Genomic DNA, 425,270 nt, shown 5'->3' with positions numbered 1-425,270 from the left:
AATCACCATCAACCTGTCCTGGTTCCCCCCCCCACCCCAACACCGATACTATAATTAAGAAAACCCACCAACGCCTCTATTTCTCAGAAGTCTAAGGAAAATTTGGCACGTCAGCTACGACTCTCACCAACTTTTACAGATGCACCATAGAAAGCATTCTTTCTGGTTGTATCACAACTTGGTATGGGTTCCTGCTCTGCCCAAGACCGCAAGGAACTACAAAAGATCATGAATGTAGCCCAATCCATCATGCAAACCAGCCTCCCATCCATTGACTCTGTCTGCACTTTCCGCTGCCTCAGCAAAGCAGCCAGCATAATTAAGGACCTCACGCACCCCGGACATTCTCTCTTCCATCTTCTTCTTTCAGGAAAAAGACACAAAAGTCTGAGATCCCATACTAACCGACTCAAGAACAGCTTCTTCCCTGTTGCTGCCAGATCTTTGAATGGACTTACCTTGCACTAAGTTGATCTTTCCCTACATTCTAGTTATGACTATAAAAGTACATTCTGCACTCTCTTGTTTCCTTCTCTATGAATGGTATGTTTCATTTGTATAGCGTGCAGGAAACAATACTTTTCACTGTATGTTTATACATGACAATAATAAATCAGATCAAAAAGAGAGCAGAATGAGAGTGGTTTTCAAGTTTTTACTTTCTGCTAAAGCATTTGCTGCACAATAGCTAACAACAAGCCCACCAATCTTTCTTACCATCACTTTTTCTCACTCATGTCGGAGTGTGGCTTCTTGGAAAACATTTTATTTTACAGATGTTGCAACTATTTATTAAAATTCTAATATCAAGTCTGACAATTACGCATTGAAGTAGTTATTTCTTTAAAAAATAGTTTACAGTATTTCAGCAGGATACACAAAGTGGGGAAGGGAGGGGGGGGAAGTTCAAATTGCATTTCCCTGTAAATAGCATCCTGATTTATTTTCACACACCTGTGGATTCTCTTCTGTTCCCCAAGTGAAATTAAAATTGGCCTGGTAAAGGTTTTAAAAATGTACACAGCATACATTCAGTACAATCACGGACATCAGTGTACAATCGTTCAATACCCCAACCGGACCGGGTTTCTAATGATACAAACTGTTAGTCAGCAAAAGCAGATTTAGATTATGTAAACAATCAAGTAGTAGAATAATTTCGATCCTGATTTAACACCATTTAGATCCCACCCACCTGCCCAAGATGAGCTCAAGGTCTTATTGGCTGATAAACACTTGTCAATGTACAAACAACAAGTACAGACATGCAGGGAGTTCACACAAAGAAAGGATGGCGGCGGAACCACGAGACGAACTGTCCTGGCCGTTTTTAACACCCAATCAGTCTTGTACAAATATATAATCGGCAGAAAGAAGTCGCCAGTTACGACCTGCAGCAGCCCGTGCCTTTCATCTCCGAGTTCACGTAATCGTGGAGCTTGAACTTGGGGTCGTTTGGCGATTTCATCGACCTGTGCTTCAGTTCTCTGTAACAAACAGTTGCAGATGACTGTCACGTGCCTGTTCGGAATGTGGGTTCTGCTGATCCCGCAGCCAGGGCTGGGGGCCAGTACAGTGAATGGGCGCCCACTGTGCCTCCTGCTATCTAGAGTTTTGAATGAGCTCATCGTATATTAAGCCGATCTTTCTCTTCGCCCCACCTGTAGCTGCAACACAGCATTCTGCATCCTGTCCTTTCCTTCTCCCCTATGTACTCTACAAAAGGAATGTTTTGTCTATATAATTTCATTGACTCCCTACAATGCAGAAGGAGACCATTGGCCCATTGAGTCTGTACCAACCACAATCCCACCCAGGCCCTATTCCCATAAACCCATTCATTTACCCTGCTAAAAGCAAATTACTGCCGATGCTGGAATCGTTCATTCCCTCCCCCTGCAGTATAATTATCTCCCACTTTCTATGCCTTTTAGCTTTGACAAATGGTCACCTGGACTCGAAATGTCAGCTCTTTTCTCTCCTTACAGATGCTGCCAGACCTGCTGAGATTTTCCAGCATTGTCTCTTTTGGTTTCACTTACCCTGCTAGTCCCCTTGACACTAAGGGGCAACTTAGCATGGCCAATTAACCTAACCCTCACATCTTTGTAGTGTGGGAGGAAGCAGGAGCACTCGAAGGAAACCCAAGCAGACGTGGAGAGAAAGTACAAACTCTATACAGGCAGTGACCTGAGGCCAGAATTGAACCCAGGACCCTGGTGCTGTGAGGCAGCAAGAACTGACTGGAGGAAGAATTGCCGGAATTCTACCGTCCCACCCACCCCCACCACGGAATTGCAGCGGGCGAGGGGCGAAAAAATGGAAATGTCTGTTGACCTCGGGTGGGATCTTCCCATCTCGCTCAAGCGAAACTGTAAAATCCTGCCCAATATTTTTCAACGTATCCCAGTATCTGTGACAATAATAAATCAAATCAATTCAAAAGAAACACTTGGCAGGTCAGGCAGTATCTATGGAGAGAGCAACGGTCAAATGTTTCAGCCTGGTGACTTTTCATCAGAACTGGAAAATAGTTCCCGTGACTCCGTTTATTTACCCTGCTATTCCCTCTGACGCTAAGGGGCAATTCAGCATGGCCAATCAACCTAACCTGCACATCTTTGGAGTGTGGGAGGAAACCGGATCACCTGAAGGGAATTCCACGCAGACAATGGGGACAATGTGCAAGCTCCACACAGACAGTGACCTGAGGCTGGAATCGAACCCAGGTCCCTGATGCTGTGAGGCAGCAGTGCTAACCATGCCACCATGCTGTGCCATATTATTCTGCCTGGGAGGATGGTAGTGCCGGGTTGTCTCACATCCTTTAAAAAGTATGTCATAACATTTAGGGATGTGGGCCAGGTGCTGGCAGTTGGGATTAGGTGGGAGTTCAGGTGTTTCTAATATGTCAGTGTAGACTCGATGGGCTGAAGGGCCTCTTCTGCACTGTATGATTCTATAATTCTATTATCTCAGGAGTCATTCGACTCAGGTTTGCTTGCCTTTTCAGGTTCCTTATTAAATTTACCACAGGGACAATAAGATTGGTTATTTACTTTGATTAAGAATTGTTTGTCACAATAATCCTCACTGACATTTGCCCAGTGCAGGTAATATCAAAGGATCATTCTCGCATCACTTACTTTGCAATAGCCATAAATGCCAGCTCAACATTTAGACCAGTTTTGGCACTTGTTTCCATAAATGGCACTCCGTATTCCTAGAAGGAGATAATGGCCAATTAGATATATCCACAGCAAACTCATTGCAGAGGGATTTTCACCCTCACTACCGAGTGAATTGCACCTCCACCATTAGCAGTCACCAAGTTCCATTCCTCTGATGTCCACCAGCCAACTGATCACCAGCCTCATCATCAAATTACCCCATGATCACCTTGATGAATGTTTTTCCCAGTATTGGAAAATAGTTCTGAATTATTAAATCCATAAGGGAGGATTTTCCCGTCCCACAGGAATCATAGCGGGCGGGGGGGTGGGGGGAGAAGGAGGGGGAGGAGGGGGCGGGCACCATGCTAAGGTCCGTTGACCTTGGATGGATTTTCCGGAGTAAGCGGGGCCGGAAACTCCCGCCCATAGTCTTGCATTAACCGATGCTTTCAGTCACACCCCTTCATTAAAAAAAAGGAACTGGCGGAATAAGATCTATTTAGTGAAACCCTAAATCTGTCCTTAAATCATCCCAATTTTTGTTCCCCTTCCACATTGTCATTTTTGGCCCAGCGAGGCAACTGCCACTGGAATCATCTGAAGGGCAAAAACAGCAAAAGTAACAAATAGAAGAGTTGATCTGTTAATTGGGCTCTGAATCTCTCCATCCTGAATTCTCACTGACTGTTGGTTCACGTCACTGTATCACCATACCCGCCAGTTAATGCCTAATCGTACTGCCCACAGAATCTCTCACCTTAACCTCCCATTCTGACGGAGTCAGGCTTGACCTGAAACTGGCAAAGGACGGTCCGGGTGTCTTAGCACAAAGTCCTTTCACCTGCGTCTTGCTTTCAACCCATGCTCGGTGGTGGAATGGAGATCTTTCTCCCTATTCCCGTTTTCCTGGTTTCCTCGCCACCAGCAGCACTCTATTCCGGGAACTTCATTTTGCAAAATTTTCCCAGCCGCGCAGTTTAAAAAGAAGACAAAGGGTGTGACCTTTCCCCCTGCTGTGCCAGTCGACCAGCACAGTGTGCCAGTAAGATAGCGCACGAGGCTTTCTCGCCAGGAGCGAACCGGCCTCGCACCGAAAGCCATCTTCCCGGTTCTGTTTTGCAATCGGCTTTGCACCCTTTTTGTGTGTTTCCTGAAACACAGAACTTTTCGGGGAAGATCACTTCCAAAGTGTGGTTTAAAAAGGAACATACCTTGGCTAATTTTTCTCCTGCTTCTTTCTTCACTGCTCTCTCTTGAGCCACATCAGCCTTTAAAAGACAAAAATGGTAATGAATATGTTTCAGGGTCACAACTTCATGTGTGAGTGAGTCTGCGCACTTCCTAAACAGTGTGGCCTATCCCCATACTAAATGGTGCAGTTCCCAATTGCTAAATACAAGCTGTACAGATTGAAATTTCCAATGATCACAGTTCCAATGCTTTACTCTTTGCCTTTGCTTGGTGCTCTTCTGAAATGGCCAAGTGATGTTATTTAAGGAATAAAAGAAAAATACTGTAGATGCTGGAATCTGAAACCAAAAGAGAAAAGGCTGGAAAATCTCAGCAGGTCTTGACAGCACCCGTGGGGAGAGAATAGAGCCATTGTTTTGAGTCAGAGCTCTGACCAAGGACTCGAAATGTTGTCTCTATTCTCCCTCCAAAGATGCTGTCAAGACCTGCTGAGATTTTCCAGCATTTTCTGCCTTTGATGTGAGGGAATTTTCTGTCGCGATTTACCATTCTACCAAAGGGTGGCAGCAGCTGGTCACACTGCAAAAAGATCGGCTGAGTAAAGTTAAGCCTCAGAATTACACTCATCTGGGGAAAATCAACTTAACAAGTGAAAGGGAGGTCAATTTAACAAAAGGTCAAATCAACAAATCAAAGGGGCAACTCCTAAGCTTAGAAATGATGGAGTGATAAGTGGGCACTGAAGGGGGTACATGCCCATTTGGACTGCGCCAGGCACTTCATTGGTCAATGTGCCAACCTGGAACAGCATTCTGCCCTTGACAAATTGGGGCCAAATGCCCCTTTCTACCTTCTTTCCCATACTTTTACCATATTTTTACTTTGCTCTGGAGCATTGTTTCAATTTTTAAGGCGATGGCCTCATAGTGTTATCACTAGACAATTAATCCAGAAATGTTAATCAGCTAATGTTCTGGGGACCCGGGTTCAAATCCCGTCACAGCAGTTGGTGGAATATGAATTCAATTTTAAAAAGTCTGGAATTAAGAGTCTACTGAATACCATGAAACCACTGTTGATTGTCGGAGAAACCAATCTGGTTCACTGATGTCCTTTAGGGAAGGAGATCTGCCGTCCTTATCTGGTCTGGCCTACATGTGACTGCAGATCCACAGCAATGTGGTTGACTCCCAACTGCCCTCTGAACAAGGGAAACTAAGGATGGGGAATAAATGCTGGCCAGCCTTATGGGCGGCATGGTGGCATAGTGGTTAGCACTGCTGCCTCAGGGACCAGGGACCCGGGTTCGATTCCTGGCTTGGATCACTGTCTGCATGGAGTCTGCACATTCTCCCTGTGTCTGTGTGGGTTTCCTCCGGATGCTTCAGTTTCCTTCCACAGTCTGGTTAGGTGCATTGACCATGCTAAGTTCTCCCTCTGTGTAGCCGAACAAGCACCGCAGTGTGGCAACTAGAGGATTTTCACAGTAACTTCATTGCAGTGTTAATGTAAGCCTATTTGTGACACCAGTAACTGATGAAACTACTGTCACTGACATATGGTTGAGAGAGGGGCAGGATTGACAGCTCAATATTCCAGGATATAGGACCTTCAGGGAAGGAGGTAAAAGAGGAGGGGGGGAGTTGCAATTTTGATCAGGGAATCAATTACATGAGTAGGGAGGGATGACATTTTGGAAGGCTCTTCAAATAAATTTGGGTAGAACTTAAAAACCAAAAAAGGAATAATTACATTGTTGGGAGTGTTCAACAGGCCCCCGAACAGTCTGAGGGAAATAGAAGAGTGGATATGCAGGAAAACTTTAGAGAAGAGTTAAAATAGTAGGCTGGTTGAGGATTTGAACTTTGCCAACATTAACTGGTAATAATGGTTTAGAGAAAGCAGAATTCTTAAAATGCATCCAGGAGAACTTTTTAAGACAGTGCGTCGAAGGTTCTACAAGAGAAGGGGCAATCCTGGACTTAAATTTAGGTAATAAAGCCAGGCAAGTGATTGAAGTATCAATGGGGGAGCATTTTGCAGACAGCAATCTTAATTCGGTTAGATACAAGACTTTTTTGAAAAAGGACAAGGATGGGCCAGAAATCAACGTTCCAGAAATCAATGCAATCAATGTTACGTATAAGATAATGAAGGGGATGGATAGGGTAGAGGTAGAGAGATTCTTCCCGCTCAGAAAGGACAGCAGGACTAGAGGGCACAGCCTCAAGATAAGGGGAGGGCAGTTTAGAACAGAGTTGAGGAGGAACTTCTTCACCCAAAGGGTGGTGAATCTCTGGAATTCTCTGCCCGTTGAAGTGGTGGAGGCTACCTCGCTAAATATATTTAAGACACGGGTAGATAGGTTTTTGATAGGCAAGGGAATTAAGGGTTATGGGGAGAAAGCAGGAAAGTGGAGCTGAGCCACTTCAGATCAGCCATGATTTTATTGAATGGTGGGGCAGGCTTGAAGGGCTAGATGGCCTATTCCTGCTCCTATTTCTTATGTTCTTATGTTCTAAACTGAGGGAAGGCTGGCTTCAATAAGATCAGATCTGATTTGGACTGGGACCAGACAATTTTAGGTAAAACTGTGATGGGACAGTGGGAGGCATTTAAGAAGGAAATAGGGAGAGTATAGGGCCAAAATGTTCCAAATAAAAAAAATTGGGACCAACAAATCCAGTGAACCCTGGATATTGGAGGATATACAACATTGGATAGAGAGAAAAAGGGAGGCTTATGGCAGACACCGAGGGCTCAAAGTCCTAGAGGAGTATTGAATGTGCAAGAGGGAACTTCAACAGGAAGTTAAGGGAACAAAAGGAGTGGTTGGCAAGTAGAATAAAGAAAAATCCAAACTTGTTTTACAAATACATTAAGGGCAAAAGGATAACGAGTGAGAGTAGGGCCTGTTAAAGACCACAGTGTGTGCGGCCAGAGGACATAGGTAGGGTTCTAAATGAATACATCGTGTCAGAGTGAGGGGTACAATGTGAGTGTAGAGATCAGGGAGAAGGACTGTGATACAATTAAAAAAAACATAGGGGAGAAGGGGGTCTCAGTGGTCTACACAGAACAAAAAAGATTCCAGCACAGGAAGGGGCCCTTCAGCTACCCCTCCCCCCCCCCGACCCCCCACACCCCCCAAGCCTACACCAAACATGCTGCCCGACTGAACTAAAACCCCCTACCCTTCTGGGGACCATATCCCTCCATTCCCATCCTGTTCATGTATTTGTTAAAATGCTCTTTAAAAATCACTATCATATCCTCTTCCACTACCTCCCCCGGCAGCAAGTTCAAGGCACCCTCCATCCTCTGTGTAAAAAAAAAATGCATTGTACATCTCCTTTAAACCTTGCCCCTTGTACCTTAAACCTGTGCCCCCTAGTAATTGATTCTTCCACCCTGGGAAAAAGCTTCTGACTATCCAAGTCAGAAGCTAAGTCTGGCAGGCTTAAAAGTAGATAAATCTCCAGGCCTGGATGAAATGTATCCCAGGCTGTTGAGTGAGGCAAGGGAGGAAATAGCAGGGATTCTGGCAATAATTTTCAATTCTTCTCTGGCCACAGGAGAGATGCTGGGGGAATGGAGGACAGCCAATGTGGTACCATTATTCAAGAATGGAGGAAGGAATAAAGCAGGAAACTACAGGCCAGTAAGTCTAACCTCAGTTGGAGGGAAACCATTGGAAGGAATTCTGAGAAACAGAATTAATCTGCATTTGGAGAGGTAGGAGTTAATGAAGACTAGTCAACGTGGTTTTGTTAAAGGGAGGTCATATCCCAGCAATTTGATTGAATTTTTCAAAGAGGTGACCAAGTGATTAGATGAAGGCAAAGCATTTGAGATAGTCTACTTGGAAGTCAGCAAGGCTTTTGACAAAGTGAGACTGATAGCGAAGGTAAGTGTCAATGGGATCCAAGGAAATTTGGCAAATTGGATCTAGAATTGGCTGAGTGGCAGGAAGCAGAGGGTTTTGGTTAAAGGGTGATTTTTGACTGGAAGACTGCATCTAGTGGGGTCCTGCAGGGATCAGGGTTGGGGCCCTTGCTGCTTGTGATAAATGGTCTTGATTTGAATGTAAGAGGGCTGATCAGTAAGTTTGTGGATGATACAAAAATTGCTAGGGTGGTAAATAGTGAGGAGCCTTAGACTACAGGAGGATATAGACTGCAAGGCCAGATGGGCTGCTCTGTGGCAAATGGAGCTCAATCCAGATAAGTGTGAGGTGATGCTCCAGAGCAGGACAAATAAGATAAGGGAATACATGGTGAATACCCTGGGAAGCACCGAGGATCAGAGGAAGTTTGGTGTGTGCAGGTACACTGTCCCTTAAAGAAACAGGGCGGGTGGATAAAGTGGAATTTTTGACTTTATTAGTCGAGACATGGGCCGGAATTCTACTGCCCCGCTCGCCATGGGAATTGGAGTGGGTGAGGAGCAGAGCATAGAAACATCCAATGATCTTGGTGGGATTTTACAGTTTTGGGACGAACGAGGTTGTAAAATCCTACCCACAGAGTTTTAGAGCAAGGAGGTTGTGCTGGAACTATATAAAACACTGGTTAGGCCACAGCTAGAATATTGGGTGCGGTTCTGGAATCCACATTACAGGAGGTATGTGGCGGTATTGGAAAGGGTAGAGAGGAGATTTATCAGGATGTTGCCAGGGCTGGAGAGTTTTAGTTATGAAGACAGACGAGATAGACTGGGATTGAGTTCCTTGAAGCAGAGGAGACTGAGGAGGGACATGATTGAGATGTAAATGAGATTAAACCCAAGCAGGCATGGGGAGAATGAGCAAACTCCACACAGACAGTCATCCTCGGCCGAAATTGAACCCAGGTCCCTGGCACTGTGAGGCAGCAGCGCTAACACTGCTGCCTCACCATGCCATCAAGATATCCTGATGACACAAGAGGACCAATTCCATGTGCTCCTCTCACTCACACGACCAAAAGGAGGATGTGGAGGTTTTGGAGAGGGTACAGGAAACCTTTACCAGGATGTTGCCTGGTATGGAGGGCATTGGCTATGAGATGTTGGAGAAACTTGGTTTGCTCTCACTGGAATGATGGACATTGAGGGGCCACCTGATAGAAGTCTACAAGATTATGAGGGGCATGGACAGAGTGGATAGTCAGAAGCTTTTTCCCAAGGTGAGAGAGTCAATTATGAGGGGGCATAGGTTTAAGATGTGATATCTGAGGCAAGATATTTACACAGAGGGCAGTAGGTGCTGGAACTCACTGCTAGGGAGGTAGTGGAAGCAGATACAATAGTGACCCTTAACTTGACAAATAGATGAATAGGATGGGAATAGAGGGATATGGTCCCCCGGAGGGCAGGGGGTTTTAGTTCAGTCGGGCAGCATGGTTGGTGCAGGCTTGGAGGGCCAAAGGGCCTGTTCCTGTGCTGTAATTTTCTTTGTTCTTCATCAATCCCTTCCTGGCCGCTCCTGCTCATCTCCAAGCCTGCATTTGAGTTGTGTGCGGTCAAAATCGTAGGCCTTTGATTGTGATAGTGCTTTCAAAGACTGGCACCTGAATGGATACAAAGGTGTGGCACGCCAGCACTCACCTTGTTACCCAATAGCATGATTACCACGTCTTGCGTTGCATATTCATGGATCTCCGTCAGCCAGGCCTAAAAAGAACAAGAGAAATGGTGTTAAAATCTCTTGAACCACAAAAACCACAAAGTCGGTGTGAACGATCTAATTCGGTTCCCCCTCCACTGACAACGACCAAGGTTCAAAAACCGATGGGAAAGTTTCTGTAGCGACACTGGATAAAAATTATATAAAGAGACAGGTGAACGATGATGGGGAAAGCTTGCAATCTGAATTTAGTGGTCAGTAAAATGGGAAAGATCGAGGCATCTCAAAGCAAAACATTCAATCACTGGATCACTGTCGGTTGCTTGGATACATGCGATCCCAAGGTAGCTCACTCCCAGCTTAGTTCCTGCTCAGAGTTAATCCCTTCAGCAAGTGGCTAGCTTTAAGATCATTGTTACTGTTACATTTCAAACAGAAAATGCTGGAAAATCTCAGCAGGTCTGACACATATGTGGAGAGAGAATAGAGCCAACGTTTCGAGTTTAAGTTTATTAGTGTCACAAGTAGGATTACTTTAACACTGCAATGATGTTACTGTGAAAATCCCCCAGTCGCCACACTCTGCATCTGTTCGGGTACACTGATCGAGAATTTAGCATGGCCAATGCATCTGACCAGCACACCTTTTGGACTGGGGGAGGAAACTGGAGCACTCGGAGGAAGCCTCCTACATTCACAGGGGGAAGGTGCAAACTCTACACAGAGAACCCGATTTTACCATCGAGTTGCACCTGTTTTTGGGCACGAAGATTTGATAAAGCTGGGCATGAGGCAAGTAGTGCGATCCGCGCCGGTTCCCCCTTTACCAAGGCCTGAAAATGGCCACAATCAGGACTGCGCCCGAAACGGGTGCAATGCAAATGCATTTGCATGCATTTAAATTGACTTAATGGGCTGCACACCCAACCTCAGCAGCACTTCCCCTTTCACCACCGCGTTCGCCCACCCAGAATCGGCACAAACAGACATACTCCGTAGAAGTCCGATCCAGGCATTCCAGTTAGTGAGCATCCAGCGGCTCTGCTCAAGATCGGTAGTGGGGGAAGGGGGGGTCCGCTGCCACTCTACCTGAGATCAGTGGAGGGGAAGGGGGGGTCCGCTGCCACTCTACCTGAGATCAGTGGAGGGGAAGGGGTGGGGTCCGCTGCCACTCTGCCTGAGATCAGTGGAGGGGAAGGGGGGGTCCGCTGCCACTCTGCCTGAGATCAGTGGAGGGGAAGGGGGGGTCCGCTGCCACTCTACCTGAGATCAGTGGAGGGGAAGGGGGGGTCCGCTGCCACTCTGCCTGAGATCAGTGGAGGGGAAGTGGGGGGGGTCCGCTGCCACTCTGCCTGAGATCAGTGGAGGGGAAGGGGAGGGTCCGCTGCCACTCTGCCTGAGATCAGTGGAGGGGAAGGGGAGGGTCCGCTGCCACTCTGCCTGAGATCAGTGGAGGGGAAGGGGTGGGGTCCGCTGCCACTCTGCCTGAGATCAGTGGAGGGGAAGGGGTGGGGTCCGCTGCCACTCTGCCTGAGATCAGTGGAGGGGAAGGGGAGGGTCCGCTGCCACTCTGCCTGAGATCAGTGGAGGAGAAGGGGGGGGGGTCCGCTGCCACTCTGCCTGAGATCAGTGGAGGGGAAGGGGAGGGGGGGTCCGCTGCCACTCTGCCTGAGATCAGTGGAGGGGAAGGGGGGGGTGCGCTGCCACTCTGCCTGAGATCAGTGGAGGGGAAGGGGGGGTCCGCTGCCACTCTGCCTGAGATCAGTGGAGGGGAAGGGGGGGTCCCCTGCCACTCTGCCTGAGATCAGTGGAGGGGAAGGGGGGGGTCCGCTGCCACTCTGCCTGAGATCAGTGGAGGAGAAGGGGGGGTCCCCTGCCACTCTGCCTGAGATCAGTGGGGTGGAAGATGGGGGAGGGGCCTGCGATCAGTCTGGGTGGCAGAGGGTTTGGGGAGGATAAGGGGTCAGTACTGTTGTGGGGTGGGACACTGTCTGTGGGAACCAGAGGGAGGCATTATCAGGCCTGGGAGGGATGTGGCAGGGGAGCCGCAATCTATCTTTTTTACTGCACATGTGCAGTTGGAGGCACTGATCGGAGCTACAGGGTTTCAGGCACGTTAAGCCCTGCACACAGGCTTCTGGGCACGTTCAGCCCTGCACACAGGCTTCTGGGCACGTTCAGCCCTGCACACAGGCTTCTGCAATGCAATTCAGAATCACTGATATTTTTTCAGGCAAAATGCATATGGGGGTGCCTAAAAACAGGTCTAAAAGTTGGATCTGAAACACTCACCCAATTTCAAGTCTGCCCAACACTTCGAATCAAAATGGTAAAATAGGGCACAAAGAGTCACCCAAGGCCGGAATCGAACCTGGGTCTCTGGCGCTGTGAGGCAGCAGTGCTAACCATTGTGTTGTCCCCTTATGGCAATGCAGTCTCACCACCTTCTTGAATATCTGTGCTCATCTAATTCAGTTTTTAAGGTTCTTTTATTGTCACAAGAAGGCGTACATTAACACTGCAATGAAGTTACTGAGAAACTTCCCTTGACACCATACTCCGACGCCTGTTTGGCTACACTGAGGGAGAATTTAGCATGGCCAATGCACCTAACCTGCACATCTTTTGGACTGTGGGAGGAAACCCAAGCAGACACAGGGGGGATATGCTGACTTTGCATAGACAGAGACCCAAGCGGGAATCGAACCCGGGTCCCTGACGCTATGAGGCAGCAGTGCTAACCACTGTGCCACCGCGAGATACTGTGAGAACTGCTGAGATTTTGCAGCACTTCCTGTTTGAGTTATAAGATCAAGGTTGCTGGTACATTTCTTGATGAAGCCTTGCATCCTGCAGTGGTGTTCCAGTGAATAAGTTTTGTCAAGTTGTCACTCGGAAGCAAAGTAGGTTAGCTTGCAAATCGTCCTGCTTCTGCACGGAGCTGAAATACAACTACAGTCATCAATCATTTCTTACTGTCCTGCTACCTTAATTTCTAGCTGGCAGATGATGGAATAAAGCATCCCAGTGAGTCTCCTATTAAACAGCAAAGTAATACTTCACACATTTTTGGCTGTGGTCAGCAATGAAATCTCGACAAGTTGACTGCTGCATTGATTAGATAACACACTGGTTCCATCGTTCTGAGGTGTGGCACTCATTTAAAGTCTGAATAGGCTTATCACTTCATCCCTAAGGGAGCTGAAGGGAGCGTTGTATAAATACACCTAAAATACCAGGTTGACACGTCACTTGGACTGAGCTTCTGATTTAGTAAAGCTCGCACTCGCTGCTCTGTCCACCATACCCAATGAATCAGGTCCTGGCTATCGAGGAGATGGCAAATGAGTAATGAAGTACCTACGTGATAACTGATTGTGCTGACACTTCTCCACGCACAGCTTTTCCCTGCCCTGTAATCTTTTCTAGTCATGTCTCGCTAGTTTGCTTTATCTTTCTGTGAAGGGTGCAATCAACCCGTCTCTCTTCGCTCAACTCAGTTAACAGCTCCAGCCACCTTTGACCGACCGTTGTGACTTTTCTAAGCAGCCCACACACATTCAGAAATAATTGGCTTTCTTTCACATAACTAAACGAATCATGGACTAGCTCGGGTGAATGCATGGTGTTATGGGGATATGGCCTGGATGGGATTATGGTTGGTGTAGACTCAATGGGCCGAATGGCCTCCTTCTGCACTGTAGGATTCTATAGTTCCTATGTAGTTGCACAAAGTTATATAGTATTAACAGGCCATTCAGCCCATCTGCTCCACCCTGGTGTTCATGCTCCACCTAAACCTTCTTCCCGTCCTTTCCCGTCTAACCCTTTCAAACATACAATACTTCTTTCTCCCTCAAGCACTAAACCCATGTCTAACTTCCCCTTAAATCAAAATGCTGCAGATGCTGGAAATCTGAAATAAAAACAGAAAATGCTGGATCAACTCAACAAGTCTGGCAGCATCAGAAGAGGAAGAAATAATGTTAATGTTTCGGATCTAAGGATCATTTAGGCGCTGCCCGCTGAGCTTATCCATTATTTCTAACGCTCCCTTAACATGTGCATACATCTTGTGAAATTTGGTACCTCTCTCAAGTCTGTAACCTTGGAAACAAACCTTTTCTTTAAGGAGTTCCATAGAAGCTGTAGAATCCCTACAGTGTGGAACAAGGCCATTTAGACCATTGAGTGTGCACCAACACTCTAAAAGAACATCTCAACTGAGGACCCCCTTCTGCTCTATGCCCATAACTCCACACATTTACGATGGCTAATCCACCTCATCTAAATGGGTGGCATGGTGGCACAGTGGTTAGCACTGCTACCTCACAGTGCTAGGGACCTGGGTGGAATTTGCACATTCTCTCCATGCCTGCATGGGTTTCCTTCAGATGCTCCGGCTTCCTTCCAAAGGAAGGAATGATGTGCAGGTTACGTGGATTGGCCATGATAAATTGCCCCTTTGTGTTAGGGGATTAGCAGGGTAAACATGAGGATAGGCCTGGGTTGGACTGTGGTTGGTGCAGGCTTGATGAGCCGAATGGCCTCCTTCTGCACTGTAGGGATTCTACACATTTTTGGACTTGGGAGGAAATGGAACACCTGGAGGAAACCTACGCAATCTTGGGGAGAACATGCAAACTCCACACAGTCACCCAGGGCTGGAATCGAACCCGGGTCCCTGGCGTTGTGAGGCAGCCGTATTAACCATTGCACCACCACTCTGCCCATCCTGTCTATTTGTCCCCTCACTCCCCTTAAAGTGCAGCATGTCAGTTCTTGCCAGTGTCCTTCAATACTTATCCCTCAACCAGTATCACAAAAACAGAAAATCTAGCCATTATCTCATTGAGAGAGCTTTCTGTACGTCTTGTAAGTGTGTAGCCACTGTGTATCTTATATTACAACAGAGAAGGTGTACACATTTTGGCTGCCAAATGCTTGGAACATTCTAATGCTGTGGAAGGTGCTATAGAAATGGAAGCACTTTCTTCCTTAAGTGCCAGATTGATAAGATGTGTTGGCTGCAAGATTGTTAATATTCACAGTTGGGCTGACGTTCTTTCAGCTTGGGCTGAATTTGCAACAGATCCCAGAGGTGATGATCTCACGTCCAATATTTGCACTGCCTTTCCTAGCAAATGTTCCAAAAATTTAATCTGTTCCGGGAGACTGGATGAAATGAGTTGAGCTGCAGCTTGTTACAGGCTAGTTCATTGGAATTCATATGAAAATAAATTCCAAGTTAAATTAACAGAATCATTTCCAAAGGCTATAAAATGATCAGTTATCTAACAGAAGATCGATTATAAATGATGAGCCTTCAAATGAGCACATTATAAACGTCCATATTGAAGCAGTTAGGAATATATTAAAATGATTATTACGCTAGGAATGTAATCAATTATTTCTGGGGTTGGCAATAACTGAGGCCGAGCAGAATGTAGTGGCATGGTCACTGGACTAGTAATCTAGAGGTTCATGCTAATGCTATCACAGTATGGGTGGCATGGTGACAGAGTGGTTAGCACTGATCACCTCATAGTGCCAGAGTCCCTGGTTCAATTCTAGCCTTGGGTCACTGTCTGTGCTGAGTTTGCACATTCTCTCTCTATTTATGTTATAAGGAGAGGCTGGATAGACTGGGATTTTTTTTTCCCTGGAGCGTAGAGACTTAGGGGTGATCTTATGGAGATCTTTAAATAATGAGAGGCAACATCTTTTCCCAAAGATAGGGGAGTCTAAAATTAGAGGCATAGGTTTAAGGTGAGAGGGGAGAGATACAAAAGGATCCAGGAGGGCATTTTTTCACACAGAGGGTAGTGAGTGTCTGAAACAAGCTGCCAGAGGTAGTAATAGAAGCTGGTACAATTTTGTCTTTTAAAAAACATTTAGACAGTTACATGAATAAGATGGGTATAGAGGGGTATGGGCCAAATGTGGGCAATTGGGACTGGCTTAAAGAAAAAGCAGCATGGACAAGTTGGACAGAGGGCCTATTTCCGTGTTGTAAACTCCTATGACTCTATGACTCCATTCTCCCCGTGTCTGTGTGGGTTTCCTCCAAGTGCTCTGGTTTCCTCCCATTGTCCAAAGATGTGCAGGTTAGGTGGATTGGCCATGCTAAATTGACCCCAGGGGAACTGGGAAGGTAAATATTTGGAGTTATGGGCCTGGATGGGATTGTTATCAGTGCAGGCCCAATGGCCTTCTTCTGAATTATAGGGATTCTATGATTCTATGGCAGGGGTTCGAATCCCACGGGTAGAGGGTGAAATTTGTATTCAATAATGACCAGGAATTAAAAGTCTAATCGTGACCATTGTTAAAAACCCAGATAGTTCAGTGATGCACTTTAAGGAAGGAAATCTGTCATCCTAATCTGGTCTGGCCTACATATGACTCCTGACAGACTCAAAGCAATGCGCTTGACTCTAAACTGCCATCTAAAACAGTCTGGCAATCCATTCAGTTCAAGAGCAGTTAGAGATGGGTATCAAATGCTGGCACTTCCCAGTGATGCCCACCTCCCATGAAAAAAATCTTAATTTCTTCATGCATGGCTATATTCCAACTGAACAATCATGAAAATTTGGCTTGAAGTGAATGTAAGGTGTTAGGGACCAGATCAGAAACTCCGAGATATATTATGAAGTTAGCCTAGACCCCAACACTTTTTTTGGTTTTGGCATTGGTGCGAGCATAAGGTGTTTTGCTCCAGGTGTGATTCTATTGACCCACTGGTTCAGTTTTATTAAAGCAAACTTTATTTAACAACACAATTAAGACATAACAAAAAGAATTAACATAACTTTTACCAACTGAAATATATAAACATGACAAGATATAATCGTTAACAGCTAGCTATCTCTATAGCTCCAATTTAAGCAATATCCCCACAGTCATACATCCTTCTTCAGAATCACTGAGCATAAAAAGGTCATGTAGATGCTAGATTTGCAGCCCTTTAACCCTTCTGGTCAGACATACAGAAAGATGTCAGTTTTCTGATTCCCATATAACAGCCTTCAGAGAAAGATCTATCTTCAAACAGCAAACTTAAGAGAAAGCGATCTATTTGCTTGCAGGTCCCAGTCTCCAATCTTCAGAGAAATAAAAGGAGAAACACTACTTCTCCCTAATTATCCCAAGCTGAAATTGTTTCTCTCTGTCAGTCAAGCCTAATCAGATGATTTTTCTTGTCAATCAACCTAATCAAACACCACTGTGAAAATCCCCAGGGGAAAACACTAAAATAACATAACTGCATTAGTCCAGATTAAAACAAATATTCCAACAATTAGGAATTAATTATACTTTTGCAGCATTAACTGGTAGGCTGCCAGTTATGGACAAAATAACAAGTCAAGTCTGTTCCTTCCAGAAACCTGAGCTGAAGCAGCTTGGAAATAGACATTGATGTACATTTCACATGTTCTTCCGAGAATAAGATGGACTCCAATATCTGGATGCAAGATCCTCCTCTCGTTTTTTGAATTCTGATGTGGATCAGTATCTAAGGGAAGGCAATGGCCTAGTGGAGTTATCATTGGACAATTAATATAAAAGCTCAGCTAAGGTTCTGGGACTCTGGGTTCGAATCCCTCAACAGAAGACGGTGGGATCTGAATTCAATAATAAATATCTGGAATTAAGATCTACTACATTCTTAATTGTTGGAAAAAACCATCTGGTTCACTAATGTCCTTCAGGGAAGGAAATCTGCCGTTCCTACCTGGTCTGACCTATATGTGACTCCAGAGCCACAACAATGTACTTGACTCTCAACTGCCCTCTGAAGAAGGGCAATTAGGGATGGGCAATAAATGCTGGTCAGCTAATGACACTCATATGCCACGAATGACTACAAAAAGATTCTTCACACTAAAAAGATGGAGTCTGTAGCTTCATGATTCAGCATTGCTATGTTGTTTCCAATGAGATACGTGCACACAGCAAAGCATATAGGTCCCATGAGCACACCTTGACTAATATACATGTTGCAGACTTGGCATTCATACAAAGTTTTCCCACAAGATGTGCAGCACAGAGTAAGGATCAGGAGCATAATGGAATACTCTCCATTTTTTGCATAGCAGCAACTCAATAACACTCAAGCAACTCAACCAAAATGGGATAAATCACTGAACTTTGATTTGATTAGTATACAGTGAAATGTGTTGTTTCTTGCGTGTGATACAGACAAATCATACTGTTCATAGAGAAGGAAAGGAGAGGGTGCAGAGGGTGTAGAGAAAGATCAACTTAATGCGAAGCAGGTCCATTCAAACGTCTGACAGCAGCAGGGAAGAAACTGTTTGTGAGTCAGTTGGTACGTGACCTCAGACTTTGTACTCTTTTCCCCACGGGAGAAGGTGAAAGAGAGAATGTCTGGAGTGCGTGGGGTCCTTAATTATGCTGGCTGCTTTGCTGAGGCAGCGGGAAGTGTAGAGAGAGTCAATGGATGGGAGGCTGGTTTGTGTAATGGATTGTGCCACATTTTCAATCTTTTGTAGTTTCTAGCGGTCTTGGACAGAACAGGAGCCATAACAAGCTGTGAGACAACCAGAAATAATGCTTTCTACGGTGCATCTGTAAAGGTTGGTGAGACCGGTAGCGGGCATGCCAAATTTCCACTTGCTTATCACCAGCTTAAACATCCATTTGCTCCACCACCACACACTGTTTTTGCAGCATGTGCAATCTACAAGATCTACTGCAGCAAGTTGCCAAGGTTTTTTTGGCAGGACCACCCAAACAGTAAGCCGCACCACTTTGAGGGGCAAGGACAGTACATGAATGAGAATGCCATTCCCTGCAACATGCCATCTCAATTCGGGACATGTACTACCTGTTGTTTCATTGTCTGCTGGGTCTATATCCTGGAATAACTTCCTCACCAGCACTACTGCAGTGCCTGCACCACAGCCAAATGTAGTGTGTCAAGAAGGCAGCACATCACCAAGTTCTTGTTGTAATTCAGTTTTGGGATGTGGGCATTTATTGCCCATCCCTAACTGCCCTCCATTTCATAGGGAATCATTGCTGTGGGTCTGGAGTCACACGTAAGCCAGATCTGGTAATCTTGGCATAATTGCAGATTTTTAAAAATTGAATTTAAATTCTATGGTGGGACTCGAACAGGGGTCCCCAGTGCATTACATTGGCTCACTAGTCCAGTGGCAATACCATTGTACTACCACCATCCCTAAAGGGCAGTTAAGGATAGATAATAAATGTCAGCCTTTCCAGCAATGACCACATTCTAACACATTATTTTAAAAATAAAAGTCAACTGAGTTCCCTGATAAATTCAAGAATGGTCACGTGCCGATGGAACTGTACCCAGCACAAGCTAATTCTTACAGTAGATGAGGCAACTCGTCAATCTTAAGAGAAACTTTCAGTGATATTTTGTTTGTGAAACCCACCAATCTAGCCAGTGGCTGAGCTTTGATTGAATTTAGGAGTCGCAGCGTCATGTTGCAACTGTACACAACTCTGGTGCGGCCGCACTTGGAGTACTGTGTGCAGTTCTGGTCCCCACATTACAGGAAGGATGTGGAGGCTTTGGAGAGGGTGCAGAGGAGGTTTACCAGGATGTTGCCTGGTATGCAGGGGAGGTCCTATGAGGAGAGACTGAGGGATTTGGGGTTGTTTTCACTGGAAAGAAGGCGGCTAAGAGGGGATCTTATAGAAACATATAAGATGATTAGAGGTTTAGATAGGGTGGATGGTGATAGCCTGTTTCCTCGGATGGAGAAATCTAGCACGAGGGGGCATGGCTTTAAATTAAGGGGGGGTAGTTATAGGACGGATGTCAGGGGCAGGTTCTTTACCCAGAGGGTGGTGAGGGACTGGAATGCCCTGCCTGCTGCAGTTGTAAATGCGCCTAGTTTGGGGGCGTTTAAGAGATTGGTGGATAGGTTTATGGACGAAAAGGGAGTGGTTTAGATTAGTGGGTCAATGTTTTTTTTTTAAAAATAAGACTGGTCGGCGCAACATTGTGGGCCGAAGGGCCTGTTCCGCGCTGTAATGTTCTATGTTCTATGTTCTATGTTCTATGATCTATTCTCTTTTTAACAACCAATCTCACACACTCCCGAGCATTTTTAACTGAGATGAGCCCTCGCTGACTTTGGGTAAGCGCCAAAGGTTGTAGTGAAAGCTTCTTAGGATCACAGTCATGTGGGTTTTTGCCTTCAGAAATTCAAAGCTTATTTATCAGCGTCACAAGTAGGCTTACATTACAATGAAGTTACTGTGAAAATCCCCCAGTTGCCACAGTCCTGCGCCTGTTCGGGTACACTGAGGGAGAAATTAGCATGGCCAATTCACCTAACCAGCAGTTTTTCAGACTGTAGGAGGAAATTAGAGCATCCGGAGGAAACCCACACAGGCACAGGGAAAACCAGCAGACTCCGCACCGGCAGTGACCCAAGCCGGGAATTGAACCCTGGTCGCTGGCGCTGTGAGGCAGCAGCACTAACCACTGTGCCACCCCCTTCCCAAAAAGGATTGGTTAGTGTGAACTCTGAAATACAGGGCAGGTGGAAGCACAGAGTGGATATTCAATGGGTAACTGTGTGCTGTGGGTAGAAGAAGCTCCCTGTGTTACAAATAATAATACTCTCAGTACACTGAAAAGCTCCTCTTCCTGACTAAGGGCAGGAAGGTGCAGTCTGAAGCTTCGTTACATCGATGCTGGAGAAATTTGGCAGGGTGATCTGCTCCCAGTATTTGCCAAAGCTGCTCAGTGGCCATCTGTTGGGAATTGTATCAGAAACGTGCAAGTTAACTCGCTTTTTCACTTCTCCGCCCTCCCGCAGAGGAGCAGCTGGCTTTCCATTCTATGACCTTTCTCGTTGGGAAACTTGAAAGCTAGACTTCATCCTCCGGTGAACTGTGAGCAGAAGCCCATTTCGAACCATTTAGTGTGTCCTCTTTTTTCTTGTTTTGATCTTTAATGCAGCACGAGAAATGAGCAAAGCGTATTAATCACATAAAGGTTACTGCTTCTCACTACAAGTACCCTCAGGCTACAGGGGAAGGGTCTGTTCCTAAAGTGCTCCCAGTGTTCAAGTTATCAAGCCTAACTCGTGAATCTTCAAGCACCCTTAATCCATTGGGGCAAACATAATAGAAAGCCACAATCATACCTCTGTTACCTATAGATGTTAATATTTCAATGCTCCCCCGCTGGTCTCCCATCTTCCACAATCCTTAAACTTCAACTCACCCAGAACTCCATTTCACTAAATCACTACTGTGCTCTCCAACTTCTATTGGGTCTGAGCTGGCAATGCCTCAAAGTAGAAATTCTCATTAAGGGCGTCCACCATCCCTTTCTCTGTAACCTCTTCTAGCAGCTCCTCCTCCCACTCAACCCACCAGATCTCTTTGTTCCTCCAATTCTAGCCTTTTGAGCACCCCCTGTTTTTCTTGACTCTGTCACAAAGTTAATTTGTGAGTCACAAGCAGACTAATACTAACACTGCAATGAAGGTATTGTGAAAATCTCCTCGTCGCTGCACTGTTTGGGGTACACTGAGGGAGAATTTAGCACGGCCAATGCATCTAACCAGCGTGTCTTTCGGACTGTGGGAGGAAACCAGAGCACCCGGAGGAAACCCACACAGATAGGGGGAGAAAATGCAGACTCCGCACCGACAGTGACCCAAGCTAGGAATTGAACCCGGGTCCCTGGCGCTGTGAGGCTGATAGTAGTGACGTGGACATGCTGGTGTTGGACTGGGGTAAACACAGTAAGAAGTCTCACAATACCAGGTTAAAATCCAACAGGTTTATTTGGTAGTAAACACCACTAGCTTTCGGAGTTTGTCCCTTCATCAGGTGCGTGGGAGTTCCCTGACAAAGGGGCAAACCCCGAAAGCTACAGGCATTTACTACCAAATAAACCTGTTGGACTTTAACCTGGTGTTGTGAGACTTCTTGCTGTGAGGCAGCAGTGAGCTTCCGCTTATAAACTGCCTTGGGACATTTTCCTGTATGAAAGGCTTTATAAAAATGCAAGTTGTTGTTATGTCCTACCAACCACATTTCCCTGTTCCAACAGCATTCCTTTTCCAATTTGCTCTTCCCCTCCTCGGGATAGTGATATCAGCTGAGGGGTAATTTCACAACAAACACCCCTACGCAACAAGTGACTGCCATTTGCTGCAACTAAATACTTACAAGTTACTCAAACTCATTGTTATCCTCACCTAACACTCACACAAGTCTTAGCGAAAGTCCCAATTTTTTGTTTAGTCCATTCATGTGACATGGGCATCGCCGGCTGGCCAGCATTTATTGCCCATCCCTAGTTGCCCTTTAGGAGATGGTGGTGAGCTGCCTTCTTGAAATATTGCAGCCCACGTGCTGTGGGTTGACCCACAATGCCATTAAGGAATTCCAGGATTTTGACCCAGTGACAGTGAAGGAATGGCGATATATTTCCAAATCAGGATGGTGAGTGGCTTTGTGTGGAACTTGCAGGTGGTGGTGTTCACATGTATCTGCTGCCCTTGTCCTTTTAATGGAAGTGGTCATGGGTTTGGAAGATCTGTCTAAGGATCTTTGGTGAATTGCTGCAGTGCATCTTGTAGAAAGTACACACTGCTGCTACTGAGCATCATTGCTGGAGGGAGTGGATTATGTAGATGTGGTGCTAATCAAGTGGGCTGCTTTGTTCTGGACGGTATTGAACTTCTTGAGTGTTACATAAGAACATAAGAAATAGGAGCAGGAGTAGGCCATCTAGCCCTTCAAGCCTGCCCCGCCATTCAACAAGATCATGGCTGATCTGACGTGGCTCAGTTCCACTTTCCCGCTTTCTCCCCATAACCCTTAATCCCCTTGCCTACCAAAAACCTACCTACCCGCGTCTTAAATATATTTAGCGAGGTAGCCTCAACCACTTCAATGGGCAGAGAATTCCAGAGATTCACCACCCTTTGAGTGAAGAAGTTCCTCCTCAACTCTGTTCTAAACTGCCACCCCCTTACCTTGAGGCTGTGCCCCCTAGTCCTGCTGTCCTTTCTGAGCGGGAAGAATCTCTCCACCTCTATCCTATCCATCCCTTTCATCATCTTATACGTCTCAATGAGATCCCCCCTCATCCTTCTAAACTCTAACGAGTACAAGCCCAGTCTATTCAGCCTCTCCTCATAGCTCAACCCCCTCAACTCCAGTATCAGCCTAGTGAACCTCCTCTGCACTCCCTCCAAGGCCAAAATATCCTTGAGTAAGTGCGGCAACCAAAACTGCACACAGTACTCCAGCTGCGGCCTCACCAGTGCCCTATACAGTTGCAGCAAGACCTCCCTGCTTTTATATTCAATCCTCCTCACTATCAGGATGGTGAGTGGCTTTGTGGGGAACTTGCAAGTGGCGGTGTTCACATGTATCTGCTGCCCTTGTCCTTTTAATGGAAGTGGTCATGGTGTCATTATACATCCATAATTTGCAGCCCCCAAGGCCAATTATGGCAGCTCTACAACCGAAGAGGCTGAGGAAGTGGCTGCCTCGCTCAATATTTTTAAGACGCGGGTTGATAGGTTTTTGATAGGCAAGGGGATTAAGGGTTATGGGGAGAGGGCGGGAATGTGGAACTGAGCCACTTCAGATCAGGCATGATCTTATTGAATGGCGGGGCAGGCTCGAGGGGCTAGATGGCCTACTCCTGCTCCTATTTCCTGTGTTCTTATGAAGGAGCCTCAGTCCTTTGTAATCTTAATGATTCAATCCCTCATCAAACTTTGCATTTACCCAATGGCACAGTGGAGAGATCTTCTCCAAAAGGCTTTGACCAGAATTCCCCGGTCGTTCACACTGGCGGGATTCTCCAGTCCCTCTGGCTGTGCACCCTTGTTTGTGGTTTTCCTGCTTGGGTGGGGCGATGTCAGTGGGAATTCCCATTGACAGCCGATAGACTGGAGGATCCCGCTGCTAGCAAATCCTGCCGGCGGGAAGCACGCAACTGGGAGGCCGGTGAATCTTGCCCTTGTTCTTTTATTCCTCTGCTTTGCCTGATGATCTTCAATCTCTTTCTAAAGGCTGAGTACCCTTAGCCAACTATGATAAGCTTCGTTATTCATGAGTCTGTACCTCTCGGAGATATAAAGCTATTTTTAAAGAATGCATAATTCATATCAATCAATGCCTTTCAGCCTTTCAAAGATGCTGGACAATTTGCTGTCTCTATCTCCTTCTTTCCCAAAGAAACAAGTCATTTAACAGTGTGAACCCCTTCTTCATTGCATTACAGCAGCGACTACTGAGAACATTGTACATGCTGAAAAGCACTGTGGGATGTTCTGAGGTCATGAAAGGCTCAACATCAATGCAAGCCTCCCTTTTGTTTTACTGCTTTTTTTAGAAATAGGACAACTTCTCTTTACAATCAGCCTCGCTGCTCTTTTCGCCAGCCTCTCGAATGAATCAATGTGCTTTCAAAGGTAAAGTGCCCAGAACTTTAGCTGAATTGTATTCCCGGTAACGCTATGCAGTGCTATTAATAATCTGCTTCAACTTGTAACAAAAGCCCTTGAGATTCATTCCACGGATTGATTTGTTGTGTGAACAACAGCCTCACGTTGTCTTCTGTTGGCGAATCACCCAAAACAACACCCCTTTTCCTCTTTCTGTCCATTATGTCCTCCTGGGAGCTCCCCCCACCCCGACCCCCGTCAGCACCTTGAGACAAGTACAGAACGTTCACAAGAATGATCCCTGGAATGAAGAGCTTGTCGTATGAGGAACCATTGAGGGCTCTGGGTCTGTACTCGTTGAAGTTTAGAAGGATGAGGGGAGATCTTATTGAAACTTACAGGATACAGGATACTTTATCTGAATGCACGAAGCATTCGGAATAAAGTGGATGAGCTGGTGGCGCAGATCGACACAAATGGATACGATCTGGTGGCCATTACAGAGACGTGGCTGCAAGGTGACAGGGACTGGGTGATGAATGTACAGGGCTATCAAGTGTTTAGGAAGGATAGGCAGGAGGAAAGAGGGGGTGGCGTAGCTCTGCTGATTAAGGATAGTATCAAGGTGGTAGCAAGGGATGATATCGGAGCCAAAGAGCAGAACGTGGAATCGTTGTGGGTGGAGATTAGGAACAGCAAAGGGAGGAAGACGCTGGTGGGTGTCGTCTATAGGCCCCCGAATAATGATCTGGAGGTGGGGCGGGCTGTTAACACACAAATAAGTGCGGCGTGCAGGAATGGGACGGCAGTAGTTATGGGAGATTTCAATCTGCATATTGATTGGTCGACCCATGTTGGACGAGGTGGGCTCGAGGAGGAGTTCTTGGAATGCTGCCGGGATAATTTCCTTGAACAGTGTGTGTTGGAGCCGACGAGGGAGCGAGCTATCTTGGATCTGGTGCTATGTAATGAGGCGGGTAGAATTAGGGACCTTGCGGTGAAGGATCCTCTTGGAGAGAGTGATCATTGTATGGTGGAGTTTCTGGTGCAGATGGAGGAGGAGAAAGTGGGTTCCCGGACACGCGTCCTTTGTTTGAATAGAGGGGAGTATGGTAGGATGAGAGAAGAATTGGCGAATGTGGACTGGGGGAGTGTGTTGGAAGGTAGGTCTGCTGAGGAGCAGTGGAGGATCTTTAAGGAGATCTTTCTTGGTGCTCAGCAGAAATTTATTCCGATGGTCAAAAAGGACAGTAGGAAGAGAGGTAATAAGCCGTGGATAACGAAGGAGGTGAAGGAAAGTGTTAAATTAAAAGCGGAGGAATTTAGAGTAGCTAAGAGTAGTGGGCGAGAAGAGGATTGGGAAAGGTTTAAATGTCAACAAAGATTGACAAAGAAGTTGATAAAGGAGGGTAGGAGAAGCTATGAGGCTGGGCTAGCACTTAATATAAAAAAGGATAGCAAGAGTTTTTATAAATATATAAAAAGGAAGAGGCTGGCTAGGGTGAACGTTGGTTCTTTAGAGGATGAGAAAGGGGAGCTAGTGGTAGGGGATGGGGATATGGCTAAGGTCTTGAATAACTTTTTTGTTTCTGTCTTCACGGAGGAGGACGTGAATAATTTGCCGGGTGTTAGCGATGGAAAGGTGGTAGGAATGGAGGGTCTTAATGACATTACTGTTACTAGAGAGGTGGTGCTCGACAGACTGGAGGGGCTGATTGTGGACAAGTCCCCAGGACCGGATGGAATGCATCCGAGGGTTCTGAAAGAAATGGCGGAGGTGATAGTGGATGCCTTGGTGGTTATTTTCCAGACGTCGCTGGATTCCGGGGAAGTGCCGGAAGATTGGAAAACGGCTAATGTTACGCCGTTGTTTAAGAAGGGTGCCAGGCAAAAGGCGGGGAATTATAGGCCGGTTAGTTTAACGTCTGTGGTAGGTAAAATGTTAGAATCCGTCATTAAGGAGGAAATTGCGAGGCATCTTGAAGGGAATTGCTTGATAGGGCGGACGCAACACGGTTTCATTAAAGGGAAGTCGTGTCTGACAAATTTACTGGAGTTCTATGAGGATGTGTCTAGGGCAGTGGATAGAGGAGAGCCGGTGGATGTGGTCTTTCTGGATTTTCAGAAGGCGTTTGACAAGGTACCTCACAAGAGGTTATTGCAGAAGGTCAGGGGACATGGAGTTGGGGGTAGGGTGTTAGCGTGGATAGAGGATTGGTTGTCAAATAGGAGGCAGAGAGTGGGGGTCAATGGGTGCTATTCGGATTGGCGGTTGGTGACTAGTGGGGTACCCCAGGGGTTGGTGCTGGGGCCTCAGCTATTTACCATTTATATAGATGATCTGGAGGAGGGAACCGAGTGCAGGGTGTCGAAATTTGCTGATGACACCAAGATTGGGGGAAAGGCAAATTGTGCGGAGGGTGTGGAGAGTCTGCAGAAGGATCTAGATAGGCTGGGCGAATGGGCCAGGAAATGGCAAATGGAATTTAATGTTGGCAAGTGTGAGGTGGTCCACTTTGGTAGGAAGAATGGTAGGAAGGACTATTACTTACGTGGCGAAAAACTGCAGCAGGCGACGGTGCAGAGGGACCTCGGGGTCCTTGTGCATGAGTCGCAAAAACCCAGCTTGCAGGTGCAGCAGGTGGTCAGGAAGGCAAATGGGATGCTGGCCTTCATAGCGAGGGGGATTGAATATAAAAGTAGGGAGGTCTTGCTGCAGCTGTATAGGGCATTGGTGAGGCCGCAGCTGGAGTACTGTGTGCAGTTTTGGGCGCCGCACCTGCGCAAGGATATTTTGGCCCTGGAGGGAGTGCAGAGGAGGTTTACTAGGCTGATACCGGAGTTGAGGGGATTGAGCTATGAGGAGAGGCTGAATAAACTAGGCTTGTACTCGTTAGAGTTTAGAAGAATGAGGGGAGATCTCATTGAGACGTATAAGATGATGAATGGGATGGATAGGATAGAGGTGGAGAGACTCTTCCCGCTCAAAAAAGACAGTAGGACTAGGGGGCACAGCCTCAAGATAAAGGGGAGGCGGTTTAGAACGGAGTTGAGGAGGAACTTCTTCACTCAAAGGGTGGTGAATCTCTGGAATTCTCTGCCCGTTGAAGTGGTGGAGGCTGCCTCGCTAAATATTTTTAAGAAGCGGGTTGATGGGTTCCTGATAAGAGAGGGGATTAAGGGTTATGGGGAGAGGGCGGGAAAGTGGAACTGAGCCACAACAGATCAGCCATGATCTTATTGAATGGCGGGGCAGGCTCGAAGGGCTAGATGGCCTACTCCTGCTCCTATTTCTTATGTTCTTATGTTCTTATGATACTGCGAGGCCTGGATAGAGTAGACATGGAGAGGACGTTGCTTCATTTTTCTTTCCTCAGAGTGTGGTCAGATTGGATTTTTGACTCGGCTAAAAGTGGGTGCAATTCCTGTTCATACGTTCATTCGGCACTTGGAATTTTTTCGATAAGATTGCCCCCAGTGTTTTTTATGAGTTCAGGATGGCCCAGGGTACCTTGGAGCTGCTGGAGTCATTCTGAAGTGCAGTAATTGTGGAGGAAGCATGACTGCCAGTCTGCACACAGCAAGATCCCACAAACAGCAAAGAGATACATGATCAGATAATCTGTTTTAGTGATGTTGGTTGGGGGATAAATATTAGGGTGGTACACTGGATTGAATTCCCCTGCTCTTCTTTGAAAAGGTGCCATGGCCTATCCCTCCGAAAGGGGAGAGAACACCTCATCTAAACCACTCAAGGAAATCTGGTATGTCCACTACGATTCTCACAGATTTTACAGATACACCATAGACAGCCTTTTTTCTGGTTGTTTCACAGCTTGGTATGGCTCTTACTCTGCCCAAGAATGCAAGAAACTACAAAAGGTCGTGAACGTAGCCCAGTCTATCACTCAAACCAGCCACTCACCCATTAACACTGTCTACACTTCTCACTGCCTCAGAAAAGCAACCAGCATAACTAAGAGCCCCACACACCCCGGACATACTCTCTTCTATCTTTTTCCATTGGGAAAAAGATATAAAAGTCTGAGGACAAGTACCAACCGATTCAAGAACAGCTTCTTCCCCACTGCCATCAGACTTTTGAATGGTCCTACCTCACATTAAGTTGATCTTTCTCTATGCCCTAGCCATGAACACTACATTCTGCACTCTCTCCTTTCCTTCTCTATGAATGGTATGTTTTGTCTGTGTAGGGTGCAAAAAACAATACTTTCCACTGTATACCAATACATGTGACAATAATAAATCAAATCAAATCTGAAAGATGGCCCCTCTGATAGTGCAGTTCTCCCTCAGTTCTGCCCTGGAAACACAGCCCAGACTAAGCATTCTATTCTTTAGTGTGGGATTTAAACTCACTGCCTACTGACTCACAGGTGCAAGTGCTACCCACTGCTAATGAATGTTAATCTGCTGCAGTCAACGGAAGTACTTATCATTTGTTCAACCCCGTTACCACTGACAAGCTCGCATGGCAACATCAGTTGTCACTGTTCACAGTTCAAATAACTGGGGGAATAAAACAGACAAGGAAAATGTCCTTGAAAAGGCCCAAATGCCAAGGAAAAAAATATAATTTGAATAAACGCAAAATGGAATCCAGTTACGACCAGTTCAGCAATCTCAATGTATGGGGCGCTGAGTCAGAAGGCTTTAACTTCCACTCCAGTAATTGGAGTACATCATAAAGGCTCACACTCCAGTGCTGTGGGGAGTAGTACTAAGGGAGTGTTAAATTAACAGAAGAGGCATCTGTTGGGCACTTTAAGCTGATGCCCGTTCATATGGATATAAAAAAATCCCAAGACACCTTTTCAAAGAAGAGTTAGCCCAAGGAACATTTATCCCTCACTCAACACCTCATAGTAGATATTCCAACCATTGGCATGTTACTGTTGTGGGAGTCTGCTGTAGGCAAACTGACTGCCATGTTTCCCCGTTCTGCCAGTAACCCTACTTCAACACTTGGCTGGCTGCGAAGAACTTCTGGAGCATCGTCAGGCCATAACGGGCGCTGTATGATTGTAAGGGGAAGCGACGGCCTAGTGGTGTAATCGCAAGACAGTTAATCCAGAAACTCAGCTAATGTTCTGGGGACTTGGGTTCAAATATCGCCACAGCAGATGGTGGAATTTGCATTCAATAAAAAAAATCTGGAATTAAGAATTTGCCGATGACCATGAAACAATTGTCAGAAAAACCCATCTGGTTCACTAATGTCCTTTAGGGAAGGAAATCTGCCTTCCTTACCCAGTCTGGCCTACATGTGACTCCACAGCTACAGCAATGTGGTTGATTCTCAACTGCCCCCGGGTAGCTAGGGATAGGTAATAAGTGCTGACCAGCCATTGACATCCATGCCCTATGAATGAATAACAAAATGTACTTTATTGCGATTTGAAAGACCTGGCTTTGTTTATGATTGGAACTTCTGAATTTAACATGAAGGCCAAGATCTTCTGTCCTCATTTGCGGCTGGGATTCTCCGGTGCCACTGAACGCGAACGGAATTTTGGCTGGAACGCCACGTTTTCCATTCTACGAGAGCCTGGAGAATCCCAACCAAGGGGCGAATGGATAATTTGTTGAAGAGACAAGTGGATCTTTTATCCTTTCCAAAAACATCAAAAAGCTTATGTAAAATTGGCTACAGGTGCTTGAACAATGGTTGAATTTACAGCAAAAAATGTCACATGCAGCAAATCCCAGGTTTAACATTCTTTGAAACTGCATTGTTGAATGAAGTGATAACATTTGTGGCAGAAAGTGCAGGCTTCATTGTAATAATTGCGTAATGATATGTGCACTGATGAAGCTGATTGAACAGCTAATGAAAGTTGAATCTCCCAATTAACTAGCTATTCTCAATAAGAGGCTTGTGTCTGATGTGCATATAAAGAAACCCCCAGGGTTATACTAATGTGCATGAATAAGGTAGCTGACAGCAGCCAACTCATTAGAATATCAGGTGAATCATTCTCCCTTGTCTTTACAAGTGTCTGAGAGGACCCACTAAGATTGTGTGCTGTCTTAGATTATAACTTATGCCACATTTCTGTCCGTGAGCCAGCTACGCAGAATTGGCTCAATATTTATCCCTCACTCAACATCTCAGAGCAGATATTTCGTCCATTATCATGTTGCTGTTGTGGGAACTGGCTGTATGTAAGAAGTCTCACAACACCAGGTTGAAGTCCAACAGGTTTATTTGGTAGCAAACGCCACTAGCTTTTGGGGCTCTGCCCCTTCGTCAGGTGAGTGGGGAGTTCTGATCACAAACAGGGCATATAAAGACACACACTCAGTTTACAGAATACTGATTAGAATGTGAGTCTTTACAGCTAATCAAATCTTAAAGGTACAGACAATGTGAGTGGAGATAGCATTAAGTATAGGTTAAAGAGATATGTATTGTCAGTAAGTGAGATGTTGCAAGCCCAGGCAAGTCATGGGGGTTACAAAGAGTGTGACAGGAACCCAAGATCCCAGTTGAGGCCATGCTCACGTGTGCGGAACTTGGCTATCAATCTCTGTGCAGCGACTGTGCTGTCGCGTGTCATGAAGGCTGCCTTCGACAACAGAGGAGTGAACACCACTTGATGATCGCCAGGCAAGACTGTTCTCTTCCTGTTGGCGAACACTTCAGCAGTCACGGGCATTCGGCCTCTGATCTTTGGATAAGCATTCTCCAAGGCAGCCTTCATGACACACAACAGCGCAGAGTCGCTGAGCAGAGACTGATAGCCAAGTTCTGCACACATGAGGATGGCTTCAACTGGGATCTTGGGTTCACGTCACATTATTTGTAACACCGATGACTTGCCTGGGCTTGCAACATCTCACTTACTGTCCTGTCTGGAGACAATACACATCTCTTTAACCTATACTTAATGCTATCTCCACTCACATTGTCTGTATCTTTAAAACTTGATTAGTTGTAAAGACTCTCATTCTAATCACTATTCTGTAAACTGAGTGTGTGTCTTTATATGCCCTGTTTGTGATCAGAACTCCCCACTAATCTGACAAAGGGGCAGAGCCCTGAAAGCTAGTGGCTTTTGCTACCAAATAAACCTGTTGGACTTTAACCTGCTGTTGTGAGACTTCTTACTGTGTTTACCCCAGTCCAACGCCAGCATTTTCATATCACGCAAATTGACTGCCATATTTCCCCATTCTGCCAGTAACTTACTTCAATACTTGGCTGGCTGCAAAGCACTTTGGAACAATAATTATCAGGGGAGGCGATGGCCTAGTAGTACCCCCCACCATAGCTCCTGAAATCCTCCATAATGGCCTATTTCCCCTCTACGAAGGTCCTTTGTTGCCCCATGCCAACTTAGTGCCAACTCATCATCCTGCCCACAACCCCTTTCCCTTACACCTACCAGGCCAGTTCACCCAGTATCCATCATGGGCACACCTCAAGTCCAGTGCAGAGATGGGACATAATAATATTCTGTAAAATGAAGTTCTAAGTGTGCATTGTAGAGTTTGCTGTATTGAAAAGAAAAACACAAATTCCTAACAATCCATTTACCAAACTTACATTCTTCAAACATACACAAAACCTTACAACAACAAACATTTTATTCAAGTGCACAATTCCTGCTGACAACATGCATTGGAATTCATAGTCCCACTTCAAAGAGTCTATAACCACACATAGCTGTCAGTCAAATTGTGAAATAGTTGGTATCTTGCCTAATATGATATGGATGGTTGTGAAATCAGTTACTCATCACTAATCCAATAATGGAAACCCCTGGGCTTAGGCAAACAGACAGAGTGAAACAGTTCTGACAGCTGTTTTTGGCAGTTCCACTTGACACTTTTGATAGGTCCCCTTGAGAGGTAGTTTTGACAGTTGATTTTGATAGGCCTGTTAAAAGTTCCAATCAGCTTGACGGTAATGGGTTCATACACTCTTTACACAGATTTATGCCTACAGAAACAATACCAGAGGGCACCTGACCCCTCCTAATGGTAACCCGGGGTTGAATCCGAAGGCGTGCGTACCCTGGTTATCCAAACAAATCTAGCAATGTCTGACCTGCTCTTACCTGCATGTTTCACAATCCAGGGCTACCAAAATCTGACTCTGCATGGAGGCAGGTGACGATTGAATGGCCAGCTGCCTCTGTAAACCACACCACATGTGCCAAAGGCAAAAAAGTCCCCGTTCCCAGCCCTGCAAAAGTGAAGAGTGCCGAGGGCAGTGGATGCTGTTCAGATTATTCCATTGTTGGCACCACGTTGGAGGTGCTCCTCTTGACCTTTGGTGGCTGTGGCTGAGCCATCTGATCACCAGGTACAAAGATAGAGCACTGAACAAAGGGGTTCCTTACCAACACTGACCAAGGCAGCTGTTTCACAGAGTGTGGTAGCTGGTGGGTAGATCTGGATAGAATTCCGTGAGTCTGTTTACTTCTCAACAATCGAACAAGGTTACTTTCTTAAACAGAAACTGACTGAGCAGTGACTGACAGGGAAGCGATTTTGCTATGGATGGTACACGCCGTGCCTAAGTAACGGTTGGAGGACCTGACAGAGTGGCAATTTGACCTGGTTTGAAGTTTATTTATTAGTGTCACAAGTAACCTTACATTAACACTGCACTGAAGTTATGGCGAAAATCCCCTAGTCGCCACACTCCAGCACCTGTTCGGGTACACTGAGGGAGAATTCAGCACGGCCAATGCACCTAACCAGCACGTCTTTCGTACTGTGGGAGGAAACCAGAACACCCGGAGGGAACACACACAGACATGGGGAGAACTTGCAGACTCCGCACAGTCACCCAAGGCCGGAACTGAACCCAGGTCCCTGGTGCTGTGTGGCAGCAATGCTAACCACTGTGTAGACTCCACACAGACAGTCACCCAAGGCTGGAATTGAACGCGTGTCCCTGGCGCTGTGTGGCAGCAGTGGTAACCACTGTGCAGACTCTGCACAGTCAGCCATACCAGGTACCCGGCGCTGTGATCCAGCAGTGCTAACCATTGAGCCACCGTGGCGTGGGATCGGAGATGAATAGAGATGACTGGATGAGATGTACGCAATTGCTGTGTTCCATTGTAGAATAAGGACACTGGCATAGTGGTTAGTACACAGTGCCAGGGACCCAGGTTCGATTCTGGCCTTGGATGACTGCCTGGAGTTTGCATGTTCTCCGTGTCTGCATGGGTTTCCTCCGGATGTTCCGGTTTCCTCTCTAAAGATGTGTGGGTTAGATGGGTTGGCCATGCTAAATTGTCTCTTAGCATCAGGGGGGTTAGCAGGGTAAATACGTGGAGTTTTGAGATCGAGACTGGATAGGATTGTTGTCAGTGCAGCCTTGATGGGCTGAACGGCCTTCTTCTGCACTGCAGTGATCTATGATTTTATTCTATTCTGTGAAAACGCTCTGGCTCGATGCCATGGATGCTCCCACTATTCCAGTAACCACAGCCTTTGAAATCTTTCAACCATTGCAAGCAGATTGATTGAGCATTCGTCTCGTTGCTGTATGGGTGATCTTACTGTGTGTAAATTGGTTGCTGTGTTTAGCTGCAAAACAGAAGTGGCCAGATTTCTTTCTGTCAGTGAGGGGTCAGCAGGCATGACTGCAGACACAGCAAGAGAAGCACTGTCACAAGAGGGTCCACAACAGGCCCACTCCACAGCATACTTTGGCACTGACATTTTTATATGCAGGGTTTGAATAGATTAGTGTACATTGCAGGATTTTAATGTTATCTTCTGTTATCCACATTAGGACTCATCCCCTTAGATATCATAATTTTAGGATTTCAGGCACAGGGGTGATAAAATGGAAATGTTTCAATTAAGGCCATAATTACAGGAGAAAAAGACAAACAGTTTCCTTGCTCCGAGCTAGCTCAGATAATTGGTCTTTTGCTCGGCAATTTATTACAGGAATACATTATTTTTTTCAGATCATCCTCTCTGATGTGCTTTGAGTGCTCAGATATAAGCTACAACCCAGCAAGGGAAGAAACACAATCATGTAAGAAGTAATTGATAAATAATAAGAAGTTTGATTTCCTCTCAGGTTTGAACGCTGATGTGACTACAACAACTTGTATTGTGGTACTGTCATCACTTGTTATAATGGCCAAAATTTTCCAGCCGTTCCCACTGGTGGCATCTTCCGGTCCTGCCATCAGCCCCCCCCCACCCACCCACCCCTTAAGGGTTCCCTGGCAGATACGAACAGCGAGAAAATTTCCCTGGCAGCAGCAGATACGAACAGCAGGAAAATCCATTGACAGCGGTAAGACTAGAGGGTCGCACCACTGGCCAAGGGCTGGCCATCTCCATTGCCGCAAGACACTCTGCAGAAATCCTGTCCAAACTGTATTAGATCTTATACACCTAAATTCCTCTCCAACTCGAATTTCAAGTTTGCTGACGACACCACCGTAGTGGACTGGACTTCAAACAATGATGAGATGGAGTACAGGGATGAGATAGAGAATCTGGTGAAATGATGCGGCAACAATAATCTCTCCCTCAATGTCGACAAAACGAAAGACATAGTCAGGAAGCATAGTGGAGGACTTGGCCCTGTTTACATCACTGGGAATGGAGTGGAAATGGTCGGGAGCTTCAAGTTTCTAGGTGCCCAAACCACAAACTACCTGACCTGGTCCCTCCAATCCAACGCCAAGAAAGCCCACCAACACCTTTCTAAGGAGGCTAAGGGAAATTGGCGTGTCCACTATGACTCTCACCAACTTTTACAGATGCAGCATAGAAAGCACCCTTTCTGGTTGTATCACAGCTCGGTATGGCTCCTGCTCTGTTCAAGACCGCAAAAAAACTACAAAGAGTTGTGAATGAAGCCCAGTCCATCACACAAACCAGCCTCCCATCCATTGACTCCATCTATACTTCCCTTTGCTGCAGAAAAGCAAACAGCATGGTCAAGGACCCCACTCTTTTCCACCTTCTTCCGTCAGGAAAAAGATACAAAAGTCTGAGGTCATGTACCAACTGACTCAAGTACAGCCCTCCTGCTGTCAGACTTTTGAATGGATTTACTTTATATTAAGTTGATCTTTCTCTACACCCTAGCTATGACTGTAATACTACATTCTACACCTTCTTCTTTCCTTGTCCATGTATGGTATGCTTTGTCTGTATAACACACAAGAAACAATACTTTGCACTGTATACTAATACATATGACAATAATAAGTCAAATCAATGGCGAAAACTGCAGCAGGCGACGGTGCAGAGGGACCTCGGGGTCCTTGTGCATGAGTCGCAAAAACCCAGCCTGCAGGTGCAGCAGGTGGTCAGGAAGGCGAATGGGATGCTGGCCTTCATAGCGAGGGGGATTGAATATAAAAGTAGGGACGTCTTGCTGCAGCTGTATAGGGCATTGGTGACGCCGCAGCTGGAGTACTGTGTGCAGTTTTGGTCGCCGCACTTACGCAAGGATATTTTGGCCTTGGAGGGAGTGCAGAGGAGGTTTACTAGGCTGATGCCGGAGTTGAGGGGGTTGAGCTATGAGGAGAGGCTGAATAAACTGCGCTTGTACTCGTTAGAGTTTAGAAGAATGAGGGGAGATCTCATTGAGACGTATAAGATGATGAATGGGATGGATAGGATAGAGGTGGAGAGGCTCTTCCTGCTCAGAAAGGACAGTAGGACTAGGGGGCACAGCCTCAAGATAAAGGGGGGGCGGTTTAGAACGGAGTTGAGGAAGAACTTCTTCACTCAAAGGGTGGTGAATCTCTGGAATTCTCTGCCCGTTGAAGTGGTGGAGGCTGCCTCGCTAAATATTTTTAAGAAGCGGGTTGATGGGTTCTTGATAAGAGAGGGGATTAAGGGTTATGGGGAGAGGGCGGGAATGTGGAACTGAGACACGACAGATCAGCCATGATCTTATTGAATGGCGGGGCAGGCTCGAAGGGCTAGATGGCCTACTCCTGCTCCTATTTCTTATGTTCTTATGTAAATCAAAGATCAAATGTTGATTTGATATATTTTTGTTTTCAAACAATGGCAGCCATGCAGCAAATTCCAAATATGCCAGATACTGTCTGGGATCTTAGCCTTCTCTGATTTAAAAAGAAACCCTCTTTTAATACCACACAGAGAGCTTTTCTTCACATTTGGTCGTTCCTGAACTGGCACCTCAGTCTATAATCCTGTCCTTGATTAAACAAAACCCTGACTCGTCGCCAGTTTTCTTTCTGTGTAATGTCCTAACCATGTTAGGGGGTTTTAAGTAAAATGAAATGCTGCGGTTTGCACAGGTAGATTCAAACTAACAACAACAGATTTATTCTACGAGGTCTTGCCTGCACAGAATACAGACTGAATGTGAAACAGCAGCACATGGCAACACCCTAATGACATCACATGATCACCTCTTAAACTTGCAACCCTTTTAAATGTTGAACACAGTCTGACACCCCCACAATCTCTCCCACACCCACCAAGCTGAAGAGACAACGTGACTCTCCACTCTGACCTTTGGCCCCGGACCCCCCCACCCCACCATCTCAATTTTCAAACCCTACATCTGACCTCCCAAACCACTCCCTCCCATCCCCCTGATTCCCCCCTCCAACCCACTCCACCACCCCAGACCCCTTTACCTGAACAGCTTTAATATCTGGCATGATCGGCAGAATTTTCGACGCAAAAGCATTGGCTAGCAGCAGGATTTTCCACTCCCGCCTTTGTCAACAGGATTTCCTGTTGAATGCTCCCCCCTCTTGCCGGGAAGCTCTTGGCAGGGGTGTGCTCTCGGTGGGACTGGAAGATTCTGCCAGCATGAACGACCACAACAGTCCGGCCAATACTTGCATCCTTTCAATACATTTCAGGGACAATGTAGCCTGAATGCTGGCATCGCTGTGGAAACATCCTCTTGTTGAGATAGTAGGAAATTAATCTACAGTCTGAAGCACTGCTCATCTTTCTCACCTGTTTGTCAAGTGCACTCAAAGACAACTTGTGGAAAAATGAGCAATGCAGGAGGAACACTAAGGGACAGATTGCCAATCGAGCAATTTGACCTGAGACAGCATTACTTCAAATAACAAGTCAGGATGGATTGATAGTTTCTTACTTAGCAAAATTGTACTTAAGCAAACTCTAAAGTAAGGACAAGAGTGACAATTAGAAAGGCCTCTGTATCAACTTCAATGTCCAGTATGCGAAGTACAGGAACAGTCCATGCTAGTGTTTATACAAATCTCCAGGGTGTTGGCTCTGAGGAGAGGTTGAATAAACTAAGATTGTTTTCATTGGAAAGACGGAGGCTGAGGGGAGACCTGATAGAGGTCTACAAAATGATGAGAGATATAGACAGGGTGGATAGTCAGAGGTTTTTTCCCCAGGATGTTAGTGTCAATTACAAGGTTCAAGGTGAGAGGGGGAAAGTTTAAGGGAGATGCACAGGAGATGTTTTTCACGCAGAGGATGGTGGGTGCCTGGAATGTGCTGCCAGAGGAGGTGGTGGAAGCAGGCACATTAGCAACATTTAAGAGGCATCTGAATGGGGGCATGAATATGGAGGGGATAGAGGGATTCGGACTGAGTAAGGGCAGAAGGGATTTTTTTAGTTTAGTCAGGGCTTCATGATCAGCACAGGCTTTAAGTGCTGAAGGGTGTGTCCTGTGCTGTATTCTTCTTTGTTCTCCGCACAGGTCTCCTCCAAACCTTCTTCATCTCAGCCCATCGAGATAACCTGACACTCCTTTCTTCCTCATGTTTTTAATCTCATTTCCCATTAAATGCGTCTCTGAGCTTTATAAAACTCACTGTGTCCTTCAGACGTGCGCAACTGTCCCTGAAAAATGAGTCTTGAGCAGATATTAGAGGCTCCAAGCACGAAATCAGGGAAGTTAGGCTGAACCATTGTAGAGTTCTGGTTAGGCCACAGCTGGAGTATTGTGTCCTGTTTTGGTCAGCACGCTTTCAGGAAGGTCGCAAGGGTCCTTGAGAGGGCGCAGGGGAGATTTTCCAGCCCAAAAGGTAAAAAGACATATTCTTATTTCCCCCTTAATACTGGATTTTGTTTCCTTCTGGGACAGTAGTTCAGAGGATGAGGGGATTTTAGCTACAGGGTTAGGTTGGAGAATCTGGGGCTGTTCTCCCCGGAGCAAAGGCGATAGAGAGGAGATGTGATAGAGGTGTACTAGATTATAACAGATTTGGATAAGGTAGGCAAAGAAAGCTGCTTCCATTAGCTGATGGTACGAGGACTGGGGGGAGGCGCAGGAGGTGAGAGATTTAATGTTTGGGGGATGTGAGGAGGGACATCCTTTCCACAGTAAGGGGGAGGAGCTGGAACTTGCTGCCTTTGAGGGTGGTGGAATCAGAGATGAGGGCCAGAAATTTCCCACCCCTCCCGCTGGCAAGACCATCTAGTCCCTCCAGAGTTAGTGAACTCTTGAGTGGCTCGCCGCGTTTTCTGGACCGGTCCCTACCATTGACTGGTTTCAAAGGGAAATTGGATGGGCGCTTGTGGGAAATACACCAGCACGGCTAGAACTTTTACAGGTGCACCATAGAAAGCATTCTTTCTGGATATGTCACAGCTTGGTATGGCTCCTGCTCTGCCCAAGACCGCAAGAAACTACAAAGGGTTGTGAATGAAGTCCATTCCACCACTCAAACCAGCCTCTCATCCATTGACTCCATCTACACTTTCCACTGCCTCGAAAAAGCAGCCAGCATAATCAAGGACCCCACATACCCCAGACATACTCTCTTCCATCAGGAAAAAGATACCAACGTACCAATCGACTCAAGAACAGCTTTGTCCCTGCTGCCATCAGAGTTTAGAATGGACCTATCTCACGTTAAGTTTATCTTTCTCTAGCTATGACTGTAACACTACATTCTGCACCATCCCCTTTCCTTCTCTATGAACAGTATGCTTTGTCTATATATAGAGCGCAAGAAACAATACTTTTCACTGCATACTAATATATGTGACAATAATAAATCAAATCAAATCAAAATGTTGGGGGGTGAGGGGAGGTGAATGGGTCCTACTGGAGGCCAGCCATTGAGTGTATTTAAGATAGAGATGGATAGGTTCTTGATTGGTAACAGGATCAAAGGGTATGGGGAAAAGCGGGAGAATGGGGTTGAGAAACTTATGATCGAATGGCAGAGCAGACTTGACAGGGTGAATGGCCTAATTCTGCTCCTATATCTTATGCTCTGATTTTCTTGTGCTCTAAGAGACCTGGCATGGATCTGATGGGCTTAATGTTATGAATCTGTGGACCTATATTCCTCTCAATTACTCAGAGTGGGTTCCATATTCGAATCATTCTCCGGGCAAAAGAATTTCTCCTGAATTCCTTATTAGAGTTATCGGTGATATATTTATGGCCCCTTAGACCTGGCTTCCCTGAAAGTTGGAAGCAATCTCTCCCAACCAGTGTCACCTCTGTACAAAGACATTCACTGTGTGGGGGGAAGGTTCCAGTTTAATCTCATGGTGCTGCTGATACTGTCTGGGATTCGCTGCTGCAATATTCAGAACCTTGCACCTCACCGATCCATTATCCTCTGCTCTCACCATTCCAACAAAACCAAGCTCTGATATTGAAAAGAACAAAATATATCACCTGCCCCCCTCAACGCCTTTATTGTCCTCGGTAGCTCACTGGTGGATTTGAAGTACGGGCTTCAACAATTCAATGGTAAAAACAGAAAATGCTGCAAATACTCAGGGAGCAACTGTGGAGAGAGAAACAAAGTTAAGGATTCAGGTCAATGGCCGGTGAAGTTGGGGATGAGGCAGGTTTCAAGGGCACCTGCTCAAGGCACATCTTTTGCTTCTTTACTTGCCCTATCACCATTCCCTTTACTCTTGCAAGTCCAGGGGCAAGTATTGGCCGGTGACATATTTTCCAGTGGCGGGGCTGGTTTGCCATTGGCGGGATCTTCCGTTCCTGCTGTTTAGCATGGCTCGCCCATCCCAGTGCCGGGATAGTGTTGGGGGTGGGTGCCTCCCAGAAAACACCGGTGGGATGAGCTGGATAATTCTGCCCTCAATCTTCCGGCATCCAATCTCTCCAGTCTTCATTTTGTCCTTTTCCTGTTCACCCCTTGCTGAAAACCTGTGACGTCGCCATCACTTCCCAATTGCCATGAAAGGTCACTCCACAGAAAAGTTTGTCAGAGGGCCATCAACTGAACTGTGTCATATACCACAGAATAAAATGTTACAAACCCCACTGATGTTATATGTGAAAGTCTCTCAACTTGAAAGGGAGTGCAGTGAAGGTTTACCAGGCTGTATCCAGGAATGGCAGGACTGATGTACGAAGCGAGATTGACTAGGTTAGGTTGCTTTCGCTGGAGTTCAGACAAATGGGGGGGGCTTTCATAGAGACTTATAAAATCTTGATTTGATTTGATTGATTATTGTCTCATGTATTAGCAAACAGTGAAAAGTATTGTTTCTTATGCGCTATACAGGCAAAACATACCATTCATCGAGAAAGAAACAAGAGAGTGCAGAATGTAGTGTTACAGTCATAGCTAGGGTGTAGAGAAAGATCAACTTAACACAAGGTAAGTCAAGTCAAAAGTCTGATGGTAGCAGGGAAGAAGCTGTTCTTGAGTCAGTTAGTACGTGACCTCAGCCTTTTGTATCCTTTTTTCCCAATGGAAGAAGGTGGAAGGGAGAATGTCCAGAGTGCGTGGGGCCCTTAATTATGCTGGCTGCTTTGCCAAGGCAGCGGGAAGTGTAGACAGAGTCAATGGATGGGAGGCTGGTTGCGTGATGGATTGGACTACATTCACAATCTTTTGTAGTTGGAAAGGATTGAGTACGTGAATATTAAGGAGGAGGATGTGTTGGAACTTTTGAATTCTATCAAGGTAGATAAGTCGCCGGGACCAGATGGGATGGACCCCAGGATACTGTGGGAGGCGAGGGAAGAGATTGCAGAGCCCCTGGCGATGATCTTTGCGTCGTCAATGGAGACGGGAGAGGTTCCAGAGGATTGGAGGATTGCGGATGTAGTTCCTATTTTTAAGAAAGGGAACAGAGATAGCCCGGGAAATTACCGACCGGTGAGTCTGACCTCAGTGGTTGGTAAGCTGATGGAGAGGCTTCTGAGGGACAAGATTTACGAACATTTGGAGAGGTTTGACATGATCAGGAATAGTCAGCATGGATTTGTCAAGGGCAGGTCGTGCCTTACAAGCCTAGTTGAGTTCTTCGATAATGTGACTGAACACATTGACGAAGGAAGTGCCGTGGACGTAGTGTACATGGACTTCAGCAAGGCGTTTGATAAGGTCCCCCATGCAAGACTTCTTGAGAAGGTGAGAGGGCATGGGATCCAAGGGCCTTTGGCCTTGTGGATCCAGAACTGGCTTGCCTGCAGAAGGCAGAGAGTGGTTGTGGATGGGGCTTTTTCTGAATGGAGGTCAGTCACCAGCGGAGTGCCTCAAGGATCTGTTCTGGGACCCTTGTTGTTTGTCATTTTCATAAATGACCTGGATGAGGAAGTGGAGGGATGGGTAAGTAAGTTCGCTGATGACACGAAGGTCGGTGGTGTTGTGGATGATCTGGAAGGATGGCAAAAGTTGCAGCAGGACATAGATAGGATGCAGGACTGGGCGGAGAAGTGACAGATGGACTTCAACGCGGATAAATGTGTAGTCGTCCATTTTGGCAGAACCAACGGGATGAACGAGTACACTATCAAGGGCAGAAGTCTGAGTAGTGTTGAGGAGCAGAAGGATCTTGGGGTCCGGGTCCACAGGACTCTTAAATCGGCCTCGCAGGTGGAGGAGGTGGTCAAGAAGGCGTATGGTGTACTGGCCTTCATTAATCGAGGGATTGAGTTTAGGAGTCGGGAGGTAATGCTGGAACTTTATAAGACCCTTGTCAGGCCTCATTTGGAGTATTGTGCGCAGTTCTGGTCGCCTCACTATAGGAAGGATGTAGAAGCTATTGAAAGGGTGCAGAGGAGATTTACAAGGATGTTGCCTGGACTGGGAGGCATGCCTTATGAAGTTAGGTTGAGGGAGCTGGGACTCTTTTCCCTGGAGAGACGAAGGTTGAGAGGCGACCTGATAGAAGTTTACAAAATGTTGAGAGGAATAGATAGGGTGGACTCTCAGAGGCTATTTCCCCGGTTTGAAATGGTCGCTACGAGAGGACACAGATTTAAGGTGCGGGGAGGGAGGTTCAGAAGTGATGTTAGGGGTAAGTTTTTCACTCAGAGGGTGGTGAGTGAATGGAATCGGCTGCCGTCAGTGGTGGTGGAGGCGAACTCGCTGGGGTGTTTTAAAAGACTTCTGGATGAGTATATGGGGTTTAATGAGATTGAGGGTTATAGATAGGTCTGTAGGTTGGTAGGTGATGATGTGATCGGCGCAACTTGTGGGCCGAAGGGCCTGTTTGTGCTGTAGTGTTCTATGTTCTATGTTCTATGTTCTTTGCGGTCTTGGGTAGAGCAGGAGCCGTACCAAGCTGTGATACAACCAGGAAGAATGCTTTCTATGATACATCTGTAAAAGCTGGTGAGAGTCGTGGCTGACATGCCAAATTCCCCTAGTTTTCTGAGAAAATAGAGGTGTTGGTGGGCTTTCTTAACTATACAGTCATCATGGGAGGACCAGGACAGGTGGTTGGGCATCTGGACACCTAAAGACTTGAAGCTCTCGACCCTTTTTCCTTTGTTCCTGATGATGTAGACAGGGGCATGTTCTCCTTTACATTTCCTGAAATCAGTGACAATCTCCCTCATTTTGTTGACATTGAGGGAGAGATTATTGTTGCTGCACCAGTTCACCCGATTCTCCATCACACTCCTGAACAAAGAACAAAGAACAACACAGCACGGGAAACAGGCCCTTCGGCCCAACGAGCCCACGCCGCCATCTTAACAATGTGTTTTTCCTCCTCCACCCTTGACCCATGTCTATGCTTATGGTACCCCCATTGGAAACCAGATTAAGGGGAGAATAATTTAGGGACAATTTGTTACACCAATCAGCCTAAGAGCACATCTTTGGAGTGTGGAAGGAAACCGGAGCGCCCAGAGGAAACCCACGCAACCAATGGGAGAATGCGCAAACTCCCACAGACACTGGCCCAAATCCATGTATCTGCACAGCTAACAGTGATAGTCACTGAGCTGTTGTGTTCCGTCTTGTTATTGTTTGAGATCCGACCCACTATGGTGGGGTCATCAGTAAACTTGAAAATCGAATTGGCGGGGAATTTGACCACACAGTCATAGGTGTAAATTCTAACAGGACTAGACAGGGTAGATGCAGGAAAGATTTCTTGATGGGGGGGAGTTTAGAACCACAGGTCATAGTCTGAGGATACAGTGTAGACCATTTAAGACAGAGATGAGGAGACATTTCTTCATCCAATGAGTGGCGAGCCTGTGGGATTCATTACCACAGGAAGTAGTTGATGCTAAAACATTGAATGTATTCAAGAGGTGGCTGGATATAGCACTTGGGGTGAATGGAATCAAAGGTTATGGGGAGAAAACAGGATTAGGCTTTTGAGTTGGACGATCAGCCATGATCATAATGAATGGCAGGGCAAGCTCGAAGGACTGAATGGCCTCCTTCTGCTCCTATCTTCTATGTTTCTATATTGCTGTGAAACAGTGGTACATTGTGGTATATATTGGTGTGAATTAATGTGAGGAGCAATGTACAACCCAGTGAGAAACTTTTATGTAAAAAAAAGAGTATTTGTTAAATAAAAGAGAAATACCTGACAAGAAAAAATAATACGCATTATGGTACTTAAGTATATTAATAACCAAACTCATCTCTTCCTCTGAAATTATGTCTTGTTCCCAAAATGTACTGACGTTCCCTGAACTCGCTAAGAAACCCCTTTTCCCAAACAACCTCCAGTTTCGTAACTCTATGGGAGTGGGGGGTGGGGGGCTAGTTTTTCCATCCCACCTGCTACAGTTCCTACAGGGGGGGCAGAACATGGAAAAGTCCATTGTCCTCAAGTGGGATTTTCCAGTTTCGGGGCGAGCCCACCTGGAAAATCCCACCCTACAAGTCAAATTCAGCTCTTTGTTACCATACGATACCGCTCAGGTGGCCACATCTGGGAAAGCATCCTGGTTCAGTGAAGGTATGAAACAGTGTTTTGTACAGGAGGATATCTGCATTGTGCTGTGGATCTAAATGGTACAGATCTCCACGCCTCAGCTCAGACATGGAAACAGTCTCTCTGAAGATTTTGGCTTGTCTCGCTATTAGATGAGAAAACAATCTTTCAAGCTGTTGCATGTAATACTAGTCTGCCTCGCCCAAGAGGGTGCTAGCAATTATACTCTTTAACTGCGCTGATGTGCCACTCTGTGGATTTGGTTCTCTATCTCTCAAATCGTCTGCCTTTGGAAGCTGGCAATTTGTACAGTTCCACTGACCTGTGGTAAACAACTTTTATGGATATGACAATTCGCATCTCAAGTTCTCTAGACGCTTGCTCATCTTGTTACTGCGTAAATTGCACCTCATTATTCCTCCAGACGCCTGCTAGTTTTGCTACTTGTCTGTTATACTGTTTTCATCTCAAGTTCAATTTTAACGTTGTGAACTTCCCCAAATTCTTAACAAAACCATGAAGTACCTTGCAAGAAAAAGTACACGGCACATAACCTCTAGTGACCTCTCTAGTCAGTAAGAAGTCTCACAAAGCCAAGTCCAACAGGTTCATTTGGAATCACGAGCATCAGGTGAGCACTGAGAGGAAACCCACTCAGACACGGGGAGAACGTGCAGACTCCATGCAGACAGTGACCCAAGCTGGGAATCGAATCTTGGTCCCTGGCACTGTGAGGCAGCAGTGCTAACCGTTGTGGCACCATGCCACCCAAATACTACCATTCTGGAATTCCCTCCCTCAACCCTGCCACCTCCTTATTCTTTTCTCAATCCTTTTTTGAAGCCTCCTGAGGCAGCTCTGGCTCATCCCTTCTAACATTTCCTTCTTTGACAGAATGGCCATTTCTTCCTTCAAATGTTCGAGAAGCCCCTCAGGAACCTTTTCTATATTAATGGTGCTATATCAGTGCAAGTTCACAATGAGAGTTGGACTGGCAATTTGGAAGGCTGTTTGGTGATTTGCTTTGATATAACTTAGTCAGGATATTGTGGTGACATATTTCCAACAATTTTAGTGATATTAACATTAGGGATTTTAATAGTGTACAGCACCAGTTCCATTAAGCATGGAGTTAAGACCCTGCAATCAGAAAAACAATTTTAATAGCCCACCAAGTAACCAATGTGTCTTCAGTAAATGCTGCCTGCGCTATCTAATAAAAATTTCTACATTAATGTTTAATTATAAATTGGAATCTGCTTCTCATTTTATGTCCCAGTCATAAAAGGTTTGGCTTGCATGTATGAAAATAAGCAACAGTAAATATTACAAAATGCAGTGCTAATCGCTCTTTAATGCTTTAAGTTTTAAGTTCATTTATTAGTATCACAGGTAGGCTTATGTTAACACTGCAATGAAGTTACTGTGAAAATTGCCTAGCCACCACACCCCAGCGCCTGTTCGGGTACAAAAGAGGGAGAATTTAGCATGGCCAATACACCTAACCGGTACATTTTTCGGACTGTGGGAGGAAACCAGAGCACCCGGAGGAAGCTAAAAGTGAACCATTTTGGAAACTTGGATAAAAGCAAATTACTGCCGCTGCTGGAATCTGAAACCAAAAGAGAAAATGCTAGAAAATCTCAGCAGGTCTGACAGCGTCTGTAAGGAGAGAAAATAGATAACTCTTTGTCAAAGCCTTTTGAAGATTTGTTGCCCGTGGTATCGCCATTTTATAAAATGGAGAACAACAACATTTCAAACATCTGGTACGTTATCCAGTCACAATTTCTTTATCAGGTTATCTTGTCTAATCTTTTGAACTTTCCCTGCAGAATAGACCATGGGTTCTTCACCTTGGCTTCTGAATATTTCTTCCCAGGATACAAGGAATGTAGCCTAGACATTGGGCCTACATTTCAGGCACCAAAATGGTCAACTAAATCCCCAATATGGCGAGCAGGGAGTATGTACACATTACCCAGCGGAAAGTGAACTGGCCTCTGGAGTGATACGGAGGTTGCCTGCATGAGATCCAGCTGCACTTAATGTGTTGGAGAAGTAGGCAGCAGCAGGAGGCAGAGTGGGAGTGGCATAACTTTCCTCTACGGATACCCTAACTGTCCACCAGAAAAGCAGAAGGTTGGCATAAAGCTGTGAATGTTTAAATGGTTGTCAAAGATGCTACATATGAGAGCTGTGTTCCAGAAAGGGTTAGTATAACCACACCATGAGGTTTATCAGTGGTTCACATAGAATTACAAAGAATTTACAGCACAGAAACAGATGATTAGGCCCAACTATGCTCCACACAAACTTCCTTCCTCCCTACTTCAATTGATCCCAACACATATCCTTCTGTTGAGGGATCTCTATGTATGCAAAGACTTCATTTTAAGACACTTCTGCCTATGCAATTACATTTAGATGCTATGCTTAAAAAATGAACTAATGCTTCACTACATTTTAAAACCCAGAAGGAATGCTGGGTTAGCTAGAAATTGACTGCATTTTTGAAGGGAACAATTCAAGCAAAACAGGCTTTTCATAAGCCAAACAAGTTTATCATAAACAACATCTGCAAGGCCTGTTTCTCCAAGTTGTACAAAGCAGTTTCGATAACAAGATAACGGATGACATCTATCATAGTTTCAGCTCTATATTGGCAGTTCGGCTTCGTTTTTGAGTTAATGTGATCAGTACAGAGGTCTAGCAGAACAAAACAGTCTCGCTCCAGCTTTTCTCTTTCTTTTTGCTTTTGTAATAATTTAATTTTAAGTTCAGTTCAATAAAAGAAATTCATTTCAACATCAGACCAGTGCTGTCTCTGTCTATTCTAAGGAATGAATGCACCCTATACCTTCTACTCCTTTCTCCCCACTGAGATTATTCAGCTCCCTCAGATCGATGCAATTCACCACAACAGCTCCTTCTAGTAGCAGGCTAAATATGGAAGCAAAAATAACCAGTTTACTGTTTAGCTCACTCAAGTAATACTTGATAATTAGTGTGAACAATCTGTCACAGGGCCATATACTGTGAGAAATCTGACAACATCCTACACTTACCAAATGTAGCACAATTTGCTACCCAAGTCCTGTCTTTTTAGAATCATAGAATCCCTACTGGGTAGAAAGAGGCCATTCAACTCATCCAGCCTTCACTGACTCTCAGATAGAGCATCCCACCAGGGCCTGTCCCTGTAACTCTGCTAATCTCCTTACCTACACATATTGGGATACTAAGGGGCAAGTTAGTATTGTCAATCCACCTAACTTTCATATCTTTGGACATTTTGTTAAAAAATTCAATTCTGGGACCAGTTTCTTTATAATTAACACTATCAGGGCTGAATAGGCTAACTTATGAGGACAGGTTGGATAGACTAAGCTTGTTTTCCCATGAGTCCAGAAGATCAAGGGGTGAGCTTATTGGGATGTTAAAGGCGATTAAAGAAGTCGACAGGGTTAATAGAAACTGTTTCCTCTAGTGCGGGGTAGTGGGGGCAGGGTGAGAATTGACAGCAAGGGAGCATGTTCTTAAAAGTAGAGTGGAGACATTCAAGGTGGGGAGCGGGGTTGGGGAGAGAAACATTCCTTCACACAAAATCTTGAACCCCTTCCCCAAAGCGTTGCTGATGTTGCGTGATGGCAACTGAACTAAGATTGATAGATTGTTGTAAGGTGAGGGTCTAAAGGGTTACAGAACCACAGCAAATTGATGGATTAAGATCCACATCAGCTACAATCTAATGACAGAACAGGCTTGAAGGGCCGAATATCCTCCTTCCTGCAGGGAGAATAAGATTTACATGGCCTGCTAAGTATTGAAATCCTCATCCATGCCTTGTTACCTCAAGATGTGACAATACCCAAAATGGCCAACTTCTCACTCTCTATCCAAAATGATGCCTCCAGTATCCAAACTTACACCAAGGCCTATCTATCTGTCATCCATATACTCACTGCCTCAGTCTGGCTTCCAGTCCAGCAAAGCTTCTATTTTAAAAAATAATAGCCTTATATTGAAATTCACCTATAACTTTGCTCCCTCCCCATCTCTGTCACCTCTTATAGCCCCACCACTCTCTAACTCTAGCCTCTCATGCACCCCCTGACTTTATTTGATCCATAACTGACATTTATAAACAAAACTGCTTAATCCCTAAGCTCTGGAATCCACCCCTCCCCCAACAAACCTTTCAACCAATCCTTCCTTTCCAACACTCCTTAAAACCCATCCTTTTTGGCTAAGCTTTTAGTCACATCCCCTTAGTGTCTCCTCATGTGGGTCAGTGTCAAATATAGCTTTTAATATTTATTTATTTATTAGCTACAGGGTGACTTACATTCACACTGCAATGAAGTTACAGTGAAAATTCCCTAGTCACCACACTCCAGCCCCTGTTCGGGTACACTGAGGGAGAATCTAGCACGGCCACTGCACCGAGTCTGAGTGTCTTTGGGCTGTGGGAGGAAACCCACGCAGACATGGGGAGAATATGCAAACTCCGCACAGTGACCCAAGCCGGGAATTGAACCTGGGTTGCTGGTGCTGTGAGGCAGCAGCGCTAATCACTGTGCCACCGTGCCCGCCCCGTTGAAGCACTGCGCAATTTTTACTATGAAACAGGCATCAAGTAAATGCAAACTGCCGTTGTTAAATACAGTGTCTGACTGTGCAGTTTAAGGAATGATAATAGCAGTGGCTTCCTCAGGTTAGTTAGTGCTTGGGCTCTTCATTTGGTCACATGGGAAAGGTGGGTGATTTATTTTTTAATTTGGCAGTCGCTAAAACAGAAAGCGAGGAACGGAAATGTGCAAGACTGTCACCCCCAGACAGCAGCTCATTTGAACAGTGCGCTGAAATTGATTGAGTGTTTTTCATATTAGGGCTGAATGTGGAAGCAAATCTCCTGAGAAATCAGATAAAATGTGCTGAGTGCAACTCCTCTTCATTAGAAGCCCTGTTCACATCGAACAACATTCAGATCATGTGGTGACGGTGGTACAGTGGTTAACACTGCTGCCTTACAACACCAGGGACTGGGGTTTGATTCCAGGCTCGGGTCACTATCTGTGTGGAGTCTGCACATTCTCCACACGTCTGTGTGGGTTTCCTTTGGGTGCTCCGGTTTCCTCCCACAGTGCAAAGATATGCGGGTTAGGTTGATTGGCCACACTAAATTGCCCCTTTGTGTCAGCGGGACTAGCAGTGTAAATGGGGTTACGTGGCGTGGACCTGGATGGGATTGTGGTCGGTGTAAACTTGATGGGCCAAGTGGAAGGATTCTACAATTCATTCAATTTGAGTGACACTCGCTTCCTATAGTAGTGACCTGTAACATGTTTTAACGAGAAAACAACAATCTTGGAAGCTTTGCTTGGATCTTGCCTCCGCCACTGAATGCGGACAGAGGTAATTGCTGGAACTTTCTGGGCTGTCCACACTGGTTGGACCTTCTGGTCCCGCAGCTGGGGCATGCCCGCTGTGGGTTTCCTGTTGGTATGGGGTAGAATTGTATACATCAGACTTCAACAGGGAGGTTTGGCAGCTCTATCTCAGAGCTACCCTGACCCTTTGATAGTCTCCTGGCCGCTGCTGGTTTAAATAAAATTACATCCTTATACAAAGATACCTGTCTCGTGAGTCTTGTATTGTCCAAACTTCAGGCAGTGCCGGCCACCGCGGTTACCCCACCAACAGAAACTTAGACAGGGTAGATTCAGAAAGAATGTTCCTGATGGTGGGGGAGTGCAGAACTAGGGGTCAGAGTTTGAGGATAAGGGGGAAACCTTCTAGAACGGAGGTGAGGAGAGATTTCTTCATCCAGAGAGTGGTGAATATGTGGAATTTATTACCATTGAAAGTATTTGAGGCCAAAACATTGTCTGATTTCAAGAAGAAGTTAGATCAAGAAGAAATTAGATGTCACTCTTGGTGCTAAAGGGATTAAGAGATATGGGGGGAAGGTGGGATTAGGATATTCAATTTGATGATCAGCCATGATTGTGATGAATTGCAGAGCAGGCTTGAAGGGCTGAATGGTCTCCTCCTGCTCCTAGTTTCAATGCTTTTATGATACATGTAGCACACTCAAGACACACAGACACGTGGTAGTACAGAACCTGAATATTGCAAAAAAGAGGAGCATAGGTCAGGACTTTACAAACCTGAGCAATGTGAACTGACGTTTACTTCAATGGGACTGTAATATCGCACCAAGCGGGAGAGGTCCGTAACATCTTGGCCATGTTGTTGAAGCTTTTCCTCTTGCACTGATCAGGACAAATGCAAGAATGCCAAATTTCAAACAATCACAAAGCCAAATTGCAACAAGTTACAGTGCAGGATTAGAAGGCGCTGATTGGTTGTCAGTGTCAGCTTGCCAACCAATCAGCACCATTTTCTTCTGCACTACAGATTGTTTGAAATTTGGTATTCTTGCATTTATCCTGATGAATACAAGATGAAAAGCTTCGACAAAATGTTTCTCTTTTCAGCAACACTCAAAAACACATCAATGCACAGGGTTAACATCAGACATATTAATCTCTCTCTCTGCCTGACATTGCCTGGGTGGGTCCAACAGTTTCTGTCTTTTTTGGGTCATTTAACCATGCCTTTTTAAAAAACACTCAGGAAATTGAGGGATGTAGAACATAGAACATAGAACATAGAACATTACAGCGCAGAACAGGCCCTTCGGCCCACGATGTTGCGCCGACCAGTTACAGAAACAATGGCCCACTAGCCTATACCAATCCCTTTTCGTCCATAAACCTATCCAGAGATCTCTTAAACGCCCCCAAACTAGACGCATTTACAACTGCAGCAGGCAGGGCATTCCAATCCCTCACCACCTGCTGGGTAAAGAACCTACCCCTGACATCCGTCCTGTAGCTACCCCCCCTTAATTTAAAGCCATGCCCCCTCGTGCTAGCTTTCTCCATCCGAGGAAAAAGGCTATCACTATCCACCCTATCTAAACCTCTAATCATCTTATATGTTTCAATAAGATCCCCTCTTAGCCGCCTTCTTTCCAACGAAAACAACCCTAAATCCCTCAGTCTCTCCTCATAGGACCTCCCCACCATACCAGGCAACATCCTAGTAAACCTCCTCTGCACCCTCTCCAACGCCTCCACATCCTTCTTGTAATGCGGGGACCAGAACTGCACACAGTACTCCAAGTGCGGCCGCACTAGAGTAGTGTACAGTTGGGGGTACAGGATATGGGGGTAGTATGGAAGATTGGAGCTGAACAGCAGTGGTACAGTGGCTAACACTGCTGCCTCACAGCGCTAGGGACCCAGGTTCGATTTCCGGCTTGGGTGACTGTCTGTGTGGAGTTTGCACATTCTCCTCATGTCTGCACGGGTTTCCTCCAGGTGCTCCAGTTTCCTCCCACACTCCAAAGATGTGCAGGTTATGTGGATTGGCCATGATAAATGGTCTCTTTGTGTCAGGGGGAACCAGCAGGGTAAATATATGGAGTTGCAGGGAAAGGGCCTAGGTGGGACTGTTATCAGTGCAGGCTCAGAGGGTCAAATGGCCTCCGTCTGCACTGTAGGGATTGTGGCAGAGCAGGATGGAGGAAGGAGCCGTGTGGCCTACTTCTGTTCCTTATGCCCTTACATTTACCCTAGGGTTGAGATTCCTATTGCGTGCAACACTGATATCTCCTTTTATTGGTAAACACTCAGCAAACACCACAACATGAATCTTTCTATAGAGTCACATCAATGTGGTTTTGGTTGTTGAACATACTGCATTGCCACTAGGTGGAGTGCTAGTCAACCCTTGGTGTCAGGGGGATAGGTGTGCTGATCAAACCCATGTTTCTGGCTCCAATTCTTCACTGCAGGCGCATAACAACCTGTACAATCCCTCTGTCCCTTTCTCAGGGAAAGTTTGTCACTGCAGGAATTCTGAGCACACAGCTGCCTAACGATCGTTTGCCCATTCTTTGCTTTGTCATCCTTTTCCAGATGAACATAGAATCCCTACAGTGCAAAAGGAGGCCATTTGGCCCATTGACCCTGCAATAACAACAATCCCACCTAGGCCCCATCCCCATGTATCCACCCTGCTAATCCCCCTCACACCAAGAAGCAACTGAGCATGGTCAATTCATTTAGCCTGCACATCTTTGGACTGTGGAAGGAAACAGGGGTACCCGAAGGAATCCCAAGCAGACGGGGGCAAACCCCATATAGACAGCGACCTGAAGCTGGATTTGAACCCGGGTCCCTGGTGCTGTGAGGCAGCGGTGCTAACCATTATGCCACCAGGCCACCCAGAATCATAATTATCAAAAACTACAACGACTGCAAGACTTGCTGCTTAAATAAAGGCTCACATTGAACTATATGATTATCCCCATTGCAGGCCTTAAAAGAACAGAGGATTACTTAGGATTTCTTCGAATTTACAGCACAGAAGGTGGCCATTCAGCCCAACTGACCCTTGCTGGTCTTTATGCTCGACTCAAGATTTCTCCCACCATGCAGCATCTCATCCTATCAGAATCACCTTTCCCTTTCCATGTTCCTCTAATTTTCTCTGCTCAACAACCTCCCCGAGTAGTGACTTCTATATTCTAACCACTCTCTGCACCAAGAGATTTGTCCTAAATTCCTTCTTGGATTTATTCATAGGGGATGCGATGGCCAAATGCAATTATCACTAGACTATTAATCCAAAAACTCAGCTAATGTTCTGGGGACCCGGCAGATGGTGGAATTTGAATTCAATAAAAAAGTCTGGAATTGAGAATCTACTGATGACCATGAAACCATTGCCAATTGTCAGAAAAACCCATCTGGTTCACTCATGTCCTTACCTGGTCTGGCCTATATGTGACTCCATGTGGAGAGCTTGTCCTCTGAAATGGCCAAGCAAGCCACGTGGCTGTATCAGAGTTTTAAGAAGGCAGCTCACCACCACCTTCTCAAGGGCAACGAGGGATGGGCAAGAAATGCTGGCCAGCCAGCAACCTCCATGTCCCACGAATGAAAGAATTAAAAAAAAATTGAGACTTATGGGTCAACGAGGCTCGCAGAATGGAATTCTCTGTTAGCCTTGGGCGGGATTTTACAAGCTTTGCCCAAACAAGGTTGTAAAATCCCGCACATAATCCCTAGATTTGGCTGCCCTGCAAAATGGAAACACCTTCTCTGCATCCATTGACAGTAGTAGCTGGTAACAGGGGCTCAAAAATAAGGAGCAATACTCTTGTAATCAGGGTCTCTATTTTGGATTGACAGGTGTCCCCTCAATAAAACCACAATGTAAATGGCCACTCCACGCTGAAAAAAGTAAACAACATAGGCCAATGATTGAGCACATGTTTAAGTTTATTTTTTAAAAGTGTATATATTTATTAGTCACAAATAAGGCTTGCATTAACACTGCAACTAAGTTACTGTAACAATCCCCTAGTCGCCACACTCTGACGCCTATTTGGGTACACCGAGGGAGAATTTAGCATAGCCAATGCACCTAACCAGCACGTCTTTCAGACTGGGAGGAAACCGGAGCACCCAGAGGAAACCCATGTGGACAGAATGCAGAGAATGAGCAAACTCCACACAGACAGTGACCCAAGCCAGGAATTGAACCAGGGTCCCTGGTGCTGTGAGGCATCAGTGCTAATCACTGTGCATTGAATATATTTAAAAACCAGCACATCTTTCGGACTGTGAGAGTAAACCGGAGCACCCGGAGGAAACCCATGCAGACATGGGGAGAATGTGCAGACTCCGCACAGACAATAACCAAAGCCAGGAATCGAACCCAGGTCCCCAGTGCTGTGAGACAGCAGTGCTAACCACTGTGCCACCGTGCCATCCATGTGTGAAGAAATCTGGAATTTCTGCATCCAAAATGAACTGTGAATCCGAATCCTGTGTGAAAAGATGGAAGTCCCCTCTTGAAGTCATAAAGGGGTCCGGTGTACATTTTATGGGCCATGAAAGTGCGCAGGATAACTTTTCCCAAGGCCAGTTGAGAACTTGCCCGCAGTCAGCATTGCTGTCTTGACAAACGCTGCAGCCATTTTTGCAGACGGAAGAACAGTAAATAAAACTCAGGAAGATTTCCTACTCTTCTTCACAAGTGCCAACAGTGGCACAGTGGTTAGCACTGCTGCCTCATAGCGCCAGGGATCCAGGTTCAATTCCAACCTTGGGTCACTGTAAGTGTGGAATTTGCACGTTCTCCCTGTGTCTGTGTGGCTTTCTTCCGGGTGCTCCAGTTTCCTCCCATAGTCTGAAGGTGTGTGGGTTAGGTGGATTGGCCATGCTAAATTAAGCCTTGTGTCAGGGGGATTAGCAAGGTAAATATGAGGGATTTAGGGAATAGAGCTTGGGTAGGACTGTGCTCGGTACAGACTCAATGGGCCAAATGGCCTCCTTCTGCACTGTAGGGATTCTATGATCCTGAATCGATGTTCTTCTCTGGTAGTTTGGTCCATGTATTCTTCCATCCACTGGAAATAAATAGGTCTTATTTCCCCATTCTCTAACTTTTTAAATATATCCATTAGTGGGACATGGGCGTCGCTGACTGCCCAGCATTTATTGCCCATTCCTAGTTGCCCTTGAGAAGGTGGTGGTGAGCTGCCTTCTTGAATCACTGCAGTCCATGTGCTGTGGGTTGACCCACAATGCCATAAGGGAAGGAATTCCAGGATTTTGATCCAGAGACTGCAAAGGAATGGCGATATATTTCCAAGTCAGGATGGTGAGTGGCTTGGAGGGGAAGTTGCAGGTGATGCTGCTCCCATGTACCTTCTCCTGTGTCCTTCTAGATGGAAGTGGCCATAGGTTTGGAAGGTGCTGTCTGAACTAATCTTTAGTGAATTGCAGTGCATCTTGTCAATAGTACACACTGCTATCGGTAGTGGATGCAGTGCTAATCAAGCGGGCTGCTTTGTCCTGGATGGTGTCAAGGTTTTTAGATGTTGGAGCTGCACCCATTCAGGAAAGTGAGAAGCATCCCATCGTACTCCTGAACTTTTGCCTTGTAAAATGATAGCATCCCTACAGAGCAGAAGGAGGCCATTCGGTTCGTCAAGTCTGCACCGACAACAATCCCACCCAGCCCCTATCCCCATAACCCCATACGTTTACTCCAGGTAGTCCTCCTGACAATAAGGGGCAGTTTAGCACGGCCAATTCACCCAACCTGCACATCTTTGAATTATGGAAGAAAACTGGAGTACCCGGAGGAAACTCTTGGACAAGCTTTGGGGAGTCAGGAGGTGCATACTTACTGCAGTATGCCTAGCCTCTGACCTGTTCTTGTAGCCACTATGTTTATGTGATGAGCCCAGTTGAGTTTCTGGTCAATGATAACCCCAAGGATGTTGACAGTGGGGGATTCAGTGATGGTAACGCCATTGAATGTCAAGGGGCGGCGGTTAGAGTGTCTCTTGTTGGTGATGGTCATTGCCTGGCATTTGTGTGATGCGAATGTTACCTTGCTCATGGTTGGGGATATGGACTGAATTAGCTACAGTGACACCATAATCAATGAACTTGAAGCTAGACACGAGATGTCTCGACGCCTGTGTAAGCAGCTGTTTGATTTGGTACTCGCAGCTGCTAGACAATGGCCCATGAAGCGTTACCATGGTTATAGCTCCAGATACTAAAATCAGTCTCATAAAGACGAAGAATTATTCATCTCACCTACACTGTAGGGTGCTTGCTAAAAATAAATCACTCCTAACTTCACCCCAGCAAAACTGGAGGGCAGAGTGTATTTGCTGAATTCAATTTCTAAAAATATACTCACTTGGTTGCTCTTCTGCAGTTGAGTAAGAAGATCCAAAGTCAGAATTCATTGTGTGGGAAGTTGATTTTGGAGATTTGATTTGGTGCTGGATTTCCCACCTCGAAATCAAAACCAGGCCCCGTTGCCTAACCAGTGAGTTAGACAGAGTCACAGGATCGGACAGCAGGCCGCTTGCTCCCTCATCCCAGTGAAAGAACTCTCCAATTGTTCCTTATCCCTTTCTATTTCCCCGGAGCCCTGCTATTTTTTTCCTTTTAAGCAGGTATTAAAATCTCTTCAGAAAGATAATATTGAATCCGGGTGGCACGGTGGCACCACTGGTTAGCGCTGCTGCCTCACAGTGCTAGGGAACCGGGTTCAATTCCAGCCTCGGGTGGCCGTGTGGAGTTTGCACGTTCTCCCCACGTCTGTGTGCGTTTGCTCCAGGTGCTCTGGTTTCCTCCCACAGTCCAAAGATGTGGATTGGCCATGCTAAATTGCTCCTTTGTGTCAGGGGAATTAGTTAGGGTTAGTTCATGAGGTAATGGGGACAGGTGGATTGTGGTCAGTGCAGACTTGATGGGCTGAATGGCCTCCTTCTGCATTGTAGGATTCTGGGATTCTATGAAAACCCCTCAGAACCTTGAACATAAAACGATCCTGCTCTCATTCACTGCTCAATCAAAAAAAGCAGGGACATATTTTGGCAGAAAAAACTTCACCACTTTGGCACAGATTCTTCTATATAAACTGAGAAGAGCTTTCGATTCAGAGAGATCCAATTCTGGAACGTGTGTATGTGTGTGTTGAATGCTCCCAGATCAGGTGAAGCAGAGATTAATTCAAATTATAACTCCCTTTACGACAAACATTTAACCTAAAATCAAAGATTACACTCCAATGTACCAACATTGTATTCTTATTCTGTAAGCTATGCCTTGGCCAAATGGACTGAGGAGCCATTAAGGATTTGAACTCTGGACCTCCTGTTTACAAGACAGACACTTTAACCATCTAAGCATTTTAACCATCTAAGCCATAGGCAAGAAGGGTCTTACCCTACACAGGATAAGGCTGTGCTGAGGTATGAAACCAAGATCTCCTGTTTACTAAGCAGGCTTTTTAACCAACTATACCACAGAGTTAACTGATTGTTAGAAGGATAGGCAATGTTGAACAATAATTAATCAATTGTCAGTTAATTCCTACGAAAATAAGTCAATTAGTTTAAGATTTAGTGTCACAAGTGGGCTTACACTAACACTGCAATGAAGTTACTGTGAAAATCCCCTAGTCGCCACATTCCGGTGCCTGTTCGGATACACTCAGGGAGAATTTAGCACGGCCGATCCACCTAATCAGCACAACTTTTGGACTGTAGGAGGAAACTGGAGCATCCGGAGGGAACCCAGGCAGACATGTTCTTCTTTGAACAGCAGGAATCTTTTTTCTATGTCCACCCAAGAAAGTAGAGAGGATGTCACGTTAATGTATAATTCAAGGGTTGGCACCTCTGACTCATTACTGCGCTGGAGAATCAGATGATGTGCTATGAGGTGGCTGGAAAAGGGAATTGAATCAATATGTTTCTGACTGAAAGATGAGTGTACTATGGGTGAATGAGTGGTTAGCACTATTGCCTCACAGCACCAAGGACCCGAGTTCTATTCCAGCCTTGGGTGACTGTATGGAGTTTGCACGTTCTCCCTGTATCTGCGTGGGTTTCCTCCAGTTTCGTCCGAGATGTGCAGATTAGGAGGATTGGCCAAGATAAGTTGTCCCTTAGTGTCCCAAATTGGGTAGGTTAGGTGGATTAACCATGGTAAATGGCCTGGGTTACATGGATAGGGTGCAGAGGAAAGCCTGGGTGGGATGCTGTTTAGGAGAGTCGGTGCAGGCTGGATGGGCCAAATGGCCTCCTTCTGCACTGTAGGGTTCTGTGGATAGTAATAGATCGGACATACCAATTACGAGTTACAGTGAAACAGCTGCGGCCTATTTAATGGTCACTTTACAAATCCTGCTAAACCAAGGTTAATTGCGGGATTTAATTCTTGAACACAGAATTGTTTGTTCAGCTTTCCATTTTTAACCAAATCTATAAATTGATTTTTGTTTTACAAGTAGTGCTGCTGAATGGTTATAAAGTGGTTTCTGGAAGGCATGGAAATTGTTGTCTGGATTCAGGGCTTTATACAATTAGAGAAAATGTAAGTGTGTACACAAAAACTGTAGCTATAACCTTTAAAAAGGTGAAGTAGAGATTAACAATGGAAAGATCATTGCTGATTATTCATAAAATGTGGGCTATCGTCGCCAAGAGAACAGGTGTGTAGCATTTGTTAATAACCAATGAAGAACCCTTGGGATCCTATTAAAACTGTGAGACTCTTATAAGTTGGCACAGTGTCTTACTTCTAACGGTATTAAAAGCAGAAAGAGCAGCTGTAGAGCAGGAAAAATGCAAAATGTTAATTATGTGTTTTTAACTATTGATTTCAACTTCAAAGCACCAAAACTTCTAAGAAGCTTCGTGATAAGATAAAGGAGGAAGTGTCAGGCCCCCCTTGGGCGATCTAAACCCCAGTCAGACCCAGAACAAATAAGGGACTCTTAACAATGGCGCATCTCTTCTGTCTCACCATGATTCTCTTTCTGTTGTATCTGTATGAACCATAGAATAAGAAGGAGGCCATTTGGCCCATCAAGTCTGCACCGACCACAATCCCACCCAGGCTCTATCCCTATAAACCCATACATTTACCCCAGCTAGTCCCCCTGACACTAAGGAGCAAGTTAGCATGGCCAATCCACCTATGATAGAATCATAGAATGGGTACAGTAGGGAATGAGGCCTTTTGGCCTGCGTGCATACACCAGCTCCTTGCAAGAGCCACTCAGTCCAACACCCATACCTTTTCCCCTTGGCCTTCAGACGTGACAGCTTACAACTGAGGTGAGGTTTCTGTCACAAAATGGGGGTGTCTATTTTGTACCGTCTTGCTATCTTTGTGCTTGCAAATATGTGAGAAATTATTCTGAAAATGGATAACTCTACACTGTCATAGTTGAAGTAAACATTAGATGGTAAGGAGGAAGGATTGGTTTGTCTTTGTCACATGGGCTGTAATCCAACAAAGGTCAACCTGGTAAAGAATCTGCCCAATTCCTGGCTGCTCTCCTTCGCTTAGACACCATTTCATCTCTTCCTTTCCTCCTCTCCCTCTTTTTCCGCTGTACCTGCCTCAGTGCCCTTGTCACCTCTATCCCCCTACATCATCACTGGTCCCTTTCTTATTCCCCACCTCCTTCTCTTCTCTCCTTCCTTTACATCTTACATCTCCCTAAGTGTTAGCTGTGTCTCAGCTGGTGAAACTCTTACCTCGAGTTCAAGTCTCTCACTCTAGGGCCAGAATCTTATACACCATCCCCATCCCCTGCTGGCTCTTCCCATTCTAATTCTCCTGTTCTCCTTATTTAGAGGGAGTGCAGGGGCTGCCTCAGGTAAGGTTACCCTGGTGGGCGCCTGACAATAAGGCTCGGGGCCCACATATGATCTCAACGTCTGGCTCCTGACATTTGTGGCCAAATTCAGCCCAACATTCATTTCCACTTGTGGAAGGACAGCAAAGCCAGAGGCCATAACCATAACATAGTCACCAATACGCCAAATAGAAAAATGAGGAGAAACATCTTTGGTCACATAGTGGTTAGAAAGCGGAACTTGCCACCACATAAAATAGTGGGAGCAAATAGCACTGATATATTTAGGGAGAAGTTAGATAAACACAGGAGGGAGAATGTGGAGGTAGGGCAGCACAGTGGCACAGTGATTAACACTGTCTCACAGCTCCAAGGACATGGGTTCAATTCCTGACTTGGATCACTGTCTGTGTGAAGTTTGCACATTCTCCCCATGTCTGCGTGGGTTTCCTCTGGGTGTTCTGGTTTCCTCCCACAGTCCAACAATGTGCAGGTTAGGTTGATTGGGCATGCTAAATTAACCTTTAGTGTCCTGGGGTGTGATAGGTTACAGGGATTAGCAGGGTAACTATGCGGGGATAGGGCCTGGGTGGGATTGTTGTTGGCGCAGGTTAAATGGGACAAGTGGCCTACTTCTGCAGTGTAGGGTTTCTATGAATGGAATAGAAAGTTATGCTGATGTAGGGAGGAGGTGAATTGAATTGATTTATTGTTGTCACATGCATTGGGAAAAGTATTGCTTCTTGCACGCTATACAGATAAAGCACACTGTTCATAGAGTTTATAGGGGAGAAGGAAAGCATAGGGTCCAGAATATAGTGTTACAGTCACCAATAGCGTGAAGAGAAATATCAACTTAATCTGTGATAGGACCATTCAAAATTCTGATGGCAGCAGGGAAGAAGCTGTTCTTGAGTTGACTGGTACGTGACTTCAGACTTCTGCATCTTTTTCCCATCGGAAGAAGGTGGAAAACAGAATGTCCGGGGTGCGTGGGGTCCATGATTATGCCCGCTGCTTTGCCGAGTCAGCAGGAAGTGTAGACGGATGGGAGGCTAGTTTGCGTGATGGATTGGGCTACATTCACAACCCTTGGTAGTTTCTGCACTCTTGGTCAGAGCAGGAGTTATACTAAGCTGTGATACATCCGGAAAGGATGCTTTCTCTGGTTCATCCGTAAAAATTGCTGAGTCGTAGCAGACATGCCAAATTTCCTTAGCCTTGTGGTGTGGAGCACAACCAGCAACAAGGGCTTTTCCGTCTGTTTATGTGTTAGAAATTCAGTGTCAACTGATGTAAGGTGACTTCAGGTTATCAGCATGTCAGGAGTTTAGAAGAACGAGAGGTGACCTTACTGAGGCACATAGAATTCTCCGGGGGGGGTGGGGGGGTTGACAAGGTAGATGCTATGGAGTTCCCTGCTTTTCTTCAAAGGTCTTTCGCATCCATCTTAGGGAACAAAACTGGTTTTAGTTTAATGTCTCATCCAGGCAACAGCACCTCAGACATGTAGCACCCCCTCAGTAGTGCACTGGGAGTCAGGCTAGACTTTGTGCTGGATATGGGAGACTGGATATGAACCCTTGACCCAAAGGGAGAGTGTTATTGACTGAGCAAAGGTATTACCTTAAATTAATCACTGAGCTTGGGATATTTCATTAGTGTTGGACCAATGGATAGAGGCCACATCAATAAATCACTGTAAACAATATCGAACCATACATTCCCAACAAGTTGTACTAACAGCTTACAATAGAGGGAAAATAGATGCAAATTCTCAGGCTGCAGTCTGCTGACTAAATCATGGCACTGACTGAAGCCAGCTGTAGAGCTGGACAGAGTATGAGGTGGGTTGAACTAATGTGTCAGTCAAAACAGGCCGAAGCTCCCATCAAAACACAATGATGCTAATGCTGGAAGGTTCCATCAACGAGACACCAGCAAGATATATTGTGGTTCGCCAATTAATTCATGCTCAAAGCCAAAATGTCTTTGCAATCTCAGTCAGAGCCACATAACATCAGGAAAATTAGGTTTACACTCCCAAAGAAAAAGGCCAAACTGACTGCTGACTGCTCCACCAGCTCCTTGTTTACTTACAAAGAACAAAGAAACCTACAGCACAGGAACAGGCCCTGCGGCCCTCCAGGCTTGCACTGATCATGCTGCCCAACTTAAAAATGGCTTCGTCGGAAAGTTTACTTTCTCAACGATAATTCACATAAAAATTTAAGAGTTTTGATGGAGGCTTAGGTAAGTGAAATTGAGAAGAATGTGAGGTGATCTCATTGAAAGATATTGGATTCTTAAGGGGCTTGACAGGGTAAATGCTCAGAGGATGTACCCCCCATGGGAGAGGCTAGGACCAGAGGGCATTGTCTCAGAATAAATGGCGCCAATTTAAGACTGGGATGAAGAGGAATTTATTCTCTCAGAGGGTTGAGAGTCTTTGGAACTCCTTGCCTCAGAGAGCTGTGAGAGCAGTGTCCTTGGGGACGATCCAATAAGACAATGCGAGAGGCAGAAATTGAGTTTGCGCCTGACTTCTCGTCTCTCACGATCTCACTGGGCCCAGATTTCTGGGGGGGGGGTGATGGTTATGATCAGCCGTGCTGGGGTGGTGGGGGTTATGCAATTGGCGGGTGAGTGGGGGCTATGGTTATATCCAGGGACGGGGGTGGCGGTGGGAAACTGATCAGTCAATGATCACAGGGGATGGGGGAGAGGATATCTGGGGGTGGAGGGTTGGATGTGACTAACATCTCACTGGTCTGTTGGACGGGCCAGATGTATGATTGATTGCACCCTCTGCTGAGAGTAGCTGGCTTTCTGGTGAGCTTAGGCCCTTCCCCCTCCTGGCGGGAATCAGATAGTTTATTTGTTTTGTACAAAGTGCCATAAGATTGCATCTTCAAACTCACCCAAAATCTGGATCTCTCCCGTTTTCATGCTCATTCAGCGCTTATAATGTTTTTGGTAAGATCACGGTTTGCTGTGTACACATTTACAGCCATGTTTCTGACATTCAAACAGTGAATACACTTCAAAAGAACACTTTACTTTGAAATGTCAGGAGTTTGTGAACAGAGCTATACAATTGCAAGTCTTTCTTTTTTTTCTATTCTGTCACTATTTTACTAGGCAGAGGTTTGCTCTTTGGCATCAAAACACTGGAGAAATTTTTACTGTTTGTTAACTAGTCAGTTTAAAGGCTAAAGCAAACTCCTTTAAGTGTTGAAGTCAACAAACACAGGAACAGCAGGAGACGATCCAGACTCTCGAACCTGTTGCTTCCGTCATTCAATAAAATGATGGCCCCTGTGTAACCCCACTCAAGTGTCTTGGCTCCATATCCCTTGGCTGGTTAAAAAAAATCAATTTCAAAATTAAAATTATGAATTGAGCACCGTTGCTTTGATTAACCTTCATGAGAGGAAGTGTTTGACTGAAGTATATAACATGGCCTAGAAAAGTTAGATGCGGAAAGGATGTTTCCTCTTGTGGGCAAGTCCGGAGTTAGGGGTACAATTTTAAAACCAGAGATCACCATTTCAGGTCAGAGATGAGGAGAATTTTTCTCTCTCATGTTAAGCCTCTCAGTTGCAGTCCAGTAATAAAAGATGATGCAAGTCCAGCTTCTTCGCAAACTCACTTTATTCTCTTTTGGTACGTTTCCTCACTTCTCTCCTGAATAGCCTATGTGTTTACGGTTGTCCTACAAACAGATAAATGTTATTTTGTATAGGTTCTTCTTATCAATTCCCTTCAACTGGTATTACCTTATGACTCAGAATCACAGAATCCCTACAGTGCACAAGGAGGCCATTCAGCCCATCAAGCCTGCACTGACAACAATCCCATCCAGGCCCTAACCCCACATATACACCCTGTTAGTCCCCCTGACACTAAGGGAAGTTTAGCATGGCCAATCAACCTAACCCGCACATCTTTGTGCATGACTCGATCGGGGGAATGCAGTTATATAGAGTTAGAATCTATACACAAAGACTGAAACTCTGATAACAAATAATATAAACAGATGATTAATGATTTCAAAAGGAAAGCGGAAAGGTCAAGGCTGGGAAATAAATTTACCAGGGTCCGGACACAGAGCAAGGAAATAGGACAGATTAGATTGCTCTACAGAGAGCTGGCACAGTTTTGATCTGCCAAGTGATCTCCTTCTGTGTCATAACGACTCCATGAATTTATCAAAAGTCCTGAAATACAAGGATTTTAAGCATTCCATCTTCGAAGTTTTAAAAATGCTGGTGTTTTGTGGGTGGCACGATGGAACAGTGGTTACCGCAGCGCAAGGGACCCAGGTTCAATTCCTGGTTTGGGTCACTGTCTGTGTGGAGTTTGCATGTTCTCCCCTGGCCTGCGTGGTTTTCCTCCAGGCGCTCCAGTTTCCTCCCACAGTGCAAAGATATGCAGGTTAGGTGGACTGGCAAAGCTAAATTGCCCCTTAATGTCCAAGGATGTGTAGGTTAGGTGGATTGGCCATTCTGAATTTCCCCTTAGTGTCCAAGGATGTGTAGGCTAGATGGATTGGCCAACTTAAATTGCCCCTTATTGTCCAAAGATGTGTAGGTTCAATGGATTGGCCAAGCTAAATTTCCCTTTAGTGTCCAAAGATGTATAGGTTAGGTGGATTGGTCATGCTAAATTGCCCCTTAGTGTCCAAAGATGTGTAGATTAAGTGAATTGGCCATGCTAAATTTCCCCTAGTGTCCAAAAATACGCAGGTTAGGTGGATTGACCATGCTAAATTTCCCCTTAGTGTCCAAAGATATGTAGGTTAGGTGGATGTCATGTCGAAGTGCCCCTTTATGTCCAGGGATTTGTAGATTAGATGGATTGGCCAAGCTAAATTACCCCTTACTGAACAGGGATTTGTAGGATAGGTAGCTTGGCCATGCTAAATTGCCCATTAGTATCCAGGGATGTTTAGGTTAGTTGGATTAGCTGTGCTAAATTGCCCCTTTGTCTCCGGGCATGTGTGGGTTATGTGGATTGGCTATGCTAGATTTCCCATTAGTGTCCAGGGATTTGTAGGTTAAGTGGATTGGCCATGCTAGATTGTCCCTTAGTATCCAAAGATTTGCATGAAAAGTGGATTGGCCATGCTTAATTTCCCATTAGTGTCCAAAGATGTGTAGGTTAGCCATGGAAAAATGCCCATGGTCACGGGGATAAGGCAAGGGAGGTGAGCCTGAGTTAGATGCTCTTTTGGAGAGTTCATGCAGATTTGATGGGCTGAATGGCTTCCTTCTGTACGGGAGAGATTCTAAAGCACCACACAGGATTTAATTGTGTTTACCTAGTCTAGCAATGACTATCTATCTTGCTGATTTTGCTTCTGTCACTTGTGTTTTCTTTCCTTTTTTCCACTTGAAGTTAGTTGTCATTGAGATGCCCAGGCGGTTTCTGACTATATTTCTTGGTCTCTGCCCTCGGTTATGTTCGACATGCCTCTTGCGGGTGGGCAAGATCTTGATATTCCACAAGAGAAGTCTCAGCTATCGCTCCTCTCTAATCTTGACAAGACGCAACTGCATCGTTCTGCACTTTAACCCACGATTTATTGCCTCATCCTTCACTGAATTTTGCCACAGAAGACTAGGGAGGCCATAAATAAGTATGATTAATATCTGAAGACACTTCAAATGAATCCTCCAGGGTAAGGTCCAAAAAGCACGATCATTGTGCTAATGCTGTCCTTTGGTGGTTTAAACTCTCTGGTTATTAACGGAGGCACGGAGAAAGGAATTGCTTTGATAGTGAAGCACCACTTGAGGAATTGCTGCCAGAGCTGCTTTCTGCATATTTACCGGACTAAACCTTACTTATTCTGGTCTGTCCCTAAAGACAGAAGAGTCCAATACAAGGTTGAATCACTTAACTGGCTGTGAGTTTGCATACTCGCTTCATTATGTCTTATTTGTATCTGAAGAGCAGAAGATATAGGAGCAGGAGTAGGCCATTTGGCCCCTCGAGCCTGTTCTGTCGGTCAGTAAGGTAATAATGAGGCCTCAACTCCACTTTCCTGCCTTACCAGCCCATAACCTTTAGCAAATATTTATCTGTAGCTCTACATACCTATATCTCATGGTGGAACAGTGGTTAGCACAGCTGCCTTAGAGCACAGGGGACCTGAGTTCACCTAACCTGCACATCTTTGGACTGTGGGAGGAAACCCACGCAGACATGGGGAGAATGCGCAAACTCCATCCAGTCACCCGAGGGCGGAATTGAACCCAGGTCCCTGAGAGGCAAAGGTGCTAACCACTGCGCCACCGTGCTGCCCCATGGTGGCACAGTGGCAAAGTGGTTTTGTAGTTAAACTTGGTATTCATTTCATACCAGGAACACTCTTCAAAATGAACTTCCAGTTCCTGGTGCAAGAATTGTCGGCTTTTTTCCAGGCAGTGATATGCATGCTCCATATCTCTTCTACAGAACACCACCTCCAATGAAGCGACTTTCCTCTAGTGCTGCAGTGGGATAGCACCTGGGTTTTGGGCTGAAATCCTGGTGTGGGCCACATACCAGCCTGCAACCTCTGCCCAGATGTTACAGTGTCACCAACTTAGACAATCTGACACACAAAGAGTCCATCAATCTTTGCTGTTACTTTATAAATTTCAGAATGATTTGGGCATCTTTCCATGCATAAAGCAAAGAGGCGATATACTCCTCAGTGAATTTGATTACCGATCCTGTCTTGCCCATTGAGGAGCCTCGGACTGACTCACAGGGTCAACTCAAGGTCATTGTGTTTATGGGACTTAACATGTCTCGGACTGAAGCAACTTTATTATTGAGCTGTAATTAGAGACAAGAGCAAGCTATGAGATTTAGTTTGATTACTGAGTTTGCGGGGTGAGTTTACGCCAGCCCCACCACCTTCTTCCCCCACTCATTTCCACTGGGGGCACTTTCTGCCTCCCCACCAGTGTCTGAAACCCAATTCCCAGTCCCCTTGCTGGGGTCTTCAATTATTATCCCACAAAAATGCTTGGACTTACAAGACACATCGACCAGAATTTTCCAGCTGTTTCCAGCTGATCCCGCTGCAGTGAATGGAGATTTGGCTGAGCACCAAATTTTCTGACCTCACTGGCAGTGGCGGTGTGCCATGACCAGCTGGAAAATTCTGGCCATTTTCTTTCCTCCCTGGGGAATGCCTGGAAACACATCGGGTGACCACTGCTGTCTTCTGACACTTTTTTATTCCTTCATTCACAGAGTGTGGGTGTTGCTGGCTAGGTCAGCATTTATTGCCCATCCCTAATTGCCCTTGAGAAGGTGGTGATGAGCTGCCATCTTGAGCCGCTACAGTCCACGTGGTGTAAGTGCGCCTACAGTGCTGTTAGGGAGCTCCAGATTTTGACCCAGTGCCAGTGACAGAATGGCGATACATTTCCATGTCAGGATGAACATAAGAACAGAAGATCTAGGAGCAGGAATAGGCCATCTGGCCCCTCGAGCCTGCTCCGCCATTCAATAAGATCATGGCTGATCTTTTCATGGACTCAGCTCCACTCACCCGCCCGCTCACTATAACCGTTAACTCCTTTATTGTTCAAAAACTTATCTATCCTTGCCTTGAAAACATTCAGTGAGGTAGCCTCAACTGCTTCACTGGGCAGGGAATTCCACAGATTCACAACCCTTTGTGTGAAGAAGTTCCTCCTCAGCTCAGTCCTAAATCTACTCCCCCTTATTTTGAGGCCATGCCCCCTAGTTCTAGTTTCACCCACCAGTGGGAACAACCTCCCTGCTTCTATCTTATCCATTCCCTTCAGAATCTTGTATGTTTCTATAAGATCTCCCCTCATTCTTCTGAATTCCAATGAGTATAGCTTCAATCTACTCAGTCTCTCCTCATAAGCCAACCCTCTCAACTTCAGAATCAACCTAGTGAATCTCCTCCGCATCCCCTCCAGTGCCTTTCTCAGATAAGGAGACCAAAACTGCACACAGTACTCCAGCTGTGGCCTCACCAGCACCTTATACAGCTGCAACATAACCTCGCTGTTTTTAAACTCCATCCCTCTAGCAATGCGTTCTTGATTATCTGCTGCACTGCAAACCAATTCCTTGTGATTCTTGCCCAAGGATGCCCAGGTCTTTCTGCACAGCAGCATTTCTTTGGTGAGTGTCTTGGACTGGAACTTGCAGTGGTGGTGGTGTTCCCATGTGTCTGCCGCCCTTACCCTTCTAGATGGTCAAGAATTTGGAAAGTACTGTCAAAGGAGCTTCGGTGAGTTGCTACAATGCAACATATAGGTGGTACACCATGTTTCAGTGGAGGGAGCGAATGTTTAAGGGGGTGGATGGGGTGCCAGTTAAGCAGGCATGCTTTATCCTGGGTAGTGTCGAGCTTCTTGAGTGTTGTTGGAGCTGCACTCATCAAGGCAAAGGGAGACTATTCCATCACGCTCTAAACTTGAGCCTTGCAGATGGTGGACAGGCTTTGTGGAATCAGGAAGTGAGTTGCTCACCTCAGAATTCCCAGGGTCTGACCTGCTCTCGTAGCCACTGCTGAGGAATCAGATTGGCTGGCAGTTTTCTAGGGCGTGACTTCCTCCCAGGTGGAAAAATTGGGCACAAATCCCACTCTCAAGTAATTAAGGCTGCTCCCAATTTATTGTCACCTCGTGGGAGCCAGAATGCTGGTTGGCACGTGCCGATGGGCTGTTAGACCTGGGGACGGGTGTGAAGAATCTGCACCCCTCAGAAAGTTCACCCCTTAGACATCAGGCTCTGCTCTCCAATCGGATCAGGCCTGCATCCAGCAACTCTTAGAGTGGATTTTTGTGAACATTATTTGCTACGTATAAATGAGACACCAACTCAGTTACTTCTTGCTGAGATATCCTGACTGTGACCTGACAGACAAAATCTCTTCCTACGCAACGTTACACACAGCTCCTGAAAAGGGAATATCTGAAATAGGGTCCGGTTCGAATATGAGGGCTCCTCTTCTACAAATCCCCCCTCCCCCGTTATCTCACACACTTCATTTCTCCCCTCCCTCATTTTCCCCTCATCTCACCCTCTAATTTCTCCCTTCCTCTGTTTCTCTGCCCTTGTCTCATCTCCACAATCAGTTTGCCCATTCCCCTCCCTCAACTCCCCCTTTCCTCTCCTTTGATTTTCCCCCTTTTCTCTTTTTATTTCCCCCTCTTCCTCCCCGATTTCCCCTCTTTCAATTTCCCTCTCACGATTTCCTCCTTTTCTCCCTTGGTTTTCCCTCATCCCCTCCTTCAATTCCCCCTCTTCTCCTCCACCAACTTCCTTCATCCCCCCTCAATTTTCCCATTTCCCTTCCCCCAATTTACCATCCTGTGCCTTTCCCTCACTCAATTTCCCTTCTTCCCATCCTCCAGTTTCCCCATTTCCCTCACTGATTTCCCCTCTTCTCCTCTCTTGATATACCCTCTAGCTACCTGCACATTCCCTCCTACGATTTCCTGTTTCCCTCTCTCAATTTCACCTCCACCCTGCCTCGATTTCCCCCTTTCCCTCCCTCAGTTTCCCCTCTTCCCCTCCCTCATTTTCCCCTCTTTCCCTCCCTCAGTTTCCCCACTTCCCCACCCTCATTTTCTCCTCTTCCCCTCCCTCAGTTTCCCTTCTTCCCCTCCCTCAGTTTCCCCTCTTCCCCTCCCTCAGTTTTCCCTCTTCCCCTCCCTCAGGTTTCCCTTTTCCCTTCCCTCCCTTTCCTCTCTTCCCCTCCTTCAGTTTTCCCTCTTCCTCATCCCTCAGTTACCCTTCTTCCCCTCCTTCAGTTTTCCCTCTTCCTCATCCCTCAGTTTCCCCTCTTCCCCCTCTCAGTTTCCCTTCTTCCCCTCCCTCAGTTTCCCCTCTCTCCTCCCTCAGTTTCCCCTCTTCCCCTCCCTCAGTTTTCCCTCTTCCCCTCCCTCAATTTTCCCTCCTCCCTGCCTCAGTTTCCCCTCTCCTCTTCCCTCAATTTTCCATCTTTGGTTCCCTCAATTTCCCCTCTTCCCCATCAATTTCCTCGCTCTTCCCCTCCCTTGATTCCACCCTCTTCACCCACTGCTTCCTGCTTCCTGTTGCCTCCTGCTTTCCGGAACTTCTCATACAATAGCATCATGTCACACAAAGCTACAGAATGAGCCACTGCCCAACCTTTCTAAATGTAAATGCAGTAACATTAGTAGAGGTCATGTGATCGGATATCATGTGACCCAGCAACACATGCTCAAATGTCACATGGACAAAATGACACAAGATCAAATTGTCAAGAACCCTTCCAACCTGACTATATATGGGGTGGCACACTTGTTAGCACCGCTGCCTCACAGGACCAGGGGCCTGGGTTTAATTCCAGCCTGGGGTGACTGTGTAGAGTTTGCATGATCTTCCTGTGTCAAGGTTTGGGATCAAAGGTTATAGGGAAAAATCAGGATTAGGCTATTGAGCTGGATGTTCAGCCATGATCGTAATGAATGGCGGAGCAGGCTCGAAGGGCCAAATGGCCTCATCCTGCTCCTATCTTCTATGTTCCGATGTATCTGCATAGATTTCCTCTGGGTGCTCTGGTTTTCTCCCACACTCCAAAAATGTGCAGTTTAGGTTGATTGGCCATGTGAAATTGACTGTCAATGTCAGTGGGGGGGGGCGGGCGGGAGGTAGCAGAGTGAATATGAGAGGTTCCAGGGATAAGGCCTGGGTGGGATTGTTGTCGGTGCAGGCTCGATGGGCCAAATGGTCTCCTTCTGCACTGTAGGGATTCTGTGATACATATAATTGAAAGGGAATGATGAGCAGGGCTGTGAGGAAGGCATGGGACTAATTGGAAAACAAGAGCCAACATAGATATGTCAGGCCGAATGGCTGCCTTCTGCGCTGTATGATTCTGGATAACAAAGCATAAAGTTGAACTGAAACTGAGACCAGGGCTTGGCAGAGGGTGAGTGAGAATTCTCAGTGTGTTACCGTGGGGACACATGCTCCCTCCTGGTCAAATGGCGTCCGTATGTCATCATAACTCAGCATCAGATCCAAACCGATCATCATTCGGATTTTTAATGGTGCTTAGGGGACAGTTCCTGAACATATTTGTTAAAATTGGAGCAATTAGGGCTGGGCGATTAATGCTGGCCTTATCCCTAACACTCACAGCAGTGATAGAATTAAAGAAAAAACTGCAACTACCTGATGTAAAGCAGGCCATTAATCTATCCATGCAGGACACCCCCAGCTCTCGAGTCTAATTAAAACTCATGATGATCTGACTTGTGGCACTTGACCTCAAACCTCAGCTGCACCTTTCCTGTTACCCATGACTATTATCTCTATAACAGCTCAAAAATAACCATGTTTGTGTTTGTTTAAGCGAGCAATGATGTCAGGAGAAAGATGGCAGCTTTAGAGGGGATTCAAGGAGTATGTGGGGATCTGGAACTTTCTCTCTGGAATCTAGAACTAGGGGGCATGGCTTCAAAATAAGGGGGGGGTGGATTTAGGATGAGTTGAGGAGAAACTTCTTCACCCAAAGGGGTGTGAATCTGAGGAACTGCCTGCCCGGCAAAGCAATTGAGGCTACTTCGTTGCATGTTTTTAAGGCAAATTTCCTTGAAAGGCCAAAACCTCTCACAGCATTTAAAAAGTACTCGGACAAGTTTTTGAAGTGTCATCGCCTACACACGGATGGCACAGTGGTTAGTGCTGCTGCCTCACAGTGTCAGAGACCCGAGTTTGATTCCTGGTTTGGGTCTCCGTCTTTGCAGAGTCTGCATGTTCTCCCCATTTCTGTGTGGGGGGTGCTCCGGTTTCCTCCCACAGTCCGAAAGATGTGCTGGTTCGGTGCATTGGCCGTGCTAAATTAAAAGTTTATTTATGTATCCGTCACAAGTAGGCTTACATTAACGCTACCACAAAGTTACTGTGAAAATCCCTTAGCTGATACACTCTGACTGAGGGCATCACGGTGGCACAATGATTAGCACTGCTGCCTCACAGCACCAGGGACCCAGGTTCGATTCCCCGCTTGGATCACTGTCTGTGCGGAATCTGCACGTTCATTCCATGCCTGTGTGAGTTTCCTCTGAGTGCTCTGGTTTCCACCCACAGTCCTACATGCTGGTTTGGTGCATTGGCCGCGCTAAATTCTCCCTCAGTGTATCCGAACAGGTGCCGGAGTGTGGTGACTGGGGGATTTTCACAGTAACTTCACTGCAGTGTTAATGTAAGCCTACTTGTGACATGAAGACATGAATAAATAAAGTTTAAAAACTTTAAACATAGCTATGGGCCAGGAGCTGGAAATTGGGATTAAGCTGGATGGCTCTTGGTTGGTTAGAACATATGAACTAGGAGCAGGAGTAGGACATCAGGCCCCTCGAGCCTGCTCCACTATTCAACAAGATTCTGGCTAATCTTTTCATGGACTCAGCTCCACTTACCTACTTGCTCACCTTAATTCCTTTGCTGCCCAAAACTCTATCTAAATTTGCCTTAAAAACATTCAATGAGGTAGCCTCCACTGCTTCACTGGGCAGGGAATTCCACAGATTCACAAACCTTTGAGTGAAGAAGTTCCTCCTCAACTCAGTCCTAAATCTGCTCCCCCTTATTTTGAGGCCATGCCCCCTAGTTCTAGATTCATCTGCCAGTGGAAACAATTGCTCATATTTATTTATTAAAAAGAATCATGTCCCATTCAAGTTCATTCGTAATAAAATATTTTTTGACAATCCCAGCTGCAAGTTATTATTCAAATAACTTTTGATATAATGGGCAGTGTAATGATTTCAGTCAGGCCATTGAGGTTGACCTATTGGAAGGTGAACTCCCCAATTAAGGATCCAATAGATGGGTAAATCAGGGATTCTTTGCCTTGTACTTAACTGGGAGTGTCAGTTCCTCTGACACCCCCGAAGGTAGACTGCTGACTGATACCACTCTTTGTACTGCTGTTAGAGTTTGTAAAGATAGGGATTATGGTGAGGGGACTTCTGAAGACTTATTACAGGTAGTATCTTGTGCAAACCCCCATAGTAAATTTGATGGCAGGGGTTGGGGGTTGGGAGGGGTGGGCAGGGGACGGGAGGGGCATTTAATTGGGCTGGAGAATGGTAGGTAGGAGCTTCACCAGCTTACTGCCTCCACAAAGATGGCCATTCTGCCTGCTACCAATACAGGTCCCTGTGGGTAATTAATGCAGTACTGGCAGCAGCCACTACCTCCCTAGTGGAGCTGCCGAGTACAGAGGAATGACCGGCCTCCAGGGACCTCCAGCTCCAGGGCCTTGATTCCGCGGGAAAGGCCTGTGAAGCACCTGGAGCAGCACAAGATATGATGGGCCTCCTCACAAAGGGCTTTTTCCCAGCTCTCCAGCCAGAGGCCGAGATCTCCGTTAGCTTCACAGGATTCCACCCGAGGGAACCAGCCTTAAATTTAATTTTTTGACTAATTACAATGAGAGACGACAGGGAGGAAGGAAGAAATTTGAGACTCAAGTTCTGAGGTTGCTTGTCAAAATTGAATGAAGGTCTTTGTGATTCATTGGCAATGTTTTATATGGTACGTTTTTGCTGTTGGCAAATAATATGAGAGGCAGGTTCAGCCACAAGTGAGGTGGTTATCATGGAATCCCTTCTGTGCAGAAGGAGGCCTTTTGGCTCATTGAACCTGCACCCACAACAATCACACCCAGGCCTATCTCCATAACCCCACATATCTACCCTGCCAGTCTCCCTGACACTAAGGGGCAATTTAGCATGGCCAATCCACCTAACCCGCACAGTTTGGGGCTGTGGAAGGAAACTGGAGCATACAAACTCTACACAGACAGTCACCCAAGGCTGGAATCAAACCTGGGTCGCTGGCACTGTGAGGCAGCAGTGCTAACCACTGTGCCACCGTGTCACCCTATTAGGTAAATAGATGGAAATGGCACTTTAACTCCTTAGAGTTACATTGTACAAAGTGATTTGACAACTAATTAAAGCAATCAGTTAGACAATAAGGAGGCTTGGGGATGATCTTATCAAGGTCAATAAAATAATGAAGGGCACAGATCAGCTAGATAATCAATATCTTTTCCCAAAGGTAGAGGAATCTAACATTAGAGGGTATAGGTTTAAGGTGAGAGGGAAGAGATACAAAAGGGTCCAGAGGGACATTTTTTTCACAAAGAGGGTGGTGAGTGTCTGGAACAAGCTGACAGGGGTAGTAATAGAGGCGGGTACAATTTTGTCTTTTAAAAAGCATTTAGGCAGTTACATGAGTAAGATGGGTATGGAGCCATATGGGCCAAACGCGGGCATTTGGGACTAGTGGTTTATAAAAGAGGTGACATGGACAAGTTAGGCTGAAGCACCTGTTTCTATGCTGTAAATCTTTAATAAGTTGACCATGAAGCAATTGGCCTTTGTGGCTCCGTGCTAGCACCCTCATCTCTGAGCCACGAGGTTGCACCGATCAGTTCACCATCCATCTTTCAGAATGGAAATAGGGGATCGTAAAGCTTTTGCCAGTGTCTAAACCTGTAAGAGGCAAGAAGCTCTAGAAATATACCTTGTAGGTCTAGTGTCACACAACTTCCGGAAGTCAAGGATTAGAATTCTTTTGGTCGTTAAGCCGTGCAGTGGGAGATTTTACCAAGAGCTTAACTCCAGCAAACACCAATTGAGAAAAAGGAACAAATCACTTACAGTGCAAGTGAAGCAGAACAAAATTAAATTAGTGGCGACTTGGCAAGGAGCGGTAGATTACAGGAAACTGAAAATCTTCAAGTGAGAGTCAAGAGATGGTTTACTGCGTTTGATATTCAAGATGCAGCCATTATTGAAGTGGAAGGGATCCAGAGATTAGACAGCATTCATGGAATCTCGGAATCCTCATGATGCAGAAGGAGGCTATTCAGCCCATCGAGCCTGCACTGACAACTCAGACCCGATCCCTGTAACCCCAGTATTTCCCCTGCTAATTCCCCTGACACTGAGGGGCAATTTATCATGGCCAATCCACCTAGCCCGCACATCTCTGGAGTGTGGGAGGAAACCCATGCAGGCAAGGGGAGAATGTGCAGACTCCGCACAGACAGTGACCCAAGGCCGTAATTGAACCCGGGTCCCTAGCGCTGTGAGGCAGCAATGAACCAACGCAGATGTGGCAACCTCATTTCCCTTACACTGGGCGCACCACGTGACAAAGCATCTCACAAGGTCAATACTCTCAATACTTGGCTGTCAACAGAAGTCCTGAAGCAGGTTTTATTATTTATTCTTGGGATGGATGTAAGCAAGGCCAGCATTTATTGCACATCCCTAATTGCCCTTGGGAAGGTACTGGGAGCTGCTTTTTGGAACTGTCACAGTCCATGGAAGTTTTGACCCTGATACATTTAGAAGATGGGTGCTTGATCAGAGCAGTAGGTTTCAGCTAGCATATTAAAGGAGGGAAGAGACGTTGCAAGGTTTAAGGAATGGCGCACGATGGTTAGCGCTGCTGCCTCACAGCTCCAGGGGACCTGGGTTCGATTCCCAGCTTGGATCACTGTCTGTGTGGCGTTCTCCCTGTGTCTGCGTGGGTTTCCTTCAGGTGCTCCGCTTTCCTCCCACACTCCAAAGATGTGCAGGCTAGGTGGATTGACCATGCTAAACTGGCCCTTAATGTTCTCCCAGCATGCATAGGTTAGAGAGATTAGTGGGGTAGATATGTGAGGTTAAGGGAATCGGGCCTAGGTGGGATTGTGGTCAGTGCAGGCTCAATGGACCAAATGGCCTCCTTTTGCACTGTAGGGATTCTACGTTTCTACGAGTGGACTCCAGAGCTCCTCCATCTTCAAAAACGTCCAATAATAAAAAAAAACCCTCCTCATTAACCATACTTTCAATGCCACCCTCACCCAACTCTTGATAACAAGAACGTGCACCTGGCCTGAAAATTATCCAGCACAACGGAAATGTGAACAGTTGCTGTTCTCTTGAGCGGGAAGCAGCAGCAGCCTGTCCGAAGGAGGAGGGAATCAATTCAGATTAAGCGCACTGAGAAGATTGATTAGAAGTAGAATTGTAATTGGTGCGACAGTCAAGTGCAAAAGCCCAAAATCAGACTGAAGCTTCTGAAAACACCTGTTTACTCAAAGAGATTCTGCAGCACAGGAATGAATGATCCAATCTGCTGCTATGTCTATTTTCAATTGGGCTGTACTATTGCCTGCCATGCGTGGCTGGCACATGGGCAAACATGTGCTTTGATAAATACCTGGCAGCTACTGAGGAACAACAGAGCTGCGTAGCGTGTAAAGCCTTGTCCTCTGCCATATTTATAGGAAGCTAACACAAGCTTTCTGCCTACTTTGTTTTCCTCCTGTGGCCATGAGCCGATATGTAAAGCAGCTATCTTTTTATTCAGTGTCTTATGCCTCCATTTCATTCTTAGAATCATAGATTCATAGAATCCCAACAGTGCAGAAGGAAGACGTTTGACCCAACAATCCCACCCCACCCCTGTAATCCCACAAATTTACCCTGCTAATACCCCTGAAACTAGGGTCAATTTAGCATGGCCAGTCAACCTAACCCGCACATCTTGTGGGAGGAAACCTACATGGGGAGAACATGCAAATGCCACACAGTGACCCACACTGGGAATCGAACCTGGGTCCCTGGCGCTGTGAGGCAGCAATGTTAACCACTGTGCCACCGTGCCACCCCTTAGCTAGCAAAGAGCTGCATTTTATTGGTTGGCAGCTCAGCAACTAAATAATTGGAATGGATTTATAGGATCACACGGAATTATACAGGGCAGAAGAGGCCCTTCAGCCCATCGAGTCTGCACGATACGTGGGAAACACCTGAACTCCCACCTAATCCCACCCATCAGCACATGGGCCCATTTAGAGATGCTCTTCACCAGAACTTCCAAGAAAGTCTAACCATTTTCAAAATGACATTGAGGTGGTTAACACTGCTGCCTCACTTTGCCTGGGATCCAGGTTCGGTTCCCGGCTTGGGTCGCAGTTTGTGTGGAGTCCGCACGTTCTCCCCGTGTGTGCATGGGTTCCCTCCAGTGCTCCAGTTTCCTCTCACAGACTGAAAGACATGCTGGTTAGGTGCATTGGCCAAGCTAAATTCTCCCTCAGCGTACCCGAACAGGCGCTGGAGTGTGGCAACCAGGAGATTTTCACAGTAGTGCAGTGTTGCTGTGAGCCTACTTGTGACATGAATAAGTAAACTTTAAACTTAACTTTATTATCTGTTTTTTGTTTCGCTCTGTTGCTGTTTGCACATCGTTATTCACGATCAGTGCCCAATTCAGCCTTTTGTCTTACTAATTCATGGGAGGTGGGCGCCGCTGGCAAGACCAACATTTATTGCCCATATATAATTGCCCTGGTGAAGGTGGAAGTGAGTTGCCTTCTTGAGCCACTGCAGTCGCTGTATTGTAGGTGTGTCCACAACCGTTAAGAAAGGAGTTTCAGGTTTGTGCCCAGCGACAAGGAGGAACAGTGAGACAGGGCGGTGTCTAATGCATGTGACGTGCCTGGCATCACCCCCTACGGGATAGGCCCACCAGAATTAAGTACCCCATCAGTGGGCTTCCCTGGCATTAAGTCCACCAGTGGTGGGAATCCCACCTGTTCCCCCAGAAAGCAGCCTTTCAATCCAGGTGGGGGGGCGGGGAGAATGGTGAGGGGTTGCCAGGGTTGCCGGAATGGTGGGGTAGCTGGCTGTTGCTGGTAATGCATTCAGGGATAGGTCAAGGATTGATGAGGGACGCAGGGCCACAGGTGAGTGAGGGCAGAATGGGGGTCATGGGGGTGGGGGCATAGGGTTGGGGAGGGAAGGAGGATCGACAGCAAGGGCAGGCAGGTGAATCTCAATGGGGCTCTCCACTCGCTCCCCAATGCCCCCCCCCCCCCGCCTCTCCCCTCCCTGCTTCCAAACACTGCCATCTCCCTATGGACTTTCTGAAGCCAGGTCCCTCAATCAGGAACTGAATGTCTTTTGATGAAGGATTTCCCAACCTCTCATCTACCCCCCCGCACCATCTCACCTCACCCCCTACCCCACTCCAACTCCCAGCTCTCAAACATACCAGCGTTTGCATTTTACTCTCTCTGTGTGGCGACTATCTTGCCCATCGTTGGCTGAATAACAGTAGCAGTGGGATGGGACCCTTACGTTGGCAAAAGTTGTCCATATAAGGGTCTCACTTGGCAGCAGGGTGGAGAATCTGTCCACAAGCCTTCCTGCTCCTGACTAAATCAGGGTAGAGGCAGGAAGGCAGCAGGGTCCTCACCTGCTGAGCTACTACCTACCCAGCTCCTATCCACTCTGGTGTCCCTCCCGCCCGGTGCCCTCCTCCCATGCCCCCACCCAGCCGAATCCCCACCCGCCTGGGTCCCCATCCACTCGGGTCCCCACCCACCAGATTAAATGCCCTCCTGTTTCCAAGCCTGCCTTAGGGAAGGGCACTGAATTCTGCCCATGGTTCCAAGTCAGAATGATGTGTGGCTTGGAGGAGGCCTTGTATGTGATGAACTTTCCATTCATCTATTGCCCAGGTTGCAGGTTTGGAAAATGCTGTCTAAGGAGTTCTTGATGAGTTCGTGCAGACAATCTTATATATGATACACACGGTTGCCACTGTGCATTGGTGGTGAAGGGAGTGAATGTTTAAAGTGGGTTGGTTGTTGCCAATCAAATGGGCTGCTTTGTCCTGGATGGTGTTAACCTTCTTGACTATTATTGGAGCTGCACTCACCCAGGCAAATGGGGAAATATTCCATCACACTCCTGACTTGTGCCTTGTGGACGGTGGACAGCCTTCAGAGAGGCAGGAAGTCAGTTACTTGCTGCAGAATTCCCAACCTCTGGCCTCCCTTCTTGCCAAAGGACTTATATATGGCTGATCCAATTCAGTTTCTACTCAGTGGATTTGGTTGGGATTGGGAGGTCACGTGATTGAGGGACAGATCAAATTAAAATTGGACATCCTGGTTCAGATGCCAACTGATGACACAATATCGAGCCTGGGCCTGAGGAGACCAAATCCAACAATGCCAAACATGACCCAGTGACAAAGAAATGCGAGGTCTTTCCATTTCCAACAAGCAACAGAATTTAATTGGCTTCCGTTTTATGAATCATTGATGCCTTTTGTCATTTCAATGACAATGATACAACAAAAAGGCTCGAATCTTGACTGAAAATTAGCTCTGTGCTTTCAATTGTGTAAGATTCTATACCATTCATACATAACAAGGTGCTGCTTTTACAGCAGGAATTACTTCTGATGGATTTTTCTATTGTGTGGCATTCACCATTTTGGTGCACAAGTGTTCTCTGGCTGGTGATTAGATTTCCAAGGAAATGATGAATGGGCCACAGTTTGAAAGTGGCTGACTCAGTGCTTTCCTTGGCTGACTCTATCCCAAGTAAATCGAGTCAGCAGAATGTTGTGGTTTACTGAAACCTTTCCTTTTATTCATTTGTGGGACATGGGCATCGCTGGCTGGCCAGCATTTATTGCCCGTCCCTAGTTGCCTGAAGGCATCCTGAGAGTCAACCACATTGCTGTGGCTCTGGAGTCAAATCGAAATCATAGAAATCCCTGCAGTGCAGAAGGAGACCATTTGGCCCGTCAAGTCCGCACTGACCACAATTCCATTCAGACCCCATCCCGGCACCCCATGTATTTACCCTGCTGGTCTCCCTGACACTCAGGGGCAATTAACCATGGCCAATCTATCTAACCACTGTGCCACCCAAATGTAGGCCAGGCCAGGTAAGGACAGCAAATTCCCTTCCCTAAAGGACATTTGCAAACCAAATGGGCTTTTTCAATTGTCAACAACGATTTAATGGTCTTCAGTAGATTCTTAATTCCAGATTTTTTAATTAAATTCAAATTCCACCAGCTGCCATGGTGGGATTCGAATCCGCATCCCCAGAATATTAGCTGAGTTTCTGAATTAATAGTCTCATGATAATACCATGAGGCCATCACCTCTCCTAAACATGTAATCAAAGCTACAAAATGATCAGTGTCATCCCCATGCTGCATCTTTCCGGCAAACCATCAAATCCCACTGTAAGTGTGGCTTATACCATTTCTTTTAGGTAAGCAATGTACATTAATTACAATGCTAGGATACTTTACTGCTTGGTAAAGAATTTGCATTTGTTTAATGCCTTTGACAAACCCTCAAGACATCCCAATGGCATATTCCTTGAACTCTTGCACAGTAGAAAGTACAGTCACTAATTTATTCACAGCCTAGATCCCACAAATGAGATAATGTTGTGATAATCTATTTTTGTGCTTTTGGTTGAAGGATAAACATAGGCCAGGATCCCAGGGGAACTCTCCTGTTCTTGTTTGAAAAGGCACACAGAAATCTTTACAAGAGAGACCTTGACTGATCCAAAGACAGAACTACTCCCAGTGTCGCGCCCCCTAAGTGTCAGCCTGGAAGTTTGTATCCAATTTCTTGAGGGGAATTTGAATTCAATTATCTGACTGAGGGATGCCAGTGCTACTCACTGGCTGTCAGTCCTGACTGTTATGCACTCTCCAACAGCACATCATACAGCTGCAACATTCTATCATGGGCAGTGAGTCACTACTTGTCTCTGTTGCCATGGTACCGAGGGATTAACAAAACAACATGCATTTTTGTGACACCTATATAGTGTGGAAAAATGCCCTGGTTCGATGTAATCGGACAAAATAGAAGCACTTGAGAGGCAAAGGGTGGATTTTAAGACAGCCTCATAGGAGAAGGGTGACAAGTGTTGATGTTCAGGGAGGTGCAGCCTAATTGCTAAATGGGACTATATTTATATTTAACACACCCACCCCACTAAGGCCAACTACCTCAGGTTGTCCTTTGACACTCTGCACCTTTGTTCTGCCATTTACACATTCTGATCTCTGGCGCTATTAGCACCATTCCTACCCTTTATCATCACCACTTACATTCCCTTTGTCTTTCTGTCAATGCCATTCCTATCAATTGCAGCCTCCCCAACAACTCCCCTCACCCTCCTACTTTAAATCTTGTCCATTTTCCCTTGTCCTCAACTCTGATGAAGGGCCACCCAGACTTGAAATGATGGCTCTATTCTCTCTCCACAGACACTGTCTGACCTGCTGAGATTGTCCAGCATTTTCTGTTTTTGTTGTATATTCCTGTGCTTTGACATTGACTTCATAAGGAGCGAAAGGCTTTTGCTATGAAAGGAAGTGATGGCCTAGTGGTATTATTGCTTCACTATTAATCCAGAAACCCAGATAACATTCTGGGGACCCGGGTTCGAATCCCACCACGACAGATGACGGAAGTTAAAATCAATAAAAAATATCTGGAATTAAGAGTCTACTGATGACCATGAAAACATTGCTGGTTGCCAGGGAAAATCCCATCTGGTTCACAAATGTCCTTAAGGGAAGGAAATCTGCTGTCTTTACCTGGTCTGGCCTACATGTGACTCCAGAGCCATAGCAATGTGGTTGACTTTTAACTCCATCTGAAATGGCCTCGCAAGCCACTCAGTTGTAACAATTGCTACAAAGTCTCAACAAAGAAATGAAACCAGACGGAGCACCTGGTGTCAACTGGAAAAGACAACGGCAAAACAACAAACAGCCCTGTTGACGCTGCAAAGTCCTTACTAACCCAGACCCAGCAGAGGTGCCAGGTATACAGTCGGGACAGATTGGGAGTCATTAACATCAACTCTGGACCCCATGAAGTCTCATGGCTTCAGGTTAAACATGAGCAAGGAAACCTCTTACTGGTTACCAAGTACCGTCCTCCTCTGGCTGATGAATCAGTGTTTCTCCATGTTGAACAACACTTGGAGGAAACACTGACAGTGGCAATACGTACTCTGGATGGGGGATTTCAATGTCCACCACCAAGAGTGCCTCGGCAGCAACGTTACTGATCAAATTGGTTGGGTCCTAAAGGATATAACTGCTGGACTGGATCTACCACAATCTTTAACTCCCACAGATTCCAAGGCAATACTGGGATGGTCAGGGGTGGGGGGGACTATTTACAAGACACACTGCAGCAATTCACCAAAGACCTTTAGACAGCACCTTCCAAACCCACGGCCACTTCCATCTAGAAGGACGAGGGCAACAGATACATGGAAACACCACCACCTGCAAGATCCCCTCCAAGGCACTCATCATCCTGACTTGGAAATATATCACCATTCCTTTGCAGTCGCTGCATCAAAATCCTGGAATTCCCTCCCTAATGACATTGTGGGTCAACCCACAGCACATGGACTGCAGTGATTCGAGAAGGCAGCTCACCACCACCTTCTCAAGGGCAACTAGGGATGGGTAATAAATGCTGGCCAGCCAGCGACACCCATATACCACGAATGAATAACAAAAAATGTGAGAAATGCACAGTGATGACACAGTGACACAATTATGAGCAATGCTGTTTCTCAGTGTCAGGGACCCAGGTTCGATTCCTGGCTTGGGTCACTATCTGTGCGGAATCTGCATGTTCTCCCCATGTGTGCGTGAGTTTCCTCCCACAGTCTGAAAGATGTGCTGGTTCACTGCATTGACCATGCTAAATTCTCCCTCAATGTACCCGAACCGGCGCCAGAGTGTGGCTACTAGGGGATTTTCACAGTAACTTCGTTGCAGTGTTAATGTAAGCTGACGTGTGACACTAAGAGAACACATGGCCCAGGACTGGGGTGGTCAGAGTGTGTGATAAACCATTGGCAACAAGTCTGCATGTTGAGGATATTTTCTTTAATCCATTCTGATTGTGTGTGTGTGTATGTATGTGTGTGTGTGTATGTGTGTATGTGTGTGTGTATGTATGTGTATGTGTGTGTGTGTTTTTAGCTATTTCAATTAGTGTAAGTTTTATAACAAAAGAAATACACCAGCTGGGACAGGAATGCAAATTAACTCACTTACAGTAGCAATTAAATAAAGATTCAAAAAACAAGGTGCAAAGGAAAAAGAATACAGTTGCTTTACTGCATTGAATTAAGTCAAGTAAAAAGATTTATCAGATGCTGTCTGGATGAGAGGGCATGAGCTATTAAGGAGAGGCTAGACAAAGTAGGGTTGTTTTCTCTGGAGTGGCAGAGGCTGAGGGGAGACCTGATTGAAGTCTATAAAATTATGAGAGGCACAGAAAAGGTGGACAGTCAGAGTTGAAATGTGTAATACTAGAGGGCGTGAACTTAAAGTGAGAGGAGGAAAAGTTCAAAGGAGATGTGAGGGCCAGGTTTATTACAGAGAGAGTATTAGGTGTCTGAAACACACTGCCAGGGGTGGTGGTTCAGACAGATACGATAGGGGCATTTAAAGGGCTTTTAGATAAGCACATGAATATGCAAGGAATAGAGGGATATGGACCAAAGGGCAGATAGGAGGGATTGGTTTAATTTGGCGTCATGTTCAGCACAGCATTGTGGGCTGGAGGGCCTGTTCCTGTGCTGCACTATTCCATGTTCTACGTTGGATAGTCAAAAGCTTTTTCCCAGGGTGGAAGTGTCAGTTACTAGGGGACGTAGGTTTAAGGTGCGAGGGGCAAGGTTTAAAGGAGATGTACGAGGCAGATTTTTTACACAGAGATAGTGGGTGCCTGGAACTCGTTGCTGGGGGAGGTAGTGGAAGCGGATACAGTAGTGACTTTTAAGGGGCAAATTGACAAGTATATGAATGAGATGGGAATATAGGGATATGGTCCTCGGAAGGTTAGGGGGGTTTTAGTTCAGGCAGCATGGTCGGTGCAGGCTTGCAGGGCTGAAAGGCCGGTTCCTGTGCTGTAATTTTCTTTACTCTTTGTTCTAAGGCTGTTCTGACAGGAACACAGTGTGAAGATTTAGGTAGAAGAAAGCAAGATAGAAACAAAAGAGAAAAGAATAATGGAACAATAAGACCATAAGACACAGGTGCAGAAATGGCCCATTCGGCCCATCAAGTCTGCTCCGCCATTCGATGAAACCACGATTGAAATCTGAAGATTTTCCAGTGATGATGTACCATGTGCTCCATAAGGAAAGGTTTTGATAACATTTGTTCCTGATAGTACATTGCTTTTCACTGGTGATCCCAGTAACACAGAGCCCAGTATTTTCTCAGTTTTACTTGCCTACGCCCACTCTTACCCCAGTATCCTTCAAACTCATTCCTAAACAATCCTGCAATTCTTTCCTCTGGCCAGACTTTCCGTAGGACATGAAGACAGTGGAGAGGGTTCAGCAGTGATTCCTCAGAATGGTCCCTCGGTAGATGTTGGCATTGACACTGTACAGGATCTCCTGTACTCAGCCCAGGCTAAAGTTCTGGGGTTGCAGGTGAAATAACCTCTCAGAGGCTGGCATCCCTTCACCAGAATCCATTTATTTACAAACTCAATTCCATTCCTAAGAGTGCATTCAGATACAAAGTCAGAATCCAGAGTGCCAGTAGGCCTGACACTCCTCATTATAGACTCCCTGATTGGGCAGGCAATCACTACCTCAATCAGGGAGCTCATACTCCAAGAGACCTACCTCATGAGCGTCATTGACGTCATTACACTGGGTTCAAATCCCACCATGGCAACTGCTGATATTATACTCAATTAATAAATATACTGGAATTGAAAGCTAGTCCAAGTAATGGTGACCATGAAACAATCATCGATTGTCATAAAACCCACCTGGTTCACTAATGTCCTTTAGGGAAGGAAATCTGCTGTCCTCACCCGATCTGGCCTACCTGTGACTCAGACCCACGGCACTGTGGTTGACTTTGAAACGCCCTAACAAGCCTCTCAGTTCAAGGACCATTAGGGATGGGCAACAAATGCCAGCCTTGCCATATCCCATGAAAGAATAAAAACAAAATGAGGGGTCACACTTACATGGATAGTCTGGAGAAGCTAGGGTTGCTCTCAGTACAGCAGAGAAGATGTACGGCAAAAGAATCCAAGGCAATGGGAGTCAAAACTTCTTTTCTGCGACTCGTAATTGGGATTTGGGATGTAATGCCTAAGCTGATGGTGGCAACAGATTCAACGGTGATATCCAAAAGGGAATTGGAAAAAATATTTGAAGGGGAAGAAGAATTTGCATGGTCATGGGGAAAGAACAGATCTGTGGGACTAGATTGTATCAAATGTTGGAGCAGGCTCAATGGGCCATGTGGTCTACTCCTGCTCCGGTTTCTTATGTAACTTCAAAAGATCTGATGCAAATTCGATAGGCTGAAAGGTCTCCAGTGTTGCTCTTATTATTGGGTTCAATGAACATGCACAATTGACTGCAGCAACTTTGTAAGCTTTCCAGGCCTGTCGTACCCTTCCATTCTCTAACCTGGGCTCTCTATGCACCCTCCCATCTCACTGCCCCATCTTTGATGGTCACGCCAGACCTTTAATTAGCCCAAACATTCTGCGTGCCTGACAGGACTCGCTCCCTACACAAGAGCAAGAATCTCCACTGGCAACTGTTGCATTTATTCCAATGGTGTGAGAGCCACCCATTGGTACAGTTTGTGCCAACAGTGCAAATAAATCTCATTTTGAATTGATCCCCCTTACCATTGTACTCAACAAAACGCATCCAATTAAGCGAGGAATTTGTGTTCCACTTTAGAACATTACGCTTCGAACACAGAATGGAGAGAAAGGGAAGAATCAATTCTAGAAGAAGTTATGATTTTCTGGACCCCTCGAACGCAAAGCAAAATGTTCAACACCTTGACATTCCTCTAGCTCTGAGTAATTGACTTCTTCTAATACATAAATGATTCTAAAACAATCTTTCATTCACATCAATGGGAGCTTGCAAACCGATACTATCTCCCAAGGATCGTATCATTTAATGATAAAAGGCATTCACCTTAATAGTGCACAGCCGAATACTAATTCATTGCCGTGAGGCTCCTAAATTTCTTTATATGAGGGCCAAGGAAATGGGTGTTATTATCAAAATATTGGTGATCTATTTTGGGAAGGAACATGCTTGGTCCATTGTATTGATTGCTGAAAGCCAACTTACTGCAAAGAACTGCACAAATGCCTGAATTAGATTAATCTGTGAGGCACCATTACTCTGGCTGTGTTTAGTTACATTGGGGGATTCAAGTTGACATCTATAATTCATTTAGTACAAGTTAATACTTTATCTTTAGTAAGTTAACTCACTCTTGCTTAATTCCAGACGGAGGTAATTTTTCCAGTGGGTCAGTGACCTTATTGACTGACCATGGAAAGCATGCGGAACCATTCTAACACTAACAGTCACTCAGAAAGTGATCTCATCACCCACATCAACTCTTGGTCCACTGACAGAACAGGTGGTGCGTTGGCGCCATGGTTAGCACTGCTACCTCACAACACCAGGGATCCGGGTTCAATTCCGGCCTTGTAGAAAGCAAGCTCCCACAAACAACAATGTCTTAACAGCCAAATTTTGATTGAGGGGTTAGCCTAGAACACAAGGGAGAACTCCTTTGCTCTTCTTCGCAATAGTGGAATCTTCTATGTCTCTTGAAGAGGGCAGGGCCTCAGTTCAAAGTCGATCCGAAAGCTAACAGTGCAGCGTTCCCTCAGCCCTGCATTGGAGTGTCAACCAACCTAGATTTTTCTGCTCAGGTCTTTGAGTGGCACTTGAATCCATGACCTGCTGATTTAGAGTCACAGAAGTTTACAGCATGGAAACAGGCCTTTTGATCCAACTTGTCCATGCAGCCCAATTTTTACCATTAATATAGTCCCATTTCCCGCATTTGGCTCATATCCCTTTATACCCATCTTACCATCTATCTATAAGAACATAAGAAATAGGAGCAGGAGTAGGCCATCTAGCCCTTTGAGCCTGCCCCGCCATTCAATAAGATCACGGTTGATCTGAAGTGGATCAGTTCCACTTTCCCGCTTTCTCCCCATAACCCTTAATTCCCTTGTCTATCAGAAACCTATCTACCGATGACTTAAATATATTTAGCGAGGTAGCCTCCACCACTTCAACGGGCAGAGAATTCCAGAGATTCACCTTTGAGTGAAGAAGTTCCTCCTCAACTCCAATCTAAACTCCCCCCCTTATCTTGAGGCTGTGCCCCCTAGTCCTGCTATCCTTTCTAAGCGGGAAGAATCTCTCTACCTCTACCCTATCCATCCCCTTCATTATCTCATACGTCTCTATAAGATCCCCCCCTCAGCCTTCTAAACTCCAACGAGTACAGGCCCAGTCTATTTAGTCTCTCTTCATAGGCTACATCCCTCATCTCCGGTATCTGCCTAGTGAACCATCTAGTGAACTTTCTAAATGCTTTTTAAAAGACAAAATTGTACCTGCCTCTGCTACTACCTGTGGCAGCTCATTCCAAACACTCACCATCCTCTGTGTGAAAAAATCTCTGGACCCTTTTGTATCTCTTCCCTCTCACCTTAAACCTATGTCCTCTAGTTTTAGACTCCCCCACCTTTGAGAGAAGATATTGACTGGCTACCTTGTCTATGCCCTTCATTATTTTATAGACCTCTATAAGGTCACCCCTCAACCTCCTACGTTCCAGAGAAAAAAGTCCCAGTCTATTCAGCATCTCCTTATAACTCAATCCATCAAGTCCCGGTAGCATCCTAGTAAATCTTTTCTGCACTCTTTCTAGTTTAATAGTATCCTTTCTATAATAGGGTGACCAGGATTGTACACCGTATTCCAAGTGTGGCCTTACCAATGTCTTGTACAACTTCAACAAGACATCCCAACTCCTGTATTCAACGTTCTGATAGATGAAACCAGACATGCCGAATGCATTCTTCACCACTCTGTCCACCTGTGACTCCACTTTCAAGCAACTATGAACCTGTATCTCTAGATCTCTTTGTTCTGTAACTTGCCCCAATGCCCTACCGTTAACTGAGTAAGTCCTGTTCTGATTCAATCTACCAAAATGCATCACCTCATATTTGTCTAAATTAAACTCCATCTGCCATTCGTCAGCACATTGGACCAATTGATCAAGATCCCGTTGCAATTGGAGATAACTTTCTTCACTGTCCTCTGTGCCACCAATCTTGGTGTCATCTGCAAACTTACTAACCATGCCCCCAAGTGGTGGAAGCAGGCACATTAGCAATATTTAAGAGGCATCTGGATGGGTACATGAATAGAGAGGGAATCGAGGGATACAGACCGAGTAAGGGCAGAAGGTTATTTTTTAGTTTAGTTGTGTCATCATGATTGGCACTGGCTTGGAGGCCAAAGGGCCTGTTCCTGTGCTATACTCTTCTTTATTCTTTGTCCGAGTTGTGTGAGTTGTCCCAAATATTCCACATCTCAAAGGCCTACATCTCTGTTGTGTTTAGTTTATCTTCCGTTGTCTTGCTTATAGTCCAATTTTCACATCTATATAATGACGGTGACCAGCGGCAGCATGCTTCTGTTTATTACTGCCCATGCCAAGAAAGGTGGTGTCAGATTGCAGTTGGTTGGAAGAATATGATTTACACTTCAATGGCAGTCAGATGGAATTCAATGGTTGCCATCCAATACCATCCTCGTATTTTAAATGTCAGCATCAATAATGTATGGTTGGATTGTCGGAGAGCTCTTTGTTATCTATAATTACTTTAGTCTCTGTATTTCAGTCTTTCCTTTTCAGTGATTGTGACTGGGTTTAGAGTAGAATCCATTTATCAATTGTGTGTGGGCGACACTCGATAGTCAGACAGCTCAGAAAATCAGTGGCTTTTGTTCTGGGTATTAGCGCAGAGTATCAAAGATATACACTGCACCGACATGACTATGGGCAGAGAGATGTTTGTCATACTCTGCGTGGTTTAGCTCAGTTGGTTGGATGGCTGGTTAATGATGCAGAGCGGTGCAAACAACATGGTTCAATTTTCATACCAGTTGAGGTTATTCATGAAAGGCCTGCCTTTTCACCCTCGCTTCAGGCGTTTTTAAGTTTATTTATTAGTGGCAAAGTATCATAAAATCATAGAATCTCTACAGTGCAGAGGGAGGCCATTTGGCCCATTGAGTCGGCACCGACTACTTCAAGAAGACGGCCATCGTCCAGGTACCTAAGAGAAAACAAGCAGGGTGCCTTAATGACTATCAGCCAGTAGCTCTGACATCCATCATTACAAAGTGCTTCAAAAGGCTAGTCATGGCACGAATCAATTCCAGCCTCCCGGACTACCAGGATCCACCACAGTTTGCCTATCGCCGCAACAGGTCCACAGCAGACGCTATCTCCTTGACCCTGCACTCAACCCTGGATCATCCAGGTACACTACCATCAGACTATTATTTATAAACTACAGCTCAGCCTTCAATACCATTATTCCCACTAAACTCATCTCCAAACTCTGTGGCCTAGGCTTTGGCACATCCCACTGTGACTGGATCCTAAACTCCCTAATTCACAGACCACAATCAGTAAGGATTGGTAACAACACCTCCTCCACAATCATCCTCAACACCGGTGCCCCAGAAGGCTTTGTTCTCAGCCCCCTACTATACTCCTTATACACCTATGACTGTACGGCCAAATTCCCCTCCAATTTGATTTTAAAGTTTGCTGACACCACCACCATAGTGGGTTGGATCTCAAAGACTGAGTATAGGAATGAAATAGAGAATCTGGTGCGGCAACAATAATCTCTCCCTCAATATCAACAAAACAAAGGAAATTGTCATCGACTTCGGGAAGTGTAAAGGAGAACATGCCCCTATCTACATCAACAAGAATGAAGTAGAATGGATTGAGAGCTTCAAGTTTTAGGTATCCAGGTCATCAAAAACCTCTCCTGGCTTTCCTCCCTGCCCCCCACCGCCCCCCAATCCCACCCCACTACAGTTAAGAAAAGTCACAACACTTCTATGTTCTCAGAAGACTAAGGAAATTTGGCAACTATGGCCCTCACCAACTTTTACAGATGCACCATAGAAAGCATTCTTTCTGGTTGAATCACAGCTTGGTATGGCCCCTGCTCGGCTCAAGACCGCAACAAAAGGTCGTGAATGTAACCCAATCCATCACGCAAACCAGCCTCCCATCCATTGACTCTGTCTACACTTTACTATTAAGTCTGAGGTCACGTACCAACCGACTCAAGAATAGCTTCTTCCCTGCTGCTGTTGGACTTTTGAATAGACTTACCTTGCACATGGCCAATCAATCTAACCCACACATCTTTGGACTGTGGCAAGAAACCGGAGCAACCGGAGGAAACCCTTGCGGACACGGGGAGAACATGCAAGCTCCACACTGAGTGACCCAAGGCTGGATTTAAACCGGGGTTCCTGGCGCTGTGAGGCACCAAGTGCTAACCACTGTGCCACCCTGTGGTGTGGTGATCCTCAGATTAAATCACCACCAGTCAGCTCTCCCCCCCCAAAGGGGACAGCAAACTAGGGTCATCTGGGACTTTGCTTTTACTATTTGTCCAAGAGGTGTGCCAATTTTTTTCTTTTCAAATAAATCACACCCTGAATATTCCCATTTGCCTCATGAACCTTTATGCTGATTAAAACACTGAAGTTACATAATGAGGCCTTGTCCATGGCCAACTTTCTTCAGGCCACCATAAACAGCCACGCCTTCAGCTGTTTAGGGCCTACTCTTCGGAATCTGGCCAGAATCATCTCCACTTCCCTCTTATGGTTCTGGACGCTTCTTAAAGCTCACCTCTGTCACCCAGCTGTTGGCAGTCTGTCTAAATATCTTATTGTTTTGGTGTCTAACAAGGCAACTGGGCTTGGTAATGCATTCCACCTGAGCAATCCCATAAGACCATAAGACATAGGAGCAGAATTAGGCCACTCGGCCCTTTGCGTCTGCTCCACCATTCAATCATATTTTTCTCATCCCAATTCTCCTACCTTTTCCGCATAATCCCTGATCCCCTTATTACTTAAGAACCTATCTATCTCTGTCTTGAAGACACTCAATGACTTGGCTTCCACAGCCTTCTGCGGCAACGATTTCCACAGATTCACCACTCTCTGGCTGAAGACATTCTTCCTTATCTCTGTTTTGAAGGATCGTCTCTTTAGCCTGAGGTTGTGCCCTTTGGTTCTAGCTTTTCCTATTAGTGGAAATATCCTCTCCATATCCAGTCTATCCAGGCCTCACAGTATCCTGTAAGTTTCAATAAGATCCCGCCCACCCCCATTCTTCTAAACTCCAATGAGTACAGACCCAGAATCTTCAACTGTTCCTTATACGACAAGCTCTTCATTCCAGGGATCATTCTTGTGAAGCTCCTCTGGACCCTTTCCAAGGCCAGCACATCCTTCCTTAGACATGGGCTAACTGCTCACAATACTCCAAATGAGGTTGGACCACAGCCTCATACAGCCTCAGAAGTACATCCCTGCTTTTGTATTCTAGCCCTCTCGACATGATTGCCAATGTTGCATTTGCCTTCCTAGCTGCCGACTGAACCTGCATGTTGACCTTAAGAGAATCTTGAACAATGACTCCCAAGTCCCTTTGTGTTTCTGATTTCCTAAGCATTTTCCAATTTAGAAAGTAGCCCATGTCTCCATTCCTCCTTCCAAAGTGTATAACCTCACACTTTTCCACATTGTGTTCCATCTGCCACCTCTTTGCCCAATCCCCTAACCTGCCCATGTCCTTCTGCACCCTCCCGTTTCCTCATTACTGTCTGTCCCTCTGTCCTAGTGTAAGAAAGCACAGTTGGACATCAAGAGGAAACCCTGAGATGTCTTACTGCATTAGAGGTGCTACATAAATGCAAGTTATTGTTGTTGGACCTACTCATTCGTTTCCTGGAGGCTGGAGACAGAAATGGGAAAGTTGATTGCTAATTATTGGTTATGGTGCAAACCGCTGACTGGTTTTTAAGCACTTGAGGGGCAATCACAAATGTTTAAAAGCCTTTGCGCAGGGGGAAAATTTTTAAGATTTATGGCAATGCTGAAACAGCAAAGAGGTGAGAAGATGTAGCGAATCCCCTATGCCAGAGGTGATGAGGTTTTGTTGATGGTGCGACAATGATTATAGACCGGAAATGCTGATTGGTATCTACCAACAGCTGTCTCATTCTGCCGACTAAAGCGGAGAGAGGGTCACTACATTTACATCTACCTTGTAAATTGTATTTGCCTATCTAAACTTGTCTATGTTGAGTAAGTTAGTTTGGAAGCTTTGAGAAAGCAGTTATGTATCTGAACAAGGAGCTGAGGCATACACAGGCCTATGAAGGAAAGGTGGTGGGTCATATTGCCAGCTGGCTAATAAAAGGAGCTCTGTATAATTTACCTCAGAGGATCGCTGGAACACTGATGGGGAGTTAAAGTGAATTTCAGGGAGCTGTGGCATACATTCTAGATTGGTCTCTAAAGAAGTGAGAGAATTTTCAAGATTGGTGTAACATTAAGGGAATTCTTGCTGGAAGATAAAAATAGAACTATAAATAATTATTGTTATAGTATAATTATCAGCATAAATAATCATAAACGATCACATTAACTTAAAGGTGCTTGCTTTGTTTAATCCTGTTATGCATTAAAGTTTGTTTTTATTTACAAACCTGGAATCATCTGATATAATTCTGTTGGTTGAGTGCTAGGTTTTTAGACTTCACTTCATCATTGCAGTCCCAGACAGGATTTTGACATTGCCCATACTGATGCTAGTTCTCTTTTTCCCCCAAGATATCCAAGAATGTTTCCAAAGATGAGGACCTGCAGTCATGAAGGTAAATGGAAAAGGGTGAAATTGTTCTCCTAAGAGAAGTTTGAGAGGAGATTTGATAGAGGCATCCAGACAGAGTAGTTATGAGAACTGTGCCCATGGACAGAAGGGTCAAATCCACAAGACATTGTTTAAAGTGATTGGCAAAATAACCAAAAGGCATCGGGAGAATAACTCTTTTGATGCAATCAGTGGATACAATTTGGAATTCATAGAAACCCTACAGTGCAGAAAGAGGCCATTCAGCCCATCAAATTGGCACCGACAACAATCCCATCCAGGCTCTACCCCACTTATTTACCCTGCTCATCTCCCTGACACTAAACATCAATTTCACATGGCCAATCCACCTAACTCACACACCTTTGGACTGTGGGAGGAAACCAGAGCACCCGGAAGAAACCCACGCAGACATGGGGAGAACATGTGGACATTTGCACGGACAGTCACCCGGGGACGAAATTGAACCTGGGTCCCTGGCACTGTGAGGCAGCAGTGCTAACCACTGTGTCACCATGTCTGAAAGAGTGGTGGACGCAGATTCAATCATAGCTCACAAAAGGGAATTAAGTATCTGATGAGAAAAAAAAGTGTACAGCTGCATAGAAAAGCTGAATTTCTTTAGAAGTGAGCCAGCACAGGCTCATGGGGCAGAACAGCCTCATGTCCTGTGTCCATTCCCAGACTCCATAATTCTCTCGAGGGAGTCGGCCATTCTAATCCCATTCCCTCTTGCTTTCCGGGAGCTCCTCTGACTGTCTGTTCTTCTGAAGCCATAAAAATCGCACTCTTCATCTTTAACAAACTGAGTGATCGAAGCACTTAAATCTGTAGTCCAAAAAACACTTCTCAAAGTCACGAGTTCCTGTCACCTTCGACTGCCTGTCAGATGTTTAATGTTTCCCAACAGAATGAGATATTGATTGAGTGAGACTCGAAAAGTGGATTCGAGAGCTGGGGGATAACAGCTGGAAAGGATAATTAACTCTAATATATGTGCAGCTCAGAGGTGTTTATACTTCCAATCTGAGTAATTGGAACAGTATTACATTTAATTGGATCCGATTTGTTGGACTCAGTAAGAGCAGTAATTTGTGTCATATATGCTTCTCAGATAATGGGAATTAATTACCTGAGTACATAAAAGTCTAGACTAATCCAGACTAATTTCATAACTTGTGGGTTTTGCATATAGTAATTCTGCTGTGACTGGTGATAAATATTCTTATTGGCATATCTTCACCACTTGTAGATTAGACTGAATCAGATTGGAAGTGGGGGAATCTATAAGAAATTATTGTGCAGTCAGTCCCTCGATCAACATTGTAGCTGAGTTCCTGAAAAGTGGAATTTTAAATGCAACCATTGTAAGCGAATCTGATTTTTCCACTAAAACCAATGCAAAAGCTTTCAAAATGAAATAAATTTAAACATACCAAATTTGCTAATTCTTTCTCCTTGTCTCTCACTCTCCCGCCGACTGATACTCCCAATCGTCTCACAAGTGCTCTACACTGGCTGACGTCCCTCACTCGACACCACCCCCGCTCCCCACCCCACACCTGAATCTTCCATTCCCAACGCACCCGCTTTCAACCTTCCCATTCCCAACCCTGACATTCCCACTCCTGACCCTCCCACTCCCAACTCTCCCACTCATGACATTCACATTCCCCACTCACCCGCTCTCAACCTTCCCATTCCCAACCTCGACATTCCCAACCCCGACATGACCACTTCTGAGCCTCCCACTCCCAACTCTCCCACTCATGACATTCACATTCCCCACTCACCCGCTCTCAACCTTCCCATTCCCAACCTTGACATTCCCACTTCTGACCCTCCCACTCCCGACCTTCACACTCCCCACTCATCTGCTCTCGACCTTCCCACTGACAAATCTCCCATTGCTGAATAATCCCACACTCATCAAATCTCAACATTCCATCTCCCATCTTTCCCACTCCCGTCCCTACCACTCCTGTCCCTCCCACTCCGGTGAGGTGCATTCCCAACCATCCCATTCTGGACTCCCGACCCTCCCATTCCTGACTCTCCAACTCCTGACCAGTGTCACCAACAGGCAGCGTAACATCAATGTCACCAGTGACAGAGATGGTGGCAGCATCAAGCTAAACTTCTACAATACCAGGAGCAACATACACCACAGTGTGTGTGCAATATCACAGCTGACCATTGAGTGATGAATGACAAATCTACAAGATGGAGTCACAATCTGACCACCTGAACAATCCTGTAAATAATCTTTTGGGGGAAAAGAAAGCTATAAGTTGTAACACACTCTAAAGGTGTTCAGTTCACTTACAAATATCGATTGTCAGTCTTCTTTGGTTAGTTGGCATATATAAAGAAAGTTAATGTTTGAAACAGTTATGTTGATACAGAAGCACCAGGGGTCAAATTTTCCCCACAATCAGAAGGATTCTGTTCCTTAGCCAAAGTGATGCTGGAGCATCAAACCCAGAATTCAGACCTCGAAACCCAGCACCTAATAGTTTTGCCCCCAGGGCAAGTTATAGTTTACACTTAGAAAAGTGCAACTACCTTCGATCAGTTCCATCTGTAAGATATCCAAAACACAACTTGTGGGCTAGATATTTAAACCAAAGCTTTAAGGTTGAAAAAATTATTTGGGGCGGTCCAGAGATCCCTTTTGGGTTGGGTAAATATAGGAGAGGTCAGATGCTCCTTTCAATTGTTAAAAGTACACATGAATATTCGTGAATGCAGTCTCAGTGGAAATATCAAGCTGCAAGACATTTAAAGCCCCAAGCTCTTTAAATGTTTGAAAGGAAACACTGCAATATAATATAAAAAATAGTACTTTCAATTACACTCGCTGTCTGTAGACTTAGGTCTGTCTACAACAGTCTGAGGAACTCTTCTCTCGGGGTGGGTTTGCAGAGTCAGAAATTTTCCCGAGTTTTTAATGAATGTGATGATACTGTGCTATTTTAAAATATTTTATGTTTAAGGTATGGTTGCTTTAAGAGAAAGTGTTTTGTTACAGGAGTCAATTTATCTGATAAACATGCAGCAGATGCTAAGAATGCAGACTAATGATTGACTTGAGCCAGGAATGTATTATTTTGTAGAGTTAATGGTCCTTTTGTTTATTTAGGTTTTATGGCGTCTCAGAGTAGAGTTTTGATAAGGTTAATTGACAGGGACAGAGTCGCGTGCTTAATGGGAGGAGCTAAGCTTGCAGCAAAGAAATACTGTTTAAGTTTCATTTTAAAAGCAAAGGGAATTGCTGGCTAGACTGCCAGAAGAAAGCAGTGACTCTCTCTCTCTCAGAACAGGCCTCTCTGAGAGCTCCAAGGCTGCTAACCTAAGACATGCAAGTATGTTTGTTTTGCTAACTAATTTTAAAAAGGGGGCTTAAGTCTATGAGAGGAATATTGCTTGAATTGGAACTTATAGTGATAGGTTAGCAGTTACGACTTGTATCTTGTCATGATTAAGTATTGTTCAAATGTTAAAGGTTAAGATAATTCATTTGTTACTGTTAAATAGTGTTGTTAAGTAGAATTTGTTTTGGTATAAGCTTCCCAGTTTGCCAATAGAATCATGCTTGGATTGAAGCATTCTACCTTCACACTAGTTCCAAAATGGAAGATTTTCTAAGGTCTAGTCTGGCTTCATAATATACCTTAGGGTTTCTGATCTGGTACCTTAACATGAAAAAGGAATGTTATATTGTCATATTATTTGTAAAGAGCTATGAACTAACTGTTATGTGGATGTTTACTATCAAATAAACCTGTTGGACTTTAACTTGGTGTTGTGAGACTTCTTACTGTGTTTACCCTAGTCCAACGCTGGCATCTCCACATCATGTGGATGGATATCCAGGGTACTACATTTAACAGCCATAATGTAACCAGGTGACAGGCAACAATGTATTGTTAGACCCTCTTGGTTGTAGTTCAGTAAAGGAGACACAAGTTTTGCTTCTTTATAAGCTACCTTTATTTCTTTGATCCAACTCCACATACAATTCTCCACTAACACTCAGTGCCACTTATGGTCCCTTTATATATCAATGATTTCTATTGAATAATTGGCATCAAATTAGGACTTAATTGGAGGGTCTGTTAACCCATTCCTAACATGTGTCAGTTCACAAGTCGCGTGGAGAGCAGCAGAAAATTTACTCGCTGTAACTCCAACATGTTGAGTCTAAAAGTGTCATCATTTCAAATCTTTGGGAACCGGAAGACACAAAGAAACATAAAAACTAGAAGCAAGAGTAGGCCATTTGGCCCTTCACGCCTGTTCCACCATTCATTTTGATCATGGCTGATCATCAAATTCAATATCTCAATTCCACCTAACCCCCCATATCCCTTGATCCCTTTAGCCTCAAGAGCGATATCTCATGTTCAGTTCTTTAAGCAGCATAGCTGGTAAGGATGTTTGATGTGGAGATGACGGCATTGGACTGGGTTAAACACAGAAAGAAGTCTCACAACACCAGGTTAAAGTCCAACAGGTTTACCTAGTAGCAAATGCCACTAGTTTTTGGAGTGCTGCTCCTTTGTTAGGTAAGTGGGAGTTCTGTTCACAAACAAGGCATATAAAGATACAAACTCAATTTACAAAATAATAGTTGGAATGTGAGTCTTTACAGGTAATCAAGTCTTAAAGGTACAGACAATGTGAGTGGAGAGAGGGTTAAACACAGGTTAAAGAATGTGTATTATCTCCAGCCAGGACAGTTAGTGAGATTTTGCAAATCCAAGCAAGTCGTGGGGGTCACAGATAGTGTGACATGAACTCAAGATCCCGGTTGAGGCCGTCCTCATGTGTGCGGAACTTGGCTGTCAGTTTCTGCTCAGTGACATGCGTTGGAGATCGCTTATCCGAAGATCAAATGCCCATGACCACTGACGTGTTCCCAACAGGAAGAGAACACCGTTGCCTGGTGATCATTGAGCGGAGTTCATTCATCCGTTGTCGTAGCGTCTGCATGGTCTCCCCAATGTACCATGCTTTGGGACATCCTTTCCTGCAGCGTATCAGACAGACAATGTTGGCCGAGTTGCAATAGTATGTAGTGTGTACCTGGTGGATTGTGATGACGACTCGACAATCACCAGGCAAGACTGTTCTCTTCCTGTTGGGGAACATTTCAGCCGTCACGGACATTCGGCCTCTGATCTTCTGGTACGCATTCTCCAAGGCAACCTTCACAACACACGACAGCGCAGTCGCTGAGCAGAGACTGAAAGCCAAGTTCCGCACACATGAGGACGGTCTCAACTGGGATCTTGGGTTCATGTCACACTATCTGTAACCCCACAATTCGCCTGGGCTTGCAAAATCTCTCTAACTTCCTGGCTGGAGAGAATACACATCTCTTTAACCTGTGTTTAACCCTCTCTCCACTCACATTGTCTGTACTTTCAAAATTTGATTACTTGTAAAGACTCACATTCCAACCATTATTTTGTAAATTGAGTTTGTGTTTTTATATGCCCTGTTTGTGAACAGAACTCCCACTCACCTGATGAAGGAGCAGCACTGTTGTCACCTTATCACTGTCCTTTGATTGGAATGGGGCGGCATGGTGGCACAGTGGTTAGCATTGCTGCCTCACAGCGACCCAGGTTCGATTCCTGGCTTGGGTCACTGTCTGTGCGGAGTTCACACGATCTCCCCACGTCTGTGTGGGTTTCGTCCAGACGCTCCAGTTTCCTCCCACAATCCTAAAGACATGCTGGTTAGACGCATTGGTCATGTTAACTACTTCCTCAGTGTACCCGAATAGGCGCCGGAGTGTGTCGACTAGGGGATTTTCACAGTAACTTCATTGCAGCGTTACATAGAAGATAGGAGCAGGAGGAGACAACTTGGCCCTTTGAGCCTGCTGGCTGCCAGCCTGGTCCCTAGCACTTCCCAAGGGGCACCTTGGCACTGTCCACCTGGCATCAGTGCAGAATTTTGGCCTATAACGGGCATCGTTCTATGGGATTTGCTATTCTGCCAGCCATAATGGTTGACAGCTTCAACATAACCAGAGTTTTGTGTCATCCAAGTTGACCTCATCGCTATTTCACTGTAATTGGAATGCTCTATCTGAACGCTGACGCCAGCACAACGGACTGAATAGTTATCTTTGTGCTCGATGGGTTTATATTTCTCAATGTGACACACAGGAGCTAGTCAATAAAAGAGTTGCAGCATCCAAACACACATAAATCGACTGGAAGATGATGGCTTAATGTTTGCGGTGCTAAAACTCAAGGAACTCATGAACCGCATAGTACATATTCATCTCTTCATTCCTCTACATTCTGGGGATGGATCCAGGCTCCACTGGAAGAGACCCCTGACCAAGTTTTACAACTGGCCTCGAAGAAAGAACTTAATGAAGCAACAATACAAAAAGAAAAGCTGTAAATGCTTAACAGGAGAGGCAGTGGCTAAGGAGAAGCTAAAAGCCAAGTCAGCCACCCTTTCACGTCTTACGATCTTCCTCCAGTCATGGGGAAGGGCCTCATGAGTTGAACAATCAATCAACTGTTTTGCCAAAGATCAGAGAGAGAGTCATCAAATCCCTACAGTGCAGAAAGAGGCCATTCGGCCCATCCAGCCTGTCCTAACAACAATCCCACCCAAGCTCTATCCCCACATCTTTACCTCCTAAGCCCTGTGACACTATGGAGCAGCTTAGCATGGCCAATCCATCTAATCTACACATCTGTGGCGTGTGGGAGGAAACCAGAGCACGCAGTGGAAACACACACAAACATGGAGAGAATATGCAGTGACCCGAAGCCAGAATTGAACCCATGTCTCAGGCACTGTGAGGCAACAGTGCCAGCCACTGTGTCGCCCTTATATCGTTGTTCAATGCTCCCAGCTTTTGTTTCTGCGTATCCAGCATCCAGTGGTATTTTGTTAAATTAAATATTTGTCCTATGTAACTTTAATCAGAAGATGGAGAAGTCAACAAAAAAAAAGGACTACCCATGTCTCCAGAATCATTGGAAGGTCAATGCAAATGGAGGATTCACATAATGTACAAGTAAGGGAGGGTGGTATTATCGCTAAGCTATTAATCCAGAAACTCAGCTGAAGTTCCGGGGACCCGCGTTCAAATCCTGCCACGGCAGATGGTGGAATGTGAATCCAACAAAAAATATCTGGAATTAAGAATTGTCGGGAAAACTATTTGGTTCACTAATGTCATTTAGGGAAGGAAAAAGTTTTGTTCTCCTTACTTGAGAAAGGATATACTGGCACTGGGGTGGTCTGCAGAGGAGATTCATGAGATTGATTGCGGAGTTGGCTTATGAGGAGAGACTGAGTAGACTGGGGCTATACTCATTGGAATTTGGAAGAATGAGGAAGGATCTTATAGAAACATATAAGATTATGAAGGGAATAGATAAGAGAGAAGCAGGGAGGTTGTTCCCACTGGAGGGTGAAACTAGAATTAGAGGGCGTAGCCTCAAAATGAGGGGGAACAGATTTAGGATTGAGGGGGAACTTCTTCACCCAAAGGGTTATGAATCTGTGTGGAATTCTCTGCCCAGTGAAGCAGCTGAGGCTACCTCATTGAATGTTTTTAAGGCAAAGAAAGATTTTTGAACAGTGAAGGAAACCGGAGCACCTGGAGAAAACCCACACGCAGATATAGGAAGAATGTGCAGATTCCACACAGACAATAACCCAAGCTGAGAATCGAACCTGGGTCCCTGACACTATGAGGCAGCAGTGCTAATCACTGTGCCACCATGCCCCCCGCCATCACTTTGTAAGATAGAAAATGGGGCACAATTTATACACAGCAAGTTTGCACAAACAGCAATGTGATGATAGTCAGACTATGTTGATAAGCCTGCAGATTTGTTTTGAAAGCAATTTTTAAGCAGTTCAAATGCCTGACCTTTAAGCAATGCAGAGTGCTGCAGTAAAGACTAATGGTGATTTAATTTCTGGTCACCCAGACAAATTTGAAATGATGAAAGTTTAATTCCCTGAGACACAAGGTGTAACCACTGCAAATTTAAATCTTCCTTTCTGCAATCCTATAAATGGGATCATTGTCTGCAGTTCAAGAAAAGATTGCAGGGTGGATGTGCAGGGAGAGAAAGTGGCAGTTTTTGGCTGGGGTATGCTGTGCTGTATGGAATATAAATGAGGCTGCAGTGGAATCAGTACTGACAGGTTCAATGTTTCTTTTTGTTTTATTTATTATTCTGTAGAACACTCCCTCCTGACATTGGGTGTAAGGCCTATTGTCAGAACAGAATGGAGGGAACATCTTACCTGTGTTAACCCTGACCTGATGTGGAGATGCCGGCGTTGGACTGGGGTAAACACAGTGAGAAGTCTGACAACACCAGGTTTAAGTACAACCGATTTATTTGATAGTAAACTCACAAGCTTTTGGGGTTTGCCCCTTCGTCAGGTGAATGGAGAGTTCTAGCCTCAGACAGAGCATATAAAGCACAGACAGTTTACAGATTACTGATTAGAATGTGAATCTTTTCACCTAACCTGCTGTTCAAGTCTTAAAGTACCCGACAATGTGAGTGGAAGGAGCACTGATCACAAGTTAAAGAGATGTGTACTGTCTCCAGACAGTACAGTAAGTGAGGTTTTGCAAACCCAGGCAAGTCACGGGGGTTACAGATAGTGCAGCATGAACCCAACATCCCTGTTGAGCAGAGACTGATAGCCAAGTTCCGCACACACGAGGGCGATCTCAACAGGGATGTTGGGTTCATGTCGCACTATCTGTAACCCCCGTGACTTGCCTGGGTTTGCAAAACCTCACTTACTGTACTGTCTGGAGACAATACACATCTCTTTAACCTGTGATCAGTGCTCCTTCCACTCACATTCTCGACTACTTTAAGACTTGAACAGCAGGTTAGGTATAAAGTTCGCATTCTAATCAGTAATCTGTAAACTGTCTGTGCTTTATATGCTCTGTCTGAGGCCAGAGCTCTCCATTCACCTGAAGAAGAGGTTAACCTCAAAAGCTTGTGAGTTTACTATCAAATAAATCGGTTGGACTTAAACCTTGTGTTGTCAGACTTCTTACTGTGTTAACCCTGACCTGACAGTGTCCCACACTGACTCGGAGTAACAGTAAAAAACAGAAAGATTTCCCATTCATCCAGTTGAAATCTTGTGCCCTGCTAAGCTACAATTAAGAAAGGCCACCAACGCCTCTACTTCCTTAGGAGGCTAAGGAAATCCAGCATGTTGGCTACGACTCTCACTAATTTTGCACCCTAGAAAGTGTCCTAATCAGATGTATCACAGCTTGGTATGGCTCCAGCTCTGCCCAAGACTGCAAGAACCTATAAAGGGTTATGAACGTAGCCCAATTCATCAGGCAAACCAGCTTTCCGTCCATTGGCTCCTTCTACACTTCCTGCTGTCTTGGAAAAGCAGCCAGCATAATCAAGGACCCCACACACCCCGGACATACTCTCTTCCACCTTCTTCGGTCGGGAAAAAGATACAAAAGTCTGAAGTGACGTATCAACCGACTCAAGAACAGTTTCTTCCCTGCTGCCATCAAATGTTTGAATGGTTCTACCATATATTAAGCTAATCTTTCTTTTCCCCCTACCTGTAGCTGGATCCAATTCTGTTCCTTTTCCCCTACATACTTCATAACAATATGTTTTTGTCTGTACAGCGCGCAAGAAACAATATTTGTCACTGTACCCCAATACATGTAACAATAACAAATCAAATCAAAACTGAGTGACTTGCTAAATCATTTCAGCAGGCAGTTAAGAGTCAATAACATTGGTCAAGGCCTGAAGCGGCATGGTGGCACAGTGGTTAGCACAGCTCCCTCACAGTGCCAAGGACTCAGGTTCAATTCCGGCTTTGGGTCAGTGTGTGTGTAGAGTTTGCACATTCTCCACATGTCTGTGTGGGGTTCCACCGGTCGCTTCAGTTTCCTGCCACAGTCCAAAGATGTGCAGTTTAGCTGGATTGGCCACGGTTAACGCATGGGGTTACGGGGGCAGGGGGATAGAATTGGCCTCAGGTAGAAGGCTCTCTCGAAGACTTGATGGGCCAAGTGGCCTCTTTTGGCTCTGTAGGGATTCTATGGAGTCAGACCTTTAGGGCAAAGTGAACCAAAAAGCTTTTACAACAGTTAGTTTCATGGTTGCCATTACTGATTTTGGTTAAAGGAAAGATGCATTGCCTGAGCTGAAGTTTCATTCCCCAGCTATTATGGTGAGATTTGAGCTCAAGTCTCTGGATGTTGAGGCCAGCTACTGGATTACTGACAATATTACCACTTTAACTACCATACCCAAAGCAGGAAGCAAGGAGATTTTACTGCCAAATCCCAATTTTCATCTCAGTTGACCCCCATTATATGTGACTTCCAGCAGGAATCCTCGGGCAGAAACTCGTCCTCTTTGTACAAAACATTGGTTTGGGACACTGTGTGCTATCCTAGGTCATCACAGAAGGACGTGGTGGCTTTGGAGGGAGTACAGAAAAGGTTTCCCAGGATGTTGTCTGGTATGGAAGGTATTAGCTATGGGTAGTGATTGAATAAACTGGGATTGTTCTCCCTGGAAAGACGGAAACTAAGGAGTGACCTGATAGAAGTTTATAAAATTATGAAAGGCATTGGTAGGGTGAACAGTTGGAAGCTTTTTCCCAGGGGAAAAAGATAATCACAAGGGGGGCACAAGTTCAATGTAAGGGGGGAAAGGTTCAGTGAAGATGTGTGGGGGAAGTTTTTTTTACAGAGAGGGTGGTGTGGGCCTGCAATACACTGCCAAGTGAGGTGGTTGAGGTAGATATGTTGTGACATTGAAGACTTATCTGGATAGACACATTATCAGGCGGGGATAGAGGAATACAAGCAGTTGGTCTAGGTAGGACAACAAGTTTGGTGCAGGCTTGGTGGGCCGAAGGGCCTCTTCCTGTGCTGTTCTTTGAAAATAATCGCGAGCTGGGACAATTTTGTGATGCCGACCCCACACTTGACACAGCGGCGATACTTTGGAAGGCAGCCTCCTAATTGGCTGCTTCAATGGTTTGGAGTCCAATTCGGAATGGTGAGTGCCTGGGGTCGCAGGTTCAATCCCAGGATCTACTGCTGGCAGTCCCAGTGAGCAAGGCAGGTGCTGCTACTACAGGAAGGGGATTGTGAGGGTGCCCCCCCCCCCCCGCCAGTCCTGAGCTACCAGGGGTGTGAACTGTATAAAGGTAAGCACAGTTAACAGCTGCCAGACCAACACTCCACTGGATGGCCTCCGGCCTCAGCAGCAGCCCTCTCTGATCACTGCAGCTCGGGCGGGCGGGGGGTGTGGGGTGGTGGTGGTGTGGGTGGGTGGGTGGTAGGTAGGAGGTGGGTGGGTGGTAGGTAGGAGGTGGGTGGGTGGAGATGGTGGGAGGCCTTGCAACCACTCACCAACCAACTACTGACAAGCTCTCTCCGTGATGTGGAGATGCTGGCGTTGGACTGGGGTAAATAGTAAGAAGTCTCACAACACCAGGTTAAAGTCCAACAGGTTTATTCGGTAGCAAATGCCACTAGCTTTCGGAGCGCTGCTCACTCACCTGCTCACCTCCCACGCTATATTTACATCCATATAAGTTCATAAGATATCGGAGCAGAATTAGGCCATTTGACCCATCGAGTCTGCTCCGCCATTCGATCATGGTTGATATGCCCCTCATCCCCATTTTCCAATCTTCCCCCATAACCCTTCAACCCATTACCAATTAAAAGTCTGTCTAATTCCTCCTTAAACTTATTCACTGTCCCAGCATCCACTGCACTTTGGGGTAGCGAATTTCACAGATTCACAACACGCTGGGAGAAATAGTTTCTCCTCAACTCTGTTTGAAATTTGCTTCCCCTTATCCTAAGACTATGACCTCTCGTCCTAGAATGCCCCACAAAAGGAAGCATCTGTTTCACGTCTACTTAATCCATACCTTTTATCATCTTGTATATCTCAATTTGATCTCCCCTCATTCTTCTAAATTCCAGAGAGGATCGGCCTAAACTGTTCAATCTCTTTTCATCTGACAAATCCCTCATCTCTGGATGCAATCTGGTGAACCTCCTTTGAACTGCCTCCAATATCACTACATCTGTCCTCAAATACAGGGACCAAAACTGCACACAATACTCCGGGTGTGGCCTCACCAATGCCTTGTATAGTTGCAAACAAGGCTTCCTTACCTTTGTATTCTATTCCTTTCGCTATAAAAGCCAACATTCCATTTATTGTCTTTATTATCTGCTCTAACTGCATGCTAGTTTTCTGTGACTCATGAACAAGGACCCCCAGATCCCTCTGCACAGGAGCACCCAAAAGTCTTTCCTCATTTAGATAATAAGTCATCTTCCCATTTTTATGACAAAAATGCATGACCTCACACGTTAAACTCCACCTGCCACATTTAGGCCCACTCTCCTAACCTACCTACATCCATTTATAAGGTTCTTATTTCCTCGTTGTAACTCACTGCCCCATCTATTTTTGTGTCATCTGCAAATTTGGCTACAGAGCCTTCTATCCCTGGGAAAGGGCAGGCAGGGTTTTGGTTTAATATCTCCTCCTCCACAGTCCTGAAGTGCCAGCTGAGCCTCTGCACTTCAATCTCCGGAGTGGAACTTGAACCTCTGGCTTTCTAATTTTAAGATGAGAGCATTGCATATCCAGCCCCTGCTCTCAGTGGGAAGAGAACATTGCTGAAATGATTACAAACCCTACTTGAACATCGTTCGTGATAAACATCAGCCAGCCCTCATCAACTAGTCTGCTGCATTCTGCAAATGAAGTAGAACCTCTTGAGATCCTTGGTGGGCTGAGCTAAAACGCATGCACGTTTTTGGCTTAATCTCAAAGAATGTCATCAGAGCTGTGTAATAGAGTAGTGTATCTTCATCAATATTCCTCCTCCCCGTGAAATGTGTACATCAAAATGCCAACGGCACAGTGGTTAGCACTACTGCCTCACAGCGCCAGGGACCCAGGTTCTAAGATGCATGGGTTGGGTGGATTGGCCATGCTAAATTGCCCCTTAGTGTCAGGGAGACTAGTCAGGGTAAATGCATAGGGTTATGGGAATAGGGCCTGGGTGGGATTGTGATTGGGGCAGGTGCAAGGGGCTGAATGGCCTGCTTCTGCACTATCGGGTTCTGTGATTCTGACAAAACAGAGGCAAAAATCACCCTGTCAATCATTTGTTAGAAGATGGTATGTCAGGGAGGTTCTCCCTTTACCCTCAGTGCGAAACTCAGCATTTTGTACCTATTATTGCTCCTGGCCAATACCATGATGAATCTCAATTAGGTTCACTTCCTGGAACTCACAAGGCAATGTGAATAAGGCAGAGTAACAAGTCTGTTTATCCATCCACTGCTCATCCTGTTTTCACCCATTTTGGACATCCCATTAAAATACAGTCAGATGAAGTTGTGCGAATCCCAAAATAATAAAACACACCTGTATTAACACATGTCCTCCTGGTTTATAAAAGCCACCAATGCCACCTTTTCTGGAGGCCGTATTACTAATATAGATACTTTCATCATAGCCAGATTATTGAATTGAATTGATTTATTATTGTCACATGTGTTTGGATACGGTGAAAAGTATTGTTTCAAAGAACATTGAACAAAGAAAATTATAGCACAGGAACAAGCCCTTCAGCCCTCCAAGCATGCTGCCCAAATGAACTAAAACCTCCTAGCCTTCCAGGGACCATATCCCTCTATTCCTATCCTATTCATGTATTTGTTAAGATGCCCCTTAAAAGTCACTATCGTATCTGCTTCCACTACCTCCCCCAGCAGCGAATTCCAGGCACTCACCATCCTCTGTGTAAAAAAAAACTTGCTTCATACATCTCTTTTAAACCTTGCCCCTTGCATGTTAAACCTATGCCCTCTACTAACTGACTCTTCCACCCTGGGAAAAAGCTGTCCATGCACCTCATGATCTTGTATACTTCTATCAGGTCGTCTGTATAGATAAAATATTCATAGAGTACATAGGGCACAAGGAAGGGAGAGAGTGCAGAATGTACATAGTTAGGGTGTAGAGAAAGATCAACTTAATATATGATAGGTCCATTCAAAAGTCTGATGGCAGCAGGGAAGAAGCAGTTCTTGAGTTGGTTGGTACATGTCCTCAGACTTTTATATTGGGAAGAGGGTGGACAAGAGTATGTCTGGTGTTTGTGGGATCCTTGATTCTGCTGGCTGTTTTTCTGAGGCAGCAACAAGTGTAGACAGAGTTCACTCAAAAATCTGAGATCACGTACCAACCAACTCAAAAACAACTTCTTCCCTATTGCCATCAGACTTTTGAATGGACCTACCTCACATTAAGTTGATCTTTCTCTACACCCTAGCCATGGCTTTAACACTACATTCTGCACTCTCTCCTTTCCTTCTCTATGTACAATATGTTTTGTTCATATAGCACGCAAGAAACAATACTTTTCAATGTATACTAATACATGTGACAGTAATAAATCAAATCAAATCAAAAGGTTGGATTGAGTAATGGACTGGGCGATAGCATTTAGTTAATGAGTTCTCCACTCTGCCTGAACACTTTGTTTCATCTCATCCTCAGCCTCAATAGTGTTCCCAGTACTCTGCCAGTGTGACTCCATTCCCACACCAGCTGTACTTTCAAAGTTTATTTATTAGTGTCACAAGTAGGCTTACATTAAAATTGCAAAGAAGTTACTGTGAAAATTCCCTAGTCGCCACACTCAGGTACCTCTTTGGGTACACTGAGGAAGAATTTAGCATGGCCCAATGCACCTAACCTGTGGTGGCCTTGTGAAAGGCTGGCATTTTGGAATCAGTTTTGGACCGTTATGTGGCGTGAATGCATGTTGACTTTGGGACTAGCCAAGCTCTGGCGAAAGGTTCCTCTGGACAATGTGGGCTGAATTGAAACCCAAGATTCTTAGAGATAAGAGGATGTATCAGTTTATAGTTCACCAAATGGGTGGCACTATGAAGTGCTTCAGAGACAGCAACATAGGACTAGGGGGCACAGCCTCAAGATAAAGGGGGGGGGCGGTTTAGAACGGAGTTGAGGAGGAACTTCTTCACTCAAAGGGTGGTGAATCTCTGGAATTCTCTGCCCGTTGAAGTGGTGGAGGCTACCTCGCTAAATATTTTTAAGACACGGGTTGATGGGTTTTTGATAAGCAAGGGGATTAAGGGTTATGGGGAGAGGGCGGGAAAGTGGAACTGAGCCACGACAGATCAGCCATGATCTTATTGAATGGCGGAGCAGGCTTGAAGGGCTAGATGGCCTACTCCTGCTCCTATTTCTTATGTTCTTATGAAAGAACTGCAACCATTATGCCGAGAAACTGACAATGCTGCAGATTGGAAGCAATTTAGTTTCTCATGTTTTGTCTGAGGCACAAGCATATTACTTTGTAGAAAGTCAAAAACAAAAAGATTCCATGGGACTGATATGTAAACATGCATACATGCACATTTAAGGGTTAGAACATAAGAACATAAGAAATAGGAGCAGGAGTAGGCCATCTAGCCCTTCGAGCCTGCCCCGCCATTCAATAAGATCATGGCTGATCTGTTGTGGCTCAGTTCCACTTTCCCGCCCTCTCCCCATAACCCTTAATCCCCTCTCTTATCAAGAACCCATCAACCTGCTTCTTAAAAATATTTAGCGAGGCAGCCTCCACCACTTCAACGGGCAGAGAATTCCAGAGATTCACCACCCTTTGAGTGAAGAAGTTCCTCCTCAACTCCGTTCTAAACCGCCTCCCCTTTATCTTGAGGCTGTGCCCCCTAGTCCTACTGTCTTTTTTGAGCGGGAAGAGTCTCTCCACCTCTATCCTATCCATCCCATTCATCATCTTATACGTCTCAATGAGATCTCCCCTCATTCTTCTAAACTCTAACGAGTACAAGCCTAGAAAGTTGAATATTTTGCTTATAAACTATTAAGAATGTTTGAAGTTTTTTTTATTCATTCGTGTGACATAGACATCACTGACTGGCCAGCATTTATTGCCCATCCCTTGTTGTCCTTGAACTGAATGTCTTGCTAGGCCATTTCAGAGGATTGTTGAGAGTCAACCACATTGCTGTGGCTCTGGAGTCACATGTAGGCCAGACCTGGTAAGGACGGCAGATTTCCTTCCCTAAAGGACATTAGTGAAACAGATGGGCTTTCCCGGCAATTGACCATGGTTTCACAGTTAGCAGTAGAGTCTTAATTACCGATTGTGAAAAAAATATAATTTAATTTCCACCATCTGCTGTGGCAGGATTCAAACTGAGTCCCCAGAACATTCGCTGAGTTTCTGGATTAATACGCTTGTGATAATACCATTGCCATTGCCTCCCTTTCTAAGAAAATCTAAGGCCAAGCCTGCTGCTCCCACAAAGACTCCATAGAATCCGGACAGCCATTCGCCTCAAGTCTACATCAGCTTTTCAAGAGAGGGTCTTACCCAACACCATCCTCATTGCCCTATCCCCGTAGCCCTCTGCATTTCTCATGGCTAATCACCTAACCTGCACATTTTTGAACTGTGGGAGGAAATCTGAGCAACTGAAGAAAACCCATGCACACATGGGGAGAATGTGCAAAACCCATGCACACATGTGGAGAATGTGCAGACTCCGTGCAGACAGTGACACAAGTTAGGAATGGAACCCAGTCCCTGGTGCTGTGAGGCAGCAGTGCTAACCACAATGCCAGCATAGAACCATAGAAATCACAGAAAACCTACAGTGCAGAAAGAGGCCACTGGGCCCATTGAGTCAGCACCGACTACAATCCCACCCAGGCCCTACTCCCATATCTCTAAATATTTACCTGCTAATCCCTCTAACCTACGCATCTCAGGACACTAAAGGGCAAATTTAGCACGGCCAATCAACCTAACCCGCACATCTTTGGACTGTGGGAGGAAACCGGAGCATCCAGAGGAAACCCACCAGGCACAAAGAGAACGTGCAAACTCCACACAGACAAAGATTCAAGCTGGGAATCGAACACAGATCCCTGGAGCTGTGAAGCAACAGGGCCAACCACTGTGCTACCATGCCTTCAGCTTCTCTGTAAATCTGCTACTTATAGTAGTTACTGATTGGGCAGCATGGTGGCACTGTGGTTAGCACTTCTACTTCACAACACCAGGGACCCAGGTTCGAGTCTGGTCTTGGGTCACTATCTTGTGGAGTTTGCACATTCTCCCCGTGCCTGCGTAGGATTCCTCCGGGTACTCTGGTTTCTTCCCACAGTCCAAACATGTGCAGGTTAGGTGGATTGGCTAAGCTAAATAGCCTCTTAGTGCCAGGGGGATTAGTAGGGTAAGTACACAGTGTTGCGGGAATAGGGTGTGGGTGAGAAATGGGATATGCTGTGGGTGGCACAGTGGTTAGCACTGCTGCCTCACAGTGCCAGGGACCCAGGTTTGTTTCCTGGCTTGGGTCACTGTCTGTGTGAGCTTTGCACATTCTCCCCGTATCTGCGTGGGTTTTCTCCCACAGTCCAAGGATGTGTGGGTTCGGTGGATTGGCCATGCTAAATTGCCCCTTAGTGTCAGGGGAACTAACTAGGGTAAATACATGGGGTTATGGGGATATGGCCTTCATGGGATTATGTTCGGTGCAGACTCAATGGGCCAAATGGCCTCCTTCTGCATTGTAGGATCCTGTGAGATTGTTGTTGGTACAGCAACTATACCAACTATAGGGTATAGTTGGTATAGTAGCTATAGGGATTATAGCAGCTATAGGGATTCTATGATCAGGTACATTTAAAAATAGATTACAGAGCTGAAAAGCAGTGCTCAGTCTCCGTAACACAAACTTCATGCCTTGTCTAGCAATCACACTCACGAGACACTTAGTAGGACTATTCTTCCGTAGAAAGATTAAGCACACTTCTTATGTGTTGCAGCAACTCTGAAAGGGTGCTTATGTCATTGTGAAATTATTAATTGCTCTATATCATCCGAGTAAAAATTATTCAAATTAACATTAATCAAGATGGAATAAATGTTCTCCCTCAAATTCATTTTAATTTTTCATTTCCTTAGACCAACAAGAATGATCTGCACCTTCATTAAATATTCACAAAGTTACTTTGTACAAATATACACAGTTGTAAATTCGCCCTAGCATTTTGGGATTAGACACCACACAACTTAACTAAGGGAAGCTCAGGCCATAGCTCCAATTTTAACTTGTTCAACGATACTACAATTTAAAAGCCTGCATGCTTTGTGAGAATTTACTAAAGACAACATTATTTTCAACTTCCCATGACCTGGGCACAACAGATTCATGGGCGGCATGGTGGCACAGTGGTTCACATTGCTGCCTCACAGCACCAGGGATCCGGATTCTATTCCCGGCTTGGGTCACTGTCTGTGTGGAGTCTGCACATTCTCCCCATGTCTGTGTGGGTTTTCTCTGGGTGCTCCAGTTTCCTCCCATAGTTCGGAAGACGTTCTGGTAAGGTGCATCGGCCCTGCTAAATTCTCCCTCAGCATACCCAAACAGGTGCCGGAGTGTGGTGACTAGGGGATTTTCATATTCATTGCGGTGTTAATGTAAGCCTACTTGTGACACCAATAATTAAACTTCAATTATCCTTCAAAAGTGTAAACGTGAAATGATTTCTCTTTAAAAAAATTCCAAGTGTGGAATTCATGTGAAAACTGGAGTAATTTGCGTTGGTTTTTTTCAGTGGGAGCTCAGACAAGAATCTCCCACACTCTGTGAACTGCTGAGTGCACTATCGTAAATTACGTAAAAAATCAGGGAGCTGAGCTTATTCCCGCACGAGAGGTCAGCAGCATAGCGCTGAGCGAGCCACTGCGCATTCCCTGGTCTGTCAGTGCCGAGACTGGCACATGCGCAGTGGTCCCTGTCTGCTGGCTTCCCAATCGCTGGCCTGCCCCACTACCCCCACGTCGCCAATCCTTCCATCCAGCTGATCGCTGGGCCTCCAAGCATGCCCAGTCCCAACCTCCACCCCCTCTCAGCCTGCCCCGATCTCCAGCAGCCCATACCCCTCCCCGCTGGCGACCCCGACTTCCCCAGTAGACTGACCCCCCTCCTGCCCAGTTCGATGGCCCACCCCGATCCCTGGTCTCCTTCCCCCTCCCTCACTGATCCTGACTGCAGAATGGCAGCGGCCCTCCTGCCCGACCCATCAGGCCCTGTCCTCATCAGGCTTGACCCCCTTGGCAATGTCCGATGGGCTGTGCCAAAATGCCCCTGGGCATTGGCACTTTGCCCCTTAGGCACTGCCAGGAGGCCAAACAGGTTGATATTCAATCTTTATTCCTTCCAATATGCCTGTGGCCGGTGGTCGGTGTGGGAGAGTCTCCTAGCCAGTTAGAACCTGCAGAAGATAAAGACAAACCACTTGCCAAGCTCATCATAGGCCAACACATGGAGTCCATGGTTACCAATGCCCTCTTAGGGCATGGTATCTGAAGTCAGGAGGGGGGAGAGAGAGAGAGAGAGTGAGAGTGAGACACATTGGACCTTATTTTAACTCTGTGTAAGTGGGAGGCTTTCAATGAATTCAAATTCTGCCCACAGTGAACTCAATATCTTGCATCAGACTGTTTGGAACAGATTAGGGCACCTTCATTTAATTGAATTTGGACTGCTGCTCACAAAAGTCCCTTTGACATTGTGAGAACATTTTAAAATGTGAAGATAATTTCTAACGTCAGAAAGCCAAACTTGTGGCAAAAGCGACACAGTGAGCGGGCATCCTGATCTTTCACATGTGGGGCCTGGGTTCGAAATCAGTTTGATGATGGAATGAAAACCTCCTTCACTTTGCCGGTTCGATAGATTTGGGCAGCCTGGTTTTTGTGGATATGAGTTCAGTTCAATTATTGGCACCAATGTATCAGTCGCGGGCACTGAAATTCTGTGGATTTTCAGGTAACAGGTTGTGTGCAAACAGTGGTGTTCCTTTTATTTAGGAATGGATGCATTAAGGCGGTGACATAATGGTACTGTCACTGGACCAGCAATCCAGAGGAATGTTCTGAGGGCCCAGGTTCAAATCCGACTCTTGCAGGTGCTGACATTTTAACACAATAAAAATTTGGAATTAAATGTCTATGGCCAAGATATCATTGTCAACTGAGGTAAAAAGCCCTCTGGTTCACTAATTTCCTTTCCTCACCTGATGAAGGAGCAGCGCTCTGAAAGCTCGTGATTCCAAATAAACCTGTTGTACTTTAACCCGGTGTTGTGAGACTTCTTACTGTGCCCACCCCAGTCCAACGCCGGCATCTCCACATCATTCCTTTCCTTTCGAGAAGGAAATCTGCCGTCCTTACCTGGTCTGACAGATATGTGACTCCAGATCCACAGCAATGTGGCCTAGGAAGGGGCAATAAACGCTGGCCCAACCAACGACGCCCACATCCCATGAAAGAATTTTAAAAATGCTGGAATTGCTGAAAGAAAGCTGAAACGCTCGAGTGAGACCGGAAATTCCCGTGCGAGGTCAAGTGTCGGACCCTCGCCCATTCCGATTCCGTGGCGGACGAGGTGGTAGAATTCCGGCCCTGATCTTTCTTTCACAAAAAAGTAATACAGATAGTTGGACAATTTTACTCTTGCGTCTGGCAAGGTGGTTGCCATGGGATACGAACATCGTGCTCCTTGCTACCCATATGTGATGATAGTGTTGGAGCAATTATAGAGACTTCTTTATTTTAGTCAGTGTTTCACTGTGTGTGTGTGTGTGTGTGTGTGTGTGTGTGTGTGTGTGTGTGTGTGTGTGTGTGTATGTGTGTGTGTGTGTGTGTGTGTGTGTGCACATTTAGTGACAGTCCCTTAACAGGTATCCATATTGGATAATGTTTCAGTTAGACACAGTCCCTTAACCATCACTGTCAGGTAACTGTTCCAACCCAGACAATTGACTAGATCTGGGCTGAAGAAGGCTGTCTGTGAGGAGATTGTCAGTGAACAGGAGTTGCTGATATACATAAGTATACTTTTACACTTAATTAATGTTGTCCCTTTTCAATTTGGTATTTTAATGAAATGAAAGCAATTCATCACAAGAATAAGGCACAATGTAATGTGTAAAGCACACAATACAAATATTTAACATTGTGCGCACATGTTAATTAATCTGTCTACAATGAACATTTATAAAAATTATGTGTTCTATGGAATGTTACTATGGCGATGCCAGTCCTATATGACAAAAGGATTTTTCATTTACCATAATTAAATTAATTCCCAGCTAACAATTAAACTCCTTTAATTTGCTGCCATTTGCATGGTAATTCCTTTTTCACCAATTGCTTTGTTTTGGTACAGCAAGGCTTAAAGCTCATAACTGAGTCATGTCACACTTTATCTGGTAAAGTATAGTCTGCATAAATTACAGCACAAAGCACCTGCTACTCCACTCAAAAAATTGGGTTCAAATCAGGCACTGTAATATTGGCTATGATGCCATTCATGTATTCCAAATAAAATTTCTCAACCCTAATGATTTCATGCAGGTATTGAACTATTTAAATCTCTTTGTTCAAATAGCAACATTTCTGGATTTATTATTGATGGGTCGCATATCACAATCTCAATCCAAATATGCTCTCATTACATCATAGGAGTCCAATTCATTAGTGTGCTTGTTATTGGCCAGTATGGTTTAGCTCAGTTGGCTGGACAGCTGGTTTGTGATACAGAGTCTTGGCAATAGCGTGGGTTCAATTCCTGTATCGGCTGAGGTTACTTGTGAAGGTCCACCTTCTTAACTTAGCCCCTGGCCTGAGTTTTTTTGAGCACAGTCTGTCTTTGTCGAGAGACACTCGTTATAAGCTGGTGGCTGCTTTGCTGCCCTGGGAGATGGCACGCTTGGCCAGCTCACCAGAGGAGGATGGTGGTCTGGGATATCCTGGGAGGAGATGGACTGCCGCTTGCTGTAGCGGATGAGGTGTAAAGCCTCACGGGCGATGCACTTGAAGATGTCGTTGATGAACGAGTTGATGACAGTCATGGCCAAGGAGCAAATGCCAGTGTCTGGTTGAACTTGCTTCAGCACCTTGTAGATGGTGATGCTGTAGTCTCCTTACAGCTCTTCATAGAAATCATAGATCCCTACAGTGCAGGAGGAGGCCATTCGGCCCATCGAGTCTGCATCGACCGTAATCCCACCGAGGCCCTGCCCCCATATCCCTACATATTTACCCATTAATCCCTCTAACCTACGCATCTCAGGACACTAAGGGCAATTTTAGCATGGCCAATCAACCTAATCCGCACACCTTTGGACTGTGGGAGGAAACCGGAGCACCCAGGGGAAAACCCACGCAGACACAGGGAGAATGTGCAAACTCCACACAGACAGTGACCCGAGCCTGGAATCGAACCCAGGTCCCTGGAGCTGTGAAGCAGCAGTGCTAACCATTGTGCTATCATGCCGCCCTTCTTGCACATCTTCCCATCATTGACATGCTTCTTGGTGGCTGCTTTCTTCGGCCTCTTTTTTGGCCGCCATGTCCTTGGCCGCCACTTCAGGCATCACTGATGGAGCTGAAGAACAAGCCATGGTGCTGCCCCTCACCTGAGGCGTGCTAATCCTCATGATAAATTATCACCTCCCCTCAAAGGGAAGAATAGCCTCTGGAACTCTGGCGACTTTAGCTTTACATTTACAAGTCAGCATTCCATTCGATACAAGGCTGAATCTACGCTTGTCATGACAGCTCCCATCTTACACCCCAACACATCGCCTCCTCCATTGACAGCCAGCCAGACACCAACAAACAAAAATTACTCTTTGCGTTGAAGGAAGTTCCAGTTTATCCACATCGGCTTTATTTACATCCCAGGGTCTGAGCTTCCAATTAGCTCCCAATTAGCCATTAATCCGCTACCTGTCCACAGTTATTTACATTTTCTTCCATTCATCCCAGATAATGGGTCAACCTAGTTTAGTTCATGAGCAAACGACTGTTAAACCCCATGCCAGAAATTCCAAGGTGTTTTATAAAGATAGCCCAGAGCCTAAGTTTTATATTTGATTTTGGTATTACGGCGAGCATAAGGTGTTTCACTCCAGGTATGATTCGAGTGAGCCACTAGGGAGCTTTTATCAAACAAAGTTCAGTTAAGAACATGGTAAGGACAGAATAAAAATAATTAAAGGCCTTTTGGCTAAGGTGAAGCTCAGATCAAGCACTGAAGAGGGTGCAATGCCTGTTCCTATCAGCTTGGATCCTGTTGATCGAGCCCAAGACAGGAAGAATGGGCTCTGTCTTGTCGACTCAGATCTGTAACTTTGATTGGACCAATTTGGACCAAGTACGCTCACGTGGTGGTGGATTTCAGCTTTCAACACCAATCTGAATTAATCCTTTGAAGGTTGGATACATTTCTGAGGTTACCCAGCATAGGAACTTTCAGGAAGCCTCTCGAGAGAGACACAATGCTTCTGCCACCAGCTGTAGGCAGCAACAGAAACGAAACTAAAACAAGAGTTTTCTGTGAAGCATAGCTGTCCCCAAGCACATGGCATGCCCTGTCAATCACCTCCAATCAAGCTCTGCTCAACAATCCCAGCGGACACATTAAAATCACAGGACGCTTCAGTGTTCCAAATTAAAATCAATATGTTAATTGTACTGCCTCGGGAGCATTAAAGGACACTGGTACAGACAACACGGTGCCAACAAATTGCCAAGGACTGCAGAAACATCCTACAGGGAAACCAAACTAAAAGGCAATTCTTAAAGGCACAGTATCATCACACTACTTAGTTGTGGAAAAGGTCTAAATGTTAAGCTGGGGTAATGGAGGCAGTGACACTGAAATCAATCAGGAACAGTTTAACACTTCAATGTGAGATCTTTCAGGATAGATGGATTTCACGCATCTCTACCTTACAAATATGAAGCACATTCATTGTATCCTTCACCCCTGTATCTTGCGGGCTTGCACTGGTCTTTATTGCCTTCTGAGCCCCTCATTGTTCACATGGATGATATGGGAGGCTGTGACTGAGCTCAGCTCTTCAGTGGTTTGTCAATGATTCACACACAAAGGTTTAAATCGTGCTGTGCCAAGGCAGAGGAACTGCTGATGAAGAAAGGGATTAGCATGTGAATCACTGTAACTAAGCAGAGTTTTACTTGTTAATTGAGAACTAATGTCGCCACTCCAAATGGGTAATCCTTCTGTTACATGGGGCGGGGGGGGGGACCATTGCCAAAAACAATCAGGTTGTATGGAATGTGGAAAAGTTCATTGATGGCAGCAAAATGTATTGCTTTGCTTGATGGTGTAAGAGTGTAGCCCCCTCATTCCTGATAGTTACATGTCTCATTGCTGAAAACAAAATAAAGGCACGGTCTGCTGTTAACTCCAAATTCCCGCCTGTCCTCTCAGGAACATGGAGAAGATCCCATTTTGAGGAAGTGGGGGTGGGGGGAGAGTGGTTTTCCCTGGTGTTCTGGCCAATGTTTAACCCTCAGTCAACAATACTTCTTACCAACTTTTACAGATGCACCACAGGAAGCATTCTTTGTGGTTGTATCACAGCTCGGTATGGCTCCTGTTCAGACCAAGACCGCAAGCAACTACAAAAAGTTGTGAATGTAGCCCAATCTATCACGCAAAGCAGCCTCCCATCCATTGACTCTGTCTATATTTCCCCCTGCCTCGGAAAAGCAGCCAGCATAACTAAGGACCCCAATGCACCCTGGACATTCTCTCTTTCACCATCTTCCGAAGGGGAAAAGATACAAAAGTATGAGGGCACGTACCAATTGATTCAAGAACAGTTTCTTCCCTACTGCCCTCAGATTTTTCAACAGACCTATCTTGCATTAAGTTGATCTTTCTCTACACCCTAGCTATGACTGTAACACTACATTCTGCACTCTCTCCTTCCCTTCTCGATAAATGCTGTGCTTTGTCTGTATAGCGCACAAGAAATAATGCTTTTCACTGTATGTTAATACATGTGAATAACAAATCAAATCAAATCAAATCAGTTCTTTGTTAGACCTTGCTGAGTGCAAATTGGCTGCTGGGTTACAACAACAACTCTACTTCAAGAATGGGATGCCCTGACATGGAGGGCACTATATAAATGCAAGTACTTTATTTTCTTTCACCGCCAGTCGAAAAAAACCCAGAAATCAAAACCTCCTTCAAATCAAATGGTTCAAGTTCCATAGTTATCAAGAGGGCACAGTCATTAGCATTGCTGCTTTACAGCACCAGGGACATGGGTTCGATTCCCGGCTTGTGTCACTGTCTGTGGGACGTCTGCATGTTCTCCCCAAGTCTGTGTGGGTTTCCTCTGGGTGCTTTGGTTTCCTCCCACAGTCTGAAAGACATGCTGCTTAAGTTTAAGTTGATCTTTTAGTGTCACAAGTAGGCTTACATTAACACTGCAATGAAGTTATTGTGAAAGTCCCCTAGTCGCCACACTCCAGCGCCTGTTCGGGTACACCGAGGGAGAATTTAGCATGGCCAATGTACCGAACCAGCACATCTTTCAAACTGTGGGAGGAAACCGGAACACCCAGAGAAAACCATGCAGATATGGGGAGAACATGCAAATTCTGCACAGACAGTGACCCAAGCCGGGAATTGGAACTCAGGTCCCTGGTGGTGTGAGGCAACAGTGCAAACCACTGTGCCACCATATCACCCGGTGCCATCCCATGCTAACCGTGCTGGTTAGATGCATTGGCTGTGCTAAATCCTCCCTCAGTGTACCCAAGAGATGCTAGAGTGTGGTGACTGGGGGATTTTCACAGTAACTTCATTGCAGTGTTGATGTACACCAACTTACGCCATTAATAAATAAACTTAAAACTATTTGTCACATACTTATTGGGATTGAACAGTGGATATGCTGATATGAAGGGTGACAAGACACAGAAAGAGTCCCCCTGGTCATCGAATCATAGAATCCTACAGTACAGAAGGAGGCCTTTCGGCCCATCGAGTCTGCGCTGACCACAATCCCACTCAGGCCTGATCCCCATAATCCCATGCATTTACCCTGGCTAATCCCCCTTGACACTAAGGAGCAATGAAGCATGGCCAATCCACCTAACCTGCACATCTTTGGACTGTGGGGGGAAACCCACACTGACACAGGAAGAACACGCAAACTCCACACAGATGGTGATGCGAGCCGGTCCATCCAGCAATGGTGATATGATGTGTACGAAACGTCCTCTCCACCCCATCTGTAAGCCAGGGGGTTTTCAACCGCTGCTCTCACAACTCCCATAACCGGCTAGGCAGAATTTCAGCTTCAAGTGAAATATCGGTAACAATGCCACAAGCTAGATCAGTCTCCTTTGCAATCATGACCCATTGTCTCACTCCAAATGTCCTCCGTGCAATGTTAGCTGAAAGGAATTCAACTTTCAGCCGTTAAATTGCATCAGAGCCTGGACCGCTGCCACTGACAATTCTATTGTGCTCCATGACGAGACAATTCTCAGCCTTTCCATTAAGTCCTCAACACACGCGGCTTAGAGCTATTTTCAAAAACACTTTCTCCACCAGAAAATTGCATCGTTATATGTCAAATTATATTGCCTGCATGAATTAATCCATATAACTACACGCGCCACCTTAATAGGATCAGTCTGAAAAAAAGGCTCCTCACCGTCCATCAATGATGGTTCATGTTATTTGCCTCAGAGTTGAAGCAGTTTGATTCATTTCTGGTACTTTCTGATGTCGTAAAGCTGCCTGGCGACACTGCTGATGTGGTGTCTTACAAATAAATTGCCTGCTCCGTTATGAATTTGACACCAATGTCACACCTCAGGAATTTTCTTTCCACAAAAGGGATTGAAAAGATCTTACTTGTAAGTGCATTCACCCAATATGATTGGCGGTTAAAACAATAATGAGACACGCTTTCATTTACCTTCCAGAAATTCTGTAGCAATCAGAAGAACAGAAAAGAAAAATCAGGGCAAAAGAGTGGGCCTGATTATATTGGATTATATTGGAAATCTAGCAAAGAGGCCATTCAACCCAACTAAACCACGCCGGCATTCATAGAATCACAGAATCCTGACAGTGCAGAAAGAGGCCATTTGGCCCATTGAGTCTGCATCGCCAACAATCCCACACAGGCCCTCTCTAATTTCACACCCTCCATTTTTTAAAGAGAGAGAATGAATTATTTTCTTTCTTTACAAAATAGAAGGTGCGAAATTAGACAGGGCCGCATCCAATATTAAGTGTCTTTCATTGACTTCCCTTCATTTGCCATCCCTTTTTGAGCAGACATAATACACTGTTGATGATTTTTATGTACCAAAAACTAGTCACACAACTTTCATCCCCTTTTCAGTGGCCTGTAACTCCACATATCTACCCCAAAACCTTCTGACCTACCCATCCCAGAACACTAAAAGGCAATTCAGCATGGCCAATCAACCTAACTCGCACATCTTTGGATTGTGGGAGGAAACCACAGCACCCGAAGGAAAGGCACGCACACATGGGGAGAATGTGCAAACTCCGCACAGACAGTGACCCAAACCAGGAATCGAATCCGGGTCCCTGGAGCTGTGAGGCAGTGATGTTAACCACTGTGCCGTCGTGCCACCCATTCATCCTCTCCCTCTGGGTATTCCCCGCATACAAATCCTGTCCTGGGACTGACACCTTGATCCTCTCGATAAGATTATGACTGATCTTCAACCTTGGGAGAAGAGCAAAAGGAGCAATTTGTTTGCCTCACTTGGTAATCAATGAACATTGCACATCCATTATGTTGGCAAGTGTTTGGACCCAAGCCCATGGCTGAGATTATCCAACAGGCCTTTATTCCAATCTGGCTGCCAACATCTGACAGACACTCCAGAAAACAGACAAAAGCCAGCCAGTCTTTTTTGAGAACTGAACTGGATCGGGGACGATGGTAGCTTAGCGGTCATGTCACTGGGCCAGTAACCCAGAGGCTCTCACCAATTCGGTGGGGATGTGGGTTCAAATCTGAATATGACAGTCGATGGATTTTTATGCTCAATTAATAAAAATGTGGTATCAAAAACTAGTCTCACTAATGGTGACCAAGAAACTGCCATAGAATCATCAAATCCCTAGGGTGCAGCAGGAGGCCGATGAGCCTGATGTCAGTGATGGGGGAGATTTTGGAAAGGATACTGAGGGACAGGAGATATGCACATTTGGAAGAAAATGGACCAGTTAGTGATAGGCAGCAAGGTCTCACAGGTCTCAAGGTCTCACCAGCTTGATTGAGTTTTTTGAAGAGGTGACAAAGATGATTGATGAGGGAAGGGCCATGGATGTAGTTTATATGGACTTTAGTAAGGTGATTGACAAGATCCCATATGGCAGACTGGTACAGAAAATAAAATCACACAGGTATTGGGATGGGTTGGCTCGATGGATACAGAAATGACTTGGTTATAGAAGACAGAGAGTAGCAGTGGAAAAGTGTTTCTCATTATGGACATTTGTAGCAGTGATGTTTGTCAGGAATCAATGCTGGGACCTCTCTTCTTTGTAGTAAATATAAATGATCTGGAGGAAAAGTAGGGGGCTTTGATTAATAAGTTTCCGGATGACATAAAGAATGGTGGAGTTGCTGATAGCGCTGAGGATACCACAGAATATAGATAGATTGGAGACTTGGGCACAGAAATGGCAGGTGGAATTTAATCTGGACAAATGTGAAGTGGTGCGTTTTAGAGGATCAAATTTAGGTGTGAATTAAACTGTAAATGGCTGTACCCTTAGGAATATTAACATACAGGTTCACAGTTCCCTAAAAGTGGCAACACATGTGGCCAGGGTGATTAAGAAAGCAAATGGCATGTTTGCCTGCATCAGCTGGGGCATTGATTACAAGAGTTGGAAAATTGTGTTGCAGCTACATAAAACCTTAGTTAGGCTGCATTTGGAGTACTGAGTGCAGTTCTGGTCGTCACACTACCAGAAGACATGGAAGCTTTGGAGAGAGTAGAAAGAAGGATCACCAGGATGTTGCCTGTTTTTGAGGGTGTTGGCTATGAGGAGAGGTTAAATAAATTAGGACTGCTTTCACTAGAAAGATGGAGGCAGAGGGGAGACCTGATAGAGGTCTACAAAATTATGAGAGGCATAGATAGGGTGGATAGTCAAAGGCTTTTTCCAAGGGTGGAGGTGTTAATTAGAAGAGGGCACAGGTTCAAGGTGAGGTGGGGAAGTTTAAGGGAGATATGCGAGGGGAATTTTACACAGAGAGTGGTGAGTGTCTGGAATGCGCTGCCAGAGGAGGTGATGGAAGCAGACACATTAGCAACATTTAAGAGGCATCTGGATGGATATGTGAATAGGGAGGGAATAGAGGGATACGGACCAAGTAAGGACAGAAGGTTTTTTTGTTAGTTTAGTTAGGGCATCAATGTCGGCACAGGCTTGGAGGGCCAAAGGGCCTGATCCTGTGTTGTACTTGTCTTTGTTCCTTGAGGCCATTCGGCCCACTGACAGCAATCCCACCCAGGCCCTATCCCTGTATCCCCATGCATTTACCTTGCTGGTTCTTCTGACACTAAGGGGCAGTTTAGCACGGCCAATCAACCTAACCCGCACATCTTTGGATTGTGGAGAACACCTGGATGAAACAGATGCAGGCACACAGGGAAACCCTATACAGACAGTCACCCAAGGCTGAACTTGATCCCAGGTCCTGACGCTAACCACTATGCCACACAGCAGTTGTTGTAAAAACCCATCTGGTTCACTCATGCCCTTTAGAGAAGGGAATCTGTCATCCTTACCCAGCCTGGCCTACATGTGACTCCAGGCCCATAACAACGTGACTGACTTTTAACTACCCCTCTGAAATGGCTGAACAAGACATTCAGTTCAAGGGCAATTAGGGATGGGCAACAAATGCTGTTGCCCACATCCCCTTTGAGCAGGTATAGAAAGAGAATGCAGGAAGGTCTACAAAATTTAAACAGACTAGCAGACACCAGGAACTGGTGATAGGGAACAGGCAAGTCACAAAGCATTGGTGGGAAATAAGATAAGACATAAAGGAACTTAACCTGTTCCTAGGGCAGAGGATATCTCCATTTCTAAAGAGTACACTGTTCGTTAATTGACCATACATTTTCCTGGAGTTCCCTCAGGGAAGACAGGCAGAAGGAATTAAGGAACTTCCCAAAGATTTCCTTCATTTGGCTTTCCCAAGAGATTACATAGCTGACTGATGCACATAATTTCACAGCTGTCTGTGTGGACTGGCCCTGGGGCTTTCTCTTGGTCTGATTTTTAATGTGATATGTTCAGATGTGTGCTCGATGAAGCTCTACCCTGCTGCAAGCCACTTCAATCTAATTCCAAAAAGGTTCCAATCTGACTGTGATATCTCCTGTCACACTGCTAATGACAACTGACACAGGCTTTTTCTGAAAACTGACATTCAATTTCCTTCCCCCAACACGCATTCTCTTCAATCTCCGGGATTTTATAGAGTCGTAGAGGTTTACAGCACGGAAACAGGCCCTTCAACCCAACTTGTCCATGCCAACCTTTCTTTTATAAAACCGCTAGGCTAATCCCAATTGGCCCATATCCCTCTACACCCATTGTACCCATGTCACTATTTAAATGCTTGTTAAAAGACAAAATTGTACCCGCCTCTACGACTACCACTGGCAGCTTGTTCCAGACGCTCACCACCCCATTTTGCTGGGATACAATGCTTTCCCTAACTCACTGACTGATTTTGGGTTTTTTTAAAATTCCTTCATGGGATGTGGATGTCACTGGCCAGCATTTACAGCCCATCCATAACTGCCCTCCATTTCAGAGGGCATTTAAGATTCAATCACATTGCCGTGAATCTTGTAGGCCAGACGGGGTTAGGACAGCAGATTTCCTTCCCTAAAGGACAGTAGTGAGCCAGATGGGTTTTTACCACAATGGTTTCATGGTCATCAATAGATTGTTTCAATTCTGGATTTTTATTAGATTCAAATTTCACCATCTGCCGTGGTGGGATTTGAACCTGCATCCCCAGAACTTTGCACTGGGTCTCTGGATTACTAGTCCAGTGACAATACCACTAGGCCACTGTCTCCCATAGCTGGAGTACTGGATTAGCAATTTACAGGCTGTCAGTTCAGACCTCTCCACAGAAAGTTGGGAAACGTAACTCAGTTGATTCAATAATTTGTGGATGGGCATTTGGACAATGGATCTGGGAATCTCCCAGTCTCTTTGGGCAGCACAGCAGACTTGATGGGCTAAATGGCCTGTTCCTGTGTCTTATGGTCTGTTTGTGGTGGACTGAGAGATATAGTGAATTAAATACTAACTTGTCACTGGCCGTTTAAGAAGGGTGCCAGGCAAAAGGCAGGGAATTATAGGCCGGTTAGTTTAACGTCTGTTGTAGGTAAAATGTTAGAATCCGTCATCAAGGAGGAAATAGCGAGTCATCTTGAGGGGAATTGCTTGATAGAGCAGACGCAGCACGGTTTTGTTAAGGGGAAGTCGTATCTGATGAATTTATTGGAGTTCTATGAGGATGTGTCTAGGGCGGTGGATAGAGGAGAGCTGGTGGATGTGGTCTTTCTTGATTTTCAGAAGGCGTTTGACAAGGTACCTCACAAAAGGTTATTGCAGAAGGTCAGGGGACATGGAGTTGGGGGTAGGGTGTTAGCGTGGATAGAGGATTGGCTGTCAAATAGGAGGCAGAGAGTGGGTGTCAATGGGTGCTATTCGGATTGGCGGTTGGTGACTAGTGGAGTGCCCCAGGGGTCGGTGCTGGGGCCTCGGCTATTTACCATTTATACAGATGATCTGGAGGAGGAAACCGAGTGTATGGTGTCGAAATTTGCTGATGACACCAAGATTGGTGGAACGGCAAATTGCGCGGAGGGTGTGGAGAGTCTGCAGAAGGATCTAGATAGGCTGGGCGAATGGGCCAGGAACTGGCAAATGGAATTTAATGTTGGCAAGTGTGAGGTGGTCCACTTTGGTAGGAATAATGGTAGGAAGGATTATTACTTACGTGGAGAAAAACTGCAGCAGGCAACGGTGCAGAGGGACCTCGGGGTCCTTGTGCATGAGTCGCAAAAACCCAGCCTGCAGGTGCAGCAGGTGGTCAGGAAGGCGAATGGGATGCTGGCCTTCATAGCGAGGGGGATTGAATATAAAAGCAGGGAGGTCTTACTGCGGCTATATAGGGCATTGGTGAGGCCGCAGCTGGAGTACTGTGTGCAGTTTTGGGCGCCGTACTTACGCAAGGATATTTTGGCCTTGGAGGGAGTGCAGAGGAGGTTTACTAGGCTGATGCTGGAGTCTGAGGGGGTTGAGCTATGAGGAGAGGCTGAATAAACTACGCTTGTACTCATTAGAGTTTAGAAGAATGAGGGGAGATCTCATTGAGACATATAAGATGATGAATGGGATGGATAGGATAGAGGTGGAGAGACTCTTCCCGCTCAGAAAGGACAGTAGGACTAGGGGGCACAGCCTCAAGATAAAGGGGGGGAGCGGTTTAGAACGGAGTTGAGGAAGAACTTCTTCACTCAAAGGGTGGTGAATCTCTGGAATTCTCTGCCCGTTGAAGTGGTGGAGGCTACCTCGCTAAATATTTTTAAGAAGCGGGTTGATGGGTTTTTGATAAGAGAGGGGATTAAGGGTTATGGGGAGAGGGCGGGAAAGTGGAACTGAGCCACGACAGATCAGCCATGATCTTATTGAATGGCGGGGCAGGCTTGAAGGGCTAGATGGCCTACTCCTGCTCCTATTTCTTATGTTCTTATGTTCTTATGTCATTTGAATACAACGAGAGCACTGTGTCCTTAAACACTGGCCATGACAATAGCTAATGTGCTTTGGCATTGGGGGGTGCGCAGTGGGGCGGTGGGGAGAGGGGGTGTGTGTAGAGGTATGGGGGTTGGTTTCAATACAGCTCTTGCTCAGCATCCGGTCGCAGCACAAAGCTACACTCATCTTACACTCAAAGGGAAGACAGGATGGCTGATGTGAGTGTAGGAATATTCTCTTGAAGTTGAGATAATGTTTAGGGGAAGCTGGGGAGGGGAGGGTTTGAGTACTGTGTACGTGAGATTTAACCGTGCTACAGCTGAACTGAGAGTGCTGAAATAGTTCCTCCTCTCTGGCCCTCAAGAACACAAAGTTCACAAAAATAGTTTCAGAAAAGAGACAACGTGGTTCAGGAATGGCACATGATTTTCCACCAACGCTTAATGCACGCACCCAAGACATAATCTCTTCCACCATTTTCCATCGGGAAAACGATACAACAGTGCCAACCGATTCAAGAATGGCTTCTTCCCTGCTGCCACCAGCCTTTTGTATGGTCCTATCATATACTAAGCTGATTTTTCTCCAACCCTATCTGTAACTGCAGTACTATATTCTATCCCCTGTCCTTTTCTTCTCTCCTATGTACTCTGTGCGTTGTCAGTACAGAGGGCAAGGGACAATACTTTTCAGTGTATTCCAATACATGTGACAATAATAAATCAAATCAGGTCACATCAAACCCACTGCAGCTCAACATCGACACACGGGTGAAGCTCTGGCTACACAATCCACTCGCTAACAGATGATCCATTCCAAACAGCCTTAACTCTGAGACTTCCTGACAAATCCTCAGTGTATATGGTTACAATTTATTCCTGTTCAACAGACGGTTCATTTATTATGCAACATGAAGGGCAATTTCTAAAGGGCATTTCCTGCTACATACAAGTAGGACTGCACGAGAGTTCAAGCAAACAAGAGAAAAAGAGAAAGATAGAAAGAAAGAGAGAAAGAAAAATAAGAGAAATAAAGAGGGGAAGAAAGAAAGATGGAAAGAAAGATAGAAAGAGAGATAGAAAGAAAAAAAGAGAAATAGAGAAAGAAATAAAGAAAGAAAGAGAGAAAGAAAAAAGGGAAATAGAGAAAGAAATAGAGAAAGAGAGAAAGAAAGGTAGAAAGAGAGAAAGAAAAGAAAGAGAGAGAAAGCTGTTTGTAAAAGATCTAATGTCTTTATTCAAATAAGAGTAGGGCATTCAACCTATTTCTTGATCAATGTTTTTCCTTCAATCCATGCCACTAAAGCTGATGAATATTTGTCAAATTTACTGTCCACCGGGTCATGCCAAGCGACAAACAGCTGTTGCTTGTGTCTGGCTGACAGCAGTGCCTGTAATCATAAATTGGTTATGAGGCACTTTGTGATGTGAGGATGAGATGTCGCAAATGCAAATTCTGTCTTCGCGGTTTACTGCTTCAAAGGGCGGAAGTGCTTCCCATCGGCTTTGAGCTGCAAATTGCAGAGATTCAACAGCAATGTGTCAAAACATTATTTTGTACTCAGCCCAAAGGAAGTTTACAGCAAAACTCCAGCTATTTTCACATTCCGCGTGCTGGGAAAGATTTTGCCCACGGGTTTAATTGCCACCACATGGTGACAACCCTGGTGCAATTTGAACACTTACCCATCCCCTCTCCTGCCACTATCTCCCCCACAGCCCTGGATTATCTGTCTAACCTCTGGATTACTAACACAGCCGATACAGAAACAAGTCTGAGAATTGTACGTGGCAGTATATCAGTTGCAGTGTAAATATCGATCGATGATTTCTCTCCGTTATATTCTGACTGCAGTTACATTGTGCCAAGGTATTGAAGAATTGTGCAAATCCATCGCTTTTTGGGGTGAATCGAGATTATGCAGACACAGCCAACATCAAGGTGGCACTGAGACCCGGGGCAACCTATTTGGTGCCAGCTTAATGAAAATATCATTAGCATCCTAGCAAGGACATTGGTCGCACTCCTTGTCTTGCTAGCCAGCTAGGGATGGGTAGAAGGGAGGCGACCACAAGGTGATTCTTACGTTTGTGTTCACACAAGTCGAACATAATCTAATAGAAATGCTTTATCTGCTTGTCAGAGCCTGGCAGTAGATTGAATTGAAGATGCCCTTGAATTGAAACCAACAGACGACAGTTACTGGAGACTGAGTGTGATTGAATGCAGAAGTCATTCCGTGGCATTTGAAGGAATGCTTGAGCTCTTGCACAGAGCTCCACATTTTTCTACAGCTGGGCTTTTCACAGTCACACATTTCTGTTTATCTCAGGTAACAGGGCAGGATGCACAGTGCTGACCCAGTGCTGTAAAAATAGGAAAGGAAGGCAGACTTTGGCCCCTTTCATAATTTCAGGATACCCTAAACGCTTGAAGGCCTATAAAGTACATTTGAAGTGCTTCTTATTTATTCATTTGTGGATGTGGGCACCGCTGACTGGGCCAGCATTTATTGCCCATCTCTAACTGCCGTCCAGTTCAGAGGGTATCTGACAGTCAACCACATTGCTGTGGATCTACGGTCATATGTAGGCCAGACCAGGTAAGGACGGCAGATTTCCTTCCCTAAAGGACATTGGTGAACCAGATGGGTTTTTACCACAATCGACAATGGTTTCAATGGTCATCATTAGACTTTTAATTCCAGATTTTTATTGAATTCAAATTTCACCATCTGCCATGGTGAGATCTGACCTCAGATCCCCAGGTCTCGCCCTGGGTCTTTATATGACTAGTCCAGTGACAACATCACTATACTACAGTCTCCCCCATCATCACTATTCTAACATGAGAAATCTGACAGCCAATTTACACACAGCAAGCTCCCACAGGCGGCACGGTGATACAGTGTTAGCACTTCCGCCTCACGGCATCAGGGACCTGGGTTTGATTCCCGGCTTGAGTCACTGACTGTGCGGAGTCTACACGTTCTCCCAGTATCTGTGTGGGTTTCCTCCGGGTGTTCCAGTTTCCTCCCAGAGTCCAAAAGACGTGCCGGTTAGATGCATTGGCTAAATTCTCCCTCAGTGTACCTGAGTGTGGCGATTTTTCACAGTAACTTTATTGCAGTGTTAATGTAAGCCAACTTGTGACACTAATAAATAAAGAAACAAGTAAAAATCTGATAATCTTTTAAAGTGGTGTTGGGTGCAGGTTGAATATTGGTCAGCGGACACGACAGAATTCCCTTCTTCAACCAGGGCAATGGAATCATTTATCTCTGACTGAGGGATGGATGGGACCTCAGATTAGCCGGACCTTTGGCAGAGCAGTACTCCCTCTGTATTGAGCTGATGTTTCAGCCAATATGATACATCCATGGGGCCTCGCACCTTCGGATTCAGAGACAAGAGCATGACCACTGAGCCAGGACTGACACCAAGCTGAGCAACACCAGCCAAAGCAGCAGATACAAGCCAGGAGAAGGTGTGATCAGGTTTACAGGCTCCTGGTCGGAGTGCACCTTGAGTTTTGCTTCCGGACTGCTGGCTAAGAAAGACAACACAATACAGAAAAGAGCCACAAGTCTAATGTTAAGTGTGGGGAGGCAAGGGCTGCTAGGATCAGAAACATAGGCTGGCATGTTGACACAATGGTTAGCAGTGCTGCCTCACAGCACCAGGGACCCAGGTTCGATTCCAGCCTTGAGTCACTGTCTGTGTGGAGTTTGTACATTCTCCCCGTGTCTGCGTGGGTTTCCTCCGGGTGCTCTGGTTTCCTCCCACAGTCCAAAGATATATGGGGTAGATGGGTTGGTCATGGTGAATTGCCACTTAGTGTCCAAAGATGTGTAGGTTAAAGTGATTAGCCATGATAAATGCCTGGGGTTACGGAGATAGGGCGCAGGTGAGCCTGGATAAGATACTCTGCCGGATAGTTGGTGCAGGCAAGATGGACTAAATGGCCTCCTTCTGCATGCAGGGATGTGATGATACAAGGTATCTCTGTGGCGATCTTATAGAGGGTAGATGAAAGGATGAAGGAAATGGCTGAGGTAGATCTGGAAAATGCCCACAAAATAGAAATGTCACAACTAAACTAGGTTATCCCAGCGTCAGTTAGCCAGAAGGCAAGCAGAAGATACTGACCAGAATCCAAGCTAATCAAACGCCCCAATATCACTATTGTCATCATTGATTGATAATTCTGCCTGACTATATAAAATGCCTCACAACACCAGACTGAAGTCCAGCAGGTTCATAAGGAATCACAAGCTTTCGGAGTGCTGCTCCTTCACCTGACGAAGGAGCAGTGCTCTGAAAGCTCGTGATTCCAAATAAACCTGTTGTACTTTAACCTGGTGTTGTGAGACCGGGTCCAACACCAGCATCTCTACATCATATGTAAAGTGCATTCAGACGCCGATTATTTATAAAAAGAATGTTGAAAGGACAATATTCTCTTAACCTTTCTGGTAATTTTCCAATCCGAAAAAATAGTTTTTAAAAACAACGTTATTGCAAAAAAAAGTGTGTGGCTGCCCTGTTCTCCGAGAATCCAGTCCGTACTTTACATCAGATGGTTTAGTTTGAGTTTTGATGTGTTTTGTACTATGTGTTCACTTTTACGGATGTGGCCAATGATGAAGCAGTTAGTCAGTCAGTCAGGCTGCGGAGGATAGCTGCAGAATCTAACATGTCAGCCTGCACTTCCCAGCAATTTTTAAGCCCTTGAAGTGTTTCATCAAAGGCAGAGAGGGGTTGACTGTCACATAAATTGCTAGTTACTTCGGGAAATGTGAATAAAATTAACCCTCGGATTGCACCGAAGCGCACCAATTTTCCTCCCTCGCTGCTATGCTTTTGCCTGTTGCTTTCCTCAGATCTCTGGCTGTAAAACACATGCGGCATGTGTAATATTCAAAGGGAAAGGGAAGAAAAAGAGACACTGCAGGAACCAAAGAGCCGTGCGTGCAGAAGTGATGTCTAAAGACAGCTGACAAGCCAACAGAATTGTCTTTAACACAAATGGTAATGTCCAGATATTCTGGCGGCACAATGGTTAGCACTGCTGCCTCACGGTGCCAGGGACCTGGGTTCGATTCCGGCCTCGGGTCACTGTCTGTGTGGAGTCTGCACATTCTCCCCGTCTGCTCCAGTTTCCTCCCACAATCTAAAGATGTGTGGGTTGGCCATGCTGAATTATCCCTTAGTGTCAGGAGGACTGAGCAGGGTGAATAAGTGGGGTTACGGGGATAGGGCCTGGGTGGGATTGTTGGTGCAGGATCGATGGGGTCGATCTTCTACACTGGAGAGATTCTACGGGCTGGACCTTCTGGCCACACTCGCCCCATAACCCGGAAAATCCTGTCCAGGGTTAATGGACCTCCGCGTGGTCCATCCCCCTGTAATAAGTCCTTGGAAACAGAAGTCTCTTCACCAACATCTCTTTATTTTCAAGTCTGATAACAGCACAAAGAGTGCTTCCAGTCAGCACTCTGGACTCTCGGAGTCCCAGAGGAACTGACACGCCTTGTTAAGTACAAAGCAAGAGGCCCATCAATTTGGCCCTTAATCAGGGAGTCGATATGCTCACAGGCCCACCTCAATTGCCTGATTAAAGTCATTACTCCAACCCCCCGCCCGCTCAGATTCCCGTGGCAGGCAGAATGGGATAAACCCCCGTCATGATTCTAGAATAATGTTGGTTGGGAGATTAAATATTTAAGGGTGCGGGCATCCCTGGCTAAGCCAGTATTTACTGCCTATCCCTTGTGAAGATGGTGGTGAGCTGCCTTCTTGTACCTCCAGCTCATTATGAAAAGTAATGCCATGGGATCATTTACACAGTTGAGAGAGGAGACAGTGCCCCAGTTTAAGGTCATATCTAATAACTTGCCGGAATAATCACCCTTCCTCCGTCTTGGCTATCCCACTCGGCCTTCTGTGCTCCCAACAAAAGCGACCCCTCCTCCAGCCTCAAGAGTAAGCTGGACCTGAAGTGTCTGAAAGACCACGCACTTAGTTATCAATATGAGACATCAGTACTTTGCTACCTTGGTCCGTGATACTTGACCCAGGTTGAGTGTTTAATTAGCCTTGTACGCCAGCAATGCGCAGAGGTGGTGATGATGAGTTATGAGTACGTGGGGTTTATAACTCCCATACATCGCAGAGAGTCTCAAACTGTGCTGTTACTGCCCCACAGAAGAGGGAAGCGTCAACAATCAGAGCAAAGCAATGAATCGGTGTCCCCGTTACAACTGCCAACTGAATTCATCCAGATTTCTTGCGTTATAAGTTTATTTATTCATTAGTCACAAGCAGGTTTACATTAACACTGCAATGAAGTCGCTGTGAAAATCCCCTAGATGCCACATTCTGGCACCTGTTCTGGTTCACTGAGAGAGAATTTAACATGGCCAATGCATCTGACCAGCACGTCTTTTGGACTGTGGGAGGAAATCAGAGCACCTGGAGGAAACCCACACAGACACGGGGAGAATGTGCAGACTCTGCACAGACAGAGACCCAAGTGGGGAATCAAAGCCGGGTCCCTGGCGCTGTGAGGCAGCAATGCTAAGCACTGTGCCACCGTGCCGCCCCCGCAATCTAAAATGTGACAATGGGAGACATCGGCACATTGTCAGATCTCTCATATTCCCAGCTGTTCTGCTATGAAGCTGTACCACTTCGCAATCAATGATGTGAGACTTTCGCTTCAGACATGTCACAGCTGAAGAATGAGATCGCTGTCTCATTACTAAATCCCTATCCTTTACTAATGACACTGAATTCATTCTCAGTTGTGTACTGTGATTATACTTGGCACTTGATCCATTAAACAGCACCTGCACGGTCCCACATACTTATAAACCCTCCTCACACATGGGGCAAGCAGCCATATTAGAGGCAGAGAGGCAACATTCTACAGGCCCTGCATGTTGTGGAACAGACTCGATGGGCCGAATGGCCTAATTCTCCTGCTATAGCTTATCATTTGCCCACGTTGGCCAGGCGAGGTGAGCCCCCGTGTTTGGCCTCACAGCACAGCAGCACTGTGGGGCTCCTTCCTCCTTACACTTACTCTACTTTTGTGCAATCGCACTCAACAGGTCAGGAGAGGTCACAGAATCAGGTGATCCTGCCCCCGCCTCCGACCCTCCCCAACAACTGTGAAACGAAAGAATAGCTCAGTGTCGGCGCAGCAGAGAATGTGTATAAAGACCGAAGAATGTATCTGAGCGACAGAATTGGAAGCGAGTATCTGTGTGAAAGGGGAGGCGGGAAATTGAGTAGGGTGGGTGGCAATGTTACACAATACTGTTGAGGTACCTAAGCAAACTCAACTCTGGCTCTGAGACACAGCGGAGAAGATGCAAGACAAAGGGGAGAGCTGGAGAAGCAGAGCAGGTTCAGGAGCAAATTCAAGCACTTAGGATAAAGACAGTAGAAAGCACAGCCATCACTGTGGTTGAAGAAGGGGGAGATGGACAAGAGGCCAGAGCTGGAGGAGCCTGGAGTGACTGGATAATTATAGGTTTGTAGGATTATAGAGGAGATGATATCGTGAACTTACAGCTACACTTTCACTTTATGCAATCAGAAGGTGGTTACAAAATTCCTGATGAAAGAACATGAGGTTGGCATTACACACAGTGGTTAGCACTGCTGCCTCACAGCGCCAGGGACCTGGGTTCAATTCCGGGTCACTGTCTGTGTTTCCTCCAGGTGGATTGGCCACGCTAAATTGACCCTCACGTCAGGGAGATCAGCAGGGTAAATATGTGGAGTTATGGGAATAGGGCCTACTTGGAGGTTGCTATGGGTGCAGACTCGATGGGCTGAATGGTCTCCTCCTGTACTGTAGGGATTCTATGATTCTAATATTTGGCAGTGACAGACTGAATCACTTTAAGATTGCAAGGCGTTGAAGGTAACTCAGCCAGCTGTCAATAAATTCTTCCACTATTAACATTTCTAACACTACGTTCACAGAAGGTCCATTTGAATCACCGAGTCCTCCTTGACTGAGAACTCCCCTCACCTCCCCCCCCATATCTACTGTTTACCAGCACCAACATCACTGGTCCCATTGCCAAGAGAGGCCTGGGGTGGTGGGCAGGGGAACATGAGCTGATCTGCAGCAAAATAACCCCCCCAAAATAATCTGTGCATACAATTCAACGCAAATTGTGGTATTCCTGCCTAACTCACTGAATCTTAAGGAAAAAGAGTACCTGAGAGAAACGACAGAAACACCTCATGCAAAAAAGATAACTAACTAGTTCCTTTCTCACAAGAGACACAATGTTAACTTAACACCACCAGAGCAGTTTCATTACACTGCATTCATTGATCCAGACAAATTGCTGAGCTGATCTCTTACAAGGTTGTCCAGTGCTGGATAAATAGCCATTAAGGGCTCAGTCACACATATGTGCACCATCACCTCTCTTTCCCCATGTGATGACATCTCATTTCATCAGACACTGAAATTCTCTTTCACCAACACAGGTCAACTGACAATATTAAACAGGAGCCTAGGAAACCACCCACCCTTGCACTGGGAGGCGGCACAGTGGTTAGTTTGGGTCACTGTCTGTGTGGAGAATGCACGTTCTCCCCATCTCTGCATGGCTTTCACCTGGGCGGACATAGAATCATAGAATCCTACAGCACAGAAGGAGGCCATTCGTCCCATCGAGCCTGCATCAACCGCAATCCCACCCAGGCCCTATCCCCATAACCACATGCACGTACCCTAGCTAGTTACCCTGACAGTAAAGGGACATTTAGCATAGCCAATCCACCTAATTCGCACATCTTTGGGCTGTGGGAGAAAACTGGAGCGCGTGGAGGAAGGCCACCAGATAATAACATCATGGTGGGGCGAGCTATAAACAAAGAAATAACTAATGCATGTAAACATGGTACAGCAATCATCATAGGGGACTTTAATCTACATATCAATTGGTCAAACCAGGTTGGTCAAGGCAGCCTTGAGGAGGAGTTCATAGAATGTATCCGCGATAGCTTCCCTGAAGAGCATGTAATGGAACCTACGAGGGAGCAAGCTATCCTAGATCTGGTCCTGTGTAATGAGACAGGAATAATTAATGATCTTACAGTTAGGAATCCTCTTGGAATCACAGTATGGTTGAATTTAAAACACAGTTGGAGCGTGAGAAGGTAAAATCCAATACCAGTGTCTTATGCTTAAACAAAAGAGACTACAATGGGATGAGGGAGGAGTTGGCTAAGATAGACTGGGAGCAAAAACTTTACGGTGGGACAATTGAGGAACAGTGGAAGACTTTCAAAGCCATCTTTCACAGTGCTCAGTGAAAGTATATAATAGTGATAAGGAAGGATTGTAGAAAAAGAGATAATCAGCCATGGATATCTAAGGAAATAAAGAAGGGTATCAAACTGAAAGAAAATGCATACAAAGTGGCAAAGATTAGTGGGAAACTAGAGGATTGGGAAATCTTTAAAGGTCAGCAGAAAGCCACAAGAAAATCTATGAAGAAAAGTAAGATGGATTACGAGAGTAAACTAGCTCAGAATATAAAAACAGATAGCAAAAGTTTCTACAAATATGTAAAACAAAAAAAGAGTGGCGAAAGTAAACATTAGTCTTTTAGAGGATGAGAAGGGGGATGTAATAACTGGAAATGAGGAAATAGCTGAGGCATTGAACAGGTATTTTGCGTCGGTCTTCACAGTGGGAGACACAAATAACATGTCAAAAATTGCTGACAGGAAGGCTATGGCAGGTGAAGACCTAGAAACTATCATTATCACGAAAGAGGTAGTGTTGGGCAAGCTAATGGGGCTAAAGGTAGACAAGTCTCCTGGCCCTGATGGAATGCATCCCAGGGTATTAAAAGAGATGGCGGGGAAATAATAAATGTACAAGTGGTAATTTAACAAATTTCGCTGGACTCTGGGGAGTTCCACAGATTATAAAACAGCAAATGTGACGCCACTGTTTAAAAAAAAGGTAGACAAAAGGTAGGTAACTATAGGCTGGTTAGCTTAACTTCTATAGTAGGGAAATGCTTGAATCTATCATCAAGGAAGAAATAGCGAGTCATCTGCATGTAAATTGTCCCATTGGTAAGACGCAGCATGGGTTCATGAAGGGCAGGTCATGTTTGACTAATTTGGTGAAATTCTTTGAGAACATTACATGCGCTGTGGACAATGGGGAATCTGAGAATGTGGTGTATCTGGATTTCCAGAAGGCATTTGACAAGGTGCCGCCTGCACCAAAGGCTGCTGCATAAGATAAAGGTGCATGGTGTTACTGGTAATGTATTAGCATGGATAGAGGATTGGTTAACTAACAGAAAGCAAAGAGCAGGGGTAAGTGGGTGTTTTTCTGGTTGGCAATCAGTTACTGGTGGTGTGTCACAGGGATCAGTGTTGGGACTATAATTGTTTATGATTTACAGAGACGATTTGGAGTTGGGGACCAAGCGTAGTGTGTCAAAATTCACAGGTGATACAAAGATGAGTGGCAGAGCAAAGTGTGCAGAGGATGCTGAAAGTCTGCGAAGGGATATAGATAATCTAAGTGAGTGGGCGATGGTCTGGCAGATGGAGTACAATGTTGGTAAATGTGAGGTCACCCATTTTGGTAGGAATAATGGACTGTTATTTAAATGGTAAATCATTGCAGTATGCTGCTGTGCAGAGGGACCTGGGTGTCCTTGTGCAAGAATCACAAGGAGTTGGTTTGCTGGTGCAGCAGATAATTAAGAAAGCAAATGGAATTTTGTCCTTTATTGCTAGAGGGATGAAGTTTAAAAACAGCGAGGTTACGTTGCAGCTGTATAAGGTGCTGGTGAGGCCACACCTGGAGTATTTGCACAGTCTTGGTCTCCTTACTGGAGAAAAGATATACTGACACTGGAGGGGTGCAGAGGAGATGCACTAGGTTGACTCCGGAGTTGAGGGGGTTGGCTTATGAGAGATTGAATAGACTGGGGCTATACTCATTGAAATTCAGAAGAATGAGGGGAAATCTTATAGAAACATGTAAGATTATGAAAGGAATAGATAAGATAGAAGCGGGGGAATCGTTTCCACTGACAGATGAAACGAGAACTAGGGGGTATGGCCTCAAAATAAGGGGAAGCAGATTTAGGACTGAGTTGAGGAGGGACTTCTTCACACAAAGGGTTGTGAATCTGTGGAATTCCCTGCTCAGTGAATTAGTTGAGGTTACCTCACTGAATGTTTTTAAGGCAAGGATAGATAAATTTTTGAACAGTAAAGGAATTAAGGGTTATGGTGAGCAGGTGGGTAAGTGGAGCTGAATCCATGAAAAGATCAGCCATGATCTTATTCAATGGCGCAGCAGGCTCGAGGGGTTAGATGGCCTACTCCTGCTCCTAATTCTTATGAAACCCACACAGGCACAGGGAGAATGTGCAAACTCCACACAGACAGTGACCCAAGTCAAGATTCGAACCTAGGTCCCTGGGTGCATGAGGCAGCTGTGCTAACCACTGTGCCATCATGCTCCAGTTTCCGGCCACTGTCTGATTAGATGCATTGGTCATGCTAAATTCTCCCTCAGTGTACCCGAATAGGTGCCAAAGTATGGCGACTAGGGAATTTTCACAGTAACTTCATTGCAGTGTTAATGTAAGCCTACTTGTGACACTAATAAATAAATGAAACTCTGCTCAGAAGATTCTGAGTGAAAGATAATTCTTAATCAACAACCTTCAGTTCACTTTTTCTTGCCTTGACAGGAAAGGTGATGTGCCAAAGGATGCCAAGTGCCCAATAATTCACAGCTTCTTCATGTCACAAATGTTGTATCACAGCTTGGTGTGGCTCCTATTCTGACCAAGACCACAAAAACTATAAGGGGTTGTGAATGTAGCCCAGTCCATCACGCAAACCAGCCTCCCATCTATTGACCCCCTCCACACTTCCTGCTGCCTCAGAAAAGCAGCCCAAACAATTAAGGACCCCATGCACCCCAGACATTCGCTCTTCCACCTCCTTCTGTCGGGAAAAAGATACAAAAGTGTGAGATCACGGACCAACCGACTCAAGAACAGTTTCTTCCCTGCTGCCATCGAACTCTTGAGTAGACCTACCTTACAAAAAAGTTGATCTTTCTCTACACCCTAGCTATGACTGTAATACGACATTCTGTATCCTCTCCTTTCCTTCTCCCATATGTACTCTATGAATGGTATGCTTTGTCTGTATAGCGTACAAGAAACAATACTTTTCACTGTATCCCAATATGTGTGACAATAATAAATCAAATCAAAGAGACAACATCCTTGACACTTTCAATAGCCATGCATAAGAAATCAAAAGAGTAACACTGCTTTATTATAACACTGAATAAAATGAATAGCACCATACAAACTGAGCAAGCAGCCTCCCAGCTTACACCTCCAGACAGTAAGGCAGGATTCTCATATCCATTAAAGTGGGAACGATCTATCTGACAATAGAATAACGTGTTACCCTTTGAAGTTCAAGCCAAGGCTGTACGCCATCTATCGCTGCAGTTAATCTACTCATTCCGAATGGATTTAAACTTCTGTTAAATTAGGAAGCGAATTTGGCCGTCGGGTGATGCACAATAAAACGTTTTTCATCATAACTTCTGTGATTTTTTTCAGGCTTAAAATGCCGAGTGTGTGCTTTCAATTTAGCAAACTGAGCATTTACCTTGGCATTGTGTCTTCTGCTGCTTTACCAAGATAGATATTAGTTACATTCTGAGCACTGAACTGACTTTGTACACTGCCAACCCTCAAAACCTATTTCTATGGAGACAAACCTTATCAAATAGTGCCACCCATTCGCTCCAAACTTCACTTTTAACTGGAGTTTCCTGTAATATCATACAACAGTTACTGTAGATATCTTACCCTGTAACCATGAGTCTCTGCACTAATCTGTTTGCTTCTTTCGGAGGTATGGAGGATGACTTACCTGAATGTTGTCAAATGATGTTTTGTTAGTGACGTCATACAGCAGCAGCAGAGCTGTGGAGAGAAGCAAAACAGTTCATAAGATGAAGCTTTCGCATCCGAATCTTAGCCCATCGAGTCTGCACTGACCACAATCCAACCCAGGTCCTATCCCCATAACACCCTGCACTTCCCTAGCTAGTCCCCCGACACTAAGGAGCAATTTTGCGTAGCCAATCCACCTAACCCACACATCTTTGGGAGGAATCCGGAGTACATGGAGGAAACCCATGCAGACACGGGGAGAACATGCAAACTTCACATGGACGGTGACCCATCTGTGGGAATCGAACCCAGGTCCCTGGCACTGTGAGGCAGCAGTGCTAACCACTTTGCCACCATGCCGCTCATCAGTTGGGGTTTTACCTCTAAGCCATGCAAAACCACATTTTGTCAAATTGACTTGTTGGACTAAAGCAAGAAGCCAACAGAAACAAATTTGAGGTTTAATGGCTTGGAAATCGAGGTCATCGGCTTGCCATTGACCTCCAACAAAGCTGCCCAGAAGGATCTGGTGATCTCTATGTTGAAGATTCCCCTTTTCTGATTCAGTTTAAATCTACTGCTCAGTCAAAGGAATCTCATAGAAGAATCAACTTTGAATCCCTACATTATGGAAGGAGACTATTCAGCCTATCAAGCCTGCGCTGATAACTATCCTATCCATATCCTATCCCCATAACTCTATGTATTTACCCTGTTAATCTCCTTGGCACGAAGGGGCAATTTAACATTGCCAATTAAAGAACAAAGAGAAAAGAACAAAGGAAATTACAGCACAGGAACAGGTCCTTTGCCCCTCCAAGCCTGCACCAACCATGCTACGCAACTTAACTAAATCCCCCTATCCTTCCGGGGACCATACCCCTCTATTCCCATCCTATTCATATATTTTTCAAGATGCCCCTTAGAAGTCATTATCATATCTGTTTCCATTACCTTCCCCGCAGCGAGTTCTGGGCACCCACCACCCTCTCTGTAAAAAACCTGCCTCGTACATCTCCTTTAAGCCTTATCCCTCGCACCTTAAACTTGCGCCCACGTGTAATTGACTCTTCCACCCTGGGAAGAAGCTTCTGACTATTCACTCTGTTCATGACCGTTATAATCTTGTCGACTTCTATCAGGTCACCCCCTCAACCTCCGTCGTTCCAATCAGCACAACCCAATCGGCATAATCTAAACATTCTTGGAGCGTGAGAGGAAACCAGAGCACCTGGAGGAAACCCACGCAGACATGGGGAGAATGTGCAGATTCCACACAGTCAGGTGAAACCAGAATTGAACCTGGGTCCCTGGTGCTGTGAGGCAGCGGTACTAACCACTATGCCACCATGCTGCAGCAGTGATGTCAGCAAGCAGGTGTAGAATTATTGCAGATAAAGGCAAAATACTGTGGATGCCGGAATCTGAAACAAAAACAGAAAAATGCCGGAAAGTCTTGGCAGGTCTGACAGCATCTGTGTAAAGGGAATAGAGCCAATGTTTCAAGTCTAGATGAAGGGTCATCCAGACTCAAAACATTGGCTCTATTCTCTCTCCACAGATGCTGTCAGGCCTCTGAGATTTTCCAGCACTTTTCTGTTTTTGCATAGAAATATTGTGATGATAATGATGCTGAATCTATCACCCAGTCCCAGTTGAATTGATGAGAACATACATTTTATGTTGTTAATATCACTGTAAAAACTGTGGATAAACTATACCCTGCTGGATAAGGTACAGCTGGATTTTTAACAAGACCTAGAATTACTTATGAACACCCTCACTGGCCCTGAAAAACAAATTTTATACTTGTGGAATTTCAAATTTCTTCATAAGGATAAAAACAAATCAACACCATTCAAATAAATGAAATTTTTTTAAAAAAGGTTTACCTTTATTCTAACTTCTCTCTTACCCCAATGATAATCATTTATTTCACTATCTGAAATTTTAATTTGAAAGGGAAGGGCTTTAAAAGGAAGGGAAGGGAAAGGCAAGTTCAGTGCTTTCAATTTCCCGATTTGCTGCCTATATGAATACTTTGATATGATTCGCTGCTTACGTGCTTGCTGACATCATTGCTGCTAGATGCCTAGAGATCCCCTTTACTGGATATTGAACTGGGAAAATGGAAACTCACAACACAGAGATCACTAGATCCCTCTAAATCGGAATTCTATACCCGTAGAAGGAGGCCATTCAGCCCATCATGTCTGCACAGACCACAACCCCAACCAGGCCCTATCCCCATACCAAATGTACCTACCCTAAGTAGTCCCCCTCACACTAAGGGGCAATTTAGCATGGCCAATCCCACTAATTAATGCAGCCATTTAAACAGCTACGATCCACAGGGCATTCTTGCATCACATTTAAAGAAACAATTCAGAATTATTAAAACCCTGACGACTAAGTAAAGTTGCAACTGGGCAACTTTGTTCAAGGCCATTGGCGAGAGATCCTTGCTTTGTCACAGATACCAAATTCCAAGCCAAAAAATATTGAATAAGTAAACATTTGGTAACAGTAAAACTTCTACAACTTTTTATTTTACTCATTCACAGGACGAGAGCTTCCAAAGGTGTGCCGGTTACGTGGATTGACCATGGTAAATTTGTGGGATTACGGGGGTAGGATGGAGGAAAGGGCCTGGGTAAGGGACTCTGTCAGAGAGAGTTGGTGCAGACTCAATGGCCGAGATTGTATGACGTTGCCTGGGCAAAGCTCATAAAATCCCGCCTGAGGCCAATGGAGAATTCCGTTCTGCGAGCCACAGCTGCTCCGATTCCAGGGCAGACATGATGGTAAAATTCTGGCCCAATGGGCCAAATGGCCTCCTTCTGCACCATTGGATTATATGATTCTATGAGAGTGTTGCTGGCTAGGCCAGCATTTATCGTCCATCCCTAATCACCCTTTACAAGGTAGTGTTGAGCAGTGGTGTAGTGGTATTGTCACTGGACTAGTAATCCAGAGACCCAGGGAATCAAACGCAGGTCCCCAGAGACTGAGGAAGCTGAGGGGACCTGGGTTCGATTCCCACCTGTAAAATACCCTCTGGTTCACTAATGCCCATTAGGGAAGGAAATCTGCCATCCTTACCCGGTCTGGCCTACACATGACACCAGAATGTTAAGTCCCCTCTGACATAGCCTCACAAGCCATTCAGTCATATCAAACAGCTAAACAAAAACCAAACAGGGGAGTGGGAGGAACTGGATAGCTCTTTCAGACAATGATGCTATAAAATTCTGTAATCCTAACTGTGACCTATATGACATGGTACCATTCAGATGTTTAAAGCTTTCTGTCTACTACTTAATTGTGGTTTGAACCAATTTTCTTTCAATAGATTGAAGTATCAGTTAGACGAACATAGAAACAATGACAGACAACACTAGACTCTTTGTTCAGACAGTCTTTCCACACTTATGTATTCATTTCCTTAAAATAATCATCAGTTTATTCAATTTGCTTTTTAAATTAGGTTGGTTGAACAAGGTGCAGCTGGAGCTGACCGTATCAAGAATATTTTCTGAAATAATTCCTCAGAGGCTGGTGTCCCTTCACCAGATTCTCCTTAATTAGAAACTCTATTCAACTAAAGTAAAAGTAAAGTTTATTTATTAGTCACAGGTAAGGCTTACATTAACACTGCAATGAAGTTATTGTGAAATTCCCCTAGTTGCCACACTCAGGTGCCTATTTGAGTCAATGCACCAAACTTGCATGTCTTTCAGAATGTAGGAGGAAACCAGAGCACCCAGAGGAAACCCATGCAGATATGCGGAGAACATACAAACTCCACACAGGCAGCGAATCAAGCCAGGAATCGAACCCGGGTCCCTGGCGCTGTGAGGCAGCAGTGCTAACCATCATGTCACCATGAATGCTTCAGGTACAGAGTCAGAACCTGGAATGCCAGTGTAGCTGACACCCCCATATTTATATTCATGTCAGGCTCCCTGATTGGGCAGGCAATTATGACCGCAATCAGGGAGCTCATACTCTAAGAGGCCAACCTCATGGGCCTCGTTGAAGTCATTGCCCTTTCTGACCCAGAATTTGACAGATTTCAGGACGATCTATTGAAAACATGAGGAACTGTCCTGGGTATCAGACTAAGAGTCAGATTTTATAAGGCGTCATTGTCCCATTCCACGCTGGCCAAAAGGTCGGGTGGCAGGAGGGAGCCTGCCCGTGATCCCAATAGATCTCCTGCTCCCCCCTCCACCTTCTCCCCCTACCCCAGCAACTTAACATTGGGAGCATCATTAATTGATTTAACTCATCATTTCCTTTGGAGGAATCTCCAACTCAGAGATTTGCTAGTCGGTGTAATTGCTCTGTTGCCACAATAGCGCAGACTCTGCACAGGCAGTGACCCAAGCCTGGAACTGAACCCAGGTCCCTGGCACTGTGAGGCAACAGTGCTACTTACCTTCCCACTCTCTATGACCGTTGACTCCCTAAACGACCTTGAAGTTAGTTCTGACGGAAGGTCAATGACCTGGAATGATAACTCTTTCTCTCTCCACAGCTGCTGCCCATCCTGCTGTGCTTTTTGTCCTGACATATTAGTTTTGCCCTTGACATTGACCTGAAGTTCAATTCTAATTATTGCAGGTGCACATAATGCATTTGTGTGAAATTTACTGTAAGGTCTTTGAACCGACATTGAGTTTATTTTAAGCCATCAAGGATTATGATTTCATATATTCACAGTTAAATAATCTAATTATCCAGCAGAAATGTGATAATGATTGCACAAAACCCAAATCTGCATAATGCCTGCAATGGCACAGTTCAGACTTGGGACAAAATGTAAGTCAAATCCAGAGTAGTTTGACTTTAGTATTTCAATTATAGGTCCTAGATTAATATATCTTGACAGAGTTGATGAAGGGAAACTGTCTTCAACGACAGAAGGGTCAGGAGCCAGAAGACACAAATTCAAAGTGGTAGATTAAAGAACTTAAGGCGCCATGGGGGAATGAATTCTTCTTACACAGGGAGTGTTAATATAGAAACTAGAAGCAGGAGTAGGCCATTCAGCCCTTTGAGCCTGCTCTGCCATTCATTGCTGATCATCAAATTCAATATCCCGATTCTCCCTTCTCGCCCATATCCCTTAATCCCTTCAGCCCCAGGAGCTATATCTAATTTCTTCTTGAAATGAGACAATGTTTTGGCCTCAACTACTTTCTGTGGTACTGAATTCCACACATTCACCACTCTCTGGGTGAAGACATTTCTCCTCAGCTCAGTTCTAAAAGGTTTACCCCTTATCTTCAAACTATAATCCCTAGTTCTGAACTCCCCCCACCATTGGGAAAATTCTTTCTGAATGTACCCTGTCTAACCCTATTAAAATTTTATAAGTTTTTGTGAGATCCCGCCCCCACCTCACTCTTCTAGACTCCAATGAATATAATCCTCAGCAACTTAATCTCTCCTCATATGACATACCTGCCATCCCAAGAATCAGCCTGGTAAACCTTCACTGTACTCCCTCAATAGCAAGGACATCCTTCCTCAGATAAGGATACCAAAACTGCATACTCCAGGTGTGGCCTCACCAACAGTCTCGAATGCACTGCTTAAGGGGCTGGTGGAGACAGAAACAATGAGCAGGATTGTTCAGGCCAGCCTGTCCCGAGATCAGAAATCCCCACCCGAGTCCAATGGGCCTTTTGATGGTCCGTTAAATTTTCCATCCCATCCGCGATGGTCGGGACAGGAACATTTACCCCAGGGTTTTCAGATGGGGATTAGAAAAGCACCTGAACGGACAACATTTGCACAGCAAAAGGGAACAGGCAGAGGAATGGGATGGGTGAAACTGTTCTTGCAGAATGCCAGCAGGGGTTCAGTGGGCCAAATGGCCTCCTACTGTCCTGTAAACCATTCCATGACTCTGACATCGACTAAACATAATCGTTGATTCTGAATGCAAGGGGAGGTGACAGCCTGGTGGTATTATCGCTAGACTATTAATCCAGAAACTCAGCTAATCTTCTGGGGACCGGGGTTCGAATCCCAACACGGCAGATGGCGGTATTTGAATTCAATAAAAAATATCTGAAATTAAGAATCTATTGGTGACCATGAAATCATTGCCAATTGTCAGAAAAAACCCACCTGGTTCACTGATGCCCTTTAGGGAAGGGAATCTGCCATCCTTACCAGGTTTGGTCTACATACAATGCCAGAGCCACATCAATGTGGTTGACTCTCAACTGCCCTCTGAAATGGTTGAGTTAGCCAATTATTTCAAGGGCCACTGGGGATGGCCAATAAATGCTGGCCAGCCAGTGACACCCACATCCCAAAAAGAATTTAAAAAAAGCTAAATGTTAAAACTTATTTATCACTGTCATAAGTAGGCTTATATTAACACTGCAATGAAATTACTGTGAAAATCCCCTAGTTGCCATACTGTGACGCCAGTTCGGGTACACTGAGGGAGAATTTAGCACGGCCAATGCACCGAACCAGCACGCCTTTCGGGCTGTGGGAGGAAACTGGAGCATCCGGGGGAAACCCACGCAGACACAGGGAGAATGTGCAGACTCCACACAGACAGTGACCCAAGTCGGGAATCGAACCTGCGTCCCTGGTGCTGTGAGGCAGCAGTGCTAACCGCTGTGCCGCCCAAAACTTTGAAGTTTGTCAAGAAAGAGAACCACTTGCTGACAGTCTAATCTGGCATTGATCTTCCGTGGAGAATCTTTTAAAACTTCCAAGAAGCACGACTGCTGGACACAGCGATCAGCCTGACTAGAATCCGACCCCTGCATCTTGATGCTCACCATTAACATTCAGTGAATCTGTCTTTGCTCAAATTGAACCTCATCACGGCAGCGATCTGCCATAATGAGATCTGAAGGGAAAGCGCCTTAGCTTTTATTTAAAACTAATATCAGGTCTTGGCCCAGTGGGCAGCCAAATAGCTATTAACTATCTTTGCGATCACAGTGGTTTTGGAGAACAGAAACACAACCTGCAATCCCACTTAATCAATCTCCAACTCTCCCGCTCATTCAGAATGTCACAATGCTGTGCATCATCGGAAAGCACTGACTGTGCCCTTGCAGGATACTGCATTGTTTGCGGATGATTTCCTTGCTGATTGATCCTCTGTTATTTCAATGCGGGGAATTTCCGACAAGGGTTGGAACCGCAGGGTGCCCACACGTAAGAACAGTGCGTCTACCAGGACAGACATCGAGCTCAGTGACGGGACATTTCCTGTGGAACGGGTGAAATTTACAAAAAAGAGGCCTGCGTTTCTGTAGCACCCTTCACACCCGGCAGACACCTCGAAGGGCCTCAAGGGCAATTAAGTCGGTTTGAATTGTGGTCAGCCTTGTGACGCGACGGCCTTTTTGTGCACAGCAAGATCCCACAAACAGCAACGTGGTAATGCCATGTGTGATTTACTTGAGAAAGGATGTACTGGCACTGGAGGGGGTGCAAAGGAGATGCACGAGGCTGATTCCAGAGTTGAGGGGATTGGCTTATGAGGAGATACTGAGTAGACTGGGGCTACACTCATTGGAATTCAGAAGAATAAGGGGAGATCTTATAGAAAGATATAAGATTATGAAGAGAATTGATAAGATAGAAGCAAGGAGGTCACTTTCACTAGTGGGTGAGACTAGAACTAGGGGGCATAGCCTCAAAATAAGGAGGAGCAGATTTAGGATTGAGTTGAGGAGGAATTTCTTCACACAAAGGGTTGTGAATCAGTGGAATTCCCTGCCCAGTGAAACAGTTGAAACCTTATTGAATGTTTTTAAGGCAAGGATAGATAAGTTTTTGAACAGTAAAAGAATTAAGGGTTATGGTGAGCCCACGAAAAGATCAGCCATGATCTTATCGTATGGTGGAGCAGGCTCGAGGGGCCAGTTGGCCTACTCCAGCTCCTAGTTCTTATGTTCTTATGTAATGCAGACTGAGGGATAAATAATAGCCAGGATGCCAGAGATTTATCAGTGTCACAAGTAGGCTTACATTAACACTGCAATGAAATCACTGGGTGAATTGGTAACACAGTGGTTAGCATTGTTGCCTCACAGCACCAGGGACCCAGGTTCGATTCCCAGCTTCAGGTCACAGTCTGTGCGGAATCTACACGTTCTCCCCATGTCTGCGTGGGTTTTCTCCAGATGCTCCAGTTTCCTCCCACAGCCTGAAAGATGTGCTGGTTAGGTGTGTTGGCCATGCTAAATTTTCCCTCGGTATACCTGAACATGCATCACAGTGTGGCGACTAGGGGATTTTCATAGTAGCTTCATTGCGGTATTAATATAAGCCTACTTGTGACACTAATAAATAGATAAATAAATAAATAAAATTGAGGGAGAATTAAGCATGGTCAATGCATCAAACTAGCACGTTTTTTGGACTGTGGGAGGAAACCGGAGCACCCGGAGGAAACCCATGCTGATACGGGGAAAACGACCAGACTCTGCACAGACAGTCACCCAAGCTGAGTATCGAAGGCCAGGTCCCTGGCACTGTGAGGCAGCAATGCTTGCCACTGTGCCAACGTGCCTGTACATGGAAGCCATAATATGGAAGCAGGCCATTCAGCCCAACCTGTCCATTTTAGTCTTTATCCTCAGTGCGAGTACTCAGTCCCTTGCATTTGCCCAAGCTTTTCTGGTTTCTCTTCTATCAATCTTCCAGTCATATGTTAAATGTTGACTCTTAGAAACTTGAAGTTATCAACCATTTCCACTTCATTCCCTTTGATGTAGACAGGGGACATGCAGACAGGTGAGTAGCACAAAGTAGCTTCCCAATGAATCTATTTCACCATCTCCACTTTCAACAGGAAAGAGGATAGAAATAGGTCTGTGATATCCTATGAACCCTGCTGGTGAAGACCAACTCCGTACTCAATCTGCTTCAGACTTTATTTTCCAAGTATAATAAATTACATGAATGTAATTTACCAATCAACCCATTGCCCTTACATGCAGTTTTCTCATTTTATCAGCAATGTGTCAGTAAGATTGATACAGTTAATAGTGCACTTAAACTGCCTTGGACACACTCGTAGAGCACTTTGCAGTTGAGGGGCCATATCCAACTCTGAATCTGCCTTTCCCTATATGGGTAACGTAAAGTCATCATTGCCCCAGATGACCATAGGCTGCTCTCCCCATTGAGGGTGTTGAGTGGCTTGGAGGGGAACTTGCAGTTGGTGGTGTTCCTATGTATCTGCTGCCTCTGTGCTTCTAGATGGAATTGGTCATGAATTTTTGGGAGGTGCTATCTAAGGATCTTTGGTGAATTGCTGCAGTGCACCTTGTAGATAGTACACACTGCTGCTACTGAGCGTCAGTGTTGAGGAAGTGGATGGTTGCGGATGTGGTGACAGTCAAGCGGGCTACTTTGCCTTGGATGGTGTTAAGCAGTTGCAATTTGAGTGTTGGAGCTACACCCATCCAGGCAAATGGAGAGTTTTCCATCATACCCCTGACTCGTGCCTTGTAGATGGTGGACAGGCTTTGGGGAGTCAGGAGGTGAGTTACTCGCCATTGTATTCCGAGCCTCTGATCTGCTGTTGTAGCCTTGTGATAATGTGGTGAGTCCAGTTGAGTTTCTGGTCAATGGTTTATCCACTATCACTCACAGTCAGAATTACAAACAATTTCTCCATCATATTATATTGGACATTATTTCATGCGCTCAGCTAAACTAACATAGTAACTTATTAAAATATGAAACAAAACAATCTCAGCTCTGCACATAAATCTCCTAATTTTTGAAAACTAGTGAGTTTAATTCAAGACAGTGATTTTAACTGTTAAATGTTTACCAGGACAAGTCAGTGTCATAAGTGCCGTTTATCCTGGTTTAGCCAGAGGCTAAACTGTGGCATCTTCAGTCACCTTTAAGGAGTGCAAAAGCACCAGGATCTTGAGAATGCATTAGGATGTTAGTCTCGTTATATCTGCATGTGGCAAATCAACCATCTGCACACTTTATGGGGGATTGTTAACAAGGCAGACAGCAAAATAAATGACAAAATGATCGAAGATGAAGATAGTTCCCAGTGACCTCAGGCACTAAACGTCACTGGGTTCCACAAATAGCTGCTAAATAATGAAGGCCGAATCTCAGTGGAAGCAGTAAATTCACCCTACAACCATTCCAATCCCCCGCGACAATCAGAGAGCCAATGTAAATTTAGGTAGTTGGAAACCAAAATGAGGTGAAAATCTTCATGCTGTGTGGGACTTGTAATTCCAGCTGTTTCTGCTCAAGACTGCAAAACACATCTGGCAAACGAACCCAAGCTGCCTTTGCTTTAGAGAATCAGTAAAAGAAGCAAGAGTGATACTATCTCAGGAGGTTAAGCGAATTCAGTATGTCCTTTACAACTCTTATCAATGAGGCAGCAGCGCTAACCACTGTTTCACCACACTGCCCCAGGTTGTGAACTTAGCCTAGTCCATCATGCAAACCAGCCTCCTATCCATTGACTCTGTCTACACTTCCTGCTGCCTCAGAAAAGCAGCCAGCATAATCACACATCCCGGACAGACTCTCTTCCACCTTTTTCCATTGGGAAAGTCTGAAAACTGACCAACTGACTCAAGAACAGCTTCTTCCTTGCTGCTGTCAGACTTTTAAATGGTCCTGTCAGATAGTAAGGTGATATTTCTCTACACCCTAGCTATGACTGTAACACTACATTCTGCACCCTCTCCTCTCCTTCTCCCGTATGTACTCTATGAATGATATGCTTTGTCTGTATGACGTGCAAGAAACAATACCTTTCATTGTATCCCAGTACATGTGACAATAATAAACCAAATCAAATCAAATCTAGTGGAGAAATGTTTTTATGCAGTGGGTGCTTAAGGTTTGGAATGCACTGCCTGAGGCTGTCACTTCAACTGAAGCATTCAAAACGGAATTGGACTGTTAGCTGAAAAGGAAGAATGTGAAGGGTTACGGGGATGAGGCGGGGGATTGGTACTCAGTGAGTTGCTCGTTTGGGGAGCTGATGCAGACATAATAGGCCAAATGGCCTCCTTGCGTGCCGTTATAATTCTGGGATTCTGTTTAGTGCATCCGTCATCCCGGGAGGGTCATCAACCCAGATTGGAAGATTCCACAGAAGCCTCATCATCACATGAGACCTCGGCATTCGTACCATCCCCCCTGTGCCCCGCCTTCATATGCCACCTGGGCAATGAACACTCTCCAGTTGGATGACAGTCGGCTGTAAACCCAATCCCTCACCAATCAAATAAAACAATGAAAAGAACACCAGTTGCTTTTGTTAATTCCCCTATATATTTTTGCCAAGTTGCTGATAAGAGGTGATTAATCTTGAATTCGCGATTACTCCTGGGCAATCCTGGAGTGTTGGCAACAATAAACCAGCGCCAGGTATAATCCACTATTGGAGCTATGATGCCAGGTTTCCTCACTCTGAGCATCTTGTACATTGTTCTGTGCTGTTCAATCTAACCTTCAGTAGCCTCTACAGGGACAGTGCACTCACCAATGTATATAGATTACTGGGCACATAGAATCGCACAGGAGGCCATTCGGCCCATTGTGTTTGACCTTGAAAGAACCACCCAATTGATCCCACAGTCTATTTCCTTCCCCAAAAGACACTGGCGTGATATTTTACACAGTCAGAGATGGCTAGGATTTTATAGAGTCGTCTCACCCATCAATGGGCGGAGCAGGCCAATAAAATCGCACAAGAGCCGAGAAATTAGGATCACACCTGATTTCTCACCTCTCGCGATTTTCCGAGAGCTGGATTTCCACCGTGGTCAGCCTCTCGCTGGAAATGGGCAAAAGGCTGAATAAATTATTTAAATTTATTATAATCGTAATTTGCATCTGTTCAGTGAGCTGATATGTAGAATCAGAGGTCTGCGCATGCGCAATAACTCCCTCTGCAGGCTGCCTGGTGAATAAAGCCCAGCCCACTGCCTGCAGCAGCTAGAAACAGTCTAGACCATTTTCTCAGTGGCTAAGTACACAAGATTGGGCATGAAATGGATCAGGAACTCTTCTATTTTCACACTAGCTGGACACTTTAAATCATTCTCATAAAATTCAACCCACTGGGTGAGATTTTCCGGCTGTGTTCACCCCAAAAGTGTAAAATCCAAGGTCAACCAAACTTTCCATGCTCTGTCCCTTGGCCAGTTTGATTCCCGTGGCGGGTGGGGTGGTAAAATTCTGGCCATTGTCTTTCACTGAGATTTTAAACCAAGGTACCTATCTGTCTTGACAAGAAGATTGTAAAATATACCACTGCAGTATTTCAAAGATGGGCACAGAATCATAGAATCCCTATAGTGCAGAAGGAGGCCATATGGAATAGCAGGAGACCCAAAGCAGGCCAGGGCTATCTAATCTCGGCCCTCGGAGGACACCCGCCAAAGTCATCACAGACCACAGGGTATAGCAGTCAGCAGGTTGCCTACACCTCCGCTGTTGATGCACCACGTTGCAGTATTAGGGTTAGGAAGAGAATGAAATATTAGCAGCACAACAGTGGCAGGGGTAGCAGCAGATGTAGATCATTTCCAACAACACAAATAGAATTCCACATCTCCTGCACCCATCTGGAATCTCTGTTACCACAAGAAGAGGAATGAGGCACAGTGTTATGGTGTTTCTGTCTGTTTAGCTGTGCTGTGCTCAACTTGACGCCATACGATGCTCTTCCTCACACTTTTATCACAGATTTTGCATCCTGCATCTCTAGCTGATGTTATCATACAATCCCTACAGTGCAGAAGGAGGCTTTTCGGCCCATCCCATCCAGGCTCTATCCCCATTATCCCATGCATTTACTCCAGCTAGTCCCCCTGACGCTAAGGGTCAATTTAGCATGGCCAATCTACCCAACATGCACATCTTTGGACTATGTGAGGAAAGCGGAGCACTGAGAGGAAACCCACACAGACACGGGGAGAATGTGCAAATTGTACACAGATAGCGACCCAAGGTGGGAATCGAACCTGGGTTCCTGGCGCTGCCATTTCATCACAACGTGTGTTCCTTCTCAATTCATTCCTGACATCAGTGTAAACTGTGACAGGCATCTCATCGATATGCACTGCAGCTTCAAGTGGTATTCATTCCTGGCTGTGTAAGATGGAGGCTCACATAATTCCCCGGGTGATTTGCATTGTGGAATGGTGAAGGTGCAGTGTAGAAGGAGAGATGCAGAGGCACAAGGAGAAGATAATCTTTCCTCAAACTCGCTGCTCTCTGTCATCTGTGCGGGTTTGCAATGCATAAGCCCATACTCAGAGTGTGCACATTGTTGACTGTACGAATATACATCTGACCAATCCGTGTATACACTTTTCCACCATGACACTGTGTCTCATTCCTCCTCATGTGGTAACAGAGATTCCAGGTGGGTTCACCTTTAATTGGTTCCCTGGTGTTGTGATCCATTCCTCCAGAAGGTCGAGCAGCCCTCCCCAGGACTGCTTCTTCTGAGTTTCACGTTCTGCCTCGCCATTGGTTGAAATTCCAAGATGGTGGTCCTCACATTTTATCAGCTTTGATCCTCCCTGTGTGACTGTGGAAATCCCTCCCATTGCCCTGGAGTAGTGTAAAGTTCAGGTTTCCCCCTTCTCCTCTGACTCTCGGTCCTGCCCCTGCAATCCTTGATCCCATTGATATCCCTCTGTTACCCACCGAGTTGTCCGAGGTGGATGTGCCCCTCCCCATCTTTGGCCCACTGTACTGTCACAGGTCGGGAACAGGAAACCATTGAGTACCTGTCCCTAGACTTTGTGATCCCAACCCACCGGCTGTGACCATCTGCAGCCAAGTGCCATGCCAGAAGCACCACCCACCCCCCCCCCAGAGCAAGGTAAGTGAGGTAATGACCACACCCTGCGCACACTGCAGTGGGCACGAGTGGCAGTAGACAGACATTCCCTCCTCTTCCTTGTCCAAAGTGATGTGAGCCCTGCAGGTTGTGAGGTAGGTGATCAAATCTCAAAGTCACGAGTGAAGAGCAGATGCAGTTGTGAATCACACTGGTCTAATTAGATGCTGGTATGGCCTTTTGATCCTGAGTGTGTGTGCACGCGCGCATGTGTATATATGGTGCATGTGTCTGCATGTGTGTGTGTGCACGTGTGTATATGTGCATGCATGTGTGTGTGTGTGTATGTATGTGTGTGTGTGTATGTGCGTGTGCATGTGTGCGTGTGTGTGTGTGTATGTGTGTGTCTATGTGTGTGTGTGTGTATATGTGTATGTGTGTGTGTATATGTGCGTGCGTGTGTGTATATGTGTGTGCATGCGTGTGTGTGTGCATGTGTGTGTGTGTATATGTGCGTGCGTGCGTGTCTGTGTGTATGTGTGTGTGTGTGTGCGTATATGTGCGTGTCTGTGTGTGTATGTGTGTGTGTGTGTATATGTGCGTGCGTGTGTGTATATGTGCGTGTGTGTGTGTGTGTGTGTGTGTGTGTGTGTATACGTGTGCAGTGTCTGATGATGGTGATAGTGATGATTCCGGGTTTGACAGTGAGTGTTCATGACATTCTAACATCCTCACAAGGTGTGCCTGACACGGCGCTGTGGGAAAAGGCTGCCACCACTGTTGGCGGAAGCTGACAATAGCAACCTGTCTTTATGCTGATGGCAAACTGACTTTTTCACCACGTTTCCCCTCCCGGCCACCATTACACCAGAAAACCCTGGCCAGAGCCTTTCACTTCTTCCCATCCGTGCGGACAGTGTCAAAGGTCAGCATTTATTGCCCATCCCTCCCACACGGTGGCACAGTGGTGAGCACTGCTGCCTCACAGCGTCAGGGACCCGGGTTCAATTCCAGCCTCGAGTAACTGTCTGTCTGGGACATAGAACATTACAGCGCAGTACAGGCCCTTCAGCCCTCAATATTGCGCCGACCTGTGAAACCAATCTAAAGCCCATCTAACCGACACTATTCCAATATCATCCATATGTTTATCCAATAGCCATTTAAATGCCCTTAATGTTGGCGAGTCCACTACTGTTGCAGGCAGGGCATTCCACGCCCTTACTACCCTCTGAGTAAAGAACCTACCTCTGACATCCGTCCTATACCTATCACCCCTTAATTTAAAGCTATGTCCCCTCGTGCTAGCCATTTCCATCCGAGGAAAAAGGCTCTCACTGTCCACCCTATCTAATCCTCTGATCACCTTGTATGCCTCCATTAAGTCACCTCTTAACCTTCTTCTCTCTAACAAAAACAGCCTCAAGTCCCTCAGCCTTTCCCCATGAGACCTTCCCACCATACCAGGCAACATCCTGGTAAATCTCCTCTGCACCCTTTCCAATGCCTCCACATCCTTCCTGTAATGCGGCGATCAGAACTGTATGCAATACTCCAAGTGCGGCTGCACCAGAGTTTTGTACAGCTGCAACATGACCTCATGGCTCTGAAACTCAATCCCTCTACCAATAAAAGCTAACACACCGCATGCCTTCTTAACAACCGGATCAACCTGGGTACCAACTTTCAGGGATCAGGGATCTGGAGTCTGCACATTCTCCCCATGTCTGTGTGGGTTTCCTTGGGTGCTCCGGTTTCCTCCCACAGTCCAAAGATGTGCAGGTTAGCTTGATTGGCCATGCTAAATTGGCCTTTACAGTGAGATTTTGTGGCCATGCTCGCCCCAAAACCAGAAAGTCCTGCCCGAGGTCAACGGACCTTGACACAGTCTGTCCTCTCTCCCATGACAGGCAGGACAGGAAAACTCTGCCTTTAGTATCAGGGAGATTAGCAGGGTAAATACATGGGGTTACGGGGATTGGACCTGGGTGGGACTGTTGTCAGCGCAGGCTCAATGGGCCGAATGGCCTCCTTCTTCACCACAGGGATCTAATTGCCCTCCAGAAGGTGGGTAGCATGCAAAAATGTTGCCATCACTTCCGTGCATGTGTTTACAAACTCCGTCAATGACAATGCAGCTGCCACTTCTGTTGTTGAGACCTTCTTCTGGGTATTCGGAGACATGCAGCTTAAACCTTTTCACATCTGCGCTGGCAAAGTGCTTCCACTGTCTGTCACTCCGATCGCGTGTGCTCCCACGGAGCGACGCGCACCGAGGGAATTCGATGGAAAGGCTACAAATTGGTGTTGTACAATCATACTTGAACTGTTTTATATAATCACGTAAATATGACATGAAGTATACTTCAAAGCTCTCCGAGAAAGCGTGAAAAGAAAAGGCGTGTAGCCACAGTCAGTTAATAAGGTGTTGTGCGTCAACCAGGGATACTAATGAGATTTTTAATTGAGTGTGACACATACATCACTCCTGTGATTCATAACTGCTACACTTCCACACGCAACAGGTTATTTATTAATGAAATGTCTCGGGGAAAGATTATTTTTAAAGGAATATTTCCTCGTTGCTTTTATTGAATAAAGTGTGCTACAAAGGCATCATGGGGAGGCACAGTGGTTAGCACTGCTGCCTCCCAACTCCAGGGACCCGGGTTCGATTCCCGGCTTGGGTCACTGCTTGTGTGGAGATTGCACATTCTCCCCGTGTCTGCGTGGGTTTGCTCCAGATGCTCCGGTTTCCTCCCACAGTCCAAAGATGTGCGGGTTAGGTGGATCGGCCATGCTAAATTGCCCCTTAGTGTCACGGGGGACAAGCTAGGGTAAATGCGTGGGGTTACGGGGATTCCCTGGGTGGGATTGTGGTCGGTGCAGACTCGATGGGCCGAACAGCCTCCTCCTTCACTGTAGGGATTCTATGATTCAAATAATATTCATTTTATTCTGAATATGAGTTACACCGCACCCTATATTTGATGATATCTAACTCTGTAGATGTTTGCTTTAGGTGTGCATCCTGTGTAACTGCAGCAAGTAGTCACCTGGCTGATTGGCAGTCCCCTAATGTGTTTGGGGGAGAAAAAAAGTTGCCAATGCAAATTAACACTGGCGTTGTTGAACAATGATGAAAGAGCCTGTCGCTCGGAACAGAATGGATGTGCCAGCCTGCGACTCCTTAACTGCTTAAAGCTGGGATTGTTAGTAACAACCTCACTACAAAACAGAAAGTGAGAGAAACTGCAGAGAGAGAGAGGCAAGAAATGATACTCCCAGATTTGAAATAGCCACATGTACTTTCACTTTATAGAGTCCTACAGTGCAGAAGGAGGCCATTCAGCCCATCAAGTCTGCACCTACTGCAATCCCACCCAGGCCCTATCCCCATAACCCCAAGCATTTAACCTAGCTAGCCCCCTGACACTAAAGGGCAACTTAGGATGTCCAATCCATCTAACCCGCACATCCTTCGGACTATGGAAGGAAACCGGAGCACCAGGAGGGAACTCACGCAGACACGGGGAAAATGTGCAAGCTCTGCACAGCCCCAAGCCGGGAATCGAACCCGTGTCCCTTGGTCTGTGAGACAGCAGTGCTGACCACATTGCCACCGCGCTGTGTCTGCAACACCCATGAGTTAACGTTAGCCTGCATACAAGGGTGAGCCAGCCTCTAACTGTGAGGCAGCATCACATCCTCCAACAATGAGCAATGCCTCTTAGAAAGCTCCCTTTGCAACCTTAGGACTGCGCTCCAGTTTAAGTCTCTGGAGTAGGTCTTGATCCCACTCTGAAGAGAGACTGGTTAGGCTGGGTTTGTTTTCCTTGGAGTAAGGAAGGCTGGGTGGGTGGGCAGATTGTGGTGTACAGAATTGAGGGACATAGATAGGCTAGATCGGAAGAAATATTAAAGTAGAGGGGTCAATAAGCAGGAGACATTTAAGTTTAAGTTTATTTATTAGGGGTGGCACAGTGGTTAGCACTGCTGCCTCACAGCGCCAGGGACCTGAGTTCAATTCCCGCCACGGGTGTGTGGAGTTTGCATGTTCTCCTTGTCTCTGCGTGGGTTTCCTCCCGCACTCCAAAGATGTGCAGGTTAGGTGAATTGGCCATGCTTAGTGTCAGGGGGATTACCAGGGTTAACACACTGGGTTATGGGAATAGGGCCTGGGTGGAATTGTGGTCGGTGCAGATTCAGATAGTCTTTTTCTGCGCTGTAGGGATTCTATGATTCTAAATCGGCTTACATTAAGGGGGGACATTTAATTTACATTTAGGGGAAGGAGATTTACAGGGGATTTGAGGAAAAACAATTTCACGCAGAGGATTCAAAGTTTATTTCTTAGTGTCACAAGTAGGCTTAAGTTAACACTGCGTTGAAGATGCTTTGAGCATTCCCTAGTCTCCACACTCCGTTGTACTTTTCGGGTACACTGAGGGAGAACTTAGCACGGCCAATGCACCTCACCAGTACGTCTGTTGGGTTTTGGGAGGAAACAGGAGCACCCGGAGGAAACTCGCACTGACACGGGGAGAACAAGCAGACTGCACACAGACAGCGAACCAAGCAGATATCAAACCTGGGTACATGGCACTGTGAGGCAGCGGTGCTAATCCCTGTGCCAACGTATCACCCATGGCAATCTGGAGCTCACTGTCTGAAAGGTTGGTAGAGGCATTGAAGAAGCATTGAGATGAGCACTTGAAATGCCACAGCATACAAGGCTACAGACCAAGTGCTGGAAAATGGGACAGGAGCAGATGGGTGGGTGCTTGATGGCTGGCATTAACACAATGGGCCAAAGGGCCTCTTTCTGTGCTGTGAAGCTCTATGACTCTAATCTACTGATGCAGGTGTGCAACCCACCAAGCCATGGCTGAGATTCTAGATACGTAAACTGGATCTTTCGCATTTCCATCGTATCGCATGGATTTTCCTAGAATCCTTACAGTGCAGAAGGAGGCCATTCAGCCCATCGAGTCTCAACGGACCACGATCCAACCCAGGCACTATTCCCGTCGCCCCACATATTTACCCTACTAATCCTCCTGATACTAGAGTTAATTTAGCATGGCCATCAACCTAACCTGCACATCTCTGGACTGTGGGAGGAAACTGGAGCACTTGGAGGAAACCCACACAGACACGGGGAGAATGTGCAGACTCTGCACAGACAGTGACCCCAGCCGGGAATCGAACCTAGGTCTCTGGCACTGTGAGGCAGCAGTGCTAACTGCTGTGCCACCATGCCGCACAATGGATTTTCAGTTCAAGTATTCGGTTTGATTTTTGTGTATGTGGTGAATACTTCTCATGTATATGACATGCTGAAGGCACACCAGTGCAGCAGTGGCACAGTCTGCAGTTCATCTATACAAGCATTTGGCCAAATGCTAAATTAGTTGGTTCCATATTTATTGTCTAAAATAACTGTATAAAACAGTGCTACGTCATTTATAAAGAGTCCTTAATACAGCAAAACATCCTGAAACAATCCACAGTTATACTATTACACTAAATATTAAACACGTGAGGAGATATCAGGGGAGGTCTCCAAAAGCTTAGGTCAACGAGTCTTGAATTAGTTCAATTCCAGTCTTGGGTCACTGTCTGCCTGTTCTCCCAGTATCTGCGTGGGTTTCCTTCTGGTGCTCTGGTTCCCTTCCACAGCCCAAAAAAAGTGCAAGTTACGTGGACTGGCCATGATAAATTTCCCCCTGTTGTCCAAAGGTGTGCAGGTCAGGTTGATTGGCCATGCTAAATTTCCCCTGAGTGTCCAAAGATTTGCAGGTTAGGTTGATTGGCTATGCTAATTTGCCCCTTAGTGTCCAAAGATGCACAGTTTATGTTGATTGGCCATGGTAAATTTCCCCTGCGTGTCCAAAGATGTGCAGGTTAGATGGATTGGTCGTTCTAAATTGACCCTCAGAATCCAAAGATGTGCAGGTTAGGTTGATTGGCCATGCTAAATTGCCTTCTATTGTCCAAAGATGTGCTGGTTGGGAGGGTTAGCGGGGTAAATAAGTGGGGTTACAGGGATCGAGTTTGGGTGGGATGCTCTGTTGCAGAGTCAGTGCAGACCCTGTAGGCCAAATGCCCTGCTTCTGCCCTGTATGGATTCTATGATTCTGAGAAAACGGTGATCTTCTCCAGCTGTCACAAGGTCTCTGCACCCTCTCCAATTCTGAGCTTTAATTTTAATCGCTCTATCATTGGTGGCTGAGCCCACAAGTTCTTAGGCTCTAGAATTCCCCCCAGAATCTCTCAGCCTCTCTCCAAAAACCTACCACAGGTGATGTCGTATATACAGCCCAGCATTTAAGGCACCAAAATTCAGGTTTAGACCAATACTGGTGTATAAGCTACCCGCCACCCCAACCCCCTTTTCCATTAAGAAATGCTTCACTTGCTGTAATAAGTCCTCAGAGGCAGAAGTCCCTTCACCAAAATCCCTTTATTTACAAGTCTGACAACAGCATACAGAGTGCTTTCACTTAGCAGACTACACTAGGTGTCCCAGAGGAACTGGCACTCCTTTTTTCGTACAAAGCAAGAGGCTCCCTGATTGGCCCATCAATTTGGCCCCGAACCAGGGAGTTCATATTCTCACAGGCCCACCTCAATTACCTGATTAAAGTCATTACACTTGTATTTGAAGACGGCCTCAATTTTACACCTCAGAAACATGTTTTATAACACAGCGTATGGATCAATCAGACGATACAGGCCTTTTAACAATATTTTAGGTACAACTTATGGCCAGGAAGATGTACGAGAATTTAAGACACGCCTGCGCAGAACACCATACCTGGGGACCGACAACTAAAATGGGTTCTCCAGCGAAAAGATTTGAAGCTTAAACCATGACATTTGCCGACTCGTCAAATAACTGCTGTGGCAGGGGAATTAGATGTTCGTGAGAAATGGTGCGAGAATGGAAGGAGAAACAATCTGCCCTGAATAAGCTGCTCAAAGCTCAATACATCCTGAGAACGAGAGACCAGTCACTCAGCTGACCTTCAGAAACCTGTATCGGGATGACTCCTTGAAAATCCACAGAATGGTCACCACCGTCTCTGGAAATGCAATATGTATACATGCTTCAAAACCAAGCAATGAGTCCAGGAGAGATTTAACTGCAACAGGCAGTTGGTGAATGAAAATCACAGAATTGTTGCAATGCAGAAAGAGGCCATTCCAAACCTGATCCAGAGTGGGATCCTTACGATGACTCAAAGAGACACAGAATGAATTTGATGACCACTTTGAGTGAGTTGAGAGGGTTGGCTTATAAGGAGAGACTGAGTAGACTGGGGCTATACTCATTAGAATTCAGAAGAATGAGGGGAGATCTTATCAAAACATGTAAGATAATGAAGGCAATAGACAAGATAGAAGTAGGGAGGTTGTTTCCAGTGGCAGTTGAAACTAGAACTAGGGGGCATGACCTCAAAATAAGGGGGAGCAGATTTAGGACCGAGTTGAGGAGGAACTTTTTCACACAAAGAGTTGTGAATCTGTGGAAGTCCTTGCCCAGTGAAGCAGTTGAGGCTACCTCATTGAATGTTTTTAAGGCAAAGATAGATAAATTTTTGAAAACTAAAGGAATTAAGAGTTACGGTGAGCGGGCGGGTAAATGGAGCTGAGTTCTCAAAAAGATCAGCCATGATCTTACTGAATGGCAGAGCAGGCTCAAAGGGCCTACTCCTGTCCTAGTTCTTATGTTCCATCATCAGATGACAAAGACAATGGGTGGAACTTTCTGGCTGGTGGGATGTTCCAATCCAGCTGACAGCGCAGTCCCATCATTGATTTCGTGGCAGAGAGGGGTGCATTCAATGGGAAACCCCACTGACGATGGTGGACAGTCTCCGTCACGGTGAAACACGAGCCATCACCAGTGACACTTCTTCAACCAAACTTTTGATCACCTCTCCTCCTGTTAAATTTTGTTTGACAATGTTTGCTAAGTGCCTTGTGATATTTTATTATGTTAAATGCACGATATAAATTATTGCTGTTGCTACTGAACAGATCAATTGGCGGCACAGTGGTTGTCACTACAGCCTCACAGCACCAGGGACCCAGGTTTGATTCCCAGCTTGGGTGACTATCTGTGTGGAGTCGGCACATTCTCCTCATGTCTGCGTGGGTTTCCTCCGGGTGCTCCAGTTTCCTCTCGCACTCCAAATGTCATGCTGGTTAGGTTGATTGGCTATACTAAATTGTCCCTTAGTGTCGGGGGTTAGTCGGGTAAATAAGTAAGGTTATGGGGATGGGGCCTGGATGGGATTGTGGTCAGTGCAGACTCGATGGGCTGAATGGCCTCCTTCTGTACTGTAGGGATTCTACGATTCTAATATAAAAGTTAATATCAGAGCCCAAGACAGGAAGAAAGTCCGGATTCAATTGGAACTGTTCATTCCCTGGAAAACCCACTCAGCAGATACAAACTCTGAAGGCTTCAGCATTGCATGATATGTGGGAGATCAGCAATTTAAACACCACTGCAGGGTTCGCCTTCAAACTAAGATCAGTACATTGTTGTCTTGACAACATTGAACAATGGGATTTATGCATCATGAGTGATGGTTTTTAATTGCTTAGACTCAAACCTTCAGAAGAAAGACTACCAAAAGACAGAGCATATAATCGATAGGGCTTAAAGGATGGAGTAAATAACACCAAACTGGAGGAACACAACTCCATTTATCATAAGCACTCAAATGAATACAGACCGAAACCATCCTTTGTTATACACCTTCCGAACCGGAACTATCCTTCCAGCAAAAAGCCCCACTTTCAAACAATGCATCTCTCCTATACATAAGGGATGACATGAAGATGCTGGTGTTGGACTGGGGTGGCACGGTAAGAAGTCTCACAACACCAGGTTAAAATCCAACAGGTTTATTTGGTAGCACGAGCTTTCGGACCGCTGCCCCTTCATCAGTGGCCACTCACCTGATGAAGGAGCAGTGCGCCGAAAGCTGGTGACTCCAAATCATAGAATCCCTACAGTGCAGAAGGAGGCCATTCAGCCCATTGAGTCTGTACTGATCACAATCCCAGCCAGGCTCCATTCCCGCAACCTCACACATTTACCCTGCTAATTCCCATAACGCTATTCCCAGGCGAGGTGGTAAAATTCCGGCCTCTCTCTTTCACCTTCTTCCCTCTAGTCCCTGCCCCCACTTTCCCCAGCTTCACTTCAACAAAGTATAAGGGAAGCACCTTCCAATCTGTGGATGGCTCCATTTTTATAAAGCGTTACGGTCACGCTGTTTTCTCTGAGGCCAGTAAACCCTGGGCCAAATTCTCCCCCTTCATCAGATTCCTGATGCCCCACCGATTGGGGCGCTGGTAAAAAATCAGGATTCCCGCTGGGCATCATGGCAATCAGGATTCACCCAGCCCATCCTGCTGTCCCTAATCGGGTTTCTGCCCATTACAGGAGGCAACCCCAATTATTATGCAAACCAGCTCATTGTAATACAATTGTAATAGTTAATGACTCTAACCCCATAACCCCACTCACTGCCCCAGCCCCCATTCACCCACCTCTCCCGCAGGAAATGCACCAGGCAGACTTTGGTGCTGGCAATGACTGGCGTGGACCTGGTATCCTGGACCCCAAGGGTCTGGGGGAGCACCACAACAGCAAACAGTAACATCCTCTCTCCCTATCACTGAAATAATGGGTCATGTCTTTTGGCACTGCCAAGGCAAGTGGCTTGAAGATGGGCATGAGTAAAAAGTAAAGGCACCAGAGGCCCAGATAACCATAGGCTGTTCTCCCCCTTCATGGGGACAGCTGACGGTGGTGATTTTAACCTGAAGATCACCCCACCTGAAGGAAGGGGCAAGGTTGGGAAGGTGGACATAAGGGTCTAAGAGGGAAGGGGAGCTGAGTAGGGGTATGAGGGAGAGAGGGCCTAACTAGAGGTCTGAGGGAGGGAGAGAGAAAGAGAGGGAGAGTGAATAAGACAGAGTGGAACATACAGGGTGGGATTTTACAGCCTCACTTGTCCCAAAACCATAAAATCCCAGCCAAGGTCAACGGACCTGCCCGTGGTCCGCCACTTGCACGCTCCGATTCCCGTGGTGGGGGGGCCAGTAAAATTTGGGCCATAGAAACAGAGACAGGAAGCGCGTGAGAAAGAGATGGTAAGACAGGGTAATGGACAGGGAGAGAGTGATAATAGAAGGTGAGAATGAGAGAGAAAGAAATTTAAGGCAACAGGGATAAAGAGAGAGGAAAGAGAATGGGAAATAAACAGGAGAAAACAAGCAGAGACTGAGAAACAAAGAGAAACAAAAGAATAATTTGGAGAGAGATAAAGGAAACATTATGTCAATAGTTACAGAAAAGCATTTCTCTACTTCAGTGGTTGTGTGTGTCAATATAGATGACAATAAAACCATTCGTTTTATGTCTCCACTTTGAAGAAAACAACAAGTGAAAATATCTGTTGTCAATAAATATGAGACGGGTAGTTTCGGGAAATAAATCTCTTTTGACAGGACAGACTGATGAATTTTATTGAGGTTTATTGATTCTGGTTTTCAGCATTGTTGACTGATCTCTTACTCGGTGTTGAGTTTGCGAGGGGAGTACTAGGAGACAGTCATTGCTCTCTGAGGGACTGGACCAGCCAGGACAGAGATGTTCTCTATTAAATCGCCTACGCTGTTGAAACATAGAAACTAGAAGCAGGAGGAGGCCATTCAGCCCTTCAAGCTTGCTCTACCATTCGTTTTGATCATGGCTGGTCATCGAATTCAATATCCTGACTGCTCCTTCTCCCCCATATCCCTTGGCCTCTTTAGCCCCAAGAGCTATATCTAATTTCTTCTTGAAATGTTCTCATCATCACAGAATCTCTACAGTGTCATTTAGCCCATTGAGTCTGTACTGACCACAATCCCACCCAGGATCTATTCCCATCACCCCACGTATTTACCTTGCTAATCTCCCTGACATAAGGGACAATTTGCCATGGCCAATTAACCTAACTTGCATATCTTTGGACCATGGGAGGAACCCGGAGCACCCCGACGAAACCCACACAGACACGGGGAGAAAGTGCAGATTGCACAGACAGTGTCGGAGGGTGGAACTGAACTGGGTCCCACACTGTGAGACAGCAGCGCTAACCACTCTGCCACCGTGCCGCCCACTTCAACTGCTTTTGGCTTCAACTACTTTCTATGGTAGCGAATTCCCTTTGGGTGAAGAAATTTCTCCTCACATCAGTTTTAAAAGATTTACCCCTCATCTTCGAATTATAACCCCTAGTACTGGACTCCCTCCACCATCAAGAAGATTCCTTCTGAACCTACCTTGACTAACCCTGATTGAATTTAATAAGTTTCTATAAGATCCCCTCTCACTCTTGTAAACTCCAGTGAATATAATCCTAACAGATTTAGTTAGGATTATATTCCCAGGAATGGCAGGACTGTGTACAAGGGACATCCTGACGACATGGTTTTTTCCTGAGTATGATGGGACACATTATGCTACATAATTGTTGTGATTCCGTTATAACCATAAATCCTCGGCTGATCTCCCAGGATACAACTGAGGAAGTGCTGCACTTTCAGAGGAGCTACCTTTTCGGATTAGCCATCTCATCTCTCTGGTGAATTCACACTTGCTTAGTTTTATTTATTTAGTAGGGTCACAAATAGGCTTACTTTAACACTGCAATGATGTGACTGTGAAAATCCCCCAGTCGCCTGTCCAGGTACACTGAGGGACAATCTAACATGGCCAATGCACTGAACCAGCACTTCTTTCAGACTATGGGAGGAAACCGGAGCGCCTGGAGGAAGCCCACGCAGATACGGAGAGAACATGTAGACTCCACACAGACAGTGACCCAAGCCGGGAATCAAATCCTGGTCCCTGGCGATGTGAGGTAGCAGTGCGAACCACTGTGCCATCATGCTGCCCATTTGTGTGTGAGGTACAGTGTATTGGGTACTTGGTAATTATTAGTAATTGATGGGGACTGAATCAGCAAACATGGCTGGCAGTCTGTGACATTTTGTTGCTGAACAGAGGAACATGGGAGCAGGAATAGGTCACTTGAGCCAGCTTCATCATTCAATAAAATCATGGCTGATCAGGTTCTAGTCTCTGATCCACCTTTTTGTCTCACCCTTGACTCCTGTGCTGAACAAAACTCCAACTCTGCTTGGAATGAATTTAAAGACCCAGCCTCCACTATTCTCTGGGAATAGAATGGCAACACGGTGGTTAACACTGCTGCCTCACAGTGCCAGGGACCCAGGTTCGATTCCCGGCTTGGGTCACTATCTGTGCGGAGTCTTCATGTTCTCCCCACGTCTGTGTGGCTTTCATCCTGGTGCTCCAGTTTCATTCCACAGTCCACAAGATGTGCTGGTTAGGTGCATTGGTCATGATATAATACTCTCTCCATGTACCCGAACAGGCACCAGAGTGTGGGACTAGGAGATTTTCACAGTAAATTCATTGCAGTGTTAATGTAAGCCTACTTGTGACACTAATAAAATAAACTAAAACCAGATGTGGTCTCACCAAGGCCTTGTACAGCTGCAGTACAATTTCCCTTTTTGTAGACTCCATTTCCCTTTCAATAAATGCCAATGTTCTATTTGCTACCCTAATCACCGCTATATCTGCATACCAATGTTATGTGATTCATGTATCAGGACACCTAGATCCCTCTGTCTCATCACATTATGCAATCTCTCTGCATTAAATAGTATACTGCTTTTCGATTCTTCCTGCCAAAGCAGGTGAGTTCACATTTACCCACATTATACTCAGCCTACCAACCCTTTGCCCACTCATTTAACCTGCCTATATTCTTTCTGCAGACTTGCTATCTCCTCTTTACACGTTAAGGGTTATTAGGCTGTTAAATCCTATTGGCAGGCAGTGGGGTATGTGTGCCGCCTGCCCTATAAATCCCTTACTTTAATTTATTAATGTCACAAGCTAGTTTACATTAACACTGCAACGAGGTTACTGTGAAAGTCCCTTTCATCACCACACTCCGGCACCTTTCAGATACACTGAGGAAGAATTTAGTATGACCAATCTACCTAACCAACACATCTTTGGACCATGGGAGGAAACCGGAGCATCCAAAGGAAACTCACGCAGACACAGGGAGAACGTGCAGACTCTGCACAAACAGTGACCCAGTGTAGAGAAAAATCGACTTAATATAAGGTAGGTCCATTCAAAAGTCTGATGACAACAGGGAGGAAACAGTTCTTGAGTCGGTTGGTACGTGATCTCAGACTTTTGTATCTTTTTCCCGACGGAAGGAGATGAACATAGAACACAGAACATTACAGCACAGTACAGGCCCTTCGGCCCTCAATGTTGTGCCAAGCTATGTCCAATCCCAAGGTCAAGCTATCCCACTCCCTATAACTCTGGTGTGATCCATGTGCATATCCAATAACCGTTTGAAAGTTCCTAAAGTGTTCAACTCCATTATCACAGCAGGCAGTCCATTCCACCCCCCAACCACTCTCTGAGTGAAGAATCTACCTTGGACATCCCTCCTATATCTCCCACCATGAACCTTATAGTTATGCCGTCTAGTAACAGCAATGAAAAAGAGTATATGGGCAGCATGGTGGCACAGTGGAGAGCACTGCTGCCTCACAGCGCCAGGGACCTGGGTTCAATTTCAGCCATGCTAAATTTTCCCTTAGTGTCCAAAAAGGTGTATGTAAGGGGCAATTAGTGGAGTTACAGGGATAGCATGGGGTGTGGACCTGAGTAAGATTATCTGTTGGAGAGCCAGTGCAGACTCAATGGACTGAATGGCCTCCTTCTGCACAGTAGGTATTCTATGAATAGAATTAAATGTGTAACAGTCCAATTTTATGTTAACATGGTAATGGAGAATGGTGACCTAAAGGTGAAGCTTGGTTAAGAGGTGCGTGTAAATTAATGCAGTCCCACGCTCCTGATCTAAGGGCACCTGGTGTGGAGTGGGGCGGGGAGGGAGGAGGACCTCCTCATGAACCTGCTCCTGGGTCTGGCAAAGCGTGCCATCTACAGGTCCAGGCAGCGGGCGATCAAGGGGGATATCCAACTTGACTGTCTGCCCCTCTACCACATTCGCGGCCGGGTGTCCCTGGGACGGGAGCATGCAGTGTCCGGGGACACAACTGATGCCTTTCATGCTCGCTGGGCACCACAGGGATGGGGGTGCATTATTGAACCCTTTAATCACATTTTAATTTGATGTTTTAAGTTTCCTTTCCGCTTTGTTTTTTTGTCCTCTCTTTTGAGGGAGCCGCCCCTTTTGAGTTGTCCCTGAGTTAATTTGATTTTGTTCATTTGATTGGGGAAAAAAAGAGTTCCCTGATTAAGGATCCAATTGAGGGCCAATCAGGGAGTTTTCCTCTTATATTTAACCGGGAGTGTCAGTTCCTCTGACACCCCCCTGGGATAAACTGCTAGCACTTTGGGTACTGCTGTTAGAGTTTGTAAAGAAAGGGATTTTGGTGAAGAGATGTCTGCCTCTGAAGACTTATTACACTTGGGGAGTGGGGAGTGGGGAGTGGGGGGTTGGGAGTTGGGTATTGGAAGTGGGAATTTGCTACCAACACCACACCTGAACTTCCACCTCTCACTCCTCACATCTCTGTGTCAGCAGCACTCCATTCTAAGACTTGCCTCTAACTGTTTTGCTATTGAGGTGATCAATTTGGTACACACTTTTGAGATTTGATTGAAATAATTTGGTAGCAAGGAATGTTCAGAATAAAGCCAGCGCCTACTCCGGCCTGGCTAGCGCAAGTCAAGCGAGAGTGGAATTAATGCTAAAACGTGCTCCCACCGGTGGGAGTTACATTCACCATGCCCCCACTTACCACTCTCCTCCTTTTGTGACATCTGACATGGCCCCACTCATTGTGAAGTGTCCCTTATTCTACTGCATAAGAGTTGGCCATTCTGAGTTGAGATGAACAGATACATTTTAGGGGTAGCTAGATTGACGCATGATAGGGTGATATGTGGATTAGGAGTCAGCAGTGGCCTAATGGCATTGTCACTAGACCAGCAATCCAGAAACCCAGGGTATTGGTCTGAGGACCCGGGTTTGAATCCCACCACAGCAGATGGTGAAATTTGAAATCAATGTAAATTTAGAATTAAAAGTCTAATGGTGAGCATAAAACCACTGTCAGTTGTCATAAAACCTATCTGGTTCACTTACATCCTTTAGGGAAGGAAATCTGCCATCCTTACCTGGTCTGGCCTCCATGTGACTCCGGACCCACAGCAATGTTGTTGACTCTTAACCACCCTCTGAAATGGCCAGAGAAGCCACTCAGTTCAAGGGTTAATTAAGGATAGGCAACTAATGCTGGTGTAGCCAGCAATGCCCACAAAAATAAAGGAAGTGAAGAAAGGGCAGTGGGATGAGGCCAAATGGCCTATTGCAATGCTGTAAATTCCATGAGTGGAATTTTCCCGGGAATCGTAGTGGGCGGGAGATGGCCCATGCAAGGTCCGTTGACCTCGGGCAGGATTTTCCGGCCTTGGGGCGAGTGCAGTCAGAAATTCCCATCCTATGTGTTCTGTATAATATTTGCTATGAAACACACAATGAAACACATTCGCAAGTGGCGGTTACTCCTTACCATGGGCATCTCGATAATAAGCGTGAGTCACACTGCGGAACCTCTCCTGTCCGGCTGTATCCCAGATCTGCAATAAGAAGGTAAATTCCATGAGCTTTTCTTGTTAAGTCTCCTGTCAAGAGATCAGCACTTCCATCAATTTGATCCAAATCCAATTTCCCTCCCCCCCGTTGCATTGTGTTATTTCAAATCAGTACAGAAATGGGCAGTCACAGAATAAAGAACAGTACAGCACAGGAACAGGCCCTTTGGCCCACAAAGCCTGTGCCGATACGTGATGCCTTTCTAAACTAAAGACCTTTTGCCTCTACGCTAATTTTATTTATGACACACACCAGTGTTGCAGTCACAGTCACTGGAGGTGATAAAGCTCAGTCGTGCTATTTCTGTAACATATCATTTGGAAGATGTTCTGGCATCATCTTTGTCACTTCATAAAATCCTACAGTGCAGAAGGAGGCCATTCGGCCCATCGAGTCTGCACTGAACACAATCCCACCCAGGCCCTATCCCCATAACCCCATGCATTTACCCTCAAAGCCCCCCGACTCTAAGGGGCAATTTACCATGGTCAATTAACCTAACTCACGTGTTCTTTCGGACTGTGGGAGGAAACCAGAGCACCCGGAGGAAACCCACGCAGACATGGGGAGAATGTGCAGACTCCACACAGACAGTGATCCAACCCAGGAATCGAACCCGGGTCCTTGGTGCTGTGAGGCAGCAGTGTCACCACTGCATCACTGTGCCATACAATCTGTTCACAGAATGGGAGAGTGACTAGTCGTAGGTTGTGGTCAGTAGAACTTGCCTTCTTTCTGAGTTGATGTTGTCCTTGTACTAATGCAGCCTACCCAGGTTATTATCTTATTAAAAGAATGCAAAGAAAATAGGCAGCAAATAGTTAGACTGGAGCTGAACAGTAGCACCTTAACAATGCACATCATAGAGAATAAAGCCCCAGGCTCTCTCTATCTCTTTCAAACCCTTCTTAAAAGTTGACAGCTTTGACCAAGTCTTTGGTTAGTCCTCACACTGTAACCTTCTTTGGCTCCCAGAATAGGTGGCACGGTGGTTAGCACTGCTGTCTCACAGCGCCAAAGACTCGGGTTCGATTCCCAGCTTGGATCACTGTCTGTGTGGAGTTTGCACGTTCTCCCTGTGTCTGCGCGGGTTTGCTCTGGATGCTCTGGTTTCCTCCCACAGGCTGAAAGACGTGCTAAATTGTCCTTTAGTGACAGGGGGAACTACAAGAGTAAATGCATGGGGTCTGACGTCTTTTGTATTAGGTAATACATCAGTAGAGCAATGTGGGACACTTTCCAAGGATAAAGCCATTTTTTAAGCACTTGTTCCGTCAGCAATATGTAACAGTGGATTGAAAGTCATGCCCATTGCATGCAAAACTCTTCACCTTGCACTCCTGATTAATAAGGCTGCTCACGAGTTGATGAATGGCCCTTTATACGTTTATGAAGAACATAACAAACAGCAGCAGGATCAGGTATTGAGTCTATCAAGTTGATGTCAGTTCAGAAAGAAGGCTTGTTCTACTGACTGCCCCAGGGAGGAATCTACAGCTAGTGACCCTCCAATTTTGTGAGCAAAGGTGATGCCAGCAAGTCTTGCAAATGATACATTACTTTCACGTGTTCTTCCACTCAGTAAGATCACAGCTGACCTGCCTCAGCTCCACCTTCCTGCATTAGTTCCCCATCTCCTGATTCTCTCTTTTCCCTTGTATGAGATGCAGAGGGAGCCAACGCTGCTGCTATTTTAGTTTGCCAAGATCACATGTCCGACGTTGTTCCGACAATGTTGTTAACGTTAGCACGTGACCAATATTTACTCAGCCATTTTTATTACAAATTATCCAGCCTAATGTAAACACAGAGATCAGTTTGCTGAATCCAATCGATTTACGGACTTCTCTCTATTAGCCTCAGGGATAAGGATTAGAATTTTTTGGATTAGCATTTAGAGTTCGGCCATACGAATGTTCAAGAAGTTAAATACTGTGTAAAGAGATTATCCTAATCTCATCAGCACAAACTTCATAGAATGGGAGCAAGACAAAGAGGATTTTTTTTGGTTTTGTTGGAGGTATACCCAAGGTCAAAATAGATGACATTTACTTCACAAAGCCATAGATCGCAAGACACGCTGGGAGGAAGGGGAGGGAGAACAAACGGTCAAGTAACATGGTGAGCCGGTAAGACAGGATAAAAGTCGGGAAATCGGGCTCATGCCTGATTTCTCACCTCTCGTGATCTTGCTGGGCTCGGTCTGCCAGTGAAGTCAGCCTCGCACCCAGGAAGGGTGACAGATCTCCCAGTTTACTCTGTACACTGGATAAAGTTTCTTTATCAATGTCACAAGTAGGCTTATATTAACACTGCAATGAAGTTACTGTGAAAATCCCCGAGTCACCACACTCCGGCACCTGGTCGAGTACACTGAGGGACAATCTAGTATGGCTATTGCACCCAACCAGCACATCTTTCGGGCTGTGGGAGGAAACCGGAGCACCTGGAGGAAACCCACGCAGACACAGGGAGAACGTGCAGACTCCGCACAGACAGTGACCCAAGTCAGAAATCGAACCTGGGCCTCTGGCGGTGTTAAGCAGCAGTGCTAACCATAGCGCCGCCCATCAAGATTGGGGTGCCTGCACAATGGCGCCCCTAGATCTCAGCAGCAAGCTTCACGGGCGAGCTGATACTTCACTCCCCTCTATCCCCCCCTGGGGATATTCACATTAAGGCCCCTGCATTGCACAGAGCGCCATAAATTACCATTATTTACCTCGCTGAAAAAAACTCCTGTTTTCTTGTCCATTTTACACTTGGAATTTTTTGGAGAAAATTCCACCCATTGTTTCCTTGGAGAAGTGAATAATATCTCATATAAATAATGTGACCAGGGTTTCTCATCTCTAGTCAGTCTCACATAATGGGGAGGTAAGGCTATTAATCCAGAAACTCAGCTAATGTTCTGGGGATCCAGGTTCAAATCCCATCATGGTAAACGGTGGAATTTGGATTCAATAAAAAAAATCTGGAATCAAAAATCTACTAATGATTGTGAAACCATTGTTGGAAAAACCCATTTGGTTCACTAATGTCCTTTAGGGAAAGAAATCTGCTGTCCTTACTTGGTCTACAGGTGACTCCAGAGCCACAGTGATGTAGTTGACTCTCAACTACCCTCGGGCAACTAGTGATGGGCAATAAATGCTGGCCAGCCAGCAATGCCCATGTCCCATGAATGAATTAAAAAAAAAACAGATGCTCTTTCAGTAGACGGGAAAATGCTTAAAGATGATGACTCAAACCTCAAATAGAGGGTTCCTTCTTCTGCATGATATTATCAGGAGGGTGGGGAGGGCGGAGGGTGGGGGCCAGGTTGGAGGGGGTGGTATGTGCTGCTTGCTACAATTCCTAATCATTCTATCTCACAACAAAATTTAAAGAGCATTAACATTTCTGTTTGTTTCTGCATAATGTAAGTCCCGTGGTGTAAAACTACAGTCTGAGCTGTTAGTTTTCAGCTCACATACATATGCAACAAACCCCAAGGTGAGCTGGACCTCAGTTTAAAGGCACTCAGAAGTGAAAACCTGATTATTCCAGCAATGGAACCAACAATCTGCAGGAACTGGTCTCTCTGTAACACCTGGCTTCACTGAATCTAGCAAGTGCTGAGGATCCTTTACAAAGCTGCCGATCAATATCAATAAGAAGTCTCACAACACAAGGTTAAAGTCCATCAGGTTTATTTGGAATCACAAGTTTTCAGTGCGCTGCTCTTTACTCACCTGATGAAGGAGCAGCACTCCGAAAGCTCGTGATTCCAAATAAACCTGTCGGACTTTAACCTCGTGTTATGAGACTTCTTACTGTGCCCACCCCAGTCCATCACCACCATCTCCACATCATGAACAATATCAAGGATGTGGCTTTGCCCATTATCTAACTTTACCATTTCTCACAGGCACTCAATGGATTGAAGTTCATTTATTAGAGTCACAAATAGCGACTCGGGTTTGATTCCTGGCTTGGGTCACTGTCTGTGCGGCCTGCATGTTCTCCCCGTGTCTGTGTGGGTTTCGTCTGGGTGCTCTAATGTCCTCCCACAGTCTGAAAGATGTGCTGCTTGGCCATGCTAAATTCTCCCTCAGTGTACCCGGACAGGCGCCAGAGTGTGGCAACTATGGGATTTTCAAAGTAACTTCATTGCAGTGTTAATATAAGCCTACTCATGACACTAATAAAAAAAACTTTAAACATTAAAGCTTCTGCTTGAAAATTAAAACACGTCGGGTGAGAGGACAGACATACCTGTAGCTTCACCTTCACATCATCCACGTTCAATACTTTATTCTGAAAGAAAGAAATGGAGACAAAAAACTGAGTTGTATTTTACAACCTCTTTTCATCTCAAAATAACAATGCAATTGGCACAAAAACAACTGGTTTGCGGTTCTGTATTTATTTATTATTTCCAGACTGGACAACAGATTAAGATTAAATCTCTCCATGGTCCCACCCCTCACCATGTGTGTGACATCTTCCAGCCTTAACCCTGCGACCAACCCCCTCTCCCACCCACCCCAACCACCCCCCCCTCTGCTCCAGATATCCGCACTCCAATTTTAATTGCTCCATCATTGGCGGCCATGCCACAGGTAACTGGGCCCTTTGTTCTAGAATTCCCTCCTTAAACTGGCCTGTCTCTCTCTCCCGCAGTGTTTCTTTAAACCTATGACCATGCATTTGGTTACCTCACCCAACAGTTAGATCCCATCAGGCCCTGGGGACTTATCTAATTTAGTGCATTTTGAGACGTCCAATACCTCCTCCTTTTTGATATCAACATGATCCAGAATATCTACACACCCTACCCTAGTCTCCTCATCCATCAAGTCCCTCTCTTTGGTGAATACTGAGGGAAAGTATTCATTTAGCATCTCGCCCATTTCCTTTGGCTCCATGCATAGATTCCCTCCATTATCCTTGAGTGGACCAACCCTTTCCCTGGCTACCCTCTTGCAGTGTACATACATATAAAGTGCCTTAGGATTTTCCTTAATCCTGTTTGCCAAGGACTTTTCATGACCCCTTTTAGCCCTCCTAACTCCTTCCTGAAGTCCCTTCCAATGTTCTTTATATTCTCCAAGGGCTTCATCTGTCCCAAGGCTTTCAGACCTTCCGAATGTTTCCTTTCCCTTTCTGACAAGGCTGTGTAGGAAAGACAAGAGCAGCAGATGAATGGGAACACCACCATCTGCAAGTTCGCCTCCTCACCACATCCCAATGCTGAATTGGAATTGCATCTTTTTTTTATGTTGCTGGGTCAAATCACTGAAACTCCCTCCCAACAGCACTGGGGTGTACCTATACCACATCGCTGCAGTGGAAAAGAAGGTGATTCATCATCATCACATTCTCAAGGGCAAGAGGAGGTGATAGCCCAGTGGTATTATTGCTAGACTATTAATCCAAAAACTCAGCTCATGTTCTGGGGCTCTGGATTCAAATCCCACCACGGCAGATGGTGAATTTTCAATAAAAAACATCTGGAATTAAGAATCTACTGATGACTGCGAAACCATTGCCAATTGTCAGGAAAAATCCATCTGGTTCATTAATGTCCTTTGGGGAAGGAAATCTGTCATCCTTACCCAGTCTGGCCTACATGTGACTCCAGAGCCACAGCAACGTGGTTGACTCTCAACTGCCCTCGGGCAATTAGGGATGGGCAACATATGTTAACCAACCAGTGACACCCCAGGGGCAGCACGGTGGCATAGTGGTTAACACTGCTGCCTCACAGTGCCAGCGACTTGCGTTCGATTCCTGGCTTAGATCACTGTCTGTGAAGTCTGCACGTTCTCCCTGTGTCTGCACGGGTTTCCTCCGAGTGCTCCGGTTTCCTCCCACAGTCCGAAAGACGTGCTGGTTAGGTGCATTGGTCATGCTAATTTCTCCTTTAGTGTACCTGAACAAGTGACAGAGTGTGGCGGCTAGGGGATTTTCACAGCAACTTCATTGCAGCATTAATATAAGCCTACTTGTGACACTAATAAATAAACTTTCACTTTATGCCCCATGATCGAATTAAGAAGGACACCCATTCATTGCTGGATTACTCTGTTGCAGTGTTAGATATTGGGCAGTGCAGTCGCACCCCTGATGGTAAGATATTCCAACAACCTTCTGAGTGAGCAGTGCCACTATCCCCAATGGACACAACCCTGAATGTGATTACAGTGACAGACAGGAAACCCAGATTCCAGAGCTTTTCTATTCGGCAGCGATCATTCCCCGGTGTCCATCAGCAATCCAACTTTTTATAAAAACTCGGTTTAACAAAACACGAGACGATGTGAAGAGAAGCTCCAGAAACAAGACAGATGCAACCAAACTGAGTCAACACACTGAGAAGGTGAATAAAAGAAGTGTTGTATCACCGATAGACAGCATTAGAGAATGAATTCCCTTTCATTATGTCATCAGAGGCAGGAAGCAAAGAGGTTTCATTGTGGATGATTTCCACTCAGCTATCAACAGCCCGAGGGAGATCATTAGCCGCCAGATCGGAACGTACACTAATGGTTCAAATCATATGGTGTTCTGGGAGTATTTTTCCCTCCTTCTGCAATGTGCGAAAGCATCATTTAGACACAGAAACCTGTTTGTATCTCTACTCAACGGTTAAAAATGGGTCTTTTAAAAATCCAATCAGACTGTCCTCTGCTACAGGCACTTGTGCTTTCCCTGCGTATGTTAGCAAGAAATCAACGGTCACCGTGCGATGAGTGTCTTTTGCTGTGGCTTTGCGAATGGGGTGTGCCACAGTCAGTTCGAGGTAAATAGGGAGTCTGAAGCTGGCTTCTCCCAGCTGCGTGACTTCAGAGCGCTTGAAAATTGTGTGCTGATTGCTCGGGTATTTGTGCATATCCCTCGCTCTCTCTGGCAGACTTTTGACACATCACAAGGGTATTGTGAATATTTGATCAAAGCTGCCATTCACACACACATACGCACACGCCAGGGAGCATGAAAATCCATCGACCGGAAAGGTTAGCTCTCTCCAATACTTCAAAGCCTGTCCCGGTTTGATTAAACATAGGGATGGAAGTGGGCCATTCAGCCCCTCAAGCAAATTCAGTCAGATCTGCACTCATCCACCATGGCTCCATATTCCCTTACCCAGTAAAGCTGCGAAGGAAGCAGAGGCTTTGGAGAGGGTGCAGAAGAGGTTTATCTGGATGCTGCCCGGATTATGAGCCATAAGGAGAGGCTGGACAAACTAGGGATGTTTTCTCTGGAGCGGTGGAGGCTGAGGGGAGACCTTACAGAAGTCTATAAAATCATGAGAGGTACAGATAGGGTTGACAGTCAGAATCTTTTTCCCTGAGTTAAAATGTCTAATACTAGGGGGCAAGCAGTTACAGTGAGGCGGGAAAGTTCAAAGGAGACATGAGGGGCAAATTGTTTACACGGAAAGTGTAGGTGTTTGGAACACGCTGCCAGAGGTAGTGGTGCAGGCAAATATAATAAGGGTGTTTAAGTGGCTTTTAGATAATCACATGAATATACAAGGAATAGAGGGATATGGACCAAGGACAGGCAGGAGGTATAAGTTTAACTTGGCATCTTGTTCAATGCAAGATTGTGGGCTGAAGGGCCTGTTCCTGTGCTGTACTGTTCTATGTTCTATCTCAGATGTTAGCTGGACCGACCCCGGCATCAGTGGTCATTTCAAGAAAGGTTTCCATAAAGATTTTGCAGCAGGAAGTCTTTCCTGTGTACCGGAATGTGTGGCATGGATGGGATTCAGCATGGCAGGACCACAGGGATGGGGCAGGGGAGGGGGCCTGGGTGAGATACTCTGTCACAGAATCGGTGCAGAGATGATGGACCACATAACCTGTTCTGCACTGTAGGGATTGTACAACCCGTCGAGCCTGCTCCACCATTCATCATGATCATGGCTGATCATCCAACTCAATAGCCCAATCCTGCTTTCTCCCCATAACCTTTGATGGCATTCGGCTCAAGTTGATGGTGGATGGCTTATTTATATCATGGAGGCACATCAGAAAGTGGCAGTGCCAGTGATATGGGCAGCACCCTGCTGTGTGCCAGCCACTTCACCCAGCAAGGCCCTACTGGCACAGCAGACAAACTGCACAAGGCACAGTAGGCCACAATGGACCCAGGAAATCACATTTATCCCTCATATGGGAATCATTGGTGGTCAGGACCCTCATGGGTAGCATTTTGGGTCAGAACCCCAGCACCAGGGTCAAATGGGGGTCATGACTCCAGACCACGTGGGGAAACAAATCACTTGGTGCAGTTTCCCCCAATTTACCTAATAGGAGGCCCACCCAGCTTAGGAGCAGCACCCCACAGTGCAGGGAGCACGAGAGGGTGAATGAAACAGAGACAAAAAAAGACAGAGACAGAGAGCGAGAGAGAGAGAGAAAGCACCTCCATTCTTTGGACAAAAGTTATAAAACTTTTACATTTAAAGATTCCCGCAACCCTGTACGTCCACCCTGCCAATCTCCCTGAGACTAGAATTAATTTAGCATCGCCAATTAACCTAACCCTCACATAGAACATACAACATAGAAAAACTACAGCACAAATAGGCCCTTCGGCCCACAAGTTGCGCCAACCATATCCCTCCCTACTAGGCCTACCTATAACCCTCAATCCTATTAAGTCCCATGCACTCATCCAGAAGTCTCTTAAAAGACCCTCTGGAATTTGCCTCCACCACCACCGATGGCAGCCGATTCCACTCACCCACCACACCTTTGGACTGAGAGACGAAACTGGAGCTCCCAGAGGAAACCCATACAGACACTGGGAGAACGTGCAGACTTCGCACAGACAGTGACCCGAGGCTGGAATTGAGCCCGTATCCCTGGTGCTTTGAGGCAGCAGTGCTAACCATTGTGCCAAATTAGCATAAAACGGGATGATGCCATGAAACTGGCATGCCTGGTGATCTGCCTGCCCCTCTACTCATCCCTACTTTTCAGCCCTAGGACCAACTATCAGCCCACAGTAGCTCAACCTCAGTTAAATCAGCACAGCTTTTATCAAAGTTATGAATGACAATCTGATGTGACTGTGGCAACAGTAAACTAGCCCTCCTTGTTTTTTTGCTTCCTTTTGACATGGTTGATCATATCGTGCTCTTCCAGCCTCTCCCCATAGTTGTCCAGCTGGATGGGACTGCTCTTACCTGGTTTCATTCATACCTATCTAATCTTGGCCAGAGTATCTCTTGCAATAGCTTCTCTTCCTGCTCCTGCACCATTAGCTTTGACATTGCCCTGCCCCAAGCTTCTAAGCTCCCATTCCCAATGACGGTGGGATGGGCGAGCCAAGCAAAGCAGTGTAGAAATTGGTGGAAGATCACACCGGGGCAGTGAATGGCACATCACCTTTGGCACCAGAAAACACACTGCTGGTGATGGTGGGGGAGACAAAAAATCCCACCCATTGCCTTTGGTCCCCATTCCTTCGGATTGGCGGATGGTGACTAGTGGAGTGCCCCAGGGGTCGGTGCTGGGGCCTCAGCTATTTACCATTTATATAGATGATCTGGAGGAGGGAACCGAGTGTAGGGTGTCGAAATTTGCTGATGACACCAAGATTGGGGGAACAGCAAATTGTGCGGAGGGTGTGGAGAGTCTGCAGAAGGATCTAGATAGGCTGGGCGAATGGGCCAGGAAATGGCAAATGGAATTTAATGTTGGCAAGTGTGAGGTGGTCCACTTTGGTAGGAATAATGGTAGGAAGGACTATTACTTACGTGGCGAAAAACTGCAGCAGGCGACAGTGCAGAGGGACCTCGGGGTCCTTGTGCATGAGTTGCAAAAACCCAGCTTGCAGGTGCAGCAGGTGGTCAGGAAGGCAAATGGGATGCTGGCCTTCATAGCGAGGGGGATTGAATATAAAAGTAGGGAGGTCTTGCTGCAGCTGTATAGGGCATTGGTGAGGCCGCAGCTGGAGTACTGTGTGCAGTTTTGGGCGCCGCACCTGCGCAAAGATATTTTGGCCTTGGAGGGAGTGCAGAGGAGGTTTACTAGGCTGATACCGGAGTTGAGGGGGTTGAGCTATGAGGAGAGGCTGAATAAACTAGGCTTGTACTCGTTAGAGTTTAGAAGAATGAGGGGAGATCTCATTGAGACGTATAAGATGATGAATGGGATGGATAGGATAGAGGTGGAGAGACTCTTCCTGCTCAAAAAAGACAGTAGGACTAGGGGGCACAGCCTCAAGATAAAGGGGGGGCGGTTTAGAACGGAATTGAGGAGGAACTTCTTCACTCAAAGGGTGGTGAATCTCTGGAATTCTCTGCCCGTTGAAGTGGTGGAGGCTGCCTCGCTAAATATTTTTAAGACGCGGGTTGATGGGTTTTTGATAAGAGAGGGGATTAAGGGTTATGGGGAGAGGGCGGGAAAGTGGAACTGAGCCACGACAGAGCAGCCATGATCTTATTGAATGGCGGGGCAGGCTCGAAGGGCTAGATGGCCTACTCCTGCTCCTATTTCTTATGTTCTTATGTTCTTATTCCAATTTGTGGACTTTACTGCTTTTATTGATCTCCATTCATCAACAACAACTTGCATTCATATAGCACCTTTAACACAGCAAAGTGCCAAGAATGGTCTCATTGGGCGGTTATCTGACTAAATTTAACACTGAGTCACGTAAGGTTAGAACAGATGACCAAAGTTTAGTCAAGGAAGTAGATTTAAATAATTCTCCTAAGGGCTTTTTTTTATTCATTCATGGGATATGGGTGTCGCTGGCTGACCAGCATTTATTGCCCATCCCTAGCTGCCCTTGGAGGGCAGTTGAGAGTCAACCACATTGCTGTGCTCTGGAGTCACATGTAGGCCAGACGGGGTAAGGATGGCAGATTTCCTTCCCTGAAGGACATTAGTGAATCAGATGGGCTTTTCCGACAATCGACAATGGTTTCACGGTCACCAGTAGATTCTTAATTCCAGATATTTTTTATTGTATTCAAATTCCACCAGCTGCTGTGGCAGGATTCATCCCCAGAACATTAGTTTCTGGATTAATACGCTGACGATAATATCACCAGGTCTTCGCCTCCCCAAGAGAGTGGTGCAGGGGCAGAAAGATTTGAGGGCTGTGTGGCACAGAGGGCTGTGGAGGTCAGACCATTGAGTGTCTTTTAGACAGAGATAGATAGGTTCTTGATTAATAAGGGGATCAAGGGTTACGGGGAAAGGGCGGGAGAATGGGGATGAGAATCATATCAGCTACGATTGAATGGAGGAGCAGACTCGATGACCAAATGGCCTAATTCTGCTCCTGTATTCTATGGGTCTTATGGAATTCCAGCTAGGATATAGGTGGCTAAGGACACAAATGTTAATGGTGGAGGAAAGGAAGTGAGTGGACTCAGAGGAAATTAGAGGGAAGGATGAGGTGTTTAACCATGTCTAAGTTAACGGACAGGAAGGTTTAGGAGGGCTAAAGTAATGCAGCATTGGATGTCACTTTAACTTTGATTAATGTTATTCTCAAAGCTGTGGCAGGAGTGAAACCTACTTTCCAAAGCCAAAGCTTAATCAATAAAACTTGATGAATGAAAAGTTAATATACAGAAGTTCACAGCTTCTGCCAGAGCACTGACTGATGTACCATTGATCTTCTGCTGTTTTCGTTTATGAAAGAACACCTTCCATTAACCAATGATTTGCAAATGCTTAACTGCAGCATATGTGCAAGCAGGTCATTGGACAATTGGAAATAATTTATTTTGAATTGGAATCAAAGCCGTTTTGGTGAGAAATGCAGGGTAAAGTCAGCCACTCATCTCTAATTGACACAAACGAAATCTGAATAAATATTCAGAGAATCATAGAATCCCTACAGTGCAGAAGGAGGCCATTTGGCCCATTGAGTCTGCACCAACAACAATCCCACCCAAGCCCTATTCCCAGAACCCCACACATTTACCCTGCTAATCCTTCTAACCTACATATTCCGGAACACTAGGGGACAATTTAGCATGGTCAATCAACCTAAACCACTCATCTTTGGAGAATGGGAGAAAACTGGAGACGCCCGGAGGAAACCCATGCAGACACAGGGAGATCATGCAACCTCCACACAGACAGTTCCCCAAGCTGGGAATTGAACCCAGGACCCTGGAGCTGTGAGGCAACAGTGCTAACCACTGTGCCGCCCCTAAATATTCATCTGTCTGAACAATACACGAGGCAGCAGAAATAACAGCACAGCCCACTTGCAAATTAATCTTCCTGAAAAGTAGCTTTTGTACCAAATCATTGGAGACATGAATTTGCATAATTGCCTAATAACAATTTGATATAAAGTAGTTGCTGATAAATCCACTCGGGAATTCAGGAGAAATCTCTTTACCAGAAGAGTGGTGAGCAGGATGAAATGTCTAACACTAGAGCTTAAGGTAAAGGGGAAAGTTCAAGGGAGGTGTGAGGGGCAAGTTTTTTTACACAGAGTGTTAGGTGTCTGGAACGCGCTGCCGGGGGTGCTGGTGGAGGCAGGTACGATAGGACGTTCAAGGGGCTTTTAGATAAGCACATGAATATGCAAGGAATAGAGGGATATGGACCAAGGGCAGATAGAAGGGATTAGTTTATTCAGCACAACATCATGAGCTGAAGGACCTGTTCCTGTGCTGTCCTGTTTTATGTTCTATAAGGTGGAACTGGCTACTGCAGGGAGTACATTAGTTGAGACAGATAGCGCAGATGCACTTAAGGTGAAGCTGATTGAACATTTGAGGGAGAAGGGAATCAAAGGGTATGCTGATAAGGCTAGATGGAGAGGATTGAAAGGTGGCTTATGTGTAGCATAAACACCAGATAGGCTTCTTGGGCCAAATGGCCTGTTCCTGTGCTGTAAGTTCTCTGGATTCGTGTGCAAAATGAAAGAAAGCCTTGCATTTATATAGCGCTTTTCACAACCACCAGACATCTGAAAGTGCTTTACAGAACTGCAGTCACTGTCATAAAGTAGGAAATGCAGAAGCTAATTTACTCACAATCAATTCTATTATGATTTGATTTGATTTATTTTTGTCATGTACTGGGATACAGTGCAAATACTGTTTCTTGTGTGCCATACAAAGGATATCATTCATATAGTGCATAGGGGAGAAGTAAAGGAGAGGGTGCAGAATATAGCGTTACAATCATAGCTAGGGTGTAGAGAAAGATCAATCTAAGGTAGGTCCATTCAAAAGTCTGATGACAGCAGAGAAGAAACTGTTCTTGACTTGGTCAATACGTGACTTCAGATTTTTGTATCTTTTTCCCAATGGAAGAAGGTGGAAAAGAGAATGTTCGGGGTGCGTGGGGTCCTTGATTATGCCAACTGCGTTCCTGGGGCAGCAGGAAGTGTAGACAGAGTCAATGGATGGGAGGTTGGTTTGCGTGATGGACTGGGCTAAATTCACAACCTGGGGTGGAGTGGTGACAGGGTGGTTAGCACTGCTGCCTCACAGCGACAATGATCCAGGTTCAATTCCCACTTGGGTCACTGTCTGTGCGGAGTCTGCATGTCCTCCCCATGTCTGCACGTGTTTCCACAGGTGGTCGAGTTTCCTCCCACAGTTCGAAAGACGCGCTGGTTAGGTGCATTGGCCATGCTAAATTCTCCATCAGTATACCTGAACAGGTGCCAGAGTGTGGTGACTAGAGGACTTTCACAGTAATTTCATTGCAGTGTTACTGTAAGCTTACTTGTGACATCAATAAATAAACTGTAAAACTTTGTACTTTCTTGTGGTCTTGATCATAGCAGGAGACATCCCAAGCTATGACACAGTTAGAAAGAATGCTTTCTATGGTGCATCTATAAAAATTAGCAAGAGACGGAGTTGACATGCCGAGTTTCCTTAGAGTAATATGATAACATCCAAACAATCTGCTTGCTGTGATGTTGATTGAGTGGTAAGTAGTGGATACCTCCCCTGCTTTTTCATACTCATTCGTGGGTCATGGGCATCGTTGGCTGTCCAGCATTTATTGCCCATCCCTAGTTGCCCGAGGGCAGTTGAGAGTCAACCACATTGCTGTGGCTCTGAAGTCACATCTAGGCCAGACCAGATAAGGATGGCAGATTTCCTTCCCTAAATGACATTTGTGAACCAGATGGGATTTTCTGACAATTGGCAATGGTTTCACGGTCATCAGTAGATTTTTACTTCCAGATATTTTTTATTGAATTCAAATTTTGCCATCTGCTGTGGCGGGATTCGAACCCGGGTCCCCACAACATTAGCTGAGCTTCCGGATTAATAGTCTAGCGCTAATACCAATAGTTCCCAATTTTCTTCAAAATGGTGCCGGGGGGGTGGGAACAGGGGGTCTGGGGGACTTGGGGGAGGCGGGCATTTGGGGACCGAGGCCAGGAAGGCTTGAGGATGAGAATTTAATGATGGCACCATGGATGGACAAAGTGACCATTGTGGACCAGGGCAGACAGTGGGTGGGCACCTTCGCTGCTTTGCCCTTCCCAATCACGAAAGACACTGAAGCCAACCATAAAGCCAGCCGCATCGGATAATGCTACACAGAATGGCAACTAAGTCTGAAACAGCCCTGTATGTCTCAATTACAATCTGCGTCAGGCAATTTTCCCAAAGGGTCAGCAGGGCGCTATGAAAAATGTTGCAATGTGCCCTAATTTACTGCTATGAATGCTGATTGCTTGAAATATCAGCACTTTGAGTCTCTGACTACAAGTTGTGAAGAATAAATAGTTATCCACTGAAGTAAGAAATTAACTGTCAATCTTAATTCAGTCGAGAGGCTTGTTGCTTTAAGTACACAAATCTCTAATCTGAACAGCCCATTAAATGCTGAAGCACCTCACAATATATTTTTTGTGATTTAAGGCAGGGTGGTATTTTAGCGCACATTTCCAAAGGGCAGACAGTATTGTCGGAGTGGTCGGACAGGTCAAGCGTTTGAACACTCCACTTCCAAAGTAGGTCACGGGTGGGGTTGCGAGCTGGGTTGTCAGGCTGTCTCATTTGTCACAGTTGGCTGAGTTTATCAACTCCAGACTGGAACAGAATCTAAGCCAAATGATTAAAAGCAAGAGGTGAGGTGGTGCGAGATACCGGTGGTGCAGGAGATCAGAAACAAGAACAGACACGCATGTCTGTAGCGTCTGGGAGGGTGAGGATCAAATTGTACAACAGTGCAAAATACGCAAGAGTGAAAGTGACCAAAAGTGACAGGCCCGGTTGGGGCACCCCATGGCGGGTGGGTTGGGGAAAAGGGCGGCATGGTGGCACAGTGGTTAGCATTGCTACCCTACAGCGCCAGGGATCCAGGTTCAATTCCAGCCTTGAGTGTGGAGTTTGCACATTCTCCAAGTGTCTGCGTGAGTTTCCTTCAGGTGCTCTGGTTTCCTCCCACAGACCAAAGATAGGATCATACAGTGCAGAAAGAGGCCATTCGGCCCATCGAGTCTGCATTAACCACAATCCCACCCAGGCCCTATCCCCATATATTTACCCACTAATCTCTCTAACCTATGCATCCCGGGACACTAGGGGGTAATTTAGAATGGCCAATCAACCTAGTCCCCACATCTTTGGACTGTGGGAGGAAACCGGAGCACCCGGAGGAAACCCATGCAGACACAAGGAGAACGTGCAAACTCCACACAGATAGTGACCTGAGCCGGGATTTGAACCCAGGTCCCTGGAGCTGTGAAGCAGTGGTACTAACCACTATGCTACCATGCCATCCATAAACTTTTCTTTGGACTGCAGGGGGAAACCATAGAAGCCAGAGGAAATACACAAGACACGCAGACACAGGGGAGAGGGTGCAGACTCTGCACAGACAGTGACCCGAGGCTGGAATTGAACCTGGGTCCTGGCATTATGAGGCACTAGTGCTAATGACTATGCCACCATAAAATGTTAGGGTTAGGTTGACTTGCCATGCTAAATTGACCCTACTGTCAGGGGGATTAGCAGGGTAAATATGAAGAGTTACGCCACACTCCAGTGCCTGTTTGGGTACACTGAGGGAGAATTTAGCATGGCCAATGCACCTAAAAGCACATCTTTTGGACTGTGGGAGGAAACCAGAACACCCGGAGGGAAGCCCACGCAGACACGGGAATAGGGCTTGGGTGGGAATGTGGGTGGGTGCAGACTCAATGGGCTGAATGGCCTCCTTCTGCACTGCAGGAACTCTCTGAATTTCTCCCATATTCTTCAATGTTCATAAATAGTGGAAGAGCTTGACATTTCCAATGTTGGTTTACACAGAGCCAAGGGGGAACACAGTCAAAGGAGCTTTTGAAAGTGAAATATCTCCTGGTATTTACACAGAGAACCAGGAACTTCTGATATTTTCAACACAGAGAAATTGCTGCATTGTACCAGGAACAGACCGACACCAACTCTCACCTGCTTAATGTTCAATGTATTGATTGGACCACTGCCACGCACTCTGTTCGAACTGTTCACTCATCAATAAACAATCAGTCAAAGTAAAGAAATAACAAAATTTAAAAAAATCACAAAGTGGGCCTCATTCTTTTTTAACTGGTTCACTTGACGTGAGGGACTAACCCTAATCATTTGTGTTTAGCTGGATTAACAATTAGCTCGCCCGTTTGCAGTCTCTGAAAGTTAAAATTCCTCCTTTCCCTCCTTAAATCAATCATGATTAACCTTAAAGTCATCCAAGCCTCTGCATCTTTGCAAATATTTGATTATTTGGAATGTTCGAGTTCCTTTGCCACTCCTTGTGTTTGGAGGAACTGGAGGGTTGCGGGGGAGGGGAGCATTCCCACTTTGGTGTGACGGAGGGAGGGGAATTGTAACTCTGGGTGAAATCAGAAGGGAGCTGCACACTGACAGATGTTAAATCAGCTGCCGTTATTGTTCCCAAGTGAGATCAGCAGCAACCACTGTTTAAGCAACAAAATTCCAACCAATACAGAAGTAGGGAAAGTTTGTATTTGCAACAATGGTAGAGAGAGAGAGAGGAATCTGAAATAAACACTTACATTCCTAATGTCACCGGGGACATTTCATACTGAGCTCCTCACAAATATAACAGGAATAGGAATCCCTGTATGGTGTCAGTGTGTGTGCACACTCCGTGCACGTGTGCATGTATGTCTGTGTGTGCAGTGAGTGTGTGTGTGCGCGTGTGTGTGTGTGTACCTGAATGTGCAGTAAATGTGTAGACCATGCATGTGCAGGTGTGGGTGTGGGTGCAGTCCATGTGTAGGTGCATAGACTGTGTGTGTGTATGTGTGTGCGCACGTGCATATGCGTGTGTGTGCACGCGTGCACGTCGTGTGTGTGTGCACGTGTGTGTGTATGTCTGTATGTGCAGTGAGTGTGTAGACCGTGCATGTGTGGTGGGTGCATAGACTGTATGTGTGTGTGTGTTTGTGCGTGTGTGTGTGAGTGAATTGTCTGGTGACACTTGTTGCCTACGCTGATGTGTAAAAATTAAGTGGGAGCTTGCAATGGTTTGAGTTAACACTGCCAGTGGAGCAAATTACAGGGAGGGAAACATTTTTGATTCCCACTGCAATACCCTATAAAACTCATCTCAAGGCACTCCTGGCTTGGGTCACTGTCTGTGCGGAATCTGCATGTTCTCCCCATGCCTGTGTGGGTTTCCTCCGGGTGCTCCAGTTTCCTCCCACAGTCCGAAAGACATGTTGGTTAGATGCATTAGCTATGCTAAATTCTCCCTCGGTGTACCCGAAGAGGCGCCAGAGTGTGGCGACTAGGGGTAACTTCATTGTAGTGTTAATGTAAGCCTATTTGTGATACTAATAAATAAACTTTAAACTTCAAAACTTTAAATGGCAAAAAAGCACTTAATCGGCTATAAGGCAGGTTGGGATGTCCAGAGCTTGTGAAAGGTACAATATAATTGCAGTGTTAATGTAAGCCTACTCATGACACAAATAAATAAACTTTAAAAAATGTGACATGAAGAAACTTTAACAAAATGTATGTTCAGCATGGGCAATCTTCTGAAGGGTTTGTAATTCAATGCAATAAATCCTGTTTTATTTCAGTGTTACATTGACCATTTTAAGTTGCATCTATTTTTATTATGCGCCAATAAAATAACTTTGTCGTACAGAACAGAGGCATAAGAAGCACTTGCTTGTTGCTACAGCTAGATCGGAATGGCCTCACTTGGAAAGTAGGCATTACTGATTAAGTACAAGTTAAGATTTATGGTGATGTTTCTCAGTCAAAATTAGTCTCACTTGGGATTCGAAATGGCAGATCTCCTCACTTCCTTCGACAGTTCAAAGGCCTTTACAGCCCAACACTGGCGTAACCTCACCATTACTTGTTTAATTCTCTCAGCTTCTCTCCCATTCTTTTCAATCCTCAAAGTGTTCTGTTCTAGGAGATGACCCTTCATCTTAACTTCTCAAAAATAACCTATCTAAAGAAAAACAAAAAAAAATAGCCTTGGCCTCATTTCCACACAATGATTTGTCTGAATTACAGCACCAAAACATCAGAGGGATGATTTATGCCCTTCCTGAGATCAAGGCGCTTTGCTTTCTTTACTCGGGTGACCTTGTGGATGACAGGCGGAGAAATGGTTGGGGAGGAGCATTCCTCGTTTGTACATCGTCAAGGACATAGAATCACAGAATCCTACAGTGCAGAAAGAGGCCATTCGGCCCATCGAGTCTGCACCCACCACAATCCCAGCCCAGGCCCTATCTCCATAACCCCATGTATTTACCCTAGCTAGTCCCCCTGATGCTAAGGAGCAATTTAGCACGGCCAATCAACCTAACACGCACATCTTTGGACCGTGGAAGGAAACCAGAGCATCCGGAGGAAACCTGCACAGACACAGGGAGAACATGCAAACTCCGCACAGACAGTGACCCAAGCCAGGAATTGGATCCGGGTCTCTGGCGCTGTGAGGCAGCAATTGCAAGGATGTAACTGTTTCTTCTGAATCTGGGCAGTTTGAAAACCTGGGTTCCTCAAACATTGAAGGACCATCTGGAGGCCTGGTTATACTCAGGCTTGTGTGACTGTTCTAACCCAACTGCAAACTAGCACTTAGTCAATGGCTGATCAGATGTCGGCTAATTAAGTGTCAGAAATATTCCATTCAGTCTTCAGTTCTTGATTTGACTTTGTTAGGTTCCCGATTAAAAAAAGGGATTTAAATCAGGACCAGGCAAAGAAAGTTTTAATGTAAAAAACAATCAAGCGTGAAATTTTCCCATCCCGTCCGTCATGGGAATTTTAGCAGGTGGGGGAGGGTGGATCATTCAAAGGCCCATTGACCTCAGGTGGGACTTTCCGGTTTTGGGGCGAATGTCCTGGAAAATCTAAGTGTTTCTTTTATGTCAATTCAGGCTGTGAAAATATTCATATTTTACATATTAAAACGGAATGAAAGGAGGAACTTGTCCTTCCTCACACCCCACTGCCGCCGCAAGCGAGGATGGAGAATTTGGCACTCAAATTCTCTATTCACTTCGGCGGGGCTGGAAAGTGGAAAATTCAACCCCATCATCTTTCACAATTAAACATCTCGTCCATTCCCACTTGGCAATCATTGAAAGTCCAATTAATAACAGGACAAAAGGCAAGCTGGATTGTTACTGAAGGAGCTTACAGGGTGGGTATTGGGAAAGGAAGAACTAAATACAGATGGTATAGATTTGTCTGCAAAAGAAAATTGGATTGCAGTCAGTGCAATTGTTCCTGCTCTTGCTTGGTGCAAGATGATAAGTTATACTCTTCTGAATCAAACCCACCTTGAAAATGATTCAGACTAAGATTAATAGCATTATCAGCTATTATCCTTCAGTCAGACTGGAAGCATCAGTGGATTTATAGAAGACTATTCTATTCAGGGACTGCAACACATTTAAGATGAATCTGTTCTTCCCAACATGATGCTTCAAGTGGATTAACAATCAAGAATAAAGGGTCTGATTTTTTTCCCCCCCTCCACTCCCCGGCCCCCTCAAGCCAGGGCACTGAGCACAATTACACCACTCCTACCACTTTTCCCCCACACTCTCCAACTCCAGCCTGAACACAATTACGTTCCTGGGACTGAACCTCTTGATGTGGAGATGCCGGCACTGGACTGGGATAAACACAGTAAAAAGTCTCACAACGCCAGGTTAAAGTCCAACAGATTTATTCACCAAATAAACCTATTGGACTGTAACCTGGTGTTGTGAGACTGCTTACAGACTGAACTTCTTGACAGACTCCCTGAACTGTCAGCAGATCCACATCACCAGGCTTACTCCAACTCCCAGGAGGCACTGCGGCTCAGTGGTAGCATCCTGACCTCTACACCAGAGGTTCCGGATTCGAGTCCTACGTCAGGTCTTGTTGGCCACGGGAAGGGCCGTTTCTAACGCGGCTCAACAGGCTGACAATCAGCTCAGGAATCCTTCTGTCACTTCCCCACTTTTCCCCAAATGGAAGCAAACCGTTCATGCCTCGGCGCCACTGCAAGTGAGGACGGAGAATTTGGCGCTCAGCCAAATCTCCGTTCACTGTGGCGGAATTGGAAAATCCTGCTCATGAGAGCAGCTGGAAAATTCCACCCAAGACGCATGTGTAAAGATATGCTTGAAATATTACGAAACTCCGGACACAATCTTCCCTCCAAAAGTTTAAAGTGTATTTATTAGTGTCACAAGTGGGCTTACATTAACACTGCAATGAAGTTACTGTGAAAATCCGCTAGTCGCCACACTCCAGCACCTGTTTGGGTACACTGAGGGAGAGTTCAGTACGGTCAATGCACCTAAAAGCACATCTTTCGGATGGTGGGAGGAAACCCGTACAGACACAAGGAGAACGTGCAGACTCCACACAGACGGTGACCCAAGCCAGGAACTGAACCTGGACCCCGGCATTGTGAGGCAGCAGTGTGAACCACCGTGCCACCCCTATGACTGTCACCTCCCCATTCATTGTTCAATATCAACTGCCGGCCTAATCTGTCCAACTGTGGTCACAGGCCTCACTTTGGGCCTTGACCTTTCGCCTTTGCTCATTCCTTCCTTCCCCCTTCTCACAACGTGGCACTTGCAGAGAAAAGCTCGGAATGGAGTGGCAACATCTCAAACCATTGCCTCTTACTGTACTGTACACTCCGTAAAGATAAATGGAAAGAATATGAGAATCAGAATGGGTGGACCAGACAGGAAGGGCTTACTGAATGCCTGCAATTATTAAGAACATCTCCTTCAAACGCCTATGGATGTTTCATTCATCAACCATTGCTCACACACGCTGACCTTCCAAGATAGAGATAGGAGGCTGGCGAACGTTTTGTATTCCAGCTTGATGGATGAGTTGTTGGTGAATGTTGTAGTGACATTGGGCTGATTTGCAGCCAAGGAAGGCAAAGAAAGACAAAAATCAATCTCTGCCAGAATTCCTGCTCATAATAATTCCACCTGTGTTGTCTAGAATGGCGCAGGGTGAAAAGACTTTCACCCTTCTCATCACTGCCACTGACAAGGGATGTAAATTTTAATGAAACTGTAAGTCTAAAATTTCAGAGCTTTAAGTGGCAAAGAACAGATGGCAAAGTATTCAGCACTGCCAGGATAAATGCCCAATGTGTGACAAGAGACTGTCCCATCCGGTGGGCTACAGCTACTGTAGCTATTAGCTAGTCGCCAATAATAAATAAAAATAATTGTGTTTCTAAACCCCCTTTCACAAACTCAGTCCCAAAACATTTAAGGAATAGAGACCACTGTATTTCACAACTGTTAAACAGCAAACTCTCACAAACAACAAGGTGATAGTGACCAGGTCATCTGTTTCAGGAATGTTTGTTGAGGGATACAAATTGACTGGAACACCAGGAAGAGTATTCCCTAAAAATTTGAACCTGGGATGTGGGCATTGCTGGCAAGACCATCACATCACTCTTCCCGAACTGCCCTTGCACAGGTAGTGGTGAGCAGTCCAAAGCTGGGCGGGTTAGGCCATGATGAATTGCCCCTTAGAGTCCCAGGATGCGTAGGTTAGAGGGATTAGCAGGGTGAATGTGGGGGTTTATTGGGATTAGGCACAGGTGGGATTGTTGTCGGCATGGATTCAATGGGCTGAATGGCCTCCTTCCGCACCGTAGGCTTTCTATGGTTTCTATGATTTCTGCCTTCTTAAAGCACTGCAGTCCCTGAGGTTTAGGTAGACCCCAGTGCTGTTATGGAGTGAGTTTCAGTGACCCAGTAACAGTGAAGGAACAGCCATGTCTTTGCAAGTCGGGATCATAGCATCCCTACAGTGCAGATGAGGCCATTTGGTCCATTGGGTCTGCATCGGCTCTCCAACAGAGCAACCCACCCAGTCTTAACCCTCACCCTATCCCCATAACCACACACATTTCCCATGGCTAATCCACCTAACCTATACATCTTGGGACACTAAGGGACAATTTCCCATGGTTAAACCACCTGACCTGCACATCTTTGCACTATGGGAGGAAACTGGAGCACCTGGAAGAAACTCACGCAGACGTGAGGAGAATGTGCAAACTCCAGTCACCTGAGGTAGGATTTTAACCCGGGTTCCTGGTGCTGTGAGGCAACAGTGCTAAGCATGGTGGTGTGAGGGTTTGAAGGGAACTTGCAGGTGGTGATGTTGCCACTCATCTGCTGCCCTATCCATTCTACATGGTGGAGTTTGCAGAGTTAGAGGGTGCTGTTGAAGGATAGGGTTGCTGCAATGTATTTTGGAGATGGTACACAGTGCTGACTACAATATCTCACATCGCAATATACCTCACACAATTAATTACTTTTGCAGGCAATGACTTGTTGCTTGGGCCAACGTCGCAGCTATTTTGAGCCAGCAATTCACTCCGTGTGATAGCCAGAAATTGCTGAAGGCACTGGATACACCAAAGGCATCCTGACAAGATCCCAGCTCTAATGTTGAGGACTTGGGCTCCAGATCTAGCCACATCCCTAGCCAAGCTGTTGCAGCTACAATACAGACACCTTCCCAGTAAAATGGAAAACATCCCAGGTGCCTCCAGACCATTAACAGCAGAACATATCCAACGTGGCCAATTACAGCTCCATCAGCCTACTCACAACTATCAGCAAAATGCCGGAAGGTGTTAACAACACTGCTATCAAGCAGCAATTACACGGCAAGCATCTGTTCCTGGATGCTGAGTTTTCGTCTGGCTCCAGACCGCACTACTGTCTGCGTCCAAGCACGCACCAAAGAACTGAATTTCAGAGATGGGGGTCAGAATCAACCCTGTTGATCAAACGTGGCATCAATGAGCCTCGGTAAAATTAAATGAGCAATCAGAATCAAGGGGAAAGCTCTCCACTGGCTGGAGCCATACCTGGCATAAAGGAAGGTGGTCAGAGTAGTTTGGAGGTCAATCATCTCAGTCCCATGTTATAAAGGGAAGGTTGATCCCTTCTCTGAGAGCCAACACCTAACCACTCAGAGAGGAGAACCTCACTTTATAATCTGTGAAAAGTGCGTGAGAAATATTACAACCTGCTGTTCAGCAAACTTTTAGTGATTTAATCAAAATAACTACCTGACTCTCTCTGTAAAATCAACAAATAATACTTTATTGATCTAACTAACAGTGAACATGTTAACTGAACTATTAACAAACTGAATGAAACACTGTTCTAATAGGTTGCTGTTCAGATAAATACAGTTCCCACTTATTAACAAAAAAAAATTTATTTTGTCACTCTCAAAATACAACCAGGTTTTACCTTCCGGAATCTTCTGTCTTCTTTGCTACCTTCACTATCGAGATGAACCTTTCTTTTGATACCTTTTCTATTCAGAGGCTGTAAGCTAAAAGTTATTTGCCTTGGGAGAGACAGCACTTGCTGGCTGTCTCTCTGGATCTGAGAGCTGTCCGTTATATCCCAGATGACATACCAACATCCCCATAATAGGTTACCAAAACATCAAATTTAAATCTAATAGGCTGCTGTTAGTTAAGTGTCTAGTTTAAACTGTCTGGGCAAAATTCAAAAACAGCCTGTTGTCTTGGCAACACTACAGCCTGGCCTCTCAATGCAATGTTTCAGTCTACGTACTGCATATACATCTGCATCTCTTTTTTATTAAACTCTAAGCACAGAAAAAACCCATCCTTTTAATAGCGAATTTTAGTAACACCATCTTTGCAGCACCCAGGACATTGGGGGTTGTTCAGGGTTATGTTTGTAAGTGGTCCTGGCAGAACTGGTGAGCAGGTTATTGTGTAATTGATTGCATTGAAGATGACACCTTCCATCATGTTACTGATGACTAAGATAAGGTGATGGGGCAGTAAGTGGTCAGTATTCACTGCTCCCATTGTGGTCTCCTCTACACTGGGGAGACTATACACAGACTGGGTCACCAAGTTGCAGAACACCTTCACTCAGTCCACAAGCAGGAACCCTGACCTTCCTGTCACTTGCCACCTCACCATCTTGATCTTGCACCCATCTGTCTGTCGTTGGCCTATTGCAATGCTCCAATGAAGCCCAATGCAAACTGGCAGAACAGCTTCTAATTCCTCCCATAGTCCAAAGATGTGTGGGTTAGATTGATTGGCCATGCTAAATTGCCCCTCAGTGTCAGGGGGATTAAGAGTGTAAATATATGGGATTGCAAGGAAAGGACCTTGGTGGGATTGTTGTCAGTGCAGGCTCAATGGGCCAAATAGCATCCATTTGCACTGTAGATTCTATGGGTTTGTGAACCTGGAGCACCCGGAGGAAACCCACGCAGACATGGGGAAAATGCGCAGAGTCTGCACAGACAGTGACCCAAGCCAGGAATCGAACCTGGGTCCTGGTGGTGTGTGACAACAGTGCTAACCACCGTGCTGCCACACCGTGGATGATGGAGACCTCAGGGGGAGGCTGAGATGGATCAGCCAATCTGGCTGGAGTTCGTCTCAGACACTTGAATCTTGTCTTTTGGACTCAAGTCCTGGGGTCATCTACCATGGAGGATGGCAATGCTCCTGGAGTCACCTTCTCCTCTTTAGCTTTGAATTGTCCAGCACCATCCATGGCTAATTATGTCTGACACTTTGTTGATTGTAAGCTCTGATGGTTCCACAATCCGTCATCCTAATGAGTGTGCTGTCTGTCGAGGGAGCTGGGGCCCAACTGCCCCTGACAGATAATTGGAAGATACCTTCATTACATCTCCAAGCTAAACTTGTCTCTGCCAAAGCAGAATTTGAGAGATTGTTAACTGGACAGCATCCAAAGTTGGCTCTGAATTGCAATGCCAAGAAAGGTGTCACATGTGGCTTTGTTCTGGGACATTTTATTCTCCAGCGCCAACACTTCCATCTTGCAGCTGTGCTCCGAGAGAGGACCGCCAGTTGTGAAAGTCAAAATCCATTCCCTAAAATGATATCGCCAGATGTTAAACGTATGAGCTGCCACTTTCTTCTCACTGAGGGCATTCCGGAAGAAACTGCATTTAAACATTTGCCACTTTTTCAAATTTATATTTCTTTGTTTACAGAGTATCTACCCATTGTAATTTTTTACTGTTCATTCCCGGGACTTGGGCCTCATCGGTTGGCCAGCATTTATTGCCCATCCCTAGTTGCCTGAGGGCAGCTGAGAGTCAACCACATTGCTGTGGCTCTGGAGTCACATGTAGGCCACACTGGGTAAGGATGACAGATTTCCTTTCCTACAGGACATTAGTCAAAGAGATGAGTTTTTCCGACAATTGAGAATGGTTTCAAGGTCATCAGTAGATTCTGAATTCCAGATTTTTTTTATTGAATTCAAATTCCACCATCTGCTGTGGTGGGATTCGAACCCAGGTCCCCAGATCACTAGCTGAGCTTCTGGATTAATAGTCAAGCGCTAATACCAACAGGCCATCGCCTCCCTCAGTTGGTGAATCTGTGAATGTCAACAGGACACAGTGTGTCACCTCTAAGACTATCGCTTCAGATCCCTAAGGGTGAATTTTCCTGACCCACCTGCCACGGGAATCGTAGCGGGCGGGGTCGGACTATAGGAAAGTCCTTGGGCAGGGTTTGTCGGTTTTGGGGCAACCGTGGCCAAAATATTCACCCCTGGGATTTACCAAGTTCAAAATTCAATGCAGCACTGACACTGCGCAGTTGGAGATACTAGGCAGGATTTTCTGTTCTGAAATTGCAGTCCAAAAGTGGGAGGGAAGTTGGCGTGACTTCCACTGGGGACCAGGTGACCAGACACGCAGATCCTGTACTGCCCGGTTCATTAACTGCGGATCCACAGGAAGCTCGTCGAATCCCATGGCAGGACGAGACAGAAGCGGCAAATCCCACTGTCACCTCATAGGTGCCAACACCCAGGCAGCCGTTCACTCTTCCACTCTGCTCTTTGAGTCTTCCCTCTGCCCCCAGCCTTGGCTCAGTCTAACCCCTTCCCTCTGCCCAGCCTTGGCACAGCTTGGCATGGTGACGGTGTGAAAGGAAGGCAAACGCAGCGTCCCCTAACCTGAAGAAGTAGGAAGGAGTCTCCCTCGCCACTTACGTACCATTGTGAAAATGAATGGGGGGACATTTCCGGCCATTCATGCTGGCGGGATTTTCCAGTCCCGTCGCAGTGAACGGAGACTTGGCTGAGCACCGAATTCTGCGTCGTCGCTTGCAGTGGCAGCGGGGCATCCACAGCAGGAAAATCCCAGCCTACGTTCTGAATTCCCATCAGCGGAGCGTGTCATTTAAAGGGGGAACAAGATTGTAGTTTCGATGAGCATGCATGAGATGCCAGCAGGGTTCCCGTCACAGCTCTGCTTTCCCAAGAACCAGATTGTAACCCAACTTCCTGACTTTGGGAAACTGAATCTTGGCCTCCTGCCAAACCTTGCTGCCCCGCACGCCACGGTTCCCGCTGCCAGCCAGGGGAAAGATTCCACCCACCATCTTTAAGATGAAATGTTCATTCCAAGTTCTATCTGGCCGCTCATATGGGCGTAAAAAATTCCATGACAATATTCCATGAACAAACAGGTATCTTGGCCCACATTCGGCCCTTGACCAGCAGATTACCCGGCCGTTATTACCGTCAGTCATTAAGCCGAGGTCCTATCTGTCCTCCCAAACGTGCCCACGGCACTGTTTTTGAAGAACAGCAGGGGGAGTTCTCCCTGGTTTCCTGGCCAACATTCATCCCTCAATCAACATCTCTACATTACCATGGCAATGGTCTCTATAGAATATCGGGGTAGTGGGAAAAGCCCAAGGCTTCTTGCACATGGCACTCATTACCCTTGTTAAAGGTCAGTGTCACACACAATGACTTAAAATTCTTGTATGAATGGGAGGGACACCCATCTCCGGTCCTCCAAGGTGTCCTTTCCCCAGGAGGGGTGGGGATGCCATATTAAGATGGAGGCCAAGCGAGGGTCTTAGCAGTGGTCTGCCGGCTCTGTCCTACAAAGGACAAAGTTCATTTAACATATAACTTCAATTCCTTCTCATGTTCACTGAGGTATCGAAGACATAGGCGGCAGGCCTTGGTAGCGGATGAGGAGAAGAGATTATTGCCACACTCTGGTGTCTGTTCGACTACACTGAGGGAGAATTTAGCATGGCCAATGCACCCTAACCAGCAAGCCTTTTGGACTGTGCGAGGAAACAGGAGCATCTGGATGAAACCCACGCAGACACAGGAAGAATGTGCAAACTCCGCACAGACAGTGACCCAAACTGGAAATCGAACCCAGGTCCCTGGAGGTAGCACCATGCCATCCCCTATGCATGGAGATTGTGCTATGTACATTGGTCAATATTTTTCCAGGCAATATTTTTCCATAAAGATCCTCGCCGTTGAAAGCCGGTGGTGAGTGGACAGTTGCCACCTGCAGCTGAAGCCTGAGCAACAAAGGCTGCCGCAATTATCCTATTATTTCAGCGGAACGTCAAGCAAATACGAAGAGATAGCGTTCGCCACAGGCATGCTGTCAACGCAACTAATTCCCTTTAAGTCATCAGAATGAAGTCTTTCATCCCTTTTTAACTAGACTTAATTGCATAAATCCTGCTTGTGTTTTAAAAACAATACACTGGGAAATGCTTCAGACACTATCAGCTGTAAAAAAAAATAAGGTTCCTTTCTCTATTATCCATTTAAAAAGCCGCTGTTAGCTTCAGTCTACTTTAAGCTGGCGGCTCTGTTAATTGAATATTTTTTCGAGGCGCTGACATTTAGTTTTTGTGGCAAATTTCAACGCATGTCTGCAGTGCAGTTTAGAGGGTGATCTCTTTGAAATGCATGGGAATTCTTAGACAGGGTGATAGTCTGAATGTTAACAAGCTGCTTACCCCCCCACCGGCCAGAGAGTAATAGAGGCACCGTCTCAAGATAAGGATTTGACCATTTAGAACGGAGGTGAGGAGGTTTTTTTTTCACTCAGAACCCTTGGAACTCTCTACCCCAGTGGGTCGTGTTTAGATACTCATCGATGCCACTGAAGATTGCAATCAATGGACTTTTGAACATTGGACTGGCTACCGTACAGGAGGTCAATCGGCCCATCAGGCTCATTCCAGCCCTCTGAAGGTGCAGTTTAGCTAGCCCCTTTCTCCCCCACTTCTCTGTAGACATCATAGAATTCTACAGTGCAGAAGGAGACCATTCGGCCCATCGAGTCAGCACCCTGACACTATCCCCATAACCCCTTGCATTTACCCTAGCTGGTTCCCCTGGCACTAAGGGGCCATTTAGTATGGCCGATCCACCTAACCCGCACATCTTTGATCTGTGGGAGGAAACTGGAGCGCCCGGAAGAAATGCACGCAGACACAAGGAGAACGTGCAAACTCCACACAGACAGTGACCCAAGCCGGGAATCAAAAACCGGGTCCCTGGCGCTTTGAGGCAGCAGTGATAACCACTTTGCCACCGTGCTGGCCCGACTTGCTACAAGGGAGGGTAGCCGAGTGGTCTCATCCCTAGACTATTAATCCAGAAACTCAGCTACTGTTCGAGCAACCCGGGTTCGAATCCAGCCATGGCAGATAGTGGAATTTGAATTCGATATCTGGAATTAAGAATCTACTGTTGACCATGGAACCATTGTTGGAAAAACCCAGTTGGTTCACCCTTGTCCCTTAGGGAAGGAAATCTGCCGCCCTTACCTGGTCTGACCTACATGTGACCCTAGAGCCACAGCAATGTGGTTGACTCTCAACTGCCCTCTGAAATGGCCCAGCAAGCCAGTCACCGCATCAATCACTTCAACAGCAGCTCACCACCATCTTCTCAAGGGTAACTGGAATCTCTGGAATTCTCTGCTAAATATTTTTAAGACGCGGATTGATGGGTTTTTGACAAGAGAGGGGATTAAGGGTTATGGGGAGAGGGCAGTAATGTGGAACTGAGCCACGACAGATCAGCCATGATCTTATTGAATGGCGGGCAGGCTCGAAGGGCTAGATGGCCTACTCCTGCTCCTATTTCTTATGTTCTTATGGACAATAAATGTTGGCCTAGCCAATGACGCCCATGTCCCACAACTGAATAAAAAAGAAAGGGGTGTAGGTAGGGTTGAATTTAGAAGACCAACCCACAGCAACAAATAACTCTATGGATCCATGGACTTTATTCCAGATCCTATTTCTTAGATTCCTCAGAGCAAGTTTTATAATATTTGACCCAATCAGTGCAAAGTGAAATCCCTCAGAAAAGCTATTCAATTAGGCTAGGGTGTGCTGGGGAACTAATGGAGAGTTAAATATAGATGCTGCTATCAGTAGGTAAATGACCCAGCAATGTACGACAAGGAAACTGTGTCCTGTTGGTAGCAAATCATCTTGAATTGTTGGATGGTTTACACTCCTCCATCATTAGTTGCTCAAAGATGGCTGGCCACCTTTATACTCTGCATGAGTTTCAAGAAACAAGCGCATTAGAGCTTTAATTACCAATTATACGCACCACAGAAAACTCAGGCATGCACGTAACAACATAAAGACCCCTCTAGCAACTTAGTGTTCTCAGAAATTGTTGATATTGTAATTTCTCTTTCAATAATTGCCGGTCTGTGGGGCGTGTGGGTAGTGGGGTGAGCTAATTTGCTCTTGCAGAGGCCAGCAGATTGGGCAGCATGGTGGCACAGTGGTTATCACTGCTGCCTCATACAGCCAGGGACCTGGGTTCAATTCCGGCTTGGTTCACTGTCTGTGTGGAGTTTGCACATTCTCCTTGTGTCTGCATGGGCTTCCTCTGGGTCCTCCAGTTTCCTGAGATGTGCAGGTTAGGTGGATTGGCTATGTTAAATTGCTCCTTAGTGTCAGGAGGACTAGGTAGGGTAAATGCATGGGGTTATGGAGATAGGGTCTGGGTGGGATTGTGGCTGGTGCAGACTTGATGGGCTGAATGGCCTCCTTCTGCACTGTAGGATTCTATGAAGATTCAATGAGCAGAGAAGCAATGGACCAGAAGTCTTCCTTCTCTACTGTAACTGTTCCATGATTTTATACTTTCTCTTTGCCTCTACTTTTCTCTCTATCTTCACCTGAAATTTCTTCCTCTTTCTCTCTTAATTTGACTTTCCTTCCTTCCTCTATTTTTCTTTCTGTATCTGAGTCACTCTGTTTCCTTCTCTATCATTTCTCCTTTCTATCTCAATCCTGAACTTGTTTATGGTGACGGATTGTAAATCCTGCCCCTTCATCAGAGGTCCAGGTGCCTTCACCACTTTATTAGTTCACACTTTGCAGCAAAGTACGGCACAGAACTCACCGGAGTTTAGTAAAGTGAGAGGGGATCTCATGGAAACGTATAAAATTCTAACAGGTTACACAGGGTAGATTCAGAGAGAATAGTCCTGATGGTGGGCAAGGGTAGAACTAAGGGTCATAGTTTGAGGATAAGGGGTAAACCTTTTAGAACAAAGGTGAGAAATTTCTTCACCCAGAGAGTGGTGAAGGTGTGGAATTCACTGCCACAGAATGCAGTTGAGGCCAAAACATTGTCTGATTTCAAGTAGAAATTATAACGTGTAGATGCTGGCGTTAGACTGGGGTGGGCACAGTAAGAACTCTCACAACACCAGATTAAAGTCCAATAAGTTTATTTGGAATCACAAGCTTTCGGAGCGCTGCTCCTCCCTCAGGTGAGTCACTCTCCTGATGAAGGAGCAGTGCTCCAAAAGCTTGTGATTCCAAATAAATGTGTTGGACTTTAACCTTGTGTTGTAAGAAGAAATTAGAGATAGCTCTTGGGGCTGAAGGGATCAAGGAAAATGAAAGGAAGGCAGGGTCAAATTGAATTTGATGATCAGCCATGATCAAGATGAATGACGGGCTGAATGGCTTTCTCCTGCTTCCAGTTTCTATGTTTTCCAACAGATGGGTGAAGGAGGTAAGCATTTCCACCAATATTCCTCTCTGCTACATTTTAGCTCATAAATTTAGCTGTAATCCAGTCCCGTCACGATTGGGAAATTTTGAAAATTAAAGCATTGATCTGATATTCTTTCACCTCCGCTGTGATAGTCACTACAATAATTTTTTTTAATATCGATTTGATATTAAGGTCTCCATCCAAAGTTGTCACTTTTTCAATTGGAGAAGTCATTTCACAAGTCCTGCTTTGCAGGTGCCTGAGCTCTGAATCTCTAAGTTAATGAAACAGGACTATTAATTCGTCGCAAGCCACAATATATCATTTTATATTTGCTCCAGGTGCAACTCATAACTGAGGATAAGCGAACACTGCACAAGCAGTGAGCACACGAGCTTGTGGATCAGTAGCTGGTGCTGCATCGCCGCACATTCACAGAAACCAATCTAGCCTTTGCTGAAGATTAGGAGGTTGAAGAGAATGGCTGCACCTAATCTAGCCGTGGATAATTCCAAACGCAAACTCACAGATACAGCACGCTGAAGCTCCGTACTGGCAAGTAGTCACTCAAGCAGTAATCTCCTCAGTACGACTCAAACTAATCTATTTCCCGTCCAAATAAGTTACATTCAACCATCGCCCATTGCTCAGGCAGCACTTGGGAATAATTCTGCTTTAACCACTTACATCACCACTGATCCCATCTTTTGTCTCTTTTCCCAGCAGTATCCCCATTTTCCTTGCCCTATCATCCCTTCTGTTGTTTGATTTCATTTTATTTATTTATTAATAGGTTTACATTAACACTGCAATGAAGTTACTGTGAAAATCCCCTACTCGCCACACTCCGGCACCCATTCGGGTACACTGAGGGAGAATTTAGCATGGCCAATGCACCTATCAAGCGCATCTTTTGGACTGTGGGAGGATACTGAAGTACCCAGAGGAAACCCAAGCAGACACGGGGAAAACATGCAGGCTCCGCACAGGTAGTAACCGGGAATCAAACCCAGATCCCTAGCACTGTGAGGCAGCAATGCTAACTGAAAGGCTCTAGGTAAATGCAAACTTTTTTTTAAATGAATGCTCTGTTAAGGAGGAGATCTTGTGGTTCAGTGGGTTGCACCCCTACCTCTGAGCCCGGAGCTCCGGGTTCAAGTCCTGCTCCAGGACTTGATGACAAAGGAAGGCGTGTATGGAATGTAGCCAAACAGGTTGGCACTAATTTGTAAATCCTTCTGGAGTGTACATATTACAAGAGTGTACATATTACAGAGAAAAAGGTGCTGGAAGTCTTAAAGAGCATCAAGATAGATAAATTCCCAGGACCTGATGAAGTGTATCTCAGGACATTGTGGGAGACTAGGGAGGAAATTGTGGGTCCCCTAGCCAAGATATTTGAATCATCGATAGTCACGGGTGAGGTGCCTAAAGATTGGAGGGTAGCAAATGTTGTGTCTTTGTTTAAAAAGGGCTGCAGGGAAAAGCCTGGGAACTACAAGCCAGCGGGCCTCACGTCTGTAGTGAGTAAATTTTTGGAAGGCATTTTGAGAGGCAGATGGAGTCTAATTTGGACAATTGTGTGGTGATGCGTTTTGGTAGATTGAACCAGGGCAGGACTTATTCAGTTAATGGTAGGACGTTGGGAAGAGTTACAGGACAAAGAAGTCGAAGGGTACATATTCATAGCTCCTTGAAAGTGGATCACAGGTGGACAGAGTGGTGAGGAAGGCATTTAGCATGCTTGGTTTCATTGGTCAGAACATTGAGTACAGGAGTTGGAATGTCTTGTTGAAGTTGTACAAGACATTGGTAAAGCCACACTTGGAATACTGTCTGCAATTCTGGTCACCCTATTAAAGAAAGGATACTATTAAACTAGAAAGAGTGCAAAAAAGATTTACTGGGATGCTACCGGGACTTGATGGATTGAGTTATAAGGAGAGGCTGGGTAGACTGGGACTTTTTTCTCTGGAGCATGGGAGGGGTGACCTTACAGAGGTCTATAAAATAATGAGGGGCACAGATTGGCTAGATAGTCAATATCTTTTCCCAAATGTACGGGAGTCTAAAACTAGAGGGCATAGGTTTAAGCTGAGAAGGGAGAGATACAAAAATGTCCAGAGGAGCAATTTTTTCACACAGAGGGTGGTGAGTGTCTGGAAGAAGCTGCCAGAGATAGAAGTAGGGGCAGTACAATTTTGTCTTTTAAAAAGCATTTAAATAGTTACATGGGTACGATAAGCATAGGGGGGTATGGACCAAATGCAGGCAAGTGGGATTAGCTTAGGGGTTATGAAAAAAAGGCGGCATGGACAAGTTGGCCAAGGTTTCCATGCTGTAAATCTCTATGACTCTCTGACTCAATGGCTTACATCAAAGCAGATGGTAAGAATGGGACAGGGACTTGGCCAGCTGTGTGGTGGAAAGATATACACCAACTTGACTGACCCTGGCTGGAGGTGGTATACATGCATGAGGTCAGGGGTCAAGGTCGTTGGCGTCAGCACAGCATGGGACATTTGGACCTAATGATTTTCTTAAAAAAGGGACTGACAGAATGTGACCATCTCTTAATGCTGGCGTGACAACAGCATTCTTGGTGTACTGACAAGTCTTCTGTTTACACCCATGTTCAGCACGGTCATTTTCATAAGCTCAGCGGAGGAGACAAAAAGTTTCAATTTATTGCCGCTCGTCCTGACCTGGGCTTGTTATCACGGCAACAAGATCATTGGCCGCCTGATGACCTGCAGGGGCTATGGGGTTGCTACTGCGTCTGTTTAAATGCGATCGCTGCTTATATACTTTCGTATACAGGGCTATAACAGTGGCAGGCTAAAGGAGACAAACTGTGGTCACAGAGACAGGACTACATGCTGAGTGAAGTGAACACATCCTGTGCAAAAACCCTGTGAGCAACCAATCATGCTATGACTCTCCATAACACTACATTCTGCACCCTCTTCATCCCTTCTCCCCTATATACCCTATGAATGGTATACTTTGTGTACCCCACAAGAAACAATACTTTTCACTGTGTCCCAATGCACATGACAATAAGTCAAATCAAAATCAAATCAAGGCATCATAGTATGTGGGGGGGGGGGGGGGGGGGGGGGGGAGAGACCAAGGAAGGACAATACAGCAACTAAAGAAAATATGGTTAACTCAATGACAATTCTTTTTTCCCTTTACATACGTTAAAATTGTTCCTATTGGTGAAAAGATCCAAAATTAGAAGGTGCTGCTTTGAGATGATTAACAAGAGAGTCAAATGTTAGATGAGGGTGGCATAGTGCTAGAGTGGTTAGCTGCCTCACAATGCCAGGGACCCGGGTTCGATTCCTGGCTTGGGTCACTGTCTGTGCAGAGTCCACACATTCTCCCTGAGTCTACATGAGTTTCCTCCGGGTGCTCCGGTTTCCTCCCACAGTCCGAAAGATGCGCAGGTTAGGTGCGTTGGCCATGCGAAATTCTCACTCAGTGTACCCAAACAGGAGCCGGAGTGTGACGTCTAGGGGATTTTCACAGTAACTTCATTGCAGTGTTATTGTGAGCTTACTTGTGACACTAGTAAATAAACGTACGCCTTTTTAGTCAGCAAGTGGTTATGATCAGGATTGCAGAGGAACCTGGGGCTACGTGTGTACAAATCATTAACAGTGGCAGCATGTAGATGTGTTTCTGTGATCGCAGCTCATGTTCTTTTCCCTGTCATTGTTTTAATCCTGTACAAGCAGCAAATGCATTGAAACAGACGCACTAACAATCTATAGCCCCTGCAGCGCAGCACATCAGACCGCTGACTATCTCGTTGCCGTGACAGCAAGCCCAGGCCAGCAATAAATCCAAACTTCTTTTCTCCTTTGAGGAAGCAGTTAATAAGGTATGCAGGACCCAGGGCTTTATTAATAGGTACGCGGATGACTGTCCAAAGGTTATGTTAAACTCTTCTAAAGCGCTGATTCACTCTCAAATAGAGCACTGCGCCCAATTCTGCATGTCATATTTTTAGGATGGATGCAAAGGCTTTAGAGAAGAGGGAGAAAAGATTCACGGGAAAGGATCCAGGAATGAGGGACTTCAGATATGAGGGTAGCCTGGAGAAGCTGTGGATCAGGGGAGTCTGAAAGGAGGTTTGATCCAAGTGTTCAAAAGCCAAAAGTGGGCCAGACAGAATAGACAGAAATGCCGGAATTTTACCAGTACTCCTGCCCCATCTGGGGGCAGACGAGGCTCGGAGAGCGGCATTCTCCATTGGCCTCAGGCGGGATCGTACGAACTTCGGGCGGATGTGCTGGGAAAATTCCACCCAGAGAAATGGATCCCCCTGTGAAAGGGTTGAGAACCAGAGATCAATCCAAGGGGAAATTGCAAAAGAAGCTAAGGCAATGTGTGGGAAAACTTGTTTATACGCTGTATGTGTTGAGGGTCTGGTACGTGCTGCCTGAGCGTGTGGTATCATAGAGTCATAGGGTCATAGGGTCATAGTGGCAGCAGATTCAATCACGGTTTTCAAAAGGAAATTGAATAGTCAAGTGAAGGGACAAATTTGCAAGGCAGCGGGACTAACCAAACTGAATGGGCCTACCTTATATTAAGCTGATCTTCCTCTACGCCCTAGCTGTGTCTGTAACACCGCATTCTGCACTCTCTCCTTTCCTTTTACTCTGTGAATGGTAATGTTTTGTTTGTATAGTGTGCAAGAAACAACACTTTTCACTGTATCCCAATACAGCAAAGCAAATCAAATCAAAAAGTGCAGAGAGTTGGGCTGGGTTTGACAGGTCGAATAGCCATCTCTGTGCAGTGGCCATTCTATGATTCTATTAGTCTACAATGAGCTAACCGTGGTGTTGAATGATAAAACTACACTGGTAAGAAACCATGGAGCTATACCTTGCTGAATTCCTCTTCTGCGAGGGTTTAATTTTATTTAATTCCAGCAAATCCAGCAGATTTAATCGATCCAATGATTATTCTGAATAGATTCAGGAAGGAGAAATGCTGCCTTTTCATATCACTGATAATGGAAGGCAAGGCTCAGTGGCAATGTGGCCAAGGAATGGAAAAATACTTTTACTAAACCAATACTAAGAAACAGCAGCAGCTTTCAATTAGATGAGGGCAATGATAACATCTGTATTTGCATAAAAGATCCCTTTGTGCGATTAATGATTAACATCAAAAGTAATTATTGTACATAGCTCCCTTGGGTTCATTATTTGCAGACTACAAGCTATAAAGGGATTATGTTTTTATTGCTTCTGAACTCTCAATGCTTTCCTTTACGAAAGGGGCAATGACTTCGCAGAAGAGTACATTTCAATGTCTTTTCGCAGGAAGTCAGAATGTCACATGTCCCGTTTTGCCACAACACGTCCAAACAGTTGCAAGATCAGCCCGCCACAGGATTCATGTCAACGTGTCACGTATTTGGCAAACCACATGAAAAAGGAGGCTGTGCCAACTCACCTTCCATGAAGAAAGCATTCTTGAACCGAAAGCTTTCTTCCTCAAACAGTATCAATAAACCAGGAACCAAGACACATTTTAGAGATTTACAGCATGCAAACAGGCCCTTTGGCCCAACTTGTCCATGCCACCCAGTTTTTACCACTAAACTAATCCCAATTGCCTGCATTTGGTCCATATGCCTCTATACCCATTTTACCCATGTAAATGCTTCTTAAAAGACAAAATTGTACCCACCTCTATTACTACCTCTGGCAGCTCGCTCCAGACACTTACCACCCTCTGAGTGAAAAAATTGTCCCTCCAGACCCTTTAGTATCTCTCCCATCTCATCAAAAACCTTTGCCCTCTAGTTTTAGACTACCCTACCTTTTGGGGAAAGATTATCTAGCTGATCTGTGCCCCTCATTATTTTATAGACCCTTTATAAGATCACCCTTCAGCCTCCTACGCTCCAGATGAAAAAGTCCGATCTATCCAGTCTCTCCTTGTCTTGGTTGCATCCTAGTTCAATGTCAGGGCATCAGAGGGAGAAATATTCCCTAAATTCGGCAAAGGCCAATAGCAGGCAGGAAAAGCAATGCCAGCGACTTTCTCCACCGTATAGTTCATGACAGAGAGATAAAAAACAGCAAGGGGCAGTCCCCATGAGGTCACGCTGATGGGGTGGGCCTTGATTGAGTTAACCTGCTGAATGCAGGTTGTCGAAGTCCAGCATTTTTAAAGGCTGTCCCAGTGCATGCAGGATTCACTTGGGACCCCCCTCCCCCAACCTCATCCCACCCCATGCATACCCCCCCCATCCCCGGGCACTGCCCCCAGGCACGACCCTCTGCCCGCTGAGCGATGTACTGACCCAAGCTCCTCTGGGAGGGCTGCTCGCCTCAGGAGACCAGGCGGTTTTCAAGCTGGTCTGCCCTCACACCAGCGTGAATGGGCTTTGTTAAGCGGGGCGGATTCAGGTACAGAGGCCTGATAATGAGGACAGAAATGTTGGGAAACATGTTAAATTATTGGTGGGGGGGGTGGTATGGGTGGAACAACCACTTTAACGCCAGTGTGAAACGTGATTTCGACACGGCAGCACAGTGGTTAGCACTGCTGCCTCACCGCGCCAGGGACCCAGTTCAATTCTGGCCTCTGGTCACTGTCCGTATGGAGTCTGCACGTTCTCCCTGTGTCTGCATGGGTATCCTCTGGGTGCTCCAGTTTCCTCCCACAGTTCAAAGATGTGCAGGTTAGGTTGATTGGCCATGCTAAATTGCTCCTTAATGTCAGGGGAACTGGGAGGGTAAATAAGTGGGGTTAAGGGGATAGGACAGGACCTGGTTGGGATTATTGTCGGTGCAGTTCTGATGGGCCAAATGGCCTCATCCTGCACTGTAGATTCTATGATTCAATGAGTTTGAGAGATTTTCCCTCTGCCAAGCCTGTCCAACAGAAACAGGAGCAGAAAACCCCAACCGTGGGTTGATAGAGCACAGAAGGGACTATTTAATTAAACCCACTAAACTCTTTCCTTCCCATTGCCTGCAATCCTTTTCAAATCCGCATCTAATTCCTCATTACTGTGCTTGAGTGCTCATTTTATTTGCTGTTTTCAACGTGGAGTGGGACTTGAACCCATTACCTTGTGACTCAAGACGAAAGAGCGCTACTCAAGAAGCCACAAAGAGCCCTGAAATAGCCAGACGTTGAGATCAAGTCATTAATACAATCCCCTTTAAAGCAGCTACACATTAAATCTTGAGCCAAAGCTTTTACCTGCATGACTCCAGGCAGTCTAATAGTCAAGCACAGTCAATGTCCATCATTGAGGTTATTAAGAGACCAGGCTCATTTTATAGGGTTCAACATCGCGGACCGAAGTAAAGGACAAATGTGTTCTTCAAGACAAAAGCATAGCCCAGTTGTTGCTCTGCAGAATACCACTCACAGAAAAAGCACTTAAGTGGAAATTTGATTGATAAATGACAACATTCCTCCCACCTATGTTTAGGAAAATGCGAGCTAGCATCCGTTATCTGTGACGTGACAACATGACACTGAGAGAATCATAATTATTATTGGGCAGATTCAATGTACACTGATGGCAGGGAATTGTACTTGACAGCCAGTCAGAGTTAATTGTGATCACAACTTGTAGGATGACTCAGGGGAGGTTCCGGCAGGTGCGCTGCATTTGGATTTTCAAAACAAAAATTCTATAATGTGCCGCATAATTGGGCAGCACGGTGGCACAGTGGTTAGCATTGCTGCCTCATAGCACCAGGGATCCAGGTTCAATTCCGGCTTTGGGTCACTGTCTGTGTGGAGTCTGCACGTACTTCCCGCGTCTGTGTGGGTTTCCTCCGGTTCCCTCCCACAGTCCAAAAGATGTGCTGGTTGGCCATGCTAAATTCTCCCTCAGTGTTACCCGAACAGGCGCCGAAGTGCGGCGACTAGGGGGTTTTCACAGTTACTTAATTGCAGTGTTAATGTAAGACGACTTACGACACTGATAGATAAAACATAATAAGTTATTACACAAAATTAGGGCTCAGTACAGTGGGGATAATATATCAGCATGGATTGGGGATTGACGGAAAGCAGAGAGCAGGAATGGACAGGCCATTTTCATGTTGGCACACTGTAACAAGCACCACAAAGGCCAGTTCTTTAGCCCCAGCAACAGAATCGCCAATGAATTTGATAAGGGGAGCGAGTATAATATCTCCAAGTGTGCTGACTGCATCATGTTAGGTGGAAGCTAAACTGTGAGGATTGTGCAGGGAAGCTGCAAAAGTAATTAAATAGTGAGTGGGCAAGAAAGTGGCAGATCGAATATGACATGGAGAAATGTGACGTTTGATTTGATAAGTAGAAAAGCAGGATGAAAGCAAATTACTGCGGATGCTGGAGTCTGAAACCAAAAGAGAAAATGCTGGAAAATCTCAGCAGATCTGGCAGCATCTGTAAGGAGAGAAAAAAGCTGACGTTTCGAGTCCAGATGACTCTTGTCAAAGCTTTGACAAAGGGTCATCTGGACTAGAAAAAGAGGGTTTTATTTAAATGGTGAGAGGTTGCAAAATGTTGGTATTCATTGGGATCTAAGACTCCTTGTATACAAGCCACAGAAAGTTAATGGACAGATACAGCAAGACATTGGGAAAGCAAATCAGTTGTAATACAAGGCTGTAATAATAGGTTGTAATACAAAGATGGTAGCCATGATGTGGAGGTGCCGGCGTTGGACTGCAGCGGGCACAGCAAGAAGCCTCACAACACCAGGTTAAAGTCCCAACAGGTTTATTTGGTATCACGAGCTTTCAGAGCTCTGCTCCTTCATCGGGTGAGTGACTCTGAAAGCTCATGATTCCAAGTAAACCATTTAGACTTTAATCAGGTGTTGTGAGACTTCTTGCTGTATTACAAAGAGTTTGGGGTCTTGGAGTCAGGGTCTTTTTAGTACAATTGTACAGGTGAGACCACACCTGGAAGACTGTTGTATTCAAGTGGCCAATGGCCTAAATAACTAGGCCCAATATTAAATTGGGCACTTTAAATTAATCCACAGCTAAACAGCTTCTGCAGACAAAAAATCTGATCGAACTTGGACAGGACAAGGTTACCACAGGTCAAAAGCCAACAGGGACCAGTCCAGACATGTCTTGCATATTGAACAGATTAAAAATGGGGGACTTATTATGAACCATAATCCATTTCAACCAGAATAATTGAAAAGACCTTGGGCACAATGTCCTGGCCTTTCATGCCAGTGGGATTTTCTGGACTTGATGCAGTGAGCGGAGATTTGGCTATGCGCCAAATTCATTGTCTGTGCTTGTAGCAGTGGTGCGGTGTGAACGGCTGGTAAGATTGCATCCGTTCCTCAGTTTCAGCCACGGTCCCTGCTTTTAATCATATCCTGAGAAGAGATATGTACAATTACGATGACCTGGCCTCACCCCATTGGGTGCTGTGACACCCGTCCTGTCATCCCAAACACCAGAGAATATTCCAGAAGGGCTCAGAAGGGGGAACAGAAACGGACATCTTGAGACAAAGCCCAGCAAAGACACGGCTGGCCTGCTGTGACCTGTGACTCAAGATGATGGAAGGGGATGTGGGAGATCCACTTCACCCCAAGAAGAGCCTGAATTCATATGTTGACACAAGCTTGAATTGAATCCAACTGAATCCAATATTCTGGTCAAGTTCACCAGAGCAGGCAGTACATGTGTTTTTCAGACAATCAGCCTAGCCAGGTGAAAAGTTAATTTATTGAGGCACTACCGTACGGTTTTGGGCTCCTTACCTATGAAGGATGTTCTTCCCTCACAGGAAGTGTATTGAAGGTTCACCTGATTGATTCCTGGAGTGAGGAGGCTAGCTTATGAGAGAGATTGAGAGATTGGAACTGGAATTTTACCAGTATGCATGACTCGGAATTGGGGCGGGCGGGGCTCACAGAACGGAATTCTCTGTTGGCCTTGTGCAGGATTTTACGAGCCTTACCCGAACAAGATCGTGAAATCCCGGCCTGTATATTCCTGCCAGTTAGAAGAATGAGTTATCTCATTGAAGCATTTACTATTCTGAGAGGATTCGATCGGGTCGATGTGGGAGGACGCCTCCTCTGACTGAGGGTCTAATGCAGTGGGGGAATTTCCTGGGGCCCCAGTATCCCAACTCTGACTTTGACACAAGACTGGCTGCTGGTTCCCATCTTTTGAGGGGAATTCTGCAATCCACCTTTTTGGCTAAGATGCAAATGGGATCAAGCCTTGGAGGAGCTGTAATCCCTTCTCCAATCAGCTTGGATCATGTAGATCAAGCCCAAGACAGGAAGAGGCGCGCCTGTCTTGTCAGCTTGGATATGGAACGTTTCACTTGTTGAGACTTTGAATAGGACCCCGAGAGATTAATGACGGGATAACAGGAGACGAGAGAATCGGTCAGCCTTTTGGACCCTTTTGAGGCAAGAGGTGTCCCTGACAGGCTTTGGAGGCAGAGACAGAAGCCATGAGGGTGGGCTGAAGAAAGGAGGAGGAGCTTGAAGTTATTAGGGTGGGGTGAAGAAAATAGGAGGAGCCAGGAGACATGAGGGTGGGGTGAAGAAAGGGAAAGAGTTTGAAGACTTGAGGACAGGTTGGAGAAGTGGGAGTCGGGGAGGAACGGAGCCGGGAGCCACGAGGAGCAGAAGGGGGAGAACAGTAGCAAGCAGAAGAAACAGGGTCCCTGGGATTGCAAACTGTAATCCAGTGAGAACAAGGGCCAAAAATAGAACAGTCAAAGCCCTTGATGGTGTCCGGAGAATGAGGGAGGGTGATTGGAATAGGAATACAGTTACCAGAGACCATGAGGGAGCACCTGGAGAGCACCCCTATGCCCAATCAGCCACTATTAAGGACGATATCCTTCATGATCTCGATGACATAGAGAGATAAAGTAACTGATATGTTTGCGATTAGCAATAACTAACAGTTGGTGCTACTGGACTCAAGGCATTCCTGCTCCTGTTACTCTACAGTGAACACGTTACCCTGGTGATTCAGGATCAGCAATTGAGCTCGTCAGCGATCTGGTATGTCTGGAGTGTTGGGTGATGGTTGTCCATTGACAAGAGCTCCTTGCTGTGAGTTAAACCTTTTTTACAAATATATATGTGGTGCTGGTGGAACAAAGAGTCATTGTTTTGGAACCCATTCTGTACGTTTAAATTGCTCCTCACCAGAGAACGAGGAGGCACTGGGTCGGCCATTTTGAAATGAGCTGAGATAAAATGTCTTCACTTGTGGATCCTGGGAAATCTCTACCTCATAGAGTTGTGGATGCTCAGTCAATTCTGAACAGAAATCGATCAGCTTTTGGATATTACGGGAAATCAAAGGACACGGGGATAATGTGCAGTTGAGTTACAGATCACCCATGGTCTTGTTGAACAGTTGAGTGGGCTCAAGGGCTGAATGCTTTGCTCCTGCTCTTGCTTCTGAAGATCTTAAACCAGATGAGGGCTGGAAAGTAGTACTAATTAACCAATCCAAAAATACACACCATAAACAGCTTCAGAACTAAAGATAAATCATAGAGTCCCTACAGTGCAGAAGGTGACCATTTGGACCATTGAGTCTACACTGACCACAATCCCAACCAGACCCTACCCCCATAACTCTACTTATTTACCTTGCTAGTCCCACCTGAAACTAAGGGGCGATTTACTATGGCCAAAAAGCGTAACCTGCACATCTTTGGACTGTGGGAAGAAACCAGAGCACCCGGAGGAAACCCATGCAGACACAGAGAGAATGTGCAGACTCCACACATTCAGTCACCCAAAGCCAGAATTGAACCCAGGTCCCTGGCGTTGTGAGGTAGCAGTGCTAACCACTGTGCCACCGTACCACCCTCAACTGATAGTTGTGTCAGACAGATTACTCCCAAATGCCTTGTACCCCAATGCCTTGGAGAATAGCTCGTTCCTCCTCGGCAGCCATAAGGAGAACGGCAAAGCAAAAACAATAGCTTGCATTCATATAGCACCTTTCACGTAGTGAAGCAGCCCATAGAATGCCACAGAATTAGACAGAAGTTCAACACTGAGCCACGTAAAGAGGCGATCAGATGGGTTAAGGAGGTTGGTTTTAAAGAACATCTTAAAGGGAGGTAAATCCATTGAATTCAGTTAGAGAGGGTGCAGAATATAGGGTGGGATTCTCTGGCCACACTCGCCCCAAAACCGGAAAATCCTGCCCGAGGTCATTGCACCTGTGCAAGGTCCGTTCCCCCACCCCGGCTACCCCCGGGATGGGAGAAATCCCCCCGTAGTGTTGCAGTCACCTTTACGATGAAGAGAAAGATCAGGCTACAGTTTTAAGAGCACAGAATGAGAGTAAAAGGTTGAGTTAGAGGGTATGCTAGGGAAAGCTCGTAAGAAGTCGCCTCACGCCAGGGGTATCTTGAATCCAAGACCTGGGCATTGATTTAACATCTTCATGACAGAGATCGCCACGGAAAATAAATAGAGGGCCTCAAAATCCAGTGTTGCTGTTACCTCAAAATTAATTCAGACTTGGGAGGCAGGGTGCCTCAGGGTTCCTGTGCCTCTTGCTGAAGATTAAAAGAATGAAGATTTATGCTTCAGGATTTGACGAGAAGGTGTAATTCCACATGCGCTGGCCTTGCTTTCATCACTTCAATATTCACTTTGATACTCACCTTCATCCTGCGGCAGAATGTATTCATCGTGTTCCAAAATCAAGAAAATCTATTCATATCCTAGCAACCTGTAACTACACTCACACAAACGGCATTCAAGTCGTTCTGCTGTGTTGTTGGCACGTCAGGAAACTGTGGCAACCACGGGCGAAATGTCGATGCGATGCCACGCTTGTGTGGAGTTCATCTCCCTGGAATAATGCTGAAGGATAACATCCTCTCACAAAACTCAGGGAAACGCAGAAACATGGAAAACTCGCAGCACGGGGTAAGGCCATTTGGCCCATCCCGTCTGTGTGACAGCCAACAAAAAGCAATCCAACCTTGTTCCATCTTCCCACTCTCAGTCCATAACCCTGTATGTGATGACACTGGAATGAACGGTTGAGGATCTGGTATCTTGTTGGAGTTTCGGAGGATGAGGGGGAGATCTTATTAAAACTTAGAGGGTACTGCAAGGTCTGGATAGAGCGGACATGGAGAGGGTGTTTCCACAAGTGGGAAAAACTAGAATTAGAGGGCACAACCTCAGGCTAAAGGGATGAACCCTTAAAACAGAGATGAGGAGGAATTTCTTCGGCCAAAGAGTTGAAAATTGACTCAAACTCCCTCTAAGCTTTCTGCCAATTATTCTAAATTTATTCCCCCTGTTTATTGATCTTCACAAGAGAAGATTTGTTAACTTCTGTCACAGGATGTGGGTATCATTGGCAAATACCGTCGCTGGCATTTGTTGCCCATCCCTAATTGCCCTTGAACTGAGTGGTTTGTTCGGTCATTTCAGAGGGTATTTCAGAGTCAACCACATCGCTGTGGCTCTGGAATCACATCTAGGCCAGACCAGGTAAGGACGGCAGATTTCCCTTCTGAAAGAACATCAGTGAACCCGATGGGTTCTTGTGCCAATCGACAATTGTTTCGTAGTCATCATTAGACTTTCAATTCCAGATTCTTAATGAACTTGAATTCCACCACCAACTGCCGTGGTGAGATTCAAACCACTGTCCATGAGGGTCCTTGGATTACAGGTGCAGTGACAAAGAACAACGAACAAAGAAAATTACAGCACAGGAACAAGCCCTTTAGCCCTCTAAGCCTGCATTGACCACACTGCCCAACTGAACTAAAACCCCCACGCGGGAATGTGGAACTGAGCCACGACAGATCAGCCATGATCTTATTGAATGGCGGGGCAGGCTCGAAGGGCCAGATGGCCTACTCCTGCTCCTATTTCTTATGTTCTTATATCATTCCATTTCCATCCTATTCATGTATTTGTCAAGATGCCCCTTAAAACTCGACAATATCACCTCGCCACTGTTCTAATGTGAATTTAGGAGTCGGCCATTTAGCCCTTTGAGCCTGCTTCACCATTCAATGAGATCATGGCTGGTCAGTTTTGGCCTCAACTCCACGTTGCCATCTGCACCCCCACCCCCACCCTCCCCAACCAGTTCCCCCCAACCCTCAATTCTCTTATCTTTCAGAAATCTGTAAACTCTGCCTTCAATCACCCAGCATCCACTGCTTTTCTCCACAAATCATATCCTGATTTAAATAACCATACACAGCAAGATTAATCAATTGTTCCATTTCTGTAGCTACTAATGGCTGAGTTTCTGCCAATCTACGTTCCACCACTGTCTCATCCCTACACACAGTGGCACAGTGGTTAGCACTGCTGCCTCACAGTGCCAGGGACACAGGTTTAATTCCGGCCTCGGGTGACTGTCTGTGTGGGGTTTGCACATTCTCCCCATGTCTGTGTGGGTTTCCTCTGGGTGCCCTGGCTTCCTCCCACAGACTGAAGATGAGGTTCGGTGGATTGGCCACAGTAAATTGTACTTTAGTGTCTAAAGGTGTGCACGTTAGGGGGATTAGCCACAGTAAATGGACAGGGTTACAGGGATAGGGCAGAGGGGAGGGCTCTGTATGGTTATTTAAATCAGGATATGGTTTGGGGGCAGTTTTGCTGTCCTTATCTGAGCCCTTGCTATAGAGGGAGTAAAGTGAAAGTTTACCAAGCTGATTCCTGGGAAGGCAGGTCTGTCATATGAGGAGAGACTAAGTCAGTTAGGATTATATTCATTGGAGTTTAGAAGAGTGAGAGGGGATCTCGCAGAAACTTACAGGGTTAGACAGGCTAGATTCAGAAAGAATGTTCCCGATGGTGGAGGAGTCCAGAACTAGGGGGTCATAGTTTGAGAATAAGCGGTAAACCTTTTAGAACTGAGGTGAGGAGAACTTTCTTCACCCAGAGGATGGTGTATGTGTGGAATTCACTACCACAGAATGCAGTTGAGGCCAAAATGTTGTCTGATTTCAAGAATAAATTAGATACAGCTCTTGAGGCTAATGGGATCAAGGGATATAGGGGGTAAGGGGGAATCAGAATATTGAATTTGATGATCAGCAATGATCAAAATGAATGGCGGGGCAGGTTCGAAGGGCCAAATGGCCTATTCCTGCTTCCAGTTTCTATGATCCTCACATTTGGGAAACCCAAAGTCAGCAGGGCCTTTTGAAATGAATGCTGAATTCCAACAGATCCCATTTTCGCTGCAGCAAAGGTCTTATCTCACTGTCTCGGAGCTATCAATCTTTATGGAAGTCATAAGTGCTGTCGAAGGATAGATAGGACCTGTAGAACTGCCAAGGTGCCAAGCTATTTGAATAGCCAATACTTTAAAGAAAGGAAAAGTCATACTTGCCTCTGTCTGTGAGAGTTGAAATAAAAATTCTGGCAGTTTTAATAGTTGTTTGTTGACATACCCCTAAGTGCTACCATTATAGATATATTGGCAGTTGGCTGCTTTCCACAGCCTATCATTATCACCAGGTCACAGTTGTGAGTTGACAGCTCAAATGGGATTAGCTGTCTTTGATGTGGGGTTATGAATATAAGTCTGTTTGATAAGGGAATGAGTATTTAAGGGCATTTAAGTGCTTTAAATGGGCTTTCACGAATGGCACTGTGTTTTATGCCGTGAACTCCATAATAGATACTAAGAACTTTATTTTATTTCATCGCAGCTTGGCTCCTGAGATCTGCCCAAGGTGGATACTGGGTGAGTTGGCATGGAGGATGTAATGGCAAGGGGTGGGGAATGAGGCATGAGTTGGAGTTAATTTTTCATAGGCTCTATAAGGGGCTATGGAGATGGGTGGGCACAGACATTGGCATCGAGAATGAGAGGCCTTTGCAGGGGTTGGGTGGGGAGCATGGGCTAGAATGAGTTGGTGTGCCTGGGCATAAGAAATGGGTGGGAAGTAACAGTGTGTGAGGGGGTGGGGAGGAATAGAGGACCAAACGTTTTAGAAAACAACTTAGATGAAACTGGAGAGAGCCAAGGCGAATCAACCACTTCGAAACAACCTGCCTTGGCTCTCGGCAGTCCCTCTGGCCAACTATAATGTGCATCTGGGAGCAGTAGGCCCAACTCCATCCCTAACCCTAACCCGGTATCCTGCAACAAAGTTCCCACCAATCCGACAACATTTCCCAAAGCAGCTGCTGTAAGCTGGGAAATTTTATGACTTGATTTACCCAACCCAGGAGCAAAAATCCATAATGTCTGATATTGAAATGGATGGAGACAAAAAGTGTGCGGGGTGTTACTATATTATTGCAAAGGTACAAGACGTGCTGTGATGCTTGCTGATAAGAGAATAAGATATTCTCTTTTGTACCTGTTTCCACTCATCTCCCATCTTATCCACTGAAATAAATCCTCACAGCTCAGTGTCCCTTCGCCCAATTCCCTTTATTTACAAACTCTATTTCCCTCCTAAAAGTGCTTCAGACATTCGGGATGTCAGTAGCCCTGACACTCCCATATTTATATACAGGTGAGGCTCCCTAATTGGGCTGACAACCTCTACCTCAATCAGGGAGCTCATACTCCAAGAGGCCCACTTCATGGGCCTCACTGAGGTCATTACATCCACACTCTTTCCTCCCCGGCTCTTGTCATGCTTGTCCACTTACATCTATTGGGCTGAACACCTCTTCCAGGTGTCACTGTGTGATTTCCTCCTCCTCCTACAGGTACCACACCCTGACATCCACTGGATCAGTCCACGGCAAAGTACTCCAGTGGTTTACTCTTGCCTTCTGCAGTGTAGCTGACCAGGGAGCTCTCCCACTCACACCAGCCATTTGGAAGCATTTACAAGCTAAACTATATTTTTATTCATTTGTGGGACATGGACATCGTTGGCTGGCCAGTATTTATTGCCCATCCCTAGTTACCCCTTGGGGGGCAGTTGAGAGACAACTACATTGCTGTGGCTCTGGAGTCACATGTAGGCCAGACCAGGTAAAGACAGGAGATTTCCTTCCCTAAAGGACATTAAAGAACTTGGTGGGTTTTTCCGACAATCATGGTCATCAGCAGATTTTTAATTCCAGTTATTTTTTATTGAATTAAAATTCCACCATCTGCCGTGGCGGGATTTGAACCCAGGCTCCCCAGAACATTAGCTGAGTTTCTGGATTAATAGTCCAGAGTGAGTACCACCGGGCCACCACCTCCCTCTGAGGCCACGTTATCAATGCACTGTCCATGGCCACTGAGTCCTGAAGTGGGATTCAAACCCAAAGTTTCCAGACAAGAGTTAGGGACTCGACCTCCCCTCGAGTAACTCCGAGGGTCAAAATAAAATGCTGCCTTGCTTTTCTTGGTGTGATGGAATGGGGTGAGGCGGGAGAGCTGGAAGAAACTGCCCACCATGTCCAAAACACAGGCAGCACACATGGTGCATGTTTGGAAATGGCCCAATGTCAGTTGTGTTTCACTGGGTAGCACTCTCTCCGAGCCCAGAAGGTTGTGGGTTCAATCAGGGACTTGGACTGGGATTCTCCAACCTCACTCCGTGACCGGGATTCTCCGACCTCGGTCCACGACCAAGATTCACGGACCTCATCCATGGCCGGGGTTCTCCACTCCCGCTGCTGTGAATGGAGCTCTAAATTCTCCGTTTTCACTGGCAACGGTGGAGAGGCATACGACATCAGAGAATTCCAGCCTTGAGCCAAAATCTCAGTCCCAGCGCCGGGAGTGCTGCACTGTCAGAGGTGCAGTCTTTTCCAACAAGATATTAAATCAAGGCCCTCATCTGCTCTCAGTTGGTCAAGAAAGGTTCTGTAGTATGAAGAGAAGGACAAATCTCCACAGTATCCCGGGCAACGTTCACCCATCGACCAACTTCACTCAAAGTGATGATCTGTCCACTTATCATGAGACTGCTTACAATCTGCTTGTCGCCTCCCGCCACTGACTACTCTCCAAAGTTTCCCATCTGCTTAGAATGGACTATTTGAAGGCCTGTCAAAATATCAGGAGCACTTCTCCCTCAGAAACTGATACGTGGTCAGGGAGTGACAGGAACCGACACGGTTGGCAGGATTATCCGGCCACACTTGCCCCGAAAAGTCCCGCCCAAGGTCAATGGACCTTTCCACGGTCCACTCCTCCACCTGTTATGATTCTCATGGTGGGCGGAATGGAAAAATTCACCCCAGTGTGTATCAGAGAGAGTTCAAACCCCAGTTACAATAGGCTCTGCTGGAGTTGGGAAGTGCCTTATGGGTTTGTAAAGGACTTGGACTATCGTGGAATGGATTTCGGAACGGACGGGCCCCGCTTTACATTTATTTTAGATTAGCCGAGGCAAGAAATTGCCATTTTCTTTGCCACACTGGCTGTAATAGGCATTGCCTAAAGAACACTGATTTGCATGTAGAGTCTTAATCCAATTATTCACAGCTCCGCACATAAATCTTACAGGCTGTTGTTCTCCTTGTTGTGGTTCTGATTAATATAACGTCCCTTTAAACTAGTGCTGCCTTTCAATGTATAAAAGGAACAATTGATGCAGCAATATTGCCCCCTCCGTAATGTTTCAACTCACCGTATGACTAGAGATAAAGCAGCAATTAGTGCCAGCCTCCTATCACATTGCCGTTACAGACATGAGGCTGCCTCAGAAGGGGTTTATCACAATAATTCCTTTGTAAAACTGTGTTTCCTATCTCCTCCACATTTCTTTTCTTTTGTTGGAAACATGTCAACAAACTATCGAAAGTGGATGTGAAACAGAAGGCTGAAGGATGCAGCAGCAGACCAAGTTTTTCGAGAGATATTTGGAGGCTTTTGACAACAGTCCTGTTTCCAGTCTTTGAACAAACTGACCAAGTATCAAGAACTCAAATCCTTTCTCACTGCAGAGACAGCAATGTGTATATACTGTCACCAATTCTATTACATCTGTTCCTCCAAGGCTTTTCTGCTCTGATTGTAGGGAGTAGTTCACAAACATTTCACAAAACCATAGAATTCCTACACAGTGCAGGAGGAGGTCATTCAGCCCATCGGGTCTGCACCTAGCATCCCACCCAGATCCTATACCCCTAACCCCACATACTTACCCTGCTATTCCTCCTGACCTACACATCTTGGGACACTAAGGGGCAGTTTAGCATGGCCAATCCACCTAACTGCACATTTTTGGACTGTGGGAGGAAACCAGAGTACCCAGAGGAAACACATGGGGAGAACACGCAAACTCCATGCAGACAGTCACCCGAGGCCAGAATTGAACCCGGGTCCCTGATACTGTGAGGCAGCAGTGCTAACCACTGTGCCATCGTGCTGCCCTATGAAAGCTGTCTTTTTCACTTTCTATCAAGTTAAGAAATGGCGCTTGGCATCATCCCAAATCGATGCCCATTTTAGGGTAACCCAGGCCTCTGGCTCTGTGAGGCAAACATGCTAACCAGTTTGCCATATGACATTTGATTTATTTCACTTCTGCCTCATCTGGCCCTCACAGGTTGTGCAAGTAACTGAATTTGAGCACACATTGAATAAACATTCCTTCATATCATAGCCTTTCAAAAACTCAGGAGCACTTTAAAACCAGTGAGATACTTCTGTGGTGTGGTCAATGCTGTAATGTAGAGAACATGACAGCCAACCTGTGTTCAGCTAACAACAATGTGGAAATGACTAGATTGTCTGTCCGTCAAGGGTTAAATGTTGGCTGGGACATTGGGAAGAACCTCCTTGCTTTTCTTCAAGACAAGCACTGGGAAATCTTTAACCTCCACCTGAGAGAACATAAAGAACATAAGAACATAAGAAATAGGAGCAGGGGTAGGCCATCCAGCCCTTCGAGCCTGCCCCGCCATTCAATAAGATCATGGCTGATCTGTCGTGTCTCAGTTCCACATTCCCGCCCTCTCCCCATAACCCTTAATCCCCTCGCTTATCAAAAACCCATCAACCCGCGTCTTAAAAATATTTAGCGAGGCAGCCTCCACCACCTCAACGGGCAGAGAATTCCAGAGATTCACCACCCTTTGAGTGAAGAAGTTCCTCCTCAACTCTGTTCTAAACCGCCCCCCCTTTATCTTGAGGCTGTGCCCCCTAGTCCTACTGTCCTTTCTGAGCGGGAAGAGCCTCTCCACCTCTATCCTATCCATCCCATTCATCATCTTATATGTCTCAATGAGATCTCCCCTCATCCTCCTAAACTCTAACGAGTACAAGCCTAGTTTATTCAGCCTCTCCTCATAGCTCAACCCCCTCATCTCCGGTATCAGCCTTGTAAATGCGCCTAGTTTGGGGGCGTTTAAGAGATCCGTGGATAGGTTTATGGACGAAAAGGGATTGGTTTAGGTTAGTGGGTCATTGTTTTGTAACTGGTCGGCGCAACACCGTGGGCCGAAGGGCCTGTTCTGCGCTGTAATGTTCTATGTTCTATGTTCTAAACCTCCTCTGCACTCCCTCCAAGGCCAAAATATCCTTGCGTAAGTACGGCGACCAAAACTGCACACAGTACTCCAGCTGCGGCCTCACCAATGCCCTATACAGCTGCAGCAAGACCTCCCTACTTTTATATTCAATCCCCCTCGCTATGAAGGCCAGCATCCCATTCGCCTTCCTGACCACCTGCTGCACCTGCAGGACAGACAGAATCTCAGTTTAACACCCCATCCACAAAAGGGGGTGTCGGCTCATTGTCAACCAGCCCAATCTGGCAAAGGGTGGATTGCCTGCCTATTGTAGATCTCACTCCATTAACCTCAATGGAATGCAAGTCAGAAGCCTATTGCCAAAGATGGACAATCCACTTTGCCAGATTACTAACTTGGCAATATAGACCCTAAGAGCACAAGACACAGGAGCAGAATTAGGCCATTCAGCCCATCGAGTCTGCTCCACCATTCAATCATGGCTGATACCATCCCATTCTCCCACATTTTCCCCATAACCTTTGACCCCTTATCAATCAAGAACATATCTATCTCTGTCTTAAATACACTCAATGACCCAGCCTCTACAGACTTCTGTGGCAATGAATTCCACCACCCTCTAGCTGAAGAATCATAGAATCTTACAATGCAGAAGGAGGCCATTCAGCCCATCGAGTCTACACCAATCACAATCCTACCCAAGCCTATCTCTGTAACCCCATGCATTTACCCACGCTAGTCCCCCTAAAACTCAGGAGCAACTTAGCATGGCCAATCTAAACCGCAAATCTTTGGAGTGCAGGAGGAAACTGGAGCACCCGGAGGAAACCCACACAGACACAGGGAGAATGTGCAGACTCTGCACAGGCAGTGACCCAAGCTGGGAATCGAACCTGTGTCCCTGGCGCTATGAAGCAGCAGTGCTAACCACTGTGCCACCCCACCCCCAAGAATAATCCCCGTTGGTGACAAATACTAATTGGCTGAGAATATGGGCATGATATTTCACCCCCGAAACTGGAGAATCCCACCCAAGTTCAACGGAGATTTCCATGGTCCGCCCCTCACCCACTCTGATTCCAGTGGCGGGGCAGAATGGAAAAATTTGCCCCTGTATCCATTAACTGAATTGCTTCGCCATTCTCAAAGTGCCTTTTCAGATGGAAGAATTGGTGAAATTCTAACACCTCCAACAATAAATCACAAGTTATTATTCAAATAGAGTAAACCTCTACTGTAAGCTTTACTGGTTCCATAGGAACTAAATATTTTTAAGAAGCGGGTTGATGGGTTTTTGATAAGAGAGGGGATTAAGGGTTATGGGGAGAGGGCGGGAAAGTGGAACTGAGCCACGACAGATCAGCCATGATCTTGTTGGATGGCGGGGCAGGCTCGAAGGGCCAGATGGCCTACTCCTGCTCCTATTTCTTATGTTCTTATGAACCATGTGATGCAGCGTCACACAATGGCCTGGGAGTGGCAAATATATTCAACACCTAGCAAGTTATCATTGCAATGTTAGTTTAGCTCAAATTGATTTGTACTGCAGGGCATCAATCCACATTCACTGAAGCAACGGCTCACAAAAAGTAATTTTGAAAATGGGTCTAGTTAAAGTTTATTTATTAGTGTGACAAGTAGGTTGACATTAACACTACAATGAAGTTACTGTGAAAATCCCCTAGTCCCCACACTCCGGTGTTTGGGTACACTGAGGGAGAATTTAGCATGGCCAATGTACCCAATCAGCACTTTTTTCGGACTGTGGGAGGAAGCCGGAGCACCTGGATAAACCCACGCAGACATGGGGAGAATGTGCACACTCCGCACAGTGACCCAAGCTGGGAATCGGACCTGGGTCCGTAGCGCTGTGAGGCAGCAGTGCTAACCATTATGTCACCCTGCTGCCCCAGATCTGATAAACTGTTACACAATATAAATGGAGCATTCAGAGCTATCAATGTCAAATATATCTGCGGTGTGCCATTTTTCAGATGTGAGTGCACGCCCTTGTTTGTGCTGCCATGGCAACAGGGTCAGCTGTGGCTCAGTGGGTAACACTTTTACCTCTGAATCAGAAGGTTGTGGGTTTAAATCCCACTCCAGAGACACAAATCCCAGGTTGACACTCAACTGCAGCACTAAGAGAGTGTCATAAACAGGGTGTGAATGATCTCATGCTCTCTCCTATATCCTGGCCAATCCCTTAGCCATCAGGAGGCTGTACAGTGGTTAGCACTGCTGCCTCCCAGCGCCAGGCACCCGGATTCAATTCCAGCCTCGGGTCACTATCTGTGTGGAGTCCGCACATTCTCCCTGTGTCTGCGTGGGTTTCCTTCAGGTGCTCTGGTTTCCTTCCACAGTCCAAAGATGTGCGGGGGATTGGCCACACTAAATTGACCCTTAGTGTTAGTGGGATTAACAGGGTAAATAAGTGGGATTGCGGGGATAGGCCTGAGTGGGATTGTGATTGGTGCAGGCTTGATGGGCTAAATGGCCTCCTTTTGCACTGTAGGGATTCCATGATTCTATCTACCATTACTGAAAAATGCACTACATGAGCATTATCACAGTCCCTGTGAGCTGAAATATACTTAAGGCTCTTTTACGATGTTTGAGAAACGTTGCAATGGATTTTATGAGGTACCTTGTTCCTGCCACATCCCAATTGTATCCTCCCCACCCCCCCGAAAACCCAATGGCTATTTTCCCACAGGATGGGACTTCCACCCCCATTTGGGGAGGAAATACATCTATAGTGTGCTGTCAACCCGACAGGCCAACAGCGCCAGCTTTGAGCGATGGCCAGTGTTGGGACTGCAGCCAGATCCCAAAGAAGAGGAGGTTGTGGAGTCTGGGTTGAAAGGAAGTCCAGTGTGTTGGCGAGGCCTGGTTGGCAGGTCTCTGCAAAGGATGGCGGCGGTGGTAAGCGGGTGGTGGCGGCCTTTGAGAGGCCAGAGGAGAAGTGTTAAAAGGGGTAAGCCATTGTGAGGATCAGGGCACCTCCAATGGGCCTCAGGGATCCCCAAAGTAAGTTTCCTTCTCTCCCATCCATCCTGCATCAAACTTGCCTGCCACCAGCTCACCCAATGAAAACTGCCCTGGGCATTCACTGAGTGTAGCTGTGCTACATTAAGTACTGTGTATAAACTCAATCCTATAATCATTTCAAAGCAAGTATACTAAATATTCCCAGTCATTAAGAAGTTTAGCTAATGTGAAAGTTCCAGAGGAGGAAAGACGGGCATTTCAATTCCATATCCAAAGGACTAATTCACAGTAGGTGTTGCGAAGCTGCAAAATCCAGTATCACGTGAGTTTGCTTGCTTTCTGTGCTAAGCCTAGAACTGGGGATATGTTGGTAGGGGAGTTTGTATTGGAACAGCATTCTTGGCTGGTAAGTTTTATACAATGTTATAGTTGTGTTTCGTTAATTGGCAAAAGTTTATGCCAATTTTCTTCCTATGTGTTAACTGTATTCTTAAATAAACTTTAAGAAGTCTCACAACACCAGGTAAAATTCCAACAGGTTTATTTGGAATCACAGACTTTTGGACTGCTGCTCTTTCATCAGGTGAGTGTCGGCTCACAGCTCAGGAAGGAGCAGCGCTCCGAAAGTTCGTGATTCCAAATTAACCTGTTGGACTTTAACCTGGTGTTGTGAGACTTCTTACTGTGCCCCACCTCAGTACAACGCCACATCATAAATAAACTTTGTTTGATAAAAGTGCACTAGTGGGACACTTGAATCATACTTGCTGGGGCCTCAGCTATTTACCATTTATATAGATGATCTGGAGGAGGGAACCGAGTGTAGGGTGTCGAAATTTGCTGATGACACCAAGATTGGGGGAAAGGCAAATTGTGCGGAGGGTGTGGAGAGTCTGCAGAAGGATCTAGATAGGCTGGGCGAATGGGCCAGGAAATGGCAAATGGAATTTAATGTTGGCAAGTGTGAGGTGGTCCACTTTGGTAGGAAGAATGGTAGGAAGGACTATTACTTACGTGGCGAAAAACTGCAGCAGGCGACGGTGCAGAGGGACCTCGGGGTCCTTGTGCATGAGTCGCAAAAACCCAGCTTGCAGGTGCAGCAGGTGGTCAGGAAGGCGAATGGGATGCTGGCCTTCATAGCGAGGGGGATTGAATATAAAAGTAGGGAGGTCTTGCTGCAGCTGTATAGGGCATTGGTGAGGCCGCAGCTGGAGTACTGTGTGCAGTTTTGGGCGCCGCACCTGCGCAAGGATATTTTGGCCTTGGAGGGAGTGCAGAGGAGGTTTACTAGGCTGATACCGGAGTTGAGGGGGTTGAGCTATGAGGAGAGGCTGAATAAACTAGGCTTGTACTCGTTAGAGTTTAGAAGAATGAGGGGAGATCTCATTGAGACGTATAAGATGATGAATGGGATGGATAGGATAGAGGTGGAGAGACTCTTCCCGCTCAAAAAAGACAGTAGGACTAGGGGGCACAGCCTCAAGATAAAGGGGGGGTGGTTTAGAACGGAGTTGAGGAGGAACTTCTTCACTCAAAGGGTGGTGAATCTCTGGAATTCTCTGCCCGTTGAAGTGGTGGAGGCTGCCTCGCTAAATATTTTTAAGAAGCGGGTTGATGGGTTTTTGATAAGAGAGGGGATTAAGGGTTATGGGGAGAGGGCGGGAAAGTGGAACTGAGCCACGACAGATCAGCCATGATCTTATTGAATGGCGGGGCAGGCTCGAAGGGCCAGATGGCCTACTCCTGCTCCTATTTCTTATGTTCTTATGTTCTTATATCTGGAGCGAAACTTGTGCCGAAGTTCAAAGGGCAAAACTTACAATTAGGCTGACTTCATAAAATGCCTTGGCGTTTCTGACCTGGATTGTAACACCATGCTATCCATAGAAGACTTTCCCTGCTGCAAATGGTGTCCACACTGAAGACAAGGCTGCCATCTTTGGCAGGGATGAACGTTCTGCATATCTGTCCATAGATGCACTACTGCATTATTGATCTAATATTTCCATGATCTATTCATGCCATCCCTCCTGATGGGGACAAAGCAGCAACATTGTGCAATATCTCCAGTGACAGGGACTAATCTATAATTCAGTGCAATCTTTTGTGTGGTTGGCGTGAGTGCCTTGCAGTAATGCAGGATGTCATCACAACTCAGCTACCAAGCATTCATTGACCTTCACACTAGTACATTTCTGCTGTTATTACATTTACAAGTAATGGTACAAAATGCAGAAGGCACCAAAATAGCCAATGACAGATCTTAGAATCCTACAGTACAGAAAGAGGCTATTCAGCCCATCAAGCTTGCACCAACAACAATCCCACCCAGGCCCTATCCCCATAACCCAATGTATTTCCTCTGCTAATCCCCCATGACACTAAGGGACAATTTAACATGGCCAATCTGCTGAACTTGCACATCTTTGGAGTGTGGAAGGAAACCAGAGCACCCGGAGGAAACCCAACGCAGACACTGGGAGAATGGGATGGCACAGTGGTTAGCACTGCTGCCTCACAGCACCAGGAACCTAGGTTCAGTTCCAGCCTCGGGTCACTGTCTGTGTGGAGTTTGCACATTCTTTCCTGTGTCAGCGTGGGTTTCCTCTGGGTGCTCCGGTTTCCTCCCACACTCCAAAGCTGTGCAGGTTAGGTTGATTGGCCATGCTAAATTGTCTGTAGTGTCAGGAGGATTGGAGGGTAAATATGTGGGGTTGTGAGAATAGGGAATAGGTGGGATTGTAATCAGTGCAGCCCTGATGGGTCGAATGGCCTCCTTCTTCGCTGTTCGGATTTTATGAATGTGCAAGCTCCACACAGTTACCCAAGGCCAGAATTGAACCTGGCTCCCTGGTGCTGTAAGGCAGCAGCGCTAACCATTTGTCACCATCCTGTGTTAAGTGTAAAAATAAGTCACAAGGGAGCAGATTCTAATTACCACTACACATCTCATTAAACCCAAAGAGATACAAAAAAGATATCTCTGGCTCAGAGCACTTTCTAACAAGTGTTTTAGTCTTCACATGAGGGAGCCTTTTCAAATAGTGCTGCCAGCTAAGACCTGAATTTCTGTTTAATGTTTGGCTTATGACTGCGCCTGTGTTAAGAAGCACACCAATATTCCAATCACATCTCAGCTATGGGCGGCAAGGTGGCACAATGGTCAGCACTGCTGCCTCACAGCGCTAGGGACCCGGGTTCTATTCCCAGCTTGGGTCTCTGTCTGTGAGGAGTCCACATGTTCTCCCCGTGTCTGCGTGGGTTTCCTCCAGGTGCTCTGGTTTCCTCTACAGTCTGAAAGACATTCTGGTTAAGTGCAGTGGCCATGCTAAATTCTCCCTCAGTGTACCCAAACAGGTGCAGGAATGTAGTGACTAGGGGATTTCCACAGTAAGTTCATTGCAGTGTTAATGTAAGATATGTGTGACACTAATAAATAAACTTTAAACAGTGGCAACATTGTTCTGTGGATCAGTTTCATTTCTTGAACATTCTGATTACTGGTGTTTTATTTTCATTTTATTAAACATTTATTGAGTGTTGTATATCTAGCTGTGCTGCATTGAGGACTGTGTAGAAACTCAATCCTATAATCTTGTCAAGTATACTTTAAAGTATACTTTAACGTCCCAGTCATTAAGAAGTTAAGCTTAATGTGCTTAAGCATCTTGAACAAGGTGATCATGAGATTGATTTTGCTAATCCCATGAATTTGGCCCAATCTATCAATGTGTACTGTTAGGAAAATCAAGTTAAAAGATCTGTAGTGAGTCCACAAGTTGCGCCGATCATATCCATACCTACCAGGCCTATCTATAACCCTCAATCCCATTAAATCCCATGTACTCGTCCAGAAGTCTCTTAAAAGACACCAGCGAGTTCGTCTTTACCACCACTGACGGCAGCCAATTCCACTCACTCACCACCCTCTGAGTGAAAAACTTAGCCCTAACATCTCCTCTGTACCTGCCCCCCAGCACCTTAAACCTGTATCCTCTCGTAGCGACCATTTCAGCCCTGGAAAATAGCCTCCGAGAATCCACCCTATCTATACCTCTCAACATCTTATAAACCTCTATCAGGTCGCCTCTCATCCTTCGTCTCTCCAGGGAGAAAAGACCGAGCTCCCTCAACCTATCACCTAGCTTCCTCAACCTGCATGATACAAGCTTTACCATTCACCCAGTCAGTGACCATTCACAGTTGTATTGTGTACATTTCCATTCAACCTTCATTCCCTCTGCTTCCCGCAGACAAAGGCCATTTGGCCCATCTTGGCTGTGCCAGAGTTCACACTCGCAGCAAGGTGAATTGGCCAAACCCAATCAAATGAGACAGGCAACCTCTGTTCCCCAGCTGGAGACAAGCTCCTGGGAGTCCTGTGGAACGCAGGAGGAGAGTTCTGTCCCGTGACGATGAAGGCAATTCTATATGGTAAGAGAAAATCTCTGAAATCATTAGCCAGACAGCAAAGGATAACAACATTGAAAAAAGTTGAGGAAATAAAGAGCCTGTGGTTACAAACATCTGAAATCTCAAAGCGCAATGCAGAAAATAGAGTATTTTTCAAATGTAATCACTGTTGTGATTTAGGAAACATGTCAGCCAACTCACACACAGCAAGATCCAGACAAGCTTTCCAGAACATTAGTGAGGCCGTATTTGGAATATGGCGTTCAATTCTGGTCGCCACACTACAGAAGGATGTGGAGGCTTTGGCGAGCGTCCAGAAAAGATATACCAGTATGTTGACTCGTATGGAGGACGTTAGTTATGAGGAGAGGTTGGAGAATCTTGGTTTGTTCTCACTGGAACGATGGAGGTTGAGGGGCGACCTGATAGAAGTCTACAAGATTATGAGGGGCATGGAACAGCGGATAGTCAAAAGCTATTTCCCAGAGTGGAAGAGTCAATTAACAAGAGGACATAGGTTTAAAGGAGATGTACAAGGCAAGTTTTTTTACACAGAGGGTGGTGGGTGCCTTCAAACAACCGCACAACCTCAAACAGACCATTGTCTGCAGCAAACTACCCAGCCTTCAGGAGAATAGTGACCATGACACCACATAACCCTGCCACACCATCCTCTGTAAGATGTGCCAGATCATCGACAGGGATGCCATCATTTCATGTGAGAACACCATCCACCAGGTACACGGTACATACTCTTGCAACTCGGCCAATGTTGTCTACCTGATACGCTGCAGGAAAGGAGCATGGTGCATTGGGGAGACCATGCAGACACTACAACAATGGATGAATGAACACCGCTCAACGATCACCAGGCAAGACTGTTCTCTTCCTGTTGGCGAACACTTCAGCAGTCACGAGCATTCAGCCTCTGACCTTCGGGTAAGCATTCTCCAAGGCGACCTTCATAACACATGACAGTGCAGAGTCATGGAGCAGAGACTGATAACTAAGTTCCGCACACATGAGGACGGCCTCAACTGGGATCTTGGGTTCATGTCACACTATCTGTAACCCCCACAACTTGCCTGGACTTGCAAAGTCTCACTAACTTCCCTGTCTGGAAACAATACACATCCTTTTAACCTATGCTTAATGCTCTCTCCACTCACATTCTCCGTATCTTTAAGACTTGATTAGCTGTAAAGACTCACATTCCAATCATTATTCATGTAAATTGAGTTTGTGTCTTTGTGCCCTTGTGATCAGAATTCCCAACCACCTTACAAAGGGACAGCCTGTTCCAAAAGCTTGTGGGGTTCGCTACAAATAAACCTGTTGGACTTTAAGCTGCTGTTGTGAGACTTCTTTCTGTTTTTACCCCAGTCCAACGCCAGCATCTCTACATCATGACTCCCTCTACAGTGTCCCCATCAAACACTCCCAGGACAGGCACAGCACAGGATTAGATACAGATAAAGCTCCCTCTACACTGTCCCCATCAAACACTCCCAGGACAGGTACAGCACAGGGTTCAATACAAAGTAAGGCCCTCTCTACACCTCACCCCCTTCTTTGAGTGATATGTCCAGTTTAAAGACAACCAGTACCAGATAGGAAGAGATCCATTTAACCACTCAAGTTTACTCTACCATTCATTAAATCCAGCATGGTGGCACAGTGGTTAGCGCTGGTGCCCTACAGTGCCATGATTCCAGGTTCAATTCCGGCCTCGGGTTACTTCTGTGTGGAGTTTGCACATTCTCCCCATATCTGCATGGGTTTCCTCCGGTTTCCTTCCACAGTCCAGAGATGTGCGGGTTAGGTGGATTGGCCATGCTGAATTAACCCTAGTGTCAGGGGGTTAAATATGTAGGTTTGGGGATAGGGCCTGGGTGGGATTGTGGTCGGTGCAGACCCAATGGGTCAAACGGCCTCTTTCTGCACTGTGGGGATTCTTATCTGCTCCTCAGATCCAATTTGCTGCCTTCATTTGAAACCAGGACCTTATTTCTCAGAGACAAGAGCACTCGATCCATAGGTGACATTACTATTTAGAAGGCAAATTGTGAGGCAGCTAAACATAGTAATACACAAGATTCCTGCTGACCTTGGTACATAACATTCTTATGGTTGCCAACCCTCCAGGACTGGCCTGGAGTCTGCAGGGATTGAAGACACTGCTATGTGCAATGGAGAAAAACCACTGGTTCATTTAAGATGATTGGGATGTTTTTTGTGGGTCATTTCTTTTGAACATTTCTCTTAAACAGATGCGGGGAAGAAATGGCTAGACTATTAATCCAGAAACTCAGACAATGTTCTGGGAGACCTGGGTTTGAACCCTGCCAAGTTAGATATTCAATAAAAAATATCTGGAATTAAGAAGCTATTAATGACCATGAAACCATTGTCAGAAATACCCATCTGGTTCAACGGTGTCCTTCAGGGAAGGTGAGGGGGTTGATACCCATACTAATAATTATGGAAGAAGATAAATCATAACTGTGTCCAGTGACAAATCACAAAAGCCTACACAATGTTTAACTACAGAATAGTAAGCAGCTAGTTTCAGACACTTGACCTTCAAATAACAAGAGAGAAAGATACTATGCTGGCAGGACTTTAAACCATGCATTAGACAAGGGAGTGATCAATGTTCTAATAACCAGACACAGTTGGAATGCCTAAAGATAGGGGGAAAATGGGCAGCACAGTGGCACAGTGATTAGTCCTGCTGCCTCACAGCACCACGGACCTGGGTTCGATTCCCGGCTTTTAGTTTATTTTTTCCTGGCTTGGGTCAGTGCAGAGTCTACACGTTCTCCCAAGTCTGCGTGAGTTTCCTTGGGTGCCCCGGTTTCCTCCCACAGTCCGTAAGACGTGCTGGTTAGGTGCATTGGCCATGCTAAATTCTCCCTCTGAACTGGAATGTGGCAACTAAAGGATTTCCACAGTAACGTCATTGCAGTGTAAGCTTACTTGTGACTAATAAATAAATGAATACGTTGAGATAAGTAAAAACCTTATGTCAATTGGATATTTTAATTAAGGTGCAAGGTGATTGGTTTTAAAAAGTGTATGTTTATATAATGTAGTCTTTTAGGATTGGATGTGGATAACTCCTATTCTTTTTATTGGTATATGCTAATTACTTGTAATTGAAGCTGAGACTTTAATTGCCTATGTCTTTCTGAATTTTTCACTCTGAGTGGTCTGAATGGCTTCATTCAGAGTTCTATAGCTAGAGCAAAATTCACCTTAAACCATTCTGTTACTTTGTCTGGCTACTTGACGGGAACGATACTTTTAAATACAAAAAGAAAACCATTGTAACAGCCCCTATCAGAAGGGAATCTGTCGATGTTGTCGACATGGACTTCAGTAAGGCCTTTGACAAGGTCCCTCATGGCAGACTGGTGCAGAAGGTGAAGTCGCATGGGATCAGAGGTGAGCTGGCAAGGTTGATACAAAACTGGCTTGGTTAAAGAAGACAGAAGGTAGTAGTGGAAGGGTGCATTTCTGAATGGAGAGCTGTGACTAGTGGTGTTCCTCAGGGATCAGTGCTGGGACCTTTGCTGTTTGTAATACATATAAATGATTTGGAGGAAAATGTAACTGGTTTGATTAGTAAACTTGTGGACGACACAAAGGTTGGTAGATTTGTGGATAGCGATGAGGACCATCAGAGGATACAGCAGGATATAGATCAGTTGGAGACTTGGGTGGAGAGATGGTAGATGGAGTTTAATCCAGACAAATGTGAGGTAATGCATTTTGGAGGGTCTAATACAGATAGGGAACATACAGTAAATGTCAGAACCCTTAAGAGTATTGATAGGCAAAGGGATCTGGGTGTACAGGTACACAGGTTGCTGAAAGTAGCAATGCAGATGGAGAAGGTAGTCAAGAAGCCATACGGCATCAGCCAGGGCATTCAGTTTAAACATTGGCAAGTCATGTTGCAGCCTTATAGAACCTTAGTTAGGCCACACTTGGCATATAGAGCTCAATTCTGCTCGCCATACTACCAGAAGGATGTGGAGGGGTTACAGATGTTGTCTGGTATGGAGGGCATTAGCTATGATGAGTGATTGGAGAAACTTGGTTTGTTCTCACTGGAATGAGGGAGGTTGAGGGGCAACCTGATAGAAGCCTACAAGATTATGAGCGGCATGGACAGAGTGGACAGTCAGAAGCTTTTTCCCAGGGTGGAAGAGGCAATTACTAGGGGGCACAGGTTTAAGGTGCGAAGGGCAATGATTAAAAGAGATGCATGAGGCAGATTTTTTACACAGAGAGTGGTGGGTGCCTGGAACTCGTTGCCGGGGGAGCTAGTGGAAGTGGATACGGTAGTGACTTTTAAGGAGCATCTTGACAAATATATGAATAGGATGGGATTAGAGGGATATGGTCCCCGGAAGGGAGAGGGGTTTTAGTTCAGTCGGGAAGTGTGGTCAATGCAGGCTTGGAAAGCTGAAGGGCCTGTTCCTATGCTGTAATTTTCTCTGTTGTTCTTTGAAATTTGCCGTCCTTACCCAGTCTGGCCTACAAGTGACTCCAGAGCCAATGTGGTTGACTCTCAGCTGCCCTGCCAAGGGCAACTAGGGATGGGCACTAAATGCTGGCCTGGCCAGCAACGCCCATGTCCCACGAATGAATGAAAAATGAACAACATTGAAAATGGAGGAGGGTGGGGAGATTGTTTGGCTGACAATCAAGCATCATCCAACTGGCTAATGAATCTTTTGATCTCTAGTGGCTGGAGGAAGGCAGTGCCCATCATAAGGATGGATATGTAGGCCTATCAATGGCTGGAACACGCGGGCAAGTCCTTTGATGAAACCGCCAGGCGCAAGGATATTTTGGCCCTGGAGGGAGTGCAGAGGAGGTTTACTAGGCTGATACCGGAGTTGAGGGGATTGAGCTATGAGGAGAGGCTGAATAAACTAGGCTTGTACTCGTTAGAGTTTAGAAGAATGAGGGGAGATCTCATTGAGATGTATAAGATGATGAATGGGATGGATAGGATAGAGGTGGAGAGACTCTTCCCGCTCAAAAAAGACAGTAGGACTAGGGGGCACAGCCTCAAGATAAAGGGGAGGCGGTTTAGAACGGAGTTGAGGAGGAACTTCTTCACTCAAAGGGTGGTGAATCTCTGGAATTCTCTGCCCGTTGAAGTGGTGGAGGCTGCCTCGCTAAATATTTTTAAGAAGCGGGTTGATGGGTTCTTGATAAGAGAGGGGATTAAGGGTTATGGGGAGAGGGCGGGAAAGTGGAACTGAGCCACGACAGATCAGCCATGATCTTATTGAATGGCGGGGCAGGCTTGAAGGGCTAGATGGCCTACTCCTGCTCCTATTTCTTATGTTCTTATGTTCTTATATTTAATCACAGTTGGCAACCCTAATTACACTGATAGAGTCTACTTTCTTCAAAATCCCTGGAATATAAAAGATGATGAAAGATTTGTGGTGCAAAATTATGCTGTTATCACCTTGGCTGGGGAAAGCTCATTAACACCACTGACAGTAGACTCACGGTGTAGAACAAGGAAAAAGACAATTGTGCATTGATAACTCCATGCAAGGCCCAAGCGGACACTGAGGTGAAAGAAAATAATTGGCGTCGGTCAACTGAGAGTAAATAGCCCCGGGCACACACTAGACAGGGCCGGAGAGTGAAAGATTGCGGCAAAAGTCGCCGTTTTTAGTCAGTGTTTAGCCCGTTTTAAATGCATGCTGACATCCCAGATCGTGGGATGATTTCAAAATACCTACGCAGGAGGTTCCAATCTAAAATTACTTTTCTGTAATCTTACTGACAATGCGGTGAGCAGAGTGAATGCAGGCGTCTGATAACAGGCTGTCGCTTTGCATTCAGGGCTGGAGGCACGAAGAGGAAAAATAGCGCTGATAGGGACAGAAGTAATGGATCTTCAAAGCGTCTCGCTGCTGCCATTATTTAAACGCAGGGCACCGCAGTGCCGCACACCCCACCTTGCCTTTGTCCCCCACCTCCACCCCACCCCCTCCACCTTCATCCCCCACCCCCTCATTCTCATCCATCCCACTCTGCCTTCACCCCCTCACCCCTCTCCACCCCACCCACATTTCATCCCCAATCCCCTCATCGTCCTCCCCAGTCCTAACCTACGCAGCCTGCCTGAGGACGAGAGCAGCACCGCCCCCCCGAATGCGCAAACAGACAGAAGTACAAACATTTCCAGAGGCATTTTCACACAACTTTGCACGCTTGGTGAAGAAACTTTTATTGCTGCCTTTTTTTTTCACTGCCCCCATGGCAGTGTTAGTCATTAACATCCCCACAATGCTGTCTGGGTTTTGGTCTGAATGATGATGGAGGGTATGCCAAAAGTCAGCACTTGTTCTTCGCTGAATGTCCTTCACCCACCCAAAGAAATCGCTGGCCACCATTTCCTGCAGCTTAAATACCAAGCAGCAAATGTCACAGACTGATTTATCTGTCACAACCTCATTTAACAAACATGATAGAAGAACGATTACATTTATATGGTGCCTTTCACATGCTCAGGACATCCCAACCTACTTTACAGCCAATTAAGTCCTCTTCTGCAGTTTAAAGTTTTAAAGTTTATTTATTAGTGTCACAAGTAGGCTTACATTAACGCTGCAATGAAGTTACTGTGAAAATCCCCTAGTCGCCACACTCCGGTGCCTGTTCTGGTACGCTGAGGGAGAATTTAGCATGGCCAGTGCATCTAACCAGCATGTCTTTCAGACAGTGGGAGGAAACTAGAGCGCCCAGAGGAAACCTACGCAGACACGGGGGGGATGTGCAGACTCTGCACAGCCAGTTACCCAAGCCAGGAATCGAACTTGGGTCCCTGGCGCTGTGAGGCTGCTGTGTTAATCATGCCACATATAGTCACTTTGGAACTGCAGGAGTCAATTCACACACAGCATGCTCCCACAGATAGCAATCGGATAATGACCAGGCTGTAGTGTTTAATTTGATTTGATTTATTATTGTCACATGTATTGGGATACAGAGAAAAGTATTGTTTCTCGTGCACTATACAGACAAAACATTCCATTCATAGAGTATATATGGGAGAAGGAAAGAAGATGTCGAATATAGTGTTATAGTCATAGCTAGGGTGCAGAGAAAGATCAACTTAATATATGGCAGGTCCATTCAGAAGTCTGATGGCAGCAGGGAAGAAGCTGTTCTTGAGTCAGTTGGTGGGTTTCCTTAGACTTTAGTATTTTTTTCCCAACAGAAGAAGGTGGAAGAGAGAATGTCAGGGGTGCGTGGGGCCCTTGATTATGCCGGCTGCTTTACCGAGGCAGCAGGAAGTGTAGACAGAATCACTGGATGGGAGACTGGTTTGCGTGATGGATTGAGCTACGTTCACAACCCTTTGTAATTGCTTGCGGTCTTGAACAGAACAGGAGCCAAACCAAGCTGTGATACATCCAGAAAGTATGCTTTTCATGGTAAAAACTGATGAGAGTCATAGTGGACATGCCGAATTTTCTTCGCTCCCCCAAAAAGTAGAGGCTTTCTTAATTATAGCATCAGTATGGAGGGACCAGGACAGGTTGTTGGTGATTTGGACAGTTAGAACTTGAAGTCCTCGACCATTTCCACTTCATCATCATTGATGTGACAGGGGCATGTTCTCCACTGAAGTCGATGACTATCTCTTTTGATGTACTAACATTGAGGGAGAGATTATTGTTGTCACACTAGCTCACCAGATCCCTAACTCTTTCCTGTATTCTGTCTCATCATTGAAATTTTTTGTTTCAATTACTAGTGACCAGGAACTTAACAATAGTAGATGTTTATTAGCAGTAACTGAGCAACTCTTATATGTTGTATCTCCGCCCACACTCCGGGGGATCTCCCGCGCTCTCAACATGTGATCTCCCCTTGTGTACCTGCATCATCCCAAGATCCACACGACCACTCGGACTACACAGATAATCTGTTTCAGTGATGTTGGTCGGTGGGCTAAATTTTGGCCAGGGTACTGCCAAAATATAGGACCTTGTTCTGTACGAATTGCCTACTATGTTTCCTACATTATAACTGTGGCTGCATTTCAAAAGCTGTGCTTAATTGGCTATACTTGTAACATCCAGAATTTATGAATGGCTCTCGAGAAATACACCTTCTTTCCGTTGAAGCTTCGTTTTTAATGGGATATTGATTCATCCTTTTTGAAAGACATTCAAAATGACAGTAACTATTTTTGATGGGAGTCTATTCTCAGGGAGAAGTATTTTACACTCTAGCCTTGCCTGAGGCAATGCCTTGATGCCCCCTGCTTTTTGCAATCATGGTTTAGAAAGCTCCTTGTATCTGTGTTAATTGCTCCTTACAGCATTTTACAGATGCGACTCATTCCTCATATTAATCCATCACTGCCGGTAAAAATAACAAGCCAATTCTCAGATCCCTCTTCAGAATCCACGATTGTGGGTTTCAGCATCTTTCTTCCTTCAATCTTCCTTCTTTGGACGTCAGTCGCCTTTAGAATGTGGGCTGCCCATGATAGAGCAATGAGTCAATATAGAGACTCAGTCCAAGGTAACTTATAACCAAATGGTCTCAAGATACATTCCTGCACGTGGCCAGCCATTATTGAGTCCTAGGGCAGGGTTTTCCATACAACCTATCATGTGATTTGTGGCAGCAGGAGGCAGCCCACCATTGGCCGGTGGCAGTACCTACTGGTCCTGCCATTGTCAGAAGTCTCACAATACCAGGTTAAAGTCCAACAGGCTTATTTGGTAGCAAAAGCCACCAGCTTTCAGAACGCTGCTCCTTCATCAGGTGAGTGGGAGTTCTCGCATGAGCAGCGGCCTTCATTTCATTTCTATCCATCCTTGTGATGGGCACTGCCTTCCTCCAGCCATTGGACATCAAAAGATTCATTAACCAGTTGGATGATGCTTGATTGTCAGCCAAACAACCTCCCCACCCTCCTCCATTTTCAATATTGTTCATTTTCCATTCATTCGTGTGACATGAAAACCCGGGTCCCTGGCACCGTGAGGCAGCTGTACTAACCACTGGGCCACCATACTGCTCTCTAAAAGTTGCAATCCCAGCACTGAGCAGGAGTAGGCTACTCTGCCCTTCAAAGCTGCCCCACCACTTAATGAGACCAGCACAATGACACAGTGGTTAGCACTGCTGCCTCACAGTGCCAGGGAACTGGGTTCAATTCCTGACTTGGGTCACTGTCTGTATGGAGTTTGCACATTCTCCCTGTGTCTTTGTGGGTTTCCTCCGGGTGCTCCAGTTTCCTCCCACAGACTGAAAGACGTGCTGACTTGGTGCTAAATTCTCCCTCAGTGTATCCGAACAGGTGCCAGAGTGTGGCAACTGGGGGAATTTTCACGGTAACTTCATTGCAGTGAATGTAAGCCTGCTGTGACACTAATAAATAAATAAACTAAATAATAAACTGAAGATCATAGCTGATCTGACAGTAACCTTGAATCTATATCTTGCCCATTCTGTCACCCCATTACTTACCGAGAATCTGTCCACCTCTGCCTTACATCTATTAGAAGGAGGACTTTTCAGGTAAATATAAAAGATCCCCCTGTGCTATCTGGACATACAGAGCAGGGGAATGCGCCCCCATTTCCAATATTTATCTCTCAAACAACATTTAATAAATAGGATATTTGATCATTTATTTCTTTGCTGCTTGTGTATCCGTGATATATAAATGTGCTGTATTACAACAGAGACTACATCTCAGAAGAACTTAATCTACACGAAAGGTCACGGCAGACACTGTAGAAATGAAAGTACTTTTTCTGACTCACCTCCCAGGCTGAGAGGACTAAATAAGCATCATTTTCCATTCATGACACCAGGTCAGGATATAAAGAATCTGCTGCCAGCATTTGCAAAGCGAGCGTACGGTATTCATAACAACATTCACTGAATCATAGAATCCCTACAGGGCACAAGGAGGCCATTTGGCCCATCGAGCCTACACCAACAGCAATCCCATCCAACCCCTATTCCCATTACCTCCACGTATTTACCCTGCTAATCCCCCTGATCCTAAAGTGCAATTTAGCATGGCCAATCTACCTAACCCATGCATTTTTGGATGGTGGGAGGAAACCAGGGCACCCGGAGGAAGCCAATACAGACACGGGGAGAACATGCAGACTCCACACAGACAGTCACGCAAGGCCAGAATTGAACCTGGGTCCCTGACGCTGTGAGGTAGCAGTGCTAAGCACTATAAGTTTCAATTGTGCCGCAGTATCTAATATTGTAGAGTATTAGAGTGTTCCCCACTGCTGGATATCCAAGTGGAAGCATTATCTGTATTTACCTGAGAAGGTCTCCGTCTAATAGATGCAAGGCAGAGGTGAACAGATTCTTGGTAATTAAGGGGGTGACAGGATGGGTGGGATACATATTCAAGGTTACTGTCAGATCAGCCACGATCTTTAGTTTATTATTTAGTTTAATTATTTATTAGTGTCACAGCAGGCTTACATTAACACTGCAATGAAGTTACCGTGAAAATACCCTACTTGCCACACTCTGGCACCTGTTCGGATACACCGAGGGAGAATTTAGCACCAAATCAGCACGTCTTTCAGACTGTGGGAGGAAACTGGAGCACCCGGAGGAAATCCACAAAGACACAGGGAGAACGTGCAGTCTCCACACAAACAGTGACCCAGGCCGGTTCCCTGGCACTGTGAGGCAGCAGTGCTAACCACTGTGCCGCTCATAAGTGGTCTCATTAAATGGTGTGTAGGCTTGAAGGGTTGAGTGGCTTATTCCTGCTCTTTGTCTATATGATTGTGCATTACTTGATTAATCATCACTGAAACAACTATATGGTGACATCAACAAGTTCCACCTCACCATCAGACTCACCATGGACTATTTTCCACAATCGGTTGCATTCTTGGACACACGGATCTCCATTAAGGATGGTCACCTCAGCACTTCACTGTACCGTAAGCCCACAGACAACCTCACAATGCTCCACTTCTCCAGCTTCCACCCTAAACACATTAAAGAAGCCATCCCCTATGGACAAGCCCTCTGTATACACCGGACCTGCTCAGATGAGGAGGATCGTGACAGACACCTCCAGACGCCGAAAGATGCCCTCATAAGAGCAGGATATGGCGCTCGACTCATCGATCGACAGTTCCGATGCGCCACAGCGAAAAACCGCACCGATCTCCTCAGAAGAGGAACACAGGACACGGTGGACAGAGTACCCTTCGTCATCCAGTACTTCCCCAGAGCAGAGAAGCTACCACATCTTCTCCAGAGTCTTCAACATATCACTGATGAAGACGAACATCTCGCCAGGGCCAACCCCACACCCCCACTTCTTGCCTTCAAACAACCACGCAACCTCAAAGAGACCATTGTTCGCAGCAAACTACCGAGCCTTCAGGAGAACAGTGACCACAACACCACATAACCCTGCAAGACATGCTGGATCATCAACATGGATGATATCATCACACGTGAGAACACCATCCACCAGGTGCACGGTACATACTCTTGCATCTTGGCCAACGTTGTCTAATACGCTGCAGGAAAGGATGTTCCGAAGCATGGTGCATTGGAGAGACCATGCAGACGCTACGACAACAGGTGAATGAACATCGCTCGATAATCACCAGGCAAGACTGTTCCCTTCCTGTTGGCGAACACTTCAGTGGTCACGGGCATTCGGCCTCTGACCTTCGGGTAAGCGTTCTCCAAGGCGGCCTTCACAACACACGACAGCGCAGAGTTGTTGAGCAGAGACTGATAGCCAAGTTCTGCACACACAAGGACATCCCCAACCAGGATCTTGGGTTCCTGTCGCACTATCTGTAACCCCCGTGACTTGCCTGGGTTTGCAAAACCTCACTCACTGTTCTGTCTGGAGACAATACACATCTCTCTAACCTGGGCTTAAAGCTCCTTCCACTCACATTGTTGGCCTCTTTAAGACTTGAATCGCAGGTTAGTTGTAAAGACTCACATTCTAATCAGTAATCTGTAAACTGTCTGTGCTGTTATATGCTCTGTCTGAGGCCAGAACTCTCCATTCGCCTGACAAAGGGGCAAACCCCAAAAGCTTGTGAGTTTACTATCAAATAAATCGGTTGGACTTAAACCTGGTGTTGTCAGACTTCTTACTGTGTTTACGCCAGTCCAACGCCGGCATCTCCACATCAAGATGAGAACGCCATAGGTTCACGCCAGTGGGAAAGTGAAGGCGACAGCTGAGGTTTGATCTCAACGAAACGGCCTCCAGACCACCTAACTTATTAACAGTGACTGACTCATTGATGGTTGGACATAGAATCCCTACAGTGCAGGAGGAGGCCATTCAACCCATTAAGCCTGCACCGACAACAATCCCCCCATAACACCACGCATTTACCCTGCTAGTCCCTCTGTTACTAAGGGGCAATTTAGCACAGCTAATCAATCTAACATGCACATATTTAGACTGTGGGAGGAAACCGGAGCACCTAGAAGAAACCCATGCAGACACGGGGAGAATGTGCAAACTCCACTCAGACAGTGACTCAGGGCCAACCCAGGTATTAATGTTGAACCCGTTTCAGGGACGTTTACACCAAGGGAGGAGGAAATGTTTTGCATTTGTATTTGTTCCTAGTGGAGTCTGTAATGACTTCAGTGAGGGTCATAAGGTTGGAGTATAGACTCCCTGATTGGGGTAATAATTTCCTGCCCAGTTAGGGAGCTCATTCTCCAACAGCCCAACCTCGTTGGTCTTGGGGAAGTCATTCCAGAGTCCTGCTGTGATAATAATATATGCAAACGGAGATGATATAGAGTGGGAGACTGAGAGTGAAACAGCAGCCATGGAAGAGATTGCACCCCACAAGTAAAGGTTCCATTCGATATTAACCCAATACTTCCAGATGTCATGTCTCCAAATGTACAACAAAAAAAGGAATTGGGATAAGGGCAGCAAACATCTAACAAACTGTTCCAGTGAGGTATAGATTTCTGGTGGAGGGGTTGGGAAGGTAATGAAAGGATGCATCCTGGCAGTGAATTAAGGAGCACTGAACTCCATTCAATGTCTGACTTTGGGATGTCTAGACCATCTGACACTAAGCTATTCCCTTCCTCACCCCTGCTGCCCACTCCTTATCAGACTCGCAGAGAAAGAAGTTAATTCTGGGTTAACTGATGCTGCAAACTGGAAGGCAGTCAAGAACGGAGTACTGGAGGCAGCATCTGATTCGATAGATCTGCTTAATTCACATGGGAATAGGAAGACAGGATGTGGAGATGCCGGCGTTGGACTGGGGTAAACACAGTAAGAAGTCTGACAACACCAGGTTTAAGTTCAAATAAATCGGTTGGACTGAAACCTGGTGTTGTCAGACTTCTTACAATAGGGAGACAGTGCAGAGATGTACGGCAGCACAGTGGTTAGCGCTGCTGCCTCACAGTGCTAGGGTCCAGGGTTCGATTCCCAGCTGTGGGTCACTGTCTGTATGGAGTTTGCATGTTCTCCCTTGTCTGCGCACGGTGACGCAGCAGGTAGCACTGCTGCCTCACAGCACCAGGACCCGGGTTCGATTTCTGGCTTGGGTCACTGTCTGTGCAGAATCTGCACGTTCTCCCCATATGTGTGTGGGTTTCCTCTGGTTTCCTCCTACAGTCTGAAAGACGTGCTGGTTAGGTGCATTGGCCATGCTAAATTCTCCCTCAGTGTACCCAAACGGAGTGTGGCAACCAGGGGATTTTCACAGTAAATTCACTGCAGTGCTAATATAAGCTGACTAATATTAAAAAATAAAAAGATTGGAGCAGGAGGGTTCTGTGATGGGCACGGAAGCAACGGACTAATGAGTGGGATCACTTTTTTTCATTGCAAGCTTTCATATTTGACATATAAATGAACACAAATATCACTGAATGATTGAAGCAGAAAATAATTGGCTAGCAACATAACTTAGCAGAAGCTGAAAGAGTCTTGTATTTGAGTTATCTACTTCAGCGCTAAAGAGGGGCAGATCAGTCTGCAATCAATATGACACTGACATTTTGCTGAAGTCTTTACAGAATGCCATCATTACATAAGCTTGGACAGGGTTAAACCACACTTACACTTGATACTGACAACAGCAATTAGCACGTTTCCTGCCAGCCTCCAAAATTGGTTTCGCATCAAACTCATTCACTCGGAGGCACTTTGTAATGAGAAGTTAGGTAAGTGCAAAAATGCCTGCTTGATACAAAGTCAATATCAGAATTAATGGTGCAGTAACTCGGAAAGGCTGCCCTTGGGTTTTCCAAAGCCGAAGTGTGATCAAACGGGAAAAGGAATGAAAGTTTGTTTTGCTCGCCTTGTCAAAGCGCAGTTGGAAGGCACCTGGGTGGAATTCTGCAAAGGAGGTGACATAATTGAAGAATCAATTCTGCTAAAGGCAGTGTTGATTAGCTGGAACAAGCAGCCTGACACTTGGGAGGCTATAGGGATCCCTTTGATCCGTTTCCCCTACTCACCGGCCATTAGACTATGCATGTGTCAGTTGTGGCTCAGTTAATTACACTTGTGCCTCTGCGTCTGGGTTCAAATCTGTAACAAGTCTGCAGAGGCATAAGTCCCTTCACCAAAATCCCTTTATTCACAAACTCTAACAGCAGTACACAGAGTGCTAGCAGTTAGCAGTCTATCCCCGGGGTGTCAGAGGAACTGACACTCCCAGTTAAGTACAAGGCAAAGACTTCCTGATTGGCCTGTAAATTGGGTCCCTGATCAGGGAGTTCATATTCCAATAAGCCAATCTCAATGGCTTAATTGAAGTCACTACAAAGACTCAAGCCAGGACTCGAGCACAGAAATCAAGGCTGATTTGCCAGTGCGAAACTGAGCGAATGCCACTCTGTCGGCGATCCTGGGTGGGATTTTCCACCCCACACCCGGAAGTGGCCCGTCATCGGCCTACAGCAGAATCTTCCAGTCCCGCCGCCCCTCTGCTGATGTGAGGGTGGAGTTTGCCGTGGGCACAGTGGTTAGCACTGCTGCCTCACAGCGCCAGGGACCGGGGTTCGGTTCCCGGCTTGGGTCACTGTCTATGTGGAGTCTGCACATTCTCCCCGTGTCTGTGTGGGTTACTCCCACAGTCCAAACTTGTGCGGGTTAGGTTGATTGGCGATGCTAAATTGACCCTAGTTTCAGGGGGACTAGCTGGGTAACTACAAGGAGTTATGGGAATAGCGTGGGTTTGCTGTTGGTGCAGGTTTGATGGGCCAAATGGTCTCCTTCTGTACTTTACAGATTCTATGATCCCGCCTGCTGTCTTTTTGATTTGATTTGATTTGATTTATTATTGTGACATGTATTACCATAGAGTGAAAAGTATTGTTTCTTGCGCGCTATACAGACAAAACATACTGTTCATTGAGAAGGAAAGGAGAGAGTGCAGAATGTGGTGTTACAGTCATAACTAGGGTGTAGAGAAAGATCAACTTAATGCAAGGTAGGTCCATTCAAAAGTCTGACAGCAGCAGGGAAGAAGCTGTTCTTGAGTCAGTTGGTTCATGACCTCAAGATTTTTGTATCTGTTTCCCGGTGGAAGGAGGTGAAAGGGAGAATGTTCGGGATGCATGGGGTCCTTAATTATGCTGATTGCTTTTCAAAGACAGCAGGAAGTGTAGACAGAGTCAGTGGATGGGGGGGTGGGTAGGTGGTAGTATTTTGGTGTGAAACATTCAACTGAGACTTGTTTGGATGTATGTAGATGATCCCGGGGGAGTTCTTTCTGGGTGTCCTGGCCTATATTTATCCCTCATTCAGTATCACAAAAAAATGACCCAGTCATTATCACATTGCACTTTCTGGGAAATTGCTGTGCGCATTTTAGCTGCTGCATTTTCTACATTATAATGGGGACTGCTAGCAAAAGGTTATTAATTGTCTGCAAAGCAATTTCAGATGTCTGGCAATTGTGGAAACAGTGCCGTACAAATGCAACTTTACCTTCTCTCTCCACCATCAGCGCACTGTGGTGATATCGTGTGTGATTTCACCCAAGGTTTCTCGCCAGCAGCAGCAGCATTGTCCGAACTCACAGGGCGGGATTTTCCTCCCCGTCTACGGCATGTTCTGAGATGGCGGGAGGCAGGGCACCATTCACTGCTGGCAGGATCTTATGATCCCCATGTTTGCCAATGGAATTGAACGCACCCCTCGGCCCCCCGAAACCTGCGGTGGGGGTGCACCATCGCCCGGATGGTAAGATCCCAGCAACGTAAAGAGCAGCAAGATTTTGGCGCCAATCTCCCCCTCCTGGGGGTGTCTCCACCGCCTGATACAGCAGCCAATTTGCGCACAGCAAGCTCCCACAAACTGTAATATGATAATGACTGGATTATCTGTTTTATTAGTTATTGTTGGTTGAGGAATAACTTGGCCAGGCCACCAGGAATAACACCCCCTGTTCTCCTTCGAAATGATGCTGTGTGACACAGTAACTCCATTACCCACCTACAAGGGCAGACAGGGCCTTGGTTTAATATTTCGCATGAGCGACAGCACCTCTGGCAGTGCAACACTCCTACAGTACTGCACCAGAGTCAGCCTCGATTCCCAGACTCAAGACTTGAATCCACAACCTTGACAGTCAGTTATTAAAGTGTTCCCAACTGGACCAAACCAGTTTCCACCAATTGCACAAACTCACCCATTGAATTAAAACTTTACAAGTCAAAAAAAGGAACAGCACAGTGGTTAGCACTACTGCTTCACAGTGCTAGAGACCCCAGGTCGATTCCCAGCTTGGGGCACTGTCTGTGTGGAGTTTGCACATTCTCCCTGTGTCTGCGTGGGTTTCTTCTGGGTGCTCTGGTTTCCTTCCGATAGACGCGCTGGTTAGGTGCATTGGCCGTGCTAAATTCTCCCTCAGTGTTACCCGAACAGGCGCCAGAGTGTGGCAACTAGGGATTTTCACAGTAACTCCATTGCAGTGTTAAAATAAGCCTATTTGTGACTAATAAATATGCTTTAAAAAAACTTTACTTAAAAAGCACTATCGAGTGCCTGGGGAAAAAAATGTAAATTAGTAAAAGTAAAGACAGGAGTCTCTAAGAGAAGACATCAAAGATTTTGTTGAATTAAATCCTAACGCCAGTGAAATATCTTAAGCAGATTATAATTTATTACAAATATTGCAACAACAGTGAAGCATTTACGACTACTGTACACAGAGTGTATCAAGTGTGTCATTGTTCAAGGATTTGAGTGGAAGATAAGTGGGAATTTTACATCAAGATGTTCTTAACAACCAGCTGCTAAAACACATCTCACTGAAACATCTGCTCTGGCCATCATTCCTTCCATGTGGAGGTGCATAAAAATCTTGTTCAAACTACACCATCCTAGAGTTAGCATCTTCCCTGCTGCCGTCAGATTTTTCATAGAATCATAGAAACCCTACAGTGCAGAAGGAGGCCATTCAGCCCATCAAGTCTGTACCCACAACAATCCCACCTCGACCTTATCCCCGCAACCTCAGATTAAACCCTCAAACATACACATCCCAGGACACTAAGGGGCAATTTAGCATGGCTAATCCACTTAACCTGCATATCTTTGGACTGTGGGAGGAAACCGGAGCACCTGAAATGTGGAGAGCGTACAAACTGCACACTAACATGGCCCAAGTCGGGAATCAAACCCGGGTTCCTGGAGCTGCGAGGCAGCCGTGCTAACCACATACTGCCCATACTTTTGAATGGTCCTATCATATACTAAGCTGATCTTTCACTTCACCCTACCTGTATCTGCAACACTACATTCTGCACTCTCCTTTTCCTTCCCCCTGTGTATTCTATGAATGGTATGCTTTGCTTGAGTAGCATATGAGAAACAATACTTTTCTTTGTATCCCCAAGCATGTGACAATAATAACTCAAATCAAAACACTGTAATTCTATCAATTTGGGTGGTTTGTAGGTCAGGGTTGATGATGGGAGTGTGGGGAAGCAGGAGAGGGAGCGGGGAGGCGGGGGGCTCTCTGCCTTCTTTTTTGAAAAAATTCCACCCTTTGCGTGCATGATAAAGATTATGACAAGATCACCACAGCAAAAAGCTTAAAGGAAACCTCAGAGGTTTACATTGCCATATCACCAGTTCCTCTTAGTCGAGGGACTGAAAAGAATCAAGGATTTCAAATGTGGATGTTGAATATGAATACAGGGGAATGAGTTTCATTTGATAATCTACACATCTCTCCTTCATTATGAGAGGTTTTTGATTCATTGCAAGAGGTTTCGAGTACAGGAGCAGGGATGTGTTGTTGCAATTGTACAGGGCCTTGGTGAGGCCACACCTAGAGTATTGTGTACAGCTTTGGTCTCCTTTTCTGAGGAGGGATGCTCTTGTTCTCGAGGGAGTGCGGTGAAAGTTTACCTGGCTGATTCTGGGATGGCGAGACTGATGTATGAGGAGAGACTGACGAGGTTAGGACTGCGTAAGCTGGAGTTCCGACGATTGATAGGGGATCTCATAGGGACTTAATAAAATTCTAACGGGTAGATTCAGGGAGGATGTTCCCGATGGCGGAGGAATTCAGAACAAAGGGTCACTGTCTGAGGATTCAGAGTGACCATTTCTGAGGAGATGCCAGTGTTGGACTGGAGTAAGCACAGTAAGAAGTCTCACAGCACCAGGTTAAAGTCCAACAGGTTTATTTGGTAGCACGAGCTTTCCAAGCACTGCCCATCCATCAGGTGAGTGGGAGTTGTGTTCACAAACAGTGCTCTGTGTTCACAAACAGGGCATTTAGGACTCCCACTCACCTGATGAAGGGGCAGTGCTTGGAAAGCTTGTGCTACCAAATAAACCTGTTGGACTTTAACCTGGTGTTGTGAGACTTCTTACGATTCAGGGTAGACCATTTAGGACAGAGGTGAGGAGACATTTCTTCATCCAAAGAGTGGTGAGCCCGTGGAATTCATTCCCCCAGGAAGTAGTTGATCCCAAAACATTGAATGTATTCAAGAAGTGGCTGGATACAGCACTTGGGGCGAATGGGATCAAAGGCTAAGGGAGAAAGTAGGACTAAGCTATGAATGGCGGAGCGGGCTCAAAGGCCGAATGGTCTCCTCCTTCTCCTGTCTTCTATGTTTCTATGTCTATGTTTCTATAACATTTTCAAAGAGCCTGAACAGGTACAAGAAAAAAAACAAGTGGCCTCCTTCTGCACTGCCTATTCTATAACTCTACAGTCCTGGCAAATCATTCATTCATCACTGGGACAGTGAATCACAATTGAGCCTAATCCTGAGATACTTCCAACTCAAATATTTCCGTTTTGCACTCATCAAAGGAATGCTTGCCATGTTGTCAGCCAACAATCCCTCTACCATGGCCTAACAATGTGCCCTGTCCGCAACCATGATCACTCTTGTGCATCAATTTTCCATTCCCCAACACTACCCACTCAGGAGTACATTTTGAGTGCGATTTCCAATTTACTGCTGAGTTAAGAGCAGTTCCTGGGCCTATATTCTTTCAGACCAGATTTAGGGCGGCACGGTGTCACAGTGTTTAGCACCGCGGCCTCATAGCACCAGGGGCCCGGGTTCAATCCTGGCCTCAGGTGACTGGGTGGAGTTTTCATGTCCTCCCTGCGCCTGCGAGCGTTTCCTCCGGCTGCTCCAGTTTCCTCCCACAGTCCAAAGATGTGTAGGCTAGTTGAATTGGCCATGTTAACTTGCCTCTTAAGGGGGGAGGGGGAGTTTTCTCGTCCCACCCGCCACGGGAATTGTAGCGGGCGGGGCGAGCAGACCATGGGAAGGTCCACTGAACCAGGCGGAATTATCTGGTTTTGGGCCGAGCGTAGCCGGAAAATCCCACCCTTAGTGTGTAAAAATATACAGATTAGGTGGACTTGCCATGATAAATTGTTCCTTAGTGCCCAAAGATGTATAGATTAGGTGGATTGGCCATGCTAAATTGTTCCTTAGTGTCCAAAGATATATATATTAAGTGGATTGGCCATGATAAATTGTCCCTTAAGTGTCCAAAGATGTATAGATTAGGTAGATTGGCCAAGCTAAATTGTCCCTTTATGCCCAAAGATGTATAGATTAGGTAGATTGGCCAAGCTAAATTGTTCCTTAGTGTCCAAAGATGTATAGATTAGGTGGATTGGCCATGCTAAATTGTTCCTTAGTGTCCAAAGATGTATAGATTAGGTGGATTGGCCAAGCTAAATTGTCCCTTTGTGCCCAAAGATGTATAGATTAGGTAGATTGGCCAAGCTAAATTGTTCCTTAGTGTCCAAAGATGTATAGATTAGGTGGATTGGCCAGGTTAAATTGTTCCTTAGTGTCCAAAGATATATAAATTAGGTGGAATAACTATGGTAAATATATGGGGATGTGTGAGAGAGAGCCTGGGGAAGATGCTCTTTGGAAAGTCACTGCAGACACAATGGGCCGAATGGCTTCCTTCGGCGTTGCAGGAGTCCTATGGGTTCTGTTCTATAGTTCCAAATGAAGATATCAATTTCAAATTATTGGAAGTGGAGCAAGAAGGGGAAATATTAGCTATGTTTACATATGAACCAGGCAACCACCCAAAACACCTTTATCTGCTCTACAAAAAGTTGTTGCTTGTCTCTAAGACAGTTCAAATGGCCTTGAGTTCAGCTAATGCAATTACTTGAGAAAGTACAAGGTGACAGTCATGGGGACACTGAAGGAATCTTCAAATACCCTAGATTCAGGCAAGCAGAACAAAAATCAAAGAAATAGTCTCCCGCGGGAACCACTAAATATTCATCAGCAGCCATCCCGCATGCTTATGAATAAATCTTCTGCATCAACGGATAACATTGTTGCCAATAATTCACCTTGTTTGTCTGTCCTTTGTGCAAATATCAGTACACTTTTGGATTGATACCAGATTAAATATTAATAAATAACGTAGAATAAACCAGTCTTAAAGGCTTTCTCATTTTTCCTTCAAAACTGACCCAAACTCTTCAAAACATCACAATGAACTTCTGATTAGTATTTATTGCCCTGCTTCCAGTTAACCCGTCTTTCTCATCCCTGCAAAGCATCTTGCATCTGGGTCGGGAAACATCATTTACAATTGCTCCGATCCTGGGAAGGACAGGCAAAAGGGAAAAGAGGGGGATTTAATCGGGGATAGAATCAGTACATTAATGAGAGAGGATCTTCGATCAAAAACAAAAAATGCTGGAAAATCTCATCACGTCTGGCAGCAGCTATGGAGCGAGAATAGAGCCAATGTTTTGAGTCTGGAAGACCCTTCGTCAGAGATTTTCTGGCATTTTCTGTTTTTGTTTCAGATTCTGGCATTCCACAGTATTTTGTTTTTAGCTTTTTGCTTTTGGCAAGGATCTTGGATCAAAGGATTAAGCTGTAGAATTAGTTTGGGAGTAGGGGGAACCATGAAACAGCAAAGATCACTGGGAGTTGTTTATAGGCCGCCAAGCTCTAGTGCATTGGGCACAGAAAACTTTTTAAAAATCAAGAAATGAGAAATGCGTGTTAATTGGGTAACATTAGTAACGGGAAGTTCAATTTCCACGTAGACTGGGAAACACAAAATTGAACGAACGCTGTGGAGGATGAGTTCCTGGAATGCGTACAAGATGGATTTCTGGAGAAGTATATTGAATAACCAGCTAGGGATTAGGCTTTTTTAGACTTAGTATTATGTAACAAGAAGAAGATAATTAATTTTCTGGCTGTAAAGTTTTAATGTTTATTTATTTGAGTATCACAAGTCGGCTTACATTAGGAAGAATATATTTGCCACGGAGGGAGTGCCACAGCGATTCACCAGAATAATCCCTCGGACGGCAGAATTATTTTTTGAGGAGAGGGTGGGGAAATCGGGGTTGTATTCTCTTAGCGTTTTGAAGCATGAGCGGTGATCTCATTCAAACTTACAAAATCCTCACAGGGTGTAACAGGGTAAACGTGGATAGGATGTTTGCTCTGGCTGGTGCGTCGAGACCAAGGGGACACAGTCTCTGAACAAGAGACAGGTTATTGAAGACTGAGTTGAGGAGGAATTTCTTCACTCAAGGGTGGCAAGACTTTGGAATTTTCTAATTCTAGGGGGCTGTGGAAGCACAATCATTGAGCATGTTCAAGTTAGATATGGATTGGTTTCTGGATGCAATGACTTTGATGGATACAGGGATCTCAGGTGGAAGTGGCATTGTGGTAGATGGTCAGCCATTGAATGGTGGAGTAGGCTCGATGGGCCAAATGGCCTACTCCTGCACCTATGTTCCTAATTGAAACAGGTAGAAAATGTAACATTACAGTGTAGTACCGGCCCTTCGGCCCTCGGTGTTGCACCAACCTAAGAAACCAATCTAAAGCCCGTTTAACCCACATTATTCCAATATCATTCATATGCTTATCAAATGACCATTTAAATACCACTATTGTTGCTGGCAGGGCATTCCACGCCCTTTCTACTCTCTGAGTAAAGAACTTACCTCTGACATCCGTCTTATATCTATCGCCCCTCAATTTAAAGCTATGTCCCCTCATTGGATTATATTTCTTTAGTACGGGTGAAGTCACAGCAAATTCATTATTTGGGGTTCCTGGATAATTATACTGAAATTAAAAGCCCCTTGGAGGTAAGAAAGCGAATGCATTTGGCTACTGATTCTTTCTTTGTGCAAGTGGAGAGTTGGCCATTTTTCCACCCATGTACATCACCAGGATAACCCAGGATTAACTGATGTAGGCTTAGTGGCTCAACATAGCCCAGGGCTGGCTATTCCATATGGACATGCGAATTAGGAACAGGAGTAGACCACTGGACCCCTCAAGCCTGCTTCACCATTCAATAATATCATGGCTGATCTGTGCTTGTACTTCAATCCCACACACCTGCCTATCCCTGATAACCTTTCACTCCAACCCCCTTGTTAATCAAGATTTTATTTAGCTCTGTCTTACAGATATTCAAAGATTCTGTTTCCGCTGTCTTTTGAGGGAGACTCATGACCTTCTAAGAGGAAAAAGTTCTCCTCGTCTGCATCTTAAATGAGCAACCCCTCCATTTTAAACAGTGACTCCTAGTTCTAGATTCTCCGACAAAAGGAAGAGACTTGGGGCCAAGAAGATATGGGGGAGGGAAGGCGGAGTCAGGATACTGAATTTGATAACCAGCCATGATCATAATGAATGGCAGAGCAGGCTCGAAGGGCCAAATGGCCTACTCCTGCTTCTTTATCCTGTGTTTCTATCCTCTCCGAGTCCACCTTATCAATACACCTCAGGATCATAAGTTAGGACGTAGCCCAAATTCTTAGTTCAAATACTGTGATGGGTGCTGTTTCTTGAAATTAGTAAATGCAGGTTTATATTGGAAAAATGTCAGACAAACATAAGATTGTATATCATGGTATGGTGCTGTACACTGCATTGAAATTGCTGCCAGCCTGCTTATTCACTTCAAATCAATGCAACAAGGATCATATTGATGAGCTAAGCTTTAGTGTTTACGAAAGGAATATGTTAAGTATGTCTGATGCAAAGAAAATCCTGTAGTACACAGTACTGAACCGTTATCTTTCACTCTCTCATCACGTGTGATTACAGGTAAAACGTGAATATTGATTACCACCCAACCCCCACAAAAAAGAACCACAGAATCATACAAGGTAGGAGGAAGCCATTCAGCCCATCATCTTTGCACTGGCTCTTTGGTTCAAACTATCTAATTAGTCTTATTCCTCCCCCCATAGCCGTGCAACATTTTCTCCTTCAAATATTTACCCAATTCCCATTTGACGGTTATGATCGAATCTGTTTGCATTTACCCCCACCCCACAACCATTTCAGGCTGTGTGTTCCAGATCATCACAATTCACTGATGCAAAAAACATTCCCTCTCGTCTCAGCTCTGACTCTTTTGACAATTAGAAACATAGAAACCCCTACAGTGAAGAAGGAGGCCATTCGGCCCACTGGATCTGCACTGAAAAGAATCCCACACAGGCCCTATCCCCAGAAGCCCACATATTTACCCTGCTAATCTCTCTAACCTACGCATCCTGGGATACCAATGGGGCAATTTAGCATGGCCAATGCACCTAACCCGCACATCTTTGGACTGTGGAAGGAAACACGGGGTGAAAGTGCAAACTCCACACAGACAGTGACCCAAGCTGGGAATTGAACCCGGATCCCTGGAGCTGTGAGGCAGCAGTGCTAACTACTGTGACACAATGCCATACCTTCAATCTGTGTATCGTCTGGTTACCGATTCTACCGTCAATGTAAACAGTTTCTCCCAATTGTCTCTATCAAAGCTCCTCATTTGATCACTTTTAATTACATCTCCCCTTGACCAATCAATTGGGTCAGAGGGCTGACGAATGGCAGATGGAGTTTAATTTAGACAAAAGCAAGGTGATGCATTTTGGTAGGTTGAACCAGAGCAGGACTTACTCAATTAATGGTAAGGCGTTGGGGAGATTTACAGAACAAAGAGATCTCGGGGTACATGTTCATAGCTCCTTGAAAGTGAAGTCACAGGTGGACAGAGTGGTGAGGAAGGTATTCGGCATGCTTGGTTTCATCAGTCAGAACACTGAATACAGGATTGGAATGTCTTGTTGAAGTTGTACAAGACATTGATAAGGTCACACTGGAATAAGTACAGTTCTGGTCACCCTATTATAGAAAGGATATTATTAAACTAGAAAGAGTGCAGAAAAGATTTACTAGGATGCTACCGGGACTTGATGAATTGAGTTATAAGGAGAGGCTGAATAGACTGGGACTTTTTTCTCTGGAGCACAGAAGGCTGAGGGGTGATCCTATAGAGGTCTATAAAATAATGAGGGGCAGAGATCAGCTAGTTAGTCAATATCTTTTCCCAAAGGTAGGGGAGTCTAAAACTAGAGGGCATAGGTTTAAGGTGAGAGGGGGGAGATACAGAAGTGTCCAGAGGTGCAATTTCTTCACACAGAGGGTGGTGAGTGTCTGGAACAAGCTGCCAGAGGTACTGGTAGAGGCGGGTACAATTTTGTCTTTTAAAAAGCATTTAGATAATTACACGTGTAAGATGGGTATAGGGAGATATGGGCCAAATGCGGGCAGTTGGGATTATCTTAGGGGTTTTAAAAAAAAGGGCGGCATGGACATGTTGGGGCGAATGGCCTGTTTCCATGCTGTAAACCTCTATGACCTTCTCTGCTTTGTGAAGAGCAACCCAGCTTCTCTTGCCTGTCCATATGACTGCACGGTGGTAGAGTGGTTAGCACTGCTGCCTCACAATGCAAAGGCCCAGGTTCAATTCCAGCCTTGGTTGACAGCCTGTGTGGAAGTTACACATTCTCCCCATGTCTGTGTGGGTTTCCTCCGGATGCTCCGATTTCCTCCTACACTTCAAGATGTGCAGGTTAGGTGGATTGGCCATGTTAAATTGCTCCTTACTATCCTAAGATGTGTAGGTTAGGGGGAGTAATGGGATAAATATGCGGGTTTATGGGGATAGGGAAGGGGGGAAGGCCTGATTAAGATGCTGTGTCAGAGAGTTAGTGCAGACTCAATGGGCCAAATGGCCTCCTTCTGCACTGTAGGGGTTCTGTGACAAATTTAAGATGGAGTCTGGGAGTAGCATTGTTTCTTGTCATGGGCAAGAGTAAGGGCTAAAATTTTTTGGCCCTTCCCACTGGCGGGATTTTCCCAATGGCAACCTCCTGTGGTGTGTTTTCCACAGCAGAGGGTGCGGGACATGCAAAACCTGTAGGCATTGGTGATATCAGTCTGCCATCAGCCAATGGCAGGCCACATCTACCACCTAAAAATACATCACGGGGAGGGTGGTGAAAAATCCCACCCGATGAAGAATATTATCATCCTAGCAACTTAATCAAACATATGGAACTTGTATAAAAAGAGTCTCCAATGAGTGAAAAAGAAAAGAATTATTTCTTTAGTGACTGGAAGCCAGTGTCCAGTGGCCTACCATAGGGGTCTGTGTTGGGCCCCCTATTATTCATCATTTATATAAATGATATTGATGACTATGTGGAGGGTAGGATTAGTAAGTTTGTGGATGCCACAAAGAGTGGCCTGGCAGTTAACAGTGAGGCGGAGTGTCTTGGGCTACAGGAGGACATAGACGGAATGGCCAAACTGGTAGGTAAGTGGCAGATGGAATTTAAACCTGAAAAATGTGAGGTGATACACTCTGGAAGGAGTAACTTGACAAGGAATGACCAGACACTAGAAAGTTCTGTGGAACAAAGGCGTGTTTGTCCACAGATCTCTGAAAGCGGAAGGATATGTTAGTAAGGTGATGAAAAAGCCATATGGGACACTTGCCTTTATCAATCGAGGCATAGATAACAAAAGCAAGGAAGTCATGTTGGAGTTGTATAGAACTTTGGTGAGGCCAGAGCTGAAGTATTGCGTGCAGTTCTGCTTACCACATTATCAGAAAGATGTGATTGTACTGGAGGGGGCTGCAGAGGAGGTTCACGAGGATGCTGCCTGGGATGGAACATTTAAGTTACAAAGACAGGTTGGATAGCCTTGAGTTGTTCCCATTGGAGCAGAGAAGACTGAGGGGCAACTTGATTGAGATATACAAGATTATGAGGGGCATGGACAGAGTGGATAAGGAGCAGCTGTTCCCCTTAGTTGAAGGGTCAGTTGCAAGGATGCATAAGTTCAAGATGAGGGGCAGGAAGTTTGGGGGGGGGGGCGGGTTGTGAGGAAAGTCTTCTCAACATAGTGGGTGGTGATGGTGGAGGCCTCACATCCTTTAAAAAGTATCTGGAAGAGCACTTGGCACATCATAACATTCGGGGCTATGGGCCATGTGTGTTGCTGCAGGCTTGATGAGCCAAAGAGCCTCTTCTGCGCTGTATGTTTCTATGAATCTATTTTCACACTTTATATTTATTCATCTGTGGGACATAGGCGTCGCTGACGGGCCAGCATTTATTGCCCATCCCTAGATGCCTGAGGGCAGTTGAGAGTCAACCACACTGCTGTGGCTCTGGAGTCACATGTAGGCCAGACCAGGTAGGGACAGCAGATTTCCTTCCCTAAAGACAGTGAACCAGGTGGGTTTTTTCCGATAATCAACATTGGTTTCATGGTCATCTGTAGATTCTTAATTCCAGGTATTTTTTATTGAATTCAAATTCCACCATCTACTGTGGTGGGATTCGAACTTGGATCCCCAGAACATTAACTGAGTTTCTGGATTAATAGTCTAGCAATAATACCAACAGGCCATTGTCTTCTCTGTTCAGATTCAAAAGAAACAAAGTCCTTACAGCCAAGTTATTGAAGCAAGGGATTACTCAGGTCTACATTTTAATGACAGGTCCATCATGGTACCAAAGTGAGTCAAGATTGAATGAATCTCAGTGGGCGGGGATGGAAAATCCAGGATTCTACGGTCCTGCTGTAAATCAACAGACCTTTGACTGGGTCGTCAAATCTCCTAGAATGGGTACTGCTACAGTGGGGCTGGAAAATCCTGGCCCAAAAGCAAACACCGTGGGTGAGATTTTCTGGTTATGCTTGCTTCAAGGCCAAAAAATCCTGCCAAGGTCAACGGTGAAATTCTGCCCTGGAAATTGGTAAACGTTGGCAACCCTCAGTGAGTCAACAGGCTGCTGTGGGGAGTGAAATGGAAGATTTTGTATCACCCTCCCCCCACCGCAACTCTCCCCTCCTCAGGACAACCTGGAAGAGACAATGAATGCCGACCAGTGATGCCCACATCCTGAAGAATGAGTTAAAAATAAAGATGGCAACCGACAATAATTTTTATTATTCGGCCTTCAGTAACAGGATGTGCGGGAGAGAGGAGAAAGGTGGAATTATTTGGAGAACTCTACCAAAGAGGCAGAATAGGTGCAAGGGGTTAAATGGCCTCCTCTGTGACTCCATGCTAAAACTAATTGGTGAGAACCACAATACCAAAGGAAGTTCTCACGCCATTTTTAGGAGAAATTTGAAAGCTTAAATATAACCGCTTGGTCCTTTTTTTTCCCCCGGTACTCTCCCCAGATTTTGCAAACACGTTCTAAGCAAGCTTCAAATACCAGAAATCACAATGTTATTTCAGGCTACCCAGGGTTTCCAAGTCCATTTATTCACACTGAGGGAGTAGAAAGGAATGTGCTAAATGTACTAAACCTGGAGGGTTTTCCATTACCAGTTAGCTTTTAGTTTCAATTTAAATGTTTTCAGGAGGAAGGTATCAGTTTCCTGTGAGGTACAGACATTTTGTGATATTTCTATTGATATGGATCTATCATAATTTTAGCTCCTTTCTGCACATTCCACCATCTGTAAACTTTCAGTGATCTGAAATATTGATGTCTGCACACTGATGCATAAAAGTCTATTCACCAATCTCCCCTGCACTTCCTGGCCTACACCAGATCAAGGTTGAGCAACATCACAATTTGAAAATCTTCACCCTTTCTTTAAAATCCTTCAGTAACCTTGCCCCTTTCTATCTCTGCAATCTCCAACCCAATCTTTGTGTGTTCATCCAATTCTAGCCTCTTCAGCATCCCTGATGAGAACGGCCTCACCATTGATGGCCATACCTTCACCTGTTAAGGTCCTATGTTCTGGAATTTTGTTCTGAAACCTCCCTCCCTCTTTAAGACACCACTACCTCTGGACAACTATCTTTTTGACCAACTTTTTGATCATCCCCTCCAATATTGTCTCCTACATCTCAAGGGAAATGTTAAGTTTTTTGTTAAAAATAAATAAATAGAAGAAATGAACTGAAGTTTGGGCTGGGAAGAAATTGTTGTGATTTAGAATCCATAGAATTCCTGCAGGTCAGAAGAAGGCCATTCAGTTCATCACATTATACCCAGTTCCAACCCCCATTCTATCCCCCTAACCTCACACATTTCCCTTGGCTAATTTCCCTAACCCACAAATCTTTGGACACCAAGGGGCAATTTAGCACGGCCAATCCACATAACCAGCACACCTTTGGACTGTAAGAGGAAACCAGAGCACCCCGGGGAAACCCACACAGACATGGGGAGAACATGCAGACTCCAGACATACAGTGACCCAAGGCCAGAATCGAACCAGGGTCTCTGGCGCTGTGAGTCAGCAGTGCTAAGCACTGTGCCACCGTGCTGACTCAAAATGGCAGAGGGTGGGTGAGTGAATGAGTTGGATGGCCACAACCACCACATCAACTGGAGCAGTAACAGAGGGAGGCAGTGGACTAGTAATACAGAGACCCAGGGGAATGTTCTGAGATCCAGGAATCAAATCCTACCATGGCAGATGGTGAAATTTGAATTCAATAAAGGTCTGCAATTAAGTGTCTAATGGTGACCATGAAACCATTGTCAATTGTCATAAAAACCCACCTGGTCCACTCATGTCCTTTAGGGAAGGAAATCTGCCATCTTTACCTGGTCTGGCCTACATGTGACTCCAAAGCCACCACAATGCGGTTGTCTCTTAAATGCCCAAAGGGATGGATAATAAATGCTGGCCCAGCTGGTGACACCCACATCCCATGAATTAATAAAAAAAGGTTGATTTTGCGGGATGCTGACGGAGCTGGGTGCCAAATTTTACCTTATGACAGCACGGTGGCACAGTGGTTAACACTGCTGCCTCACAGCGCCAGGGATCCGGGTTCAATTCCTGGGTCACTGTGTGTGTGGAGTTTGCACATCCTCTCTGTGTCTGTGTGGGTTTCCTCTGGGTGCTCCGGTTTCCTCCCACAGTCCAAAAATATATGGGTTAGGTTGATTGGCCATGCTAAATTGCCCCTTAGTGTTAGGGGAGTATCCGGGGGAATAGCAGGGTAATTATGTGGGGTTAAAGGGCAAGGGCCTGAGTGCGATTGTTGTCGGTGCAGACTTGATGGGCCGAATGGCCTCCTTCTGTAGGGATTCTATGATGCTCCTATGAAGCATCCTAGGAGGTTTTGGTGCACTAAATGTGCTAAATAAATACAAGCTCTGATTTTGTTATTGTCATTCTTGCTGAGTAGATTCCCACTTCCAAATCTTTGACCCAGAAGGACGCAGAGAGAGCAGCCGGCCGGAGGGGAAACACTGACACCTCCAAGTTCCCTTCCAAATCACTCACCACCCCAGCCTGAACACACGTAGAAACACAGAAACTAGGAGCAGGAGTAGGGCCATTTGGCCCTTCAAGCCTGCTCTGCCATTCATGTTGATCGTGACCAATCATCAAATTCAACATCCTGATCCACCCTTCCTTCCTTTATCCCTTTAGCCCCAAGAGTGATATCTAATTTCTCCTTGAAATCAGACAATGTTTTGGCCCTTCGCTATATCCTGTGGTTGTGAATCCACACATTCACAACTCTCTGGGTGAAGAAATTTCTCCTCACCTCAGTCCTAAAAGGTTTATCCCTTATCCTCAAACTATGGCCCCTTAGTTCTGGACTCCCCCACCATTGGGAATAATCTTACACACGCTGGCTGTTCCTCCAAGATCCTGGAACTCCCTACCCGACAGCATGGTGGGAGCGCTTTCACATACAGACGGCTCAAAGAAGTGTTCCTGCACCACTTTCTCAGGCACAGCAAGGGAAAGGCACTAAGCCCACTTGCCTCTAACACTGGCAACCAGGGAATTCATTAAGTAAAACAACTTGGGCCATAATTCAGCTTGAAAAATCCAGCAGGAAAAACCGTTCTTACACACTTGAAGTAAGGACCCGCTCGTTCCACAATGCTTCATCCTGTTCCATTGCGATTAATTCTGAGCGCTTCAATCTGCCTCTGACCGTTAGCTATTTCTGAATGATAACTAACGCATTGAAAAATCATTTGTTTCCATAACTAGCCAGTGTGGAGCTGTAATATAAATTCAGCATTACCGCAAGGAGAGAAAGCCAGGCTGTCAAAAGCCCAGCTCCCTGCAATGATTACATTTGTCATTACGTTACGATATTGTGTTTATCACCCGTAATAGAGCCAGAGAATGGTTCCCCAGCATGCATTACACCTGTCCTGGGCAATGCAGAAAAAACTACATTTCAAAGATGGAATTTGCTCATGTAATGATATTAAAGACAGTATCAATGTTTGAAGCTATTAGATTTTGATACACTACATTCCTCCTTCCCCAACCAATTTTAATTTTTAAAAGCATTAAGTACGCAACATTTCATCACTATTGTTTTCTACCGTGACGCGCTAATATAAATACAGAGTTTAACGCAGTTACTTTGGCTTTTTCCTCCTACCCGTGCTACTACTCAGAGACAGCATGTGCCCCCAGATTCACAGTCAACAGATCCTGAGGATGTAATGACGACGGAGCTGTTTAGACGCACTTTCTGATCCCAGCTTGAACCTTCTGTCTCATTCCCCGCCAACGAGACAGGTTCTGCTCCCGTCGCTGACACAAAGCACTCCCGACGTTGACCCACGGCCTCCGAAAACCCATCAACAAATTCTGTCTGTGCCAGAGGCCCGTCCGTAATTTTGCTGGCAAGAAAGGAAATCGGGCACAGTGCCCAGTGACCCACTCGACGCTGGGCTTTGCTGTATCCAACTTTCCCAACAGGCGGTACGCCTGTCACTTTCAAACCTCTGCATGGTTTCAGCACTCGCCATCTCCATAATTTCCTCCAGCCTTTTAATTCTGTAATAACCTTGAGGCTGGGGACTCTCAGAGTATGAGCTCCCTGATTGAGGTCAGGACTGCCTGCCCAGTCAGGGAGCCTCTCCTGTATATAAATATGGGAGTGTCAGGCCTACGGACGCTCTGGATTCCGACTTTGTACCAGAAACACTCTAGGGCCGGAGCTCTACCACCTCGCCCGCCACAGAATCAGAGCGGGCGAGGGTCCGATAACAGAAATCTCCGATTTCCAACCCGGCTCGAACAAGGCCATAAACTCCTGCCCATAGAGTGGAATTGAGTTTGTAAATAATGGGAATCTGGTGAAAGGGCACCGGCCTCTGAGGAGTTATTTCAAACATCCCCCCACTCCGGGATATCTGTACACGACCATTGGCAGCTATGCCTTGGCGCTAAGCACTGGAATTCCCTCCATGTACCTCTCTGTGCTCCTGTAAACCTATCTCTTTGACCCAGTTTTTACTGGCCTGTGCTAACACCGCCTCCCGTGAAGCATCTTAGAGTGCTTCACTGTGTTGAGGATGCTATATAAATGCTAAGAATCATAGAATCCCTACAGTGCAGAAAGAGGCCATTTAGCCCATCGAGCCTGCACCACCCAGGCCCTACCCCCATAACCTCACATATTTACCCTAACCAAAGGGCAATTTTAGCTCGACTGATCAACCTAACCTGCACACTTTTGGACTGTGGGAGGAAACCGGAACAGCCGGGGAAAACGCACGCAGACACGGGGACAATGTACAAACTCCACGCAGGCAATCACCAGCGGCTGCAAGCGAACCCAGGTCCCTGGCAGCAGTGCTAACCAGCCAACAGAGGCTGTTAACTGGCTGCAGATTCTAGAACTGGTGCTTATAGTTTCAGGGTAAAGGGTTCGGCCATTTAGCGAACAAAGAGCAAAGAGAACAAAGAAAAGTACAGCACAGGAACAGGCCCTGCGGCCCTCCAAGCCGTGCCGATCATGATGCCCTAACTAAACTTAATAAAAAAAACCTTCTGCCCTTACTCAGTCCGTCTCTCTCTATTCATGCACCCATCCAGATACCTCCTAAATGTTGCATTGTGCCTGCTGCCACCGCCTCCTCTGGCAGCACAGTCCAGGCACCCACCACTCTCTACGTGAAAAACTTTCCCTGCACATCTTCTTTAAGCTTTCCCTCTCTCTCCTTGAACCTGTGCCCCCTTGTAATTGACACTTCTACTCTGGGAAAAAAAATCTATTTTTTTTGTTTCATCTTCCCATAACTACCACTAAAGGCATACTAATCCCATTTTTCCTGCACTTGTCCCATATTCTTGAACGTTAAAGTGCTCATCCAAATATTTTTTAAAGGGCGAAAGGTTTCCGGCCTCCACTACCTTCCCAGGCAGTGCATTCCAAATTATCCACTACTGTCTGAGTGGAAAGGTTTTTCTCAAACCTCCTCTGAAGTTCCTATTCCCTACTCTAAAAATATTCTTCCTCGTGATTGACCCCTCCACCAAGAAGAACAGCTGCTCCCTACTCACCCTGTCTATATGGCATGTGTCAAAAATATCAAAATGTGAACAAAAAAACAGCACTCCAGCCCTCACCCTTCACAGCCACCCCACCCCCACTCCATACACACACCCCAAGCCCCATCCTTGCCAACCCAGTAAACCTATGCATGACTCTCACCCACCAGCCTTTGCACTTACGCCCTCAGTATAAATTCACCCAATACCCATGAGCAGGCCTTGGAATCCACGCTAATATTTAATGAACTTCTTAGGTCTCTGTTGATGAATTTGCTTTTTTTAAAAAAAAGTCTCATTGATAAAACCCATCCATTACATTTAACTTTTTTCAACTACTTAATCCCTCATAACAACAAGTGCTTGTATCCATAGTCCCACTTCAAAGCACTTGGAGCTACTAATCAAATTATGAACTTACAGACATCCCACTGTGATAAGGACAAATTGTGAAATCAATCGTACTGCACTAATCCTATAATGCTATTCCCTCAGGTCTACAGACAGAATAAAATCAGAAGCATCGCTTTAGATTTAAAACTGCAAACAGTCTTTTTTCCTTCAAATTGTTAAAGGCAAGAGATTTAAATTCCTTCATAACTTGATTTAATGGTTTATATAAGGTTGGTACTGAAATAAATCCTCAGAGGCCAACAGCCGTTCACTAGACTCCCCTTATTTAGAAACTAAAAGTGCTTCAGGTACACAGTCAGAATCCAGTGTGCCAGTAGCCCCGACACTCCTGAATATATACAAACAGGTGAGACTCCCTGATTGGGCTGGCGATCAATATAAAAATCAGGGAGCTCATATTCCAAGAGACCAATCTCATGGCCCTCACTGAGGTCATGACAGATATTGTCTGGTAACTTGGGTCACTCGTCATGAAAGATGTAGTGCCTGCCAAAGAAATTTTGGCCTGATTTAACAAGGGTCATGGTGTTGTGAACCCACTTAAATTATACAGCGTAACCACAGCATCTTGATTACAATGAAAATCCATCTTCTGAAAGCCCTGTGAGAATGTTTGGCTGTGAAAGGTGAACCTTTGAGAAGACTAATGAGGCTCGTATGAAAACATTCCACTCAAAAGGACGCAGACGGATATCATGTATTGTCATGGATAGTCAAGTGGACAAATTAGTGAGTGCCTGCGGTAGCTGGTGTTAAGAGGAACTTGTTTGAGGCAGTGACGTTGAGGAAGCATGCGTATTTTGAGCATGTGATGTGAAAAGGAGGGCAGTGTTTAGGGAAAAAACATAATAAAAGGCAAAAAAACCGAGAAAATATGCATGAGGAAGACCCAAGATGGTCCGGTTAGGTAAGATCAGAACTGGCCTCTCTATGGGACAGGCAGTGAGGGCAGCAGAGAATAGGAATCAGTGGAGATACATTGTTGATAATACGGCCAACCCTCAGAGCAAGATGAGTGAAAGAGAAGACAACTTGACGGTTTCCCTTGACAATTCCCTTTGCCAATCTCAACGGACTTTCCAATGACTTTATCTATTTCTAACGCACATTCATGTCTAATTTTAACATTCCCAAAGGGCACCATGCCTCTCCCAAAAGTGTCCAGGCACCAGATCCAAAAAGGTATCCAACATCTCCAAAAAAAACTCCATCTCTGCAAAAGGCTACCTTACCTCTCCAAATAACTCCACTAATGTTACACCTTCTCCTACCATGTGTAAAGAACATAGTTTGTGTTTTGCACGTTGCATTCACCAAATCAGATCAACCTGAAGACAGCTGCACTTTAGCATGTACATTTATCTCTGAGAATCGCGGATGTGCCATTTGGAACCCATCCCCATTGTCCCCTCGGGAGCAGCGGCTCTGGATCCAGAGCTCTGCAGGCATTTTTTTTGGGAAAATGGAAAATCTCCCCGTCTGCTGAAAAATTCAGGCTTTAGTTGTGGCCGGAGTTCTTTGGCTTCATTTCAGTGGGTTTCTTGGCAGCAACTTACGAGTGGGGGGGCTCTTCTGATCCTGCCTCTGTCAATGGGATCTCCCATTGCAGACATGCTGCTGGGAAACCCGCGGCAGAGGTGCAATGCTGTGGGAACAGAGAATCAGCCACGACTGAACAGCCAGAGAATTGGGGCAGCACGGTGGCACAGTGGCTTGCATTGCGGCGTCACAATGCTGGGGACCCAGGTTCAATTCTCAACTTGGTAACTGTCTGTGCGAAGCCTGCATGTTCTCCCATGTCTGTGTGCGTTTCCTCCAAAAGAGGTGCTGGTTAGGTGCATTGGCCATGCTAAATTCTCCCTCAGTGTACCCAAACAGGCGCTAGAGTGTGGTGACTAGGGGATTTTCACAGTAACTTCATTGCAGTGTTAATGTAAGCCTAATTGTGACACTAATAAATTAACTTTAAACTTTAGCTCAGAATCCAAAAGTAACACAGAGTGAATACATGTGAAAAATTAGCTATTTATTTTCAGCTTCTGATGCATCACAAATGTGCAGCTTTTTTGAACATCTCAATCACTCAATGTACAAATCCCAGATTGCATCAATTTGCCTTTAGACTGCCAAGTCTCTAACTAACAATTTACTCATAGCGTAACATAACCAAAATACTTCAAATGATACAAATTAGATCTTGCGGCTCAGCTTTTGAAGCAAGTTATCAGAAAAAATCAAATAGGGAATAAGTGAATTCGAAATGGTGAGTAATTTGCAGTAACAATGCTGTGTTATTTGGAGATGTTATTTTAAAGGCAGATCATTGGATTTTCCTTTCTCTTCCCATTTCCGTTCTCCAATGGTCTGAAGAATAGTTGTCAGCTCCCCTAAATACGGCACGGTGGGATAGGTTTAAGGTGAGACGGGAAAGGTTTAAAAAGAGTAACACTTTCACACAGCATATACGTAGAATGAGCTGCCAGAAGAGGTGATAGAGGTGGGCACAATTACAACATTTAAAAGACATTTGGACAGATACATGGATGGGAAATATTTAGAGGGATATGGCCAAACGCAGGCAAGTGGGACAAGTTCAGGGTCAGCAGTGACAAGTTGGGCCAAAGGACCTGTTTAATACAATCATACAATGCTGAAGGAGGCCATTCGACCCATCAAGTCTGCACCGATAACAATCCCACCCAGAGCCGACCTCATACATTTATTCTAGCTAGTCTCCCTGGCACAAAGGGCTAATTTAACATAGCCAACCCACCTAACCCGCGATTCTTTGGACTGTGGGAGGAAACCAGAGGAAACACACGCAGACGTGGGAGAATGTGTTCACACAGACAGTGACCCAAAGCCGGAAACTGAATCCGGGTCCCTGCCACAATGAGGCAGCAATGCTAACCACTGTGCCACCGTGCTGTATATCTCAATGACTATGAGAGTCATACGGACTTTGGATCCGTGTGACCAGCATTAACTCTGTTTTTCTCTCTCTCCACAAGTCCTGCCAGCCCTATCAAGGTTTTCCAGCACTTTGAATTCATTTCAGATCTCCAGCGATCACATTATTTTGCCTTTGTTTTAATAATGGAGTACAGATCATCAAAGTAATCCTGACAAGCAACTGTTCAGCCGACCAGGCTGGAGATGTTAGCAATCTTTCAAAACGTCAGCACTGAAGACATATAAGTTTGAGATAAAAAAAAATTGGCAAATTCAATTGCGGCTTTCAAAAGGGAGTGAGGTATGTGTGTGTGAAGCGAAAGGGCTGGTAAGTGGGGACCAGCTAAATTGCTCCTGCAGAAAGCCAGCATGCATGATCACTTTCTAAGCTGTAACTACTGTCTGATTCTATGACTCATAAGTTGTGCCCTATTTTTTATTAACATGTTGTAAATCAGCACAATGAACATGCTCTATGAAACGTAACAACGTGATTTTTAGCTACTGAAGGGATAAGTAGCTCAATTATTTATTTCCCCTCAAACATTTAATACTTCATCTAAAGGAATGAAGCTTGTTTGGATCAACCAATTTCTAACATTGTGCTATGGAATAAATAACACCTCTGGATTGGGGAAGCCTGATCTAACAAGCACGTTTTTTGTTTATTCCTTCATGGGACATGGGCGTCACTGGCTAGGCCAGCATTAATTGCCCATCCCCAGTTGTCCTTGAGAAGGTGGTGGTGAGCTGCCTTAAAACACTGCAGTCCGCGTGCTGTGGGTTGAGCCACAATGCCACTAAAGAGGGAATTCCAGGATTTTGACCCAGCGATTGCGATATATTTCCAATCAGGGCGGTGAGTGGCTTGGAGGGGAACTTACAGGTGGTGGTGTGCCCATGTACCTGCCACCCTTGTCCTTCTAGATGAACATTCTGCAGTTACATCTGCACTGCTGGCTTTATTACGTGTTAATGAATTTATTCAGTGTGATTTGGACAGGTTGAGTGTGTGGGCCTATGCACTGCGGTAGCAGTACAATGTGGACAAATGGGAGATCATCCATTTCAGTAGCAAAAATAGGAAGGAAGATTATTACTTGAATGGGTGGATACTCAGTGAGACCTTGGTGTTCTCATGCATCAGTCACTGAAAGTAAACACACAGGTACAGCAGGCAGTAAAGAAGGCAAACAATATGTTGACCTTCATAGCGAGAGAATTTGAGCATAGGAATAGGAATGTTTTAATGCAATTATAGGAGTCACATCTGGAGAATTGTGTGCAGTTTTGGTGTCCTTATTGGAGGAAGGATGTCCTTGCTATAGAGGGAGTACAGCAAAAGTTTACCAGGCTGATTCCTGAGATGGCAGGTCTGTCATATCAGGATAGATTAAGTCAGTCAGGACTGTATTCATTGGAGTTTAGAAGAGTGAGAGGGGATCTCGTAGAAATTCAAAATTCTAAGAGGATTGGACAGAGTAGATTCAGAAAGAATGCTTTTTGATTTGATTTATTATCACATGTATTAGTTTACAGTAAAAAGTATTGTTTCTTGCGTGCTATACAGACAAAGCAACCCATACATAGGGAAGAAAAGGGGAGAGTGCAAAATGTAGTGTTACAGTCATAGCTAGGATGTAGAGAAAGATCAGCTTAATGCAAGGTAGATCCATTCAAAAGTCTGACAGCAGCAGGAAAGAAGCTGTACTTGAGCCAGTTGGTATGTCATCTCAGACTTTTGCACCTTTTTCCCTGTGGAAGAAGAGGGAAGAGAGTATGTTGGCGTTGTGGGATCCTTGATTATGCTGGCTGCTTTTCTGAGGCAGCAGGAAGTGTAGACAGTGTCAATGGATAGGAGGCTGGTTTGAGTGTTGGACTAGGCTTCATTCATGACCCTCTCTAGTTTCTTGCGGCCTTGGACAGAGCAGGTGTCATACCAAACTGTGATATAACCAGAAAGGATGCTTTCTATGGAGCATCTGTAGAGTTGTAGCAGACATATCAAATTTCCTTAGTCCCCTGAGAAAGTAGAGGCAATGGGGGGAGTTTAGCTAGCATTCATAGTTTGAGGAGAAGGGGTAAATCACTTAGGACTGAGATGAGGAGAAATTTCTTCACCCAGAGAATGCTAAATGTGTGGAATTCACTACCATAGAAAGTAGCTGAACCTAAAACAATGTGTGATTTCAAGAAGAAACTAGATATAGCTCTTGGGGCTAAAGAGACCAAGGGATAGGAAGATGGGGGAGCATTAGGTCATTGAAATTGATGATCAGCCATGATCAAAACGAATGGCGGAACAGGATCAAAAGGCTGAATGGCCTACTCCTGCTTCTAGTTTCAATGCTTAGTCATAATTAATACTTAATAAGCACTCCCAATAGCCTTTGCCACTGCTAGTAAACCTTACAGCTCATAAATTACAGGTTTTGAAGATAAATGAACAAAATATTTACCAATCAAATCACTGATCTGTTTTCCTGCGATGCTACACTTCTCTCAGAATGCAGCCACTCTACTCTGGAGGCACAGATTGGACTGGACCAGACTGGACTGGAGTGGACTAGACTGGCCAGGACTGAACCAGACTGAACTGGACTGGACTGCTCAGTTCCACTTGGTGGTGGTTACTGCCTCCAGGTCCCATTTCCTTCCATTCAGTGGCTATGAAGCCCACTGGGACATCCTGAGAAAAGCAAGTCATTCATTTCTATCTTACAGAATGTTGAACTCTGCCAGGCTGAGCAGGAAGCTCCTTCGCACTCAATCGTCCAGCCTAAGTCAGCTGATGTCAGTCAGGCCTTAGTGCTGGAGTTCCGGAATTGATCTCAACAACAGTTGGACAAAAAAAGAATATAAGTAAGGAGTATCAAGTACTTAGTAAGACATGTGGGTCTGGTGACATTACCACTAGACCAGTAAACCAGAGGCCCCAGCTAATACTCTTGGGATATGGGTTCAAATCCCACTAAGGTAACCAATGGAACTTAAATTCGACTACCAAATCTGGAATATAAAGTTAGTAATAACTGCCTTTGATAGTCGCAACTTAGTTCCTTGTCTCCTACACATCACAATACAGTATTAATCTTGAGACGTCTTGAGGTTGTCAAAGTTGTTAAACACATGGTGGCACAGTGGTTAGCACTGCTGTGTCACAGCGCCAGAGATCTGGGTTCAGTTCCTGGCTTGTCTGTGTGGAGTCTGCACATTCTCCCCATGTCTGCATGGGTTTCCCCCAGATGCTTCAGTTTCCTCCCACAGTCCAAAAATGTACAGGTTACTGAATGGGCATGCTAAATTCTCCCTCAGTGGACCCAAACAGGTGCCAGAGTATGGTGACTGGGGGATTTTCACAGTAACTTCATTGCAGTGTTCATGTAAGCCTACTTGTGACTAATAAATAAACTTTACACAAATTTAGATCTTACTCATGGTAAACAGCAGATTGGCTGTTAAACAGCTCTTATTGTCAGCTTTGTTAAATATGCATATGTAAATATGTCATTCAGGTGTGAGAAGGCAGAAGCTAAGCTAATTAAGAAGAATTGGTCTGGACCGCTGGCACAACAGGACCAATCTAATTAAAAGAACAAGTTTAGCATGAAACATCAATCAGCCCATCCAACAAGTGCAAAGGCCAGATTGGAAGGAATGGCTGGAGACTGTCAGAGCTATATAGAGTAACGTGTAGAAATCTAAATGCATAAGGACATCTGACAGTGATTAATGACAATTATTTCCTCCACACCAGCAACACTTTGTCTCAATTTATAGAGTGAATCATCAAATAGGTACACAAATACCATAGGAACGGAAGGGCATAAGATAGGCCGAGGCTTCCCTCCCCCATGCCACAACTTGACCAGTGAATGTAGTATGGAAATATGTCAGGATTTTGATCTGCCACATCTCCTACAGCACAGTCCCCCTCTCCACAACTCCCTCCCACTCCCAGGTCCCCTTTCTAGAGGCCACACCTCTTAGGATACCTTCTTTAGATATGTCAACCATCCAAAATTGCTGTAGAGTCTCCTGGATGAGAAAAAATAAACTAGCAGAAGTAGGCCATTCGGCCCTTTGAGCTTGCTCTGCCATTCATTTGGATCATTGCTGATCATCAAATTCAATATCCTGATCCCTCTCTTCCCCACTTATCCCTTTAGCCCCAAAAGCTACATCTAATTCCTTCTTGAAATCATACAACATTTTGGCCTCAACTACTTTCTATGGTCGTGAATTCCACATATTCACCATCCTTTGGGTGAAGAAATTTCTCCTCACCTCAGTCCTAAAAGATTTACTTCTTATCTTCGAACTATGACTCCCCCAGTCCTGGACTCCCCCCACCATCGGGAACATGCTTTGTCTACCCTGTTAGAATTGTATAAGTTTTTATGAGATTCCCTCTCAATCTTCTAAACTCCAACGAATACAATCGTGACTGACTTAGTCTCTCCTCATATGACAGACCTGCCATTCCAAAAATCAGCCTGGCAAACCTTTGCTGTTCTCTTTCTACAGTAAGGGCATCCTTCCTTAGATAAAGACACTAAAGCTACACACAATAATCAAAGTATGGCCTCACCAACACCCTGTACAATTGTAGTAAAATTAAAAATTAACCTTTTATCACTGCTGCAAGAGAAACCCAGGAGAAAAATCATCAAGGAATTTGGAAAAATGATTTACCATTTATTTGAACTCTTATTTATTAATTATAAAAATACTGGTGAGAGAGGAAGCCATACATTTCAAACAGCCGACTGGGAAATAGATGAGATTCACTTTCCAATTGGCGTTGGGAAGGCGGAGCATCACTATGATTGACAAGATGAGCAACCAATGGCATAGTTTGTAGAGCAAGAGCTCGCATGATACAGTCTCCAGGTATTTGTTCAACCAGGGTTGGGAGTCCTACTGTTAGCTGTACAACATCCTGGGGGTTACCATTGACCAGAAACTGAACTGGACTAGCCTTATAAATATTGTGGCTACGAGAGCAGGTCAGAGTTTGGGAATTCTGTGGTGAGTAACTTACTCTTGACTTCCAATACATGTCCATCTTCCACAAGGCACAAGTCAGGAGTGTGATGGAATACTCTCCACTTGCCCAGATGGATGCAGCTCCAACAACGCTCAAAAAGCTCAACACCACAGAGGACAAAGCAGCACAATTGATTGGCACTCCAGCCGCAAAAAATCACTCCCTCCACTACATTGTGTACACCATCTATCAGCTGCACCAAAGGAATTACCAAGGCTCCTTAGACAGGACCTTCAAACCCATGACTGCTACTATCTAGGAAGGTCAGCAGACGCATGAGAACACCATCACTGCAATTTCTCCCCTAAGTCAGTTGGGCTAAGTGGGCTGGTGAATGGCAGATGGATTTTAATTTAGATAAATGTGAGGTGATGCATTTTGGTCGATCGAACCAGGGCAGGACTTATTCAGTTAATGGTAGGGCGTTGGGGGGGTGCGGTTATAGAACAAAGATGTAGGGGTACAGGTTCATAGCTCCTTGAAAGTGGAGTCACAGTTGGACGGAGTGGTGAAGAAGGCATTCAGCACGCTTGGTTTCATTGGTCAGAACATTGAATACAGGCGTTGGGACTAGATATTGTTGAAGTTGTACAAGACATCGGTAAGATCACACTTGGAGTACTGTGTACAGTTCTGATCACCCTATTATAGAAAGGACGTTATTAAACTAGAAAGAGTGCAGAAAAGATTTACTGGGATGCTACTAGGACTTAATGGTTTGAGTTATAAGGAGAGGCTGGATAGACTGAGACATTTTTCTCTGGAGCAGAGGAGGCTTAGGGGTGATCTTATAGAGATCTATAAAATATTGTGGGGCATAAATCAGCAAGATAGTCAACATCTTTTCCCAAATGTATGGGAATCTAAAACTAGAGGGCATAGGTTTAAGGTGAGAGGGGAGAGATACAAAAGGGTTCAGGGGGCAATTTTTTCACATAGAGGGTAAGAGTGTCTGGAATGAGCTGCCAAGGGTAGTAGTAGAGGCAGGTACAATTTTGTCTTTTAAAAAGCATTTAGACAGTTACGTGTGTAAGATAGTACAGAGGGATATGGGCCAAATGTGAGAAATTGGGACTAGCTTGGTGATAAAAAAAGGCCGGCGTGGACTGAAGGGCCTGTTTCCATGCTGCAAACCTCAATGACTCTAAGTCACTCACCATCCTGGGAATGTGAAAGGGATCCAGATTTGGGGAAACAAGTTGCAAAGTGGACAAACATCTCAATGAATATAAGAAAATAGTCATTAATGAATCAAATAGGGAATTCAGGAAAAACACTTTACTTGGAACTCATTACCGCAAGGAATGGTCTGATGCAAACAGCATTGAAGGAGAAACCAGATAAAGACATGAGGAAGAAACTAATTGAAGGATATGCTAACAGGCTTCAATGAAGACGAGGCTTATGTGGAGCATAAATGCTAGCATGCACTAGGTAGGCCAAATGGCCTGTTTCTGTGCTGTACATTCTATGTAATTCTATGTTTGTGCGTTCAATATTACAGCACTTAGGCTGTGACAAATGCTTAAACAAACGATAATTCATGGTAATCAAAACATCCAATAATTACTGTAATTAACTGTGTACTCTTCACTCGATGCTCTCCTACCACTAGAGAAGATAATGGAGATTTCCACTGAATCGACAGACTGGGCTCATTTCTCACAGATGGTTTGATGGGAGCCCAGCCTGATCTTGGGACACATACACATGACCGGTTATGTCTCATTGAAGACTAAACGAAGTGGACAGATAATGAAAAATCTCCACAGCAAATTACTTGATTTGGAACAAATTTTAGAATGCTGCTGATGTTTCCACTGCGTCATGCCATAGTATTTGAGGAACTTCTATATAATAACCCCCTAATAGATATAGTCCTCTCATGTGACTCAAGGTTTCATCATTGAGTGATCAATGTGACCATTTGAATGAGTCGCAGAAGAGTCTCAGTGTGCAGCATATAATGCCGAAGCTACCCAGCCCTTATCAATGAATTATCAGCCTAAAGGTGCATAGGCTAGGTTGATTGGCCATGCTAAATTGCCCCTTAGTATCCAAAGATTCACAGGGTAAGTTGATTGGCCATACCAAATTGCCCCTTAGTGTCCAAAGATGCACAGGTTAGGTTAATTGGCCATGTCAAATTGCCCCTTGGCATCTAAAGATGTGTAGATTAGGTGAATTGACCATGCCAAATTGCCCCTTGGTGTCTAAAAATGCACAAGTTAGGTTGATTGGCCATGCCAAATTACCCCTTAGTGTTCACAGATGTGTAGGTGAGGGGGATCAGCCACAGTAAATGTGCAGGCTTACGCAGATAGGACAGAGTGGAGGGCCTGGTAGGGTTTTCTCTCTGAGAGACGGTGCAGACTCAATGGGCTGCATGGCCACTTTCTGCACTGTAGGGATTCTATAGCTTTATGGAATGGGGTAGAGTAGCACAGGAAGGGCCATGGACACAACAAATAACATTGGTGCCATTATCTTGGTACAGCAATGACGTAAATCCGAGAAAACTGTGGCAAAGATCTGGTTATCTGGGAATATAATTCTAACAGTACATAATTCTAGGGTTGCTAAGTTGCTATTTTCTGTATCTCCTGTTATGATCATGTAAATTACTAAGAGAACTGTGTTGTGAAAAGGTCACTTACTTCATTGAGTCCCTACAGTGGAGAAGAGGCATTTCAGCCCATCGAATCTGCACTGACTTTCCGACAGAGCATCTTACCCAGACCCTAACCCCCACCCTATCCCTGTAACATCACACATTTCCCATGGCTAATCCATCTAATCCACACATTTTGGGACAGTAAGGGATAATTCAGCACCGTCTATCCATCTAACCTGCATGTTTTTCAGACTGTGGGAGGAAACCGGAGCACCCGGAGGAAACCCATGCAGACACGGGGAGAATGTGTAAACTCCACACAGACAGTGACCCGAGGCCGGAATTGAACCCGGCTTCCCGGTGCTGTGAGGCAACAGCGTGCCGTCATGCTCTTTCAGAGAATTTAATTTGAACTTGAAGTCAGAATGATACTCAGTCCTGTTGCCTGTTGAAGAGCTTTTCTGGCAGCCTCGCTGTTGACCAGGAACAACTCATCCTGAACCAATTCCTCCTCCATCCAGCAAAAATGACACCGAGCCCCAGTGCTCAGGGCAAGATGTCAAAATTTGTACTCCAAGATTTGTACAAAGATTGGGAACACTGTCAACTGCGATGAGGATAGCTTTGAACGTCAAAAAGAACATCGGGCATGTTGGTGGATTGGGCAGACAAGTGGCAGGTGAGGTTCAATGCAGAGAAGTGTGAGGTGACTCACTTCAGCAGGAAGAATGTGGAGAGGTTTAAACTCTTATGTGCATTAAGGTGTACATGTAGATTCGTCATTGAAGATGGCAGGGCATGTTGAGAGCAGTTAATAAATCTTATCGTATCTTAAGCTTTATTAATAGGGGCATTGAGTAAGGAAGCCATGGCAAACCTTTATAAAACACTAGTTAGGCCTCATTTGGAATACTGCATCCCATTTTGGGCACAGTACTTGAAGAAGGATGAGGAGGCATGGAGAAAATACAGAGGGTATTCGCAAGAATGATTCCAGGGTTAAAGAGCTGTTGCTATGAGGATAGGCAGGAGAACCTGTGACTGATTTCCGTGGAGAAAAGATGGCTTGATTGAGGAGGCAGGAGCCTTGATTGAGGTGTTCAATATCCTGAGGGGTATGGACAGGGTAAATAGTTAGAAACTGTTCCCACTCAAGAGAACTCAATTCCAAAATAATGGGCAGAAGAAGTCAAAGTAATATGAGGGAAAGACATTTTCACCCAGAGGGTAGTCGAAATGAACTCCTTGAGAGGGTGGTGGTGGGGGGCAGTTTTGAACGAGGTATTCAAAAGGGTTGCTATCTGAAAACAAAGAATATGCGAGGTTACGGGGGAAAGACAGGGGAGCGGGACTAGGTTGAATGCTCTTTCAGATAGCTAGTGGAGACTCAATGGGCCAAATGGCCTCCATCTTCATTGTAAAGATTCTGTGATACTGGTTGACTAGCTAAGTTGTAATACCAACTCCGAAACAAACCCCTCTAACTCAGGCGGCATTCCGTCTGCCATGGGAATCTGGTGGGTGGGGGTACAACATGCAAGCGCATCCGGACAATCCCACCCGGAGATTTACTTGTTGGGAGCAGCCAATGCAAGAGCAACAATTAATTGAGGCACAGGTAGGAATAAACCATCAAAAACACGTCACAGGTTTCGGAACAAATGTGTATTCAATTGTTTTAAAAGAGAAACATGAAACCTTGTTACAACTAATTTGCAAACTGGAGCTTGTGGGAACTGCTCAATAAATTTCTCCTAACTGACTCTATTTAATGAATCTCAGGAAGAAACAAAATCAATTTCAAGTTGGGCCCAGAGACATTGCAAACTTCATCTTGAGAAACGGTTTCTTCTCTAAGTAGATGATATTGATTTGCTCTGTGTTGTGGGCATAGTCTACACGCTGCCTCTTCACAGCATACCTTTGTCCATCTTTGGTGTACAGTTGATCAGCCGTGTCAAATTCCTGTCTTTTTTATATATGCAGAGTCAACGTTAATTAGATCAATGGGTTGAATTCCGATCTCCCGTCAGTAAAACTGACAAGAAAAATCCAATCATACAATGGATCAATCTTTACATTGGCCTACTATATTGTTAGAACATATGAACATAAGAAATAGGAGCAGGAGTAGGCCATCTAGCCCCCTCGAGCCTGCCCCGCCATTCAATAAGATCATAGCTGATCTGAAGTGCATCAGTTCCACTTACCCGCCTGCTCCCCATAACCTTTAATTTCCTTATCGATCAGAACTCTATCTACCCGTGACTTAAACATATTCAACGAGGTAGCCTCCACCACTTCAATGGGCAGAGAATTCCAGAGATAGGGCAGAGGATTCCAGAGATCATCTCTGGAATCAACCTAGTGAATCTCCTCTGCACCCCCTCCAGTGCCAGTATATCCGTTCTCAAGTAAGGAGACCAAACTTGTACACAGTACTTCAAGTGTGGCCTCACCAGCACCTTATACAGCTGCAACATAACCTGCCTGTATTTAAACTAAGCCTCTAAGATTGCCTCTAACAGGATGTTTTGGCTTGAAAACACAGCAATTCAATGAGGGTAATTCTGACTTTAAGGAACAATATAGCAGGGACTGAGCTGTCCATTACACATCAATCCCGATTTTCATTGCGATTGACTTCAGTCAGGTGAGATGCAGAACCATTGTCTGAATCAATCGTGTCCTGTTTACACTATCAGCCCAGGTGTGATTTAAGTGTCTTTCCATGTCCCAGGACTATGAAAGGGCCCTTTTGTATACAAGTTTGTTCTGGGCAGGGAGTCGTTGCCAGTGTTCTGGTCAATATTAACCCATTGTCAATATGACTAAAACAGATTAGGTCATTATTCTACTGCTGTGGCACAGTTGGTTGTACCTCTACCTTAGAGTTGGAAGGTTGTGGGTTCGGGTCCCACTCCAGGATTCAAGCACACAAAATGAAGATGGACACTCCAGTGCAGAACTGGGTGAGTGCAGCACTCCATCCCCCCGCCCCACCTTCCGTGCTTCCTGGATACGGACCATCAGAGGTTCTGGGCTGCTGTATTTCAGATAAAACTTTAAACTCGGTTTAGCAACCTCAGGCCCTGCTTACTCACTCAGGTCCTGATAAAAATTTCTATGGCACAAATTCGAGGAAGAATTGGAGAATTCTCTGTAATATCTCCCTGATTTTTATCCCTCAGTGGCACAGTGGTTAGCACAGCTGCCTCACAGTTCCAGGAACCTGGGTTCGATTCCTGGCTTGGCAGGCTGCATGTTCTCCCCATGTCTGTGTGGGTTTTCTCCGGGTGGCCTAGCAAACCACTTAGCCCAAAGGTGGCTAGGGATGGGCAATAAATTCTGGCCAGCATAAACAAAAGTAATAAAAAACATAGATTTTAGGGATGAAAACTTGCCTTCACTTTCCCTTTGCCAAACACATTCTGTTTTTGTTTCTGTTGCCTGAAGACAAGTGAGAAATTAACTTACTTTCTTGTTCTCCCCGTGTCTGTGTGGGCTTCCTCCGGGTGCTCCCACAGTCCAAAGATGTGCGGATTAGGTTGATTGGTCGTGCTAAATTGACCCTCGCGTCAGGGGGATTCGCAGAGGAGAGTTGCGGGGTTACGGGGGTGGGGCCTGGGTGGGATTGTGGTTGGTGCGGACTCAATGGACCGAATGGCCTCCTTCTGCTGTGTAGGGATTCTATGATTCTATGATTTTAAGTTAGCTTGCACCAGTTATAATCAGCACTAAACATGCAAATATACTTGTTGCCTAACTGAATTTACAAAGGTATAATGTAAATGAATGCAATCTAGCATTCAGTTCATGTATCTGAGCTGATACGTGGAATCAATGTGGCAAGTCATCAGCTGCAAAAGTGAATAGAGGGAATGGAATGACAGTTTGAAGGAAAATGCTTTGTCCTTGCAGGTGAATCGAGTGGGAGTCACGGTCGAGCTTTCTTAACTCCACTGATGTCTGTGCATGTCCTCAGCTTGACACTTCAGGGCAGTACTGAGGGGATACCACACTGTCAGAGGTGCCATCTCTATAAGGCTCTGGTCAGACCACATTTGAATTATTGTGAGCAACTCTGGGCCCCATTTTCACGGACAGATGTGCTGGCCTTGGAGAGGGGCCAGAGGAGGTTCACAAAATCTGATCCTGGGAATGAAAGGCTTGATATCTGAGGAGTGTTTGAGAACTCTTGGATCTGTACTCGATGGAATTTAGGAGGATGAGGGGGAATCTCATTGAATCTTACAGAATACTGAAAGGCGTGGGTAGAATGGACGTGGAAAAGATGTTTCTGTTCGCAGGAGAGACTAGGATCTGAGGGCACAGCCTCAGAGTAAAGGGGTGACTCTTTAGAACTAAGATGAGGAGGAATTTCTTCAGCCAGAGGGTGGTGAATCTATGGAGTTCATTGCCACAGAAAGCAGTGCAGGCCAGGCCATTAAGTATATTTAAGGCAGAGAGAGATAGGTTCTTGATTGAGGAGGGGAATCAAAGATTATAGGGAAATAGCAAGAGAATGGGGTTGAGAAACATATCAGCCATGATTGAAATGGTGGAGCAGACCCAATGGGCCAAATGGCCTAATTCTGCTCCTATATCTTATGGTCTTATGGATATAGGCCCAGCTGACCATTGGTTGCTTTCCCATTTGTGGGGGAGAGTTGAGTGCTGGTGAGTTAACCTGACGGTCACCACACCTCAGGCGAGGGTCAAGGGTGGGAAGGCGGGGCCTTCATAAATAAACTCAGCCGATACGGGAATTGAACCCACATTGTTAGCATCACTGTGCATCATGGATCAGCCACCCAGCCAACTGAGCTAAACTGGTTCAAAGAGGAGTTCCAGCAGCCAATGGCCATTGACTAACATCAGAAAAACAGTTTACTTGGTCATTTATCTCATTACTATTGGCAGGATATGAGAGGAATAGATAGGGTGGACTCTCAGAGGCTATTTCCCCAGGTTGAAATGGTTGCTACGAGAGGACACAGATTTAAGGTGCAAAGAGGGAAGTTCAGAAGTGATGTTAGGGGTAAGTTTTTCACTCAGAGGGTGGTGAGTGAATGGAATCGGCTGCCGTCAGTGGTGGTGGAGGCGAACTCGCTGGGGTCTTTTAAAAGACTTCTGGATGAGTATATGGGGTTTAATGAGATTGAGGGTTATAGATAGGTCTGTAGGTTGGTAGGTGTTGATGTGATCGGCGCAACTCGTGGGCCGAAGGGCCTGTTTGTGCTGTAGTGTTCTATGTTCTATGTTCTATGATATTGTTCAGAATAGATTGGGGAGTATCTTCTTCTAGAATGCCCCGTCAACTGCCCTTGAAAGGAGGTCACTGGCTGTAAATTGCTTTACGATGACCTGAGGTTGGGAAAGGCACTATATAAATGCAAGGTACGTCTTTTCTTCTGTCTATTCCACAGGCAGACACATTTAACTAGATATCGTAAATACAATTTCAAGATTATTATTTCTGCTTTGCTGAAGATTTGGAATCGGTGAACAATGGTGCATCAGTTAAGTAACAAGGGAGCTGAAAAGCCAGCAGCGGCTCAATGGGCTGAATGGCCAGCTTCTGTGCAGCAATCTTTGTGGTCCTGCACTGAAGATGCCTGCTCTATCTGATGTACAAAATGTTATTGGATATTTTTGTGTCATTCCCTATGGATGGGAGTTTGGGTGCTGTAATTACTCTTTGTGGCCCTGGGCTGGGAATAGATCAGTCAGGGTTCCGGTTGTGGACTGATAATCCATCACTAGGGTCAGCAATCTGTCAAGATTCTCCCGCAGACTTCAGGAATTAAACATCAATGTCCTTAAAACTGCTGAGAGAAAAGCTATGGGTCAGGATTAAATAAAATACTGGGCCTGAGATTGCGTGGAGTGGCAATCATTTCATTCCTCCTTTTTTTTAAAACCTTTAAATTCTTTTGACTCTTCCTCATCCAAACTTCCAACATGGGCTAGACAGGAACTGTGCAGGACAGTGCATCCCGGGGCCTTCTGTTGAGGGCTTCAGAGTCAGGTGAAAGGAAATCTGCCGTCCTTACCTGGCCTGACCTACGTGTGACTACAAGGGGGAGGTGATGGCCTAGTGGTATTATTGCTAGATTATTAATCCAGAAACTCAGCTCATGCTCTGGGGACCTGGGTTCAAATCCTGCCATGGCAGAGAGTGGAATTTGAATTCAATAAAAAAAAGTGAAAAAAAAACAATATTTGGAATTAAGACTCTACTATTTTAATGGAAGTGGCTGCAATTGATCTAATGAGCTTAAAGGTCCAATCACTTTCAAGCCAGGGAGAACTGGGAGTCGGGCACTGGGGTGGGGGGGTGGGGGAGTGGGGGATTGGATCAGGCAGCCATTTTTATTTTTATTCCTTCAGGGGATGTGGGCATCACTAGCCAGCATTTATTTCCCATTCCTAATTGTCCTTGAAGCTTGATAGGCCATTTCAAAAGGGCATTTAAGAGTCAACCACATTGCTGCAGATTTTTTTTTTATTATTCATTCGTAGGACATGTGCGTCACTGGTTTTCCAGCATTTATTGCCCGTCCCTAGTTGCCTGAGGGCAGTTGAGAGTCAACCACATTGCAATGGATCTGGAGTCACATGTAGACCAGACCAGTTAAGGACATTAGTGAACCAGATGGGTTTTTCCGACAATTGACAATGGTTTCATTGTCATCAGTAGACTCTTAATTCCAGATATTTGATATTTTTATTAGTTTTTTTATTGAATTCAAATTTCACCATCTGCCAATGTGGGATTCGAACATTAGCTGAGTTTCTAGATTAATAAGAACATAAGAAATAGGAGCAGGAGTAGGCCATCTAGCCCTTCGAGCCTGCCCCGCCATTCAATAAGATCATAGCTGATCTGAAGTGGATCAGTTCCACTTTCCTGCTTTCTCCCCATAACCCTTAATTCCCTTGTCTGTCAAAAACCTATCAACCCGTGACTTAAATATATTTAGCGAGGTAGCCTCCACCACTTCAATGGGCAGAGAATTCCAGAGATTAATAGTTTAGGGATAGTATCACTAGTCCATCACTTCCCCCTAGTAGTCGTGTATAGGCCAAACCAGTGAAGGACAGCAGATTTCCTTCCCTAAAGGGCATTCATGAACCAGATGGGTTTTTCTGACAAATAACAATGGTTTCGTGGTCATCAATCGCCTTTTAACTCAAGATTTTTATTGAATTTAAATTTCACTATCTGCTATGGCGGGTTTCAAACCCTGGTCCCCAGGGCACTGCCCTGTGTCTCTGGATTACTAGCCCAGCGACAATACAACGATACACCGCCTCCTTCGTGGGGGTCAGGCACTTGGTGGTGGGATGGGTGTGCAAGCAATCAGTTGGGCAGGAAGTTTGGTTCAAGTCTGAAAAGTGGGAGTCAGGGGTTGGGGAGGGAAGAGACTGGTGTTGGGAATAGTGCCCTGGGGCTTTGGGCGGGGGGGTATGGGGTGTCCTGTGGAGGGAATTTTGTGGAGTAGTGAGATTCCCATGTGGGGGGATGGGATGAAAAGGGCTTGGAGGATGATTTGATTTATCTTCACATGTATTAGTATGTAGCGAAAAGTATTGTGTTTTGCACACTATACAAAGCATACCATTCATAGAGAAGGAAAGGAGACTGTTACAGTGATAGCTAGGGTGTAGAGAAAGATCAACTTAGAGCAAGATAGGTCCATTCAAAAGTTTGATGGCAGAAGGGAAGAAGCTGTTCTTGAGTCAGTTAATACGTGTCCTCAGACTTTTGTACATTTTTCCCAACAGAGGAAGATGGAAAAGAGTATGTCTGGGGTGCTTGGGGTTCTTGTTAATGCTGGCTGCTTTCCCAAGGCAGCGCAAGTGTAGACAGAGTCAATGGATGGGAAGTTGGTTTGAGTGATGGATTGGGTTACATTCATGACCCTTTGTAATTTCTTGCAGTCTTGGACAGAGGAGGAGCCATACCAAGCTGTGATACAACGAGGAAGAATGCTTTCTATGGTGCATCTATAAACATTGCAGCAAACATGCCAAATTTCCTTAGTCTCCTGACAGAGTTGAGGCGTTGGTGGACTTTCTTAGCTACAGTGCCTGCATGGAGGGACCAGGACATGTTGTTGGTGATCTGGACAGCTAAAAGCCTGAAGCTCTCGACCATTTCTACTTCATTCCCATTGATGTAGACAGGCGCAGGTTCTCCACTACGTTTCCTGAAGTCAATGAGATTACATTGGTTAAGTTAGTCCTATGATGCCATGTGTAAGCATGAGGCTATTCAGTAGGCTTATGGTGAGTGCAACCTAAGGCATAAAGAAACAAGTCTGATTGCAATTTCAATCAGCAAACACTTCATTTAATCTTCCACTGCCACAGGATAGACACAGAATTGCATCTGGTTGCCATTAAGTGAAGTTATACATGGGTCTGATTAACATCATGGTAAAGGACCTGTTGCATCATAGCAATTCAGCGGACTAGTAAATTAATTATACCCAAATGCCCTTCCCACCTAATTATTATTGCTTTTCCTATTAAAATCAGATTACAGTAATAACAAGTCAGCTGATAAAACAACTACCCCATGTTTAAACGGGGGAAATGCTCGCTTCAACTCCTGAAATTTCCTTCTCTGCTCATTAATCGCCATTTAAAAACTCTCACCCCACTTTTTGGAAGTTTGGAAACAGCATCTCTTTGTGTCCCTTACCTAACTGGCTGGGACAATGCCTGCAGAGGGGGCTTGGGATATCCGCAAAGATCTTGAAGGATCGTGGGTTCGATTCCCACTCCGGGGAGAAGAACACGTGGGGAATTTTTCAGTCCCAGCCCACTGCCGGGATTTTCCAGTCCTGCTGAAAGTCAATGGACACCTGGCGGGTCTGGCAAATGTCACACGACGAGTCCCACCACAACAGGGCTGGAGAGTCCCGGCCCTGCGCTGACGCTCCAGTGCAGTACTGAGGGAGTGTTGCACTGCAAGAGGTGCTGTCTTTTGAATGATACGATAACCTGAGGCCCCCCTCTCCCTGGACGGAATTCTCCCAAGCCCCCCGCGGGTAGGTTCAATGGCAGGCGCTGGGAGGGGGGAGACGGTGAGTGCAGGAGGCTCAGAAATTGGTTTCACACCAACGCAAATTTACGGTGGGACATTCCATCGGAAAACCCACCATAGGCCAAGGTAAACTGTATTCGCACCCGGACATGACAGTGATCTATGCACCATCCACCCGCCTTGGCACTGAGTACGACATCAAACGCCTGCGTGCATGGTTAACCAGGTTAGGGTCGGAAGATTTGACAATGTTTTCCTGCCCCGCCCCGCCACTTCGGCTGGAATTCTCCAGCTGTTCACCAGTGCCGGATTCTCCCTTCCCGCCGGCAGCTGAAATTCTATTGACAGCGGCGGGACTGGAAGATTCCGCCGTGAGTGAACGGCACGTCCTCTCCTGCTGCTGAGAAACCCACTGATGGGAGGCTGGAGAGTCCCAGCCATGGAAACCAATAATTTTGTCCCCCAGCCAACATCCCAAAAGCAGATCATCATGGTCATTATTATTGTCTGTGGGAGCTTGCTGTGTACAAACTGGCTGCCTCATTTCCTACATTACAATAGCAGTGACACTTCAAAGAGCATTTCATTGGCTGTGAAGTGCTCTGAACTGTCCACTGGTTCTGAAAAATGCAATTTAAATATAAGTCCTTCCTCTCGTTCTCTACTGCCAGCGTAAGTTTGTGCTCGGATTCAGAGACGGATCTAGCTAAAGGCTGAGATACATCGGAATAGGAACATAGGCGTTAGGAGCAGAAGTAGCAATTCAAGCCTGTTCTGCCATTCAATCAGATCATGACTGATCTCTCCCTGGTCTCAAACCCACCTCCCCACCTGTTACCTTTAACCTGCTTTTTATTAGAAATATATCCATCTCCTTCTTGAAACCATTCAATGTTTCAGACTCCATGGCGCTATGGGGCAGTGAGCTCCATAAATTCACCACCTCTGCGGGAAGTAGTTCATCCTCATCTCAGTTTTAAATCTACCACCTCTCAGCCTACACCTGTACCCTCTTGTTCTAGATTGCCCCAAAAGAGGAAACATTTGATCTACATTTACTCTATCAATCCCTTTTAAAATTTTATATATTTTCATCAGATTTCCTCCCAACCTTCTAAACTCCAGCGAATAGAAGCCCAAACTGTTTGATCTTTCCTTGCACAGTAACCCCTTCATCCTCAGAATCAATCTGGAAACCTCCTCTGAACTGTCTCCAATGCCACCACATTCTTCCTCAAATAAGGAGACCAAAACTGAACACAATACTCCAGATGTGTTCTCACCAACACCCTATACAATTGCAACAACACTAGATCACTAAGGAGCTGTGCGGGATGGCACAGTGATTAGCACTGCTGCCTCACAGCACCAGGGACCCGTGTTCAATTCCTGGCTTGGGTCATTGTCTGTGTGGAGTTCGCACGTTCTCCTCGTGTCTGTATGGGTTTCCTCCGGGTGCTCTGATTTCCTCCCGCAATCCAAAGATGTGCTGGTCAGGTGCATTGGCCATGCTAAATTCTCTCTCAATGTACCCGAACAGATGTCAGAGCATGGTGACTAGGGGATTTTCACAGTAACTTCATTGCAGTGTTAATGTAAGCCTACTTGTGACTAATAAGTCAATAAATGTAGAAGGTCAGAGAGCCCCTCCATCCCATCAATAATTCAAGTGGGGGCTATGGTTCATTTTTTGGGTGTGACAGAGGATTTCATGCAGTCAGGCTGCCTGACTGCCAACTGGGATTGTGTTGACAAGGGGAAACAGTGGGCACTGGTTGAGAGAATCGTGTAGGGTTTGACTTCCTTAATTTAAAATAAAGCAAGGTCCTGGCATTGGGCTGATTAAACAGAGTGAGATCAGGGGAGGAAGAGCGGAGAGAGGTCTTGTTTGTTCGCTTCCAGCGTATCAAATCATTACTGTGCACAGTGTACAAATCTGGCATAAAATGGGATAAGCTGTACAGGCTGGGAGGAGGCTTTTGTGGATCATAAACAGGAGCACAGAACCATCCAAAAACAAAGTTCTGGAGCTGCTGAAGTTCTGAATATTTTTCCAGTTCTGATAAAAGGTTCAATGACCTGAAACATTAAGATGTAGGCAAATTACTGTGGGTGTTGGAATCTGAAACAAAGAATGCCTAAAAATCTCAACAGTTCTTATAGCTTCAGTGCTGAGACAGAACGTTGCCGTTCTGGGTGATTTTTCAGCGGAGCTGGAAATACAGAGTCCAGCAAGAATCACTACTGGTCTCCGGCAGGTGGGGGGAGGGGGTTGGTTTCAATTCGGGTGACTGTCTGTGTGGAGTTTGCACATTCTCCCCATGTCTGCGTGGGTTACCTCCAGGTGCTCCGGTTTCCTCCCACATCCCAAAGATAAGCAGATTAGGTTGATTGGCCACGTTAAGTGTCAGGGAGATGAGAAGGGAAAATAAGCTGGGTAAATAAGTTAAGGCAAGGATAGATAAATTTTTGAACAGTAAAGGAATTAAGGGTTATGGTGAGCGGGTGGGTAAGTGGAGCTGAGTCCACAAAAAGATCAGCCATGATCTTATTGAATAGCAGAGCAGGCTCGAGGGGTCAGATGGCCTATTCCTGCTCCTAGTCCTTATGTTCTTAATGGGAATAGGGCCTGGATGGGATTGTTGTCGGTGAGGGCTCGATGGGCTGAATGGCCTCTTTTTTGCACTGTAGGGATTTTATGATTAACTTTCTTTCTCACTCCTCAGATACTGTCCGACTTGCTGAATGCTAATCACGCTGTATTTATTGCTGGCCTTGTCCCATTAAGATTAAAGGGCTATTTCAGTGGTGTAAATGCTCTGCAAAATATATTAGGAAAAGTTCACTGTAATTAGTTTAAAGATAATGGAATTCTTATTTATCCTTTCACTCAATGCTGAAGTAATACCAGACTGATGTACATTCTCTGTAGCATGAGCTGCAGTCAGCATCACCCTCTGGCAACCACTTAATGGCTCTCATCAGTATTTCCTTGACACATTGGTTAGAAGAGAAGGTACTGACTGACTCATATAATGAACCCTCATTCTTCGCTGCTGCATTTATATAGCACTATTAACGTAGTAAAACCTCATTCCACAGAATTATCAAACCAAATTTGATATCAAACCACATGAGGAAATATTGGAGAAATTAACCAAAAGGTTGGTCCAATGATTTTAAAGAGCGTTTTAGGAGGAGGAAAAGTTTATTTATTATTTTTAAAGTTTATTTACTGGTGTCACAAGTAGGCTTACATTAACACTGCAATGAAGTTACTGTGAAAATCCCCTAGTTGCCACACTCCTGTGGCTGTTCAGATACACTGAGGGAGAATTTAGCATCGCCAATGCGCCTAACCAGCATGTTTTTCAAACTGTGGGAGGAAACTGGAGCACCCAGAGGAAACCCACGCAGACATGGGGAGAATGTGCAGAGTCCGCACAGATAGTGATCCAAGGCCCGGAATCGAACCCAGGTCCCTGTGAGGCAGCAGTGCTAACCGCCATGCCACTCCAAGGAGAATCTGGTGATGATCTGGCTGTAATAACGCAGCCTTTGCTGGAATGCTTTTGTCAGCAGCTCTGAACAGAGAGTCCCAGTAAACACATTAATCACAAACATGTTCCTCTTTACATTGCACCCACTTTTCTCTAACACCAGCTCGCTTTGAAATATTAGATGCTGAATCAGCTGTAACTTCTCTTCAACATCTACCGGGATAGGCAGGATGGTGCTGTTGAGATCACAATCAGATTTGGAGGCTTTGGAGAAGGTACAGAAAAGATTTACCAGAATGTTGCTTGTATGGGTGGCATTAGCTATGAGGAGAGATTAGAGAAACTTGATTTGTTCTCAGTGGAACGACGGGGGTTGAGGGGCGACCTGATGGAAGTCTACAAGATTATGAGAGGCATGGACAGAGTGGATAGTCAGAAGCTTTTTCCCAAGGTGGAAGAGTCAATTACTAGGAAGCACAGGTTTAAGGTGCGAGGGGCAAGGTTTAAAGGAGATGTACGAGGCAAGATTTTTACCCAAAGGGTGGTGGGTGCCTGGAACTCACTGCCGGGGAGGTATCGGAAGCAGATACGATAGTGGCATTTAAGGGATGTCTGGACAAATAAGAACATAAGAACATAAGAAATAGGAGGAGTAGGCCATCTAGCCCCTCGAGCCTGCCCCGCCATTCAATAAGATCATGGCTGATCTGTCGTGTCTCAGTTCCACATTCCCACCCTCTCCCCATAACCCTTAATCCCCTCGCTTATCAAAAACTCATCAACCCGCGTCTTAAATATATTTAGCGAGGCAGCCTCCATCACTTCAACAGGCAGAGAATTCCAGAGATTCACCACCCTTTGAGTGAAGAAGTTCCTCCTCAACTCTGTTCTAAACCGCACCCCACCCCCCCCTTTATCTTGAGGCTGTGCCCTCTAGTCCTACTGTCCTTTCTGAGCGGGAAGAGCCTCTCCACCTCTATCCTATCCATCCCATTCATCATCTTATACGTCTCAATGAGATCTCCCCTCATTCTTCTAAACTCTAACGAGTACAAGCCTAGTTTATTCAGCCTCTCCTCATAGCTCAACCCCCTCAACTCTGGTATCAGCCTAGTAAACCTCCTCTGCACTCCCTCCAAGGCCAAAATATCCTTGCGTAAGTGCGGCGACCAAAACTGCACACAGTACTCCAGCTGCGGCCTCACCAGTGCCCGGTACAGTTGCAGCAAGACCTCCCTACTTTTATATTCAATCCCCCTCGCTATGAAGGCCAGCATCCCATTCGCCTTCCTGACCAACTGCTGCACCTGCAGGCTGGGTTTTTGCGACTCATGCACAAGGACCCCAAGGTCCCTCTGCACCGTCGCATGCTACAGTTTTTCGCCATGTAAGTAATAGTCCTTCCTACCATTATTCCTACCAAAGTGGACCACCTCGCACTTGTCAACATTAAATTCCATTTGCCAGTTCCTGGCCCATTCGCCCATCCTACATGAATAGGATGGGAATAGAGGAATATGTCCCCAGGAGGATAGGGGGTTTTAGTTTAGATGGGTAGCATGGTCAGTACAGGCTTGGAGGGACAAAGTGCCTGTTCCTGTGCTATAATTTTCCTTGTTCAGATCAGATCTGTTTAATCTTATTACACGATGGAGCAGTCTGAACGGGCCGAATGGCCTACTCCTGCAAATTCGGTTCACGCGCACATGGGTTATAAACTGCAATGGCAGCCACTCATTTCAGCATTGCCAGAAACTGGGAGCGCAAGCAGATGTCAGCTCAGTCTGCAAGCATCACACACCGCACTAACTTGAGAAAGCTGATTTCACCTCGCTAACCAGAAAATACTCCTTCTTTGGCACACAGGAGTTTAATAACAAACTTTTATAAACCACACAAACTTTCAGCTTCTCAGCTTTCCAGCGCTGTCGAAAAGTGAATCTGGCATTGGTGTTCTGATTCATTCAGCCCTTATGTTTAATATGTAATGTTTGTGTACAATCAGGGTACCAATGTGCTTGCCCTGCTAATCCTATTAGTCTGCTCATTATATACTCTGAAGCCAAAGCCATTTATCATTCGTTAAGTGCTCTATTCTCAACCAAGCCCTGCCAGGCAGGTCAGTTCAATTTTCTCTGTAACAGCACAAATTAATACTTCAAAGACTCTCTCATAATTTCACCCAATTTTTCACCATGTTAAATTGGAACAACGTTTATTTATTTAGTGTCACAAGTAGGCTTACATTAACACTGTAATGAAATTACTGTGAAAATCCCCTAGTCGCCACACTCTGGCACCTGTTTGGGCACACAGAGGGAGAATTTAGCACGGTCAATGCACCTAACCAGCACATCTTTCGGAATGTGGGAGGAAACCGGAGCAGCCGGAAGAAACCCATGCAGACGCCGGGAGAACATGTAAACGCCACTCAGACAGTCACCCAGCCAGGAATTGAACCCAGTGTCTGGCACTGTGAGGTGGCAGTGCTAACCACTGTGCCACTGTTATTACTTATTGTTCAATGGCTCTTTGTTCAGATCAGATCTGGTTGGGGCATGATGGGGCAGTCCGAAAGGGCCGAATGGCCTACTCCTGCAAATTTGCCTCAAGCGCACATGAGGAACTGTGTTCTGAACCCCGCTGTTGTTAAATGCGAGGGGTTCCCAACATTCAGAAGGGTAAGTTGGAATACTTGTTCTTAGTGGTGTATTTGTTTCCAATTTGATATAATGTGAGGAAAGACATGCAAACCAATGAGGAATAGTTGTTTAATGAAGAATATTTATTAACTTAAAAGAATACATACAAGAAAGACTATAATACACTTAATTACACTGATGGCTGTACACCCAACGTATCCCAACTATCTACATTACATAAGAACATAAGAACATAAGAAATAGGAGCAGGAGTAGGCCATCTAGCCCTTCGAGCCTGCCCCGCCATTCAATAAGATCATGGCTGATCTGTCGTGGCTCAGTTCCACTTTCCCGCCCTCTCCCCATAACCCTTAATCCCCTCTCTTATCAAGAACCCATCAACCCGCTTCTTAAAAATATTTAGCGAGGCAGCCTCCACCACTTCAACGGGCAGAGAATTCCAGAGATTCACCACCCTTTGAGTGAAGAAGTTCCTCCTCAACTCCGTTCTAAACCGCCTCCCCTTTATCTTGATGCTGTGCCCCCTAGTCCTACTGTCTTTTTTGAGCGGGAAGAGTCTCTCCACCTCTATCCTATCCATCCCATTCATCATCTTATACGTCTCAATGAGATCTCCCCTCATTCTTCTAAACTCTAACGAGTACAAGCCTAGTTTATTCAGCCTCTCCTCATAGCTCAACCCCCTCAACTCCGGTATCAGCCTAGTAAACCTCCTCTGCACTCCCTCCAAGGCCAAAATATCCTTGCGCAGGTGCGGCGCCCAAAACTGCACACAGTACTCCAGCTGCGGCCTCACCAGTGCCCTATACAGCTGCAGCAAGACCTCCCTACTTTTATATTCAATCCCCCTCGCTATGAAGGCCAGCATCCCATTCGCCTTCCTGACCACCTGCTGCACCTGCAAGCTGGGTTTTTGCGACTCATGCACAAGGACCCCGAGGTCTCTCTGCACCGTCGCCTGCTGCAGTTTTTCGCCACGTAAGTAATAGTCCTTCCTACCATTCTTCCTACCAAAGTGGACCACCTCACACTTGCCAACATTAAATTCCATTTGCCATTTCCTGGCCCATTCGCCCAGCCTATCTAGATCCTTCTGCAGACTCTCCACACCCTCCGCACAATTTGCCTTTCCCCCAATCTTGGTGTCATCAGCAAATTTCGACACCCTACACTCGGTTCCCTCCTCCAGATCATCTATATAAATGGTAAATAGCTGAGGCCCCAGCACCGACCCCTGGGGCACCCCACTAGTCACCGACCGCCAATCCGAATAGCACCCATTGACCCCCACTCTCTGCCTCCTATTTGACAACTAATCCTCTATCCACGCTAACACCCTACCCCCAACTCCATGTCCCCTGACCTTCTGCAATAACCTCTTGTGAGGTACCTTGTCAAACGCCTTCTGAAAATCCAGAAAGACCACATCCACCGGCTCTCCTCTATCCACCGCCCTAGACACATCCTCATAGAACTCCAGTAAATTTGTGAGACACGACTTCCCTTTAATGAAACCGTGTTGCGTCTGCCCTATCAAGCAATTCCCTTCAAGATGCCTCGCAATTTCCTCCTTAATGACGGATTCTAACATTTTACCTACCACAGACGTTAAACTAACCGACCTATAATTCCCCGCCTTTTGCCTGGCACCCTTCTTAAACAACGGCGTAACATTAGCCGTTTTCCAATCTACCGGCACTTCCCCGGAATCCAGCGACGTCTGGAAAATAACCACCAAGGCATCCACTATAACCTCTGCCATTTCTTTCAGAACCCTCGGATGCATTCCATCCGGTCCTGGGATGGACATTACCTGAACTCTGAGAAATGCTCCTTTCTTCCCAAACAACATCCAACATTGAATAACTGCACAGGCCAAATCCAGCAAATAGTAACCACCTGCATAGGTTAGTTCCCAGGTTTGGGAAAGCTATCTTCGTATCCAGCGTAGAGATTCTTCTCTGTTCGAGTTTTGATTTTAAACAGCAGCCTTTTAGCAGCAACTTGGGTTTGAGGTAGAGACTACTTTCTGCAGCTGGCTGTGACAATGATGGTAGCTGCCTCTCTACCCTTTGCTCCAGTTATCTTGCTATGGGTATATCTTTCTTTTCTCTTTGATATTACCCACCTTGTGGACCAAGCATTGAGTATATAAGTGTCAATTCCTTTATCTCTTCACTTTAAAGTTACCTCATTGTTTCCCCCTCATCACCTAGGTAAACACCAATTTGCATTTCAAAAGCATCCCTTCAGGTTTTGTACTTATCAGTTCTCTTTTCATCCCATTTCTTTGTTTTATTTTTATCCCAATTTCTTATTTAACCTTGACTTGCCTCAATTTTTAATAGTTGTTTTATGCAAATAGGTAAATCTAGTGACTCACCAGTGGGGCAACAGGGTTTATTCTCTTTGAGTGTCATGGATTCCTGAGTCAGAGGATTGGAGGTTGAAGCTTCACATGAAACATTACTATTGCAGTACTGAAGGTGTGCTGCTCTGTTGGAGGTGCTGTCTTCCAGATTAAACATTAAACTGAGGTCATTGCTGACCACTTGGGCTCCTGCTCTGAAGGAGAGTGGGGGAGTTTTCTCCAATGTCCTGGCCAACATTCATCTTTCAACCAACAGGACTAAACAATGGAGGAGCTGCATCTCATTACTTGATCAGGCACATTACAGCACTCAGGGCACAATATTAAGTTCTACAACTTTAGATTGTGCTCTTCCTCAAATCTCAAGGAAAGGGATCAAGAGAATCGCAAACAATTTGCTGCCAGGCTGCAGAATCAGTTTTTAGGCCCGTACGCTAGTTTTCCACATTGACATAATCCGCGCCAGGCACGGTGAGGTGGGAAAACCGCCCCCTCAGCCTGAGATGTTAAATTGAGGCCCCTATTGCCCTCTCAAGTGGATATCAAAGATCCCATGGTTCAATTTCCACAAAGAGCAATGGAGTTGGTCCTGGCACCCTGTAATCAACATCATTCCAATAGATTCACTGATTAGTCATCTCATTATTATGTTCTGCTGCTCGCAAAATGACTATTGTGCTTGGCTGCGTAAAAACACCAAATAGCTGATTGTGTGTGAAACCCTTTGGGACAAATGTGAGAAATGAGATACGGCGATATTAATGGATATTCTTCTGAGGTGGCTTGAGGTTGAATTTATTGGTGATTATTATTCCTTTTTTAAATGATATGCATTGATGAAAGTGACAAGGAAATTCAAATAATGTTCTTCCTAAATGTCAAACATTTATGGGACTGACCATATCAATTCAATTTAGTTCACTGGGGCGGTGCAGTGGCACAGTGGTTAGCACTGCTGCTTCACAGTGCCACGAACCCCAGGTTCGATTCTCAGCTTGGGTCATTGTCAGTGTGGTGTTTGCACACTCTCCCCGTGTCTGTGTGGGTTTCCTCCGGGTGCTCTGGTTTCCTCCCACACTCCAAAGATGTGCAGGTTAGAGGCACTGGCCATGCTAAATTCTCCCTCAGCGGTACCCAAACAGAGGCCAGAGTATGACGACGGGTGGGGGATCTTCACAGTAACTTCATTGCAGTGTTAATGTAACCCTACTTGTGACTGATAAATAAACTTGAACTTTACTTTAACTTTTCTCCTCCATCTTATTTTGTGTAAATAAACTATACATTTATTGCCTCAATGCAAACCCTGCCCCATCCCTCACCCCCCTCCCACCCTCCACCCTACACACTAGGCCACATTCTTGCTCTTAAGTGTGCTATATCTTATTGCAGTCTTTCCCAGATACAGCATAATATCCAGCACATTTCCCTCCCCTTAGTTTGTCTGGAAACCTAAAAACAGTAAAGATTTAAGAATTGGGTAAAATAAAGATGAAAGAAGCTTGGACAAAATAAAGTTTGAAGAATGGGGTGAAAGAGGAATTGATGAGTTCAGCTGTCTGGAGGGGCTTTGATATGCAAATTAGCTTAGAAGCATGAGAAACAGACATTTACTTAAGTAAAGTGGGGAACAGTAGAGTATAGAATTTGAGGTGTCCAAACTACGGAAGAGATTAATTCAAAGTGGAGACATAAGAATAAAGTTCACACATACTTGAGAAGCCAGGCTTTTAGCATGAGTCATTTTGATGGAAAGAGATATTAAAAAGGTGTATCAATAGCTGGGTGGCTCTGTACTGATGTGGAGATGCCGGTGTTGGACTGGGGTAAACACAGTAAGAAGTCTCACAGCACCAGGTTGAAGTCCAAAGAGTTTATTTGATAGTAAACCCACTAGCTTTCAGGGTTTGCCCCTTCGTCAGGTGAGTGGAGGGTTCTGGTCACAAACAGAGCACATAAAGGCACACACAGTTTACAGAATACTGACATGCATTCTAATCAGTATTCTGTAAACTGTGTGTGCCTTTATATGCTCTATTTGTGACCAGAACTCTCCACTCACCTGATGAAGAGGCAAACCCAAAAGCTTGTGGGTTTATTATCAAATAAACTTGTTGGATTTTAACCCGGTGTTGTGAGACTTCTTACTGTGCTCTGTACTGACAGGAGAGGTGGAGAGGAGAAAGAGAAGCAGCTGGAAAAGAGTCATAATCACAGCCCCACCCAGAAAGCAAAATTCTAAGAAAAACCATGGATTTGAAAAGCTGTGAGTGAAAACTCTGCTGAACGGGAGAAAGACCTCCTAAGCTTAAAGATAGCTTGTCGGTTGTAACTATTTGCTGGATTTGACTAATAGGGTCATATTGTATGGGATGTTATTTTCAGACAAGCAAAGTTTCTCAATTCAGGAACGTAAAATGGATTCGTATGGGGTTACTTCCACAACATTGTGTGTGTGTGTGTGTGTGTGTGCGCGCATGTGCATAGCCACTGTCATAGTTAAGTGCACCTTTATTTTGCATTCTGACTTTTCTTGTAGTGTGTGTTTTTACATGTTAATAAACATCCTTTTACTTGGATTAGTTACAACAGGATCTAATCCTTTCCTCGCTGGTTTGTATATCTTTCCTCACATTATACCAAACTGAAAAAATGTACATTCTTAAGAACCAGTGTTCCAAGGTGCCTCTCTGCATTTTGGAATACCCTTGCATCTAACACCAGTGGGGTTACTGACAAATTCTGAAGAAGAATCAAAGGGACTCGAAACATTAGTTCTGTTTTCCCTCCCTAGAGATGCTGCTGGACCTGCTGAGGTTTTCTAGCGATCTCTGTTTTTGGTTCAGATTCCAGCACCTGCAGTATACTATGTAGCTAAAACATTTATCATTTATGGCATTGCTCTTCACAGGATCTTGCTGTGTAAATTGGTTGCTCTGTTTCCTACACTGGCATTTCGAAAGTACTTCATTGGCTGCAATGTGTTTTGGGACACTCTGTGGTGTTGAAAGGTCCTCCATGGCAGCAAGTTCTATCTCTCTAACCACTGGTGAGCCAGAAGCCAATACTTGGCACTGCTTGGCGGTGGCATGACATGCATTTTTGACTCTTCTGACAAGTTGGTTCCCTCCCGGTTAAAGGAATTGGCAAGGACCACAGCTCATGTGGTCACGTCTCTGTGGTGTGCTTCCCTGCGTTAACCAAAACAAACTAAATCAATTGGGGTGGGGGGGGTGAATTAAAAGTGCAGTCCCTTAAAGGAAAACTGCATCAAAGTAAACAGGATCTCAAAGGAAATTTAAGGCAGCAAAACAAAATGTGAATAAAGGGTATCAATAATGTCCCCCCCGCCAACCTCGCCACCAGTGCCCTCTGGGTCACTGTGTACACTCACCTCACCAGTCAGCCCATTCTGCAGAATGGGCTCTAATCCGGGCCACAGGGAATTATCGGGTGCGCATGTTGTAAGGAGGAATCCCTTCATTTAGTATCTGGAACGAGCTGCCAGAGATAGTAGTAGAAGCAGGTAAAATTTTGTCTTTTAAAAAGCATTTGGACAGTTTCATGGGTAAAATGGGTATAGGGGGATTTGAGCCAAATGCGGGCAATTGGGACTAGCTTAGACGTTTACGGCATGGAAAAGGCCCTTCAGCCCAACTTGATCATGCCACCCTTTTTTTTAAACAACTAAGCTAGTCCCAATTGCCCGCATTTGGCTCAAATCCCTCTATACCCATTTTACCCATGAAACTGTCCAAATGCTTTTTAAAAGACAAAATTTTACCTGCTTCTACTACTACCTCTGGCAGCTTGTTCCAGACACTCACCACCCTGTGTGTGAAGAAATTGCCCGTCTGGACCCTTTTGTATCTCTCCCCCTCACCTCAAACCTGTGCCCTCTAGTTTTAGACTCCCCTACCTTTGGGAAAAGATATTGACTATCTAGCTGACCTATGCCCCTCATTATTATATAGGCGTCTATAAGATCACCCCTAAGTTTCCTACGCTCGAGAAAAAAGTCCCAGTCTATCCAGCTTCTCCTTATAACTCAACCATCAAGTCCCTGTAGCATCCTAGTAAATCTTTTCTGCACTCTTTCTAGTTCAATAATATCATTTAAGAACCAAAGCTGGTTCCTTTACATCTTAATGGGGAACATATGCATTAATTTTGTATATGACTCACCATAACAAGTGACAGCACCTACACCACCCAGTGTTGCAGTAGTGTCGTGTTTTGGCACATTAATCACAACAACTTGTATTTATAGAGCACCTTCGACATAGCAAAATGTCCCAAAATGCTTCAGGGGAGCAACTTATCAAACCAAACTTCAGTTACAAACAGTGTAACAGGGCTCATCCAGAAAGGTCATTTCAGTGGATCTCAAAGGAACAGGAAGAGGTGGAAGGCAGGAGTGATTTAGAGAAGGCGTGAGAGACAAAGCATCAGACACCTTCCCCAATCCCAATTATACTTTATAAACAAACTAATGACTTGTCTGACCCAAGTGAGGAAACTTGGGTCAGAAACTTAATGATGGGATGGGGAAGGAAGTGCTTTCTGAAAATAATCCATTGTAAACAAATGAATAATTTCAGCTTTGTGTAACTTCAGTGACTCATGTGTGACTTTGTAAATAGATGGGAACAATGTTGGGAGGTGTGCCTCCGCTTTGAGGGATTTTGATCAAAACATTTGCTTCCTTGACACGAACCTTCAGGAAGAATCCCAATTCCAGGTTCAACCAGAACAGAATCCCAATTCCAGGATTGGAAAAGGACATCCACCAAAATGGTGTGAGCCCATTCGTCGACTGTCAATGGACTACTGACTGGGGGGGGGCATACTAACTAGCAGAAGGGCGTGGAAGCTTTGGACAGAGTGCAAAGAAGGTTCACCAGGATGTTGCCGGGTGTTGGCTCTGAGGAGAGGTTGAATAAACTAGGATTGTCTTCACTGGAAAGACGGAGGCAGAGGGGGGACCTGATAGAGGTCTACAAAATTAGGAGACACATAGACAGGGTGGTTGGTCAGAGGCCTTTTCCCCAGGCTGGAAGTGTCAATTACAATGGGGCACAGGTTCAAGGTGAGAGCGGGAAGGTTTAAAGGAGATTTGCAGGGCACGTTTTTCACGCAGAGCGTGGAAGCAGGCACATTTAAGAGACATTTGGATGGGTACATGAATAGGGAAGGAAATAGAGGAATACAAACCGAGTAAGGGCAGAAGGATTTATTTTAGTTTAGTTAGGGCATCATGATTGGCACAGGCTTGGAGGGCCACAGGGCCTGTTCCAGTACTGCACTTTTCTATGTTCTTTGTCTAACTGTGTCAGCCTGCCAGGTAGACACCAATATAAATGGCTGCTTGCCTATTCTCCAGACAGGCATGTATCCACAATGTCATCCAAACAGGCACACTGCATTAAACAACTGAAATCTGCTTATCCGCCACCCTGTTTAGTAGATTTTCCCCACAACGTGCAAGGTGACACCACATATGCAGAAAGCCACGCTCTGGGACAAAGTGCCATTGCAAACACTGACCTTGCTTTTTCCCCTCCAAGGTAGCAAAATGTAGGTCTGGATTTTATGAACTGCCATGGTCTTCACCGCACTCCCATTGGGAGACGGGGGACGCAAGCCTGCAGCTGCCCCATAGCCAGAAGCATTGTTAATTATTCTAAAGTGTGGCTTCTGCGTCTCTCTCAGGAAATGATCTGCCCCCTTCCAAACCTACCTGTGGCATATTCCTTGGCGACAGAGGTGGCCTGCCATTGGCCAACAGTGGAATTATCCAGTTCTACCAATATCTAGAGTTTTTCTGTGCCCCCACACCTGCGCCACCAAGGAAATTGCCCTGGGAGGAGTCACCACCAGCAGGACTGGAAGATCTCCCAGGCAGGAAGGGCAGGAAAATTTCAACACCCGTCTTAGAGTACTGCTGGCCAATCATATGGCCAACAGTTCCGCAGTGCCAGGCAAGAGCATTGACCGCTACTGGAAGTACAGGCAGTCCCATTATGCCAAGTTAAATCCAGGACTAGGGTCTCCAGAGAAGATGGGTGAAGGCGGCTGGCTTCAAGACACTGGGGAGAGAATTCAAGGAAGGAATGACTTGGGAGAATCCCAACAGTGTAGAAGCAGGCCATTCGGCCCATTGAGTCTGCACCGACTCTTGCCCATGCTTACCCTGTAAACCCACATATTTATCCCGCTAATTCCCTAATCTACATATTTTAGGACACCAAGGACAAATTTATCATGGACAATCCAACTAACCTGCACATCTTTGGAGTGTGGGAGGAAACCCACACAGACACAGCGAGAATGTGCAAACACCACACAGACAGTGACCCAAGGCCAGAATTGATCCCTGGCGCTGTGAGGCAGTAGTGCTAATCACTGTGTCACTATTGCCTCCAATGGGCCCAGGTGACCGACAAAGAAGATCCCGCTCCCCCATCCATGTTTGACACCATCCTGTGTATTGAAAGCTGCCAGCATTCCTGGATGACAGGGGGCTCCCTCTCCCATGAAGTACTGGTTGGGGACGGGGGTGGGGACTGGAAGCTGAGGTCCTTCAGTGGCTGTGAATTGGTCCAAGGGTGGATGGGACATCCCACTTCTCCTCTGCACTCCCCTCTAAAAATTGGAGGGGTGCAGGTAGGCAGTGAGAAGCCCCTGGACTTGATGTGCTCCTTCCCACCCCACCAAACCCCACCCAACTTCAAATCCACCAGCAATAGAGCATATAATCCGGCCCATACAAAACCAAACTGTTAATGCAGGCCAAACCATGGGCAGCACGGTAGCACACTGGTTAGCACTGCTGCCTCACAGCTCCGGGGACCTGGGTTTGATTCCCGGCTTGGGTCACTGTCTGTGTGGAGTTTGCACATTCTCCTGGTGTCTGCGTGGGTTTCCTCCGGGTGCTCCAGTTTCCTCCCACAGTCCAAAGATGTGCGGGTTAGGTTGGTTGGCCATGCTAAAAATTGAACCTTAGAATCCTGAGATTCGTAGGCTAGAGGGATTAGCGGGTAAATATTTCGGGTTTATGGGGGAAGGGCCTGGGTGGGATTGCGGTCAGTGTCGACTTGATGGGCCAAATGGCCTCCTTCTGCACTGTGGGGTTTCTATGATTCTATGAATCTCCATTTATACTGCCTATTCCAGAATTAATCCCATTTGACAATAATTTTGATTGCCAATGTAAATTTATGGCTGCTCCCTAATCTCGATGGGGTGACTTTATCTGACAGCTGTGGTGAATTCATACACAGATGAACAACTCTGCTATAATTAGAGAGCTGCACTGACCTTTCTCCCTGTTATCTGGAAACAAAAGTGGTCTACAATGCATTATCTTTTCTGACACCTGCAGCGATGCTCCCATGTCATTAGCACCAATTAATTCTTACAGCAACAAGCTTAAATGCTTTGAACATTTGAATAAGAAGAAGTTCTCATTCCCAATGCAACACAGTTTAATAAAGGACTGCAAATGTTCCTTTACTCCCATCACTACTCATGCAAGGAAAGAACTACATTTGTACTGTGCCTTCCACGACGTTCAAACAATGCAATTTTCCTTTTTTTGAGATGTGGTCCGTTTTAATGTGAAAAAGACAGCACCCAATTTGTACACATAAAGCTCCACAAACAGCAACAAGGTAAATAATCAGATAATCTGTTTTGGGAGATATTGGTTAGAAACTAAATATTGACCAGGACACTGGGAACAACTCCCCTACTTTTTTACACCCCCCCCCCCCCGCCCAAAGGAGTGCCGTGGGATCTTTGATACCCCCTGTGATTGATGTAAAAATCTCATTTGAAAGGCTTCACTTTCATTAGTGCAACACTCTTATCAGTGCTGTGCTGGAGTGTCAGCCTAGGTCCTCAGAATGAGGCTTGGGGCCACAACCTCCTGACTCAACACAACATGGACGGCACGGTGGCACAGTGGTTAGCACTGCTGCCTCACAGCGCCAGGAACCCCTGGTTCAATTCCCGGTATGGGTCACTCTCTACGCTGCACAGTTCTGCCCGTGTCTCTGCATGGGTTTCCTCCTGGTGCTCCAGTCTCCTCCCACAGTTCGAAAGATATGCTGATTAGATGCACTGGCCATGCTAAATGCTCCTTCAGTGTATTCGAACAAGTGCCGGAGTGTGGCAACTAGGGGATTTTCACAATAACTTCATTGCAGTGTTAATGTAAGCCTATTTGTGACACTATTAAATAAACTTTACACTCGAACAAGAGTGCCTACCCTGGAGCCACTGCTAGTGCTGTCATTTAGTTACCATTTTGGACCACAGACTAATAGGGTACCCAAAGTTGTCCATTAAGGAACTGGAATCGCGGCAGAATACAACATGGATCATCAAACCCTTACAGTGCAGAAGGAGGCCATTCAGACCATCAAATCTGCACTGATCACAATCCTACCCGCGCCCCACTCCCACAACCCCACATATTTACCCTGCTAATCCCCCTGACACTAGGGTCAGTTTAGCACGGCCAATCAACCTAAATCGCACATCTTTGAACTGTGGGAGAAAACCAGAGCACCTGGAGGGAAACCCACGCAGACACGGGGAGAATGTGCAAACTCCATACAGACAGTGACCCAAGCCAGGAACTGAACCCGGGTCTCTGGCACTGTGAGGCAGCAGTGTTAACCATTGTGCCACCGTGCCACCCTGCCAAAAAATTAGCGGGTTGTAATGGGAGAACCACTCTCCCCCCACACCCCTGCACAATGTTTCAGAACTAAATGATCCTTCTACAGATCTGCAGACATCCAAAAATGTGCAGGTGAGCTGGATTGGCCATGCTAAGTTGTCTCTTGGTGTCCCAAAATCACTGGATAACTGATCCCATATTAAGTTCCTGATTCAATCGCGGAGTCACTTATGACTGTTACACAATAATCCTGATCCAAATGCTGTAACTCTATGCTTTTAGAATCATAGAATCCCTACAGTGCCGAAAGAAGCCTTTTGGCCCATCGAGTCTGCACCAACTCTCTGACAGAGTATCTTACCAAGGCCCTCTCCCCCCACCCTATTCCTGTAATCCCCCACACTTACCACCGTTAATCCATCTAATCTGCACATCTTGGGCCACCAAGGGGCAATTTTAGCACGGCCAATCCACCTAACCTGCACATCTTTGGATGTCTTGCGGATCTGTAGTTGGATCATTTAGATCCAAAACACAGGGAGCGACTCCCCCCATTCTGACCCGCTAATTATTAGGCGAGTCAGGTTGGGAGATTCACACGTGCCCCAATTCACAGGATTTTCACGTGTTTCCGACGCACGTGCTGTGATGGATACTTGTGTAGTCGGGACCACACGGGAAGCTGGCAGGAACACCAGGTAAATAATTTTAATCTATTTTTAATGTGAGTTAAATGTAATTATTGGGCCCGGGACTGAATTCTCTAGGCCCGATAGCATCTCCTAATACAAATTCACTCCACAAGTTTACAGTAGCTCCCCACTTTCGGGGAACAAGCAGAAGACCCTGCCAGAGTGAAGGGGGAGCAACTGGGGGCCCCCAGGAGGTTGAGCAGTGGAGCCCTCTGGGCATGGGCACTCTGGCAGTGCCAGCCTGTGTCCCCAGCACTGCCCAAGAGGCAAAATGCCCATGGCTAGGAGGCATCTTGGCACTGCCTACCGGGCAGAGTCCAGGGGCACAGCATGGGGGCAATGCCAAGGGGGCAGGGACTAGGGAGCAATCGGTGGGAGGGAAGGTTCTGCTGCCACACTGCAGACAGGATTGGTGGGAGCTGGAGGGAGGCCAGCGATCAGGGAGGGCTGGGGAGATGGGAGGGTGGGGTTGGGGGGGGGGGTAGATCTGCCAAAGGGGTCTGTCTCCTGTGGGGGGATATCTGGCTAAGTGGGAGGGAGGGGGTCGGTCTGCCTCCCAGGATGGTCTGCCTCCTGTGGGGGAGGGGGAGGGTGTCTGCCAGGGTGAAGGGGATCGTCACTGCTGGAGGGGAGGGGAGGTCTGGAGGTCGGGGTGTTCTGGAACGGGAGGAGGTGTTGGGGCTGGCCTGGGAATGGTCATGGAGGCCGCAATGGGCTGTCGGGGGGGGGGGGATGGGGTGCGCAGGAGAGGCACCAGTATGGGTGTCCCGGGCTGGCCAGCAAACCAGAGACTAACAGATTGGGGCCACTGCGCATGTGCAGAGTTCCAGAACTCTCAGACTCCGGTACAAATAGGCCCCGCCCCCCCGAGGTTTTAATGATATTCACGACTGTGACCTCTGCAGTGCTCAGAGTGAGGAGATTCCAGTCTGAACTCCCACTGAGAAAACAATTGCGATTTACACCATTTTCCCTGCAAATTCAGCACTTTTTTTGGGAGAACTGCCCCACTAATTCTGTTATTCTCTGCAAATGCTGCCAGACCTGCTGAGTTTATCCAGCATTTGCTGTCCTTTTTTTTTATTTCAGGTTTCCAGCACCTGTAGTATTTCACAGTGATATTAAACCTATTTTTCTACCTGCTGTTATACATTGCAGCGTGTGGAAGACTGCAGGAGGGCTTCCCCAAACCTCTCTGATAATTCGATAGCACAGTAGCTGCGACCCATACACTTTGCGATCCGCTCCTGTTCGCCTCAGTGATTGAGCGGGTTGGCTGATTCGACAGGTAATACAGATTAAATTTAGCGCGGGGTCGATGTACTGTCCGATTAAATCATTACACACAAAGCGCATGATGCGGGTTGCAGGCCAGCCAGCCGGCTAGCTAAGACAGGTGGGGCCCAGGGAGTCAATTTTCCAGCATCCTGACAGACGTCAGACCTTATCCTCATCTCTGCAAAGAGATGTCTCGCTGCATCTACGTTTGAGCGACTCTCCGAGTCACCCGGAACAGAGAGATGTCAGCGAGGCTGATGGGTCAGGGCGGTTTCTGAGAAGTGGTGGTTACGGGTTGATAGAGGCGTCTTTTCGTATTAGCAACTCACAGGTTCTGCCAAGGGCTCACTGCCTGACGGCGCAGATGTGAGAGTGACAAAGACATAATCAAACCTGAATGCCTAGGAAGTTCACCAGCTCAGGGTCTATCAAGGTAACTGAGGTTGAAAGCAATATCTGCAGAAATTTGAGCAAATCGCAGCCCTCGTGATAGTCGATGTGACATTGAATTGCATAGCACAAGAGAGGTTTGACCAATACCGCAAACAGTAAAGATTTACTGAATTATCTGAGCAGGCAGTCACTCAGAAAGCACAGTGGTTACCACTGCCGCCTCACAGCTCCAGGGACCTGAATTCGATTCCAGGCTTGGGTCACCGTCCGTATGGAGGTTGCACGTTCTCCCTGCGTTTGCGTGGGTTTCCTCCAGGTGTTCCGGTTTCCACCCGCACTCCAAAGATGTGCAGGTTAGGTGCACTGGCCAATTGCCCCTTAATGACCTGGGATGCATAGGTTGGAGAGATTAGTGGGGTAAATATGAGGGTTACAGAGATAGGGCCCAGCTGGGATTGTTCTTGGTGCAGGCTCGATGAGCTGTATGGCCTCCTTCTGCACCATAGGGGTTTCTGTGAAGCAACATTGCAGCATGATGAATAGCAAATTGCAGACCAGTCTACATGCTCACTGTCCTGATATCAGCAACTGCCAGCAATGATCTGAATAATGTGAGTTTTTATGAGTTCGATTTAAATCTGAGCACAATCTGCGGTGCTATCATCATGGTTATCATTGTAGGAATTTAGTTAGGCGCACTTTCAAATTTCTCTTAATGCGTTTCACTTAGAGTGTAACCATACAATCATGAAAATCACACATCTCACATTAAGAAGTTCAGTGTTTGACTTAAGTATATCTGTTCTAGGGAGTTTCTAAAGTTCTGAAGATGGTTCTACATTCTCAGATATTCCATAGACACAATTCTTTCCAGTTGTATCACAGCTTGGTACGGATCCTGCTCTGGCCAAGACTGCAAGAAACTACAAAGGGTCATGAACGAAGCCCAGTCTATCACGCAAACCAGCCTCCAACCCATTGATTCTGTCTACACTTCCCGCTGCCTCAGAAAAGCAGCCAGCATAAATAAGGACCACACGCATCCCGGACATACTCCCTTCCACCTTCTTCTGTCAGGAAAACAATGCTAAAGTCTGAGGTCACGTACCGAGCGACTCAAGAACTGCTTCTTCCCTGCTGCCATCAGACTTTTGAATGGACTTACCTTGCATTAAGTTGATCTTACTCTGCACCCTAGCAATGACCGTGGCACTACATTCTGCACACTCTCCTTTCCTTCTCTATGAATGGTATGCTTTGTCTATATAGCGAACAAGAAACAATACTTTTCGCTGTATACTAATACATGTGTCAATAATAAATCAAATCAGATAATACTCTAAAGGGAATGGTTCAGTGGGGACCAAGTTGGATTAACTGCATATTTCTGTCTCACTCCTCTCTGATCTAACAGGAGTTTAACAGGACTGAGCAGTTCTACAAATACCTTCAGTTTCCTCTGAATGAGAAGCTGTGGTTAACAAGACAAAGCTACATTCCAAGGAATTTTACTGCAAGTCAAAATAAGTTTTCCCATTTCCAAGTTAAGGAATCCACACTTCTGCAACCTTTACCAGTTTTCTGAATCTCTGGCACCAAGGATCAAACTCAGTGCAATAAAACTGAGGTTCGGTGGAGGTGGGAAAGGGTAGCCATGTAAATGCACAAGGTGCTTATCAAGTCCTTGGATAAGATGGTGGCACAGTGGTTAGCACTACTCCTTTACAGCACCAGGGACCCGGGTTTGATTCTGGCCTCGGGTCTCTGTCTGTGTGGAGTTTGCACATTCTCCCCGTGTCTGTGTGGGTTTTCTCCAGGTGCTCCGGTTTCCTCCCACAGTCCAAATGATGTGCGGGTTAGGTACATTGGCCAAGCTCAAATGCCCCTTGGTGTCCCGAGGTGCGTAGGTAAGAACGATTAGTGGGGTTAATACGTGGGGTACGGGGAGACAGCCTGGATGGAATTGTTGCTGGTGCTGACTCGATGGGCTGAGTGACCTCATTCTGATGGGGGTCCTGTAGGGTTCCCATGATGTTATAACTTGAATAATCATACAGTTTAAGTATTCATGCCTCATCATAATAGCCATCCAGTATGTCATTCAATAGCAGTCCATCTTTTCTACTGCAGTTTTCAACTTCCAATCACTTTCAGCAGCACTAACATTGAAGAACAGCATCGATTACTTTGTGAATGGTGCAGTTTGCTTCTAACGTGTGTACATTCAAAGTTATTCAAATTTCAAAGGAATGATATGAGCACAAAGTTTAAAGTTTATTTATTAGTCTCACGAGTAGGCTTACATTAACACTGCAATGTAAGTTACTGTGAAAATCCCCTAGCCACCACATTCCAGCATCTGCTCAGGCGCACAGAGTGGATTTAGCATGGCCAATGTACCTAACCAGCACGTCTTTCAGACTGTGGGAGGAAACCAGAGGGAACCCACACAGACACAGGGAGAACGTGCAGACTCCGCACAGAAAGTGACCCAAGCCACAGAGGCAATTTTTTCACGCAGAAGTTGCTGAGTGTCTGGAACAAGCTGCCAGAGGTAGTAGTGGAGGCGGGTACAATTATGTCTTTTAAAAAGCATTTAGACAACTACATGGGTAAGATGGGTACAGAGGGATATAGGCCAAATGTGGGCAATTGGGACTAGCTTTGGGGTTTAAAATAAAAGGGCCGAACGGCCTGTTTCCCTGCTGTAAATCTTTAAGACTCTAAGTCGGGAATCGAACCCAGCTCCCTGGTTAGCAGTTCTAACCGCTGTGCCGCCCAATGCTACCCAGTTCTGCTTTCTGCTCAGTTGAATGGAAAGGCCATATCGAGCACGATACAAAACAAACTAATCTTTTTTTAAATCGTTCATGGGACAAGGACATCACTGGTTTGGCCAGCAACTATTGCCCATCCCTAATTGCCCTTGAGGAGGCAGTTAAGAGTCAACCACATTGCTGCAGATCAGAAGTCGCATGTAGACCAGACCAGGCAAGGATGGCAGATTTCCTTCCCTAAAGGACTTTAGTGAACCAGATTGTGTTTTCAATGACAATAGTATCATAATTGCCAATATTCCAAACTTTTATTGAATTCAAATTTCACCACCTGCAGTGGTAATTTGAACCTGGGCTGCCAGAGCATTGTGCTGGTTCTTTGGATTATTAGTCCAGTGATAACACCACTACTCCATCACCTCCCCCAAATCCATCATCATCCATTTTGCATCTGCTTCTTTTGGTAAATTTTAATGTCCAGTTTCTTTCTGACCTTCTTGAACACTTGCCTTAGGGCACATATGAATAAAACCAGCAACAACTGTGACACAAGTCAGTAGGCTGCTGGAACAAGAAGAAATCAGCATCATATTAAATGCTCAAACCCTAACAAAATCATTTAGCGCATCTTATTCATTTCTTTTATGGAATATACTGCAAAGAGCCACGTCGTAATCGCATAAGTTATCACACAACACAATTCTACACTCAAGTATGGTTGAGATCTAGGTAAAGTCGCCAGAGGCTGCTCTCCCCTTTGCGGGGAAGGTGGTGATTTAACCTGAGGCTCAGACGAGGGGAAAGGTATGAGAAGACAGTGCCTTCATGAATAGCCTGAACTGGTATGGGAATTGAACCTGCACTGTTGGTGGCCCTGTGCCTCGCGAACCAACTGTCTAGCTAACTGAGCTAAACTACTCCAGTACAGTCGAGATTGACGTATCTTACTTCTCACACACAATAGACTGAACAGTCTTCTCCAAAGAGATTGCTAGTCTGCAGATCCATACATGCCAGTACATTATATTGTACCGCAGCATTTTGTTGTGTGTGTGTGTGTGTGTGTGTGTGTTTTTGTTTTAAATTTCTTGGTGCGAGTTGGAGTGAGAAAGGGATTTGAAGACTTTGAACAGAAACAGTGACTACAGACAGAGATATCTACAGTGGAACATGAGCCATCAGAGGAATACATTAATATTAAATCACAGAGTAAAAGCCTCTCGAGGCTCTCTGACATATCCACCCCCTTTTATTCGCCCCGCAGATCAATGGAAAATGCACTCTGTGCGGTAGCTCTGATTTCCCCCCTCGCTTCTGTTCCATTTAAATTCAGCAAAGTAGAGAAGCTGCAGATAAAAGAAAGCATTGCAACAATAGCCCTTCAATCTGTCTGCTGTTTTAGCGAGCTGTCAAAAGACGGTTCCAACCCATGAAGGGAAAAGCAGAAGGCACCTTAGCAAAATCTTCTGTTGCTTTATTTTGGACAGTTATACAGCTGCATATTACTGTCAATGTGTTTCTCGCGTGCGCCACTCACAACGGGATGTGTCAATCTGTGTTTCCTGTCATCTAAGCCTGAAGACATAGGAGGACACGGGGGTCAGCCCTGACTTTGCAAAGCAGTATAAAGCGGGTGACAGCAACTCGACAGTTTGCTCCACATTCCTTCCTGTTTCCACTTCCATTGTCAAGGGCCCTGGGACATTGCGTGATGTTTGAGGGACTATGTAAATGCGTGCTGTTTTTGGTGTTGTAATAAAATTGGATGACATGTTAAATTTTAAAGTTTATTTGTGAGTGTCACAAGTAAGCTTATATTAACACTGCAATGAAGTTTCGTTAAATTTTCCATTCTCTCACGTTGACAGGAATTATAACAGGTCCCCCACAACGTTCACCTGGCAATCACAACACTGCGGAGGTGCACAGGTGAGTACAACCTTCCCCGAGAGTCATGCCCTGGCAGTACCCTGGCACTATGAAAATCCCCTAGACGCCACACTGCGGCGCCTGTTCGGGTACACCGAGGGAGAATTTAGCATGGCCAATGCACCTATTCAGCACATCATTCAGGCTGTGGGAGGAAACCGGAGAACCCGGAGGAATCCCATGCAGACATGAGGTGAACATACAGATTCCGTCAATTGGCTATGACTTGTTTTCCCCTTTACGCAGTTAAAGCCCTATCCCTAGCTGTCTGGCAGATCAGCCACTATAGACAAACCCTGTCTGGTCACCATTCCTTTCCCCTTCACCACAGGGTCAAGGTCTTTTAAAGCATTTCACCTCTGACAAAGAGTCATGGTGACTCGAAACATTGGCTCTGTTCTCTCTCCAGAGATGTTGTCAGACCAGCTGTGATTTTCCAGCATTTTCTGTCATTTAAACCATTTTCTGTTTTAATCTGCTCTGTGCCTTCCTGTCAATGTTAACTTTAAAGTCCATACTCTGTGTCTCCCACAGATGCCAGTTTATGCTCTGTTAACCAATCTCAGTTTGGGTCAGAGATTATTCGGGGACAATGGGAGTCAATGGGGGATTAAAAAAAGCTTTTGATTTCTATCCAGTGAGCCAGACCGGAAAGTGTGTGTGTGGAAAGTGACTGAGGAATGATTAGCATGGTACCAGAACTGAAAGGATATACTTTTTTTTTATTAGTGTCACAAGTAGGCTTACATTAACACTGCAATGAAGTTACTGTGAAAATCCCCTAGTCAACACACTCCAGCTCCTGTTCGCGGACACAGGGAGAAATTAGAATGGCCAATAAATCTAACCAGCACTTCTTTTGGAGGAAATCAGAACACATGGAGGAAACCCACGCAGACACAGGGAGAACATGCAGTGATCCAAGCCGGGAATCGAATCCAGGTCTGTGCTGTGAGGCAGCAGTGCTAACCACTGCAACACCCCCCCGAATGCCAGGAAACTTTGAACATTCCTGGGTTTCTTTTCTCTAGAAAAAGGAAAACTGAGGGCATGATCTGATTGAGTTCTTTAAGATTATAAAAGGTTTGATATGGTGGACATAAAGAAGCTGGGGGGATTTACCGATGTTTGTTGTGAAAAGTGTTAACTCGGACAGGAAGAGCAGAGGGTAGGCATGGCTGTGCTGCCGACTTTTTTCTTGCTATGTTTTTAAACTCTTTGGCAGATAAAAACATCCGAGGGTACTATAACATCACAGCTTTGACGAGATTGGGGACGCACTTTTAATGGGTACCCCGGTGTAAAAAGACAATGGAACCAGACCCCTGCCCCCCTCGTGGGAGGAAACCGGAGCACCCAGGCAGACAACATGCAGACTCCGCACAGACAGTGACCCAAGCCAGGAATCGAACCCAGGTCCCTAGCGCTGTGAGGAAGCAGTGCTAATCACTGTGCCACAGGAGCTACCTATTACCACATTTACGCTCAAATTGGGAGAATTGCGCACCCAGCATCTGGTCCATACATGAAGAAGGTCACTCGGACCAGATTTTCTGAATCCAGCCTGTTCCCCTGGCCTGAACAATCACCCTCAACAACTCCCAATGTGGGTCCTGACTGGGGGAGGGTAACACACCTTACCTCACTGGACCAGTGGGGGACAGCATCTTCCACAGAGGAGGTGAGGAATGAGGGAAATCAAGAGAACTACATCCAGTGAGTCGCCTCTTTCCCTTCCTACAGCTCCGATTTAATCTCATAATATTCAGCATGAGAAAATGCCCTGAAAACCACTATACATTTCAAAGGATATTCTCCTCCGAAAATACTTTTCTTTTGTTAAGTTGCACATCACCATTATATCAACAGCTTTCAGAGATATTAGAACAGTTAAGTCACTCATCTACAATATTAAATGGAAACAAAGTAGAGTAGCCAATATAATGGGGGAAATTGTACAGCTAGTCACAAAACGTAATTCGTTCCTGGGCTAACACTGCAGAGATTCAGTCACATTACTGAATGTATGAACATTGCACCACGGTACGTTCTGTACATTACTATAAACACTGCTAAAGTACACTATACTTAGAGACATTCAGAATGAGGACACCTGATTTGTTGTGAAGCTTTCAGCAGACGGTCCGATCAGATAGATAGAATGAACACAAATCATTTTCCCAGGGAAAGGGGATTGGTACATGCAGGGTGGCACAGTGGTTAGCACTGCTGCTTCACAATGTCAGGGACCTGGCTTCAATTCCAGGGTCGGGTCATTGTCTGTGTGGAGTTGTGATGTGGAGATGCCAGTTTGGACAGGGGTAAACACAGTAAGAAGTCTCACAACACCAGGTTGAAGTCCAACAGTAGCTAGGGGCTTTTGCTACCAAATAAAAATGTTGGACTTTAACCTGGGGTTATGAGACTCCTTACTGTGTGTGGCGTTGGCCAAAGTTGTGTGGGTTAGGTTGATTGGCCATGCGAAATTGACCCTAATGTCAGGGGGACTAACAGGGTAAATGTGTGGCATTATGGGTATTAGGGCTTGGGTGGGATTGTGATCGGTACAGGTTTGATGGGCCGACTAGCCTCCTTCTGTACTGTAAGGATTTTATGATCCTAAAACTAGAGGGCATAGGTTTAAGATAAGATGGGAAAGATTTAAAAGGGACCTGAGGGGCAACTTGTTCATGCAGAGGGCGGAGCATCTATGGAATGAGCTGCCAGACGAGGTGGTTGAGGCGGGTCCAACAACAACATTTAAAAAGCATTTGGATAAATACATGGATGGGAAATGATTGAAGGGATATGGGCCAAACATGGAAAACTGGGACTAGCATGGACTGGTTGGGCTGAAGGGCCTGTTTCTGTGTTGTATTACACTATATGATGGCTTTATTCCCTCCACTTCCCCAAATTATTTCAGTGTTTGCATAAAGTTAACACCAAAAATGCTGGATACACTCCGCAGATCTGTAACTGGTTTGATTAGTAAGTTTGCGGATGACACAAAGGTTGGTGGATTTGTGGATAGCAATGAGGACCATCAGACGATACAGCAGGACATAGATTGGGTGGAGAGATGGCAGATGGAGTTTAATCTGGAGAAATGTGAGATAATGCATTTTGGAAGGTCTAATACAGATAGGAAATATACAATAAAGATAGTAAACTTAGTTACAGTAAAGATAGAACTTAGTGAGGTAAAGGGTTATAGGTAAGCCGAGCAGGTAGGGACATGCTCGGCACAACTTGTGGGCTGAAGGGCCTGTTTGTGCTGTAGTTTTTCTATATTTCTATGTAAATGGCAGAACCCTTAAGAGTATTGATAGGCAGAGGGTGTACGGGTACACAGATCACTGGAAGTGGCAACGCATGTGGAGAATGTAATCAAGAAGACTTGCCTTCATCGGCCAGGGCATTGAGTTTAAAAATTGGCAAGTCGTGTTGCAGCTTTATAGAAACTTACTTAGGTCACACTTGGAATATAGTGTTCAATTCTGGTTGCCACACTACCAGAAGGATGTGGAGGCTTTGGAGAGGGTGCAGAAAAGATTTACCAGGATGTTGCCTGGTATGGAGGGCATTAGCTACGAGGAGAGGTTGGAGAAACTTGGTTTGCTCTCACTGGAACAATGGACGTTGAGGGGCAACCTGATAGAAGTCTACAAGACTATGAAGGGCATGAACGGAGTGGAGAGTCAGAAGCTTTTTCCCAGAGTGGAAGAGTCAATTACTAGGTGACATAGCTTTAAGGTGCCAGGGGCAAGGTTTAAAGGAGATGTATGAGGCAAGTTTTTCATAGAGAAGGTGGTAGATGCCTGGTATTTGCTGCCGGGAGAGGTAGTGGAAGCAGATGCAATAGTGACTTTTAAGGGACATTGGATAAATACATGAATAGGATGGGAATAGAGGGAAGGGTAGAGGGTTTTAGTTCAGTCGGGCAGCATGGTCGGTACAGGCTTGGAGGGCCGAAGGGCCTGTTCCTGTGCTGTAATTTTATTTGTTCTTTGTTTGTGTGGCAGCATCTCTGAAGGGAGAAACAGAGTTAACGCTTCAAGTAGAATACGACAAAGATTAACTCTGTGTGCCTCTCTATCTCTTTCTACAGATGCTGCCAGCCCTGCTGAGTTATCCAGCAATTCCTGTTTTATTTCAGATTTCCAGCATCATTGCTTCTATTATCATGGAAGGATTGACCTGGTTCTTATTCCCGGAATTCTATTACTGAACCAATAGCAAGCCATCCAGAAACAACAAGGTACTGTGCAAAGTATTACTCATCACATTTCAATGAGGCATTGCAAATTCTGATGATTTGAGGTGTCCCTCAGCACCTTTGTTACAATCTCTCAGCTCCAGTCCATTTACCTGAGACCTGCTTTAGTCTAGCTACAAGTTGCCATCCCCATATCAATGAGCAACACCCCCATTACTTAACACAGGTCATTGTCAACAGTGCTTTCGACAAAAATACTCTCGAGCATTCTCCATGGCAACGCTTTGAGTAATCAGAGAGCCCACATTTCAACCAATCAGCAGTCTCTTCCCATGCAGTGTAAATTGGTGTTTCTTTTATAATTAGGTATTCTTTTGAATTCTCCTGATGAGTGCCAGATGAAAACTTTGACAAGATGTGCCTTTTTCAGCAATACATAAGAATGCAAGAAATAGGAGACCATTTGGCCCATTGGAGCTACTCCGCAATTCGATCTGATTGTGACTGAGCTTCCACCTCAATTCTATCTTTCCCACTCATTCTCATGTTGCTTGACTTTCCTTGATGGGGACCATACGTGATCTGCACCGGTGAGAACCTTCACCGTAAGGCTGCTAGGGCACGTGAGCCTGGACGATTGGGTCCCGGGCTTAATAATAATACCTAAATCCACATTTCTGGGGTGTGAGGCTGATCTCGCCAGAAATCTGGGCTGGTTAGGTCACAAGAGGCAAGGAAGCGGGGAATCCCGATCTCTCACGATCTTACCAGCTCACCCCATCCAACGACCAGCAAGGCGAGTAGGTAAGATTGCCCCCTGTATGTTTTTAAGCAGCAATTAGATACAGCACTTGGAGCAAAGGAGATCAAAGGATATGGGGGAGGGGAGGAGGTGGGACCAGGCTATTGAGTTGAATGATCAGCCATGATCATAATGAATAGCAGACCAGGCTCAAAGGGCTGAATGGCCTCCTCCTGCTCTCATTTTCTATGTTACTATGAACAATTGGTGAAGCTTTGCTTTCCCACTTTTGTGGCGAGAGTATTATTCCCTAAATACGAAGGTCAAAACTTGGAAGGGAAAGATTTTGTTTTATCTCCAGCTGTTTCTAAAGGGCATGAAGCAGGTTGGAAAGGTCGTCGTAGGTAACACGGGGAGAAGTGGGCTTGAACATAGTGAACCTTTGATCAGCAATACATAATTTAAGAACGTAAAATTTAATGTAAAGGGACAGGAGATTTAGAGGGAAAATCCTTTTTCTTTTGCAAGAAATAGGAGACCATTTGGCCCATTGGAGCTACTCTGCAATTCGATCAGATTGTGACTGAGCTGGGCATGTGACTCCACACCCACAGCAATGCGGTTGACTCTTAAACTGCCTTTTGAACTGTCCTTAGCATGCTACTCAGTTTAAGAGCAAGGAGGAATGGGCAATAAATGTTGGCCCAGCCAGCAATCTCCACAACCCACAAACAAATAATAAGAAAGACATGATAGGCCAAAGGGCCTCATAGAAATCCTACAGTACAGGAAGAGGCCATCTGGCCCATCAAGTCTGCATTGACCACAATCCCACCCCAGGCCCTACCCCCATATCCCTATACATTTACCCACTCATCCCTCTAACCTACACATCTCAGGACACTAATTTTAGCACGGCCAATCAACCTAACCTGCACATTTTTGGACTGTGGGAGAAAACCAGAGCACCCGGAGGAAACCCACACTGACACAAAGAGAATGTGCAAACTCCACACAGACAGTGACCCAAGCCTGGAATCGAACCCAGGTCCTGGAGCTGTGAAGCAGCAGTGCTGACCACTGTGACACCATGCAGCCTCTTTTGGTACTGTAAAACTAGATGACTCTGTAGTCGAACGTTCTAGTACAAAGCTGAGAAAATCCAGCTGAACCTAAGGCTAAGGCAGATGTGACTTTACCCGAGCTGCGGATGGAAAGGGTAGTGATCTTTTTTTCTATCTTATTATTAGCAAGGCCCAGTGTTCCTCCTTACTTTCATCTGGTGAGTCCATCACAAAGAAATGAGCCACACTGAAGTGGCATGTCATTATGTGAGATGGAATGCTGGCTCAATTTCCACAGGACAAACGCTGAACCCTTTAATCCTATGCTGAGCTTCACATCCATTCCTCTTGGCAGCATCTCTGCATTGACATGAATCATCATCAGTCATCTCACACAATTCAGCAACTTGCAGTGCTTTCTAGCCCAGCACTCTCTCCTCTGAGTCACCAACTTCTGGGTTCAAGTTCTACTTGAGTATTAAGATTGATACTCCAATGCAATACTGAAGGAAGTGCTGCACTGTGTGAGGCAGGCACTTCTTGGATGAGACATTATGCCTGCCCCTTCAGCTGGACAGAAAAATATTACAAGGGGCTATTTTGAACAGAGTTCTCCTTGGTGCTCACCCCCCGCCGATATTTATCCTTGAACCAACATCACAAAACTCACAGAGACCCGGGTTTGATTCCGGCCTCGGGTCACTGCACATTCTGCCCGTGTCTGCTTGGGTTTCCTCCGGGTGCTCCGGATTCCTCCCACAGTCTGAAAGACGTGCTGGTTAGGTGCATTGGCCATGATAAGTTCTCACTCAGTGTACCCAAACAGGCACCGGAGTGTGGCAACTCGGGGTTTTCGCAGTAACTTCACCGCAGTGTCAATGGAAGCCTACCTGTGGCATTAATAAATAGACGCGAAACAAAAACAGATCATTACTTAGCTGTTTGTGGGATCTTGCTGTGCGTGAATTGTCTTCTGTGTTTGCCGCAGTGACTACACTTCAAAGATTCTTCATTGGCTCCAAAGTACTTTCAAGTGTGCATACAATTTAAAAAGGAATAATACCTTTAGATTCCAATAGATTCAACCTCATGCCACCTCGAAAGAATATCTATTAATCTCATTTCTCGCAATTGTCCCAAAGGGTTTCACACACAATCAGCTATTTGATGTTTTTACGCAGCCAAGGACAATAGTCATTTTGCAAGCAGCAGAACATAATAATGAGATGACTAATCAATGAGTCTTCTATTTATTTATTCATTTATGGGATATGGTTGTCGCTGGCTGGGCCAGCATTTATTGCGCATCCCTAACTGCCCTCCATTTCAGAGGGCATTTGAGAGTCAACCACATTGCTATGGGTCTGGAGTCACACATAGGCCAGGCCCATTACGGATGACAAAGTCCCTTCCCTAAAGGACATTAGTGAACCAGATGGGTTTTTCCGACAATGGTTTCATGGTCACCATTAGACTTTTAACTCCAGATGTTTATTGAATTCAAATTTCATCATCTGCTGTGGTGGGATTCGAACCTGGGTCCCTGGCTTACTAGTCCAGTGATAATACCACTACACCACTGCCTTTCCAATCTAATAGGAATGATGTTAATTACAGGGTGCCAGGGCCAACTCCCCTGCGCTTTGTGGAAATTGTACCACTTGAGAGGGACATTGGTTTAACATCTCAGCCTGAGGGCGCAGTTTTCCCAGCTCGCCATGCCTGGTGCGGATCATGCAAATCTGGAAAAATAGCTAAGGGCCTAAAAATTGGTTCCGCGCCAAATGGTTTGAGATTCTCCTGGTCCCTTTCTAATGGTGCGAATCAGATAGAGCCCAGAAAGGCTGCAAGGCCAATTTCCAATTTACATGAGATTGACTGGATTTCACGAGCGAGTTTGGCACACCCTCCTACCCCCACCACCACTCCTGGAATGTTCCCACCTCCCCAGCAAGAAGTTACAGCAGTGCGAGTCTCCACTAGCAGAGGCCTGGCGCAACGGTCACGCCGGGGAGCGGCTACTGAAGTCCTGGGCAGTCGGGGCATGGTCGGGCAGTGCCCATCAGGCAATGACCGCCTGCAACATTGTTGATGCCCTAACAATGCTCAGTGTCACCGGGCAGCTTGGCAGTGCCCATTGGGCAATGCCAAGGGGGTGGGGCCTGAGTGGGGGGGCCCAATGATGAAAAGGCTGTGCAAGGGAGCGGTTCTGATGGAGGGGGTTATGCAGCGGTGGATCATAAAAGCAGTCATGGGGTGGCATGATGGGAGTGGGCTATGTCAGAGGGCAGGTAGGGGGACCCATCGGGAGGGTCCCGATGCCCCAGTGCCGACGACCCATGTTGGGGAGGCAGTGGGGGTACGTGTCACTGATGAGAACTCCTAATTGTCCAAAAAGTGACTGAGTGTGGGCGGATTGTGGTGTAGAACGTGCCTGAGGGACTGGCTCAGATAGCTCCGATATTCTCACCATTATGGCAATTAGTTCTTTGTTCGGGAAAATTCCTCCCTGAATCTTGCACCGGGAGTAGCCACCCCCTATTAACCGAAGGTGGCATGGTGGCACAGTGGTCAGCATGGCTGCCTCACAGCGCCAGAGACCTGGGTTTAATTACCGGCTTGCTTCACTGTCTGTGTGGAGTTTGTATGTTCTCCCTGTATCTGCGTGGGTTTCCTCCAGTTTCCTCCCACATTCTGAAAGATGTGCTGGTTAGGCGCATCGACCTGAGCTGGCACCAGAATGTGATGACGAGGGAAATTACACAGCGGCTGTACTGCAGTGTTAATGTAAGCCTTACTTGTGGCTAATAAATAAACTTTAACAAGACCTTATACTCAATATCTGGGATGGGATGTAGTTTGACTGAGGTGTCAGAGTGCGGCAGGCTGAGACACAGCATCTCAGCGACAACGCAAAGGACTACACAAGCAATGAATTACACTGAGGCAATTTGCCATTCTGAGAACAAACAAGGTGGCCCATTTCCACAATCCTATTTCCATGAAATTAAAACCACTGAGGGGTTCAACGATACTCATAAATTCAAGAATCGCACATCTTGCAGTTTAACTGCGCATACTTGATACAATTGTCATGTTTCGATCGATTTAAAAAACCGCAGTTGAATTTGGTTCCCAAAGTAAAGCAACTAATGTCAATGGTAGTGTAGATGACTGAAGGCTCTTGGTAACCCTTGAGGGTCGGCAATTGTTACTTCGGGTGATTTATCTCGCGGGAAGACCTGCTGTCAGAGCTGTGCAAACACAAAGGCCTTGCAGTCAGTGTGTGTTAGCAATCAGTCTGATCTTTGTGTACATTGGTGCCACTGTCTCTGATTAGTTGCTGCAATTGTCAACATCAGCTGGTTACAGTGACACATGTCTCTGCGTAGACAGGGGACTGAAATATGGATTTGTTTTAATTAACTCTGGGAGGGTGCTTTTGGCTTTGTCTGCCAGTGTAAAAATAGGGTAACATCGCAGCTTGTCAACCCTCCCCCAGGGATGAAACATCGTCATAGAATCATACAGCGCAGAAGAGGCCCTTCAGCCCATCGATTCCACACCAGCACATTATAAACATTAATCCCCAGAACCCTGGACATTGTGAGGAACACGGGGGAAAATCATTGTAGCAATAAAGACGTGTTTTCTAATTTTGTTTCAGTGTTTTTCATTAACTAGTTACACACATATTGGAAATCAAGAGAAAGGACTGTTTGACTGACAGCAAAAACCATCCAATCAATTAAGAGTATTTGATTTTCAATTGGCCAAGTGAAGATGGAGTGTCAGATCGTTGGGAAATTGGCAACCACGGCAACGGGGTTTATTATTCATTCATGGGACATGGGCATCGCTGGCTGGCCAGCATTTACTGCCCATCCTAGTTGCCCAAAGGCAGTTGAGGGTCAACCACATTGCTGTCACTCACGTGTAGGCCAGACCGGGTAAGGACGGCAGATTTCCTTCTCTAAAGATGGTTTTTTCCAACACTTGACAATGGTTTCATGGTCATCAGTAGATTTGTAATTCCAGATACTTAATTGAATGCAAATTCCACCCCATCTGCCGTGGCAGGATTCGAACCCGGCTCCCCGGAACATTAGCTGAGTTTCTGGATTAATAACCTAGTGATAATACCACTGGGCCTCCCAAGGTACGACCAGGTCCAATTGGGGCTGGAGATTCTACCCTAAGAATGTTGAATCAGCCCATTGCTATGCGTAGGGTGAAATACAGGAACCAGAGTATGCCATTCGGCCCATCAAACCTGGTTCAGCTTGATGCATTGTATGCTGAGAGTGACTGCCCTTGACTTTGAGGCTGCATTTGACTGAATGTGGCATCAAGGAGCCTTAACAAAACTGAAGACAAAGGGAATCAGGGGAAAAATTCTTCACTGTTTGGAGCCGTACCTGGCACCAAGGAAAATGACTGAGACTGTTGGAAGTCAATCCTCTCAGTACTAGGACATTGCTGCTAGATGTCCTCAGGATGGTGTCCTGGGTCCAACTCTCTTCAGCTACTTTATCAATGATCATTCCCCCATTAATAACATCAGAAGTGTAAAAGTTCCTTGATGATTGCACAACGTTTGTGACTCCTCAGAGACCGAAAGAGTCCATGAACATATGCAGCAAGATCTGAATAATATTCAGGCTTAAACTGATAAACGTGTACCATTCAGGCCACACAAGCAATGCCCTTCTCAAAAAGAGAGTCTAACCATACCCCCTCAAAATCCAGTGGCTTTACCACTGCTGAATCCCACCCCATCACCATCCTGGTGTTTAGCAGACCAGAAACTGAACTGGTTACAAGGGCAGGCCAGGGAATCGAACTGGGTCCCTGGTGCTGTGTGGCAGCAGTGCTAACCACTGTGCCATCGTGCCGCCCAATATAAACCAGGATTGTCACCTTCAAGATCAGCGAGTATTTTGAATGCACCAGAGGCAGGAGTTTGCAAATACAGGCCACAGGCACAGTACAAATAATGGATGCAGGCTCGATAACCAGAGGGTGCGGACTGAAGCTAACTAATGGGCAAAGAAGCTGGGGGTGCAATGAGAAGAATTCTACAGCAGGTACCTCATCCCCTGACACCCCAGATCCACTCCACCATCTACAAGGCACAAGTCAGGGGTTTAATTGAATAATCTCCACTTGCCTGGATGACTGCAGCTCCGACAACACTCAAGAAGCTGGACACCATCCAGGATAAAGCAGCCCTCTTGTTTGGCACCCCATCTGCCGCCACCTTCAGCAGTCACTCCCTCCACCACAGTGACAGCAGCGTGTGCCATCTGCAAGATGCACTGCAGCAACTCACTGCCAGCTCCGTCCAAACCCACAATCGCTACCAGCAAAAAGGAAAGACAAAGGCAGCAGACGCATGGGAACGCTGCCAGCTGAAAGTTCCCCTCCAAGACAGGCACCACCTCGAAACATAATCACCGTTCCTTCACTGTCGCTGGGTCAAGTTCCTGGAACTCCCTCCCTAACAGCATGTGGGTGTATCTACACCACACGGACTGTAGCCGTTCAAGAAAGGCAGATCACCACCACCTTCTCAAGAGCAACTAGAAATGGGCAACAAATGCTGGCCCTGCCAGCGATGCTCACACCCTATGAAAAAAATTTCAGCCTGTGACAGCTGAGCCCAAGCCTTAAATAAGAGATTTTTAAAAAATCATTTGGTTTGCAGAAACATGATCAATCTTCTCCAAGTTGCCTTATTTGACTATCAGTCCTCCTGACATCAGCTCCTGAAAGCTCTCCTTCTACGAGGAGAAAAAGAAACTCGCATTTACATCGTGCCTTTCGTTACCACAGGACATCTTAAGACACTTTGCAGTCAACAAGGTACTTACGAAGCATAGCCACTGCTGTGCTATAGGAATCTCGACAGCCAGCCTCTGCACAGCAAGCTCCCACCAATAGGAGCGTTCAGAAATGTTGGTCGAAGGATAAATGTTGGCAAGGAGACTGGGGAAAGCTCCCCCACTCTCTCTCAAAATACTGACATGGCATCTTTTAAAATCCAATCAGATTGCATGATTATGAGCATGGTGGCACGGGGTTTTATTAGCATTGCATAAGTGTAGTTAGCACCACTGCTGTTCAGCTGACACTGACTCTGAACACATCATTGGGACAGCACGGTGGCACAGTGGTTAGCACTGCTGCCTCACAGCGCCAGGGACCTGGGTTCAATTCCGGCCTCGGGTCATTGTCTGTATGGAGTTTGCGCGTGTTGTCCCTGAGTCTGCGTAGGTCTCCTCCGAGTGTTCCAGTTTCCTCACACACTCCAAAAATGTGTTGGTTAGATTGATTGGCCAGGTTAAAGTGTCCCTTAGTGTCGGGGGGATTAACAGGGTAAATATATGTGGGGTGAGGGGGAACTGGGATAGCAGGCTCAATGGGCTGAATGGTCCCTTTCAGCACTGTAGGAATTCTATGACCTTTGGATCTTCAGTGCCAATCTATATAGAATCATCATAGAATAATAGAAACCCCACAGTGCAGAAGGAGGCCATTTGGCCCATCGAGTCTGTACTGACAACAATCCCACGCAGGTCCTAACCCTGTAATTCACATATTTACCCCATTAATCCTCTAACCTACTCAAGCCAGGACACTAAGAGGCAATTTAGCACGGCTAAACAACCTAACCCACACATCTTTGGTGTGGGAGGAAACCGGAGTATCCGGAGGAAATCCAAGCAGACATGGGGAGAACGTGCAGATTCCACACAGACAGTGAGGGAAGCCAGGAATCGAACTGGATCCCTCACATTGTGAGGCAGTAGTGCTAACCACTGTGCCATTGTGCCACCCAATATAAATCAGGATTGCCTTCAAGATCAGCAAGTATTTTGAATGCACCAGAGGCTGGAGTTTGCAAATATAGGCCGCAGGCACAGTACAAATAATGGATACAGGCTCAATAACCAGAGGGTGCAGACAGAAGCTAACTAATGGGCAAAGAAGCCGGAGGCGCAATGAGAAGAATTTTTATGATGCATTATTCTATGCTCTAATGGGTGGCGGAAGCAAATTCAGCGACAACTTTCAAAAAGGAACTGGATAAACACTTGAAGGGAAGAGAATGACGGGGTGATGGCAAAAGATTGGCTCTTTCAAAAGAGTAGCCTCCTTCTGTGCTGTACAGTTTTGTAATTCCATAAGGCAGACACCGTTATGCAATGCTCGTTGGAGCAAACCTAGAAAAAGGTTCAGTGACGCACTTGGATGAATCCTCTGCAGCTCTAAGGCAGCATTCCCGAAACCGATTCCCGACTGGTGTGATTCGAGAGAAAACACAAGTAGGATTTGTCAGACAAGTATCGATCACATTATCGACATTGCTGCGAGATTGCAACAGAATTAGGAGGTGTTTCACTCGCCAATTCAGGGACAGCATTTGATCGGGGATACACATTCCTAGACTTCAGCAAATCCATCCATCAAACTGGATGTGACTCATTGTTAGCTTCACAAGGCTGCTGGGAATACTGGTGCAGTGACACTTTATACAATGAATAATTACATTGCAAAAAAGCATTGACAATGTAGAAATACTTATCACAGTAATGCACTCTGTTCCCTTCTCCCAAAGGGGCACAGGTACATTATGAAACAATCAGTTTAGAAAATTCTGTACACAAATTCCCAGAATTAATCACAAAATACTTGAAAGCCCATCAGCTATGCCTCCTTTTGGACAAGGAATAACTCCAATTCCTTTAAGGATTACACAGTTTCACCAAGATAGCATCGGAGCGTGGCAACTTCTTCCAAGGAATGCTCAACTTACCATCTATCTAATTCTAAGCACCAAGACCACAAGAAACTGCAAAGTGTTGTGAATGTAGCACAGTCCATCACGCAAACCAGCCTCACATCCATTGACTCCGTGTGCACTTCCCGCTGTCTCGGAAAAGCAGCCAGCATAATCAAGGACCCCACGCACTTGGACATTCTCTCTCCCACCTTTTTCCATCCATGTGACAATAATAAATCAAATCAAACATCTTTTACTCTCGTTCTACGCTCTTAAAAGTGTACTCTAACTCTTTTACATCCTATGTGACTGTAACACTGCAATATGCTTTGTATAGCACTCAAGAAATAACATTTTTCACTGCATACTCATACATGTGACAATAATAAATCAAATCAAATCAAATTTAAATCATTACGCAGTTTAGAGATCAAATGCTGTGGGATGACATGGTATTACAGTGGTTAGCTCTGCTGCCTCACAGTTCCAGGGGCCTGGGTTCGATTCCCGGCCTCGGGTCACTGTCTGTGTGGAGTTTGCTTGTTCTCCCCATGTCTGCGTGGGATTCCTCCCATAGTCTGAAAGATGCGCTGGTTAGATACATTGGCCGTGCTAAATTCTCCCTCAGTGTACCCAAACAGGCACCGGAGTGTGGCGACTAGAGGATTTTCACTGAAACTTCATTGCAGTGTGAATGTAAGCCCACTTGTGACACTAACAAATAAACTTTTCAAATGTTTTCTATTAAGAATTGAACAGAACAGTATTGTTTGTACCATTCAGAATCAGATATGGATATCAATAGAACAATTTATTAACATTTATACATCATAGGAGTAGCTTTACAAATCTGCACTCCTGATGTTTAGCAAGGAACCACATGCTCCCTTAATGTTTCATCCAAAGACAGAGCCAGCGTGCAAATCCGTGGATGAAACTTGGTTGAGGTAATCAGAGGGAAGCCTTAACCAGCTCCAAGTTTAGAAGAAACAGACTAAAAGCAAATACTTGGCCTTATTGTTCTGTGTAGCATTTTATTTGATCAGGACATTTTATTCTTTTTCAGGTGAACATTCATGATTTTTCTGTTAGGTGATGGAGCAGTGATATCGTCTGTGGAAAATGTCATGGTGAGCAGGCACGGGTAAATGAAGGAAGACAAATCCATAAGAGCAGGCACATGTACCTACCATGGATAGAACGGCTGGTGCTCAACTCATTTACAGTGTGGGAAGGTAGGGAGGAAGCAAGAGGGGTGGTGGGGAGATGGGCGAGAGAGGAGTGGGCGGGCGAGGGAGGGCGGGCAGGCGGGCGAAGGACAGAGGGCGGGAGGGCGAGAGAGAGAGGGCGGGAGGGCGAGAGAGGGAGGGCGGGAGGGCGAGAGAGAGAGAGGGCGGGAGGGCGAGAGGGCGAGAGAGGGCGGGAGGGCGAGAGAGAGAGGGTGGGAAGGTGAGAGAGAGAGAGGGCGGGAAGGCGAGAGAGAGAGGGTGGGAAGGTGAGAGAGAGAGGGCGGGAGGGCGAGAGAGAGAGAGGGCGGGAGGGCGAGAGAGAGAGGGCGGGAGGGCGAGAGAGAGAGGGCGGGAGGGCGAGAGAGAGAGGGCGGGAGGGCGAGAGAGAGAGGGCGGGAGGGCGAGAGAGAGAGAGGGCGGGAGGGCGAGAGAGAGAGAGGGCGGGAGGGCGAGAGAGAGAGGACGGGAGGGCGAGAGAGAGAGGGCGGGGAGGGCGAGAGAGAGAGAGGGCGGGAGGGCGGGAGGGCGAGAGAGAGAGAGGGCGGGAGGGCGGGAGGGCGAGAGAGGGAGGGCGGGAGGGCGAGAGAGAGAGGGCGTGAGGGCGAGAGAGAGAGGACGGGAGGGCGAGAGAGAGAGACGGGAGGGCGAGAGAGAGAGAGGGCGGGAGGGCAGAGAGAGAGAGGGGAGGGCGGGAGGGCGAGAGAGAGAGAGGGCGGGAGGGCGAGAGAGAGAGAGGGCGGGAGGGCGAGAGAGAGAGAGGGCGGGAGGGCGAGAGAGAGGGCGGGAGGGCGAGAGAGAGAGAAGACGGGAGGGCGAGAGAGAGAGGGCGGGAGGGCGAGAGAGAGAGGGCGGGAGGGCGAGAGAGAGAGGGCGGGAGGGCGAGAGAGAGAGGGCGGGAGGGCGAGAGAGAGAGAGGGCGGGAGGGCGAGAGGGCGAGAGAGGGCGGGAGGGCGAGAGAGAGAGAGGGCGGGAGGGCGAGAGAGAGAGGGCGGGAGGGTGAGAGAGAGAGGGCGGGAGGGCGAGAGAGAGAGGGCGGGAGGGCGAGAGAGGGCGGGCAGGCGAGAGAGGGCGGGCAGGCGAGAGAGGGCGGGCAGGCGAGAGAGGGCGGGCAGGCGAGAGAGGGCGGGCAGGCGAGAGAGGGCGGGCAGGCGAGAGAGGGCGGGCAGGCGAGAGAGGGCGGGCAGGCGAGAGAGGGCGGGCAGGCGAGAGAGGGCGGGCAGGCGAGAGAGAGAGAGGGCGGGTGGGAAAGACAGCAAGAGAGAAAGGGAGGAAGGGTGGATGGAAGTGAGGCAGGAAGGAAGGATTTGTATTTATATAATGCTTTACACAATATCAGGTGTACAAAATGTATTATCACCAATGAAGTTCTTTTAAGTGTAGTCACCGTTGCTATGGAGGAAAAACAGCAGCCAAATTGCACACAGCAAGATCCCACAAACAGCAACCTGTGACCAGAGTACTTGTTTTAGCCAAGAAACCTAGGGCATAATAGGAACACGGGGGGAGGGGGGATTCTACAGCCTTGCTCATCCCAAAACCATAAAATCCCACCCAAGGTCAATAGACCTTCCCATGATCATGATCCCGTGGTCCGCCCACCACAGCCACTCCGATTCCCATGGCAGGCAGTAACGCACTTTGTCTTCAAGTACACAGTTTAAAGAAGTGGAGTTCGCAGCCTGGAACAACAACTGGAACAATATGGACAAGGGGAAGCTAAATCCTCGACCTCTTCCAATGGTAGTCACACTTGTAGAGGGTTGACAGAAAGGAGGAGAATCGTGTTGAGCCTTAAGTCCTGGTTAGTCTCAGTGCAGTTATTAACATGAAGCTGTCATGTCCTGCCTAAAGCTATGCTCTGTGGGTTTTAACAGCCTGAAGGGGCATTGTGCTCACAGAGGAGTGTTTCACAGCTGACTAGGAGAGCCTAACTAATTCTTATATTTTCTTCAGTACAACTGTGTGAATGTGGAACTCCCAACCTGGTGTTGATGCAAATAGCATAGATGCACACAGGGGGAAAGCCGGATAAACACAAGAGGGAGGGGGAAGCCAGATAAGCACAGCAAGGAGAAAGGATACACAGATGGGGTTAGATGAAGAGGGGTGAGAGAAGATTCCTCTGAAGCATAAAGACCAGCATCAACGAGTGGGGAAGAACAGCCCATTTCTGCACATTCTGTGTAATTCAGTGTAATTTTGCACGCAACTACAAGGATGTGACTTATATAGAAAGTAGAAAAGAAGGGACTTGCATTTATATAGAGCCTTTTAGGGTGTCTGAAAGCACTTGAAATCAACAAAGCACTTCTGAAATATTCTCACCATTATAATGTAGAAAACAAGGCAACTAATTTGCACCAAGCACATTCCCAGAAACAGGAATGAAATAATAAATCAGAGTTGTTGGTTATACAATCATACAGCGCAGAAATTCGGCCCATCGAGTCTGTACCGACACACAAGAAACACCTGACCTGCCCACCTAATCCCACTTAGCAGCACGTGGCCCATAGCCCTGAATGTTATGATGTGCCAAGTGCTTATCCAGGTACTTCTTAAAAGATGTGAGGTGACCCGCCTCCACCATCCTCCCTGGCAGCGCATTCCAGACCCTCACCCCCCTCTGGGTAAAAAGACGTTTCCCCATATCCCCCCTAAGTCCCCCTTTTTCCCCAGGGCTGAAATGGTCACAATGAGAGGACACAGGTTTAAGGTGCTGGGGAGTAGATACAGAGGAGATGTCAGGGGTAAGTTTTTCACTCAGAGGGTAGTGGGTGAGTGGAATCGGCTGCCGTCGGTGGTGGTAGAGGCAGATTCGATAGGATCTTTTAAGAAACTTCTGGATGAGTACATGGGACTTAATAGGATTGAGGGTTAAAGGTAAGCCTAGTAGGTAGAGATATGATCGATGCAACTTGTGGGCCGAAGGGCCTGTTTGTGCTGTAGTTTTTCTATTTCTATGGTCTAAATCTCCTGCCCCTCACCTTGAACCTCTGTCCTCTTGAGACTAACCCTTCAACTAAGGGGAACAGCTGCTCCTTGTCCATGTCCCTCATAATATTGTCCATACGGCTATGTAAGGCCTATTTCATAGAATCACTATAGTGCAGAAGGAGGCCATTCAGTCCATCGAGCCCAACAACAATCTCATCCAGGCTCTATCCCTGTAACCCCATATATTTACCCTGCTAATCCCCCGAACACTAAAGGGGCAAGTTAGCATGGCCAGTCAACCTAACCTGTCCATCTTTGGATTGTGGAGGAAACTGATGCAGAAATGGGGAGAACATGTAAAGTCCACACAGACAGTCACCCAAGACTGGAATTGAACCCGGGTCCCTGGCACTGAGAGGCAGCAGTGCTAACCACTGTGCCACCTTCAGCTTTGTTCTCAGTGCCGTGTTTTACTATAAATTGTCTGCTCAGTTTATATTATCTCTTCCAATTGTAGGCAATATTTTGTTCTCCAACGAATGCAGTTGAGTATTTTCAAATTTCAAAACTTTAATTGGATAAGGCATATTTCCAAGTTTGATGGGTGGAGAGTTACAGTTCTGGAGAAGTTGGGTGTTTTTATTTACAGGGTTCCTAATATTAATGTGGTGCCATGCCAAGGAAATTGTTCAATGAGGAAAAAGAAGTCTTTTAAATTTATTTTTACACAAAGGTTTCAAATCATCTAGGATTGCATCGACAGCACAGAAAGAGGGCAGACTGACGGATATTAGTGCTTATAGTCTACACGAGCGATTTCACACGGACAGCCCACCCTCTCGCTCCATCCTCCTTGTATCGAACACGTATGCAAATCCAAAAGGATAACTGCGGAATGCCTTGAAATTTGACAGTCTGGAAACATGGTGGAGATTCGGAAAACATGCCCCAAGCTATCATGCTGAATCTTGTTTAGAACTGGTCTCTCCGAGCTGGGATGATATCGGTGGTATGTCAGAATTAGTCTCTGTCTTCCCAGCACAGTAGCTCAGTGGTTAGCACTGCTGCCTCACAGTGCCAGGGACCTGGATTCAATGCCCGACTTGGGTCAGTGTCTGTGCGGAGTCCGGATGTTCCCCCTGTGTCTGCATGGGTTTCCTCCGGATGCTCTGGCTTCCTCCCACAGTCCAAAGATGAGCGGGTTAGGTGCTTCAACCATGCTAAATTGCCCCCTTAGTGTCCTGGGATGTGTAGGTTAGAGGGATTAGTGGGGTAAATATGTGAGGTTACAGGGATAGGGCCTATGTAGGATTGTTGCCGGTACAGACTCGATGGGCTGAATGGCCTCCTTCTGCACTGTAGTGATTCTATGATTTTACGTGCAGGTTGGCCATGCTAAATTGCCCCTTAGTGACTCAAGATGTGTAGGTTGGGAGGATCAGCGGGGTAAATATGTGGGGTTACAGCCTAGGGGGAGAAGCTCTGTTGGAGACTGGATGCTGACGCGATGGACCAAATGGTCTCCTTCTGCACTTTAGGGATTCTATGACTCCCAAGCTAGAGACACTGGAAACTTTGCATTCAATTCAGATTGTCTCCAGAGAAAATGGGGGAAACTTCCCTTCCCACCTAATAAATTAAAGGACACATACTAAAGGAAATCAAACACACATTGCATGCAACTCAAATAGCACCTGCAGTTAATTCTACTACTGCTTGTAAGATCGAGCAGGGTATAATAAGGAATTATGAATGCCAAGCTCACCATCACTTCATCACATTTCTGTTCTGTTGTAACCTCGTTACCATCCCTGTATTTGTGAGTGACTTGTTCAGGCACTGCGCATGGATCAATACTAAAATTTTATTAACTTCAACTAAGCCTTAAGTGAAAATGATTGTGTCGGACGCTCACTGGCTTGAGTGAGAGCGAAAATCATGAATATCAGAGTGTTTCGATGGCTGCATGGTCCAGCAAGCTTGGCGCTGCCCTGTCTGACCTTCGACACAGGGAAACTAAAATTCCAGTGTTGTAAGAATGAAGCCTGCAAAATCTCCTTTGGTTCACCTCGGTGCAACACAGACTCATAAAATGCCGACAGTGCAGAAGGAGGCTGTTCGGCCCATTGAGTCTGCACCGACTACAATCCCACCCAGGCCCTATTCCCGTAACCTCATATTTACCCTGCTAATCCCTGACACTAGAGTCAATTTAGTATGGCCAATCAGCCTAACCCGCACATGTCTGGACTGAGGAAACCAGAGCACCTGGAGGAAACCCACACAGACACGGGGAGAATGTGCAGACGGGAACCCAAGGTTGGATTTGAACCCGGGTCCCTGGTGCTGTGAGGCAGCAGTGCTAATGACTGGGACCATGCCGCCCATTCAAGTCAGTGGCAAGGCCAATGTTGAATGACAATTGCTACTTAACCTTGTCACGGTAGAGGTGAGCTACCTTCTTGAATTGCTGCAGACTGTGTGGTGAAGGTGGTCTCACAGTGCTCTTAGATTGAGGCTGGAATTCTCTGGGCTGTTCATGCCAGCAGGATTCTCCAGTCCCGCTGCAGGGAACGGGGATGTGGCTGAGCGGGACCAAGTTCCCCATCCTCGCTTGCAGCAGGGCATGAACGGCTGGAGAACCTAGTGTTCCGGGCTTTTGACCGAGCAATAATGAAGGAATGGCAAATATGCAACCATGCTGGCATGGTTTGTGATTTGAAGAGGAGCTGGTATGTGGTGGCATTTCCGTGCATTTGTTGCCCTCATCTTTTTCAGTGGTGGTGGAGCTTTTTACAGATCCTGCCATGTGGCTCTGAAAAAACCAACCAGCAGAACCAATGGCAAAACAGTGAATCAACCAGATACAAGCCCGCGTGACTGAGTGACACATGTGTCAGCATTGCCACCCTTCCATTTACTATGGAGAAGCCTAGTTAAAGGAGGGGGCAAGACTCAAAGTACAACACATTACCAAGCTTGACAGGAATAGGATTTATCCAACAGCAAGATTTGATGATGCGAAACATGGGTTTCTAATTTTTAAGAAGAAATTTCATAACCGTTAGCATTAGAAAAGACCGGGGAAGATAAGTAGTTCCATAGATTTGAGGTATGTGTCTTTCCTATTGGCTCTGCTTCTGGAATCAAATAAAACTTATTACCATTCCCTGGTTTACTCATGAAACATTTATAAGCTGTAAAAGCCTTTTCCTCCCTCTGAAATTTAGCAGCTGAAAAAAGCAAGTCCTTATCTATCTTATAGTGCAAATTTCTAAACATTACACATTTATTTACAAAATCTCTTGACCGTAGCTTCATTACAAATGCATGCACTTAGTATCTGCACTCCATTTATTTCCCAGCTCTTCCAGACAAATGGTCTCCACTAACCTTTCCACACACACACAGCCTTTTTTACAGAGTAAAACAATATTCCGCAAAACTATTTCTTAAAATAACTAACATGCAATCTCATTTTGAATGTGGATCCCACATGGAGCATTTGAGGCAAATAGCACAAGTGCATTCAAGCTAGATGAAGGAGAAAGGAACAGAAGGTTAGGCTGATAGGGTGGGATGAAATAGGAAGTGAGGAGGCTCGTGTGAAGCATGAACATCAACACAGACGAGGTGGGCCGAATGTCCTGTTTCTCCATTGTAAATTCTATATAATTGGAACTAACGTTTCATTACACACAGGGTGATTGCGATTAACATAACACAAATAACGTGGCCCAATTCACTCAGAATCCAACTACTGCAGTTTGGCTCACTCATCTCAGGTGTAGATTAGGGGGTTACAGTGGTTTACTAGACTTCTGACCAATGGTAAGAGGCACCAAAACAATCGTGATCCACATTGTGGTCTTAGTGAGGGGATCAAGCTCTCCTTCCATGAGAGCTAACACCTAACCACTCAGAAAGGAGAACCTCGCTTTATAATCTGTGAAAAGTGTGTGAGAAATATTACAATCAGTTCTTCAGCAACTTTTAGTGCTTAAATCAACATAACTACCTGAGACTCTCTCTCTGTAAAATCAACAAATAGCTCTTATCTAAATAACGGTGAACTAACAAACTAACTAAACCATGAACAAACTGAATAAAACACTGTTCTCATAGAATGCTGTTTGAATAAAAACAATTCTCACTTATTAACAAAAGAAAATAGAATGTTTTTAGTCACTCTCAAAATACAAACATCTTCTGGAATCTTTTATCTTCTTTGCTGAGTTCTTCTGGCAGGAACCTCTGGCTTCTTTTTGGTTACTTTTCTATTTAGATAAGGCTTTGAATTAAAAGTTATTAGCTGTGGTGGAGACAGCAGTTGCTGCTGGCTCTCTGGAGCTGGGAGTTGGCTCTTATACCCCTGATCACATACCATCATCCCCACAATAGGATTGGTTCTCAGGTTATAAAATATCAAATTCAAATCTGATAGGCTGCTTTAAATTGATTGGTTAAAATTCAAAGAATAGCCCATTGTCTTGGCAACACTACTGCCTGACCTCTCAAAACACTGTTTCAGTCTGTGTACTGCATGCATCTGTACCTCTCTTTTTCCATCATTTAAAAGACAATTTTACAAACACCAACTTCCTAACCAAGCTAAAATCATCATAAAATCCCTGCAGTGCTAAAGAGGCCCATTGAGTCTGCAATCACTCTCTGACAGAGTATATCACCCAGGTCCCCCCGCAAAAACTCTGCACATTTCACATGGCTAATCCCCATAAGCTACGCATCTTGAGACGCTAAGGGACAACACGGGGAGAATGCACAAATTCTGCTCAAGGCCAGAATTGAACCCAGATTCCTGGAACTGTGAGGCAGCAGTGCTAACCATTGTGCCACTGTGCCGTCCATGAATGACAACCAAACCATCAGCAGAATCTGCCATTGAATTGTATCATTTGGACATTACAGGGCAACATAAGAGGCTCTATCTATCGTACAGCCTGATAGCAAAGTGCAGCAGAGGCACAATGCTGGAAGCTGCCTGTAGCAACAGCTACGTACATCATCAGCAAATATAAACCCTGACTTCAAGCCCAGAGTTCTAAAAACATATTGCTGAGTCAGAATGGTACCTTCAGACTCAGACACTGGAAATTAGATTCTGAATTCTATACTTGGAATCCCCTGACATATGCTGGGGACTGGTGACTTTTGCAAGCAAGGTATAAAATTCAAAATATCTTCTACCCTCTTAGAAGAGAATTTACACCTACATTTTTGAAATATTTTTCACCCCGCCCCTTCTCCATTGCAAAGAGTGGGGAGCACTTTTTTTTTAAATTCTTATATGGGATGTGGATGTTGCTGGCTGGGCCAGCATTCGTTGCCCATCCCTAGCGACGTGAGACCGGCTTGGCCATTTAAGAGTCAACCACATTGTGGCAGGTCTGGAGTCACGCATAGGCCAGACCAGGTAGGGAAGGCAGATTTTCTTCCCTATAGGATATTAGTGAACCAGATGGATTTGTATAACAATTGGCAAAGGTTTCATGGTCATTGTTAGCCTTTTTATTGAACTCATATTTCGCCATCTACTATGGTGGGATTTTAACCTGGGTCCTCAGGGTGGCACAGTGGTTAGCACTGCTGCCTCACAGCACTAGGGATCCAGCTTCAACTCTAGCCTTGGGTGAAGTTTGCATGTTCTCCCCATGTCTGCGTAGGTTTCCTCTGGGTGCTCTGGTTTCCTCCCACACTCCAAAGATATGCAAGTTCGGTTGATTGGCCATGCTAAATTGCCCTGTGACGTCAGAGGAATTAGTGGGGTAAATACCTGGGATTACAGAGATAGGGCCCTGGGTGGGACTGTTGTTGGTGCAGGCTCGCTGGGCCAAATAGTCTCCTTCTGCATTGTAGCGATTCTGTGATTACTCCAGTTCTCTGGATTACTAGTCCAGTGACTATGCCACTCTCTGAGTACTTTATCCCCTGCCTGAAAAGAAGCTTGCATTCATGTAGCCCCTTTTACAACCTCACAGTTTCTCAAAGCACCTTACAGTCAATGAAGTACATTCTCCATTGGTATGCTGGAAATGCACAGCAAACTTCCTCATTCATGAAACGCGGTGATTGTTAGCATTACATGGGCATCATTAACACTATCTAAAAAAAATTAACTCCTAAACCACCTTTTCCATTCACGGAGTTAAGAAGAGACAGAGGTTTACAGCATGGAAACAGCCCCTTCAGACTAACTTGTCCACACCGCCCTTTTTTTAACCATTTAGTCCCATTTGCCCACATTTGGCTCATATCACTCTATACCCATCTTACCTATGTAACTGCCTAAACACTTTTTAAAAGACAAAATTGTACCCACCTCTACTACTACCGCTGGCACCTCATTCCAGACGCTCACCTCTGTGTGAAAAAATTGTCCCTCTGGACCCTTTTCTACCTCCCCCCTCTCACCTTAAATCTATGCCCTCTAGTTTTAGACTCCCCTACCTTTAGGAAAAGGGATTGACTATCTAGCTGGTCTATGCCCCTCATTATCTTATAGACTTCTATAAGATCATCCCTCAGCCTCATATGCTCCAGGGAAAAAAGTCACAATCTATCAAGCCTCTCCTTTTAACTCAAACCGTCAAGACCTGGTAGCATCCTAGTAACTGACCTGAATCCTAATGCAACTGCGACTAGTTAAGTCAGAATATAGAGTTGTTGTTGGAAATTGGATGCCTGACGCTAAGCTAGGCTCTTCATGTTTGGGTGGTGGATGGAGGCAGGAGGGTGTGACAATGAGTGAGGCAGGTATGGGGGATCCAGGAGGCAGCAATGGAGGAGGTTCAGGAGGTGATCTTACTGGCTCATTATGCCAATCGATCGGCATTGTGAGCCGGTAAGATCAGGAGAGAGGCGAAAAATCGGGCTCACGCTGGCAATCAGCCAAGCTGGCAAACAGGGAGGAGGATATCCAGATGGGGGCAATGACATTGGGGGGGATTGGGGGAGAGAGTATAATTATACACAGTACACTGGGAGATCGGGACACCTGCATAATGGTGCCCCTATAGCTCAGCAGCCTGCTTGCTAAAGTGAATAGGCTACACCCACTCCCCCTGCTGGCAAGAATCACATCTGTTTTTTTTTCTAAGTGCCATATGATTGTGTCTGGGAGCTTGTCCAAAAGGAAAGGGGTGATTCCCTCCCATTGTCATGCTCATTCAGCACTTGGAATTTTTTTTTGATAAGATTATCCCATCAGCCTTTGCAATTACCCAACAGGATCTATATTCTTGCAGCTGTTGTGAATAGGAGCAAGGGGGACTCTAGGGAGAATGTGAAAACTGATTGTGGTGTAGGGAGGTACTCGAGTATAGGAGCAAAAATTAATGTAGTGTAGCAAGGGATATATAGTTGCACAGATAGAGTGTTCTCTGCAGTCGTGAGTTCTGAACGATATGTTGCCTGCCTGGTGCCAGGGTTAAGGATATCTCATCAGTGCTGGAGAGGAACCTGAAGTTGCAAGGGTAGAATCCAGTCGTGGCGATCCACACAAGTACCAGTGACTGAAGGACTAAGAAGTTCTGCTTCGGAGTGTAAGTAGCAAGGGACTACACTGAAAAGCAGAATAACAAAAGTAACAATATCCAGATTATTATCTGAGCCATAGCAAATTGGCACAGGGTAAATACGATTAGAGGGGTGAATGCATGGCTTAACGATTGGTATGGGAGCAATGGTTTTCAATTCACAGGGTACGAGCATTGGGAAAAGGGGGATCAATATCATGGTGATAGCCAAGATATGTGGGTTAGGTGCATTGGCCATGCTAAACTGCCCCTTCGTGTCCCGGAATAGGTAGGTTAGAGTGGCGGCACAGTGGCACAGCGGTCAGCACTGCTGCCTTATAGGGCCAGGGACCCGGGTTCGATTCCCGGCTTGGATCACTGTCTGTGTGGAGTTTGCACATTCTCCCTGTGTCTGCATGGGTTTCCTCCCGGTTTCCTCCCACATAAAGATGTGCAGGTTAGGTGGACTGACCATACTAAATTGCCCTTAGTGTCAAGGGGACTAGCATGGTAAATGCATGGGGTTGTGGGGATAGAGTCTGGGTAGGTTTGTGTTTGGTGCATATTCGATGGGCTGAATGGCCTCCTTTTACACTGTAGAGTTCTATGATTAGTGGGGTGAATATGTGGGGTTTCGGGGATTGTTATCAGTGCACTCGATGGGCCAAATGGCCTCCTTCTACACTGTGGGGATTCTCTGATTCTACTAAGGGAATTAGTTTAAAGTTTTAAAGTTAAAATTTGTAGTTAGTTTATTAGGGTCACAGTAGGCTTACATCAACACTGCAATGAAGTTACTGTGAAAATCCCCTAGTCGCCACTCTCCGGCACCTGTTCGGTTACAATGAGGGAGAATTTAGCATGGTGAATGCACACATCCAGCATGTCTTTTGGATTGTGGTAGGAAATGAAGCACCCCGAGGAAACCCATGCAGACATGGGGAGAACATGCAGACTTCGGACAGACAGTGACCCAAAGCTGGAATTGAACACGGGTCCCTGGCGCCATGGAGCAGCAGTGCTGGCTACTGAGCCATCGTGCTGCCCTTCTTAAATTACGATAGGGAACAAGCTTTCGACCTAGCCCCAATTTTAACGTAGCCCTCCTGGCGAGAACCTGCCTGTGAGGCAGCAGTGCTAACCACTGTGCCACCAGGCCATCTAAAACTTTGAACACTAGTCTGAGACTAGAGAAATAAAGTTAAATAAAGGCAATTACAAGGGCATGAAAACAGACTTGGTTAAAGTGGGTTGGGAAAATGGGCGAGAAGAAAAGATGGTGGAGAACACACAAGAAATAGAAACACCAAGAAGGTCACCAGGTCCTTCAAGCCTGCCCCATCCATGAATAATATCATGGCTGATCTAGGAGCTGGGGCAGAGATTTAGGGGATATTTCGAAACCCCTGGCAAAGATACATAAAAGAAAGACTCTTAAAAAAAAGGATGCAGTATCCACAAAGCAAGGTAAAGGTGATAACAAATTAAATAAAACAATGTACAATGCTGCAAAGATTAAAGGTAGGCCAGAAGGTTGGGAACACTTGAGAACCAGCAAGACATGATGAAAATATAATTAAGTATGAGAACATGGAATATGGGAATAAACTGTAAGAAATACAAGGCAGTAAAAGCTTCAGAGAGTGTATAAAAAGGAAAAGTGAGTGCTGGTCCCCTGGTGGGTGAGACTGGGGAATGGACAGAATAGATAGTCAGAAGCTTTTTCCCAGGGTGGAAGTCAATTACTAGAGGACATAGCTTTTAAGGTGCGAGGGGCAAGGTTTAAAGGAGATGTACGAGGCAGATTTTTTACACGGAGATGGTGAGTGCCTGGAACTCGTTGCCGGGGGAGGTAATGGAAGCGGATATGGTAGTGACTTTTAAGGGGCGTTTTGACAAGCACATGAATGAGATGGAAACAGAGGGATATGGTCCCCGGAAGTTTAGGTAGTTTTCGTTAAATCAGGCAGAATGGTTGGGACAGGCTTGGAGAGCCAAAGCGCCTGTTCCAGTGCTGTAATTTTCTTTGTTCAGTAAGAGACTCAGTGAAAAAATAATGGTACGTGAAGCAAAATGGAATATAGCCAAATGGGCAGAGTGATGTTTTGAAGGCAGAACACGAAAGATCAGGGGTGAAGGAAAGTTTCTTAGAACTCTAAAGATGCAGTGAATGATATTCCATGGGGATTTTCTAAGGGGCCGCACTTACTCATTATGGCCTGAGATTCTACAGAATGTCTCCTGACCCTCTGCCAAAAGTCAATATTCATGCTCCATCTTTACTTTAGAACCAAAGGAGCAATGCAGACATTTATTGATGACTTCAAATTTGGAATATGGAAAATTGTGACAAGAACTGTGAACGACCGTAAGGAGGATAGATCAATCTGTTTATTGATGGGGGATTGGGGTGGAATTAGGATTGGGATTAACTGGGAATTCATCACTGGGAACAAAATAGGGGACTTATCACAATGTGTCCACCCAATATGACATTTGACCTTGGAGTGGTTGACGGATGTCAAAGAAAGACCAAGAGTGGGATTTTTTTGCTGCGGCAGAGGTGGCCTACCATTGGCTGGTAGCAAGATCTTCTGGTCCCCCTATTGTCCCATTTTAATACGTTGCCAGGAAACCCACAGCAGGAGTTCACCATTAGCAGGATTGGAAGTTCCTGGGAACAGCCGGAAAATTCCAGCCCAAATGTTTCCATTTTAGTCCTGGCACTTCAGTGGCACATGAAGGATGTCACAGCAAGAGAAATAAATCAGGAACATTTATTGACTGCTTTTTAAAATTTATTCTTTCATGGGATGTGGGCATCGCTGGCAAGGTGAACATTTATTGTCCATCCCTAAGTGCCCCTTGAGAATGTGATAGTGAGCTGCCTTTTTGAATTGCATTTGGGTACTGTAAGTACTGTTAATTTTAAAAAGTTTTAAGTCTATCTATTAGGTGTCACAAACCAGCTTACATTAACGCTGCAATGGAGTTACTGTGAAATTCCCCTAATCACCACACTCCGGCATCTGTTCGGGTACACAGAGGAAGAACTTAGCATGGTCAATGCATCTAATCAGCATGTCTTTCAAACTGTGGGAGGAAACCGGAACAGCTGGAGGGAACCCATGCAGACACGGGGAGAACATGCAGACGCCGCACAGACAATGACCCAAGCCGGGAATCGAACCTGGCTCCCTGCCGCTACGAGGCAGCAGTGCTAACCATTGTGCCGGGAAGGCAGAGACTAATTCTGGTATTACCACCAACATCATCCTAGCTCGGAGAGATCGGTTCGATACAGGGCATGATTCAGTTAGGAAGAGGGTTGCTGGATTTTGACCCAGCAACAGTGAAGGGGCGTTTGCAACAATCCCAGGAAGGGATGGTGTTTAACTCGAGGGAAGAAACTTGCAGGGGGTGGCATTCCCAGTCAGCTGCTGCCCTTGTGCTTCTTGACGACAGATGTTGCGGGTTTGAGAGGTCAATTCTTTGAAAGGGATAGTCCTCTCCACTCTTGTGAATGACTGGACTACGCACCATCCCCATTAGCTCATCATCGCGTGATGAATCTAGAAAAGAATGTGATGCAGTAGAGAAGAGCAAGACATTATTTGTAACAATCCCCTGAGGAATTATTTGAAGAACAGCCTAACTAATTTATATGGAAGTGTAAAAATAACAGAGGATACCACTGGGTGTATTAATTCATTTATTTTTTCGATTTGCAATGAGGAAATGTTTCGATTTTCTTTCATGGCTGTCAATCACAAGGGAGTCAAGTGCAGAGGTGCAAGCTCACAAGCAGTAAGGTTTCAACGGAATCAAGAAATTGGCATATAAAAAAGTGCTTCTGCTTAACTGAGGCCCACTCATTAAGCTCAAGTGGTTTGGTCACAATCCGAACGCTTTGTCGCAGCTGGATATCTCCTCACGTAAGCAGCTATGCCAAGATGGGAGTGCAGATGGCAGACAGCTGATTGAAGATGGTGCTGAACGGGCAAGGAAGGATTCAGTCTAATTTTTCACACTTTTCAAAACTTTAAAGACCAAATGTCATGCAAGTGGAAGTAGACCATTCAGCCCATCCAGTCTGCTCCACCTTTCAATGAGATCATGGCTGGTCAGACGTTCTAATCCTTAACTCCACTCTCCCACCTTATCCCCATAACCCTGGATTCCCTTAATAAGGCAGCCATAAGACCAAAAGCTATTGGAAACTATTTGGATCATTTGGTCCATCGAGTCTGCTCTGCCATTCGATCATGGCTGTAAAGTTTCTCAACGATGTGGAGATGCCGGCGATGGACTGGGGTAAACACAGTAAGAAGTCTCACAACACCAGGTTAAAGTCCAACAGGTTTATTTGGTTTAAATGGACTGCTATTAGCATATCTCAGCCTTTCCCCTTGTTTCTGTGGCTATGACTCATCGTTCATTCCCTCACCCTACAGCATAAATATCTCCCACTTTCTATGCCTTTTAGCTTTGACAAAAGGTCACCTGAACTCAAAACTTAAGCTATTTTCTCCCCTTACAGAGGCTGCCAGACCTCCTGAGACTTCCCAACATTTTTCCCATTGGAGAAGAGCAGGGGAGTTCTCCTTAAAGTAGTGGCCTTGGGATTTTTTTTACATCCCCCTGAAAGGGCAGATGGGCCTTCTGTTTGGTGTGTCAGCCAAAAGTCAGCAGCTCCGACAGTGCAGCACTCTTTCAGTATGACATTAGGATGCGACAGCTGAGATTAAGTCCCCAGAGTTAAGATTTTAGCTGGTTAAAGTATCTTCCTGCTGGTTCGAACCCTGAGTTTGTGCTCATCCATCAGTGTTTAAGGGCAGTGTCATACCTCACTCAAGCCTTCAGCTCTCTATTATCCTTTGACATCACTGACAATTCAGGTGGATGTAGAAGAATTCACCAAGAGCTCAGGTGGGAGGCTGTGGTGTAGTGGTATTACCCTTGACCTGTAATCCAGTAATGCTCTGAGAACCTGGGTTCGAATCCCACCACGGTAGTTAATGAAGTTTGAATTCAATAATAAACCTGGAATTAAAAATTTAGTCTCGGCTATTGTCGACTGTCGTAAAAACCCATCTGGTTCACTAATGTCCTTTAGGTAAGGAGACATTTAAGTTATGAAGAGAGGTTGGGTAAATTTTGGTTGTTTTTGTTGGGCAGACAAGGCTGAGGGGCGACCTAGTCGAGATGTACAAGATTCTGAGGGACATGGACGGAGTGGATAGGGAGCAGGTGTTCCACTTAGTTGAAGGGTCAGTCACGAGGGGACATAGGTTCAAGGTAAGGGACTGGAGGATTAGGGGGGATGGGAGGAAAAACCTTTTTTACCCGGAGTGCGGTGATGGTCTGGAATGTGCTGCCTGGTAAGATGGTAGACGCTGGTTGCGTCACATCCTTTAAAAAGTATCTGGATGAGCACTCATAACATTCAGGGCTATGGGCCACGTGCTGGTAAGTGGGATTAGGTGGGGGGGGTTCCAGGATTTTCTCACGTGTGGGTGCAGATGGGATAAAGGGCTTCTTGTGCACTGCATGATTCTATGAAATCTGCCGGCTTTCCCCAGTCTGGCCTGCATGTGACTCCGGATCCACAGAAATGAGGTTGATTGCCCTGTGAAAATGGCCAAGAAAACCACTTAGTTCAACGGCAATTAGGGATGGACGATGATGGGCAATGTTCATATCTCTTGAAAGAATCAAAAAAAAATGGTCATCTCCTTTAATTGTGGCTAACAATACCACCCCCCCTCGCCACCACTCAACACAACCAACAACACTAACAATAGATCCATGGATCGCTGCTTCGCCCAACTGCTTTTCCTGGGAGCTGGCTATGTGGAAGTTAGTTGCTGCTTTGTCAAAATAAAGCTCCAAGTGTACATCAACAATGAATCATCAGGAGAATGAATCAGTGGGAGAAGGGCAGGAAAATGGGATTAGCTTGCTTTTAGTGGTAGATATTGTCAGCATGGAATCGATGGGCACATTGACTTAGCATAGGGGCAGCACAGTGGTTGGCACTGCTGCCTCACAGAGCTAAGGACCCAGGTTCAATGGGTCACTGTCTGTGTGAGTCTGCACGTTCTCCCCATGTCTGCGTGGGTTTCCTCTCTCAGTCTGAAAGACGTGTGGGTTAGGTGCATTGACCTGAACAGGCACCAGAATGTGGCGACTAGGGGAATTTCACAGTAACTTCATTGCAGCATTAATGTAAGCCTTACTTGTGATAAATAAATAAATATAAATAGACTGAGTAGCACCAAAGGAACAGTAAAACAGGTTATTGCAAACCAACTGTTGGAGTGACAGATGCTTCAGTTTGTCCAGATCACCAACAACCTGTCCTGGTCAATCCACGCCGAGTATAGTTAAGAAACCCCACCAATGCCTCTACTTTCTCAGAAGACTAAGGAAATTTGGCATATTTGCTACAACTGTCACCAACTTTTACAAATGCACCATAAAAAGTATTCTTTCTGGTTGTATCACAACTTGGTATGGCTCCTGCTCTGTCCAAGACTGCAAAAAACTACAAAGGGTTGAGAACATAGCTCAGTCTATCACGCAAATCAGCCTCTCATCCGATGACTTTGTCTACACTTCCCGCTGCTTCAGCATAATTAAAGACCCCCACCCACACCAGATATTCTCTCTTCCACCTTCGTCCTTAGGGAAAAAGATACAAAAGTCTGAGGCCACGTACCAACCGACTCAAGAACAGCTTCTTCGTTGCTGCTATCAGACTTTTGAATGGACTTACCTTGCATTAAGCTGATCTTTTTCTACACCCTAGCTATGACTGTAACGCTACATTCTGCACTCTGTTTCCTTCTCTATGAATGGTATGTTTTGTCTCTAAAGCGTGCAAAAAACAATACTTTTCACTGTATGTTAATTTATGTGATAATAATAAATCGAATCAAACTCTGAATGCAAATTAAAGCTTCAAATAGGATTTTTTTTAATTCACTCCCAGCCAGATCAGCATTTGACAGTTGAAGAGTGAATGACTGCCCTTTCTGGGAAAGCAAAATTGCTACGGAGGTAAAAGCATAATTCTTTGCCTTGCGGAATTAATCAATCCCTGCACAATGTGTGTTGCAGGAGCTGAATACTGAGGAAGGTGAAAGGAAGATTAATCTGTTGTCAAATGGCCACAAGCACTGGCCTTTTGAAAAGTTGCCTTTTTGTTGACAGGTCCTGAAGGTGATTCTGTTATAATCAGGTGGTTGATGCATTTTCCTCTGACCAGATGATGCCAACTTCATTCAGAATTTAGTGTAGATTCGCCAATGGCAGAATGAATCATGGAATAACAGAATCCCTACAGTGTAGAAGGAGGCCATTCAGCCCATCAAGTCTGCACTGACTACAGTCCCACCCAGACCCTATCCCCATAATCTTATGCATTTACCCTGGCTAATCCCCCTGACACGAAGGGCTAATTTCGTATGGCCAATCCACCTCACACACATATCTTTGGATGGTGGGAGGAAACGGGTGCACCCGGGGGAAATCCGCACAGACACGGACAGAATGTGCAAACTCCATTCCCTGGAAAGGTAGAGGGTTTTAGCTAAGTCGGGCAGCATAGTCAGTGCAGGCTTGGAGGGTCGAAGGGCCTGTTCCAGTGCTGTAATTTTCTTTTGTTCCACACAGGCAGAGACTCGAGGCTGGAATTAAACCTGGGTTCCTGACGCTGTGAGGTAGCAGTACTAACCACCATGAGAAACAAGCCATTCAACCATAATGACATGGCAGTAAACCTGAACCTATCCTCTACCAAAATGCAGAGAAATACAGCCCACAAAGATATACACTTTGATCCTAGCACAGAGGGAGGCAAATTGCAGTGCTCTTTATTGTAGCTTATTGGGCCCAGATTGGATATCATAGAGTCCCTACAGTGCAGAAGGAGGCCATTTGGCCCATCAAGCATGAACCAACATCCAGGCCCTATCTCTGTAAACCCACATATTTACTCTGCTATTCTCCCTGACCCTAAGGGGAAACTTAGCATGGCCAATCAAACTAAGCGGCACATCTTTGGAGTGTGGAAGGAAACTGGAGTATCTGGAGGAAACCCATGCAGACATGGAGAGAACGTGCAAACTCCACACAGACAGTCATCCAAATGTCATTGGAATTGAACCTCGAATTGAATTGGAATCAAAACATTGAATATAGGAGTTGGAATGTCTTGTTAAAGTTGTACAAGACATTGGGAAGGCCACACTTGGAATACTGTGTACAATTCTGGTCATCCTATTATAGAAAGGATATTATTAAAATTAGAAAGAGTGCAGAAAAGATTTACTAGGATGCTACCAGGACTTGATGGATTGAGTTATAGGGAGCAGCTGAATAGACTGGGACTTTTTTCTCTGGAGCATAGGAGGCTTAATGGTGACCTTATTGTGGTCTATAAAATAATAGGGGCATAGACAAGATAGATAGTCAATATCTTTTCCCAAAGGTAGGGAAGTCTGAATCTAGAGGACATAGGTTTAAGGTGAAAGGGGAGAGATACAAAAGTGTCCAGACGGGCAATTTCTTCACACAGAGGGTGGTGAGTGTCTAGAACAAGCTCTCAGAGGTAGTAGTAGAGGCGGGTACAATTTTGTCTTTTAAAAAGCATTTAGATAGTTACATGGTACAATGGCCAAATGCGGGCAATTGGGATTAGCTTAGGGGTTTTTAAAAAAAGGGTGGCATGGACAAGTTGGGCCAAAGGGTCTGTTTCCATGCTGTAAACCTCTATGACTCTAACCTGGGACCCTGGCACTGTGAGAAAGCAGTGCTAACCACTTTGCCAGGATTGGCATGGAAACATCTGGTCTGGCTCCGTTTCCAAACTGTCAGTGCGAGCGACCTGGGACTGTTTTCTTCAAATGGTGACACAGTGGTTAGCACGGCTGTCTCTCCCCTCGCGCTGCCTCCCCCCACCAATCACCACAATTTCTGTCATTTGTCACAGAGGTGTACAGAAAGTCACATTTCAGTCACTGTGACATGTCAACTCTTAAAGACGCAAATCAGCAAAAGGAAGAACCAAAACAACTATTTCAGCTCTGCGCTCTTTTCAAAGAAAGCGCCAGGGCACAGTGGTTAGCACTGCTGCCTCACAGCGCCAGGGAGCCGGGTTCGATTCCCGGCTTGGGACACTGTCTGTGTGGAGTGTGCACATTCTCTCTGTGTCTGCGTGGGTTTCCTCCAGGTGTTCCGGTTTCCCCTCAGTCTGAAAGACGTGCTGGTTAGGTGGATTGACCTGAACAGGCGCCGGAGTGTGGAGACCTGGGGATTTTCACAGTAACTTCATTGCAGTAAGTCTGACTTGTGACTAATAAATAAATAAATAGTTAATAGACTGAGTAGATCAAAAAACAGCGGTAAAACGGGCTACCGCAAATCAACCGTGGGAGTGACAGATGCTTCCGTTTGGTTATTTTTATTGATAACCGCTTTGCAAAGTAAGTTTTCTCCAGACTTTTTTTTAGTCTCCTTCGCCCGCTCAAAGTAATCTCCATAAAAAGTGCCTGAAGCCTTCACCAGCAGTCACAGGTTGCAGCAACTTGCCTGCCACATTCGCCCTTCTGTTCAGTGCAATTTGATGGAAGCGGTTGCCCAGAGATGGGAATGATGCTCGACTGTTGCCATGGAGATGCAGGCATCAGCAAAGCCTGAGCGGCAACAACAACCGTTTCCCCCAGTGCTCCGCTTGGGTCATGTGACAGACGGGATGCAAAGGCCAAAAAAAGAAATACTGTGTTAAAAATAAAAAACCTCCTGCCCTCGACCCCGGATAGGTTCTGACAACCTGAACCTTAGGGAGTCAAATCCTATTTGGGAAATGTCATACCCTCTGCCACAGAAATTCTACATCCTCCAGCTCTCCTCATGACCTTCTTTATATTAATCCGCTCTAAATCAAAGTGCACACAGACAAAGGCAACAACTTGTAACCCACATAATGTTCATTTTCTAACAGCAACTCTTTCCAACATGGGTTTTCACATTTAAAGTACTTTGCCTCCTCGATAAAGCATGGGTTTTCAGACAGTCAGGGCTTTCTTGCTCAGTCTAAAGATATTGTATGTTCCTGACTCATTCCAGAGATTTGGGCTTAGAATCACTCAGTACTGAGGGAGAGCTACACTGTCAGAGGTGCGGACTTTCAGATGATCTGTCTTCATGGACTCATTGCCACAGAGGGCTGTGGAGCCCAGGTCATTGAGCGTCTTTAAGACTGAGATAGATAGGTTCTTGATCAACAAGGGGATCAGGGGTTATGGGGAGAAGGCAGGAGAATGGGGATGAGAATCACATAAGCCATGACTAAATAGCGAGCGGAGTCAATGGGTCAAATGGCCTAATTTTGCTCCTACACCTTATGGTCTCTGCTGGATATAATAGATCCCATGGCACCATTTGGAGTTCTCTCGGTACCTCAGCCAATATCTCTCCTTTAACCATCATCAGCAGATTCACCAGGATGCTGCCTGGTCTTGAGGGCATTGGCTACGGGGAGAGGTTGAATAAGCTAGGATTGTTTTCATTGGAAAGACGGAGCTGAGGGGAGACCTGATAGAGGTCCACAAAATTATGAGAGGCATAGACAAGTGGATAGTCAGAGGCTTTTTCCCAGGGTGTAAGAGACAATTACGAGGGGGCACAGATTCAAGGTGAGAGATGTGCAGGGGAAGTTTTTCACTCAGAGAGTGGTGGAGGCCTGGAACGCCAAAGGGCCTGTTCCTCTGCTGCACCATTCTTTATCTTTTTCCCTTGTCACTAAAAGCCTGTCATTATCACTTGGTGCTTATGGGAGCTTTCTGTGAGTAAATGGGCATTCGCGTTTCCTTCCATACAACAGACCATATTTCAATAACACTTGATTTGCTGTGCACCACTTTGGAAAATCCAGTGGTAGTGAAAGAAGTGGTATAAATGCAAGCCCTTCTTTCTCTATGCCAGTTTTATGTAGCCTCCATTTCTTTTACACTACTCTGTACTAGTAAGATTGCAGACTAAAAACAGAATTTAAAAAGTGCTTCTTAATAATTCTGCTTTCTAAAAGCATGAATTGTATAGATTGTGGTGTGGTTGTACATGAAGTAAGGCAGTGGGGAGCAGGGCAAGGGTTGGGTGGGGGGGGGGAGGGGGCGTGGTGAATGGGGTGAGTAATATCATTCACTACCTAACGCTCCAACATTCAAATATTAACCATCCTCAATCCTGGCTGTGTTGTGGTGACGTTCCACAAAGTAATCATTGGAGCCTCAGTTACAGGTCACATTTGACTGGCATGTGCTCTTATTATGAGTCAGGAGCGTTAGCTCGAACCTCCTCGTACTAAATCTATTCATTTCCCCTAGCAGCTGTTAATAGACAGTCCTTTAGCTTCCAGATAAAAGACAAAATACTTGCAACCTGAAACAAAGAGAAAACGCTGGAGGAACTCAGCAGGTCTGACAGCATCTGTGGAGAGAGAGTAGAGCTCACGTTTCGAGTCGGGCGAAGGGTCATCCAGACTCGAAACAATGGCTCTATTCTCTCTCTCTCTCCACAGATGCTGTCAGACCTGCTGAGTTTCTCCAGCATTTTCTGTTTTTGCCTTAGGATCCAGTATATGAGACAGTATTATTTAGGCCACTGATTAGTTCCTGTCTGCACGGTGGGAGCTGAGAGTTACCGCGGGCTGTTAAGTGTAAATTGATGTTAAACCTGATTAAGTATAGTTAAGATTGAGTTCTCATTTAATCTTGGATGTTAATGACCCCAAAACATGCTCCACATAAGATAATACAATAGTGACTTCACTACAATCTATGCAACGATTCAGTTCAAATCTAAAAATAACATCCAACTTTTACTGTTTCTAGCGATAAAAAATAAATAATTTACAGGGTGGAGGATTATCTGTATCTTACTCATGATCATGACTACAGCTCAGTTCAGATTAATCCACTCATAAAATACAAATCATGCTCCACAGAATCCTACCCTGCACCTAATATAAACACTATAATGTTATTAAATGTGCCAAAGAGACACAGGGAGGCGATGGCCTTGTGATATTATTGCTGAAGTCTTAATCCAGTAAGTCCGCTAATGTTCTGGGGACTTTGGTTCAAATCCTGCTACAGATGGTAAAATTTGAATGCAGTAAAAAAAAAATCTGGAATTAAGAATCTACTGATGACCATGAAACCATTGTTGATTATCAGAAAAACCCATCTGGTTCACTGATTTGATTTATTACTGTCACCTGTATTAATATGCAAAGAAAAGTATAGCTTCCTGCATGTTATACAGACAAAGCATACCATTCATAGAGAAGAAAATGAGAGACTGCAGAATGTAGTGTTACAGTAATGTAGTGTTACATAATGTCCTTTAGGAAAGGAAATCTGTCGTCCTTATGCGGTCTGGCCTACGTGTGACTCCAGAGCCATTGCAATGTGGTTGACTCTCAACTGCCCTTGGAAAATTAGGGATGGGTAATAAATGCTGACCATGTCCCACGAATGAATAAAAAAAATCTTGCAACCTCTAAAATAGTGCTACTCAATAAGTATGGATTTTCCTAATTCTTACCATCAAAGTGTATCAGCGCACACTTCTCTGCATCAAACGTCTTCTGTCGTGAGTCTTTTTTTATTTATTGGTCACAAGTAGGCTTATGTTAGCACTGCAATGAAGTTGCTGTGAAAATCCCCGCGTTGCCACATTGGTGCCTGTTCAGGTACACTGAGGGTCAATTTAGTGGCCAGTTCACATAACCAGCCCCTCTTTCGGACTGTGGAAGGAAACCCATGCAGACATGGGGAGAATATGCAGACTCCGCACAGACAGTGACCCAAGCTGGGAATCAAACCTGGCGCTGTGAGGCAGCAGTGTTAACCATTGTGCCACTCTCATTCCACTACACTCTCTCTGTGCCTCCCTGGAGTCTATAATGAACATCCTCACTGTTTACTACATTACCAAGTTTTGCATCATCTGAAAATTGTGCCCCTATTCACCCAAATCCAAGTTACAGATGGGGCTCAAAACTTGTAGGGGTCCTATTAGTGAACCCTGGGAAACAGCACCCTGTGCACCTTTCCCATCTGAAAAACACTCACTTGCCACGTTTTCTATCTTCTATACCAATGTTGTATCCACGCTGCTATCACCCTTTTATCCAATGTGCTTCAATTTTGCCAACACATCTATTAAGTGGTTCTGTATCAGATGGATTTGGAAGTTCACACACACATCCACTACAGCGTCCTTATTCACCATCACCAAAAAATTCAAGTCATGTTAATCAACTGCAATTTGTCTGCTCAGCACTGCCCCTTTCAGTTGAGGCTTTAAACAGAGTTTCAGATGGACACAGAAGATCCCATGATATAACTCTGAAGCAAAGCAGGCGAGGTATTCCAACTGTCTTGGTCAATATTTATCCTTCAATCAATGTCACAGAAACAGGTCATCCAGTTGTTATTGCATTGCTATTTGTGGGAGCTTGCTGTGCACAAACTGGCTGCCACGTCTCCTATATTAGGGTGGCACAGTCGTCAGCACTGCTACTTCACAGCGCCAGGGACCAGGGTTCAATTCCGGCCTCACTGTCTGTGTGAATTTTGCACGTTCTCCCCGTGTCTGCGTGGGTTTCCTCCGGGTGCTCCGGTTTTCTCCCACAGTCCAAAGATGTGCAGGTTAGGTTGATTGGCCGTGCTAAATTGACCCTTAGTGTCAGGGAGACTAGCTAGGGTAAATGCGCTGAGTTATGGGTAGGGCATGGTGGGATTGTTGTCAGTGCAGGCTCGATGGGCCGAATGGTCTCTTGCTGCACTGTAGGGATTCTCCAATTCTACTGGCAGGATTTTATAGCTTTGCTCGAACGAGACCAAAAATTCCTGCCCGAGGTTGACAGACATTTCTGCTGTCCACCCCTCACCCGCTCCAATTCCGTGGCGGGCGAGGTGGTAGAATTCTGGCGTATGAATCTGTGTCCCAGTGGTAACCTATTAATCCAGAAACTCAGCCAATATTCTGGGGACCCGGGTTCGAATCCCACCACAGCAGATGGTGCAATTTGGGTTCAATAAAACATATCTGGAATTCAGAATCTACTGATGGCCATGAAACCATTATCGATTGTCATCAGAAAGACCCATCTGGTTCACTCTAGGGAACTGTAGTCACCTGGTCTGGGTGACTACAGACCCACATCAATGTGGTTGACTCTCAACTGCCCTCAGGCAACTAGGGATGGGCAATAAATGTTGGCCAACCAGCGACACTCAGGTCCCATGAATGAATTCCAAAAAACGTGTCTTGTTAAAGGCAAGGGCAACAGGAACAAGCAGATTATCTTCTAAATGAGCAGGGTTTTGGGGATAGGGCCTGAGTGGGTTATCGTAGGCTCGACGGGCTGAATGGCTTCCTGCTGCACTGTAGGATTCTATAATTACACCAATGATGGCTCTTCAAAAGATGCTTCATTAGCTGTAAAGTGCTTTGGATCTTTTGGTCATGAAAGGCGCTATATAAATACCAGCCTTCTTTCTGTTTCTCTCTTTCCAATTGAGCGCAGGCTAATGGTGTGAACTCCTCTCATCTGGACAATGTTCTCACACATTTAGCCATTGGGAGCAGGACGTCTGGAAGTTATAGCATTCCATTTACACAGGACCGCGGGGGCAATTAAATGCCTCAACGAACATTTATCGATACCTGGAATTATTTTCGTGTCACCATGTTATTAAAATCAAATGGGGTGATTTCAGGAAAAGAAGATTGAATCTTAATGCACGTCATTAATCTCAATGGCTTTTTGTTCGTGCCCTCCGTGATGAGATTTCACCATGTTGGGCACAAACTTCAGTTTGTCATCCCGACAGAAAGACCTGATTCTGGCTCGCTACAGTGGGATGAGACATTTCTGTCAGAGTTTAACTAGCGCACAGTGAAGTAAGCGTCAAATAATATCCACAGTAATCTCCACACTTTCATGTTTCCCTCGCTTACACGGTCCAGTTAGAAGTCCCGATGAGCCTCAAATTTGAGAAAACAAACTAACCTTCTTCTGAACATGTTTTCGCGAGGTAAATTTTTTTTTGGCTCGAGCTGGGATGTGGTAAGAGACGTAAAGCATCAACGGCAGCACTGGAACTCAAAGGAGGCTGCTTCAAAGAGAGGCCGGGAACACAGGGATCACTGCCATTCCCCCACATACTGAATTCCGAGGGCTTTCCTTATTCAATCCTGGGGGTGTGGGCAGCACCCCACAATTGCTTGGGAAAAGATGGTGGTCAACTTGCTGCCTACAATTGATTAGCTTGTTCAACCATATGGAATCACAGAATGCCCACGGTGCAAAAGGAGGCCATTCGGCCCATCAAGCCTGCACCGACAGCAATCCCACCCAAGCCCTATCCTCACAACCCCATGTATTTACCCCGATAATCCCCCTGACACTAAAGGGCAATTTAGCATGCCCAATCCACCTAATCTGTACATCTTTGGAGGAAATCAGAGCATCCAGACATGGGAAGAATGTGCAAACTCTTCACAGACAGTCATCCAAAGCTGGAATTGAACCCAGGTCCCTCGTGCTGTGAGGCAGCAGTGCTAACCACCGTGCCACCCTAAAAGATAGCTGGGAGACAGCCATGTGGATTGGGTCTGAAGTCACATGTAGGTTAGACAGGTAAAGGATGACTGATTTTCTCCACTAAAGAGCACTGGTGATCCATTGGTGAAAATCCTGTAGCATCATGTATTATCAGAGAGTCACACATTGCAGAAGAGGTCCTTCGGCCCATCGATTCTGCGCCTACTCGCAAGAAACACCTGAATTCCCACCTATTCCCATCCATCAGCGGTTGGCCCATAGCCTTGAATGTCATGACACGCCAAGTGGGGTGGGGATGGGGTCTGGGTGGAATTGTGTTCAAAGAACAAAGACCAATACAGTACAGGAACAGGCCCTTCAGCCCTCCAAGCCTATGCCCATCATGATGCCTGTCTAAACTAAAACCGTATGCACATACAGAATCCATATCCTTCTATTCTCATCCTGTTCATGTATTCATCTAGTTGCCCTTTAAATGCCGCTGTTGTACTTGCTCCCAACACCTCCCTGGGCAGCGCGTTTTAGACATTTACCACCCTGTAAAAAAACTCGCCTCGCACATCTCCTTTAAACTTTTCCCCAGACACCTTAAACCTATGCCCCCTCGTACTTGACTTCTCTATCCTAGGAAAGAGCTTCTTTTGACTATCCATTCTGTCCATGCCACTCGTAATCTTGTAGATCTCTATCAGGTCATCCCTCAACCTCCATCGTTCCCGTGAAAACAAACCAAGCTTATTCAATCTCTCCTCATAGCTAATACCCTCCAGACCAGGCAACATCCTGGTAAACCTCTTCTGTACCCTCTCCAAAACATCCACATCCTTTTGATAGTGTGGCGACCAGAATTTTACACCATATTCTAAATGAAGCCTAATTAAGGTTCTGTATAGCTGCAGCACGACCTGCCAATTTTTATACTCAATGCCCCAACCAGTGGAGACAAGCATGCCACATGCTTTCTGGACTACTTTATCCACATGCATTGCCACTTTCAGTGATCAGTGACATGTACGTCCAGATCTCTCTGCCTGTCAATCCTCCTGAGGGTCCTACATACATTGGACCTTCCAAAATGCATTATCTCACACTTGCCTGGATTAAACTCCATCTGCTATTTCTCCACCAAGTCTCCAATCGGTTTATATCTTGCTGTATCCTCCGACAATCCTCTTCATTATCCGCAACTCTATCAATTTTTGTGTTGGCTGCGAACTTGCTAATCAGACCAGTTTCATTTTCCTCTAAATCATTTATATATGCTGCAAACAACAAAGGTCCCAAGTCAGGTGATGAAGGAGCAGCGCTCCGAAAGCTAGTGGCTTGTGCTACCAAATAAACCTATTGGACTTTAACCTGAGACTTCTTACTGCGAACACCACTAGTCACAGCCTTCCATTCAGAAAAGCACCCCTCTACTGCTACCTTCTGTCTTTTACAGCCAAGCCAGTTCTGTATCCATCTTGCCAGCTCTGCTCATGTAGACTCAATGGGCCAAATGGCCTCCTTCTGCACTGTAGGATTCTATGATTCTATAAGAGTTCATCCAGCACCAACAAGAGCTTTTTAACTCCAGATTTGATTCAATTGAATTTAAATACCACTAGCTACCATGGTGGGATTTGAATTCATGTCAGAATATCTGGCTTACTGAGCCACAGATATAGCCACCACGCTGCTAATAATGCCCTTTATATGCGAGTGGCATTTATAGTTCCTCCATCACAGAGAGAGGTTGGAGGGGGGGGGTGTGAATGGGCAAATCCCTTCGGTGCTCTCGCATGCCTCAGTGTGAGAGTGGCGTGCCGTGACGAGAGAACCCGCCAGCAGAATTAATTGTCAGTGCCCTTCCGTGGACACTGGGGAACAGGAGGAGGAAGGTAACAGGTTGTAGGAGAGCACTGGAGCAAAAGAATTAGGTTTTTGTTTGCTCTGGTGAAGAGCTGGCACAGGCGCAATGGCCCCGGCAGCCTTCTGCCCAGTCAATCTTTCAGGGCAGGCGGCACGCTCTGGTTTTCCAGAACTCAAAGAACCAGGAGGAATTTACCCCTTTACTGGCTCGTTTAATGGGCTTTTTGAAGGGAACATGCACAATGGGTATACTTGTGAGCCGCGGAAAGCTGCAGCTTTGACGCTGAATGCAATTATCACTTTGGCAGATGAAGACTCTAAATTACTCGGGCAACAGCGTATCTGAGCAGCACTCTTATTATTGTGTCGTTCTCCTGCTAACGTCATGACAAAGGACATCTGTTGCGCACAGAATAAGGGAGCTAACTAAAAATAGTGCGCGCAGAAAGAATCATCGCAGCCATCGACTTGGGTGAAGTGTTAGGAGTGAGATTAATGAGCAGAGCGTGAAGCACAGCACCAACCCTTTTGCCCGTAAGGAGTTGTGGTTATGTTTAAAATTGGCTTCTATTTGCCAAGTGCCCTTTCTTGGCATGATAGAACGAGAGACAGCTTTCATAGGGCAGCACGGTGGCACAGTAGTTGGCACTGCTGCCTCACAGCACCAGAGAGCCAGATTCAATTCTGGCCTTGGGTGACTGTCTGTGTGGAGTTTGCACGCTCTCCTCGCATCTGCGTGGATTTCCTCCGGGTGCTCCGGTTTCCTCTCACGGTCCAAAAGATATGCAGGTTAGGGGGATTGGCCACAGTAAAATTGCCCCTAGTGTCCTAAAGATGTGCAGGTTAGGTATGTTGGCTATGCTAAATTGCCCCCTTACTGTCCAAAGATTAGGTGGATTAGCCATGGTAAATGTACAGGGGATACAGGAATAGGAGGACTTGGCTGGGATGCTCTGTTAAAAAGTTGGTACAGACTTGATGGGCCGAATGGCTTCTTTCTGCACTATAGTGATTCCATGATTCTATGATACCCCAAAGCTCCTTGCAGGAAATAACTACTTTTGAGTATAGTGGCTGTTGTAACGCAGGAAATATACATTTATACACAGTAAACTCCCACAGACTGTAAAATGGCAATGGCCAGATAATCTATTTGATCAATGTTGCTTGAGGGCTAAAAAGTTGGCCAGGACACTGGGGGGAACTGCTGTGCTCTTCTTCAAAATAGCACCATGTGATCAGTTACATGCATTTGAGTGGGCCACAGTTTAACACCTCATCAAAAACATGGCCCCTCGATAACCTTCCCAGGAGTTGGCTGTGAAAGATCCGTGCTTTTATTGCACAAATGAAAATAAACAATAACTACCAGCCTGTGGTGAACACAACAGGTCCCAACTGGGATGAAAAAAGGTTAATGGACACTCTCTGGGTCTTGCTTTATAACATGGTTTGGCTCATTACAATCTCCAGGGAGCTCATATTCAATGAGGTCAATTAATGATTCCCTATGCCGATAAAGGGGATTAACACGCCCTCCAAATTTACAGCACATTCAGTCTTGCAATGGTTGTGTCACAGGACCAGGGGCAAGCTACTTAGCTCCTTGAATCTAATGCATTATTGAATGAGATCATGGCTGTCCTGTACCATATACCTTTCTTTGTCTCATTGTCCTCAAATCCTTTGGTTAACAACAATCAATCAATCTCAATTTTAAAAGTAACAATTAAGCTCACATCAATTGACATTTGTGGAAAAAAGTTCCAAATCCTATCATCCATTGCATGAATAGATGTTTCCTAATTTCATTCCCAAAGGCCTGGCCCTGACCTGTAGACAGTGGCTCAGGCATAAATCACACTGCACCCCTCCCCCACAAACCCAAACACCTCCCCCCACTCCAGCTCACTCTCAACAATAAACAGAAATATAAAAGCAGAACACTGCGGGTGCTGGAATCTGAAGCAAAAATAGAGAATACTGGAAAATCCTTCAGTCTTCCAAACTCAAAACGTTGGCTCTGCTCTCTCTCCACAGGTGCTGTCAGACCTGCTGAGATTTTTCAGCATTCTTTATTTCTGAATGAGCAAGAATAGTTTCTTTCTAGCCACTCTACCTGTTGTCCTTTATATCTTGAAAACTTCCATCACCCCTTAAATTTGCAAATTCAAGGCAATACAACCCAAGGTCACTTCATTTCTCCTTGTAGCTTAATCATAGGTGTCGCTCTAATAAATCCATCCTGCACTCCTTCCAAGGCTAAAGCTTCTTAAGATGTAATACTCAAAGCCTTTACAGCTTTTAACAACTCTTACAGATGCACCATAGAAAGCATTCCTTTCTGGTCGTATCACAGCTTGATATGGCTCCTGCTCTGTCCAAGAAACTATAATTACACAAACCAGCCTCCCATCCATTGACTCCGTTTACACATCCTGCTGCCTCGGAAAAGTAATCAGCATAATCAAGGATTCTACACATCCAGGACATTCTCTCTTCCATCTTTTTCCATTGGGGAAAAGGATACAAAAGTATGAGATCACGCACCAACTGACTCAAGGACAGATTCTTCCCTGCTGCCATCAGTCTTTTGAATGAACCTACCTAATATTGAGCTGACCTTTCTCTGCACCCTAGCTATGACTAACACTATATTCTGCACCTCTCCTTTCCTTCTCTACGAATGGTATGCTTTGTCTGTATAGGGTGCAAGAAACAATATTTTTCAATGTATACTAATACATGTGATAATAACAAACCAAATCAAATCAAGTTGCTCTGGGAGCAGTCCAGCCCTCTCAACATATAGGCCAGAATTCCACGAGTCTTTCTGATTAATCTCTGGACTTGTCCATGGCATTTGAATGATCTGGATATCTAGGCCTGAGTGTATCTTTGGATCTTCCCTATTCAGAAGGAACACGGTCCCATCCACAAGCCCCTGTCAGCCCACACGATCTGCTCTAATCTCTAGACTAAGAAGGATTCTACATCCTTCGGCTCCAGAGGCAAAGGTGCTACCAACTAAGGTGCTTGCCCTAATGGGGGCAAGCGTACATTTTGAGAGGCACCTCGACGCAGTTCCTGTTTAGAGTCAGGTTGGCTGATGAACAGGTCACAGGCTGGGGTGGAGAGAGGTGGGGAAAATCAGAGGGAAGTCTCCTGCTTGGGCCCTCCACGGGAATTCTTAGCTGCAAGCGTTCAGCAAAGCTACAATAAAGATAAAAATTAGATAAAATTGAAGGAAAACACATTTGTGTTTTTCAATCTGCGTGAGATTTGACAGATTTGTGCATCATCCATCAATATTTTTCATTAGTGCGGAACCATAAAACAATAGCTTTCCTATGCAGTGTCAGAGTATGTTCCTAAACTGTTCAATACCTGTACCTGACAGGGAGACTTCACATTCTGACAGGCATTTCAAAAGCTATCAAGCTATAAATAAACTCTTATCTGGGTGTTTAGGTATCATTTTAACATGTGCTGTGATAAACAGAGCGTGAAAACACCCTTCAGAGAAGAAAGGAACATGAAACATTTATCATCAGATAATGAATAGGTGATCGTCAAGTCTCGAACAGTGATGAAAAGGCAGACCACTACCCCTCTTACCACATCCCCTCTCACCCTGTTCCCTCCATCCCTCTTGCCCCCTTCCCTCCACCCCTCCTCCAATGACCCAACTTGTATACAGTAATGCAGAGCAGGTACATCACAGGTTCAACCCCGCAACAGGCATTGAGTGCACGCTAAACTGGGTTCTCCTTGCAGTTAGACAGGCTACTAATATTATCCAGCACACAAAAGGTTAAATGGGCCATTGTCATTCTATCAACAGCAGGGCAGGGGATGGTTTGAATTGATTTATGCATGGATAGATACAAAAACAGAAAATCTCAGCAGGTCTGACAGCATCTGTGGAGAGAGAATAGAGCCAATGTTTCAAGACTAGAGAGCCCTCCGTCAGAGGATGGACACTTTGCTCAGAGTGGCTCATCTCCTAACCCTCACCCTGCCCAAATCTCTCCATACGAGGAGACTGAGGTGATGGCCTAGTGGCATTATCACTAAACTATTAATCCAGAAACTCAACTAATGTTCTGGGGACCCGGGTTCGAATCCCGCTGGTGGAATTTGAATTCATTAAAAGTAAACCTGGAATTATGAATCTACTGATGATCATGAAACCGTTGTTGACTGTTGGAAAAACCCATCTGGTTCACTAATGCCGTTTAGGGAAGGAAATCTGCCATCCTTACCTGGTCTGGCCTACATGAGACTCCAGAGCCATAGCAGTGTGGTTGACTCTCAGCTGCTCTCTCAAATGGCCTAGCAACCAACTCGATTGTATCAGCACTTCAAGAAGGCAGTTCACCACCACCTTCCCAAGGGCAACTTGGGATGGGCAAGAAGTGCTGACACCCATGTCCCACAAATGAATAAAGAAAAGAAACGACTCAGGAGTGCAATAGGGTAAAGGTACAACAACACTTAGAAAGCTTGTCAACATTCAGGAAGAGGGTGTCCAATTAGCGCCCTTGTGACAGGATTTGGACCTGTGACGTCTCAGCAAGTTAACCTTAACCCAACTCTCACCAGAGGGTCAGCTTCAAGTCATATGCCAGTTCCACCCACCCATTTATAGCCACTCAATGCCACAGAGTCAAACCCCAGGAATTTCTTTCCACTGTGGTGGCACCTAACAACAGGAACTGAAGGATAGTCAAGAGGGTGGCCTTCTTGAAGACCCCCAGGAACCATAAATGTGGCTTTGCATAACCAAAACAAATCAAAAAAATTTGTAAAACGAAAAATTGGACGTTGGGCTTTGGTATACGAGGTGGCAGTCAGCCACTGTGGAACTGGACCAAGAAACATACACACAAACGAGGTAGCACAGTGATTAGCACTGCTGTCTCACAACGCCAGGAACCCGGTTTCGATTCCTGGGTCGGGTCACTGTCTGTGTGGAGTTTGCACGTTCTCCCCATGTCTACGCGGGTTTCCTCCGACAGTCAGAAAGACGGGCTAGTTAGGTACATTGGCCATGCTAAATTTGCCCTCAGTGTTACCCAAACGGGCACCAGAGTGTGGCGACTGGGGGATTGTCACAGTAACCTCACTGCAGTGTTGATGCAAGCCTACTTCTGACACTAATAAATAAGCCTAAACACAGGAGAGAACAGGAAAGACAACAGATGATTGTAAAAGCAGTTTTAAGGTAATATTTCATTTAAGCAAAATGGTTTAGCGGTATTGGTGCCAGCCTCCTGCTCAAAGCAGTCATTCCAGCTGCCTTGGGAAAGACTTGTAAACCACACTGGAATCAATGATATACGGTATCTCAATGCCACAAACTCTTAAAGATAATTACATGTGCAAAAAGGAGATAAATTTTAATCATCTTGGAACCCACTGTATGCACAGCATCTGGTGCAGAATATCAATGCCTAATCTCCAAGTGAGTTGCACTGTTTCAAATGAGTACAATACTCCTCTACCTTTCCCTTCACCAATTTGGGTTAATGCAACTTGAAGAGTGACCAATTAGCCTGAAATGGTACTTGCAGTACAGTCACAAAACCAACATTACAACCAGTTAAGTGCAGTGGCCACATAATAGAGCTACATGAGTTTAATCTTTAATGGAACACAGTTTGAATGCACTAAAGTGGCCACGGTGGAGTATTTGAAAGCTTTATCTGTGTTGCTCTGCTGACAAGGTCTCAATGAAGCATGGCTTCATAGGTGCCAGAAGATCTCCTATTACACAAACTCTCCTTTAACCAAAGATGTACAGGTTAAATGGATTGGTCGTGATAAAATTGCTCTGCAATGTACCGAAGTGTGTAGGTTAGGGGGACTGGCCATGGTAAAATGCACAGGTTTACAGGGATAGGCAGGGAGATGTGTAGGTTGGGTGGGTTAGTGGGGTAAATATGTGGGGTTACTTGGATAGGGTCTGGGCAGGATGCTTTGATGGAGGGTCAGTGCAGACTCAGTGGGCTGAATGGCCTGCTTCCGCACTGTAAGAATGCTATGATTTCGATGAGTGCCCAGTTCTCTCAGTCAAGCAGAGCCAATGGATGTTTTGCACACGCTAAGTAATGCAGCCAAGTTCAGATCATGTTCTGACTCTATGGGCATGATTTTCTGTGCACCTCGTGGAGGTGGTGGTGGCCCACCACTGGTTGCCTGTGAAATCGTCCCATCCCACCACTATCACCGGGGTCTTCTACTCAACGCATCCCTCGCTGCCATGAAACCTACAACTGGGATGCACCATCGGCAGGGCTGGAAGACCCTGCTGGCATAAATGGCCAGCAAATTCCGGACTATGTACACACACTCACACCTCATTGACAAACGGGTTTAAGAGCCCCTGGCATCCAAACAGTTAGCGGGAAACACGTCCCTGCCACCTCCAACTGCCCCAATGGCATTTTACGCTCTAACAAGCATTGATTGGCTGTAGGCGTGGACTTCAATCCTTCACTCAAGAGGCAGTCTCACCTTTGAGGGCTGCTGGCCAATCCCTCCAGGCGCAGCACTGCGATGGCCAGAAGAGGTACTGCAGGGAGCTGCCTGGCACTAAGTCCTGTGAATCGGAGGATAAGATAATTGGTGAGCTCCGAGGGCAGGGAGGGGAGGGAATGCTTGGATGGCAATCGGGATCAGAGGCGACAAGTTGTGGAGGTGGGAATTCCACAGATCGCTGGGCCTTTAGGGGAGGGTGCCCACAGTCAGAAGGTGCCTCCCCATTCCCACCTGATGTCCAAGATTCTGTATTTACCCATAACCCCTCTGAGCTGTCTTCTGCCAACCAGCTTAAACATTGAGGCTGAATGGAAACAGTTATTAAGTGGCTATCTAAAGGCCTCAATTGGAATGAGGGTGGACTTCCTGTCTGAGGATCTGCCTACTGCAGCATCAAGTCGCTACCAGGTCAGGATGGGTGGGAACTCAAAGGGAATCCCATCCATGCCATTTCATGCTGCCCCACCACCTTGGTTGGGGAGGGGTGGAAGCTCGCAGGAGATGTGAAGCTTGGAGCATTGGGACTGAGGAAGATCAGAAAATCAACAGTTTCAAAACATGGTGCTCAAGAGGGATGGTAAGGGTAAGCAAGGAGGAGAAGGAACTAAATAAGAAGTGACGAATGAGGCTAGAAGGACGGGAGAACACTTGAATAATATCAAAAGACAATTGGAGTTCTCTGGACATCTGATAGGTTGATGTGCCTAACTCCCATGGGAGAGATCAACAGAAGAGGAGCGAGAGACTGACAGCAAAGGAAATAGTGAGACAACATTAACCAGAACTCTTGGGTCAGAATTCTAACCCCCAGACCGACGCTATAGTTAAGAAAGCCCATCAACGCCTCTACTATGACTCTCACCACTTCTACAGGTACACCATAGAAAGCATTCTTTCTGGCTGTAAAACAGCTTGGTATGTCTCCTGCTCTGCCCAAGACCACAAGAAACTTCAAAGAGTCGTGAATGTAGCCCAATCCATCACTCAAACCAGCCTCCCATTCATTGATTTTTTGTCTACACTTTCCGCTGCCTTGGAAAAGCAGCCAGCATAATTAGGGACCCCGGGCACCGGGACATTCCCTCTTCCACCTTCTTCCATTTGGAAAAAGGATACAAAAGTCTGAGGTCACGTACCAACCGACTCAAGAACAGTTCCTTTCCTACTGCCATTAGACTTTTAAATGGACCTACCTTGCATTAAGTTGATCTTTCTCTATACCCTACCTATGACAATGACACTACATTCTGCACCCTCTCCTTTCCTTCTCTATGAATGGTATGCTTTGCCTGTATAGCACGCAAGATACAATATTTTTCACTGTATTCTTAATACGTGACAGTAATAAATCAAATCAAACTCATCCATTATTACCATGATGTGGAGTTGCCGGCATTGGACTGGGGTGGGCACAGTAAGTACTCTCATAACACCAGGTTAAAGTCCAACAGGTTAATTTGGTGGCACTAGCTTTCGGACCACTGTCCCTTGCACTGTGGTTGTCCCACCTGATGAAGAGCAGCGGTCCGAAAGCTCGTTCTACCAAATAAACCTGTTGGACTTGAACCTGGTGTGAGACTACTACCTATTGTTACCATGATCAGAGGGCTTGGGTGACAGTGCGTGCTCATCTACACAAGTTGCCATGGCATTTAGATGACTGAACTTTTCTCTGGTGATCGGAAGCCCCATCTCAAGACCACATGTGGGTCCTGAGCATAAAGGTATCTGAGAGTCCAACTGTCTGCACAATCTTCCTGACGGCAGGAATTAGAGGTCACCTCTGGGGGCCTGATCCTATTAGGGAGGGCTGCACAGGTCAGGGGGTAGGGGTGCCCACCGGGAGGGACGGAGACTTCCACCATTGTTAAAATTAAATATTGCCCCAGCTGGCAGGACTTTATTGCAGAGGGGAAACTGTTCGACACCGAGGCCTGCAGTCACGCCTGTACCTTGCTGATCACCACCATTCGGGGTAGCAGGACGGGGGAAGTATTTTAAGGAAGTGTCCAAGGTCCCACCCCAGCTTGCTGCCAGGAGGACACACCCAACAGCCAGGCTTTAGTCACGGGGTGGGGCAAGGGGAGCCTCTTCATCACTGGCAAGATCCTGGTGCCAGCATCTATGGCATATTTTTATTTATTTATTCGTGGGACAGGGGCATCGCTGGCCCTTGTTACCTTTGAGAAGGGGGTGGTGAGCTGCCTTCTTGAATCTCTGCAGTCCACGTGCTGTGGGTTGACCCACAATTTGCCTCCAAGAGGGCAATTAGTGGGGTGGCACAGTGGCTAGCACTGCTGCCTCACAGTGCCAGAGATCCAAGGTTCGATTCCCAGCAGTGTGGAATCTGCATGTTCTCTCTGTGTCTGCGTGGGTTTCCTCTGGTTGCTCCAGTTTCCTCCTACAGTCCGAAAGATTAGATGGACGTGGGTTAAGTGGCTAAATTGCCACATCGTTTTAGGGGGACTAGCATGGCGTAAATGCATGGGGTTATGGGGATAGGGCCAGTGTGGGACTGTGGTCGGTGAAGACTCGATGGGCCAAATGGCCTCCTTCTACACTGTAGGGATTCTACGAATCCATCTTAATTAGTTCCCTGCTGCTTCCAGGCGGTAGATGCTAGTCGGACTCTACCTCCTTCAGAGACCACTCGGAGGCAGAAGTGTGTAAGGAAGCCAACCCGATGCAAGATTCTGCAACTCCCGGTCCGGTTTCCAAATCCGGGAGGGATTCTCTGGCCTCTGCGCGGCGTGTCTCTCGTGGTGGGAGGCTGCGCACCACTAACCGGTGATAGGATCTTCTAATCCCATCACTGTCAGTGGGATCTCTCTTTGATTCCACCCCTCACTGCTGGGAAACTCACTTGGGTGGCGGGACCAGGAGATCCTGACGGCACAAATTGCCGGAAAGTTCCAGCCCTGGTCTCCACCGGACCACTGTAACTCAGCCCAGCAGGCGAGGAATTTTTTTGGTTCCACGTGCATCCTGCATCTGGTGATGTCGCCCTATCCTTTAAATTAATCCGAATAAAACTCACCTCAGTAACACATCTTCCCACTAGACTAACATGATGCAAACCTATATTCTGCATTTGGTCTGGGAGACTCTCGAGATAGACTCATTTCAGGCAGCAGTCCACATTGGAAAAGCAGTCTAGCAGCAATGACCAGGGTGAACTGTGCTACATATCACTTAGCACCGTGTTAACTCTTCCCATGTCCTTTAGGGAAGGAAATCTGCTGTCCTTACCCAGTCTGGCCTGCATGTGTGTCCAGAGCCACAGCAATGTGGTTGCTCTCAACTGCCCTCCAAGATAACTAGGAATGGGCAATAAATGCTGGCCTGCCAGTGATACCCAAGTCCCATTAATTAACATTTTAAAATAAGTGACATTTATACAAGTAGACAAAAGCACAGAAATGATCATTTGTCATATTAGTATATGGGTATTTAACACATTTGACACAGCATTCCTCTCTCCCATGTTTTAATGGGAAAAAACCCAGCTCAATGCAAGTATTTACATACAGGATTGACACTGGCTTCCAGGCTATGTTACGGCCAACAGCACAATAGGAAAAATGAACCAAATAACTCCCAAGTGAGTCAAGGTCAACCTGACCAACAAGAGGTGTTAATCTTCCCACAATGTGCACTGGGGCACATTCATTTTTAACTACTTTGTCTCCAATGAGCAAATAATTCACAACTTCTTCCAAAAAGAGAAGAAAGTTATCAATTTATCACTGAAAGAGATCCCTGGGGATTTCATGTCTTTTCCACAGGTGCATCTTTTCAGCATACAAATGGGATTTTTCTGCCATTTCATTCTGTTGCCGCCTCAGTAACAACAGGAGACTTTGATTGGAGGTGATGTCTCAAGGCATGTCAACAACAACTCTCACCAACTTTTACAGATGCACCATAGAAAGCACCCTTTCTGGTTGTATCACAGCTTGGCATGGCTCCTGCTCTGCCCTAGACCACAAGAAACTACAAAGAGTTGTGAATGTAGTCCAGTCCATCACACAAACAAACCTTCCATCCATTGTCTCCGTCTACACCTCCTGCTGCCTCGGGAAGGCAGCCAGCATAATCAAGGCCCCCACACACTCCGGATATACCATCTTCTTCCGCAGGGAAAAAAATACAGAAGTCTGAGATCACGTACCAACCAACTCAAGAACAGCTTCTTCCCTGCTGCCGTCAGACTTTTAAACTTTATAGTAAGCTGATCTTTGTCTACACCCTAGCAATAACTGTTACACTACATTCTGCACTCTCTGCTTTCCTTCTCCCCTATGTACTCTATGTCTGGTATGTTTTGTCTGTATAGCGCGCAAGAAATAGTACTTTTCACTATATCCCAATACATGTGACAATAATAAGTCAAATCAAATCAAATCACATTGAGATACAGCTGCAATCCTTGTCCAAGTGCGCGTTTGTCTTGTAGCTGTGGCATAGTAGACTGTCCTTGCCTCCATGTCAGAAGGTAGTGGGTTTCAGTCCCACTACAAGGATATGGCTAAGCTGACAATGCCAGCACAGCACTGAGAGAGTGCTACATTGCTGGGGTGCTGTGTTCACAATCAGATATTAAACCAAGGCCCTGTCTACCTCTTTAGGAAGGCTCCATATTAACATTTTGAAGAACAGAGGTGGGAGTTCTCCCCAGGGTGGATATTTGGGGGAACACTTTGGTAATTACAGTGTTACATGTATACATTGGCACTTTGCTTTGTAACTGTGGTAACATAATAGAAATCTCACAATAAGGACAGAATGCTATATGTTAAAATGGAATTGAGTTCATTGACTGGCCTAATTACTCTTCTCACCCGCTTTCACAGCAAAAACACTCAATACTGGCATCAACATTGCAGTGATCTACATGTTAAATTAAGTTTGATGTGAAAGCTTCGCTTTTTTTGCCACTACCTATACTGAGAAGACATCAGGAAGAGTTATTCAATAACAGGACACAACTTACATCAACTGCAAACTTCAGGAAACAAAAGGTTTTACCCCTCAACCAACCTCACAAAATCAAAAGGATCTGATTATTATCACTTTGCAGTTTGTGAGAGCTTGCTGTGTAGAAATTGGCTGCTGTAGTCCCTATATTACAAGGGAGAACGTATGTCGAAAGTACTTCATTTGCCTGAAAAGCACTTTGGGCATTTGGAGGCTGTGAAAGTTGCTATAGGTCTTTCTTGCTGTGCACACCAGGAAGTGGACACGCACATTATCACCAAAATCATGTGATCTGATAATCGAGCAGTTCCTATTATGAGAAGACTATCTTTGCATACAAACGGTACACAGCTAACTTCCATACTGCGGTACAGTACTCTGCCTGTTGCCGATAACTCAGTCTCAGTAACAACGCTATTTATTTGGCAGGTGGTTTTGGGAAACGGCTGCAAGGCATCAGTATCGTGTAGCTACAGATTCCGCATTGCAATTACATCAGGTCTGGACAGAACACATTTGGCCAGCCGAGAGAGACCTGACAACACTTCCAAAGCAGTCACTGGGCCATGTGGTGCTTAATACAAAATGACTTGAATTATTTTGTCCTTGAGGACTCTGCATTATCTGTAACTATGTAAACAAATAGACGCCCGTTTTAGGCCTTCTAAAGTTTGCAATTAGAATTAATTGGGCCCAGTTATAGAGTCATACATTGGAATTCTACTGCCTCGCCCGCCACAGAAGCAACGGGCGATGGGAGGACAACGGAAATGTTCGTGGACCTCAGGTGAGAGTTTCTGGTCTCATTAGAGCTTGGCCATAAACTCCTGTCCATTGACCACAGAAACAGGCCCTTCGGCCCAACTGGTCCATGCTGCCCTCCCAGTTAGTCCCAATTGCCCACGTTTGGCCCATATCCCGCTAATCCTTTTCCACCCACGTATTTATCCAAACGCTTTTTAAATGTTGCTATTGTGCCTGCCTCAACTACATTCTCCGAGAACTCATTCCATGTACGCACCACCCTCTACGTGATAAAGTTGTCCCTCAGCTCCCTTTTAAATCTTTCCCTCCTCATCTTAGACCTATGCCCTCTAGTTTTTAATTCCCCTCCCCTGGGAAAAACACATTGAGGCAAGATTTTATGTCCTCGCTTGACCCAAAAACGTAAGATCCTGCCTGAGATCAATGGACCTTTCCATGGTCTGTACCCCACCTGCTCTGACTTCTGTATGGGCGGGATGGTAAAATTCCAGCCAATGCGCCATAGTTCATCCTATGTGTGCCCCGCTTGATTTTATAAACCTTAATAAGGCCAAGCCTCATTCCCCTACGTCAAGTTATTGAATAATTGAAGGGCATTCTATTTACAAAGGGCAGGGGAGCCACTTCTCTGGTTTTTAAATCTTAGCCTCTGGTCACTGTCTGTGTGGAGTTTGTACATTTTCCCTGTGTCTGCATGGGTTTCGTCCAGGTGCTCTAGTTTCTTCCCACACTCCAAAGATGTGCAGGTTAGATTGATTGCCATGCTAAATTGCCCTGAGTGTCAGGGGGATTAGCAGGAAAAATATGAGGGATTATAGGGAATAGGGCCTAGGGGGGATTGTGGACAGTGCAGACTCGATAGGTCGAATGGCCCTAAGATCCAAAAACCGTGAGTATTACTCGGGTTCTCATTATCCACCCAAGGAAAGGGTGAGGGTTTTCAATATTTTCCAATCGGTCACTCTTCAGGGCCCAGGGAACAGGCCCAAAGCCACCAGTGTGGAAGCCAGTTCCTCTCACCTTACTGGGAATAGCAGTGGACCACCACATGGGAACCCACTGTGAAACAAAAGCAAGACCTCCCAACTTGGGAGTCCCTCTCTTGATCCTATCCCTCACCTACCATTGACTATTCAAGGAATTAGCTGCAGACCTCCCTTCACATTAAGGCAGAGACCGACACATCCAAGTCACGGACATCTTCCTTGGGATTCCACAACATAGGAACCTAGGAATTAGGGAATAGTCAATTCAATCCTTCAAGCCTGCTCTGCCATTTAACCCAACCACGGTTTATCCTGTCCTGTTCTCAACTCCATTTTTCTGCTTCCTCCCCATAGCCCTTTATCCCGCTTTTCCTCAGAAACGTCTCTTTCTTGAATCTATTAATTGGTTTTGTCTCCACTGCACTCTGGGACAGCGAGTTCCACAGATTCACACCCCTGAAGAGAAGTGGTTTCTCCTCATCTCAGCTTTGAACCTACTTCCTCTCACTGTATATCTGTGACCTCATTCTAGACCATCCCACAATGGGGGTGGGGGGGGGGGGGAGCATCTGTTCAACATGCACTGTATCAATCCCCTTTAGCATCTCATATACTTCAATCAGATCCCCCACCTCATTCTTCTTACCTCCAGTGAGTACAAGCCTAAATTATTCAACCACTCCTCAAACAACAGCTCGGTCATCCCTGGAATCAATCCAGTGAACGTCCTCTGAACTGCTTCCAGTGCCACCGTATCAAAACTGGACACAGTACTCAGGTGTGGACTATTGTGTGGGACTCATGGGATTTAGAGACAGGACAGAGCAAGAACTGCTTGGCATCTTTAGTGTAACCCTTTAGTGTAAAGACAGCCTTCATATCAGCCCCAAACTCAACAAATCCCATTCAAAGTGACTGCCATCATGAGCCTAACTCCAAGATGCATTTCATCATCTCACTGAAGGCTCTCCAGCACTGACTCCAAAACCCTAAACATTCAGATGCTACATTTAATCGCTCATACCTTCCACTCTCTCCCAGACCCTGTCTTCTTTCCTCCTAACCCCATTTAGTTCCGAGTCTCTACTTGCTTCTGAACTGTTACATCTCCAACTTCTTCAAGTTCAGGCAGAATCATAGAATCCCTACAGTGCAGGAGGCCATTTGGCCCATCGAGTCTGCACCAACAACAATCCCACCCAGGCCCTATTCCCCGTAACCCCTCATATTTACCCTGTTAATCCCCCTTACACTTAGGGCAATTTAGCATGGCCAATCAACCTAACCTGCATATCTTTGGACTGTGGGAGGAAACCAGAGCATGCAGAGGAAGCCCACACAGGTATGGGGAGAACGTGCAGGCTCCACACAGACAGTGACCCAAGCTGGGAATCGAACACGGGTCCCCTGACACTGAGGCAGCAGTGCTAACCAATGGTGCTTCTTAGAATGGGACATATGCAGGTCACAACAGCTTCTGTACAAATGCAGGTTCTCTCTACATTTCTCACAAACACAAAACCATGTTTTGTACAGCAGAATTTGTGCAGGGTGCCTGACATAAACAGAGAGATCGAGCTTCTGCATCACCCTTGCTACTATCAATATTGCAGCATATGTTGATGCTAAAATTGAACATTTAAAAGTAGGTGCGGAAATAGTCCTTGCCAGTTTCGGAGCTGTTGAAGCTGTTCGGGCTCCCAGCCCTGATGGTATTCACTCTAGGGGGCTTCTATATTTAGTTGCACTTTGAGATCTGGAATTGCTCCCAGTGACTGGGAGAGAAGCGGCCCATCTATGTCTATCTTAAAATAAATATGGAATAAATCAGAGTCAAAGTTCTTTTTCCAATCCGTTCTTTCATGAGATGTGACATCACTGGCATACCTGGCATTTACTGCCCATCCCTAAAGACCCTCGAGAAGGTGGTGGTGAGCCGCCTTCTGAAACTGCTGCTGGAATTGGTGTTGATACACTCAGGGTGCTGCCAGGATTTGGATCCAGTGAAGGAATGGTGATCTAGTTCCAAGTTAGAGTGGTGAATGACTTGGAGGGGAACCTTGGTGGTGTTCCAATGTGTCTGCCATCCCTGCCCTTCTTGGTGGTAGAGATTATGGATCTGGAAGGCGCTGTCAAAAGAGCCTTGTTGACTTACTATGGTGCATCTTGCCAATAGCACACATTGCTACCACTGTGCATTAATGATTGGAAGAAGTGAAGTTTCAGTGTGGTAGATAGGATGTTGATTACTACTGAGATAGTGTGACAATACTGTGCCTTTAAAATATGTATTTTAGTCATGTTTCCGTGCAGGATATTTTTAAACAGTCTGTTCTAACACCGGTGCCACTGGGTCTGTATCTGGCAGCCCTGTATTGTTACTGCAGCAGCGTAATTGTTCCTAATCGCTAGAATGTTTGTTTCAATCTGGACAAACGCTATTCTGTTGTTTTTAGTGTTTTTCCCTGGCGTTTTGCAGAGTGGGACCTGATTAGGTTGACTGACAGGAAAACCAGGTGGCTGGGTGGAGTTAGGCTTACACCAAGAAATCAAGCTTAGTCTACTACTTGGGATCTTTGGAGAGAAGTCATATTCTCCATGTCGCTTTCTCCCTCTGGAGTTGGAAACTGGAATCTGCCATGAAAATCATAGATTCCATAGAATCCCTACAGTGCAAAAGGAGGCCATTCGGCTCATTGAGTCTGCACCGACAACAATCGAACCGAGGCCCTTTCCTCATATTCACCCTATTAATCCCTCTAAATTAAACATCCTGGGACACTAAGGGGCAATTCAGCGTGGCCAATCCATCAAACCTGCACATCTTTGGACTGTGGGAGGAAACCCATGCAGACACGGGAAGAATGTGCACATTCCACACAGACAGTGACCCAAGCCAGGATTCAAACCCAGGTCCCTGATGCTGTGAGACAGCAGTGCCTAACCATTCTCTTTCACTGCGATTCTGCTGTTTGGGAATGAACGTTTCTCTGGAGGTGGTTGCATGAGAGTCAGAGACAGGTGCCTGTCTGGATCTCTATCCAGAGGTGTTAGAAGACTAGAAATCTAGCATTCATGTGAGCATATCTGTTTTTCACACTAACTTGTTCTGAAGAAAAGATTTATGTCTGTGGGAATAGTGCTGCAACTGGAACTATAGAGATGGCTAAGAATTATACCTTGTCATGTTTAAACTATTTCCAATTAGTAAAAGTTATGCTAATTCTTAAAAATAAAGTTTCTTTTAATAAAAGCTTCCTAGTGGGTCACTTGAATCATACCTGGAGCAAAACACTTTATACTCACTCAAATGCCAATATCACAAAAAGGTGGGGTTTAGGTTAATTCTGTAACTAACTTTGGAGTCTCTGATTTGGTTCCTAATAATAGCATTGAGCTATTTGAATCTTGGAGCTGCACCCATCCTAGCAAACGGGAAATATTCAATTATACTCCCGAACTGTGCCTTGTAGATGGTGGATAGGCTTTGAGGAGTCAGGGGGTGTCACTTTCAATGGAATTCCCAGCATCTGACCTCCTCCTGTAGCCAGTTAAGTTTCTGGTCAATGATAATCCCTGGATATTGATAGAATTCATGCTAATACCATTGAATGTTATGGGGAAATGGTTGCACTCCCTCTTGTGGGAGACAGCCACTGACTTGTGTTTTTTCTGGTGTGAGCACTCCTGGCTAGACCAGCATTTATTGTCTATCCCTACGGCCCAGAGGGCATTTGAGAGTCAACCACATTGTTGTGTATTATGGAACACATGCAGACCAGGCCAAGTAAGGGCAGTAGATTTCCTTCCCGAAAAGACATTAGTGAAGCAGATGGGTTATGATAATGGTTCATGGGCAGCACAGTGGTTAACACTGCTTCCTCACAGCGTCAGCGACCCAGATTCAATTCCAACCTCGGGTCACTATCCGTGCAGGCTTTGCATATTCTCCCTGTGTCTGCATGGGTTTCCTCTGGGTGCTTCGATTTCTTCACACAGTCCAAAGATGTGCGGGTTAGGTGGATTGGCCAAGGCAAATTGACCCTAATGTCAAGGGGATTAGCAGGGTAAACGAAGGTTGCGGGAATAGGGCCTGGTGGGATTGTGGTTGGCGCAGACTCGATGGGCCAAATGGCCTCCTTCTGCACTACGATCTGCTGTGGTGGGATTTGAACCCCAGGTTCCCAGATCTTGCTCTGGATCTGTGGATTACTAGTATAGTGGCGATACCACTGCGCCACGGCCTCCTCACAAAATGTGTTATCTCAGACGCTGTTGCCATTTATCAGCTCAAATGTTGTCCAGGTCTTGCTACATGTGGGCACAGACAGTTTCAGTATGTGAGGAGTTGTGAAAGAAATTGAATGTGTCCATTAATTTAAATCCCAGAATGTTCTTCTTTCTGCTGACCTCTGGAACAAGTAGGCGGTGATTGTAGATTCACTGCAAGCGATTCAAAAAGGTGAATTGCTCCAAATTATAAAAAGGTACATTTGGAACAATAATATTGGCACATTATTAGTTGTTAGGCATTTTCCCTCCTTCAGCCCCACAGAATCATAGAATGCCTACGGTGCAGAAGGAGGTCATTCAGCTCATCAAACCTACATCAACAACAATCCCCACCCAGACCCTATCCCTGTGAATCCTCATATTTATCTTGCTAATCCCTCTGATGCTCAGGGGCAATTTAGCACAGCCAATCCACCTAACCTGCCCATCTTTGCGGAGTGGGAGGAAACCCACGCAGACATGGAGAAAATGAGTAGACCCCACACAGACAGTCACCTGAGGCCAGAATTGAACCTGGGTCCCTGGCTCTGTGGGGTACCAGTGCTAACCACTGTGCCACCCAGAGCCCTCAGAAATCTCTGCACTCTTCATCAGCCAGGTCATTGAGTATAGAAATTGGGAAGTTATGTTACAGTTGCCCATGACTTTGGTAAGGCTGCACCTGGAGTATTGGGTTCAGTTTTAATTGCCTTGTTATAGCAAAGATGTCATTATACTGGAGAGAGTGCAGAAGAGATTTACAAGAATATTGCCAGAACTCAGTCCCTTGAGTCATAGGGAGAGATTGGACAGATTAGGACTCTTTTCTTTTGAGCGTATGAGACTGAGGGGTGAACTTATAGAGGTGTACAAGATCCATGAGGATTTTATACACCTCGACAAGACCTTCACATTCCTCATGAGAGGCATGGATAGGGTGAATGTCCTCAGTCTTTTTCCCAGGGTTGGGGAAATCGAGAATTGAAGGGCACAGGTTTAAGTTGAGACGGGAAAGATTTAATGGGAACCTGAGGAGCAACTTCTTTGTTTACAAAGAGGGTGGTGTGTACGTGGAATGAGCTGTGGGAGGAAGTGGTTGAGGTAGGGACTTTTGACAACCTTTAAAAGGCATTTGAACAGATACATGGATAGGACAGTTTTAGAGGGATATGGACTGAATGCAGGCAAATGGGGCAAGCTTAGAAGGGCATCTGGGTTGGCATGGACCAGTTTGGGCCTAAGCACCTGTCTCCATGTCAGAGATTCTACAATTCCCCCAATTCTCGCTTCATATACATCCTGATTTTAAAAATCACTCCCCCCTTGGCAGTTAAAGGTACACCAAGGATGCAAATTCTGATAAATCCCTGCCCAAACTTCTGTATTCCCTCCTTTTAAAATGCTCTTGAAAACATAAATCTTTTCCAAGATTATAGTCACCGGTTTTACTACCGCCTTGTCATTTTTGGTGAGTTAGTTCATCGTCATCAATGGTCTGGGCAGCTGAGTAAGAGGTAATCTTCCTTTACTGAATAAGGAACACAATACTTCAGTACTGCTCCAACATCCATGCTCTCATTGGTGAAGATGCCAAACTTTGTGAGAAACTGATGCTCTTCAAAGTGCAGGAGATGGCCATTCGGCCCATTTAGTCTGCACCAACTCTCCAACAGAGCATCCTACCCAGGTTCTATTCCCATGACCCACATATTCACCCGGTTAAACCCCAAGCTTACACATCCTGCAACAGCAAGGAGCAATTTAGCACGATCTAACCAGCGCATCTTAGGACACCCACTTGACTTTTCAGCCATCTTCACCAGCTCCTTGTACCATGTCATTGTGCACCCAAACTTTGTCATCAAACAGAAACTGCCAACTTTCCTGATTTGAGGCTGATGAATAAAAGTGCAGTTAATCCTTTTTGACAGATATATTCACGTAGTGTACTGAACACCAGGTAACATCATGCTGCACATGTCTTTAGCATGTGTTTTTTTTTAAGCATAGTACTCACTAGGTGAGATCAGAGCTCTGCCTTCTCTGCATATGGGGGAACTTATTCTGGAAATGCTTCCTTGCTGGCTGGTAATTTCATCAAGAATCATGTTGATTATTGAATAATGAGGATTGTCACAGTAATTGCCCTGTTCATGTAAGCCTACTTGTGACACTAATAAATAAACAAACTTTAAAACTTTAACTTTGTCCTTCCATCTCTATGTAACTTCCTCTTCTTCCATCCTACAAACCGTTCCCACCCAACAAACTCCTCATTCCTAGAAGTCTGACTTGGTGCATTCTTCACTTTGCTTCCTTTGAAGCGTGCCTTCATCTGCTCACGTCCAAATGTCTCCCTCGAAACCACTCCACCTTTTGCCTTTCAAGACTCAACAAACCCTCCCTCTTAAACCAAGCATCTAGTCACCTCTTCTTCACTTTTAGAATCTTATTTTAAATCACAACGCTCTGAAGCGGCTGGGATCATTCTCCAAATTAAAAAGGTGCTATATAAATGCAAGGTGCAAATAATTGAGTGGCACAGTGGCAAGTACTGCTGCCTCACGGCACCAGGGACCCAGGTTCGATTCCCAGCTTGGTAACTGTGCAGAGTTTATACGTTGTCTCCGTGTCTGTGTGGGTTTTCTCCACACACAGTGACCCAAGTTGGGAATCGAACCTGGGTCCCCGGTGTTGTGAGGCAACAGTGCTAACCATTGCGCCACCATGCCACCCTTAAGTCACAGCCCATTGTCATCTGGGATTGTGGCGACTTCATATCTTCTATGTTAATATGTTCAAGAGGAAGCTGGATGTGACCCTTGCGGCTAATGGGATCAAGGGGTACGGAGAGAAAGCAGGGAGCAGGATACTGAAAGTGCATGCTCGAATTTCCAAATCGCCTACTCCTGCACCTATTTTCTATGTTCCTATGACTGAGGCATAGCTGACACAAGCAAGCCCAATTGTGCAACCCACCATCTACAGTGTGTTTTCTTTCTAACCAAACCCATTCATCTTCTACTGAAAGGTCAGACCATGCACCTTGCCACTCAAAAATGAATCAAGCAAACCTGACTTCACAGGAACATCAAGTTTAATAATTTTCTGGGCATTGGTGAGGCCATACAAGGAATGCTGTCTGTAGCTTTGATCTCCTTAAATATGAAAAAAGGAGATGCTTTCCTCTAGTGGAAATGTAATAAATGTTCACCAGACTGGTTCATGAAATGACAGGATTTTCCTGTCAGGACAGATTCAATTACCTAGCCCTCTAGTTCCTGGAGATTAGAAGAATGAGAAAAGTGATCTGATAGAAATGTGAAAAATTCTTGAGGAGCTTGACAGCATTTTAAAAATTTGCTCATGGGATATAGACGTTGCTGGCTAAGTCACCCTTTGCTGCCCATCCCAAACTGCCCTTGTGAAGGTACAGTGATTATCCACCTTTGTGGTAACCACTGCAGTCCATGTGTTGTAGATACACCCACAGTCTCTTAAGGAGTGCAGGTTCTGAGAACTCGTTTCCTCTGGCTGTACAATCTAGAACAATAGCCTCAGGCAAAAAGTGCTCGGCTATTTTGGGCTGAGGTGAGGAGAACTGTCTTCACTGAAAGAGTTGTGAATCTAGAACATAGAACAGTGCAGCACAGTACAGGCCCTTCAGTCCTTAATGTTGTGCCAAGCTTTGTCCAAAACCAAGATCAAGCCCTCCCACTCCCTATCATTCTGGTAATCCACCTTAGAGAGTTCAGTCATTGGATCTATGGAAAACAAGGGTTGATAGATTTTCAATTGCTAAAAGGGAATTAGAGACACATCACAGAATCCCTACAGTACAGAAGGAGGCCATTTGGCCCATCCGGTCTGCACCAATGCTCTGAAAGCATCTTACCCAAGCCCTTCCTCCTGCCTTCTCCCCCTAACCCCACACACTTACCATGGATAATCATAGAATCCCTATAGTGCAGAATAAGGCCATTTGACTCATCAACCCTGCACTGACAATCTCACCCAGGCCCTATCCCTGTAATGCTGCTATTCCCTTTGATATTAAGGGTCAATTTAGCATGGCCAAATCAATCTAACCTGCACATCTTTGGCAATCCAAAGATGATCTAACCTAGACATCTTGAGACGTTAAGGGGCAATTTTAGCATGGCCAATCCACCTAATCTGCACATCTTTGGACTGTGGGAGGAAACTGGAGCATCTGGATGAAATCCACACAGACAGTCACCCGAGGCTGGAATTGAAGCCATGTCCCTGGTTTTGGGAGGCAGAACTAACCACTGTGCTATCATACTGCCCCGTTATAGTATATTATGAATAGTGCAGGAAGATAAGGATAAAGTACAAGATTGGCCATGATATTATCAAATGGCAGAGCAGACTCAAAAAACTAAAGTGCCTGCTCCAACTATTACCTCTAACATACTTATGCTTTTATAACAGTGCAATGAGCAAAGCTAAGACAACTGAAGAGCAAATTGCCACAATAAAAGCTTCTCTTAATATTTGGAGGGTGGAGAAAGGCAGAACATCAACACACGAAAGGCACATTACAAGTGAGGCGAGAAAATGACTGGAAAGGTGGTTCAGTCGGGAAAACGTTAAAGGCTTTATTGTGGGATGCCATGCAATAAATCATCACCCAAGAGGAAAGCAAAAAGAAAATCAAGTTTATTTTCAATAACAGCAACTTACAAATGGACCTTTAACATGTCAAGGCACTCCATATAGGAGTGGCGACATGGTGGCACAGTGGTGAACATTGATGCTTCACAGCGCCAGGGACCTGGGTTCGATTCCTGATTTGAGTCTCTGTCTGTGTGGAGTTTGCACCTTCTCCCCATGTCTGTGCGGGTTTTCTCTGGGTGCTTCGGTTTTTGCCCCACACTCAAGGTGTGCAGGTTAGATGGATTGGCCATGCTAAATTGACCCTTAGTATCAGGAGGGCTAGCAGAGTGAATATACGAGATTAGAGAGATAGGGCCTGGATGGGACTATTGTTAGTACAGGCTTGATGAGCCAAATGGCCTCATTCTGCGTTCAGTGGGGATTCTATGACTGTGGAACAAAGTGTGGCACCCAAGCCACATAAGGAGATAGTAGAACCAACTTGGTCAAGCAGGTAGATCCCAAGCAGGAGAGGGGAATACTGAGGCAGGGATCTTTAAAGGTTTACCATGAAGCCATGGCTCAGCTGGTAATACCTCATCTCTGACTCAAAGTTCTCTGTTCAAGCCTCCCTTCAGGGTTTGAGTGCAACAATTTAGGCTGATTCTCCAGTGCGATACTGAGGAAGTCTGCACTGCTAAAACCATTGCCTTTTATTTTAGAGGCATACAGACCGAATAAGTGCAGAAGGTTTTTTTTTAAGTTCAGTTACAGCATCATCATACAAACCTACAGTGCAGGAAGCCATTCAGCCCATCAAGTCTGCACCAGCTACAATCCCACCCAGGCCCTATTCCCATAACCTATCACATTTACCCTGCTAATCCCACTGGCACTAGGATTAATTCAGCATGGCCAATCAACTAACCCACACATCTTAGGGTGGTAGGAGGAAACTGGATCACCCAGAAGAAGCATACAGGTACGTGGAGAATGTGCAAACTCCACACAGACACAGTGACCCAAGCCAGGAATCGAACCCACATCCCTGGCACTTTGAGATAGCAGTGCTAATCACTATGCCACATCTGATTGGCACAGGCATAGACTTGGAGAGCCAAAGGGCCAGTTCCTGTGCTGTGCTTTTCTTTGTAATACCAGAATTTGGGGGCTAGGCAAGTGAAGACATCCCTAGCTGAAGTGGAATAATGCAAATTGGGGTTGCACAAGAGGCAAGAATTGGGGGAGTGGAGAGATCTGGGAGAGTTTAGGATGGGAGACGGTGACAAAGACAAGGAAGGGTGAGGCCATGGAAGGATTAGTAAGCATGCAGGTACAGTAGGCAGTAAGAAAGGCAAATGGTATATTAGTCTTCATAGTGAGAAGATTTGAGTATAGAAATGAGAATGTTTTGCTGCAATTGTAGTGGGCGTTGGTGAAGCCATATCTGGAATAGTGTGCGCAGTTTTGGTGTCCTTATCTGAGGAAGGATGTCCTTGCTATAGAGGGAGTACAGCGATGATTTAACCAGACTTATTCCTGGGCTGGCAGGTCTGTCGTTCAGGAGAGATTGATTTGATTAGGATTATGTTCATTGGAGTTTAGAAGAGCGAGAGGGGATCTCATGGAGACTTACAAAATTCTAACTAGATTAGACAGTAGATGCAGAAAAAAATGCTCCTGGTGGTGAGGGAGTCCAGAATTAGGGGTCATGGTTTTCCCTTTATCCTCAAAGGATGTAGGCCTGAGATAAGCAGAAATGCCTTCAGCCAGAGGGTGGTGAATGTGTGAAATTCACTACCACAGAAAGTAGTTGAGGCCAAAATGGTGTATGATTTCAAGTAGTAGTCATGATGTGGAGATGCCGGCGTTGGACTGGGGTAAACACAGTAAGAAGTCTGACAACACCAGGTTTAAGTCCAACCGATTTATTTGATAGTAAACTCAAGCTTTACCTCTTCGGCAGGTGAATGAAGAATTCTGGCCTCAGAGAGCATATAACAGCACAGACAGTTTACTGATTAGAATGTGAATCTTTACACCTAACCTGCTGTTCAAGTCTTAAAGTGGCTAACAATGTGAGTGGAAGGAGCACTGAGCACAGGTTAAAGGGATGTGTATTGTCTCCAGACAGTACAGAGTGAGGTTTAGCAAACCCAGGCAAGTCACAGGGGTTACAGATACTGCAACATGAATCCAATGGTACAGAATTAGGCTTTCAACTGGGAGGGAATTCCTGCTATATGAATCAGAAATTTCAGAAGTGAACACCAATATAATTCATTACCACTGCTGCTGCTGATCTTATTACCCACGGCTCACATTTTGGCACTGATTATTCAAAAAACATGAAGCAATTTAGTGGGAATGCTCCTTAGCGCAACACTGATGTTCACGTGCTTCAGTTCCAATGTGGGCAACACAGTGGTCAGCACTGCTGTCTCTCAGCTCCAGGGGCTTGGGGTTTGAGTCTGGCTTAGGTCACTGTGTGTGGCGTTTGCACATTCTACCAGTGTCTGCTTGGGATTCCCCCAGATGCTCTGGTTTCCTCCCACAATCCAAAGATGTGCAGGTTAGGTTGATTAGCCTTGCTAAATTGCCCCTTAGTGGTATGGCATGCATAGATTAGAGACATTAGTGGGGTAAATGAGAGAGGTTGGGGGATAGGGCCTGGGTGGGATTGTTGTTAGTGCAAACTCAATGGACCAAATGGCGTTCTTTGGCTTTGTAGTGATTCTATGTTAAGTCTAACTTGCACAAGAAATCTACTTAACAATTCACAAAAGGTTAGTCCAGCCACTGACATTAGCACATTCAAATTTGGGAGGGTGGTTTCTACTTGTTCTTTTTTAAACTGTGGTAATGTTCAGCATTTACCTGAGTGAGGAACCTCCAGAATGTCTTAAGCATTGTTGGCCACCCCCATTCTCCTTCACTGCCATCCTATGGCTTTGCACTTATGTCTCTTGACATAGTTTCTCTTCCTGGGCCTACAGTGATTCCCAATGTTAGGAATGGGTTAACAGATCTTCCAGTTAAGTTCTAACTTGATGTCAATTATTCAATAGAAATCACTGATATATAAAGTGGCCACAGATTGGTTGTTAGAGAATTGTGGGGTGTTGGATCAAAAGAATTAAAAAGGGATTTTATGAAGCAGAATGCACATCTCCTTTACTGAACAGCAACTGTGGGGCTAAACATCCAGTGTCACTTAGGGTTCCATCTTGATCCTCCTATTTCCTAGAATCCCTACAGTGAAGATGCAGGCCACTTAGCCCATTGAGCCTGCACCATCATACCATCCAGGCCCTATCCCTGTAACCCTAAGTACCTAACCCTGCTAATTTCCCTGACACAGTAAGAAGTCTTACAACACCAGGTTTAAACCCAACCAGTTTATTTCATAGTAATCCCACAAGCTTTCAGAAATGGTGTTCCTTTGTCAGGTGCAAGGTTCTGATCAGAGAACAGCATAAAGACACAGTTTACAGAATACTGATTAGAATGCAAGTCTTTGCAGCTAACCTGCTAATCAAGTCTTAAAGATGCAGACAATGTCAGTGGAGATAGCATTAGCATAGGTTAAAGAGATGTGTATTGTCTCCAGACAGGACAGTAAGAGAGATTTTACAAGCCCAAGCCAGTGACAGATAGTGTGACATGAACCCAAGGGTTGAGGCCGTTCTCATGTGTTCAGAACTTGGTTATCAGTCTGTGCTCAACAACTCTGCGCTGTTGTGAAGGCTGCCCTGGAGAACGCTTACCCAAAGATCAGATTCTCTTGATAGCCAAGTCCCACACATGAGAGGATGGCCTTTCTCTAATATGCCTTCTCTCATCAGACCCTTGCACACACCTGACAAAGGAACACTGTTTCCAAAAGCTTGTGGGTTTACTATCAAATAAACTGATTGGACTTAAACCTGGTGTTGTAAGACTTCTTACTGTGTTTACCCCAGTCCAACATATCTCATCTCTACATCAATCTCCCTGAGACCAAGGGGCAAGTTAGCACGGTCAATCCATCCAACCTGCACATCTTTGGACAGTAGGAGGAAAGCAGAGCACCTGGAGGAAACCCATGCAGACACAGGGAGGATGTGCAGACTCCACACAGACAGTGACTAAAGGTCAGAATTGAACCTGGGTCCCTGGCGCTGTGAAGCAACACTGTGCCACCCATATTTCCCCCTTATATGCCTTCCCCTCGTCAGCCTCATCTGAATTAACATAGTCAGCTGACAACCAACTCCATATTTCCACCAACAGGAGGTCGAGCCAGCCCTTATCCTTGGCCCAACCTACATCCAAAAACCATTGGAGCCTGGAAAGTCAGTGACCTGGAACATCAACTCTCTGGCTGACCTGCTGCAGTTTCAGCTTCTACAGTCAGAGAACACATGAACAGGTCATTATGGCAATGCTGTACATGGGGCTCAACCATGCATGGGGTGGCTGCCAGCCCAGGCACAGTAACATGTTGCTTTCCCAGAAAACAATCAAAAAAAAATAGACGAGCACAATGAGGCAGCAGTTAAAGTCAACCTGACCTGACCAATTCCTTTGAAATAAAATAAGGGATGCTTTGACCTTGGGACTGGAAGTGAACAAAGAAAATTACAGCACAGGAATAGGCCCTTCAAGCCTGCACCAACCATGCTACTTGACTTAACTAAAACATCCTACCCTTCCAGGGACCATATCCCTCTATTCCCGTCCTATTCACGTATTTGTCCAGACACTCCTAAAGTCACTATTGTATCTGCTTCCACCATCTCCCCGGCAGCAAGTTCCAGCCATCTACCACCCTCTAAAAACTTGCCTCATACATCTCCTTTAAACCTTGCCCCTCACACCTTAAACCTATGCCCCCTAGTAATTGACTCTTCCACCCTGGGAAAAAGCTTCTGACAATCCACCCTGCCTATGCCCCTCATGTGATGAGCAGCAGTGAGTTAAAGTAACCAAAAATTATAATTTAACTTAAGATAAGATTGTCACTCTCCACAAGTGTTCAACAAGTGTGTCCCTTTGTCTGGGGACCATGAATTGGATTCAGTTGGAGTGTGAATTTGTTTTTGGAGTAAGCAAGTGGATGTGGAGCTTGCCCTGTCCATTGTGCATATTGACATTAAAAAAAGAAAAAGTGTTGCTTTCTCAAAGAAAAAACTTGCAAGTTAGCAGTCCTATTCAAATTGCTCAGCTGACACTCCCAGACTCCATCTCCCACAGGCTGCTCTCAAAATACTGACCAAAAGGCTGAGGGACAGAATAAGGGACAATCCCCTAAACTATGGGATAGTTGGCTTGTGTGTGCACACTATTCATTCAAAGAAGCAGTAGGCAGGCAGTGGCATGGTGCTATTGTTGCTGAGCTAGTTATCCAGAGACATGCTACTGCTCTGAGACCCAGGTTTGAATCCTACCACAGCAGATGGTGAGAGTTGAATTCAAAAAAAATCTGGAATTAAAGTCTAATGATGACCGTGAAACCATTGTCGATTGTTGTAAAAAAAAACCCATCTGGTTCACTAATGTCCTTCAGGGAAGGAAATCCATCATCCTTACCTGGTCTGAACCATGTGATTTCAGACCCACAGCAATGTGGTTGTCTCTTGAATGTCCTCAATGGTGGGCAATAAATGCTGGCCCAGCCAGCGACACCCACAGCCCACGAACAAAGTAAAAAAGAAACATCCACTTTCTCCACTATCTTGTTCTGTTTTTGCTGCATTGTATTAGTTCTAACAGAGCACATTAATAAAAGATACTTTCATTCATCGTCAATCCAGTGCACAGTTTTTATTCACACCCTCTCCCTGCACCACCATAAAAGGAGGAAGCATCTATACTTTCCGCACCATTACAATGTGCCAGGGGTGTTAGAGATATTATGCTGGGCAGCACTTCCCCAAAAGTTCTGACTAAAAACTGACTTGTTTCTCCCCAGAGAAACAGACAGCTTCTCTCGAGTCTTCTGACACTTTGACAAAGTGGCAGGGGTGGGAGGGGGAACCTGCTTTGCACTGTCATCCCTGAAGGGTGGAACCCAAAGCCACCAGCAAATCTAGCTGCACAGAAATCTTTTTAAAGGGCACCCTGATCTCAAATTGAATTTAAAGACCACCCCCATCCCCACAACCAATCATTGCCAGCATTAGGGCATTAAAGCTCCCATTCCCCATCACCTCCACAGTGCAGGCAGCCCCCTCACTCCCACCATTGCCAGTCTCTCCCCACCCCCAATATAATGGGAAGCCCACAATGGGGCTCCCTTTAGCCCTCATCTCTGGCTGTGCCAACTTGGAGGGCTATGCAGGGCAAGGGGGTTCATGAAGGGGTTGCATGTCCAGGATCACAAAAGGGGACCCATTGGGAGGCCCCCATGCCAGTGATTAGCATCAGGAAGGGAGTAGGGAAATATGCTCCTCCCAGAAAGAGCACATAGTCTTTTTGGGATAGGGATGAGCTAAGTGTGCGACAATTATGGTCCAGTCCATGCTGGGGAGACCAGCCACAGGTCATTCCAAATAATTTTTTGGGGAAATTCCATCCTGTAAAAGTTAAGTGCTATATGTTGCATGTGGATCATTCCAGAAGCAATAGCATCATGCAACTCAAGTATGAAATAGCACCACAATGAACTGTGCCACTGTGGTTAGCACTGCTACCTCACACCGCCAGGGACCTGGGTTCAAATCCCAGCTTGGGTCACTGTCTGCATGGATTTCTTCCAGGTGCTCTAGTTTCCCTCCACCACAATCTGAAAGTTAGGTGCATTGGCCATGATAAATTCTCCTTCAGCGTACCTGAACAGGCAGACTGTGGTAACTAGGGGCTTGTCACAGTAACTTCATTGTAATGTTAATGTAAGTCTACTTGTGACACCTATTAAATGGGTGGGTTTGTGGTTGGTGCAGACTCAATGGGCCAAATGGCCTCCTCAGCACTGTAGGGATTCTTTTTCTAAGGGCTTTTCAGTGCACTCATCACAGGTCACATTTCAAGAAACCACAAGTGGCAGCTTGGGATTAGAAATCAGTTCTTGTAGAAGTGCCAGACTTTGCCATTAATGGGTGTTAATGGATATGCCTCAATAGTGATGCAGTATAGCACAGCCCTGCATTTCAATTAGCCTGGAGAATTGCACTACAGTGAAGCTTCATAACTCTAATTGGGAAATGGCTAAAATGTCATAGCTCAGGGCACTGCCAAAGATCAAAAGAGGTAAAGGGATGGTGGAGTATATAAGACATAGGAGCAGAATTAGGCCATTTGGCCCATTGAGTCTGCTCCACCATTCAATCATGGCTGATATGATTCTCATCCCCATTCTTCCTGTAACCCTTGATGCCCTTATTGATCAAGAACCTGTCTTAAAGACACTCAATGAACTGGCCTCCACAGCCCTCTGAGGCAATGAGTTCCACAGCTTCACCTCTAGCTGAAGAAATTCCTCCTCATCTCAGCTTTAAAAGAGCATCCCTTCACTTTGAGTTGTGCCCTCCAGTTCTAATCTCTCCCACTTGTGGAAACATCCTCTCCATCCAAGCCTCTTGGTATTTGGTAAGTTTCAACTGGACCCCCTCCTCATCCTTCTAAACTCCATCACAGACTTCCTCAAATGACAAACCCTTCATTCCCAGGATCATTCTCATGAACAAGCAGGTGTGATTTAAAACATGCTGAGTCTGGGTTTTAAAAATCCACCGTTTGCAGGAGAAATTAAGGAGATAATAAGCGGTGCAGATTTAGGATGCAGAGAAGGAATATAACAGTGATACCTTCTCTCAGTATGGCAAGGAGGAAGACTTAGGGTATTCTAAAGCAACAAGAAAAGTTATTGCATATTGATAATATGGAGACAATTAGGGAAGTTGCAAAGCTTTCGACTCCAACATTTTTTTTGGTTATCTTGTCTGGGAAATATAAGAGGGGTCAATAACCAGGGGGCATAGATTTAAGGTAAGGGGCAGAAGATAGACAGGATTTGAGAGAAAACAGCCTTTTTCACCCAGAGGGTGGTGGGATCTAGAATGCACTGCCTGAATGGGTGGTAGAGGCAGGAACCCTCAACATTTAGCATTTGTAACACCAGGGTTATGGACCAAGTGCTGGAAAATGGGATTAGAGTAGAGTAGATGGGTGTAATAACTCCAGAAATCAACTGTAAAGGAACAGTGCTTTGTTGTACAAAATAATGCTAAACTACAAGCTTGTGATGAATGCAAACAGGTCCCAACCTGGACAATAAAATAATGGACCCACTTAGGGGCCTACTTTATAAAAGGACTCAGTATACCAGTTGAACCTGGTATATTGCCAGAGAGCTGGTACTTGGAGTTGCATGGGGGAATCACTGATCTCCCCATACGAGTCCTGGGGTTATCACAATAGGTGCTTGATGGCCAGTGCCAACATGGGCTGAAGGGCCACTTTTGGTGCAGTAAAGCCCTATGACTTTATGACTAAGGAAACATCTCCAGTATAGAGTTAGTACCAAAACCTTGGGTGGTCTTGAGCTTTAATGAAATTGGAGAGCTGCTGAAACAGGGAGAAATAGCTTGGCCCAAAAGAGGGTAGGAAGCTTCCTGAGGCAGCTTTCCAAATTGGAGCTACTTTCGATTTCAGCAAAACTAGAGATGAAGACTTGAGATGAACGTAGAACCATGAACTGTAAAGGGTGGCCACCCTTGTTTGAATTACAGGAGAGATGGGTGAACTGGACTGAAAGCGAACAATATCTTATCCCACCAGTGATGGGCTTGAAGGAGCTGAAGTAGTAAGGGACCATTTGCATTGTGTGAGGAACAATGGTTGCAATATCTAAGAAATCTTTACTCAAGTTTATAATAGAGCCTCACTGGAGTTTGACATTGCATTCTTGCTCTGCAGCTCGCAATTATTGGTATTGTTAAGGTCAGGCGGAGGGATTATAATTCTTGTGAACCATTTTCCAAGCACTCACCAACTATTCAATGAGAATACTGTGTTTATTATTCATGCAAGCCACAATGTTCAACTGGATTGCATAATCAGGTGGCACATCTGTTCTGGAGTGCAATGTTGCAGAATATGCAGTGTAATATTTCTGCATGTCTGACAGTGCAGGGATAATATTTTACGTTCTATAAACAGGTCCATCTACTTTGGCTGACAGAGCACAGAAAGTAGTGTGAAAAAGTCACTGTTGGTGACAAATACAAGCATACCAGACACTCACTTGTGACGAGACAATTAACAGCCTTAAATGGGTATGGAAGGATTGTTTTATGAGGTGGGGCACTGGAGTTTAGAAGAATGAGAGGTGACCTTATTGGGACAGTGGGCTTGTGGTTTTACGGCCTTGCTTGTCCCAAAGCAGTAAAATCTGCCCAAGGTCAATAGACTTTTCCATGGTCTGTCCCTCACCCACTCCGATTCCCATGGCAGGTGGGGCAGTAGAATTCCAGCTCTCTTATTCAGAGCTGGACAGGGTAGATGCTGAGAAGTTGTTTTCTCTTAGAGAATCTGCGATCAAAATGACAAGCTCAGCTAAGAGGTCGCCCATTTAAGACAGACGAGGAGGAATTTCTTCTCAGGAGGAAAGTGAATCTGTGGAATTCTTTACCGCAGAGGGTTGTAGAGGTTGGGTCATTAAGTCTGTTCAAGGCTGAGTTGGACAGATTTTTTTTTAAATCGATAAGGGAAGGAAGAGTTACAGGGATAAGGTGGGAAAATGGAGTTGAGGATTATCACATCAGATCAGCCATCATCTCATTGAATGGTGCAGCAGATCCAATGGGCCAAATGGCTTACTTCTGCTCCTAACCTCTCACGTTTTAAGAGAGAAAATTTGCAGTTGAATAGTACCTTTAACGTAACTAAACATTTCCAGGCTTTTCACGGAAGCGTTATCAAATATAATTTGACTCCCAGCCACATATGGAGACATCAGGGACAACTGATCAAAGCTTGGTCAAAGAAGTCAGGTTCTAAAGGAAATTTTAAAAGTTCATTTATTAGTGTCACAAGTAGGCTTATATTAACATTGCAATGAAATTACTGAAAATCCCCTAATCACTGCACTCTGGCACCTGTTTGGGTACACTGAGGAAGAATTTAGCACGGCCAGTGCATTTAACCAGCACGCCTTTCGGACTGTGGGAGGAAAGCAGAGCACCCAGAGGAAATCCATGCAGACATGGGGAGAAAGTGCAGAGTCTGCACAGATAGTGACCCAAGTCAGGAATTGAACCCAGGTCCCTGGCACTGAGGCAGTAGTGCAAATCACTGTGCCTTCTCTGGAGGAGGCAAGGGGAAGGGGTGCGGGGAAATATCTGGGCAGCAGATATTTGAATGAAGTCGAGTTTACGGAGTGAGTGAAGGTACTAAACACACGGCCCAATAAAAAGTACAATGGGAAAATGAGATTTCAATCTGGTGAAAGAGACACCATTCTTAAAAAGTGAAACTCCTGAATACAAATTTATTCAGTTAATTCTCCACCTTGGGTAAGGGACAAGTTACTGGGAACTTGGTGAGAGTTTGAAACGAAACAAAAGAGTTGCCTGTGGGGTGAATTTGAGTGCCAACTTAAAAAGAAAAAAATCAAGATCATAAGATATAGGAGCAGAATTAGGCCATTTGGCCCATTGAATCTGCTCTGCCATTTGGTCACAGCTGATAAGTTTCTCAACCCCATTCTCCCACCTTTTCCCATAACCTTTGATCCACTTACCAAAAACCTATTATTGGTCTACCACCCACCAATCCAACTGTGATGATAGGCAGTGGTGCTAACCACCATGCTGCCCAAACAGTACCAGGGAACCAGGTTCAATTCCTGGCTTGAGTCACTGCAGAGTTTGTATGTTCTGTGTCTGTATGGGTTTCCTCCACAGTCCAAAGATGCGTGGGTTAGGTGCATTGGCTGTGGTAAGTTGACCACCAGTGTCAGGGGCACCAGCTAGGGTAAATGCATGGGATTGTAGGGATAGGACCTGGGTGGAATTGTGGTTTGTGCAGACTAGATGGGACGAATGGCCTCCTTCTGCACTGGAGGAGGCTACAATTCCATCCTTCATCAATCCAGCCAAGCCATTAACCCATTCAGAGCCTCAGGAGGTATTCTGGACTGATTGCAAGTTAATATCAGCAGCAACAATTTCACTATATCCTGGGTGATTATCCATGGTAATGAGTAGCTTTCTCAGAAGCTGATGTAGCCATGGTTGGTATAAACTCTGCATGTCCAAACAAAAGAGGAATAGACGGAGATGGAATTGTTGGAGGTTATTATAAAACACTGAAGGCAGGACTCTACAATGCGATAGTCAAGTGTGCATTCATGCCAAACTATTCCTAATGTGCTCACTCCAAATTCAGTCTCAGCAAAACCAACAAGAGCAGGTAATGAGTGGCAAAGAGCAAAATAAATAATTTAGCAGGTGAGAGTCAATACAAAGCACTCCAAGTTCCTAAACAGAAAATTGCATTGTTCAAATTCACTTGAGTGTCAGGCGTGGCTCAAGTTAGCATCACTTCATAGAATCCCGACAGTGCAGAAGGCCATTTGACCCATCAAGTCTGCAGCAACTCTCCAATGGCATCCCACTTAATCCCTCCTCTCTCCACTATCCCCATAACCCCATGCATTTATCCCACTAATCCCCTGAACCAACACATTTTGGGACAATAAGGGGCAATTTAGCATGGCCAATCCACCTAAATGGCACATCTTTGTCTAGTGGGAGGAAACCTGAGCACCCATAGAACCCCTCCAGTGCTGAAGGAGGCCATTAAGTCCATCAAGTCTGCAATGAGAGCATTTACCCAGGCCCACCCCCAACCTCACCTTACCCACCCTGTAACTGTAGCCAATCCATCTAACCCACACATCTTTTGGCACTAAGGGCAATTTACTAAAGTTAATCCACTAACCTGCACATCTTTAGAGGGGGGAAAAAGAGGATTATTAAAAAATGAATCCTTTCCCAAATAACCTCAAGCCTTCACTATATTAAACTCCAGAATGCTCAATTAACCAAAGCTGCAAATGAGATTTCACTTAATCCCACTAAAAATGTAGCCAAACAACACATTGGTAAAAATTTTGCTTCTGTACTGTACTTCCTTCTCACAAATCTTGCTACAAGCTGTCACAATTCTGGCTTATATCGTTTCCCATTGTAAACTGCCATGTCAACATTCCATGTTCAATTTGGCACTGCTGGCTGTCACATGCTAATTGCAAGTTCCTGCCACTAGGTGATCCTATGGAGGAAGTTCCTGAAGACACACACACACACACACACACACAAAATTACTATCTCAGTCTCAATAGCCCTGGTTACCATTACACCAGTTTACTGCTACAGACATTTGATGCTTAACTCTGACAAATATTGTTAGGGTAACTTGCCAGTGGAAGCATGAGGGAAGAACAGTGAAATACAGAGCAGTTCACAGCCTCACTTATCACAGTCAAAGTCTCACCTGAGATCAACAGACCTTTCCATCGTACACCCTTCTCATGCCTTGATTTCCATGGCAGGAGGGGTGGTAAAATTCCAGCACAGTTTATTCCATAAGTAGGGGTAGCCTGATAGTTTATTTCTGTCACAAAAGTAGGCTTACATTAACACTGCAATGAAGTAACTGAAAATCCTCTAGTCGCCACATTCTGGCACCTGTTCAGGTACTCTGAGGGAGAATTTAGTATGGCCAATGCACCTAACCAGCATGTCTTTTTGGACTCTAGGATGAAACCAGAGCACCCACAGGAAGCCGACGCAGACATGGGGAGAATGTGCAGAATCTGCAAACAGTGACCCAGTTGGGAATCAAACCTGGGTCCTTGGCGCTGTGAGGCAGGAGAACAAATGTAGAGTTAATGCCACCAGTGGGGATAAGAAAAGACAGAAGGTACTGCCACATATTTTGCTTGTGGAGTGAAAGTTGAGAAGACTTAGAAATAAATAATGAATAAAAATACAGATTTAGTCAGCTGGACTGATGGAGTCAGACATCATTCAATATGGTACTTATCACTGCAGAACAGGAAGATCCTGTTTGAGGGTATTTTTCAGACAAACCAAGTAAACAAACTCAAATTACATTTGGACAAAGAAAAAGGGGGCAGCTCCCCAAAAGGAGGGGGAATGGCCCAAATAGAAACAAAGAGTACAAAGGAAACTTAAGACACGTCAAATCAAAATGTGATTGTCGGGGTCTATAAGGCACCTCAGCCCCTGCGGTGCCCAATGGGCACGGAAGGCTTCGACTGTGCCTGCGGACACCACGTGCTCCCTCTCCAGGGACACCTGGCCGCGAACATAGCCGCGGTAGATCCTGTTTTGAGGCCACATTGATAGTCAAGTTAGCCGAAACTCAGTTAAAGCAACACTTCAGAGTCAGGAATGGGTTAATAGATCACCCAATTAACTCCTAATTTGATGTCAATTACTCAATAGAAGTCACTGATATATAAAGGGGCTACAGGTGATACTCTTCGCTGGAGAATTGTGTGGGGAGTTGGATCAAAGAAATAACAGGTATTTTACAAAGCAGCAGAACTTGTCTCCTTTACAGCAATCGAGAAGCTCAAACATCCAGAACTAGATTATAAAGTAAGGCAAAGATTCAGACTTCTGTATGGAACAATATGCACATACAGAGATAGAGTGTGAGTGAGATGGGGTACCACCATGATGCTGACCACACTTGATTAGCAGGCAAACACTTCCCATCTCAGCTATAAAGAATGGTCACTTGGGAACAAGGTACTGGAGGTTGGTCTGGCACCCATGAATCCATATGCTGGTTAGTTCCTTAAGGAGGAGCTGGGGGGATGGGGTGAGCTGGTAACTGCTTGGTTTCATTAGAGGCTACAACACACTTATTCTCTCCTCTCCAGTTGAATAAATAAAAAAGGATTTGTTTCTACTGACAGGAGGGTTGATAACCAGAGGAAACAAACTGAAGATAATTGGTGAAAAGAACCTGAGGGGAAAATGTTTTTTTTTAAACATGACAAGATTTGGAAGGAACTAGGAACAAAGGAACAGTCAGCCATTCAGCCCATTGAGCCTATTCTGTCATTTAATGAGATCATGGCTGATCTGTGGCCTAACTCCATATACCTGCCTTGGCTCATATCGCTTAATACCTTTGCTTAACAAAAATTTATCCATCTCTGATTTAAAGATGGAATTGATCTGGCATTGACTGCTGTTTATGGAAGAGTTTTCCAAACATCTACCAACCTTTGTGTAGAAGTGCTTCCTAACATCTCTCCTGAATGGTTTGGCCCTAATTTTTATACTATGTCCCTTAGTTTTAGGATTCCAACTAGTGGAAATAGCTTACTTTTATCTACCTTGTCTTTTCCTGTTAGTATCTTGAAGACTTTGATCAGATCACCCTTGAACTCAATTATAGAAACAATGGGTCTAATTTTTATAATCTCTTATAAAGCAACTGAAGTCTACAGGCCAGAATTTTCCCATCCTGCCTGCCATGGGCATCATAGCAGGCAAGAAACAGACCATGCAAAGGTCCATGGACTGCAGGTGGGATTTTTAATCTTGGGAGTGAGAGAGCAACCAGAAAATCCCATACTTGGTATCTGTCTTGTAAACTGATACTGCGTTCCCTCCAAGGCCAATATATCCTTCAAGGTGTAGTGCCAAGATCTGCTCACAGTGACTCCAACTGGAGTCTAACCAGGGTTTTGTATAGCTACAGCATAATTCCTGAGTCCTTGTACTCCAATCTAAATATAAAGGCCAGCATTCCATTAGCCTCTGGATTATTTTTTGTACTTGTGACATTTTAAAGGTCTGTGCACCTGAAATCCCCGAGTCTTCTTGGAATTCCATTGTATTTAACTTCATACCATCTACAAAATACCCCGTCTAACCTTCAGTCCAAAATGAATAATCTCACACTTGCTAAGATCATCTCCTGCAGTTTTGCCCATTCACCAAATCAATATTGCTTTGTCATTCTACACCGTCCGCAATACCACCCAATTGTGTCATCAGCAAATGTAGGTATGAATTTCTATGCCATCATCCAAGCTGTTAATAAATGAATTGAGACAATACAGATCCCACCAATTTGAGTACCTACCTCCTATTGCCTACCACATAACCAATTTCCCCACCAGATTAGTCATTTGCCCTCAATTCCATGGGCTTCTACCTCCATTAACAGTCTCTTATGTGGAACTTTATCAAAAGCCTTCCAGAAGTCCATATAAACAACAGCCATAGGTTTCCCCTGTCCACCGCCTTTGTCATCTTCTCAAAAAAGGAGTCTTAGTCATGAATCCATGCTGGCTTTCTCCGATTAACTGAAACTTTGCAAGGTGTTCAGTTACTCTACTCTTGGTTAGAGACTCCAACAGTTTCACCATCATATGTTAGGCTAACTGGTAATTCCCTGGGCATCCTCTTTTGCCCTTCTTAAAAAGCAGAGCCATGAGCAATTTTCCAATCCGGGGGATATCTCCTGAATCTAGAGAACTCAAAGGTTTAGTCAGGGCACATCTACAATGTGCTTCATTACTGCCTTTATCACCCTCAGATGGAGAACATCAGGGGATTTGTCACTTCAGCTTCATTATTTTCCTTATTAATTGATGTCTTACTTGTATTGAGTCTGTCCCAGATCCAAGACTAATTTCCTTGACTTCTGACAAGCAATCCCCTTTTCTGCTGTAAATACCAAGGCAAAGTAAATAATGTCATTGTCCCATAGTCATTAAGAATATCCCCACTTGCAGTCTTTAGTGGGCCAACATTGCTCTGGACCTCTTTCCCTTTAATTAACTGCAATAAAGTCTTTGGAGGCAAATGACCCTTCACCAAAAGCCCTTTATTTACAATTCCAACAGCAGTACAGAGTGTTATCATTTGCAATCTACCTTTGGGAGTGCCAGAGGAACTAACACTCCCAAATCAAAGAAAAGATTCCCTCACTGGCCCATCAATTGGCTCAGTCATGGAGGTTTACAGCATGGAAAAGGCCCTTCAGCCCAACTTATCTATGCCACTTTTTTTTTTAAAACAAAGCCTCTAAACTAGTCCCAATTGCCCACATCCCTCCATATGGATTGTACCCATTTAACTATCTAAATGCTTTTTAAAAGACAATTGTACCCACCTCTATTGCTACCTCTGGGAGCTTTTTCCAGACACTCACCACCCTTGAGAAAAAGATTGTCCTTTGGATACTTCTGTATCTCTCCCCTCTCACCTTAAACCTATGCCCTCTAGTTTCAGACTCCCCTACCTTTGGGGGAAATATATTGACTACACCCCTCATTATTTTTATAGACCCCTCAGCCTCCTATGCCCCAAAGAAAAAAGTCCCAGTCTATTCAGCCTCTCCTTATAACTCAATCCATCAAGTCCCAGTAGCATCCTAGTAAATATTTTCTGCACTTTCTGGTTTAATAATATCCTTTCTATAACAGGGTGATCAGAACTGTACACACTATTCAAAGTGTGGCCTTACCAAGGTCTTGTACAACTTCAACAAGACATTCCAACTCCTGTATTCAATGTTCTGACCAATGAAACCAAGTGTGCAGAATGCCTTCTTCACCACTGTCCACCTGTGACTCCACTTTCAAGCAGCTATGAACATGTATCCCTAGATCTGTTTTGTAACTCTCCCTAATGCCCTACCATTAAGTCCTACCAGGTTCAATCTACCAAAATGCATCACCTTGCATTTGTCTAAATGAAACTCCATCTGCCATTCGTCAGCCCACTGGCCCAATTGATCAAGATCCCGTTGCAATTGGAGATAACGTTCTTCCCTATCCACTATGCCACCAATCTTGGTGTCATCTGCAAACTTATTAATCATGCCCCCTATATTCCCATCCAATAGGACTCCTCAATAAAGGGAATTCATGTTCCAAAAGGCCAACCTCAATGGCCTGATTGAAGTCATACAGTAACTATAACTGTTCTTATTGATTGTGATGTCCCTTGCAAGTCTCCTTTCCAAATCCCTTTTAGTAGCTCTTATAAATCACCTTGTGGACCTTTGCTGGTCTTTGTATCTTCCCCATTTGGCAGAGGTGGTGATGGCCTAATGGCATTATCACAAAAACCATTAATCCAGAAAGTCACCTAACGTTTTGGTGAACTGGGTTCAAAATTGCACCATTGCAAATGGTGGAATTTGAATTCAATAAAAAAAATCTGGAATTAAGAATCTACTGATGATCCTGAAACCATTGTCAGAAAAACCTATCTGGTTCACTAATGTCCTTTAGGGAAGGAAATCTGTTGCCCTTACCTGTCCAACATGTGACTCCAGATCCACAGCAACGTGGTTGACTCTCAACTGCCTGCCAGCAACTAAGGAAGGGCAATAAATGCTGGCCTAGCCAGCAATGGCCATTTCCCACAAATAAATTAAAGAAAATGCTGTTTATTTTTGCATTTTTATCAGCCCTTTTAGTTTAATGCTGTCCTTTTTCTGTTTAGCTGTCCATGGCTGTCTTTTCCACCCCCCCCCCCCATGGAGGAGTTTTTCTTCTCAGGGGGTATAAACTGCTTTTGTACCATGTTAAAGTGTTTCTTTAAATACCTTCCACTGTGCTTCAGTCTAAAAGGTGATGGAATAGCAGCTTTCGGAAGGGAATTGGACAGATTCTTGGGAAGAAAACAACTGCAAGATTGTAGGGAAAGAAGTAGTGGGGTGGGATTAATGGGATAACTCTTTCAAAGGGCTAGCATGGGGACAATGGGCTGAGTGGCTGCTTCCTGTGCTGAGATAATTACCCAGCCCTGATTTTTTTTTTTAAACCCTGATCAATCTGTGAAGCTTGTACATCTCTGCTATGCAGAGGGAAAGGCTCCAATTTATCGTACACCAGTGCACAGCAAAATAAACAACTCCAATTCTTAACTCCACACAGCTGGGCAGCAATAATCCTTCCATGCGTTCAGTCACTGCTGCTAACGTTCAACTGTTGAATTATACTAGTGTCAGGTTCCTTCACCCCAAAGAGGTCTCATCGAATCACCCACTGTACAATTGCAGTGTCACCCATGCAGAGATTTATCATTCTTGTGTATCGTGCAAAAAAAATACATTGCACCAAGTTTCCTAAAGATTCATTTGTATGCATGCACATCTCACAGCACATTTACCACCGCCAGTTTCTATGCAAAGAAATAACACTCAGTAGGAAATAATTACATTGAGGATCATTGTAATCAGTTGAGTTGCACACTTGCTGCTGTGACTATATCTGAAGAATAAATTTCTGAAGGCGGTGGCTCTTGCCTGGGCATTAGTCGCACAGGCAATGGGGTCCCTCCAGTACCTCAATTCAAGGAGTCATGCACTCCGCTCGTGGGTGGCACACCAGTTTGCACTGCTGCCTCACAGCACCAGGGACCTGGCTTTGATTCCTGGCTTGGGTCACTGTGTGGAGTTTGCATATTTTTCCTATATCTGCATGGGTTTCCTCTGGGTACCCCAGTTTCTCCCTTAGTCCAAAGATGTGCCGGTTAAGTAGATTGGCCATGCTAAATTTCAGCTTAAAAATCAGAGGGACTAGCTAGGATAAATGCATGGGGTTATGGAGATAGGGTCTAGGTGGCAGCAGACCCGATGGGCCAAATGGCCTGCTTCTGCTCTGTAGGATTCTCTGATTCTTGAGAGAAGACTGAATGTTGGTGGGCTAGGTGTCTCTGCTGAAGGCAGTGCAGCCAGGCCTGGAGAATAGTACACATATCCCCCCCACTGCTGCTGACAGACATCAATCATGTCCTTGTTCATCCATGAACTGAGCCCACTGTAGCTTCCCCATGGTCAGGCCCAACTGAGATCAGCTAACCTAGGCACCAGCCAAGGATGGAATCAAGGCCATTCATGGTTGTATACCAACTGAAACTAGCACACACAGACGTATATGCAAAAATCCAGTAGCTTCTTACTAATGTGGAGCTGGTAAAAGTGATGTAAAGCTGCACATTTATTTTTACATGTCGCTCAATGACAGGGAGTATTTGTCAAAGCAGTGGGTGAAATAATGCCTTTAGCCAAATGGATTCCATGTGCGCTGGCAAACATTCAAACCAATAAATAACAAGAAATACTCACTCCCAAGACAAACGCAAGGTAAATACAAACACTCTTTGGGATGTGTGCACGTATAGCCAGGCTGTGGGACTAAGTCAAAGAGCCCTTTCAAAGGAGCCAGCACCAGCAAGGTGGGCTGAATGGCCTCATTCAGCATCGCACCATGCTGTGATTCATGTTATGATGATTAAATGCGCTGCTCAAGACAATCACATTCCGACGCCGACCAGCAAGGGAAATATTAAAAATGTAAGAGAACCTCACCCTGAAGTCAATTCCCACCGTGGAAATAAAGCTTCCCGCTAAGAAAGCTCCATCTTTAAAACGCACCAGTAAACAGGTTTTCCCCACTCCGGAGTCTCCAACTAACATTACCTAGGGTGAAACAATAAAAGCTGTTAGTAAGACAAGCAAGGACCACACAAATCAGTGACAGCCGTTTAATGCTTTGTTAAAGGTTGTGCCCACTTTTGTGGGATGTTCACCTCAGTAACTCTCAGCTTGAAACCCATCGACTAATCCGAGTACTGAACCAAACCAGATTGTTTGTGACTCTTTTCATGATGCATCACAGATAAGCCAAATGTCCCCTTCCACCTATTGCTTCAATTTTACAGCATGGAAACAGGCCACTTGGCCCAACTGCTTTGTTCTAGCCTTTCCCCCACCCCACCCCATCCTATTTCATTTGACCCCCATCACAGGGTGGAAGAAGTTACAATATTGGCACCCAGTTTGTAAGATGATCTGAATCTTAGCCTGGCATCGACAGATATCCCAGGCTGTGCAGCAAGCAAGATTAGTTCATTGCACAATCCAGGTTAGTACTGTTGCCCTCACAGCCCCAGGGGCTGGATTTCGATTCCAGCCTTGGATGACTGAAGTTTGCACATTCTCCCCGTTTCTTTGTGGGTTTCCTCTTGGTGCTCCAGTTTCCTCCCACACCCCAAAAAAAGTGTGTAGGTAAGCTGGATCAGTCATGTTCTATTGCCCCTTAGTGTCCAAAAATGTGTAGGTTAGGTTTTTAGTTCTATTAGAATCACAAGTAGACTTACATTAACACTGCAATGAAGTTACTGCAAAAATCCCCTAGTCACCACACTCCAGCACCTGTTCAGGTACACTGAGGGAGAATTGAGCAAGGACAATGCACCTAACCAGCACATTGTTTTGACTGTCATAGGAAACCAGAGCACCTGGAAGAAACCCACAGACATGGGGAGAATGTGCAGACTCTGGACAGTGTCCCAAACTGGGAATCGAATCCAGGAGACTGGCACTGAGGTATTAATGCTAACCACTGTGCTATCTTGCTGCCCTAAGTGGACTGGCCATGGTAATGGCATGGGGATACAGGGATAGGGTGGGCCTAGTTAAAATGGAGAGTTGGTGCAGACATGGGCCAAATGGTCTCCTTCTGCACTATAGGGGATCCTATGGTTCTAAGGATTAAAGCCACCACTGCTTGCCTACTGTCCAGAGAGCCTTACAGGAAAATTCTGTGCATTGAGAGAATGGGTAACGGGGAGATCATGTTCAACAGTGGTGTCAAATGCTCAATATTCTCTGGTAGCACAGAAGGAGCAGGGACACTCAACCCATCAGTCAACTCAGTCAGCTCTGGGCCAAGATATTCCAAGCCCAAGTCCACTGGCCTGCTGTCTCCCCAGAGTACACAATTGTTACAGCGCAGGAGGCAGCCACTTGGTCCACCACATCTGCACCAGCTTGCCAACTGAGCATCATGAATTATGTCTACACATCTCCTATGTCTTCCCTTAGATGCTGGTTAACTACTGCAGAGCAATCCAGCAATGAGTAATTCATGAGCTCAGCAGGGGTGGGGGTGGGGGGCAGAAATATATGGTGGTTTAGGAAGTGTGGGGAGGGGGAGAAAATAAAAAAAATTTGGACTGCATAGTTAGATTAACAAGAGCAAAATTGTGCTTATTGATTACTAATTCTCTCTCAGTACAAGTGGGAAATGTAAATATCCAATTTTACGCAGTGATTAAGCTGTAAAGAACAAACCTCCGAGTATCTGAGATGGTAAGCGTGCCAAGTGCTACTGAGAGATCAGAGAATGAACGCTGAAAAAGGTGCCAGATTTCCCACTCCTGAATTTCTTTGTTTGCCTGGTGGGTGGAGGAGGAGATCAGGCTGAGATATGGCAGTGCCTGCGCCCCCCACACCATGGTCAAACAGCCTAGTTCCCAGCGCCGTGACAACATAGGCTGCTGCAACTCAAGACTCACCATCGCCCTTCTCAATGGCAATTAGGGATTGGCACAAAGATTGCCAGCACTGCCCACAGATCATGAATAAACTTTTCAAAAAAGGGCTGTTGCCTACCCTGGCTAATAGGAAATCTGGACATTTGGTGAATAAAATGTTCCAAGTGGGCCCTTAGCATTCACACTACTGAGTGGCTGCCTTGGCAAACAGGGCAGAGAGAAGCTTTAAGGAACAAAATCACATTGAAAGAATTTGGGTGATTGATGAGGCAGTTAAAGGGGACTTTTGCAAGTTTGGAAAAAGGAGGAACTAGTCTTCTGAAAACTGCTGCAGTGATTGAAGGAGCCTACAAAATAGTAATCAGACAAAGTAGCTTCAACTCCGGCAGCTCCTGGGATCATGCACATTCTGTAGCAAAGAGTGCACTGACTCACCCATTGGCCCCTTCATAACAATGAACTTTGAACTGTTCATTTTGGAAGGGAGAATGGGTAAGGAGAATAAGAGAGTATTATTTAAGTGGAGAAAAAAACTGCAGAAAGCTGCAACAAAGGGGCTTGGGGACACTTGTACATGAAACTCAGTAGCAGCAGATAATCAGGAAGGCTAATGGAATGTTGAGCTTTATTTCAAGAGGGTTGGAGTGTAAGAGTAGGGATGGCTGTACAAGGCACTGGTGAGACCACATCGGGGGTACTGTAAGCAGTTTTAGTTCCCTTATTGAGAGAAAGATGCTTCATTGGAAACAGTTGAGAAGGTTCACTGGGATGATCCCTGGTGTGGAGGAATTGTCTTTGAGGGAAGGTGAGACAGGTTGGGACTCCACTCATTGGAATTATGAGAGGTGATCTCATTGAAAGGTGTAGAATTCTTAAGGGGCTTGACAGGGTAAATGCTGAGGGGACATTTCCCCTCATGGGAGAGTCTAGGGCCAGAGAGCATTGTCTCAGAATAAAGGAGTGTCAATTTAATACTGAGATGAGGAGTTACTTACTCCCTCAGAGTCTGTGGAATTCCTTGTCACAGAACTGTCGGGGCAGAGTCCTTGGGCTGGATTTTATGACCTCACTAGTCCCAAAACCATAAAATCCCATCTGAGGCCATTGACCACCCCTCACCCACTGATTCCCATAGCAGGCAGGTTGGTAAAATTCCAGCCCTTGTGTATGTTCAAGGCTGAGACAGATAGATTTTTGGAATCAAGGTTAGGGGGAAAAGGGCAGGAAAGCAGATGTGAAGAATGTCAGATCAGCATGATACTATTGAATGGTATAGCAGGCTCAAGGGGCTGAATGGCCTACTCCTGTTCCTATATCTTACGCTTTGATCATCGAAACACCAAGATCAATGGTCAAGGGACAACTGTCCTGATCTCCCTATTCTCCCATTGGCCTGGGGTTGATGGCCCTGTTCTCCCATTGCCTGAAGTTCTGCAGTCCCCTTCTCCCCCTACTGAGGGGGACCTTCCTTGAGTTGGGCGCCTCCTCAACCTGCAGAGTTTGGGATCTCTTCCAAGTCTTCACCACAATATTACATGTCACTGTTTCACTGTGCTGTACACCATGACACTCTTAACTACTCATTCAAAACCTTTCAGCACAAGGATGAATGGGAAGACATGTTTATCATCACACGAGTCATCTGAAGAGTTAAAACTGACCCAGAGTGATGAAGAAAACTGGACACAAACACATACATGTGTAACATCCAATGAATAAACTGGGAGCAAAAAAGTTTCTCTGAAGCATTTCACCAGTACTGCATCATCATGGCATGAGGAACTCATTTTTACATCAAGAGCAATTAAACCAAGATTCCTGGTCAGCACAGTGACAGTGGTTAGCACTACTGCCTCACGGTGCTGGAGATCCAGGTTCGATTCCCAGCTTAGGTCACTGTCTGTGTGGCATCTGCACCTTCTCCCCTGTGTCTGCGCGAGTTTCTCCGGGTGCTCTGGTTTCCTCCCACATTCTGAAAGGCGTGCTGGTTAGGTGCATTGACCCAAGCAGGTGCTGGAGTGTGGCAACTAGGGGATTTTCACAATAACATCATTGTAATGTTAACACAAGCCTACTTGTGACACTAATAGCTAGTTTTCTCAAGAGGAAGTTTAGTTATCTAAACTGAATGGTACAAACGCAACTACCAGTTTCAAGCTCAGCTATGTTACTGTTTAATCCCACCTTCAACGTAAAGTTAAAAAGTTAAATTATTAGTCACAAGCAAGGCTTACATTAACACTGCAATGAAGTTACTGTGAAAATCCCCTAGTCGTCATGCTCTGGCATCTGTTCGGGTCAAAGCACCTAACCAGCACGTCTTTCAGAACGTGGGAGGAAACCCACAGAGATATGGGGAGAACGTGCAGACCCCACACAGAGTGACAAGCTAGGAATTGAACTCAGGTCCCAGATGTTGTAGGGCAGCAGTGCTAACCACTCTGCCACCATATTGCCCACCTCCCACCCCAGCCTTTCCCAGTTATGATATTATTATTTAAGTGCACAACCACCTCTCCCCTCCCAGATGCCAGTTCCAAGATTAACCCCTAAGGTACGACACTGTCGACAGTTTAAAAAGTGCACACTCAGCTTTTCACAGTGTGTATACGCTTTGCTTTCCAAAAAAAACACTCAGGATAACGTTTTCTGTTTACTTGGCACTGTGGGCACAACTTCTGGTAATGGATACCGCCAGATACTGCAAAAAGAAAGTATTTGCTTCGCATAAACTGGGACATTCTGCTTATCTCTTCTTCAACACATTGTCCCTTCGGAGAGTATTAGATGAACATTTGTGTGTCACTGCCTGAGATTAGACATAACACAGTACAGCCTCCATTGAGAGCACCTGAAAGGATTTGAGCACCGAATTAAGACGGGGTGGACTGTGGGACAAGCCTGTCCCTCAGACACCTACCTGAATGAGCCCTCCTTCTCTCTTCCCAAATTACTAATACTCATCTAAGAAACTTATCTTCTCAAAACTAGCATTATTTGGATGAATCAATCCCAGGCACCCTTTAACCCAAGTGAAGTCTGGTGTCACATCCAGTGGTTATTACATAACCTACACTGCTGATCCTTTTTTAGTTGCCATGAGTGGGGACTGGCAGCTTGCAACAAGGTTCAAAAATTGGAACAAAAGACATCAAAAAGCAGGAGGAGGAGGAAGAACATAGAGGCAATTTGATAAATGTTTTAAAAATTAAAAGATTGGCTGGGCTCTGGGGAAAAGGGGGAGGGGGTGTGCAGTAAGACTAAAATTCAATAGCTATTCCCCTCACTCCCAAAAGTGTTGGGCAAATGAGAAGGGCCAAATAGCCTCCCCTCGTATGCACAAAACAAAATGAATTGTGATCTGGCTTGGATTTAGCAATCATTTTGGGAGTGTGTATACAGGGGGGAAGTGGGGAGGGGCAAGTGATTATGTGTAGAGTGTGTGTAAGGGGAGGGTGATTATGTGTGGAGTGTGTGTAAGGGGTGGGAGGCTGACTGTGTGTGGAGAGTAAAGGGGGTAATTATGTGTGGGGTGTGTGTGTAAGGGGCTGACTATGTGGAGAATGTGTAAGGGGAAGTGGGTGATTGTGTGGACAGTGTCTTTGAGGATGGTAATTACATGCAGAGTGTAAGGGGGTAATTATGTATGGAGTGTGTGTAAGGGGCTGAGTGTGTAAAGGGAGGGGTGATTGTGTGGTGGAGTGTGTGTAAGGGGATGGGGACTGACTATGTGGAGAGTAAAGGGGGTAATTGTGTGTAGGGTGTGTGTAAGGGGCTGGGGGAAGCTGACTGTGTGTGGGGTGTGTGTGTGTGTAAGGGGCTGACTGTGTGTGGGGAGACCAGCTGCTTTGACAAGTCCTGGAGTGCTTCATCCAGCCCAGCCAGGAACACAAAAAAAAAAATCACGAATAAATAACAACAACTCATGCGAGGAATAAACAGTGGGGCCGAATGGCCTGCTGCCGTGCGTGGTAAAAATAGCAACCGTCCCTTTTGACAAAATATGTTTTTGCATCTCTGGCAATGCGGAGTGATAAATAAATACCTGCTGGCCACTTTCTGAATCCTGACTTGGAGGGAGACTTTAGTTAAAAATACAAAAAAAACAAGTACAATAGGGAGGGGGTGGTTAAAAATAAAAAATAACCCCCCTCCCACCAACAATATCTAGCCCACTAGCCACATTAAAGTCAGCCAGCCCCGAGAGAACCAACCTTAAAAGCTATATCATAGAACTCGCTGCTGTTGCTCAGAGAGGGTCTGCTGGGCAGAGTCACCCCGTTAATGGGAAGGTGGACCCCCGAGCTGCTTTTGCTCGCTGTCTCCTGCTCTTTCCCCTTGCCTGCTGTCAGGGTGTTGCTGGGCGACGTGTGACTTTTACCCTTCAGTGTCTTTTTCCTTGACATCTCGAACCAGGTCTTGCAGGTCCTTTAAAACAACAATTGGGAGGAGTTTTCTCCTTTTTCTTTTCCTCTCCTCTCTCTTATGTGTTGCTGGTTGCGATCTGGGCAGCAACTTTAAGCTGTTCGCTGTTCACCTGGCGGTGGGGATCATTGTATCCGCTGTCAGAACCGGGAAGCGCATCTCTCTCATCCCCCTCGCAGCCACTTTGCTCCGCTCTGAGCTGCCAGCTGTAGCCAGCCAGCCAGCCAGCCAGCCCGGATTGCTGCTGCTTCCTGCACGCTTTTACCCTGCCCCACAGGAGGGGAGGGGAGAGCAGGCACACCCACCTTAGGCCTGATTGACACCCCTGACAGCCAGTGGGCAGAGCCCCAGTCCCTTCTCCCTCCAATGGAAGCAGAGAGAAGGAGAAAGGGGGCTGGGATCCGAGGACGAAATGGACTGTAAACACCTTTTGGCTGTTTAACCCATTGTGGGTCCATCACAAATCACCAGCAACACCTCCTGGTATTAGGGTGGCACAGTGGTTAGCACTGCTGCCTCTCATCGCCAGGGACCCAAATTCAGTTTCCAGCTTGGGTCACTGTGTGTGTGGAGTTTGCACATTCTCCCCGTGTCTGCGTGGGTTTCCTCCAGGTGCTCTGGTTTCCTCCCACAATCTGAAAGAGGAGCAGGTTAGGTGCATTGGCCATGCTAAATTCACCCTCAATGTACCTGAACAGGTGCCAGTGTGGCGATGCAGGGATTTTCACTGTAACTTAATTACAGTGTTAATGTAAGCCTACGTGTGACACTAATAAATAAACTTTTATTTCTCTGCAACCCCCTTCACCCCCCCCCCCCCCCAAAACTACCATTAACCCATTGTGGGCCTGTCACAGTTCAGACAAAGCATACTATTCATAGAGGAGAAGGGAAGGAGAGGGTGCAGGGTGCAGTGTTACTGGAGCACCCGAAGGAAACCAACATAGGCACAGGGAGAACATGTAAACTCCACACAGACAGCAGCCCAAGCCAGGAATCGAACTTGTGACCTTCGCACTGAGAGGCTACAGTGCTAACCTTTGTACCACCGGGCCGCAACATGTATTGGGATGCAGTGAAAAGTATCGTTTCTTGCGCTATACAGACAAAGCATACCGTTCATAAAGTACATAGGGGAGAAGAAAAGGAGAGGGTGCAGAATATAGTGTTAAATTCATAGCCGGGGTGCAGAAAAAGATCAACTTAATATAAGGTATAAATTCAGTATGAGGTAATTTATTCAAAAGTCTAATGGCAACAGGGAAGAAGCTGTTCTTGAGTTGGTTGGTAAGTGATCTCAGACTTCTGTGTCTTTTCTCTGACTAGAGAAGGTGGAAAAGAGAATGTCCGGGGTGCGTGGTGTCCTTAATTATGCTGGCTACTTTCCCAAGGCAGCGGAAAGTGTGGACCAAGTTAATGGATGGGAGGCTGGTTTGTGTGATTGATTGGGCTACATTCACGACCTTTTGTAGTTTCTCGCAGTCTTGGACAGAGCAGGAGCCATTCATAGAATCATAGAAACCCTACAGTGCAGAAAGAGGCCATTTGGCCCATCGAGTCTACACCGACCACAATCCCATCCAAGCCCTAACCCCATATCCCTGCATATTTACCCACTAATCCCTAATACCAACGTGTTTCTGAGTCAATCACATACTTGGTGAAGTCTGGTCACTATGGTCACAGCCAATTCCCACACACCTGACAATGACCACATCACTTGTTTTATTGAAACATAAGCAGAAAATGCTGGCTTGGCAGCCACCTTTGGAGAGAGAAACAGAATAAATATGTGCTTGATGTCCAGCACAGGCGCGATGGGCCAAAGGGCCTCTTACTGTGCTGCACAACTCCACGTTTCAAGTCCATGTGACTCCTCTATAGCTGAAACATTAACTCTGTTTTTCGCTCCACAGGCGTTGCTAGACCTGCTGAGTTTTTCCAGCCTGTGTTGTTTTTAATTTCAGACTTCCAGCCTCCACGGTATTTCACTTTTATTACATCTGTTTTACTGATGTTGTTTGAGAGAGAAATATTAGCCGGGATGCTGTGAGTAATCAGTGGAGAACTCCCCTGCCCCAAGTAGCTGCCATCTAGAGAAGGTAGGCCTGAGGGGCCTCAGTTTAACATCTCAGGTAATGGGATGGCATCGTTGACAATGCAGCACCACCTCAGTACTGCAGGTGAGTATCAGGCTAGAACATTCGCTCATGATTCTGGCGTGGGTCTTGAACCCATAATCTGGTAACTCAGGAGTGAGAGCGTGACCCACTGAGATAAGTCAGACACCTGTTTATATGATCATTAGTACCTATTGACCCAACCTACTCGCCAACGCCTCTACTTTCTCAGAAGACTAAGGAAATTTGGCATGTCTGCTACAACTCTCACCAACTTCTACAGATGCACCATAGAAAGCATTCTTTCTAATTGTATCACAGCTTAGTATGGTTCCTACTCGGCCCAGGACTGCAAGAAACTATAAAAGGTCATGAATGTAACCCAATCCATCACGCAAACCAGCATCCCATCCATTGACTCTGTCTACACTTCCCACTGCCTTGGCAAAGTAGCCAGCATAATTAAGGACCCCACGCACCTCGGACACTCTCTCTTCCACCTTCTTCAGTCAGGAAAAAGATACAAAAATCTGAGGTCACGTACCAACCGACTCAAAAACAGTTTCTTCCCTGCTGCCATCAGACTTTTGAATGGACCTACCTTGCATTAAGTTGATCTTTCTCTACACCCGAGCTATGACTGTAGCACTACTTTCTGCACTCTCCCATTTCCTTCTCTATGAATGGTATAGCATGCAGTAAGCAATACTTTTCATTGTATACTAATACACGTGATAATAATAAATCAAATCAAATCAAATTGAGAGACACTCTGTGTACAATCATTGTTCCCTGTTTGAAAGAATGATACAGTCAAAAACAGGCTTGTATTCATTGCTTTCTCAGATACAACTTTTGTCCATGGTTACTTCAATTAATATGGATATCAGGGTTTCTGGTAAACATTTCTGTTTATTCTTTCATGGGTTGACAGCATCATTTGCAAGGCCAGACCATCACTAGTTGCTCTTGAATTGAGGGGAATTGAGAGTCAACCACAAATCTGTGGTTCTGGAGTCAAATGTACTCCAGGCCAGGTAAGGACGGCAGATTTCATTCACTAAAGGGCATCTGGCGAACCACAGAGTTTGATGAAAGCTGCCATAGCAACCATTACAGAGAGTAACTTCACGATTCCAGTTTAGCTTAAAGTTTTTTAAAAGTTTATTTATTAGTGTCACAAGTGGGCTTACATTAACACTGCAATGAAGTTACTGGGAAAATCCCGCAGTCACCACACTCCGGCACTTGTTAGCATACACTGTGGGAGAATTTAGCACAGACAATGCACCTAACCAGCACGGCTTTCGGATTGGGAGAGGGAAATGGAGCACCTGGAGGAAACCCACACAGACATGGGGAGAAGGTGCAGACTCCGCATAGACAGTGATGCAAGCTGAGAATCAAACCCGGGTCCCTGACGCTGTGAGGCAGCAGTGCTAATGACTGTGCCACCATGCTAACTGAATTTAAATTACTTAAGCTATTGTGGTAGGGTTTGAACCCATGTTGTCAGAGAATAAGCTTGAGTTACTGGACTAAACATGCAACCATCTTCCTCATATCCCCATGGTTTCCAGTGGTGTATAACAGCCAGAGACTGTTCTGGGTGCAAGAATCCAACATTCACTCTTGTCCACACCTGAAACCTCACACACTCCAGGTAGTGATTTGCTGATGAACTTCTTTATTTGAAACATGCAGTTATCATTAAAACAAGGAAGATGGTGGAGAGTGAGGTGTTATGTACACAAAGTCAATCAAAGTTCAGATCAAGAAGTTTTATTTGGAAATGCCATAGAGGCTAATACGTAACTTCCATTGCAAATAGTTTTGTTTTAAATAAATCAGATGTTTTCACTTCATAGCACAGGGTCAGGCCATTCGGCCTACCTTGCCCATGCTGGTGTTTATGCTCCATATAGGACAGGATTTTACAGCCTCACTCGCTCTGAAACCATAAAATCCTGCCTGAGGTCAACAGACCTTCCCATTGTCTGCCCTTGACCCGCTTTGATTCCCATGGTGGATGGGGCAGTAAAATTCCGGCCTTAGAGTTTATGCTGCTGAGATAGACAGATTTTTAATCAGTAAGGGAATTAGGGATTGTGGGGATACGGTGGGAAAATGGAATTAGATCAGATCAACCATGATCTCTTTGAATGGCTCGATGGGCCAAATGGCCTACTTCTCTTCCTATGTTTTATGGTCTTTAATGAGCTTCTTTTCTACCCCCCTTCACCTCATCTTGGCAATAAAGTTCTCTCCTTGTTTCTCCCTCATGCATTTATCTAGCATGTCCTTAAATGCATCTAGATTCCTGTTTAACAATGACGGTTATGGGGAGAGTGTGAGTAAAAGACATTGAAGCGTCCAATCAGCCATGATCGTATTGAATGGCGGAGCAGTCTCAACGGGCTGAATGGCCTACTCCTGCTCCTATGTACACAAGTAACAAGTTTCACATTCAGTTTTTGTATCCACTACGTTACCTAAAAAAAGCATGTGATTCTGAACATTTTTAATTAGACTGAAATTAGACTGGCTTTGTTATTTTAAAATTATCAGTGTTAAGATGTCTTGCTGGCAGACACTGGATGTGTGGTGGTCCCATTTAGGCAACTTTGGTTGCCATTAAATAAAGTTGCTACACTTGCATCACGATGATGTAAAGGGAAGAAACTGAGGATGCTGGAATCTGAAACAAAAACAGAAAATTGTTGGAGAATCTCAGCAGGTCCGACAGCATCTGTGGGGAGAGAACAGATGTCAGCTCTCTTCTCCCTCCACAATCGCTGTCACGCTTGCATCTCAATGGCTTGTCTTACTCTCACAATCCCACACCGACAGTGGCTGCACTTTGAAAGATCATTCGGGGTGCAGAGCCAACTCTGGATGTTTTGATGTGATAAGCAGCTGTATAAATGCAAATGTCATTATCCTGCATCCATAGAACAGGATGCTGCAGCCACAGCCAGCCAGGAACCCTGGGCTGGCATAGTGTAAAAACATTATTGTGAATGGCATGCCGTAAACTTCCAAACGCATACCCCGAAACAATCTCAATGCTGCAAGCACATTTCATGGCACATCTGCTGGTTGCAAGTTAATGACGTTGCATCCTCCCTGTTTATGATGTTTAAATTGCTTGATTAGGTTGCTGCTTTTGCAATCGCTCCCAGTTGTCCATTTTTACTGGATAATGGACACAGGCAGTCCAGCTTCCTGGCAATCAAATGAAGATGCCTGACAGATGTACAGCAACAGCCCTGGAACTATTAACCCTTCAGTGGCTGCATCAGTGCATGTCAGCAATATGGGAGGTCCTGATAGTTGGGTTTGCATTCACAATCTTCACTAGTTTCAAAATGGACTGAAGAAAACAGTGTGATTTCAATGCTCATTACACCTAATGTTACACTATAATATTAGATAATAATATTTCACATCATCAATGTGAAGCGTAAGCTTTATGTTGGTAGCTCCCAGTGCTGCCTGAATTCCTCCAGGTAGGTGTCAGCCATAACTCAGAGCGGTGCTGAGGGAGTGCCGCACTGCCAGAGGTAAGTTAACTTATTAGTCACAAGTAGGCTTACATTAACACTGCAATGAAGTTACTGTGAAAATCCCCTAGTCGCCACACTTCAGTTTCACTGAGGGAGAATTTAGCACAACCAATGCACCTAACCAGCACATCTTTCAGTCTGTGGGAGGAAACACACACTGACACAGGGAAAATGTGCTGATTCCACACGGACAGTGACCCAAGCAGGAAATCGAACCTGGGTCCGTGGCACTGTGAGTAAAGGAAAGCTTATTTATTAGTCACAAATCGATTTACATCGACACTGTAATGAAGTTACTGTGAAAATCCCCTTGTCGCCACACTCTGGTGACTGTTCTGGTACACTGAGGGAGAATTTATCACTGCTGATGCACCTAACCTGCACATCTTTTTGGACTGTGGGAGGAAACCAGAGCACCCAGAGGAAACCCACACATTCACGGAGAGAACGTGCAGACTCCGCACAGACAGTGATTCGAGCCGGGAATCGAACCCAGTTCCCTGGCGCTGTGAGGCAGCTGTGCTAACCACTGTGCCACTAAGCTATCCCCTGCTATCTTTCGGGTGAAACCAAGACTACTTGTTCTCTCAGATGGGCATATAAAACGCCATTTAGCAGATTTCGAAGAACAAGTTATAGGTCAGGCTTCTATTTATCCTCTGACCAATTTCACTATAGCAGATTATTTAGTCACCATCACATTTCTGTTTGCCCTGCATAAATTGGCTGTCCTGTTTCCTACAATGCAATAGATATTTTGGGATGTCATGAGAGTTGTGAAATGTAAGTTCTTTCTTTCATGTTGTTCTCTTCTATCAATAGCAATTGATGCAGAGGCAGTGGTCTAGTGGTATCATCGCAAGACTATTAACCCAGAAACTCAGCTAATGTTCTGGGGACCCAGGTTCGCATCCCGCCATGGCAGATGGTGGAATTTAAATTCAATAAAATAAAATCTGGAATTAAGAATTTACTGATGACGATGAAACCATTCTCAATTGTCAGAACACCCCGTCTGGTTCATTAATGTCCTTTATGGAAGGAAATCTGCGGTTCTTACCTGGTTTGGCCTGCATATTGCTCCAGAGCCATAGCAATGTGGTTGACTCTCAACTGCCCCCCTGAACAAGGGCAATTAGAGATGGGCAATAATTGCTCACCAGCCAGCGGCACCCATGACCCACAAATGAATAAAAAAAAGCTGACAGTCAGTTTACAGATGGCAAGTACATTGAGATTTGATTAGGAAAGAACTACAATTTGCATTTATGCAAATTTGCAATCTGCAAAGCAAAACATTCAAACACATGAGGGGGAGTGGTAGAAACATAGAAATTAGAAGCAGGAGTAGGCCATTTGGCCCTTTGAACTTGCTCCGCCATTCATTACGATCAAGGCTAATCAACAAGTTTAGTATCCCGATCCCATCTGCCCCCTATATCAGGAGACGTTTATGCGGGACAACCAATAACTTGGTCAAAGATCTAGGTTCTAAGTAGGGTCTGAAATGGTGAGAAGTGGGGTAGGGGAGGGGGTTGCTTATTCAGGACAGTGTCAGGCCCAGTCAGCTGAAGGCTCCAGCAGTCACTGGTTTGTGAAAGGGATGGGGGTCTCGGTATGCACAAGAGGCAATCATCAGCAGAAGAGGCCACTGGGGAGAGGGTGAGCTGTTGAAATGGAGAAGTTTGCAGGAATTGGTGTGGGACAAGACTATGGAGGCATTGCCTACAGCAACAATAAGTCTGGAATTGAATCTGGAACACTGCTGTGTTAGCTAATCACATGTGGGATAACTGCAGAATGCTATAACTGACTTTAATCTGAGATTCCTGATCCGATGGCTATCCAGTGACCCCTTGCTGCAATATGCCCATGTTTGAACTTGAGCCATCAGATGGGGAGGAAATTAAAAAGACAGATTCAATTTCACAGCACCAAAAATTGATATTTATCATTTTCATTTGTCTGTCTTTTGGTGTTGTAGAGACAATTTTCATGTCCAAAATTGATTATCTAGGAAAAGACTTAGTTATTTTAAACAGGTTAAAATCTCTGTTAAAAATAACAGAGTCAAATAAATTTGTCCATTTATATCAACAACACTAACAACTTGATTGGAAAATAAATCAGTAATTTAAAAATACATAAATAATTCGATAATGACTGCTAAATGATCTTAATGATCTTCATCAGAAGTTAAGATTGATTTGGAAATTTTCATCTTTCTTTTCAAACCCTTCCCTGGTCTTCTGATGGAATACTCCCCACTTGTCTGGATGAATGCAACTCCAACAATACTCAAACAGCTTGATACCATCCAGAACAAAAGCAGCCCCACTTGACTGGCACCACATCCACTCCCTCCAGCATTGACACTCAGTAGCAGCAGTATGCACTATCTACAAGACGCACTGCAGCAATTCACCAAAGATCCTTAGGCAGCACCTTCCAAACCCACACCATTTCCATCTAGAAGGACAAGGGCAGCAGATAAATGGGAACACCACCACCTGCAAGTGCCCCTCCAAGCCACTCACCATCCTGACCTGGAAATATATTGCCGTTCCTTCACAGTCGCTGGGTCAAAATCCTGGAAAGCCCTCCCTAATGGCATTGTGGGTCAACCCTCAGCACGTGGACTGCAGCGATTCAAGAAGGCAGCTCACCACCACCTTCTCAAGAGCAATTAGAGAGGGGCAATAAATGCTGGCCAGCCAGCGACACTTATGACCCACGAATGAAGAATAGAAAATCACCCTCTCCTTTTCTCCGTAACCTCCTCCAGCTCCACAAACCTCTACCTCTGTGCTTCTCCTATCCTGGCATCTGACAGATGCCCAATTTTTACCAACCCACCATTGCCTGCTATGCTTTTAACAGTTTAAGCCCAGGGCTCTGGAATTCATTAGAGCATAGGGGTCATATAAAAATAAAGGGGTAACTCATTTAAGACGGAGATTGGGAGAATTGTTTTCTCCCAAAGGGTCATGAGTCTCCAAACACAGAGGAAGCAGAATCTTTGAATATTATTAATGCAGAGCTAGACAGGTTCCAGATTAACAAGGGGGTTGAATGGTTATGAGGGGTAGGCAGGAATGTAGAGGTGAGGTTATAACCTGATCGGCCATTAAGTTGATCTTTCTCTGCACCCTAGCAATGACTTTCTGCACTCTCTCCTTTCCTTCCCTATGTACGGTATGCTTTGTCTGTATAGCACGCAAAAAAACAATACTTTTCACTGTATACTAATACCTGTGACAATAATAAATCAGATCAAATCTTACTGACTGATGGGGCAGGCTTGAGGAGTCGAGTGGACTACTCCTCCTCCTCATCATAGAATTATAGAATCCCTATAATGCAGAACGAGGCCATTTGGCCCATCGAGCCTACACTGACAACAATCCTACCCAGGGGCTATTCCTGTAATCCCAGTTATTTTGGGCCATTTAGTATGTCCCAAACACCTAACCTTCATAGCTTTGAATGTTCGTATGTACATTTGTATTCAAAATAGGAGCAAGAATATGTCGATTAGACCCTTTGGCTTACTGTGCCATTAATTAACTGTAAGATCATGGCTGATTCTGTACCTCCATTCCATTGTTCAGTCTTGCTCCCATATCCATTGATTCTCTCTTGAAGCCTTCCATCCTTCTTCTCGCCTCCTTAGAACAGTCATTAAAGCCTGCCTCCTCAACCAACCAGTCCTAATGTCCCCTGTTGTGACCAATTTTGTTTGATAACACAGACGTGAAGCGACTATGCAAAAGACCCTATGTAAATGCAGATTGTTGTTGCGATTGATCCAAATGCAATGGAATGATATCAGAGTTGGGATGGATCCTTATTCTGCCTAAGTGTAAGCTCAACTACTTCCCAGCCCCAGGGATTTCTGGATCCCCACACCCCCCTGCCCCTACAATGTTGAGTATCAATCTGAACAAGATATAACTGTGCATGTCTATGGAATCTATGTTGATGGGGACTGAGTACATTTAAGTTTTATTTTTAATATTCTCCAAAAATAAAAGAACATTGTTGGCTTGTGTTAGGTGAAGTTTACTGTAGGAGGACAAGTATACTTTATCCATAGATCTGAGAACACATCCAAAAACCCCACTTCTTCTGGAATCTCATTGACTTTTAGTGCGGGAAGTCAAGTTGTTTGTATTTGTATATTTTGTGGCGAACATAGAATCATTGAACACTACAGAGTAGAAGGTGGCCATTTGGTCCATTGAGTTTGCCCAACTCTCCAAAAGAGTGTCTTATCCAGGCCCACTCCCCACCCTATCCTCATAACCCTCACACATTTGTCTGTGTGGAGTTTGCACATTCTCCTCGTGTCTGCATGGGTTTCAAAGAACAAAGAACAACACAGCACAGGAAACAGGCCCTTCAGCCCAATGAGCCCGTGCCGCCATTTTAACAATGTGCTTTTCCTCCTCCACCCTTGACCCATGTCTATGCTTATGGCACCCACATTGGAAACCAGATTGAGGGGAGAATAATTTAGGGACAATTTCCTCCGGGTGCTCCAGTTTCCTCCCACAGTCCAAAGATATGCGGGTTAGGTTGATTGGCCACGCTAAAAAATTGCCCTTAGTGTCCTGAGATGCGTAGGTTAGAGGGATTAGTGGGCAAACATGTAGAGATATGTGGGTAGGGCCTAGGTGGGATTGTGGTCAGTGTAGACTCAATGAGCCGAATGGCCTCTTTCTGTATTGTAGGGTTTCTGTGATTTCCCAAGGCTAAAATATCTAATCTACACACCTTGGGACACCAAAAGGCTAACCTGTATTGCACTGTGGAAGGAAACTGGAGCACCTGGAGGAAACCCATGCAGACAACATGCAAACTCCACACAGACAGTCACCCAAGGCCAGAATTGAATCCAGATTCCTAACGATGTGAGGCAGCAGTGCTAACCACTCTGCCACTGCGCTGCCTACGTTAAAAAGGGACATATTACAGGTACCTTGTATTTAATAATCAGTGATACATTTCGCTTTTCTAGCCATTCTGTTACATCAGACTACAGCTAGCCTAGCCTTAGCCCGCTGGTATCCAAACACTGGAACTTTCTGAAATCCAAAATGCAATTGGCCATTCAATTAAAGGATACTCGACCTATATAGAGATTGAGACTGAAAGAATAAAGAGAACGAAGAAAAGTACAGACAGGAACAGGCCCTTCGGCCCTCCAAGCCTGCGCCGATCATGATGCCTGCCTAAACTAAAACCGTCTGCACTTACAGAAGCCGTATCCTTACATTCCCATCTTATTCATGTACTCGTCTAAAGAGCAAGTTAAGCAGAAGTTCTGCTAACACTCACAAGTAAGAAAATGTTTTTTGTGCTTTGATTTGATTCTGGAGAACACCCTTTCCTTTGTGCTGTTTATGAATGACCAATGATCTTAAACATTTTTAGAGACATTAATACCAAGTTACATGGCTCACATACATTGAAATACCTGATGTCAAGGTATTGGGCAGAATCGATTACTTATTTTCAGGAGTCAGGCCCATTCCCAGATTCCCCTCTACACACGGCAGGGTCTATAGTGTGCTCTCAAACACCATCTTCAGCCTGTCATTTGGCCTTCACACCTGCTATTGACAGAGGGCCCAATGCTTTGGAAGGGCAAGGACCCCAATCCAAGCAATAAGAAGAGCAGGAGGGCACTTCAAACACCACCAGAAGTGTTGAAATTTCAAAAATAAAGTGGCCAAAAACTGGTAGACCTTCTGGAAAATGGGTGGGGGTGTGGGGGTGGGGAGGGAGGGGGGAACTGGAGTTCCCTCGGCTTGAGCTGCAGTTCCCAGTATGTACATAAACACAGATATACAGTCATTATACAGTCTGCATCCCATCATATACGCGCAGCATACAGTACAGATGCTGCCAGATGCAATGTCACTCTATAGTCCAGGCCTGCAACATAAACACAATTGTTTAGAGTATAGAGCCCTCTATGTATATTGTATATATAGCAACTCTGCTTAAATGTTGTCATTATAAAGGACAGGCTCCACTAGCTATACTGTGCTGATAGGACGGACCCCATCCTATGCAACCCATGTCCACATGCAGTATGACCTCAACAACATCCAGACAACAAGTAGCAAATAACATTAACACCATACAACTGCCAGGCAATGACCATCTCCAACAGGAGAGAATCTGTCCTTGTTCCCTTGACATTCAACGGCATACTCTGACAAATGCCTCACCATCAACATCCCTCGTTCAGGATGTGGATGAGGCTTCTTCTAACCTCACCTCTGTCATTGATTTATGGAGTCTCCCAGCTCCGATGGCCACCTGGTCTGACGCAGTCTTAGAATCGTGGAATCAACAGTGTAGAAGGAGGCAATTCGGCCCATCGGGTCTGCACCGACCACAATCCCACCCAAGCTCTATCCCCGTAATCCCATACATTTTACCCTAGCTAGTACCCCCCGACACTAAGGAGCAATTTAGCATGGTCAGTAAATCTAACCCACATGTCTTTCAGACAATGGGAGGAAATTACAGCACCCGGGGGAAACCCACGCAGACACGGGGAGAATGTGCAAACTCCACACAGACAGTAACCCAAGCTGGGAATCGAACCCGGGTCCCTAGTGCTGTGAGGCAGCAGTGTTAACCACTGTGCTATTGTCTTTGTGGAGCAGCTGGGCTTGGCACTCAGCGGAGTTCGCTCCATTGCTGGGAAGACCCCACAGGAGGGGAACAGAGCCCCCTGTTCACCCCCAGAGCCATCCTCTCATTAGGCTGTCAGTTGATCGCTGCTGACTCCTCACCCCTGCCGGCCTAGTAGCTCCCTCAGTTTGTTTCATTTATTTTAACTGGTTAATTGGTTTTGACCCAAAATAGGCCAGGCCAGTAGCCACTGCTAAGGTTCACCCTGCCTCCAGTAAGAGAACGGATACAGGAACGAATCATGGTACCGACACAACACCCTTATTTCTGGAGAAGGGTCATACAGACTCAAAGCGTTAACTGTTTCTCTCTCCCCAAATGCTGCCAAATCCGCTGAGTTGTTCCAGCACTTTCTGTTTTTATTTCAGATTTTCAGCATCTGCGGTATTGTGATTTTATTGGCCCTCATCTCTGATCTTCCTGTCTTCGAGTGTGTCTCCAAGAGTCTGCGAAGATTTCGCCCGTCACATCTCAGAATGACAGTCGGGTGATCGATTGACCTGTGTTTTAAGGGATTGCCCCTTCTCCTTACTTCAGCTGCTGGTTTCTGTCCCTTACCTCCAGGGCAGTCTGCTAGAAACTTCCAACCAAAGGTCACCTGGGACCTGAATCATTAACACTGTTTCTCCCTCCACAGGTGCTGCCTGACCCGCTGAGTATTTCCAGCATCGTGTTGCTTGTCTATATTTCCGATCCTCTTGCCCTTCGCCTCTTTGTTTCCATGCAAGCCCACATGCTGGCCACCAGGGGGAGGTATCACCACCTTCCTGCCACCCACCCCTCCCTTGGTCTTATAACAACCAACACCCCTCCACTTATTTTGTTTCATAAGGAGTTGCTCACCTGGCCATTCCATAGCTTAGAATAGAAACCTAAAATCCCCACAGTGTAGAAGGAGGCCATTTGGCCCATCGAGTTGGCATAGTGGCACAGTGGTTAGCATCGCTACCTCACAGTGTCAGGGAGCTGGGTTCAATTCTGGCTCTGGGTGACCGTCTGTGTGGAGTTTGCATGTTCTTCATGGATTTCCTTCAGGTGCTCCTGTTTTCTCCCATACTCCAACAATGTGTGGATTAGGTTGATTGGCCTCAGTGTCTGGGGGACTAGCAGGGTAAATATGTGGGTTTACAGGATAGGGCCTGTGTGGGATTATGGTCAGTGCAGGCTGGATGGGTCAAATGGGATTCCATCACTCTGCATTGACTGTCTGAAACAGCATCCCATCCAGGCCCTCTGCACTGTCCCATCCCCATAACCCTGCACATTTACCATGGCTAATCCACCTAACATGCACATCTTTGGACACTAAGGGGTAATTTAGCATGGCCAACCCACCTAACCTGCGCATGTTTGGAGTGTTGGAGGAAACCGGAGCACCCGGAGGAAACCCCCGCAGACAAGAGGGACAACGTGCAAACTCCACACAGACAGTGACCCAAGGCCAGAATCGAATCCGGGTCCCTGGCGCTGTGGGCAGCAGGGCTACCCATTGTGCCACTGTGATGCCCCGGGCTACCGTTCAAGTCAGTAGTTGTAGGCTTTGTTATGTTAACAAGTTGTTCCGAGCAACAATTAAAACACATTCCTACTTGCCAGGGAACAGAAATAGATTTTCCAGTTGTCCTGCTCTGGATGATTCAGGTTCATTGAAGCTCCCAATGGAGGTTGATTGTTGAACTGCATTAGGATAGTGCCCTCTACAGGCTGTGTGATAACATCACAGTGAAATACAATTAAACCAGCGGAAAATTCAATTCAATTATCAAATCAAATCACATCATAATGACCAACACAGAGCCCATTACTACATACCACAATCAGATCAGCCGTAATCTTATCAGATGGCGGAAAGGACTCAAAAGGCCAAATGGCCTACCCCTGCTCTTTACTCCCAAGTTCGTATATTCCGAAATCATGCAGACCTCAACAAATGCGCAGATCTGCAGATCCCAGTATGTACATAAATATGCACAGTAAGTCATTATATAGTCTACACCCCATCATATATGCTCAGCCTACTGTACAGATGCCGCCAGATGCAATGTTACTGTAGTCCAGGCCTGCAAAATAAACACACTTGTTTAGAGTATAGAGCCCTCGATATATATTGTATATCTAGCAACTCTGGTATAGATGTTGTCATTATATAGGACAGACTCCACTAACTATACTGTGTTGATAGAACGGACCCTATCATATGCAATCCAAGTCCACAAGCAGTATGACCTCAACAACATCCAGACAATAACATTCACCACCATACAGGCACCAGGCAATGACCATCTCCGTAAAAATCCCACAACACCAGGTTAAAGTCCAACAAGTTTATTTGGTAACAAAAGCCACACAATGACCATCTCCAACAGTAGAGAATCTAACCTTCTTCCTTTGCCATTCAACGGCATTATTTTCACCAAATGCCCCATCACCAACATCCTGGTGGTAACCATTTAGCAGAAACTGAACTGGATCAGCCAAATAATTACTGTGGCTACAAGAATATGGTAAGAAGTCTTACAACACCGAGTTACAACACAACACCAGGCTTCTTACTGTGTTTATCCCAGTCCATTGCCAGCATCTCCACACATTACAAGATCATGGCCAGGACCTGGGTATTCTGTGGCGAGTAACTCACCTCCTGATTCTGCAAGGCCTGTTCAACACAGAGATATAAGAACAGAAACAGGTCCTTCGGCCCAACTCGCCCATGCCGACCAGATTTCCTAAGCTGAACTAGTCCCATTTGCCTACATTTGGCCCATATCTCTGTAGACCTGTCCAAATGTCTTTTAAGCGTTGTAATTGTACCCACCTCTACCACCTCCTCAGGCAGCTCATCTATATACACCCTCTATGTGAAACATCTACATGTCAGGAGTGGGAAGGAATACTCTCTACTCTCAATACTCTCCCAGGAACTCTCACAATTTTTAAGAAACATTTAGATAGGCATTGAAAGGGCATAATATATAGTGGGCCATGCACTGGAAAATGGGTTGGAATTGTTAGGTGCTTGATGGCTGGCGCAGACACAGTGGTCCAAAGGGCCTCTTTCTGTGTTGTAAAGCTCTACGATTAAGACTCTATGCCATTTGCCTTATGAGTGCAGCTCCAAAAATGTTCAAGAAGCTGACACTATCCAGGACAAAGAAACCCAGACCAGGATCTTAAACATTCACTGCCTTCACTACTGATACACAGTGGCAATAGTTGTATCATCTACAAGATGCACTGCAGTAACTCAGATCCCTCTGCCTATCAATACTCTTAAGGGTTCTGCATTACTGTATATTTCCAATCTGTGTTAGACTGTTTACTTATATCATGCATTTCAAAGTTATTAAAACAATAGAATAGAACTTGGAATTCCAACAGTGCAGAAGGAGGCCATTTGGCCCTTCAAGTCTGTACTGACATAGCATCTCACCCAGGCCCACCTCCCTGCAACCCCACACATTTACCATGGCTTATCCATCTAACCTGCACATCTTTGGACACTAAGGGACAATTTAGCATGGCTAATCCACCTAACCTACACATCTTTGGACTGTGGGAGGAAACTTGAGCACCTTGAAGAAACAAACTCAGACACAGGGAGAACAGAGTAGCTCTGATGAAAGATCATCCAGATTTGAAACTTCTTTGACCGTACCTTCCAAACCCATGATCTTTACTACCTCAGAGAGCAGGGGGTGGGGTAGCAGACACATGGCGCAACCACCAGCTGAAAGATTTCCTTCATGTCACATACTGTTGTAACTTAGAAATATGTCACAGTTTCTTCATTATCATCACCGCATCAAAATCCTAGAACTCCCTCTCTAATAACAAACTAGTGGTGACTACACCACGTTGGCTGCTGCAGGGCAAGAAGAGGGTTCATCATCATATTCTCAGGGACAATTAGGGATGGACAATAAATGCTGGCTTCACGATGATGACCACCTCCCATAATTGAATTTAAGAATACTGTTAATGTATAGATATAATACAGACCCCACCATGTATATTGTGATAACGACAGTCTCCATCTTATGCATTAAGATAAAAGCAAATTACTGGGGATGCTGGAATCTGAAACAAATCAGAAAATGGCAGAAAATCTCTGCAGGTCTGACAGTATCGGTAGAGAGAAAATAGAACTAAAGTTTCAAGTCTGGATGATCTTTCATCAGAGCTACTCTGATGAAGGGGGTGGCACAGTGGCACAATGGTTAGCACTGCTGCCCCACAGCACCAGGGGCCCCTGGCTCAATTTCAGCCTCAGGTGACTATCTGGGTGGAGTTTGCATGTTCTCCCCGTGTCTGAGTTTGTTTCTTCAAGGTGCTCAAGTTTCCTCTCACAGTACGAAGATGTGCAGGTTAGGTGGATTGACCATGCTAAATTGTCCCTTAATGTCCAAAGATGTGTAGGATAGGTGGATTGACCATGCTAAATTGTCCCTTAGTGTCCAAAGATGTGTAGGTTAGGTGGATTGACCATGCTAAACTGTCCCTTAGTGTCCAAAGATGTGTAGGTTAGGTGGATTAGCCATGCTAAATTGTCCCTTAGTGTCCAAAGATGTGTAGGTTAGATGGATAAGCCATGGTAAATGTGTGGGGTTGTATGGAGGTGGGCCTGGGTGACATGCTATGTCAGTACAGACTCGATGGGCCGAATGGCCTCTTTCTGCACTGTTGGAATTAATAACTTTGGAATGCATGATATAAGCAAACAATCTAATACAGATTGGAAATATACAGTAACGGCAGAACCCTTAAGAGTATTGATAGGCAGGGGGATCTGGTGTGCAATTACACAGGTCACTGAAAGTGGCAACACAAGTGGAGAAGGTAGTCAAGCAGGCATTTGGCATGCTTGCCTTCATTGGCCGGAGCATTGAGTTTAAAAATTGTCAAGTCATGTTGCAGCTTTACAGTCTTAGTTAGGCTGCACCTGGAATATAGTGTTCAATTCTCGTCGCCACACTACCAGAAGGATGTGGAGACTTTGGAGAGGGTACAGAAAAGATTTACCAGGATGTTAACCTGGTATGGAGGGCATTAGCCAAGAGGAGAGGTTGGAGAAACTTGGTTTGTTCTCACTGGATTGATGGAGGTTGAAGGGTGACCTTGTAGAAGTCTACAAGATTATGAGGGGAATGGACAGTGGATCGTCAGAAGCTTTTTTCCAGGGTGGAAGAATCAATTATGAGGGGGCACAGGTTTAAGGGGCAAGGTTTAAAGGAGATGTGTGAGAAAAGTTTTTTACACAGAGGGTGGTGGGTGCCTGAAACTTGCTGGGGGAGGTAGTGTAAGCATATAGTAGTGACTTTTAAGGAGTGTCTTGACAAATCCATGGATAGGATGGGAATAGAGGGAATAGAGTCCCTGGAAGGGTAGGGGGATTTAGCTCAGTCAGGCAGCATGGTCAGTGCTGGCTTGGAGGACCGAAGGGCCTGTTCCTGTGCTGTAATTTTCTTTGTTCTTTATTCTTTAGTGGGCAACACAATCAACATAATTCATTAAGTTTTAAATGATGTTATTAAATCTACATATTTTTCATTTTACTTCAGATGTCGAAACTGATCGAAAAAGGCAATATCAGAAAAGGGATGAAGTGTGTGTTATGGATAGCAGAACTGAAGTCTCTAACAACAGTATTAATAATGATCAAGGCATCAACCAGGCTTTCTCACCCTATCCCCATAATCATTGAATCTCAGAGCTGCATTATAACTCGGGGAACTGATGATAAGAAGAATATTCGGAGCCTCCTCACAGCTCATGTACAAAAGCTCCCAACCAGCCTCTTCCCTCCTCTCCCCTTGCCCATTGATTCATTAAAATCAGTACATCAGTTAAAACACAAACATTGTTACAAATGTTGAACTTTACAATATAAATATGTTTTAAAATGTGAATAAAGCTCAGTCCATCACTCAAACCAGCCTCCCATCCATTGATTCTGTCTATATTTCCCACTGCCTCAGCAAAGCAGGCAGCATAATCAAGGACTCCACACACCCCGGACATTCTCTCTTCCACCTTCTTCCATCACATAAAAGATACAACAGTCTGAGATCATGTACCAACTGACTCAAGAATAGCCTCTTTCCTGCTGCCATCAGACTTTTGAATGGACTGATCTTATATTAATCTTTCTCTACATCTAGTAACACTACATTCTGCACTCTCTCCTTTCCTTCTCCCCTATGCACTCTATGAATGGTATGCTTTGTCTGCACAGTGCACAAGAAACAATACTTTTTATTGTATCTCAATACATGTGACAATAATAAATCAAATCAAAGCAAACTTAAGGTGAAACAGAATGTTTTAGATAGGCAGATGTTGGTCATACTAAACTCTGCCCAGAGACAGGCCCATATGATCTGGTTATAATGGGAAAAGAAACCAAACCAAAACCTACTAAAAACCAAGTGATAGTTTTCACACCTTGACAAAGAGAGGAGACAGTTGCTTTTTTGGATTCGGACAATGGGACATGAAGTGGGAGAGAAAAGAACATCAATTTCTGCGAAGGGCAGGAGAAGACTGCTTTTGTGTTAGCTACCAAGCAGGATGCTGGTGAGTGTTGGTTTTCAGTTCAAAAAAGAGAACTGAACAGTCAGGACCTTTGGAAATTTAAGGAGTAAGTGGTCCCCAATGTGGGCCTTGTTGATGAATTAGTTACAGAACAAAAAACAAAGAATAGTACAGCACAGGAACAGGCCCTTCAACCCACCAAGTCTGTGCCAACACAGAGCCTCTCAAAACAAATATTTTCTTGTGTCTACATGTTCCATATCCCTCTATTCTCTGCCTATTTGTGTATCTATCCAGATGCCTCTTCAACGTTGTAATAGAATCTGCTTCCACCACCTCCTCTGGCAGTGTGTTCCAAGCAATCGCAGTGCCAGGGACCCTGGCTAGATTCGGCCTCGGGTGATTGTCTGTGTGGAGGTCGCACGTTCTTCCTTTGTCTGCATGGGTGGATGCTCCAGTTTTCTCCCACAATCCAAAGGTGTGCAAGTTAAGTGGATTAGCCATGCTAAATTGCACCTTTGTGTCCAAAGATGTGTAATTTGGATGGATAAGCAATGGTAAATGTGTTGCATTACAGGGAGGTGGACCTGGGTGAGATGCTAAATCAGCGCAGACTCAATGGCCTCCTTCTGCTCTGTTGGGATTCTATGGTTCTATTCTACAGTTTTAATAACTTTGGAATGCATGATAAAGCAAACAGTGGGCAACTCAATCAAGCATAATTCTATTAAGTTTTAAATGGTAATGTTATTAAAGTTACATATTTTTCATTCTACTTTAGATGTTGAAACTGATTGAAAAAGGCAATATTAGAAAAAGGGTGAAGTGTGTTACGGCTAGCAGAACTGAAGTCTCGAGCAATATTAACAACAATCAGGGTTGACCTTCTACATCAATCTTGCATTCACCGCCCACCACGCAGACACACACCCCACTCACACCCACAAACACACATACACGCCCTGGACAGCTGCTGTGGCCCAGCCACTCTCCATGGCCACACTGTTGGCAACTACAACCCAACTGGGCAATGGAATGTGTCAAATGGCAGGCAAATAGAAAGTTCTGGAATTAGACCCAATAAAGGCCGCAAGATCCCCTCACCTTGGGCCGAATGAATAAAGCAAAGCGCGCGGGTCGAAAAGCAACCACAACAGTGAGGACACAGATTCTGCATGCCAGGGGAGAAAGGACTTCCGTTCTCAATGTAAGCGCTGGGAATGTGAAATACAAACAGAAAATCCTCCACAAACTCAGCAGAGCTCTGAAAACAGGCCAATGGACTTGGCAAGTTAACTCTGTTTCTTTCGCCATAGATGCTGCTAGACCTGCTGAGATTATCTAGCATTTTCGGTTTATATTGTAGATTTCCATGGCACAGCATGGTGGCACAATGGTTAGCACTGCTGCCTCACAGCGCCAGGGGCCTGGGTCCAACTCTGGCCTCGGGTCGCTCTCTGAGTGAAGTTTGTACATTCTCCCCGTGTCTGAATGAGCTTCCTCCAGGTGCTTCGATTTCCTTCCACAGTCCAACGATGAGTGGATTAGATGGATTAACAGGGTAAATATGTGGGGTTCTGGGGGTGGGCTTGGGTAAAGATGCTCTGTCAAAGAGTCAGTGCAGACTTGATGGGCTGAATGGCCTCCTACTGAACTGTAGGGATTCTATAATTCATAGAAACAAAGAAAATAGAAGCAGGAGTAGGCCATTCAGCCCTTTGAGTCTGCTCCACCATTAATTTTGATCATGGCTGATCACCAAATTCAATATCCAGATCATGGAGTCATAGAGATTTACAACATGGAAACAGGCACAATTTGTTCATGTCATCCTTTTTTTAAACACCTAAGCTAGTCCCAGTTGCCCAGTTTGGCCCAAATCCCTCTATACCCATCTTACCCAAATAACTGTCTAAATGCTTTTTAAGGTACAAAATTGTACCCGTCTCTACCACTACCTCTGGCAGTTTGTTCCAGACACTCATCACCCTCTGTGTGAAAAAAAACTTCCGCTCTGCACCCTTTTGTATCCCTCCCCTCTCGGCTTAAACCTTTGCCCTCTAGTTTTAGACTCCCCTACCTTTGGGAAAAGATGTTGACTATCTAGCTGACCTATGCCCCTCATTATTTTATAGACCTCTATAAGATCAACTCAAAGCCTCCTAAGGTCCAGAGAAAAAAGTCCCAGTCTATCCAGCCTTTCCTTATAACTCAAACTATCAAGTTCCGGTAGCATGCTAGTAAATCTTTCTGTTCTCTTTCCCTCCACATCCCCTGATCCCTTTAGCCCCAAGAGCTAAATCTAATTTCTTCTTGATAGTGCATGTATTGGCATTAATAATTCATCTACTGCTGTTTAGCAGGGTCCTGAAGAAAGGCATGTGTGCTGGTGGAAGCATCAAGATTTCAAATGACGAAACAAATTGAAGTGTTACTGGAAGATTGGGAACGCCTTTATCCAAGGTTACTTGTAAGTTAAATCTTCTAGAATGTTCTGTCCCTCTGTGTGATCACTTGGCTGGAGAGGAAGAGTTGAAGCATTTCCAAGCGATGCAGAATTCCTGTTTCTTGTTCAGTGAGAATGGTCCCGTTCACAAACTCTTGCATTTAAGAGAGGCATTGAAATATATCAGTGTTGATAACCAGGGCTATGGCAGCAGTGCCTGTCCGCACCGGTAAAATGACATGTTCATCATCTCACTGATTACTATTATTGAGACGTGAATAAATAACTTCATCCTGCCCATTCGGGGAAGTGAAATATTAAATTCTTGCCGTGTTCCTGGTCACAGGCGAATATATCAGGCTGTGTGCACTGAATAATCCTTAGTCACACAAGTTAGCTGGATTAATCAAATAAAGATTATCATCAACTGGTCTCGCTGTAATCAGCTCTTGTTGTTAAAATATACATGACAATGGTTGTAAATGTTTCACTTTAATTTCAGTTGTTCTGCAAATAAGCATTTGAACAAAAAGAACAAAGAACAAAGAAAATTACAGGACAGGAACAGACCCTTTGGCTTTCCAAGCCTGCACTGACCATGCTGTCCATCTTAAATAAAACCCCCTACCTTCTCAGGACCATATCCTTCTTTTTCCATCCTATTCTTGTATTTGTCAAGACGCCCCTTAAAAGTCACTATCAAATATGCTTCCCCGGCAGCACTTTCCAGGCATCCATCACCTTCTGTGTAAAAAACTTGCCTCGTACATCTCCTTTAAACCTTGCCCCTTGCTCCTCACACCTTAAACCTATGCTGTCTCGTAATTGCCTCTTCCACCCTGGGAAAAAGCTTCTGACTATCCACTCTGTTCATGCCTCTCATAATCTTGTAGACTTCTATCAGGTCTCCCCTCAACCTCTGTCATTCCAGTGAGAACAAACCAAGTTTCTCCAACCTCTCCTCATAGCTAATGCCCTCCATACCAGGCAACATCCTGGTAAATCTTTTCTGTACTCTGTCCAAAGCCTCCACATCCTTCTGGTAATGTGATGACCAGAATTGAACACTTTTTTCCAAGCACAGCCTAACAAAGATTCTACAAAGCTGCAACATAACTCATTTTAAATATTTATTGATATTTGTCCATTTTGACAGACCCAAGGCTTTTTGAAGCAATGAGTTATTTTTGTCTCTCTCCCTCTTTTTCACGTGTGCTGGTTACAGAATAATTGGCAGATTAATTGTGTCGCGTCCAATACTGAACCTACCAGCAAACTTTCTCACTTATAAAAATCAAAACCCATTCCTGCAATATCTCAGTGTGTCAGAGGTGAAGGGTATCTTTTGTCCCAGTTGATGAAAGTTTTTTTTTGGAAATTGAAGGACATTGTGCATGGTTTTGTTTTGGTTTGTTTCCATCATGGGTTATGTTATTTCACTCAACTCCAGGAACAGGAGCAGAATGTTGGAGGTACACTCACCCAGCACACAACACTCTCACATACACCCATACATTCACAGACACCGATATACAAAGAACCTCCCCCTCCCCACAACACACACCCATATACTCACAGATACCTATACACACACAACCTCCCCACAACACACACCCATACACACACAGATACCTATACACACACAGCCTCCCCACAACACACACCCATACACTCACAGATACCTATACACACAATCTCCCCGCAACACACACCTGTACACTCACAGATACTTATACACACATCATCTCCTCCCTTCCCACAACACACACCCATACACTCACTGACACCTATACACAAACAACCTCCCCCCAAACAAATACACAGTCATATATTCACAGACACCTATACACAAACAACCTCCCCATAACACACATCCATACGTTCATAGACACTGATACACAAACAACCTCCCCCCTCCCCACAACACATACATATACACTCACAGATACCTATACACACTACCATCTCCTCCCTCCCCACAACATACACCCATACATTCACTGCCACCTATACTCACACAACCTCCCCCTCCCCACAACTCACAAATATTTGCAGACCCTATACACTCAGCCCCCTCCCCAACACACACACACACACACACACACACACACACACACACACACACACACACACACACACACACACACACACACACACACACACACACACACCCTTACATAAACAGATCCTTACACACACAGGGTCTACACACACACATCCCTAAATTCACAGACCTCGATACACACATGCACACAAACAGAGGTGCCGACAATAGGGACATGCTGACACACATAGACCCCGATACACATAGAGACCCCTGTACACACAAAAACCTCTATATACAAAGACCTTTAGATGCACACAGACCCCTACACATACAGACCTCCCCTCCCACTCATACACACTAACATATAGAATCCTGCACACACACAGACTGCTACACATAGACCCTAGACACACACAAACTCCAAATGCACACGCAGCCCTACATGCACAGATCTCTTTACACAAATGAACCTCTCCCCGCCCCTGCAAACATAATCCATACACACAGACTTCTGTACACATATAGACCCCTTTACATAAACATATCCCCATATATACAGACCTCAATACACACGGAACTTCATGCATACGGACCCCTTTACACAAACAAAGGCTCACAGGTACAAACACCTATACACACAACAGACTCTTGTACATAAAGGCCCTGATATAGATGACCAGACTCTCATACATACTGACACATTTATACACAAACAGATTCTGCACATGTACAGTCTCCAATATGCAAACAGATCCCCAAATATACAGACCCCTATACATAAACAGACCATGAGACTATAAGACATAGGAAAAGATTTAGGTCACTCGGCCCATCAGGTCTGCTCCGTCATTCAATTATGGCTGATATTTTTCTCATCCCGATTCTCCTCCCTTTTCCCCATAACCCCTGATCCCCTTATTATTTAAGAACGTATCTATCTCTGTCTTACAGACATTCAATGACCTGGCCTCCACAGCCTTCTGCAGCAAAGAGTTCCACAGATTCACCACTCCCTGGCTGAAGAAATTCCTCCACATCTCTGTCTTAAAGGATGGTCCCTTTAGCCTCCATACATAGAGACCCCTACATACATGGACCCCAATGCACACAGAGACCCTCCCATTCATATAGACCTCTATACACATACACAAAGCATCCATATATATTGACACACACACACACACACACACACACACACACACACACACACACACACACACACACACACACACACACACACACACACACACACACTTCCTTAAAGCTGTTGCGTTGTTTCTGCAGTTTCTATAACAGTCCTTTCTGTGACTACTTCACATTTTTCCTCTTCGGAAAGTTGGCAGGTGTATTTTATGCAGACATCCAATATTCCATAATCTGGTGTTCATTTATTCCTGGGATAAGGCTGTGTATCATTTCTTCAAACGCTGGCTTGTGGAGATGTTTTGGAATTGATGAGATGGGTGGTGATCAATGTGCGTGTGAGTGTCTCACAGTTCCTCTTGACCTTTTTGTCCCAAAGGCCTTGCCTTGGAGCTGAAGGTTGATCTGTAGTTGGAAATATGGACGGACTTCAGTTTTTCTACAAATACTGCATGACCTGTTGAATATTTTCAGGTTACTCCCAGCCCCAGTTTTTATTATTAGGTTTCATAGTGGTATTTATTAATGGTGTTTTTCACACAGTAACCCTCGCTGGTCCTGTCTTTTCCTTCACTTTTAATCATTTAATCTCCATGACTACTTCAGATCTCACTTTGGTGTCTGAGTCAGTTTGTTAATTTCATGGAAATTTACAATATAACTATTTGTGTCTGATTAAGCCACTATGAATTGCATTGGGGTGTTCCTAATCACCTAAAGACAGTACATAAAGGCAAGATTTACCTGGCTGATTCCGGGCATGGCGGGACTTCAGTATGAGGAGAGATTGGCTAGGTTAGGATTGTTTTCGCTGGAGTTCAGATGAATGAGGACGGGTGTCGTAGAGACTTATAAAATTCTAACAGGACTAGGCAGGGTAGATGCAGGAAGGATGTTCCCAATGGTGGAAGTGTCCAGAACCAGTGGTCATATTCTGAGGGTACAGGGTAAACCATTTGGGATGCAGATGAGACATTTCTTCAACCAAAGAGTGGTGAGCCTGTGGAATTCATTACCACAGAAAGCAGTTGGCGCCAAAACATTGAATGCATTCAAGAGGCAGCTGGATATAGCACTTGGGGCGAATGGGATCAAAGGCTATGAGTAGAAAGCAGGATTAGGCTATTGAGTTGGATGATCAGCCATGATTGTGATGAATGGTGAAGCAGGCTTGAAGGACCAAATGGCCTCCTCCTGTTCCTATCTTCAATGTTTCTATGTTCATAACTATAATCTGGCTAGGCACAGTCTTAATTTACAGAACTGGTGACGTTTATGTTTTATTTGAATAAAAATTATATCTTTTATAGTCTTACTTCAGCTCAGATGTCCCAAAGGCCTTACAGCCAATGAAGTATTTTTGAAGTGTGCTAGTTATTGTAATATAAAAAACATCTGAACAAAGCAAACTCCATCAAATAGTCATATGATAATAACCATTTCTTTTAGAATGTTGCTTGAGGGATAAATATTGGCCAGGATATTGGGAAGCAATTCTTCTCCTCCTTCGCAATAGCGTCAAGGGATATTTTAAACTGGGATAGACCACAATGTCTCAGTTTAACATTTCATCTACAGGGCAGGCATATCCACTCAGAACTGCAGTGGAACAGAACTTGAATCTACCACTTCATAATCATAGAATCCCAACAGGGCAGAAAGAGGCCATTCTGCCCATCAAGCCTGCACTGATAACAATCCCACCCAGGCCTTAGCCCCATAACTGCACATATTTACCCTATTAACTCCCCTAACACTGCGGGACAATTTGGCATGGCCAATCAACACAACCCACATGTCTTTCACACTGTGGGAGGAAATGGTAGCACCCGGAGGAAACCCATGCAGACACGGGGAGAATGTCCAAACTCCACACAGTCACCGGTGGCTAGAATCGAACCTGAGCCCCTGGTGCTGAGAGGCTGCAATGCTATCCACTGTGCCATTGATAGTATCACAGAGAGTGTTTGAGCAAAACATTTAAACACTCAATTTGTATTCCTCTCAGCACTGGGATTAGAATGATGGGATGGTTGCAGCACAGAAGGAGGCCATTCAGTCCATTGAGTTGATACCCATTCTTTGCAAGACCAGCCCAGCGAGTCCCACTCCTCCTTTCTTTCCTCCAAATATTACAAATCATTTTTTTCAGCTCTTTTTGCAAAAATATACCATATTTATAAAGTATCTGCAATAAAGTAATAAAACATTTGAAAATGACCATTACAGAAAGTGCGATAATATTTCTTCACAGATCATGTTGCATTGTGAGGTGCTTCGATACAATTGAAGGAAAATGTGATCATTTTCAAAATGGTCATTACAGAAAGTACAATGGTATTTAAATTATCTACATACATCATATTGCACCTAAATATTATTGTGATATAGATATATAAAATATTCACTGCATACATTCAATATTGGGCTTATAGCCTGAGGGATACTATACAATTCCCAGCCCCTCAGTGCAGTATTGGTTAAAGGTCTTAGTCAATGACCTTTCTCCATTGAACCTCTGAGGTGGCTGCCCCAAGATTCAATGCGTCCCTTGGCACATAGTCCTGGGCCTTGGAATGTGCCAGTCTGCACACTGGGGACAATTGGAAGACCAACAAGTTTCAGGCAGACCAAAGAGCCTCTTTCACCAAGTCAATGGTCCAATTCTCTTTGGAAAGTTTGCGATTGAATCCACCTCCTCAGCCAGGCTCTTCAGCAGTATGATCCAGAATTCTGCTTCAGAACAATTATCCTCATGTCACCTCTGCACCTTTGGCTAATCAACTTTAAGTTTGGGTCGCCTAGTTCTCCACCCTGCTGCCAATGGAGGCAGTTTCTCTCTATCTACACTGTCCAGATCCCTTACAATTCTGAATACCTCTGTCAAACCTCCTCTCCACCTTCTCTAGAGACAGAAACCATGAATTCTCCGATCTACTCACATAGCTGAAGTCTCTCGTTAACATTCGACATGGAAATCTAAAGTGCGTTAGATAAATATAAGTCTGAAAATAAATATAACATTGAGTTAGGTACTTACAAATTGTAAACACCAACCACACAATAAATCCCCATGACCTCTGGATATGCTATATTCCTTATATGCTTACTATACTCCTTATACAATTACTGCATAGCCAACTTCCGCTCCAGCTCTATTTTTAAGTTTGCTGATGACACCACTGAAGTGGATCGGATCTCAAACAATGAAGAAACGGAGTACAGCAAGGGGATAGAGAACTTGGTGAAATGGTGCGATGACAATAATCTCTCCCTCAATGTCAGTAAAACAAAGGAGATAGTCATTGACTTCAGGAAATGTAGTGGAGGACATGCCCCTGTCTACAGCAATGATGATGAAGTGGAGATGATCGAGAGCTTCAAGTTTCTAGTTGTTCAGATCACCAACAATCAGTTCTGGTCCCTCCACGTCGATGCGATAGTTAAGAAACGCACCCATGCCTCTACTTTCTCAGCAGATTTGAAAATGCAGCCCAATCCATCACACAAACCAGCCTCTCATCCATTGACTCCATCTATACTTCCCACTGCCTCAGAAAAGCAGCCAGCCTAATTGAGGACCCTGTGCACCCCATCCATACTCTCTTCCACCTTCTTCTATCAGGAAAAAGATACAAAAGTCTGAAAACACCGACTCAAGGACAGCTTCTTCTCTGCTAACTTTTGAATGGACCTACGTGATATTGAGCTGGATAAAAGCAAATTTCTGTGGATGCTGGAATCTGAAACCAAAAGAGGAAATGCTGGAAAATCTCAGCAGGTCTGGCAGCATCTGTAAGAACATAAGAAATAGGAGCAGGAGTAGGCCATCTAGCCCTTCAAGCCTGCCCTGCCATTCAATAAGATCATGGCTGATCTGAAGTGAATCAGTTCCACTTTCCCGCTTTCTCCCCATAACCCTTAATCCCCTTGTCTGTCAAAAACCTATCTACCCGTGACTTAAATATATTTAGCGAGGTAGCCTCCACCACTTCAACGGGCAGAGAATTCCAGAGATTCACCACCCTATGAGTGAAGAAGTTCCTCCTCAACTCTGATCTAAACTGTACCCCCCCCCTTATCTTGAGGCTATGCCCTCTAGTCCTGCTATCCTTTCTAAGCGGGGAGAATCGCTCTACCTCTACCCTATCCATCCCCTTCATTATCTTATACGTCTCTATAAGATCCCCCCTCATCCTTCTAAACTCCAGCGAGTACAGACCCAGTCTATTTAGTCTCTCTTCATAGTCCAACCCCTTCATCTCCGGTATCAGCCTAGTGAGCCTCCTGTGCACTTCCTCCAAGGCCAAAATGTCCTTGCGCAAGTGTGGCGTCCAAAACTGCACACAGTACTCCAGCTGCGGCCTCACCAGTACAGTTGCAGCAAGACCTCCCTGCTTTTATATTCTATCCCCCTTGCTATAAAAGCCAGCATATCATTCGCCTTCTTGATCACCTGCTGCACCTGCAGACTGGGTTTTTGCGACTCATGCACAAGGACCCCCAGGTCCCTCTGCACCGTAGCATGCTGCAGCTTTTTGTCCTTTAAATAATAGTCCCTCCTACTATTATTCCTGCCAAAGTGGATAACCTCACACTTGCTAACATTATACTCCATCTGCTAGGTCCTCGCCCACTCACTCAGCCTATCCAGATCCCTCTGCAGACTTTCCACACCCTCGGCGCAATTTGCTTTTCCACTCAACTTTGTGTCATCAGCAAATTTCGTCACCCTACACTCAGCCCCCTCCTCCAGATCATCTATAAATGGTAAATAGATGGTAGTGTATAAATAATGGTAGTAATAAATGGTAAAATAAATGGTAAGGAGAGAAAAAAAGCTGATGTTTCGAGTCCAGATGACCCTGTGTCAAAGCTGATCTTTCTCTACACACTAGCTACGACTGTAACACTACATTCTTAAGGTTTATTTATTAGTGTCACAAGTAGGCTTACATTAACACTGCAATGAAGTTGCTGTGAAAATCTCCTAGTCACCACACTCTCTCACCTGTTCAGGTACACTGAGAGAGAATTTAGCATGGCCAATGCACGTAATCAGTACATCCTTTGGACTGTAGGAGGAAACCAGAACACCCGGAGGAAAC

General features: G+C 45.5%; 1 protein-coding gene across 1 annotated transcript; it reads right to left on the bottom strand.

Moving 5' to 3' along the window:
* Positions 1 to 635: 635 nt before the first annotated feature.
* rab26 (RAB26, member RAS oncogene family) lies at positions 636 to 395,822 on the bottom strand. Its single transcript, XM_080206134.1, has 9 exons — positions 395,388 to 395,822; positions 389,204 to 389,314; positions 172,173 to 172,214; positions 167,833 to 167,899; positions 138,289 to 138,341; positions 9,951 to 10,016; positions 4,385 to 4,441; positions 3,147 to 3,223; positions 636 to 1,487 (listed from the first exon to the last, which is right to left on the bottom strand). The coding sequence occupies exons 1-9, from the start codon at positions 395,577 to 395,579 to the stop codon at positions 1,385 to 1,387; spliced, it is 768 nt and encodes a 255-aa protein (XP_080062260.1). The 5' UTR covers positions 395,580 to 395,822; the 3' UTR covers positions 636 to 1,384.
* Positions 395,823 to 425,270: the final 29,448 nt, after the last annotated feature.

The sequence above is a fragment of the Carcharhinus amblyrhynchos genome, chromosome 18 (genome assembly GCF_965287045.1).
Source record: "Carcharhinus amblyrhynchos chromosome 18, sCarAmb.v2.hapA, whole genome shotgun sequence".
NCBI lineage: Eukaryota > Metazoa > Chordata > Chondrichthyes > Carcharhiniformes > Carcharhinidae > Carcharhinus > Carcharhinus amblyrhynchos.
The sequence above is the reverse complement of the archived record's forward strand: the minus strand, read 5'-3'. Positions and strand labels throughout refer to the sequence as shown.

Excerpts from the sequence above, each read along its gene's own strand:
- rab26 (XM_080206134.1), bottom strand. The coding sequence starts at position 395,579 with ATGTCAAGGAAAAAGACACTGAAGGGTAAAAGTCACACGTCGCCCAGC. Across the intron at positions 389,315-395,387 it reads TCTATGATATAGCTTTTAAG|GTAATGTTAGTTGGAGACTC; the intron begins GTTGGTTCTCTC and ends GTTTCACCCTAG. Across the intron at positions 10,017-138,288 it reads CATCATTTGACAACATTCAG|GCCTGGCTGACGGAGATCCA; the intron begins GTAAGTCATCCT and ends TGTTCTTTTTAG.